The 576,716-nt window shown below is 39.6% G+C and overlaps 1 protein-coding gene across 8 annotated transcripts; it reads left to right on the forward strand.

The window, feature by feature from the left end:
* The first annotated feature begins 20,382 nt into the window (after positions 1-20,382).
* PARD3 (par-3 family cell polarity regulator) lies at positions 20,383-435,721 on the forward strand. Of its 8 annotated transcripts, none has more exons than XM_054389981.1 (25): positions 20,383-20,502; positions 64,612-64,713; positions 154,940-155,120; positions 179,661-179,839; positions 191,772-191,903; positions 224,479-224,570; positions 228,288-228,371; positions 238,378-238,503; positions 239,810-240,192; positions 248,259-248,398; positions 249,908-250,036; positions 253,597-253,635; positions 265,082-265,270; positions 265,764-265,934; positions 276,276-276,435; positions 282,948-283,137; positions 287,788-287,939; positions 289,043-289,087; positions 295,377-295,604; positions 301,806-302,022; positions 323,605-323,715; positions 339,626-339,883; positions 421,972-422,092; positions 431,618-431,745; positions 435,322-435,721. In XM_054389981.1, exons 1-25 carry the CDS (start codon positions 20,383-20,385, stop codon positions 435,713-435,715), a joined length of 4,071 nt encoding a protein of 1,356 aa, XP_054245956.1. In that variant the 3' UTR covers positions 435,716-435,721. The 8 variants fall into 8 exon arrangements, with proteins under 8 accessions (XP_054245956.1, XP_054245955.1, XP_054245959.1 ...); XM_054389980.1 differs by having other exon boundaries at positions 276,276-276,426; XM_054389984.1 differs by lacking the exon at positions 323,605-323,715.
* Positions 435,722-576,716: the final 140,995 nt, after the last annotated feature.

Below are 576,716 nucleotides of genomic sequence, written 5' to 3' on the forward strand. Positions count from 1 at the left end.
AATATGTTAGAGAAGGAAATATAGATACTTTGGACTGGAGTTGAAATGAGTTCAAGTCAATGGAAAGAAATAAAAGCTTAAACCATAAGACTAAATCATTGCTCAATTGAGCTAAGAATCAAGTCTTAGAAGTTAGAAATGTTCGTGTCTCTTGTTTTTCACATGATAAATGTAAATATGTCATCTAGCAGTGCTGTGTAAGGGGGTGGGGTGGGTGAGGAGTGGATTTCATCAGCAGACAGGGATGGACAGGAGGCAAGGTCAGGCAGCTGCAGTAGCTGGGCATGGAAGAGTAGTGCAGCACTGCAAGAACTATGTAAGTTTTCTGGAAGGTAGATTTTACCCAGGGGTTGCTCTTCTGCCAGAAGAGCGTATGGGGTTAATACTTCTGTGCTGCTGCTTTATGGGGAAAAAACTCAGCAAACCCAGCAATCATGAGGCACTAAGTTTATTATATATGTGAAGCTGAGAATCTGAAATTAGATGCAGTTTGGGTTTAAAACTTCTGTATTTATGTTGGGCAAGGGTCATCAGAGGCTTTAAAATGTGATTGTAAAATCATAGCAGTTTAGACTGAGTCAACTCACAAGACAAGCTACTTGTTTTTATGCTTTCACTTCTCTTGTGAGGGAGACCATTTCAATTTTTTTTTTTTTATGGAATAGGAAGGCAGTTCCTCAAAAATCATATCAAATGGAAGCAAAATTTGTAATTTGTTACAAAATAGATGGTATTGAAAAGGTAAAGTTTGCAGTAAATCTCCAAGCTTTAACGAGTTCATTGATGTCCATAGAGCAATGGGAAGAAATATCATGATAAAAATACAAACAAAAATGTTACAACAAATTTGTCAAGTAGTCTTAGCAGAAGATAGGGTCCTTAAAATTTATGTCTGTTTGGGTCACTAGATTTTAAGTCCTTCAGCTCCTTTCTAGAGTCTACTGCTATGAAACGGCACAGGAAAGCAGATGCCCAGAGGCTGTGATTGGCTCCAGCCCCTTCAGGACTATGTCTGGGCTTCCTCAGCACTGCAGAGGAGCCAGAGACATCCCTCAACCCCACTCTGCAGAGGGGATACTGCAGGACCGTCTTGGGGTCCAGGGGCACACCTCTCCAGGGGTGGTAGCATGAAGGGTAAAGTGTGGCTCTGGGTGGGCAGGCAGCAGCATGCAGCTGCACTGTCCACTGTGAAGGCTGTTGGATAAAATCACTGGAGGCAACAGCAGCATCTAGAGCCAGAGGTATTTGGGTTCTATAAAGAGAGAATGGCTGGGGGAGGGAAGAAGAGTTCAGCAGCCAGGTGCCAGCTGGAGCTGTGGAGGTGGAGGGAGTGCAGGTTGCACCCCTGACCCCAGGGAGCTGAGCCTGCTCTGGGGCAGCACTTGTCACAGCATCTGGTGGCAGTGAGCCTGTCACTGCTTTGATCACGCCTTGCTGCTAGGTGTTAGCTGACACTGTTGCTCCTACAAAGAAAACCAAGGGGCTTGGCAAGTTTGAAATGCAGTCCGACTTTGCTGTGGCTGTGACCCGCAGTGAGCCAGTGCACTCCTCAAGCTGTGCCATCGCAGGCAAGCACATGGTTGTACACTGGGCCAGCTCCTGCATTGGTTTTTCTCACTCAGCCTGACAGCATTTTCTTGAAGGAGAGAGAGCCTTATCTCCACAGGCTAAACTTTAGACCTCTGAGGGGCTAAACAAACTCTGGTAAAGGACTGAATAAAGAGGCAGCCAAAGATTTCACCTCCTGGGCCCTGGAACAGAAGGTCACTGTGCTGATGCTCAGTAGGAGATGTCAATGTGCTGTGTTAGCTGTGAGGTTTCCATGTATAAATGATGCAGTAACTGGGGCTGTGCCCCTAGGATCTATTTTTGACAGTATTCCTAGGATGTTGTGAACACTAATCCAGACACTTAATCAGATTGCTTTGATGGATGAGAGAAAACGAGTTGAACAATGCAGAATTTGGTGATGAGAATGACAGTGGATGGGCTAATTCAGAACAGCCTGAAGGCTTTACACTTTACAAGAACTCTAGCACTAGGAGATCTAGAAACATGGAAATATGTAATATCACACCAGTTAGATAAATATTTAATGTGGTGCTGGAAGCTGGGAAGAAATACCGTGTGGAGATTCACACTAAAAATTCTCTCTCTTCTGTAATCTTTTCCTAAAACATCTGCTACTAGTTCTGGAGTTCCAGTGGTGAGCTAGATGGATATTGATTCCTGACACAGTATGGTTGGGTTTATGTTCTTAAACATACATATTGCCTTAGTCTTGCTTGTTATAGCAGTGTATTTCCAAGCTGCTTATGAGTTAAAAAATGAGGAATGAGCAAAATGTGTGGATTGGAGGGCAACAAGGGTCCAACGTGTTTTATAAACATTACCAGAAAGGATGCGTGCAATGCAACAATCAATAAAACTGAGCAGTCAAAGGTGGGTTTTGATCATGAAATACTACTTTGTTGCTTATGGCATCTGGATCTAGTTGGTATGATGCATTATCTTGTAGCTTGGGCCATGCTCTGCTTGTAGGTTCCTGGGATTAATCTGGTACATAAGGATACTGATCACAGAACAGATCTGGAGATGGTGCTGCTGGAAACAGAGCTGCACCCAAAGTTAGTTTGGAATTAGCCAGTCTAGAACTAACAACATTTGCACATTTTCAGTGAAGAAACACTACCAGATCATAGCTATTGATGAAATTCACCTGGTGAGAAAGGTGCTCAGTTTAGATGTGAGTTCTAAATACAGAGCCATGAATAACACTCAGCGCAGACACTTGTCTGTAATATTCATTTGTGGTATTTCCATAAATGTATATTACTTTATTAAAGTAAAAACATGAGCTCATGGCTTGCTACTAAGTGTGATGACCACTTTTTCAAAATTTCCTATGTACTCTTTATTTTCCCAGGCAAAAACAGGTAAAGAGAGCAGAATATACCTGCAGTGATGTCCCTCAACACAAGTGTTAAACCGTTTCCTCTAATGGAACCATAGAATGGTTTGGGTTGGAAGGGACCTCCAAAGGTCATCTAGTCCAAACCCACTGCTGTCAGCAGGGACATCCTCCACTAGATCAGGTTGCTCAGAGCCTTGTCAAGCCTGACCTCGAATATTTCCAGGGATGAGGCCTCAACCATGGGAACCTGGACCACCTATTCCAGTGTTCCACCACCCTCATGGTGCAGAACGTGTTCCTAATATCCAGTCTAAATCTGCTCTTCTGTCATTTCAAACCATACTTTATAGCTGATTTGTTTTTCCACAAAGCTGATTTATTTGGTTCTGGAAAGCTAATCTCTGATAAGGATGCCCTGTAGGAATCTGGCTCTTGAGTACTGTTGATCCTTTGCTACCTGCTGGCCCTGATTGAGCTGAGGAAAAGGAGCAGAGCTGCTTGGAAGCACTCAGAGGAGAGGCGCTCCCAGGATGCTGCTCCCAAGCACCTTTTGGGTTTGTTGCACTGCCAGACACTCCCAGAGCACAAAGAGAAAAGAAGACTCAGAAAAGAACCCGGAGATGAGGGTGACACAAAAGTGATATTCACGCCACCTTCCCAGTTTCTGACTTGCACTCTGGTTTTGCTCCACCCAGCAAACTGGCCCAGTGCTCTGCTTTGGAGAGAGCGTTGCTGCAAGTTGAGGCAGGTTAGTTTAGGCAACACTCACTTGAAGAAGTCATTGCCTTCAGACGCCCATGCACACACCTACTTCTTTGTCTGTAGATAATTATATGTACATTAGTTTATTCTGAATCCTAATTAGGACATATGTATGATAGATTTGAATGAAATCGTGCAAGGCTATTATATTTGGAAATAATTTTTTTTTTGTAAGCTTAGAAATAGACCTGAGAGAGGCTGATATCACAACTTATTTCTACAGTTCTCTTTTTCATTCACCTGCTGTGTCTTCTTGTAACACTTGCTGGGGTAAGAGCTTATTTCTCTGGAGTTTGGAAGGCTCCCAGGGTGGGTGCTAATCCTGGTTGGAGCCTATAGGCACTAACGTCTGCAGGGCAGAAGGCAGCCCTGGTATGGACTAGGAGGAAAGCAGTCCACTTTATGGACCCTCTCTGCCTTGTGTGCTAGCCATGCCCATGAGACCCAGGGCTTCCCTATCACTCCTTCTCATTTTTCGTATCTCAACAGACCCCCCAAATCAGAGGTACTCCACGTACTGCAAATCAGTTGCAACACTTTGGTGGCTAGGATCATTTTGTGGAAAAGGTTATCCTGTTCTTATAGATAATGGGAGAATATTCCCTATCTTCCCTTTAATTCACTCTCAGAAACAGGCATTGTTTTCAGCCTAATACCTTAAATGAAAAGGCAGTGATCCTGGAGCTTACAGCTCTTCAAATATAGCTCTGGCTCTGCCAGTGACTCATGCCATGGCCCTAAATACCCCCCAGACTTCAGCTTCCTCCTCTGTCAAAGGGGAGATGAATACTCACTTGTGTTTAGCTGCAGCGATGATGCAAGACTTAATTAGCTGTGTTTGTTGAGAGCTCTGAAAATGTGGAAATGTCACTGCTCTTGATCATCTTGAAAAGCTGATGGCTTGGCAATATCTTGCTGTCAGACTCCCACTTCAGAAGTCAATGGGACCCATGAAATCCCCCTGGGTTTGTTTTTCTGCCTTGGTTGGCCTCAGCACACAGCTGAGGCCTGAGTGAGTCTTCAGATGTCTAAGCAGGTGGACAGAAACTCAGTGGTTTCAGAAGGGAGGGTCACATCCCACCTGCTCCTGGGCATGCTGGTTCCAGGTTTCCTCCGGGGCCACTTTACAGAAGGTGCCATGAGCGGCGGCCTCCTTAGCCTCAGGTTACATCTGCCTGCTCTACAACTACATTTTCTCATCTTCTGTTTTGTTAACACCACAGCTCATTGGTGGAGGCTATTAAGAAATTATGGCTCCTCTGGCAGCAGCTGTACCAGCAAAGAGCTGCCTAAACTTACAAAAACAAATCACAGAAGTATGCCATCCAAGAAGAAAATCATCCATCATAGTGTCCAGGATCTTTTGAAATACCAGGAGGTTCAATTAATTTCTCTTTCTTTCTGTCTGTCTGTCTTTCTGTCTGTCTTTCTGTCTTTCTTTTTGTCTTTCTGTCTTTCTAGGCTGTTCACCCAAAATCTGTGGTTGTGGCTCATTCTGAGCTCCTTTCTTGGGCGTGAGCAACCCTTGGAGAAAACCCTTGCTCAGGGCTGGAGGCTTAGGAAGGCTGTAGGAGGAAAAGTTACTTCCACAAGCTTGTCTTCCCATGCTGCAGTCAAGCTTTATACACCTAAGCTCTAAAATAGTTCTTGCTGAACTACTTACACCCAAACGTGGCTAGTTCTTCCCACAGATGTACTGGAAGGAATCACAGATTCACAGAATGTTAGGGGTTGGAAGGCACCTCCACAGATCATCTGGTCCAACCCCCCTGCCCAAGCAGGATCACCTAGAGCAGGTCACAAAGGAACATATCCAGATGGGTCTTGAAAATTTTCGGAGAAGGGGACTCCACAACCTCACTGAGCAGCCTGTTCCAGTGCTCTGTCACCCTCACTCTAAAGAAGTTTCTGCACCAGCCAGCCAGAGAGACTGCCCATACCTTGTTTTGAGTACTGAGAAACATTTCTCTCTCTCCACTGGAAGTGTTTAGAATAATCATTATTTTGCTTTCTTACGCCCAATTGTGATTTATTTACATTCTTTCACCTTTCTGCTCGAACTTTGTGAAGAAAAGTTAAAGGCACGGCCTCAAAACTACCACAATGTCGAGGTGGAATCTCTTGAGAGAAGGAGCCAGACATCTGAGTTTTGGGTGCAGCTGTCGGCCTTGGCGTTTCTACATACCTCCATTATACAAGAGCCTCTCTCCTGTTTTGATTAGCTCACATTTCACACAGCCTGTGCATTTCACATGTGTCCCATGCAGTATGTATATGCAGGCTGTACGCTGCCCACAGCTTCAGCGCTGTTCATTAGTGCAAGAAGAGTTAAAGTCAGGCTGAGTGGCAAAGGCTGTGCCAGTGGTGGAGCCTTTCAGTAGCTTTAAGCTCTGATATGCTACCACTAAGAAGCAGTAACTAACAAAACCTGCTTATTATCAGTTGGCTTCAAAATTTTATGGATCAAAAGACTCATTGATACCTTTTTAGGGGTTTACATACTGGAAGGGTTGAAACCACTAAATATGTTACTCTTAAGAAAGGTAAATGAACTGCAGGTATCTCACTATCAAAGACAGATGGCCCACTAAGAGAAACACCAAGCAAGATGAAACAGTTACAACCTAAAATTAATCTTCCTGTAGTTAAGCTCATGTAGTTTTGTGGTCATTGAATTACAGAATAAAAAGAAAGGAGAAAAATGCCTGAGGAAAAAGTATCATTTTGGTGATAAGCAATTTGGCAATAATAATAACAAAAACCAAAACAAACAAAAAAAAAAGAAGCTTACTATGCCCACCTAAATGTAGTTTGAAATAATGAAATGTCTGTTACATACATTTTGACAAAGTTAGAAGTACAAGCACATAATTAGTTGTCTTGGTGGATTTATTTAAGTGACAATAATGAGACCTGCTATTCTGTAGCTTTCCTTTTAAGCTGCATCAGCATGTCTGTACTTGAAAACTGTTAACAGTTTAGTTGAAAAATTTTGCTATAGCTGGCCACCTTTTTGTAAGGTGCAGTCTGATATCCAGTTGGAACATCTAGATAAATATTAACCACACTCAGGCAGTAAATCAGTATTGGCTTTGGTTTGGTTTTCACCCTGTGACTAGCCTGCCACAGGTAAGTCGCTTGACCCTTCTTACCCATCTCTAAAATGCACCTTCTCTCAACAGGTCACAAAACAAAGCCTTTCTGTGGTGACCTGACAGTTCCTCCAAGGTGCAGTGCTACATGGGACACATCCACATCCATCTCCCAGCTGCTGTGAAAGAGCAGAACATTTTTTCTATCACAGAACAAATCTTCCTTACTCAATTTTATTTTTACAAGACTGCAATGCTATTGCTACTACCTCTCTTCATTAGCCAGCTGTCATTTATCTCTCCTTTGCTGCAAATGAGCTTTACATTTCCACTTTCCTCTATCACCTCAACCCTCCCTAGCTGCCCCAACCCCCCCTCCTGAGCTCTCTGGCAGGCAGTGGTTGTGGTGGGCGGTCACATTATTTCAAGCTGCTCAAACTGGAAAACTTTGCCAGAGTGAATCACTTTGCTCTCTTATTACTGCAGTTAGGAGCAAGCCAAAACTTGCCATTCACAAGGTAACTTTCATTTTGTTCCTCACATTGTTTCTTTGCCCTTGGCTCCCAGAGCTGAGTTTATTTTTCTCTTCTACCAGCTCCCTTCGGATCCCAAAACAGGCTGAGCGAAGTAGTTACTCATCTTTTAAATTAACCTGAAAGCTGCTCAAATTCAGGTTGCTGCTCAGGATCTTTACTATTTGCCCAGTTATCTATATTTTAAGCTTGCTGGACTATTCTGTTTGGCATGAACAGTCAAGTTCAGTGCTGTGGGTTATTCCATGGTCTGATGAGAAACTGGTGATGAAATCAGGTGTGTCTATGGCACAGTCCTGTTTGTTTATAACCAAAGCCTTGTTTTCCATTAATACAGGGTAGATCTTAAGCAGCAGCAGTTTCTCAGATCTAAATCCTGTTTCAGGCTTACTCAAGCCTATTTGTGAGGCTTTTTATTTTTCTGTTCTCCTATGGCTTGTTCTCTCGGCTTCGCAAACTTCCTGTCCCTCTAAGACACATCAGACATCACAAAATGCTACTTTTCCAGAAGCCTCTGTTTTGGGTGGTGACACATATAATGGAGACTGCTGGTCACTGAGTGACCTCTTCATGTTCAGGCCACTTGGTTACAGATACTAATACAGTTAGAAGGGAAACCATTGCAGTGCTGAGGAGGTGTGGGAGGAGGCAGGTAGGGAAGAAGGGAAGCCTAAAATCTGTATCGACATTATTTTTGGTGGAAAAGTCTTGGCCAGGGAGACAGGCATCAAGAGGAAGAAGAAAACTGGTTCTATCAGCCTGAGGGATCACTGTTGTTCTCTGCATTGCAGGAGAAAAAGGAGATACTTGAGATAATAGACTAGAATTTTGGGCAGGGAGGCGTTCTGTGGTGTTTTCTCAAGGAGAGCCATGCTTTACCAGGTCTCTCTTTCATCATCAGGTGAGAAAAAAACAGATAAAAGCTTCTATAAGATGACTATTGAGAAAGTCTGTGCTGGTGGAAGTTGGAAGTGTGGACAAGATTAGGCAGCTCCAGGAGCAAAGCACTGGAGTCTAGAGGAACGCCTGCCCCCAGGGAGGGCAGGACTGCCTGGATGTGTTACTTACTCCTGGGCAGGCAGTGCAATCCTCAGAGCAGATATTCAAATATGAGTATGAGCCTGAGCCTTGTGACTTGGTGGCAGTGAGCCAAATTTTTCTGCGGTATGAAGGCACATCAGGCTCACAATGGATCCATTCCATTCCACTGTCAACACTAAAGTTCAGCTGGAAATGGTGTATTAGTGTGCAAGCTCTCTTACAAGGCAAGGCTGTTGGACTGAAGGCTTTACCCTGGGCATACCTTTAGTGAAACTGACCACCAGCGTTGTCTGCTGTCACTAGTGAAACTCTGAAATGTCTTACATTTCACATAAGAAAAGCTTTGAGTGACAATCCCAAATAGAATCAGAGGCTGAGTGGTGGTGTTTGACCAGTGGAAGCTACAGAGCACAATAACAAAATATTCTCTGCCCTTAGACAAAGTCCACACAGTTCAACAAAATAAAATCATACTTCATGGGACATATTTGGTTTAGGATTTCACTACAGTTATTAAAATGCCATGAGACAAGCTAAGAAATAGAGTTTTCAATAGAGCACTGTCTCTGGTTAGTAAGATAAGACAATATGCATTTATTCTAAGCATTTCCAGAGTCATAAATACTAAAAAAATGTGTATTTGTCTCTGAAGAAATACAGCACAGGGCTGTTCAGAGCTGAGTGTGTTTGTGCAGTGCTTTCAAATAACAAATTAATGGCTTCCCTGGTTTGATGCACAAGAAAGCTTGTTAATTTGCTTAGTTGTGGTATCAAAGATACATTGAATAATTTTGCATACATGGAAGTGCTGACTCCACAGCAAATTGGCAGACACCAGCAAAATGATGCTGTTAATCCTTCTGCTTATACAGTACCTGTTCTGTGAAAACTTTGCCTAGTCATTAGTGCTGCAAAACAAGTGTGCTAATGGTGTTTTACACTGAGTTATCATAGGTGTAGAGCACTACACAAGCAAAATCTAGAGCAACATCTTCCATGTCTGATAAATCTGGCACCTTTCACCATCACTGAAATTACCTCCAGCCTCTTACACACTAAGACAGTGCTTTACAATTAGTTCCACTAGCACTGGTGAGAAAAGCCTCCTGATGTTCATCCTTCAGTATTTACAGAGGCAAGGGTCAAATGCTGCCATCCCACCTGTGCAGCCTCAGGGAAAGCTCTAGCCCATGCATTTGGATATCTTGTTTTGTGCCCCTTCTGCACATGATTAGAGGCACCATGATTAGAGGAGAGCTTTACTTCTTTAGTGGCTGAAGAAACCTGAGACCAAGGGGGACTGTGGCTTGCTGTGGGGAGGGTTATTTCTCAGCTCTGGTGATTAGTTGCAAGAAATATTCTGAGAGGAGAAAACTGCCAAAGGCTGTGTTAAAGAAGATGAATGGAAAGAGAAATCATAATAGGGATGGGAAGATAGAGAGGCAACGTTAGCAAAAAGAAACTCCTTCAAGGGCTTTATGTACACTCTTTTCACATCCTTCAGCTGAGCATGTGTTTGCATTAGGGATGAAAAGAGTTTTTTTAGTAAGCAGCTGTGAATTATTGAAGATATCATGGATCAGTATATGCAGAGGAAACACAAAAATAGAAAAGGAAAGGAATATCAATATTACATAAGCAATTCAGAAAAAGTGATAAAAAAAGTCAAAGGGAATAGAGGAAATTAAGATCTGATGACACAGAGAAACACACAACGAGTTAGAAAAAGTCATCATATCTTAAAAGCTTGAGACACTAAAAGAGGCAAGGAAGTATGTTCATTGCAGGAGAATTAAGAATGCAGGAGGATGCTGTGAAGGTGAAGCTGTCTTGTAAAGATGGGCAGAATACATAACACATTTTTATGATGAACTGCAAGGAATCCAAAGTTGCAGTCACTGCAAAGGAAGAACAAATTCAGATAGTTGCTCCATGCAAAACAGAGTGCCTTGAAGTACAGCAGAAGGGTGAGATCTACACACAGGAACTGTTTCTTGCCTGAGAAAAACCTTAACGAGGTGAATCAGTAGAAAGCTTTGGACTAAGACAGAGAGGATGAGATCAAACTGAGATTTCTCAGAAAAAAACTCCCTCCTTGCACACAGCCTTCTGGTGAGAGTCTTTATTTACTAGGCTGCCAAAATGATTCTGGCTGAGCAGTGGGCCTTGTGGCAGGCATATAATTCAAAGCAAACAGTAGGAGGCTAAGTACTGACATAAATCATACAGAATCATAGAATCATTTAGGTTGGGAAAGACCTTTAAAATCGTCTGGTCCAACTGTAAACCTAGCACTGCCAAGTCCCACTAAACCACTAAACTAAGAGCCATGTCTATACCTCTTTTAAATACCTCCAGGGATGGCAACTCAACCACTTCCCTGGGCAGCCTCTTTCAAGGCTCGACAACCCTTTTGGTGAATAAATTTTTCCTAATATCCAGTCTAAACCTCCCTTGGAGTGACTTGAGGCTCATACATGATGTATGAGCATTCACATTGCCTATCTTACCCTTACAATTTTGCTCATGCATCTATACAGGTACTCAAATTAACTTATCTGTTGGGAATTTTAAATGTCACATGACAGTATTCAGGCCCTTTTGATTGTTTTAAAATATAAAATTATGTGGTAAATCTGTGTCATAAACATGTTGCAAATTTTTCAACACCTCTTAGCTTCTCAAAGCATGGTTAAGGATTTCAGTGTGTCAAAACATTCAGATATAGCTTCTTCCTTGAATGAGTGCACTGTAAAAACATTTAAGTCCCTTCCAGAACATCACTGATAGAAAAAAAAAGATATGAAACTGTCTGAAATTCTTTGCTTACAGTTACTCACTCAGCAAAAAAATAGAGCAAACCTCAGAGAATAGGCAAAGGCAAGGGTCAAGAATACACTAATGAAATATGCTAAAAATTCGTCCTGTATCTAAACCAGGCTGAGATCTACAGATGGTAGGTGGTGGGAATTTAGCGTTTCAGAAAGTGTGGGTAGATAGATTTAGATAGATGACTCTCAAGCATTTTTAGCACCTGTTTTGCTTGTTTTCAGCTGTGTGGAAAGCTCCAGCCAGAACACAGTCTGTGCTCACTGGCTGCACTGCTGAAATGAGCAGGGCTGCACATCAGAGCTAAGAGTCTCAAAGGCAAAACCAGGCAGCACTCACAGACAGGAGGGTGGACTCAGGAAACAAGTAGCCCAAAGCTGTAACTGTTGGTTACTGTCAGTCCTGCAGTGGACAGGGATAGCTTAGCAAGGTGAAAAGCAGTTCGTGAAGTGCTTACAGTTTATTGGCCAGTGTTTTGAGTGACATTGGCCATTTCAGATTATTTCTGGACAGTGCGATCTGAACTGCAGTGATTCAGAGTGTGTCATCTGGCCATTTGAAACATGAGATCAGCAATCTCCAGAAGCAAAGTGGAGAAAAACCCCAGTCAGGGTAAACTGTTTCTCTCCAGCTTTAAAGCACCAATGTCCATCACAGATGCACTTTGCAACAGTAAGAACTAGAAAACACGGGCTCTGTTCAAAATTCTGCTCAGCAGTTTTAGACTGTAAAATCTATTTCGTGTGGAAAAAGTATAAAGGAAGCAGCATTCAGTGCACTCTGTCTTCCAGCTGTGTGCTGGAGCAGGTATTGGACTCTATAAGAAAAAAAGCCTGAAAACCTCAGCAGCATATTGATAAATCTTGCAAGAAAATGCATTTGCAAAATCGTGTGCCAAATCAATCGTCTCTGTCTACTGTTACCAGTTTAACAGGGTAGAAAGAAATTGATTTCCCTTACAGAAAACAGCTGTTTGACCCTAGTTGATTTTAGTTATTGACCTCTTGCAATAGTGTATCTGCAATTAAAAGTCTTTGCTGGCTTCCCTGGATTTCAGGTGAGGTTGTGTGTTTCTAACGTCTGTAGCACCAGTAAGGCAGACAATGTTTCCTTCCCTGAAAGTGGGTATAGTTTCTTTGGTTATAATGCACATGCATACCAATATTGTATATTTTATTTCCATCATTTTTCTATATGAAGTGATATTTTGTATTAGTGGTTCACTGCATTTGATCTCATCAACTTAAGACACGAGTTCTGAATATCTTAGCCAGAAGTGGAGTTGTGGGTGGTTTTCATTTGTTTCCAAGACAGAAAATAAACTGTAGAAAAGATTACTAAGGCATGTAGAATGCACATTTATCTCCATATGAGGGAACGGCTATTAAACCTGGGGTACACTGAAATCCTAGAACAGATGCCATGATGGATGTGACTGCAGTGTCAGCTAGATTACTGTGGAGCCACAGTGTGAACTTCTGGCAAATTAGAAGGCTCCTTAGCTGGTAATTCCCCAGCAGCAGGAAGATTGGTAGAGCTAATCTTGTCTGTCTGATCTATCTGTTTTGGTTTGGGTGCCTGAGTTAATCTGCTCTATATTCTGTTCTCATATCTAAACACAGCCCCTGCAGAAGGCAGCAGGACCTCTGCTCAGGTATGGTCTCAAGACCATTCTGTAATTTTAAGGTGTGAGAAATCCTGCTTTTTAAATATGCTGCCGTTTCTTTGAGTCCTGGAATGTCAGTTGCTAAAGGGCCTGTTGTAGAGGATGTCTTTTTGCCCAGTGAAACAAGATGAGACCTGAATGAAGCCTTTTTTTGGCATTGAGTAGTGGCTCTCAAGTTGCTCCACAGAGACACTCCTGTGGTGTGCTGTAGTCCATGACTTAGTGCAGTCACAACAGATTAAAAGCAGAAGATGATCTTGTAAAGTGATTTTGTTGTTGCCACTGATTTCAGCTTTTCTTGCCTCTTGCATCTTGATGGACTTGATGTTCTACCTGTGCCAAAGCTAGTTAGTCAGCTTTGGATTGGAGAAGACAACCTAGTTTTGATAACAGATTTTAAACGTTAGCTTTCTTCTGTGCAGGAGTAAAGCATCCATATGCTGTAAAACAGCACACTGAATATTGGAAAACTTACTCATTTACTGTCATCATCTTTTCAGTCCTAAATAAAACAGATTACTGGTGGTATGTGACAATCTGTCATGGATTTTAGCTCATGGGGATTCTTCCATTTCATCTGAGTCTTCTTTTTACTGATACCAGCAGCTGCAAATACTTTTAAGGAAGACAGGAGGAGGGAAGGCAATAAAAGGATGTGAGATGAAAGAAGTGGGATTTGGAATGGAAAAGAGAATAAAGCAGAGAAAGAGAAGGAGAAGAAAAGAGATTTTGAGGTTCCTGAAAGCAGAATGGGAGAAAGCAAAGAATTAAACAGATCATGGGTCACCGCATCCTGATTCCTTTTTCCTTATTTATTTTTTTCTAAGAAAGACATGAGCAATCTTAAGAACATCTCAGCTTTTTGCTTTCCCCCTATTTCTCTTTAAAGGGAGCTAACAAAGGCTCAGAAGTATTCGAGTCTAGTCAGAGCATATATCTGGAAAGTTTTGGAAGTTGTCAGAGAGTAGTTTTGCAGTAGCAGTGAAGGTGACCACGTGTATCTTGGTCATACGCCCTACAAGGAATCAAGTAATTAATTCCCTGTGAGTTCTTCCTGATTTGACTTTTCTCTGCTGGCCTGTGAACTAGAGAAGGAGTTCTGCAGGTGCTACAGGACTTTGTTCAGGAGCAAATATTTATGCAGGAGTGATAGATAGTGTGTGTTATCAGTACGAGTAGCAGCAGGAGTATGTTTAACTCCATGTGTAACAGATATGAACATGTTCCAAGTGCACGTCTTTATTTATATCCCTCTAAATTCCTGTGCAAATTGGAAAACCTCTGCTGCAATATCCTTACCCCATGCAGTCCTCTGTTACCCTCAACACAGGGAGAAACTGAGCAAAGGATGTATCTCCTTTCAAGCTTTATCAGTATTTTCTGCAATCAAGATAAGTTGCTATCCAAAGCCATAACACTCTCCCATTCCCTTTCAGCCCAACAAGGTTGAGAAGGGGGTGAGAAATTAAACACAGATCCCTTAGAGGAACACCAGCTGAGAAACATATTATTAGTATGCTTATAAACCACATGAATAATTTGTATGGTGGAATATATGTGCTGTCGTGTTTTGATAAGCCTTTAGACTCACATACCCCATGGGTGTTCCTCTTCATGTCACAGGAAGGTATTTTTTCAGGAATGCTCATCAATAGATAAAACCTGGTTGTGGCAAATGATTTGGCACAGCTTCTCTTCAGCAAATGGGTTCCTCTGACGGTATTTGAATTAATTCCAGCTCTGGCAAGTAGTTGATGAACAGAGCCCAGTGTTATAGCTCTGTGTTGATACTGTTTATGCATTATTTGAGTAGGATAGATAAAGCCCTAGGGCCTGATCCAAAGCCCACAGAAGTCAGTGAATAAACTCCACAAGCCTTTTTAGTTGCTGGAATCCTGTGTTTTGTGCCTCAGAGTTTGGAAATCTCTGTCAGAATCTTCATTGATAACTGAAAGGCTGGATGAAAATCAAAGAGCAAACTTCAGGACAGCAAGAAAGAAGGAAAGGAGAGTGGAAACAGAATCATAGAATAGTTTGGGTTGGAAGGGACCTCCAAAGGTCATCTAGTCCAACCCCCCTGCAGTGAGCAGGGACATCCTCCACTAGATCAGGCTGCACAGAGCCTTGTTGAGCCTGATCTTGAATATCTCCAGGGATGAGGCCTCAACTACCTCTCTGGGAAACCATTGCCCCTTGTCCTATCACTGCAGTCCTTTGCAAACAGTGACTCTGCAGCCTTCTTGTAGCCCTCTTCAGGTAGTGGCAGGCTGCTCTTAGGTCTCCTCAGAGCTTTCTCTTCTCCAGACTGAACAACCTCAGCTCCCTCAGCCTGTCCTTGTAGCAGAGGTGCTCCAGCTCCCTGATCATCTTCATGGCCTTTCCCAGTCTTTGAGTAGCTTTTGTAGATGAAGACTGAAAAGAGAAGTAACCTCTGATATTTTTATGAAAGCATCAAGTTTATGAAAACCCTAAGATAAAATTAAAATGAATGTCATAGAGACTTGAAATAATTTATTCTGCAAATAGCCTTCAGTTCAGTCTTCTGTAAATTAACTACATTCACCTTGGTTTCTTCTGGTGGTCATAAATCCCTCAAGTTCTAGTATTTTTAACACTTTATTGTTACAGGTTTTAATGATAATTACTGGTAACTGAAAAGCTGGTAAAAACATATTACTAATGACATTTGCGCTCAATGTTATAGGGATAAGTAACAACAACTCTTCTACTTCAATTATCTAATATATTCCAAGCTGAAAAATATTCTGATTGTTTTTTTCATTTGATAGTTGTTTTTGGGAAGCTCTGGTGACTGAATGTCTGGAGCTGCTCTTTGAAATTGGCCAGGGATAAAATTCCAAATCTGTAAAAGTGCTTTTTCTTTGCCCTCTGAAATTCTGTTGGGATTTTCTGATCTCAGCTGCTGACATTCACTATTCCCCTTCTTCCTTTTCCTTTCCTCTGGAAAGCTTGCTAAAACTACAAGTGATGGTGGACTTTGGGAATAACTGAGCTAACACTCCCAAAGCAAACACGTTGGTCACAGTGGCATGGCTGAAGTCTGCAGAACAGCTTCAGTAAGGAAAATACTAAAAATCCTTGAAAAAAGTTCTTTTAAAAAGTAGCATAAAACCAGTATGGAGACAGACAAAAAAGCAGTAGATTCACCTGTACTGGTTGTTTAACCCTAACCACCTTTTTTGCTACCTGAAGTTCCTTGAGGTATAGATTGTGGCCCCTGGAAAGGTCACCAGCCTTGTGGCTTTTCCTCAAAATAATGGATTCTTCTTTGCTACAATTTCTTCATTGTGTTATACCACCAAGAATAATTCTTGTCTTCCCAAACTTTGTGCTTCCACATCTCCTGAGTCTGACATTAATAGTTGTGCAATTTGGTAATTACTTTTTAATGATTTGAGGACTTTCCATTCCCCAAATCCCAGCCTCTTTTGAAACGTGGTATAAAATAATTCTTTATTCAGCTTTGGGTTTTTTTAATTTTTTTTTCCCAGCCCAGAGCTAGCCACAATTACTTGATGAGCTTTAACAATTGTCTCATTCATACAACAAGCTATTAGGAACCATTGTCTTTCTCCTTTGTGTAAGTACCATACGTATGTACGAAAAGAAAAGATCACAAAATAAAATGGTAGAGAAGTCAACCCACTCCTATGGTCACAAAGTTATCCACAGAAAGATCTCAGAGTTACAGGCATGCATATTTAACTTGGTAAGGTTAGAAACCCAGAGTCAAATGTACAGCATTTTTAGATTTTTTTAAAAATGACTTTTAAATGTCAGATTTTTGAAGGTATAAAACCCAAGGCTTCAACTTATAACTGAGCAGGAGGAGGGTTATAGCAGGCAGGTATGTTAAATTGTCAAAACCTAGCAGTGTTTGGTAGATTCCCTAAGTCATTTTTTTCAAATGGCACTTTGAACTCTTATCAGGTGCCAGAATTTGTTTTTTTTTTTTGTCTGTTTCATTTAAGTTAGCTACCCTAATTTTTTTCACTTTGACTTCTATATTATTCTGATGATTTTTTTTTGAACTTTAGTTCTCTGAGGAAAGCTATTACTCTTCAGATTGACAGAGGTCTTTCCATAGTTCTGAATTAACTCCATGTGGCTTAAAGAGACTCCTGTATTTAGAATTGTGTGAACTTCAAACATACTGTACACTGAATCTGTGTTTTCTTGCCAGACCAAGGAATATCTGCATGCCATGAACAAACTACTAAATCTGAGCACACTAAAAATTATTCCAGAAAAGTTTTTTGATATAAAGGCAGGATAAACTGTGAAATAGGCCTGGAAATCAGCAGCATTCTACTGCCTGAATATTTTTAACATTCAGATAAAAATGACTTCTAGCAATCTTCACCGAGTTGCAAGATTCTCACTCCTTGCATGTTTGCAGTGTCTATACAGGGGATTTCAATCTGGTGGTGCTTTTGAACAGAACTTCAATATTAATCACTGGTAATTCGAAGGTCTGATTCTCTCCATTCCATGCTCCATCTCCTGCTTCTTCTGACAGACAGATAATTGCCTCTTCATAGAGGCATTCCAGCAATGTATGGGTTAATAGATGGTCAGGTTCTATGGTCTGGTCTGGTATATTAGCCCAGAGAAGCTCAACATCCAGAAACAGATGTATGCCACCCATAGTGCAATGTGGTGTCCTCTCCTTAAGTACATGGAAAGTAGTTGTAATTTTTGTAAACTAGGAACTCTTGCCAATTTTTCTCCTGATTAGTATAATCCTTTTCTCATAATCTCTCATAATAATGTTTTATACTTCATTTATCTTGCATAACAAGACCTTGGACAATCTTGCAGGCTTATTACCTTTGTTTGTTAAAGCTCATTCTTCCTTCTAAGACACCAACAAACACTATGCTTGGTAAATGGTGTTCAAAATGTTTTCAGAATGATGTGTAATTCGTGTATCTAGTGGGAAAGAGACTCAGATCACAGAGGTCCTTGTTCCTGTCAGTATTATCACTATTCCTATGTGAGTCTTTAAGCTTTGGCCTTTAATCAGATCCCAGGAAAAACTCGTTTTCTTTGTACTTCACTACTGAATTTTCTAATTTTTACACATTTAATAGAAAAACTATCAATATTTATTTTTAAACAGTTTTTTTATTTTTTTTTCCAGGAGACTGTTAGAACAGCTGGGAAATCTGCCAAGAAACTTACTAAAGACAGTAAGAGCAGGAATTAAATCCCAGAAAAACATGAAAAACCTGTAGTGGTGTCTGAACACTGAAATAATTACTGTCAACCAGTAACTGTATCTAATAAGTCTTATAGCAGTGTGGTGAAGTTCCTGATATGCAACATTATGTTTCAGTAGATAAATGCAAATGACAGCTGACATACAATGTTGAACATTACAGAGTCTATGCCTCTGTAAAATTGCTTGTTAAAGACAGTCTGGAAGAGTGTCCATTGACTTCACATTTTTACAGCTGTTTCTGTGAGTTTCTCATGTGATGTCTATTAAACCAATGATTTATACCTGTTTCATCCTTTCAAGTATGTTCCCAGTTACTCTTGCGATCACCTAGAAGGTACAGAAACAACAGGTTAATGTGGATTTTTGATGTTTTCCAATAATAAAGTTGATGAGCTATGGTCATAAAAATGCAGAGTGTGCTCAGTTGTCTCAGTCATGAGCTGTAAACTGTTTTATTTAATGTCTGCCTTTTTTAATTCCTTCATGCTGCCTTTATTCCACGCAAGGGAACACTGCAAATGTGTTAGAATGTGGCAGATGTGCTTCTTTCCTGCTGATGATAGTTTTTCATATAGAATTGAGATCCTCTTCCCCATTATTAGTTCAGATAACTCAGATGGGTAATGGTAATAAAATTAACATCTAAGCTTAGAATTATCTGTAGGTCAACAGATGGACTGCTTGGTGTTGTCAATATCCAAAAGCTTTCTAAAACTGCACTTAGCAGAAAAAGTTCAATTGATTTCAATTACTAGATAGACATGGGACCAAACTAATCTTCTCCATTTTCTTCGCTGAAAACTGCTAAGTAGAACGTAAAGGGCTAAGGGTGCAATTTCCACCTTACCCTTAACTGGGCAATAATGTCACCTTTGATTTTTTTTTTAAAGAACATCATTAACTCTGCTCCATAACTGTCCCTTACCTACTAAACCACAGATAGCTTTGCCATTTGTACCAGGTTTGAAGTTCTTGAAGTTACTAATACTATTGCTATGGGAACAAGAGTGGGCTGCCAGCTGAGACAGCTGCCAGCCGGGGAGCAGCGAAGATGTGCTGAAGTGCCCTTTGTAGTAGTAGAGGGATGTTGACGTTAAGTGCTACAAAGTTTACTTGAACTTCATGCCTCTAATACTAGGTATAAGTTCAGGGAAATAAAAACAACACAGCAAACCAGCTCATTTCTTTCTGCCTTCCTGTCCTATAAACTCTACTTGCACTCTGCAGTTAATTTAAATTATTCCATTATTTCTGCCCAAAATAAATATGTTGTCAAGCCACACTGAATGGCCAGTGAGCAATGCAACTCCATCGTCCTCAGTGAAATCCCATAAAAAAATGCGAGTGCTGTCCGTAAACCCTTTGATTTCTAGCGGCTTTGAGCAGACGTCGGCGGTGCCATTGATGCTGATGTTACTGATGATGAATGTTTCGCTCTGTGTTGGTTCTGTTGCGCTAACAAACTCCCGAAAGGCTCCCGAGGACCACCCGATTTCGTCTGCGTGGGGTGGCCCTTCCCAAGCTACGGGAGGGTAGCAGAAAGCTGCTGTTCCCCACAGCGCACGTTCCCTCCGGATCAGCGTCTTGCTCTCCCTGCACTTGTGTGTTTGAGGAAGAGAGGCCGCAGGCAGTACCCAGCTAGACCCAAATGCACCAGCGGGGTGAGGGCCGAGGATTTTAAGCGGCTCCTTATGCCGCTTCGGTCCCGCGTCCCGGCAGGGCAGAGGGAGGTGGCTGCCGCCGCACACCCTGGGGCTCGATCCTGGCACGCCCCCGCCCAGCTGGTACTGAGGGCCGGGCCAGCCATTCTGCCGCTGGCTGCCTGGCCCCGGTACCTAGGTCCGTTCCCCACCGGGGACTGTCAGCTTCCCCCCCACACTCCGGCCGCGCTGCCCGGCGCCCCGCGGAGCCGGCCGACTGCCCCCGCCCCGCCGCACCGCCCCACGCCTCCGGAGCGGGGAGGCAGCGCCGCCACCGCCCCGCCCGCCGCTGCTGCACGCCGGGGCAGGCGTCGAGCAGGTGGCCGCAGGCAGCGCCGCGGCATGTGAGCGGCCCGCGGCTCGGCCGCGCTCCCTCGGGACGACAGAACCCACCCCGCTGTCTTGCGCTGCCCTCCCCTCGCGGGGCCGGCCGCGGAGGCAGGGCAACCGCAGCAGCAGTCCGGTGGCGGCCGGGGGCTGAGCGCCGCGCCCCGTCGCGGGGCGGCCGTGGCGGAGGGCGGAGAGGAGGAGGAAGAGGAGGAGGAGGAGGAGGAAGGCTGTGCGGGGCCGGAGGGACGCAGGAGCCCCCGGCCGCGCAGGATGAAAGTCACCGTGTGCTTCGGGAGGACGCGGGTGGTCGTGCCCTGCGGGGACGGGAACATGAAAGTTTTCAGCCTGATCCAGCAAGCAGTGACCCGGTACAAGAAGGCGATCGCCAAGGTAAGGGGCGCAGGGAGCGGCGCCCGCGATCAATATGGCGCTTCCCGGAGCGGGTTGGAAAGCGAGGGGGAAAGTCCGGGCTGCCCTGCCGGGGCGGCGGGAGCGGGGCCAGGAGCGGCCGGCAGCGGCGGAACCCTCCGGGGAGTGTGTGCTCGGTGCTGCTGAGGGGAAGCCGAGTTAGGCGGGGAGGGGGGAGCGGTGGGCCAGGGATGGGGGCGGCCCCTCCGCGGCGGCTAGCACGGCCCCAGCGCGGCTCCCCGCGGGCGCCTGGCGGGCCTCGGCCCTTTGTTCGCCAGTGCCTGGCGGCGAAGTGGCGGCCCCCGGGGGTGTTGGCGATGGGGCCGCCCGAGCTCGGCCGCGCAAGCAGCGCAGGACCGGCCGTGCCGGGTCTGCCCCAGGGCGGCCGGTGGGGCCGAGGCGCCGCGGGCCGGGCGGGAGTCGCCGCGGAGGGTTGGAAATCCAGCTCCAGGCTTCCCGGCCCTCCAGGCCTGGCAAGGAGGGCGGAGGGAGGGGAGCCCGCCTCAGGGGCGTCCGGTGGCTCCCCGTGGGCCGCCCCCCCTGCGCCGGACCAGGGTCCCGGGGGACAAGAGCAGCGCGGCCGCCCGCGTAGGTGCCGCGCTACCCCAGTCCCGAGGGGCTGTGGCGGGCAAGGCTGCGCCTGTGCCTGTGCGTGAGGCACCCGCGGTGCCCCGGGGTGCGGGGAGCGCCGGCCCGACCCGTGGTGGGGCCGGTCCCGGTGCCGCCCGCGCCGGCCTCTCTCAGCCCCATGTTGAAGTTCGTGTCAGTGGGTGTGCAGGCAGTTGCACACTTGGCTGTCCCTCAACGAAAACTTGTTGGGCTTTTTTTTTTCTTCTTCTTTTTCTTTTCCCACCTCTATACTTTGTTGCCGCAAACTTGTTTTTAATCAATCGGTTTGTTGGGACGATGTGATCATTGTTGGCTGACAATTTGAGCAGTGCCCTTCGCCGTTGCTCTACCATCCAGGCAGTTGTGTGCTTTTCCTCTTCAGCTCTTCTGATACTCTCACACTTTGTAACCTGGAAGTTGTGCTTTGGGAAACGCTGATGCTCAGGCTCTCTGAAACCTGCAGTGGAAGCAATACTATGAACAGTCTATGGATTGGTTTGAGGTGATTCCTGAGAAAATAGAGATCATTTTTCTCGAAGAATTCCAGCTGCTGAGAGAAGTGTAGCTGAGGTTTCCATCACCTCCCCGCTTGGTTCCTGAAGAACGTGGCTTTCAAGAGGACAAGCACATTCTCTCCATTTTTTTGTTACTCCTTCTGTAACACAGTTGTACTTCTGGCTGGAAGAAGGCTAAAATGATTCACTAGGATATGGCCGTGGCTGCATACCAGCTGTTGTTTATATAGGGCAGTCTGCACACAGGAGACAGTGGCCAAAAGTTAAGGTAAACTAGCAAACGATGAAGTGCATCCCTTGGGGGAGCGCCGACTGCCTCATTGGACCATTCAGATGAGAAGTCTTCGCAGACTGTTGATCAGTGTTACAACATTAATAAAATAAATTATTTTGCCGTGTTCTGTTCTAAAATTGTGGCTTGTGTAACTCATGTGGCACTGGGCTGTGTGCTGGTTTCCAACTGTTAAATTGCATTAAGGCATGGTAATTACATTCTGCAGTGTAATGTTAACCCTGGAAGTGATTGCAGTAGTGAGCATAGCGGAAACACATGCCAGTCACCAGGAAAAGGTGACATGATTACAAATGATGTGGGGGTTGTTCAGGAAAGAAGTGGCCCACCTGTGGAACGATGGAAAAAATGAAAATGTCACTCTTCCTTAAATACACTGATGTAGTTACTAAAAAGTTTGCAAAGGTGCAGCCAGGTTTTGACTGGCCCCTAATGCCCAAAGCTCTCCATAACATGATGGTTTTTGCTTGTTAATGTGGTGGTTATGCTATGTGCCACTGGTGTGGACTTGAGGTAGCTGTAATTGCTGAGATTATTTCTCTTATATGGAAATACTGAGGTTGAAAACACAGTAGCAGAGTCCATGGGCTTTCTCTGAGTGTTTTATACAGTCCCAGACTTTACTTGTGACATCCCAGACCTTTCTCATAACTTACATTCACTGATGATTTTCTGCGGTGATGTTTAGGTAGTAAGGAGGTGGATCTTCAGCATCTCTTAAGTGTATAGTGCTGTGTGCTGTGCTCACTGCAGAGTAACATAGTAATTTTATGGTTTCAATGGTAGGATTTCACAGATGACTGTCTTTTTATAGTAGTTAAGTGGTTTCTTTCTATGATAGTGTAGCAGCACATGAACAAATCACTTCAGAAAGTGATGAGAGGGAACAAAGTAATTCTGAAACTGAGAGGATGAAAGTATGTGTGCACATGTGAAGGTGTGATCTGACAGCTGTTATCAAACAAAGACTGAAATCTACTTCACCACCACTGTACTGTTACGGAGAAAAAAAGTGGAAGATTATTCAAAGTATTTGAACTGAGTTTATGGTTTTCCTACAGGAAAAACAGCATTTTCTCATCCTGCAAAAATGTGTCTGCTGTATGCAGCAGTTCTTCAGGAAAGCTACTTGAAGCCTCTAAGAACTGAGTTGTCAGCCCTTCCCAGATTGCCTCCCGCTTTGTCATGGTTTCCAGGCTATGATTAGCAGTAAGAGATCTGCTCATGAGCACTTCTGACATACCTGTGCAGTCCTGGCGAGGCAGCCTGGCATCGTGCTTGTGGAGTGCCAGGAGTGAGTAACTTCAAATTTGACCTTGATTTTCTGGCTTGCTATTATTTATGTTGAAGAGACATGTTGAGAATGGCAGAAATACTTCTGGAAATAAGTCCATGTAATAGTAAGTTTCTCCTCTCTGTAAAACGTGAAGGCTTACAAAGCATGTAGATAATACACCCAGGTACTGCAATCCATGTTTTTGATTAGCATTCATAAACATGAAGAAATTGCTTCAGGGTTAACACTGCAGCCTGTAGTAACTCTTCAGCTACAAGCTATGATATTAATGTCAGGCTGTTCCTTTGCTTTACTTCCAAAAGAAGCTTTCTGTCTGAAATGACAATGTTTGAAAAGTCTGCCTTGTCCAGGGCAACAACTGATCATGTTTATAGAAACCTTGTTTGCATGGTGGCAACCTAATGATGCTCTCTGTTTGTGTGGCTGGACTGATGCAGCCTCTGGCACAATTTCTGAGTGAGCGTTAAACGAGTGCAGTTTGGGCAGGGGGTAGCTGGCTTGAGAAATAGTAGCTGAGTTTTCTGAACCCTGCTGGTCAGGGCTGTGTGGTTTTTGTGTTGATGCAGTTCTGCTGTGGCTTCCTAGCAAGCAATTTAATGATTAAAACATGCTGGGGAGAAGGTAAGAGGGACTTTGTGGGGGTGAAGTCAGCCACACCTGGCTGTCTATTTAATGCTAATAACAAGAGGTGATGGGCTACTCCAAAAGAGAGCAGACAGGTGAGATGAGGAATGTTTATCAAATGGTTGTCTGTAACCTAATGTTAAAATGTAGAAAATGATCATAAAAACATTTCATCCAAACTAGATATTTATACATCTTGTGGCTTTGGTTTGATCTAATTGTAGCTGGAGACTGTTCTGACTTTTTTTTTAGTGACTTTCAACTCTCTTCATAATCTTTGTATGCTTTGGGTTTTTGGGGGTATTTTAAGTGTTTTGACTTCTTATTGTTGTTCGTGCACAGGTAATGGATGGATATATTATTATTTTAAAAATTAGTGTTTGGATGTTGTCTTTGTGTGATGTAAATAAGAATGTGAAATAGAAAATAATAGGTTTGAGTTGTTCAGTGTTGCATTCAGTCCCTACAGTGTCTCTGGGACAGCTCTATTGGATGTCCTGTTTGCTATAGCCTTGTAATGATATTCTTAGACCTTGTATATAGGAGGACTCTTGAGACACCTTTCCCTTCCATCTTACCAAATTCTGTGAGAGATGAAGGTTTTTTTTGGGGTTTGTGATGTGTGGGACAATGCTTAAAAACTGAGGTACATTAATGTCTGTAAAAAGAAACTGTATCGGCTCTCTGATAGTGCTTGAAGGCTGATAAGGAATGAGAACTCAAGGAAAGTCAGCTGTGTAAGCAAAGGGAACAGGTGTCAAATGAGCATATGCTCAGTTTGTACATAGGATCTTAGGCCACCCAGAGCTTAAAGCTTCTTGTCTTTGGTGGGTCTGATATTTTTTGCCAGGAAAGTGTGAGAGGGGAAGCTCATGGTCTCAGTGAATGTGTGAAGCTTTTTTTCTGCTTTAATTTTTTTTTTCCTTCTTCCCCCACCTGACCGGGGCTTCTCAGATTATTTGCTTAAAAGTCATCTCTCAAGCTACAGGTTGTCTCTCCACCCCAGAAAGGAACCCCCTGCAAATCCCTTCCTGTCCATGATGTTCACTTGGCTGTTGGTTACTTCTAGCTCATACCACCATGATGAAGTCTCTGGGACACCACATGTAGTATTGCAGTGATTTGCCTGAGGTTACCCAGGAGAGCTCAGATTCTCTGGGGCTGCTGACATTTTTCTCATGGTGGCTCTTGACCTCTTGGCTGATTTGGGCTTCCAACAGCAGTGGTTAAACCCACTTGACAGGTACCATCACTCTGCTGTGGCTTGGTGAAAGCTATGAAAAGCAGTAGAGAGCTGCAGATTTTGGAAAGAGGAGTACTGAGATGGATCAGGATCCCTTCATCTTTAGAAGGCTGTTGTGTGATCTTGCAGAATGGGAGCTGGTGCTGGAAATACAGCAGTTATGGAAAACTTCTTTTTAACATCTTCTCTCCAGCTCCCTTTGTGTTTTCAGCCAAGTCAGTTTTCCTGTCATTGTCCTCACCTGTCAGCACATGTGATTCTTATGCACTGCATGAGCAGTTGCAGGGTGAAGTTGGGGATGAGCCTTTGGATCAAGTGTGGCAATGGCTGTGGATGTGCCTTGCGTGGGGACTTTGCTGTACAGTAGTACCATGCTCAAGTGACCTGTAGCTTGGGAGATGGGGACCTGCACGAGTCCTGCTGTAACCTGGGGAGGACTTTGCTGCAGCCTCTCTCTGCCAAGCCTTGCTTGTGTTCAAGCATCCGTGATACAAGAGCGAAGGCTTGCCTTCAGCAGGCCTGAGAGCCATGCTGGGGCTGTATCCCTGTTGTTTAAGCAAACAGGGTAAATCCTTTTGGGATTATTCAAGGCTAATAAAGAGCAAGACTGAATTCTGTAGTGCTTATGAAGAAGGACATAAGAAGTGGACAGCATGTAAGCTCTTCAGCTCTGAAGGTGTTTTCCGTAGAGGGTATGTGTGGTAATACCATGGTTGGCTGATGTGAGCAGTACCTTTCTGGATGGGATACATTATTGCTTTCACTTGGGCATTAGGTGGTTTCCCAGCGTTTCAGGGTTACTTAACAGTGATCAAAGTGAAGAGTGTGTTTGTGGAAGAGTGGCTTGACAGTGATTTCCCTTGGAGCAAAGGCACTGTTCAGCTGCTGTGGGCAATTGCTGTAGCTCTGAGGGGATGACTGTGCAGGAGCCTGTGAAAGTGCTCAGGAGGTTCAGAGAACAGTTCCTGGAGGCAATTTGGGTTTAGGGAGTTGCCAGCCTTTCTTCTCCTGGGCGATAGCCTTCTAGCAGTGGAAAACCATCTGATTCTCATAGCCTTTTACACTTTAACTTTGGTTATAATGGTCACAGATGTTTTAGTTCTCTTATAAAAACACCACTGGAAGTAACACTTTCTCGTTTGTACCAGACTATGACATCTTTTGGTCGTGGCACATTTAATCTGGTAAAATAAGATGGAGTAAATGGAGGAGAAACAGTGGTGATATTAGTTGTCCAGGCTATGGTTCATGTAGCTTTAAAACAATTTCCTGGTTCTTCAAAGGAAAACAAACCTTTTCATCCAAATATAAATTGAATGGATAAAACATGCAACAATGCTGAACCAATGCTTATGTATATTGAAAATACAGTGGAATTCTTCTGACATCAATCCAGACTATAGCACAGCTGTTCTCACTCAGAAATATTTGGTGAGCAGTAAGAAAATAAAAAGTGGAACAAAAAGTATTAAAAAATTCTACAAGATACTTTATGCCATCTGTGCTTTCTTTTTCTCCCCCCTCATTTTTAACATACATTATATATTTTCTTTGTTTCTTTGAGGTCATTTTACTGTAATGCTCAGCAAGTCTGGTACTGGAAGATATGTAAAAAACCCACAAAAAACCAAACTGCCCTTGAACTAAGTTACATAACCTGGTGGTGCTGCTTTAAAAAAATGAGGGGAAAAAAAAGAATACAGCAGCACAGACATACATAATACTTGTCAAAATTACTAATGTTATGAGTAAACCAGAAATTATTCAAATTCTAAACTGGGGGAAAAATAAATTTAAATTAACATTGAATATTAGGGCCTTCATGTTTTTGAGGTAATAACATTAATTTTATTTGAAATACTTTAGTAATGCCAGATGTTGTTGGTTTTTTTTCTTACTGGTAGCCTTAGTTATTTTCTCAAATTGATTCCAGATATTTATTAAAGCAGATATAATTTTAATAACTTTTTTGTTGCAGTATATGGTGTTCTTTTTTAATTGGGTAGGAGGCACATGATAGTAAATTATTTCCTACTTTAGTATTTGATACACATTTTTTGGGAGATTAAATACATCATAAAAGAGATTTATCTGCTAAAACCCTTGGAGTAGATCTACACACTATGTCTCAGGGACAGAGTCTCCAGTGGAGGGGAAGAGTAATGAAGACCTCTTTCTGTGTGAGGGAATGGCACTCTTGCTGCCCAAGAACAGAGATGAGCATCCTGTGGAGCTGGGTCCTGGGATGCTGCTGTGTTCCTGCCAGGCATCATGCTCTGGTACTGGAGCAGTCAACTGATGTTGCTTCCTGGATCCATGTCTCCAACTTGTCAGGGCTTGTATGGTAACAGAGACAGGGCTGGCAAAAGGGAAAGGAGCGTGGGGAGAAGGGTGCCCTTCTGTAGGGGAGGAACAAAAGGATGGGATGTCCTTGGAGAGTGGTGAAAGCAAATGCTTCTGGGGTAATGTTAGATGTGCCTTTTCTGTGCCTGGTGCCTGTTCTTTTACATGAGAGGCTAACAAGAGTTTGCATGGAAGCAAGGCAGTAGTAGAGTAACTGACAAATACAAAACGCTGAAGATGGGAAGAAACTGATTAACTCGGTGCCCTGGAAGTAGGTGATCAATTTAGGAAGAGGATGAAAAGTGGACCTTGGTGGTACAACAGATGTCACCCAAAAGGCTTTTCTTTTGAAATGAAACCTGTGGAATTTATTATAGGAAGCTCCCCTTTTTGGGCAGTATGCTTGGTGAAAGTAGTGAATCTCTGATTTGGTAGGGAAAATAGACCCTGGTTTGGAAAAGCAAAGTCATGTTTTTGGACATACTTTCCACATTCTCTCATGCTCAGCCTGCTGCAGATGCTGCAAGGTTTTGAATCTCGCAGGAGGACCAAGCTGGCACATCTTTAGCAATTTTCTTTTTAAGTGGCCACATTTACAGGACTTTTGTTCAGGTTGTGCATGTCTTTACAGACTCAGAATGGCAATTTAAAATATTTTTGGTGTTCTTCTTGTATTACTAATAGGAGAAAAACAATGTTAGGTGAGTATGAAATGTTTTAGATGGAGATAGGGCTTTTAAGAGTGCCTGTATGTTTGTGTGTGCACCAACTTAGGTGTTTTCATTTGTTTGAAGAAATGTAGCCACACTTACTAAATGAAAAAGTACTTTCACCTTACCCCATCTTCTTTGCATGTGCTTTCAAAGTTGTTGAGCTACTCTGTCTTCCCCCTAGGCAAAGCTACATATTGGTTTTTTTTCTCCTCTATTAAATGTTGGAAGCAAAATCCTACTTCTGAGAAACTTGCAGAAATGCACCTCTTTGTGCCTATAATGAGAAGAACAACTTTGTTCCAAATTCTTGGAGTCCTTCAGAACAGGAAGGAGCAGGAGCAAAATTTAATGGAATATGGGAAAACTGCTTCTAGGGATGCTGGAGTCCAAGCTGAGACCAAGTAGCTTGAAATTTTTCTTGTTATAATAACCTAAAAGTTTAAAAAAATAAATAATTTTGGAAGCTTCAGAACCTTTAGATTCTTTAATAAACCGCTAAGTGGAATAACAAAGCTTGATTTAATTTGGTTGCTCCAAGAACCTGTTGCACCAAATGTTATTTGCATTTTTCAAAGTGTGCATTTGTTTGTGCTGTCAGTTTTTTTTCCCCTCTGCCTTCCCGTGAAGGCTGCTTGCCTGCAGCTGCAAGCGCTGGGAAGCTGGCCAGCTACCAAGTACCAAAAGAAGAAGAATTTAAGCAGCCAGGCTGCAGTGGCCAGCCTGTGGTGGCCGGCTGTTTCTGGTGAATGAGTTTCTGACCTCGGTGTGGCACGCAGCCTGTGAAGATGAAGAGGGAAAGGGTTTTATTCCCCTTGGATTTTTCTCCTGCCTTTTGGCAGTCTCAAGCTGCTGGAAGACTGGAGTGTTAGGCTTTGCTCAAAGTTAAAGAATTGCTGTTGTAGTAATTTAGTTGGAGAGTGGTCATCTCCATACATATCACCTGTTCTGCTAGATATTTCTGCCTTTTACTAGAGAGAGGTGAGCACTGAGTAAGAGGAGTAATGCTGCTTGCTTGCTGAGGGAGAGGAGAGGAGCCTGGGCCAGCCATGGACCTGGTGCTCCTGGGCTGAGCTTCCTGCTTCCTCAGTGCTCCTGTGAGCTGTGTGAGCTGCTCAGGCAGCACTTGGGGTTTGGATCAGGGTAAGGATGTGTCCTGAGCTGATTCTTTAATGCTGATGAAGATGCTGCATCTGTTGCTGCACTGTTAGGTGTGAGATGGGGGAAATGTCCCAGCACAGGAGATGCCTCTTCCATCCTAGTTCAGTCAGAGTCCTGTCTTTTGGGTTCATGATACAAGTTCAGAGAGTTGTTTCCAGATCCTGTATTGAACATTTTTTTTCCTCTGGTTATTGTTAGAATACTGATTTGAGGAGACATGTTTTATCACTGCCTCTTCTAGTTTTTCATCAAGTGAAAAATAGCACAATTAAATCTAGTTTGTAATAGTCTTGAAAATTTTGAAGTCTGAATTAAGAAATGGCAAGAAAAAATGGAGTGGGTGATATAAGTAGAGCTTTTAAGTTGGAAATTGTTGGGTAGTGTAGGCTCTGTGTTGTAAGACAGCCAGTGAATGTGGTTTTAAATGTCTGTAACTATACATGCAAAATATTTGTGTGTTTAAATGCTGCCATTTATTTATAGAAAAAACCTTCTATATTTTCTATACATAGCTAATCTGATTTAAAAGAAAATGCCATGTTCTATTTGTAAATAGGAATATTTAACTTGTGGTTATATTAGGCAACAGAGCATTTTTACCCCATGCCCAGCAATCACTCGTGAATATAATGCTTTGGAAAACTAAATCCAGATGTTAATAATCATGAAATGTTATTGTAATCAGTGTCTTATCTCTCCTTTATTGGTATAGTTGTTACAAGTCAAATTCTTGATGACCCTTTTGTTGCTTTGGTGTTGCCACAAAATAGTTATTGTTAGCTTGAAGCCCTCTGCTTGGTGGGAAGCCACAGATAATACATATCCAGTATTCTACCTTTTGGGGTTCATAAAATAATGAGCTTAAAGGAATCCTGGTCCTCACCCTGTCTGCAGAGGAAAGAGGTTTCCTTTGCTGTTGTAATTCCCTAGCTGGGGAATGAAAGCAGTGGTGAAGGGGAGCTAGCTTGTATGAAAAGCTAATTTGTGCCGAGTTAAATATTCTTTTGATACTTGAATGTGTAGTAATTAGGTTGGATGTGCTGCTGTTTACCTTTTAGCATCTGGAGAGGTCTAAACAAGCTGCTGAAGTGAAGCGTGTCATAAATCTACTGCTGAAATTTTGTTTTTGACAGTTGTGTGTTTTGCATGGAGCCTGAATCTGCTTGTTGCGGGGGTATTTTTCAAGTGACCAGTGACTTGTGGGAGAATTGTTGAGATAAATGGCTAAGGAAGGGTTTAGCAGCAGTCTGCTGTCTTCCTGCAGGCTGTATAGAGTGATCAGGTAGAACCATGTGTGGTGGGTCTCCTTTCTAAAAATGCCCTCAAGGTGGGCCTCTAGCTCCTTATGCATGGATGCTGCTCTACTGACCTAAGTTTAAAAAACAAACAAGTAAGGTTCAGCATTTACCATAACCATCCACAATACTTGAATCCACTTTGTGGGAAAGGGTCTGGTTTGTTCTGTATTACTTCCATTTCACGATTCATCACTGGCTTGGTCTCATAGCAGAACAAAGTTAAAAGGGATTTCCCCCCACCCCTTAATTTTATGTGTAAGTTATTAAACTGTTTTGAATCTAAATCCCAATAAGCCAGTTTTGTAAAATGTATGCCCTGTTTTACAGGTGGGCTGTGTTGCCTTTATTAAACCACATATGTCTGTGATTAGACAGTGTGCAAAGATTGCTTTAAATCTAGCTGCCTTCACTAATTGCTTTTAATTCAGTGTGCCAGTGTTTTGTTGCTTTCTGAATGGCTTTGTTTCCAAAGGTTGGTGGATGCTGAAGACATTGTGGATGGAGATCTGGTTTAAGACATAAGGAATATACATTTTTTTTTCTTTTTGGTTTTGTGTGATACTGCAATAAGAACCCCTATGTTTTCTATAATTAATGCTTTAGAAGCATGCCATTTTTCATCTAGAATTTTCCTGTTTCTTTTTCCCCAAAATGTTTTTTTCTCTCTGAACTCGGGTGTGGAGTGTAATAATCCACTTTGTGTTTTATGTTATTCTTCAGCATGAACTACAAGCTGAGATAGGAGGCAGAGGTCTGAAACTGGTTTACAATAAACAGTCCTGTGCAGCCTGCCTTTCCCCTGATGAGCTGCTCAGCCTGCCTTCAATGAACAACACATGGCTTCAGATTTGTGCATTGTACCTAGATGTAATAAATAAGAGGGTCTGTTCTTTGCAGTTGCAAACTGTGCCCTTCTCAGCATCAACAGCAAACAGGGGGCAGCCTGGTGCTCCTCACCTGCTTGCTTTGCAGCATGTGAGGAGCTGTCAAACACTGAGCTCACAGATGCAAACATTTATGTATTTTAACTTCGTAGCTCCCCTCTTCCTCCATCTGAATAAGCAGGCCTACAAATCCAGCATGATACGTAAAAACTAAATTGTGGAGTCCTCTCCCCCTCCCCCCATTTCTGGCATCTGTATTTGTAGTTTTTTTCTGCAGAACAAATCATCACATCACTACCATCCTCTTTTAGAGAACAGACCATAGACTTGCAATTAAGTGCTCCTAACATCTGTTGGTGATACACCAGCAGCAGGACAAGGCTTTTAGCTTCCATTGGTTCTTCTGCTTTGGGAGTGTTCTTAAACAGAGAAGGGACAAACAAAATATCAAGAGCAATGTTGTTGGGCTGCCATGGTGTATTCTTCTCTGGGAGATTAACAGTGCTAAAAACTTGATTTCATTATAGAATGAACTGCCTTTATTTTCAGCATGGAGGTAAGATTATGCATACAGGTCATACAGGCTGTTAAAGACAAAATGTTTTGTGTCCTTGCACAGTTAAATATTCACTAGCTCAGCTGTAATTCAGAGATCCGAGTCTCTTCAAAGACGTTTTAATATGACTCCGGAATATATTCTGAAAAACGGAGAGATACTTTGTGACAACTCTGTCTTACTCCATTTTAACAAATTTCCAAGTGCACAGGAACCTGAGGTATGGAAAGAGGTATATGTGGAAATGGATAGGGGAGACTAGAAAAGCTGTGGTTAGATTTAAGGAAATGATTGCAGTGTCTTTTGGTTCCCTTCAGAAGCGTTGGCTGCGTCCTCTGGTGAAGATACAGGAAATCCCTATTTAGCTTTGCTTCAGTGATGCTGTGGTTTGAGAAGGGAAATGTTTCTATTAGTGCCCTGTTTTTTTAGGTGGGAGATAGGCACAGTGAAGGAATGAGCTCCTTTTAATCACTGATGTCCCAGCTCAGCCCTGTGTTAACTGGGGAGCCAAGCAGGTTTATCCCAAATGCGGGAGCAGCATCAGGTGTTCCTGTGGCTCATTCTCTGCCAGGACCTCGTGAACTGTTTCACAACAGCATGATGTTAACTGCAGCGAGACAGTACTTGCATAAAGTCCTTCTGTGGTTTTTTTCTGCATCTTTGCATTACCTTAGGAAAGAGAAAAGTACTTTGCTGTACTGGTTGTCTGTGCTGCAGCAAGAGAGTGATGCACCAAGTGGTTATAACAGCATGTAACACCCAAACTAGGAACAAGGAGATGGCTCTCCAGAGCTCTTTCCTCTTAACAGAGTAATGTCCTTCTATGCTTTGCCACCTTCTCCCTTCAAAAACCAAATCCACTAACAAATGTAGTGTGACTTTGGTAAGCATGTAATTATCTGCATGGAGTGTGTGGAGAAGGGAGACACAGGAGGTTGCTGACTGGTTCAGGACCACACAAGCATCTGGGCACCAAGGTTTCATAAGCACCGACCTGCTAGCTCCTTAACCACAAGACTATCTTTCCCCTCTAGTAAGGATGTGGTAAAATATTGCCATATTTAATCCTTCTCCTCTCCTGTAGCTCAACCTCTGTTATAGCTCTGGCTGTTGAAGAGAAAGTCTTTTCCTCTTAGAAGTGGAGTCTATCATGTTTACTGATTAATAATTTCTGGTTCTTATGTAATTTTTTAAAAAAAATTTCAATTCACTCATACTGTGGTTGAAGCTTTTATATAGCAATCTGTACTTGGCAGTGGGGATGTTGATTCCAGTATTGTGTACCTTTTTAAAGGTTTATAACTTGGAATGAAAGCAGAGGAAATGCTTGTTTGACTTTAGTATAGCTATCTGATGTGATTTATGAATAGTTTGTTTTAATGGCACACTGAAGCCAGGAGAAGATGTCAGTGATACTTCTGGTTTAAATGAGAAATGTAGAGAAGGGAGAATATTGATCCAAAGTAGTGGAATTGAAATCCATTTGTTTTCTTTCTTATTTAAATGCTGTAATTTTCTTGTAATACAGGAGTGTTGTAAGTAAGGTGGTCATGAACAAAAATATCTGAGGTAGTCAAAAAGTGCTCTCAAGTGTCCAACTGCTGCCAGTAGAAAAGAACTATCCAGTGTATGCAGTTGTTTCAGACTGATGGGGCTAATTGCCTTGGTCCCAATGCTGCTTGTTGACTACTGTGCCACTGATGCTGATTTAAAAGGATCTCCCTGTATCAATTCTTTTTAGTCTCTTCTGCATGCAGTGCAAAAGAAAGAGTCTTTTCTCCTTGTAGCTGTTGGTGATTATAATGTCATGTTCAGGGTCTCTATATTAGGGTAAAACCAGATAGCCAAGAGGGGAGTGCTGCTGTAGTACCTATTAAATGATACTAAGCCTTGAAAATTGGAGTTTTGCAATTTATAATTGCACTCTAAACCAGCTTTTTAAAAATGACTGTATTAAGTTTGGTAAGTGGTGATTTACTCCTTTGTTATTTTTAAAAGACCTACTCCACCACAACTGCTGTTTATTGTTACTGCTTTAGTTGAAGCATTCAGGTTCTGTTAACAGCTGTCATGTTATCTCCAGCACTCTGCAGAAATGCAGCTGGTGGACTATGCAAATGAAAGCATTTACTAAATAATTCTAGATGACATTACAACCGTTGTTCATCTTTTTTTGCTTCCAGACTTTGTATTTTCAAGTGACTGTAAGCCTTTGCCAAGCAGGCTGTTACTGGGCAGGAGGACATACAATGTGAGGCAATTTCTTGAAACTGGAAAGCCTGAGAGATTTCAACAAGACTTAGAAGCACATATCTCTGATGATTTACCTGCAGTATTTTGTGACTTTCTTGTTGTGCCATATCCTTCTTACCTTAGGCCTCTCTCTTTGTTAGAAAGCCTCACAGAAGATAAAAGCTGCTTGTATTTAGATGTATCCATCCTGAACAGTGCTGACACTTTGCTTCCTTTGCTGCCTTTGGAAACTGCTATTTCTGACCTGTTCGGTGGCATCAGCATTCTGGTTTTTTCATCAAAATCGATCCTGTTCTTCTAGTTTTAAGCCTCTACTATGTTTTTTCTGACACTGATTCTTGCAATTGGTTGTTACATGACAGTGTCACCTTTCCTCGTGTCTATATGTACCTCGAAGGCAGTGGTTTAGAACAGTTTCTGGTCCTTGTGCATGCTGAGTTCCTTCATGATGCTATGGAAAGAGATCATCAGGAAAGTGGTGTTTCAGCTGTGGTGTTTCTTCATCTGTTGTGTCCTGCAGTAGAGAAGGAGAGGAGATGGTCTGTAAGTGCTTATTAAGCATGTATAAACTCCTCTTCCTTTACTCTGCCACATGTGTCAAATCTTTTCCCTTTTTTTTTTCCTGTCTTTTAGGCTGTCTTTGAGCTTTTTTTGTGGTCTTAGGCTACTTCTCTATATCAGAACAATAATCAAGGAATTCCATACTGTCCTATTAATCTTGCATCCTGATGACATGAGCTGTTCCTTAAGGCATACAGTAACAAAACAAAAGGGGTGGCTGGTGTGCAGGGTTGATTACAGCAGTGTGCTTTCTGTCCAGGCTTTGTCATGCTCTTACATGCTGCACTGCTGTCATACGCCTGAGCTCGCCGTGTGAGGAGGATGCAGATGGACAGATTTCTTTTCAGCTACCAGCAGTATTGTCATGGGAATCCTGCAAATGCTACTGACTCAGGACTTCTGACCAAAAGTTGAATTTTATTGAAAGCTATTGAACTGCAATGCATGGTGATGAATGGGTATGTGGTGATATGACTCAGATGTTGCTTCTTTTGTTTGCCCTGTAGTTTGTAAGTGGGATATGTTTCCAAGTTTGTTCTGAGAATCGTTTAAAAGGACATTTCTGTGTCTGTGCTTTCCTGGGGTATATTTATATTGAATTTCTACACCATTAAGTAACTTTGAACCCATGTATGTTTTTTTAACAGCTAGTACAATATTTTTTTTTCAGGTAGGCACTTTCAGTCATGTGAAGAGCATGTATAGTCAGCATTTCAGTAACAACAGTCAGAAGAGGCATTGGATGAGCTTCTTGCCAAGCAAGCGGGATAGGGAAATCAATATAAGGAGAAAAAACCCAAATTGTCAGTGTGCAGGAGGGGGAGTAGTGTAGTTAAAAATATAAGTAGTTAAGTGTCTATTTAACACGTTTGTTGGTGGCACGGACGGGGGATTGAGTGCATGTTCAGCAAGTTTGCTGACAACACCAAGCTGTGTGGTGCAGTTGACATGCTGGAGGGAAGGGATGTCATCCAGGGGGACCTGGACAGGTGGAGGGGTGGCCCCATGAAAACCTCAGGAAGTTCAACAAGGCCAAGTACAAGGTCCTGCACATGGGTCAGGGCAGTCCCAAGCATGAATACAGGCTAGGCAATGTGTGGATTGATAGCAACCCTATAGAGCAGGACTTGGGGATGTTGGTTGATGAGAAGCTCAACATGATGCATCAATGTGCATTTGCAACCCAGAAAGCCAACTCTATCCTGGGCTGCATCAAAAGAAGTGTGGCCAGCAGTAGCACCTGCTACTTGGCACTCCTGAGACCCTATCTGAAGTGTTCATCTCTAGGGATTCCAGCATAAGAAGGACATGGACCTGTTGGAGTGAGTCTAGAGGATGGCCACAAAAATAATCAGAGGGCTGGAGCATCTCTCTCTGAGGGAAGACTGAGAGAGATGGAGTCATTCAGCTATGGAGAAGGCTCCAGGAAGACCTTATGGTAACCTTCTAGTACCTAAAGGGGATCTGCAAGAAAACTGGAGAAGGACTTTTACAAGGACATGTAGTAACAAGACAAAGAGTAATGGTTTTATACTGAAAGACAGTAGATTTAGATTAGATGTAAGGAGGAAGTTCTTTACTGTGAGGGTGTGGAGGCACTGGGATAGGTTATCCAGAAAAGCTGTAGGTGTCCTGTCCCTGAAATATTCAAGGCCAGACTGAACAGGGCTTGAGCAACCTGGTCTAGTGGAAGATGTTCCTGCTAATGGCAGTGAGGTTGGAAGTAGGTGACCTTTAAGGTCCCTTTCAACCCAACTCATTCTACGATTATACAACTATCTGCTTTTTACTGAAGTTCAAAGCCTATAAAATCAGGTATGGTCACTGATCTACAGGGTACTCAAACATGACTGTTGTCTGAGTCAGTTGAACCTCTTCCAAAAGAGAAAGCAGTCTGTCCTGAGGATCAGAAACACTAAAGGACACTACTTTTTTGAATCTCATGTTTATGGATGGAAAGGGAAATGTTCTCATTCTCTTGATTTTTGTCTTTTCTTCCCCTGGAATTGATGGTAACTGTAGAGCTAATAAGGGTGAACTCTGCTTTCACAAACCAAGCAGGCTTCCATACAATTGTGCTATTTGCTTGCTGTTTTATCACTCCAGGACAAACTGTTTAACTTATTTTTTTAACAGCACCTCTATTTGATTCCACTTGAATAGAGCATGGGCTTGATTGTTAACATTCAGCTGGACTGTGTACAAAAAAAACCTAAACAGGAGTCATCCCAGCTGGACTGGCCACTGAAATACCTTATCTGCTTTTCTGGTTTAAAAAGCCTGTTTGTGTTTCCCCCCATATCTCATGTGCAAAGCATAAAGGTTTTGCAAACATTCTATAGTTCATGCTGTGTGAATGAATGAAGAAAATTGTCTGCTATTTGTCTGGATTTTGCTATTTACATTTGAAATCTGAAAGGTGAAGTATCTGACAAAGAAAAGTGTCTTCATTTGGCCTCTGTGGTGCTCAGTGAGAATACCACCCTTACCAAAGCCGCTTCTGCATCCTGGGATCAGCATATAAGGCACCAATTCCCTATGGGAGAGTGATTGTTCTGTGGTGGTGTGTTATGTGATCAGGGTCGCGCTTAGATGGAAACTGGGTAGTAGTGTTCTGAAATCAGCAGAATTGTGTCTAGGCATCTGCCAGTACAGTTACTTGTCACATTATGGACCTAAACTCTTAGTGGTGTACACTAAGCATTATATTACTTGCAGTTTCTTCAGGTAGCAGCCCTGCAACAATGGGAGTGTAAAGGAGAGACAGAAGGATGTATCTTTATGAAGCTGTTACCCAGACTATCTGTGTCTGTAAGCCTGCTCTTTGGAAGTGGGGAATGTCACTGATGTCACTTGTTTGGGTCCCTCTGCAGTCATATCCATGGAGGGAGGTGCTGCATGGGTCATTGTGATATCAGGGCTGGATGGGACCTTACTCTTTGTTAGCCTGATTGTGTGGCATTGCCCTTCCTCGAGTCCCCATGAGGTGACATGTCTGAGGGAGCAAAAGCTCTGCTTGATTGCCTGTCAGCGATAGTTCCTAGAGCTGGCTCTGCTATGGTTTGAAGGATCTCTAATGAAGTTGAAGCCATTACATTTGTAGGTAAATGCCCTGCTGATTGCCTTTCTTGCTGTCAAGAACGTGCACTGTTTTTCCTGTCTGAATACAGAACATCAGTTTTCAGGCTTGTGTTATGTTGAAGCCAGTGTGGTGGGTCCTGGGTTTGTTTTCAGGAGTGGATTCTCATTGAACTTTCCAGGTGGCACTGGTTGGACATGATGATCTTAGAGGTCTCTTCCAATCTTAATGATTCTATGATTCCCTGTGAATCAGAGTTGTCCTTGCCTGGGGGTACTTGTGGGTTTATGGTGACATTTGTCCTTCTTATCCTGGGGAAAGAGTTTGAACCAAGTATCATCGATACAGAAAACTGTAGAGAAAAAGGGTCATGTGGGAAGAGACTACATTTAATCTGGCAATGGCGTCTTTTCAGATGCAGTCTCACTATCTTTATTAGGGCTCTAGATAATCACAGGATTGAATTTCGTTGGATTTCAGTTACAGGAATGGAGTCCATAATTAAGGAGTGAAGGGAATGGTCCTGTGGGTCAGGTTACAGACATTTTGAGGACTTAGTGCAGTGACCCTGCTTAATATGTGTGCAAGGACTTTTTATGGAGTTTTATTTTATCTTATTTTTAGTTGCCACTCTCACACTTGCACACATGCTAAGATCCTTCTGAAGTAGAGTTCAGTTTCTGTTTTATCAAGAAATAATTTGGGTTCTGTCCTCGCCTCCTACCCCCCCAAGGTTTCTAGAATGCATTTGGAGTGAGTCACTGAAATATGTATGAATGCTTTCCTGAGGTGGAGAGCCTCTGTGCAGGTACCATTTCTCTTCATGATGGAGGTGTGGTGGTACATGGACATGCTCGGTTATTCAGAAGTCTAACTACTCTACTGTAACAGGTTGGGTTGAGCCTGCAGTTTGGTTTTGAGGTGATATAGTGCTAGTGGCACCAGCTTGTACATAGGCTGGTTCCCAGTCTTCCTGCTGGTCTGGGTGATACTGGTCTCAGTGAGGAAGCTGCTCTTCAGTTGCTGATAATGATCGACAGCAACTGTAATGATCAACAGGACAGGGGCTGCCTTTATAGAGAAGGAAATCCACAGTGATGCAAAGCAGGGATTTCTAAACTTTATTTTCTGCAGTTCTGCTTGATCACTGTTCATGCACATGAGCAGTTCACATACTTTCTGTAGTGTCTCTGGTGAACGAAGTCATCAATCCAGATAGCTGTTTGCAAGGGCAAAAATAAAACCAGGACATCTGAGCACGTTTTTATGGTGCTTGGCAATCAACTTTCACCCAAGAAAGGAAGCTTGCTTAGCCTTCACAAGTGTTGGTGTCTCTAGGCCCTCACAAATGGGCAGTTCTTGCTGCTTTAGCGTATGTGCCTCTTGAGCAAGTGGGACAGGGAATGGAGCCAGCTAGCCCTGAATTAGGGATGAAGGATCTAAGAAATCAGTCTTGTGACTTCACATGCTCAAGAGTCAATGCAATAATCGTTGCTTTAGGACACTTAAGCATTTTATAATTTATATTGAGAGTCATGAGCAGTAAATTCTTAGGTATTACATTTGCTTAGCCTGCATATTGACAGCTGTCTCTGGAAACACCTTCTGTATCCAGCTGCCTGGAAGCCTGATACGCAAGTCAAAATGTTCATTTTAGCGTTGGATGTTTTCAGGACTGAGCCTTTTCAGAGAAATTCAGATTCTTCTTGGTATTGTTGTTTCACAGAACTGATATTAATCCCCCCAAAATCATTACTTTTAAATAATCTTAGTTAATAACCTCCCCCAAACTGTACTATCTTGTGATGTGTAGTAATCTGTGTTTAATGAAATGATGCCAGACACCTGGAGAGCCCTGTGAACTTACGTAACACAAAATGTGAGTCACTGTGAGAGGAACCAAACCCAGTATCACTGCTGATTAAAGGTGCTTCTTTGCAGTTGGAAGCCAACAGTAAATGCAGCAGTGAATCAGCTAGCACAATAACTGAGTCAGGCAGCCAGCCTGCTCTGGGTGAGGGAGTGCATGTATTGACTGAGCACAGGGCTGTGCTGAAGCTGCAGACATGTATTGAGAGACTGTGTTGGACTTAAGCACCCACACTGAGGTGGGAGTGTGTGCCAAGGTGTTTGTGAGAAGGAACAAAAAGATCACCTTGGTTTCTTTTAAGAATCAGTATCTTGAATTTCTCATTGAAGAGATGAGGGTTTAGCTGTAGAGTGTTTGCCACTATTAGGTCTCCTGTCAGTGTGTGAGAGCTGTTGCACATGACTAGATGTGCACACTGGCAGCAACAAAATCCTTACTCTTGTTTGTGTTCAATAGTCCTTACTTAGATTTAAAACCCGGTGTGGAAGAGTAGCCCAGGTTGGTCTGTGTAGCTCAACTTCTCTTGGGTAGCTTAAGATGCTATTGTAGCACTTTTTTTCTATTAAATGGTATTACTGTACCTGGGGACTCTGCATAATGCTCTAATTGAAGCTTTGCCTTATTGATGTTACAAACTGATATCCTCATGCTGGATAAGTTATCTTCACCTCCCTCACCTTGCTATGTAGATCAGCCTAACTGTTCATCTACAGGGTTGGTATCTACAGCTGATTTGGGCACCACAGTCTCTGTTTAGGGGTGGTGCAGAGAAATACATAATTTTAAGATGCAATTCACCTTGTTTGAAGAACTCACGTGAAATAGCTCAGGTTTTAGTTTGGCAGCTTACTGCAGTGTGCCTGCAGTTACTTAGGCACACAGACTTGCAGGGCAGACTGTCCAGGTTGCGTCAGTGGATCCTGTCCATTACCTGTGTCCTCTTGATGCAGGTCTCCTTATACAGTACCATGTGATCTTTCTTCATGGCTGCTTGCTATGCTTGGCTTATAAAGTAAGCATATGCATGGAATGAACTGAACCTATGTCCCCAAAAATCTCTGCTGCTAGCTTATTGTGTGGGCATGTCTGTATGAGATTGCACTTCTTAGCTCGTTGCTGAAGTACAGATGTCTCTACGCTAGGGAGTACTCGACTCTGTGGAGCCGAACCACGTTGAGAAAGACTTCTTCATGTCTGCTATTGGGAGGAGCTCCTCCCATTTACTCCTAATTCATCAATAATTTGATCTTTTTTCCTTTGAGCTCAGCCACTTATGAATCAAAATGTTTAGAAAAATCATAGCATTTTCCTAAATAGGCTCAGATAAACTTTGCAAACTCAAGAGGTTAGTTTGAGTTTAAAAAAAGGAACCCAAGAACCTGTCCATATCTGTCATCTGTTTTATTTTTCCCCTTTACTGCTTCCTATTTGGATAAAAGTTTGCACTGTCTTTGTTACAAATGGTAGAGGAAATAATTTAAAATTGCTTATTTCAACCAAATAATGTGCTGAACTGAAACGTGTTCCAAGGTCTGCATCCCTGCCGTTTCCACAGCTTGAAAATCGGCTAGCCAAGTGGTGATTGGATAGAGACAGATGGGTTTTATGCATTTATTTTCTTTACTCTTACGTGTGAGATGTGATGTGTGATGGATTGGGAGCCCTGGAAAAAAGTGCAAGAGAAGTACCAGGGTTGTATAACCACTTCTGTGTAGTGCAAAGTGGTGTCAGTCAGATACGTAGGCATGTTGCAGCAGGTCTAGAAGCTGTTTGAAAAGAAATCAGGGCAGTTGTTCATTCAAAATGTAAACATTTTGTAACTCTAATGAGAAGTTGTAAGAAAAAAATAGTTGTTCCTGCAAGTAAGGAACTGCTATATAGTGTGTTGGGGGAAACCATACTGTTTTGCAATTTCTATCATGTAATTTAAAAATGAAGTTGTTGGTTTGTAGTGGAATGGCCTCCTGTATGTACTCAGTGTCAGGTAGTCCTGATCTGCAGACAGCCTGTTACAAAGCAAAGCAGGCCTGAGAAGCTGCAGGCTGTTACCTGCAGGGTTTTGGAGTAAATTTAAGCTAACAGCTTTGGCAGTATTGATAAACTTGGTAGTAAAACTTTTATCAGCTCTTTGTAAGAGTTTAAGAAGGAAATCTTCCATTATGTCTGTAATGTCTTGGCATGTATACTATCACACAAAGTGAAGTTGTCACCCTATGTTGAATTCAAAAGTCCTGGGAAGTGAAATTCTCTTTTGCAGTCTTGAAGTGTAATGTTTCCAGTTGAGGATGGACAAGCATAGGGAGTTCTGTACCACTGCTGGTGTTATTCTTGAGCAGAGCTTTTTGTATCCTTATTGTTCAAGTATTTATTGCTTGCCATTGCTCAGCAAAATACTGACAATTGTTTCAGGGTTGTGAGCCTATCCCTTTTCAGGCCTGCAGTTTACCACTGGAATGGAGTTTTAACTGCCAGAGATGTATTGTGTTGGAGTTACAGAGTCTGGAAGATGAAAATCTATCTCTGTTGGTTGCTTTGCAAGCCATGTCTTCATTTATGAGAGCAGTGAACACCCCTATTACAGCTTGGTGCTTCTTAGTCTACTCATCATAAAACCCTTTTAGAAAGTTCTGGGTTTTTTTGTGTTTTTTTTTTGTGGGTTTTTTTGGTTTTGTTTTTTTTTTTTAACATGTAATTAAAAAACCCACAAATGTTACCTTCTTTCTCAGGACTGGATAGCGGTATGTCTGTCAGGGAGTTTTCTCTTTGGTTCTGTGTTGCTTCTTACTGTATTTTTTCATAATCCTCCCCTGTGTATCACTGGTTTTGGTTTTAGTTTCCCAGTATGGGTGTTGCCCCAGTGTTTTCCCACAGTATTTTAAAAAGCAGCTCTGTTCCTCAGTGCAGATGTGCCCTGTGATCTTTACCTTTTCTTCCTTATTTTCCATTTGGTGTGTTTCTGCCTTGTCCTGGTGAATGCTGATGCTTATACCTGCATGTACTGAAATTCATGTACAGTACTGTTAATGTGTTGTGAAGCCAGAGAAGCTGCTTATGTGATACTGACAGCAGCAATTTTTGATCTCAGAGCTGCTCATGTCCTTAAAGATGCTTCACAGGTCATCTTGTGATCAGGATCCATCAAATAAAAATGCCAAATTAAAGGTGACAAATCTGAACTGACAACATCTTTTATTTGGGTAGTATGAATAAATACAGAATATCATGAATAGTAATTACCAAGAAACAGTAAATCTGGGTGAATTGAGATACTGATCAAGTGCCAGAGAACCTATTGGTGTGGCTAAACGGTGCTGAAGGCTCAAAGATGCTTCACCACCTGCAGTGAACTGTAAGGCAGTCTGGGGTGTTCGAGGTGAAAATTTAAGTGCCTTGCTGATGCACAAAACTTGCCTGGTCAGGCCTTGCTAGCATGAAAGTTCACACTAGGTAAATCCTAAAAGTCTCAGTTTAGTACTTACTTCCTTGAAGTTTTTAATTTCTCAGATTGTTAATTTCAGACATTTGCACAAATTAGAGGTTCTTGGAACTCTTTCTATGTCAACGTTGGCAGGCCGATAGAAGCGGGCTTTGAACGTCTTCAAGTTGATAGGGGTTTGAAGTGAAGTATTCAAATTAGCAACTCCCAGCCTTCAAATGGACTGCTCTAAAGTCTTCAAAGTTCTGTATGGTGGATATTCAACACTGAATTTATGATGAATGATTTAGGATGTCTTTGCTTATTAGGTGCTACTGTCCAAGTGAAAAGAATACTGCTATCTGGCATTGTAAAAAGTATATACCAGTATCAGCACTGGCCAGAAAGAGAAATTCCTCCTTCTAGGGAAAATGTATTAGGTGTATCTCTTCCTATTACATTACATTCACATGTTGGTTCTTTTACTGTCAGTTAAAATATTGAGGTGGGGGAACTCTCAAAAACTAGGCAGAATTGGGAGAAATTGCATATTTGATCAGGAAGGTTGGTGTACAGTTGCCTGCAGTGATCATACATGTTTTGCAGCTTGTTTGGTTGGATTCTCTTTTTTTGTCTGTTGATTTACACCTGCACCAGGAGCCTATTGTGCTGACACTTGTAGAAGTTAAGATGGTGACCTTGTAGAAGTAGCAACACTTCCTTCCTTGGTGCAGGGGACATGGAGAGGAATTCTGTGCACAGTGCTCACTGCAGGGCCTGTGGGGGCATTACTTGTGGAGAGGATGGAGTCTTCTGCTGCGAACGGGTTGGAGCCAGAATGGAGAAAGTTGTTTGTTGTTTTAGTGTTTTGTTTTGGTGGTTTGTTTTTTTTTTTTGGGAGGGGGTGTTGTGCAGGGGATGAGGTGAATAAGTGTTTGCTGTAAGGAGAAGCTTTGTAAAATGTCAGCAGTGGCAGGAATGGGGAAGAACCTGATGAACAAGTAGAGTAGCTCCCAAATGGAGAAGGGTAGGATGTTGTAGCCACAGGCAAGGAATAATAAGGCCAAGAAGGATAATCATCCCTCTGGTGATGTCCATGCTGAACAGGGAAGAAGGTTCAGTTATGGTCCTGCCAGCAACACTTTGAAGCGGACGAGAAACTCCTGTAGCCTTTGGACAAAATTCGTGAAGAAAAAAAATTGCGTACGTTTCTGCTTGCTTTTGCTCATGGGACAGGGCTGGGGGAGAAGAGAAGGAAGAGCAGTCTGCCTGCAAGGAGGACCAAGGAAGGATTTGTACTGTGTATAAAAAAGAAGACAGGAACCAGGAAAGAAAACGTTTGAAAATAACAACTGAATGTTGCCTGAGTGTACACCAGGGTGACTTGGCGTTAAAGTCAGCATGCAGTAAATTTAATGTCCTCCTAGAGCTTGTGAAGGGGTTCCATGCTGATGCTGCCATCAGTGTGCTTAACTTGAAAATCTGCCCACCCCAGAAGGCCCACCTCCCACTAAGAAAGACCGTCCTTCCCTGCAGCCAGCTTTTCATTTTGTTTTGTTTGCATTCTGGTAGTTAGGGCATCAATAACACCAAATGCATGCAGGCAGCGTCTTTCTGTCTGTAAATACTTGCATGCTTTTTCCTCTTCCCCCATTTAATAGGAATGCTTGATATTCATGTTGCTCTTCCCACACAAGAGAAAACCAGGGCAGCAGTGTGATGGGACTCTTTCATATACTGTACACCTACAGATCCCCTTTAAATCAGTAGGAGGAACACGATGAGCTTTTTCCAAGTCTGAGCTGTGAGTTGTTGGTTTATAATTTAAGAAACATGGGGCCTGGAGTAAAAATTCCTACTTTTTGCTGTCTCTGCAGCACAGCAGCTAGTAGGTCTTCCTCTCCCCTCATGTTGATGTTTACTCCTTTATAAATGAGTGGTGTGTTCTTCATTTAGGTCTTTGATGACAACAACAAGAAGCTTGTATCTTGTTTCAGTAGACAGCAATTTCCCTTGAGTGAATAGGTCATTGTTTTTACATTGCTGCATTGTCTTGGCTTCCATGATCTCTGCTTCTTGCTTTGTAAGTAGATTTTAAAAAGAAAAATGATTTCATGAAGGACAGAGATGAAATGTTTGGTTCTGTTACAGTATGTTATCAGAATGATTCAGCTGAGAATAGAAGAAGGGCTTGGAGGTATCTGCTTTTAAGGAAGGAGCAGAAGGGTTGAAAATAGGACCAATTTGAAGGATAATAAATAGGATGAATACAATCCACGTGATGCAGGTGATCCATGCCTGCTTTGGGGAAGGAGATACCCTAACAATGATGGTAGCAAACTGATTACAAGCCTTATTTTTGAGTGGTTAAAGCGATTTTTACTGAAGTTTAGTTAGTCCACATGCACACTTGGCTTTGCTGTTGAACTGCTGTAATAGGGAGAGATGGGCTGGAGCCTCTGTATTAAGCAAGACAGGGATAGTGAGGTAAATGAGGAACAGAAAGACCTGAGCTAAGTGAATCTGCTCGTCTTCAGCTGTCTTCATGCTGTCTCAGCATGTGGAAGCCCTGCTGTATTTGAGAGTTACCAGCATTACCCCAGTCCTGAAACAGGTAATGAAGAAACTTGTAGTGACTAAGGACTGTATTGCAAAGCAGATGCTTGTAGAGGTTCAGATTTGCTGGGAAGGCTCAGTAAGTGGTGCATTGTCTTCTCTGGGGTTCTTTGCAGCTGCAGTAGGTCTTTCCCTTGGCAGTGATTCTTCATACTCCCCTGGGTATGGTGCTTTGATGAGTCATGACCCCAACAACTCTCTGTTCTCCTTTACCCTGCCCTTTCTGTCCCCATTCCAGCACCCTGAGCTAAGCATCCTGGTTGTTGGAAGGCTTCAAAGTGTTGCCAGCCTACTTGTGGCATCAGAAGCAACTCCTTGCCAGGCTGTGCTGCTGGAAGTCCTGTGCAGTGTTCCAGAGTACTCATGTCTGTGGCAAAGTGCTGTAGGTGCCCATTTGAAGTTTGTAGTGTGTTTTCACCCTCTTTAGTCAACACATCCATTGGTTAACAGAGAAGATACACAGCATTTATAAGAATGCCTAGTACTGGAAGGTTTTGTAAGCTTGTGGAAGGCACACGATCAAATGAAAGATGACTAATGTTTTTTGGTGATGTTTTACTTATCCAGCAAAATTCTTCTCACTTGAGGTTATAAAAGTGAGTTATAGCTCCAAATTTTCTATCAGCAGTACTCCCATCAGACACTGTAACAACAGAAGGCACTAAGGATCCTGCCCATTTTCTTTGTAGAGAGTTCTCTAGAGTTTGTGAGGAGCAATTCATACTATATTTATACAGCATCATATTAAATGTAGTTTGAAATAAAAAGCAGGTAATTCCCAAGTCCACTGCTCAAGTACTGTACTTTCAGAGAAACTGGTTTTCTCCTAAATCTCCTGACACTTGAGGATAGCTGTGAAGTTAATAGTTATAATAAAAAACAAGATTAAATAAAAAAGCATAACAGAGAACAACACTCAAAAGCAAAACCTTGAAATATCTATTCCCCATACTTTCCTCCACTCCCTCTACTCCCACTGTGCTGATATTTTATTTTCCCTTTTCAAGTAAAGGGTTCTTTCCTGACAAGGTAGAAAGAGACTTGCCCATAAATTTCTTTGAAATTTAAAAAATAGAAACTTCTTTCAGGCTAAATCAATGGGGAAAGAATTAATTAAAACGAAGAAGCAAATTATTTGTCTGCTAGCAAGTGAAGTGTGTTTTTAATGCTTGGAGAAAATGGAGGCAGAATATATATGGCTGTTGCAGTCCTTTTTGCAGTGCATGGTAGAGGGTTTTTGGCACTGGTTCTGAACACTGTCTGCATTTCAGAGTCAGCTTCCTTTCTTTAAGCTTTTCACTGGAGAGAAACGGTATACTGGCAAGTCCAAATGTGCACTGAGGGACGCTGAGAAGCTTGAGCCCACTTAAGTGGAATGCATATCATTGATTTGTGCAAGAGGATTCGATTAATCATAAGCATTAACAAAAAGAAAAGCTCAACCTGTTTAAAATACAAGCTGGTAAAACCAAAACTGAGTCAGGATGCAGTACAAGCCCAGAAATGTAGCTGTATCGCAGAAATGGTACATGGATGCACCAGAGTTAATCAAAGGAATAATTGTACCCTTAGAAAAGTTCCTGTGGGGAAAGAAGGAAATTGGAAGAACAAAGCTAGTGCTTTATTTTCACCAATCTCTGTATTTCCTTCACCTGCTGCCATACTTCAAACTGCATTAGCAGTGAGGTGTTCACATCCGCAATCCGGTGACTCTGGATGTGGATATTTTACTGGGGTTTATTTACTTCCACAGTAAGTCCTGTTTACTTCTGGTTCATAAGTTCCAGATAGAAGAAACAAAATGAGATGCCCAGGGGATTATTTAAAAAAATATATATTAAACAAGCAAACAACAACCTGCAGGAATTTTTAAGGCCAAACATCTATAATGCCAGGAGCCAAAGTGCAGCCTGGGTGCTTGTGTGACCAGGCTGGGATACAATCTGTAAGATACTGCTGAAGGCAAACCCCTGTTGGCTCTAGAATGTGATTTTCTTTGTCTCATCCAGTGAACTCAGCTCATGATGGAAGTTCACTTACATTTGGGTTTTTATTGCTGTTGTTGTGGTTTCCATAGGGCATGATGCAGCAACTAAGTTCCTCAATATGGAACAGCTTTCTACGCTGTGCAGCAGTAACTGCATTTTAATGCACCTGTGGCTACATTTCTCCAGTTAACATTTGCTATTGTAAAGACTCCAAGAAATCAGATACATTTTTTGTAAGCATTTTTGGAATGCAATTAGCTTTAAAACTTGTGTACTCAGCAAAAGCCACATGAATACACTAAGAGTAGGCGCAAGGCAGACGAAGTACTTTATTTGCTTTGTCCACAGGTTCACTTCCTATTATTGTGGAGTAATTGCTTAATTTCCTCTGAAAACTTAATTTGATGGAACCTGTCATTTTGACTGTTCACTATGTGCATGTGCAGCCCAGAAGGCCAATGGCATTCTGGGCTGCATCAAAACAAGCATGGCCAGCAGATGGAGGGAGAGAGGTGATTCTGCTCTGGTGAGACCTCACCTGGAGTACTGTGTCCAGCTCTGAAGCCCTCAACATAGGAAGGACATGGACCTGATGTAGAGGGTCCAGAGGGGGGGTTCACAAAAATGATCAGGGAGCTGGAACACCTCTGCTGTGAGGACAGGCTGAGAGAGCTTGGGTTGTTCAGCCTGGAGAAGAGAAGGCTCCACTGAGACCTAGTAGTGGCCTTCCAGTATCTGAAGGGGGCCTAAAAAAGGCTGCAGAGGGACTGTTTGCAGATGCCTGCAGTGGTAGGATGAAGGGCAGTGGTTTGAAATGAGAGCAGGTTTAGATTGGATGTTAGGAACGAGTTCTTTAGCATGAGGGTGGTGGAACACTGGAACAGGTTGCCCAGGGAGGTAGTTGAGGCTCCATCCCTGAAGATACTCAACGTCAGGCTCCACAAGGTTCTGAGCAACCTGATCTAGTGGACAATGTCCCTGCTGACTGCAGGAACTGGAGGTCCCTTACAATCCAAACCATTCTATGATTTTGCTGCTTTCTGACACCCTTTAAATTAAAAAAAAAAATCTGTAATGTGTGCTACAAACCTCTCTTTTTTGAGGACAAATGCATCATTTTCCAAAAGTGACTGCTGTTGCTAGCTTTGTTATATTTTTATTTGTTTTAATATTTAAGATACTGCAATATCAACAAAGCAAGTTACCAGAGCAGCTTAGAGTTCTGCAAGGTCTCTGTAACAGTTCCTGCCATTCTGTGTGAATGACAAAATAGTTTTAGTCTAGTTTTAGTTACTTTATAAAACATTTTTCAGTATTAATTCAACCACAGTAATCGAAACATTTTTATTAGCATAAACAGGAAGAGAATAAGCATGTTCTTCTGGGGGCAGGCAATACTCTTGTGCTGGGGTACATCATATATGACCTCTGGTTCTGTCCTGCATGTTGTAGCTGACCAAAACTTCTGGCAGAAATAGTGCACTCAAATTCCTTAATTTATCCCTGCTGTCCCCAAAGTCATGTGTGATATGTCTGAGAGTTTCCTTTTAGTTGCCTTCTGATGTAAACAGAATCTGCTCTTATCTGGTGAAGAGGAGAGTCATGAACTAAGGAGCTGGCTGTTATATAGACATCTCATGACACATTTTCATTGCTTATTCACATGTGCCAACTGCTCTGTACCTGCTTTATAGCAAAATGACAATATTCCTCTTTACTCATCCCATGTGTTAGGAATCAAATGTATTTCTGAGATTTGTTTATTTATTTTGCTTCCTGAGTGCTTCTTTTGTACTTGGAATTGAAAATTCTGCAAATGTTTGTTACTATTGACTCATTGTGAGGACACAGCATGCAAGAATTTCACTAAAATAAACCGTGGCCCTCTATGCCAATTTAAAATGCTGTCTGAGGGTGAGCAAGAAAAACAATGCGGATGTGCTATACACATCTTGGCAGAAGACAAGGGCTCTCTTTATGGTGTATCTACTATCACTGCCTGAGCCAGGCAAAACATTCGTGTTGAACAGAGTTTAATGGGATGTTCTAGCACAGGCTGGATCTCTGTGGAGTTGGGGGCACTTTCTCCTGCCTTCAGTGCCATTTGAGCCAGACCAATTATGTGGTTGCACGTTTATCTTGGCCTGTCAGCATAGTGTCTTTCGGATTTGGTCTGTAATCAAAAGAGAATGTCACAAACAGAAGTCTTGAGTAACCTCTCCCTGATCCCTTTTTGCTTTTGTGACTTGAAACAGGAGAGACTCGTGTAGACAAAAAGTACTCTAAAGCCTAGGTACAAGATAACTGCACAATCCCCTATGCTTATCTCCTCTGTGTCTGAGCTACATTGTGAGAATTTGAGCTGTGAGTCCAAAGACAAACTCTTTTTTTCAGAGCTTGGCTGAAATAATTTGGTTTCAAATGATGAAGATCTGTTAGTAATGATAGATTTTGGTTTGTGTTATTTTTTATTTTCTATTTGCTAGCTTTTGTTGTTTCTTTTTTCTGCTGTTTCTTTTTGTTGTTGTTCTTGTTGTTTCTTTATTCCCCTTTTAACTGTTCTTTCCTGTGATACTTCTGTGCCGTGCTTGGAGCTGCTTTTGTACATCTTCAACAGAAAGCTAAACGTCACCCAGTGAACCACATCCTCTACCCCTCTTCCTGCTTGCCTTGGCTAACCCATGTCTCATCTGTGTAATTGAGACTCTTATGGCTTACTGAAACCCCCTGAGTCTCTGAAGGGACTGCAATGATAGTGGTTTGTGTAATTTCCCCAAACTCTTTTGCTGCCTGTTACAGTACAGTGATGTTTACTTCTTGTTTTATTTTTTTCTTTTGGCTTCAGAGGCAGCCAGGAGAGCAGAGGAAGAGAGGGGTGAGAGCACTTTTCCCCTTCAAGGCAAGCAGTGTATGAGACACAAAGGCTGTACTTCAGTCTTATAAGAGAAATGGAAAGTGTTTCTCACTTCATTGAGCTTGCACCAAAATAGTCTGTGGATATGCCTGTTCCAGAATTAAAAGTGGCTTTGACAGGTTACAGGCACCTCTTACTTGTGGGACACCTATGTCCATGCACAATCTTCTTTGGAAATGGTAAAGCATGTTTTAGGAAGTTCAGTGAGGTAGGTCACTATAATTCCAAGTAGATCAAGCTTTTAAGTATTCTGAGGCGAATGAGATCTAAGTGCTGTTGTAATGTCAGTAATAGGCTGGAGTTGGAGAAGGAGGACGTCTCACTGAACAACTTCTCTGTCACTGCACTGCCATGGGCAGCACTGCCTGTACTGTGTACCCTGCCTGTGCTCTGGTTCAGCTAAGCATTTCTGTAAGTACCTGTGGCCTCACCTGGTTTTGATGCACACAAAAGGTGAGCTCAAAGTAAAGCTTTGCTTCTAAGGGACTTTGGATTTTGAAGTGTTGAAATCCCAAGCAAAACTAATTGGGTTTTTAAAATTCTTTTTGATGATGGTGTGGTAAATCAAAGTACGGGCATCTTTTCAGTTCTGACTGAGGTCCGAATTTTGCATACTTAATATCACTTTACAGAGTAATATATGCAGATGTAATTACCTAAGGAACTATTTCTGGCTTTTGTCATTGCTATATTGATCTTAACTGTTTCAGCGTGGCATTTGTCTTTTGAGCACAGAGAGTGTGAAAGCTTAAGCACAGATTTTTGTCTAATTTCTTTGTGTTGAACATGGCCTTTCTAGACAAGAAAGGAACTGCATTCCTAGTGGAGCAACCTGCAAGCTATTGAAAGAGCAGAGCAAAATGACATTAGCCTTTTGGAAGATAGGAAGTTAGAAGCTGTCAAGTAAAACAAAATATTAGGGCTAAATTTTACTATGCAGTGCAAACCTCCTGATGAAATCCGTTCATGTGAGCTTGGAGCAGAAATTTGGTTTGGCTGAGGGTGTTGCTGTGAGTCAGTGTCTGATTCAGGCCATCCAGGTGAGTGTAATCCATCCTCCTGCATTACTCTGGGTTTGTGTCCCTCCACCTACTTTATGGTCGTGCGTTCTATTGCATCTACTTGTCTAAACAGTCTGGGTTTTGTATTGAGGACTAACTTGATAGGTTTCTTGCCTCTCCCTTTTCTTCAGCACTGATGCTGAAGATATAAATCCAGCAACCCTTTGTTTTCTTCCCCCTCTATCCTTTGGCTTTGAAAGGGGTACAGGGCTGTGATTTGGAAATACTCCCTACTTGCAAGATAGCAAAGGCCCCTGGCCAGCTTTGTAGCTTGTAACTGGTAGATCTTGCTCTGCCTCTTACCAAAGCAAGAAAGTTCATGACCTCTCCGTATCTGAACAGTTTGCTATATAGAGGTTAGGATCTTCCCTGGGAATTCTCACAGCAGCTTGCCCGGTGTGGCAGCTCAGTGCCCAGGTGGTGATTTAGGTGTTGCATGTGACTGACTTGTGTGTCCAGCTGGCTTGTCCTGCATGTGCTGAGGTTCTTGGCTGTATGTGGCTGGGATTACTTGCCTTTAGAAAAAGCATGGAAAATCTACTCTGAGACTTTCTGCTGAGGCAAAGAATTCTCCACTAGGCAAGCCTCTTGTTCCTGGAAAATGAAAATGTGTGTTCAGGTGCTTGGAAGTGATTTTCTTTCAATTCATATTTTCAACTGTCTTAAATGTATGTAATTGTAAATCAAAATAGAGCGTGATGGAAGTCTGAGAATCCAAACTGAAAAATCCTTTGAGGCAGACTTCGTCTTTAAGAACACTATTCTTGGCTTTAAGTGCTGGAGAGTGGGTTTTATATATGAGTGGGTGTGTGTATACATATTTTTATCTATATATACAAGGCTGTTATTTTGGTGCTTGCAAGCTTCTGTCAATGCAGACGTCTCGCTATTTTAAAATAGATTTTAAAAAAATGTTTTTGTCCCAGTTGTTAAAACTGATATTGTATTTTTAACAGTGCTGTTGCTAGAAGTGTAGAAGAGAGGAGCATTAAAGGCCTGTTGGTTGCTAGGGGAAAATTTGCAAAGTTCAATTATTTTGAAGTATTTTGGTAAAATATGTGGATGGAGGTCTGTGGTTAGATGAAATGGTTTAAAACTTTGGTTAGGTTGATGCAGTACCTGCTGGGAAGCTGTTAGTGTATGCTATGTGAAGCATAGTCAAGCAGATGCCATATTTTAATCTATTCTATTCATCAGGCTCTTTCCCCCCCCAAACCCTCTACTATGTTAGAGAACAGCAAGCATTCTTCCCTTTTTAGTGGAACCTAAGACACTATCTTAATGTACATAGCATTCACATTGGTTATGCACTGATCAAAGTTGGCAGGGGATGCCAGCACCTTCTTCTGCCTGTATTTTGGTGGGGCACCAATTGGAGAGATGCCAGATGAATAACACAAGCAGATTTTCTGACAAAAATAAGTAATAATAATTTTTTGGGGGTTACAGTTTCTAAGAACCTGTGGTGGTGTTTTTTTTTTTCTCCATCGCTTTAGACAGGGTTTGCTCAAATATACTGTATTTGTTTTAAAAGAAAAGCTGTGCAGCACTGTAAGAAAAAAAAAAAAAGTACTTTTTTGTGAACACAGGAGCTGCACATAAATGAATAATACTGTGTTTGGGTTTTTTTTTCCTACCCTATGTGAAACTTTTGCCATTAGTTAGGATGAATTCTCAGACTATGTCTATATGTGTGTGTTTATAAATAGAATTATGCTGTTAACATTGAAAACACTTTCAGTGAGTCAGTTTCTCAAAGCACATTAGAAACTGGAGCTTTCAAACTCAGGTTTGGCCAAGTAGAGGATACTCTCTAATTTGTCTAGCTAGCAGAAGAGGAGAAAGATAATTACTTGTGTTTTACAGGGCTCGAAGGTATAATTCTAGGTGGAATATTATGGTGCATTGTAGTCTAGCATTGTTACTCTCAATGCAATTGCAGTCATTTCTCTGTATCTTCTGCCAAGGCTGACTTTGTTGCAAAGATGGGAATTTCTAATTATAAGCTGGACTGAGAACATCAAAGTGTTCTATCAAAACTTTGAGAAATCAGGACATGAGACAATGGGCACAAACTGCAACACAGGAGGTTCAATGTAAACATAATGAAAAACTACTTCACTTCAGAGGTGGTGGAGCACTGGACCAGGCTGCCTAGAGAAGTTGTAGATTATCTGTCACTGAAAGTGCTTCAGACCTACCTGGAAGTGTTCCTATGTGATTTACTCTGAGTGACCTTGCTCCACAGTGGGGATGGACTCAATGATCTCCAGAGGTCCCTTCCAACCTCCACCACTCTGATTCTGTGCAAGTGTGGTGGCCTGAGCTTGAAAAATGAAGCAGTTTTTGCAGTTTCCTGTGTGATAGACTTACAGATCAGTTGAGAAGACTTGGAAGATTTACCTTTCATTCAAAATAGGTCTTGGCATTGCTTCACTGGTTTTAATGGTTATTTTTTGCTGCTTTCTTTTCTGGTCAAGGAGACGAGCTGGTTTTGCTTGTCTCTTAATAAAGTCTTCTGCTTCAGTTCTGGCGAGTGCAGACATGTCAGCAGAGATTACAGCAATTCTGAAAGATGTGTAATGGGTTAGAGTTCAGTCCACTGCTCTTAGCTGCTCCCTATCGCTGGAGGTGACAAGGGAGAGGATAACTAAGGAAGGAAAAAGAGGTCTTTAATGCCAGCTCCCATCTTCCTGTCTTAGTGGATTCATTTTCAGAGCTTAGCTTGGTGTATGGATGGGCACTAATGCAGCTAGGTCTGTGAGGGTGTCAAGGAATACTGAGGTAATGAGTGGAAAGGGTGTCCCCTTAAGTAAGCTTTTCTCCAATAGTTGTCATTTGTGTTTGCTTTAACATCTTGGAAATGTTCTCTGTTTCTGCTGCTGCACAGATGTGGAAGTGATGGTAAGCCATAAGTAAATGTTGGTGATGGAGGAGAAGAATGGGTTTTGAGAAGCCAGGGGAAGTGGGAAGGTTGTGGTCCACTTGGTAGCTGTGGGGGGCAGTTGATTTTTTTTTTGGGTATTTATAGAAAATTCAGGAACTGGAAATAAGAGGGAAGAGTTTGAAAATGAGGAGAGTCATTGGTGAAGGAGAAGAGTTAGGGTTTTACTGTTAGGGGAGCTCTCTACAACCTGAGAGTGAGGGTGTGGGATTGTGGTTTCTTCTACTTAAACTGAGGCTTCCCTTAGGCTTAGACCAGACCTGAGCTCAGTTATTGATTTGAAAAAGAGGATTATTGCAGGCCAGTGAGGAGGAACTGTAACTGATGGCCTGTGAAAAAAAACATGGATGCAAACTTGAAATAGCAGGAAAGGTAACATGCAGAGTTGGGAACAGCATTTGTTCTCTCTTTATTTTCTTGATGAGATCTTCAGCCTGCTGTTGTGGGAAGATCATGCAACAGATCCTCCTGGAAGCTCTACTGGAACACAAAGAGGACAGGGAGGGGATTCGAGACAGCCAGCATGGCTGGATGTCACTAGGGTAGACAACTGTAATTCTACCCCCCTAAATCTTCCCTTGAAACATTTTACCAAACTCAAATTGTTGTTTAATCAATGTAGATTAATCATACCCATGTCAGGCTACAACATTTATGTCTGTATGGACAGACATACACATGTGGATGATTATTCTAGTAGAATCTACTATATCTATAAACCCAATGAGTGCTTGAATCCAAGCAATGCTGTAATGATGGGTGGAGGTAAGAGCTAAGCTCTTGGAGAAAACAGCACTTTTTTTTTTTTTGTCAGATTCACTCATGATTCAATTGCCAAGCTTCAATCCAAAGATGTTCTTCATTTCTTCAGCGTTCTTGCTCAAATTCTCTTATTAATTCTTGAAGCTGGTTGCCACAAACATCTTAGTGGCAGCAGAAAATAACTTCTCCTTTTTTGTGGGTGCCTTGCTTGATGCTAATAGAGGCCAGGCTAGAGGCCAGGTGTTGGTGGGGTGCTCAGGAGCCTGGGCTTGCCCTTTGGTGGTGGCACCTCCTAGTGGTTAGAGGGCTGTGTGCTGTGAAGAAGTGTCACTAAAGTCACTTGTTTTGATAATGAGCAATGTTTTCAATGAAGTATTTTTTGAACAGGCCACCAGAAGCCATGTAAAATACAGCAGGAACCACAGGACTTAGGGGTGTTTCTTGACAGACAGTTGAAAATGAGCCAGCAGTGTGCCTGGAGGCTCAAGAAGGCCATCAGCATCCTGGCTTATATTGGAAACAGTGCAGCCAGCAGGACTACAGAAGTGATCAGTCCCTCTGTACTCAGTACAGTGAGGCTTCTCCTTCAATACTGTGTTCAGTTTTGGGCCCCTGCAGGGAAAACACTGAGGTGCTGGAGCATGTCCAAACAACAGCAGTGAAGCTGGTGAAGGGTCTAAAGCACAGGTATTGTGAGGAGTGGCTGAGGGAATTGGTTTTTTTTCAGTTTGGAGAAAAAGGAGGCTGAGGGAAGACCATCTTGATCTTTACAGTTACCCCAAAGGAGGTGGTAACAAGGTGGATTTTGGGCTTTTCTCCTAAGTAACAAAGGATAAGACAAGAGCAAACAGCCTCGAGTTGCACCAGGGGAGATTTAGACTGGATATTAAGAAAAATTTCTTCACCAGAATGGATGTCAATCCCTGGAATAGGCTGCCCAGGGAAGTGGTGGAGTCGTCACCCTAAAGATATTTAAAAGATGTGTGATGTAGCACTTAGGAACATGGTTAACTTGGGTTAACACTTGGGCTCAATGGTTGAAAGGTGCCTTTTCAAAATGATTCCATGATTCTATGCACAGCCCTGCACTGAGGAAGAAGGAGCCTTGTGCTGTAATATAGACTGGGACTGGGGGCAACAAGTGGGCAGAAGCCAGCCCTGCTCTGCATCAGCAAGGCACAGCCAGGAGTTGGAATAAGGGATCATCCCCTTCTGCTCTAAGTGTGTCAGTCTGCATCCAGTCTGGGATCTCCTGAGATCCATTCCAACCTCATTTATTCCATGATGTTACATTATTAGAGCATATGGAAATGATGTGCTGTTTAATAGACACTGGAAATATGCAGCACGCAGGAACGTTGATTTAAATTAATTGGTCATATAATTTCTGGTGGATTGGTATAGATTGCTTCTAGGTAAAGTGGATGACTTAAAAAATGATGAAAAAAATCCACAGTTGCATGATGCATGGATGGAGGTAATGCACTAATAGGAAGAACTTGCGTATCCTAAGACAAAAAAAAATTGTGAAGTAGAAAAATGGGAAGGAGAGCCTAGGAGTGCATCTCAGACTACTTAATTTCCTTTCAGATTTAGATCACCTTTTCAGAGGAGCAAGAGATTCATGTGTACGTTCAAAAGTTTTTGCAGCCTTGTAGTGGCTCTGGCAGCCAGAGTCCATGTACCTTTTTTAATACCAACCTTTTGTGTTCAAAGCAAGATCTGGTAGTTCCTTGATACTTCTTTTGTACTCCAGTAGTAATGCTGCACAGCTCTGTGTAGTAGTGTTCAGTGGTTTGCTGACCATATTATTTGAATGTAGTGACTTTTAGGAGACATTTACTTGCTGACATGGACAATTCACTGGCTCATGTTTTGGCTGTCAGGATTCTTTCTATGCTGAGGACCAGAACTGATAGTGTGATGTGATCCTTTTTTGAGTAAATCACTGTTGTTGTTGCAAGTGGATGTGCAGGATGCATACAAAACCTAATGTGACACCTCCCTCCCCCCCCCCTAAACTTTGTGAACACCCTTTCCAACATTTTGGTGTCTCAGGAAGATTGAAACTGGTTTGTTGTTGGATTTCTGTCTTGGAGGATTTCTGATAAGTTAAAGCCCTTTTAGCGAGGTTGGGAAAGCATTGATGAGGACAAAAGTGGAACAAGATACTTCAGTCATCAGACTTTTGTTTCATAACTGGTTCATATCTGGGATCCCTTGATTGAAAACTTTGTCTGTACACTTGTGTGTTGGAAAATGGAGTTCCTGACCAAATCCTCTTCTAATGGCATGATTTGTAATCTTCCCAGGTGCATATTCCTATTTCTTAGAAGTACAAAATACCGAGAAATTAACTTCAGCGTGGCATATCCCCAGAGCCAAGAAGCAGTTTTATGGGTTGAAGAGCAAAAAGGTGAAAAAGATTGAAGCTTACTTTCTATTGTAGAGTGGCCAGCCATTTCCTGCAGTCTTCTGTAACTCTGTTTTTCTTGACTTTGATGCAAAGAGCAAAGGGGAGTAACCAAGCTCTGAAATGAGTACAGGGGGAGTGATTGCAGGTAGAGTGCAGTCAGAAATGGAAAAGGGTAACCACCCTTCAACTCATCACCTGTAATTTGAGTTGTTACAGGTGTCTGTTGCTTTCTGAGGGCTGCAGGGCTAGGGCTACTTCAGTTAAGGAATTTGCTGGCTTGTGCCCTTTGCAGAGGTGGTGAATGTACTGATGTTTGTATCCGTGCTGCCAGCCCTCTGTGGTGCAGTATCAAGGTACCTTAGAGACCGTAATCCTCTTTGAAACCGATTTCCCGCCTTAGCTGCTGCGCTGTGCTACAGAGCAGGCTTCTGTGCCCGAAATGCGAGAGGCAGGCGATGGGAGGGAGATGCAATTCAAACCCAGGGACTTGTTTTTGCCAGCTTGTCGGGTTGTGGGACGTAACTGGAAGCCAGCTGACACTGCAAACGTTTGTGGCTTTCCTTTGGCACCTAGCTGCTTGTTTGGATGGTTCTTTTCCTGCGGCACAGAGCTAGACAGGCAAATGAATGAATTCACTGGCAAATTTTCAGATATATTATTTTTTTATTAACCATTATTATCTTTTCAGACTGTGTTAACACGCCCGAGTGCCGTATGCTGCTGAACAGACAAGTCCTGTACACACCCCAGCCTGATGATTTAGTTGGTTTTGATCTGTGTGTACTCTTTTGCCACAAAAGCTTTGTTTGCTCACAAAAGACTCAAAACAGTGAAGACAGCCACGCACATAACCATGACTCCAAATAGTTTTAAAGCAGAAACAAAAAAAGGTACAAAGTTTCTCTTTATCTCTTGATTTATAAAAGAGAAGTTAGAATGATACACTTGGATCTGCTTAATGCACTTTCACTTGTCCTGGTGCCCATTTTCCTTTGAGAGTTACAGAAATACCTGGGCACAGCTGTCTAGTTCTCTGTGGTGCTGTCTGATAGGCGCAGAGAGCCTTGGTGAGCTCATCTTGGCACTGCCAATCCATTTCCCCAGATACTACTCTGGGGTAAGAAATACTCTTACTATTTTGGCTTGAGCAGATTAGAAAATACAGGTGGGTGGGGGAGTGGGGAAAATCTGGTTTACCTGATTCCAAGATGTGTAACAAATTGTAGTGGCAACTACAGTTGGTCTGTACCCAGCTGAAAGCTGCACTTGGGAAGCTGGAGTTGTTAGGGTCAAAGGTAAAAAGTACAGATACCTCTTAGGCAGGGCTTGCTGGCCTCCCTCAGTGGTGTCCTCTGAGTGGGCTTCAAACCAAACGTAAGAAATTACTTTCCTTGCATTCTGCCCCCAACTATTTAACTGCAACCATGCAGGTAAAATAGTGTTCTTGATGCTTTGGGGCATCCTCCTGAGGGGCAGGTGAGATTAAATCACAGCAGGGAGCATAATTTGCAAACAAAGCCTTGTAAGGGGGGCTTTTTAGGAGCCTGATTTTCTGCTTTCTATTAAATAGTTGGCTACTTCTAAGAAGTCTATGGTGATATGAATGATATGGACAAAGTATTTTAACGAATAATCTAATTTGAACTTTTATGTTAGACTTTACTGTACATATTTTGGAAAGGGTACATTTTTAAAAACCCAGATACCTATTTGGATCTGAAGGAATGGGAATCTCCCTATGCCATGAATAACACATTGCAGTTTCCATTCCCCTTTCTAGATATTGTTTTCCACATATGGTCCTTGTTTCCATTATGTGGGAACGTAAAATGGTTAGTTACAAAATACTGAAGGATTTTACTTAAAGTAATGGCTTTCCCAGTTTTTCCTCTGCTTTTTAGAAGTCATGTCTTATGACACAAACAGAATATGAATGACTGCATTCTTACTGCCTTTGTAATGTGCTCTTGCTTCCACTCTCAGTGCTGGTATTCACTTAGTGAATATTTATCTTCCATTACAGAAGGACTTTGGAGCAGAAAATGTAGCTTAAATTGTGAGTTTAAATTCTGAGTAGTCAGGTAGAATAGTTAAATGGGTGTACAGCAGAAAGAGGAGATCTGGCTTGCTCAGACTTGAGCTGAGTGATGCAATATTTAAATGAGGATATTATAAATCAGGTTTAGCATTGCTTCTATCCTTGCATTCAATGAAGTGAACTTGCTAGTTCTTCTGCATGAACTAGTGACAAAGGCATCTAGGGAGCTTTCACAAAATAATCACACATTGTGAAGTTACACATTGGTGGAGCAATGCAGCTAAGGAGTTTTCTATCAAAGCATGTTTTGATATCTCATTGTAGATTTGGAGAGTGCCTTACTCTTTTACACAACCACAGTCATGAGAGGATATAAAGGTGGCTTTGTTGTGTTGACAGGATGTGAAAATCAAGTTGTAATACAACTTCAATATTAATTGTAATACAAATTCAAATGCTGAAGCAACAGCAAATGTCTGACTGGGGTATTTTCTTAAACCAGAATCTGGATCAGGCTTCTTGAGAAGCTCCTGAGTAATTCTTGCAGTGTTACTTAGGTTTTTTTCTTCTTTTTCTTTCTTTCTTTCTTTTTTTTTTTTTTTTTTTTGTCTTTACAAAAATGTACTTTTGAGAAGTCAAATTTTTCACTGTCCTTGTTTTGTAACTGGAGGACATTTTCCTTTTTCTCATCAAAGCATCCTACTGTACTGCCCTGAGCAGGTTGTTTCTCTGTGGGTAAGTGTTGCAGCCAGTCCCTTATTTGTGATATGTCACTTGAGAGTCCTGTGCTGCCACCCACTGAGGGTGACCCTGAAGGTGTTTTGGTGTCCTGAAGGAATGATGGGACCAGTTAATCCTGCATATAAAGTTGTGTAAACTCCAGTAGACTTTGGTAATTGCCCATTTCCACTTTATGACTCAGTAACTAGTCCAAGCCAAAACAGTGTTTTTGGCTGCTTCAGAAAATGCTTGAAGCTGGTGCTGCTGCTGTTGCATAGAGAATGATGAATATCTGTTTGTTGGCTGCACTTGAGAAACAAAACTTGAGCAGGCTGTGAGTACAGATAGCTGTGTCACAGTGGTTTAGTAGCACTTGAATTCAAATCAGGGTTCAGTTTGGTCTGCTTTCTTTTGCATTTAGCAAACTATGCATAGGAGCTGAGTTTTATGCAACCTTTGTTCACTGTAGACAACACAGAACAGGAATTTAGGTGTGAAGTCTTAAGAGATTTTGGGTGTTTACATGTTGTTTTGTTAATACGTGATGTTAGTTGTCAAAATTTACAACCATATGTAACTTGTATTTTCTTAACTTGGTGAAATAATTAGCTTCAATTATTTTAATTATTTTTACATTAATCTCTGCAAAATACCAGTAATCCTTCCCTCCACTGCCCCTCAGACCTTTCTTCCCTCCCAAGCCTCCTCCACCAAATCCTTGATTTATATGAAACCTTTAATAGAGTTAAAAAATGGTATCCTGGGATGTATTAGAAGGGGAGTTGTTAGTAGGTTGAGAGAGTTTTTCCTTCCCCTCTACTCTGCCCTGGTGAGGCCACATCTGAAATATTGTGTCCAGTTCTGGGCCCCTCAGTTCAAGGAGAACCTCAGGGAGCTGCTTGAAAGAGTCCAGCACAGAGCCACAAAGATGCTGAAGGCAGTGGAACATCTCCCTTGTGAATCAATGCTAAGGGAGTTGGGACTCTTTAGCCTGGAGAGGAGACTGAGAGGTGTGAGAGGTGACCTCATTTATGTTTATAAATTAGTGAAGGGCAGCTCAGGCGAATGGAGCCAGGCTCTGTTCAGAGATGCCCAGCGATAGGACAAGGGGCAATGGATGCAAGCTGGAGCAGAGAAGGTTCCATGCAAACATAAGAAAGAACTTTTTCACTGTGAGCGTTACAGAACACTGAAACAGGCTGCCCAGAGAGGTTGTGGAGTCTCCTTCTCTGGAAATATTCAAAACTTGCCTGGATGTGTTCCTGTGTGACCTGCTCTAGGTGATCCTGCTCTGGCAGGGGGGTTGGACTAGATGATCTTTTTTGGTCCCTTCCAACCCCTAACATTCTGTGATTCTGTGTGATTCAGTAAAATGGCCTCAAGAGAAGGACTGCTCTGACGTTTGGAGAGGGCTTTAATGACAAGTTTCATTGTTATTTTATATTTACTTACCAAATCCTGCCAGTGCAAATTCTTGCCAGACTAGTTGTCTATATTTCTTGTCTGGTCTTGCTGATGTATTGTTTTGTATCAGGACCTTGTCTGACAGGAAAAGCGACCAGAGCTGTTCAGGCTATGGCACAACAAATAAGGTGATGCAGAAATAATGAAGTCTATCTAAAACTTCTTATGCAATATTGAGAAACTTTTAAAGGAACTAATTAGCAAAAGTGATGCAGCTTATGTATCCAAGCTATTTTTATTGTAGATGCTGAAATAGCACACTAGTGCTTTAGCAGTGGGTGTTTCTGCTGTTAATTCCGTGATTGTGCATATTTTCTTATGTTTGGCTTGGGGGTGGGAAATACTTGGAGGAATTAAAAATACAGGAATATCCAAGTTGTAGTTTCAGTTTGGGTGCTGTTTGTTTTGATGGATGTAGTCAAGCCACTGAGCCAGTCTTGCAGTTATCTTTTGTTGATGTTTCCGTCCTTAGTAAGAGGATTAAGTGATGCAAACAAAAATGAAGTGTGTGACATAGGAGGGATCAGACTCTCTTAAACCTGAACTAGTTTTCTTCCGTTTCTGATTTTGCAATGAATCCTGTCTTATGGTTCAATTCTGGATTGGCTTAGAGATGGAGAAATTGTCACAGAAAACCTGAATTAAGTCCTTTAGGAATGCCAGATGCTTTGTATCTTGGCAGTTTTGATTGTGTCTTCAAAGCCTGGGTCTTTCCAACTGTGTTTCAGTGTCCAGTGTAGGCATGAGAGGCAGAGGAGGTTTTAGTCATGGGGTGGAGGATGAGGAAGGATCCTCTTTCCTGTGGATCCTCTTTCCTATAGTTTGAGAGCTGAGTTTACAAAGTCACTTCTTCAGCAGGCTTCCCTTTAGAAGTTGTTTGTTAAGGAACTCCTAAGGATTTCTGGTCTACAGAGGAGGCTTTTTGCAGCCCAGTCTTTAAATGTTAGTGGTGTATTTCAACTTACGAAAAAGTGTATGCTAGTATTTGCATTATGTACCATTTTTACAGAGTAAATGTGTTCTGTAGCCACGTGTGCATCTCTGTATGCATGACAGTTTGAGTAACCTAGTACTAGTTTTAATTATTCCAGGATTTTTACTTTAAAAAATAGGTGCTGAATGATCTCCTATAGTGTGCTACAACAGTAAGTGCTGGTTAGGGAAAAGCCATGTAGTGGTAAAATCAGTGAGCTGTGTAATCCATACTTGCTTAGAAGAAATGTAAGGTAATGATGTTTAATACTTGGAGAAAGTAGGGAAGTAATCTGCAATTTTGTTTCTGAAATGACCAGCCTAATAGTTGTAAATTGTAATTCTGATATTTGATCATCTGATGATGATTTGCAACAGTATTTTAGGTGGATGTATTTATACAAACAATGAAGTAATTTTCATAGTTATCCAATTTCTCTCTTTAAGGGTGACTTTTCTAGACAGTGATATCTGAAAAGACACTGATGCTAATTGCTATTTTTAGAAAGTCAAGGTCTTTGCAAGGTGGTGCAAGTTTGAAGGTCCTCACATTAGTCACTTCTGCAGTGAAAAGCAAGGAAGTTCTCTTACTGCACTAGCCAGTTCGCAAGAGCCTGGAGCTTTGGCAGTGTTATGGGGGGAGTATTTGAGAAGCAAGAAGAGATCAAATAGCATGTTCAGGTTGTGTGTTTATAGTGCAACTTTCCTCTGTTAGAAAACAAACTCTTTTGAGAGTAACATGTTGAGTACTGAACAGCGCTGGAGTCATGTAGCAATACGTAGAAGACACTTTGAGGACACAACCTTAGTCCTTATGGTTTCTTTTTGTATCCAAAGTGGTAATGAACACTATAAAGTCTGTCTTCCCAGTTACTGGTAGGTGCATGTATGCACACAAAACCACACACATATAGGCATATATATTACCCATGTGTATGTCTGTATGTGTGTTTATATGTTTCTCTTAATTAAAATGTGGAAAGTGTTCTTTGTATAAAATGGAGATCTTTCATCCACCAACTCTATCAAAAGACAGCTAGAAATCTCTTTGATATAATTTAAATATTGGTTTACACCCTTTATAGCTCTCCTGTGGGAAAAAAACTGCTATGCTTTACCTCTGTCTTGCTCTGTTTTGTGCCTCTTAAGCACTGCTTGAAATACTTCAGAGGACAACATCTTTTCCTTTTCTGTTGTGCATATATTCAGTAACATTGGGAATGCTGTTCCCCTGTGTGTGTCAGTGATGGGACTGTGACTCATGCAGGGCTGATAAAAGTAGGAGGAGTGTGTGTCTAATCTAGTGTAATTTTAAAAAAAGAACCATGGCTTTAACATCTCAATTTACATTTCTTTGCAGGAATGTGACCTAAATGGCTCCTTTAACACTGAGCAGGTGTTGGGCTGCAAGATTAACTGTATGGTGGAATAACCTTTTTCTATTGGGGTGTGATGTCTGATGTTAGTTTCTTCTCTTTTTATGCAGGATCCAAACTACTGGATACAAGTACATCGACTGGAGCACGGGGATGGTGGGATCTTGGATCTTGATGACATTCTCTGTGACGTGGCTGATGACAAAGACCGTGTAAGTGCAAATACCTACAGATGCAGCTCGGCGTGCTCCGTGCATCAGCAGAGCAGTGTTTTTCCTGCCTGCCTCCAAAAGTGGGAGTCAGGAGAGAGGTTTTAGGTGTTTTTCTTACCTAGTTTAGTTAACACATGTGAGAAGTCTGTTACCCTGATGTTTTTCAAAAAGTACAGGGAAATCTCTTACTGACATCATAGCTTTGCCATCCTTTTTGGTTCTTTATAAGCTCAGGTAAGACAAGGAGACTGCAAGGATGAAAAAACCTCACACAGTGAAAAAAATAGTGCAAAAACATTGAACCTCTAAGTGAATATTTTAGCTTCGTCTTACCAGGTGAATGCGTGCGAAAAAACCCATGCTGTTTTTAAACTCTGGAGGCTTGGTGAACTGGTTTTTAAAAAATATTTTTTTTTTTTTTTGGAGAATCTGCTAGTTACACAGAACTTGATAAACTAATGACTCACTGCTGGGTCTTGAGTGCTTTTTCTCCTTTTTTTTTTTTAAGTACAGATTTAAATCACGATCAGCTAATAGGCTTTTAGTTATTGGCTGCTTGTTTGAGGTTTTAGATACTTGTGTCTCTGAATTAAAAGTTGCAAAAGACTAAGGTAAGAAACACTGTGGCGAACTGTGAAATCCCATGTAAATAGGCCACTTTTCTCTGCAAAGCCACATGTGTTTGCTTAAGCTCTTGGGAGTGTCTGAGCCCGACTCAGAATTGAGTCTGGAAATGTTTTTCAGGACCCCCACTCCTTCACAGGCAGGATCTTTAATTGCTTGTGTTGGAAACAACAGGCCTTCTGAAGGTTCCTTGAAGAATGGCCAAGTGATGACTCTTAGGCTAATTTTTCAGAAATAAATACTTTGCCTGCAGTTCATTCTTGTGACAAAATTTAACTGACATGGTTATTTTCAACCAGGACTTTTATAAAGATAAATGATGTGAGGAGTCTTGGGATGTGGTGACTCCTTGCTGTCTGAAATGTTGGGATTACTCAAGCTGTATAGGGTAACAGTGCTGAGTTTTCAGGAATTTCTTCCATAAAAATAGTGCCCAGCTAAGATTTCACGAAAAGCTAATTAAAACCTCTAGTTAGTTATCTCATACTGAAGTGCTCAGCTGTGTGATTAGTTTAGCTTTTGCTTCCAGGCCTTAAGGAGCCTGGTGCAAGTTGTCACTCTCTCTCTCTCTCTCTCTCTGTGTATATATATAAATATGCCTGTGTAGAGAGGTATTTTTAAAATTTGCTTGAATCAAGCATGACTTAGCTCCTCACGTGCCTCTCCCTTCAGAAGAAGTTTGAATCCTGATGACTTCCAGACCTCATTCTTTAGCTGTTACCTTGCCTTACCACCTTCAAGTGGGGTAATTCCTCACAGTGAAACTCTGTGGGTGTTTTTATGTGTGTGACTAATAGCTGAAAAACTCTGAGTGCAACTGAAACAGCCTAAGTCATTAATGCAATATTATTTTTGTGTATAGATGGATAAGATACCTACTAATTAGTAGTATTCTGTATTTGCCAAGCTTATATCCTCTGATTCTGTGAATCTGGCACATCTCTACTGATAGCCCTTATCAGTTAAACTTCCTTTATTTAAAAGACCTTGTAGTATTGGTTAGGAAGGTGCAATATAAATGTGCTCTGTGTTATACTGGTTTAAATCCTTGAATTAATCATTCTCACTTGACCTTTTTGTGTTTGCCTCTTTTCAAGCATTTCAGTCATTAGTCATTGTTTTATAGTTTCCTGTCTTACATTTTACAACTGGCCTTCCTGGTTCCCCTTAGTTTTACATTGACAGCTTTGAATCTGATGCTTCCTTCATAGCAAATGAATCCACTAGTTTTGTGTTAGCAGAACCTGATACAGGTCTCACTAATGCAAGGTTCTGAATATATCTCCACATAGTGGTATTTTGTATGTATACAGAATCACAGAATGTTAGGGGTTGGAAGTGACCCACAGAGATCAAGTCCAACATCTCTGCAAAAGCAGGATCACCTAAGGCAGGTCACCTAGGGTGGATTTTGAAAGTCTCCAGAGGAGACTCTACAACCTTTCTGGACAGCTTGTTCCAGTTCTCCAGCACCCTCACTCTAAAGAAGTGTCTCCTCATGTTGAGGAGGAACTTCCTGTGTTCCAGCTTGTATCTGTTATTCCTTGTCTATCACTGGACACCACCCAAAAGAGCCTGGTACCTTCATCTTGACACCCACCCCTCAGATGTTTATAGACATTCATAAGATCCTCTCTCGGGCTTCTCTTCTCCAGACTAAACAGCCCCAGGTCTTTCAGTCTTTCTTAATAGCAGAGATGTTCAAGTCCTGCAGTCTTCCTCATAGCTTTTTCTTGGACTCCCCAGCAGATCCAAAGTTGGATACGGTATTCCAATTGTGGTCTCACCAGGGCAGAGTTAGAGGGGAAGGAGAACCTGCTCAAAATTTAACATCAGTTTATATGCAGGTTTTTTTAAATTGGGACAAAAATATCTAGGATATTTCAGAGCCAAGTGCTAAGTAACATTGTGTTCATTTTCACAGGGAAGTTCTATACATTCTTGAAGTTCCTTGGGCTGTTTACTACCTAGCTGTGCTTTTGAAAATCAGTTGGCTGTTACCATGCATCTTTGGTACACTTTGAGGAAATTCCTTGAAAAGCTTGGACAGATAAATAGCAAATATCTCTTTTGCTGAACTAAAGGAGAAATAACTCCCTATAACTTGCTTTTATTCAACTGCTTAACCTGTTTTAATTATTTTAAAAATGCAGGTTTCTTCTTCATTTAGTAATTGGAACAAAATTTTAAAGATAGAAATCCAAACAGTTTGTTAATCTGTTACTTGGAAAAGCTTGAAGGATGTCAGAAAACATGTGTCAACTTGACATGTTTCCAGCTTGATGGTAACATACTTGATGACTTCAGCTCTGTTCTCTCTAGGCAGACATTCTCAGCAGCAAAAAAGTCCCAACCAACTGAAGGAAAAAAAACCCAACTTCCTGAACCATGGCTTCTTCTGTCAGGGAGAGGCACATAGACAACTTCAGTGATCCTCACATTTTGGGTGTAATATAAAATACTTACTCAAGAGCATCATAGGCCCTTGATTATTCATGGAAAAAAAATATTCAGGAAATTTTAAAAGCATGTGTATGACTAACTTGCTCCCTGCTGAATTCTGACTGAAATAGTCACTCTCACTCCTATTTTGCACAATTTAACGATTGCATGTGCAGTTATATGCAGGTTTTTATTTCCTTCATAGTAATGCTCAGGTTATTGCTCAGTGAAAAACTTTGGAGATCAAAATGTCTGCATTTGATGCAGCAACATTTCTGCAAAGTCTGTGGCTTTCCTTCCTAAGAGAACAAGAAGTATCTGCCATCAACAGCCACTGCTTTTGAGGAGCAGCTGGGCAAATAGAGCTTGTTTGGAACAATGTAAGGTGTGAACCTAATGTCAATTATTCATGATTTCGTTGGCTCAAACACGTTAGATTTTTGATGGTTTGAGATTAGCAAACTGTAAATGTAAAAACATTGGCACCTCATTTCCTTCATCAATGTTCTAATGAATTCAATACTCTAGCTGACAAAGTAACCACTGTGTTCTGGTGTACGCTTACAATTACAGCTTGGGGTTATTTCTCTCAAGGAAGGAGCAGGACTTTCTTTGCTTGACTTACCATTTTCAAATGCTCTGTGGGCTCTTCAACCTTCATAATTCATATTTAAGCCCACTGAGTTCAGAGATGAAAAATGGAGGAATATGGTTTAGTATTGTCTGGAGTTAATTTCTTGCCTACCATAGCGTTTGTGTGCATGGTGTTAGTATGTGGCCCAGGTCCCTGTAAGACCAAGGTGATATTGCTGCTTGCTGCTGGAAAGACAGACAGAAAGCTGGTGTTTTGATTGGAGTGTTGTTGATGAGAATGGGTTGGAGGTATTCATTTTATAGATTTGTGCTAAAATATAGTTAGGAAACATTCATGGTCTAGACTTAACTATGTTAAGTAATCAAATTGTTGCTGAAATTCAGACAGATCAGTTGCACTTCATTTAAATCTGCCCTTAGAGTCCTGTAGGGACTGTTGTTACTATGCATTTAGTGCCTGCTTGCTTCAAGTGTGATGGGAGAAATTCTTTGAGCAGCTTCTTTATTTAATATGAAGGCACATTAGAAGCTTTTCCCAGTGTAGTGGAAAGGAATTGACTTCTTCTGTTAAACAGATGGTCGATTCTAAATAATACTGTTGTTTTGTTTACTTCCTCTTGGAAAGCACTCTTGAGTTAGGCATGTGATACACAAAATGGGAGTTTGGAAAGGATGACTGTAACAAATGTTAACTTGAAACCAACACAAAAATAAGGCTATTTTGAGCAAATGCATTGTGAGGTTAAGGTTAAAGGCTAGCTAGGGACTGGAGAGCTGCGATTACAATATCTTGTTGCTGTTGATTTTTGTCCCATCACTTTTATTGCTAGGGACAGTTATATGAGACCCCGGTTCTGTAGTAAGTTCTGGGTAGAAAACTGTCAGCATGTTGGTGGTAGAAGGACTGAGAATCTGTTAACCCCCTGTATCTTCATTATCTCCAGAACATTAAAAAGCTTTTGAACCTGATGAAAGTTGCACAGATAAACTTGTGTTATCTTTAGATTTCCATCAGCAAACAATCTGAATGCTTAAAGTAGTGTTGTTTGTTCTAAATCTGGGTGTCTCTCAGCCTGATTTAAGCAAACTTACAGCTCAATTTACATTTGAATTCTCTTTGACTCTGCAACTTAAGAATTTAACCCTAAACCCATGAGCAGTGAGAACAACAACTTTGTTTGGTTTCTAAAGTTTTATACTGCCATTAACAGATTAAAAACCTGGAGTGAATGAGAGAACATCTAGCTCCAGTGCACTAAATCTGACAGCAAACCCTAAAAATGCAAAAAACCTGTTGAAACCCATGATTCTTAGCTTTTACAATACCATGTCTGGCATGCCCTTCTTCCTTTTTTCTCAAAACTTTTCCATCAAATTAAATATCAACTGCTGCCACGATCTTTTCTGCTACACTGTGCAGCTTTTCCCTTGTTCTGTAAATGCCTTCCCAGCTCCCAGGAAAGCAGGATGACCTTGAAACAATTTGTTGTTACTCATAAGTGACTTGGCAAAACACATTTTGAACATAAGGCATTCTTTTCCTGTAACAGCTTAAAATAACTACTTGAGCCACTGAGCTTGGGAAAGTATTGATACTGGGAAAGAAACCTTTCATTTAAGAATTCCATCATTATTTTCTGTTAAAAGTAGTTTAAAAAATACCTTAAGTTTAATAATGAACTCTAGAATTCTGCAAGTTTTTTATTATTTTTTAATTTTAATTACATTTTTAGAGATTGACAATTTGATGCTAGCTGAAATCCTGACAAATAGATACACCCAGAATATTTCTGTTTTAGCCAGGTTTTCTGATTTCTCATTATTGGGAAGGCCATGTGATTTTTAGGTCCACCTGGCTGATGGATTTAATGTAGAGAAAGTTTTTGCATCATCCTTATTGCCAGCTGCTGTATAATGAAGATGTATTTGGAATAACATAAACCAAATACTGATATTCCCTTCTGTCAAAGAAGGGAATTAAAATGCTTGTAGTGCTTCCAATAAACATTGTGAAGTTAAAACTTAAGGATGAGGCTAAAACCCATGGGAGTAAACTCCCTAAGACCAATGAGGTATTAGGAAGCAGGCATCACTTTATTTCAGTGCCAGACCCACAGGGGATCGAAGTGTCCCAAAGCCAGTAAAATTCAGAGAGTATCTGGTTACATCTCATACAGAATCATGCTTTTTCTAACAAGTGATTAGCATATTCATATTAGCTCATGGAATTCATTACGTGTGTAAATCTCCTGTACACTTGTTCATTATGTACTGTGGAGGTCTCTGGTGGTCTGATGGGTATCCATCCTCTTCCTCCCTATGGCCTTTAGCTGAACTTCCTTGCTTATGCTTTCTAGGCTGTCTGATACGGTTGATGAGACAGACTGACCATAGTCAGTCTAAACCAGTTTGCTGCTCTCAGCTTCTTTCTCAAGCCCACAGTTACAATTTCTTATTGTTTACACAGTTAATGATTCTTAGTTTACACAATAGATGCATTCTAGGAGGACTACCTACTCCCAAATGTTCCGAAGTTAGTAGGGTATCACTGAAATGGCAGAAGACTGCTCCTTGCAAAAACAGCAGAGTGTTTCTCTGCTCTTTCATGAGTGTGGTCCATTCACTGAAGGATCTGGCAAGCCAAGGAGAAAAGGAGAGGACTTCACTGCTGGGAGTGGTTGAAGTGTGAAAGGAGAAGTAGGAAGAAGGAGAGTATGAACATTATCGAGTGGAGACCTTCACTTTCAGTGCAGCAAGTGGCCTTGGAGCTTCCACAGTATTCCCTGTGGGAAAGCAATGGGTACAGAAGTGAATAGGTCCTGTAATAGTTACAGAGTCACTACTTAGATATGAAGCACTGCTTTCCAATTCTTCACTGTAAACCTACAGTGAATCTAGGATTAGACCATTATGGCTAATAAATGCATGATGCTCAGATAGCTTTTCATTAATTTCAGCAATACCACGTTGTCCTAGAGGTATATTATTCATCCTACAAGAAAGGAAGAATTTGCAGTAAAGGTTAGTTATGGGAATTCATTATCACTGCCCTCTTACTCCTTTATATCATCAGGTCTTGAAAGAAACACTGTTGTAGCTTCAGAGATATTTCCTAACAGAGTTGTTGAGACTCATACACCAGAGGACTGACCCATATTAAAGCTTAATTATAGTAATGGGTAATCCTGTAAGTATAAATTATTCACAGATGTTTTCTACATGAAGTAATGTTACGAATAAAATAAGGAAAAGTTTCTGGAAAAAATCCTGGACAGTGGCATAAGTTTGTCAAAAGTCACTTTTCCTTCTTGCCTCTTAACACAGATGTCAACTTGACAATGTTTGTAGGTACCTTCCTGTGTGCACAGCTTTGTGCTTTGAATATGTTTTGCTTAATGGAAATCAATACCAGCAAGTCTTGGGGCTCTGCACTCTTGTAGTGTTCCTTGACTAATGTGTTATGCAAGGAAAACATTCCTACCTAAACACAGTCCTGGTACTAAAGTTGCAATCAGCTGTCTGATAAGATTCCCACACTGTCACTAGGATGAGAATCCATTAACATTGCCTTCTTACCCATTGATACCAACAGGTCTGAAGAGAGTGGTGTAACTTCTTAGCTATCTCCCAGGAGGTATGGTGAGATGAACACATAGGCTTGGACTCTGTTTTCTAGCTGGCTTAGTAGGCAGAGTACCTCATAAGTTTGTAGTGTGAATGAATAGTCTTTCTGACAAAGAGAAAAAGGAGTATTTGAATTAAGTTAAACTAGGGTCCCTAATGGATGTGGCACCTACCTCATGCTAAAGGTTCCTTCAGTAAGTGCCTTGGATCCAAAGAGAAGGAAATAATAATACTGTCTGGTCTGGGGAGTTTTCACTGGTGTGACTTTTGAGATGCCTTCCTAGGAGTAGTCCAGAAAGGAAGGAGTTAAGAAGATGCTTTGAACCCAAAGTCTTCTGCTTCATCCCCACACCCTGCTGGTGTACTCCACACCCTGTTGGTGTGCAGGGAGCTACCTTCCGTTTACCTTTAGCATGCTCAGCAGGATAGTCACTACATTTTTCAGATTAGCATCACTGCTGAATCCTGTTTGAGTTTATACAGCAAGGAGTTCTGCCTGCTCCTGGGTGACATACAGCATTGCCGGACCATCAGCTTTTTACATTTCTGCAGCCTGTTGGAAGAACTGAAGTTGTTCTTAGGTGGCCTCTGTTCCTTGAAGGTTGCTCTACTTCTTATAGGATTGAAGACTGTTCCCTGTAAGCTTGGTGGAAGCTTGCTAGTACTGAATTCTTATTTTCTGGGGAGGCTGTTTGCTGGAAGGTAACCATACTTTGGTGGATGAAATGGCAGACACACCTAAGAGGAAAATTACAAAGAAGTCGTCGTCTTTTTCATATGATCGCCGGAGAGATTCAGTGAAAGTGAGGAGACAGACCAAGTCTCTTAGCTTTAAGTCAGCTACGTTGGGTGCTCAAAAAAGACAGGCTCGGAAAAAGCAGGTTTGTGTTTGGATATTCCTCAGAAAAATCTCCTTACTTCCTAAACCCTTAGAGATTGTTAAGCTTGCTATGTTACTACGAGGTGGAAAGGTCTCTGCGGATTTGTAATCTGTGTGAGAGTACGAATATGTGTGCATACAAGCTTGTGTGCAGGTGAAGCTGGATTTTTCTACTATAATATTTCTTAAAAGCCAGCTGAACTTGTGTTAATTTTATTGCAAGAACAATATCTGTTCTGCTGTTACAGAGTGATTTAGGATTTCTGTTTTGTCTCAAGTTGTTACCTCTATGGTGTAATACATGCCCTATGAGCTTTTGGTAGTGTTGTCTGTTGTGCTGAAAAACATGATGGTTACTGAAACTCTTGACATTACTATTCAGATTACAACTGGTTCACTGTTCTTCATTATTATTAGTTTTAATGTTGAAATGTACCAGACTGAGAGCTTTAGGGAGTGAAGTATTTTACTTACTCCAGAACAGGTCATGCAAGTCAGTAGCAGCACCTGTTCTGGTGGGACCAGTTCTTAGGGTTAGAGGGCAGCTTAATGCCTTGGCAGTGCTGCACTGCCATAGTAAAAGACTGTCATACAAAGAATTTTGTCTTTTGTAGTTGGGATGTAACAAAATGAAATGTCTCCAAAGAGAAGATGTAGTGTACTCTGTAGCAAATGGAATAACACCAAGTGAGTCAGTTCATGGAATGGCTCTGTGTGCAGATCTCCAACCTGCTCTCATGTGAAGGGAGCACAGGATCACCATCAGCTGTTTCTCACTCTGCATTTGTATGCACAGAGTACCTTTTGGAAGGGCTTAAAGGAACTTTTCAGGGAATTTTTAATTAGCTGTGTAGAACACCAAGCATTTCAATACATTGCAAATAGTGTTTCCAGAAATGCTTTAAAATAGACTAGGTATTAATTAGCAGTGAAAGTGAATTTCACATTAGCAAATAGTTTTCAGGCCCTGACCATTGCATCTGGTCCTAAATTTTGAAGGCATTCTATGTGTTCAGATGTAAGAGAATCCACGTTATTATGTCCAGTGTAAACTTTGGTATTAGCTTAAAAACAGAATTAATTTGATGTATGTGGGCATATTTGAATTTTTTTTTAAACTATTTTCTGCTGAAAACTTAAAAGGTCTGTTTAAATAGAAAAATGTGGACTGGTAGAATACTAGAATGTTCCCACTTCAGTGTGTTTCTTTAGATGAAGCCCCTTTGTTTGCATTGAAGTTCTAGAAGTTTTAGGTGAGGAAATAACTGAAGAAGTCTGGAACCCTTCAGAAGGGCACCAAGCTGTCTGACTGTTTTTCTCCTATCTACCATCAGATGGAATTTGAGAAGTAAAAACAAAAAAATCTAAATTTTATGAAGATATAAAATACCAAATAACACCTGTGAGCATTCACGTCCATTGGATCATTTGAGGAGATGGAAAGGCTACTTAAAATAATGTGATAATTTCATTTTTAGGTGCAAATCGTTTTAATTTTCCCACACCTTGAGGCTCTTGAGGCCCCTCATCTTTTGGATGGCTGCCATGGTTATTTTGTGACCTCTAGTGGCTAAGGATAAAAATATGCTCAGTTATGGAGTTCAAGCAGATGCTTGGACAACTGCTGAGTGTATTCTTCCTGGTTTGGTTATTTTTCTTGACAAGGTGGTAACTCCTCAGTGATACCAGAATTGTGCAACATTAACACATGAAATGTTTGTTAGTTTTAGAAGCTGCCCCTTATGATGTTTTTATTGAAGAACAAAATCAGTTACATGAGGAAAATTTGAGATTAAGATCCTTATGTGCAAAGGAACATGAAAAAGAGATCTAGTGCTATTTTTAGCTGTTTTGTGAGAGTCTCTCAAGTCCTGTTTCTCTTTGTCATGGCCAGCTGACTGATTACTGTGACATGGGTTAGGGCCTCAGTGGATTAACTAAGATCTGAAGCTGTTTTCCTGATAGCTACTTATGTTGTGAATACAAGGTTTTGAAACTTGGCAGGATCCTAGGCTCCTACAAGAGTATAAAGAACTTGCATTAGCTGTAGATCCATGGTTTATTGCTGTCAAACCTGGATTTTTTGTTTCCATAGAAAACTATAGAATTGAGATGAGTAACTTTTTCCCCTGTGGTGTTTTTTTGTTTTTTTTTTTTTTTTCTCCTTTTGTGAGCATCTGAGAGCTGGGAAAGCCTATGAACTACACTTTCTGCTTTCTTATTAGAAGGAAACACTGGGTGGAAAAATGACACTGGAAAGATTTGGAACATGAGGGAAGGGGGTTGCTCAAAAGAAATCAGCGGTTTGTAACATTAAACTGTGATAAGGAACATGTGTGGTAGATGTGCTGCTGGTGTGTGACAGGTTCGGTGAGCAAAACTCAACATCACCAGTACCTGCAAAGCAAATTATTTGTTATCTATTAAGGTACTTATTACTTAAGCAGTAGGAATGAGAGGCATCTCAAATAAATAATTTTTGGACATTTATATTTGCAAACCATAGCCAGTGATTAATTTTAATTTTTTTTATGTTCTTCCTGATTTCTTTTTTCTTCCCCCCCCCAAGAGCTTGTTTTGAAGCCTGTTGGGAATCTCAAATGTATTTTCTAGGGAGAAGGAAGTCAATTTTTAAGTGCAAGACCTTTTTGTTGTGAAAATCCGATCCTGTTTCTTCTAATAGGAAACCAGACAAGCGTGTGGAGAGAAAAAGCACGTGATGTGTGTAAAGCTGCACTGGGAGATAAGAGTGTGTAGGGTCCTCTGGCAGGTGTGGTGTTAAAAGAAACTTGACCTGTCAGAGCTCACTCCCTCTGGAGCACAGCCAGCTTTTAACTGTGGGGGCTACCTATTATTATTAAAACTGTAATGGTAGCAGGGCAAGGTGGGTCTCAGCAAGTGAAATAGGCCCACCTTGAGTTAAAGACAGAGTAAAATCAGAACAGAGTGGTGCAGTAGTGAGAGGCTGAGCCTTCTTTGTGGATATTGTGGTAGACGTGTGCATTAGAGTGTTTCCTGCAGCAGTGTAAATCATTGTGCCTTGATGGCCTTAGCTGTGATGGTGTTGGTTAATGTCTTTCCCTGTGTTGGTTTCCAGGGTGGTAGATAGATAAGTCACCCTCTCCCAGAGGCAGCAGCTTCCTTCCCTCACCTTGTCCTTGTGGTTAATATGGCATCACATTCAGGCATACCCCCTTGGGAAATGCTTCACTGTGGTGTTAAAATAACAACACATTGCCAGGAGCACTTCAAATTTAATTGGTGATTTCTGTAATGCAAGTAAAATTTTGGGCTTTATTTTGACAAGTTCATCTGAGCTAAACCGAGCTATTAATTTTTTTTTCTTCTGCCTGAGTAATTGTTATAGCTCATGTAAGAGTTACCACGATTAACTGCACTTTTGGCTTCCTAAAGGTGTGGCTTTGTGATGGATTTTGTCTGATCTAAGGCCATTGTCACCACAGCTGTGGGTGCCACAGCAAAAAGTATGGGTCTCCCTCAGCAAAGCTGCTTTCAGGGGTCCAACCATGCCCACTGAGGGAATGAAGTGGTAGATAGGACCTCTGATTTGGCAATGCACAACAGAACCCAGGGCTGGGATGGAGGTGCAAAGGAAGGCAGATCCTTTGTCTTGCTTACGCCCTCAAAGGGCTGGTGGTGATCCACAGAAGACCAGATTCAGTTTGGCCAAACACAACATATTGGGGTGATAGGTTCTGTGTGTAGTCACCAAGCTTCTCACAGTTGGAAGCACATGCTTTGTCTTAGTTGATACTTTCATCTGCTGTTGAAATGTAGGCACACACCAGTGAGAGTGGGAAAGGAAAGTCAAAGACTTGTAGAATGATCAAAGCTAGAAAGAACCTCTGGAGTCACCTAGTCAACCCCCCTGCTCTACACAGCGGGGTAATCCCTGTGTAATGTGCAGGGATGGAGACAGGCACAGCCTCTCTGGGCACCTGTTTGCTGCCAGGGTGAAAAAGTGTTTTCAAAGCTGAATCTGAATTTCCTGTGTTGCAACTAGTGTCAGTGTTGCTTCTCCTCCCGCTGTTGGTCACCTCCCAGAAGATCTCAGCTCTGTTTTCTCTCTATGCTCCCATTAGACAATGGAGGACAGCAAGCTTTGCTTTTCAGCCTCCTCTTTTAAACCAAACAAGCCCAGTTCTCTTGGCATTTCTTTGTATATCCTGTGGTCCAGGCTTCACTGTGCTGGTGGCTGTCACTGGCCATGTCAGCTACACTTTATGGTCCAGACTGGTCTGGAGGCAGCTCCCTTCACCACAAGGACACACGCCTGACTCGCCTTCCAAGAGCTGTCCAGGAGGGATTTACCTGTCCTTTTCTGCAAACCCTGTCATCACCCAGCTGTCACCCAGCCAATGCTGCTGCACACTGATTGTTCATTTAAAATTCTTGGTGGCATTCCCTTGTTAGCGAGGAAGCAACATGAGTTTGAAATAACGCCCCCGCCTGGCTTCTGCTCTCTTTTGTATGTGTTTTTCCTGCTGCTAACTTGCTATTTGGGCAGGGTTATATCCTCAAGATGAGGATGATGCATTTCAGAAGACACTGTCAGCTGTAGTGATGCCTTTCTAGGTGTACTCATTCTGTTCAAGTTAAGGAGGAAAAAAACGTGCAGGTATGAACTAGGTGGGGAAAAAAAGCAGGAATGATTTCTGGAAACACTCCCTGTCAAAATGCTCCTGTTCCCAGCACTTCCACAGAAACATAAAACCAGTGTTTTAGTACCCTTCACTACTTGGCAGTACCTTTTGAAATGCTCTGCCACTGTTGTTGTGGAATGATGACACTTTGGCTTCAAACTTGCATTGTTTTCTGCTATATATGAGCAATATTTTGATGCATTTTAAGCAGTTACTGAAGTTCTGAGTGCATGGTTTTTACTTTAATTTTGATGCCTTTAGAAAAAGTTATGAATTTGTCAACTAAATATGGTTTTATCTAATTTCCAGCTATTGAGTTTGTCACTTCTGTAACAGCAACGAAGTTTTGCCCTGTTACACTGTGAGTGAGCATTTTGCTTTATAGCAGGTTGATTTTAATGTTTCTTGACAAAAAGGAAGGAAAATTAATTTTAATTATCTAAAAATGTGTCCCTTGGCTCAAAGTATAGTTCTCAGACAGAAAGCAAGCAATGTTTTGCTTTCTCAGCAATTTCTGTCACTTGAAGTGTGAGTTGATCATGGAGGTAATAGCACATGGGGAAAATCCAGTGGGAGCTGTCTGATTTCATGTGTGTTTCAGTTCAAGCACTTAAGATTCCTTTGATTTGTGGACTGTAATTTTCTCTGATGGCATTAGTGGCTTTTAGAAGAACATCCTCTGATAGATGACATCCATCTTGCCAGCCACTGCCTAATCTGACTTGAGGCTGCTGATTGCATTATCTGGCTGATTTGGAATACAGTAAATATTAATGACTGTTCTTCTGTTATTTAAAATAAGTAGTGAGAGTGTGATGGTCATATTTCATGCTTCTGCTGTAACTAGCTTCTTGTCATCTGTTCTGATATCATCAACTTTCATGATTGATGCATTTTCTCCTAATTATTTCTTCTAAGGGTGATTTCTTGGGGAAAACCCAGTGTTAATTTAATTTTCCACTCTGCCCTGGTGAGACCACACCTGTAGTACTGTGTCCAGTTTTGGGCTCCCTGATTCAAGAGAGACAGGGGTCTGCTGGAGAGAGTCCAACAGAGAGCTATGAGGATGATGAAGATACTTGAACACCTCTGCTATGAAGAAAGACTGAGAGACCTGGGGCTGTTAGTCTGGAGAACGGAAGACTGAAAGGGAATCTGATCAACATCTATAAATATCTGAGGGGTGGGTGTGAAGACTGAAAGTTGGAAAGAATTTAAAGAAGTGCAGAACAGGATGGTGGTAGTGGTTCTTCCTAATGATAAGAAAAGCATTCTCACAGGGGATTGAACTTGCCTCTGCCATAGGCCATATGTACTAAAATGGATGGCTAGGAAGTTTTCTATAAACTTAAAAACTCTTTGATTATCTGCTGATCATCGTTAAGATGAGTTACGGAAAGTTTTCATAATAGAGTTTACTACTAAATCTCTTAATGCTTTAAAACCCCCCACAGAACAAAACCCTCACAAAACCTAATATAGCCCACACAATACTTAAAAGAATTCTCAAAAAAACTAAGGTAGCAATGACTCTACCATTTATTTGGATTTCATGGCTTTCATTCTGGTTTTATTGAGGGCAAGATCAAACATGAGTTCTCATAACTTGTGCTTGTGGGAACCACAGTGTCCCATAGTCTGTCACTCTTTTGAAGTCAATTTGTCAATTAAGGACTGTTCCAGTATTAAAAATACTGTAAACTTAAAACACTCCTAGTAAGCTTCCTTAGAATCTCCTCTGCAGTCCTTGCTTTCCTGATTTACCTTCTCTTCCTCTGTTAGTCACGTTAAGGCAGACGACGTTGATTTCTTTGTTTTGAATATTAAATCATTCTTGTTACACATTTTTCAACAAAAATAGCTGTCATAAATCTGTCAGCTGTCAGAAATAAGTCAGCTTTGAAAACTTTTCAAGTATTGCAATACATTTTCATTAAAACAAGTTGTCAGCAGAGAACATATTTCTTCTGGTGACACTGGCAAACTGCACTGACAAATGACAGCGGGCAGCGGTGTTTCACTTCATGGCATCAGCTGAGTACAATACGAGGGCTGCAGATGCAGGGCTGAGACATCCCTCTCTGCCCTATCAGCCTGCTGCACCTGTTTGCTTCCTGGGCAAGTCATGGAACACTGACACCGTTAGTTGCTCATGGATGTGGATAGACATGCAATGGGGGAAGCAGTTGCAGAGTGGTGCTGTAGTAGTTTCTTGTCTTCTGAGAATAACAATGATTTCCTGAAACATTGAAATGTTGATGCTTGCTGTTATAAAACTAGTCACTGAGCTATTTAGTACTCTGCATGTAAAAAGATGTTCACTTACTGAACTGTAACCAATTCCTTTTTATTCTTCCTTCCATGCTCTGTCAGAAGTTAGGTGGGCTGAGAAAAGACACTTTGACACAGTTGAATTTAATAACTTGAGCATTTCCTTTGCTTAATGTCTTGGCTTCAGATGAATTTTTTATCTTTTAGATACCTGAACACTTGGATTACAGAACAGGGAGGTTTTCCAAATTTCGTTTTTCCCTTATGTCTGCTGGAGAAAGTCCAATGGAGAGCTACAAGAATGACAAAAGGACTTGAACATCTCTCCTGTGAAGAAAGACTGAGAGAATTTGATCTGTTTAGTCTTGATAAGAGAAGGCTGAGGGGGGTCTTATCTATATCGCTAAATATCTGAGAGGTGGGTGTCAAGATGAAGGTGCCAGGCTCTTTTTAGTGGTGCCCAGTGATATGACAGGGAACAATGGGTACAAGCTAGAACACAGGAGATTCCACCTCAACACATGGACAAACTTCTTTAGGGCAAGGTTGATGGAGCACTGGAACAGGTTTGCCCAGGGAAGTTGTGGAGTGTCCTTCTCTGGAGACTTTTAAAATGCACCCAGGTGTGTTCTGGTGTGACCTGACCTAGGTGATCCTGCTCTGGCAGGGGCGGTTGGACCTGATGATCTTTGGAGGTACCTTCCAACTCCTAATATTCTGTGGTTCTGTGACTGTTCAGATACTCAGTCATTGAGTGGCCATCAAATGCAGAAAGGGGGAGGGGGGGTTTGTTAGTAATTTGAAAGGTTATTCCATAAAGCTGTTACAGAGCTTAGTGTATGATGCTTATTGGTGCGAAGATCAGGAAGACCATCTTGATGCACTTGTTCATTCCTTTCCCCTCCCCTTTCCTTTTCACATCTGCCAAGAGACAATAATTCTTTCATCTGTCAAGACAGTAAATAGACCATTATGCATACGCTCACTTGAAAAGTGCTTGATTAGCTTCTCTGAAGGTATTGCATTTATGTTACAGAAAAGTCGACTGTTTCCTTTGGATTTTCATAGGACCTCTGAGATACTGTATGGATATTGAATCCATTTTAAACAAATATTTGAAGCTGCTCTTACCTGTTTGTAAGCATTTCCAAATGTAACAGCTTGGTGATATGGGGCCCAGATAAGTTACTTTTAAATTGCTTCTGAAGTTGATAGGTATGTATTGATATACTCAGTGAATTTATGTGTTGGTAACTTTGCAGAGATTAACACATTAATCTTTGCTGCGTTTCAGTTGCTGGTTACAAGAATAATGAAGTGTTTACTGAAAACTTGTTGCAGATTTGGATCTAGCTTGTCTTAATACTCATACTGTTTAGATCAGTATTTGGGTTGCACTCCTAAAATCTAGCAGCTATATCTCATGCTTTGATCAACCAAAAAAATCCATCTTTAGATTTACAGATTTTGTTTGTTTTCTTTGCTATAATCCTAATTATATATATTCCTACAGAAATCATAATTTGGAGCAAAAAAAGAGTCCCCTTTAAAAAAACCCTAGGTACACGAATTTCTAAAATGGAGACTGAACTCTTAAGTAATTTTTTCTTTCAAGCTATTTTCAAGTTTATCTTTCCATCATTATTTATTTCCTTAATTCTGTATTTATTTTCTTAATTCTGTTGCTAGTAATGCTGGTTTTACAGAGAGACTGAAGTGAAAAGCCATATGGCTTTTTATTGTTGTTGTGGGAATTATTCTTGGAGGCATGACAAAATTAGTAAGGGGGAGGGAAAAGTAAGCAATAGGAGTTTTTTTGTTGGTTTTACCTTCTGCTTCATTATGTGTTTAGTTGAGTAGATAAATCAACGGCAACATCTGTAACTCAGTGAATTAATTTAATGGAAGAAGTTTGGGAGCAGTAAATTAGTGACAGGGCAATGAGCTTCAGTATAGTTGGATGTAAGACAGTTGTTTTTTAAAAGAAAACCTTTAAAAGTAATAAATGATAAAATGGGTTAATTTTCAGATTTTTTTTTTTTAAATATAATTCCAAACAAAATGTAAGCAGAATTTTCATATGTGGATTTTGGGGGACAGGAAAATATGAATAATTTTCTTAAGTGAATAATTTATATAGTACTTTTTAATTTATGTCAAGGTTGACAACAATGATTTTTTTTCATTTTAAATTATTTTTTCTAATTGTATTGTGATCATAACTGTTGCTGGTAAGATGGAGAGATGTTCCTACAGTTCAGTGGTGTAGCGGCATGGAAATGTATTCATTGAGTGTAAATAAGAACACTTGTTTGTATTCTGTCTATAACCTGATAGGTGGAGTACTTCTTTATCTAGGATATTTATAGTGAAGAGTAAATAAATAATAAAAGAGAACCACAGTAATCCAGTTTTATTTGCTTGAAACATGGAAGGATGTGAAATAGGCTAGGGAGTGCTATTGGAGTAATTGCTTGGGTGTCTCAGTGAGGAGTACCTCCCTGTTCTTAATGCCCAGCAGTTGTAATACGCCTCGTCTGCAGTAGTCAAAACAATTACTAATGATCATAATTCAAAATAACTCTTGTAAAACCTTTTCAGGTAGTCTGGTTTGCCTTATTCAGGCACTCACAAGTGGGACTCTAACAAGTCAGTCTGAGATATCTTTCCCTGAAGGGTCACTGTAGCCTGTGTAGGCTCCTGTACCCCCCTCTCTGGTCACAGGTTTTGGCTCTGGATCCTCCTGGAGGAGCAGCTGCCACTTGGCTTTGCTTGAGGGGAACCACTCCCAGGTTAGCGAACACAGAGGGAGGATAAGCAGGTTAGCGATAGGCACTAAAGTCAGTGTCTGCGAAAACCTCTGCAGCCTTGTTTCCAGATGCTGTTGAAGGTCCAATGTAAAGAAGTGTCTTGGGTGTCTAAATCCCCTGACTTTTGAGAGTCCAAACATGTGTTTGGAAGTGCCATGGAAGTGTTTCTCAGATTATTGAGTTGTAGGAGCGTCCTGGTTAGCTGTGTGGCTGATTCTCTCTCATACCCCTCCCTGGTAGTGAGCCTAGCCTTTCTGTGCCTTCATCCCTGCTGTCAAAGGAGCCCAAAGAGCCCATGCAAAGCTGTGGCCTGGAATAAAACAGTTTTCATTAGCATCATTCAATTAAGTGGGGGATGATGCAGGTTCTGGATTAGAACTCCAGTCGCTCAGGGCCTTTTCTGTTGGCTTTCCAGTCAGGCTGCCTGTGTTTTGTTTTGCTTGAGTTCAGGCCAAAGTAAAATGGTATCCAGCTGCCCTAGTTGATATTTAAACTCCTTTGGTGCTTCAATGTGTATGTGTTTCAGGATTGGATTCCTTGTGTTTGTCTTGTCAAAGGAAGGTCAGCAGTGAAGGAAGTTAGCTGGGTAAGCATCAGTGCAGCAGTTCCTATGGGTAGTGTTCAAGCTGTCGCAGGTGCCACTGGATTAAACTGGGAGAATTCTCTCTTTTCCTTTTTATTTTTTTTTTTTTGGTTGAAATTTGAGTGTGTTGAGCTGCTTAGGTTAAATATTTCACTAAATCTACTGAAGTTATTTAAATAAAGATTGTTGGAATGAGTCACTGCTTCAGATGTTTTCAATAACAACTGAAAAGGGTACATGAAACAAGTAAAATGTAGAACATAACAAATGTACAAATTATGAAAGGGATGCCAGTTTCTCTTATTTTTGCCCTTTAAAATTTTAACAATGGCATATTTTTATGTGGAGTCAATGAGCCCTGAGAGGAAATCAGAATGGAAACTTCAGGTCCTACTTACTTTTATCTTTGTTTTCAATAAACATCGGGAATGAGTAGTTATAGTTTTTAGTTACATGTTTCTGAAGAACATGGTGCCAAGGTAAGTGTCATGGGGTTTTTATCTCAAAATATGCATTTGTAGTTTATTTGTCTCCCCCTTTTTATGTTTCACTACTTGCTTTTTTAAGGGATTATATATACCTGTTTATTTTTATGCTTTGGTAAATTTTAGACTGTAGAAATCTGATGCGGAGTTCACTGCATCCCATGCATTTTAAGTGCTTTTGTATGGATAGTTCACTTTTCAACATTAAAGTATTTTGAGATCTATTAGTGAAAGATTCTGTGCAAGGTCTGACTACTGATTCAGTAAGATTTGATTAACTGTAGCCCTGAATATTACACATTACACTAGCAATGTGAATAAAATACCTTTCATTCAAAGTACAGTTTTACGCAGTCCCTAGCAGCGATTTTGTGGTGAATATTAACTGCTAAGTTATAGTTTGATCTTTTATGTTTGGTGCATTCATCCATTTGAGGAACATTGGCTAAACCCTGAATCCTGCCATTGCAGGGGCATGCCTGCTCTGATGATGCAACCCCAAAGACAAGGTCCTAATCTGAAATTTATGTAGATATGCTTGTGTATGTCTGTGCACACACAGGAGAATGGTCCATTTTACTTGAGAGTGCTTCAGTTCTGCTAGTGTTTGTGAGAGGTTCCTTGTCCAAAACTCACCTGCTGCTTTATGTTGGAACTGTACCCTTGACATTAACATACCAACTTTTTTTTTTTGTTGTTAGTATTACGAAAGGCAGAAGGTATTTTTGCAAGATCTTGCATGTTATTTTCTGATGCTTTGGGGTTTAAACAACAGGTAACATGTACAAATGGTACGAAAATTAGAGCAGCTTGTGTTTTTCAACAAGCCTGGAAGTCCTTCTTTTGCAGCATGTTCCTTCAGGCAGATGAGCACAAGCTGAGTACTCTTGCAACTGTTCTGCAGCCTCTGGCTTGGAAGCTGAGCATGTGCAGGCTGCTGGGGAGCTGCTCCAGACATCTCAGGCTGCTGCAGCCTGGAGTTGTTCATAATGAATATTGCCTTTCTGTTCTCAGCATGCCTGTAATTAATGGGAGAAACTGTTTGAGAATAAACTGCAGACAGGTCATCATAGCCAGGTGTTTCATTATTGTCATTAGGAAGCATTTGAAAGTTCCTGGTGTGCATTTTGATAAACATAACAATAACTGAATCCCTTTGGATTTTGATGGATTTGTCCATTGTATTAAAGGATGATTAAAATGATTAGATGTGCGGTGTTGAAGTATTAATTTTCTGAACATCTTTATCAAGAACAGGTAGTAATTAGAGTCTACTTGATATATTATACACATCCTACTCTTTTTAGCTTTTCTTTTTCTTTCTGCAACTGTACCAGATTTTAATTAAAATACTTGAAAATAAGTATGAAAACTTGTGCATTTCTAATTATATCTGAGTAGCAATATTACTGTCCTTTCAAGGAGGTAGATGTATTATTCAAAAAAAGGTCCTAGAAACTGATTTAGTGTGAGGTGTCCCTACCCATGACAGGGAGTTGGAACTGGATGATCTTTGAGGTCGCTTCCAACCCTGACAGTTCTGTGATTCTGTAATTGGAATCAGTTATAATAAAAAATATTTTGGGTTTACCTGTGAAGCAGGTGGCATTCCTTTTTACTGGGGCAAAAAAACCAACTTACATGAAATTAAACTTTTCTGTGTGGACTCAGGGCTTAGTTTTGAAATGACTCAGAGTGAACAACGTGCTTGCCACTTAGGTACAACCAGATGAACCCACTTAGTGCTCTCTCTGAACGCTTTGAGCCCAGAAAGCTTCTCTTTGTCTGTCTTGCTTTTACAAACATCTTTCGTTGTGGTGCCTTGATTTGCCGTTCTGTACTTTTCTTGTTTCAGAGTAGCAAGGACATGGAGACACTAGAGTAGGCAGAACACGGAGACGTTAGCTACCTCTTGTGTTCAATCTCTTTAATTACACTCATGAGCTTGCTTTCATATCCCGCTCTGCTTGGAGCCTTGGGTACCCGCTTGCTTTTATTATTGGTTTTCAAACAATTTTCTGAAAGATGAAAATTGGCTGCAGCAGCGCTTTGCTGTTGTGCAGAAAGGTAGCTATAAAGGAAAATATTTCTCTCTGTGTATCTTTTAGTGATTTTGTTTTAAGTCTAGTGAAAAATCTAGCCATTATTTTGTGTCACAAAAATTTATTAAGGAAATAAAATATGTGGATTCATTAACCTTTTTTTGTGATGACTTTCAGTTAAAATGTTAAGGTGGACACATAGGTGCAGTCTTATGGCATGTGTTTTGTTAGTGTTTGTTAGATAGTAAGAACTATACTGCAAATGCAAACAAATGGCTGTAACTGGTGATTTTTTTTCCCCTTTTTCTTTTTTTTTTCTTTTTCTTTTTTTTTTTTTTTTTCTTCCCCCCAGGCATTGGAGAGGTCTTTCTGTTATATTTAAACTATGTTTAGGGAGAATGTGTCGTACTCATTTATAATGCTAGTGTATCTGTTTTGTCTTAAAGCATTCAAATACAATTACCTTCTATAGAAGAAACACATAATGTTACAAGCTTTTACAACTTATTGTATGAGCTAAGCTGTTGAAGTAAGATCATGAGCTGAAGATTCCAAGTACTGTTTTCAGGAATATGGTGTAACAGGGTAGGGTGCTTCAACCTTCTTGATTTGTGGACTCCTAGACATTTCCCAGGGAAGGCTTGATGCCCTTTATCAATTTCTGAATTGCTCCTTTCTACTTGTCTTCTTATTCCAACCACTGGAGACATATCAGCTGATTGAATGTCCTTTATGAGACTTGTATGTGGACATTTAATTAGATGAAAACAAAATGGCTGAGTTATTTTCAGCTGAGATGTGGAAGCAGTAAGTTTTCCTCCAGTACTCTTCTCTGAGCTCTGGCAGAGTGGGCCAGAGATGCCTTATAGAGCAGTCAGATCATGCAGCTGCTGCTATAAATACTGTTTAAATGACACCGATTTTTATAGTAGATATATTTTCAAATTTTTATTGACAGCAGTTTGCACTTGAACACAGTTTATTTGTTTGTTTTTAATATACTGCATTGTAGACTCAGTGTCTTTCTTAAATTAAGAAATTCACTCAGGTTTTATTTTGCCATATTAAGTGTTCTACTCTCAATTTAAGGGAGAGAAGTGGGTGGTGGTTGCATGCATGTGGCTCTGGTAGGGAGGTTCCTAACCAAGCCTTGGAAACAGCATTTGTGCTCCTATAAGTCTGACTGTCTCCAGTAAATGCTGCTCATCTCAAAGCAGTATCTTTCTCTGAAAGACAGTGCTTTTACTGCTGGACAAGTAGATAAAGTCACTTCAAGGGGGGAAAAACATTTCACCCTTTTTTTTATATATATTTAGGAAGCTACTGTTGCTTTTTTCTCTTCCTCCACTCTAAACTGTTTTATCTAATTCAGGATGTTTCAAGTTATTATTTTAGACAGTCACTTAAATAAAAATAAACAATTTAAAAGACATCATTAAAAAGTATCTTGTGCCTAAAATGGAGTCAATGATGTGTCCCATAGGACCAGAAAATGAACCTTGTGATATTATGGACAATTTAAAATGGGCAAATTTAATTATAGCAGGAGTGTGCAATTACTGAATGAGGTATGAGAGACATGGGAAATGTTCCCATCTAAATAATGACCAGAATGTGCTTGTTCTAATAATATTCCGTAACACATTTAGGGCCCTAAGATTACAACACTTTCAGGTTATTAGAAGACGATAATAATAGTGTGTTTTATTACCAAATTACTACCATACTCTCTGAGGTATGAAGTGATATTAATGACCATTTTCAATAAGAAATAACATTTTGCAACATCAGTAGCATTTAACCATATTAAAATATGTTGCTTTGTGCAGGAAACCCCTGGGGTACAGAGATGAAAACTGAAGAGTTTAATTTTTGAGATGCAGTTGGGAAATTATTTGGACATTCAAACAAAGCTTTAGGGCAAACATACATTAATGGAGTAGGTTTTTAAACTACTTGCAATAAATAAAAAGATGCGTGCATATTACCTGGTTGTAATTTTGGTTTATAAAAATGTTAAAGTCAGTGCATGACCTACATTATATCTAGTGTGCTGTATAAAATTTCAATTATCTAAGTGTCTGCTAAATCTAGAAATGAACCAGTAAAAGAGAAATTAGTGCATATATGTAAATGAATGCTGGCTGGAATGCATATTTAAAATATCCTTCAGAATGGAGGCATCTTTATAGAATAGGTGACAAGATAACATTCAGTTCCTCTAGTAACATTTTTTAGTGAGGAGCTCTGTGTCTACACAGTTTACCAACAGCCATTTTTTACAGATTTCTCTGTCTCTTTCACTGTAAATATTGCAATATTTGTTTTCCCAAGGTCAGATGCTCAGACTTAGTGGCATTATTGTCATTGATCTAATCAACTATGACTCTTGTACCATCTGGTTAAGTTGTTATGTTAATTCCGAGTAAACAATTCAATTCCAGTCACTCAGAACTGCCAAACCCAGGAAATTTTACGATGTCAAAATATGTCTCTGAAGCTAAATAAACCCTCTGTACATATTGTATGTTAGGGAATGTTTTAAAAACTAAAGATGCATTTTTCTGTGGGAGAATCACTTTAATTTGTTCAAAACAAATCCTGAGTTTTATTTAGAGCCATAAAAATATGGAAATCATATTGTAGATTTATAGTCACTGTAAAATATCATAAAATATTTGTAAGTTACCATCTTGTTGTTGAGTCAGCCATTGAAGAATTGCATCTGATATGCATACAAATTGCTTAGGGTATCATTGTAAAGATACAAGTATTGGTAAATGGGCACAATATGATACATTAAGGATTGATTTGCAGGCATGACCTTGTATTTAATGTCAGATGTGTGTCAGGATCACAAAGCTTTGTCAAGTCTGTACAGAAATAATGGGGCAACTTGCTGACTTTTGACTTACAGCCTTAGTTCTCCTTAAATGTAAAGCAGTTAACTTTATCCTTTAATTCAGCTCTGTATCATGGGAGCTTCAGTTCTGCTCTCCCTTAGTGTTCAGTGGTCCCGATTAGAGGAACAATCAGAACAATTCTCATTATCAATACAGGCTGGGGGATGAGGTGACAGAAAGCAGCCCTGTGGAAAAGGACGTGGGAGTTCTGGTGGATGAGAAGCTGGACATGAGCCAACAATGTGCAACCCAAAAGCCCAGAAGGCCAATGGCAGCCTGGGCTGCATCAAAAGAAGTGTGGCCAGCAGATGGAGAGAGGTGATTCTGCCACTGGTGAGACCTCACCTGGAGAACTGCATCCAGCTCTGGAGCCCTCAGCACAGGAAGGATATGGACCTTCCCCGAGAGAAGGGGCCTGGAATACCTCTTCTATGAGGACAGGCTGAGGGAGCTGAGTTCAGCCTGGAGAAGAGGGAGCTTCAAGAAGACCTAATAGCAGCTTTCCAGTACCTGAAGTGTACCTACAAGAAGGCTGCAGAGGGACTGTTTGCAAAGGCCTGGAGTGATAGGGTGAGGGGCAATGGTTTGAAATGAGAGGAGGTTTAGATTGGGTGATAGGAACAAGTTCTTTTGCATGAGGGTGGTGGACACTGGAACAGGTTGCCTAAAGAGATAGTTGAGGCCCCATCCCTGGAGATAATCAAGGTCAGGCTTGACAAGTTTCTGAGCAACCTGATGTAGTGGAGGATGTCCCTGCTGAGTGCAGGGGGATTGGACTAGATGACCTTTGGAGGTCATTGCCTACCAAAACCATTCTATTATTCTGTAAGTGGCTTGTAAAAATCCTTGGGATTTGTGTAAAGTTCACATTGTTCATCAGAGCATCATTCTTGTGATACTGCATGAGAAAGTGTCTTCAAAAATTGGAATTATTTGATAATAAAGCAAAACCCTGTCTTCTGAAACTGAATTAAAACTGCTGGAGTTGAGTGAAATCTTAAACACTGAAAAACCCTGCACATGAGTCCTAATTCAGCTCCAATTTGGTTTGTATCTTTTTATGGCATACTCTTTTGAAATATGTTGGTTTGTGTCTCTTCTGTAATTTGAGACTACTTACTGCAGCCATCACTCTTGCTTATTTCAAAATTATTATAGTTTTTAAATTCAAAATCAGAGGTTCATTCTAGTCATGAAAAGAAACTTTGCTAGACTATGTTAGTGAAATCTAGAGTTCCATGTGTCTTCATGGCTTAGAGCTGTAGGGCACAGAAGAGGTGGTGTGTGGTAGCTTTGATATTGCAGTGCGGCCTTGGGAGCCATCGTGTCTAAATGACCAGAGTGATGGGGAAGTCTCTCAGGGAAGGATTAGTGTTTGGTAGCACAATATGCAAATTCCATGTTTAGTAACATGGTGTGTAATGCAATTTGTGATGGGGTTTTAACTAGTCCAGTTTTATGCAAATAAAAGCAATACAGAGACTTAAATTTCAAGCTATTTATGGTTTCATGTGGGGTATTTGCCTGGATGTTGTTTAAGTAAAAGCTAAGTGGTGTATGGAGGTGCACATTTGGATTAAATGGCTCTTGTAAGCATTGATAAAAACTTGTTGTTTCTTGTAAGCACTGATTAAAAACTTGTTGTTTGTAAACCCAGATAAATACAAAATGTGTGTGCTAAAGTGTAGTAACAAAGGCAGTGTTCATTCAAACCAAAATAATTGAACCATAGATGAGCTGCGTGAGGCAGGGATGAAGGTAGTTGACCAAATCTAGGCCTTTGTGAGAGACGTCTATGATGATTCCCCTCTGTAGGAAGCAGCCCCAGTATCTTTATAGGAGATGCTTATTTTTACTTTTTTAGCTTCACACAAAGGGGAACCCCCTGTTCTCTCGTGTGGACTGGGTGCTCTGAGATCCATCCTCTCCTGGAGAGGTCATGCCTGCAAATCAATCCTTAATCCTGGATCCTGGAGAAAACGCCCTAGGATGTGGCAGATTTGGCCAGAGTCTCAGCTATTTACTTACTAACTTGAAAAGAAGGATGGGCTTAAATCTGTGTAGCAAAACGGAGTCTGCCAGCAGAAGATGGTTGCTGTGCCTAGTGACAGGAAGAAAATGAGAGCTATAGAGGAAAAAGGGGCTTGACTGCTATCAGTCCTACCCAACCTCAAAAACAGAGACTAAAAGCAATTTTGAAGTGTCTTAATTTTTCTGGACTCATTTGTTTTATCCCTTTCCCCTGCACAGACAGGGCTGGGTCGTGGCGTTGCAGTCAGGCTTCCCCCATAGGACAGGCACTGTGGGACACTGCTTAGGGAGAAGACAGGAGAGCCAATTCCCTTCCTGTGGTCATGGCATGCGCCGTGGAGCCTTGCTTTGTTCTCCCTGCTCTGCTGGAGGTCTCAGCTGGAGAGAAGCAGTGGTCCACTGTTGGCAAGGCTGGTCTGGACCACTGTACCTAGCCTAGAAAAAGCATTTTGAGAAATGGAAACATTAAAAGCATGCTAGGCAGAGATTTCTGAATTTCCTTGTTTATGGAAGTCGAACTGTTCTTTATCCTACAGGGCTAGTGCTGTGCTGTCCACACCCATCATGGGAGCACAGGCAGCCTCTTCTCATTTCATTTACTGGAATAAGTGTAATCGTGTAGTGAATAGTTGAAATTACTGGGGGTAGCCAATAGCATTAAAATAGCTCACAAAGCAACGTATAAAGCTTTGTTCTAAATTTTATCTGTTTGGTTTAGGTTACCAGAAGATTCCTCCTGATATTCTGCATAAAATTGTATCTGTTCCAATATCGAATTGATCTCTGGGATTTTGTGGCTTAGACACAAATGCTGCTGGTGTGGCTGATGTGTGAGGGTGGGTTTGTCAGGGTTGCTGCCTTTTTCAGTCTCCGCGGCAGATGCACTGACTGTTCAGCAGAGGTCACTGTGAGTTTGTGGTTGAGATGTTTTAATGCTGCATATCAAAATGTAGTACTGAAAATTCTTGTGTCTGCATTAGCTTTGTAATGAAACACTATGACTTTAAAGAAAAATCTCTATTTTTTGTGGAAGTAACAAATGAAGGTGATTCTAAGATTTCAAGGGAACTTGAATTAGCCTTAAGAAAAGTGGCATATACCCAGAGTTCTGTCATGTTCAGTATTGCTTATCAAGATTTATCCAAATGATGACTTCTGTGGAAGTACCTCCTCTTCCTTCCAAAACATTTCATTCCTCCCATCCCCCCCAAAGCCAGGTGTGTCAGTGCTCTTCTCTAGAACTTACACCTTCTCAGTCTCCATGTACTGCCTTAAAAGGCCACAAAAATGTCCAAAAGGAGTATGGCTTCCTATTTGTGTTGATCTTTCTCCTTTATAATTCAGTAACTGAGTAACAGAGTGAGTTTCTAAATGTATTACATTTTCTGTACCAAAACCAATGCTTACCTTCTGCAGCTACCTTTTTTTTTTTTTTTTGAGGGGGGATGGGAAGAGAAGTTTATTCTTCAGAGACCATTAAGAATCCATGTTGTGGGCTGCTGCTGTAGTAGTTACCTTGCAGAGAGGTGGTGCATGCTCCTGGATGTGCAGTATTGTGGTCTCCCCAGTAAAGAGGGCAGCTGCAAGTGAACAGGCCACCTTTGTCTCCATTTGTGTTATTCCTGTCAGCTATTCTCATAACTGAATCTGATGTCAGAGCTTCAGTTCTCTGATGTTACTGTCTTATCCCAACTCTTTGTCCCACCTTGATCCCTCATGGTGTTTGCCACAAGCCAGGTGTCTTCTAACAAAGAAAACAGCTGTGAACTCCATCTATTTTCCAAACTCTCTGTTTTGTCTCATTCCCTTCATTACAGCCATCAACTTTTTAAGCTGTATGGCAGCAATATAACCTTTTGCTGCTGTTTTCCCTGTGGACTGTGGATCCCTTACCCAGCCAGTGCCTTGGAGGAGATCAGTAGCAATCCTTATCATCGGCTGTTTTAGAATGTTTGTCCATTTCCAAACAAACTAAACCAGCCATAGAACTTCTAAGAAATGCTGGTTAAAATCTTTTTGCCTTCCTGCTACCAATTACCAATTATAGCCATGAAAAGTAGTCCTTGGGAGAAATCTCTAAAGTCACCCCTCTTCTAAAGACAGCTTCCGATTTTGATTAACCAGGAAGTTAATGAGGCTTTCCAGTCCTTTGGATTTTTCACTTGATCTTAGTTCTTCAAGGGCTTCTGTAATCTTATTATGGAAATAGTACCAACAGCTGTTTGCAATTTTGCATCCACTGCAGATTTATCACTGCATAGGCATGGGAGACCTGGAAGTTGATGACTGGAGAAGAGTTGGTGGAGTTCGATTGTTGCTAGGTGTTTGAATATAAGAGTTCCACTTTTATTCAGGAAAATACAGGAAGGAGGAGTTCATTTAAACAAGGGTATTGTGTGATGGAAATGATGTTTCTGAAGAATATGCTAGGAGAAAAGTCTTTTGTTAGATCAGCAAATAGAGCTTTGACTAAACCTGTATTCTCATTTTTCTGCTGTCCCTTTGTCAGCTTGCAAAATGTTTTTTGTGGTTGCACTGAGGTGAAGTAAGCTAGAAACCCAGCAACCCAACATGATGAACCATGCATGTGTTAAGGCAACAACCAGTTTTGTTGAGGGCCAGAAATGGCAACTGTATTGTTAGTTCTGTGCCTCTCTATGGCCCTGTATCTCCTTAATTGAGTTCCAGTTCCACTACCGTATTTTGAAAGCTAAAAAACCTCCTGGAAGAGGGGCACACAGTGACCAATGTCACTCGTGTCTTTTGAATATGCCTCAGTGCCAAGGAAGCATCTGGGCCAAAGGTGTGTGGTAGAGGGGTTAGTCTGCCCCACTGGACAAAGATTTATGGCTTCAGCTTTGGCAAGGACTTGGGAATCCAGGCACAGCCTGCAGTTTTGCAAGCAACCTGCATGGATAGGACCCTGATGTTGTGGTGAAGTTGCAGCCAGTGAAATTGGAGAAGTCTTCAGCTCCCTCCTCTGTTGAAGAAAACAGCAAAAGGCAAGTGTGTACTGTACAGCTATGATCAGAGGAGCAGTACTGAGGCTTCAAACTATGGCTTTTGAAAATAGGACTGTTGGTGTGAAGTTGATGTTCTCTTTGTTCCTTTCTCTGCAGGATAATGAGGCAAAGTCAAATAAGCCCACGTGCAATAGAAGAGCTGGGTTAGTGATGTGTGTAACATTTGTAGTCAGAATTTAAAAAAAATACGCAGCAGTATAGTTTCCTCTCCCTCTGCCCCCCCTTTGGGTTTCTTCTCTGCAGTTGTAATTTCTGTAAACTGTTATATCCCATATGAATATTGCATGTTTCCTTCCAGTTAGGGCTTCTGAAGATGAACTGTACTAATTAGGCTAACATTAAGATAGTAACTACCCGTAAGTCACTAAGAGCCAATTTTTACTGCTAGACTGAACCTTATCACAAAATTACCTTTTAATAGGATACAAAATATCCTTCTTGATTTATCAGCTTGAAATATTCATGATTGTTTCTGTAAAGATGAGGAGAATGAGGTGATGCATTTATGGAGATATCTCTGTGCATAGAGGGAAACTTCACACAAAGCATGATGTTCCAGGGTTTCCTGATTGCAGCAGGTTCATGTATACAAAGTGTCCCTTCTGTGGTGGGCTCATGCTGAGATGTTCTTCAGCTTGTAGTATTTCGGTTGTTTGTGTGTAGATGCAGTTTGGGATTCCTGGAACAGGTGTTTTTGAAGTAGTAACTGCAGTTACAAAGGGCTGATCTTCATAGTGAACTGACACAAGCTGCAGGGTGTTTGGATTTTTTCTGCTCAAGAATTTAATGTCTGTTAGGATCGTCTGGGTGTCTTCAGAACTGAAAGATTTTGGTCTGGCTGTCATGGTTTCCCCCTCCTGAGTGTTTTTTGTTTTGTTTTGTTTTTAAACACAGTACCTCACCATACCCCACCAACATAAAGGAAATGTTGGTGTTGCCTCCAAGAGTGGGTTTGTTTGTGGTGAAGGAAAACGTGCAACCTTAATTCTCTGTTCAAAACTTGAAAGGACCTAAGAATTGGAACCAGGCAGCATCTTCTCAGTCTGAGCAGTGCTCACTTGTGTGGAATGAGGGGCTCTTGCAGAGGCAATGCTTCTTTTGGTCAGTACTCTGAATGGTTGTTTTTAAACACTGAAGCAGAAGTTGCCAATTCATCATGAGCTTGGTCATACTTCTTCTACCAGCTTTCTGGTCTGATTCATGAATTTGGTAAGCAAAGCAATTTTTCTGTATTCTTGAAGAGTAGCCATGATATTAAGTTTTTCCCAATAATATTGTTGAGAGGATCATATTCGTTTAATCTTTTCATGCTAAGGTATGGATGAGAATGTGTGTGAGAAGTTGTTGAGATAGGAAATAGTCAGCTAAAAAGGAGAGAATGTAGAATTTTTTATTTGTCAAAATTGGGTAAGTATATGAAAACTATGCTCCCCAGCTCAGTGTCACAAGTTCCATTTGTTGATTTAAAAGATAAGATCGACTGTAAATTTCATCTAGCCAAGGGCACTGGAAACTTGGAATCAGATAAGAAGGGCAAAGGAGGAATGTCTTTGTGCAGAACACAGGCTCTAGCTGCTGAAATGAATGTTCTCAGTAGAGAAGGCAGCAATTTTATTTCTTTATTTCTCTTTTCTCACTTTCTCTTCTGAGGTTTATTACACTCTTGCGTGCATCTTGAAGCTTTAAAGCTATTGTAACTGAAAAACCTCATACTTTACAAGGTAAATTGTTTGATGTGACTGAGTTACTCATGTGTAACTAGAATTAAGATCATAAGTAACTCACGATGTAGCTTAGGCTATGGTAGTGTTCTCTAAGAAATCCCAACCCAGCAAAATCCTTTTTGACAAAGACTCACTTCTAGGAAGCTAGACAGTCTCTGAAAATATCTGTCACTCTGCAAAATGCACATGCTCTTGGTGTGCTTGATAGTACTAAAAAGATTTGCTTTTAAACGAGCTAGCATGTTTGCAGCCAAGTTTATTTGTCCTCCTGCTGGCTCCTGTAATCAAACTTTTGAAGTGTGATTGTATAGCAGCATAAACGTTTCAACAGTAATGAGTTGAGTACTGCATTTCCCTTGGCATCCAGGGTCTAGTAGCCAGTGGTTACATTGATGTAAGAGACTGTCTGCCCTAGCCTTGGTGGGACTCATGTCTGTGAGCCTTCAGCAGAAGATGGAGATTCGTGTTCCTCTTTTGATTCTGCTGAGGCACAGCAGTAGCCACGTGTCCTACGGCATCTCCTCCAGGCTGGGAAACACATACACCAGGAGTGATACAACATTTTGGAGGTGTTTACAAAAATAACTGAGGAGCATAATTCAACATAAGGACTGAATTAGTGGATATGAGAGCTGAGCAGATGGCTTAATACTAAGATTTATGAGTCACCTGAGATGCTGCACATAAGTGCATGCGTATTTCTTCCTGTTCTTAAGGGTCTGTGGATTTTTAATTCCTCTATACCCTTATTTCTAATAGGCCTTTTGTAATAGTTTTTTTTTTTTTAGACTAACATAATCTGGTAATAAAATACTTTTGTTATAGGTTTACAACTGGACAGCTGGTGAAAGATCAACAGATCACAGTAGAAACTCCTTTCATTTGTGTTACTACTGCTCTTTAGGAAATGACTACTTCTGTTCATCTCCTGGCCAGCAGAAGAAATCATGTAAGGACATCCCTGCTGCAGTGCAGTGTGGAGCCAGTTGACCTCTGTGCTGGTCTTGGGCATTTGAACTATAACCTGAGTGCCAAGGATGACATCTCAAACACATGACTTGTACTGCACAAAGTGCCAATTTAGCTTCCTAAGTGTTAGACCATCCCTTCTGTGTTTTGTTTGTTTGTTTTTTTAAACAGTGATTTATTAATTAGGTTTTGCTTTACGTTTTTAGCTTCCGCTTTTAGCAAACAATAAATGGAGTTTAACAGAATCTTGATTTAACAGACAAATAATAATTTTTCTGGATATGCTGCCTTACCCCCCCCACCCCCTTTCTCTTTTCTTCCTCCTTTTTTTTTTTCCCTCCATGTCATGGCTTGTTTATTTTGAACAGGGTGTGGATATATTTTCATTTCACTTGGCTGTGTGCCTTTCCCACCCAGCCACATGAACAAGAGCAAACATCTTTCAAATCAGAAGCTGGCAAAAATAATGGAGCAGCAAAATTCCACCCTTGGGAAAAGGTTAGGTATTCTTTTAAGAATGTGAGAAAAGCAGCAGGTTTTGCCTCAAGGTACCAGGGTGAAAATTGGTATCTTTGCATGGGATCTTTCATTAACACACAGAGAACACAGAGCACAGGGGAAGATGTACAGAAAAAGTGCTGCTTCTTGGAGAGGACATCAGCTTCTCTTTACAAGGGATTTTAAATATTCCTGTATTCACCTAGAGTTTTGTAGTTCATACTGGGTGGAGTTTCTGGTTTTTTAAAGCTCACTTTGCATCTTTACTACCTTTGTTCAGAAGCACTGACATTGCTAAGGAGAATTATTTCAGTCTAGTATAGTTTAAATTGAAAAATGATTGATCAGTACTGTATAAATCTCTTGAGAAGGCATCTCAACAACATGTATTGGAATAACTTCCTATTTTCATATTTCAAAAATAAACAAAAGAGGGCAAATGATTCATTTATGAAGGATCAGAGAATTTTTAGTCTTGGTAAGGGGGTGCAGTGATTTATGCCGTTAACCAATTCTTGATGGTAGTCAGCACCAGATGCTTGACTCAAATTTGTCACAAATCTGCTGTGGGATAATTTGCTGCAACTCAATAGGAGCTAAAATGTAGTTTATGATGAGATGGGCAGCAACAGGAGGGTAACATGGGCAATCAGCATAAGAAGAATATGAACAGCAGTCTCTCATGCTGTGTTCTGGAGCAACATGGTTTCTTAGCAGTGTGGATCAAATTAATATTAAACTTAGTGCTTCTGTTGCAAAGTTTCTGTTTGGCTGCACTCCCTTACAAAGCATGTAACACAAGTAAGTCTCATCTGTGGGCTTTTGCAGATCCTGAATTCACATCTGACTTGAAGAAAACTTTCTTTCTAAACATCTGTTGTGAAATTTCTGAGTTTAACAAACGGGGGACACCATGGTGGTAGTATTTGTTTTAGTTCTAAGTACCTGAATGTGTGAGCCTTCTGTGTAGTTCCTTAGCACATAGTGCAGAGAACTGCTGTTGTGCTGTCTGACAATATCTCAGAGTTCAGCTGTGATTTTTACATTAGATTCCAATGTATTGATTGGAGATTGGTGCTGGCTGCACTAGCAGCAAATCCCAGTAGGTGCAGCAGAAGTTGAGAAATGGTAGCTTGACTGCTGGGAAAAAGAAACCTTCTTTGTTAATACAGAGGTCACCCATGTCTGTAAATATGTGTGAGGTGGCTGCTTTCTGGAGAGTGTGCTTTTGGGCAATATTTAAGATATAATATGCTGGCTGTAATACTTGTATTCCAAGAACAGTATTCTGATGTTCTAATGTCACTGTTCATAGTCAAGCTCTGTCTTTTTTCACTTACAGGGCACAATGAGATCAGCACTTTAGAGAAATTCAATTCCTGGTCAGAGGTGTTTTCATTCTAATTACATAACTAATGTGAAGTATTTTATTAACTTGCAGATGAATGAGGATTAGCAAAATGAAAAAAAGCAAAAAAAAAAAAAGGCAAAAAAAAAAGGCAACAAAACCCAAACCCTACTAAACCCCCTTAAAACTCTTCTATATTGTGTTTTGGGTTTGTGTTTGTTTTTTGTTTGTTTTTTTTTTTTTTTGAGTGCACCAGCTTAGACTACACTATTTAATGGAACAGTTGTTTCACTGCATGAATTTCTATTTACACATTGAGTTTCCTGTGTGGATAAAACTGGTAGGATGCAAGTCAGAAAAGTTCTAAAAATGAAGCTAAGCTCAGTGACATACTGTGACTGGATAACTTTATGAAAATGAAATTTCAGGGCATGTCTGTTATGTATAATGCATGGATTTTTCAAAACCTTTAACAGCTGTTTTATATTGCTGGCAGTGACACCACGGCAGTAGTTTCTTGAGGCACTTGAACTTGCTAATACAGTTGCATGGGTCTAAGTTACCAGATTGCTTGGGATTTCATTCTGGCTTTATTGAACATCTCTGGAGTAACTGTTTTTCTGTGACTTTTAATTCTGTCCCTATTTCCTTATGTTGTGGAGGTGTTTCCTCCCTTCCTGCCTCCCCCTAGTGACAGTTGTAGTTAGCTGCCTGGGTCATTGCAAATCTTTCTTCTTCAGAGGCTTGCTAATGGCAGTAACTGATTAAGGAGAAGCTGCTTTAAGGTGTCATTATATAACCACTGAAACATTTATTTCTATTTCATGGTCAGTGGCTCCTGCTGACCCCACTGAATAGATCATACATGCAGAAATGTCCTGCTCAGAGTTCTGGGGTTTAGCAAAGGGCAGAATAGAAGATGCTTGTAGTACTGTTTTATTATCAGACCATGTTAAAAAAAAGAGAGAATTTTATCAATGCATTTCACATCTAGGATAGAAATTGTTCTTGGGGAAAATATTGCTCACAAAGGTAATTTGGAATATAGGCACAAGAGAATGCAGATCATTCAATATTTATTGTCTGATTTCAAAATCAGGTATTTCGCCTTATCTTTCATAATATATGATGTGTATGTAGAGAAAAACTTTAGGCTTTGGCAGAATGAGTCTCTCACTATTGATTTTATTGTTTATCTCCTTCACACAGTCTCAAAATTCTCTACCTACGTGTGTAAATAATCCATAGGTGTTAGTGTAGAATGCTAATAATTATGAAGTATGATCAAAACAAGTGACTGAACATAGCACTCCCATGAAGCATCCTGGAATATAGAAAACCCTATACAGAGAGTTTTAATTTCCATGTAGTAGTTTATAAACCTTTTCCTCCTTGGGTGCAATTTCTTGTGTCTGTGAGATGCAAACTAGAAACCACATTTGGCTTCAGCTGATCACTGTGAGTTTTGTTCTGCTGCCCAAACTTCTGGTAATGCTGTAACGTGGGGTATTTCCCCTCACTTTGCATGCAAGTAACAGGAGATAATCCGTATGTTTAAGCAGTGCTGTACGTAAGAGGAATGTTTTCAGCTATTTGCCTATGGGACAGCATGAGTGTTGGCTAGGGAAGCCTTTTTCTGCCCTTTTCAACTGAATTGCATATATTTTGCTTGCTCCTTCCAGCCTCTTCCATCTTGCCTTGCTTTAATCTCAGTTCTTTTATCTGTATAGTTCCAGTTCCTTGTTCTTCTTGCCCAGTACCTTTTATTACCCAATTATAGTCTCTGCCCTCCCTTCCCCTCCTTTGAAGAGATTTCATTCTTTTTTTTCTGCCCTGCTGTCGGGAGCATCAGTTTGAGCCATTATTGGTAGAAGTGTCTGCTGTGCTTAGCATAAGAGGCAAATAAAATGAACATGCCCCATACAAACTGGTGATCCTTAGGGGAACATTTATAACCTAAATTAAACAGGGTACTAAAAGTTACTATTAGCCATAAAGAATCAATTTCTATAGGTTCCTTCAGTGCAGAAAGTTTCTGGCAGCTAGCTGATCACAGTATTTTTGCTTGTGCTCATTTTAGCAGAGGATTTACTTTGACATATTTAACTGTTTCAAACTTTTTTTTTTCCCCAAAAAAGTGTAAAACTCAAAAACACTGCAAGAAAAATCTGATTGGACTTCATGGCTTTCCTATAGCCAAAGTGAAATACATTCAGGTTAGCTGGTTCCCTTATGCCATCCTGTCTAAACTTTCTTCCGGGCTAGAAAATTGATAAGTATCTGATAACCACTGTGGAGACAAAATAGAAACATAAAGATCATATGTTGTGTAATCATCCTGATTACTCTGAGCAGTACTATGCTGCAGGTTTGCTAATCAAGATTAATTGTGATCTAGGTTATGTGAACTGCCATGTAGAGTGGATTGTAATTAAATAAAAATATAATCATTTTAACATTGTGCCTCTAATACATATTTACAATAGGTAGTACTTTTGAAAAGACTCTTATTCCCTACAGTGATTAGGAAGCTGAGTTATATTTTCTAACTGCACAGATGTTGTTAAAAGCTCGTATTTCAGCCATAAAGACTTATTATAGCTGAGGTTGTACAGCAATAGAGAAATGATTTGTGCATCTGTCTATTGTTTAAGACATTAAAACTAAAAAAAATCTGGAGCAGTAGAGATTTATAGAACCCCTAACACCTTTGTATGTATGTGTTTTAAATGTGTGGTAGGTAATTTATAATAGGGTATTGCTTACAAAAAAAAAATGATTTGACAAGTCTTCACAACTCAGAGAAAGAAAATATTTAATACAGTGTGTAATAAGAGAATCAGCTCTGTTTCAGCTTTCTCAGTGTGAGCTGACAGGTCTTAACTTGACTTTGTTCGCATGGTACCTCTGAGTTTTTATCTAGAGTGGATTGTACAAATGCTTCTTCTCCTCAAAGCTTAAGGAACTGAAATATTTTGTAGTGTGTATACTCACATTGTTTTGTGTAGGGGCCTAAATCTGTGTTCCAGAACATTCTGTTGTGTATTCTGACAACTAGAAATGCAATAAGCCTAAGTATTTCTTCTTTGAATAGGGGAAAACGTGCTTCCTTGCCAGCCATACAGAGGCATGTCAGTGGACTTCTGCCCACATGCAGAATGTTTTTTGGGTGACTTTTCCTCTGCTGCTACTGTTTCTAACTCTTGACCATTGCTTTTATGAGACATGGCTTTATTGGGTGTCTGCAATTTCATGCTTATGCCCCTGGAGGATGGTGGAATGCATCTTGGTAGAGCTTTAAAGATGCTGCTTGGCTGGGTGCTTTGCTAAGAAGGGCTCTGCTGCCACATGGCTTCCTGCCTGGCCCAGTTTACTGACCTTTCATGGACTTGGTGGGAGCCTTGCTGGGGTTGGGAGTGCATCAAACACTTGGAGGGAGATTGTATTGATGTTGTGGTGTTGTGAAGAGAGCTGTCTCATGTGCTGGGCTGAGATGTTATCTGTGAGCACCAGACACAGTGGGCTTTTTCTAAATGTGATTTTCTTTTGGAAGATGTGCTTGTTAAAACCAAAGGAAATTAAATTCAAACGTGCTCTCAGATAATATTGAGCCAAACAAAGAAATGGATAAAAGCAAGGAAGCTCTGAGTGGCAGTGTCAGGGGGGTCTCTCCCCATTTATCACAGACTGGTCTGGCTCCTGCAAGTGCTGTTCCTTATGCATGACTTGTAGCATCAGGTCCTGCTCTGTGGTCTACAGGCTTATATTACTTGCCATGAAAGCTTTAATTGAGTGACACATCAGCAGAAACTTGGTTAGGATTCTTTCTGCTTGGAGGAAGCATTTTGGAGCCCAACAGTTCATTGTAGTGCCCCCACCCTGGCAGCAATGCTCTGGTGTGGATGCAGGGTGACTCCCAGGGTCCTCTGTGGCAACCTTAGGCCACAGTATGTCCCCATCACTCTGTCATTTGAGTCTAGACAGTGAAAATATATTTTCTAAATAAATTATCTCTTAAAATACTATTTTCATACAAAAATGTCAACATGATAAGAAAATACAAGGGTGGATTCTTTTTTTGCCAACAATCGTAGTAATACTGTATTTTTGCCTTTCTCGGGGCTTGAAACAGGTAGCAGAAACATTTTTAAAGTAGGTTGTTTTCATCTATTTGATGTCTGTATGAAAAAGTGAACACCCTGCTGTGTGAGGGACAGTGCCATAGCTGCCATGTGTGCCCACCCTTCTGTGAGTAGCTTTGCACAACCTCTGTGAGTGGTTGAAGCAGTCTTATTTTGTGGCTGACTTCAAAGAAGAGTCACTCTAAATTGCTTATGCCTTGACCGCTCAGTGACAGTGGCGGAGCTCCAGCTTGTGTTTTATCTTCCCATTCCTGAGCTGCTGAGTGTGGGTTGCACAAGTGAGGAAGACTGCAGTACAAGGTGGAAACAAAAAAACTATTGCTGTGATTAAAAACATTTGTTCTACTTGCAGCCACACAGTATCAGAAAAAATTGTCTTTTCTAGCAAATGTGCAGTGAATAGCATTTAGCCAACTGTGGTGAGGCACTATTACTTTCCCAACAAAACAGAATTAAAACATGTTATTAACCCATAACAGCTTTAGTTTTGCCTAAATTCATGAGGTTTATAACCCTGGTTTAGTATTACTGTCTGCTACTTGGATCCTTTTATGGTATCTATTTCTCATCTAATGGTGGCTTCTCTTGGAGGATACCCCTGAACAATGGGCACTTCCTGTGCTCATGCATAATCCTGCTGTCTTCTACTTTTTAAAGAAGACTTCCACACTTTTCTGCATCCATGAAGTAGGATGCAGACACAGTTTTAAAGAACTTGGAGAGGGAACGGTTTCATTCATTTCATTGCAACCATTTAAACTGAAGTTTAACCTTGAGTATTAAATGCTTTGCTGAATCTGGGTTTGAGTGGGATGTGATGATTACAGTAGGAAACGGATCCTTCTTGGCACTTTCCCAGGCTTCCAGGATTGTAGAGGTGTAGCTAATGTTTTTTGCAGTTAGTTGTTGAGGCTTTTGAAAAGAGAGAGTCAAGCCACGTTATCAGAAGATAAAATATTCATTTTTCCATTTCCACCTCACTGAAGAAGATCTGATAGTGGAGTGGTGTGTCTCAAAGCCTTCTTAGATCTACCTTATGTAAATTTTGGGTTGTGTGTTATGGTATTACCAGTCAAAAGAATAAATTGACCAGGGACTCAGTACATATTGTTGCTGAATTCTAATTATGGGGGAAAGAAATTAACAAAAAAAGAGAGGAGTTTGCCAACATCCTATTAGCGACTTGTTATTGATGTTTTTCATGCTTCTGTTTAACTTTTCAGGATTACAAATGTCTCTATTCCATTTCCTTTCTATAAAAAAAAAAGATGGAAAACAACTTATAATTTCCTTACTTTTAAATATAATTTCGATTTTTTAATTGTTAGTTTTGCTTTGTATTTGAACTTATATTGTCTGTTTCCGCTGGGGCTTTTGAAACTGAGGAAATCCTTGTTATTGTAGGAACAGCCTTAACTGAGCTATACAAATGTGTGGACAATTAAACCTCTTTTATATCATTTTGTTCTGAAATACATTACATAGTTTCCTCTTCATCTTTAAATAGGTGATGATAGTACCTGTCCAGTTGTGGTGTTCCAATCATAAGAAGGACACAGAGCTGTTGAAGCGAGTCCAGAGGAGGGCCACAAAGATGATCCAAGAGCTGGAGCACCACCTCTGTGATGAGGATAGGCTGAGAGAGCTGGACTTACTCAGCCTAGAGAATAGAAGATTCCAGGGGGACCTTAGACCTGCCTTCAAATACATGAAGGGATCCTACAGGAAGGCTGGAGAGGGACTTGTCATAAGGTTGTTAAGCAGTTGTACAAGGGGAAATGGTTTTAGGCTGAGGGAGAGGAGGTTTAGACTGGTTCTTAGGAAGAAGTTTTTCAGGACATGGGTGGTGAGACTCTAGAATAGGCTGCCCAGGATGCCTCCTCCCTGGGAGTGTTCAAGGCCAGGTTGGAGTAGACAATCTCTAAGGTCCCTTCCAACCTAAGCCATTCCATGATTCTATGTACATATATATTTTGTACATAGAGACACACACATACAGGCATGCATATTCTAATTTAGAACTTACACTACCATCTCTTGAATTCTTACATGAACTGTCAGACGTACTGTTCCCTGGAAGCTGATTTTCTTTTAATGCTGAAATCTTTCTAGGCGATACAGTAAGACCAGATTACAGTTAGATTTCCACTGAGTAATCTATATGGATTCCCTATTGCTGAAGACAGTTTTATTTCCTGAACACAAATGTAATTTTTTTTTTCTGCCTGGGTTTATTACTCTAAAATTAATGTGGCAAAAGTAAATCAAAAGGGCTTAGTATGCCAAATGCAGTGCAGCAATCTAATACTTAGGTGGGACATAACAGGAACAAATGGCAACAAGGCATTTTACAGAAGTATTCATAATGCTCAAATCAAAAGTCTGTGGTGGCTCATGGTTAGGCTTTGATTTTTATGACCAGAAGAGCTTTTCTGAGCTTTAGAGGTGTTTATAATTTATTTGGAAAACTCACATGTAATCTGACAAGGAAGGGGTCTCTGTTTCAGTCATGACTTGAATTTATTTTTTTTTTTAATTTATTTTTACTGTCTTCAAGAAATGCTCTGCAACTTGCTGTCAGTTCTTCTGGTGTAGAGAATGGGCTAATAAGTAGTAAATTCAGTTAGGTACAACGCAATATGCACTACAGTCTGCTCATAGAGAACTGGGGAAAACCTGAGGCCAAATCTGCAAAATTACATATTAGGAGTAAAAAAAAGTGTTTTTCATGCATTGTGGGAATTGTGCTTATTAAATTAAGCTTAAACAACTGGAGCTTGAATCTCTAACAGGCTACCAAAGGGAATTGGAGGAGGTCATGTTTTAACAACATGTCTATTGTCCATATATTTAGACTGGAGACAACTGTCCAGTTTTAGCAATACAGGACATCAGTTGTGGGCAGCGGGCACTGGAAGGGCTGGTTTGGGACTGCAGTACCCTGACACACCAATTTTTCCGGTTGAGTGGCTCTGAAAAAAACAGATGTGCTGGAACAAGGGTAGGAAGGAAAGTGTGCTGGCAGTCTGGATGTAAGTTTGACTAGGGAAGGAAACCCAGTAATGAAAGAAGAAAAAAGATGTGAGGGAAGGGAGCAGTGGAAGTAAACAATAATAAAAAGTTACGAGACAGGAATCTTGGCTTTTTCACAGAGCCGTGAGAAAGAGCAGGAATCATGTCACACAAACCTTTGTTCACCAAATGTATTACTTTGTTTTCTCCTCCTCTTCATTTGGAGTGCTAACCTTATTCAAACTAGCAAATTTGGATTTTTTTTATGATACTTTGGTTTATCTATTAATTTTCCTGTAATGCAAAACAAAGAGACAAGCTCTCAGATTCTTGTTACTGCAGTTGTTTAAAGCCCTCTATGCTTACAGAAAATGGTAGCCTTTTTGCTTACCTAAATCACTTTTTAGAGGATGGCTGTTAGCCAAGGAGTTGGTGAACAAAGCAGTGAATCACAAAGAATTGTTTTATTAATAATCCTTTTATCAATATATTTTTGCCAATGGCCTGATGGAACAGAAATACATAGTTGCATCAAGAACATTTTCATTAGCTTATGATAGCAATTAGTCAATCTTGCTGTTAATTAAAACACTCAAACCTAAATTTATTGGTATTATATCCTCTACCCAGTTCCCTCAGAAGCTTTCTTAAGTAGTCCTTTGGAGAAAGCATTTTAGAAGTAGGAAGATGAACTCAGCTGCAGTGTTTTAAGGGGGAAGACGATTTCCATGATTATTCTCTTTGCTAATTGATTTTTTTTCATGTCTTTTGCACTCCATGTGAAATCCTTTTGTTGAGAACAATTGTTGCTTTAGAGAAGTGATGAGATTTAATCTCTAATTCCATTGAGGGGAGAAAAAGTTAATAGAAATTTTACTGAGAACACAGCACAACTAAAAATAATGGCAGTTTTGGGCAAACACAAAACTAAACAAAGCCCATTCTGTGCCTCTTTGTAAAGAAATACTGTGGGAAGAGAAAACGAACATTAAAATTTACTACTGATTTTTTAAGAGATATTTTTGTATGTGAGAAATTAATGATAAAAGTCTTCTAGATGTGCCTTTATTTTTTGTGTTTGTTTTCAGGAAAGGCATTGGCAGGTGATTCGGGGATGTTATGTAATTTATTGCTATGGAAAATTCTGTTTTCTTTTTAGCATGAAGAAGGAAAAAAGTATTTTTAAAATATAAACAAAGTATACCTTTTTTCATTCTTAACAATAGTCTTACCCATCAGCTTTATTACAATATCATGTTTTCTCTCTGTATATGCATAATGCATATAAATTTATCTGTATTTGCCTTAAAAGAATTAATCGTTAGCCTGTTCAGTTATAAAGATGGATCCTCTGAGAACAGCCACTACATTGTTAGATCCTTTACTGAGGCTTGTAGCAAGAAACAGCTCTTCGGAGATGTCTTCAGGTGGTTTGCTTCAGAGTTTATAGATTTGGGGCTTTTTAAAATCTCATGATATGCAGTCAGTTACCTTGCTATATTTCGATGTTTAATTTTTGCATCTTTTGTCTAAACAGACTCCACTGTTTGTGACTCTTGACTGCTACAGTCTGTGCTAAGCATGTATTTAAATACAACTTTAAGGAAAGGTCAAATGAAGATATTGTAGAGATTAGGAGATGTTACTATTGTTCTAGTCTTTGCTTTGCTACCTTTTTCAGTTGCTGACCAGGACTGTAATTGTCCATGAGCCTGTGGTAGTGATACCTCACTTCTGTATTAAAACGCTTTTTCTTCTCGTGTGTGGGTGCTTGGACAGCAAGCTCTGACATTCTCTTCTCTGCCACCTCACTTTTGAATGGGGGATGTCATCAGGAATAGTTGCACTTAATTGACCTAATTGTTTTTATTCTTGTATTGAGAGTTTGAAGATCGAGTAAATGGAGAACAGCCTGGGAGTGCTTGGAGTTGCTTTTTCCACCAGCTGATCTGACAGCAGAGGGAGCCTTGGTTCAGACACCAGAATCAAATGTGTACATTTCAGTGACACTACTACCAATTACAAGTGTTTTGGGACTGTTGCAGAGTTTGGGCTGGCAATACCTCCTGTCGACCACCAGATAGAGAGCCTGCTAGCTTGCAAACTTAATTACAAATCTATAGTTTACTTCTGCAGTGTGTTGTGCTCCACAGTGCTGGGACAAGTGATAAGTCTATCAGTTTTAACTTGGACACTAACACGGCAGCAGCATTAAATTCTATATAGCAGGCTCTGTGTTCACTGTCTGTGCTATCTCTGATAAAACATTCATAATTTCAGGGTTCCATTCAAACCCATTGATAGAAATTGCAAAATGTAATTTAGCTTTGAGAATAGAATTAATGTTTTCTAATAGCTCTAAGCTGTTTTATGATTTATTAGTTCCACTGCCTCAGGGTTTTTATAATCTAAATTGGCGATTACAGATGATGCACAACATTGTGTATCATAAATAGGAATTGTGTGTCTGGTGAAAACGATAATGGGGTTTTGTACCTTGTGTGTATATTAGTACATTCAGTAGTATATTAAAGCCTATTTTAGAATAGGGAGATAATTTTGTCCACACATAGATCTTCCCAGCTCCTTCAGTTAGTGAATTTGCTGCTGTTTACTGTTTTTCCTCTAATTTGATAAATATGTATTGCATCAGAACAGTGTAAAATTAAAGGTACACCTGTGTAATCTCATAATCTATGATGTGCTCTACTTTACAGCATGCTTCTTATATTTTATTGCTTGTTTTTTTTGAGGAGGCAATTAAAGCTGTAACATTTTTTTTCTGAATTCTAGTCCAGTGGTTGGTTGGTGATGAATGTCTAACGGTTATGCCAAAGTTCACATAGCCAAATCCACCATTCGAAGACATCTCTTTAAACATGACTAAAATGAAATTAAACATATTGGTGGACAATGGAAGTTCTGTATATTTTCATTACAGTTTTGAAATGTGCTCTTATTTTTCTTTCTTGACCTAATTTTCTCAAATTTCTGTCCTGAAGTGAGTTGGACAGTATTGGGCTGCTCTTCCTGTCATCGCTACACTGGTAGACTTCCCTAAACATTCTCAAAACCCAATGGTTTTGAAAAAGGCTCTTGTTGTTACAGAAATTTTAAACCTATTGTGATAAAATCATGGAATGGTTAGAAAATGCCTTCAAAGATCATATAGTCCAACCCACCTGCCATGGACACTAGTTCAGGTTGCTCAAAGCCTGATTGAACCTGACTTTAAACACTTCCAATGACATCCACATTGGGATGTGGGGCATCCACAGCTTCTCTGTTGCCCCAAAGATGAGTTATCCATAACTGGGAAGTTATCAGGAATAACTGGTTTGTAATAGTGATCTAGAGGTTATTTGTCAAAACCTTCATTTATTTATTTCAGTTTAAATCTTAGGAAGAACAGACATTAAAATAACCCAAGTATTGCTTCTTTTTCCTTTTGTTCTTCATAATGTGAAGATATTCAGTAAAAGTGAATGTTAAATTCAGGTAAAATTAATGATACAGTGATTTTTTTTTTTAATAGAAGTGAAACAAGGCATTACCAAACAGTACAAACTGTGTATTTGTGATTTATGAGCTATACATCTAATTGTAGAGAAACTCACTTTAGACAAGGCTTTTGGTGAGACAATTTATTATGTTCCTTGTAGAACTTGTAAGCCACTCAGCTTTCATGGTCATGACCATTTATTATTTTTTTTTATTATTATATAAATACTTGGAGAGAAAAAAGTGCCAATGGTGAATTGAATAAAACCCACAATTGATCAATAACTCAATTTACTTTAGAATTTCTTTAGAAAATATGGTGGTATTAATCAGGAGAGAATGCTTCAAGAATAAAATTTGATTTTCTTAGCAGAAAATGTTTGCTTTATCAAAATCTTAAGGTCCCTTTCCTTCTTTCTCTCCCCATCATACAATTATTCTTTTGCAGTAAGGCTAAATCAGATTTGTCTGAAGCAGTAATTGGTGATTATCTCTTAACTGCAAGATATAGTTGAGCCTCTTTGGTTAATCCTATCTTGCTTGCTATCTATAGTGAATCAGAGCAAGGCAAGAGAGAGGACTAGAAATGTGATTTCTAAGATAATTTTTCCTATGAGGTGTAGTTATGTCCAAGAGCTCTGCAAATTGTGGAGAGAATGGCAATTGGACCTTGGCAAAGAGATGTGAAAACAACTGAGGTGGGGAACAACTTCTTGCCTTGATGTTTCTGCAGTGCAGAAGGAGAGATGCCAGGTTGTGTGCTCTTCTAGTGTGAAAAGCAGAAACCCTCACAGAAGAGTTTTTACTGTTTTGTAAGCTTTCTTGTGCACTTTTGTGTAACATGTTAGTCATTTGGACTAATGAAATGTTACAAGACAAAAGTGACCTAATGGGAAAAAAAAAATCCCAACTTAACATCTACATTTAAAAAGAGAAGTGAGGGTTATTTATGTTTGTGGCATGTTCTGCGTATTGCTTCACACCTGGGGAAGGGTTTATGTAATGGCAAAACTTTCATTACTCACTGAAAATCCTGACTTGCTTGTTCTGTTCGTGCTTTTTAACATCGCTTTGTCAAAGATGATGCAGTTTCTGAAGAACTTAAGTGTTTTCTGAGGGACCCTGAGAGCCTTTCAGTGACCTCTGTTGGAGCCAAGAGAATGATTTATAATTTTGTGAACGAAGTCTTGTCCTAGTGACAGCTTCATGAGATGTTTTATAGGAAAATAACATTTTAGGAGTCCAGCCACTAGTTTGTTCTTTCACTCTTATACCAGGAAAACTTCATTGCACCCTTGGTGCCAGGTTCTTGGTTCCTTGGTCGGGGTCCATATTACTGTCAGAGCAATCCTGTACAGTGTGGGAAGAGTGTAGCAGAATGGTAATAAGATTGTAATTTCACAGTGAGTTCATTATGGATCCTCTCTCCATCCAGTCAGTACTGCTTTCAGTTTGGGAAAGTAGATCAATATGATAACTTAGATATCAATTTCTAGGTAGTGTTGCATAAAACTAACATCTGTAAAGGAACTTCATCATAGATTACTAAACTTGTGTTCTTAGAAAGTATTTTCTTACAGTATTTTGACTTACTTATTAGTGATACTGTGTAGAAGGAAGATTTTTTTATTTTTAATTTTTTTTTCATCTTTGTAAGTGATTGTTATTGGGGAGGAAATTAAAAAAGCAATGCTAATGGACATGGCTTAGGGCCAGACTTATTAAATAATGGTTAAGCTCAGTGGTATTGAAGGTCTTTTCCAACCAAAATGATGCTATGATTCTCTCTTACTATCTGTATATCTGTATGTCTATATATATATATACTCTCAAAGCTTCTTCCAGAGTTTTCAATTTGCCATACATTTGGAATGGTATTTTCATATTCTTACATCAGCAGAATGCTTTCTTGTCCTACATATTGCTGTAGAAAATCCACTGAAAATCTCTGCTACCTGGTAAAAATCTATTAGCAATTCCAAATAAAGCAGCTTTGACAGTATTAGGACTGTGTCTCTTCATGTTTGTATAATATAGTAGCCTGAATTTTCAGGCCATTGGCAAATCTTGTGTATGCAAAATCAATTTTTAGCTACTTTGTGGCTGTCCTTAAATCCTTTCTCTTAAGGTATCAGTTGAGCAAAAGTAAAGCCTCTAAAAAAGCTGTAGTACAGCATGTGTGGTTTCAACAAATTTTGTACTTCTTGTGTTGCCTAAGGGTGCCTGAGATGCAGCGAGACTCAGACGCTAGGTCTGCCAGATAACAGAAATACTCACATCATCAGGTTATATCAAACAAAAAGCACTTAAAGGAGATTGGGTCAGGGGAGGGAAAGATGTATTTTGGGCTTGGAAAAAATGTCGTTGACTCTTATATTACTGTATTAACAAAATAATGGTTTAAAGTGATTATTAATTGTTTTAAACATTTTCAAACTAGGTATATTAATATCATTTCCTTCCCTATTCTTGGACCAGCTCATATATAATGAAGTGTATGATAGAGGGGAGATCCTTACATCTCTTAGAACTTAAGCAATTTTTGTACATCTAGTTGTGGTCAGTACTTGCATTACTAAGATTATGTTAGCATCACTAAAGTAATTTCAACTATTGAATAGTCACAATGTCAGTAGTGGATTATAGTCAAAGCTCCTCAAGTGAAAACACCAGTGCAAACCAGTTTTTGATAATGATTTGCTGCTGGGCTTTTTTTTTTGGCTGGGAAGTGGGTTGTGCCAATCCAATTGCCGTAACTGGCATAGATAGTTAGTTACAAGAGGATTAATTAAATTTTATTGTCCATTCCTAAAATTTGAAAGGTGTAACTGAACAAGTAATAAAGGAACAGTGCATGCAAGGTGGTGCTGGCTTTAGCAGGTACTTTAATTTCATAATTGTCTGAATTATGTTTGGGAACAAATACTAGCTAAATGCTTTGAGGTTAACATCTCAATCTCTTCATACTTTACCCCTGTGATGAAGAACCTTCCCTACGGGGACAGGCTGCGAGAGTTGGGGCTGTTCAGCCTGGAGAAAAGATTTTTGTCCTTAAAAGACAAAATGTTAAGAATCATGATCTTAAAAGTCTTATCCAGCCTAAACCATTCCATGATTCAACTTGTTTAGGCCAAGAGGCTATGCAGTAGTCATAAATTTTTCCGATTTCTAGTAAGCAGGAAACCATCAAAGCTTGCTTTATTTTCTGGCAAAATATTCTCTTTCTCAGGAGACATTTTTAGTGCCTAAGAAATATAATTAATGCTCTTCTAAAGAATGAGGTTTTGTTATGTTGAATTGTTAATTGAGGAGTTGTACTGAGGCTTGGTATGTGTAACTCCTCCAATCACACAACACATGATTGTAAAAAGACACATAGTTCTTTTTTTTTTTTTTCCATACATGTTTCTTATGTATTAGACAAAAGTCAAAGCAGATGAGCAAGGAGTGTTAGGGAAATTCCTGACCTGTTACTGTACCTTGTAGTTGCTGCAAGTCTTTCAAAAGGAAATATCTGAAAATAAGTAACCATTATATAACATTAAGCTAATTTGTGGGGTAGACTGACAGTATGCTGCTTTCAGCATTTCCATTTCCAATGCTCTTGTGTGCTGTTGCATCTAGCTGGTATGGACAAGGCATCTAATTAATTCTCTGCTGATGTCGATTGGCTATTCAGAAGTGATAACAGGATTAAAGTTCTGTAACCAAGAAATGTTGCCATCTATAGTTGTGTGCTTGTAAATTTAGGGAATGGATATGTTTGAGGATATTTTGTGCTTCAGAGGAGATGCATATTGAAAAAAAAAAAAAGGAATTACCTAGGTTGGTTGTTAGAAATATGTGTTCTAATTTCTGTCATAGTTACTGAGGATACACTTTAACTGTTTGAGGCTTCAGTTTGATGTAATACAGGTTTAAGTATTTTTTTAATTGTGGTTTCTTTTTGTTCCATTCAGAAATCAGTGATGAGATGCCCTTTTATTTTTTTTTTTTGTTAGTCATTAGTATTCACAGCTCTGTCAGACTGCAGTTCAAACTCTTTACTTGTTTTTGTCACACAAGATGATGGAGCAAGGTTGCTTAGAAACACTTAGCCACACTCACAATGGGAGATATCAATCTGTTCTGTGTATTCACCTGCACATGCAGGGGAGAAAATTGCATTTCTCTACTGATTCATTCATTGCAAGTTTGTTTTAGTAGTAGGATGCCTGAACATAAATAAAGAGTACATTTTCTTCTGTTAGGTACAGTGAGGAAAATTTTAAAACAGTGATTTCTAAATATGTGAGGTCTAAAATGGAAGTTTTGCTATTTGCAGCTGAGTTAATCAAGGAATTGCCTTTTATCAACAAGTTGCATAAATTGGAGATTATTTCATGATCTCTTTAAAACCCTTTTTTAAGTTCCTAGCTTTAGTCTTCAGTTCAAGAAATTATGTCTGTCTGATGACCAACAGCAATTATATTTTCCCCTAATCAAGGGAAATTCTTGGTCTTTTTAAGGCTGGCCTAAAAATAAACCAAGTCACTGAAGTCATACAATTCTTGATCTTTTCAATCATGAGTGAGTTGGCCTATTTTTAGGCCAGCTGTAATTGTACACTAATGTGATGGAAAAGATAAATGTAGCTTTCTATCACCCTAACTTCTGAGCACTCCAATTATTACACTTATTAAATATGCTGGAAATGCATATATTTCTTCCTGTGAGTCTGGAATAGGCTTTAGTATCTTTGCAAGAGACCTAAATATTTCATATTGCTGAGCTCCTGCCACTCTTTAACACACAGGCTGGTGTGTGGTGGGTCCTTGATGGGTGACCCCACTGATGCTGAATTCATCCTCCTACATCCCAAAGAGCAGGAGATCAGGTTAAAGGTAAAAGCTGCACAACAAAAGTGCTTCTGTAAAGCCATGTAGTGCTTAATGGCTGGTTTATACAGTCAAACAATAGAAAAGAATCCCTGGGACTCTGGCAGTGTTGGTCTAGTAACAGACCAATAAACCAGCAATTGTGAATAAGCAGGAAGTAATTTAATTATCACTTTTGTTTTCACTACAATTGTAATAAAAAAGTCAGAGTCAAGTAATATAATTTATTAAAGCTTATTACATGCTGCTGATGAGTGAGTTGTTCTTATACCTGTACGCTTAGATGTCTTTAAATTGTCCTTGCGTGCTTAAAGGAACTGTGTCTGGATTTTCACATAAAAGATAGGTATTGGGGTAAAAAACAACCCAACCCCCAAAACATCACAATAACTTCATGTGGAATGCATCCTTTGGAGTTCTTAGAGGAAAATGTTTGGCAAAGCTTTCTGTTATGAGCACAGCATAGAAATAAAGAAAAAGGCAACCTCTAGTACTTTATGGTGCCACCGTTGTCTCTGTAGCTTCTCTCTAGGTTAAGGTCACAGGAAGAAATGAAGATACTGGACCTGTTGCATTTGTCGTTCTGCAATCCCTTTTACAGTTTTGTGTTGAACTCTATTTCATATTGTGAAGTGGTGTTGTTTCTATGTCCTTTTTAGTTTGGCTGTACACTGGTTTCCTACTTCGAACAGCTGGTTTCCCAGCCCTTCTTTTGCCACCATCTGGTTGTTGCAGCATGTTACTGTATAGTTTTGGTGTCCTTAGTCTTCACAGCCCTTTTAATAGCCAGAATATGCCAATATTTGTATTCTACAGATACCTGAGCAATTTTCAGTCGCTTAGTTTCTTATTCCACAAGAACATTTAGAAAATACATGCTTAGAACGCTGTGAAGTCAGAATGCTATCAAGTCACACTGGTGACTTGGGAATGGTGAGGAGCCAGTGCTTTCCTGAAAGAAACAGTGTGGAGAAGAGGTTGATAGAAAGCAGGTAGGATGCACTCCTGTGATAGGTATAATGAGCCTATTTTGGTGGCAAAGTAAAATGTGCCTTCTTAGCTACAGCCTTGTGGTGAAAGTAAGGGTTTTGTATCAAATGGTATCTTTGCTTGGCCAGTAAAAACAGCTCACCTGTTGAGCTGAAACTCAGTTGCCTGTAGTGTGCCTATAGGTAATGTGGTCCTCTCTGACTGATGAGAAATTCTTGATTGAAAAGGTGAAAAAATGGGAAAATCTCACTCTTTAATTCTGCAATCTATCTTTGTACTTAGCAGCAAACACTCCTTTTAAACAGAATTTTAGTTAGTTGCCTGCTTATCAGTTCAGCTGATTAGTTGCTATGTGCTCAGATACTTTGGGTTCAGACTTTTTCAGTGTTTGTTCTATTTGATCCTCCCAGAACAGGAAGGTAATTGCATGTTAGAAAAGAAATAATTCAAATAATAGTAATTATTTCTTAATGGTATGCCTCATTTTTTTTTTTTAATCCCAAATTCATGTGGAGCTGAATTACAATTTGCTAACATTCTCTGTGGAAAGGAGGGAAGGAGACCTTAACCCAGCTCTTCATCTGTAAAAAGAAGTGTGTTTTATGGCTGTGAAGTATCTTCAGATGAATTCCTATGCCTTTTTGAGCAGATAACTATTTTAGGTTGTTCACATTGTGTGTGAAAACAACCCTGGATTAAAAGCATCTATGTCATCAACTGCTAATAAAAATTCATTTTAACAGTTGTGTTCTGAATGAGATCTCAGCAGAAAATACAAAACCTCCTACAGATATTAATAAGAGGAATTCTCAGGGAGAGAAGGTAAGGTATAAGGCACAGATATGGGGAGGCAGAATCAAAACTATTCTCAAGAGTAAAACTGAGAGGGAAGCAAGCTGAAAACTCTCATCTTCCTCTGAGTTTGTCTCTTTATCTCCTTTTTTCTCATGGTTCCAAGATGAGCTCTGTTTGTTCCCTACAGCAAAAGCAGAGCGTTTTGTAAGAGCCCAAAAGTGCCCAAACCATCAGGCTGCAGTTGAGAGCTGTGACAGACTCTTTGGAGTGTGTCACAAGCTGTTGGCATCATTTTAGAGCGTTTGACGCTGGATCACAAGATCTGGTATTGCAGGTTCATTGTTCAGGTGGGAGGGGAAGGATGGGATTGGCATGCTGTATGGATGAAAACAGAGCTGGCTGGTACAGATTACAGGCTCCTCTTGTTTATTGCATAGATGTATAGAATGGTTTAGATTGGAAGAGAACTTAGAGATCTAGTTCCAACCCCCCTACCATGGGCAGGGACACCTTCCATTAGACCTGGTTGCCCAGGGCCTCATCCAACCTGGCCATGAATACCTCCAGGGAGAGGCATCCATGACCTCCCTGGGCAACCTGTTCCAGTGTCTCACCACCCTTATTCTAAAGAATTTCTTCCTCATCTCCAGTCTAAAGCTACCCTCCTCAAGCTTCAATCCATTCCCCTTTGTCCTATCACTACAAGCCTTTGTAAAAAGTCCTTTCTCAGCTTTCTTGTAGCTACAAAGTTTGCATGAAGAATTCCTTATGATGTGGGGAAAAACGAACAGTAACTTGAACATTTTCTGCTTGTATACGTTTTTCATTTTAAGGAAGATTTATGGTTGGTATTGTGACCCTGTGATTTGAGCCACTTGCTGCAGTGCATGATTTCAGCACCTAAAGCAGTAGGCACGATTGGAATGCATGTTTTGCATTTTTATTTCCATCCTATAATGGTGACCTTTAGTTTCACTTCATTTTTGTCATGTTTGCCTTTCTTTGTACTTAATGCGTATCACTGTTGCTTTTTCTTCATGTTGATAATGGTGTTCTGTAACTTCTGTCTCTGTTCTCTGGGAGAGTTAAATGCTTTAAACCTTGATTAAATGCCATGTTAGATGTTGAATTATTATTAATAAACCTGATGCTCTAAAATCATGCTTAAGTCTCAGGCGTTTTTTTTTTTTTTTATGTTCCTCTGGTCCTGTTGACTGCTCACTATGTGTTTCTGGTGCTGCCTTGATTGCACAGAATGAAATTGAAAACATTGTGAAAAGAGGAAATATTGATTTTTCTTCCAATTAAGCAATGGTTTTCCAAGTGACAGAGCTCAATTATATTATGCTGGTTATAGGGCTATTTAACATATGCCTTTTAGTGAAGTGATTCTGGCCACTAATATCCTGTATCTTAATTAAACCAATATTGTGAGGGCAGTTGGGTACAACATATGTTTGAAAATGTAAATGTCAAGTATATTGTACCAAGGCTTATCTGTTAAATACTGCAGGGTTACAGCCTGGGTGAGACTGCTGGGAGTAATAACAATTATTTGGCTTTTTTCATGATGTTGTCCATTTGATAACAACTGGAAAGTATGAATTAGAGTAATCTGGGAGTGAGTGTATGAACCTGGTCTTTAAATTTTGAATCCCTGAGTTGGCCTAGGTGCTCTGCAGGAGGTCAGCCTGCAGACCTCACACAGAACCCTGGTCAGAAGATACCACTTGATGTTGAGAAAAACGCTGAGAGATGTGTCTCTGGAACGGCAAAGACAGCTCAGTCACAGGCATTGAAAACACTTTTTCCAGTAGGTGAGAAGCTGGCAGTGTGCAGGGCAGGCATGCTTTGCCTTTATGCAGAGTTTGTGTTCTCTATATACTTGCTTTTTGTTTTGAGGTGTCCTGACCCTGCGCTACGTGAGCTTATGGAAGTGTGTGTGTGTGTGTAGGGAATCACAGCTGCACCCAAGCAGTAAGTGAGGAACCATTTGTGACCTGCTTAGGAAGCACTGTGTAGATTTAGCTAGGTCACAGTTTCTGTATTGATCTAAAACCATTGGAAATAAAAATAAAATTAAAATTAATTAACTGTGCATTTTTGCATGAGTAAAGCTTTAATATGCAGTTCAGGTCTTTTACTTGCAGCTTGCTCTTTCCTTCCCTCATTCCCAAGTAGCCATCAGTGCTACCAGTGCCAGGGAACTATAAAGCAAATGTACATTCTGAGCAGAACAGTTGCCTCTGCCAACTGTATTTCAGCACTGCAGACATGTTTTTCCATGGTGGAAACATTCCAATAGCTAGGGAAGAATATTCTTTTTCAGTTTGCATGGTTTTGCTTCCATTAAATAATGAGGATGGTTCTGAGTGTTAAAAACCTGATTTGAACAGCGCTTAATGCTGAAGGTGTCATAGGAATGGTTTAGCACTTTCAGGATTATTTTCAGGTTAGATAAGAATATACTGGTGTGCTGTGCTACACCAGTGTGCTGTGACTGTGGGACAGAACACAGCGTGTGTCTCACACGGTGGCACAGTTTTGTATGCCACTTGGGTTTTTTCCTACCTTAGTGTAGACTATTTGAACAATTCTTAAATGTCAGATATGAAAAATTTAAATCTCTTTGAAGGTAGCAGAAGAAAGCAGCTTCTCTGTAGTTGAGCAATCAAGATAAAAATATGACATGCTTTGTTTGAGGGATAAGTAAGTGGCCATCCTGTTATCTCAGACCTTCTGTGTTGTTTTGCAGGATGTGACCTTTCAGTTCTGTGAGCCACATGATAAGGGTATCTGTAGCCCTGATTCTTTCTTAAAATAATGCATAGAGACTAGGGAGAAGAACAAAAACCAAAGGCTTCACCCTGTAAAGTTTGATGGTATTTACCTTCATAGCAGCAATACTTGATTGACAGTGTTCGAGTGTATGCTGTGCCTGCCAGACCCTGATGCCTCTCTACTTGGCTTCTGCTCGGATTTGACAGAGTTTGGACTTGTAAGGCTTTTGTCATCTGGTCTGGTGATAACTGCCAGCTGGGGGAAGTTTGCTGGGTGATCAGACAGCTTGAATGTAAACTTTCTGTTTTAGAAAAAAGTTACAAGAACCCCAAGAAACAAACAAAGCCACCGCATCTTACTGTTCTGTTCTATGTGATGACAAAAATAGTGTTGCCAAGCAGGTTAAAAACAAGGACCAGCAGGATTGTTCTCCCTCAGGAAGATTAATTAAGGTCCTGGATTTTTTCAGCTCTTGAGTTCTTTTTCTTATTTGTTTTCCTTTTCTTATTTTTTTCCCCTCACCTTAAGAGTCCTTAAAATAAAGGCAGAAGGTAGTGTAGTTCCAAAAACCTCTTGTTGTTTTATGATCATTCTTCTAAGAAAATGCACCCTAATTTGAATCCTTTGCTTAACCAAGGATATGAGGGTATATCCTCTTTTAAAAATAGGATTAGCATCTATTTTAAGTATTTTTCTCTTAACAAATGCATGCAAATAAACACATAACCGTTTCAATATTGACCAGTAAATAAATAAATAAAAGGCAATTTAATTTACAAGCAGAGTAGCATCAATACTGACATTATAGGAGCATGTGCTTCCCATAGGCTGTACAAGCCCCTGTGGATGGAATAGGGTTGCTTATGCTGTAGCATCTTTGTGATTTGTAATCTGCTTTGCTGTTGTCCATTTTAAGGGAACATCCCCTCCTAAGATTCCCACCGGTGTCTTGCTACTCCACATGCACTTTGCACTGAAGATGCAGCTCTGTGGAAGAAAGAAGAAAGACATGTACAAAAAGTAACCTTTTAGTCTGTGGACTGATGGGGTGCTGCTGTCCCATGTGAAGCACATGTCCAAACTCTGCTGACCTTTTTGCATGTCAGGAGCTACTTGTGCCAGGTGTCCTATTGAACTAAGGTGAATTTTCTGCATAGTATTCTGCGTACACATGCATGTTGGAATGTTTTTGCCTCGTTTCTTGCACAAGTCACATGTTGCACGTCTGACTCTTCTTCTCAAGAGGCAGTTATTTGCAGAGTTTGGAATGGGATGTTGTGTTCTGATAAAGCTAATATTCTCACCAAAACTGAAATCTGCAAGGTATGCGTTCTATAGCTTGGTGCCTCTGGCAGCTGTGGTGGTCTTTGTTACCTAGAAGCTCCTTTAACACTTAGACATTGGTAACTGGAGGCAAGAAATGTTGTTACCATGTTACTTTGTCAGTTTTTTCCAAGAAAAACTTTCTGTTGTAGTTGCCAACCTTGGCGAGACCTTTCTTGCCCGTATCCTGATGAGTTAATGTGACAAGGAGTCCAGCAGTCACCATATCTGGGGGAGGAGGGTGCTGTGTGACCTGGAAGGTGATAGAGAGTGAGGCAAGGGCAGGGTGGGAAGGGTATGGGTCCATCTGTGTTGCTTTTGATGTGGGAGGGCAGAGTTTTTTTGGCTGCATATGGGTAGCTGGAACGAGTCAGGAGAAACAACAGGGAGAGTTGCTCGATATGTTTTTCTTGGATGTATTTCTTATCTGCAATTTTTATTTGCCCTGAACATTACTGAAGATACTGGACCTGTATTTCTGAAAATATTACAGTGTTTATTGGGCCTTTAAATTACAGCAGTTTACTTTTTGTCTTAACATTAATGAAATTCTCCCTCTAGGGAGATTTTGGATAGTGAGAGCAAAGAACTTGTAAAGCTGAAACTCACATGTCTGTTGATATATGGAGATTAATGTCCTCACTGGAAAATTATGAAACCATAATCCAAAGAGCTCGAGGGATGTGATTTAGATTTAACTATTCAAGAAAAATCAAACTTAAACTGGAAATTGTGTTCAGTCCTAGTGTGTTCTTCATAAAGCATGAGAATGGGTCTCAGCCCATGAGCTGTTGGGCAGTATGCTCTAATCATGGCATCAGCTCCTATCTATATTCTTGTCTTGGCTTATGTGTGATTTGACTTGGAGATGCTTGGTCGTCGTTTAGTCGGCACTCAAGTGTGGAAACCAGCCAGTCTGAGTTAAACTTAGAATGGCTTGCTAGAGATGTGCCAAGCCTCATGTCTGATGGAAGGCAGTTGTTTCAGCTGCCATTCAGTGGTGATCTAGTTGAAAAACTATGTAGTGTTTCCCAATCAGTGTATGGTCATGGAGATGCCAGTGTTTGGAAAACTTGTACCTGTGCTTTTTTTGTCTAGCATGCATTACGTGGTGATATGAGTGCATCTTACTAGAAAGAGTGCTTTTAGTTGTTAGGCAGAGTGCTGGAATTTGGGAGAGCCATGTCCCACAATCAGTTTCCCTCTCTGTGGTACTGCTGTGCTTCAGACAAACCCCTGACTACCTTGTGTCATACTTCTCTGTTTTATGATATCTGGGCGATGCCTTCTAATGTACAAAAAATAACCACCAGGCTGGATCAATCTGTTTGCAATGCACTGTTCAGGCTCAGGTACTGAGTGTCCTGGGAGCCTGACGTGTACAAACTGGCGCTGTGCTGCCAGATTTTAGTTATCTGTAATCTATATTAACTGTATTTTAGGAACAAACCATCTTTGCATACATATGGCCAACAGAACAGTTTATTGCTGAAAAACAGCTTAGCCGTTCCTGCTGCTTGCTGATTCTGACCTAGGAAGTCTTGTCCAGACCCAAATTAGAGCTTCTTTAGGCTTGTTTATGCCTGTGACGACATTTATGCAGGCTGTAGGCTTCACTATAATGCCAAGTATGAAACAGCATCTTGGTAAGAGTTATTTTTACATAGCTAATTACGTTTCAAGTAAAAACCAGGTTTCATACCTGTTAAATTTCATTTTATACTCCTATCAGCCCTGGCAGTAAATATTCTTAAACTATATTACTGCACCTTCTGAAAAAGTGTTTTTCCTTCTCTGTTCCCCCTGTTCATAGGATGTTTAGATTGTGGTGGTGATGTCAGGCGCTTTTTCATCTATTTACAAACTTCTGCTTGATGGCAACTCTGAAGAACTGTTTCAGAGACACGCTGTGCTTTTTTTCTTCTAGTTAGTATGACCTAAGAAACCTTATTTTTCCCCTCACAGATCTTAAATGCCTTACAAATTATTTGTCAAATACATCTCTCTCAACCTTCTTGAAAGAGTTGTTGCCTGGAATTAGCAGTGAATAAAATATATTGACTTGGAGATGATGACTCAAATTCTTCTGTGCTTTTTTTTTTCTTTTTTTTTTCTTCTTTTCTTTTTGATGCACTTTGTAGATAGCCTATGAAATTTGAATTCTGCAAACATTTCAAGCAGCTTGAAGATTAAAAAGTGTGCACAAGATGTGGGGACCAAATTTCTGACCTGCTGGGGCAGGTGGTATTTGCGTATTATTTTTCAGGCTCTGGTTTTAAGAACGTGAAAGGCGATGTCCCCATTGAATAAAATGTAGGACTGGAACTGAGGAATGCAGGTTTCTGCTCTAGCTTTTACAGATTCCTGCAGTCACCTGCTTGTGCCTTCGGTCTTAATAATCTGTTACAGTCACCATCCTGCATTATGAAACATTGAGTTGCCTTGGAATGTTAATATAATTTGGACATTTGTGTCAAGAAGCCAACATACTATCAAATAATTGTATATTACAACTTACCTGCCTGAGGAAGCAGGTAGATCCCTCAGTGACTTCTCAGTCTCTGCCTAACTTTATGTCAATAGCAATTCACATCTGCGTCCAATTAGTACTGGGCTGAAGTTGTAGGGTTACATGAGTGTGTCAGCAGTTAGAATTATTGGGGAGCAAGCATAATTGTAGTTGAGCTGTCTTAATTTATAAATTGAGATGCAATGGGTTGGTTCTGCCAGGATTTGCCTTAGGGAAAATCAGTCAAAGACTGGGTAAATGATTGCTTTAAAAAAAAAAGCTAAACCACAAACTGTGAATTGCAGGGCCTTTCTATACAAGCATTTTTTTTCTTTGTCCTTTAGAACATTTTCTCACTTTGCTTGATTTACAGAGACCTTTGTAGTGTTTTAGTGAAAACGCAGACTTCTTGGCAGTGAATTTATGCACATTAAGACTGCTTGATTTTCATAATTCCTTTGTGTGGAGATGTTTAGGAGTGGTTCACAGACCACCAAGTAGTCCAGGGCTGGAGGTGGAAGCCCATTGTTTTAGGCAGTTTTTCTCAAGTACCTCATTGTTACTTTAGTTTTGCTAAACCAAAAAAATGTCTGAAATTTTAGTACGAAGAGAATAGGATATGTGGAAGAAGAGTGGGTGCTCTCTTAGTATGTTGTTATGAGATGATCAACATCTATGCCAAATCCTAGGGTTTTAAGTGTTTGATCATTATAGTATTGAAAAGGTCATAATGTAGCAGTGTGCAAACATGTAGCAAGTCATGTGCTCATGCCAAAATCTATTGCTGCAGATTTCCAAGTACTAGATTTATTATTAAAGAAGGTGGACTTAGAATGAACTCTAAAAGATGCCTTGCGGGAGGAAGCCAGGTACTTGAGGACTTTCAGAAGTACAGGAGGAAGCTGGTGCTCTGCCACACACAGAAAGTTCAAAGTCCTCCTCTTAAGGATGTTGTATTATTTTGACTGCTTTATTTTGTATGTTATTGACAGAGCAGAGAATTTACTGATGGAAAAAAAATAAAAACTACTTTCTTAAATTCACTATAGCATTTTGCATGAGTATGCCAGTGTATAATTTGCTTTTTTTAAGATTTCAACTAAGATAAAGTACATCTGGCATTAGGATTGAGCATACCTAGTAAGGTGTGGGAAGTATGTCATCCAAGTCCTATTTTCTCCTTTTTGGCACTTAAAAAAAAAAAAAAAAGTTATCACGCATGATTTACATATAAGTGGTATCAGAAATGGAGAAATTAAAGGGTTTTTATTTCAGTTGTTACTCTAGGAAAATGGTCAGCATCCAGTAAGTAGCCAACATGGAGTAATGAAATGGAAGAGCAAGCAGAGATACCATGTCGAATTCTTTACATGTAACACATTTGAAACAATTTCTCTCTTCAGTGTTTCTGAAGTTGATGTTTACCAACTTGAACTGGCTAGCAGGCAAAAACCTTGAGCAGTTAACAGGCTGTGGACCACAGAGAATGCTAGGGGTTGGAAAGGACCTGCAGAGTTTGCAAAGCAGGACCACTTAGGGCAGGATGCATGGGAACGTATCCAGGCGGGTGTTGAAGATCTCTAGAGAAGGAGACTCTGCAACCTCTCTGGGCAGCCTGCTCCAGTGCTCCACCACCCTCAGAGGAAAGAAGTTGTTTCTGATGTTGAGATGGAATTTCCTGTGATTGAGTTCATGTCCATTGCCCCTTGTACTATCACTGGATATCACTGATAAGAGACAGTGCATCCGTCTGACAGCTGCCCTTCAGATATTTGTAGACATTGATAAGGTGCCCCCTCAGCCTTCTCTTCTCCAGACTAAACAGCCCCAGGTCTCTGTCTTTCCTTATAAGAGAGATGCTCCAGTCCCTTAATCATCCTCTTAACTCTCCATTGAGCTCTCTCCAGTAGGTCTCTGATACATACATTTGGCTTTCCTTGTTGGCTTTATTTCTAACTTCTTAACCTTCCAAAGATCTTTTGAAGGTCTCTTGAACACTACATTGCTACAAGCTGTGTCTTGGGAAGCATAATGTTGTCATCTTGCATAGACTGAAGATAATTGCACGCTTCTGTCCTACAGATGCGGAAGTTTTCCGTATGCTTTCCATCTCCTTTTTGTACCCTGTGGTACGTTTGTTTTATAGTAATTGTGGATTTCAACCTTTGTTTCACAGCTCTCAGCATATTAATTTTCTTGGTAGAGAAAGCAAAGACCCATTGGTTTAATAAAAACATTTTCAATAATTACACACACTAATGCAGTTCCTTTTATTGTGGTATTAATGATACATAAACCCCACTGAATTTGTCAGGCCCAGTCAGCCATAAAAAATAAACTGAGAAGCTGTGATTTTGAGCAGAACGTTTTGAGAAATGAACAAAGTGAGAAATGACTGTTATTACAAATCAGACTTCCCTGCAGAATTGCTATAAATCCCCACTTCAGTCTAATATATAAAATCAAATTGTGACCACATATGTGACCACTCCTAAATGGTATCCTCATCTGTTGGGTTTTTCTGCTGGCGACGTTCACTTCAGAAGTGGCTTTGTTTGTAGATGTGTGCACTTGCAGGAGGTGAGCAAGGTCACCAAAATAATATTGCTGGGCTGGGAGTCAATTTTTTAAAAATCATTTATTTGTGTTTTTTTGGTGTGTGACTAAGAGTCTGTGAAAATACAGAATAACAACTTAAGAGTGCAACTCTTTTGTTAGGTGCCATAGGAAGAGCATCCTTCTTTTAAAAAGCACCTGCTGGATATGTTGAGAGGCTGTACTCTTTCCTTTGAGTTGTTTTCTTCCACAGCTGTGCTGTGTTGATGCCATATAATGAGCAGCAGTCCTGTACTTCTCCCTCATACTAAACAGCAATACAACATCAACCTGGTTGGTGGGAGGTTTTTGTTGATTAATTTTTCCTTTTAGATTTTGGTCTATTACAAGTAGTTGAGCATTAAGTTGACAGTGGTAAATACTGAGACTGCTGGCATCTGCCAAGGATTTGGACATTTAAAATTTGCTTTGAAATTACCATAGTTGTAGTAAATGTAGAACAAGAGACTTAGGGATTTGACATGACATTATTGATTTCTTGGAGGCCATGGTTTGCAACAATGCTGGAAAATGTCTGAACCATTAACTTCCCCATTATGGTGTGTTGAAGCCACCTGTCCATCCATTGAAATCTGTCCCTGCAGGTAGCTGCTGGGTTTGAGGACCACTAGGCTTCTCCCACTTGTCTCTCCCCATTGTACTTTGCAACACAGGGATTTGTTTGTGGTCCTCACAATTCTGTGGCTCTGTAGCCTGTTTGCTGCTGCAGATGACATCACTGTAGGAACTTGAGATGGGGAGCCACTGGGAAAGGCAGGGGTTGTTGAGGAGGGTGAACAGACTAGATACACCCTGTGCATCAGGTCCTGAGGTGGAATGTTAATGCTAATTTATGTGAATTAAATGCCCTCACACTATGAAATACCTTTGCCTTTTTCTTTGGTTTGCCAGGAAGCATTTGTCTCAACTGTAATGTTTCTCAGTGCAAAATCAATTTACTTTTGAGGGAAGTCAGTTGGGCCAGAGGTAAGCAAGTGGGAGAAAAGTTCAATTTGGTGAGCTTTGATGAATATTGTATTGCTGTTTATGGCCTGAAGCAAACATCATTCAACTTAGTAAGTCTTGTTCAAGTGTATCAAGTAGAGTGTGTTCAGTTTCCTGTTTTCTTCTTTTAGAGACATAGTTCAACTTGTCAAACTGCATCTACATTTAGGGCAACACTCCTTGAATAGAAAGTATTTTGTTTTCCTTTGGACATTCAAACATTTCATGGTTATCTTGCAGTTGTCCACTTTTCTTTTATGTTTTGTATAATAAGCAGCTTTCACCCTGGATTGCTTGGCAAATTCCTATTATTAAATCACTACACTGAGATCAAAATCTATCTTCTAACTGAAAGATAATTTCTATCTGTGATACTTGTTTTCTATTTTGATACAGCCCATATTTTAAAGTGAAAGAGTAGTTGTTTTTCACCTTATTAACAAAGAGCTAATAGTACCAGAGTCAATGCTGGGTGGTGGTAATAATTGGCAAAACATTTCAGCAGATTAAAAAAGTATCTGTGAATTGTGAAATGAAGCACTTTCTTTGTAACAAGATGGGTGGACATATTTTCAGGGCGAACGAGCAATCAGAAGTGGGGAGAAAAGTATTCCTAACCTATGGAAAGCCATTCATTAGAACCTTTATTATCTTCTAGTGCATACCACAATCAATACATTACATTTCTGTTTTCAGACTTTTTACTATTGCCATTTTGTCCTGTGTTTATCTGACAGTTGAAATCCATCTGGGAAGGATGGATCCATGCAGAAGGGCTATGTGACTAGTCTGCATCAGTGGGATTTCCATTTGGATTCCTTTCAGTGGAGTATTGAAAGCTTTTCCAGTGTTTTTCTTGACATTCCTGACTGTTTATCTGTGATAAGACAGTTTTGCTTGTTTTCTTGCAGATCTGCAAAAGCTAGAGGATACTATGCCTAAAAAAAAAAAAAGTAAGAATTTAATAAGTTCCTTGGTTTTTGAGGAAAAAACAACTTATCTGAAACAAAAAAATGGACTGCATTAAAATTCTCAGTTCAGTGGAAGATTGTGAAACAATAGGAGAAAAACTTTTCATAAAGCTGTCTGTTAGCAGCAGAACAAGGGGGAATGGTTTGAAGCTGAGGAAGAGTAGGGGTAGGCTGCATCTCAGGAAGAAATTTTTCAGTACAAGGGTGGTGAGACTCTGGAATAGGTTGCCCAGGGAGGTTGTGGCTGCCTTCTCCCTAGGGGTGTTGAGGCCAGGTTGGATGAGGACTTAAGCAGCCAAGTCTACTTGAGAGGTGTCCCTGCCCGTGGTGGGGAGGTTGGAGTAGATGATCTCTGAGGCCCCTTCCACCCTAAGCCATTCTGTGATTAATTTTGTGATTCTGTGAAAATGGGTGCAGGGGACTTCTCCAGACATACAGGTGGTTTTGGTTAGTTCTTACCTTTTAACATATTTGTTCTGGAACAGGATGGCTGCTTAGATTCTTGTTAACTCTATCTGTGAAGTGGAAACAGTAAAGTAAAAACAAAAGCAAATGATTTTTCTAGAGCAAGTTTGTCACACAAAGAGCTATTCAGAAACTCCTGTTGAGCTTTAAGTAGACTCCTGTGCAAATCTGAGCAATAAAGAGCTTGCCTACAGATGAAGGTTCATCAGTTTTCCCCAAGTAAATGAAGCCATTTGTATGTTTGATTGCTTTGGGATTGAAATATCAAATTGTTCTGTTGGAAGGGGGGCAGAAATTATGTGCTCAAAATGGGGAGATTCTAGGATATGAAATACACAGTGGGTCTGTTTTCAGGAAATTTTTGGTTATGAGAGCAGTTGTTTGGTACAAATTGAGCAGCCTTTGTTGTAAATTATAACCACCTTTTTCTTTATTTTGCCCTTCTCTATCCCTCCTTTCTCATTTCAAAGTTTTTCCTATAATAGAGGAACAAACTCTTAATGGTTTATGCATGTGATGGGAGCTACTTTGACTTTTGGCTCAGGGGTGTATGTATGTAGCAAGTATTTCATTTGTATCACAGAGAACTGAAAAAAGAAACAACACAGAATGGCTGTTCTTGCTTTGGGCATCACTCCTGCCCAGTGATGTGGCTTCCACTGGCATTTACAAAATCTGCAGCAGGGTACATGTTGCTGCTCATGGGGTTAGAAAGAAGCAAACTGCAATGTCTGAGACCACTCAGATGTTAACATGGAGGAAAAATGTCAAAGAAGTGTTAGATGTTGGTGTAGGTCAAGGTGTGTGCTCATTTTGCCATATCTGGAAGATGAGTAGTGACAAAGAATATTAAAACTCTAGAAGTTCACTGTCTGCCACATCCATGCCTCTTGTGCTAGAAGAGAGAGAGAAAGAAAAAGCTCTGTAATAGCTCGAAGTCTCTTGTGGGATAATGTACTGGGTGACCACTTACTTCTCCTGCTCCTGCAGCCTCTGTGTGAGCTGTGTAGGCTGGCACGTTGTGTGCTCCATGGAGCAGCCAAAGGCCTCTCTAGATAGTGTCTTCATTTTGATCTTGTGGGTAGGAAGTACAGGGGATCTTCCTGCTGGTCTGCCAAAGGCTTTTGAGAAATCTTAGTGGCATAATTCCTTGTAGAGCTTTCTGAAGCCTGAAGACCATATTGAATCCAAAACGTCTCTCATGTTTCAGGTGAGGAAATTACTGGTGCCAGTTCATTTAGTGTATCATTAGAGTGAGGGCATTAATCAGCTCCCTGCCCTGAGGGCCTGAGTGCCAAGCGAGGGAGCACCCAGGTGTGGGGACCTCACCTCGGTTGTAGGTGCAGCTTGGTGGTGTGTGGGGATCACCATCTGCACAGTCTTCACTTTGGTACAAGCCAGTGACTGCTGTCATCCTCTGGTGTTTTCAATTAGATCTACTTTTAAGTATAAGAATTTTCTGATGGGAAGGACAAAAGAGGGCATTCTATTAGGTTAAAGCATAGAATTGCCACCTGTCATGCTGCTCTGCTGAGATAGCTCCATCGACTTTTTCATGCTCCTGTGTGTGGCCTGTCTTCTGAAATACAATAGAGTTTCACAGACCCTGTTCTTGGTCACCTGGAGACTCTGTCTGTGTGGAAGGAGCATTCTTTGTAAATGTAAGATAAATCTGAAACAAGGCAGTTTATTAATTTTGCATTGGTATATGTGAGCTCACCATGATTATGTTTTGTACCAGTTGTGTCTTACTCCTTGCTTCTTTGCTTGCCATGTGCGAGGTTTGGGAAAACTCCATAAATTCTAACTGGTTGTGAAAATAGTTCTTGCTCTCTTTGCATGCAGTTCTACCTTTGAATATGTTGGTTTTGGGTTTTTTTTCAGTGTATACTTTGATCCAGTGACACAGTTTATAATTACCACTCTTTCAGGGTTGGATGTTACTGCTCCAAGTCCTTAAGCTGTCCCTTTCTCTTCCTCCAAGAAGCTTGGAGTGGAGGAGGCAGGCATAGCTGTGAGCAGGCTCTTCCCATGTAAGAAGCCTATGACTTCACCTGGGGATTTGAGGAGACCTGGAAAGAAATGTCCTTATTTTCCCCTCAAGAACTTCAGGACCCAGCACTATGTCGTGTGCTGATTTCTGAAGAGTGGGAGAAGTGGGTTCATGGTGTGTAAGCAAATCCATCGTGTCTTATTGTCAGATCTCCTTAACTCAGCTCAAATCTTTCAGAGTTATTTCTAGGAATCCTTGAGTAACATCCATGTTTATTAAAGAGATAACTGCATTTAAAAAATAATTATAAATGTGTAATATCTAGGTAGTATTGGGGAAATATTGTTAACATCATTACTTATGAGCTTCTGAGATCCAGTTTACATTTCTTTAATTTAATTTGGATTTTTCCTAGTTGGCTTATTAAAGTCCCTGAGAGAGATGCACATCAAAATTAATTATATCAATGCTTAAATTGCTTAAGTGACTTGGAGAACTCAGTGTCAAATATGTTGTACAATGCTGTTTAGATAATATGCTTATGTCTCATAAAATGAGATGATACAAGCCCTACAGATTCTCATCCAAGATGACTTTCACAGAAGTGGTGGCCTCTGACAAGGACCATGGAAATCACTGTTGTACGTAAAGTTGAATTGTCTTTTCCTAAATATAGTTATTGATTATTGGAATTTGTTAAAAAAAAAAAAAGGTAGGTAGGCCATATATAAAAACTTAGGGTTCTGTGGAAAATGTCAATTTTTATGAAAACAAATCAAAGCAAAACAACAAAACTGTGATGGAACAAATGGTGATATTTCACCTCACTGTGAAACAGCACTTCACAAAAGCTAATTTTAGATCTGCTTTTCCAACAGACTTAAAAATGTGTATATATACAACTATTACAGTTGTCAGGTGTTAAGAGTTTTGCTGAACCTGTTTTTAGCAATTAATACTTTGATCATGAGTGAGAATTGCAATTTTCCAAGACTACTGTGTTGTTGTGGGAAAACAATGATAGGACGAGGGGCAATGGTTTGAGATGAGAGAAGAGCAGATTTAGATTGGATGTTAGGAACAAGTTCTGCACCATGAGGGTGCTGGAACACTACAATAGGTTGCCCAGGGAGGAAGTTGAGGCCCTGTCCTTGGAGCTATTCAAGGTGAGGGGGGTTCAACAAGGCTCTGAGCAACCTGATCTAGTAGTGGAAGGTGTCCCTGCTGTCTGCAGTGCGGGTTGGACTAAGGGAGCTTTGGAGGTCCCTTCCAACCCAAACCATTCTATGATTCTATGGTTTAATATAATGAAAACCAGAATCATCTAGAAAACTGAACATAAGTGTTGTGCTTCTGTTGTTGTATTTTTAATCTGAACAGTTAGGGGCTGAACATTGATTTATCACTTTGTAGACCAGGAGAAAATACTCGATGATCCTACCATTGTGTGACTGCAAAATTTTTCTCACAGGAGTAGGGGCTTCCCTTCCTCCTAACATACCTCGAAGTGGAGAGAAACCCATCAAAATTCAAAGCAGTGTTTCTGTTGTGCACTCAGACTTTTCACAAAGGGCAAGAGACTCTTCTTGGAGAAAGAGTGAAGTGAGTGCTTTGCAAGCACTCCGCATTCCGGAGGTAACCAGACCTCTGAAAGAAACCTGTGTCATTCCTCTGCATTATGAGAAAATGAGGTTGGGTATAAATTCTCTTGCACTGTTACAGAACCAGGACTGACTACATTAAAATGCAAATATTGTGAACTTGTAAGTTCCTCCAAATGACTGTTGCACCTGGCTGACGATTCCAGTTCTCACACTGTCAGAAGCTATTATCCTGGATTCTTTCGGAGTTTCTGCAACCCAGAAAGGGCTGCAATGCAGTTAAACAAAAAAAAAACCAAAACCAAAAGAAAACACTTTATTGTTATCAATAAATAATATTTAAGTTTGGAAAGAGATTCAGTGAAGTCTTTAGAACTAAATAGGGCTCCTAAGGTTATTCCTGAGGTTGCCACACATGCTGGATGTCCAGGCTCATTTGGAATATATTTTGAGGTTTGTATGGAAGAGCTTGACACGTTGCAGTAGAAATAAAAATGAGAAAAACGTGTTAGTTTTGTCACTTGCTTTGTGATGCACTGCTTGAAATGAGCAGATATGGGCAGGTCAGAACAAGTGTCATAAATAACACTAAATACAAGAGTCTGGATTTAGGTATTTTTCAAAATATTTGTATAAAATATTTGTATTCTAAGGGTATATTTAATTTTGGCTTAAATATCCAAACACAGAGACAGTTGTTAGTGGCTTAGGATGTCCCTGAGATGCAGGTGACTAGAGAATGGAGGTAAAGGAAGTAGTTTTCCCTGGTTATTTTGGCAATTGTTGTTAAAGGTGGAATACGGGGGTGGTCGGATTGAGTGCAGCTGTGTGTTTTGGTGGGTATCAGCTTTTTGTGGGAGGTGTTTGGTTTGTTTGGATTCTTTTTGGTGTTTGTTTTTTGTTTGGTTTGTCTTGATTTAATTTACTTAGTAAATGCCTGGTTTTCTAGAAACATTTGAGAACTGCTTTTCCACATGCACCTTGCTGTATCTTTAGTGTATGTGGAAGGTATCAGTGGACTTACCAGCTGCTGAGTCCTGTTGCATAGTTAATTTGGTTTAATGCCATTTTTGTGTGCATTAAGGGATGCAAGTTCATCATCAAACAATACTGATCCCTCTGGGTGACTTCAGAAAGTAAGGATGTTCAGAGAAGCCCTTTGGAGACCACTAATTCTGGCAACTGCTGACTGTGACAGGAGTGATAGAGGCTGCCTGGGACCAGTCTCTGAGAGCCAGTTACGGTGAGACTGGCCCCAATACCATACTCTGCACCCCTGAAGTTTTAAGACATAAAATTTCCAGTGCAGTTCTTTTCCCACTAGTCTTCTACAAGAGATAATACCTCACTGATCTTCCATTTCCACCTTTTCCCACCACTTGAATGTGCAGAAAAAATATTTCCATTTCCTTTTCTTCACTGTTGCACAGTGGCTTCATATTTTGCAATTATTATGCAGAGTAGATTGTGCTGTCTAATTATAGGCAAACCTGGTTAAAAGAGGCAGTCTTTGTACAGGAACGTGTCAGCCATAGTGCTTTTTGTTACTATAATCTTTTTTAACTGCAGCAGGAAAGAGATTTGAAAGGTGCCTGCTTTTGTTTAGGGCTTCTAGATTTATCTGTCACATCATGAATCTTCCTTGCTGTGAATTGTGCACTGAAATGACATTACCTGGTTGATATAGTGTGTATAATTTCAGATATAATATTTAAGGTAATGTTATAAATCTTTTTCTAATGAGAAATTGCTCACTCATTTATGATTATTTTGATAAAGAAAAAAAAATCTTGCATCTCTTTAAAAGGATAATCAAGATATTTCAACACAGGAAAAAACAACACCCCAAAACCACAACCTAAACCTAATTCAGTAATCAAAGGAGGTCAAACTTACTTTCCTAGAAAAGCATAGAAAAGTAGGGGAAATCTTTTTTCCTTCCCATTTCCACTTCTGGCTTGTCTTCTAAACATCAGACTAATAACTTCTTGCCATGTTAGGCATATTTCATTTGAGTTCTGACAGTAATAACTGTGTTTTATTTGGCTGTCAGGGGCCCAGGAAGATGGACAGATAATGTGTTCATTTTCTGTCCAGTGAGAAGAGAATACATTAACTGCCTAAAATGATAGGAAAAGAATGAGTGCTAGTTAAGCTGATTTTAGGGAAAATAAAAGCAATAGGTTTACCAGTAGTGGTGCCTTACTGTTGGTTAGATGGACACTGGTAATTCTTTGGGGATTATATAAAACAAGCCAAAGCAAACACCACCTTGGCTTTTTGTGAACACCGACATCTGCTTCTTCTGGAGATACCAGCACTTCAGATGCTTCACTGCTTTTTGTACTTGGAGAGGTCTGAAACCTTCTCTGTACGTGGTATAAGAGATCTAAACTCTAATGAGAAGTCTGCGGTGAAGTTTAGCCTTTAGCAGGGAAATGCACTTTCTGGGACATCTGGTGCAGAAAAGCTGACTGATTCAGGCCCACTGTGGTGTGTAACAAGTGGTAACTGCGTAGGCATCCTGAGCCTGTTTAGTGTGCTGCAAACTCTGAAGAGCCTGACATGGGGATGAGGAATAATTCATCCTGAGACTCCAAGAGGATCTGGCATATGTGCGGAGGCGTGCAGAAACTCGAGCAGTTAAGTTTCAGGGATGTGGCTACATCTCCATGGTGGGCACAGCACTGTAGCAGTAAGGCAGACATGACCTTCTTGCCCTCACTGGGTGGTGGCACACAGGGCATGCAGTCGATGTTTACTCTTGTTTTTTATTATTTTTTCACTTTCCAGGTACGGAATGCCGGAATATCTTCCTGATTTCTTGCCTGGTGGCAGTGGCATGGGGAAAGGATTTGCTGCCCATGTATAATAATGAAATATCTATCTTGGTTTGCTGCTTGTCAGAAATCTGTTCTCTACCTCAGTCACCTCACTAGTCTAATATTTTTAGTCTAATTAGGTGAATACTCTAAGTCTTCAGCAGAAAATAGCCTATGCATGGGATTTGTAAGGGCATGAAGATTCAGAGTTCACAACAACAAAGCATGTAAGTGGATGGATGATCACTTTACTGTGAGGGTGATGGAGCACTGAAGCAGGCTGCCCAGAGAGGTTGTAGAGACCTTCAAAACCCACCTGGATGTGTTCCTGTGTGACCTGCCCTAGGTGACCCTTCTTGGCAGGGGGGTTGGGCTCAATGGTCGCTAAAGGTCCCTAAACATTCTGTGATTAATCATGGACAGACAAATCTGGAATCCTTAATCTAAACAGCCATCCACTTTTGCAGTCCCTTATGTCTCCCAAAGGCCAGTGGTGGCAGCTCTGCCCTAGTTAAGGTAAGAAATTCTTTCCTGGTTGATTGTCAAAGCGTAACAGGAATACCAAGTGGGGTTAATCACTGAGGAAAGCAGGGCTAGATAATGGTTGCATTACTAGGTTGTGTCTAAAGTAACCTGCAAACAAAAACTGGGCTGTATTGGCAGTTTCAGCCAAGAGTAGCGCAGGGCTCAGTGGTTAAAAATCAGATCATCAATTTATTCTGTGCTTGGGGACAATTTCAGGGAAACTGGGGCAGGCAGCCCCTTATTATTTTCAGCTTTTGTCTAGACTGCATATCATTCCTGAGGGTTAGTACCTCTTGGGGGTCACGCTAGGATCTGCAGGTGGTCTGTGATTATGGTTACACATGTCACATATGTGTTTTTGAGGAACATGAGTACTTTCAACACAATTTTTTTTTGTAACTTAGCTTTCAGTATTTCAATTGAAATGATTCTGTAGCTTTCCACATAGTCTTCTATGTGACACCAATAAACACTTGACTGATTGCCTGTGTGACTAATGTAGCTGGACACTTGTCAAGATCTTTTCATGTATGTAAGAGTAAAGATGTCTGACTACCCAAATTTTTGCTGTAGCCTATTCATTTTTTACTTGAGCACAGTCAACTCTCATTAGATTGCTGAGTCAAAGATGTGAAAATGGCCTGTTGTGTTGTTTTAATTCAGTTTGGACTACATCAAAATCAAAATGGGATCATAGAATGTGTAGTGTAATGAGCATTTTGTAACCTTTTGTTTCTTGCTTTCAGATTAACTTAAAAACGTGAGCCTTGGCTTGGAAAGACATGGTGAGCACTCTGACAGCCATGGCAGTCTCCTAAATTACATTTTTGTAGCCTTTTAGTCAGTTGTTCCTTGAGTCAGGCCATGTGGTTAAGATGATGCACAGCAGTTATGTTACTATGGTTGTTCCCCTTTGAACATATGTTCTGTAGATCTAATGTTCCTTATATTTTGTTAATGATATTTGATGGCAGTTCTTATACTTGTTAACATCCAATAGCTTAATAATTGCAGTGCAGCTTATTTACAGTGTGATTTTTTTTTTACAAATTTTATTTTTATCTGCTCTTCTTCATTTCTCAAATACCTCTGCAGCAGAGTATGTTGCCTAATTCTAGACATCTGATGTGTGCTAAAGCTAAACTGGTGCCCTCATGTCAATAGCCTACACCCTCTAGAAAGCCATTCAGCATCAGGCACACTGAATGCCCTGATGGTACACAGAGACCAGCTCCTCAAAACAAGATCCTAAGATTGATGTCTGAAATTAAGCAATTCTTCTCCAGGAAAGAATATTATTGAAAGATAAAGTTCAGTCAGTTTTCTTATGGTTCAATCTTAAGGTCAATTTGCAAAGTGAAGTCTGCTGCCTGACAGGATCTGAACAGAACAAGCTGAGTGTGTGGAAGACCGTTTGGTGCACAGGTTGTAAGAAATATGTCTGGCTGCTGAAGAGGTGCCAAGCAATTTAGTACTTGGTGCTCTTTGCTGGCTAGCTGTTCTGCTAACGCTCTTGCAAAATCCCAGGCTTTGGGGTATCAGAAAAACATCTTAAAGAATATATGTGAAATGCTACTGCTTTAGGTTTAGCTGGCATTGGTAACTAACTACTTTCTGGCAGGAGTAATCCATGTGTCTCCATGAAGCCTGAATGTAGTTACAACTTGTATCTTTAAAGTTTGTGAAACCTTTTAGTTTCTAGCCACCAGCAGTCAGTGCCTGTTGCAGGTAAATGACTTAGCACAGAAAGTAACATTTTATGCATCATTTCCTTTCTCTTATTTGATGAATGAGGGTGGAGGGAGTTGCAGTTCTTGATTTTTTTATTTTTTTTATTTTTTTTAAACAACCAATTCCCTTTTTCTTGTTTTTCTTCTTGGGGGGGGAGTGGGGGCAGGGTACAGGGGAGAAGAGTAGACAAATGATACACTGATCTGGTCTTTCAACTCAAATTTGAACATTGGTCTTTAAACTGTTTTATCACCAGAGGGAGCAGAAAATGAGAGATGATCCAAAGTCAGTCATTTAGGGATTAGAGGAAGGAAAAAAGCAGAAGCATCCCTTCAGGTTCCACCACCAAGTGCCTTTTGTTAACTCTGAAACTTGTAGCCGTTCCCTTATCTGATTGTGCTCTGCAGGTAAACCTTGCAAGAGGAATTTAGAGAAGTGTAGTCTCTGTCAGCTCAGTTTGAGCTGTTTCTGCCTGACATACTTGCATATCAGCTATCCTGGACTTCTTATGAAACAACTGAAAAGCAAAAATGCTTCTTAGTTTGGTGCTATAAAGGAAAAAAAACCCTGTTTGAATATGTTTCTTGAATGCCTTTATTCATTACTTATTTTTAAAATCATGACAGCCTTTTTGAATTACAAAATCTATGAGAATCAGTGAAGTTTTTGCTTCTGCTGTATTTATAACAAGATTTTATTAAAAAAATAAGCAGTTTGGGTAAGTCTGGTTGAATTAATTTTTATTGGATTCTAATAGTTCTGTAGGCACAGTTCTGGAGTGTTTTTTGATTTATTCATATTATTGGATTTCTAAGATCAAAGTGAACACAGTGAAACAACAAGTGTGCTGTTAAATATATTTGATTGGTTTGTCTCTCTCAGCTTAGTTTTATTTCACAGAATTTAGAAAGTATTTTAAAATAGCACTGGAATTGTACCCAAACATAAAAGCTCAAATTCAGGGCTTTCTCCTAGGCAATGTTTCCTGGAAGGTGAATGGAAAAGTACTTTGCCTTTAAGTGGAATTTATAAGAATCACTGAAGTGTAAATTAGATTCCAATGTACTTCCAATGCAATATTTAGAGCAGCCTATACTGAACTGTTTATTCCTTTTGCTCACAGGCCTTAAAAGTTATTTTTGCTTTGTTTCAGAGGGGCTCAGTGACTGATGCAAGCTGTTCTGTGCTTTCAAAGGATAAGCATGTTTTGCATTTCTTCACCCCCTGTTTGCTGTGGTTTTCCACTTCTGTGCAATCAGCTGATGGAGAGGCAACTTCTCCTTGTACAAACCGTATGTGTCCTTCTGGCCTGAGTATGTGGCATGGTCCCAGGACCTGCTTTGGGAAGCATTGAGCCTGTGTTGCATTGAGGTGCTCTGTGCCAGGAGGTGCACTCTGTTCTTGCTCAGAAGAGCAATGCAAAACACCAGAGTTCTTAAAAGCATTGGTCCTCATGAACCTGGTACTTCAGCTCTGCAGTGATTGACTTCAGGGCTGTGGTTTCTTCTCCGAGTTTAACCAGCTGCTCCCTTACTGTAGACGTTTTGATACTCCAGGGAATCCCTTTACCCAGGTGTGAGTTGTAGGGATGTGAGTGAGGTGAGACCAGCACATAGAAACCCCAAGTGGAGCTGAAGTTTGCTTGTGGGAAGGAGCGTTGGAAATCCGAAGCGGTGGTTCTCAATTATTTTCTCAGAGGATACTTCACATACCAAAACCTTAATGGGATCTGTCTGGGCATCTTCAGTATACAATTTGCTAAATTAGATCTGATGGGATATAGCTGGTAATAGACCCAAAATAAACTCATAAACTAAACTTCCTTCAGAAGAAAAATGGATATAAAAACGGATACAAAGATTGTAGCATTCTGGCAGCGGTGGGGGAGTGAGGGAGGAGTAGCTGCAGTAGCTTTTTTTGGGACAGAATTAATTGGCCTCAGAAGAAACAACTGAGATGCCTGCTCTTCAGCACAAGTCATTCCCTGACTTTCAGCTATAAATTAATGACTGCTAAATCCCACCAAGGAGGAGGAAGCCTGCTTTGTATGTGCTGACTCTGAGATATATCTCTGTTTTCCTCTGCTGTGCTGGTAGCATGTGTGAAGGTGAGTCATGTGCTTTAATTCCAGTGTTGCAGTCACTCTATTGTCCTTTTGTGCTGGTTCTGAAACTCTCCTGTGTCCCATGGCCATGAGTCTTCCCCTTGCCTGGGCATTACTGCCTTCTGCTCCTGCCCTGGAGTCCTTTGTTACCTTTTGTCCTGGTTTGAGTTAGAACAGCACTAATTCTGCTCAGTGATTTTCCTTTTCAGCTCAGTCTCAGTCCGTGCACTTTCTGAAGTCAGCAGCACGTTTTGGCAGACAGTGTGTTGGTTTCTGCTTCCAGTAGTGACAATGACGATGTTTCTAGTTAGCACAAAGGACTGGTGTGCAGACCAAGGCCACTGCTAAATCTTGTGTGCCACGTAGGCGCATGGTAAAAGGCAGCACCTGTGGGGAGGTGTGCACAGGACAGGTCACCCTAAATCTGCCGAGGAAGGATTCCATTCACTTGTCCTATCCAGTGTAAAGCTGAAGGATCATGATGGTCAAGCCTCATCACTGGCCAATGTCCCAGAAGGACTCTGTCTGTTCTGCTTTCAATCCCAATTGTGTATTCCTGAATCCAGTTCCAGAATCCAGCTCATGAATCCAGTTCCCATCATCCACTGAGCCCATTCTGGGACTTCTCAGTGCCTGCCCACAGTGTTAGTGGTGGTGATGATAACATTGCCATCAGGAGGGTTGGGTTTCACATTGGTTGTGCACATATTTGTATGCATTTTATTGTATTGTTATTATTTTCATTAAAGCTGGTTTAGTTTTCCAATTCATTTCTCCTTGCCTTATTCTCTTTCTCTTCTCCTTTCTCTGTCATTTGTTAGCTACCCAGCTCTAACCCCTGAGGGCCATTGTTAAACAAACTTCCAGAAAAGGAAGTTCATTACATGTCCACTGAGTGCTGCATGGAGCCATGCATGATGCATCTGTATTTTGTACAAATGCTTACACTCTTTTCCCCTGACGCAAATGCACATGTGTGCTTGTTTCCACTCCTCTCTGAGTGGTATCAAGGATGCACTCTTTGAACAGGCATCTGAGATCATAAAATATCTGTATCAAATAATGCTAAGCTATCAGTGCCAAATTAGAAATGACATGTATGATAAATCTTTTTTAATCATCTTCCAATACAGTGCAACTTCTCTTTCCTCTCTAGGTTTTTTCCCCTTTCTTTTCCTCCTGTCTCTTCATTATGTCTGGATATGAAGGGATGGCTGAGACAGTCCAGGCAGTATTTGCCTTCCTGATGGAGTTATTTCTCTAGTCCAGGGGCCAAACCCATCCTTTTTGAGAATGCTAAATGCTACCCTCGTTCACTTTGCCCAGCTCAGAAGTATCTGTATCAAAACATCCAAGGGATGGTGGTTAGTGGGAATAAGAAGCAGCAAGTCTGTCTTTGGAACACAGTGAAATGAAGCTCTGGTCGATTATACTTTTTATTCAAGTTCCAGTATGCTTTCATGTTCTTAATCTTAGAGATATGTTTGTGGAAAAGTTTGGCATTTTAAGCTTTTTACCTTCTCTGCACATGAGATTGGTATTTTTGTGATTGAGGGTAGTTTTGAAAGGCGTCTGTGTGACTGACAGAGAGTGTGGGTAGACTGGACTGGGAGGACTCAAAGCCCCTCTTCTGCCTTTTGGTTTCTCTTTGCTTGCTGCTTCTTGCTTCTGCTAGGCTGAAGGATCATTTGCTCTGGCATGTAATGAGAACTGCAGTTTTTCCTGTGTGAATTCTGAGGGAATTTAGTGAAATTCCAGTTTAGATTGAGCTTTGACACCCATGGCTGCGTGGTGCCGTTAGCTGGGGCAGACGCCTGTGCATGTCTTGGTAGGAGCACAGCAGTGTGACAGATTTACATTTCTTGTTTGCATTTGAGGCAGCTGCACAAGTTCACCTCTGAGGACTAATCTCCTTTTCTTCTGCATTAGTTATTCTGGAATTATGTATAAAATGGAACTATTACATATTTGAAACTTGAGGATTTATCACTTGGAGTTTTAAGGGACTTAACATAGGATTTGAATCTCAAATATTCTTGGTAAACAAGCAGCATTTGAAATTGTAATTTAGATCAGCTTAAGGACAAAATGCTTTATCACTGATCTGTATATTGCATTAGCTACAACTCTAAACTGAAAAAACTTTTTTCAGTCATTTACCACTTCTGACAAAGGATATCATAATATGTGGAGGTACGTTGCCTAGTCCTTTGTATCATCATGCAGTAGCAGGTCAATGCTTTCAAATGTGTGTGCCTAAAGTTAGGTATAAGCCAAGTGTATTTTGAGGCCCTGTGTTTTAATGTAAGATGTTAGAACCATTCTCTGTGTCTGAAACTTGGGTCACTTCTAAAGAGCCTGAGCTTTACACTAGCCAAGTCAACAGTGTTTGGCGTTGTAGACAATAAGAATATGTAAAGAAATGAGAGTTCATTTCCTCAGATTGTTTTGATCTTTTTAGATTCTACATATATATATACTCACACACTCAGAGCAGTGCATCCAGAGCTAGTTAGGCAGGTAGCTTTCCAGAGAGATACCTATGTTGTTTGACTGGTGTGTGCAGTGCCCCTGTATATACAGAAAGGTGAATCTCAGATTAATAGAACTGCCAGTGATGGATTGAACAGGGGAGAAAAGAGGAAAAATTACCTATCTTTTGCTCTCTGTCCTTCTCAGTGGCCATGCAGCCTGTAAGACCAAAGCATAGCTGGGGAGCCAGCCAGCAGTGGATCAGTGCTGCTGCCCTCATCCCAGTGTCTGGCTGTGCTGCATGGGTGTGGAACAGGCTGGTCCATAAACTGTGGATTGTAAACTGGTAGTGCTGGGGTTTCACAATGAGGAGGCTTCCCCTCCCTTCCACCCTGCTTCTGGCAGCTGACTCTCATGCTGTTACTCTTGCTCATCTGCTCCATCAGATGTGGGCACATCCTGTGTGTCGCCTTTCTGTCTCTGTGCGCTTTGCGTTCTTACCTTATATCCCATTTTGCTCTCTGTTCTCCCCAAGACCATTCGAGTTTCCCATCTCAGGAATTCCTGCCAAGTTGTGATTCCAGCATCTCTTCCTGCTGTTACCCAGATGCTCTAATTTTGGGGCTTTTAAAGATGTGGTGTTTCTGACCCTGTCTTTCCTTGAAACGCAAGTAACCTGAAGCACAGATGCAATCGTCAAGGTGTTAATCTAACGTTAAGCAATAGTGAAGTCATTCTGGAAATGACACTTCTGGCCACAAGAGTTTTTGTAATAGCTGGTATGTGCCGAGTGTAAATTAATTCATTCTGCCTGGGATAAAGTTACTTTTGCGGAGCTGTGGCTAGATGGAGCTGTCAGGATGTGTAAGGCAGCTTGATTTATGTGCAGAGGCTACATGCATCAGGCTTTCCTGCTATGTGCTATTCATTTTAGCTACTTACAGAGTTCAGTGTTGATACCCTTTTAGTGTTTTAGCATAGATCATACAATGTTTGCTAATTATTTTGGAAAGCAGAGAAATCATTTGGGATATAGCAGGCAGAGAGACTAATGAAATAAGGTTTGCTTTCAGTGAGGGGCAAGATATCTTTAAGCAAGGACATTTGAAAAAGTAATGGATGCCTAAATGTTGCTGATTAAATGTGTATTTTCTTTGTGTTTATGTGAGCAGAGTTGTTTTAATAAGTGAGTGGTCTCCAGTGAGGCAGGTAATTTTAAAATGATTTTGCACATCAGGAAAGGTGACCCCTAATGAGAAGTGTAAAAATATTCTCTTCAGAAGCTCTGCTTTCTCTGATTTTCAGTCTTTGCCTCTTAATACGAATTACTAGGATGTTTTAATTAAAAGCAGATCTTGGAGGTATTATCTGCTTCCCCTGTTTAGTCCTTTTAAATGCTAATTACTTTTGACAGCATACTTTACCCAGCTACCTGTGCTAGCCTTATGCAATGCATTCGTTTTGTGTGGCACCCAACTACAAGATACACCCCCAAAAGGTTTTCCAAAAGTTCATACAATTGCAAAGATTGTCCCACAGGAGAAAGAGAGAGAATGAATAAATGAAGCTTTAATGAGACAGTGATTCAGAAAAGCAATTTCAAGATGGCTGGAGCTTCCCAAGAAATGTTTCTTGCATTAGAGGTAACCAGACCAAATTCAGTTCTGTTTCTGCTAGAAGACATTGAGGAAGGAGTGGAGGGTAACAGGTGAGTTGGAGGTAGCCTTGGGGCCTAGAAAGAGTTTCCATCAAGCAGAATCACAAAGTGTACATAGAAGAACACTTAAAAAGAGAGAAAAGGGTAAAAAAACCCCAGCAACCCTCACTGGTCCAGTTGCCCTACTACTTGCCATGGTATTAATAGTAATGCCCTCTCACCTTCCAGCCCTCTGCCTCCAGCTGTTTTCTCCTTCCCTCCAGAGTTGGCCACACTTCTCCTTTGCTAGGCAAAGCAAAACAAGTTTCCTCGAGCTGCCTTCAGCTGTGGCTGTGGTTATATTTTGCTTAAAATTTTTGAAGTGGAAATATTTTAAAGCGAATTAGTAATTTTTTAAATAGTTACAAATCAGCAGAGAATCACCAAATCTTAATCAAATGGATGTCAACTTAATGAAATCTCTAACTATGCCATAAGTGTGGAAGCAGAGCAAGTGCTCCTTTGATTTGTTTTCATGGTAGTTTGCTGTATAATTTACCAAGAAATGAAATTCAGCAACAAAAATCCTCCCAAACGAGTGCTGATTTTCAAGTGCTTAGATAGCCATGCCTCTCCCAGTTGGTGAAAAGGAAAAGCAACTTTTCTTTGTGCTGGGCTCCTCAAGATTTCAGTTTATTTTACATTTTTAAGGGTACTTGAAAGAGTATGTTTTGTTCTGAAAGATTTTGTTTTATATAAAACAATAGTAAAAAATCAAGGGGATTATAGCTGAATGAGAACACCATTAGTTTAGTGAGCACTACGCAGAAGAATTTATTTGTAGTTTTAAAGTCATCTTTTTCTGTGGAAGCCAACCAGCTTGTTTTGTGTGGTATTTCTGAACGGAGTTACACACACTGTAACCTTGTGCAAAAATGGAGTTGGTAGTGAATATACTGTTTTGCCAGCTCAACAAAAGATGCTAAGTTCTGCATATTTTTGCATAATCTAGATGAGTGTTGACAGTGTAACGATCCATTTGGCAGAGATAGAAATCATGAATGATTTTAATAACCGTACAACAATATTTGACTTCACTATGAAATATGATATAGGCAGTTCACACAGAGACAGGCCTGCTGCCCTGGTCTGGAGTGCCAGCTACTTCTAACCTTAATTTTTCTAGGAGGGAAAAGAGGAGAAATGAAGAGGATAGATCAGCAGAGGAGACAGGGAGGAATTAGGGCATCTGCAGGATGAAGGGGATCTGTTTTGAAGTTTTCAGTGCAGTCCTTGTCCACGTGTTGAAGCTGATGGGTTATGACAGTATTTGTATCTCCTTCCTCAGGCAGGGTGACATTTGTATTGTCTTTTGAAAATGCATTCATGGCTAGGTGAGTCAAGGTGAAATGTAAGAATGTTACTTTGTTCCCAAGTTTGGTAGCTTGAAATGAGTGTGTGTACAAATGTAATCTCTCTTTTGACTAACACCTCTGCTACAAGAACAGGCGAGGTGAGCTGGGGTTGTTCAGGCAGGAGAAGAAAAGGCTCTAGGGAGACCTAATAGCAGCCTGCCAGTACCTGAACTGAAAGAGCCTACAAGAAGGCTGCAGAGGGACTGTTTCCAAAGTCCTGCAGCAATAGGACTAGGGCCAGTGATTTGAAAAGAGAGAAGAGCAGATTTAGGTTGGACGTTTAGGAACGAGTTCTTTAGCATGTGAGTGGTGGAACGCTGGAACAGGATGCCCAGGGAGGTAGTTGAGGCCCCATCCCTGGAGATATTCAAGGTCAGGCTGCAAAAGGGTCAGAGCAGCCTGATCTGGTGGAGAATGTCCCTGCTGACTGCAGGGGGGTTGGATGAGATGACCTTTGGAGGTCCCTTCCAACCCAAACCATACTATGGTTGTATTAATTTTCTTTTTTTCCCCCTAATTTGTCTAGGTACATCAGTCCAAGTTCCCACAGTGATTTAGGGAATTAATTTTCAAAATTAGTCCTGGGTCTTTGTAGCTTTTCAGACTAAATGAATTAGGAGTAAAATTCTCCTTGTTTATGTTCCTATCTCTGATTATAATGGTTGAGTGCTGCATTGAGCATTAAAGAGAGAGGCTGCAAGGCAGTGAGGTTTCTGCACCAAGTAGTCAAGAATCATGGACTTGATACACACTGTTGTTAGAGTAATACCGGAGATCTCTTTTGCTATTTATTCCTGTATTTCACAGAAACAAGAGAATTTGACTTACAATGAATGTGTTTTGAAGATGAATGTGATGATATTAACCAGCTAGTCTCCTTTTGAGATTCTCCCACCTTACTTTTCACTTCTTCCTGCTGCTTTAGGACTAAGCATTTAGAGGTCATTGAAAAGTTTCAAAATATCTTGACATCTGATTTCTAATGAATTTGTATGGAGAAAATAAGTGAGATGCCTTTCTTCAACATTATCTGCCGAATTAGTTTGGAAAATGTGCCTCCAGATAGTTTCGGCATTGGGAGCCTAGGTTTTAGGCTCAGTTACTATGTTGTTTAACTTGGGGTTTTGTGGGAAATAAGTGGATCTTCCTAGCAGATTATGGTGTATGCAAGATGGAGAGAGATCTGGGTGTGGATGCACCAGGCTGTTTTTCCTTCATACAGAGATCACTGTCATCCTCTTGGTTGCAGAAAACCTAAAGATGTTTAGGAAAAACTGTGGTGTAGCAGTTTTGGGGTGCTCTCCAGTGCTATAGACCATCAAGTGTTACCTAATAGATGTCTTTTGCTTAAGACCAGAGCTCTTCATGTGGCATTGGCTCATGTAATAATTCTGATGAGCCAAGCCCCCTGTGCCTAGGGCTTGCCACAGCAGAAGACAAACTCCATGGATCTCAAGGTTCATGTCACTTGCCATCAGCCTGGCCCTGTTGGGCAGTAATCTTTTATTCTTCACTCTCCAAGGATAGTCCTGATGGACTGGGAGTAAGGTTTCATTGTTTTCACTCTTGCTACGTGTTAAAATAATATAAAATGTTAGTCATGAGGGAACAATCAGTCATTTGCATGAAAGATTTTTGAGTTTTAGAGCCTTATTTAAATAAGGGGAGACATGACTTACTGTCTAATGTGCTAATTATTTTTTTTTGTTGTCATGCACGAAATATATTGTTGTTTTAAAATGCCAGAGGAAAACGCCTTTCTCTTTGACAGATTTTAATAGTAGATAATGAAGTTAGTTAAAAAACCTCTCCCTACCTTGTTTAAGACCTCTAAATATTTCTTGGGGGGGGGGGAGGTGTGCGTAAGAAAGTGTTACACAAAAAGCAAAAAGATACACAGAGTTTTACCTTTTGAGCAGAGCTTGAAGTTGATTTAAAGTAAACCTAATTTAATAGGTATTGTATTGCACACCGAAGATAATTTAGGCTAATGTCAAGGACAAGTGTTATCTATTCCTTTGTTGTAGTGAGGTATTGAAATAATGAGTGGAACAGAAGGGAATCAGGAAATGTTTGAAGTTTTTCATCTGTGTCTCTGGATGGGTATTTTTAATCACATTCTCCTGGCTTTTGCATGCAAATTACACCGAACAGCACACACTACATAAAATAAAGGACTCTATTTTACAAAATCTATTTTCTTGAAGTTTAATAAGCTTGCAAAGGTTGGTCTGTGCTTCAGCTAACTAGGTAGCATTTCGTACCTTGGCTGAAATTAAAACCTTAGATTTTAAATGCTGCTGTTTTGATTCTGCAACAGCGGAATGGAAAGCCTGGACTTTTGGAGGTTCCTGAAGCCACTTTTTTTCCCTTGGTGCTCGAGAGCTGAAGATTCCAATGACAGATGAGACAACTCTTAAGATTTAATACATCTTTATTTCACCAATGTATCTTGCTGTGTGACACCAGCCCCTCTAATAACCCAGTGTCTGGATTACTTACTGCATAGCGTCACTGCTTAACTGCTGACCTCTGTGGCAGAAATAAAATACTAAACTCCTGTATGACCTGCAGAGTCATCCCATAGCCTCAGCTGCTTGGAGAACAAGCAGCATAACCTTTTTGAGCCTTGTCCCCTTAGAAAAGGAGGGACACTTTTACAGTGCATTCTAAAAATGTAAAATTGCTTCCAAAGTCCTATTAACAACATTGCCCTCAGTGTGATTTTCATTTATTCGTTTGTGCTGAGGGATCAAAAATGAAGGAGATGAAACTGGCTTATTCATGCCCTCAGATATGTCCCCACTACTTTCCAAGCAGAGCACTCTATCTTCTGAACTCATGCTTTCTTTATGCACCTCTTTAAAGCCAAGACAGGCTTTTTTTCCCCTCTCATACTACTTTTCAAAACAAGCTAAAGGAGATACCCATGGTAGATCATATGTTGTGATGATTTTGCAGCCTGTGTTCATAGCCTTGAACAAGAGGGCTGTTTTTACAAAGGGATTTTGGAGAAAACCTTTTCTCTATAAATTGAGGATTTAAGGAAATAACAGGGTAGCCTTATACTCTATATGCTTTCAAAGGAAGAATTGTTGAAGAAACAACCCATTACAAAAATCCCATGCTAAAAGCCCTATGATTGAAGAACTTTCTAATTTAGGACAGAGCTATTTTCCCCAGCTGTTCTCAAAGCCCAAATGAGTACGGAATGAAGCTGCATGGAAGGACTGTGGTAGTTGAGTAAAGCAAACTTCTCATAGTGTAATATCTTCATTTTTTGCTGAGAAACATCAAAGAGAAAAAAAATAGATTGTTTAAAGCAAATGAGGGTGTTCTTTATTCTTGAAGTCTCATTTTTAGCTCTGGAATCTCTTAGCTCATAACCTTAATCAAACCACTTTTGCAGTGAGATGTCTGCAGCATTTCTGCTTTTTGAATTCTGCAGGGCTGCCCCCATCCTCCTAGAGATGAGAGTGCAGTGATGGCACTAACTATGCTGTCACCAGGGCTTAAGTTAGCTGCAGGTACCAGTGCTGATGAATGCATCTAGTTGTAATCTCCATGGAGAAGGCTGGGATCAGTATCTAATGCATACTGCTTATGGAGCCTTCCAGAGCATGGTGAAGTTAACAGGACTGCAGCATTCAGGAACATGAGTTCATGTAACTAACTGGAGCTTTGACCTGTTTCTAGCCCAGCTGAATATGGCCTACTAAAAGAAACTCACCTACTGGCATCTGTGTCCTTTTCTCCATGTCTTTTAACTTCATGATATGTAGACTACTTCTACTTTTCCCTTTTTCTTCTGGCATTGTCTTCTGGCCATGTAGGACAGGGCTGCTGGCTTGTCTGTAGGTAATCACAAATGTAGATGTTTTCTTTGGCCATGAACATCAGCTGGCAATGCAGTCCAAGAACTATTTCTGATGCTGGACTTGCTCTGCCCATGCAGTAGGTGAGCAGATCAGAAGAACTTTGCAGGTTAATCTGTTTGTGTGTGCTTTGTATGTACCTGTGTCTGTCAGGCTGCACATGTGAGCTGGTGGCTTGAGTCTTGTTCAGTCAGTCAGCTAAAAGTGGTATGTCCAGTGTATTCTTGGTCTGAGGGCATGACTGAGGACAAGTAGCTCAGTGCCAGCTACCTCCAGTAGCCCTCATAATACCTCTAACACTGCTCAGTTACTGTCTTGGTTTTTTGTCTAAACCTCAGCCTGTGTTAACCCATGGAAGTCAAGTAGAGAGCAATTCAGACCCAAATTTTCTTCCAGGGTGCTATAGTCATCCTTGCTTTCGGTCTGTTGTTCAGCAGTGGAAGGGAGAAGAAGTCTTTTAAATATATCTGATATTAAAGTAATATGTTTTAAATATTTAAAATATATTTTATAGTCTGGAAACTTACAGGATAGTACCTGAACTGGCATGTAAATCCTCCTAGGAGAAGATCAAGTTGCCATTTAGTATTGGTTCTAGAATTTCACAGATCAAAGTGCCATAGGAAATGAATAACCAAAAGCAAAGCTTTAATGAAAAGCTTGTATATTTACTTCAGAATAGTTTCTTAGATTCAGTGAATTATTAAAGCAGATATTTTTAAATGATCTGAAAAATTAAAGTGTTCTTTGAATCAATAGATGCTCTTCCAGATAGGAATTAACATGGTATGTTATGTTGAGCTTTGAAAGTAAAGGGTGTTTACTTAGCAAATTTGAGAATGACTTTCAGTGAAGCTTATGATGTATTTTCCAGTGGGGCTTATTTTGCACCATGGGGGTTTGAGGAGGCAAATCATGTTCAGGAATGGCAAATGCAGCGTCCTCCATGGGGGCTGGAATAAACTCCAAACTGATGTATGGCTGGTGATCCACTGCTTGGGTAAGGCAGACATAGTGGACAATCTGATGAATGTAAGCCAGCAGCATATGCTACATGAGCAAGCCTGTGGCCAGCAGGTTGACAGAAGTAACTATTTCTGTCTGATTTTGGAGGGATGCTGTTTGGCCGTGTGGTTAAGACACAGCATTCTGATTACAGCTGCACTCCCTGAGGTGAAACTGGAGCTTGACTTTGGGGTGCACAGTGTTGATGTGAGGAGGAACAAACACAAGTTGCAACAAGGGAAGTTTCAATTTGATATAGGGAAAAAAATTCATAAAATCAGGAGTGGTCAAACACTAGGAAGCTTCCATCTCAAGGTTATTCAAAATGCAACTAGATATGTCCCTGAACAACCTTCTTTCACTGGCCCTGCTTTGAACAAGGGCTTGGACTGGATATCTTCAAGAGGTTCTTCCAGTTCAGGTTATTCTGTGATTCTGTACAAGATTACACTTCTGTATAATCCACAGAAGATCTAATATGAAGTGTTACTTTGATAGTAGAGTGTGACCCTTAAAACAGCCTTCTTATGTCTGAATTTGATTAATTAGGACAGGTAAAGATTTTCTTGACATGATAAAGGTTGGTTTATATTACGGTTTGTCTAAAATTGAAACGCTTGACCTTTTTCTCCTTTTAAAATGTTGGGTGATCTATTAAGTTTGTTGAGGGGATGCTAAGGTTATACACATGGTACAGAATGCCTCTTAGATGCTGCTACTTTAGCTAATTGATTTTTTTATTATTATTATTTTTATAATGTCTATGGGCAGTAGTGCATTATTTGTGCAAATGTCCCATTTTTTCCCCCTGTATTTTCTCTTACCAGTTCATTGAAACAGTAGTTATATTTAAATGGGTTTTTTAATGAGCCATGTAGAAAAGTGAAGCTCAAGAAGTAATAAGAATTTGGGTCTGCTGTGGGGCTATTAAAGTCACTGCAGTCATCAGAAAGCCTACAAATTGATTTCATATTTAGTTTCTTTGTATCTAGATGGTAATTGGTGACTCCCTTTCTAATTATTTCCCCAAATTTAGGGTTTTTTCCCCTCTTACACTCATCTGTTTATTCACAAGCAACTCAGTTCAGAGTATTTTGGAGTGTGAGGTGCCATTAGCTGAAACTCAATTGACTTCTGGGCCTTATTAAACAAGAACTCTTTTGTTCTGTGTTGTAACATGGACCGACTAATAAGCATACTGCTTTGGGTCCACATGGCTTTTGGCAACCCTGAAGAGTTACTGTAGAAATCTGTTTATATTCTCTTGCAGTCCACCTCATTCGTGCTCATTACAGAGGAAGTGTGTAGTCAGGTCTGTGGTTGCACTGTGAGTTCATGGTATGGACTTGCTTAGAAGTGGAAAAGATGTTTGTGGAGGAAGGGATGCCAGAGATGCTTGTGTGTAAATTTTCTTCCAAGTTCTCTTTCCAGATACTTGCTGCACATCTGAGAGTGCATGGCAGTGTTCTGAGAGTGGTTGAAATCTCTCACATAGCAGATGTGGCTGTCAGAAAGTGTGCGCAGACGGAAATTTGTATGTTGGAGCTGCAGGACAGGGCTGGGCTTAACCCTCTGGCATCAGATTTTAAACAAAACACTTGAAGTAGCTGGTTTAGGTGGAGATACATTAACAAGGCTAATTTAGATTTTAGAGTCTCATTTGGGCCATCCAAATCTATCTCTTCAAGGACCACCCTTCTGTGGAAAAGGGAGCTGCCTCAGATGGGCTGTGCTCTCTCTTCTGCTGGAAGCAGAAACAGAAGCACTTGTGTGAAAGGCAGCTTCATACATGGTTGTGTTGTGGTTGAGGGGGGAAATTATTGATTAATTACTCTCAAAGCAATAATAAACAATATAGCAAACTGGTATTAATAAAACTATTAACCCTTTGTTAATGAAATATGCCAAAATTCGTTAAATAGGATTGTTGTACACTTAGAATATATATATTTACAATGGGAATATGTAGTCTTAGGGCAAAACACAAACAATTCAATGCAAACTAGGAGGCAATAACTTGGAAAGAGAAAGTCCCCGGGAGCAGACAGCGCTCAATTACAGCGGGAGAAGGCTTGGTAAGAACTCTTTACACCCAAAGGGCAATGAATTAATTGCTCACAGCTAGTTTTACCCACACGGGGATGCTGCTGCTGCTGTGTGAGTGTTTACAGCGTGGTCCCAGGCTGATCTGGCTTCAGCAGATGGCGGGCAGTTAATGACACTCTTTGCGACAGGCACTTGCTTGGTTCCTGGGGAAACTGAGGCACAGCACAGTTCGGTTGGCAAGGGGAAACAGGCTAGGTGGATCCGGCTTCTAGGCTTCTGGCTTCTCCAGCTTGCTGTGTATGACTTGTGGCTTTATCCCAGGCTCTGGACCAGGCACTCGAGGCAGGGCAGGGCAGGGCAACTCGAGGCAGCTTCTACAAGATGGGTCCAAATAGGCTTGACGCAAGGCTTAAAGCAAAGCTTTAGCAAGGCAAGGCAAAGGTGACTACCAAGTCACTTGTATATATACAAATTGCCAGAGGTTGATTGGTCCAATGGGGCACTGAAGCTAACCTGTAGCTTCCCAATGGAAAGGCATTCTGCCAGGCTATAACCATAAAAGGCAGAAGCAAAGACCTTGTATCTGGGGGAACAGTGGTCAGCTTACGTGCTCTCACCCCAGATAAATACCTTGTTTACCAGACAGGCAGGAGTCCTGTCCCCTTTGTTCCTTTTCCCGTGTTGCCCTGTTTTTCTGCAGGAAGGAGAGGAGAGAAAGGGATCCTGTCTAGACATCTTAAGGCCTGTCTGGGTTTGTACTGGGCCATGTCATGGCCCTACCATGACAGGTTGGCCATCTTGCAGGAGATGATGTGCAGCGTAAGTGCCAGAAGACCGTAGCAGCTGTGGAAAGGATGACCATAGCTGGAAGTTGTTGTATGGGCCAGTAAAACCAATCTGAAACGGCCTTCATTGCATGTAAGTGTCCTTCTGTGGAGGAGAAACCAGATATTTAAAGTGGTTCCTAATCATTATGTAAGTGTCCTTATGTGGAGGAGAAACCAGATATTTAAAATGGCTCCTAATCATTAAGAAAGATAAGTGATTTTGGTTTAACTGTGTCAAAAAGAGTGGACAGGAGGTGCAGAGGATGTGTTGTAGACCATAGGATGTGGGGACCCGAGGGTGTGGAAACTAGAGGATCATTTGCTTTCGTTCTTGAATGAGAATAAAGCTATAATCCTGACTGGTGTTAAAATAAGTCTGAAGCCATTACTGGTACCTACACGTGAGCCAGTATCAGATTCATCAACGAATGTTTCAGAAGAATTAACGAACTTTGGATAGATGCTTAGGAATATGCAAAATTCAAGTGATCTTTTTTCTTAATCTTGTCATAGTGCAAGAAAAAATACAGTGAAGGTTTCTAGTATTATGAGTTTCAGTGAAGTGCTTTTGTGGGTTTGTGCTCAAGGATGACCTGATTACAGCAGCTGATAGTGAGGGATTGTTTTATATGGTCTTAGCCCTTAATGAAAATGTGAACAACCCTTGCTGGTACAAATAGTTTTTTAATCCAGTTAATTAACATTCAAGTACTTGATGTAGTCTATTAATTAAGACTGCATATGTGTTTACTAATTTTTAATTACCCTAGAATAGATGGAAATTGTAATAATTGATGTTGGAATGCAGACTACTCCTGCTATGTCAATATTAAAACAAATCAGTTGCCTTGCTTTTTATTTCTTTAAGTAAATATAACCTGGGTAGTATGATGGGTGGAGTCTCAGAGCAATAGTGATGTGGATGCCTCCTCCCTGGGGGTGTTCAAAGCCAGGTTGGATGATGCACAAGCAGTTGAGTCTAGTTGAGAGGTCACATCGTGTCCCTGCCGTGGTGGGGAGGTTGAAGTAGATGATCTCTAAGGTCCCTTCCAACCTAAACCATTCTCTGATTTTGATTTCTTTGTAAGCTATTTACTTGATGAACCTAGCTTTATCTAGCAAAAAGGATTAAATTAGATGGTAGTTGTGATGTGATTTTTGGGCCTTCAGGGGTGCAAGCATTCATAATTTCTATTCCTCAAATAATTTCCCTTGATTAAAATAAAGTGTGTAGGGGGAAAAAACCCAAACAAACAACAAACCAAGAGAAATGAATTGCTTGAGGTCAGAATAGCGTGGAAGATGTTTTGGCTGTGCATGTTGCCTGTGAGCTTGTCATCCACAGTGTGGCATAGCAAGCTCTGGAAATCCAACACCCACCACTGTTTATTCAGGTTAAGTTATCCAGTCCCAAAGATTTTCTAGCTCATGATGAGGTCTGGGTGTAGCTTTGTGACACTGTTTTACAATGAACTTCCTAACCTGTGCTCCTAACACTAATTAGATGTGGAGAAGACTAGCATGGCTTGTATTTCTTCAAGTGTTGTATGCAAAAATGTTACAACTTGGTAGGCTTTTTAAGGGAACTGAAGCCTTTTGAAGGTTTGATGCTGTCAAAACAGTGAATACTTGAGAAAATACCTAAGATCAAAAGCTAAGCCTGAAATGAGAAACATTTGTTTTGAGAAGTTCAGAATTCATAGGTTATAGACTGACTGCAATAGGCAAAAAGCTTGAGGCAGCTTAGAGTGGAACATACATAGAGAGAGATTTATATGCACATAGCTTCCTACCTATATATAATATATATAAAATACTTGCAGCAGCAGGCATTCAGTAATGTTTTTCAATCAACCTCAAAGGAACAGAATGTAATTTGGGGGGGGTTCTCTCAATACATGCCACGCAAAGAAGAAAAAGATTTGATATTTATTGGCTGGAATTCCTCAATGTATTGTTTGTATTTAGTTCTAATACCTTACACGTCTTCACTTGAGGATTAATTTCTTTTCAGTTGCTGGAGATTGGTAATTGCTTGTTAGAGATAAGTGTTATGAATAAAGTGTGCTTCTTTTGAGAAACATGCTTCATTTTTTTCTTAAGCATTGGTATTTACAGACTGTTAGTAAATTAAATTTCCCATACTTCTGATCTACTGACGTTTTAGGTGTTGTCATGTCTCTCTTATGTATAGATTTCTCAAGCATAAAGTCATGAATTGTATGTTAAAAACATGTTCTAGCTGTCTGCATTTGCAGACTGGTTTTCCTTCTACTCTCTGTCTTGCAAATACTCATTGGTGACAGCTTAGGCACTTTACCTGTTACCAATCTGTTTTTTCTTCTCTTCTGTGTGCCAGGCCCTTGGGTATGGAATTATTGGCAGAAATTTGCTGCTCTCTCTGCGATTTCAAAACTATTCCTTGAAAAAAATTGATACCTGAAAGTATTTTCAAAAGATGAATTCCCACATGGTTTCCACTTGGGCTTACAGCTGTGATTTGATATTATTTTAGTGATGTTTGTACAATCTAGATTCGAGTAATATTAAAGAGTAACATTAAAATTTGTAGAATGAGATTATGTCAGATACACTTAAGAAAAGAGAAAATTACCTGATTACTTTAGGTTATACAAAGTGTTGTTCTAACAAAATAAACAATTTGCAGAGATCAGCTTAGGTTTAAGTTGATTTGCTCCATTTACCCTACCAATTTGGACAGGAGAATGTAATGCTTCCCTGGAAATGTCTTTCAAATATTACATTATAGATTAATTTATTTGCTGCAGAATGCTGTTATCCATAAAACTTTTTTACCCATCTTGAAAATTCTTAAATTAAATATGTCTAAGAGCTGGCCTTCTCTCTTTCAGTAGGTCACCAGAGATATATTGGAATAAATTATTTGTTTCATCCACAGGTGAAAAAAATAACTCAGATTTGCCAAAAATCACTATGATTTGTTTTTTCTATTTCCCTTGCAAGGGTGAACACAGATTTAGTAAAACTTTAATAAATTAATGACTTGGCTAAGTTTCAAATTGTGCTTGAGTTCTTGGGTTTATCTTGGAGAAGCTGGTTGCAAACAAGTACAGAAGTATCTCCATAAATTTGACAGAAGAAATGTTGCAAAGAAAGCCTACAACTTAAATCCTATTTGTAGATAATAGATTCATAGCTGGCAGATTAATGGATGAAAAATTGTAGTGATTGTGAGGCTTTTGGGTGGCTCTATATTTTGTTTGTAGCTTTCAATGTGTATTAGCATAATTTCTTGTTGCAGGTTTTTAGTCTATAAAATTGTAGTTTTGCTCATGATTTGAGTAATGATGGATAGAGAGGTATCAAAACACAGGTGATAAATTCCATTGCACAGGCATTGAGCAGCACTCAGGGGGCTAGATGAGGAGGAAGATGTCACCCTTCCTTTCCTGATTTGGTGCCATTAATTCTGTGGCTTGCAGTGATGGGTTTCCTGTCCCATCAGAGCTGCTGACCCTTTGTACCATCCCATTAATGGCTGCCTTTCCTTGGGCTGATGATGTTGTGATCTAAGCATTGATTTGAGTCTCTGCTGATAGACATTTCATGCTCTTTGGTGGGAAGAAGTGATGAAACACTGATCTACAGTGGCACTTTGATATTGCTGAAAGTTTTTTCCTTTTAACGGTAGATTAAATTGTCATTTTGCAGCTCGTGGCTGTGTTTGATGAGCAAGATCCCCACCATGGAGGTGATGGCACCAGCGCCAGTTCAACAGGCACACAAAGCCCAGAGATTTTTGGTAGTGAGCTTGGCTCCAACGCGGCGTCAGCCTTTCAGCCTTACCAAGCAACAAGTGAAATTGAGGTCACCCCTTCAGTCCTGCGTGCGAGTAAGTAAATGTTCTCCGTATCTTGATAGGTTTCATCTTGATTTTTTGAGAATGCCAAGTGCTGGTACCCATTCATGCTACTGGGAAAATGATTTGTTCTCTATCCTTATCAAAAGCTGATTAGAATTGAGAAACTGAATAAAAGCTTGTTACATGCTAGTAAACAAAGCTCTCTGTTATAATAAATTATTTATAAACTGCTTTTAGGAGCAATAAACTCCTGTGCTGCCAGTTTAAAATTGTCCTTGTGCTGAAAGTCACAGCAAAATTTCCAAATGCAGGTGCTGCACAGTGTAATTTTCAGTTTGCCAGTTTTATTTCATTTAATGAGGGAAAGGGTAAGAAGAAGCTGGAGATATGGACACTTCCTACTGAACCCGTCAATGGTGCTAGGTTGTACTTCTCACCTTTCCATAAAAACAGCTGTTGGTATGTGCATTTACTGTGTTGAGAAAATACACAGCTTAAAAACCCAGAAACCATAGCCAGGAACATCCCTTAATTTTGTTTATTTCAACCTGGGGAGCATTTGTTGCAAAACCAAGAAGCAAGGAATTATACATCATATTTTTTGCTCAGCCAGAGTCTTTGATTGTTGTAGCTTATTAAGAGGAAAAATCACACAATGAAATTTACTGTCTGTTGTTCATTGTTGTTAAAATGACCATGCAAACAAGACAATTCTGAATAAAGTGTTCTGCCCTTTCATGTGCTGCATCTATTGTTTTTCTTACCCAACTTTTGATGTAATGACTCCACTGTAAACAACTCTTAGAAGTTAGTATCAAAATCAATACTTTGATATTCTACAGATGCAATCTTTTAAGCAATTTTTTGTCTTTCCCAAGGGATTACTTTCCTGTAGGTGTTCTTTTAATGGATGGATTCTTTTTTTAAGTAATCAGGTAAAATGTAAATGGCAAAGTTGCCACTCTATTAAGTTTGAAGAGCTTTGAACCAGAGTGTTCCCTGTAAAATTAAGGGGACATCATTTAGCAATTAGCTTACCTAGATTTAAGCATTCCAGCTATGACTGTGCTTCATTACAACACAGAATTAAATTAAGGAAAGGATTAATGGCAGAATAAAGAAGGATCCTGGAATTTCAGGACTCTTCCATTTTGCTGTTACTGGGGTATGCCACAGATTAAACGTGTATCTCATTTCCAGCCAAAAAGCTGTCCTCCCAGAGTCTCATCTTGGGGGGGTATAGAGCAGGCAGATACATAGACATTTTCTCCTTAGTGTCATTATCTGGTGTATTATACAATACATTGATGTTAGAGCATCAAAATCATACAGTGCAGATAAAATTCAATGATATATTGGACAGCTCACTTATCTTCGGTGTCATTCTGGAAAGTACATGGAATACTTAACTAGCTCACTGATTGCTAAAATGACCAAAAAATGCTGTGAGAGACCCTACAATACAAAGTCTGTAGAAGTTCAGAAGACTTCTAAAACGGTTGGCTCTTTAGACACTTTCTGTAAAAGCAAGCAGAAGTAAAAAGGGTGAAACAATTTGTCATAAATATGTTATCACAAATCAGAGATTTCTCTTATCTACCTAATTCCTTTTTTTTAATGTTGACAATTAGATATATTTCATTTTCAAATGTTCCAAACCACAGACTAAGAATCCCAGTCCAGTAATTTTATCATATTAAACATACCTATTTCAAGAATTTCATTTAAATATACATTGAAAATGGAAATAATATCCCTATTGTGTTTCCTTTATAACTTGTGAAGTGAAGCATAGCATACAAATGGTATTCTCAGTATTTCAAATAATTATCTTCTTACTGTGTAAGTTCTATTCAGCAAATAAAACCCATCCAGTTTTGTGGTAGATGCAGATCCTGATTATTACATGTTGACAAGGTCATATATCTATTAATTGGATTGGAGATGGGATACAAAATTGCTGTAATTATTGTAATTTTCTAGCTAATTGCAGGGTTGGCGGTGAATATTTTACTTCTAACAAATGAAAAACAGTATTCCATCTGAAATTGGTTTATAGCATTTGAGACATTTTGTTTTACATCTCTGGTGCTTTTTGCTCGCAGGCTGTGGGCTCTGTTTCTCAGCAGCTTGCTCGCAGCCACACAGCTTTGTGCCGTTCCGCGACCACTCACCTGCACCCAAGGGGTACCCAGCCGGCTCTGCCTTAGGCTGGGGCTTAAGGGCCTGCTGAGATTTTCCTCTTTGTTCTGGTTGCCATGCTACCCCTTTTGTTTGTTTGTAGATCACGCCATTGCTTCCCCCCAGCCAGGGAAAGGTTAGCTAGATCAAGTCCAGCTGGAAAAGTAATATTCATTTGGATTCCTTCTTTTCCCATGCACAAACACAGCCTGTACTTGGCGTGTGGGGGGGTTATGTCAAACTGAATTTTCCCATCTAAACGTGGCTGGCTCATCCCCCCTATGTTGTTTTGCAATGTGAAAACACAATTTGATACAAGCAGTTGATTTGTTTATGTTTCTTATCTAGCTCTTTCTCTTTTACTGCTTTTCTATTACCCAGGTTAAACTTTCTTGTGCTGTAGTTCATCAGCTGAGCTGTATTTTTCTTTTTTTCCTAAGAATACAGTACACAAGGAATTTTTTGTGTGTGCCTGTGTGCTTTCTGAGAAGAGGTTGGAAGCTCGCTGCAGAAGATTGTTAAAGCAGACTGATGTTTATTCCCTGCTGAAATATAAACTGGAGGCGCAGGTGAAAATTGCCAAACCTAATGAGCAATTTGGCAGATAAGACAGGATGTCAGGCAGTGACAGTTCAGCAGTGGGTGCATTGCCTGTTTCACAGTACTGCATTTAAATATTGTAAATAAAATCCCTCTCCAGCTACATGAGATATTATGAAAATGGTCATCTCTTTGTCTAGTTTTCCTTTCAAGTTACTTAGCTCTGTAAATAACTAAGGGTGGTCTTCTTGTTCTTGGTGTAAGTATATCTTACAAGGCTCCTTGAATGTTTCAGCTGTTACAGTTTAAAAGCATTTTTAATATATGACAGTTTTTTGAAAATATATTAAGAGAGGTTTAGAAGACTGATTAAAAAACCAAAGCTCTTGTCCAGAGAAGATTAAATGGGTTGGGTGATCCTTCTTCAGCTTTGTAACAGGAAGGTGTAAACAAGACGAAATCAGACTCTTCTTACATGGGCACATTGTTGCTGGAGGCAAGAAACACAAGTTGAAACAAGAAAAATGGCAGTTAGATATTAGAAAAACAGTTCTCATCTTGAGAATGAAACAAGGCTGCTCAGAGAAGTTGTGGCATCTCCATCCTTGGAGGTGGGCAGAACTTTGAATGCGGCCATGGGAAACCTGATCTATATGGTCCAGATCTGACTAGAAGTGGTGCACTCCAGTGATGTATTTGCTCTTGTGATCCGTATCTTATATTTTAGTAGGACTTTAAACATCAGTTTCATATTCTGGTCACAAGTAGACTATGGGAGAAAAAAAGTCTATGTATGATCGATATCTATATATCTATTCTTCCCCCCCTTCCTTCTCCATGTCTGCTAACTGAAGGGCAGTTGGCATTTCCTGGCAAAAAGTCATTTCTTGTGACCTGTAAGGCTACAAAATGTTCTTAGACACCATGTAACAATCAAGTCTTTGTGGAAATGTCTGATGTGTGTTCTGTATGCTGCTGAGTGCTGTCCCTCAAGGCAGGAAGGCAGCTGGTTGGTGATGGCAGATCTGTCCTCTTCCTGATGAAGCCATTGGTTGTTGACCATGGGTGAGTCACTTCTTGTGTCCATTGTAAAAATGTATGTGTCTTGTTTTAGCATCTCACGATTGGAGTGTTCAGAAAAGGCAATACTAACTCCCCCAGTTAATGGTGTGAGCACATAAATATGTGAGGGAGTTTCAGTTAGTTTAATATTCTTGTTTTAAATGTGGCACTGCACTGATTGATACAAGTATTTATCTAGAGTCTCAAATGCAGCTTCTGAAAATCAATTTGTTAGTATTTTTAGATGCCTTTGTTGAAAGGCATGGAGCACTGCATGTTAATATGTTGGCAAAGAACCTGTGTATTTGCTCATTTCAAAGCTGATGACGGTTTCAGTGCTCTTTCCCACATATGGCCATTAAAAACTTCCCTTCTTGTTTGTATCTCTTTGACTCCTTCTTCAGCTGTGAGTCAGCTTTATATATGGAAATAAAGTCATTTTCAAATGTCGAAGAACTACAGAAGCAAGAGATTAGATGAAGGAGGAGGAGTAAAGATGAGTTCGTCAAAAAACAGATGTTTGGAGCTTATCAGATGGAGTTAATAGTTGCTTACAAACTGTAGAGAACGTCATCCACATTTATAATAACAGATTATGGCTTTACGGGCAACGCTTGCTAAAGTCAGTGGGAGGCTTTCCACTAGCTCCACCAAGCTTTGGGTCACATCAGCTTTCCATGGTGAATCTTAGTCAGGAACCTTCATCAGTGACCAGCTGGTATTCAGGTGCCTGTTGTTCCAATGTGGTTTGATGAATGAATTTCAAAAGATTTCCTATCTTTCCCATTTTTACTTCCTTGCCAGTTTCTCAGATGTTTCCTGGATAATCTGAAAAGAACCTCTGACTGAGGCTTGTACCAAGCTGTTGGCAGCTGAACAAGGAAGGTTTCTCATGCATTGGAATATGAGGACAAGATTTAGCAAAGTCTGTTTCCTCACCTTCTGGTGCTCTTGCTGTTCAGGAATTCTTATCGCATTTATCCCTGTAGCTCTATCAAGGATGTGATTGTTTTAAAGCCAGAGTTATTGAATCAAAAAATCAGTACCAGGTGCTGCTTTCTTCCACGAGGCTAAATTTGTTCTTTCTACAACACAGTTCTGACTTGAGTGATCTCCAGTTGGTGTTTTCTCCAAGCATAGAGCTCTGCTGTTAATTTGGGATTGTTGAGCAGTTTAAAAACCATGTGTTTTTGATGAGGCCATGACACATTTGTAAAAACAAATGGATTCTAAACTGCTTAAGTTTCTAAATTAACCTTTAATATCTTCAATCTTCTCAGTATACCATCAAGCAAAGTACTGTAGCTTCTAGGAGGATTTTAAAAAAAACATCTAAGACACCAATAAAGTAAAGAATTTTAGAAATTACTGGATTCTGTAGAGGAAACTCAAGTAATCATAGGGCATTTCAAGATGTATGGTGAGGGCTTCTATCTTTGAGTACTGACAATGGGGAGTAATAAAAATATGATACTGTATCTGATACCTGGTAGCATCATGTACTGTAGTGTGATGGTATACAGAAGGTTGTACAAGAGAGATAATAAGAAATGGTTATGAAGATGTGAAGTATTGAATTTGAATAGTTTAAGAAGTCAGGTTTGGTTATTAGTCTAAATTTGACATCTTAAATAGATTTAATGATCACTTCAACAAGAAGCTATTATGGAAATCACAGCTGTATTCTGAGAATGTTTTGATGTGCACGTGTGGTGGTAAGGTTGTTGCTGGTTTTATTTTCCCCTTCTTTAAATGAAAGGTAACTTTTTCTGTAAGGGAACAAAAATAGGATGCCATTTTATGCAATCAAACATTACAACATAGCTGCTCAACTCTATTGTATTGTGGCACCAGGGGTTTAATCCCGTTATGAAAAAGCAAACTGAAAAGAGTTTGCCCTCACACACATATCAAGTACTGTAATAGCTCTTTCTGTAGATAATTTATTGATTACCCCCCTTTTTTTGTTGTTTGTTTGTTATTTCTTTGTAAGCACAATGAAGGCAAGGGAACATTAATCTGAAATGAGTAGGGAACACCTTTTTGTGATACAGACAACCACCCAGTAAAGTTCTATGCTTTTATGGAGATGTGTGCATGCTACACTTTCTTTAATCCAACAGTTCCTAAAAACCTTGTGCAGTATTTATAGGTACAGATTCTGCAATGGGGTATGCTTCAAGGCATCCTTAATATCCATAACCTCTAGTCTGCAAAAGTAGCTGGTATCCCAGTGGAGTCTTGCTTTACTTTGAGGCAACAGCGTTAGTCTTTTGTGAGTGGACTACTGACAAAAATTGCTTGCAGACAATTTGCCAGCAGGAGAAGATGGAGAGTTTGTCAGATGTGCTGAAGTATTTACTTAGTCCTAAGCAAGATGATCCTGTGGGAAGGGTGTTGTAGGGCTAATGAAGAGTGTTGTGATGTTGGGAGCTCTGTGCCAGTGAAGACTGTTGTGATGCTGGGGGTTCTGTGCCATGCTGTCTTGAATGCAACAGCTAGTGCGTGTCATCCCTCCCCACCTGACAAGCTTATGGATATTTTTGACTACAAGCCCAGTGCTGTAAGGTATTTTACTTAAAGCATATTCTTAATTAGGCTAAACTTGCACTTCAGTGAGAGCATTGTTGCTTGCTTTTGGTCTTGATTCACAAGGGATCTTCTTGCACCCTTCTTTATTGCATTTGCAGCACATGGGCTCGCGTACTCTTTCTCAGACAGGCATGTGCTTTGGAGAGAAACCATCTCTTTTGGTGATTACCAGGAAAAGGTACTTTAAATTCTCTGTCTTTTGACGTGTTCTTTTGAGGGGGATGAAGCAGGGACAGATGGCTGCTAGCTGAATAGGATTGTTTTTTGATTTGGTTTTTATTTACTCTCTCATGAACTGAACGAGACAGAGAGTGAATGAGAAATAACTTTCAAAAAAATCGCCATATTTTATGCTTCTAAGAAGATAAAATTTGCACTTTCTCCCACTCATCTCTTGCTGTAAATCCTAAATGAGTTGTTTAAGAAAGATGAGCTCCAACTTCAGAAATGCTGTGGGTTCATGTTAGGGTCACATTAAGCATTTAGAGTGAGACAAGCATATTTGTTTAGAAGAACTTTTCTCCGGAGCTTTTGGCCCCCAGTAGCACTGGATGTTGTGGAGGTGACAAACCTGTCTTGAACCCATGAACCTGATCTGGGCTGAACCAAAGCATGAGCTCCCCACCTGCTCTCCTGCTAGTACTGCTCAGGTCTGTGTCCCCAGCTGGTCTGCAGGCAGGGTGTCCTCATCGCCTGCTTCCCCCCTTATTGACACAGCAGTCACCTCACTGTGGGGCCTTTCACCACCCAGGCTGATGCCAGAGCTTGGCTGTGTGGGATTGAAGGTGAATGTGAACTCAGGCTGTGTTCCACGTCTGTGTTTCTTGCCTCCATTATGGAATTAGGTCATTAATTCTGTCAACATTTCTGGATTTAGAGAAACTGGAAGTGATTGTGTATGTGGGAAGGGAGTTGGGGACTGCGGGGGTTGACAAAGAAAAGCAAAATTGGTTCTTGGCTTAAGATAAAATATTTGTACTGCTGCTTGCATGCATACAGTAAAGTGCTATACAAAGACAGCAATACCAAGCTATTGTGTTAGCTTCTGGAGATTGTGCATGAGTTGGGCACTAGGCTTCTTAAAGCAAACTTTGATCAACGATTAAAACCTTATCCTGAGGAGTTGGATTTGATTCAGCAATCTGTACAGCATTGTTCACAGCTGGAAGTAAAATTGGGACTCTTGGCAGTTGCTGGGTGACAGCTGATTCAAAGCAGGCACAATGGATGAGTTAGTGTCAACAGACTTGGGGTTATGAATCCTACCTAAATATGTGAAGCAACCCTGTCATGGAGGCACCCTCAATACAGAGGGTTGATGACAATATGAATGAAGAAATTCTTATACAGCCATAATTATGCTTGGGAAGTATATTTGGATCATGGCCTGTATGTCATGAATGCAGATAGTCCCATGTCGGTTTTTGTCAGAGTAGAGTTTGAGAAACTTCCATGCAGTTTTGTGTTTAAACCAACAGTGTCGTCTGCTTTGGCTCTTACATTGGTATCTAGTCACTTTATGTGGTACTGTTCCTAAACTGCTGAACCTCTGCAAAGAAGTAGCTGTATTTCTTGGATGCATTCTCAGAACCTCAAAGCTTAACAGGTCATGACACATGGCACTGAAAAGCCAGCGTAAATCCGAGGGAACAAGCATGATGTGAAGTCAATGAATGCTGAAGCACTTGAACTGCCTTTATGGCTCTGTGCAGGTGAGTGACTTTGTACCCCATTCCCTCATGCTCTGTGCAGTGCCTGGGTGTTATGACCATCCTGCCCTTACTGCTGTTCAGGACACCCCAGCTCCCCATGGGCTTGGGAGAGGAAAGCTCCTTCCCTGTATGCATGCTCAGTCTCTGAATGGCTGGCTGGAGAAAGGAGCCACAGGCTATTAGAGTAAATGCCTTTTCAGGTTTGCAGGCAGAATAACAGTGAACAACACTGCTGAGACTGTTCCAAATGGAATAACAATTGCAGAAATGGCAACAGATCATTTTTTAGTAGATTAGGAAAAATAAAATTGTGATCACTGGTTTCTGACAAGTTGGAGAATGGACCCACGTGCCTTGTTAACCAGCCCTGTACAATATACAAATTAATCTTTCAGTGATTTTTCATAAATCCTCTCTTGATCTCTCTGCTTTTAGGCTTTTTGGAACCAAAACCTGAGAAGTGTTTTCTGCATATGAAAGCTTTCTTCTATTGCAGCCCATTTTAAGCTCTGATGTTTAAGACCTTCATTAGATGACAGAGGGATTTTAGGTCAAGCACTGCCTGACTTTCCTGATGATTTCCATCTGAAGGGTCTTTCATAGTGAAGCCTCTTCATGTTTTATTTAAAATTTTAGTCGAGCTCTTGACTCATGGCAAAATAAATAAAAATGAAGGGCTTACTAGGAGTGCAGCAGTGAAAAAACGATAGAACTGCTTTTTTCCAATGAACTGTGTGACATTTATCTATGAGACATAGCTGTTAAGTGAGTGAATAAAGTTGCAGCTCTAGTTTGACAAAGTAGGCAGTCTTTGTGTATTGTGCATGCAGATGATTTACCTTTACCTCTGTTTTAAGTTCACCTTTAGAGTCATAAAACATAAGGGGGCAAAGTCTTCCCCTAATCCTGTTTTCCCATAGCTCTTTGCTGTGTTGCTTAAGGCATTCTGGTGAGAAGTGTTTTCATTTTTTTGCATCCATGAGAGCAGAGGGGAAATCTGTTTGCAGTTACTGCTTGTACTGAGGTATTATTGCTAGTTTCTGCTTCAGCAGTGACTAGGGGTGTGGGACATGTAGCTGAAGGCTTGGGGAGAGGGTTCCTGGTCTCTGCCAGATCATTGCCTTTGTGGTGAGCAGAACTGTCTCCAGGAGGTGGAGGGAGAGAAGCCATATGTTAGCAGCAGTGGAGGGAGAGAGGAGAAAATGGAAGTGTTTCAAAGTGTAGCTTTGGTGGAACTCAAGCTGTGGATATGCAGAGATGTTTGTTTATTGCAGCTTGGACTGTGGATTTTATGTGTTAACTGAAGAGTTTGTCCTAAGATCTATGTGTCTGTTGACAGTTCATCTAGACAGCAGTGCACTGTGATGGCACGATGTCCAGAAAGGCGCTGGAAGATGACAGTACCAAAAAAGTGCACGTTTGAGACGTGTCCTTGGTGGTGCTGGGAGTGAGCAGCTGGACTCCTGAGGGTGCAGGCAGTGGGTTTGCTGCAGGGCAGCTGTGTTCCAGAGCATGCCCCAGCCTGAGGCAGGGGAGCAGGGTTCAGGGCAGCAGATGCTTTGCCATGGTGTGCCCCATGCTATTCTTGCTGTGGCACATGGCTGCCTGGGTGTGTGCCCAGCAGGGTGAGCTCATAGGTGAGCACAGTGTGTGCATGTGTGAATTTATTTATGCTTTTATACTAAATTTTCTTTCAAGGTCTTAATAGCTGTGAGTCCAAGGTGTTACAGTGACACCAGTGTTTCTGTGCTGTTTGCCTGGTGTGACCGCTGGGGTACGTGCAAGCTTCTAGAGCCTTACTTCCTTCTGCGTTTTTATCAGCATGATTCTGTGGATGTGATTTCGTTGCATGGGATTCCTATTATGGGCTGGACTGAATATTAAATTACTTCTCAAACCCTAAAGGCTTGTTTCACTCATCAGTTTCACTCATACTGAGCAATTTGTTCTGTGCTGTGTGTGCCACGTACCAGCTTCAGTTCCTGAATTCTCCCAGGGCTAAGATTTTGCTCTGTTCATTTCCATTTTCCGTTTTCAAAGTCGGAATATTTTACTAAGGGTGAAAATTTTTTAACGAGGTATTTTAATTTGTTCTGATGTGATGGGCTTGTATTCCCCCCTCCCCTCATCCAGATGTTTTAAATATTTTCTGAGTACATGTGCTTTCAAGGTTTTTCTGCAAATCCAATCATGTTTAACAGGCACTGAGTCCTTGTGAATCGATGTTGTGTGTTTTCCCTGCTTTATGCCTCCCGGACGTGGCAGATGTCTTGAGTTCTAGGACAAGAGATTTTCAGTGTTTTATGAAAGCAGATAAGATGAGGACATAGTTAGTTAGTATTTCCTCAGAAAGGAACAGAGTTTCAGACCTCTGTGGGAGGAAGACATTTCACTGACCACATGTTTTGTAGAATTTAGTAAGGTTAGTAAGTAACTAAATACTTACTAATAATTAAATGCTTACTAATAATTAAATATTGATAATGCATCTTATGCTGTATCAAAAGCGTTGGCTTTTGCAAGGAAAACTGTACTTGAGTTTTTTCTTCACTTCTCCTGTTTTATTTGTTTGTAAACTTGAGTGGCATATGCAACACATAAAGAAAACAGGGCATTTGCTTGGGTTTCCTTTGGAAAAAGTTCTCAATCATAAAGTCATAGTTTTAGCAAGACGGATGGTAATTTTTCACTCATAGCTCATGTGCTCAATTTAGAGCTTGAATTTTCACCTTGACCAGCCAAGGTAAATGTAATTGTTTCATTTTAGCCATAACTTTTTTTTTCCTGGTGATTTGCCATACAATATCAATCGCTTGTTCTGTGTTTTCTTACTTGATTTTTTTTTCCCCTGCTGTTTTTTCTGTCATTTGCTTTAAGACACCTGGAGGGTCATTTTTAAGAGTGAAAAGTGAGGAAATGTCAAAGGTGAGGCTGCTGATACAGGCTCTTCATGTGCTCTGTGCTTTCTGTCTGTAGTTATCAAGCTGCAGAATGCAAGTTGCTCAACATTTGTGAGGAGGATGAGGCTTTAACCTGAGAGGAGGTTAGCTGCGACTTCATGCTCCTTCCTTCTGTTTCTATTTGCTGACTTTCAGATTGAGATCCTGGTGCAGCTGGGTTAACTTGATGCCTCATGGAAATTTTAGAGAAGGGACCAGCACTTTATATCTATCTGCCTGTGATCAGAAACAGAAGGGGAAAAGGAAAGCAAAGGCGTGAAGAATTAAAGAACAAAGAATCAGAACAGAGGAAAATAAAGAGGAGCCAGTGGCAAGGAGTGCTTACCTCCCTGGGGGCAAATAAAACGCGTAACTGTTTCCTTGATGCTACTTTGCCATATAAACAATTACCCTAGGAGCCATGTAAATAATATATGTTTATGAGAGAGTAGTGAATAGGTTTCTGCGGCCCTCCCTCTCTACTTTCTGCTGCCCTCGCTCTCTTTCTGCTTTCTGTCACCCTCCTTCTCTTTCCTTTTCTTTGCAAAACTATCTGTAGAATCTGAGACTTATTCCATGCCAGAAACTGAAAAAAAGAAAAAAAAATTAAACATGAAAGTGAAGGATAATCCCACATGATTACACTTTTGTTATTTCTCAAGTGTTAATCACAAAATGAAAAATGGTATTGTGTGTAGTCTTAGATTTGTATAAGTGCATGATGACATTTTGAATTACCTTTCCTGAAACACAAACTGTGGATGTCTCAGACGCAGAAGACATTCACTGAATTGCAGAGCTTTAAAAATGACAGTCCTGGGGCTTTGATGGATTCTCTGGCTCCTGAAGTCTTGAAATTAAAGTCAATATTTTTCTGTATTTCCAACAGAAGTTAAAAGACTAAATGCAGACATTATTGTGCAGTGTACCTGGGCTTATATAGGTGTTTGACAGGATGATCACAGGGTGTCTGCAGGATTTGAGTTATGAGGCTTGTTTGGAGTCTTGCTGTAGTGCAGCAGCACGTGTTGTGAATGACTCCTTGCATTCTTGGACTTGTCCTTTTCTCATTTAACATTCTTCTGGATTTGTTTTCTTAACACTTTAATTTTTGGTGAGGTTTTTCCAGCCACACTCACTCTCTCTATTTGTGGTTTCCCTTCAGCTGCTTCCATACCGTAGCCTTTCCATCCCTGTCCTTTCCCCAGCCTTACTACTGTAATGCTCTTTTCTCCTGCAAACCTTTCATCAACTTGGTGTCTTATTTGTTCATACCGTGTTTTGTTTGTAGATGGAGACTGTGGAGATTTTGGTTTGGTTTGGTTTATGGATTTTATTTTTTTTTTTTAAGAGATAAAAGTGAAAATGTGCTTAAAATTTTTTTTGGCCTTCATTTTCTGATTCATCTCCTCCTTAATGTAGACTAAAGAGGATGGACAGTATCTGGTTCTATCACCATGGTTTGGACTGGTCACATTGTCCTGCAGGACTACCTGGCAACTGAGCTGCTACCCAGGAAACAGGCTGATAAAAATTCTACATTAATTTTTCACACTTTCATGGCCCTTTAACAGAAAGGGATCTGTTTGCTCAGCAGAAAAAGGGTCGTCTTGTGTCCTTTTCTTCCCAGAGTATTTATCCTCTTTACTGTACTTTATGGCCAACTGCTGGTGTGGCTATACCATAAAAAATTCCTGAGACTGTGTTTTGTAATAGCAACTTCAAAGCTGATCTGAGTTAGTAGGAAAAGATAGCTTCTACCTGTGGCTCTATTAGGGGGCTTCATGCTGTTGTGGCATGACTGCTTATTGTTGAAGCTTCAATGCAGAAGACAGTTTACCTTATAGACGATTTTTTTTTTTAAATAAGAAAAATAGGTTAAAGCTGTAAACCACCACATAACTTGCTAAGCATGATTGCAAAATGCAGAAATGATGATAATATGAAATCCTGTGAGGAAAGCCATGCAAGAATGCCTGTGGGCCTAGGATTTTATTCCTTTGCTTTTACAGCCAGAGACTGAAAATGCTTATGCAATATTAATTCAGGATGTGCAGCAAACTGGCATTTGGAAGCATTCAATTTTCTTCATAATTGTTTTCCATTCACTTGGCCGATTATCAGTAATTTCAGGGAATTAGAGATGCTGCTTTTAGAAGTTTCTAGTGAACTCTTTTAGAATTGTCAAACAACAACAAACCTGCCACTTAGGCAGCAATTTTCCTTCTTGCTGTCCTCACACTGATGTTAGATCGCTGTTTGGAGAGCCTAGGTGAGCAAATTGCTGTGTAGTAAAGCAGTAGGAAATTATTTTTCAGCCTCATGCCGCTAAGTGAGTTTTGATCCAAGAGGTTTTGTGTTTGTTTTTTTCATGCAAAGACTTTTATCCTCCAGTCTGGATCCAGGGAGGTTGTTTTTTTCTTTATTGCAAGATCTGCACAAGTATATTCTGTTACAGAATTTAATAGTATATGTTGTAGATTATGCTTTTATTTCTGTAGTCATTTCCAGGTGAGTCCCTCAAGAACGTAATTCAAACCATGCGACGTCCATGTCTTCCCTTTTCCTCTACTGTAAACTGAAAAGGAAAACAAAATTGTTAAAACTTCTCAGGAGTGGGGTTCTGAAGAGCCATGTACTGAAAAGGTGGCTTTCTGTCCTCTCTGGCTGTGTCACAGGACTTCCTAAGCACAAAGTATGCTTCAAACCTTCTGTAGTCAAAAAGGAGTGCTGGGAGTGACTATTTGATGGAGATACCTGTGACAGCATGATTCACTGACTCAGTGGGGTATGTTAAGTACCTGTAGGCTGTGGATGGGCTGAGAGCTTCATCGTCTCTCTCAATTTTTTTCTATCCCCATCTCTTGGAGTCAGCAGGCTAAAAGGACCAACAACCCAACTCTATGCCTGTGCCAGCCAGGAGTGAGGAGCGTGGACATCTGAATGAGTGTAGGCATAGGTGGTCTTGACTCCCATTCTTCTCAATGAAGCTACTGAGGTGCTGCTGCTGAAGAGGAGCAGCAAAGGTCTCAGATGTTTAACTGCTTTTCTCTCTAAGAGCTACACAGAAAGAGCAAAAATGTTTGCACTTGATGGATGTTTTTAGTCCAGTAGTTGTATTTAAGACAACCCAGCTGCTTCTCAGGAACGTGAGAGCAGCCTTGCTTTACACAAATGGTTTTGGTAAGCTCAGAAAAAACCAAACATAGCACTTTATTTTGATCTGCCTTACCCTAGAATTGCTGTAGTAGTCACACAAAAAGTTCAGTGGTGGTTGTATGCCAAGAACCAATAAAAACTTGACAAGGTGAGTTCTCATATAGGTGTTAAATGACTCTGCCTTCAGAGATTGCCTAAATGTAGGCAGCTAACCAATGATAAGCTATTTTTCTGCTCTTATGTGAAATTCAAGATAGCTACTTCTATTAAACAGTGAGGTAGGTTTTAGTTAGAAGCACCATGTTTGATGTAAAACCAGTGTACTCTGGCAAAACACGTATGAACCATTTCTTAGATTTTAGATATTGAACTAAGCACTTCAGTAAACAGGGGAGGTTTCCTGCTAGAAGCACACTGACTGCTTGATGGCACACTTGATGCAGCTTGATGCAGGGAAGCTGATCTGTGAGACCCTATGTATGTTCAACCCACAGTCATTTGTGCATCGTCCCCATGTTTGTTCTGTGAATGTCCGGTGCTGTGTACACACCTCATAAGCATGAATGGGTTGACAATCAATATAATGGGAAGTCTAAACACCAGAAAACTTTCTCATGTAAGATAAAGATGATGGTACTAAGATATGTTCCCTAAAACCCATTCTTCTCAGCTGAGTTAAAGAAATAACTCCATGGCTCTCCTATGACTTTCTTTTAGTGGTTATTCTTCCTTTTGACAAGTAGAAAATATCAGAACTGCATTTCACAGAGCCTCTGTGGAGAACTTAAGCTAAAAAATGTCATTAGAGTGACTTTTCTTTTTGGTTTGGCAGCAGCATCTTGCAGATACACAGCTACAAGCTGGACAGGAGAAGCCTGGAAGCCTGTAGATACTGAAGGTTGTTCATCACAATGCTCTTACAGATGTCCTTTACACCATCACTGTGGCCTCAAAATGCGGTTGGGGCACTCATCCCATTCCTTTGCATCTCCATGTTGACAGTTAGGTGGACCCTTCGATGTTCCTGCTTTGCTCCCATTGACTGAGGTCATCGGTCTTGGCGCTGCAGGGCCTGTGTTTGGGTGTGTGGCACTCAGAAGTGGCTACTCTGTCATGCTGGCAGCCCTGCCCATGGCCTTGCCTGGACTGGAGGAGCTGTAGATCCTTTGCTGCCCTGGTTTCTCTTTTGTCTATCTGCGGTGGAAGTATTTTCAGCTTGTTAGCTTTCTGCAGGAAGGCCCTGGAGAGAGCAAGGTGTATGTAGTAGTAGCGCAAGGTATGAAAATGGGTTCAGGTGCACAAGGAGGTGTTGTAACAGCATTTTTCTGTTTTTGCAGAATTCTCTTGTACAAATGACTACTTGCAGAGTTTTGCTAAATAATCTCTCCTAGGCTATTGATTTTCCTTTGAATCTGCTGAGATTCCTTATGTTGAAGCAACAGCCTCTAGTTATTCACTCTCATGGAAGAGGACCAAGTAGTATATGCTGACTGTCCCCTTCTTTTGTCACTTCAGTGTATCAATACATTTTGGGTTGGAGAACAAGAAATACCTTATTAATCTCCTTTGAAGAATGAAACAGAATGAAAACTCCTAATATTATAAAATGACTAATAATCGTTATAATTTAAAAAATCTGACCAACTCATGTTCCCTTTCTGCATGTGGATATTTGAAATTGTTATAGCACATTCTAGGATGATACAAGGAAAGGAGGCTTGTGGTGTGGAGGCAGCTTGGAAAAGTTAGCTGCTGGGAATCTGACAGATTCTGGCATGAAGTACATACCATAGTATTTCAGTAAAATCTTCTGTTAGTTCTGGCTAAAGCTGTTTCTCCACTAAGAAAGATGATCTTAATCTCTGAGCTAGAACCAATCAGAAATTACATTGAAAGTTGGCAACTGCAAGCATGAAAAGTCATTGATCCAAAAATTCATAAACTGTCTTTCATGTAGTGAGATTTCTTTTTTCAACTTCAGCTGAAGCTCTATTTGCTTATTCTTAGTTTTGAACTTTTAGGAATAATTTTTGACTCTCTTCAGCCTTGGCGATGTGAAATTAAAAAAAAGAAAATTGAGAGGTATGTAACGAAGCATGCAGTGTATCTGTGTGTTTCCAAGGTTGTAAAAGGGAGGAGAGAAAAAAAAGAGAGGGGAAAAGGAGAGGGGTGGGAAAAAGAAAACCAAACCAAAACAAAAGAAAAGAAGAAAGATGTTGCTAAAGTTTCATCAAGGTGTAGAAAATTTTCTGTGTATCCAGAAGAGAACTTTGTAAAGTACATGGGCAGGCAGACAGAAATGGACAACTTGGCACAGGCTTCAGGCACCTGTTGCTCCTGCAGCACATTAGGCATGGTTTTTAAAAAGAAAGGAATATAGTTTATTGTTAGAATTTCTTTGTAGTAAAGAAGAATAATTAAAAATGTCTGTTGGTCTGTCATCTCTTGGAGAACAGCAGATGTCCTGTTCTATTGTCCCATTGTTTGGGCATTATCTGAATGATTTCAATAACAACTACCAGTGTAGTCTAAATTGTCTTATTCTCTGTTTGGCTACTGGAAGCACTGGAGCTTTCTGCAGAAAGCGGTCTTTAACCTTGAGAGGTTAATGAGAAGACTTGAGCACGTTGTGCTGATAGCTGGAGCTTCTTATTCCCCACTCATAATTGGAAAGCGCTCGTTTGGATGCCCTTAGGTTTGCATAGTCCCCAGGCTGCAGTTTCCCAGCCCATTCTCCGAGCTACCCCCAGTGAAAGGTCAGCACAGCACCACATCTTCCTGCCGCTCTAGCTGCCTTCCCATGTCGTGGACATGGCAGCTCTGCTGCCGTGCATCCTCTGTGGATGAGGAGGGTTGGTGGCATTTCATCTCATTACTTAAACACGCAAATACTTGATTTGTCTTCAGGGATGCAGCTTGATGCTTGCAGCTGAATGACAGAAAATAATATTCTTGGGATCTTCATGCCCCGTGCTTTGCCTTTAGGCTGTATTAGTCCCTCTGCACAGAGGAACCTTCTGCTTATTGTAGATGTCAGTTTGGGGGATTTTTTTTGGCCATCTCAGAAACTTGATAGTGTGCATAGAGGCTGTTCCTTCCCACGTGTTCTTTCTTCTTTAAATTCTGTGCCTCCAACAACTGTAGTCAAGTTTTCTTGGCTGTCATAACTGTTACACTTCAGTTAAAAATATGTCTGAATAATTCCTGTAATGAAGCGCTGTGGAGTTTGGTTAACACAGGTTCAGATCTACCTCCAGGTGCTGCTATCCTAAAGTCATTGTGGTCTCCACCCTGACGGTGGCCTGGGAACTGGCTATAAGTGGTCATGTTTTTATATCTGGGGTTTTGGCAATTGGGTTTGTATTGTATTGGGTTGGACAGGGCCCTCAGAGGTCATCTTGTCCCACTGCCTGCAGTCACCAGGGACACTCCAACTAGATCAGGCTGTCTAGGGCCACATCAGGTGTGATCTTGAATGTCTCCAGGGACGAGAGCCTGGGCAACCTGTTCCAGTATTTCACCACTCTCATTGTAAGGAACTTCTTCCTTATGTCCAACCTAAATCTACCCTGCTCCAGTTTCAAACTGTTGCTGCTCATCCTAATCCCACAAGCCCCTCTAAACACTCCCTCCCCAGCCTTCCTCTAGGTCCCCTTCATATATTGAAATATAGCTCTAAGGTCTCCCCAGAGCCACCTTCTCTCCAGGCTGCAGTCCCAATTCTTACAAATTCCTGTACTTCTCTACAGTGGGGCAAGGCTGAAGCCAGCCATGCTTGCCCCAGCCCACGGGGAGGAGAGGCCAGGTGCCCTGTGACTCTTCCCTTCTGCCCAGGAAAGTGTAGTTGCACGTTTCTTGCCCTAAACAAGCCTCTCTGCCCAAAGCATTTAGACCATAAATAATACATAGTTTTCACATCACTGCATTAGGGTCACTAACAGGAATAGTTTTATCATCCAGTTTTAGGGAAGTTTTCAAAGTTGTGGTAAGAGAAGTATCTGCCAGTTTTGTCTCAGAGCAGTGAAGCATTTATCAGCTCAAAGCAGCTAGGAGTTTGCTCCTGTCACTGCAAACCCTCACCTGCACTGCAAAGTGACTTGGGAATAAAGATGCAAAATACAGTGGCTTCTTTATAACATAACTAAATATCAGAGTCTTACTAGCAAGGCATGATCTTTAACGTAAGCAGACAACCTTGTGCAGCAGCAAGGTTGATGATGCTTCTACTGTGCCACAACTGTTTGAAGAAGTAGGGAACAAATTCTGCAAAATATTTTAACATCTGGGGGACTAAGAGTACATTTTTCCTACTTTTGTAGCAATAGTGTGAAATTAAGGGAAAATGCATCATGATTTAAGGAAGTTGATAAAGAATGTACCCAAAAAAATTAAACTGCAACTCATTAAAACATACTGAAGCATAATTTTTTTTTTGACAGAGATAAGTAGAACATTTGTGAGATCTGACATTTTTGTCTTTTCTTTTGGCATGCAGAGATATTTGCATTTATAAAAAAGCCCAGAGAAAGGAAACAGAGAGGGTGTAGGTAATTAAATTTTAATTTTGGTTTTACAGATCTTTCTCTAATTAGCTTTAAAAGTCAGTGTCTAAGTAAATTGAGTTTCAAGGTGCAATCATCTTTTTCCTCCTGGATTCAATAGTCAAAAGTAAGAAGAAAGAATCTTGGAGAAAGAGAAGGAAGATTTGTATTTTAAAGGCCTTTCAAGATAAGGATTTAACATTACCTCATTATTAAAATATAACTGTGGCAGGTTGATGTTTTCTTATTTCTGCATTTCAAAGTCATTGAGCAGTCATGGTTGGGAAAACGGCAAACCTGAGTTCAATTAAAAGAAATTGAAAGTGATGCTAAGAAGGTAAGGATCTGTTTCTTTTGCTTTGTAGTAAGACTTTTTTTTGGTGGCTTAGTTGCACTCTTTTCACTGTCATCTGTGATTTTCTCTGAGTGGTTTTAGATCCGAGGCATGCTGACATAGTGTCTTTTATTTCGTAAAGGTATGGCAGCACACAGTGGGTTTTTGTCTCTATGTTCTACACAGCCAAGTGTATTTTCTCTACATTTATGTGATGGTTAGGGACATATGCACACCTGTCAGGTTTTGCAGGCTGGGTGTTAAGGAGCTCCACGACCTGCCTCATTCATATGGCATTTGCTATACCATGTTGTGCATTTTTAGTGCCATGCTACGGCCTCTGCCCTGCCCCTGATGTGGCTGCCTGCCAGACCTCCAACTGCATGGAGCAGTGGTATGAGGAAAACAGAGTAATTGTGATGTGTCATGATTTTAATGTGTGGATGGTTACAAATGTGCCATTCTAAAGCTAAAGAAATAAGAAAACAGAGAGCATTATTTAATGAGAATGAAAATATGTCTCTGAGGAAGTACATCAACGGTTGTTTGAAGATGTATAGCTAGAAGAATAACAGTTGGGTGTTAACACAAATTAGTTCTAAGTATCATAAATTATGTGAAGTTAATGCTTTTAATTTTTTTCCTTTGCAAGAAGAATGGCAGTTTTGTTATTTAGCTGAAAGTTGCGTATGTAGAGAGATTCATTTTAGAAGGTAATGTTTTTAAGCACAAACGTATTTTCAAGTAGAGAAATGCTAATTATCTGAGCCACATCATCTTAAGCTTCCTTAATTCTGAAAGGGAGAGCTGTGAACACTAGGGAGTTTGCATTTGTAGGTGAATGAAGCACAGCTGATTGAATATTTGAAATTTTGAAAGCATTTTTAGAAATTTAAGTATCTTGGAAGTTCCAAGTTAAGTTGGAAGTCTTGAGACTGTTGTCCAGTAGGATGCCATTAGGATTCCTGTTAGTTTTGGTTTTATTTAACACCTTGAAAGCTGAAGGAAACAGTGCTGTAATAGCAGAAATGAATAGAGTAGTAGAGTAGAAGCACTACTGTAAATAGTAATTAAATGTTCAGATGGTAATAAACTAAGAAAGGAGAGTAATCTGAATGGAGAAAAAAGAACTAACCCAGTGGAGATGTAATACACCTACTGTAAAAATACAATTTAATTCAGCCTGAGTAAACAGAAGCTAATGTATAAGAATATGTACAAAACACCCTGGCATACAGACAGATCTATGGGCTGAATTTCAGGACCTCTGTCTAACCTGAGTAACTTCCTGGTTCCAAAGTGCTCTTTCCCACAGAGCTTTTCTGTTTTATTGATTCATAATTGTCTCAAAAAAGACTATAGAGTGTGGAGAGAGGGGAAAAAAATATCTTGTTCATGTCTACTTATCAGTCATGGGCCTGCTGGTCTGTGTGAGGTGGCTAGAAATGACCATAAGATAATTTTTCATTTCTGTGCTTTAAAGTCACTGCACAACAAATTGTGCAAGCTGCCAATGATGCTGTGGAGCTGAAACATCAGTGGAAATGTACATATATTTATATAGCATAGCCAAGATCTGAACGTGTTTTTGTAGTCCTGCCCTCCAAGCTGACATCTGAGAGGAAATTGATATGGGAAAGGTATATATTAGCTCTGCTCTGAGAGACCACCATCCTTTGCACTGAATGCCTGTGTGCAGGATGATGTATTCAGCTTTATGGATGAAATTTGCCAGATCCTGAAATGCTTTTGCTCATGAGCATATTAGAAAATCAGAGAAGGTGGTGACCCTTTTAAAATAAAAATGGAATTGCTGGCAGGAAGGGAAGGTACAACTCTATGTTCTTAAAGTTTAAAGATGGTTATAAAATGGGTATTGGCTGGTTTTATAATTTATATTGAAACTGCCATTGCTTTTAATAAAATGAGACTTCCAGTCAGAATTTCATGATTATGAATGTGAGCATTTTGTTATCCAGCTTGGATTTATCCTACAAATAACCATTTTCTAGCAGAACTGTGCCTATATACATAACTTAATGGGATTTTCTGTCACACATAATTCTTTCTGAAGTTATAGTATTGTACTTGGGGTTGAATACTTAAAGTCCCTGAATGTGGCTCAGGAACTGAGTTAGTGGTAACTTTCATGATTTTTAATTTAATTTTTCCTTGATTCTTAGACTTTTTAAACTTCCTGTAATTCATTATTAGATTTACTGTTTCAAGTGCTTATTTAAAAGGCACCTTAGCTGCAGAAGCAAATCAATATTTACAGTGCATTAGTGCCACAGAGAATTTGAAGCCTTGTGATTAGAGTTCATTGCTGTTTTATCCACTCTTCAAAGAAACCACAGACTTCAAACAGTATCAGCCATCATCCTGGAATCAGTGACATTGCATCAGTCCCATGCGCACTTCATCTCCTGATTTAATTATTAAGTTCTTTTCCTTTGATTTTCCTTTTAATATTTCAAAGTATATCCTCTTCAAATCTATAAATTCAAGTAAACCAGAAGATTGTAACCAACAGTATATTGGGAGAAGAATCTGTTCAATGTATTCTTTTATGTTGTTCTTTAATGGAGGGTGAGAATGGTCTGTCAGAATAGAATAGGAGAGTGGAATGCAGGAGATTGTATTTACACCTTGTGGTTGACAGAAGGTGGCTAAGATTTAATTCTTGATTTAGTACCTGGAGAGGTATTGACCATTGCCAAGCAGCACACACTGGAGCTAGCTCCGCGTGCTTGTCCCATTGCAACAATGAAAAAAAAATCAACAGATGTTTAAATTTCTAGTTTAACTAGATCCAACACATCCAAATTATGAGCTTTTATAATGCAGTTTAGTGTGAACTTCGGTTGGTAACACAAATCACTTTTCCTGAAGGGGTGACGAGATCCTCTTGTATCTTTAGACTGACAGCTGTTTTGGGAAAGATGTGGAGAAATGGTCAATAGATATCTATAAATAGCTCAAAACCTATCTTACTACAATGAAAAGGGTTGTTTTAGAGGTGGATCATCAGGCAACACGTTATGTAGGGAAACTTCTTATCTAAATATATTCTCTGGAGCTTCTTAATACTTGGGAATTCCATTGCATAATTAACTTCCTGTGTGGTAAAAAGTTGCTGCTGCAAACTGTCAGATTTTTGCTATAAAGCAAAAAGCCAAGGCAGTGCTAATTGTTCGCTCCTTTCCAGAAGTGCTGACTTGAGTTCCAGTTTCTTCCTTCCTTTCTTCTTGGCAATTTGGCTTCTGTTCTTACAGAAGTGCACCCAACTGAAATTTGTTTTGTCAAGCAATTTGAAGAAACAATGTAAAAATACAAGAACATTTTGCTGTCACTGTGCTTATATATAGATGTATGAGCATAAGGAGCAAGTGAACTCGTGTTTGAAAATTGGAATTCTGTGTTGTAGGGTTGGGTAGCTAAGGCAAACAGGATAATATGCATGGGCTGCTGCTTGGAGCAAATATAGATTGGTATTTTTCTTAAGTGGTACTGCAGACTACAGAGCCACTTTTTTTGCCCAGACTAATCTAATAAATGAGAGTATTGAGGGCTTTGCCAGCAGCACAGGCACTGCTCTTCATGGGTCACTTCATTACATGTTGTGGGACTGCAGCTGAGCCACCTTTGGTACAGGGATCTCTTGGGATTCGATAGTGAACTTCCTTGTGTTTGCCAACTGGGGGAAAACAGGAGGCTTTACCTTCAGCTGCTCTATGCAACTTGAAGTAGTTGCAGACAAGGCAATCAAAGCAACCCCTGTTGTGAGTTTGAGTATACACTCAGTAATCAAAATCTAAGTAGGATTCACTCAGACCATAAATAGTTTTCTGTTTAATTAATATTCCCTGAAATGTTCTTTTAATTATGTGTAGTTCTGTTACACCCTCATATATGTATACATACATATGTGTGTGTATAAATATGTCTATACATATTTATAAAAGAAAGCATTTTGTTTGCTGGAAATAAATACTTTGTTATGAAAATGAAGGGGAAAAAAAAGACTTTTTCAAGGAAGGAGCACAAGAGTTGTGGAGAAAAATCGTTAATTCTTTGTTATTCTTATTTGAATAACAAGAACATGGAACAGTGACTGTGTTGGTGCTTGGTCATGTAACACTTGTGCATATCTCAGCAGCACAATTCCTAATTGGAAAAAAAATAAAGGGATGTCAGACATTTTCTTTGTGTGGCATGGTTTACTGTTTTCCTGTGTCTTTATAATGCCATGCAAAGTAAGATTGTTCAATATCATTACATGTAACATTAACCTAAAGATATTGCAAATCTTAAGACTAGTAATAGAAATTCATCTTATTGTATTTTCTGCTATTACTGTGAGACCTGCACCTTTGGCTTCCTCGGGAACTGTTTCATCAAAACTTGTCCTGGTTTTCATTCTGTAGCTGTTGCCCAGCATGCCTTTCCCACTGACTCCACGGCTTACATGCCACCTTTTCTGTTTCTACTTTGCATTCAAGTTTCCCAGTGCAGCAATAAAGAGAAATAAAACTGATAAATCACATCCCCTCCATTCTGATGCTGAGTGAGAGTGTGCTAAGAAGTTGCAAATACAGGCAATGAAACTTCTGTACGGGCAAGATGATAGATGTGTGGATATTTGTTGTAGGATAATAAATGAAATAGGAAAAAATTAAGTTGTATTTCAAGAGAAACTAACTTTAATGTGCCATCAAAGTTTCTAGAAAGGATTTGACCTCTACTTATATTAAAAACCCCTATCTCTTTCCAATCAGTCTACCTGCCTGCTGCATCGTTTATTACGAGTGAAATATTTCTCTCCTGTCAGTCATGCAGGCTGGAAGGCTGAGGCAACCAGGGTAAATCAGTGCAGATCTTGTTTTGGCCATTGGGAAGAGGCAAAGGAAGAATGCAGAATAGAAAACAGGCACTTCCACGGGTTTTGAGAAGGAAATGGGGAGTGTATTTTAGAAGTTGAGGAGTCTGCCTTTTGCAGCAAAGAGGCTGGTGAGCAGTTTCTTGCAAGCGTGTTGTACTGGCAGTGCCCATGCTGCAGCTGTGACACTGGAGTGGGGGACACATCCTAATCCACCCCTTTGTCAGCAGGCTGTTGAATTTAGGCCTTTGGCTACTTGCTTTTAAAAACCTCTGTGTGTCACCTTAGTTTCTTAGGGTTTTTTTTGTTTGTTTGTGTGTTTTTTATTTTACACAGCAACCGACAGGTAGTGGCAGTGCTGTGTTTGCGCTCGCAGAGCCAGCGAGCTGTGCTAGTTTCAAACAGTTTGGTTTCATCCTCATTTTCTCCTTGTGTGGCCAAGCAGCAAGGCTGTGGTTTTGAGGAAACAAACCTTGTCCTTGAGGAGCTATGCTGAGGTCAATAACTGCTTACTCTGTGAAAGCACATTTGGTCAAAACCACCCATCCAGAGCTTGAAAAAATATTTTTGCTATGTGAAAAACATTTTAAATCTAGTCAGTGTTTATTTACTTGTCTGTTTTATTCTACAGATATGCCTCTTCATGTCCGACGTAGTAGCGACCCTGCACTGATTGGCCTCTCAACCTCTGTAAGTGACACAAATTTTTCTTCAGAAGAGCCTTCACGGAAAAATCCTACAAGGTGGTCCACAACAGCAGGCTTCCTCAAGCAGAACACCCCTGGGGTACCCAGTCCTCATGAAAGAAAGGTATATTGCTTTCCTCCTCTTTGCCCTACAAGTGACAGATGTGTGTGAATCTTGACTTGTCGCCTGCTCCTGGTTTGAACTTGTGTTTTATGACCTTGTCTACCAAACCTCATTGTCACTGGAGGAGTTTTTGAGTTGCAGATGTATCCTACCCTTTGGAGGCTCTCGGTGATGCCCACAGCAGGGACTCTAAACACTTGATTCTTGCCATTACCTGTAGCTGAAGCTCCGATTTCTCATTACTCTGCAAAGCAGGGCCTAAATGCTGTCATGTGTTTTCTTTGAATGCAAACAGTCCATATCTATAATGATTTTTTTTACTGATCTCCATACATAATTTGCATGCCCAGAGCTGGTTTGTTCTCTCTTTCTGACATAACATTGCCAGTTTTTACTTTCTGAGGCACTAGTCAAGTAAATACAAAGGACAAATTGCAAATGCTGTGTCTCCTTGATAACATTCTCAAAACTAAATAAATATTCTCTTTTGTACAGCCTCCAGCGTTGCCCCTAATTGTGATGGTAACTTACAGACAAACTCAAAAGGAAAAACAATTGTGTGTTTTCCAACAAGAACTAGGCATTTTAAATTAAAATTGCACTTTTGGTCACCGTTCTGGCTGCACAGAACAAAATCCTGTTGGAAAATATGCAGCTTGTTACAGCCATTTAGCTTTTCCTTCATTATTATTATTAATTCTATTCAGTATAAATGCAGACTCTGCAGGCAGGACTCCCACACCCCAAATAAAGAAGTCTTTACATGCTGCTAATGAACTGAAGGGCAACTGTAGGCCATGAGGCTGTTGAAGGACCTGGAGCACATCCTACAAGGAGCGTGCTTTTTTGCTCTCTAGAACTATCTGAAGGGAGGTTGAGGTGAGAAGGAGCCCAGGCCAGCCTTTTCTCCTTGGTAACAGGTGACAGGACTAGAGGAAATGGTTTCAAGCTGCACCAGAGGAGGTTCAGATTGGATATTGAGAAATATGTCTGCACTGAAATGGTTCTCAAACATTGGAATGAGCTGCCCAGGGTAGTGCTGGAGTCACCATCCCTGGAGGTGTTTGAGTGGTATGTGGGACTGGTGCTTAAGGGCATGATTCAATGTTGACCCTTCAGTGCTGGGTTGAAGTTTTGGACTGGATGATCTTGAAGGTGTCTTCCAAAGGAGTATTTTCTGTGATTCTGTGAACTATTTTCTGTGAGGTTTTGGTTATTTAAAAATGCATAAAAGCACCATGCTCATAGACATTGAGGGCCACATTCTTACAGAGGCATCAGTTTAATGTGGTATTGTTAAGTCTCTGCTTGATGGGGATTTCAGGTAGGCAATGGTGTACTTTGTCACCTATATTGGTGTGGCACAGAGGTGCAAAGTGTTTTGAAAAACGTCTTTTATATTATTCTGATTTTGGAAGGGGAGGAAAAGATAATCCATTTGAAGTGTTAATATTTTCAGTTAATTTTTCTGAAATGATAATGAAACTGCACTTCATTACTCCACAAGCGCAGATATGGAGGACCATACATGGCATAATCAGATTTCTTTAAGTGTCTGAAGTTAGCAGAAATTGGAGAGAAATGAACAGCAGCTGATCTTTCACACTAATCTCCTGGCATCTTTAGTTCTTCAGCATGCACTTACTCTTGATTTTCATGAAAATATTTCATGACTACTGGAGCTTGGTGACCAAACTGGAAAGGAATGTACATCATCTCATGTAGTGATGGGAGCAAGGCACACAAGAGACATTAAAACAAGAAGATTGGAAAGTACTAACATAGGTTACTTAATACAATAAATACCAGTCATGGGTTTTAACCTTTTTTGCACACTCTATACATTGATCTTTTAAATAGATCAGATCACAGAGTGGACTGTTTTTAATAGATAAGATGCAATAAACAGCTGGAATTAAATATTTGCTTGTGTAATTTATGGTATAAATTAATCCTAAATTCAGTGTGCTAGACTGGGTTTTTGTGTGTTTTCAGGGTCTTGATTTTGTCATGTGAATCAAGAATCCCATTTCTTAGAAATAGATAGTGAGAATTCTCCTTTCCTCTTCCAGTATTAGCAACAATTTCATGTGTAGTAGCATTCTGAAAGGCACATTTTTGAAGTCTGTCAGCAATCACCAAAGAAAGTGGATTTTAAGCACTGGATTTTTACAAATGTATTTTTGTTATTTGAACTATGGCAAGTCCTCACTAATTACCTTGTGTTAGATTGTTTTCTTCAGCTACTCGGATAACAAAAAGAGATGGCTCTGCTTTTTGTTCCAGACTGTTTCATTGATTATAGATGACACAGACATTTCAAGCAAAGCAAGGAGAACAATCTTAATTTTCTGCTGGGCGCATTGGGCCTGAGCACCCATCTATCTTTTGTGGGCAGTTGGCACTATGTAATGTTTTCACTGCAGTTCTCTCTCTTGACAGCACAAGAACATATGTTCTTGGGCTGAGATTTGCAGCACAGTTGTAGATTAGCAACTTTGCCCCAGCAGTATCTTGCAGAAACAAGAAAAGTGTTTCTGGGAGAGTTGCCAGAAGCTTCATCCACCTACTGACTCTAAGAAGTGACATTACTTTCAGCCTGTCACCTCTAAAGAGAAATAATTGACAGGTAGAAACCCTGTCCAATTTTTGGAGGAATTAGCAGAGTGAAGCTGCATGTATCTGGCAGAAGGGATTTATTTCTTGGGGCCAAGCAAGAGAAGACTCCTGATTAGTATTTGTTTCCTTTTGAGTGAGAATTTGGAATGGCAGGAAAACGGGCAGATGCCCACGCTGAGATGAAATGAAAGCGTGGGAGTGCTGCTGTGCACCAAAGGCTGTGAGGAGCCAGGACATATGCCAGTGGTTCTGAGCAAACAAAAAGGGAAAAGGCCACTGGGAAAGAAGGAAAATGTGGGACGTTTGAAGAATCCTGTAGAATAAATTGTAGTGCTACCTGTAGAAATAGTATAGGGTAGATGAAGCAGGACAATCAGGCTCTCCTGTCTCCTTAGGGAAGGAAAAGAATGACCAGAAAGGGACAGAGTTGGGTTTGGAGGGATCCAAGTGAGTCCTTTGGATGTGCGTTGAGTTTGAGGTACAGCTCTGCTATATACAGCGAGTAGGATGTTTTGGAATGAAGCTCTTGCACCAAACTGGACATGCTCTCATCCAGTTTTCAAATAATCTTGTTGTAAAGAAACAGCTTATTTATTGCCTGGATGTCTCAATACACTCTGTGCTTCCTTAGAATTGCAGTCTTGATCATTTCTAGTTTCTGTGTTTGTTGTTCACCTGTATAACAACTTGAAGCCAGACATTTTGTGTCACAAAGTACTTAGTTATTTGAAGAATTATTGTTATTATTGATTATTTACAACTTACAGTAATGTCAGTAACTGTACTCAGCTAGGTGATTCCTGAACTCATCTTTGTATATCCTTCCCATGAGTGGTCTCAACCAAATGATTAGGTCTCATCATCTGTGTAAGTGTTCACAAAATTGGCTCGTGATTATTGGCAGCTCGGGTAGGTAAACTCACTTCTCAGGAGTTTTTAAAAACTCGATATTAAAATCACTTTCAGATACTGCTTTTTGTGTGTGTGAGAGACAGTTCTGTATTACCTAGTGAATCACAGCTTGTCTTAATCCCGTCTCTTGCTTCCCTGAGCCATTCTAATGAAACAAGAAGAAATACCTTAGTAAAAATAACTTCTCCAAGGCCTGCAGTAATACCTGATTTGCAAGCTGTAATTCTGTTTGAATTGTATTGAACCGTACAGCTGAACAGATTGCATGCAGCTGAGGCATATAATGTGTGCTTTTCTTCACTGCAGTAAAATTTTTTTTGATACTGTTGTTTTCTGAGTAACTGTTAATTTGAATCACATTCTTAATTCAGTACCAAAGTCTATTGGCTTAACTAGCTGCCTTTAATAGGTGTGAGCTGCATTAATGACAATCACATTTCTTTCCCTTAGATGTTTATTTTACTGTATTGGCATAAAATCATAGAATGGTTGGCGTTGGAAGGGACCCCCAAAAATAATCCAGCCCAATCTCCCTGCAGTTAGCAGGGACATCCTCCCACTAGATCAGGTTACTCAGAGCCTTGTTGAACCTCACCTTGAATAGCTCCAGGGATGGGGCCTCAACCACCTCCCTGGGAACCTATTGCAGTGTTTCACCACCCTCATGGTGCAGAACTTGTTCCTAGCATCCAGTCTAAGTCTCTTCTTTAATTTCAAACCATTGCCCCTTGTCCTGTCACTCTAGGCCTTTGCAAACAGTGCCCCTGCAGTCTTCTTGCAGGCACCCTTCAAGTACTGGCAGGCTGCTATTAGGTCTCCCCAGAGCCTTCTCTTCTTCAGGCTGAATAACCCAAGCTCCCTCAGCTGTGGACTAAAGGACTGGGCATCATTCTGGGAACAAGAGACCAAAATACTGCTGATGCTTCTTGGGAACTTTTGTCTCTGATTTGTGCTGCTGCAGACGGGAGGTCTTGTGTACCAGATGAGCAATGCTGGTTAACTGCTGTAATACAACAGAATCGTCTGAGAAGTACAAGGTAAATGCAGAGAGCCTGGCATCTCTGGCATGATAGGTTTTAAACCCATGCATGATGAGTGCAGCTTTCTGCTTTCAAAATAAGAATGGAATTCTTTAAAGAGAAGTTCTTAAGGCTTCAGTGGCTCACCCAGTTTTACTTGAGCATGGTTTTTTTCAGTGAGACAGTCAAGAGTTTTGTTATTTCAGATGTGATTTCATGTAGTCTGAAAGGACGGGAGAATGAGAATGAGTTATCCACAGATGATGAAATAGTGTTTTAATGTGGAAAATGTGCTTTTAGGAGAGAGATTAATGGAAATTCAAACCCCAGAAGTTGCATACATTGGGTTTTTTTTGTGACAGTAACTCATTGCCGGCAGCCTGTCATGTGATGATGAAATAGCTTAGAGGAATTGTAGCCAGAGTGCAATATAAAATAAACATAGTGTGTGTTGGTTTTGTCCTGGGTAGTGTGTAAAATTTCACAAAATTGCAAAGCAGCTCAAGTTGGAAGGTGCCTCTGGAGATTGTCTAGGTTTTGACCTTTTTGGTCAAGACAGGGTCAGCTAGAGCATGTCTGTGTGCAGTCAAGTTTTGAGTATATACATCTCCAAGGACAGAGGCTGCACCATGTCTTTGGGTAACCCCTTCCAGTGTTTGATCACCCTTACAGTAAGAAAGTTGTTTCTTATGTTTTGATAAAATAACTTGTATTTCTTTATGTGCTCCTTGCCTCTATGATTCTTGTGCTTTCACTGTCTACCATGAAGAAGAGTCTGACTTTCTTTAGCAGAGCAGCTAGTGATGTTTTAGTGCAATTAAAAAAAAAATCTCTATGAAAGAACTCAAAATTCCTGACTTTTGAAATGTGAAAACACAGTATTTCTTATTATCTTCAGCAGCCTGGGAATGAGAGACACAAAGTGAAAAATCTTTGCCTTGTGCAGAGAGGTAGCAGCCAATGTGCACCACTTGATGCTATGCTGTTCTGTTTGCTGAGTACTGTGTGCACAGACAGGATTCAACTGTTTGCATCCAAATGTCAGTCATGACCAGATGTGTTAAGAAGCAAGGAAAATGCCACCAACAAAGCCAACAAATCCCAAATGAAGGTGTGATTTCCTCCATCTCTTTCATTGTTTTACCTTTATTTTTGCTGTGAGCCATCCATTTGTGGAAGCCCATCTATCAAATTTCCTCTCTGTCCCCAAAAGAAACAGGTTATTAGTGCAAGATGCTAGAGAGATTTGATGCGGTGAGGATTTTTTTCCTTCTTTGAGGCTGAGGAAGTTTGCCCTCAATCCCTCACCAGCCTTGTTACTCATCTCTGGACATGCTCCAGGACCTCAGTGTCTTTCCTATACTGTGGTGCCCAGAACTGAACACAGTGCTCCAGCTGTGGCCTCACGAGTGCCAAGTACAGGGGCACCAGCACTTCCCTACTCCTGCTGGACACACTGGTCTTGATCCAGGCCAGGATGCCATTGGCCTTTTTTGGCTACCTGTGCACACTGCTGGCTCATGTTCAGCCAGCTGTACACCAGCACCCCCAGGTCCTTTTCCACTGGGCTGCTTTCCAGCCACTCTTCCCCAAGCATGGTAATTTCTGGCTTTGCATATATATATGCAGAGATCATGACATTTTTTTATTTTTCTATTGTAAACAGGAGAGACTCCAATGTTTTGGATAGGCAGCCTCATGTTTTAGTTTAGTCTTAATTTAGCCCATATTCTTTGACAGTAAATATTTACATATAACACCACAGGCACAGAAACTAATCCATTCATCCCTTTGTGTTTTTAAGGTCAGGCCTTGTTTGTCTGTCAAAGCATAACATGAAATACATGATTTGGAATTGGACAATTCTGGAAACTTTTGAGCATCAGTTGACAGGACTTAAGCAGAACACTGGCTTTTCAATTGCCTTTTTCCTTGTTGGCATCTAATGAATTGCTGTCAATGCATACTGCATTAATTCCATTCACAGGGCTATAGAGAGGATCATTTCTAAAGACAAGTCCTTCTGAAAACATCAGAATAACTAGAGAGTGGTCAATCCTTTCATCTGTTTTCATCATAAATAGGGCATGCAAGTTCTTTATGGTACTATCTGCATCCTAAGACAGTTTTCACTTGTTCCTGGAAATGACCCCTGTTACGTGTCAGCGCTGAAAGGAGGCACAAAGCTGTGATAATTCTTTAATGTGGGAGTCTCCTTCTACTAATGGCCTAAGATCAAAAGTTCCTGATATTGGGTGGTTGGAACCAGTTCCTTCTTACATGCATTAGATGGCTGGGGTTCATCTGTAGCTCTTGGCATCATGTTGTTCAATACACCTCAAAAGAAGGCAAGCTTTGAAACTGAACTGTAGAATGATAAAGTGAACCTAATGAGGAAAAAAAGGAAGCTCACTGAAGCAGTAGTGTCAGTTTCTTAAAGATAAATGGATATTTATAAAGTAGCAGGTACAATTAATTTCAAGGTAAACTATTGGGACAATTTGTTATTAAAAAGCTTTTGATTAATAGAAAGACTCCAAATCTGACCTTTATATAACAAGAAGGCTTCGGATTTTTTACAAGGGGAATTTCATGGAATCATGGAATCATTGTCTTTCATTCAGTGCATCTGTGGGATTAATGAATTTCTCATATGTAATGTGTTTTAGCTGTAAAATAGGCATTATTTGTACAGCCTTTTTTTTTTTTTTGAGAAATGGGGCTATTCAGTTGGTCTTATCCCTCATTTATTTGCCTAAAATCCAGTTAAAAACAATACAGGAAACAGCCAAACAAAGTACTCCAGGAATGTTTATTAGAATTTCAGGCAGCATGAAAAATGTATATGGGTATATTACTGCATTTATAAACAGATGTTTGCATCAGACAGAGACGTATTTACATAAACTATCTGAATGTTTTGTTAATTACAGCTTTTAGCAGCCTGTGAATGTGAAACCAAACCGTTCAGGGTCTAACAGGGATGTAGCAGAGCATGAAAGCAAAGAGCAGCCTTTATAGTGATTCAACAACAATAAATACACTTGTAGACACAAATTTACCCAAAGTCTACCAAATTAAATTCAAACCTCCAAAGATTAAGCAAAGTCTCATCTCTTATAAACGTGGACAAATGCCCTCTCAATGTGAGGCCATCATCACAAGGAATCAAACCCAAGCAAGAGAGGATAATTTCCCAAAGAAGAGAAAAATCAGTAATCACAATGATCTTTATTAATGACAATTATAAATATAGGTGGGCAGTTTGCTGTAGAAATACTTAGAGTGGAAACTTGGTTTACGTTTTTGTATCTCCTTCCACACAATGAAGAGGTCTTTTTTGTTTTACTCCTGCTATATTACTGTTTAGTATTAAGAAAACAAAATCAATCAAACAGCACCAAAATTTGCCACATTTAGGTTGGCCATGTGGGAGGTCAAAAGAAAATGAAATCCCCAACTATTTCACTGTTTGCTGAGTTGCCTGGTGGTAAATGTGATAATGGATGTGGAACTGACACTGTGCCATGTGGAGGATATTCTGGTTGGGTTAGAGGTGCAAGAAGTCTGTAGGAGTATGTGATTGAGTGTATGCATTGACAGGTAGTAACTTAAGTACATGTATCATGCCAATGCATCTATTCATCTACAAGCTGCAAGGTCTTTGCTGAGGAGCTTGTTATGTATTGCAAATCATCCAAAATTAAAAGTATGGCAAAATGGCTTCATTTTTCCTGGCTCCTTTCACCCAACCCTCCGGTAATGCCTTGCAGGGACACCATGCTGAACGAAATCTGGAGGTGCTAGATTATGTGCCCTCATTAAAAATGCTGCAAAATACTGCTGTTAAGTGTAGCAGTGATATTGTGACTTGGCAGTTTTAGTGTTATATTGATCAATTTCCATTTCAGATGTGATAAAGCTGACATGGCCTTTGGTCCCCAAAGATGCTGGGGAAAGAAACTTTAAAAAAAAAAAAAAAAAATTAGGGCATTTAATTGTAACTGTTGATGCATGTCAGCCCTGGTCCCAGGAGGGCTTACAGCTGCAGCTGCAGAAGAAATGAGAATTCCCTGTGTGACCCCGATGGCTTCTGTACCATGAAATCTTTTCCTTTATGGTACTGCAGTTAAAAGCGACACTGACCTTTTCCAGTTGGATGTTGGGAGAATGTGTGCTGATGCTAGATCAGGCTGAACTGAAGTAAAGCTTGCTGGGTTAACATCTGCATATTTTACAACAACCCCACCCTATAGATGGATTTAAAATAGCAAACAACATTGCAGCTGGTTCAGTAAATCCCAGTGTCTAAGCTGCAGGGATGTGTTTTTCACCTCCACCTCTATGCTTTCTCACCACTATCTTTGAATTAGACCTGGAAGTAGCAGTAATGGAGATCCCTGAAGAGATGGGGTTCAGGTGGGCAGCAGCATCTCATGGTTTTGGTGTGTTGCTGCCTGTGAGAAGGACCATGTGTGCCAGTGTTGGAAGTGCTGGCCTCTGCTCCTGGTCTAGCTTAGTGCTTGCCCCAGTGTGGTCACCTGTGGGATGCAGGGGGAGCTGTTTGCCAAAACGCAATGACAAAGAAAGGAGTGGAGGACAAAACTATGGTTGGGTTGTTTTTCTAATGTTTCACTGGTTGGCTAGCACCATATGAGTCTGTGTGTGATTGCAACATTGGTAAGGTGTTTTATTCCACTGATAATAGTGCTGTTTTGAGCCTCTGAGCAGCACTGAGAAACGTAAGAAGTTACAAGAACCACATCTCTCTACCATTACAGCTTTTACTTCTGTCAGAAAAATTGCTGAGTGACTTTGATGCCTTCTGTATAAAATGAAGGGATTTAGGTTTTAGCAGGAGAAAGGCAATCTTCTACAGAGGTGGGCTACAGCAGAGATATTTCTGTAGCTGGAGTAAGTATACCCTTCTGCTTGCTGCATGTAGTATTAGGAGTAAACTCCTTGCAGAATTCTTGAAGTTAGTACAGATGCACCCAAGAGGCCCAACTGAACTATTTTATCTTAGATAATTTCCCTTATATTGTGTGCTGTGACATTGAAGAGTCTTACAGTGTGAAGTTCAAATATAAACTCCAAGCATTAAGACTGTCCTGCATGATTCGGATCAGGGGCTTTACTGTTTGAATGGCTGAAGGACAACGCATCCCTTGATGAAGTTTTTTCCTTCTCCCTTTCAAAACACTCCTGTGTACAGGTAAAAGGTGCTGTATGGAGGGAGATTTTTGTGCAGCATAGATAAAAGTGTCTTTTTACGGAGTTTATATTGAACATAGTTATATTGAACATTGTTAACGTGAATCAATAAAAAAAAATGTGACTATCTGTAAAGTACAGAAATACAGAAAACCTCCAGTTCCATTGACAGAAATCTCTATTCACAGAGTCCAGGTGATGGTCTGTCAGATAGGGAGTTATTGTGAGATGACAATAACATACACACCAGTGGATGGGGTTTTCTGTGCATAAAATGATCTTTCATTATTTCTTTGTCTGATTTTGATTTTGTGTTAAACCTTCCTACCACTTTGGACAAGAGAAGCTGTTGTTTTGGCTCATAGGAATTGTGCCTGCCACCTTTGTCACCAGGAGAGAAGAATTAAGTAAGAGAAGCAACAGGAAAAAAATCAATTTGTACACACTGTGCCCTTTTATAACTCTGCTCAGGGACAGTTGTACGAAATAGCAGCTGAGTTCCACTGCCCCTTTGAGAGAGAGACTGAGCAAGTTTCTAGTTTGCAGTGTGGTTAACCACACTGGGGAGTTGGACTTCTATTTTTAGTGCTTGGAAGATGCAAAATTCTTACTCCTTTGTGGCAAGGTAAACTAATTTCTGATGGTGATTTGTTAGGCTGGTTACTATGTAGACATATTTTTACAAGGTTATCTGGTGCTGATTGAATTCAAGGTTTTTAATGTCTTGAAATGGAAGACTTATTTCATGCTACAGTCTCTTCCAAGAAAAGAAGTTGTCATCAATTAAGAAAGCTTAAATTTGATATGTCTGGGAAAAGGTTGCTCTTGCACAGAAAGCTTTTGAAAACTGTCCTATGTATCACAGTTAGACCTTAATTTCCTAGCAAAACCTGCCATACATTTGCAAGCAATAAAGCTGTGAAGGACAGTTGTAAGGAAATTGATGTTACACTCCATATCTCAGAGTATTGGGCTAGTACTGTGCCAGGCCAAATAAATACCAACACAGTAAACAGAGAAAGGATGGAATGAAGTATTGATTTAAGAAAGGGTGAAAAATCTGCTATGTGCTAGAACTGAAAAAAAAAACCACCTAATTTTTATCTGTGATGTATGGTGGTGTTTATGGTTTTTTAGAGCTATTTGAGATTCTTAAAAGCAGTGTTGCAAAATATGTAGGACTACAATCCTATTTAAAAAAATAGACACTGTCTAAATTATCTGATTTGGCATGAACATAGACAAACATCGTCTGCAAAAAGATCCTCTGCTTCTGAAAAAAAAGGATACTTGTATATTTATAATCTTCTTTTGGAAAGCTAAGCAGAATTTCAGATGCATTTATTAGTTCAGTTGGAAGGAGCTAACCTATTTAAGTTATTCGTAATTCATTGACTTGGGGCTCAGGGTAACTCCCATCGTTAAAGATCTGCCTCTGTGTTTTTATTGGCTTTCAGTGATCAGACTGGGTAAGGACTAATCATCCTTAGAAGCTGAAGAATTTGTACAGCTTGTGGGAAAGATGTGTAAACTCATCAATTAAAAAGAAAAAAATAAATCTTTCTTTTTTATCAGTCTCAATGGGATAAGTGTATCACTGTCAGCACAATCTCCATCTGCTGCTGTTTTACATATGTGACTGTATTTCTGTACCTTCAGGCAAACCAAGCAAAGCATTACTATGTGCAATAATAAATTCAGGTTTTGAACTCTGTAGCATGCTATTCTGTTCTAAAGGACAGTACCTGCAGCAGTGAGGCAGCTTTGATTGTAAAACTGATTACATACAGAGGCTTGGGAAAATTACATAGTGGCCTTAGCTGTCACTGGACAGACTGTTGTATGGTATATTTGTTTTTGGTGAGAATCAAGCTGAGGAAAACCATGCTCTAAAAGCCTTGCTGAGTATGTAGGCTGGAAATGAGAGGTAGCGAAGCACAAGTCAGTGCAGGAGCTACAAAACCCCCGAGGGCTTTAGCTGGGTGTCTCTAGTGTTAAGGAAGGAGAGCTTCTGCAGTTGAATGGCTGGGCAGTTGCATTGTCCTTGGGTCCAGCTGGACCTGTATTCTCTTTTGTCAGATTTGTATTCATTTAATAACCAGCTGCATTGTTAATGTGCAAGGACTGGTTGTTTTATATAAGACACTTTTTTGTTTCTTTTAAACTAGAAAGATGAAAACTACAGAAGCCTACCACGAGATACTAGTAGCTGGTCTAACCAGTTTCAGAGAGACAATGCTCGTTCATCGTTAAGTGCCAGTCATCCCATGGTGGACAAGTGGCTGGAGAGGCAAGAACAGGTAATATATATGTGTGTGTGTATATATATATATTACTTTATCAATCTAATCTTTAAGCTACTCCAAGCTATTATAAAGAAGTATATTCATATGTGACACAGACTTCCTAGGCATGATACAAACGCCAGCGTGATCCTGAGTTAATTTTGTATGGGATTCTTTCTGCTTCCAAAACCTGAGACAACTGAAATAGACAACTGCAAATTATTTAATTTTTGAGTCATAAACACATTTATATAATATGTGGAGTGCTGCTGTTTTTCACAACTGATACCAATAGAGCTATTTTAAGTAGAGGTGTTTATTTTGATAAACATTTTGCCTTTGAAAGCCAATAAGGCTATTAGAGAATAGTCAAATGTGGGTCAGTTTTGGCATTGCACTTTTGAGTGCTTGGTATTCTTACCATTGTGAAGTATATTAACATTAAATGTGAAGACAATGCTATCATATTTATTTTTAGCTTGAAAATGAAATGTGGCATTTAACACAACCCATGCTTCTTAACACTGTGCCTGGTGAATAAGGGGGAAAGTTTAGAGTGTAACACTGGGCTCATGTCTCCTTTGCCCACAAATCCCATACTGACATTTGAAGTCCAGGATTGCCAAATCCTAGGAGATTCCAAACATCCGTTATTCAACCCCACTCTCAGTTAAAAAGAGGCTTAAATAATAAATAAAAATGTTCAAGTGTGAGCAACTAACTGGTTTGTATCTTTTAATTAGCTGCAGATTAATTTAAAACTATGTGTCTTACGTTTTTTTGGTCCTTGTATGTTTTCCTGTGCACAGTTGATGGTAGTGGTAGTTATGTTACTCTTATCCTAGAGTTATTGTGGATGAGTTTAGCTGCTGTCTCTGTATCTGCCTGTGTTGAAATGGAAAGTTGCTGCCCAGATTTAAAGGCATCTCTTGTGACAGTTCTGCTTCTTTGATGTTTTTCAAGGCATATTTTCATGCCTCTATTAGATTTTCACCATGGCACCCAATGAAACTGTTGTCTCAGCAAAAGAAGTTGGATTAGGAATCTTTGTAGTAATTGTCTTATAAAATGTTGGATACATGAATATTTTAATATATCATGTTTTATATGAAGTTTCAGTCTCTGAACAGCTTAACTAGTTCAATTTATTCACCAACTAGGTAAACAGTTGGGCACTAGTTGTAATCTGCAAGTGTATTTGTCCCCTGAGTTAACTGCTTAAAGTATGAAATTGCCAATATCATGTTTCTTCTGAGCAAGTTTTCTGCTTTTTGTTTGGTTTTGCTCATTTTTTTTTGAGAGAGAGAGAGTTTGTTCATTAAATGTGTTAATGAATCTGCATGTACCTGGAAGACCAGGATCCTTTTGCAATTTCATACCAGCAGGATAATTAATTAGACTGAAACCTGTTTAACAGGGTGCACAGAGGAGAAGCAAGCCCATGGTGAGAGTGGGATGGAGCCCAGCTCTACAGAGAGAAAAGGCCCTGTCAGAGGATGGAGTAGCTGCAGAGATAGTCTTTCACTCTTTTTTGATTTTAAACTCTAATATCTTTTTCAGTATATTCTGTGGGCTTTTTATTTCCCACTTCTTAGCCTTTCACTTCTGTGAAGAATAAACTCAAGTGACAAGGTTGCTATCTGGCATCATCAGTTAATTTAGCAGTTTCCAGTGCTGTTCCTGTGTGCTTAACAGAGCTGTGGATGGGGTGGAGTATTCTGCACACCCTGCCAGTATGTGCATAAGAAGTGACAGAGAGCAAGTCAGTGACAGTGCCAAGAAACCTCTAGGGCAGAGCCTTTATGGCTCTTTAGAGAAGACAGTAGTAAACACTGCATTCTCCTTGAAGATTCCAGTGGCTTGTTGTTGGATTGCTATTCTAGCTTGCACTCAGTTGCTTCTCTCAAAGCTTGCTTCATCTCTTCCTTTTGAATATAAGGCAAAAAAATTTCCAAGATGAAGTTTGTCAGCTTCTAACACACATGAACATTTAACTGGAATTGCACTTTGAGAAGAGAAGGCACGATGTGCCAAAGAAGGACAATTATTTTTCTGTGGACAAGACCAATAAACGAAATTGTGGAGCAAACTGTCATTCTAAAGCATCACAGCCCATTCTGCAGATGAAACTGCAAGAGAGATTTTTTTCTAGGAAATCATTATAAGCTGCTGTAGCAGAGACTAATAAGGGCACAGAATTACATGTGTTCAAGCAGTTGTTAAAGAAATAGTTTCATAAACTTGTCTAGTTTTTAGCATCTAAAAGTGGAGGAATGCATGAAGCCTATTAAGATTCCTGGAAATAATCGCTTTTGCTCCTGTCTATTGTGCTTTACCAGGGCTCTGCTAAATTAGAGTGATACATCAAAAAAATGGAAAATATTCATTCTGGTTTCTTTCTGGTATTGTAATGTTGGTTAGGTATATCTACCTACAGATTGTTTCCAGTCAGTTCCAGAGCCCTCTGGTTGTCCACAGGGCAAGTGATCTGTATATTTCTCAGAAAGTTTTGGTATTTCTCAAGCTCACAAATTATGAGAAACTGTTTGTACCAAAGAAGCATTTTATGACTATAAAGCCAAAAATTCAATTAACAGTTTCAGAATACGGTTAGAAAGTCAAGGATTGTATTTTTCACTCTTTCATGCATTAATTATGTCATTAATTCCCTCTGACTGATTGTCAAAGTATGAGGCAAAAATTGGCAATCTCTAATTTAATTCTGAAATATCTTAAAAAAAGAAAAGGGAGAAGTTGTGTTTTGTTCTTCACCTTGCCCTCCACAGCACTTTTTTCTTGCCCTACAGCAACCAAACTTTGAGGAATAGTTGAAAAAAATCTTATTTCCTCTGAAATTTATTCATGTATGTGGTAATACCACCTTCATTTGAGAAATCTTTTTTTCCTCATCTCACCTCAAGACTTGCTCAGGGCCTGATCAAATCTGAACTCATGCTGTTTCATACCAGGGAGCCATGAAAAGGGAATGCATGAAAGAGTTAAACTCTTCACCAATTCCTTGAGTTTTAAGTACACAGAAATCTTCTCACACATGGTCATTTTAGTTTTATTAATGAAATATTAGAACTGGCAGCAATCAAGACATCTTGGACTTCAGCAGTATATTCCTTGCTGTGCTGACAAGGCCCATTTTGCAGAAGGATTAAAAGCACCTGGCTGTGCCATGCACTGGGAAGTGGTGAGAGCAGCAGGAGAGGGAAATCCTGCAGCAGCCCTGCTGAATTATGAAATGGTTGATCAGATTTGCAAGTGCAGTGAGGCTGGGTCAGTTAAACCTGTATGTAAATCTATATACATATATCTATGTATTTGATGATACATCTGTATTTCTCAGTGCATGAAAGCTACGTAGGAGATGGAGTAAAATTTTGTGGTTATTAATAAAGAACAGGTCTGGTTCCTAAAATCTCAGTAGCTTTCTAGTATCGAGCAAAAGATTAAAGCAACTCCAATGTACTGTGAAATGGGAAGAGAAGTTGGTTACCACTGCTTTCATTGTGAGCAGAAATGTGCAGTAGGGAACACTTCCCTTAAGTTATTCTTGTTTGTGACATCTGCCCATAGTAATCTGGTACAGTTTCTCTGGTTCCTTTTTCGACAAGATGAGATGTGCAAGTAGCATATGGTCTTGTATCTCCAGCTGTAGAGTAGATCTACCTTCATCTTGTATTTTCAGCAAAATAAGGCCTGCTTTTAGCATGATTGAATATACTCTCTGAAAACATTTGCATGCTGTAAATTAGTGTGTTTCAGCTCTGTCAGTTGAAAAAGCATAATCAGAGCTTCAGAAGTAGGTTGGTGAATTTAAACTACTAATTTCCTGTGGATTCTCATGCTCCAGTTTACCCATGTTGTCAAGCTTCTCACTTAACAAAACCCCTGCTTCTATGTTATGCCTTAACAAAAGAATAGAAGGCAGAAATACAGCTCATTTGTTTTGTTTAGTTATGAAGGCTTCATAGTGGTATAGTTAATGTATATAAATATTTTATTTTCACTACTGTACCTCTTGTGTGTCTCTCTTTGTCTGACAGGTGTATTTTGGCTTCTAAGTTTTGTAATGACTGTAGCTACAGTGGAAAGACCTGCAACTTCTGTGTTTTGTAGCGTGGAAATGGGGGGGCTCAGGGGGTGAAGGCCCTTGTCTCAGTTTCCTCAGATGTTGAGGTTAAAATTGCACTAAAAATTATTGCCAGTAGTAAGGAGTTATGCTTTAAGATTTGGAAAAAGGATTAGCTAGGCTACAGTTGGAGAAATCATTTTTAACAGACTATCCATTACTCTCTGCCATACCAAGACAGTTCATTGCTTTCCTCTCTCTCTGAGCACACACACTTCTTAAGCTGTTTCTTGTAAAAACCACCTTAATGAATGTAGGACCATGACAGTGTATAAATTATAAAGCACAAAGATGATTTTTAAAGCTTGTCGTATTCCTGATAAGGGATTTCTATCATAAATATAGAGATGTTGGAAGCTTTAGGCCTAATGCAAAGGTCTTGTCACTTTTTTGGGGGTTCTTTAGCAGGTGGTTCCATAGGAAACACAATGGTGTATGGGTGTAGCTAGGAGGCTATTCTAAGTTTGTGAAGCCAGGCAGGACTGCACTGAAGCAGATCAAGGGAAGGAAAAAGTGTTACCAGGTAGTGAGCAATGCCATGGCTCATGTGGTTTTGCTTGTTTCTGCAGATAGAGCTGTAGAACACAGCTGAAAAGGGCATGGCTTGGCACCTGGCTGGGTGTTAAACAATTGATCATAGCTATAACTATGGGCAGAAGCAGTGACCAGTGCATTGGTAGAGGAGACACTTAAGGTTTATGCTATTCAGAAAGCTCATTTGAAAACCTCAAGGTGCCCCTGAAAGAGTTCAAAGTCTCCCCAGTCCTATATCCACTTGGAAATTCAGGGTTTTAGTACTTGAGATGGATCCTTGGCTATGTGATCACACTGGCATCCACCTGATGGGCTTGTGAAGGCTCCAAGTGCTACAGCAAGGCAAGTTTCTTCTTGTCTTTATACTATGAAGAAGGTGAAAAGTTTGATTTAGCCCAATAATACTTTCTCATAGCCTCTGCTGCTACATAACATACTACATAGTGTATGTACATATCGCATACGTAGTATGGTCAAAATCATTGCATCTTTTTTTTTTTTTTTAATATCCTTTGACTTCCCATAAGTGTAGTGGTACTGGGATATCACTCATCTGTACACGACCACCCTTACGTGGTTATTCTGTAGGCTTGTTTCGGTGTTCTCTCTGTGCTGCATTTACTGTTATTATATTAGAAAAAAAAATACAATGTGCAGTGAGCTCCAAAATGAGAAACTTACATTTAGATTTTTATAATGGAGTGCTTACATAAAAATATTCAAACTTCTGTTGTGTAGTACTGGAGCCCAGATCTGTATAGAGTGGAGGCATGCATGAGCTCAGCTGGGTTGCTTTCAGGCAGGACCCTGCTGAGCTGCTTCCAGCAGCTGAGGCTCTGGTTGTGGTGTGTGCCCAGTTCCCACAAATGCATCTCAGTCTGGGAGAGTTGCTGGAGCTGGTTCTGTATGATGTGTCAGAATGCATAAAAAGGGTATGGAAGAATAAAACGATCTGTTTATGATGGCCATGTATGTTCTCTATTTCTGTGTTGATGATTTCTGCTTTCAAGGTTAATTTTTTTCTGTCACTTCTTTTGAGATTCAGAATTGCAGGCCTGTAGTGAGAATGAAAATCATAGGGTTTTGCTAGGTTTAAATCTGACTTTGAACCTAATTGGCTTCAGATCCAAATTTCTAAGTCTAAACTTGATTCCCATATTTAAAAACCATTTGATTTATAGGTCTTAACTTGAACTATTTCTGCCTCTTAATTCCAACTCCCTAGAAGAGCTGTCATGTCTTCTGAATTCAGAAGAATCTCTGTATTCTTCTGTATAAAGCTTGGAAAGAGATTCTTATTTGTCTTGGAGTCATGAACGGATTTGAAGTTGTTTTTCAGTGCTGAGGATTTCAGTTTATATGAGGCAGGAGGTTGGAATAAACACATTTATTGCTCGGGGACAGCTGTAGCAGTGACGCTTTTATAAACAATGTTTCATGCTGGCATCTATCTTGTTCTCCTTTGAAAAATAATCTGTCATTTCATACTGTAGATTAAATAGGTGAGACACTTTGGGGGCTACAGCCTACTTTCTGTTATATGCTGCTGTGTAGATACGAATTCAGTGCCAGAATGTGGCTTTATATGTGTCTGCAATAAAATAAAATAAAATTTAAAAAGCCAACCCAAAACCTTAAAAGATGTTTTTGCCAAGATAGTCATGGGTTTAATTATTGCAGAAAAAGCCATACACCATGGTCAGGTGTATGTCCTCACGCTCAAACACTCGCTTTCCTAGATGTAGACAGATGACCTGGGCTGAAATTTAAAGACTCATATAATGGCCCCTGCTGGAAGAGACCTGGAGAGGGCCTAGATGATACTACCAAGCACCATGTCTAGTCCCATCTTGAGGACATCCAGTGATGGGGTCTCCTACTGGGTCCCTGTGGTTTCATAGATTCATAGAATGGTTTAGGCTGGAAGGGACCTTAAAGCTCATCTAGTTCCAACCCCCCTGAGGGACACCTTCCACTAGCCCAGGTTGTTCAAGGCCTTATCCAGCGTGGCCTTGACAGCTTCAGGGAGGGGGCATTCACCATCTCCCTGGGCAACCTGTTCCAGTGTCTCACCACTCTCACTGTAAATAATTTGTTCCTCATCTCCATTCTAAATCTCCTCTCCTCAAGCTTAAATCCATTCCCTCTCTTCCTATCACAACAAACCCTTGTAAAAAGTCTCTTATAGAAAGCCACCAAGTTTGATGGGCGTGATTTGCCCTTGGTGAAGCCATGTTGGTTACCATCAATCACCTCTTCTCCCATTTTCTCTATGCCTTAGCAAAGCTTTCAGGAGGATCCTCTCCATGATTTTTCAAGGCACAGAGGTGGGACTGACTGGCCTATAGTTTCTGCGGTCTTCCATTATTCCCTTGTTGAAGATGAGGTTGTGTTTCCCCTTTTCCAGGCAGCAGGGACTTCACCAGATTGCTGTGACTTTTTGAATATGATGGACAGTGGTTTGGCAACTTCATGAGTGGATCTGCTTGGACCCCATGGACTTGTGCACCTCAGGTTCTTTAAACTTAAGGTCTTGAACCTGCTCTTTGATTACAGTGGGCAGATCTTCCTTTTCCCACTCCCCACCTGTGTTTTCTGGAGCTTGGGTGCTGCTGTTAGATCCCTTGCCAGTGAATTATAATAGCAGAGATAACTAATAGTTTTTCAAATTGCATGGAGATGCTGTAAGAAGCTTTAAATAAATTATTGTTGTTAGCTTTGTTTCCTAAATATTTCGCAGGACAGTATTAGCTCTGACTTTTGTGACTGCTGTCTGTCCAGAGTAGCAGGTCAGATAAGGACATCTGAAAATCTTTTACTGGGTCTGGCAAAGTGTTTCATCTAAAGGATGTTTCAGGTCTTCCTTGTCTTCTTTTAAGAATTTGTTTCCTTTCCTCATGCTGTCAAAGAAGTTTATCTTCTCTTGTGTTTTTACTTTTTACTCCAGGCATACCTAATGAATCCCAGCCAGTTGTTCATAATGGAAGCACTCTCACTATTTTCATAATGTGCTTGCTGCTGCTACCACGCCGGGTGGGAACACAGCAGGAGTTAGCACTGGTGCTGATGTTCCGTGGTGCCACAGCTTCCCTGTACAGGTCCCAGGGCTCCTCACAGCCCTGCCTGCGTGGGCAAGAGCAGTGGGATGAGGTGGCCCTGTGACAGCAGAGTGAGCAGTACCGAGCAGAAGCTGCAATTACAGAGTGCCGAAGTAGCGCAGAAGTGAAATACATTAGTAAAATTGAAATTTGTCCTCAGTCCCTCAGTGGGTAATACAGTTAATGAAAATAGATCTGACCAAATTAAGATAATTTATTTCATTAGTTTATAGCACTGTAAAACTTTTCAGAGCAGCACAGCCCTTCTGTGCAAACCTGAAATGGATGCAGTACCACTCTTCACTTCAAAGACCAGAAAGGTTAAAAGTTTTAAGTGTATTAAAGCAATTCTGTTAATTGTGCCTACAGAGGATTCTCCCTTGCCCTTTGTAAAGTATTCTTAATTTAAAATTCACATTAAACTTGCTCTGCGTTCTAGCCTTTTAACCAAAGTGTAAATATGTAAGTCATTGCCTGTATCTTTGAGGCTTAAGAAGAAATTCTGCATTTTCATTTCAGAAGCTGGTACTGGTAGTACATGGGATTGATATTTTACCTTTTCTTTCCCTTTCTGTTTTCCAGTTTTCTTATTATCTTTGCTCTTCTTTTTTGTTCTTCCTGCATACCTACTTTGTGGTTTGCAGGTTTCTACAGGACAGCAACCAGTTCCTTGGAGAGAACCCCATCTTCCCAGATCCTTTCTGTTTCATTTTCTGGTGTCTTGGTGTTATCCTTTTTTAATGTTCTGTCAAATTCAAAATTTAAAAGTTAGCCCAAATACTGTTGGTTTTGATTTTTTTTTTTTTTTAAACCATGTTCCTTTCAAATTAGAAGACTGGTAATTTGCTTTTGTTGCCAAGTCAAGCTTTTATAATTCTTTATTGGAAGTAAGTCTGGCCTTAGTTTAAGCTTCAAGTTAACTTAATTTTCAGTTAACTTCGTTTGCATTGTAGAATTTACTTAACTTGATATGGAAAAGTTAGTGTTTTGTTTTGTTTTTTTTTAATACTATGGTTTTTTTTCTGGTATATTTTTTCTTCTAAATGCTTTAGAATATTTAATTTAAAGAAATAGTTATATTGGTATTTTGTAGTGAAAGTTGTAGCCCTTCCTACAATAAAACAGAATATTTTATGTGGACAGGAACATGGATGTGAGGGCTCTTTGCTTCTCATTTTGCTTTCTAGATGAGATTCAGGTGAGTCAATGCTGAGTTGTGCAAGTCAATTAGTTCCAAATAGAACAGCAGAAAAATCAGAGTGGTTATTATGGACAAGGATAAACAACCAAACTTGCCTTTCTTAAACGTATTGAAAATTAATAGGATGGGTTTTATACCTTTTTCTTTCCATGAATTATAAATTATGATGAAGATGCTTTGAGAAAAGGGTCAAGGTTGTCCTTTGTGTTGTAGAAGTGATAGTTAATTTATCTTCCATTGATGGAAATAGGAAGGGTGCTTATTCTTTAAAATCCTGCATGGACAGGTCGTTTTAATGACATGGTTGCACTTTGCTGTAAAGGGGGAATGGTATGTTGTAACTTAAGAGTTAATAATTGAATTATGTGGAAGTAATTTGTCTGGGTCTTTGTTTTATTTTGAGTTTTAAATTTAATCTAGGTTTTATTGCTCAAGTACGAGCATTTCATTATTGAATGTAGTACTCTTCGGCTGTATTAAGTGGTTACTGTAATTTATAGGATACTTTGAGAAATGCCATGATTCCTCATGAAGTGACACAGCAAGATTTAGTGACTGCAGCAACTGAGTGAATGGAATTACGTAATATGACCTAGCTGATGTGATATACCCTAAGATTGTAATTTATTTCACCAGTATAGCTGGATGAGGAAAGATAATAGACCAGCACTGCCAATTCGTTCACTGACTGATTGGAAAATAAGGCCATTCGAAATTTAGCCTGAAACTACTTGGAGTTGTGTATGACATGGTCAGCCTCTAGTTTCTGGGGTCAGGGAGGGACTGAGCAGGGAGAATAGGAATTTGACTGGTTGGGAAATCAGGGTGTATTGGAAGTTGTTTACTTCTTATATATGCCACATGCAAAACAGCAGAAACGACAATCCTCCTTCTTCTTTTTATGAAAATAATAATTTTGATTTAATCAATAACTTTTAAGTGTTTTCATAAGACTGAAAAGTAACTGCCAGCTTTCTTGTGGCACTGAGCAAAGTTTTTGCTGAATCTCTGTGCCAAAAAAAAAGAAAATTGGTTTGTAATCGATGCTGTTACTGTGGATGAGGGAGATTCCATGTGCAGGATACAAAGAATTTAAAGCAAGTACAGCACTCCTGGTTGGAAGCATGTGAATCCGGTGGCTCTACAAATATTAATGAACTAAAGATTTCCTGTAATATCCTGATGTAAAGATTTTGCTTTTGAAAAAAATGCTACTTCTACATTTTGATCTCTTGTAGGTGATATTTTAAGAATAAAAGTTGTTACCTGGATTCCATATGAAGTCATCACTCATTTTCATGCCAAGTGCATGTGATTACTTCAACTTCAATATCAGACTGACGTTTTCTAATGCTTCTCGTTCCAGCCCAGGGATGACTACTTATGAACGTGAACATCATCAGTTGGCTATTATTATTTTAACACATTTGCCATTTAAAAGATTGTTTGTTTTCACGGTTTAAAATTAACATCAAGAGCAGCATGCATATGCAACTCTTTCCAAAACAAACTAAAAATAATAATAATTAAAAAATATCCTGTAGGGTGTGTATGGCAAATGATTTTTACAGAGTGTGGAACAAACACTCAAGGAGTGAAGTGTCTGCTATGAGCAAAATCTTTGGTCCCTTTGGTATTTCTTCAGAATAGTAGGCAGGAAGCCAGTGCTCAGTCACTTTGTATCAAAGCTTAATTTCCTCTTCCTTTTGGATAGCCTCATTTGTCTTCAAAAGTTTTTACTTTCCTAATGTGTAGGAATTGATGATCTCTTATCGTTTCAACCCATTTATGCAAAGCACAGAGTAAATTAAATGTCCCAAAAGAAAGCACTCATATCTGTGAACATCTCTATTTAAAATTATTGAAAATTTCATTGAGTATTCCATCATGCCATTTTTTATTTATCTTAATTTTCTAAGCAATAATTGTTACAACAAAGCACAGATTTCATAAAGAAAGCCCAGCAGTATTTTTCCCTTGTAGTTACACTTCATCACTATAAATAGCCTTCTCTTTATGAAGACTCTTTTAACTCATCCTCTCATCAGGACTGATGGATTTTGCTGGTGATTTGAAGGTCAGTAAAAATTGTCACCGTGCAAAAGAAGCATCTTAAATATTATCATTCAGTAGGACAGTGTATATCACAGTATTCTGGGTGGATGGAATTAATGGGACTTAAGGACTCTGACCTTTTTTTCACCTAATTTAACAAATGTCAGTCTTACTGAAAAACTGAAGATTGGGTAGGAGGCACTTCAGCTTCATACTGGTACAGCAGGGGACAGCAGAAAATACCGGGGAACCCAAAGAAATCATTATATGAGTCTCTGTGAATCCATATTCCTGCATTTATTTTACAGCTACTTGTGTCTGATATACTTTGTGCATGAAAATACAAAGGAGGCACAGCCTAAGAGAAGTTGTGCTCTCCCATGCCAGGCCCTGGGGGGACTGGAGCATGCTGGTCTCAGGTGAGCTGGAAAATTAGTGTTAAATAATAAGTTTTAAAATTACTACTCCTAATTATTAATTTCAAGTTCTGATTTTTAGAAGATCTATCAGGAAAGGCAGAACTTTGGGCATACAGGTCCTACAGTACCTCAGTTTCTCAGTTTTCAAGCCTTGGATTATTTCTCCCTGGCTGGTTTCTGAACTGGGATAGCTTTTGAGGCAATTGAGGTGATTGGAATCAAGAGACCCTAAATAAAATTGGAGGTCAGCGAAGCTATTAGTGTGGCAGGGTTTCACAACACAGAATCTGGTAAGCAAGAAGCCTGAATATTGTTTCTAGTAGGAATGTCTCAGAAATCATGTCCCAGTTTGAGTTAGAACAGAGCTAACTTTTAGTGGCTGGCCTAGCCCTAACCCTTGCCAAATGCTGAAATAATCAGTTCATGTTCTGTAAATACATTTCTTATCTCATTTACACACTTAATTTTTTCTTTCTTTTTTTTTTCCCTCTGAACACATTAATTTCACAGTTTTGGATAGTTTAATTTTTTTTCTGTTTTGGTAGACTGGCAATACAGGTATCACCATCTCTGACATATCATTTTTTTGCTCTGTACAAGTCGGTGTATTTTGTGGCTCTAGTGCAGCAGTAGACTGGCTCAGAAATCACAATCTGGGATTATTGTCTTTGTGTATCCTCAAGGAGTAATATTTTAAAGTCATTGCATCTGTTGGTACTTAAGAGCACAATTTTTACTTTTTATTTTTGCCAGTTTTTACCATCTGTTTGTCTGGTTTTTGGCTCCTTGATTTAATTTTTCAGTTTAATTTCTCAGTTGCACTGGGATTTCTTTCTCTTTCTCACACATGCTCTTTTTGATTCATCCACAAACCGACATTTAAAAAAAAAAATTATTTACAGCAGTTGCATAATAAAATTCTTGGCCTTCACAATTTGTTTTTTTTAATGATACCATTTTATCAAGTCTTTTATAGTAAATGCATGTGATTTTTTGGAAGTGAAATAACTTTTACTAGCCTTTGTTGAAGTTTTAAAAAATTAGTTTGGATTAATTTGAAGCATTTTGGCGGGAAAAAGCTACCTTGGTTACATTAAACACATTCTAGTCTTTCATACTCATTTAGTTTTTAATGCCCAAGAGGGAATAATTTTTCTGAGAAATCTGTGTTATAATCATAAACAGACATAATTCAGTAATTTTCTCATGAAACATTGGCTGAAGCTTTGGCACTAACGACTTGAAACTCGCACAAGTAGGAACATTTTTGTTTAAATTCCAAGAAAAATACTAATGAAATATATTAAAACGCACATACAGTGCATTACAGACTGGTTTTAATAAAAAGGCTCTATCCTCATCGTTTGAAGAAATGTCTCATGAATTCAGGCATGTGTTAGCATTTCAGGAATGTTCTGATAGCACGTGAGGCATTTTCTCTGCTTAGCTCTGAGAAATTTTTTACCAAAACAAAAATTAAAATTATGTAAATAAATTTTGACTGCAAGAGAGTAATTGTATAGCTTCTGTCTGTGTTACCTGAAAGGAAATTACAGGAAGGTGGAGGTTGGGCTCTTTTCGAAGACACCTTGTGACAAGATGAGAGGGCATCGCCTGAAGCTGCACCAGGGGAGGTTGAGGTTGGATGTTAGGAAGCACTTCCTCTCAGAAAGGGGAATTAGACACTAAAAGGACTGCCCAGGGAGGTGGTAGAGTCACTGTCCCTGAAGGTGTTTAAGAAAAGATTGGATGTGGCACTTACTCTCATGGTCTAGTAGATGTGGTAGCAGGTCATAGGCTGGACCTGGTGATCTCAGAGGTCTATTCCAGCCTCAATAATTCTGTGATTCTGTGTTCGTGTTATGGAAGACTCCACTGCTACTCTGATCTTTTCCTTGACATATGTTTTTTGCTTCTCACTTAATCATGCATTCCTTAAGGTCAGATTCAATTGCTTTTTAAAAAGCAAGCTGGTTTATTTTTATCTTCTTTCGAACCATTGGCTATACCTTCTGGTGTACTTGCTTGCTCGTAGTTAATTTTCAAACCAGAATATAGACCTATTTCCTTTTTTGGTCTTTTGTTTGTTTGCTTCCTTTTTAATTTTCTTTTAGTTTTTAATTTCCTTTTTCTTTCTGGTTTCTGATGAATATTTTGTAGTGCTGCACAAAACAGTGAGTAAGAGTTACACTAAAATACCAGTACTAGCAGGTACAAACGTTTGTTTTTTTTTTTTTCCTGAAGGGGTCCTACAGGAAGGCTGGATATGGTAGTTTTAGGCTGTACCTTTAAAAATTTTCCACAGATCTTGAACAGAAAGTGGTGGAATGTAACTAAATCACCATTGGGTATAAAAAGGAAAATAATGATAGTTCTAAACTACCATAATGATCAGGTGGTACCTAATTCTACCATAAGTTAGTTTGGTAAACAATCTTTCTCTCTTTTGGCTTCTTCGCTCTGGGAGATACTAACTTGCTTCTGCTTGACCTTGGCTGCATTGTTTTGGCTAAGTTCTAAAGTCTCTCTGCTCTTCCACTTGTCCCTTTCTGTCCAAGGGGGTAGGGTGGAAGCAGGGAGTGGAGAAGCTATTAGCTCCCCTGGTTTTTGGCCAGGGGGGCGTTTTGTGCTGTTTATTAATTGTAAATACCTATAAATATTGTAAATACTGTATATTTTGTGCATATTCATTGCATTTCATTGTAGATTGTAGCTTTGCTTGTAAATACAGCTTCATTTGCTTCCAGCTGAGCTGGTGTGGCAAATGTACTGTTGGGGGGAATTTTCAACCCACCACACTGGGGAAGAACTGTTTAGAAGGGCTTGTTGCAATAGAATGAGGGACAATGGTTTGAATCTGGAGCAGGGCAGATTTAGGTTGGACAGCAGGAGGAAGCTCTTCATAGGGAGAGTGGTACAATATTGGAACAAGTTGCCCAGAGATGTGGTTGAGCTCCCATCCCTGGAGATGTTCAGGATCAGACTTAATGTGGCCCTGGGCAGCCTGACCTAGTTGGGGGTTTCCCTGCTGACTGCAGGGAGGTTGAACAAGATGACCTTGGAAAGGGTCCCTTCCAACCCTTGCTGTCTTTTTTCTTGCCTTCCACATGGAAAACAAGTCAGTCCCATTTTCTCATAAGATGGAGTCACAAGAGCATGTGAGCAGGAGCGTGCATGTTAGTCTTTCCATAGTGTTGGTTTACTTTGGCCTAAGATAATTCAAGAAGTATTAAGGCAAGAGACTCGAAGTGCAGTAATGAGAGCAATCCCTCTGTTCCAGCAGCATCTCTGCTGAGCTCAAGCCTTTCTCCTACCCTGAACCGTGAACTGACAGTGTAAGTCTAAGGGTAACCCATTTTTCTATGCCAGACATTCAGCTGTACTTTACCTTATATTTTAAAAAGCTTTTGGAAAGCTGGATGTAAACGCTCCTGTTAGCTGGTTTCCCAGCTGACTGCTACATTGAATTCATTGAGAACAGGAGAGGCTGCTTCGATTCATTGCCATCCCTTCTATCTCACTCATTTTCTGCACCGACACATGAGGATTGATTACCATAGCAACAGCATTTTTAGCTTGTACTACTGTGAATGTGGTTAATGATAATGGAATTATCTAGTCATTTTAAATCCTGTTATATTATTAGGTCAACTGAACCATCCTCTTGCTATGTACTGAGTTATTCCCTGTAGCCTGGCTTGTAGTTCTTTGTCCATGATGCTTTTATGTGTTGAGCGGTGGGGATTCTGCTTCCTCCCTTGGGAGAATTTCACAATCTGATATATCACCCCATTAAGGACTTTCTTCAGATATTTAGCCTCATTTCACCTCCTTTCTCCTAGCTACATGGATTTGTACCACATGAAAGTTCTGTTCTGATCTTCTTCCCTATCCAGTGTTTGCAACTGATCCTTCTTTACCTGCATCAGAATGTAACAGCTCAGTATTTGTGTTTCAGGATTTTCTTAAGGGGAAAAGAATATTTCTAAACCCATCATGTCTCTTCTTCTCTACCTCATTTTGGTAAGAAAGGGTCTGGTACTCAAATACTCTTCAGATGACCTGGACTGCATGGACAAAGAACTTAGAGCTTTACAGTGCTTAAGTATATTCATTTCAGGATGTGACTGCTGGTTCTTACACGTGGATCTGTGCCTTGCTCCATATGATGCTTCTAGTAGTGTGTGGTGAGTGGGAGGATGTAGAGTTTTTTTCCATAAAGCTCAAGAGGTAGCAGTGGTCAAGGAGCATAAGTCAGTAAAAGTAACCTCTCAGTCCTTTTTGTATGGCCAGTATCAATCCTGATGGGCTTAGATATCTCTGTTACCCTCCCTGTATGTGGGTTGCACACTTCATCCTCTCTTGTGATTTGCTGTTTCAAAATCCTCTCTACTTACATTGGTGTTCCACCATGAAGAGAAATAATTTCCAGCCATGTTCCAAAAAGACACACAAGTGGAAATGCTGTTCTCCTGCTCTACTTCAGGTCTTGTCTGGACCCAGAATTAGTTTAAAACAGGTAAAATTAAGTACTTTTATATGTAGTGATGCCATGGGTTACCTGTGGATATATTCCATCAGTGTCTTACTCTGTGTCTGTTTTCTCAAAAGCTTTCTCAAAAGCTGTTGTGGATTTGGTAAATAAGACAGAAGAGTATTTACAACTTCCAGTAATCTTTTGTTCTCACTGCTACTTATGCTTTTGGTCTGATTTTCTTCATTTATATTTGATGTCTTATAGTTGCCCATTTATTTTGATTTTATTCTTCTACATTATAAATAACTACATGTTACATTAATATTCATCCATACTACCCCAAGAGGGCGGAAGACTGAGAGTTGTCATTTAAAATTACTTTTAGAGCTAAATTTGCTCCAAAAATATTTGATGGTGCGATAAATACCAGGTATATTAAATCTACCTTAGAATTAGCATGGAGTAATTCTTTAATTTGTGGTGATTTTTGCTGATTTAGTGTGGGGTTTGGTTGCTGGTTTTGTGTTTTTTTGGGGGGTTGGTTGGTTGGTTGGTTTGGTTTGGGTTTTGTTTTTCTTTTTTTCTGTTGGTTGACTTTGTTCTGTCTGGGTTGTTTGGGTTTTTTTTGTTGGTTTCTTGATTTGGAGTTTTTGTTTGGGGTTTTTCTTCAATCTTAGGATTTTCTTTGGTTTGATTCTGTTGTTTTTTTGTTTGCTTGGGTGTTTTTTGTTTGTTTGTTTTACAAGTCTTCCCTTTGACTAGATTCCATACCTGAAAATGCATTATCTTACATTTATTCTTCTTCCTTTACTCTGCTGTTGTGAGACCCCACCACAAATACTGCATCCAGTTCTGGTGTCCCCATCGTAAAAAGGATGCAGAGCTGTAGGAGTGAGTCAAGAGGAGGGCCCCAAAAAGCTGGAGCACCTCTGCAATGAGGACAGGCTGAGGGAGCTGGGGTTGCTCAGCCTAGAGAAGAGAAGACTCTAGGGGGACCTTGTAGCTGTCTTCCAATACCTGAAGGGATCCTGTGGGAAAGCTGGAGGGGAACTTTTCATAAGGGTGTCTAGCAATAGGGCAAGAAGGGTGGTGAGACTCTGGAACAGGTTGCCCAGGGAGGTTGTGGCTGCCTCCTCCTTGGGGTTGTTCCAAGCCTTGAGCAGCTGAGAGGTGTCTCTGCCCATGGCAGGGTGAGTTGAGCAGATGATCTGTGAGGTCTCTCCCAACCAAAGACATTCTATGATTCAAACTTAGTTTCCTCAGTCACCAGGCTTCTCAGTAGACTACTGTGGTGTATGTATATCTGGGAAGTCTCACAAAGCCCATTGATCATGTTTTGAAAGATTGTTTTAAACCTAAGTTGTATTTCACGGGTAAATATCATCACTTTAACTAGCTCTTCCAAATTATTAATTTTTTAGGTAACATTATCTTCCTGTCAGTCCCTTAGGAAAGTATTAATATTTTCTATTTTGAAGATTACTTTAATGTTCTTTTTTTTTTCCTCTGTGTATACATACTCTTGTTCTTTTTCTCTTCATAGTTGCCTTCAACCTGGTTATGTGTAAGGAGAGAGAGACAAGTGCATTTAATTTTAAGGATTCCTCTTGCCTACACTGTCTAGAATATGTGTGCAGGATATTTCTTTTAAGTTTTGTTGTTTGATGTTTTATTTTTTTTAATTAAACTGCAAAAAGGTGATAACTATTAATATGAAGGAGCTATTCTCAGCCTGTAAGCAGCTGAGGATAGACCACCAAAAAAAAAAAAACCAAACAGGGGAGAACCTGCTGATTTTAGTAAATTAAAATTCACAGGTTTTAAACTAATCTGTTTCTCTCCATATTTTCTTCAAATAATATCACTCTGTGAGCTTTATTAATTTCAGTGAGAAACCACAGCATTTCTATTTTTTTGTTGTGGTGTTTTGGTTTGACTTTTTGGTTGGTTGGTTGGTTGTTTTGGTTTTATGATTTTTTTGGTGTGTTCTGCATTTTTGTTTGTTTGAACTGGTTTTGCCTTTATACTGAATTGATTCTTAATTATAAGTTGTAGTGACCTTTATCTTATTTCAAAAGTTTCTTGTCTAGTCTTTTCTGTGATGATAAAGCAGATACAGTTTCTCCTTCCCATCTCAGGCAGGAGTATTGGTAGGTGTCTTCATTTAGCTGGTTGTTCTGTGACTGACACTATACACCCTCCCTCCTACCTCGGGAAGGAGAATTGAGAATAGGAAAGGAAACCCATGGGCTGAAATGGAAACATATTTAATAAAATAATAATAATAAAAACCTAATATTAATACTAATATAAAATACACAAAGTTGGTGAGAAGCACTGAGAGCACTACAGCTCCAATGAAAGTGGTGATTGTGCCACTCTACTCTGCTGGAGTGGGTCCAGAGGAGAGGACCACCAAGATGATCAGAGGGCTGGAGCACCTCTCCTGTGAAGACAGGCTGAAAGAATTTGGGCTGTTCAACTTGGAGAGGAGAATGCTCAGGGGAGACGTAATAGCTACATTTCAATATCTGAAGGGGACCTACAGGAAGGCTGGGGAAGGATTGTTTAGAAGGGCTTGTAGTGACGTGATGAGGGACAATGGTTTGAAACTGGAGATTTAGGTTGGACATAAGGGGGAAGTTCTGCACAATGAGAGTGGTGAAACACTGGAACAGGCTGCCCAGAGATGTGGTTGAGGCCCCATCCCTGGAGACATTCAAGACTGAACTTAATGCGGCCCTGGACAGTGTGATCTAGTTGGAGGTGTCCCTGCAGGGGGTTTGGACAAGGTGACTTTTGAGGATTCCTTTCAACCTGATGCAATCTGTGAATCTGTGACTTGTTGATGAAGAGGAGCGCTTGGGTACCTGCCTCTCTAATGTTTGTATGACTTGCATGCTTTCACTCTTTTTTGGGGGATGGGATGGATGAAAAGGATATCAGCCACAAAATGTGTGGGGTTTTTTCTTCTGTTTATGCATCTAACTTTTGATGAACTCAGGAAACAGCACTTGAAAGCATTGTTGTGACTCTGTCTTCATGTGGTCTCCTCCAAGGAAGATCGTGGAATTTGGGCAATTCCTATAAAGTTGTTTAGGTAGCTGCTTATGCAGTGATGAAGTTCTGCTGTGGGTTAGAAACTGACAGGGAGAAAAACAAATTGTGCAAAGTAGGTCAGCGGTATACAAGGGCAAGAGTGATTTATTCCTGGAAAGCATGCTGAAAGAGAGGGAGTGCTGAGATGGCAACTTTAGTGAACGAAACACAATTATTTAGATCAGCTGAAAATAGGTAGGACTTTGAAGGAGGTGATGGAAGAGTGATGAGATGGGGTAGAGAGCAATGCAAGTTACTGCACGTTGAAAGGAGTGCCTTGAGCTCTCCTGAGCCAGTGAAACTGCAGGTGAACAGTATCCATTCAAACAGTCTGAGGCTGTGATATTAGAGACGTTTTAAGTCGTCTCTGCTGATGAAAGCAGCAATCTTGGCCATGCTTTTCTTCCTCCCTTGTGCCTCCCTAAGCTTTTATGAGACTGTTAATTAGATTGAGCTGGACCAGTGTGGGAAACATAAACAATTAAAATTGGGTTTATTAAACATTAATTTTAATTTAGATCCTTTGTACAAAGATACAAATGCTTGAATAAGCAGAAAGAAAGAAGGTGGTCAGAGGAATTCAGTGGTGATCATGGTAATCTAGGGAGGGAAAAGACAGGACTGCCTCTTTCAAGAAAACACATCTGTGGTTTGTGCTGGCCTTGCAGGATAATGAAACACCAGGCTGAGGTGTTACTATGGGCAACCCAGTGAAATGGAATTGCTTGGAAGTACTGCATCTTCATCACGTGCTGAATTCAGTCTTCACTGCTCTGACTTGGGATGAAAAAGGGAGAGAAAACATCACAAATGCAAATAAGATCTCTGGGAAGTTTTTTAAAAAGTTATTATATTGAGAAGCTGTTACTGCCTCTGGTGCAACAAATGGCACATGAGTTATTTCTTGAAATGTCTTCCTTTCTGTGTAACTTACAGTTAATCTGCAGAGTACTTCTGGAGCTGTGGTTCTAGCACTTTTGTGATGGCCTATGCTTTGTTCTTTGGTAGATTTTAGTCAAAGAGGTCTTCTTTGGTGGTCCTTGCATAGCTTAGTGAAGTGGTGGTGATGGTGCAGTTTGGCTTTTGCTCATGTTTCATCACGTCTCGTGTCAGAGTTTTATGTGACACTGAGTGGTGTGCACATGCTGTTGTGGGCTTGGGACCAAACCACTCTGAGGGATCCAGTGCTTTCCTCAGCATCTCTCCAGCCACCAGCCTGCAGAGGCTATGGGGCCTGTGGTGCTGTCTGCTGCCCTACATGGGAATGACTTGCTGCTGGCAATGATGAGGCTAGATGGTTTATTACGTTTTTAGAAATTTGCTTAGTGCTATTTTATTTTTATAGTGCTGTTTTAGCTTCTTTTTTGGTTGAGTGCAGGAGTACATGCGAGTATGGCTCTGTCTATATTGGAGAGATCACCCAAAACTGAAAGTATCTAAGGCTGGAGATGAACCTCAGAAATGTGGAAGAAGCTCACTTTCTTGAAATAAAGAAAGAATTTGGAGAATAACTTGTAATCCTCTTCCTGAAGGTGCAGTGAAGCCAAAGTTGTTATTGTCCTTGAAGGTCTTTTGCCATACTGTGCTGGAGGCCACTGCAGAAGTACTAAGTACCATTTATTTTAAATTTGATTTAATGATTTTGATTAAAAAATTAATAAAATTGTCATAGACCAGATTGTAACCCTGTAGGCACTTGGAATGGAGCATTCGTAAATGGAGCATTTACTGAGAAGTTCAAAATTGTTTTTCATGTTGACTTCAGCAAAACAAATTGAGCAAAGAACAATGAAAAATGCTATAATATTCTCTGTTATTAAAATGGTGAATCTGTTTGGTGCCTAAGGTGAAATTTGTGTTGTACAAAAGACCAAAAAAGAAAATGCTAGAGCATAACAGGGAAACTCAGCTGAAGCAATTTCACTGGAGTCTCTCAGTGAAGAATGAGGTAAAAAGCTAAAAGTGGCATGCAACTGTACAAGAGAAACTGCAAAATGGTAAAATCTTATCACTGACTTTGCACAGACCTGGGAGCCTCATGCCTTTGTGGTGAGGCTGGGTGTTCCACGGGGCTGTTGCAGTGCTGGAGCTCCCTTGAGGATCTTCTTCCCCTGGGACTTATAGGGGTGAGCTTGCCTGATATTGGTCCTTTAGCAGGAGGAAGAACTGGAATGGGAAGAATTAACTTTAAACTGTGTACATGAGGGATCCCTAAGCTTGTGTGTGTATGCATTTCTGATTTGCAGCAGATGTGTATGCAGTTTTGATTTGCAGCAGCAGGAATTGAAATCAAAACTCCTAGACTGAAGCTATATATTAACAAATCCTAGCAAATGAGAACTGAAGATAAATCACTAAATGAGAGGAAACCCATCTGCTTTAAGCAAGGTGACAAAATAGTGTTCTTATGCTTTTCTAGTTCTTTGGGCAGGATTAACAGGATGATTTTTAGTAACAAAAATCCCCAAACCTTTGAAAGGTGCTTTTCCTAAATGAGGTGAAATTCACAGTTAAGGACTACATGCTGACTTTAAACTCCCACCACCACAGGGATTTTTACCTTACTGGAAAACAGATATATTAAATTTTTCAAAAGCTGACGCTTCAGTAAGCTTTCTGATGTCATCTCTGAACAGTCCTGAGCCATGACAAGAAAAATATCCAGAATTTAATTTTGTTATTAAGATGCCTGTGTGAGTAAAATCATGTTTTGTGTGATGGAGAGCAGAGGGCTCTACTTTTAGCTTGCTTCTGAATTGACTCTTCTGCTGAGTACTCGAGGGGATGGAACTGTTCTGTACTTGGCTGAAGCTAGTGAAACCCTCACGTGCTGATACAGATCTGCAAATCAAGCAACAAAGGACTATTTCAGATCAAGAAAAAGGAAAAAAAAACCAATGAATAAGGATAAAAGAGCTATGAGACCTGTTTGAAAACTGCCTAATGATAACTTCAAGTTGCTAAATAAGAAATACTTTTTATATCTTAAATTTAAAAAAAGGAAAAATCCTCAGAAGGGTGAAAATCATGGTCTTTGAGAAGGTGAGGTGAATAATAATTTGTTCAGGAGCGTTACAGGGAAAATGTGAAATGATTTATGCAGAGTTTTCTCCTTTCCTTTGTCTGGATATCAAGGGGAAACTATGTGACTCATCTATAATACATCTCTCGGGTCTCTAAACTTAGAGGTGGAGGCAAATTGGTTTGGTTTTTCTGCAGGGGAAACAACTGCGTGTCCCAATTTTACATATCCTTTGTCATTTCTTTGGCTTTTAAAATCACACAGGACTTAGTGACCCATTTATTTATTTATTTCATATCTCTATCCAGAATAAGCTAACTTGTCATTAAAAAAAAAAAGTATTTAAAATTCTGTTGCTCTACATTCATTTACAAGCAGGTGAACATAGTGTGGATTTATTTATAGGCTAGATCCAACTAATGGATGTGCCTAACTTGACCTACTTTAGACTACTCAGTGAGAAAAAAACAAACACTGTACTTCTACTACTGTAACATGGTTTTGCTTACTTTAAGAACAAAAAAATGTCTTTGCTATTGTAGCTTTCTAAATACAGATCTGTATTTAAAAGCATTATATATATATTTCTGTTTTCTGGATGCTACAGTAATGCTCTATGTGACCAGAAGGATGAGGGAGCTGATTCTGACCCTCTGATCTGGTGGCACCCCACCTGAGTACTGCCTTCAGTTCTGGGACCTCAGCGTAAGAGGGCCACAAAGATGATCAGAGGTTTGGAGCACCTCCCCTATGGGATCAGGCTGAGAGAATTGGGGCTATTCAGCCTGGAGAAGAGAAGGCTCTGGAGAGACCTTAGAGCAGCATTCCAGTACCTGAAGGGGGCTACAGTATAGCCGGGGAGGGACTTTTGACAAGGGCTTGTGGTGCTAGGATGAGGGGCAAATGGCTTTGAGCTGGAAGAGGGGAGACTGAGACTGGAGATCAGGGAGAAATTCTTGACAATGAGGGTGCTGAGGCACTGGAATAGTAGGTTGCCCAGGGAGGTCATGAATTCCCCTTCCCTGGAGCTGTTCAAGGCCAGGTTGGACGAGACCTTGAGAAACCTGGTCTAGTGGGAGGTGTCCCTTGGCAGTTGGAACTAGAGGATCTTTAACATCCCTTCCGACCCAAACCATTCTATGAATCTGTGAATGTGTTGTAGTTTGGTTTGTTTTTTTTCCATAAACATCAACTTCTCCATAGAAACTGAATACTAGTTTTTCATTCTTTGCTGGTTCTGAAATTTGTATAACCTGGAGCTTCTTAAAGAAAAATAGACTTAATTGTATTATAATCGCTCTTGTTGTGAAATAATTGAAGTAGAATATCTTCTACTAACGCAGGGGCAATTTGCTCTATATATGTAGGTATTTGGTGAGGTAACTTGGCAGGTGGTGGTATACGGATGATGTGTGTGTATCAATTAACATGATGAAAGGCAAATAAATGGTATATGGAGTCATCAACTGGAAGCGTTTGTTATGTCACAAGTGCCACACTCATGATAGCTCATGTGGGGATATCTCTGTAATTGAGGTAATTCCTGCAATATTCAAGCTAAATGATAAAAGAGCCTGAACAAAACCAGGCCTGGCCTTTGGCTAAACTTTGCAGGGGAATTTGACTATACATTGACCTATAATTGTAGCCTCATTTCAAATAAAGCTGATAACTATTTTGGTTAAAAATATTTCACATGACTCTGACATCAAAGTATGACTTGGAATCTGTATTTAACCCTAATAATATTTGTTTTAGACTGGTAGGTCCTGGTTGTCTATGTGTCAGTCTGCGAATCATATGACAACAGTATAAAATTTCAGAGATTTCAAAGTGGAAATAGTCTGCAGATAAGCCTTAAAACAAACAAAGAGCATGGACTTCTGCCTGTGAAGCAGATCTGTTTGGGAACCTTAGGAGAACCGAAAGCAGAATAAACACTGGAAGTAGCAGTTACACAAAACGAAGCCTTTTTAAGGTAGCAATCAATTTGATGTAATTTGTTATAGTTGTGCATGTCTATGAGATAAGTACTTTGTAATACAGTGGACACATCTATAATTTGTTGTTGATCAGAAAGTTCTTTAGGTGCTTTGGTTAATACTGAAAATATGGCAATCCATGCTTTTGTATGTTTCTAGTATTTAGAACCTGAGAGGTTAGTACTTTCTTGTTCCAGCTGATCTTTTAGTTTACTTTCTATCATTACATAACTTTTTAAAAATATGTTTTAGTGGCAGAACTGCAAATGCTGGGATGCCCTCTCTGGTCATGCCAAACCTTTTCTGACTCTTCCCATTACATGTGGTGGGTTTTGCTTATCGGTCACTCTGTAAGGGAACTGTTTCACAAAATCATCATCTTGAGTTTTGTAGTCCTTCAGATACTTTGCACCTGATGTTTAAAAATGAGGTTATGGTCTGCAAGCATTAACCAAGTGATAAGAAAAGGAAGAGGTGAAGCTTATGTGGTTATCTTTCAGCAAGAAGAGGCATTTTGTGGCTTAATAACCTAAGCTGATGCTGAGACACATAAGATCCATTTTAAAACCACTGCTTTTTGAAATGCAGTTTCCAAGTGTCTTGCCTTTACTCATCTTTGAAAACATGCAGTCTTATCCCAAATGTATTAATGCACTTTGAAGTGATTTTTACCACTATTTTATAGCAAGTCAATGTAGGAATTAAGGAAGGACCCAATGTTGTCTTTACCTTAAGTCTCATACAAGAAATAGATCATCAAGGTGTTACCAGGTTCGATTTGGCAACAATTTACCCATTTGTCAACAATCAGACATTTAGGGCACTTGGTTATCATCATTATAGTGTTTTGTAATGTTTTGAGTATCACAGTGATGATACTATTTGTTGACTTAGAGCTGTTGCAAAGTGATTGACTATGAAATAGTTGTGCTACAATAACATTTGAGTCTTCTTTAAAATGTATCTTAAATATGATCTGCTGGGAACAGCTATATATTTTTGTTTTCCGTTTGGTATTTGCCATCTGTAGAGGAACCTTGATGTATGGATTAGTTATGGTAGCTATTGGTTTACAGCACACCTCCTCCTTCTGCCTCCCATTTTAGACTGTCAGTAGTCCTGGATAAGTTAATGAAATGGTCTGGAGTTTTCACTCAGAGAATACAACTGTGTACAATACCTATTGTTAAATGCTTGAGAATTAGCATTGCTTCAGACATTACTATGGTTTTCTTTTTCTACCAGATCCCATTTTGCACTGTTTCCCATATATGGGATTACTGAGTTGCTCAAGTCTTTGCGATTGTACTTTTGTGTGTTTTTCCTTTCTTCCCTTCCCCCCCAAATATTCTTTCTCTGCTGGTGGGCATAAACCATTCAGCTACATTAATTAACAAGCACGTTCGATCAACAACAAAAAGCCTCTTTGACTTTTAATGCATCTCATGCTGTTTGTTGGCAAGCTACCCCTGTAAGGTCACCTCCGATATTTTCTTTCCTATGAAGAAGCAGAACCAGCAAAACGTCTCAAGTTAAGTTCACTAGCAAGAAAAACCTTTTGTCTAACCTACTAAAAGTCTTAAAAGGCTCTCAGTTTTCAATACTTTCTGCAGTGCCTACAGTAAAAAAGAATTAACTGCAGCATCATCTAGTTAAAAGCTTTTTTAGTGCATTCTCCATTAAATGGCCGAGTAGTATTTGTGGTGTGCTCCTGCAGATAGCTTGGCCAGCTGTGTGATAGAGATGTGTGCCACCAAATAGTTACAGAGTATATTTGTGTGATTTCAGGGGTGTATCACAAGTTGTTGAGCCCCTAACAGACTTCAGTAAATGTGTAAACTAATACACACTGCAAAAATAGGGCTGTAGGATTTGCTTTGTTTTTATTAGTATTACAAGGTTTTTAATATATATTGCAAGGTGAGTCATTAGGCATAAACCCCCCCCAAAATAAAGGTAGTTAATCAAAACTGCATGAAGTGTCTGTTGTACAGTTTTGGCCAAGGAAGGCTGAATCGAATTGTATTCATTTGCTATCAGGTGTTCTGCTCTTCGGACAATAGGAAATCAAATCCATCTCTCTTTAAATCTGTAAAAACATTTCCTGTCGAGGCGCTTCACAGCAGAAATAGTGCCATCGTGAAGCCAGCCAGTTTTAAGGCTCAGCTTGATCAGTTTATTAAATGGGAAATAAGAGATGATTGCCTGTGATAGCAGGGGATGAATTTGATATTCATCAGAGACCTGGAAAATCCCTTCCATTCTGTGCTCCTCTTTTTCTGCGTGATATCTATGCACGGGTTTGACTGAGCAAGGCAGATTTCATTTTAGGGTAGTGAGGCATATAGAAACTATATGAATATTGCCCTTTCCAATTCTGAGGTGACTGTCTTGCACAAGGAAGTCAATAACATAGTGATGACTGAGATATAAGGAGAATATTAACTCCAAGATGTAATGAATTTTGTGAGAGTTTTGTGGTTTAAATGGATGATGATTTAATGTAACGTTTCTCTCTTCTCTCTGTCCCTGGCTTACTGACAATAGCAGTGCACCTGGTGTAGGGCTAATGTGGATTACACAAAGCTCTCACTTAATTATTTGTGCAGATACATGTGTTCAAGAGAGAGAAAAACACCCCCCCTTTTTTTTTTACCCTTTTCTTTTATTATTCAATAACTTTTGGTTTTTTTCCCCCATGTGATCTTTGTAACTGCTCTTCAGATTTGATTGAAAATTGCCATTCTCTGGAGATTTGGCCAGTTAATCAAGAAGTGAGAACATTAGCACAAAAGCCTGATGCTGGTATATTTGTGCTAGTTAAGACACAGGAAAATAGGTCCCTTAGGAGCTGTTTTCTATCAGGTCTGATCATACAGAGAGAGAACCTACTTTAGGCTGCAAGGACTAAACAAACATTTCTGAAACATGACTGCAAGGAGACTAGTAGCAAAAACTGTCTCTTCTTCCATAATCATTGCAGAGAATTGCAAAAGAATAAAAGGGAAAAGATGAAGGGAAGGACATCTTTTAATCACACAGGCATTATTTTTTTTATGTCTCTGATGGGAAAAAAAACCCAAGACACTGGTGTGCAGACTTTCAGCAGCTTGTTCTTACAGATGTGTCCTTTTCCAGTGTAAAATTCAAAGGACCTGTTGGACATTCTATGCTGCTCCTTTCTGTTTGGTGTTTAAAATGCTTTCACTCACTACACTAAAAATTGCATAGATTAAATGCTAGAACGCAAACAAGCTTGAATTCCTGTTCCAAAACACAGAGGCTGTGTATTGACAGACTTCTATGGCAGAGAGATGTATGTTATATTTATCTTACGTTGGCAGCATGTATGCTGCTGTTTTACCTCAATGGATGCAATCCCTTGACATTTCAACCCCCTGCTTTCTGTTGCTAATGCTAGAAAAAAGGCTTTAAGTATTGTACAGTGAGAACATCCACCCTGTGTGAAAATACTTTGCAGTTACTCTGCAGACTAGTAAAAATGCAAAGCAGGTTTAGTTAAAAGACAGTTCCTTCATATAGCTCTTGTGTACCTATTTGAGCCCAACCTTCTGCTGAGGATGGATCTCTTGTTCAGCCAACAACTTCACAGATGAGGAAAAATATAGTCTTGTGTACAATGTGAACAAATTTACTATAATTTACAGCTAAATTTCCCAGATTTTTTATCTCAGACTGGTTGAATGTACTTTCACAGGAGGTGGCTGAACCAGTAGCAGTGAGGGCCTCTGTGCTTGCTGTAGTATGGGGATAGGTGCAAATAATGAGCACCAGTACTCTGACTGTCCTGGCTTTCCATAACCTCCCTCCTGGCACTCCAAAGTGGAGCATTGAGCTTTCTAATTTGAGAGTAAGGTAATAGCAAATTCAGGGTGGGAAGGCTTGGGTTTGGGAGAGGTAGCCTGTAGCTGATGTTGGAGGAGCAGTGTTGTGGAGGTTACTGTGGAGATTTCAAGTAATTTGAAAGCATTGTTACAGTCTTTCACAGAATACCCAATCACTTTCTGAACAATAATGAAAGAAAGGTTATATTCTTCTGAACTGGGAAAAAAAAAACAAAAACCAAAAAACAACCAAACTGCTTACTTCTTCCCCATCCCCCATCCCCCCCCCCCCCCTCAGTTATTGGTAGAATGGAGATGTTGGCATTGAATTAGAGATGGGATGAAGTGCTCAGAGAAGACACATTCATACATGACCCTTACATGGCTTGGAAGCCCATTTCCCATTGTGTCTAGCTGGAATTGATTGTAATTGACACTTTCTCAGACCAGGCACCTGGACATAAACACTGCACAAAGAGAACAAGTAGGGACTTGAGTGACTGCACTGATTGCTTAGACTCCCTGGCTGCAGATAAATATCAAAAGGCAAGGGAATGTGAAGAAGTTCTGCTTATGTTTTTGGGGAGTCCATTAGAATGTATTGAACAATGGAGAGGAGTGGGAAGGTGATTCTTAGAAGATGCAGTAGTGACTGGTAGTAATTGTGGGTTGGTCAGAGGCAGGAGCTGGCATTTTGATAATGAAAGATAAAATGTCCATTGATAGGGAAAACATGGCATGTTTTGAGCTTTGGAAATGACATGAGGTAGCCCTCACTCAGAAGTGAGTAATTGTAATTGAAGAAACTCTTTAGGTTCATATATATTGAAGAAGGTTCTGTTAGCAAGTACACTGCTGACATTTCTTCACTCTGATTGCTTTGTTAATCCTAAGAGGTCGCAGGGAAATTTTCTTCCAAAATACAAAACAATTTGGAAACTTTTCAGATGTATTTCATTAGTACTGTGCAGGTGAAGTGTGAAATGGACCTTTTTATAGTCAGAACTGCTAGCAATAACAGTCCATTTAATTTTTCAGTTCTGGAGTCATTAATTTTATTACAGAACTTAGAATAATAAATGTCATTTTTATTTATTTTAGAATGATGCCAATTTTTTTTAATGCAAGAATCTACTGCTGTGTACCTGTGCATAAATATGACTCTTACAGGAATTTTGTAGAGATCCATTTGAAAGTAAGAATAACTCTTTAAAATCTCTAATTCTCTTTAACTACAAAAAAATTATTTCCTTTTTCTTCAGTGCTGTTGTTCAAAGTTATATTGTTTAATCTTCACATGAGTAGCCTAAAGACATGAGAGGTGATAAGGAAGCTTGATGGAAAATTGCATCCCTGGACATCTACTGTGGCACAATGAGGCCAGGGGGAGAAGTCCTGGCTGTTATCTCAGCAAAAGGGAATTGGGACAAATTTGCACCGAACACATCAGGATACTTAGAAGTGCATTGAAAGAGGTGCTTTAAATTTTCCTCTGTGCTGTAAAAATTAAATTATCTTTAAGTTACCTTCTTTTGTTAGTGGCTGTGCATTAGAAGCTATGTCTTTTGATATAGCAAGAACTGGTGGTTTTGTAGAGAGAAAAGAAACTATACATGTTTTGAATTTGCCCAGGCAGTTATTTCTCAGCAATATCAGCAATAATATTAGTCTGTGTTCTCTAAAGCTTTCTTGCTCTTCTAAATGTCCTTTTCCTTGTTTTACCTCATGATAGCACATCCAGGTGGAATTTGCCTTTCAGAAGAAAACTACTTTCCAAATAAAGAATTGCTTGATGCAGAGGTTTTCACAACTAGTTACTTTTCTTAGTAAATCCAAATTTTAAGTCAAACCCCTCTGCAGGTGTCCAATTTTTCTCTCCATTTGCTTCAATGTAAATCAAAACCTGTTTTAAGAAGAGAAGAGAGCCTGATTACTGTAATATTAAAGATTTTTAAAAGGATACATCATACATCTGTTGATTATGGCAGTAGTGTTTTCACTGGGGTTGTGATTCCTCCTTTAAGCACCTATTTACAGGCACATGCATGTTTTTGATTCAGATCTGTCTGCTGTCCGGGAAAAGCCAGACAGAGGCGTGTGGGAGCTGCTGTTCCTTAATTGCTTGGATAACTGACAGGGAGTCTGGTTCCAAAACTTGCTGTGTTTATAATTCTCAATACAAAAGGCACAAAAAGTAGATGGGATGATTCCAGTCACATCTGTTTTACATAGCTTTTGGTTTGCAGTTCCTGGTGTGTCATTTTCCAATACTAAACAATATGATATAGGCAGGAGGTAGGTAAGTTGGCTATTGCTTTTGTCCTGGTTGCAATCAGGGGCAGGCAGGGCAATGCTTATTCTTTGGCAGAATAGAGCTCTAGACCTCCTGGTGAAACAGAAAGCAAGAAAGCAGTATTTCCAACAAATGGAGAAACTTAAGTGTTCTGGGAATGAGAGCAAAGATACTATCAAGGCTAGGAGGCAATGGAAGCAGGCTTTCTGCAAGGATTTAGCTTGAGTCTTGCATGATGGGCTGTATCCCAGGAAGGCACTGAAAGTGGGGCTGTCAAGAGCAAGTTTAAAGAACTGCTGCAGAGACTGAGTGGGGCAAGGGGAGTTTTGTTTACGGACGTGCTTTAAACTAATAATGGAAAATCTTGTGGGGCTGAAAGATGGTAAGGTGTAGGACCCAAATGTTACTGGATGAATGAGGCTTACACTCTACATACATAGATGTCTGCTAAAATGACACAGCATAAAGGCAGACATTTATTTGTTAGCAGAGATATGTCTCCTAAAAGGTAGGATGTTACCTCAGTTTCTTCTTACATATGTTTATAGCTATTGGATGTTTACTTGAAAAGACCACAGGTGGAAAATTGCCAAAAACATTGTATTAACAAAGTCACATTTGTGATGAATCTCCTTATATCATAGCTGAGATTCAAAACTGCATTTTATCAGCAACTCTGTATCATTTAGTCTTGCTGAGAAGAGCTTCACTGAAATATAAGTACATAGTTTTCTACAGTCACCAGTGTCCCTAACTTCAAAACAAGAAACCCATGGCAACAGTGATCTGTGAGAGGCTGTATGAAACAATGTGGAACTCTTCTTTTTTAATGTGAAGCAACTCCAGATAGTCTGATTTTCCTATAAGTACTTTTTTGTACCTGCCTTTAGAATTGTTGTGGAGTTTTAAGTATTTATTTCTTTGTAAACATTATGCTGTGGTACATAAAGAGCTTCAGTAAATATAGAAATGGTGTCAGTAAATATAGAAATGTTAACCCTAGCTTATGGAATATTTACGAAGTATATGGATTATTCCTTATTCTGAGTTTCTATGCAACTTTTGCTACATGGAAAATATTTTATTTTGAGTTCTTGTTTACATTCATAATGCAGTTCTAGCAGGTTCAAGATGCTGGTTAACCTTTGTAATGCATTGCTTGCCTAGTGCTTAACAGAGATAGATGACGAAGAAGTGCATATTAAAGCCTCTCAAAACACAGGATCATCAATCTTCAAGTAGCCTGGCTTCATGCAGCGCACTGCTATCCAGGATGCACAAGGCATATCTGCAGCCCATGGAAGCTTGAGACTTCCAGCCTCCTGCTTTGGCAGATTCTCAGTGGAAATGTCAATTGGACATTACCAACTGCCTCTGCCTGTCTTTAATATCTCTTTGATAATTTAATATCTTTTCTGACTCTGTGCTAAACTCCTAACCTATCACTTATTATTTTATTGACCTGATTGCTTTTACTCTAGAACTTAAGTCCATGTTTGAAACCTACTGTTCACACTTTGTAATATTTCCTGTTTGGTCACATACATAATTAAAATCATAAGCTTCTAATGAATAACACATGCATAGGAATGTGTTTAGATCTTTACTGGTAGTTCTTGAATTTCTTAGATCTACATTGAATGTCTCCTTGCCTGGAGAGGTTCAGAACCCACCTGGGTGCATTCCTGTGTGACTTACTCCAGGTGATCCTGCTCTGGCAGGATGGGTTGGACTGGATGATCTTTTGAGATCCTTTCCAACCCCTAACATTCTGTGATTTGGGAAGTACAGCATTCACAAATTTGACATTCAAATTATACATATGGTGAATAATGTATGGACTTTTTGGAAAATCAAATTAAAATAAAATCAATTGGTTAGCATTAGAGCCCCACGTAACTCTTTGATGTCAGCCGTTTCTGGCATGCTATTAATAAAAGCCTGTGATGAAGTGTTTAAAGAGGTCTTGGTACTTTACAGAATTATACAAGCTGCATTTTCTTACTCTGCTTCTGACTCTTTGTAAATGAGCCTAAGTGAGCTGCCTTGTGTTCGATCGAGTCCTCAGAGAGAGCTTGGAAGGAGTTTCCCCAAACAATGCTGACTGTCAGCTGGTTTTGTGCTTTTACTTGTCTGCCTTTTAAAACAATGCTAGCTCTGATGGCGTCTGTAGCATTGCTTTTACCCCTGTATTAAAATTAAGATAGAAAACTAACTAAACCATAAATATGATTATAAAAATTCATAAAGTGACAAAACCCAGTTTGCAACGCTTTCAAACAGCAACGGAAAAGATTTTGGTCATGATGGAGGCACACATTTCCACTGCAAATGAACAAGCTGAAAATGGTAAAAAGACATTAGTAAAATGAGTGAAATTATTAAACCTGGGTTTAAAGGATTATTTGTTTATTGAATCTCTAGGATGAAGATCGGACAGAGGAGGACAACAGCAGAGTTGAGCCTGTTGGACATGCAGACACTGGTTTGGAGAATGCTACCAATTTTTCCCTGGAGTAAGTCACTGGCAGGACACATTGTTCTAATGATGAGTCTCGAGGCTGAACGTAGACCAACAAAGGACTCAGAATAGTATGAGTGATAGTGCTCTTAAGAAAGTGGGAGAGTCTTTTTTAGCTCATGCGTTGTTTTTGTTTTAAACAGTTTGCTTCATGGACCTTTGAAAAGCAGATTTTAAACAGTTTAAAAGCCTGTGTTCAACACAAGCACTGGAACCTGACATTTATAAGTGCTAATGCTACAGTAGATTTTCTGCCCCAAGAAAGATGCTTATTTGATGGAACTCTGAAAAGCTGATGGAAGGAATAGGGTCAGTGCTAACACGGATAGATCAAAAAGCAAGAATTTCAAAAGGAAAAATCTCAATTCCTGTGACCAGTTCACAGTCCATGGGGAAGATGTGTGTGAGGGTCACATAACTTGTGTGGTCATAAACCTCACACTTTGTGAATGGATCAAAACTGATGTTTAGGACTAGGAAGTTCCTCCTAAATCTAAAAAAAAACCCAAAACAAATCAGTAAAGGATATTTATTTCATCACAAGATACAACAAGCTTGACCTTATGCATTTCATTGCAAAGAGTTTTTCCCATACCTCACAAAGGAATTAATGAGAGAATATTCCTTCTACACTTATGTTAACCCTTCTGAATTGATTTGACTTAAATACATCTTCTGCCCCTATTATTTCTGAATTAAATTATGAATTAAGTGCAGGGTTTAAATGGCTGATAATGGTGACATCTGTTAGGAAATACATGCTTACATGCTGGGGTTTACGCTGTCCCATTTACAAAATCTGGTTCATTGTGTTGTTAAATAGGCTGCAGAACTTCTGTCAAATTTAATGCTTCTTGGTGTTGCTTTTAAGTAACTTGCTGACTTTTCATTGTGTTCTGTTTCATTCTTTTCTATCTTGATATCATACTTCTTTGAACATTTGGTGGAAATAGTTGGCCCAAACTTCTGAAAAAAATCAGGCAACAAAATTGAAGTAATCTGTCAGGAAGGGATCATTTCCTTTTGTTTCCTGTTTTAAAGAGTTTCATGTTTCAATTTGGTATGCCTTTTTTTTTTTTTGTGATGAAAAAGTATTAGAAAAAGTAGTGCTTAGAACTTAAATGTGTATTTTGGGGGGAAAAAAAAAAAAAGGAGTTAGGGACTCAGCAGTAGAACAAGTTAAACAATGCAGGCTGGATATGAAAACTGACTTTTAGTTAAGCTCTGTTTCCACTTATAACAGTTCCAGGTCAGTCACACTGATTTTTCTCTGGTTCAGCTCTCAGTTTTCTTTTAAGTGAACAGGAAATTTTGGGAAAAAAGGTGTTCATAGGGAGCCATAAGCACAACAACAGCAAAAAATGTCTTTTAGACTACCTTTTGGAGGTAAAAGTTGTTGCTTGATCCCTGTGAGCTGCTTTGCACACTAGTGAATGAAAATTTAGCCTTAATGTACAGTTAGAGTGAAAAGAAATCAGTTTATACAGAAACTGGGACAGGGATATTACCCAATGCAGTCTTAAAGCATTGGTCCAGGCCTGAAGACTAGCATGCTTTTGGCTGATGTCACTCAGCTTTCTCGTTGCAATACTTTCTTGAGCTGAACAGCTGCATCAGGGATAGAGACCATTAATGTTGTTTAAAACACATGGTAAAAGAAATCAGACATGAATTGAGGTATACAGCAAATGTAAAGGCTACTTTAAAAATCTAGGAAAAAAATTAATATGGAAGAAACAAAACAACCAGTAGTGGAGGATTTTTCTTGTCATCCTAACAATATGTGGTCTGGTTATTCTCATTCTCAGATTAAATGCTGCAGGCTTTCAGGTGGGCCACCACATGATCATAGAATCATAGATGGTTTGTGTTGGCGAGGATTCTCAAAGGCTGTCTACTCCAACCTCCCTGCAGTCAGCAGGGACATCTGCATCTAGAGCAGGTAGTTCAGAGCCCAAACAACCTGACCTGGAATGGTTACAGGGATGGGGCATCTACCACCTCTCTGGGAAACCCAGGCAACCTGGGCCAGAGTCTCACCATTCAGCATCAAAAATTTCATCCTTCTCTCTATTCTGAATTGCCCTCTTTCAGTTTCAAACCATCACCCTTTGTCTTCTCACAACAAGCCTGCTCCAAAGTCTGTCCTCAGCTCTCTGATTGGCCCCTTGAAGCACCGAGAGGCCACCAGAAGGTCTCCCTGGAGCCTTCTCTAGGCTGAACAACCCCAACTCTTTCAGCCTAGCCTCACAGCCCTTCCATCATTGCTGTGGATCAAGAGCTTATTGAAGGAAGTAGAAAATCTTTTACTGCTATCACAGGACATTGGTCTTTGCTCCATTTCTAGATTAAATTTGATTTCTACACTTATGAGAAATGAGTTTATCCAAGATCTGTGCATGTGTGTAGAGCCAGGAAATGTGGAAAAACAGTCTAGTACTACGGAAAGGCATAAGCCAGAAACTGAGATCATGGCTTTTGTTCAGATCTCTCACTTCCACATTTACTGAGTGGTTTGGCCATCATGTATTATTTTCTCATTGGGTATTTATAACTCTTTATGGATTATGGGCTGTATTCCACCTTTCCAGATGCAGCATGTTTCTGACACATCAGCAGATTTGGTCCAAATCTAATTCTAGAATTTTTTCATGTTTCTCTGAACCTCTACTGTCCCCTTCATCTGTCTCTACAGTAAGAGGTATAATGAAAAAACAGATGCATATTTGCTTCAGGAGGATTTCTGGTTGGCTTCAAATGGAGATGGCTTCCAATACCTGAAGGGATCCTATAGGAAGGCTACAGAGGGACTTTTCATAAGGGTGTCCAGCAGTAGGAGAAGGAGGAATGGTTTTAAGCTGAGGGAGGTAGGTTTATACTGGATCTTAACAAGTTCTTCAGTATGAGGGTGGTGAGACTGTGGAATAGGCTGCCCAGGGAGGTTGTGGCTGCCTCCTCCCTGGGGGTGTTGAAGGCCAGGGGCTGGATGAGGCCTCGAGCAGCTGAGTCTAGTTGAGAGGTGTCCCTGCCCATGGTGGGCAGGTTGGAGTAGATGATCTCTGAAGTCACTTCCACCCTAAGCCATTCTATGATTCTATGATCTGACTTTGGATACTTTGTCTAGTAAGGAGATGGAGATACAGCAATCCTCCGAGAAAAGAAATAGAATTACAGTAAAAGAAATTAATGTGTTTTAAACTAGAAGAATTTTACCAATTAAAAATGTAATAATTCTCATTTGATTAAGGGGTATTTATGTGAAATCTAATGTTAAGGCTTAGAGTGAGCTCTCCCTAAGATAAAAAAAATCATGTTAGTGCTCTGATCTACTTTTAGGCTTCTGAGGAAAAATCGCATGTGGTATTTACGGTATTTCTGCTCAGTGGTCCAAACAGGCAACTTTAACTTTGAATTAAGCTTTAGAATAAGGAAGAAATAAAACAATATGTATGCAATGGTGATACCTACTTTTATGTAGTGAAAAAAAATGTAATTGATCTTTGTTTGCTTGATTAATTGAGCTATTTTTTTGATGATTGATCTCCTTTCATGCCATCAGATTAATCTTCAGGTACGTAGCGTTCAACAATGCTGTCATCACCATGACTTGATTTCTGGAGTAGTTTTGTTTTTCTCTGTGTATGTTTCTGTGGGGTTTCTCGGTTCCTTCACGGTCCATGTTCACATTCCCTCATTCGTCATTGTCTCACAGTGATATGGTAAAGCTCGTCGAAGTCTCCAATGACGGCGGGCCTCTGGGAATCCATGTAGTGCCTTTCAGTGCCCGAGGTGGAAGGTAATGTATCGTGTAGGATTTTAATTGCATTCTAATTTGGTTGTGTTGTGTGATTTTTTTTTTTTTTTGTTTGTTTGTTTGTATGGGGTTTTTTTGCCTTCTGTAGAATAATGTGTGCTTTTCAAAAGGCAGGGGAAAAAAACACAAGTTTACTGACTCTGTCCTTGGAGTGGACTCTAATGTAAAGGCTCTGCTTAAAAGGAGTTACAGCTGTGGGGTTTTAACAGAGGTTCTGTTGTAATCTCATGGGAAATTGAAGTATAAAGACATTTCCGGTTTGACTCTTAAAACCTGTAATCTGCTGCTTTAATTCAAGTAGATATTTATGCAGCATTTCCTTGCTGACTGTTTAGAGCCAGAAAGTTCCCCAATAACAGCAGGAGTCCAAACCAGAGGCGTCCTACGCCTGTGCTTGAGAATTGTGGAAAACAGTCGTCATGCTTTTGATATTTAGCGTGGTCCCATCTGTTGGGGTTAAAATGAGATAGCAAACCCAGTGGTGGCATTGTGGTTTGGGGGAAGGTGAACCTGTTTTATTATATAGAGAGCTCCTGCAGTTGGATTGTTCAAAAAAAAAAAGTGTCAAAAAGTCTTTTACATTTCAAAATATAATGTGAAGGGTTATTCAGCCTGGAGAAGAGAAAGCTCTAGAGAGACCTTATAGCAGCATTCCAATATTTGAAGGGGACGTACAGGAAGGCTGGGGAGGGAGTATTTACAAAGGCCTGTAGTGATAGGACTAGGGACAATGGTTTGAAATAGGAGCAAGGCAGATTCAGGATGGATGGCAGGGGGAAGTCCTTCACAGTGAGAGTAGTGAAATACTGCAACAGGTTACCCAGAGAGGTGGTGGAGACCCCATTCCTGAAGACACTCAGGGTCAAACTTGATGGGGCCCTGAGCAATCTGATCCAGTTAAAGATGTCCCCGCTCACTGCAGAGGGATTGGACAAGATGACCTTGGAGGGTCCCTGCTAACCTGATGCATTCTGTGATTCTCTATTAGTAATGCTTACTTTGCCAAAGTAGAGTCTTAGCATTTAGGGTCATTAACGGTGTCTCAGAAAAATAATTCTTGTAGTAATTAGCAGTGGATCTGAAGCTTTAAAGTCTGTTGGAAAATGGTAGTTATTCAGGAATATATGCAGATTTAATTTTGGTGATGCACATTCTATGTATACCCTGTCCTTTTCCTCTCGAAGGAGAAGGGGAATAAATACATATTTTAGAAAGTAATCTTTGATTCCACATGGAGAGTTACGTTCTCACATGTCTGTTGACCCAGCAGCAATGTCAGTTCAGTAATTAAGAGCAAAAGTAATTTGCTATTCTTATCTATGTATATCTCAAATATTAATATCCTCTTTCCAGAAATGATAAATGTATTTTTCCTTCTATATCAAATACCATCACAGGATTTTAAACACAGTATAAGAGGTTTATATGCAGTTGTTACTTTAAACCAAATGCCTTCATAGCCATTCTGACATGTAGTATGACAAAATGTAGGTTTTTTTACAATTTAAGGCTATTTTTCCTGAAGACTGCAAGTATTAAGAATAAACTACCATGAAGTGGTAAATTTTTCTCTTCATAATCTGAAAGTTAGTGAATTCAGTGTGGGGATGGAAAGATACTTCCAACATAAGCTCAGAAGTAAATCGCATAAAGCTGGAAATTGTTGAAATATTCTCATGGCTATCTGGGATTTAGACAGTGTGAAGGCCAAGGGAATACCAGTTTAAGAATAGTGGCTGCCTACTAAGTACTTGCTTAATAAGACTGGTGTTAGAAATGTATATTTTGACATTTTGAGTAAGAATTTTAACACAAGTAAAATTCACTTCCAGGAAGTTAATTTAGTTGCCAAGCCTGAGAAGAAACTTAAACTGTTTATACATAAAAAAAGGATGTAAAATGAAGAAGCCATAAATGTTACATAAAATATCTCACCTTTTTTTTTTTTTTTTTCCCCCCAAAGGATGCTAGCTGTGTCAAGAACTTGGGAAGGATTTGTTTTACTCTCTTCTTGAGATTTTATGATAAAGTTCTATTACAGGAAAATCAGTTTTAGATGTGGATGTTTAGAATCAGGACATACTAGAAATTATTTTTTCTATTAAAATCTTTCTACTGTTTCTTCGTAATACTAGAACTCACCTCATTCAAAAATGGGTGGTGTTTGCAATTGATGTCTAATTGACGTTTTCTGAAAACTACACCCCCTCAAATAATCTTCTGGACAGGGGATATACATGAATCCATATCTTGAAAGTGGGGAGAAGAGTTGGCGAGAACCTTGGATATTTTCAAAACATTTCTCCCATACTCTCTGTGTTGTAGTAAAAGCAAAGTAGAGTTCATTGCTTAGTGTCGATTATAAGCACTTGTGTTGTACTGCTGCTTTACAATCAGCTGTGCCCACACCTCTGCCTGCTTTCACTAAGAACAAAGACATTCTCTCCTAGTGCCTGCAGCCTACAGTGTGGGCAGGGAAAGGAATGTACCCAACTCCAGTTTTGGAGCACTTGGTGGGGGGTTTAGTTTCTTTTTGGTTTGGTATTTGTTTTTTCCTCCTGGTCTGCTAGTTCTTTTGAGCAGATAAGATACATTTGGTTCCTCTTTCGCTAGAGTCAGGAGGAGAGCAGATGCTTGGCATGGATCTTTTTCTGCCTACTTGTTTCTCACTCTAGCACATGGTGGCTCTTTGTTCCCCTGACTGCAAAGCACAGTGCTCCATGCCACAGGGAACTGACTTCCTTAAGTCACTGGAAACCTAAATACACAAACCCAAACCCAGGACTCAGTAAATATATTGAGGGATGTCCAAGCAGAAAAGATATGATCTATCATACAGCTTAGTTCAATGCCTCACTGTTGTTTTGTATTTGCTTGGTGTTCAATTCCAGTTCCACTACATTTTCAGTTCTCTTTTTTACAGTTTCCTTCTTTTGCTTTTCAAAATGTTAATCAATAGGCAATGGTTATGAAGTCTTAAAAGGTGAAAAATTGTAAAAAACACACTGATGCAGCTCTCCCTTTTTTTACCTATGCAATACGTGGGGGCCTTCTCCCACCAAAAAAATCCCCCTTCCCCCCTCCCCCCCCCAAAGCAAATACCCCAAATCTCTAAAAATTGCATGCCATAACTATGCCCTTTATTTAAATTCATGGAGTATTTGACTTTTTTACTGTCTATTGAGGATTTTGCTTTGGTGTAAGAATTTGTCTTCAGTGTTAGGTTTTGATTTTGAACAAAGTCTGCAAAGATCTCTGCTTCCTCTGTACAGATGCTACTAGTTATTTCTGTTCCTGGTAACAGATTTTTTGATACCAAAAAAAAAAGACCCAAAACAATCAAAGAAACAAAACCAAACCAGAAACAAACAAACAAACAAAAACTAAAAACTAAAAAAAAAAAAAAAAAACCCAAACCAAAACAAACAACCAACCCCCCTGTAATTTTCTGGAGGAAAAAAAATGAGAATCAATACAATGTTGATGCAATATAAATCAATACGTGATTTGTACAGATGTGGTCACACTTTCTTCTATGGATCTATTTCCTTACTTTTACCTCTAGAGCTTTATCCTTTAGTGCCTTTCTTGATCATGTGCTTTGGATACCTATCAAAAGGGAGCTGGGGTATGCCTTTGCATCACCTTATGAAGTTTTTCAAGATAAAAGTTTTGTTTGCAAAACCTGCCTGCACGTTTTCACTGTGCCGTAGATGCAGTGCTAAGCAAAATAAGGCATGGAAATGAAAGCAGAAAGAAGGGCAGAGTAGAAAGTGAACAGGAAAGTGTTTAGATAAGAATAGACCAAAGAGGAAATGAATGAGAGGAAAGCATAAAAGGAAAGAAAATTCTAAATCTGTGCAAAATTACCTTTAGCACCAATCCTGCCTTCCTTACTATGTGCTCAGAGAGGAAGGCATCTCTCAGTCCCTTAAGAACAGCATTTGGACACTCCTGACTGATGGTGCATGCTATGTTGATGGATAAATGAAGTTGCATCGAGTTTCCTTCTGCAAGCTTAGTAGTAATTATAGCTTAATTTCTTGTTATATGGCCTCTGCTGCTTTTGAAAGTCTTTGAAAGCTTCTCAAGCTCTGTACCCTAGTTGTTCTTCCAAAATCCTGCCATGTCTGTCTGTAGAAGGAAATTGAAAGGACATAAGGAATACATGAGATAACATCTGAAATATCTCTGAATAATGGTATGGAGGTTATAGTCCCATGGTCCCAAGACTGCTGTGAAGTCTACTTAGTAAAGCAGGACAGGAAAAGATGTGGATATTCTTCTGAAATTCCCATAAAGGACATCCATTAATAAGTATCAAACGTTACTTTCATGCAGAACAGTGTGTAGGGCCAGCTGTTCTTTCTAGCGAAGCATGCCACAGTAATCATGATAAGCCACACAGCTAAAACCTGACAGCTAAAAATGCTTAATCTATGGTTTACATCCAGGTGAGTTTTGAAAGACTCCAAAGAAGGAGACTCCACAACCACTCTGGGCAGCCTGTTCCAGTGCTCTGTCACAGTGTCTCCTCATGTTGAGGTGGAACATCCTGTGTTCTAGCTTGTACCTGTTTTTCCTTGTCCTATCATTGGGCACCACTAAAAAGAGGCTGGCACCTTCATCTTGACACCTAGCCCTCAGAAAATTTATAGACATTCATAAGGTCCCCTTTTAGCCTTCTCTTCTCCAGACTAAACAGCCCCAGGTCTCTCAGTCTTTCTTCATAGGAGAGGTGTTCAAGTCCTTTCATCATCCTCATAGCTCTCCATTGGACTCTCTCCAACAGATCCCTGTTTCTTTTGAATTGGCAAGGCCCAAACTGGACACAGTATTCCATGTGTGGTCTCTGCAGGGCAGAGTAGAGGGGGCGAAGAGCCTCCCTAGAGCTACTTGCCACACTTTTTTATTTGAGCATCTAGGAGCTATGTGTTATCTGCATCTCCATTTATTGCACTCCTATACTTCCAACTTTCTAAGTCTCAATGGTGGCCACAGTTTTTGGAAACATTTGCACAGGGAAAATATTCCCTGTGGTATGAATGTACCATTCCCTCACCCTTTTAGCTGAGTTCAAGGCTTGCTTTGTCTGGTCTCAGCCTTTTGAAAGTTCTGTAAACTCAATTTGAGTCTGAAAGTTCTGTAAACTCAAGCCAAAAAGCTAAGCAGTAGTTAGCAAAGATTGGAAATTGGTTCCAGACTTGAGGTGTCAAACCTGATAAAGTCATTTTTATGCTTCTGCAGTAGTGCCATGACGTCAACATTGTGCAAAGGAGTTTATGTCCAATTTAGCATTGATCAGCCACGAGAATTAACAAAACAAATTGATTTCCCTACTCTAATCTCTGCATCACAGGAAATAGCTACCCTGTTTATAGTCCTGTAGAACTTCCCAGAGATCCTTCACTGCATGGAACTGCTACACATCATTTTTTCAATCAATCCCTATTTTTGCCCCTTAATCTAGTTTTTGCCTTTTCATGTTAGTGACTTTACACAAACATCTAAATTGGTTATTATCTGTTCTGTCTGATCTGATTATATTACAGTTAGCTTGTAGGTAATAGGTAAATAACTTCAGTGTGTATGTACAAGGGGCAGCGATGGCCCAATCATATTCTAGATGCTCAATGTAATATTTTTATTACTTTCATAGTATCTACACTGTCAGTTTTTATTAAGACAGGTTATCATCATTTCCATACAACTGGATGGAAGCAAGTGGAGAGTTCACAAAGAACTGCCCTGACTAACTCAGGCAGTTTAGATGTCAATAAAACATTGACTTGCATATTTCTAGTTTTATCATTGGATGTAATTTGTACTGAGAATTGAAATGTTAACACATGTAGCTGAGTTTATTTTAATTGTACAATTAGAGTAATGAACCTTGTGGAAATACAGTGGTGCAAATGCTAATATAATCTAAGCTGTTTACATTCCCAATTAACTATTTAAAACAAATACAAAGATTGATCTCTGTTTCCCTTCTGTCCCTGTGTCAGCTAATCTTAGTCTAAAACAGTGCAGGTACCACATTTCTGTTTCTAATTATTGTTTCAGTAGGGTTATAGACTTGTGGAGTGTTTTGCAGAGGTTCACACAATATTTAATCTCATTCTTGAAGAAGTTAGTTAAAAAACGTTGATAGTGGAAGGATTTGTTGGAAAATGTGGTGACTATCTTTAACTGGACAAGGTTAAGCAAATTAAAATGCAACCACATATTTGCGTGCTACAGGGTTGTGTTTAAACACACCAATATATATACTTTTTTTTTTTTATACTAACTTAGTTTACAGGCTTTCAAAATTTATCTTCTGCCAATGTGGGAAATGTAATACTGGAACTATAGTAGAGCTACACCTCCACTTACCAGGATAAATGGTGATGGCATATGTCAGGGAACAACCATCCAATGAGTTACTAGGTTACTGCATGTTTGCAATATCAGGTCTACTCTTTTTATCTCCACTTACTGCAGCAACAACCATGAATTCCCATAATGTATATATTGGAGTATCAGTTCTTACATATAACCATAGTATGGTGAAGAAATACTCTAGGCAACTGATAAACTTTTGTTACTAAAAATTTTCAGGAACATGCAGTTTCTGCAAGTTCTAGGAGAGTTTACTCTGCTATGCAGAACCACATTCAAGACTTTTTTCTGTGGAACTGTGTCTAAAAGGATCTTCTGCCCCATGTATTTATATAAAAAATGGAATAAAAGGCACTGTGAGGATCCTGGTTTCAGATTTGACTCAGGCTGTTCATCCAGCCTTGAATCTGTTCCCAGTGACTTTAGCTTTGGATGCCTTGGTTAACCTAGCTCTAACATTTGTTAAAAAGCCAAAATCCTCACGAGCACCATATGTTGTGTCTGAGATGAGCAATCTTGCATTAGCAGAGCTTGTAGCCTTTGTTTAATGAGATTAGTTGCAATTTTGACTGGTAGTTTATTTATGTGTTACATTACCATTGGTTAGGATTAGTAATATATTTACTAGATTTGAGAGCTTAGATGAAGTAAGTTTAAAAAGTAACAAGTGATGCATAAAGACACTTCTTACATTAATAATTGAATTTAACTTCAGAATGTGAAACAACAGAAAGCAAGGTTTCAAGAAAGTGCTATGCAAAATCCAATTGCTTTGTAATCATAAGTACATGGAGACACTGGGAAGAAATAATCATTTTGTGTAGAGTATGGGTTGATATCTAATATAGATATTTTGATATTATAGATTTAGCCATCAACAGAAGATGTGTGGCAGTTGCTGTGTATGCTCTCGTGCAAGTGTTTGATGCACGTCCAAATCCTGAATTATCTCTGGCCATTACAGAGCAGCACACCTGCATCAAAAATGCTGTTGGGCATGAAATGAAAGAAAAGGAAGAGTAGCCCAAATTCTTTCTTCTCCCCCTCAGATATGTTGGTGATTTTCTCTTCAATGTAGCATTCCCAAGTTTATATTCACTTGCTTATCTGTTTCTTGTTTAGAGATATTTTTTTCAGGAACTTCATTTTGAGGCTCAGAGAAATGCAATAACTCACCAGTGAAAAAGTCACAAACTTGTTTTCTAACCGTCAGTTTTATATACATCAAAATTCTAGTTCTGACACAAAACAAATATTTTTCCTTGTTATTGTTATCATTCCTAACTCTTATATTTAGTGCTTTTCCTGAACAACAAATTATCCATAATTTTTTTTAGAATGATCAGTTTTGACAAATCTGAGATTGTGTTCAAAGTTTATTTTAATGAATCAAAAGTACAACAGACAGAATCAATATTTTTAAAATTCATTTTGTCTTACTTTCTGTGACCACATGCCTTCACAATGATCTGCAAATTTTAGTGCAATAAATGGAGCACAATGTGGTCTTTCCATTACTATGTGACTCTTGTGGAATTCTAGAATTTTTTTGTCATGGATTGTGGGAAAAGCAAACAGAAAACCACCTAAAATATGTAAATAATAAAAAGTGCTTTACTACCTTGGTGATCAGAAAAAAAAATCCCATGGAAGAATTGGGTTTGCTTTGGGAAATCTGGAAAAATTTGGTTTGTTTTTTTAAAATTTTCTTGGGAGGTTGTTGAAAGGAATTTGCAAATGTTGCAGCTTTCAAAACACAAAGGATACCAGCTTAGGATGGGCAGGGATAGGACTACAGACACTGTTACTGACCATGGTGGGGTTTTTTTCCTCAAATGCATGTATTCTAGAGGAATGATTCTTTAGCTTTTTGGGATTTTTCTGGTCTCTGTGCTCATCAGTACTACTGCAAAGAGACAGGTTGCTGACTGCAGCAGCTGAGCTAAAGTCAAGCCCAGTCACAGTTAGCATCAGCAACTGCATCCAACTGGTCCATCTGTATCTAAATGAGGGTAGAGAAGATTTACTTCTGATGGGCCCTGGTGGGTCATAGGTGCAGTAAGTCAGGTGTTTGTGAAACACTCCGTATCAGTTGGAAACAGAATAGTAACACTTAAATATTAATGTCTGACTCAAATGATTTGTGTTGTCAAAATGCTTTCTGTTGTTTTTCTCCTGACAGTCTGTTTACATGTATAGATTCTTTCAACATCATATCTCAATGTCTCTAGGTGGTTCCAAAATGGAAATACTACTAGGATCATTTCTCTTACTCCTTCATCTGCTTTGTAGGAGAAAGCATATGACTGTTCTGTAAAGTAAATGTCTTATTTGCATATGTTGATAAATTTGTAAATGAGGAATTTAAAGGGGAAGAAATAAGTTCAAGTTAATTTTGTTTTTCTGACCCATTTGGTGAAGTGCTCAAGTGCATGTATAGCTTTTGAGCCCGTGATGAGTCTTTCTAAGCATCGCTGACTGCTCATTTACTTTGAGGTATGTGTGAACTGCAGTGCTATGATCACTGAAAGTTTTGTGTTAGAAGACATATGTGGTCTTGCAATTCCTGCCATGCAACCAAGTGTTTATCACGCTATGCCTTGTAATGAATTCTGAAAAAGTGATGCTCTTGACTTGAGTGATGTGAATTTGACCCACTGATACATCCTGTGGGATTTTGGTGTAAAGCTGATCTTCTTTGGGAAAAAAAAAAATTACGTGCAGTGTCGATGCAAAATAATCCCAAAGATTGAATCCTCCTTCAAGCCTAGAGTTCAGCTATAAAATCATGATTGACTTCTTACACTCTCCTGCCAGTACCTCAGAAATGCCCTCTTCAGGATCATTTCATAATTTCAGGTTAAATACTTGTTTACCTTTTCTCTCTGAGAATGTCCTTAAGATGACACTGTGGGAAAGCACTAGAGAGAGATGGCCAACTCATTGCACAGAAGCTATCAAATGCTAATTGTCTTCATTCATTACTGAACCAATTCATATAAGATGACATTCTGAATTAAAAATGGCATTAAGGTTTTTATTTTCCTCTTTACTGTTTTTACTAAACAGTTTAAGGTTTAAAAATAAAAGCATATGGTTCACGCAGAGTTCCTGAATCCTCTGTCAACCCCTTTGTTATAGGCTGCTTATCACGTGGGGTGACCCCACGTTTCACTTGCACAGAAGCAGTAGTGATAGCTGTGGTGTTCTCTGCTAATTCAGAAATTAAAATTTTAAGCTGAACTTTTTCAGCTTCAGTTAACTAGCAGAAAAGATGACAGCTCTCAGCTGTGTGGTGCTTCTTGGAGCTTTTACTGCTCAGAAATCAAGGGCTTTTTCAAGAATGGGCGTGCTGTCATTGCACTGCCTGTTGGTACTTACTTTTAAATGGCATGCTTGATTCACCCAGGCTTTTTGTTTCATGGATAAGGAATAATAATTCAGGTAATGTTCATAAATTATTTGAAACTATGGTATCTTATTTCAAGGTAAAGCAGGTTTAAAATTTAGTTTCTGTAGTGATTATGATACAATCTGAAATCAATAGAATTTTCAATGCTGCACTTTGTTCAAACAGTAGTAATTTGTAGTCTTAATGTTCCAGAACCCTGGGGCTGCTGGTAAAGAGATTGGAGAAGGGTGGAAAAGCTGAACAAGAGAACCTTTTTCGTGAGAATGATTGTATTGTCAGGATTAACGATGGAGACCTTCGGAATAGGAGATTTGAACAGTAAGTGCAATTACCACACCTTGCATTGCATTTTTTAACACTGCACCTTGCAGTAATTTGAGGAAAGTAAGGAAAAATTCTCTTTCTAATAAAGAAAAAGATACACCAAGGGATATCAGTGGTTTTTAATTAGCCAAACTAGAAGAAATAATAATCAGATTAATTATTTTCATTAGAGCATATGCACTTCTCATTTGATTATTGTTGCACATTATGGATTTTTCCTGCTTGCATTGGTAAATTCTGAAATTCTTATATGACTTCTGCTCTTATACTTGCAGTACATGACGTTCAATGCAAGTGGACAACGTGGAAGCTTTATATTTAGTCGTGGTAAAATATTTGTGGGTTTATAGATATGAAAGCTAAACGTATGCAGAAAATTTTTGGGGAAGTTTGAGAGATCAGAAATGTTTCCAGTCGCCACCTGAACTTGGCAGAATCCTGAAATGGTGAATCAGGACTTTAAAAACTGAAATCAGATTGTAGTCCACACACAAATAATTGAAAGTGAAAGCAGAAAAGAGGTTTACAGAAAATGAGTGATTGAAAACTCTGACGTATTGAGGACCAGAAGAAAATAAATTTCTTTTGATCGTCCTATACTTACTATACATGTGAAATGTGTTTTTTACTTCTTTGACACTAACCTGGACTGGAACACAACTGTACCATATGGTTGAAAGCAGCTCATCTCTGCTTGTTCTGGGATTCTGAATCACAATTTAAGTCTGTAAAGAGACTTGTGGACTTTGTGTGTTTTAGATCGTGACCTGGAGTGCAATGTTTTCTGTGCAGGACTGAGCATTCTTCCCCTGTTTCTCAATGCTGTAATCTGAAAGGCTACTAACATACAAGAAGTAAAGTGTAAATGAAACTTTTGCAAGCCTGCATGTAGTTTCAGCAAATTATGGAGGTACATGTTCTTTGGATAAAGTGTAGTATTCTTCTAAACATTGTCACTGTGATCACAATTACCAAGGTCCAAAAAAAGCAATGGATACTGCAGTCCTGCCATAGAACTGTCTGCCTTTCAAGGCTGTGGTTAAAATTTTGGCTTTCCTGAACCCACTATTTGGTACATTAGTTGTTAACCGTATTTAACCACTTTGTTACCTTGAGGCAAAGAACCTTAGCAAAAGGCAGACCAAGACGACTATTGAACATATTTGAGTTTCAGGGTTTATGCTTGAGTGCAATGTGTCTGTCAGCTTGTGTTACTTAATTAGCATTAGTAATTATGCTTATAATGTCTTGTAGCCTGTCAGTCCTACTTTGCTGATTTTCTGTTCATTTTGATACCTAGAGCACAGCATATGTTTCGCCAAGCCATGCGTACGTCATTCATTTGGTTCCATGTGGTACCTGCAGCAAACAAAGAGCAGTATGAACAGTTGTCCCAAGGCGAGAAGAACACCTACTACAACAGCAGGTTCAGCCCCGATTCCCAGTATGCTGACAGCAAAAGTATGAACAATTCTGGACTTCATACCTTACAGAGAATGTCTCGAGCGGGTAACCAGTCCAATCAGACAGACTCCTACTCGCAGCTACCTCATAGCGTGAATTCGGCAGGGAAACCACCCTCGGGCCTGGTACCATCACCTCAGAAAGTTCTCACCTCCACTGCAAACAGTGGATATAACACCAAAAAGATAGGGAAGAGGCTCAGTATACAGCTGAGAAAAGGTAAGGCGCTGGTATGCTGCTCCTATAGCATGAAGTGTGTGTGCACAGAGTACGTTACGTGTGCATGGTGCCATTACGTGGGGCAGGACAGCTTGCCTGATGTAATGGCTTGGTTTGTGAAGCCAAGGGGCTGAGCTGGCCCTGGCAGCAGCCCTGGGGGTCTAGCCATGTATTTGATGTGTGAAGTGTGTTTGCAAAAGGCTGCTCTGAAGAGTGGTTTAATGTTGTTTTCTGTCTCTCAACTAATAGAGAAGTGCATCAAGTGCTACAAATTCTGTCAGCCAAGACCTAGGGAGTGATGAATGTTTGAATATAAATAAATCAGCTAAAGTAGCCCAGATTCTGTACTTGACAGGCATCGTGACTTCTCAGGTTGAGTAACTGTAGTTTGGCTGTTAGATTTGAAGACTATGTTGGATCTGATTGGTAAATTGGACTTTCTAATTTCCAGCTAGAGTTTTTCTTCCATTGGGATGTAAAAGTCTGTTTTAAATGGGTGCCATAAAATGGGGTATTCCCTATCTTGGCCCTTCTGCTAATGTGATTCAAATGGGAGTGAGAGTGTCTTTAAGGGCAAAGGAAAAAGTGGTGCCTGCTTATCTCAACATCCGTATTGTATGTGTGCATGCAGCTGCCTTGGTGCATCTCTGGAACTTTTATGATGTGCTAAATGCCCAAAGTGAGAAAATTTGGTAATTTTGTGTAGTTAGCATCTAGATGCTTTTAAGAGAGCTTGAAGTATAATAAAATGACATTTAGATGCAAATGTTTCTTAGCTCTTGGGAAATGATTTTGTTTTTTTTTAAGGATTATATATGCCACAAGATCTATGGCATTAAAATGAGCATGTTTAAGGTTAGCTATAATTTATTCTCTAGCAGCAAGAATAGTTTTCATTACACAGCAAAAAGTTTACCCATGTGACAAACTCGGTGTATTCCCCTGAGGATATTGTATGTGCTTAGAGTTAATAATTTTTGTTAATTAATCTTTCATTGAAAGGTACCAAAGACAATGCATTGAATGGTAGAGGCTTCACATTTTTGCAGGCACTGGGCTACTTGTCACATCATCATTATCCTTTTCTTTCTGTGAACTTCACATGAACCACCAGATTGCTTCTTTCTGGTTACTGAATTTTAAGCTCTACAAACTTGGATGACATAAGGTTGAGCTGACAGTTTGCTTCTGTTGCTGATGCTCCTTCAAGAAATTTTTTTAGGCCATCAGCTCAGATCAGCCAGCTTGGAAAAACTTCATGTTATTGACTAAGGAATCACTATGCTTACAAATATTCTCAGTCACTACAGTGCTTTTTACCTGGGTTTTTTATATCTGTGGACATTACATAAAACATTTCCTGGCCACAGTTGCAATATACATTTATTATGATTTAAAAGCACCAACAAATAAATTTAGAATGTGGGGACACAGTTTCCTTTCACTCAACAAGTGTGGTATTATAGCTGCTTATGAGATGCAAGAATATAATTTTCATGTGCTGTGGATTCTTTGATGCAGGGTTAGGTTGTGGTCATGTTGCACTGGATACTGTTTCATAAATACTCTTCCCACTTCTAAAAATGTAATTTAGCATTGCTGGCACCGATGTATTAGATGGTTTTAGAGTGAGGATGCATGCTGCCTGTTGATGGGAAGTGATCTGTGAGATATTTTAACATGTAGTTCACAGCAGAGAACTTTGTTAGCTCCTATGATAGTAACAGCTTTCAAATCCATAGCTAGAATATATTTCAGAAGGTTAGAGGGGGTATTTGTTCCTAAGAGTTTGTTTATGTGAGAATTCTACTCATGAAGAAACAGCACCTAGCTCAGATGGTGGGCAGAGAGAAACTATTTAGTGTACTGGATTTTATGCATGGTGCTTAAAAAAATGCATGAGGAAGGATACCTTTTTTATCATTGCTGTCTTTACTTTGTTAATTTCCACTGTGGAAAGAGATATGCCCTCCCCTTTTGGCTTTCCATTTGATCAGTCTGAGAACATACATGTGGAGCAACAAAGGAGGCGAAACACTTAAGGATGCCCCCCAGTAGTTTGTTATAAATATGAGTGCAATAAGGATATTGATTGTCTTTGATTATTTTTAATGAAGGATGTTGTAATAATACAGGCTTTATAGATATTTTAAAAATGTGCTTTCTTTGTAGCTAAGAGACAGCAGTTAGTCCACCAATTACCAGCATTAGATTAAAAGCTCCTTGTGGGGTGCATTAAGGCGTACAAGCATGTAAGGCTTCATCTTGAAACTCAGTTTTGATTTAACCTGATGTGTTATATGAGAATTGACTCTTTTTCAATACAGACAGAGCTTCTTTCTGTATTCCAGCTATGTTTCTATATATTGCATGAGCTCTTTGATAGAAGATGACATGCTAGGATAACCTTCTAGTACCTGCTTCTGTAATTACGATTTCTTAATATTTATTGCTGTTTTGGTATTTTAAAATAACCTGAACTTTCATAGGATTTAGATGTTTAATAAAGTCAGAAGAGAAGGTCAGTCATATGTTTCAGTCAATGCAGCATGTTTGCTGGCTTTTCTAAATGAAAATGGATATCTGTTTATCTTTCTTTAAAGGTCAGGGCCTGAACTTTTAGCATATAGATGTAGGGGTTATTGCTGATATTCTAATGCTGTTAAGGCTGTATAACAGGGTAGCTTAATAGCTCACACAAATTAAGATAGAGCAAGAGATGACAGTGAGACTATACTTACAGATATATATTTAAGCTGATACACAGTAAGTATAAATAACATAGTTCCGAATACTTAATATGTTGATAAACTAAGACCACTGATACAGTAGCAAAAATTTTGACCTCATGTACACCAGGAAAATTCCAGAATTGATGCAACTGAGAATAATTTAGTCCAGCACTTATAAATAATAAAAATTCATTTATATAACAAATTATTCTAAGGCTTGGTCTTTGAGTACTGAGCATCTTGCAGCATTTGGCCTGATACTTGCTAAAGTATTCAAAAGACAGGGTTTTTTAACTGGACATTGGATTGCTCAGGTTTCATGTGTACTGGTTTTGGCACCTCTGAACTAAGACAAACCTCAGTCTTTAAATTAGCTTGATTTTATTTGATTACCCCTAAGTATAATGCTCATTGCATTGAATCATTTCTGTCTATAACTATACCCTTGTCTGGCTAAATTAAATATGTCATTCTCAGGATCAAATGTCAAAACTGAGGTTTGCAAGATGGTCTTAGTTCCACCAAGTATTTTGCTGGTTTTGATCTGAAGTATACAGTGCATCAGGACTTCAGTGCATATCTTCCTTCCAGAATGCAACTTAAGAACCAGCCATGGAATTGCTATCAGGATAGCTTACATCAGGAAGTCTGCAGGAATCATCAGGTCCGTCCCAGAAAGAAGGTAGCAGGAAGGAGACAGACACCTTTGTGCAGTGCACCAGAGAAAAGTGGTTAAATTAGAGTCATTGAATTACAGATTTGGTTAGTTGGAAAAACCCCTTCAGATCATTGAGTCTAACCATTCCCTAAAGCCTAGTGTTAAACCACATTCCTCAGCACCACATCTCTGAGTTCTTTAAACACCTCCAGGGATGGGGATTCAGCCACCTCCCTGGGGAGCCTGTTGCAGTGTTTAATAACTACCTGTAGCTGCAAATCAGATAACAAGAGTTGTTGTTCTTCAGTGTTCCTTTCTGGATTCCCTCTTTGACTTGCTGGCCATTCTGTGCTTAATAGTTCCCTGTCTTACACACAGAGCCAAGGTCTAACTGCTGCAACTTCCATGAGCATTCAAAGTTATGCTGTGGTGACACTCAGCCCTGCTAACCCCCCATCCTTTCTGCAAGAAGACGTTAGGGAGACAAATAAGATGTCATAGCAAGTTTGGGAGCATTCTAGTTTAAAATGGCATTATTTTTGCTCTCTAGTAAAGCACAATGGACAATTACTTGTTTTCCTTGGGTTTATATAGCAGAGTTTACAAGACAGGACTCTGAACCTGACTAGAAAATATCTTGCATCATACATCTGAAGTGTACAGATTTACATGCATTTTTCATCATACTCTCCTGCTTTCCCACAGTTTCTTCAGCCAGACTTTGAACTGACAGGCTAAAGTTTTATTTAAAATTTCTTTTGAAGTGAAGTATTCTCTTAGACTTACTCTAGAACTCCTATTCAGATGCAGTAGGAATCTTTGTCACTTTTGAAATGGAACATGTAGATTCCCAAGTTACTTAAGTGACCTTGAGACATGAGTTTAAGAAGCGAAGCAAATAATTTTGGGCATTATTAGCCACAGAAGAAACAGAAACTGCATGAAGATGCATCTTTCCATTAAAAAAAACCCAAACTTCTGAGCACTCTAGAAAAAAGAGGGGTATGTTTCTATTAGGTTGATCACAGATCTTTATGAGAAGACTCAGCTTTGCTTGGAGAAAAGAAAAAAAAAAAAAAAAGTTGGTCCAAATCACTCAACTCCATAAAAATGGGCAATTAATTTGTCTTGATTGAGCATGCAGCTGCAGAAATATAGAGAGCTGAGTGATCATTTGCATGTACAAGTTACCTTGACTCCACATACACAAATTCTGGAAATACAAGACTTAAACTAGAAGCATGGAAACAACCTTTCAGGAATTATCTAAAATAGTCTTGGTTAATTTAAGGGAAGCCCCTGACAAGGAGGAGAACATACTTGGTGTTCAGCTCCTGCAGGAGGTCCAGTCCTTAACAAAACCTGCTTTCTAGCATGAAACAATAGGATATTTATTTCAGCAGTCACCTATGTATACATAAGTCTCAAGGAAAAGAGTCTACTCTGAGAAAGCAGGAATTTGAAGTGCTTGGAAGGAGAACTCTGGTTAATGCCAGAGAGAGTTTGGCCCTTCTGCTTAGTTTTGCTGTTCATGCCTCTCCTTATTCTGGAGCAATAGGACAAGGGGGAATGGTTTGAAGCTGAGGGAGAGTAGGTTTAGACTGGATTTTAGGAAGAAGTTCTTCAGTACGAGGGTGGTGAGACTCTGCAATGGGTTGTCCAGAGAGGCTGTGGATGCCTTCTCCTTGGAGGTGTTCAGGGCCAGGCTGGCTTGAGGCCTTGAGCAGCTCAGTCTAGTTGAGAGGTGTCCCTGCCCACGGCATGGGGGTCGGAGCAGATCATCTCTGAGGTGTCTTCCACCCTGAGCCATTCTATGATTATAATGTAGTATTGCACCCTGAGAAGTGAAAACAATTTAGCAGCAGGAAAATATTGAGATCTTGTATGCATTTCTATCAGCAGAACTGAAATACAGGAGCTGGAGATAACTAAATCAGTTTTGTGTACAGAAAGAAAAAGGGTCTTTAAATCAATCCAGACACTGAAGTCATATTTATTTTGGGCCTCTGTTATATGCACTTATTTCCATTCTTGTGAACTTCTAATTTATCTATAATAAGCATAGGAGTTACTGAAACTGTGTTAAACAGCTATGGACAGCTGTAGTGCATGTGTAGTCAAATGAGAAGCAAAAAAGGTAGAAGGAAAATGACACCCAAAAGCTGCCTTATGCAAAGCTATACCAAGCAACATAGCAAAATGTAGCTCAGTTGAGACCCCTTCTTTCACAGAAACAAGTAATTAAAATTTTCTTCTGCTAATATCTGGGCTCAGTGTGGATTTGTGGTGTTCTGCTGGCTTTGGTAAAAGCTTTCTGGAGATTTGACAGCAGAAAGTGCCACAGTCCAAATTTATATCCTGTGTGCATTTGTAATGTGAATATTTCAACTTCTGTTTTTTCTGTGGGGGTTTAAATTGGAGCATGTGAGCCAGACATCTGTAATGACACTGTAATCAGGCTGTGAGGATTAAGCTTATTAATAGTGAAATATTGTCCTGGGTGTGCAGTCATATTCTGATACCACTTCAGAAATTTTAGCATACAAAACTTGTACCCAAAAGAGCAGTATTCCACACAGATCTCTGGAATAAGAAAAAAATAAATTCCATAAAAAGCTGAAATGTGACTTAAAATTTACACAGATCATTTTCACATGCTGCAACAAGTTAAAGGGTTCTATGAACATTTGGAGCAACATTGAAATTGTGAGGTCTCCAAAGTAAAATACGCATGTTAAAAGTTCTATTTTTTTTTCATCTCTGTGCAATAGCACTGATGAATTTTATATCAGCCTGAAAGTGGATGAAGACTTTCGGATTGAAATGTCAAATTTTCAGCTATCATGAATGCTTCAAGGAAGAGAGGTTGTCCCACCACAGTTTGCCTAGAGGAACAGGCTGCATATGTACACTTGAGAGCTTATACATGTGATGAAAGTTTTAAAAGGTTGCGCCACCTTCAGCCCTGTGACTTGTGTCAGTTTGCTTCTTAACATTATTATCATCTTGATAATATAATAGGTACTAAATTTTAATCAAATGTAGTTCTGCGGATTTCTGAAATCTAGACTGCTGCTTCCTTTTCACATGTGAATAGTAACATGCTCAGTTAAAAAAGTAGACTTAGGAAATGAACACAGAGGATAATAAGAGAGAAATTCAGCCTTTCACTTTTTTCCCCCCCTTTTTAAATAAGCTGTGCTTGAGGCATTGCCTCCGTTCCTGATGGGCTTGGCCTTAACCAGTGGTAGGTCTGGCCTGAATCTGACTGGCCTGAATCCGACTGGCCCTGTCCACACTGAACACAGGGGAACCTTCTTGCATCCTCTTGCAGAATCCACCTGTGTCCGCCCTGCTATCAAACCCTTGCCACTCAGACCCAATACAAGCCTCTCTAGTTGTGTGTCTTTCACAAAGGTTGTGTTCAGTTTCCTGGGGCTCACAGCTGAGGACTGTTGCATAAAAGTTTGGCTTGTGTCTGTCCTCATGATTCTCTAGAAGGGGCGAGTTGTGCAATTGCTAGGGACCATGCCTGCTGTTGCTGAATTGCCTTAGCAGATAAGATGAGATATAGGTTGGGTGTGCATAGGTCTAGCTTGAGCTCTAAACATACCTTGACAACCTCTGAGATGTTTCAAATGCAAGCTGTAGATGCTGACACATTGTCAGGGATGCTCTCTGCCTGGTTTCATGCTAGATTAAGTGTCCTGAACAGACTTGACGGGAGAGAGGTGGGTGGGTTTCAGTACAGAGTTTCAAAGGTTGTAAATAACACTGTACAGACTGCATCAAAGGGAGGATTTCAAATGAGCTTTCTGCATAGGAGGAAAGGCTTCTGTTTGTCCTCTTGGTTTGTGAATCCCAGAGCTGGTAGGGTCCTAAAGTACGCTTCAATAACCACTTGTGGGCATAATTTATTTGAAATGCAAGCAAGTCTCATTATGCCATATTGACTGGACCTCCTCTCTGGATTTCTCTGGGTCATCTTCAGTGTTTCTGCTTTGTTTCTGTAATTCTTAGCCAAGTGTAGTCAGTTGTGTGGATGCACAGCAGGACCTTGGAAGTGGTGACCTGGCTCTGCTCCCTGCCTGTGCAGCAGAAGGTGGGGTAGAACCCAGTGAGAGCTAGGGTGAAGCCCTGGAGCAGAGGAGCTGTTGACAGAAAACAGCTTGAGGTCCCATGGAGCAGAAGAAATGAGACCACTGAGATCCAGTTCTGTCACCTGGCAGTGTCCACAAGTGAGCTGACAAAACCCCATGGCCAGCAGTGCTGGCCAACTGACATTGCTGAAAGAATTGCAAAAGAGAGAGAAGGGATCATTGACAAGATGCAGATTGACAAGGGGGAAAAGAGTGATAGGATATCAGATATGCTTTGTTCTGATTCCTTGTCACTCAGCTCATCTGAAATAGAAAGTTGGAAATGTGGCAGTGACTTGGAAATTGTCAGAACAGCAAGTTACACGGAGGGCCTGCTGAGCCACCTGTGCCAGCACTCAGTGCTTCAGCTGTAGCCTTCCTTTATGTGTATTTTTTCTCTTTTATTCCTATGCAGTAGATCTTCCATCATATTTATGTGTTTTCATGGTTGGTATCAGTGAGATGTGTGTCTGCTGGATAAAAGTAATCTGTAATAGAAGATGTACTTTTTAACAAGTAATATTCTACATTCTGCAGGTACAGAAGGCTTGGGATTTAGCATTACTTCAAGAGATGTCCCAATTGGTGGCTCTGCTCCAATTTATGTGAAAAACATTCTTCCAAGAGGTGCAGCTATTCAGGATGGGAGGCTTAAAGCTGGAGACCGATTAATTGAGGTGATGAAGTGTTAGACATTGTTTGTCTGTGTTTTGGCAAGAGCCCATGCAGTAGTTGACTTCCAGAGGCTTTTAGTAGTTTATGTTATGTGAGTGTTTCCCTATTCTTCCTCTTTTTTTTTTTTTCTTTTCTTTTTTTGCCCTTGGGTATTTTGGGGGCTTTTTTTGCTCCTTTTTTTTTTTTTTTAGGTAACAGATCAAGGGCTGTGCATTTTCAGTACATAACTATTTTAAGAGCTGACCCAGACATACTATGAAAATAGGAGTTTGCATATCCATCTGTATATACAATGTCATAGCCTTTCATTGCACTTTAGGAGTAAGTTGAAACAAAGCGATTGTTTCCTAGTAAGTGACCTTAAATCAGCATGGAGTGACAGGCAAGAAGTCACTAAAGATGTTGCCAAGTACAGAAGACAATGCCCTGAAAAGATTTAGTCAGTTAGCTGCAAGGGACAATGTAAGAGGAGGGTAATGCTGCAGAAAAACAAGGCCACTTCCCCCCTCAGGGGAGGATGTCCTCAAGGGAATTACATTTCTCTTAGGTGCACAGCAGAGATCTTCCTGCAAATCTAGCTGGAGTGTTATGTTACCACCCACAGCTCTTCATTACTGTCCCTAAGCCAAATGACACTGGAGGTACAGCTGAGATTGTAACTGCCTCTTGGAGCCCTAACTTCACTTTGCTGTAAAATTGGCCAAGTCAGCTTGAATTGCTGCTGTAATTACTGTAATTCGAGGTAACCCAAATGACTTGGATGGAAGGGGACTGAGAAGCATTTAAGACGACAGTTAAAGCTTTTCAACTGTGTGAGCTGTGATCTTCCAAGGGGAAGGAAAATATGGTTTGCTGGCTACTGCTGAGCACTATGCTCATTTGCTTAGCACCATTAGCAGATTTGCTTTATATTTCCAAAATGTTTCTGAACAGGCAAAGCCTGAAAATCCCTCTCTTTCTCTGGCTTCTTCAAGTTAGCTCATAGAGTGGGAAATTCACCTGTATGTCTTCCATACCTCTCTGTGCTGGTAAGTTCTATGTAGAGGCCAAGGGGCTGGTCAGCTGAACAAAGGCAAAATAAAGAGTTAACTGTTCCACATTTCTTTTGGGGGAAAAAAATAATTTATTGTGCAAGACACATTTGGAAGATATGTATAACACCAAGGCATGTGGAAACAAGACAGGTTTTGGATCACACATAGGATTTACCAAAGGATTTCTATGCAGAAATTCTTGTAAAAACATAATGGTAGGTGAAATTAATTGGTTTTAGAGTATGCTGGAGTATACAGTTGGTGCTAAAGGCAAGTAAAATGCAGCTGTCTTGCTTCTTATTTGTATTCATATGTAAAGAATGCATGCTTAATTCAGGCTGTTAAACAGAAGCTATGATGGGTCAATAAGCAGATTGCTTCAGTCAAGTTTCGTATTCACATGACTTTCTTGTATGAATTTCTAAAGTTTTTCCTGTTTCGAAATCTGGTCAATTTCTAATATTTCCTTTGTCACAGGTAAATGGAGTTGATTTAACAGGCAAAACTCAAGAAGAAGTCGTCTCCTTGCTGCGGAGTACCAAGATGGGAGGGACCGTCGGCCTTCTGATTTTTCGACAGGAAGAAACATTCCATCCCAGGGAACTGGTGCGTAAAATAGAGAGCAGCTAAGAGATTTAGATTTAGTATGAGCAAATGATTTGATCTTGTCACCTAGTAAATATCCATGGCCAGCACTGAATATAAGGAAAAAAAAACACAAACAAAACCAAAACAACAACGAAAAAAATCCACAAACCACCAAAAAACAACCAATGCTGTTTTGCTTTATTTAGAACATTTTGCATGGTGTATTTTTTTTTCTCCTTGAGATCTGCTATTGGAATTAAATATTTGTTAATAATGTAAAAAGCAGAGTTTTATCTTGAGTGAAAATGTTAGTTACAGAAGAAGCTGTTGGTTGGATTTGATTTGGATGCATGCAGGCAAGTAGATTATTTCATATCTTTCATGGGGACAAATCTATGTTTGAAAGCCTGCCATTTGTCCCACTACGTGCTCACTGCAATATTTCAGAGCATATAAAACTGCCAAAACAGGATATATAAATACCTTTCCATCAAAAAGTGAAATATATGAGAAATATTAGCCTTTTTTGAATATAAAAGCAATCTCTGTGGAATGGAAACCCTGCAGTTATTAATTTAGCAGGATAATTCAGAAAATGTTGCTGCGGAATTTACATGAAATGGAAATAAAATTATATTCAAACTGTACCTGCTCCACTTGCATAGTGTATACAGATATTTCCCTGATAATTATTCAAGATAATTTTGGTTATGAAAAGGTGGACTGTGAATGTAGCAGCCCTACTTTGTTCTCTATTCAATTAAACTACTGAAGTTATTTATTATTTGCATTATCGTAGCTATATATAGCTCTAAAAAATAACTTACTGGCTGCATTATTGTGAGAAGATAGACAAGCAGAAGTACGATGAATAGATTACTTCATTTTTTTCTGTTGCATTTGTGTTATTTTGAATGCAAAGAGAATGATTTTTTGTTTTGCCATTCCAAGACATTCAACATTAGCCTTTTACTTCTCAAGTCTCCAATTAAAGCTAGGAAGTCAAAGTGGCAGGCCAGGCTGCAGACAAACCACACTTTTTACCTTAATATTCATGGAACATGACTTCAGGTACTGAAGTGAAAGCTGTCATAAAATGAAGATAAATGAACCATTTGAAATCATATTACGACCTATCTTATTACTGGAACTGTGAAAGCAGTGTGTGTATAATTTCCTATGATGTAACTTTCACAGTATTGCTATTTTTCATAAAGATGAATGAAAATGCTTTAAAAGTTTTCTAAATAAACTCAGAAGTAAGAAAATGTCTTAATTTTGTGTAAATTATTTCTGTAGCAAAATAAGAATTTATAATGCACAGTCTTTTGTTTTAATATAATTGTAAAGCAAAGATATGATGTAATGCAGAGATTTAATAGTAATACTTGATGTAGTTTTAAAAGTAACAGCAAGTCAACCTCTTTAAATGAATTCAGCTTCAGCAGCCTCCCTGCTGCTGCTCAGGCAATAGTCTCTCAGCTATTTTTTTCAAACACCAGAACAGGGAAACTAGATCTCACCATGGCAGTAGGTGGGCTCTGCACTGTGTAGTCAGGCCAGATCTGAACTGGCAGTACTAGAGTGATGATCCTCTGCTGCAGAAGGATTTGTTTGTTTGCATTTTGGCATGAAGAAATGTTAGGTGAGCTCTGCTGACAGCTGTCAGAGAGCAGGAGCAGAATTGCTGGGGAAGGTGTTGAACTAAAACCCATCATCAGGGCTGTTCTTTCTTCTCTGGTAAGAAATAATCTTAAAAGAACTGGAAAAAAAAACCCAAACCAAAACAACAACAAAAACAAAACAAAACCCCAACAACCCACAATATTTTTGACCAGCCCCTCTTACTGTCTTTTACAAAATTCATGTACCAAAACAAAGAAACAATATTGAAGGAGGGAGGGAAATGGTCTGAAATTGTATCAGTTCATCTTTTTTCATGGAAATCTTCTTTGGCCACTTAGGAACAGTTTGTCTTTGCATCCTTCCCCTATTTCTGTCATATTTTCTACATTGGCATGCTTTAAATATTAACTGAATGGGATGTGTCTCAGAAATGGTATGCATAAAATCATGTTATTTGATGTTATCCATCTCATAAAGGGCAGGAATTGCTGTTGCTTGCTGAGGAGCGCTCAGTATTAAAACCATTCTGTATTCGGTAACATTTGTACAGATAGTAATCCTAATACCAGATGTTTGGATTTTATGTTTGGGGTTGTGTCTTGTTGACTGATTTTTGAAAAGTTACTTATCCTTGGGTTTCTTTACCCATGAAGATACTTAACTTTCCAAGCAAGTTGTGGAGTTTAATGTCTTTGATATATGTTGTCGTTATTGTCTGGAAGGGACCTCTGAGGATGCCTGCTGGTATCTAAAACTTACAAGAATGTTAAGCTGAGCCCATTTAGGTTAGTAATGGGACCTTTGCAGCTTGTGTGGTCAGGTTAGGGGGTATGTGTGTGATGGACAGTCATCATCCAGTGCAGCAGATCATGGTAAAAGTGAGTAAAATATGGAAGCAAGGAATAAAATCAAATTGGCTGGAGTTTACTTTTCTAACCAGTGAGGTCTTGTTACACTGTGGTTACCAAACATAGCCCAACACAATTTTCTGTGAAGGATTTTCATAGAGCCTGCTACTGAAAATATGAACCCACTGAAGGACTGACTTGGATTATTTAGCTTTTGAGGTAATATCTCAGTTTCAGCAGAGGCTGGCTGGTAGTTAGTCTCCTGTAACCTAAAAGGTATTATGCCCATTGGTATGTGAGTCTTTTGCATGTTCTTGCTAGTTGACTTCATCTTTTTTTTTTTTTTTGCCTTTTCTTACTGGTTGTTGGCTGCAGTTAAAGCTACCTGGATGTTTGGGATACTACTTTTTCACTGGGTTTTTTTTGTGCTTAATCATTTGAATCTCCTGCAAAACAGCCCAAAGCATGCAAGTTTGGTAAATTCTAGCCTTTCATTTTGGCCCAGCTGAACAGAAATAAATATCTGGATAGCCTGAAAGTGATCCCTCAGCCAGCAGCAAGATGGCTCCTGGGTGCTCAAAGGGACATCCATGGTGAATGTGGACTTGGAAGAGTAATAGTTCCTTAGGTGTGTTTGCAGAATTGGTTATGAAATGCAGAACAATTTTTCCAATGATGTGTGTTTGCCTTAAGTGCACTGAGACATAGGTGAGAAATGCAAGGTATAGGAGAGGTCCCATCTGTGGTACTTGTTTAAAACATTTGTATGGGTTTATCTAGACTGCTGAGGTAGTTCTCTCAAAACTTCATAGCAGAAGGGAAAGGCCAAGGGAGATTATCCCTGAACAAGAATGTTCCACCAGCCAGAATACAGTGCAGGCAGCTGCGATTCTTCCTTGGCCCTAAAGCCACCGCCCTCGTAGACTGATCAAGTCAGTTGCACAAGCCTCAGGTCACAAATTCAAACCAGGGGTGTGCCAAGCACCCTTCATTTTTCCACTACTGCTTCATGTCAGAATTAGAGCTCTTTGTTTATTCCCCTGCTGATAGATAGTGTATGTTGTATGTAGTCCTGTTCTTATTTATTTTTTTTACTTCCTTTAGAATGCAGAACAAAGCCAGTCACAAATTCCAAAGGAAACGGTAAGAGTTTTGTCTTTTCCATACTGGAAGACTCCCAAATGTTTTAAAATTGATATGACACATCTCCATCAAGGTTTCACAGATCCTCCTTTCACCTTCTATACTGTAGATGGCTCTCTCTAGCTTTACATTTTAAATGCAATTTTTAATGTAATTTCAAATACTGTTTTGAATATTATGTACAATTCAGTCATTACATATGTTCAAGTGCTATTTGAAATTACATCTTTCATAGACAGCCAAAGGCATAAAGTTGGAATGCTAAGAGTAGACTATTAGCTTGGGTTACTTGTTGGAACTACTTGTTTAAATCATGATTGTATGTTTGAAACCCAAGATACAAACACAGAAATTAGGCAGTTTGGATTTAAGTCTCAGTTGTATCCTCATAGCAAGCCTCTGGTCGTTAGGTATTTTTAATAAATTACAGGGAAGTAGTATTGAGCTTAATCCTTTGAAGGCTGTAACAAGTTTGCATGTGATGTTTCAGTGAGGTCATGTACTGAGGTTGTATTCTGTCTATTTACCCCATTTTAGTTAGTGGAACAGGAACAGCCTTAATACACATTACACTAATGTATGTAAGAAGGTTTTCTAAAATAAAAGGCTTATTTTATGAAACATTAAGAGAGGCCATAACAATATTAAATTATTGTAAACATATACAGTATCTTAGTAAAAAACTAACTTCAGGAAGCCCCATTTAATTAGATACCTATATCAAAATTAAATAATAAATTAGATTATGGAGAACTTAGGGATTCATGCTGGGATTTGAAATTGGTTAGGCTGCTGAAAAACAGAAGGAGCTTGCCTCACTTGTCATCCTTACCAGCCTGGGATAAAAGGGAAGTCAAAACTAGGTAAATATATGTGAGAGGCATCTCTGTGAGGCAGTCAAGGGTGTAAACTGGTTGATAGTATTAAGGTTTCACACCAGTGGAATGCAACTGCTAAAATGGGTGTTCGGGTTGAATGTAGCAATATTCACTTCTATCCCTCTGGCTTTTGATGTCCTTGTAGTCTGAAAGTCATCTACAAAACTGTGGGTGTATCATTGTTTCAGACATGCCTTGCAGCAGCCTCTTTAGTACATCACATTAGAGTGTGTATGTTTGTATCTTCATAATTTCTTACCACATACTGCTGATATGTAAGGAGATCAAAGATTAAAGCCCAGGACAGTATTTCCATCTCCAATTAAATACAATTGAGAATAATTTGTGGGTGCAGCCTTATAAAAGTGTCCTGCTTTTAGGAGTTGAAATTCTACCCTAAAAACTCATTAAGATTAGGAGATTGCCTACAAGGTCTTTCTATAAATCAGTAGCACATCTGTTGCAGAGTTAAAGTTTTGTGGTGAATTCCATGACAAAATCCTTTCTCTGCCATTTTTGGGACCAACACCCTGACCTCATCTAAGGAAAGACTGAAAGAAAATAAGTGCGTCTCATTTGATCTCAATAGATGCAAGCTAAAAATTGCTTGCTAACCAGAGGATTTTGCAAGATAGAAGACTGTTCAATACAAAAATGTCTTGGGGTTTTCACCATTTATGGAATGGGATTTTTTTTTTTTTTTAATTTAAGTGTTAAGGCACAAAGCAACAAGTGATCAATAGTAGCAACAACAGGTCTCTGTAGATTTGCCTGTTCCTATTTGGGAATAAAAACTGGACTAAAAGTGAAAGGTGTCAGTGGGTACTTATAGTGCACAATGCTTTTGCACTTACCTCCTTCCAGTCTGCTTTGCTTTGGATAAGTGTGGTGCTGCAGTTCTACAGAACTCATTTTCCTCAGCTGCACGTTAATAATACAGTCACACTTTTTATTATTATTTTTGAAAGTATTTTTCATTGCTTTCCTTTATTCTCCTTGGTTCTGCCTCAATCCTATTTATTCCTCTGTCTACTTTTCAGGTCTTTCAGATTTCTAATCTTGCAATTTCTATTTCTGTGCCTGCTCTGATCTTTGTGCTGTGTTAGTTGTGAGCTTTTAGTCTCCAAGTGTCAAGGACTTGATAGTAAAAAGCAGAGGGGAAAAAAACCCAAACCAAACCAAAACAAAAAAAACCCTCCACAAGAATAAAAAAACATGATGAAAGCAGGGAAGCTATAGAAATGAGACAGAGGTGAAAAACAAGTCTGTTTTTAATTTCAAGGCAAAATCATAGTGTTTTTCATTTTTTCTTTTTTTTTTTTGTTGTTGTTGCTATGTCTTTGTGGCGAAATAGAAGAAAAATGTACCTTTGAAATTAAAAAAGAAAGAACCCTTGAAAATGGAAGGCCTGAAATCAAATTTATATGGAGACCCCAGAATTAAAAGCCTAATTAATTGACACATTATTAACACTTAGGAGTTACATTCATGTAGCTGTTTCTTTGAAATGGCTTGCTCTAATGTTGTGGCACTTGGTTGCTGTAGCTAGAGTCTGCCTAGATGTAATAAAAAAAAAAACCTTGACAATTTTTTTTTCTTAATTTGTGGCCTGAAATCCTGTATTTTGCACACCACCACGGAGTACAGATTCTCATATTTTAATTTGTGAACATGCACATGAGATTTTGCAGCTTGCTCAGCTGGTGGAATTTCAGCTTTGCTCTCCAGTTATCTATAAGAAATGCAAACTGCTAATGCAGCTTCCACTGCTATCCACTGACTGTGCCCTGGTGAAAGCAGTGCTGCTGGTTTTACCTTCTGTTTTGCTGATAAATGGAACAGGCACTTCATTCAGTCCTGGAGCAAGAAAGAAAGATTGTCTCACCCAGCCATGAGTTAGTGCCATTTGTGTAGCTGATAACGTGGAACAGATGCACCTATTTCTAAACATGGTGATTATTTGGAATGCAGGAGATTGACCATAATATGAAAACTAGTAATTTATCATTATTACATTTTCTATTTCTAAGCATAATTATCTTAATCTTGTTAGAGAGCATGGAAATGAACTGTTAATTATGCTATGTAAAACATCTGCCAATTAATTTTTTCCTCATACTCTTTGAAAGTCAATAGTGCTTCAGTAACATTTTTGTTTTTGCAATTGTCATTCACTGTTTGTTTTCTGAATTCAGAACCAGCAAGTTAACTTTCATGTAAGCCTGGTGCCAGAAAAATAATAATTAGCATTTAAGTAAGCATTTTCTACAGTGTGTTCTTTATTGGAAAAAAAATAAAATAAAAAAAGGATTTAAAGTTAGGATTCAGAATTTCATTTTGTGATTGTTGCACTCAGCAGCATGGGAAAGCTTCATTTTTCTGTTCTCATTTGTTTTTCTGTCAAATTGCTGTAAGTGAGCAGAATGTTATGAATTTTACTGAGTGCAGGATTCGCAACAGTGACATAACAAGAGTGGTTGGTGTGTTGGAACAATTTATAAATGTTTAGCAGCCCTGGTAGAAATTGCAAATGGGATTGCTTTTATTTTCTTCTGAACTCAAACATCTCATGCTCCTGTTATTATATAAATTTCATTTTGATCACTGTGTTCTTTCAGCATCCAGGGATAATGTCATGGCTAAACCTATCAGCATTTCTAGGTTCAATTGCTGAGCTTGCCAGACTTTTCTGTGCAATTCAGAGTAAATTACCTACCTACACTTTTATATCAGAATGCACCACCTGAAGGAATAAGGAGATATCACTGTGGTCAGAGGCATTTTATAAGACACTCTCTATCTGCTACTTTAGTCTTTCGGGTCTTGTACATCCAATAGGCCAATGAGAGAAGTTTAGATATTTTTTAGGGAATTGTGTCATTAGTGTGTTATGCATTGAAGTTTTTTCCTGAGCAATCATAGAATCATAGTTGTAGAATGGCTTAGGTTGGAAGGGACCTCAGAGATCATCTAGTCCAACCTCCCCAGCATGGTCGGGGATGCCTCTCAACTACATTTGGCTGCTCAAGGCCTCATCCAAATTGGCCTTGAACACCCCCCAGGGAGGAGGCATCCACAACCTCCCTGGGCAGTTTATTCCAAACACCAACTTCTTCCTAAGAGCCAGTCTAAACCTTCCCTCCCTCAGCTTCAAACCATTCCCCCTTGTCCTATTGCTTAGACATCCTTATGAAAAGGGTAGGGCAGAGAGTTGTAGCTCAGTCATCTTTGGCAGAGCAGACACCTGCTGTGTTTGTTTTTCAGTTCTCCAGAAAGAAATGGGGTTAGCATTACAATGGTGTGTTTGTTTCAGAACATACAGTAGGAGCAGAGTTTTAGTAGGAACAACAGTTTGGAACAGGGTATGTTGGCCTAAGTGAAGTACTGTCATTATGGCAGTGGCAGCAGACTCATCCCTGTGTCAAGTTCTGAGATGCCAAACAAAATATTTTTAGTGGTCTGATCAGTTGATTTGAACTGTAGAATCTCAGCTGCTAAAAGCATGCTATGACAGCCTAGATCAGTGTGTTAGCATTAGGGACAATAATGTTAGCATAGACAACCAATAGCCTTCTTACAGAGATAAATAACAAACGTACACATACTTAACATGGGGTTTGCAAAACTTTCTTTTCATACTAAATGGAAATCACATGCTAGAATTTTTGTGCTTTGGAAAACCTTTGTTTTTTTTCTGAACCATTTTTTTTAATCCATCAGAAACTTTTAAAGTGAAACAGTTTTGAGTGTGGGACATGTTTTTCAACATTAAATTAGATCCTTAAAATGGACATAACTGGAAATGTAACTGGCCTGGTTTGCAGTATTTTCGTAAGCTGGCATTTCTGCATATAAATGCATACCAAAGTTAATCCATATATAATAATGCAAAAAAACTTTTCCTTGATGGGATTAAAATTAAGGCAGACCACATTTCCCATAAAAATCTCAGAATTCAGATGTAGGTTTTGATATTTAACAGCTGGTGTTCGATTTGAACAAGAGCGCGGTCTTTACCAGATGTGACATATTAACTTAGCTAATATGAATAATGAGTTGCGGTGCATACGTGCAAATAAGATTCATTAGTGCTTGTCTAACATATGGGAGATATTAAAATACTTAATCTAGGAAGAGTTAGAGAAAGAAAGCAAGCATAAGAATTTCAGTTATTTGGTTGGCTTAAGCCCTGTGTCATTTATGACCAGTTAAGTAGACACTTTAGGCCCTTACAACCTGTAATGCAAGACATGACTGCTTGATTAAAAAAAAAAAGGAGAAAAAAAGATAAAAGGCCTTGTTGCATTTCAGGAGGAAACCTGGTTGGAGTGTGTGTGTCACTTACTGGATCAGTAGGCAGCCTTTTCTCTGCTGGAGGTCCAGTTTTAAATCAGATTGAGCTGCTGTAGGTATATTTATCTTTAATGCCTACCCAGGGCAGTATGCATCAGCTCTCAGTTATTCCTCCTGAGGAAAAGGCTTCAACTGAAGTTAGAGTGGTGTGTACAGGCCACCTACATTGCTGGTTTCGGTACCTCCATCAGTAATACATCTCCATTTTTATAAGCAGAAAACATCATCCCTCATGAAACACTTGTTGATCAGGAAAGATCTTTTAGTACCTTACAGGTGTAGGGTTTATGTGCTCTACATGTCTGTGGGTGAAAATGAGTTGTCATCTTTCGGTGTGTCTCAGTTCAGAAGGTAACCTGACACAACAGCAATGTCACCCACCTAACCTGGAGAACAAAACAATTCGAGTAATCTCTGATGTCAGCAATGTCTTTGCACAACAGCTAAGTGAAATCTTCTCTCTCCTGCAGATATCATGTGTTTTAAAATAAGAACAGTACTTGGACAAATGTTACTGATTTAGCAATATAGGAGTTACAATATCGCTGGTACCTTGTGAGAAAGAGGAAAATAATGAGTGTTCTATTAAAAGAACATTCTTAAGACTGAATTCTTAAGAAAAGGCTGTGATGTTAGGTTGGAATTCACCATTATTGGAACCAAATGGAAAACACTGATTTTGCCCGTCCTGTTACAACCTACACCTCACAGACCTAGAGAACTTTCATGGCCATGGGATTTCAAACTTATTCTTTCAAGAATGTGAGATTTTCCATCTGGAGAAATTCAGAAGAGAGAAGATACATTTGTGTCGCAAAATGATGATAAGTTAACAAAATAATTATTGAACTGAAGCTAAGAAGCTTAGGACACAACAGGATTTGGGGGCATGTAAGGTGATGAGTGTAGATGGGGTTATTGGAGGTGTTAGGTAGGGTTTGTGCTATAGTAACATGATTTAGCATGAGAATTTCATCATTGTGGTGTACATAAGGGTGTGTTTATATATGCACAAGCATATACATGTGCATACAAGAGCCCTGTCAATGTTTTCGTAGACATAACTGGGCAACATAGATTACCCTTTAAGAATGGGGGGGCAGAGCTTTATTAATTGCTTCTATGAAAGGAAACAGGAGTGCATTGGATTTTTGCAGAGAGTCCCATGATTAACTTTTTTCTTTCCCCTCTAAGTAATCACAACATAACTTGCAGACAAGTTTCAGTGACTTAGTAGCTGCTGAGAAGAGAGCATGTCTAAGCTTGCAAGAGAATGAACTTCGCTGGAGAGAATGCAGCCAGATTTGTAGCTGCAGCAAGCCACTTGGGAAACTTGTCCCAGCTTGATTGAAAATTGCTTCCCCCCATTAGGTGGGAGGAAGTTTTTCTTTGCTATTAGGTTCCTTTTTTCACCTGTCTCATGCTGCTTGCTCACTGACTGAACCCTGATGAGATTTCTATAAAGGGAGAAGTCTCAAGCAAGAAATTTCTTCTTAGGATGGAAAACACAAAAGTGTAAGGAAGAGATGCTGGTACTAATATGATGAGATAAACTTAGTGCACTGAGTATCAAGGTTCATTTTAATGTTGTTTATAAAATTACATCAGATTTTATGTTCAGAGCAGAAACCAGTGCTACATAGAAGAAAAAAATTATTCCCCCTCTGTTTATCTTGTGGCTTTTAAAAATCTCTGTATCTACTTGAAGCATTGCCATACGTTTGCTCTAGTCAGGATGTTTATCTTTACATTTACAGTATATTTATGTTGTGTTTAAAAAGTGAAAAGCTTATCTCAAGTGTCATTTAGCATAAATTGATGCTAAGTATGAATTTGAAGCAAAAAAAAATATTGCTCACCTACATTTTTATATCACCAGTTGAATTTTTATTGCAAATTACATACCTGAGCAGCTTCATTCACCCAGCTGAAGTCATTTCAGATGACCTTTTCCTCAGCCTACTCTGTCTGAACAGAATATTGTTCTGCTGTTAATTGTTTTGGACATAGTGTGTGAAAAATCTGAAGGGAGTTGAATTTTGTTGTTCAGGGTTCACAGTACATGATTTTGCTTGCATGTTTACTGCTGGCCTGTCAAACTATGTGAAGGACTAAATTTCTCCCATAGATCAACTAATCATGAAAATCGTGTAGAGATGTTTGATTGACACAGTGAAGCTGTTCATTTAGAGTGTATCAAGATCAAATAGGAGTTATTGCAATTAGGAAGTGATTGTGTTCTCAGCTGAAATTCTTAAATGCTGCATTTTAGATCTTTGTGCATTTTTATGCTGTCTCATGGATGTGTTAGGGAATTTCTAAGATTTGTTACACCTAGATACTTAATGTTCACTACAATTTCAGCACTGATTTTACTTTTTTTTTTTTTATAATAGCTGATATTTAATTCATTGGGGAGAGTTGCTCTACAGGTAATGTTTCTGTACTCCAAAGGGCTTTGGGGAACAAAGGATTCAACTGGTCTCGGGTTTTGTTGGTTGGTTGATTTGTTTCTGTTCTTAAGATGTTGGTTGAAAATATGGTATCAGGCTAAAATTTTCCTACTTGTTTCTGTGAGAATAGAATCAGAATGGTTTGGGTTGGAAGGGATTTCCAAAAGTCATCTAGTCCCACACCCTGCAGTCAGCAGGCACATCTTCCACTAGATTAGTTTAGCCAGAGCCCTGTTGAGCCTGATCTTGAAAAACATCTCCAAGGATAGCACCTCAACTACTTCCCTTGGCAACTGTTCCAGTGTTCCACCACCCTCACGCTAAAGAACTTGTTCCTAACATTCAATCTAAATCTACTCTTCTCTAATTTCATTGCCCCTTATCCTACCACTCCAGGCCTTTGTAAACAGTCCCTCTTCAGCCTTCTTGTAGCCCCCTTCAGGTACTGGAAGGCTGCTATTTAGGTCTCTCCAGAGCCTTGTCTTCTCCAGGCTGAACAACCCCAGCTCCCTCAGCCTGTCCTCATAGCAGAGGTGTTCCAACACCCTGACTGTTTTCAAATAGCGCCCTTATAACGTGGTTAGAGGTTCCTGATCACAATACAGTTGTGTTCCAAGGTTTGTATGTATGAATTTGTATTCAATGTCATATGTAGGACCTTCTTTAGTACCATGGTGTGGCACAAATGCTAGTTGGTACCTTCATATCCATGTCCTTGAACCCTAAGGGTTCCAGTATTCTTGAAAGCCATGTTTTTCTCTTGACTATTCTTAGAAAAATTTGTAGGATATTATAAAGAAATCTTTGTTCACTCTCTAGCATTCTCTTTTTATAATCTGCATTCAAGTATATGGTACCGATATGTGACACAGAGATTCAAGATGTCAAAATATGTCCACTCCTGAAATTGTGGACAGAGATATGGTGATGAAACAAGCTGGTTTAGTTGAAAAAAGCTTATGGATACCAGATTAAGTCCCTAAAGCAGTTTAGCCTTAGCCCAGTAATGGTAGGTTTTTTCTTTGGATGAGTCAAGCAATTTTCTCTTGGCTTCAACACTTCTGTTCCAGTGCTGAGGCTGCTGTTTGTAATCTATTCATGAGCGTGATCTACTTACTCATGTGCAGCTGCTAAGGAGTATTCTGCTCCCACTTTAAGACTTAAGTTTCACCTGCACACTTGGGTATCTGTAGCCTGATACTGGCTTATTTCCTTATTTGTGATCATAGAAAACAAGCAAGCCAAAGCCTCACATTCAAAACAGTGTGAAAGGGTAGTAGCGTAGAGGCTATTAGCCAAATCCTCAGGGATGCTTACTGAGATGCTCTCTCCAGTTGACCCTTTGGCGTAAAGAAGTGCCCCTGATGCGTGCAGGCTGTGTTGGGAAGCAGTTTAGTTCTCTGTTCTGGAAGGGAGTTCATTGTGGCTGAAGTTCTGACAGATTTTTTAGAAGATATTGGGGCAGGGGGAGATGAACTGTAAATTTATGGCATCAGTAGTAAATTAAAGTGCACTAATCTTACGTACTTCCTTGGATTACCCATACATCCTGCCTTGACTTCATCTCCCATTTGGCTTGCAAGCTTTTATTCCTACAACTAATTATTAAAGAATATGAAAGTGATCAGTGTTCCAGAAACTAAAATGTAACGTGCATCTGTCTCAGCCACCTGACGAAGGATGCGTTCAAATGTACGCTTGTAACTAATTCTTCTGGGACCCAAACAAAATTAGGATTGTAATTTTCCCCAAATTTGGGAAACATTTTTTAGATGCAGTATTTTACCTGATAGACACAAGGCACCTTTCCATTGCTGACATCTAGCACAAGTCATGCTGTTTCATGTGGCCAAGAGTTGTATTTGGATTATGGGAGTCACAAGCGAGCCAGCCGAGCCATGGTATGTGGATGGGGGGGGTGTTAATTTTAATTTTTTTTAACTGATGAAGCATTAGGCTTTGTTATAAAAAAGAAGATGGTTAGAGGTGAGCAAATAGTGTCTAATGCAAGGGAGAGAGGGCTGATGAACACATTAAGGTTCATGCTTTTAACCAAACTGGAAATGACAGAGCACCTGTTTTCCTTCCCTTGGCTGTTGGGGTTCTCTCAGCAGTCTGACTGCCTTCCCATCTGACATTTTCACACTGTGTTTCTAGGTCAGTGGTAACACAACTAGCATGCTTGTGCCCAAACTGATAATCTCAGTCAGCTGTATTCCACATGGCTTTCACAACCAGCTTTGCCACGGTCTGTGTTTGGATTTCAGAACAGCCTGTCAGCTTTGCATTTCCTCGGGTCTTCAGAAACAGGATCAGCTCAGCACACACGTTAGCTTCTCATGTGTCTTGTCCTGCTCCAAGTATCTGAGAGTACAAGAAAACCAGGATGTAAATAGAGTGACACGGCAGAACCCAGTATAAAATCAGTGTCAGTAAGGGAGGTGAAGTGTTTGCTAAGGTTATGAAGAAAATTGGCCAGATTAATTCTTCCAGAGAAGAACTGCTGACTGTTGGATATTAGTGTGCACCTTCTGGTGTATCTTCTCTTACTCTTTCTCCTTCATGTGGGTGAGAAGACAACAGCACAGCTGGGTTCATGACAGTCTTTCTAGAGACTGGACACTAAGCCCACTGGAGAGAACTACCTGTAAGGGCATGACTTTTTTCTTTTCATGAAGTTACAAGCAAAAGTGGTTCTAACTGCTTAGTCATAACTGAAAGATAATCAGAGGCAAGTGGACAAGACTACTGCAAGGGAAATGGCTGCTGAATAGCTCATCCTTTCTGTTCCTTCTTTCAGCAGCAGCCTGCTGTGTGTGAGCACTGCTTCTCAAGGCCTGCCTGTTTTCTTTCCTGAGTCCTCATGCTGCTGTCACCCTGGGCCCCAATGCTGCTGCCCGCACAGGTGCCACCTCTCTGTGGGGACATTGCAAGGCCCCTGCTCCCAGTCCACCACTACACTGTACTTGCTAGGAGGTGAAGTGAGAGGCTGGTCAGCATTTCCACAGCTGTTGGGTGGCATGGAAGGGTGTCAGTGAGCAGCTCCTTGCTGGGGATTCTGTCAAGCCTGGGACCGTAATTCCAGGCATTCAAAATCTGGGATCATCCCAGCCAAGCTAAAGCTGAGCATGGAGGGCAACAAAGAGCCAAAGTTATGATAGGGGCACATAGGTGAAGAGAGGAGCTGGGAAAGAAGGAAAATTTGCACTCAGAGTCAGATGCAATGCTAAGCCTGGCAATAGCAATAAGTTGCTGTTGCAGACCTCAGCTGTGTCATTTTCTGTTTTGCCTAACACAACTAGTTTTAAACTAAATGAGGTGAATGAGTAATTTCTGAATTTAATTTTCTTGCACTTAGTTTCTCCCCATGACTGTAAAGCTACCATAGATGATGATATTTAAAAAATTCTGTAAGTTTGCAACTAGGAAAATATTTCTGATACAGCTCTCTCTTGGCTAATGAAATAGCAGCTTCCATGGTATTAATGGCACATTCAGGAATGACACACGATTCAATTATTTTACTAGACAGAGAAGCACTTAGACACAAATGTAAGATATTTCTAAATTTAGGCAGCAGCTAGAAGTGATTGAAAAATACACAATTTGTGCATGTTTCTTCAAATAATTACTGTGGAAAAATATTGTGGCATTGTAGTTAAAAGCAGGTTGGTTTCTTTTTTTCATGTTAATAGCTGTAAAGGAAAGAGAATTCCCCAAGAGAAATGCTGTTCTGTAATCTCATGCTAATCTTCCTGACAGAAAGCAGAAGAAGAGGAGCTTGTCCTCACACCTGATGGCACCAGGGAGTTCCTGACATTTGAAGTTCCACTGAATGACTCTGGATCAGCTGGGCTTGGTGTGAGTGTCAAAGGTAACCGGTCAAAAGAAAACCATGCCGATCTGGGAATCTTCGTCAAGTCCATTATTAACGGTGGAGCAGCATCCAAGGTAAGAGGCAACATCTGTGTGCTTTGGTCTTCCTCCATTTCCCAAAATAAGGCTGTTTTTAGAATAGTCACAGATTCAAGAAGAATGAGGTTGCCCTTTAACGAGCTTTACCCAATTACACCATCAGAGGTAACATTTAGATTTCTATTCAGATTCACATTTGCACATCCCAGAATTTAAACAGACCTTTTAGATTCTTGGGAAGGATATGAGGCATCTCTGGTAGAGTTCAATTAGCGTTCTATTTGTGCCAACAGGTTATGATAATAGCTTGCAGAGAAAAATCTATAATTGGAATAGGCATTTCCAACAGCGGCTTCAATGGAAGCTATTATACCAGTGTTCATTTGGCCATAAACTATTAGGACTAAACATAGCTGTTTGTTTATTTTTATTTTGGGTTTTGTTGTGGTTGTTTTTCTCCTCCTCTCCCCAGCAGAGTAAACTTCTTTTGTGTCTTTTATGTCGCTAGCTATAATCTTTCCTTTTCCAGGATGGCAGGCTTCGAGTGAACGATCAACTAATAGCAGTAAATGGAGAATCATTATTGGGCAAAACAAACCAAGATGCTATGGAAACCTTAAGGAGATCCATGTCCACTGAAGGAAACAAACGGGGAATGATTCAGCTTATTGTGGCGAGGAGAATAAGTAAATGCAACGAGGTAATGTGCTTTTGATATCGGGACTGGGAGCTTTGACTTGTGAAGTGTTTGTGTTTATAGGAGATGTCGTGTTTCCTCTGAGACCTGGAAAATAATATTTGAGAAGCAAAAGAAAGAATTGCAAAATAATCTGAATTGCAGTGTTAGACATGCTAGCCTTATTACTGATCAATAAAGCTTTTCTTTGGAGTATTTTCATCAATGAATAACAGGAAACACTGAATAAAACTATATTGATTTTGTAATTGGATCCCACTGTTTATGTGATTTTTGTTCTTTGGAGTTTTTTTATGTATGTCTATTGAATCCTTCCATTATAGACTTGGTGTTAACTGACTTGCTTCTTTGTCACTTTAAGTCTTTTTAATGAAGACAAGAGCTCTTACATTTTATTGTTCTACTTTATCTAAACAATTAAAAGTTCCCTGTAAAGATTCTTCACAACTTGATGTGAATAATTCTGTTATTTTGGGCTTTAAGTATGTTGTATCTTTGCCTTCATTGCAGGGAAGTAAGAAACAGAGTTTGGGGTGAAGTGATGATTCTTTTTCTGATACTGTTTGCAACTTCCACTCCTTCAGTGCAGTGTTAATGTCTTGATTTTTTGAAGCATATTGATAATTTCTGATAGTTTATCTTCTAGATTAATGTAAATAATATTGTATAGTAATAATATGTGGGCTTGTGATACTGAGAAGAACTGCAAGTGCAGTGGAGAACTGAGTTAGACTTCAAAATTATTTTGACAAATTGGAGAATTGCAGTGAACTAAATAGGGTACAGCTGAATGGCAGGTCAGGGAAGCATCTGTTCTTCAGACATCTAAAAGTCATTCTTTCATTCCGTTAACATCGGTAAGGCCTCATCGAGAATCTTATTTCTTGAGCATCATACTTCAAAAATGATGTTCACAAATTGGTTTGGTACTGCTGATCCTGCCTAGGGGGAAAAGGAATGGTTTATTTTTAAATGCATTAAATTGACCTTAAAAAAAATTCCAGTCTGCATTGTACTATGAAATCACATCTCAGAAGGACACTAAGCTCTCTAAAGGTATTAAGCTCCTCTTGTTTGACCGCTTTAATTCACATACACACACGTTTATATATACGTACTGGAAAGCCAGCTTGGATGCACACAGTTAGTTTCTCACTTATGTTGAAGGAAATCTGACTTTTTATATTTGGTAATGCCCTGTTCTAGCCCCAATTCTGAACTTGGACTGTTCTTTAATCCTACCCACTTTCAGATGCACTTGCTGTGTTACTACATTAAAAGAGTGCAATATTTTCAACTATTTTTGTGTTTAGTATAATTTGTTCAAAAAGGTTGTAGAAGATGTTCACTTTTAGTGGAAGTCTTCTATATCAAATGTATCCAGACAGTGTTTGTAAACGTGATGGAGCAGTGATGAACCAAAGGCATTATTCCTTAAATCTGATAGAAATTTTAATCAAGCTAAGAATAGTTTGCTGCCCTATGTCTGCTTGACTTTTAGTGTGGTTTATTTTGCAGAAATCACATGGCAAAAAATATCACAGCTTAGTCTACAGTGTATGTGCTCCAAGATGAATGAACTGATCAGTCAGATACACTGAAATGTATTTGTGAAGGGAACAGGATGGGGAGCTGTGACTGTTTTTAGTGCCCTTTCCCTACTCCTTAATAAGCTAGTGAGATGAACCATAATGACTTGGAGAAGTGATGCTAGGCAATTATTGGTGTAGTGATCGTCTTCACTAAATAATTTTTTGCAACTGTTCTTTCTTAGGAATCGCTGCTTTCATGAAATTCACCCAAAGGAAACGTGATGTCGATACTGTTTGCATATTTTAATGTGATGAAAGCACAACTTGCATGGACATAAAGCTATTTTCCTGCTGAGCTGGCAGTATTCGAGAAGCCAGTTTGCAGGAGCTCTTGCAGTGCTCAGACTTCAATGAAGTAGCTTCAAGTTCAGTAATCGTTTTGCATTTGCAAAATCAAACTGAATTCTTTTGAGATAGGCATCCCAGTTTGCTTTTTTTCTTCAGTAAAATTGAGGTGTCATTGGATTTGAAGAAAGATAGTACTATGAATTCTTTTTGATGTTAATTTCATAGTCGGCCCTAAGAATTGTGGGAGAGGGCAGAATTCATGTGGCAGCACGGTTCAGCAGACTACCGCTTCTCTCTGTTTCAGAAGATTCCTGAAGGACCTTAAAGTTCTTCCAGAACTTGAAGGGATCCTGCAGGAAGGCTGCAGAGGGACTTTTCACCAGGGTGTCTAGTGACAGGACAAGAGGGAATGGTTTTAAACTGAGGGAGGGAAGGTTTAGACTGGATCTTAGGTAGTTCTTCAGTACGAGGGTGGCGAGACTCTGGGGTAGGTTTCCTAGGGAGGTTGTGGATGCCTCCTGCCTGAGGGTGTTGAAGGCCAGGCTGGATGAGGCCCCGAACACTCAAGTCTAGTTGAGAGGTGACCCTGCCCATGGCAGGAGTAGATGACTTCTGAGGTCCCTTCCAACCTAAGCCATTTTGTGATTTGATGATACTTACCTTGAGTGTTGAACTGTTCAAAACTTCATGAAGTGACCTCTGATACTTCTTTTTCATTACTTATTCTCATACAGCTTCAATAGTTCTCTTGTTGTAGATTAAGCCTCCAAGGCAATCACAGTAATGAGAAGTGTACATAAACACCATCAGAGTATTATCTTGTCCTCAGAGAAGTAGTGAGGAGATAATTTACGTTGTATGTGCTTATGTAACTGTAAACTCAAAAGAGACCATAAACTTCCTGGAAGGTAAAAAATATTTTCATGCTGTTGTGGTTTTACTGAACTGAAGAGCTGCCTGTAGAAAGAATTTTCATTGACTCACCAGGAGATAGAATATAATCCATCCAGGATTTCAAGTGAATTATCTTGTAGTAAATATTGATATAAGTGTGGAGTGAGTGGTAGTTAGGAATGAACTCCAAACCAAAACTGTGTATCTGAGTTTTTCTCCTGTTTGCATTATGTCTACACAGAGTACAGAAATATAATTAATTCTGTAAGCTGTACTACTGCAAAACTTGCAAAGTTTGTTTAATATATCAGCTCCTCCAGACAAAACCACACAGTGAATATTGGATGGAGGCTGTTAGATTAGTGTAATAAAAACATTTGGTTTGAGATTTGGATGTATCCAAGGCTCCCTTCACCTGTGCCTTTGAAAAACTTGAATATGCTGTTCCTATCTAGCTTTTCAACTTTCAGCCTTTCCTCTGTGATAAGTGTTGTGTGTTAACTCCTAACATTTCAAGGCCTGGAGTGATAGGATGAGGGGCAATGGTTTGAAATTAGAGAAGATTTAGACTGGATATTAGGAACAAGTTCTGCACCATGAGGGTGATAGAATACTGGAACAGGTTGCCCAGGGAGGTGGCCCCATCCTTGGAGGTATTCAAGGTCAGGCTCGTCAAGGCTCTGGAGAACCTGATCTAGGGGAGGTTGGCGCTACTGACTGCAGGAGGGTTGGACCTTTGGAACTTCCTTCCAACCCCAGCCATTTTATGATTCTCTGATTCTTTGAGCACAGAAAGTGTATTTTCAAAGCCATGCAGTGCCAAAACTGGGAAGCTTAACACCAGTATTGACTCGATACTCATACGTGGTAGGTGTTAAACACCTCAGTTTTCAGAATATGTGACCGTCGGCTGTTAGATCTTTAACTCAGGGATGACATTTTTAAAATCACTAAGAAGTAAGCAGAAACTCTGGAGCTCCTTGCACCATTTTCTGTTAATTAGTGATATTATGGTGATTAGCCTGTATGGGCAAACAGCTGTGGCTGTGTCGTCATGCCGCAGAGTGTGCAGGCATGACTGTGGGGCAGAGCCCTGCAGCTGGCTGCAGTATGTGCTGATTCAAGAAAATAAAGGCAGTTGTTCTGTTTGGAATCCTGCTCTTTTCAGTCCTGCAACCTGGACACTTTAGAGGCACAGATTGCTCATCCACACTCTCTTCATGTCACATGCAGGCAGCACTTGTCTGCCATTAAGAGAGAAGCATCACTATTTTCCTCAAAATGAGAGATTTCAAGGGTTTTTCTTGTCTATCTCCCTTTTTTGTACAGAATTCATGTCTTTTCGAACCTGCCTGAAGGGAAGGTTTGCAAGTGATTTGCAGATCCCCAAATTTCTTTTTGCTTGCCTGTTCTTCTTTGTTCCAATTGCTGAGTTGAAAACAGAGCAAACCATAAAGAAGAGAAACAGCAATGAATTCAAAGATCTCACCAACTGTTAAAATAAATTGATTGGTAGGCAGATCAGCAAGAGAGACTTTGCAAATGAGTGGTTTCATTATAAAAAAAGGGATACAAGCGAGCTTCACCCCCCCTTTTTCTAGTATGTGTGAAAGCATAAAACATTCAGTATCATTTTTCCCTGCATGCATTACCTACTTACCTACTTTGAAATTGATATGACAGGTTTGTTTTTCTCTTTTCTCACTAGATTATTTTTGTGATGACCTTCTGGAGTTCATTTAACTATTGAAAAAGCTTTAGCATCTTCTCCAAACACAAATGTTTCACTGTCCACTCCCTTCTCTAAGTCATTGATAAAGCCTTAAACTGTTCCCAGCTATGATCTCTGGGGGAAACTACAGCTGGCTTTTCTTCATTCTTTGTGTCCAATTCTTTAGCTAGGTTTCAACCCAGAAAATGAAAATTTAGTCCAGTCCCACAAAAACTTAGTTTCTTTAATGCCTGATGTGAAACCTTGGTAGAAGCTTTTGGAAAAAGCAAATACATCATGTCTGTTTCCTTGCCTGAGAGCTCAGGCAGCTCGGTGGTACCTTTGTGAACTCCAGCATCCAAGTGAGGCAAGATTTCCCATGCCCATGGACATCTGCCTGACCCATGTGCATTGTGCTCGGTGATCTTACTCCCTGTTGTAGATGCAGCCATTTTATCTGTAAAGAGGTCAGATGGCTGCTCTGTAGTGCTGTCTAGGCGCACAGACAACCACCAGCCCTCTGGCACCCCAGCAGTTTGTAGCACTATGTTGAACGTTTTGGCCAGCGGCTATGGGATTCACATTTGAGTTTGTTTAGAGCTTTTGGGAGAATGCCATCCAAACTGAGTGGCATGTTGACTTCTCACCTACCCATTTGGTTTAATGTTCTGGTGTAATTGCTTCTGGCTGATCTCACTCCTCTCCTTATTTGCTAGAAAGAATGGGGTCAGGTGTGGAAATCTGCCCAATATTCAGCAGTAAAGTCTGAGGCAAAGAAATTGTTTGGCTTGGCTACTTCAGTGCCCCTTTCACTTTTGCCAGGAGGTAGTATAACTCATTCCCTGTGTACCTTTTTATGTCTGATGTCCTTGGTGAACATTTTACCTTCAGTCTGAGCATACTCTGAATAGTGCTGCTTGAATTCTTCCTGCTTCCTCTTAATTTCTTGGGCCATATTGGTGTTTGTTTTTTCTAATACAGGACTTATTAACAATCTCCTTTTAGGCCTCTGGTGGTCTATTTGGTGCATGATTTTCAGTGTACTTGGATAAATTTCTAATAGTCAACATCCCAAGAAATATTTTAACAAGTTAGTTGTCAGGAAAGACTGTTCATGGTTTTCTGTTTTGTAACATCTTGTCTTTTGTTCTGCCCTGCTACCAATTATTTTGATTTTTTTTTTCCTTTATCTGTTTTCTCTCTTTGGTATCAACTTACAAGCTCCATCTTAATGCATCTTTCCCCACATACCCCATAACCTACCATCTAAATACATTTTGCAAAGCTGTATGAGTTCCCCCCCACCATTCTGAAAGCAGTTTACATCATCTGCTTGCTAGTGTTGTCAGAACAAGAATGCAGTGTTTCTGACAAACACTGTACTAATTTTACATTTGCTGGTGCATGATTGATCATGGAAATCAAATGTGACCCTTTTACTGGCTTTTTACTTACTTTTTTATGCCATCTAAAGTCTGTCCCTAATGCAGGGTCCCAACTTGGGTGGTAACAAAGAAAACCATATTTAATATTGATAGCAGTATTGTGAAAAGTACCTTTGTTGGAAAAGGATTCTGAAGCTTTTTGGACATCTTAGCCACAGTACACAAATAAGGAAGGAAAAAAGAAAGCCTGCAGAGTATTTCTGTGTGACAGAAAAAGCTTCAGTACCTTGGGTGCAGTCTAATATAGAGGAAATTTGTGTGCTGGCTTCTTTATAATTCATAAAGCTTGCATGCCAGTATTTGGATAATTTACTTTCTGAAGGAAAAAGGGAGTCTGATTATTGTTTCTTTAAAAAAAAAAAAAAGTTTATGCTTTGAATATTTTGGCAAAATTCTTCTGCATAAACTTTTTTTTCATATTTATGTGCATAACTTCAGATAGGATGGATGGTGGTGTTTAAGTGAAAAGGACTGCATTAGTTGTCCTTTTATCATCTAGATAAGCAGCAGCTGGGCTAGTTAGTACAGACAGTGCTTTAGCAAACAGCTGGTTCTTATCTGAATGACAAAGGGCCAGGGTAGAGACCTTTTTTATTTAAAAAGAAAAATCTTGTTTCTATTTTTATTTCAAGGGAATGGAGAGAAAAAGGCTGCAGGCGATCTGTAGCATGTGAGGGTTTATTGAGGTTTTATGAATATGATCATTTATTATAGATCAGTGCTAGGAACCCAGAGAGGGAACTCTCTTTACTGCCTGGAGAGATGGCAGCTCAGGGAGATCCTACCAGTGTCTATGAATACCTGATGGAAGGCATAAAACTGAAATTCGAGAAATTTCTTTAAAAAAATAAGAAATAAATATTCTTTTGAGAGCATGGTCAGCCAGTGGCATAGATTACCCAGAGAGGTTGTGGAGTCTCTGTCCTTGGAGGTAATCAGAACCCAGATGGAGAAGGCATTGGGCTGCTTGCTCCTGCTGACATTGCTTTGGGCAAGAGGTTGGAACAGATAATCACCAGTGCTTCCATTCAACCTCAACCAGTCCATGACTCTTAACTGTCACACCAAGAAGTGCTCCTGCTAGGGGCAGCTATGGATAGAAAGTATAGGGGGCAGCTGCTGCCTAGTTTGCCTTTCTTGACAGACTTTTGGTGAAGGTCAGGACTTTGTACATCTTTGTTTATATTACCTACTGTTTATCAATAGCACTGATTTCAGCTAAGGGAAAGAAGTGGAATGTGTAATTCAAGCTCTCTGTTAGAAACGCATCAGGGAGAACAAGTCTTTAGTCGAACTGCAGTCTTGCTTTGGACTGTTGGTGTCCTTGTCTTGCCCATAGCCCAGATTCCAGATTCATTGTGTGTTTTTCTTCCACAGCCTTCCTGTTAACAATGTAAGGAAAAAATCTTTTTATGGGTGAAAGCCAGTTGTTTAATTGTGGTTTGATTTTTTTTTTCTGTTTTATAAAAGGCATTGTATACTTGGTGAAATATTTGTGTGGTTGGCTGATGATGCCTTTGTTTAAACCCATCTTTTGAGATGCTAATTAAATTTGAAAAAGTTTTCCCCATGAAAATGAAAAAAATACATGATTCACTTTAATAAACACTGCCATCTAAATACAAGCTCTTGCTATTTCTTTGATTTACCCTTTACTGCTTTACCAGGAGTGAGTTTCTATGTATTTCTCTGATTCAGAGCTTTCTTCTTGTCAGTATCTTCCTGAAAATCTCTTGAGACCTTCCTACAAATGAGTTTGAAAGTTGATGGGTTGTCACATGAAGAAGGACTGTGCGATATGGCTCACTAAAAGCTGGACACTTGTTACATAAAGTCATCAATATAGCACTGGGAGAATAAATCCCAAAGCACTTTGATATTTTCACACCTTATTTAAAGGCAGTGAAATAAAGGTTAGTTGATCATTTAATGCATTTGTCATGCAAGTTTAAACTTTCAAGCAGTCTAATGTTGCTGTGCTTTCTTTTCTTGTAGTGTTTCAGAATTTAACTTTCCTATTCTTTCTGAATTTGCCTTAGATTCCTTTATAGCAGCAGCTACAAATATTGTTTAATTTACTTTTCAGTAAAGCTGTCAGTTGTAATCTGCAATTTAAAAAAACTAATAAAACAAATCCTCATTTCACAATTTAAACCTTATTGAGTCTAATTCACTTGCACTGCAAGTTTATTATTCTCCTGCAGCTTGACGTGCCTCCAATTGTAATTGTGTTGACCCTCCGATGCAGTAAATCTCCCCAGTGCTTATCAAACTGGGAGAGATAAGTCTACAATTTGGAACTTCATTAAATATCTCATTTATATTAAACAGATGATGGCTTTGAACAGAAATAATAATTTTTTTTTGCTGACTTTGTGACCTCCTGATCGTGGTCTCCTCGATTTTGTCATGTGGCGTTTCACAAACCTCTGCCCCTCCATGTCCCCAGCGTTATGCCAGCGCCTGAATGTCAGAAGTTGTTAGTCCATCGGGCTGGCTTCAAAGCCCCTGCTGTGGAGGCTGTAGCTAAGAGCTTTGTAGCCCATGTAGCAGATGTAAAAAAAAAAAAAAAAATCTTACATAGCACACATTTCTTTGTCAACTGAGGATTGTGGGTAGAGTGATTAATAATGGGCAGCTGTTTAAAGAAGAAAAAAGCAGCCACAAACATGTTGCTTGTTATTGTAATTCCTGAAACTATGAACTGCTCCTGTGCTTGTTTAGAGACCAGTCCTTGAAGTCAGCATTCCCAGTTCCCAGTGGCTACAAAGAATTTGCATCATGCTCAGTATCTTGCAGTTTCTGGTGCCCACTGTATTTCAATACATATAAAATCTGTGCTATTGTATTTGTCTAAGGACGTCGTCCTTGAGATTTAGCTGCACATTTCAATATGAAGAGGCGTGTTGGTGAGAGCAGCTAAAGCTTTGATGTGTGAGCTCATCTGATTACCCTGCCAAATGCACCTATTTTTTAATATTTGTATTTTCAATGGAGCTGGATTTCAGTTCACACCGTGTGGCTGAGTTGGTTTAATGGTTTCAGTGAAGCTCCTTTGGTACCATTACTGAGTAGCTGGCAGGGTGCTAGAGCTCAGGTGGACTGAGACCTTTAGGGCCAGGGAGGGTGGATGGTGTGAAGGCTGGATGATGGTGTGGGGAGTCTCTTGTCTCCACAGTGAGTGACTGGCTGCTGATTAACTGGGTGTCTGAGATGACTTTTGAGTGCACAGTGTTCATTCTCCTCACTTCCAAGGGCTGCATTGGCTAATGGGGTGGCTAAACTCAGTTTGGCCTTGCATGGATGCTACTTTCCACTGACTTCTGATTCTCTGGGACCCACTGAGGAAAATTCAACTTTTCCTATTTCTGAAAAATCTGAGAGGCATAAGCAAGAAAACAAGGGATGAGCAGCTTCTGCAAAGGAAGGCTGAGTGGGGAAGTCACTCTGGGGAGCCTTCTGGCAGAGAGCAGCTAGAGGTGGATGTATAGGCAATCTTCTCCCCTGTGCATGTGGCCAAGCAACCCATCTTCATAGTTTCTTCCACCTTCTTCATCTGTTTTGTAATGACCTGGGGAGATCTGCCTGGAGTCATGGTGGACAAGGACCTGCCAGCTCTAGGGGCTGAGAGCTGTGGTGGCAGAGGGTACCTCAGGTCTTGCCAGTTCTGTTTTTTTGTGGCTATACCTAGACACTGCCACAGCGCCAGGAATCAGGGAAGCTTCCAGACTGGATGATGCATGTGAGGTCTCTACCCTTGCAGCCAGAAAAGGCACAGTGAAGAACTGCTCTGAAGCAGAGAAAAAAAATTGCTGTGAAGTCTGATTTTTTTAATTTTTTTTTTCCTTTCCTTTCCCTCATGGCTACAAAACATTTGAGTGTTTGCATATTGATTACTAATACGTGTAGTGGGGTTCCTGGGGGTTTCCATGATGATCACATCTGAAAGCAAATTACACGACTTCAAAAAGCTCCAGCAGCCCAATTCCAAATGGAGCTCCTGCTCTCAGCTCCTGACAGGGGCCTTGTTCTGACAAGCTGTCAGTGTGGGAAAGATGGCCCAGCTGTCTGCCCAGTAGTGTTGAAAAAAGCCAAAACTGTCTGTTTAAGAAATTATCCAACAAAGAGACACCAAATGCAATGTTGTGGGGTTGGTTTTTTTTTTTTTTTTTTTTTGTTTCACCAATTTTCTGCTGAAGGATTTGAGATTTGACAGGGCACTGTGGGAGGTGCAGTGTAAAGTGGCTTAGAAAGCTGATCATTAAGCAGAGCTGTCATTGCAAATTATATTTGTCTAGGGTGAGAAGTTCTAGCTCATTTGGTGCCCAGACAGGCCTAGGCCTTAGGCAAGTTGTGACAGTTCCCCCATGCTGCTAAATGGACCCTGGACACTAATTTTCCTCTCTCTGTGCAGCTGGAGTCACCTGGGAGCCCCTCTGGGCCAGAGCTGCCCATAGAGACTCTGCTGGATGACCGGGAACGGAGGATTTCCCACTCCCTCTATGGTGGGATCGAGGGTCTTAGCGAGTCTCCCACGAGGAACGTGGCACTGAGTCGGATAATGGGTGAGTCAAGTCAGCTCTGCTAATCAGGGGATGCCTTTTCATTCCTCTCTGTGGTTCATCCAGGGGCAATTAATGTATTACACTGCACGGTGAGACACAAGCCTTCAGCATAGTTCATGTGAGAAAGTCAGGTGGAATTATGAAGTGAGTTTTTCATATTCCATAAAACAGGAGCATTTAACATGGTCTTTCAGTGTCTGATACAGGACAATGGATTATTGCTTGCTCTAGTCTCCATGTTGAGTCTTCATTCACATGGAAGTCAGTGACTCATGGGAACTGATAATTAATTTCAGCATTTCTTGTCCCCTGTTTCAGTCATACTGCAGTATAAAAACAAAAAAAGGCAAACTTGCATCCATTTATGCTTATTAGAGTATTTCATTAATTTATTTGAATTTTTGCTTTGCAGAACACCAATTTTAAAACCTTATAACTAATTTTAAGCATCCCTTGGGTAGATTCTCTGCCATACCATCTGCATGGCCCCAGTGGAGAATGAGGTTATTAGCAGTTGCTCTGTAGCAATTCAGCTTCCGATGTACACAGCTGGGTAATAAAGTCTTGCCTTGCCACAGGAGTAGTTGGATTTACTGACTAGGATGGGATTAGTTTGAAAGGATTTTCAAATTTAAACACAAAAACATGCTTGATGAAAATAGTACCTGACAGAAGATTGCTTGCTTGAGTTGTAAGTTTATAACACAGCCATTAAATCTGGGATTTTTTTTCAGTCCCACACAGAATATATTAGAAGATGCTGCTATAAACTGAGGAAGGCTGAACACAGTTTTTAATTGCTTCAGATTGATTTTCAGCCTTAAAAAATGAAATTCCACCACTTAAGCTTTTTCCAAGCAACAGTTTGCAGATATATTTCACTCTGTTTTCAAGTTGTTGGGCTTTTAGGGAGCAGTCAGGTTTTTTATACGATGTTTTCTCTGAGTTATTCAGTAGTACTAAGTTAAAACTGCAGTGTTTTGTAATTTTTTGTGATGTTATTGCCTGCATGATTTCTTGCAGTGCCACAGAGCGGAGAGTCATTGTTACCTGAGGGGAGGGATAGGTATAGCTGCTACTGCTTGTAAGACTCATTTATTATGCAGTGGAATTCCTGCCTTAGTAGCATTTATAATGAGGAAAAACTCGGAACTTTTCTATTTTCTCAAGAATTTATATCTGGTGTTACATGGCACTTCCAAAATTTCCCTCCTCCCTTGAAAATTTGCCTAAAAGTGAGAGTTAGTCCTAACAGATTTACTGAGGAAAACTGGAGGTCTGTACCTGCCTGTGCTGGTCCTCAGCATGAAACCAAGCCAAAAGGAGTGCTTTATGCAGTGCTGGTTCCCTTGAGTATTCTCCCCATACCAAGGATCCCTGTGACTTACAGGCTCTCTGAATCACCTGATGGCTTTTTATTTACCCCTCAGTTGAATTAACTATGTAAACTTGTAGTACTCTTGGTACTTAGTGGTGAGGAGATGAGAGGTTGATTTTAGGTGCGAAGGAATAAATCTTTCTGCTGCTTTTGCTGCTAGAGAAAAATGATGGATTTTGAGTTTTCTTCCTTCCTAAGTTAGACTATCCAAAAGTGAAAATCTCAGGGTCTGGAAACTGCCTGCTCTTTTCAGTCATTACTTAAAAGTTGGAACAAAACTTCTAAGAGAATTTTGTTTCTTGTAAATGCGTCTAAATGTAGTTTTCAGGGAAAGTATTTAAGACAATTTGTTTTACTCTTTCAATCCCTAACTGACAGCAAGAACTGGTTGTCAGAACCTTGCTGTGAGAGTAGGAATAAAATACCAATTTTAGAATGTGATTTAAATTACGTAAAATAATGTTTGCTTACTACAAAAAGGCTGCATCAATCTTCTAATGTTTCTGACGAATGTTATGTTGATTTGCTTCTCTAGATGATTATTGCTTATAGATTTTCTTAATTCTTTTTCACTTGATGATCTTGCAGTGAAAATTTCTGATTCAATATATTCAATATATTCATCAACAACCTGGAAAAGGGAACAGAGGGCAGTGTCGGCTGATAACAGCAAACTAGGAGGAGTGGCTAACACCCCCCTCAGGCTTGTCCAAGAAGGACAAGTGGAGAGTCTTGCATCTGGGAAAGAACAACTCCATGGACCAGTATAGGCTGGGGACTGACCTGTTGGAGAGCAGCATAGGGGAAAGGGACTTGAGGGTCCTGGTGGACAGAAGGATGCCCATGTGCCAGCAATGTGCTCTTGTGACCAAGAAGACCAATGGCATCCTGGGGTGGATTAGAAGGGGTGTGGCTAGTAAATTCAGAGAGGTTCTCCTCCCCCCTGGTGGGGGTCTCATCTGAAATACTATGTCCAGTTCTGGGCCCCTCAGTTCAAGAAGGACCTCAGGAAAGTGGTTGAAGGAGTCCAGTGCAGAGCCACAAAGATGCTGAAGGCAGTGGAACATCTCCCTTGTGAGGAAAGGCTGAGGGAGCTGGGGCTCTTTAGCTTGGAGCAGAGGAACCTGAGAGGTGCCTTCATGCATGTTGATAAAGATGTGAAGGGCAGTGTCAGGAGGACAATGCCAGGCTCTGCTCAGTGATGTCCAATGACAGGCCAAGAGGCAATGGGTGCAAGCTGGAGCAGAGGAGGTTCCATGTGAACATAAGGAAAAACTTTTACACTGTGAGGGTCACAGAGTCCTGGAGCAGGCTGCCCAGAGAGGTTGTGGAGTCTCCTTCTCTGGAGACATTCAAAACCCATCTGGACGTGTTCTTGTGTCACCTGCTGTAGGTGATCCTACTCTGGCAGGGGGGTTGGACTGAATGATCTTTTGACATCCCTTCCAAGCCCTAACATTCTGTGACTCCATGAGCAGAGGTACCACTTTCTTTATTCGGGGAATGATATTCTTGGTTTTGATGAGGCAGATTTTATTTACACAAATTTGATCTTCTCTAAGAAACCCTAGTGTTTTTTTATTTATTTTTTTCAGGTTGCATGTTGTTAGTATATTCAAAATAATGACTGTTACATGATGGTTTCCTTGGCTCTGTGATTAAAAATTCAAGTGTCTACTTCTGATGCAGTCTCCTTGCATATCAGCCATTGTGCTCCAGAGTTTTGCAATGCGCAAATCCATACCTGCTGTCTACATAAATTATTCTTATTCAACAAGCAGCTTAGTACAAAGTCCTCTTTCATCTCTTTCTTCAAGTTGCTGATTTATTTATTTTTTTTATGAACAAGGTGAGTTTTGCTGCTAACATTGAATAAACAGAAGTTATTTATCGGTGGGCACACAGAATAACAATAGCTTGCACTGAAATCTATTTTTCATCTTGAAGGATCCCCCAGAACTTTGTACAGCTTGATAGTTCCTACACAACAGGAAATACTTTGTTCTCTACATAAATAATTGCTATGTTAAGGGGTAGAATCAGGAGGAAGCACTACTCAAAAAAAAAATCAGTTTGGGATGTAGAGTGTTGATGTCAATGAAAGGAAAATAACCCTTTAGAAGCAGGATGCAGTTCCCTGGCCTGGAATCTCATTCAGAATGTGGTGGTCTGACACATCTGATCACCCTCTTGAAGTCCAAAGCTAGGATATAGTGGAGACATTTTTGTCCTTTGATGTTCCCCAGACTATTATTCCCATCCCTCATCTGTTAGTTTGGAAAAATAAATATTAGTATTTGCCAAACCCTGCTATATTGGTAGGGACAAATATGCTGTTAGTGGAAAATAAAAAAACCTGGAAATCTGGAAAAGTTCTAATTTCATAGAATCCTAGAATGGCTTAGGTCAGAAGATACCTCAGAGATCATCTACTCCAACCTTCCCATCATGAGCAGGGACACCTCTCAACTAGACTCAGCTGCTCAAGGCCTCATCCAACCTGGACTTGAACACCCCCAAGGAGGAGGCAACCACAAACTCCCTGGGCAGCCTGTTCCAGAGTCTCATCACCCTTCTACTGAAGAACTTCTTCCTAAGATCCAGTCTAAGCCTACTCTCCCTCAGCTTCAAACCATTTTTTCCTCATAATTTCTCATTTATAATGTCATCATTTCTCATTGCACAATTCTCTGAATTCCTCCTGTAGAATGACATCTCATCACTGTTAGATTATCATCACCACTATTTTCCTTTATTCTTATTTCTTATATCTATTACTTTGGTTTATACTTAATTCTTCATCAGAGTAGCTGATTTCTTGGTTACTTGTCAGAGCAGGAAGGGCCCTCTACTTGTATAAGAGATTTGAACCATACTGTTGATCTGAATCCCACGATATCAAAATGCTCATGAGACTCACTCATAAAGCAATCCTTTGTTTTTACATATTGTAAGGGTGTTAAACAGATTTCTTAGACCTTGCTTTGAAGAGAAAGTAATAGCAAGAAGAACCAGGCCACATACATGACATTGCAGTGTAGTGTGGGAGCCAAGTTACAGAGCAAACAGATGAACCAAATGTCAGGGATTATCAAGATATAGAAGGACCTGGAGTAGATGGGTTCTTCATGCCAGTTCTTTTTGTGTACAGGGGGTTCTGGAGCACTTTATGTTATAGTTTAATTCAAGTCCAGACTATTTGCTGGTCTGTTAAAGGTCTATACTATTACAGGTTTGAAGTGTGGTGTTTGGTCTATTGTAACTTCTAAACTGAAAGTCTTGGAGACAGCTATTTGGTTCAGGAGATCTGAGACTTCTTTTTCTTCAATGACAGATGGGAACCCTTCTTACTCCATAGTTTGGGATGGTTCTGAGACTATACATGTTTAGATTGGGAACTTGTTCAAGAAATTTGAGCCTCCTTGTCCTGACATGAGACACAGTGGAAAGGGAGAATGTTTTCCCTTCCTTATTATACCATCAAAAATACTATAAATTATTACAGACTGCCTCACTGAACTTCAATTAATATATGGAGGTGTTCAAGAGGGGATTGGACATGGCACTTGGTGCCATGGTTTAGATAGTCATGAGGTTTAGGGTGACAGGTTGGACTCTGATCTTTGAGGTCTCTTCCAGCCTTCTTGATTCTATGATTCTATGTGAAACTGGACTTGAAGTGCATTCGGAGTCTATTACAGGACTTTTCTCGCCCAAGGGGAAATTATTCCCTTGGGGAGGTTCGTAGACAGCTTGAGCAACGTCTCAGATTTGTAGATCAGTCAAATATACTGATGATTGCTAGGTATGAAGTTTCTTTGATGTTTCATAGAATCATTCAGGTTGCAGAAAACCTTTAATGTTTCCTTTTAATGTTTCTCACAACACTTGCAGAGTTACTCACTCCAAGTGTGTTTTCTGTCCACTTCAGCTGAGTTCTCTACAAAGGATGTTTTGAATTCAGTGCTGAGGCATGTCTAACCATCTGCTGGAGGTGAAGGCTTTCACCTGTTTTTAGTTTCATCTGCAGTGAAAAGCGTAGGCACATCAGATGGGTTTTCTCCTTAATTCTAAAGCAGCTATTAAAATGTCAGGCTTCACCCATGTCAGATAGAAAGAAGAGTAGTGCAAAGTTAAAAATGTTACTGAATTACTGTAGCCTCTCAAATGGGAAGCTCAATCTGCAGAATGCCAGAAGGTTGTACCTTTTCACAATCAATTCTTTGGAGACATTATTAGCTACAGAGTTAACAGTCTTGTAGGCATTGTGTTTGGAAAGAAGTACATTACCGGGCTAAGCATTAACCTGCCCATCAAAGAAGCTGTAGCTGGGCAAAGAATCAGACATCATGCAACCCAAGGCATTCATTTCAGTTTGACAGTGATGAGATGTTCACCATGCAGTACCTTTTCCTTCCAGCCACTTCTTTAACCTTCTTCAGTGATCTGGTTTGAAGCCAATTTTTCCCCCATGCTTTGAAAAGCTCTATAAAATGTACCATGTCATGCAGGGATGATTTTGGCTGGCTCTTTACACAGGTTTTTGTGTTTGTTTGGTTTTTAATAATTGCATGCAAAGCCAGCAATGGAAACTGGATCACAGAATCACAGAATGTTAGGGGTTGGAAGGGACCTCCCAAGATGATGCAGTCCAACCCCCATGCCCAAAGCAGTATCATCTAGGGCAGGTCACACAGACTTTTGCAAGTCTCCAGAGAAAGAACATCAGGAAACACTTTTTTAACTGTGAGGGTGACTGAGCACTGGCACAGGTCGCCCATGGATGTGGCAGAGTAGAAATACTGAAAAGACTTTTGGTCAGGGTCCTGGGCTGATGGCATTAGGTAGCCCTGCTTGAGCCAGGGCAAGGTTGGACCAGATGAAAGATCCTTTCCAGCTCTGTGATTCTGTGCTCTTTGTGCTGTAGGCTGTGAATACAACTGGTGTATATCACTTCTCAGACTGCTGCATAGGAAGACATGTATAAAGTGAGACACAGTTAATTTTATTATCTGTGTTGTGCCACTCTTATCAGTAGCATTGCAGTTTGTCATGACATTTTATCAGCTGTGATTATATATTATTCAAGGCACTCTCTGCCATTATTTAGTGTTTGGGTTTTCTTCTCCTTTTTATTGTTCAGGTAAATATCAGCTGTCTCCAACAGTGAACATGCCCCAAGATGACACTGTCATTATTGAAGATGACAGACTGTCAGTCCTCCCTCCTCATCTCTCTGACCATTCATCATCCAGTTCCCATGATGATGTTGGGTTTGGCACTGTTGATGCTGGTGGATGGGCTAAATCTGCAATTAATGAGTCAACAGACTGGTAAGAGCATGGTTTAGTGAAAGGAAAAAAGAGATGGCTGTGGTTACAGCTCTTCCATTAGTTTAATTTTTGGCTACTGCTAGTATTAATCTTCTTTCGTTCTTTGGTTTTGTTTGTTTTGTTTTGTTTTGTTTTTTTCACATCACATTTAGATTTCACTATTTTGAAAGTGGTAATGGTCCCTGTTTCATGAAGGAAATCTGTACAGATAATTTGTTAGACTCTCTACTTGTCGTTGCAGTTTTGTGCTCTGTCAAAGAACAGTTGTGGAAATGCAACATGAACTACTTAAAATTTCTTTATTATACCTGAAGAAATACCTTTCAAATCATTGTGTGACTTGTGACTGTCCTCAAAGGCAGTATATTGTAAAGGCTCTACATTTAAAAATATGGAAAGTATAGTTCCACATTTAAAAATATGGAAAGTAACTTTATATGTTTAACCTATAGTAAAAATAATTTCTGTCAATCTTAAGTTGGCTTTGTAATTACTTTAATGCATTTTAATGTGAGAGTCTGAATGAGAAATGCATTGAGCTCCATTATTGGCTTGCTTAGGTTCCTGACAAAGAAATACTGTTTACTGCTTAGTACTGTTAATACAGATCTAAGATTTAATTTGCAAGTCTTGTAATTATCTATAGGAATAGCAAAATAAAAGCCCACCCCTGTACACTGCCACTTCTTGAAGCTAGATAATTACCACAAATGGTGTGAAGTATATGAATTTTCTTATTTTTGTACTTTTCTCTTGAGTATGTTAGCAATATCTTAATAAAACACCAATAGGACCTGCCAGCTTATGTGCACCTGTCAGCTTCTTTGCTTTATATTAGTTTATTTCATCTTACGTCGAGTAATTGAGTTTGGGGTTTTAAGCACTGTTTTAATGACTGTATAAAAAGGTAACTTTTTCATCCTCTTTTTTTTTTTCTTTTTAATTTTATTATTATTTTTTTAATGTTGCAGCTTTTCTCTTGGACAAGTCATAGCTGTAATATGGGCCCTAGAAAAGTCCATCTGTCTTTTTTAAAAGCTTTTGGAGCTGAGAATCTGAGGTGTTTAAATAGAATAGTACTCAAGGCAGCAAGCACTTAACAGCTTGTTGCTGAGGGATTTGTGTTCAGCTGATTATCAGCAAAAACCTGCAGCATAAAGAGCCCATCTCAAACCTCCAGATGCTTTTACATTTACTTCTGCAACATATCTTCAAATTCATAAACTTCTTTAAAAATGAAAGCAAAGAAAATAGGGATTAGATATTGTGGAACTTGTCATGCTCAAAACCTTTAAAGATTTGTATGAGAAACAGTAAATGTCTTTGGAGACAACTGTGCTTAAAAAGAGTAGATCTGTGTAATGTAGTCTATTTGTAAAAAAGTAAATAGTGGTAGAATTAGATTGTTGCATTAATTTCCTGCTGCTAATGGGTAAGGGAAGACTTGTAAAACGAAGGTGCATTGTATGATTTTGCTGGAAGGCACAAAGGGTAAAACGAAGAATATAGATGAAGGGTTATCCAAACAGGAATGGCAGCTGTTCTGAATCACAGAAGAAAATGTAAGCTTTTCCAGTCTCACAATATCTCCCTAATCCTTGATGAAAATGTTATGAAAACAAAGGGGCAATAAGACAGGATTAATAAGTGGAATTTTAATAACATTGAGGGTCAGAAGACGGTTACATTCTTTTAAGGATCAGCTGTCATTCCAGAAATCTTATTTGTTAAGTATGCCAGAATATGGTAAATTGCATTTGGCATTGCTTAATGATTTGCACTAAACTCACCTTCTGTGTTTTATTAATGTGGTTGAAAAATATTTAAATGAGGCATTTTTAGGAGCAGTAGGTCCTCCTGTGTACTCGTTGGCTTTTCCAGTTGTGGAGGCTTTTGAATACTTTAATGCATTCAAGCTCCTGTGATCTGCTCCTTCTTTAATTACTAAAACTTGCTGGTGAGTCATTAATAACAGAAATAAACCAGCACATGAAAACTGATGATTCTGTATAAGGTTCAGATATTTGTACCATATAGAGGTGCAAAATACTATGATGTCAGAGAGCAAAATGCTAATCAGTGCACTTAGTATACAGGTTACTGTGCACACACAGAGTGGCAATCCCCCTAATAAGTGTATGTGGCAGGTAGGTGTAATAAGTGCAGATAAGGAAAGCAGAGGGAAAGCCTCTAAAAGCACTGTCAGTGGAATCACTGGGATGCAATCTCCAGAATTCCCAGTTGCTGACAACATGTCTAGAACCCATTGCTCTCTCTAGGACCTGTGTGGTGCCCTCTTTGAGTTGAATATCTATGTGCACGCCGTATTTACATGAAAATGATACTTAGCTTTATTAGCAACTTTATACATACAGATCAAAGCAAGCTCCTATGAAAAAAAGGAGCATACAGCCAAACAAAATAGTTTTAGAAAGTCACCCTTTTTGAAGGAAGTGTCAGAGGATACATTTTGTTCAGTAAGACGAAGCTGGTCATCTTTAACGAACATGATCTGTGTTAACAGATGTTGCTAGAGAAAATTCTCACTTGGTAAAACCACATTTTTCTGGTCTTCAGAGGCAGGGCTGACTAGCAGCGAGCCAGAAACTCCTGTGTGGCCTTGGGAAAGTCATTTATGATCTGACTATGAAAGGTGTTGAAACTCTCTAAGTTCAGCTGAGTAAGCCAGACTATGTTTCCAGCCCTAGGTGGTTCTTATTCAGCTATGTTTTGCAGTGCTGTAAATGGCATAAGCATATATTGCTCATGTCTGTTTTATCTTTCTGTCATATGGAGATCATTTTTTCACTGTTTTGTGGGAGTGAATATGAGTACTAGATAGTTATTTTTGAGTTTGGGCTCTGATTCATCAGGGCTTTTAAGCATATGCTTCAAAATGTTGCTAAATTGTGCACACATCTCTGAAATAGTTGCAGTAATTAAATGTAAAACATTATGAGCCTGAGCCAGAAACATTAAAGTCAAAAGGCACTTGACATTGACTTACTCATATAAGCTTTGCTCCTGCTTTCACTTAAGTATTATATGCTTGTCACATGCACATATCTTATTTGTAAATCTGCCACTACTAGACCAAATTTCTTCTAGGCTGCCTGGTAACACAGTGATTTTCATTCTTTATAATACTCAATGCCTTTGGACACTTTTCTGCACCTCTCTTCACAATTGTGCATAAGATCCAGGTGTTTTTTGATCAAAGGTGCTTCTGTAAATTATGGTACATGGCATACAAAAACATGTGCATGTTACAAAATGTAGAAGTATAAGTTGGTTTCTGCAGCAGTTCACTATTTGCCCATTTCTCACTTGGTGTGAGATATGTGTTATACTCAGCCCTTAAGGTAGACAATAATTATTTTGAAACATTTAGTCTATTTAGGGATCTTGGTGATAAAATATTTAGCTTTTTTTATCTTCAAAAACAACAATCAAGGGGGGATTTGAAAATCTTTGTCCTATAGGATAGTTAAGAGTAGTGCAAAATACTTACTTTCTTTTTTCAGTACTTTATGTTCTTAATTTTTTTTTGTGTGAGCTGAAGTAGTAATCTAAATTATTTCAGTTTACTTTCAAGCTCTTTTTCAGTACTCTCCCTTTCTGCAGGAGTGAGAAAAATCATAGAATGGCCTAGGTTGGAAGGGACCTCAGACATCTTCTACTCCTACCTTCCCACCATGGGCAGGGACACCTCAACTAGACTTGGCTGCTCAAGGCCTCATCCAGCCTGACCTTGTGAATTTCTTTCCATATTGTTTATTAGCAATAAGCAATCTTGGATTTTAATTTTTTTGTTAATTATTAACACGCATTGTGGCCACGGTGACCTACTGCCACTTTAGCTTGCACACCAAATTTTGCCTTCATTCTTGAATTCTTGATTCTGCCAAGATTAATATCATCAGCATACTTCTGATGAAGCATGCTGGGACACTGATCACTGCTCACTGAGGACCTGACTCACTCAACTGTGGTCATGCAAGAGACCTGCAGGAGAGACTGAAATTTAGTCCTGTTACCCCCATTTCTGATTTAGTGGTGGAACCATTGTAGTGAATACCTGCTCTGTAGGGAAGCAATGAGTAAAATTACATTTGTCTGTTACAGCCAGGGTCAGACTAGAAGATGCTGTGAAAAATATTCAGGCAGTTTCACACATGGAGAGAAATTTTAATGCAAAGTCTTTAAAGGAAAAAAATTAAAGTTCCTTGGGCTTCAGGCAGGGCACATGTATGCGTTATTTAAAACATTTTGCTGTGAAGGAAAATCTGATAATTTGCTATCAGCAGAATGTATTTTTTTTCCTCATGAAGAAAAAGGAACTGTTTTATTCTCCCTCAAATTGTTGCTGCACTAGGGCTGTGTGTTCTGATAATATTTCTATAGTGCTCCAGATATGTATATCCTTCCTTAATGCTTGGAAGCGAAACTCCTGATACTTTTGAAGTAGAAATGCTCGATGCAGTGGGCCACATCCATCGTGTGTGTAACTGACTATTTGCAGTGGTTTATTTGAAAATGTGCACTGTGTCATTGGGAGAAGTCAAGTGCTGAATAAATGCTTTTCTCTGCAGAGTGAAAGGTTGCGTGATCTTGATAAATGTTCCCATGGTTTTTTTTCCCTCCCTACAGCACTCTTAGTCCAGATGTTGATCCAGTGCTTGCCTTCCAGCGAGAGGGTTTTGGACGCCAGAGCATGTCAGAAAAGCGTACAAAGCAGTTTTCAGATGCCAGTCAGTTGGACTTTGTTAAAACACGAAAATCCAAAAGCATGGATCTAGGTAGTGAGTGATATTTTTGAAATTGTTTTATTTGCACCCGATTTTCATGTTGTAAGTATATAGTTTTTGTCATTCCAAACACGCTGTGTATGTGCAGTACTGCTGCACGTAATGTCTGCTGATGGGGAGTAAAGTATTCTTCACATGAATGGCCAAGTGGCCTGTGTATTGTTTGTACCACTTGTAAATGTCCGTGCATTTATATATGGCAGCCCTCTGGGTATGTGGTTACACAGAAACATTATCAGTATTTACTAAAATGGAGGCAAAAATGTGCATTTGCCCCTCCGTGTAGAATAATTGCGTGAGACTGTACCACGCTGTGGTTCTGGGTAGACAGGATTATTCTCAGTTCATGATTATAATGCAATTAGCCTTAAAGATCTTTCTTAGTCTCTCAGTTTGTAGATGGATTTTGATTAAGGTATTATAGATGCAAGTATTATTTCTGAAGAGTTCATTCAGAATTAGAAAATGGGGCTAGTCTGACATCTGTTTGAGACCCAGGTTTTAATATTTATATCAGAAGCCCTACGAAGTTGCAGTGACTAAGACAGGCAATCGACTGTAATCATTTTAACTGATAAAACAACTGAGAATAAGTAATTGCTAACAAGCCCATCTATTTTTCTGCCACTGAATTTAGATTCTGAAAAGTGCAGACTCCAGTAACCTTAAAACAGTGAGGTTTGATTGTTTAAATTCCCTGCTCAAACAATAAAGTATAATACAATTTGCTCCTTTACAATGATTGTGAGTATCTTAACTGCAATCCTTAATTCACCAACTTCCTCAGGGGTCATTAAGGTTGGTGGTATTGACTTGTCTTGACTAGTTGTGATGTGCTAACGTGTGAATAACCTATTGTACCTGCCTGTGTTGTGAACATGACTGACACTGCATGAAGGTTTAATAGTTTGCTGCCTTTTCTACCTAGAATGTTTGCTTACTGTTGCAGATTGTTTGCATGAAGTATGACATTGCTAAGGTCCCCTAACTTAAAAAAACAAACAAACAAATAAAAAGAGCATACCAGAAGGAATGTTTGATGCATGTGGGGCATGGACACTAACTGAGCTAACCGTTATACATTTACCTTTTAACAGTAGCTGACGAGACTAAGCTCAGTACAATGGATGACCAGAAAACAGGTAAGAATTGACAGTAAGGCTGTTGCTATAGAAACCTTGGTCAAAGCAACTTACCACAATTACAGAACTGCCAGTCAAATTGCATGAAAACATGAATATTCCAGTACTTGCATGACTGCTTTGTATTGTTGTGAATAATCAAGACGTACAAAAGAAGGAAATTCTCCATAGAGATAAGTACCTAGGGTAGGATATTCAACCAGGTCACACATGTGACTGTGGGTGGACACCTTGTTTCTATACTTTGAACTCATAAATATTCACAGTTGTTTGGATTTTTTTGTCCTTTCAAAAAAATCTGGGAAAATCTCCTAGTTGCAAGCTCAAATATACAAAGAGAAGAGTCAAATGTTTGGCTATTACAGTGATATCACAGTGCTTGGAAGTAATTATTTTAATTAGACAACTGCTAGCTTTGCCTTAAGTGGTCATCAGCTGCATGTTGTGAGTTGAGTTGGAAGATTATTTATGCAGGTTGATTTGCCTTTGGAGCTGAAACCCAAGCATTGTAACAGAACAAAAGAATGCTTAAGTAGAGTCTTTTCCACATACCATGGATTGCAACATTTCACACGATGATAATGAGAAACAGCTTTCAAAGCATATTTTTTAGTAGTAATTAAAATAATGCACCAACTGCAATTATGAACCTTTATGATTTATTAATATAAGTTAGCTTTTGACCTTTGGAATGCTATTTTAATTAGACTAGATCCAGAGGACACCATAACATTACTTATCTCTAATTAGAAACGATTCAACTTTTTAACACAGAAATTTTATTTACTTTAAGCCTGATTTGGGGAGTAGGGCATTCCGTACAGAATTCACAGTTAATAATTCAGAGGTGCATCTCTGTTTAGCCACACTTTACAACATGAGTAGGAATACCGAAAAGCTGGAGATAATCAAGTGATAAAATTACAAGTTTTATTTGAACAAATGGAAGTTGTAGCTCTTAAAATGTTGCAGAATATGGCCACAGACTTGCAGATCGATAAATTGAGAACGAGTACACAAAATTAAAATGTATTAGTGTTTTGAAAGATTAAAGCCATCAGAGTGTGAATGTATGAATTTTGTTAATGGCTGTGGTAATAATCAGTGCTTAGGAACTGCCTTCACCCATGAGCATTATTCACATAAAAAGGAGGTACAGATCTAACTCAAAATTTTCTTATTAGCCTGCCTGTTTGAATGGGATGTGATTAGAATGGTGTAAACCCCATGTGGTTCAGTAAAATGTGATGCTTGGGTTTTAAAAAAGTGTAGTGGTTTTGGCAGTCTCACTAGAGGGTGGTGTTAATCGAGTGTAGCTTTGTCTGTGTGTAACACCTGGGTTAAATTCCAAAAAAGAGACAAGTCAGACAACTTGGGTGAAAGAGCATGACTGTAACCATCTGGACTAAGCAGCTACATGTTCTGCGCAGAGCAAGTCAGTGGCTTTGAAAAAAAGAAGGCAAATCCACCTTTTACTGTACTTATTTTATTTATCTTGCATGCTTTTAACCGGGTTTTGTGTATAAACATTGGATTTCTCCCGTTATGGAAGATGGATATGGCTGTTAAACAAACCACTTACCGTAGTTTGGCTTAAAAATCATCTGGTTCTAAAACAAAACAAAACAAAACCAAAAAACCCCAAAAAAGCAAGCTTCAAATGTGTGGTGAACTATGTTTTAATGAACTCTAGAAGCCAGAAAACTTCAACATGTATTTACTTTAGAGAAAATAAAAACAAACTCTGCTACAGTCAGAGTTGGACTTAATAGTAGTGGCTGAAAAGGAGAGTGTAGAACTTACCAGCCCGAGTTACTGTAATAGATTTTTAATTATTTTTCTTTCTATAGTTCACTTGAAGTGACTAATCCTTGCAGTGTTTACAGTTCATCCTAGGGGTTAGAAGTATAGTCAGTAGCAGTTGAGCATGGCTCATTTATGGAGGCCCAGGCACACTATAGTTCTAAATGGTTATTTTTCCATGTACATGTTGTGAAAATGAAAAAGGAAGGGAAGAAAAGTCAAAGAATATTTATTCAAATTGTTTATTTATTTTTACACAACATTTTTTTAAACTATTTTATTTAAATGAACCCAAGCTAAACTATTTTTGATGCTTGCTCTATTCCTTCCCTGCTGTCTCCAACCGAAGTATTACTCTTTTAGTGTATGAATTGATTAAACTAGAAATTGAAGAATTTTTCCAAAACTTAATGGAACAGATGTCAGTAAATAAATAGACTCAGGGCTGATGTCCTGTAAGAAAGCATTTAGAAAGCAGACTTGGTGCCTTTGCCAAGTGGTTTAATCAAATTGAAGGAAGTTTTTTGCATCAGTTGCTGGTAGCGTTTAAACCTGAGAGTTAATAAAAATTATGTTTCAGAAATACATAAAAATTGTCATTTAAAACCATTTAAAAGAAAGTTCTGATACCAAATTTCTTTTAGAACCCTTATAATTAGTCATTGGAGGAAACATCCTATATCCTTTGACTTTATGCTTCTTGCATTTGCAAGTGGCCCAAGTGGATCTGTGGCAAATACTCAAGAGAGGAGTGGAAGCACAGTGAGTTGTTAAACAGCGTCAGCACATGGGAAAAACAAAGAGCAGGGAGCAAGGTGAAGGCCTCAGTCTCTGTGTGTTAAATGTCTCATTGGATCTGTAAGTGCTGTCTGGTGGTGTGATGAGGGCTGCCTGTGCCCTGTGTGAGTCAATGCACACACTGCCAACACACTCATGCATGAGCAGAGGGTAGTTGCATGACCTGCAGGAGCGAAGCTTGGCTGTTGTGCCCAAGGGCTGGCAAGCTGGGGCCATAGGGAGTGGTGATGCATGCATAGTGGGGCTGGGGGCTGTGCTTGGTGGGCTGGTGTGAGCATGTTGCAAAGCCTGTGAGAGCTGGGTAGAGGCCTGTGGAGTGGAGCCACGTGGCTGTGCACACGTGGTGGCAGTCATGGTAGGAGGACTGCTGTGCTACAGGGGGGATGAATCTCCCTCGAAGGATATTTGTTAAGGGAATTGTTGGAAAGGAAAATTTCAATAAACTTCAAATTTAAAAGTGATAAAAGAATCCCTTTCATCCTTCAGTCATATAAAGGTACTGTAGGTAGATGTGTCATTTTCTCTTCTTCTTTTCCTACTTTGAATTCTGGTGTCAAAATAGAAGTAGAACTCATTCTGAGCAGATAACATTTCTGATGATTACCACCAGTGCTGCAAAGGCTGGAAGAAAATGCTGACATTTTTGTATTTAGAAAACAAGGTTTTGATGTGACTCATAAATTTTAAACAGAATCAATTTTAAAGAAAGTTTGCTGTTTCTCACCAGATTATGGGTAAACAACTCACGTTATGACTGGTGAATTCTAGTTATAAATTCTGAACTCACTCAATTTCCAAGGAGGCCTAACTATGTATTTTGAAAATAGTAGAATTGATATGAAGTGGCCATAGAAAACAGGGAAGGTGCTAAAATGGGCATAGCTTTATGATCACAGTGCTTAAATTGCATGCAAAAGAACATTTTCCTCTTTCAAATTCTCCGACCTGTTCACTTTGGTGTTCGTGGCCACCCAAGCTCAATAAATATTCCTATCATTTCTGTAATCCATGACTAGTTTTACAGTATTCAAGAAACATTAGATCATATCCCATCTAGGTTTTCCTTCGGGAATGAACAAGTTACATAAATACACTTCTCACAAAAATCCATACTGGGTGGCAGGAAATGGATTTATTTATTTTTTTAATGTCCTTTGCTAACAGAAAGAAGGCATTTATGTTCCCATTTATAATCACTGTTTATAAAAAGATCCACTGAGTAATTAAGAAAAGATTTATGAGCGTTTCATTTGGAAGGTTGCAAAGAAGGACCTGGAATAAGGAAGTTTACAGTAAGTTGCCATGTAAAAGGATACCCTTTCCTTTTGTATATGAAATGGAATCTGTCAAACAGCTGGTTTAGATGGGATCATCCTATTTCCTCCCCCTTTTTTTTAACTTAGATTTATTTTTTTTTCCTCTCTTGTGGACTGTTTTTAACAAAATGCAAACCTGAAAAGGAAAAATAAAACCCCAAAATGTCATTTCTTGTATACTGCAGGCATTAGTGGAGGAATAGCAGATTTTGGCATATGCTAGAAAGTAGACAGCTTCATAGGGTGCTGCCTGAATTGGAGTTCTTCTACTTCATAAAGACAGTGTTATGTAAAAATACTTGTCTTGGACTTCAGCCCATGTTCAGAAATTTGGTGAACCTAGACTGAAGCTTGTTTGCACAGTTGGGAAGCCATCAAATCTCCCTTCTCCCAGCTGGCTGCTCTTGTTCACCCCAGCAGCTGCATTGTACCCCCAGCCATCCTCATGACCCTCTGTCTTCCAACAAGCATGAGGTGCGAGTGAGAGAGTGGCTGCTTCTAGGAGATGTGAGTTCATCAAGATAAAATTTCACATTTGCTGGGGTATGTTTGTTTTTGACTGAGGGTCCAGGCAGGACTCCAGACTTCTGGGGAAACTGAACTGAAGGACTTGTGTAAAGAGGATTTTTGTTTTGTTTCTAATTTAAAGTTCTTTTTGTCAGCTGAAGGGGATACTTTGACTTGACAGATGTTTGAATTTATTTGATCTGAGGGATTTCAGTTTAATGTAATTGCTCAGATTTTCTAATAGCTGAATAGAAAATGAAAGTGTTTGCTGCCTTGCTCCCTCTCATACCAAATTAACGAATGACATGGAGAACACGAGCCATGCTGCTTAGTGTCCATCCCTTCTATAGGCCCAGCAGCTCCCTTCCTTCCCACCCAATACCAAACAGTGAAAGAAGTTGGTTTTAGTAGTGTGCTAGCAGTTTTCCCCAATTTAAGGTAACTTCACATACGTTTGTTAAAGAGCAGTAACTCTCTTCTCCATCCTGGTATCTAGCAGAATAGGGATCAACTCCAGAGCTTTAGATTATTCTACAGTAAATACTTAGAGAAGATAATTTCCCTTTACTGCATTATTTACACCAGGGGGGTCAGTTCTTGGCTCTGTCTCTCAGTGCTGACTGGCTTTGAAATTTACCTTTCTGTGCCTCTGTCAAATGGGGATAATGACACCAACAGAGTAAGAACCCACCACCTAGGACTGCTGCAGTGCTATGACATTCTTCTCTGTTCTACTCCCTTTATGTAGACAAAAAATGAATCTTCTGTATTCTAGGTGAGGACTTTGGTCTCACAACTTCAGGAAATGTAGCTATGATGAAGTCCCAGCTCATCTTGCTCTGCAGCCCCAAATCCTGTGGAAAATCTGCCCAAGACTCTACTGCACTTTTGAATAAAATCACTTCCAATAACTGCTGTGATTTCTTTCCCCCTGAATTAGTTCTCCCAGTTTTAACTATAATGTGATCCAATTGTGTAACCCTCAGCACTGTGAGCATGTGTATCTAAAAACAGAGGCTAGACATTTAGTCCACAAACCAGAGAAGAAAAGTCCAAATGGGGAAAGGCTTTTGCTGAATACTGTCTGGTGCTTTCTTGGCACACTTTTGGACATGCTGCAGCGATAAGAGCTGCCCTCAGCCCCAGCTGTAGTGTTGGCCAAACATGAACCTGGTGACTGCCAGGAATGTGATTCTTTTCCATGTGGATAAGTGGTATTGCCTAATTGGGTCCTTTCGACAGATATTTTTAAGCAGCTTCTCAAAATCCTAGCAAGTCAACTGATATTTCTCAGAAGCATTTAATTTTGAAATTGTTAGCAATTTGAAGCAAGTGCTTAAAACTCAATTAAAAGCAAGTAGGAGGTGCCTTGAAGCCAGAAGTCAAGCTACTTTTGCAAGACTATTACTCAAAACACAATATGATATGTGGCCATAATCTGTTCTCTGCGCCTCAGTTGTAGTAGTACAGATGAAATTTTCTGCTCAAAACAAAAATAATTAATAGTTGTGTTTGATGCCAGTGGATACATATCGCTGATTTCCTTTTTTTTAAGCTGTTTTTAAGCCCCATGATTATTATTCAAATTGTTTGAAATAATAGTAATGGGTGTTTGTCTCTCCTCACTGGTTTGAAAAGCCAGACATTGCTAACACTGTCAGTTTCGTTGACTATGACTTGACATACTCATTCACTTCTGAGACCAACAAATCTGCAGAGAATTCCCTCCAGATCAGTGAGAGATGATGTGAATAATGTTAAGTGTGTCCCCAAAGACTTTCAGGATGGATATGCATAATCAAGCATGCAGTTCTCAATACTAATTCTAATTACTCTTTTTCCCCCCCCTTGCTTAAATCACTAAGGTTCCCCGACCAGAGATGTGGGGCCTTCATTAGGTCTGAAGAAATCCAGCTCATTAGAGAGTCTGCAGACAGCAGTTGCTGAGGTGACTCTGAATGGTGACATTCCCTTCCACCGCCCGCGCCCACGAATTATCCGAGGACGGGGCTGCAATGAGAGCTTCAGAGCTGCCATAGACAAATCATATGATAAACCTGTAGCAGATGATGATGATGAAGGCATGGAAACTTGTAAGTAAACTACTGCTGTATGTAAAGAATGTTAACAACATAGGTTAATTCCTTTGAGGAAGGGAGTAAAAATAGTAGAAGATAATCTTAGGATTTTAAAAGAATAGAACTAACTTCTTTTCAGCATTTTTTTCCCAGGCTTTTTTCCTTTCATATACATTAACAAGTTGTAACCCTGCAGCTGTCTTCCTTTCTAAAATGAGTAAATAAGATTATTAGAAGTGTGTTTACTTAAATTAGTCTGAAAATTTTCTGTAAGACAGCTAATTAATTTACTAGTTTAAATTAGAGAAAATCATTATGCAGAAAGACAAAACCCACTGAATTTATGTTACAGAAATATGTGTATCTAAGTTTGAAAGAATACATTTGTAGTGTCTGGGAGAAAGAAAAAGAAATTACTGTCCTTTAATTAGAGTAAGTCTGGCAGATCTAATAAAATATAAAGTTAATGATCAGCTATTACCCACCCTAATGGGCATTCATTTACATTTTCAGTTCTTTAACCTGAAGTATGACCCAACATGTGGGGAATGTCATTAACATAAAAGACTCACTTCAAAGCTAACCTTATCATTATTGAACTGTGTAAGAATGGGCTGGTAAAATGACAACTGGTATTGAATGAAAATAGTATGAATGGAAAATTGCCTCAATCAGAGGTTGTATTAGAATCACTGAATTTTTAACCTTTGTGGTGTGCTACTTTCAACCTGTCACACACCACCAGAATATTTTTTCATCAACCTGCAGCTAGTTAGAAGTTTAATGAATGAAGATGGTAGTGGGAAAGTTGCAGTAGTAAAATATTTAGCCTGAATGCTAACAAAAAGGGCTTGAAAAGAGGTTTTTTTAATTTTCTGCTCTTTTTAAAATGTTGTTGTTTCAGAAAGTCTGTTTCATAAGCACCATTCCCTCATACTCTTTTACAAGCTACTTGTGCAATCGCTCTTTTTTCTTTCTTTTTTTTTTTTAACTCTGTGTTTTTTTTATTTTAAATCTTCCTCTTTCCTAAAGTGCTTTGAGACTAAAAGGAAGGCCCTTTTGCCAGTCACTTTTCTCAAAGGTGATTATGGGTGGAATTAATTCTGCTTTGCTTTTCCAACACCTAGCAATTTCACGCAGCAGTGAGGCTAAATGCTGATCTGGTGCTGCTGGCTGTCAATCTATTTCTGGCCAATAGAAGAAGAGGTATGAAAAAAATGTGTAGTGGTCCTTCTTATTCTCCCAAACTGCATGCCTATGGTCTTTTGGGAAAGAAGAGCAAGATTTTCTAAAGGCGAGTCCACTGGTAGTAACATCCTGCTTTGAGGTATCAGGCATCCAAGACTTACCCAGAAGTTACAGACAGTGTAACTTCATTTGATAAATAATATAGCAAACCTGTTGTCATTTAATGCTTTCTTGGGTGAATATAGGTTTATGAGATTTCTGTAGGGAGGGGGTGAGCTTGTTGATGCAGTGCATAGAGAGTAGAAAGGAAGTGTTTGGTGGCATTTGTATGCTTTGCATGGGAGTAGTGGAAAATGGAAATGCTATGGGGCAAGTCTTTGCCCTCATATTTCTGTATGGATGAAGTCATCTAGTACTGGTGAACCAAGAGCCATCTCAGTGTCATGGGAGAGCAAGAGCAAGGTTGTTTTCAAGTCTCACATGGTAAAGAAAGGCTGAGCAAAGTGTGACCAAGCTATACGTGAAGAGCTATGCATTCTGTTGAGTTACTTATGTTTTATTCTCTTCCACATACTATAATAAAACACATAAGAAGTAATCCAGAAATTTGCATGGCCAGGTTAATAGAAGCAGATGTGTAGAAAAGCACATGTAATAATCTGGTTGGGCAGAATTTTGTCCTTGAAGTCTTCTCACAGTGGCTCTGGTAGTTTCCTAACTGGCCTGGCCATGTGTTGCCTATCTTTCTGCAAACATGCCTCTGTTTGTGTTTGAACTGAGAGCACTGCAGTCTGCTGCACTTGTAAATTATATGTGGCCTTAGGTTCCAGAAATTTACCAACTGGTGCCTTCTGCTGGGCAAAGCCTGGACACATACAAATAAGTAGAAGTTAATTTAATAATCTGGTCCCGATGTAACTGATGTCTCACTGCTGCCTAAGTTGTTTTGTTTTTTTTTTTTTTTAATTGTATGTAATTATTCCATAATTGTTTGAAATTAAAATGTGGCTTTCTCTCATTATAAAACCCAGGCAAACATGTTGGTGGCCAATTTGCTGCTGCCCTTGTGGTTGGATCCATTTGTCTTCCTTGAATTTTTTCCCCTTTCTCCTTCAAGTGTTCAGTGCTAGGAGTGCTTCATTCTTCCAGGCATCTGACCCTCTTTGGAATAGCAAATAATAGCCCTGCAGAAAATTATGTTCTGAGGAATTCTTACATGTTATCACTTCTTAGACAAAAGCCATAAAAATACAGGTAGCATATGTGGCAAAGAGGCTGACTCTCTTCTGAATGTACTTGCTGTCCATGGAACAACTTGCTATTAAATTACTAACTGTAGGATGAAAATCAGATATCAGCAACTACTTCTGGGGTAACATTTTAAAGAGGGGTTGAGAAAATGCATGGAAGTTTAAATGGCTGGAAAGAAGGTAACATTTGTGGAAAGATGTGGGAGTTCAGCTTTTACAGGTCATTTTTCCTGAGTTGTTGTATTTTGGTTTTTTTTTATTCTCCTTAATACTTGAAATAGCTGACTGGAAGCAAAACGTTATCTTGAATGTCTTGAATGAGAACAAAGCGTTTTGGACTGGGAGGACTTGACAAAGCTTTCTAATCTTTTGCTGAATCTTAATTGCTGGAATCTAGTGCTGTATTAAATATCACAATAAGAGGCCTGGAAGCTCAGTGGCAAAATAGCTTCACATTAAGGAGCTTTGATTCCTCATGTGCATCTTTTCCATTTTATGGCCTAATTAGGAGAATAGCTTCATAATACCTGTTTGTGTAGTTCTCTGTAGTACAGTGTGGTTTACAAAATGACACTAGTTTTCAGGTTTAATTGATGTTTAAAGTATACTCCAATTTAATTTTTTTGGTTTCAGCATCCTGAATGGGGAGGCAGGAGGTTGCAGGAAAGGAAGGAAAATAAGAGCACCAAAACAAATACACTCTGCATTTTGCAGTAACCTTAATGTCATTACCACAACTTAACAAAAATTAGAAGTTTCATTTGTAGCCTGGGCTTGAATTTTAATTGCACAGCATTTGCATTTGTTCTAAACACTAGTAATTAGGTATATGTTAATTGCAGGATGGCTGTGCTGCATAAAAGTGAAACCAGTTTCTTCATATTGAGTCCTTGTAAGTAAGCTGGAAATGTGCTTAGTGCAGTTGAGACACCAGTGTTTATTCCAGGAGAACAGACATTCTAGTTTACAGGGCTCAGTCTGAGCTATGAAGTTAATTGCAAGCAAACTGTGTATGCTAGACAAATATTTATTGCAGTACAAGTGTAGCAAGGAGGCAATATTATCTCCATAGAATGTGCAAAATCAAAGGAAGCATTGTAATGACAAGTTGTTCAGCAACTCAGCGTAGTGTACATGTAATACTTACTTAGGATTAATTGAATCTATTGTTATGTGAATATGAACAACCATGGGTCAAAACTGATTCATTCGTAGAACTCTAGGAATAAATTACCAAGTAAGCATTTGACTAAAAAATTTGTCAGAAATTTAATGCCATTTTTTTTTGTTTTTACTAATTACATTCGTTTGCAAGTAGAATCTTTAAATGTCTAGTTGGTTTTAACTGGAACAGATTGTAGCTATAAATTAAAATGCAAAAAATTAGCATCTCCATTCCAAAGTGGTTTTCCACTACTCTTTTAATAATAACTAAATATCATCCCAGACACTGATTAAGAAACACTGTGACCAAAAAAAAAAAAAGTACAAGTACAGCTAGTACAGAGGCATGTATAGGACAGGCCTATTAATTTTCTAAAATTAAATTATGTGAATATTAGAACTGTGTCTCCAGTTTGAAATCTGTATCGTCTGCTTAACTCAGAGGACTCCCAAAGACAAGTAAATAGGAAAGTTAACATGGAAGTTAACATGAACCTCATGCACTGCCAACTTCATGACGTTCAACAAGTCAAAATGCAAGGTCCTGCTCCTGGATCGGGTTGATCGCAGGCACAAATCCAGGCTGGGTGCAGAGTGGGTTGAGAGTAGCTCTGAAGAAAGAAACTTGGGTGTATCGATTGATGAGAAGCTCACCATGAGCTGTCAGTGTGCTTATGCAGCTCTGAAGGCAAATCATATCCTGGGCTGCAACAAGAGGAGTGTGGCCAGCAGGGCAAGAGAGGGGATTCTGCCCCGTGACTCTGTTGATACCCCACTTCCAGTACTGCATCCAGTTCTGGTGTCCTCAGCATAAAAAGGACACAGAGCTGTTGGAGCGAGTCCAGAGGAGGCCACAAAGATGATCCAAGGGCTGGAGCACCTCTGCTGTGAGGACAGGCTGAGGAAGCTGGGGTTGTTCAGCCTAGGGAAGACTCCAAGGAGACCTTAGAGCTGCCTTCCATCCAATACCTGAAAAGATCCTACAGGAAGGATCCTAAGGGTATCTAACAGTAGGACAAGGGGGAATGGTTTGAAGCTGAGGGAGAACTTTCCCTGGGGGAGTTCAGGGCCAGGTTTGATGTGAGCTTGAGCAGCCGAGTCTAGTTGAGAGGTGTCCCTGCCCATGGTGGGGGGATTGGAGTCAATGATCTCTGAGGTCCCTTCCAACCTAAGCCATTTTATGATTCTATGCATCTATGAAATGGGAAACGTGTAGATTCAAAAATAATTATTAATGTGGAGATTTATCTGCCATGGTATGTTTTTCTTGAAATCTGTTCATGTGACCTTCCAGGGTTGGAGAATATTTGTGGAAGTCTTGAGATGCTTAGTGAGTAGGTACTGAGTCTGTTGTGTATGCTAATGAATAAACAGTGTTTTCAAGGCAAGTATCTGAGAGAGGGAGAAGAGGTGATATTGTAGAGCTTTTAGTCAGTGTTTGTATACTTTTCAGTTTCATTAATTCCTTGTAAGGTGAATATGAATTATGACTAAGAAAAGCAAGTTTGTCTTCTATAGTTTGTGTATGAGACATGTCTAAAGAATTACACAGTTCTATTGGCTGTAGAAGTGTTGCTGAAGTCTAGAAACAATATTAGCAGGAATAATAAGCAGTAAACATATACTAAACTGTAAAGTCATATTTTTTTCTTCTAAAAGCCATGGCCATTTCCAGATCTGACTACAAAAAATTCTTCTCCATAAACTCTGTATATATAGAGTAAAATGGTATTTTTCAACTTCTCCTGCCAAAAGTTGTTTTAAGCCTTTGTAGTCATTAGAGCTATAGGAGACAGCTCAAAGTATGCATCTGTGATCCTAATTGCTGCTTTGTGCTGTCTGCTGTAAAACTGGGAGGTGGTGTAGCCCTGCTTACAATGGGATGATGTAAGATCTTAGAGCTCCTGCAAGGTCAGAGCTTCATCAGGCAGCCAGTGTAATTTTTGGACTTAGCTTTAAAGTTAAGTCAAAATGGTTGCAGTATTCTGACCCATGAGCTTGAAGTGTTTCATTATTTCTCACTAAGTTACTGGAAGAGCTTTCAGGTTTTGAATGGGTTGTTTCTTTTGGTCATTGTGTTTTAAATTGCTCTAGGAAGTGGAATGCTGTGACAAAACCACTGTTGTTACCTGCAGCAGAAGAAATGCTCTGTTAAGGCTTGCATTGAGGGTTGAGAGTCCTTAATGACTTTCATAGGTTTATGAGTATTTATAAGAATTTACTTACAGGGTTTACTGCATTGCTGTTGTTTCTCCTTGCAGATATTTCTAAAGCTCTCCTCAACTGATTTAGATACTGAAACTAAATAAGCCAATTAACATCACTTTGCTAATCCTCTTTGTTAATCCATAAATTATTCAGAGGACCCACAAAGCATGAATTGTGTTTTGCAGAGTGTTCTGCAAAGGTGAATTCCTTGCTATAGGAGTTTAATAGTACAAGTGAACATTCCAGAAAACTCCAGCATGAGCAGATACTGTTTGATTGGGTTTTTTTTAAGTATTTTGTAGTTGTGCATATACCCTGTTTCAAAATACTTTACTCAGTATACCAAAAAGCCTGCCCTTGTTGATTCTTCTTCTCCCTACTGATGTTTCTTGCCATGTGCTTTCAGTGGAGGAAGACACAGAAGAGAGTTCAAGATCTGGTAGAGAATCTGTGTCCACAGCAAGTGACCAGCCATCCCACTCATTGGAGAGACAGATGAATGGAAGCCAAGATAAAGGTGACAGAAAAAAGACTGGAAAGGAAAAGAAGAAAGATCGAGATAAAGAGAAGGATAAAATTAAGGCAAAGAAAGGAATGCTGAAAGGCTTAGGAGACATGTTCAGGTAGGTGCTTTGCAATCAAAGGTGGAATCAATTATAAAAACAAGTCTCATCTTTTGTTTATTTGTTTCTGTTGTGACTGCTGAGGCCATGTTTTACTGTACAAGTGTATACATGATACATAGGCTGATCTCTCCATGAGTCTGTTGGTGTCATGAAAGGGTAACAGCTTAGAGTGGATGAGAAGGAGGTGGCTGGAAGGGTAAAGGGCTGCAAAGTCAATAATGGGTTTAAGTAACAAACTTTTTGGTCTTGTAAAGAGTCTTTGGTGATGTCTCAGTAGTGTACACACCCTTTACCAGGTCAAACAAATCTAGCTTCTTTTGTGTTTTTTGTTGTTGTTGTTTGTTTGTTTTGTTTTGTTTTTCAACTGTGCTGTTCCTAATACTGTACCCAAAGTTTATGTGTTACTAAATGAGTGGCTTTATATTTGCTCTACTATGAAGACTGTTTGGTAACATGTGAAAGGGATGAATCAGTTTGAGATTGAAAAACAGCATGCTCCTCTCAAGGAAAAAAGGATCTAAATAAGGTGGTGTGCTCTGAGAAGTCATGGTCTGGAGAAAGGGTCAGTAAAAGCCTTGATTTTTACCAAGTAGTGATTTTTTTTTTTGGAAGGAGTCATCTCTCCAGCAGACATAAGTGATCTGGAAGAAGCAGACTGCTGAGGGACACCCTGCTGTTCTAAGTAGATGGTGAAGCATGACAAGCACCTTTGATCACTTATGGTAAGGGGTAGGAGAGCAAGAATATCAGTCTTTTCTTTTAGCTAGCTAGAGTAAATAAACACATTTGCAAGAGAAAACAATTTTAAGGCAGTGTTTGTTTTCTCTGTATATGCAGTGATTCATTATTTAATTTTGAGGTGAGGTAACAGTATTTTAAAGAGTATATACAATGATTCTGCTTTGAAAACATGAATGGAGTTTCAGTTAACTTTCATTCTTTGTCCTGTAAAACATTAATTGAACCAAGGTTGTAACTGCAGAGGTTCTTGAGAGTTGTTCTATTTCTGTGAATTGTATTACAAACTTAGCAGAAAAAAATAGTTAATTAGAAAATATTTGTTAAGCAGGGGGGGAAAAAGTCATTATTTTGAAAATTAGTTACAAATGTGTTTAGAAAATGCAAAATAATATCAGGTTGTTAGACTGCCTATGCCACAAAACACCAAAGGAGTCATAGGAGATAGTTCCATGTGTCAGATAGGAAGAGAGCTCTTCAGCCTGATTGCTGGCAAGTCTCAGCAGGGATGCTTGCACCTTCTGGGCATTTGCCTGCCTAAATTCAAGACTGAAGCAGAGGGTTGCACCCTGCACTGTGGGAGGATGGAAGGTAGGAGATAGGAAATGTTGATTGGCTATTTCCTTCAGTCTTTGGCATTTTTATACATCAGAAACAACAGGTGAAATCATGATAAATTCTATGGGTTCTAAGTAACTTACTGAATGCTATGAATGCTGTCATGAGTTCAGTCAGAAAGAGTTTCCAGCATCTAGAAAGCTTGTGCGGCTCGTTGGACTTCAGCTTCCTCCTGTGTAACATTCCCAGTACTCAGAGGACCTGTGAGACAGCTGCTTCATTTTGCAAGATTTGATAGGAGACGAAGGGCTGACTTGCAGATAGTCCCATCCCTAGAGATGAGCCTTCCAGTTGCACAGAGCCAGCTTGGTGGGGAGCCTGCTGGCTCCTCTCTGCCCTCCAGCCTCAGAGCCTATTGCGTGGTGCTATTGTGTGGCTTTGAATGGTCTAGGTGGAAACAAGAGTGGAAGTGGAAATTAATACCAATTTTAATCAGGTGCTCTGGCACTAGGAAGTCACCTTGTCTGCATGCTTGATACAACACTTCTGAAATCTTTAATCTGGAAAGAGCAGTAATTTGACTGACAGAAAGATTTGATGTTCACTTTGCTGTTTGCTCTCCATAACAGTCAGTGTCTTCTTGAGTTATTTTTTTTCCTCACTACCATTTCTGAGTGAACTTTACTTTTCAGTCTCCTCTTAATTAACGTGGGAGCAGTGCTATCTGGATGCAGTCAACTCCTCCTGGATCTGTAAATTAACTTGCACCTTGTCAGCCCACCCAAGAGAGGTGCTCCTGGCAAGCAGGAATATGCTGATTGAGGGAATTAAGCATTATGCTTCAACTCAGTGCTTGATTTGCTTTGTTGACAGGCTTCTCAATAATGTTTGAGAGATGGGCTATATTATGTCTGCAAGATAAGCTACTACTTCTGCCTATAACCTGCTTTGTTTTTCTGTACAGCCGACACACATCATAGGTATCAAGTAATCACTGAAAGCAGTTGTACGATAGAAAATAATGATGACTAACATTTAAAATTCAAGCCATGATCAAAGCATAACTGGATGTTTTGGTTCAGTGCAACACTCTGATTTCCTTGTAGTTCTTTTTCTTTTCTCCTTTTCACTTCCCCCCCCCCCTTCCTTTTCAGTGCTCTTATCTTAAAATAATCTTTCTTCATTAGGTTGTGTGGGCAAAAGCGCTTGTGGGATGAAATTACTGTTAACTGACACTTTATTCCAATGTCTGTATTTAGCCAAAGGGCTTTTTTATTGCCTGTATGCAAACTGGCAGCTCATAAAGTAGAGTCAATGTGATGCATAAAAATAAGTCTCCTTGCCTTCAGTTAAAATCTTAGGATTTGCTACTGGGATCTTCATTAAACTGTACAGTAGCATGGAAACTCCCACTTAGAGAACCCTGGGTGACATTTATCCTTCAGTGTCTAGTCATCATTTCTAAGAAATCCCAGGATGATTCAGATAGCAGCTTAAAGTCATGAATAAGTCTTCTAAACACTTCCATTGTTTTACTGCTTGTATCAAACAAGCAGTAGGGAAGAGGATTGAGGTGCCCATGAAGGAGAACTATAAGATGCAGGGTGCAGTCCGTGTGACTCTGACACACACAGCTTCTGTGATTTCCAGAGGACAGTGGGCTGTGGACAGTCTGAAAGTTCACCCTTCTCACTGCGAAATAAATCTGTCTGAGTATGTGTGTAGTTCTCTTTTCAAACTGACATTTCAGGGCAGAACAGAATAATCTCTTCAAATTTGTCATTTGGCTGAGAAGTCTCTCTTCACAGGTGAATATAGGGCAGAAGCTGATATAGAAGAGTGTTGAACAAAAATAGTGATCTATTAGAGGAGATGCAGAGCTTTGCTTACACCTGAGTGTATTTGGTTTAGCTGCAGAGTTGCATCATTCCTGTCCTTTTATCCCTTCAGTTGGATCACATGCAATGTCCTGTGGCTGTAATCCCATACCAAAGGAGAGGTCACGCAGTTCCTTCTTCTCTGTTGCTGGCATTTAGGAGGTACCTGGATGGCCACTGCCAGCTGAACAAATAGTTTTTGGGAAGCTGATACGAAGTTCTCCGTTTTTTTGTTGTTTCACTACTAAGAGGGCACAAGTGGATATATATGTTGATGTCAGAATTTTATGAAGATCTGTATGCTTCTCCAAATGCAATGTAAAATATGCTTACTAATTTCTGCTTCTTGATAAAAATCACCTTGACAATCAGTTGATACAGAAGTTATTGCAGTGCTGCCTTAAGAAAGAGACTACACAGTTTCAAACAATGCATCTGCAATTAGTGCTGGTAGGGATACATTAATTTGATGGGCTTCTGTGTTGTGTGCTTCTCTGACATTTCTCTCTTGAGAGAGAAGAATTGTTTGTGCCACATTCTTCCCCTCCTCTTGCCCCTGTCATGTATAGAGTTAATTTATGAAAGTGGATCCCCTCAGGATGTAAAATAGGAAGATTTGAGATTGTTCTCATTTGTAGGGTTTGGATGATGATGAAATAACACATCTGGAGTGCTGCTGATCACTTACGATCCCTGTACTTCATTCATGTTTATTCCTGGGTGACTGCACTGATGACGTAATAGGCAACTGAAGTGGTAGCTCGACATCTTTCCTCAGCTTCCTCAATCCATGTATAGTTTTCCTCTGTGCTTGTCCCTGAACCATGATTCTGTGAGGCAGTCCCACATGAACATAACTTTTCAGTGCAGGACATAAGCACTGTGCATTGAAATTCAGGGAACAAGACATTTGTGTTTCTAGTACTGGAGGCTGTGTATTTCAAGATCTGGCCCCTAAGGCTGATAGAGATGTAAAGCCATAATGTATGGTAACTGATCTTTAGTTCTTCTCAACTGTTGTAGGATAGCCAATGCAAATTAAATATTCCCAGATTACTATTAAATTCTAATCCTAATTAGATTTAATTACACTTAGAATTATTTCTGAGAGTCTTGAAGTATCTTCCAGTTCTGTGAGAGGAAATAGATAATTTAGTTTGCAAGCTTATTTAGCTGAAATCAGATATACTGCTGTCTTTTTCCCTCCCCACACACAGCTGCTTCCAAGGTGCACTGCACATGTCCAGATTCATAAACATATCATTTGTAGCTTTGAATTACACCTTTCAACCACATTAAACATCTGAGACCTCTGACTGGGCATTTGGGAGAATTACCTACATGGATTACCGTTGCTTGTTACATGACTTACTTCTAGTGCCTATTCTGGCTTTCATTTAAGTTTTCTTATCATAATGTCTGTGAGGAGATGAAAAGCAAGTCACAAGGGTTACACCATTGATTTAGTAATTACCTTCTTTTACATTTAATAACAACCTTCAGACTTAAGCAGGCATATGACAAAAAGGTATCTGAGTTGTGTAACATAGTGTTGAATTATACCCTAATCAACAGGACTGGCAAATACCTTCAACTCAATAAAATAAAATCTGTGGTCTGATTTTCATCATTCAGTAGCTTAAGAAGCAGCAGTAATGGCATTTTCCTTAGAAGCATCACTAATAGAAGTCTTTGTTGGGAAATGACATTTACTGATGTATGGACTTAATAGAAAACATGGGAACAAGCTCTGAAAGTTACAAATTATTTCTTTTTCATGAGTGCTCTGCTCGTGGCACAAAACACCACAAATCTTGAGCCTTAGAATACAGAGGAGGAGGGTATTGCTTGAACACCTGCCAGTTGTATCATTTCAAACTCGGAAGGCTGTTGCTCGTGCACGGAATTGTGGCTGGGTTTGCTAATGCTCACCTGAGAACATCACCAACAGCTTGCAGTGCTGGTGCTCAGGCGTTCATCAGGAACACTGAGCTGGGTCGTTGCTCAGGTAAATGAAATCTGGGGCCATTTGCACTCTGTTTTTCTCCTGTTACTGCTATAAGCCAGCTGGCATCACTGTCATTAAGTCCACATCTGCTTCCCCTCTTCTACCACAAGCTAGAAATGTGTGCCCCATTACAATCCTTGCTGCCAGGTCTAAGCATGAAGCCTTTCAAGATTCAGGGGAGGGGCCCAGTCCTTGTCCTAGCTGCAAGTTGGATACTGTAAATGGCACCCTTCTTTGCTGGGCTTCTCTGGGCTGCATTATCCTGATCCATTTTCAAAGTTTCAGCTGGCCACTGGGTCACACAGAATCAGCAAAGCCTTTCGAATGAAATCAGCCATGCAGCAAATTGTTGTCTTTGATGCAGACAATTACTCAGGGCTCTTATAAATGTCTTTCAAAGCATTTTCATATTCTTCACCTCCTTATTTCCAACAAGGGACTGAAGGAGATAAGCTTCACTAAAAATAGCTTTTCTTTTTTGGAAAGGCAAGCCATGCTCCTTCCTTCCTCTCCACACTTTTCCACCTTCCTGTTTTCTGGGGTTTTGTGCAATCAGCTGCTTTGAGGAAATGTGTTTCATTGCCTGCAGCCCCAAACACGCCAGGGTTTCACTTAAGCTGTCACTGGGGCAGGGGGCAGTGGAATGGCAAACTTGTGTTTCTAAACCAAACAACTAGACATAATCTGTCAGGGATTTAAGGAATGCAGCTTCATTAAGTGGTTAGTAAACTCCATGACTTTTAAACGAAACACAGAAAGCAGTGGTATGCGATTGTGCAAGGGAGATTTGAAGCGAGAGATTAACATAATCCTACGTGGCTTTCTAGTTTGTCATTCTGACAGAAAGCAGGGCTTTGCTCAGTGGATTCTTAACACTGGATTTTCCCAGAGTGAATCTTGAACTTGTTAATCTGATGGGGGTGTATCCTATGTATTTGTGATTTGTTTTTTTTTTTTCTTTTTAATTTCGATAGAATCAAGGCTTTCATTTCTAACATGCAGAAATAAGTGTCAGGATGACCTGTTACTAGAGAGGAGTTCGTAGTGGCTGCTAACATATTCTCCCAGTATTCTTCCTTTGCTTGTCAGTGAGTTTAAATAGAGAACCTTTGACACCTACTGCACCATCTCTGCCTGCAAAGCAAGCGAGGGAGGCAGGCGCCGTGACAGCTGAGCCCTCCGCCATCCTGCCCGGCGTTCTGCCGCACTTCTCTTCCAGGCCTGATGGATGAATATAGAATGCAAGTGTCAAGGATGACACCTACTTTATAATCCCTGTAAAGCAAGCCTTTTCAGAGAAGAATTTGTTGACAGTTCAGAGATTCAAAGGAATTTTCAGTTTTAGCTCATGTAGAAAGGGTTTTTTGCCTCCACCTGATGTGATAATTGAAGCCTAACTAGGCAATGTGCTGGTCCCTCACAAAGAATGGTAAATAAATACTGTCTTGAGACATGAAGGATTTGCTAGATGATAAGCTCTGTTAATGACATCTGTTTCATTATCTGTTGGAAATGTTCTTTGGTGGTGTAATTTGCTACTGATAGCACCTGTACATTGGTATGCATCATGGATGCTGTAGATTATGTTTTTAAAGCAGAGTCTTCTTTGAAAATCCTTTCTAAAAACAGGAATAGGAATGTTGTCTTAGATGAAAATTAATGCAACTTACTATATTTTACAGCTGAAGATGGCACAGGCTATTAAGTCATAGTTACTTGAGGTGCTTAAGATGGCAGCTACAGGGCAGCTGATCCTTTTTTGAAAGGCAAAGCTTCACCTTACTCCTGTGTTTCACTTCCCGGGAGCAATGATCTGTAGTCGTGTTGGCAGGCTGATGCCTCCTGTTAGGATTTCCACGAGCCCTACTCTTGTGCAGAGAAATAGTCATTAAAGACAGAATTACAGAACACACTTCAGTGAAAATGGCAAAATGGGTGTCAACCAGTATGGTTTCCAGAATAGTCCCTGTGAGCCCCTGCATTTCCCTGAATGCAGTAAGATAATGGAGGGTGTAAGGCATTCAGAAGGTTTATTCAGGCTTTTAAATTGATGTTTCAAGGAAAAAAGAAAAAAAAAGAGGTATTAAAGTTTTGTAGAAAGATTAAGAGAGAAGGAAATATTAGGAACAGTGTAAGTAGTATTTTCTCCCCTTTGCTGATGAATTCTGGAGGTGAAAAAAAAAAGGTAGAATTAGGAGGAACTGAAAAGATACTGAAAATACTACAGTTTTAGAGGGACTCTGGTGGGAAGGGGTCTCTGCTTGGTTCAACTCCTGCTCACAGCCGTCCTGCTTCAATGTTTCATCAGCTGAGTGTCACACCCAGTTGAGTTTCGAATATCTCCAAGGATGGAGGCTCAGCAGCCCCTCTCAGCAGCTTGTTCCAGTGCTTAACCACTCTGTTGGTGAAAAGTATTTGTCCTCAGTTAAAGGGAGACGGGAACAAGATATGGTGAATAATCACTGGTACAAAAGAATTGAATGAATCAACATGTTTCTCATGAAGCAAAACCATGTGGATGTACAGTAAGATTGCCATTCAAAAAGTTTAAATTTTCAAGGATTTTCATGCTTTGTGATTATGCTCAGGGATTTACTGCCCCCACAGTTCTTTGAACACTATGGATATGGGAGATAACACAGCTGAGCATGCATTTGTGGCTGTGAGCCACCCATTGCATGCTAAGTGTTTGGGAAGCAGGTATCAGTAAACAGGTTATTTTTACTGTGCTTCCAAGCATCTTACTCTAAATTGTCTTGTACTGACAACTATTAGGATACCAAGCTTGACTGGTTGATATGATACCTAATAGTGTCTGATGTGATCCACTGAGCTAGAAAAGGTGACTGTTTTCTGTGGGACTGAAGAAGAAACAGTTTGCAGAAACCTTCCTTTCTCTTTTTTCATGCTGCACCAGAAAATGTCACCTGTTTTTGAACTAAAACCCTAAAATTGGCGTTGTGTTAATGATGGTGCTTTTCATTTGCATCTCAAGTAAAACCTCATGCATTTGTAGTCAGGCAGTCACAAAGGAAAGGAGTTAATGTTACTTTTGGAGAAAGTATTGCTGTTATTTCCTTCCATGTTTGGTAGATTCTCTGGAGTTTAATGTAAGAACCTGAGGATGAGAAGTCACACAGAGCTTAATGATAAGTCACTGTACCCCAATACCTGCCTCTGACAGTGGTCATTAGTAGCTCACAAGAGTGTGGGGTACCAGAACAGGGTGACTGTATGGCAGCTCCTCCCAGGTCTGTTTTCCAGACTTAGAGAGGTCTGCAGCCCAAGGATCTCTTGAGGAGGTGGCATTGTGCTCAGGTACAGAACACAGTGTGTGTATACTCTGTTCAGGGCCATTTGCCCATTGTTACTGACAATTTGGGGTGTACTTAGCCAGTTCCAAAATACTTAACAAAATGTGTAGCATATCATATACAAAAATGTACTTCAGAGATTGTGTAGAATGACTTTTGTATCAAGGAGCTGCTTTTACATTGGCAGTGTGGAGACTTGATTGCAATGCACTGCAGTAGATCTGACTCATTATGGCAGTATTTTATGGCACTCAGGTAAGCATGTTTGCAAAGTGGCAGTAAACCTTTTTGATGTGCAATAACATTTCAGTAGTTAATGTAGTGTTCCACTGCATATTAACTTTTACTGCTTCTGTGCAAACTTACAATAAGCAGGAGTGCAAGAAAAGGCTGTAAATGCTTGTAAAATAGGCCCTGCTGGAATGCACTTCATGAACTAGTTTTACAGTGTATGTTGGGGCTTGCTGATGATGTGGTTAATAGCAAATTTTGCAATGTTTGCTTCTGCAGAGTGTAAATTCATGATTTCTACAAATGTTAGTACTTTTTCTCAGAACTTTTTGGATATCAGTCTTGCAACTCCTAGTCTTAAAAGGAAAAAGAACCACAGTACGGTTTCAAGGAATTACTTGGTGGGTTTAACTATTTTCAACAAGTATAATAGCCATTATATTTGGCCATTTACAAAAGGGTTTGTGTTATAAATTGAAAGTAGTTGGTAATTCTGTTTTGGTAGAGAAATTCTCTGTTAGAAATAACTAGTTCAGTAGATATATTTACTTCATAGACCTGGCTTTGTCAATGGAGCATGCAGAGTCAGCTCTTAACGTTTGTGCTTGCAATACAGACATCTCCTGGAGCTTGGCAAGTTGCTTAAGCTTTCAGAAGGAACTCATTTTAAAAATTACCTAATACCTTGTCCATGCTAATCTCACCAAGGGCTCTGATGTCCTGTGGTCTTTCCTGTATTGTAGAAATATGCTAAAAAACATAGAGCTTCCAGGTGCTGCTGTAGAGTTTAGTTTGATGGTGGATGGATAATGGAGAGATGACTGAAAAATGTATATAAATTTTCTTTTTCTCTGCTATGCTGTTACAGGTAGTACTTAGTGAGAAACAAACAAACAAAGAAAGTTTATGGATTAGCTCTAAAAGTTCTGACAAAGAGGACTTAACAAAAATGCACCTAGAATCTTAGCTGTATCAGCATTTTTGAGTACCACACTAATGAAAGTAGCATCTTTTGGTACCAATTGCAAATGCTTCTAGCATATTCAACACTAGGTGTGCCAGCAGCATTTAGAACGTAAGCTGAATTGCTATTACACATTTCAACAGCAACATGCCACAAATAAATCTCAACTATTTCACAATGTTATTACAGATGTTATCTTTGTCTTTAACCCAGAGTGCTGAAATTCAGAGCACAACATCCTGTTGCAAGCAGGAGTTTCAGACACAGTATTAAAGTATTTATTTTCTCTGATGTTGCTGAGCAGGTAGTGATGCCAACAGCATTATCATCTTTAAGTGTAATTTGTGGAGTTCCAAATGCTTTACTACTTCTGTTTGCCTTTGATAGCTGCAAAAGGAGGAAAACTCTTTATGTGAGATAAATAAAATGTGAAGACAGTGCCATTTTCATTGGTATTTTTAAAAAAAGATTTATTTTAGGCTGAATATTCAGAAGAAATATTAAGATGGCAGTGGTAATTGCTGTGTAGTGTGTGCAGCACTGAGCATGAGCAGAGCTAATCTCATTTAGAGAAGAATGTCTCAGCAACCAGATATCTTTATGTCAAGATTGAGTTTATTTTAAATATCAGCTGTCTGGGTTTCTAAATAAATATAGGCCCATGTCTTAGAGAGCCTGAGCACGTGTGAGTGAGAAGAAAAGTGTCAGTATGTATGGGGCTGGTCCAGGCCTGAGGTTTTCTGTGCCAGGAGCTGATGAATTGAAAAAACCCCTCCCCACCAACCAGCATCTCTGGCCTGTAATTAGTCCTTTGCAAGTCCTGGTTTGTACACCTTTTCATTTTGAAATAAATCTTCGCTCCCAGCCTGGCCCTGAAATAGTCAACAATATCAATCACAACTGATATAGTTATTTCAGCTGCAGTCACCGTGAAGACAGCTCGAGCTCTGAGTACTGGCAGCCATAGGATGCTGCCTGTCCCCAGGGCTCCAGGTAGCTCTGGGCAAGCCCCTGCACCAGCTGCTGCAGGGACTGGCTGACAAACTAACTTCCCAGCCATCATGCACTTGAGTCTTGTCACCCCCCCTCCAGAGATAGATTGTTCTGGTGCTGCTGCTGCTGCAGCTGCAGTGCAAAGTCTTGCTCGTCATTTTCCACCCAGAAGATACTACGTATGTAAAGCAAATTTTCATGCTGCAGGGCAGGCTATCAGCTGACAGAACAGACAGGGGTGTGTGAAGCCAGCAGTGGCATCTTAATGTCTACTAACCAAAGCCTTGGCACCGGCTATGACCTGTGCCTTAGCCCTGTCTTTATAACAAGCTTTCAAAACAACATGCCTTGGGTTTTTTTTGCTGTCTTTTTTATGACAGTGTAGATTCAGGGGTATTCAATGTAAGTTGACTGAGTTGTGCTCTAGACCACCTTGTAAAGCATCCTATTGGCATTATTTATTCATTTCTATAATTTAAGGTTGGGGTATTTTTTATCCCCAAGGAGACTTAGGTTGCACTGTGGAGCCTAGAATGGGGCAGAAAACTCTAAACCCATCAGCACTTGAGTGCCATAACTCAGGGAGGGGAACTGCTGTTTGGTGTTGTAGGTGTTACCAAAGAAGAGAATGCACACTCGTCTGGGTTTCAAGGATATTGTGGTTAGACCCCACAGATCCTATAGTGTTGTTGTAGTCCTCTGCTGGAAATCATCTGTGCCTTCTCTACCTCCTATAAGGGTAAATATGTGAATGAGGCTAAAGATACAGAGTAATTGCCTATTTCTTAATTTATCCTACAGAGGTTATTTTCTAGGAGATGTGTATCAACAAAGATTTTCAGTAATTGACAGAAAAAGTGCTGACTTATTAACGTTTCTTGGTAATGAGATCTGCGGGGAAGTTTTAATCTTTGGAAGGTTCCAGATGAACTGCCAGTAGTTTGATTAACTTTTTGTGTGTTTATGTCAACCTTTGTTGATTTTTATAGAGTATAATTGCAAGGCTGCAAGACTAGGTTTCTGGATTAATATTCCTGTAATTCCTTGCTCTAACTAGCCCATGTCTTACACTTGTGTCCTCCTTGCTCTGCCTGTTGCATGTGCTTAGCCAGCATCTGCAGTGATTTTCTTGTTCTAGCTCATATATGTGCAAGTGTTTCAGTTGTAAAATGGAATTATGAAGACTCGTTTTTCCTTTTCTGCCAGAGAAGTGTTGAAGCAAATTTCCCTTGCAACTTTTCTGTCTCTTTTTTCCCTTCCTCCTTCCCCCCTGGCATCTCTTGAGTGCCAGTAAAATGGGTGGGTTTTTATGTTTCATTAGCATTTCTTATAAGATCTGCCTTTAGACCAGTACCCATTTTCTAAATTGTACTTCTGTACGATTGGGAAAAATCATGGTAACCAGATGCAGTATTTGTCTCTGGCCTGGCAAAGTGTTAGATTTAACAAAAGAAGCTAATAGAAATGTTCAAATTGACCCTTCTCATCAATTGGACTTCTTGGAGCTCAATCAATTTCTCATTATTATCAGAGTTATTCACGCAGAGGCAGAAGTGCTAGTATTTCTTATAATCAGCCCTTGAGCCAGATGTAATTTGCAATTTTGAAGCATTGTATTTTGAAACAATAAGGCATAAAAATGAACAGAGCAGGAATTAGAAGCATAGTTTGTGGAGAAAACTCGTTGAAGAGTAGCCACGGTTTAAACGCTCTCTGTAAATGCTCTTGGTGGACACTGGTAATTAGAGGCATACAATGTAGTACTATTAATACCTAAATTGGGCCACAATTTTTTAGCTAATCTGTAGAATGTGACAAATGTAACAGCAGAAGCTGCGTGCTTGCAAGGCAGCAGTTGTCAGGTGGGGAGCGCTGTGCTAAGGCTTTGTAACCTGCTCAGTGCAGTGTGAGCAAGAGACCAGATTTGGCACCCAGGATAACTGCAGTGTAGGTCAGGCAGGCATCTGTTCATAGCAGGCTGCTGTTGGTACTCAGAATTTAGGAAAATCTTTTCCTCCCTATGCATTGCAAAGTAGAGGGCTGTATGGCTGCGTTTATATAAGTAGTCTGCAAAAGACAAGTTGCCATCCTGGAGGCCTTAACTCAGAGTTTTTTCAGGAGCTTGCTCTTTACTTTGTGAGACATTATTTTTTGCAATTTGTATTTATAGATTACTGTTTAACATCTTGCTGCCGAGTACTGAATTACCTGACAGGGCACTGCGGTCTCGGTGGGCAAATTCTGTTTGAGAAGGGGCACAGGAGCATTTGAAAGTACATTAAGTGACAGTAATGAAAGGATATGTTGCCCATTAAGATTATATTATCTATTAAAAGTCTGAATTAGCTTGGCTGTCATGTATGAGCTACTTTCTTCAATGACAAATAGCACACACGTAGTATATCAAATTTAATCTTGGGGCAAGTAACTGCTCTCTTTTTCAAATCCATACACAACATTAAAGAGTTTTTGCCACACAAGCAAACTTCAAAATGCTTAGACTGTTATAAAGCATCCATTAAAATGTCATGTACTGCTTCTGTTGCTGGTGATTGCTAGCACAGTTGCATCTAAACAGAAGCTTTCTTTTTCATTCCTGATTCCTTCAGGGATGCCACAATCCACAGTTTAACAGGTTTTGGCTGACCACCATAAAAAAAGTTATTTATGATGACTTTTAGTACATCGTGCTGTTGCTTACTGAGTTAATTTGGCCATGCAACAAAAGAATCTCTTGTCTGTTTGCTGACTAGCTGCTGTCTTTCCAATATTATCATTGTAAAATTATCCCCACTCCCTCTGACTTTCTCTGCCAGTGTTTTGAACTGCAGTCGTTTGGATTAGTTGTTAGGGTTTTTTTTTCTTGTGATTGATTTATTTATTTATTAGAGCTGTCAATGGCTCCAGCTAGCTTTAGGCAATCATGAGTAGCAATGCATAGCATTGAGTAGCAATGAGTAGAAAATTATCTTCTGTTTAGAAGTTTGTAAACAGATGGTCTCTCCATAAAAGAAATCTGTTTTTAAAAGTTCCACCATTTTATGCTGGAAGTAAATATTACGAATGCTTAAGTTGTGAAAAGAGAGCGACTTGGTGTGAATAATATTCTGCCTGTTGTGTCATGCCTTTCAGGAAATGTTATCAAAACTGTTTATGAAAATAATTGAATGAAACCTCCTGACATGTCTCTTGGTTTGGCATCAGACCCACTTTCTATGCAGTTGGGATACTGACTCAGAAAGAGAGGCAGATGAAGCTTCAGTGGCTGGAAACGGTTACCAATCCCATATGTTGTTTCCAGTTCTTTGCAGGGAGTTGTGGGAATCACCGGTGATGTTGCACATGAAGTGCTGTGATTTATGTGCCATCCTGGCTGTTGGGTTTGAGTAGCCTTAGTTCGATGAGATGGAATAGGATCCTCACCAGAATGGTGCTGAAATGTGGGGTTTAGTGTTTGGGAAGTGAGGCAGAGGCCATTGTGAGAAAATGTGTGAATATAACATAAAAGGGCTTCACGTGCTTTACAGTGCTGGTGCACAGGGTGGCAGCTTCAGAGAGGGCTGATGATTGGGAGTGATCACCAGTTCTCCTGCTTTAAATTTCTGTGCTCATGGCTGAACATGTGAGTTTCTGTATTGCTTGAAGGCAAACTGCATTGCTCTGAAGAGGTACAAGTGTATCTTTTCAGAGGTATTTTTCATTATTATGAGTAACTTGTGCCTTTCGTAATTCACCTTTCTTGTTCTGGGGCAGCAGAGTTCTCCAGGAACCCTGCTGGCAGGGATCTTCTGATGAACGTTGCACCAGAAGGATTTCTGCTTCAGGCAAGACAATCCTTGGAGAGTGAGAGCTTTACATGTCCCTTTTAACTATGCCCACCAGCCCCTACATCAGGGTGCTTTGCTCCTGCTGCCTGTCCACCAGTGCTTCTGCATCATCTCCGAACAGTGCTGCTGCGTCATTCCACTCCCTCCTAACAAGGAGAATTTGATCTGCTAATTTGATTAGATGTGATAAGTGGCTGCTTCTAGAAATCCATTGCAAATAGGCAAATGTTTGCGCTTACAAGCAGATATTTAAAAATAGTGCCTGCACAATTTTGCTTTGAAAGGAAGGCTTGTAGGCTCCAAATCATCACCAGCCAGGGTGAATTTTGTTTGTGTGCTATGCTGAATCACTGTTGATGCGTATTCATGTCTTTATTTTTTAGCAACAGAATACTTTTCTGTGTCACAATAATCTTTTGCAATATAAATCTCATGATTTTTGCTGATACAGCAGGGTGAAAAGGATTAGAGAACTCATTGCAAAATCTTTTGAGTAGTGTTGGGTTGTGTATGTGAATACTGGTTGCTACTGTGAGTAAAGAGCACGCCTTGAAGGCAAAAAGCACTGATAGAATAGCTCAGGACATTTACCATTTGTTAATTTTTAATTATGGTCTTTTTTTTCTGTTAAGGAACACAATGCTACTGAACTTCAGTCTCAATCAATTTTTGTGTTTTGTGGGGTATTTTTTTATTAATCATCTAATGCATGTTTCTTCCATAGCTTTTTATTCTAATGAAATATGTGGATGGTTTGGCAGATGCCGATCTCATCAGTAACCCATTAGAGTAAAATCCATTTAGGAGATTATATGTGTGTTGTGTTTGTTACATTAAGAATGCTGATAGATACTCTTTAAAAATGAAGCTAGTGAAAGTTCTAAGTGTGGAATTTCTGTTGCTGCCACTCATACATCCTCCTTTCTTCGTTTGTTCTGTCTATATATTTATTTATGCAAAATCATTTACATGTTCCTTATGTCTGTATGTTTACTTTTCTATACATTTCACAGATTTTATATATATACAGCATCATGTCATAGCTTGAGCTTGTTCTTTAAATGTTGTGCTATATGTCTTCTCTGTTGAGTCCCATGTTGTTTAGTTGCTCTGATGCATTGGCCCAAAGCCACTGAAGGCACTTGCTAGTCAGTGCCTCTTAGCTGGGTGCAATAGGCTTTGGATTAGGCCACCTTCTAGCTGGTGGTGACAGTCATCCAAGCACCCAGCATCCAAGCAAACAAGCTGGCTAGCTAGGGACTGACGAGGAGGTTTGGGTATGCATTTTAGTTTGACTATCCAGAGTTCCTGGGATTTCCTATTTGAGAGTCAAGCTTTGGGCACATGGGTCTGTGTTCTTGTCTTTTTGTTAATAATGTGACAAACTAGTATCACCAGGGCTGAGGATGGTCCTTTCCTCTGATGTGACTTGGCTGTTACATTCTGTACATCATACCTTAAAAAAATGGTCCTCCTGTATTTTTTAATTCCTTAATTTACTGTGATTGCTATTGTTGGCTGAATCTGAGGATTAAGTCTATGGCTCTGTGAATATGACTTTGAGCATTTATACTTATCTTGAAACTTTCTCTAACCTTTAATGTAAAAGGAGAATTAAGAAGCTATAAATTAAGTAGAACCCTGGAGTATCTTGGCAATTAGAATGAATAAGATTTCAGCTGCAGCCTTTCATCAATTTCTCACACTCTTGGATAGAGAGGGTATTTTGAATTTACAACCTGTATTTCAATTAGTCATAGAAATTTTTTTCTTCAAGCTTTTGCTTATGCAGTTACAAAATAAAATTAAGCTGTGTGTTAGCCATACTTTTTATGACAGGTTTTAGATGAGAGAGGTACTGGATAAACTAGTTGTTATGGGAGGTAGTGTTTCTATATTTATTATTTATTACAGTTGCTATTATAAAGAGATTATTATATAACTTTACAGTATGTATCCTAAAAGAAGTAGAAAGGTATGTCTCTGTGAACAGAGAGGTAATTTTTTGTTGTTGCTATCAGGGATTTGAAAGAAAATGTGCACTTTCCTTTTGCCTTTTGTTTTCCATCACCATAACTAACAATATTCTGTGCTTCCAAGAATTCAGACTGGGGGAAGTGGTGGCTACAGGTGCTGTGCTGCTATGGCTGCAGGTGCTGCACAGCATCTGGTGTAGCTCAGGCTTTAGCTTTCCCAGAACTTTTTCATCAGGAATATGTTAACTTTGTGAGGCAGTAGTGCATGAAGTTTTGCTGCATATCACACAGTAGCTCGTGCCTGTGCCTTGGTATCTTGTGCCCTGATTTAGGTAGGGCTTTTATAGCTCAGTCAAATTGTTGGCACTGAATTTAGCAAATGACAGGAGCTTGGAATCGGATTCCAAAGACATTGAACATTGGTGTTCAGATGCTCCTTCTCTGCCCTGTTTTGTGTTTTAATTCCAACAGTAGTTCTTAGCATTACTTTTAAACACTGTCCCCCTTTTCACTAAAGCAAGGAACATTGCTGTGCACAGATCCTGAGCTGTGCAGTTCTCAAGTCTGCTTCAGAAGGAAAGTTGTCATTTCATTTGCATTTGTAAGAACTACAGCAAGTATCCCAGCAGCCAGCCTCACAGCGATGAGAATGAGACCATCACAGATTCAGACAAGTGCCTGAAAAATCTCCAGGTGCTTCAGGCACTTGCCAGCCAGCTGCGTGCAGAACAGCTCCTGCATCTGTGAAGAGAGCAGCGAGGGCTGGGATCAAAACTCTTGGCAATATCCTCAAGGCCATGTCCTTACAAAAATCTAGAGTCTGCCTGACACGGCTGCTGATTTTCAAGGGAGGTATCTTTAACAGTTGCACTTTGGGAGTTTCCAGCCTTAGGTTGTTATCATTAAGTGAGCAGTCCCTTCAGAGGGGGAAGTTACTACACAGGTGTGCCAGGACGTTCAGTACATGGAGTATGGAACTGGAAAGTTCCAAAGTTGTCATGGATCATATAAGGGGGGATGTGCATACTATTTTCATCTTCCCTTCATTTTGAGTAGCTGAGCAGTAAAGAAATAAGCTTCACAGTGGTGCATCTGCTGTAGATGCAGGGAGATTGGAGGGAAAGTGTGACATGGAGGGATGTTTGTGGGCAAGTCAGGGACTTGTATATTTAAGAAGGTGAGACTTTTACAGAGATAATCCAGATCTTTTCCCTGGACCAACACATTCAAATTGGGGTGTTTTAAATACTGTCATTAATTCTGGGACCTGACTCACACTTGGCTTCTTTAGCTCACCCAACTTCTCAAGGGCTACTGGTGAGCAGCAGTGCAGGGTGGGCATGGCATGTGCATTTGCTGTTTTGAAAGCATATTGCATAGACTGATTGATTCTCAGTAGTCTCAATACTCTTATTCTTGTTTTTAAACACCCTGTTTTACTTAATATTCATGAATCACAGCAGGAAATGTCTACCTGAGAAAATTAGAAGGACTGGTGATTTTGAATAGCTTGATACCAGTGTAGCCACCACTGTACAGCTGAAGGAACATTAGCAGCTCACTTTAGTGGTGAGCCCGAGTATTGCTGGGTGTTGCTTTTCTGTAGTTAAACTTGAGTTGAATATGAGTGTTAAATGATTTCCAGATGTCTGTTGTGGACGCCTGTTTGGGCTGTGGGTTGCACTATGATTATAATGGTACTTCATGGAGCAAACACTTTTAATAGAAGTAAACAGCAAATACACTTGTAAGCAAGCAAAACCTTTGAATGATGGTTGGAGTGGGGAGTGCTGATTGCTTCAATAGAAATAAAACAGGTGTCTCTGTGTGTGTGTCCATATGTATCACCATCACAGTTCTTTTAAAACACCTTTCTCAAGTGCTTGTGGGAACCTAGAAACTGGTTTTCCTTTGTTTGTCTGTTACTTCTACTGCTGGAAGATGAAGCTTAGCAGAGATGTTGTTAGATTTGCAATTTTGGTAGGAAAGAGAAGTCTTGCACTTGAAAATATTTTTGCACAGAGACCTTGCTAAAAGTATACAGATTTGTTCAGAGCCAAACTCATTTAGGACGGTGTGTTCCCAAAGTGTTCTGCAGCTCCATGGCTTATGAGTATCGTGGAGATGTTGTCTGTGATAGTGCTAAAAACACAAAGCCGTGATCAGGGAGGGGGGAGGATGGCGTTGATTGTTCTGGGCATGAGTGTAGGGACAGTGCAGTTAATGTTGCTGAACTTGTTACAGGCAGTGGTGATTATGGCAGATATATCACTTCTGCGGGTGACAAAGTCCAGAGAAGGCAACTTTGCAAGACCACGGTGGTTCATACTCTGCCAGGCTGCCAAGATGACCACAGAGCTTGTCCGAGATGGACACTGGAAAGTGGGAACAATATGGCCACCCTTTGAAATGCCTGGGAAAGGAACAGAAATGTCTTCTGAAGACTTTATCAGGATGGTCCCCAAGGGCAGAAGGAACACTCATTCACAGATGATCAGAAGACAACCCTGAAAGAGAAGAAGGGATGTTGCCACAGCTTGCTCATGAGTCAAAGCAACTGAACTTTCCTGTTGCTCCAAGTGCTGCCAGTGCGGTAAACCTGCCTCTGCTCAAGTGCAGCACGAGCATGGTGTCCTCTGGACCTGGGTGGTTGGATCTGGAAACTCAAGCCATCCATTTTTATCCATTATGTGTTAACATCAGAAATACTCTCCCCACAATCGCACAGCCTGTCCAGACATTTACTAGATTGCTTACAAGGATTATTAGAAATTTCCTGTCTACTTTTGTGGGTTTTGTTGGTTTGGTTTTGTGTTTCTTTTTTTTAAGAAGGTATTGATTTCCATATATTTCTGCTCATGCTTGCAGTGAACTGATTTATGGTGGCAGAAATACTGTTTTGCTGCCAAAACCTAATGGGTACTAACTAATTCAATTTTATCCATTTCTTCCTCTTTTTTTTTTTTTTTTTTAAACCACTAGTTATTTGTCAAAACTAAACTGACTGCTCCAGAATTTGGTTCTTCTGCTTTGCCTGACATTTTCGATGGGTCAGGGAAGGAGAGGAGACGGAAGCAAATGCTGGCATCCAAGAGATGCTGTGCTACAGTACCACATATGTTGTGTGTCTCCTCACAGCTCTGTGTGTTCCATCAGGCAGACCCCTGCCACCCCTGGCACGCTCTGTGTATCAGGGTAAAATGGCTCAGTTCCACTGTTTTTCTGCCAAAGCTCCTCTCTTGGCTAAAGGATTTAGGGCTATTTTAAATTAACCATGCTCTTTTGTCTGGTGTATGACATCCAGAACTTGATTTGAATCTCTTCTGTCATATGAGTAAATGTTTTGTATAATGGTTTTGACTACTCTCTAATAAAGAGGTGGGTATTTAAAAAATACATGCTAGTCTTCCTAGGCATTGAATTTGAGTATGTTGGTCTTATCAAATAATATATTTTAAAATCAGACATTGTGTCCTATTTTGTGTTTCTTAACCCTACCATGTCCTCTGCCTTTTCCTTTTCAGATGATTATTAATGAGCAGTTTTGGTTTTCAGATGCCTGGATTACTTTTGGAACTGTGGAGAACACTCATGTGCTTTAAAGTTTGTGTATATTCTCCTGTGCTGTATTTTTGTGTTGTTTTGTTTTTTAACAGCTGCCCTAAGAGCCATAAACACAGTTGCACAGTACAATAATATCTCTTGACTGAGTATCCAGAAATTAATCATTGTCACTGTGTGGTATGTCTTCAACCCACACAATGGCTTTGTACTAGAACTAACAGGGATAAAAGGGAAAATATTATAAGTGCCTGGTGGACTCTAAATATTTTAAACAGTTTACATTCATGGGTCAGAAGAAAGTTTCAAGAACTGTGTTTTATTTCACTGTTTGTGAGCATTCAGGGTGTCTTGTCCACATCATTTCTGGATTTTACACATTTCTTTCAGTGCCTTCATTTCACTTTTTATGTAAACTTGAATGAGAAGTGCCACAAGTGTCACTCTGCTTTCATCTGGATGTTTGGTTTTAAAAAGAGTAAAATTATTGTTGCTTCTGATATAATAAATGATCCCATGTTTCATAGGTAGGTCTGTAGTAAAGTGCTGTTTAATAGGTGTGTGATAACTCTTCTGCCTTAAATAGACAATTGTCATCTAAACTTCAGATGCATTTAAGGGTGATATTTAAATGTTTATTTAGTATACTCCATACAGATTAGTTCGCTTCCTTTCAGATTAGCTCTGAAATAGCTAAGAAATACACTCAAATTAATGCTAGTATTAACTGGGTATCTAAAGTGCCAAAGTGGAAGTTTAAAAGAAAACAGTAATATATGCAAATAGTGAAGAAACCCAAAATACTTGAAATGTACCTGATAGAGGGGAAGAGGAGATGTGAGGAAGGCAAACACTGGGTTGGCAGCATCTTGCTCTGTCTGGGACAGCTCAGTCATCTTCAGCCCTCCATTAAGCCTCCTTGCCCTGGAACACCCTTAGGGGAGAAGAGTCATGAGTAGTAAATTTAAAAAAAAAGAACCTTTGGTGTTGGAAAAGAATAAATTTACATTTTTGGATGGCGTCCATTGTGTGGTGAAACTGCTCTGGTGGGGTGGGTGTGAAGGGTGGTACTGGGCTCTGGGCAATTGTCAGACAACTGGTGCTGGGGCTCTTGCTGTTCATACATGAAAGCCTTTGTTTAATGTAAACTTAGGTTGTGTTCTTTGGCAGTGAGAGTGTTGAGTAATTGCTAAAACATTGTTTCACTGTATTTAAGAATAGTGAGCCCAAAATCCAGGCAGAAAAAAAGGAATGTGGTCCCATTATAGTTTTGTTTTCTTCTTTAGTAAGGAATTCTATAAACTTTTAAGAAGAGTGAAATAAAAATAAAATTTATTTAAACAAAAACAAAAACAAAACAACAAACTGAAAGCAGCCTGAAATATTAAAAACTGAAATTCTGAGATCTTTGCACTTTCCTTTCCTGGTTTCCAAGCAGCCCTTCTGGGAGGGCTTTCTTTGTAATAGGAAAAGGAAAACAGAGTTTTGTTCATTTCACAAGTTAGATTTTTTTTTTTGTGTGTTATTAACAGGTTTGGCAAACATCGCAAAGATGACAAGAGTGAGAAAACTGGTAAAATAAAAGTGCAGGAAGCTCTTACTTCAGAAGAGGAGAGAATACGAATGAAGCAAGAACAGGAGAGGTAGACTTCAGTATTTGCTTAAACCTTGATAGGAGAGTTTGTTTTATTTTTTTTTTAATTAAATAACTGAAGTTCAATTTTCACTGATGAAATTTCCCAAATGTTGATATGTGTATATACTTTAAATGATGAGACAAAGCTGGATTTATTTTGGACATGAGTATCAACAGCTCCTTTGGCTGCATTAAGTATCTTTTATAGATCTAGAGCTCCTTTCCTTATTAAGGAGACTGAAGTAGTAAAATGAAATGTTTTCCTCTATCTAGTCTATAACTGATTTTATTGACATTTTCAGTAAACAAATATTTATACAGAATGAAGTATGTTTTGTATTTTTCTTGAAGGCCTTGCATATCTAGTTCTTTTCATTGCTATATTTAGAAAAAGCCTACAGATTATACTTACCAGTATATTTGTCACTGGAGTTCAGTCTATTTATGTCATGCAGTCTGTTTATGGAATGATTTGTATATTAAATTGCTAATTGTAAAAATGAGTGGTGAGTATCTCTATTTGTCAGCTTCCTTTAACATTAAAAACCTATGAAAAATATATATATATTTAATATATGTCATATGCTTTTCTGAATATTTTCAATCTTCTTTTCATCCTGTCTCTTGTAAACCTAGATATTTGGGACCTAGACTCTGGTATCACTTACTTCAATTTAGACAAAAAATCTTGGAAAACATAGGTTGCAAATTAATTAGCATTTGGGGGTGTGCATGGGGAGAAGACCCCTTTAAGTAGACATCTCTTCAGTAAGGAAAAAACCTTTAAAGGGTTACAGAGTTTGAATGCTGAATGGTAAATGGTTTCAGACACATTTAGCAGTGAAAGTGAACTATGAGTTGTGATGATTTATCTAAAAATTGTACTATAGCTCAGCCATAAAATGAGGATTACTGCAGGCACTGTAGAGAGCAGTTTTGTTGTCCTCGTTCAGCAGGTATGACTAGTTAGGCCTAATGATCCCTTTAACCATTGTCTCTGCACCTTGGTCTTGTGGGTAAGAACACAGGTTTGTAAATGATGGTTTCATCACTCTGACAACTCACTGGAATAGCAGAGCCATAGTAACTCTCGTGTAGTCTCCTCAGCTAAACCTAAAGTGTTCGCTTTCAGTTCTTTTAGGGTTAAGTGATTTACATTACAGTTAAGGGAGGCTAGGAGTATACATTTATTATTGAGTGAAGATCAGCAGTAACTTGTAAAACTGCAGAAACATTATCATTTGTGACCATCTGTTTGGATTACATTATGGGAAATTTTTTACTCTTTAACAGATACACTAGCATAAATTGATATAAAAATGTATACATGTCTTTCTGCATCCATTCTGACAGCAGAGGATGGCTCAATCACAGTGCTTGGTTGGTTTTTACTTGTCTGTTTTTTATTTTCTCTTTTCTTAACAAAAAGAAGGAGGGTCATTAAATTTGTTCCTGTTTTTAAGAGTAATGTGCTTTCAGATTAAATGCTAAAGGCAACTGAAGGGAATAAGTGACTGAATGGGAGGGTGGTTGTGCAATCAGCTTCCCTGTATGCATGAGCAAACCAGCCACTCTGTGGATAAACTCATGCCAGGGGTGCAGACATTGAAAGCCAAGTCTGTTGCTCCAACCAGCACAGGACAGAAGGAAGGTTAGCCACATGTGTACATTGCTTGCTATGCACTGCTGAACCTAAGCCCGCCCAGCAGGAAGAGTTTCTTTGTAACCTTAGGTCCCCAGTAAACCAGCCATATACATTTATTCAAAGAAAGACTTGAGGTTCAAGTTAGTAACGTTTTCTCTCTCTTCATTCTCTCTTTGTCTCTCTGTGTCTCTCTGTCTCTCTCAGTAAGAATGATGAGAGTATAGACTGTCCATATGGTGATGTAAGAGAGGTTGCAATAGTCACGCTGGGTACCAAGGTAGAATTATGAAATTCTTTCTGTAGCCCCCTATGCATGGAGCAAATTCCTAATCCCTGTCCATCAAGTTACACTAACCAATGTGAATCTTTCCTGGAATCTCACTCCTTGTGTGTTATAAAAGCGATTTTATGTGTTCACTGAAACCGCAGAAAATGCATGAGCCAGAGCTTCCTAACAGCTTGATGTTACCATAACATGGGTTCTCCTCCTCCCGTTACTCTCTTTCCCTATCTGTGTATTTGCTTTCCTTTGTGTTATGTCTATAAGAGAATGCAAGTTCTTTGGGGTAGTGGCATGTACAACTAATAAAAGACAATAAAATAGCAACCAAATGTGTGAGGTGCTTCCTTATGTTTCTGAAAAATTCAGATGTTGATTTGGTCCATAGAGACTATAAATATTTTTGCAGTTGCGTTGCAGAGAGTTTCCTTTTGATTCTGTAAAACAATGATGTTAGATACAAGCTAATAATGAAGAATACTCTTGTAAATTAACTGAACAAGCCCTCAAAATGCTTACTAGGAAACAGAGTAAAATATTGCTGTCAGTGTTGGTCCATAATGGCTGCTATTTTAACTTTGGTTTCTGTTGGGTTTTTTTTTCTTCCTCGATGTTTCTAGCAGTACAATTAACTTGCTCTGTTTTACTTGGTATTTGATACCATCTACCTCTGTAATGATGCAATACTTTGGGGAAATAGGTTGGATTTAATGAATTTACTATGTATGAGAGGCTAGGAGCAAAAATCCTTAGGGGGTCAGAGAACAAGTGAACGGTCCATTAAAAAATCAATCATGCCCGTAATTTTATGGAATTACTATGCCTAGACTTTATAATTCTAATAGTATTGTGCTTACAATAGTATTTTCTTTAAAATCCTAAAAGTAGTGCTCATATCGATTATAAGACAAATAAGCAAATTAAAGTTCTTCAATTTACCATGATTAAAATGAATAAAATTGCCTTTTATCAATGTATTAGTATTAATAATTTCTTATTAAGGAGCATATTTCTGAAGCTGCCAATGGTATGTGTTTACTGACAGTCTTAATTTGGAACAGAAAATGAAATGACCTAGTTGAAAATACAGGCAACTTTAAATGAATTGAGTACTGGAACAATTAGGAGTGTCACCTGAGGAGAGCACCCACCCATCTTGCCAAAACTGCTGGTAAAATACTTGCTATTTGTGAATTCTTTCAATGCTGGATTAATAGTTCATCCAAGGCTTTAAGATGGTGTCCCCATGTCGCTGTAACACTGGTTTAGTCCAGAATAAGAAGTCTGTTGGTGTTTTCCTTGAGTGTCTGCCAGGCACTGAGCGAAAAGTCCAGGTGGGCTCTGGTGTGCTGTTAGCAAGGTGCTTCTCCCCAGCAGTGACACTATGCAAATCATTCAGGCAAAATGGAACAGTAAGTTTTCTGAACTTGGCCTTGTGTCTCCTAAGAAAGTGACTATGCTGCAGAGTCTTGAGGAAGTCAAATAAGACCTGAATTCACTTAGCTCTATTCCTCTGCCAGCTCACAGCTGGTTTGTATAGATGCTAATTTGGAGCCCTTCTTTGCAATGCTGTCATCTCATCCATCACTGGCCTGCTAAAACTGCGTACCACTGAGATGCTACATTCACTCAGCCTGAGAAAACAGCCTGGGTCTGTCTTGGTTTGTTATAGAAAGTCTTCTATCAGTTCTAGAGCCTTTTAATGCACCTGTGGTTGGCCCATCTTCCTGAGAGTAACGTCTTGGATTTTACAGATTGGAGATGTGTGGAGTATCTTTAGCTTTCAGAGGTGCTTCAGTCTGACACAGGTGTTGCTATGTAGGACTGCCTTTGACAGATTTTGCGACTTTTTGTCAGTGACCAAGCAGAATTAGTGTTGCATCCCAATTAGTTTTCATATAGATGGTCACCTTCTGCTGTACTACTGGCTCTGAGTTTTGGGAAGGCAACAGATCTTTTCCACTTTAGAAACTCTACATCTGGTCTTTGAGGGCCTCCTAGAATAGAGTTTTCTCAATATGTCCACAGGTATCCTGAAAACTGGTTGCCAAGTCAGAAATGTTTTCTGACTTGGTTAAGACCCTATAGTATTCTCTTTATTAGGAGTGGTGAAGACAGCTGTTTGGAAAACCTGCTGCTTTTATCTTCTGTCTCTTGTTGGAGGTAGACATCCTTCTAGTAGCAGGTTCTGATACCATCATCTCTCTTTCACCCTTGGATTTTTCCTTGGATTTCTTTTTTTGTGGGGCTGTTTGGTTTGGTTTTTTCCCCTGCAGCTCTGTGTTCATTACAAAATAAATCTTCAGCAAATCAAAAACCTTTGCCTGTGTTCTGCCCTTCTTCAGCTCAAGCACGAGCAGTTCTTGACACCTGCCTGGCAAGTCCATGCATGCTAACCCTGTCTCCAGCCTTGGACTGACTGCCTCTGTGAAACTGAGTGCTCCCCAACCCAAACTTTACTCTTTGTACCCAGCTAGTGTAGGTAACAGAGGAATGAAATAAACATACTGCTTAATGAGGCACTCAAGAAATGCAGCTGCATCCAGCGTGGTTCACTGCTAGGTAACACTTACAAGGTGAAAGTTGCAATTCTAATGTAATCTCGTGATTCCAGACCATGTGAGCCCAGCTACAGTGGAAAAGTGCTTCTGGTTTAATCTGCCTCTAGAGGCACTTCCTCCTCTTGAAAAGAACAGTCTACAGGATGTTTTCTCTGGTTAATGCACTGACTTAAGAGCTTTATTAATGTTCTACAAATCTCTGGGTTACCATAAAAGTGTTTTAATTCTGTGTTGTGTTCTTCCTCAACTTTTGCTGAAATGGATGCAAAATCAGGTGCTTTAAACACCTGTGTTGGGAGACTTAGTCTTGAGATAAGGAGAAAACTTTTGGAAGAGATGTAATGGTGGAAGCACTGGGAGGATGGTGGAACAGTGAGATGGGAGCTCTTGGAGCCAGAGGCTTCCTGAGCTCTGAAAAAGCAGCTGTACTGCTCCAGTCTCTGCTCTACTCATGGGAGGACAATTAACTCAGCAAAGCAGCACCGTGCTTCCTCCCTTCTGTGCCCAGTTGTCCTCTGGGAAAGCGCCTGGCTGCCTCTCTCCTTTTCCCCGTTCTGTTTCGGAACACCCAACCTTTTGTTCCTTCAGGTTACACAGGAATTGGCTGTGCATCACCCCGCTGTTACCTTTCCCCGTGTCTGTGGAAGTGCCACCAGCCGGGGGCGGCGGTGCCGGGAGAGGGAGCTCCGGGCACAGCTGTGGCGCCTGCCCGCGGCCGGCCCTGCGCTGGGACTCCGGCGGCAAAGCCCAGCCGGGGAAAGCGCAGCGCCTTGCTGGCAGCTGGGGGAATACTTCATCCTGACGGGGAAGGGGGAGATGCTGGTAGTGGCTGAGGCAGGAGGCGATGCTGGTGCTCGAGTATGGCAGGAGGAGTGGGAGAGGTGCCCGAGGATCTTGGTCTTGTAGAGATCTGCTCGGGGAGCTGGAGCAGGCGTTTGTGTTGGCACTTTGCTGTTACTTTTGGAGATCAATAGGCTGACAGCTTTTTTTTTTTTTTTTTATATTGTCTGAATGTAGACAAGGCTAGGATTTCAGTGGGTGTTGTTCACGTACTGATTTTTCCTAAATTTAGAGTGAAACATTCTGTTATTTGTAAAATAACACTGATTTTTTTTTCCCCCCTGAAGGATTCAGTCATTCTGTAAAATGTTTCCTAAGGGTGTAAGGGTCTCTATCCCCAACATATAACAAACTTCTCTTCATTTTTCTCTAGTACCATCAAAGCCACAAGCCCTTTGTTGTAAAAGTATATTAATGAATAGAAATGTTACAAGAAGAACAGGAGTCTTGTGTTTTGCCTTCATCATGCATCATCCATTTTAATTAGACGAAAGGGTGGTGAGTACTGTGACAAGAGTCTGGAATTAAAATCATTAATTGATGTCAAGCTGACGAGAGACTGCTAACATGAATTTACTGACAGCAGGACAGAAATTAACCTTATCACTTTATTTAGTACATTGGGGCTATTTATTATATTTTCGTATGCAAGTTCAGTGTGTTCCTTTTATGATGACAGTGAAAGACAAATAATTAATAAAACCTACATAAAGTTTTATTACCTGCTATCAACCAAGTTTACATGAAAACCACGTCAATAACTTGAAAAAAACCCAAACCCACCGCATCCTACTAATCAAGTAACTCTTCAGAACTGTTACAACAAAATCGGTGATATTTTAAATGCTATGCTCTCCAGCCAAGTCAAATTGCAAAAGTGATCTGATTTAAAGCCATGCCTTGCTTTCTTAATGTCAGTGTTGCAAAAAATGAAACATATTTTCTCCAGCAATGACATTGATTGGAATAACTGTCTGTTTTGATCATCATTGGAAGGTCAGCCTAACGAAGATGAGTTTTAATGTTAAGCATCTTTATTCTTTAGATGAAAGAGCACGACAGCATCTTACAGAATGACAGCAGCATCCTATAGATAATTTGTGACCCAAAGGTCATAATAAAAGAATAGAGGGGAGGTCATCCTGTAGTAAAGGCCATCTGGAACTGTTAAAGTATCAGATGGAGTAGGGGGCTGAACAGCAGGACACTCTTGGTGTCTGTCCAGATTTCCCAGAGAGACTGTAATATTTTTACTGGAAAACCCCAACTTTTTTTCTCCCTCAAGCAAAATATTTTCATCAAGCACTTTCATCTTACTTTTAGGAAAAAAAAAAAAGACAAAATGCTGTCATAAGGAGAGGATTGTTGTTTCTTACGTATCCTAAGCATTATCTGCATCTTTAAAATAATGCAAACGTTCAGCTTTAGTTTCAATACTGCAGTATTTTGATGCCACTTAACAGCTTTCACAAGAACTATTACCTCTAAATCTGTTATTACTGAAAACATTCAGAATATAAATATTTTCTCAAGTGACTTATGTAAAATCTTTTCTGATAAAACTTTAACCCCCTTCCCAGCTCACAAGGAGAGAGAAAAAAAAATTCCTCTGTGAATCAGAAAATCAGAGCAATGTGTTTCTGATTCTCACTTATTTTGAGATGGATTATTCGAGTTTCACTGAGATTTGTAGCACTGCTTTTGGCAGTGGTTTTTTTACATAATGAATGAGTGTGCAGGACGTGAAAACAAATCAATGGCAGTAATTTTTGTATGGGAAGAAGACAGAAACGAAGCATGAAATTATTGAGCTTTGGAAAAACATTTCGGACCAGTTCCACTTCATAAAAAATACTGACTGTGGGAGATATGTAAATTGAAGCTTTTGTGGAATAATAGTTGCTGAGGTAGTTTTTTTAAACAAAGCATCTCAGATTCTCTAGATCCATACTGTATGTGTAGAGGTTTTAAGACTTCAGACTAACAGCATGGTTTCTCTACTATTCCTCTATAGTGATACAAGACACTGTACTGGGCAAGGTCTGGGCAAGTCTCTTGCAATATATTTTGAAATATCATTTACATTGTCTTAATGATATGATCTTGCAGATCTTGCAGATTATATGGGTTCAGTGCTCTCACAGAAATTCTGATTCCAGGTAAGAGTACTGATACATTGTGTTTCCCTTTAGAATGCCAGGAACTCAAGGATGAAGCAGTAGTGTGTCCTCGATGTCCCATAAATTATGGTCAAGTTGCTGTAGCAAATACTTATTTGAGAATTTAGAAAGTTTTACCATAATTCCTAAGTTTCTTGAACTTACTGTTGCTGAGTTGAACAGAACTGAAAACCCATCAGATTTTCCAGACTGTGCTATAGGAGTCTAACAGTAAGATAAAGGGCTAAACTCACTCTTTTTTCTGATTCTTAGGCAGAGCAGCAAGTGTTTGACTAATCAGAAAGACATCTAATGATACAGTCGTGACAGGCAGATAGGTTCTCTTCACACCACAGCTGAAACTTTTATTTTGTAGTCAGTTAGTAGAAGAGATCTTTTTATGGGTCATAAAAACTCTGGCTCTGTTCCTGGCCATGCTGCTGTCAGCACTGTGATCTACCAAGGTTTTAGAAGTGAATCCTGGAGGTGTTGCGGGTGCTAATTTGTGAGTCCTGGGCAAAGATACTGACTTAGAAGCTCTGTTCTTTATTGGTGGGGTTTTTTTGCTTTTCCTTTGAGCTTCAGTATATGAGATTTTCATTAGCCTTTGCTTTGCTGTGAGGTTTTTCATTGTTGGGTTTGGGTTTTTTTTTTGTGGTTACTTAAGACTTTTTCATTTTCCAGCTTCAATATTAGGCTATTTTATTCAGAGCACTCTAGAAACAGAATAATGAACATGAAATAGAGCTAGCAGCAGAATTTTATATACACTTTTGTTGCTAGACTTCAGGCAGAGGAGTGTAGATGCTGAGTAGGCTCAGCTCAACCAAATGATGATAGTGTTGTAGCCAGGCCTCCAGTTACTGCCTGCAGCATCTGGGAATGACTGGTTTGATATATGGTATGATAAATAGTACCATTTGATATATGGTATGCTTTTGTCATTTGTTTCTTGCACATGCAGGAACAGCTGCTCCTCACATATCTGCAGAATTCAGATGTTACCCACCAGTGCTGCTTTCTGGCATTGTTCTTCAGTTGGAAATAAAAATAAAAATAAAAATAAAAAAAAAAATAGGGGAAGAAATAGTCCAAGAGAGCCTGTGGGAGAGGAAAGCAGTGCTCTTAAAGTGAGGAGGGATGGAAGCAGGAGCTCTCCCAAGCTGCCTTTCAGTAACAGCTGAATCTACTTCAGTCCAGCAAAAAAGATAAATAGCAGATTAGAGTTATATTAATCTAATGATCAGAGCTCTGTTGCCTTAGGTGTATAGATCAGCTGCTATGGTCAGTTTTGTAATGCAAAAGAAAAACTGAATTCCATTTTACTTATAGACAGGAATGATGTCCTTTGATGCAACATGGTTCCCAGCAGGATAACTATCCCAGTTGTCCATCTGGATGATCCTCCACTGCTGGGGTCACTGACCCCTGGATCAAACAAGAAAATAAGAAAATTTTAGTGTTGGTAGCATTTGTTTTGGAGACAGGAGGACCCATACCGTGTATCTACATGATACATTCACCATTGATTGAAACACAGCCTTTAAAAAACCACAGCAGACATACCCTTATCCCCAAAATGTTGCAGACTGGTAACTACAAAGTAGTCTAAAAGCTCCACTGAAATGTAAATGAGGTAGTAATTTACAGATTTTTATTTTTCTTTTAATCACATAACAATTTTCATTTATATATTCCCAAGATTAAAGAAAGCAGGTTAGAGATACTGTGCTGAGGGGACAGGGGGGATGCATCTTCACTTTGGAAAGACAAAAGATGAATCAAGAATGTCAGGGGATGAGGAAAATAGGGATGAAATACTTGAGAGATTCCACCAGATTACAAAAAATTATTCTAATGTCTCCCTTAGTTTCATCAATGTCACTTGGTTTCAAATTGGTTTGCACTTCACCTGCTTATATGCATAATATTTACTTTCTCTTCCGTATTTTTTAGTTTCTTTACATCCTAATTTGTCTTTTGCTGCCTTCTTTAATAGCCTTCTTTAATATAACTCCTTATAAAAATGAGCATGTTGTTCTCTTCTGAAGATACTAGGGCACTTAAAATAATCACCTTACCACCTTTATCACTCTTCCTTTATTTTTTCATTTTAAACTACAGCCCTCCTGGGTTGTAGCTCATTAAAGGTTTTTGAAATTCTCATGCATCTCTTCTGCATGTGGGATTTGAGGAGGGGGGAACTTCAGAGAGACAGTAAGTACTCTCACATATTCTAATTGGCAGATAAGCTGTGATTGTTGAAGGAGAAAGAAAATTAAGACTGTCTGATTGTATAGATTTATTTCTTTAATGTCAAGGTGGTGGGCAGCTTTTTTTTTTTTCTGTGTCTTCCCTGTTATATTACTCAGTTGTTGTAGAATCATACATTGGAAATAGATGTATGTGAAATTTCTGTGTAGATGCAGAACTGTAGATCTACAGGAGAGAGCATGTCACTCTTCCAAGGTAGGATTTCCTGGGTACACCATTCCTGTGAGATATTTGTTTCATCCTGCATTTTTTTCAGTTTACAATGACATAGACTCTTCAAATTCCTATGGCAGTCTTTTCCACTACCTTTTCACTGAAAAAATCCCCTGCCCACAGTATCTGTTCTCAATTATTCTTGCTGCAATTTAAATACATAGTACTTGCATTAGAGATGGGAAACATTGTTCTTTTCCTGTTATGTCCCCCATTCTGTCTTTTTCTTTTCCCCAGCAGCTTCACATTGCCGAATTGTGAATATCTGTTAGCCAGTAGAACTTCCAGACCTGTTCCTGAAATAGCAACTGACAGAATTTTCCCTTACTTTTTTAAATGGTATGCTTAATTATTCCAACTATGCAAGTTACCCTCCAGTTGCTGTTAATGAAGTTTAATTCTAATTTTGAACTCTGCTCTTTATTTCAAGAATGTTTGAAATGTTAATAATTTCCTCCAAAGTTCATTCTTTTGGGTTTCCTGTGGACTCAATGCCATCCTAATTAATAATGAAAATTTTTAGTAAATTCAGAGAGAGATCCATATAGAAAATGTCTCAATCCATTCATCCCTGGAACTGTTCAAGGCCAGGCTGGATGAGGTCTTGAGCAACCTGCTCTAGTGGGAGGTGTCCCTGCCCATGGCAGGGGGGTTGGAACTAGATCATCTCTAAGGTCCCTTCCAACCTAAACCATTCTCTGGATCTAGTGTGACTGTGAACTGCTGTGAGCTCCTCCCTGGATGCTTTGTAGGAATTGCCTGCTTCAGCCTATTGGATCCCTCCCATAGCTGTTTTTCCTAGCCTGGGACACAAGGTTTCTGCTCTGTTTACTGTGTTGTAGAAGGAAATCCTGCAGACTTGACCACATCTGTTCTTGATAAATCCATGGTGGCTACTGCTTGTCCCATTAGCTTCTCTATGCTTACCAGTTTATTTGAAAGGGGCTTGAAGTTAGACTCTTGAGTCTGTAATTCTCCTCATCCTCCTTTGAAGGATGTTTGGCTTTTTCTGGTTTTTCAGTGTTTCAGCTGTCCTCAGCAACTTCTCCTGGTTACTGGCAGTTACCTGTGTCAGATGATGTTCAGCTAGTTTAACTTAACCCCTTTCTAGCAACTTCTTTTGCTGTTACATTGCAGATCTTTTTGTTATTGGTGGCAGTATCAATTGCACTGGCCACCTGCTTGCAATCAACCATTTCAGTGAAGACAGATGCAAAGGGAAAAAAACATTAAGCCTTAGGTCTCCTCAGCATCATCTGTCAATATCGTTCCTTCACTACTGCACAGGGGAGCAACCTTTTCTTTGCTCTTCCTTTTACTGCTAATGCAATTATGCAGTGATTTATTGTTACCTTTAAAGCTCCCTGCTACTTTTGCTTCACATTGTGCCTTAGCCTTTCTGATTTTGTCCCTGTAGGCTTCTGCTTATCCATAGCAAACTGACCACATTTTGTATGTCTGTCTTCATGTGTCTTGAGCTCAAAGAACAGTCATATTTCAGCCAGCTGGCCACACATGTACACATGGCCACATGTATGTAGAAGATAGGACAGAACTGTTAATATTGTTCTTTTAACGACTCAAAAAAGGTTCGTCTCCAGCTTTTCAATTTAAAAATTATATTTACATAGCAGTCTTTCCTGACTTTTTTTTTTTTTTAATATGATAAAGCTTTGAATGAAATGGAGGGGCAAACGAGGAAGAGAAGCTGTCTTGTTTACAAGTAACTGCTGGTTTTGCCCACGATATTTGATTGCCCACAGTGACCCTGTAGAATGATTTTCCCAGGGAAGCAGATGGCTTTGCTGAGAGGTGGCTGTAGCTGTGATAACTGACTAGCACTAATCATGATAAGAAAAGCTAAGTGTCATATGCCAGTTCAGAAAGAAATCACAGTAATGCCTATAATCAAGGTACCCTCATTAGAAGAGTAGTTGTCAGAAAAATTTTGCTTCGATCCAGACAAAGGTCAAAGGAAAATAGAGGAGAAGACAAACTCCCATGTTGACTTGATTGCCAAAAATTACAGAAAGGGCCATTAAAGCCCTGAAGGCAGTTGAGGAGAGGGGGAGGAGGAACAGCAAGACCTGGCTTAGTTGCTGGCACACTGTGCCTGCGAGGTATTTTTTGCTAGTAAAGGAGGAGGGGACAAATTTGACGAGGTTTGGCTGCTGGCCAGCACACCCCTTGACCTCTTTATTAAAGGCAAAAATTGGGCTGAATGTGTTCATCCAGTCTGACTAACTTAGGCAGGCTGACTGGCTTTATAAATGTGTCATTATTTTTCTCTGTTTTCAATCCACCATCCCAACATGTGCCAGTCTGATGGCAGAAGAACTGAGAACTGGCAGCGGTGAGTGGCTTGTCACATAGCTTCTGTCCTTATACAACGCTGTTTCTATCCTTAATAAACATTGTCAGCCATCTCACATATGTGGAGCTGTGAGTAAATGAGTGAGCCTTGGTGGAAAAGACAAGGAGGTGGATTTTCACTTGGGCAATAGCTGAATCCTGGCAGCATGAAGAGGATTAATTGAATTGACCAAGCCATTGCACACCAGAAGCAGCAGCCAACATTGTTTCTGCTCTTAGGGGAGGCCACTGCTGCCATCACAGTGGTAAATGTCATATGCTAGCCATGAATATCCTTCCCATGCTGTGTTCATCAGTTAAAATAAGTGGGTGATTTTTTTTGCAAGAATCCAAATCACTAATGTGAGAAAACCTCACAAAGGAGACTGAAGCTCCCAAGGGATTTGGAATATATTTATGATTTCACTTCTAACACTGCATGAAATTAGGGTTGATTCCTTTTCTTCTGCCAACTTTGGTTATTTGCTTTTACTCACAACAGCTCTGCCGGCACCACAGATTTGAGTTTTCTGTTGCTGGAAGAAGTAAAAGTTTAGTTCAGAGAGAGCGACTGTAAACACTTGGCTCAGGGTGGGAGTGAGCTTTCAGATTAATATGATTATTTAGTATCTACTTATAAACTGCATGTCTAAATGCCTTTTATTGTCAAGGAAGGGGTACTCAACACAGCTGGTGGAGCTTGGGGAAGGGTTTGGCTTTACCTCTAAAGAACCACATTATAGATGCTCAACTGAACTGCTGTCTAGTCTCTGTGGGCTGCTGCCTGCTGTGACAACACTGACCAGCTCTTCTGGGAGTCCAAAATATATGTCGACACCTAAATTTAGGTGTCTAAAACAGTAGTTGCCTTCATCTTTAAGCTGATTCTTGTTCACAGACTTTTGAAGAAGGAAATGAGTTGGCTGCTGTTTGCTGGAGACAGCAGCACAGGAGCTTTTCCCTTACTTTTGTGACCACCATTCCGCATGCGTAGGCATTGCTGTACAATGGGTATGTCTATCATTACAGGATTAGCTTGCAGTGAAAAGCTCTTCTGACAATTATAGGAAGTTCTGCAGCTAACAATATTGTCATTTGAAGCAGTTATCATTAGCTTTTGAATTGAATGGCACACAAATGCACGAGGATAGTTTATACTTTACTCAACATTATAATTTGAGTCTCAAAAGCACGACGGTACATTGTTGACATTTTCAGTGCTAACACTTCAGCGAGAAGGATTTAGAAACTTCTTGGGGATAGCTTTTGTGTTTTTTAAAAGTTCGCTTTCATTTAAGCACTACAAAATTGATGAGCAGATTTTGCAAAATTCTTTGAAGATGAAAAGAGTTATGTGAATGCTGAACGTTGTTATTATTATTGTTAAACCCCAGCAAAATCCATAGGAAGGCCATAAATCCTCAAAAATTAGCTGGTCTGGAATTTCAGGCCTATGCGTTTTTAATGTGCCATGTCATGAAGGAATACAATCCACATTGTGAAGCTGAAGCATTGTGGCCAAATGCTTCTTCAAATACTGGATGTCAGCAGTGGGAGCATTGCTGATTAGGGCTGAAGTACAGAGCAAATTCCAGGTTCTCGGCTGTGCTGCACAGTGTTCTTACATAATCATTTTAATCTTTCCCACTATAGTCTGCACTGGCATTTCCTGTCTATATACTTCATGCAGTGTATGCTAACAAATGATTCAGGCTGTATCATGCACACGCACAAGGAGGAGGGCCAACATTGCATTAAGTTCAGGTTCCTATATAAAATATATCTTCAGAATTAAAAAGCTGATATCATTGCATAAGATCACTGGTCACTGTTGTTCTTTTGAAGAATATGTCTGTGTGTTTTCTTCCTGGTCATTTCATAGATTCATAGAATGGTTTAGGTTGGAAGGAACCTTGAAGATCATGTAGTTCCAAACCCTGGGCAGGGACACCTACCACTAGCCCAGGTTGCTTAAGGCCTCCTCCAACCTGGCCTTGAGCACCTCCAGCGAGGGAGAACCCGTGACCTCCCTGGGCATCCCTTTCAGTCTCTCACCTCCCTCACTGCAAAGAATTTCTTCCTAATGTCCTAATATGTAGAATGACTCCTTTCATGCTGGCACACACTGTATAAGTGTATAACTCTGTGTAGCTGTGTACCTCTAGAATCTGCTGACTTACTGAACTGTAAAGGGAGCCTGCACATGTAGCTGGTGTGGCCTCACCAACTGCAGGCACCTCAATTCTGGTATCTTTATCTCCAGCCTGAATGCAACCCTTTGTGTATCCCTGTTTTTTGGGGTTTGTTTTTTGTTTTTTGTTTTTTTTTTTTACTTTATTATTTTTTTTTCTTGAAAGTCTGATCTTGAATGGGGCTAAGTTCAACATTTCCAAAAACATCAGCTACCGAAGTTGAAGGATTTTCAGGAGACAAGACTCAGTTTCAAAAGAGGCAGAGGCTTTGAGTAGCTTGCTCTTTTAAAAAGTTGGTGAAGAAGCTGTCTTTGGAAATGTCATGTAACGGAATCACACAGAGGTGTAGTCTGAGCAGATAGATGTTGTCACACTGTAGCCATGGCTGCATTAGATGAAAAAGCACATTTTAGTAATGGAGGGGAGGCGACAGCCGAGTGCTTCATTTTGCAGATATGTCAGAGCAATGCATTGGTCTGGGGAGTGTTGGGGGGTGGGGGTTCAGTTCCCCATGCATGTGTGTGCGATGCATCAAATCTTCTAAAATACCAAAGGAACGTTGAAGCCCAGATCAAATTTTAGTAATGGCTTTGTGTGCTTTTGAAAAATATGACCTGTGCTCAATTTGCATTTGTCATGTTCCTAAATGGCATCTGGTTAATTTGTCTTACAGTTAAACAAGTGCACCTAGAAAGAAAGCCCCAGCACAGCATCACCTTGCATTTGTAATGTCAGCATAAGGGGCACGTGTTATTAGTGTCTGAGCAGAAACTGCCTTCTTTTGAGAGATGCCAGATTAAGTTTGTTTACATTTTAAACAAACCATGTACATTGTAAATGATTCATACAAGAATCTACTTCTGCTGATTACTGCATGCATGCATACATAAACATGTACATGTGTGTCCTACCCTTACAAAAATCTCTTAATTCTAAAAAAAGTATGTTTTTTGTAGTATTGGGGCCAAGAAAGTACATTAAAATTCTTCTCTGAATGTAGTAATTAGAACCATTCAATCTGTTTTGATCTGCTTTAATAGGGTACAAGACAATATGGCTGGTGTCAGGCCATTCTCAGACAGGTCAGGTGCAGGCATCCTAAGATGCATGAAACCACAGGTGAACTCTGCTTGCCACCAGCTATGGCTAGTCATACACAACTTCATAATGGAGCAAAAGACAGTGGATGATCAGACTTCTTCCCTAAATAGCAGTGTTGATTGTAGCAATGCTTTGATCTAGGCTTCAATATTCAAGGTAAACCAGAAAATCCATGGCAAACCGAAACTGGAAGCATTTCTGTCATGTTCATTAAGATGGGCTACCTGAACTCTCTGCTAACTGCTGCTTTCAAGGAATTGGGGGGGGGACATTAGTTTCAGCCTTCTTTTAATTTTTCAGAATTCAAGCTAAAACTCGAGAATTTCGAGAGAGGCAAGCTCGGGAACGTGACTATGCAGAGATCCAGGATTTTAACCGGATGTTTGGCTGTGATGCAGACCCAATGTACTCTGGGATTGCCTCCTATGACTCTTCTTCAAACAGCGGCACTGCAGCGCTCAGCAGCCGGCCGCAGAGCCCCAGGGACGGGCAGACCGTGGAAGCCCTCTACGCCCAAGTGAAGAAACCACGCAATTCAAAGTCTTCACCTGTAGACAGGTAGGCACCAGACATCAATCAATACACTTTCAATATCTGCCCTTGTAATGCTTTTGTCATGGGGGATGACTGTACATCAATGGAAAGTCAGAACTGCATTTTTATTAATGGCTTTTTAAAAGCCAACGTGTAGAGAAGTACTGAGCTCATGCAAATCAAACTGGGATGAGAAAGTTACTTCCTACAGAGCAACTGCTTTTCTTCTTATTCTTCAGAGGGTTTGGAATTTTAAGACTCACTGTTTGATATCATTCAAATTAAATTCAAACTTGCAACGTCATCTGGTTTGTCTATCAGAGCTCTATAACTGATACGGCCGTTGACCACAACATTTCAAACCTATTCAAGGCACTTACAAAATCTCTGGGAAGTTCTTCTTAAAGAAAAAGGGGGTGAAAGCATACCTGGAATCTAGTCCTGCTGTAGTCCTGAACTTCAATCTAACAGGTTGAGGTTTTTGGTTTTATATAGACCAAATGAGTAAAGTCCAGGCTTGACTCTTGAGTTATTTTATCTTCTCAGGCTGTAGCTTATGATTTGTGCTCTTCCTGTGGTTACATTATCTGAACTGTGTCATGCTTTGGTTTATGCTGAACTGGGCAAAATTCCGATTTCTGTTGAGAGTTTTGAGTTCACTTGAAAACCTGAAGCTAAAACAGGCATGTAAACTAACACAAACTAGAAATAACCAAAGGCAAAATTCACAGCTTTTTTGTGCTTTAACAACGAAAATACATCTGTTTTCTTGGCTAACATTTATGGTCTTGCAGCTCTGCGTTTTCTCAGCTTTACAAAAACTAACACTAAATTCCTACTGGTGCAGGAGGTCTCGTTACTTCATTCAAAGGTTATTAATTTAGCTTACAGAAAAACCACTCGTTGTTTTGTTTTCTACCCCGTTCTTTCCAGAAGAAGACTTGACTTCCAGGTAAATTAGCAAATTAGTGCCTTTAGTCACATTGTTTGAGAACCTGAGGACCAGCAGTCATCTCACATATTCTCTTCTAGGTGGTAACAGAGTAATTTGTATTTGGTCTTAAGGAAAGTGGTTGCCATTCAGAGTACAACTACTTGTCTAAAACTCTTTTTCACTGGGGATTGAGATTGGTGTGTTTAAACCTTCACTAGAGCTGTTTTGAAAAGTTCCTTTACATAGTATTGGTAAAAATATATCCTCTAACGTGACAAATCAGAAAATCCCAGATGCATTTAGTGATGCATAAATTTTTACTAAAATTCAGTAGTGCAGCTTTTTGCTTTTCTCAAGCACACTGTTCTATTGCACTGTGTAAAAAGTCTACTTTTCCTATTAAATGAACATCATTTATATGTTGTGGAAATCTACATTATTTCAGTGAAGGAAGCAAAATATTTTTGTAAGATAGCTTCATCTGTGCCCTTGAAATTTTGCATTCCTTAGTCTTATACTGGCTGGTGCTGGTATGCCCAGATGCCTGACACTTCAGTACTGTGGTGCCTTTGGAAATGGAGATAGCTTGGTTGGATTTGGCTGCCACATGGTGCCTCTGAACGGCTGTTTTGTTAGACCAAAGGCAGTGTTTCATTCCGGAGTTGAATGGCATCAATGTCACATCAACAACAAAAAAAGTTCTTTGATGCAAACCTGGCACGGTGAAATAGAAGACCTGTGTGACCCAGCTAACTGTGTGATTGCTGATAAAAGAGCCTGGAGAGAGTGAGTAAAGCTGAAGGGAACAGAGTGCTGGGGGAATCTGATGTTAATCATATGGGTAGGACTGAAGAGCAGTGTGGTAGTTCTGCACGTTCAGGCTGTTCCGGGAACATGGAGAGCCCTGTCTTTCTGAGCTGGATCATGCTGTGACAAAAAGGGAAAACCCAGTGCACATGATGGGATTGAGCAGAGGAAGAAAATGCCAGTTGGAAACTAGAACTGGGGCAAGAAAAGCTACCCCTGTTCCTGTGATAAAGGAGGGACACATTCAGCAAGAATCACCTGGAAGGAATAGGTAATTCAGATGGAAAAAGATTATTACTTGCTATGAATGTGCTCTGAGATGCCTGTTTGGAGGACTGAGGCATGAAGGTGACTTGTGTGTGCAGTTTGCTTTCCTCTGTCCTCCAAACTGTGGAGCTGGTGAATCCTTTTGGGGAACGTTGCAGCAACTCGCTAATCTCAGGCTCAAATTTAACTGTCCCAGGTGTCATATTTGTACCTTGGGCCCATCACTGAGAGAGCACATCCTCTGCTTTGGGCACAGAGGAGATGCATCAGCTCTGAGACAGCAGCCTTCAGTTGTCCTTGAAGAGAGTCAAGGACATCTGAGAGCTTGACTCTGTGCAATATCACTACTGAATTATCTTTTCAAGGCTGGTCTGTGTTTTACAAACTGTATCTCTGTTGTATTAAGAAAGTTTCATCTGAGCATCATTTTAAGAAATAGCTGTGGCCTTGTGGGCTTGAGTTGTTTGTCAGCTGTTGTTTCCCCATCTGTTGGATACCTAGCTCCTCATCTCATGTGCATTGCAACTTGTTTCTTGCTGTTCTTTTCCAGTAGCATGACCTTCCTCTTTCACTTGACCTCTCCCACAATGTCCTTTTCTACACCAAGCATCCAACTGCCTCCTCACAAGCGTCTTCTCCAGGGAGTCCTCTTCTGTGCATTTACCCTGAAAATGCTACAAGAAATTTGAGGAGAAATAGTTGTTTGCAGTTCTGCATCCTCAAAGTGTTGTTTACGTTAGTGTTCACCTGCAGTGAGGGTTATTTTGGGTGTGTTTCACCCTTTTGCCTGCCATCCTTTCCTTTGCTCTGGGCGTTTCAGAGGTTATCTAAATAGAAGCAGTGGCTTGCAGCCTTTGTGAATGGGAAGGGAAATCACTCTCAGCACGTTACCCTTGTGCTGAACTGCCAGGAGCTGGTAATGGCCAGGCTGTCTCAAATCTTCAGCACGTTGATATTAAAAGCAGCATTGTTTATATGGGAAATGTTATTTCTATTACAGTTTCGTGCTTGTGCCAAACAAAATCTGACATTTAAGTACGTCCAAAAGGTTATTTAACAGTCTCTTACAAGGAAGCCCATAACAAAGTGTCCCATAATAGTTTGCATACCATTGCTGAACACTTATGACAAATTTCTCGTTAACTTGCAAGAGAATTATTGCTTCTGTGTGTGAGGCCTTGTCAGGGTTTGTTTTGCTTTAATATTCCTTCAGCTTCTTATTTTCATCAACACATGCAAACCAACTGATGTGAGTTTAACTGTGTGGTGGCATATGAATGATAACAAAGTGGAGGACAAGTATGCAAACTGCTCATCAGAATAATGGACCATTTTATTTTGGTCCTTTTTTTGCAACTCTAAGGATATTATGAGGACAACAATTGTAGTGCTACTGCCAAGCTGTCAGACAGAGGCTCCCCAAGTTTTTTGAAAGCAGCTTCAAAAACAAGCCTGTTGCTTCATTCTCCTGCTTTGATGTGTACAAAACAGTAAGAAGAACATGGTTAATCCTTAGGTAGTTTGTCCATCCATTTCTCTAAATCAGAAAGTGGATTGTATAATGCCAAAATGCAGCAAAGGAGAAAGAAATGTTAACTTACACATTGGAGACTCACACACCTTTATGCGTGTAAGTGGCCTTGCTTTATCCATCTAATTAACAATGGCTACTAAAAAAACCACAACTATAAATACTAAATTTTTCTCAAAGTTATCTTTGCAGGACTCTAAATTGTTTCAGAATTGCCTTCATGCTGATTTATGTTGCATCAGAGTTGAATAATTGATCCATTTTGGGGGATCTGGGGGGGTGTGTGTGTTTGATTTTTTCAGTAGTAGCTATTATTTGTTAAATATGTGGTTGAAATAGGAGAGGTTCTTTGTTTTGGGCTTCTTACATAATCCATGCATGTGAGTAGCTCCTGTGAATCTTGAAACACTTTAATTTCCAGTTACACTAGTCGTGGCAAATCTCTCCAGTAGCACTAAAAAAAATGTTTTTTTCTGTTCTTGAAGCTAGAGAATTAAGGCAGATTGTCTTTCTTAACAGAGGAGGAGTTTATGGTTCAGAAGAAATGGAGCTCTAGCAATAAATAAGCAATTCAAATCTGCTGGGAGTGATTGGTGATCAGTATAGCTGCATACACATCAGCTACCCTTGCAATGTTAGCTCCATCCTGTGTATTGCTAGCTTACAGACAGGCTGCTGAGGAGTTTTTCACTTCATATGTTAGGCATTAATGGAGTGAAACCAAAGTGGAATGTATAATCTATGTTTATTTTGCAATGCAAGAAAGAAGTATCTTGAGAACAGGGTTCTTGTGGATAAGGCTTTTAACTTAGCTGAAAAATCTCTCCACTATGTTTTGCATCCTACAGAATAGAAGCTGCATGAGTGATCAATGTTTCTCATGTAGATGACAATGATGCTATACAATGGGGTTTGATAGTGATCACCTGACATCCATAGCTGAGCAGTAGGTAGAAAGACAACTCCTAATGGACATTTACTGGCTGTCAGTCTGCAATCATTTCCCACCAAGAGAGCATTGTCCTGAAATATAATTGAAATAAAATAGGCACTGTGCTGCTGTAAATCTAAATAGCTTGAAAATAGTAGGCTAGACTCCTCCAGCTTGCTGAGGACATTTTAATGGAAACATAAATACCATAATCATATGCTTTTTGCATGCATTTTGCCATTAAAAAGAAAAAATGCTCATTTTAGAAGAGAGACCTCTATGAACTGGTTTCTTTTCTATCAGAAGTGGAATCAAATTGTGTCAAAGGAATATTTGGGACTGAATATAACCCCACTTGCTTTAACTGTCATCTGTTCAGTGGAAAGAGGCAATACTCTGTTTTCAAGACCAGGTCACATACTTTGCTTGCTGCTTTTCAAAAAAGCAGGGGAGAACATTTTATTAAGATGTTAACTTTTATTCATTTGGTAATATCTTTGTGCTTGAATTGGCATGAAAGTAATGAATCCTGGAAACTGGAAACACTCTACTATAATACAGGAATATGTAAAAAAGTGAAATAAGCAGACCCTGCCTTTCTAGTGTGTGCAAAATAACTCTTAGCAATAGCAGAATGGGTCACCAAAGTTATGCAATGCTACATTGCCATGCCTGGATAAATATTTGTTAAAAAGACAAGATGCTTGTGCAACTATATTAAACTTCTTTATTAGTAATGTCAGTCACGGGAATGTTCTTAAGTCTGTGGGATCATTTATGCACAGGAATCTCAGCTTACTGCCAGGCCCAGCAGAGATGGAGATAGGAGTTATTACTCAGCGATGCATCCTGTAAATGCTAGAATGTTTCTTGTTGCTTAAATGAGAGATTTTTTGATGGTTCTGGGGGGTTGACTTGAAGAATGCTGTCATGAAGGGAAAGGCCACTGCACTGTAAACCATCTAATCAATGACATTTAAAACCTGCAGAGCTGTGCAGAAGGCTAACAACCTAGATTGAGTAAGATTATGAGTAAGCTTTTCCCTTGTACCTCTGTTTACTTCTTTTTGCTGATGTGGAAGCATTCTCCTATGCCTGGATCCCTTGTTCTTCATTGTTTATTACCCTCTGCCATCAGAGCCCTACAGATGACATACTACCAGGGGAAGGTACCACTCGTGGATGAATTAGACCCTAAATACTTGATTAGGCTGAAAGCATTTCAGAACAGGGACCTGCTCCCTAAATAATCAGTCATGTTTGAGAAATTAATAATAATAGGTTTTAAATGCTTATCTTCCAGTGAGTGTCCCACTTTCCTGGCCTGGAAAATGGCACATACACCATTATGGGATAATCAGACTTTCCAAGACAGCCCACTGGAGAGCAGTGGGTTAATGAACTATTTGCAGTTCTCTAACATGTAAAACTGAAAATAATACTTGGAAGTCATTGTGGTATTTTAACTCCTCTGTCTGTGATAACCCAGAGAAGGATTAGTTATAGCCTCTGTGAGACTCTTCATGGGGTTTAATTTTACTTTAGCACTAACACATTGGGTCTTTTTGTTCCTCTACCCTTCATCCTATAAGCCAGTAATCCTTGCCCCCAGGACTGCCTAAAAATTAGCTTGGTCCCTCATAGACTTGTGTATTTAGAACCCAATAGACACTATTAGAATTGCCATTTTATTATCTGAGGTCCCTTGTTTTCTTTTGTTCTTCCATCTTGATAGAATATAAGACAAGTTTTAATATAAATTCATGAGGATTTATGTAGGCTCCCTATTGTGAAAGTATGCAATTGCACTCCTGTGTTTGGGTTACCACTTTGGTGGAATAAATGGCAGACTTAAAGTGAACTCTATTCAGCTTTCTCATTTTAATGACTTGAAAGTCCTGGGGTTTTTTTGTGGGTTTTGTGTGTGTGTGTGTGGTTTGTTTTTTATTTTTTCTTTCTGAATAGATACCAAGCACTGATACTGTTGTGAGAACCATGTCTGTCACCGTTTACCACAGCCACAGCCTCCCTGAGACCCCGGTGGTTTTGCTTCCTCTCCCCTCCAGTCAGCTTGCTGTGTAATCTGGAGTGTGACAGCTATTTGTTTGTTTTTACAAAAGCAGCCTGAGTTAGTACCTCTACAAAGGGCTGCAGTGGGAAAATGCACAGAAAGATAAGAGAGAGGTGAACTTCCCACTCGGGGTTACAGACCAAGGGGGTGAAGTGGGGCCGGCTCCAGCGTGCTCCTGGTGCCCTTGTTCTGACTGACTGCAAACGAGCTTCCTTTGCTGGAAATTAGGAGAATCTCTACAGGTTTGGGGTTTTCAGTTCTTTTAATGAAACTATTGCTTATGATCAGAGACTGTTTTCATAAAAGGTAGATCAGAACCTGTCACCTTCATTCAGTTAAGAGTATAATATATACTAGGATATTAAATACACTGTAGCTGAATTATACCTCGTATTTTTTCTTGTCACATTAGTGCAATTTGCACACAGATATAGAACAATTCAGCTTTTAGTTGCTTGGTGGGGAAGAAGAGAACAACCTTTACACTTTTTCAGAAGGTAGAAGGCAGCATTTAATTAAAAAAAATAAAGGAAAAAGAAAAGAAAAAAGCCATGATGTAAAAATCAGAAAAGGTCATGTCTTAGGCATTGAATGGTTATTGTATGGCTTGAGATTGCAGTCCAGAAAACCAGCTGTCTTTATCTTCCACTAATGCAATCAATACAATTTGAATTTCTTCATCCTGGGAAGATTATGGGGAATATTTGAGTTCACAAAGCTAAAAAGCAGTGCCTCTCCCATTCATTAAATTAAGTGCTTTGATTTTACCAGCCTAAACTGTTAAAATATGTTCTTTGCTAGTCCTGCTAACCAAAATTTGGATTACAAACTGATGTTATGCATCACTTGAATGCCATAATTTAATCAGTTTAATTTGTTGTTCCTGTTGAATGTAGCCCTTTCTAAAATAGACTACAAATTTATGATTCCTGTGTCTTTTATGTCCCTCCAGTCAACCCATCTGTTCCTCTTTGGTAAAAGATTCAGGCTTCTCCTTTCCAAGCGTTTAAAGAGCTGAGGGCTTTACATTTTAGGGTTGTCTGATTATAGGAGAAGAGTGCACAGGCAGAGCTGGAGGGAGTGCTGTGTGTTCACTGAATCCTGTCTCTCTGCTTGATAAAACTAAATATAATATTTGAAGTTAGGTTTTTAAATTAACATAGGATAAAGGATGAAAAGAAAAATAAAAATGAATTTGCTATTTATTTATGTTGTTCTCATGCTGGAGGACTTCGGAGAGGTTTTTGTTCTGTTCTTTTCTAATAAGTGGTAACTCCTTCAGAGATGAGACAAACTATTTTTAACTGCATTGTTTATCCTTATGGCCAGTCTTGGTTTTTTTATGTCACTTAAAAAGCATCCTGCTTACAGTCCAAGGGGTTTATCACTGGCGGAAGCAGTGAGGTCTAATTGTGTGGAGGAATCCCCTGCAGTATATTTTAAGAAGGAAAGTAACATCACTACCTCTGCTTTGGGAGGTGGAGGCCAATTCCTTTTAACATCTTGTAAACTCATTGAATGAGGGCTTAGGGAATGTGCCATGCTGGCAACCCTGGAAAACGAAAAATTGCTGAAAGATGTCATTTCAGTTTGTTCTTGGCTGGAAAGCTAAAAACCACTTCAGCACTCAGAAACAGTGTATGTTACTGCAGCCTTACAATTCATAGCATATTGTTAATGAAGTGGTTTATAAGGTGTCTGAAATCTTGTTCCTTAAGGCGCAAACACTATGGTGTGAGACATTAGAAGGTTGAATGACCTATTTGATATGATGATGTATTTCTGAAAAATATTGTTCTAACATCAGACTGACTTACTTGCCATAATTTTTTAAATTTAAAAATACTAGTGACATTTAAATAGCTTTTCAATCTGATGCATTTGTAGAAATCTTTTTTATATGATGGATGATCTTTTTTATATGGAAAGACTGAGGGAATTGGGCTGTTTAGTCTGGATAAGAGAAGGCTGAGAGGGGATCTTGTCTACACCTATAAATATCGGAGGAGTGGGTGTCAAGATGAATGTTCCAGGCTCTTCTGCGTGGTGCCCAGTGACAGGACAAGGAACAACAGGTACAAGCTAGAACACAGGAGGTTCCACCTCAACTGAGGAGACACTTCTTTACAGTGAGGATGACAGAGCACTAGAACAGGCTGCCCAGACAGGTTGTGGAGTCTCCTTCTCTGAAGACTTTCAAAACCTGCCTGGATATGTTCCTGTGCAGCCTGCCCTAGGTGACCCTGCTTTGGCAGGGAGGTCAGACTCAGTCTCTGTAGGTCCCTTCCAACCTCTACCATTCTGTGATTCTGTGAAATGTTATTACAGTAAACAGATCACATATTTCTAATGGATTGATAATTTCATCTGCCCAGAGTTTAGACAGTGATATAAGACTTAATTTAGGAAAGAAAAAGCAAAGGAGGAGATTTTGCTTCTTTTTAATTTTTGTGTATAGTTTTGTATCAATAATGCATATCATGCCTGAGTTGCATCCCATTTGGTAACTGAATGTCTACTGTGTGCCACAATTCAGTCTTGATTACAGCCTTCCCTCATACCAAGGTTTCCCTTTAAAAGCAAACACAGTACAAACTGGGATGAAAAGAGAATGCAGAATTTCTACTACCAATATTTTAAAAAGCAGTTAGAATCTCTACAACTTCAAGGGATACGAGAACTGACATCCCTCAGACTTCTCATTTCCACTTATCTTTGGGGAAATAAATTTATTTGCAGGAGGTGGCAGTACCCACAGTAACAGGCCTTCTTGGTAGCAGGAATAATTGTCCTAAGAGTGCTCTGACCTGGCAAACAAAGGAGCCAGAAAATAGTAGCATCAGTCTTTAGTTCCTGAGACAATTCATGGCTCATTAATAGCTGTAGCATGTATTACTGGATATTGTGTGCTGCAAAGGGAATAAGCAGAATCTGCCTGTCATTACTTTGTAATTGTGTTAGCAAATAAACTGTTAAAAAAAAGAGAGAGAGAAAAAGGAAATTGCAAGAGAAGGTTTAATAATGTATTTGGTTTTGTACATCATCTTAGACTGTGCTGTGTCTGTTTGCTTAAGATAAACTCTATATATTTTCTGAAATATGGTCAAATTAAACCACCCATTTCTAAGGATTACTAAATGCCCATCAAGGAATGGAAAGATGCATTGAAGCTATTTTAATTAGCAAGGTGTGATTTAAAGGTTGCTAAAATCAAAAAGAGCCTATTCATTTTTCATCAATAATCATTTTCCTTAATATTTCATCAAAACCTGCTGATTTGGAGACCACCTTCTGGGCTTTGATTCATTATGACTGCAGATATAATTTAATTTTCCCCCCTTTCTTCATTCTGTGATATGCTCTTTCATCTTTGAGACATTGTTAAGATATTTCTAACATTCACAGATTACTAATTGATCCAACTTTTTTCAAACTGTACTTAAGGCAGAGGCTTCTTTTCTGTGGAAGCAGTTTTCTATGCATTTGCTTTTACTGAAGTTTTCTTCCAGTCTCTGTATCTGATAAAGAATAATTTCATAAATACACATACTAAAAATTCCAGACAGTAATGGTTTTATATATGGCAAGGGAAGCAAAAATATTAAAGAGATGATTGAGAAATTAAGAGAGTTAGTACAGTCAGTGAGATTGCTCAGTCACTAAATTAGGCCTTTGTAATTAATCTAAAACTAACTTGGCATTAAAACAGTGCTCTAAATAATGGGGTTTTTGTCTAAATCTTTAGGGGATCATGAAGGAAAGCAATTATGGGAATTTATGCAAAGGCATTTTGTGAAAGGGTGTACAATTAAAAGAAGTTGTTCTTTTCACTTTGATAATGCTCTTCAGCTAAGTTTTGTCTACATTATCATATTCGGGTAATTTCTAGTCCCAAAATGCATTTGTGCTACTATTTTAAGCTGAAATTCATAACCTGTTTCTTCTTGTAAGGTCTCCCTGTAGAGCAGTATCCAGGAAACCTCCCATTCAATTGTGATGTTAAACAGCCAATGGTTGGTTACTTGGCTTCAGCATAACATAGTGGACTGAAGCAGTCCAAGCACTGTGGACTGTGCCCTGATCCTTTTCTGTGGGTGGCTGGAGAATGGTCACAAGCTTCATTCTCATTTGCTTACCTCGTGCTCCTGAAAGGCCTGTCACACTCTGTGGATGCAGGTGGTATCCATTCTCTGCACTCACTGTCATTTAGGGCAGGGATGTTGTTTTTTTTTTTTTTTCTTGTTCTATTTGCAGCCATTTCCCATAGTCCAGTCTAATTAAAATTTTTAAAAAAGAATGACCTCTACACCTTGCTTCGATGGTCAGGGCTAAATTGTTGCTTGTCCTCTTACGCCACGTTCGACAGTTCATGCAGTCTGAATTTCATTAGCTTTCATTAGTTGCACTATTCTGATGTAGTTAAACTTGCTGCAGCTTAAGATGTTGGAATTTAAGAGGAAAATAGGTAAAACCAAGATAGAATTTAGTGTCAGGAATAATCCTACTTTATTTGAGCTCATGCTTATGTTCTTTAATATTCCTTCTGAGACTCAGATGCCTCCATTTATGTCGCGTGCGACGTGTGAGTGTGTATCCACATTCAGCAGAGCAGATATGTGCAGAGTGAGGTGCAGATGCATTAATGGTTTTAGCTGTGGCAGAATTTTCATATGTGCATGTTTATTTCTGCCTATGTGCACTTATGTAAAAAAAAAATCTCTGAAATTTCTCTGCTCCAGAGGAAGTGACCTCCAGAGCTCATCTAATCCAACCCTATGCTCAGAGTTAGGACAGGTTGCTCAGTGCTTCAGTTGTATCCTGAATATCTCTGAGAAGGGAGATTTCATTCAGCTCCCCGTGTGGCTGTTTCACTATTTGACCAGCTTCTTGCTGTCTAAAGAAAAAAAAAACTGCAAAAGCAAAAGGAAAATGCTTCTCATATCAGAATTTCCCACCCTCCAGTTTGTGTTCATTTTGTCTCATCCAAGACTGCACAGCTCTGGGGTGTGTGTAAAAAAAAAAAAAATTTGCTTAAGATTTGGAATCTGAAAAAGAACAGGCTCAAATTTTTCAGGCATCAAAGGAAATTTGTAAAATAATAAGAATTACCTTACCAAATAATACTTCCTTTTTCTCATTGACCTTTTCCTAGAATCATTGCCAAAGTTGGCTTCTTTCCTAAGTCGCCTCTTCTATTTCACAGTTACACTTAGGTACGTGGCTTGCTTCTCACTAATTATTTGTAATACATAACATTGTCTTTTTCTACACTATGCTACCCAAAACATAAAGAAAAAGATTGAGGATAAAGTATAACTCTTCATTCCTCTTGAAATATAGGAAGCTGCCTTTTCTCCTTTATTTCATGGGTTTGTCATTGTGCATACAACATCAGCCCCACCAAAAATGATGCATCATACGGCACCTTTAGGAAACAACTCAGACTTGTGCTGTTGGACTGGATATGCCCCTTCTACATAACTAGTTCTTGGGTTTCAGTTTGTCTCTTTCTGTGGGTGGAAAATTATCTTGCTCTCTTGCTTGGGTAGGAATGCTATCATGTAGGACCTGCTTCTCTTACTCTGTTGTGCTGAAGGATTTTCAGTGTGTCTCTTTTAATGCCGACGTTCTGCAGCTCATCTGCAACATTTCCTGGACAAAAGAAATCACAGCTCAAAGAGAAATGATACTGTGTTGGCAGGGCATTGTGAAATAGAGGCTTCCAAGCATTTCTCAAAGCCCTGATGACCTGTGTTCATTCATGAGCTAAAATTTGCAGATGGCAAGTGCTGTGGCATTGCAGGAACGGAGCCTCAAGAGGCATGGATGCCTCCTGCAGAGCTGAAGGGCTGCACTGGAGGAGAGGGAAGGAGAAGTAAATCAACTCTCCTGTGGAGATCAGGAATGTATCAGGATGGTGAGTGGGGAGAGGAAGCTGCCTGCTGAGCTTGCTGTGACAAAGGGGAGCAAACTATTCTCTCTGTAAAACAATCAAAAAAACCCCAACCCTACAAAAACCAGAACCCACAAAATCCCGAACCCAAACAAGCACCCTCCTCATAAGCACAGATGAGGCAAAGGATGGTTTGTACAGAATTCTCTTTCATCTGGATAGTATATTTGCAAGGACCCTGAAGAACTTCATAACCTTTCATGAGAACTTGTAGTCAATGTAAGGATCATTCCACAGCCGATCCCCTCACCACTCCATGCACTGACAAGCAACCACCTGTGCAGTGAAACACTGCTGTTATTTGACTGAATGTAAGTTGGAGCCAGAGAGCGGAGACAAGCCAGGAGAGACTAGAAGGAGAATTTAAGCAAAAAAAAGCATGATCTGGAACGTGGCCAGGGCATCAAGGCTAACATCTGTACACTTGTGAGAAGCACCTGGTGATGCTCTTCCAAAAAACGTTTTCTACTGAGGTATAGAAAAGACGTTGTTAGTCACTTGGTCTGATTCCCTCTAGATGTGGAATTGGTTCATGCTGTGGTTTGTTCCATCACTGGTGTATATTCAGTCCCCCATTTGAAGTGGAGTTTGTCCACCAGCTTTATGTGGAGAGATAACCTACTCTTCTTCTTTTATGGCTCTTGTTTAAGACTTATCACCTTCATGTTCTCTTGAATGTACCAGGGTATAGAGCAGAAAGACATAATCTGAAATTCTCAATACCTATCTGAGAGTGTCCCTTGAGATTCTAAGGAAAGAGGAAAAAATTATTTTATTGTGTATTCCACAGTCACAAAACAGTAACTTAGCTGCTGTTGAGACCTCTGTGGTGGTGTTTAGGTTTCTGAAACATTCTAAGAAACAAACCCTTACCCTTGTTTCCTTCTGTGTTCTGTGATCTTAGTTTAATCATAATTTTTGTATTTCACCCTCTGAGTTTATTACTCCCATCTTCAGTCAATTTATGTAGTCTGTGCAGAGCACAGGAGTGTGATTTGAAGCAAATCAACAGTCACATCCTCCTGTGTTCTGCCCAAGCTACTCAATCCTGCTCTTCACTGAGGAGATATGGAGAGCAGAGCTGCATCTTCCCTCCAGTTACACAAGAACTCTGAAAAGTATTTTTCAATTTATTTCTTAGTAAGATATGTATCTCATCTTCAAATCCCCCATACTTTTATCTGAAGATGGCTAGCTCTTGAATACCTATCTCTTTAGAAGGAGGAGAAATAGATTGTTTTGTGCTTGACCGTGGTTTTGATGGATATTTGTCATTTGTAAGAAACCCACAGCATTTCACAAGGTTGTGTACAGTCTGGCCTAATACTCTCATATCTCAGTGTTGCCTGACCATGTCTTCAGAGGAGGTGTGCAGGTCATTGTGTCTGTTTGCTCACACAAGGCTGAATGTAGGCATCTAGAAAGAAAATTTCCTTTCCTACAGCTTGAGCTAAGTTTTGGAAGCTGTAGCAGCAAGTTTTGTGTTTCCTACAGATGGGCACTGAAAGAACTTCTGCACGTGGCTTCAAACTAGAGAAGAGCAGATTTAGATTGGGTGTGGAACAAGTTCTTTACCTGAGGGTAATGGAACACCGGAACAGGTTGCCCAAGGAGGTGGTTGGGGCCCCATCCCTGGTGACATTCAAGGTCAGGCTTGACAGGGCTCTGGGCAGCCTGATCTAGTTGAGGGTGCCCTTTGGAGGTCCCTTCCAACCCAGACTATTCTGTGATTCTCTGATTCTGCATTCAGCTCTTGGTTACACAATCTCTACATATTTCATCTAGGAGGTTTTAAACCTGGGGGGGGGAGTTGTTGTTTGGGTTTGGGTTTTTTTTGCTATTCCTTTTCAAGGCTGATGTCATAGTGATCATTAATGTTTCACTGACATCTATTATAAGAGAATGATACTGTAATATCAGAGGGAGATGTTGAAAGTTGCTGTAATTTTAAACCACTGTGGACCCAGACTGACAAATTGTGCTAGCATAAAGAAAACGAAAGCAGCTAAGGGTTTACAATCATGTGAGCAAGGGAGAGCAATTTTGTGTAATAAATAAATAAGATATTAGGAAGGATGACATGAGGGAAGTGGTTGATGTGAGAGGAACTTGTCAAAATATAAGGAAATGAAAGTTAGAAGCATCAGGATGAGGACTCAAGAGTGAGAATGAGATTATGTGTCTGAGGCTCCCAGACTGGGACTTGGAGATGACAAGGAGTGGGGATGAAAATAGTTATAGGGGGAAAAGAAAGGTAATTAGATTTCAGCAGTCCTTAATCTACATCAGTAAGCTCTTTGGCTATAATATAATTCACAGACAATTCACCAGAATAGAACCAATTAAATTCTCTAACACTTTTTTTTCCCCCATATGAGCTTTCCTCCAGGATTCACCTGAGATTAGGCAAAGACATCTGAGCTCGTTCATTCCCTCTCTGCTGCTTCAGCAGTGCTGCAAATATGAAAACAAAGCCTTGACTGCTGCATCCTGTCATCTGAATTCAGCTGCTCTTCCCTTTGGTATCACATCAGAACAGTTTAAAGAGGCATGAAACAGCAGGAGCCGCAATGTAGGTGTTTAGGTTCTCACTGCTTGGTCACAGTACTGTCTTGCTGTATCTGCAAGGGTGTTGCAAAGTTGATTAAAAAAATTAATGATGAGAAACAAAGGGATGAGCAAAGAGAACAAAAGAAAAAAAGTGAAGAGAGCGTGGAAGAAGTTTATTGCATGCAAGTCATGCAATTATCCCTTAGAGCCCAAATTCCTTATATAATTGCCTGAGTTGATCCTTCAGGACTGAACAGATTAAATGAGATAGCAGGGCTGGTGGAAAGCAGCCTGTGGGAGGCATTTTGTGAACAGGCTTGCATGAACAGCAGAATAGAGTTTCTGTTTGCTTCTGCTTGTCTGGGCTGTCTGTTATCGAAACAGTAGCAAGGAATGAAAAATATGAGGGCTTTTGATTAGAAAATGGTCCCCTCAGCTCAGAGTTGAGGCACTTGGAGGTGCTGGAAAACATCCTCATGCTTTTTGTGCTGTGCTAGTCTGTATGGTGTATCTCTTCCTGGGATCATAAACTCTCACGTTACACTATATTAAGTTCAGTTGAAAAACTGATGGAAAAGAAAAACTTCTCTAAAATATCTCACTGCAAAATCACTGGAGAATGTCAGGGTTGAGCTGGCATTAAAAGGAGAGCAAGCTGCAGCCCTCATCATTGTCTCACAGCAATCACATGTGCTGAGCTCACAACGGAGGAGAGAAGACTGTCAGGCTTAATGTGCCTTAAAGGACTTCTGTTTAATACATTCTTCTGCACATGCACCAGATAAGGAAGAGTCCTGTCTCATAGTCAAGTATCTCATCCTGTCATGCAAAATATCTCCTCCATTTATCCTGTTCTAGACAACATCAGAACATCTGCTCCCCACCACAATTAGAGGGAGAAACTATTAGGAAGGGGAAGAAAACAAGACTCTTCTGTAAAAAAAGGGGAAAGCAGAAAAAAAAATCAGTCTTCTTCCAGTCTTGTTTCCTGTTGACCAAGCCCTTCAGTTTTGCCCATTACACTGCCCTGTGAAGGAGTACTTTCAGAACATAAATCCCCAAGCAGTGGTGCTATCTTATTTGTGTAATGCCATAGAGTGTGGTGCAGCACTTTGTAGAGTTTATAAGAAGATCAGGTCATCTCCCATAAAAATCTTGCAGCTGTTATGTGAAATGTTGGGATAGAAGGCAGCATTAGAAGGAAAAGAAGCTACAGAGATGTCAGGTCGTTCATTTGGACTTCCTCAGGTGACATCCAGCTAAGAAATTAATTTCCTGAGAGAAACCTGCAGCAGAATGGAAACATTATTTGAAGTATAAAGAGCTTAGCAGGGAGGACAGAAAAAAATGCTTTCTAAGCAGTCCAAAACCTGACTTACACCTACTTATACCTTCCCTGCTTATACCTCACATTTTAGTTAAGAATTATAATTTTTTCAACTCCTACTCAGTTATTTCATCTAAACCTTTTTCAAGCCTGCTCTGTGGTGAACACTGAAGTGATTCATGCAGTCATATCATTCTGACTGAATAATTGATGCATTTTGACAGGTTCAGTGTACAATAGATTACATTTGCTTCTCGAAATATATATATGATGATTAACATAACTAGGTTTTACATGTGCTTATCAAGGGGAGAAAGTGCCCCAAAGAGAATATGAACCAAACTTTGGTACTGGATTTAGAGTTTCGTAGCATTAAGGTAGTTATGATGGTTTATGGATAACAAGAAAACTTGGTGAAATGTAGAGAATTCAAAGAAACACCACTGACATGTTCAGATCCAGAATTCCTCTTTATAAGCTCCTGGTGGCTGAATGGATATCTCTGAAGTCATAGAATCATAGAATGGCTTTGGTGGAAGGGACCTCAGAGATCATCTACTCCAACCCCCACCTGCCAAGGGCAGGGACACCTCTTAACTAGACTCAGCTGCTCAAGGCCTCATCCAATCTGACCTTAAACACCCCCAGGGAGGAGGCATCCACAACCACTCTGGCAACCTATTCCAGAGTTCACCACCTTTGTACTGGAGAACTTCCTAAGCTCCAGTCTAAATCTACTCTCCCTCAGCTTCAAACCATTCCCTCTTGTCCTATTGCTAGACACTCTTACGTGAAGTCCCTCTCCAGCCTTCCTGTAGGATCCCCTCAGGTGTTGGAAGGCAGCTCTAGGATCCCCCCAAGTAGTCTTCTCTTCTCTAGGCTGAACAACTCCAGCTCCCTCAGCCTGTCCTCATGGCAGAAGTGCTCCAGCCCTTGGATCATCCTTGTGGTCCTCCTCTGGACTTGCTCCAACAGCTCTGTGTCCTTAAGCTGGGGACACCAGAATGAAATGCAGTATTGAAGGTGGGGTCCCACAAGAGCAGAGTAAAGGGGAAATATTCTGATTTAAGGTGATTCTGTTGGGATGTGTCTTAGCCAAAGCCACAGAGATTACACACACACACACACATAAAAAAATTCAAAGGTTTAAAAAGGAGCTAAATCATGCCTGAATTAGAAAGGCAAGCTATCTCTGTAGTAAACAGAGAGAACTGGTTTCCTCAGGGGGGCAATTCAGGGCATCCAAATGAGAGAACTTTAGGCAGAGTTGTAAATGCTCCCTACCCATACATATATTAATCCTGCCCTGAGGTCATTTAGTTAGTAAACTGATACAAACTCATTAAGTCCAAAGTCAGCCAAGCTTATTCTCTGTGCATTGTGCAAGTAGAAGTCCATTCATGAAGGCTTGGCCATCCGTAGCTCTCCAGGGATTGTCTGTTTTGCTTGTGTGATGTTGTATACCCCTGATGTCATAGTGAATGACCATCATTTTTGCATCTAGCCTTACAGTATCAGAATGAGGTGTGGAAATGCTGAGATTCTCCTGAAATGGAGGCACTGCTTTATACAGACAATATATGATAGATTGGGGGAGCCATTGTTCACAGAATAATTTGAAACAGCATATAAGAATTCTGATATCTCAGCAACTGTAGTATTAGTGAAGAAGTCATGGCATAATGTAAATGACCCCTTAAAATGCAAGAAGAGATTGTTTTCAGATTTGGAAATGAATCCTTCTCAGTTGATTTTTGTGATTGGTTCTATGTGAAACAAATTTTAAATATTTTATTTTGGCAACACCAGCGTAACAAGGGACTTAACATGAGAGAAATGCAAATAGACTTTGTTTTACTTCATATGTAATAATCATTATCATAAAATTGGTTCCTAAATGATTTTGAAAAAGATACAAATCTCAAGAGTTGATGTTTGCTACTGTTGAACTCTGAGAGCCACCTGATATGAAGCAATGGGTTTCTCAAAAGGAGGAAATAATTTGTTCTCCCTATTATTATTGCATAGGTGGGAATATTAGATTTACAGTGGAAATTAAAAAGGCTTTTTTGTCTAATAATGAAGATGAAACACTGGCAGTAAATTTCCCATAGAGGTTATGGCTTTCTCCAGCATTAGAAATCTTTCTGGTCAGGTGAAGCTGGCATAGTTGATTCTCCTCAGACCAGAAGTCTTTCAAGTCCCTTACAATTCCACCCTTCAGAATTCATCAAGCGTTTTTGTGCTGATTGTTAGGATAGAATCACAGAATGGCTTAGGCTGGAAGAGACCTTAGAGATCATCTACTCCAACATCCTACCACAGGCAGGGACACCTCTCAACTCAACTCAGCTGCTCGAGGCCTCATCCAACCTGGCCTTAAACACCCCCTGGGAGGGGGCATCCACAACCTTCCTGGGCAGCTTATTATATAGTATCTTACAAACTCCCTGATGGAAAGTTACTGACCTGACTTTTATTATCATTTGTAAGGTGGGGTTTTTTCTGCTAATCATGTAGGATTAGGTGATTTTTTTTTTTAAGGAATATTTGTCCCAGTAAAATCATATTTTGTTTCATGCTAAGATATTTGCATACTACGTTTTGAAGAATGTTTTGCTGGGGTTAATAGGAAAGGAAAAGAAAAGGAGAACTGTTAGAGGTGATAGCATTTATTTCAAGAACTCCTGGAGCTAAATACTTTAAAATGGTGTAAATGATCTTGCACTTAACATAAACTCAATATGTTCTAGGAAGTTGCAACTTCAGAGCTAATTCTCTGAAAATTAGAATAGAGTAGAGTAGAATAGAGTAGAATAGAATAGAATAGAATAGAATAGAATAGAATAGAATAGAATAGAATAGAATAGAATCAAGAAGGTTGGAAGAGACCTCAAGGATCATCGAGTCCAACCTGTCACCCTACACCAATTCTTAAAGAAGTAAGTACCAGAGAGGCAAATGTTTAGTTTTTGTATGTCTGAAAAATAAAAGCTGTAAACTCTATGCTTAAACTGCTGTTACACTAAGCATTTTTGAATAACTATATTGCTTTGGATTCTTTAAGAAACACCTCATTATTACTGCAGTGGTCTTCAGGGTGCTTTTAATCAGAAAATTATGTAAATGGGTAGACTGGTTGGCAGCTAATAGACTTCAAGCTTTGGATGAATTATTTTGTGCTTGTACAAGTAATAGACATTAAATCTGGGCATTTCATCATCAAACTTCAAATACAAGTACAACACATTGAACAGTGGTGCTTAGCACTTGTGCTTTACTGCTCTGAAGCACTGCACAGACGATTGTTACTGAAACTCTTTGAGGGCTAAGTTGTTATCTCTGCTTCGAGACAAAATATCCACCAGCTGAAGAAGTCTGTAGTGTAAATTACGTTGCCTGGAAGTGTGCATCTTTGTATGCTTAAACTCATTCCTGGATATTTGTTGTTGGTCACTGTTAGAACATATGGAGCAGATGGACCTATTCTATGATCCAGTCCTACTGGGTTCTTTTAAGGTAGAAAAAATAAATCAGAAAAAAAAAAAACAAGCAGAAAAAAAAGGCAGAAATAAGAGGTCTATGGTTTTATGAACTTAATTGCATACACAATTTACTGGCTTCTTGAATCCACTTGCAGCCACTTTGCAAAGCAAATAGGAATCATGTAAACATACAATGAGCAAGTCACCTGAGCTTTGCTTATAGAAAATCAAAATCTAATTAATACATTCAAAAGGATCTACACTGTAATTTACTTCATCCTAAAGCAAATGTCTAAGGTCAACTAAATATACCCTAGCAGTTGTCTTTTGTTAATTGACTAAGATGAATAACACAGCTCTAGATGTCTTTATTTTATTAGATGAATCCCACTCTCTGTCTGGCTCCAGATATTCATGAAGTTGCCATTTAAATCTGTGACAATATGCCCTTTACTGACAGTAGAGAAGAGCAGTGCTCTAAAGCTGCATGTAGTTATAATGCAAGCACCCAAATTTTATTGTGGGGGGTGGTGAGTTGGTGGGCTTGATTTTTTTTTTTTTTTTAAACAATTTCCACCACCAATGAAGACATGGTAGAAGATAAAAGATGTGCTTTGAGGTTGACTCTGAGGATTACCACTTCTAGCAGCCATAGTAAAATTTGCCACCACTTGAAAACTGCCTACTATTTTTTAGCACCTCACCTACTGCTTAGCTTGGCAGAGTTTAAGGTTGTGGAGGGGAACAGGGATTATACAACTTGTATACTAATTTTTTCTGGCCAAATACTGCTTGCCACAGTTTTCTGACTGCTTCATATTAAACTTGTCTAGCCTCATTTTCAGCTGCCTTCACCACTTGACTACATACTATCCTGCATCAGAGAAATGTTCTCAAGTCAAAGATGTGAAAAGCAGGGCATTCAAAAATATAAATCACATTTGAATCTTTCCTCCCTAAATTGGCTGTCAGAATGTTGAGCGGAGGCTGTGTTGGGAACCTGGTGCTGAACACCACCCCATGTCACAGTGTAGCTTTGAGCTGGATGTGTTGCCATTCCTGCTTCCAGATTGCACTGAAAGATCAGGCCGTATGTCAAGCATGTATTTTGTAGAAGAACATAAGTGGTTTGTGCTGGTTTGGATTAAATTACATTCCATCAGTGCTCTTGATTTTATTATCACCAAAAGAAACATTCCGTTCACCTGCCATTTAGTTTCCCCACTTCCTCCTTTCCAAGTCAACAAATGCTGAATGAAATTATTTTAAACCCACACATTTGAAACATACTAAACTTCATCTCTCCTGTTCTGGGATGTTTGAAGTTGTATGTGTTGTCAGTTATCAACACACTGACTTCTGCTGGACTTTACTCAGCACTAACCTGTTTCATTATAGAAAAGTAAATTAAAATTGTGGGGTTTGCACAGGGTTTTGCATTCTTCCTGAGAAATACAAATGTTATGTTTTTAAGTATTCAGATTTTTAATCTTCAACCTAAAATTTTGTCTTTTAGAATGCAGTGGCAAGATGCATTTGCTTATTGAACTCCACAGTGCCTCCTCAATATAATACAGCCTATACGTGAAGTACCTTCTCTGGGTATTTGGTTATAGATTGCTCATACATGTATTTACTACTTGGGAGCCATTTTAGCCTTCACTTTGTTTTTGTTTTTTTTTTAAATAGTGCATCTAACAGCAGGCAATTTTTGTTTTCTTTTTCTTTCATGAGCTTTGCTTGTCCACCCACTTCCTTTTTTTGCCATAATGAATTTTCTTTGTAGTTGATTGCAGTGATTTTCTGGTTTGACATCCCTCAGGCTCAGCCTACCAAATCAATATCATCTTTCAGTGAATGTTGCTGTTGTGATGAACTTTTTCCCCCTATTTAAAGAATCTTTAGAATAAACCCAAGTGAAGATTTTTTTTTTAAGGATGTGTCAGTTTCCTTGTTCCTTATGTGCCAGTTTCTCAGTCAAATCTAAATCAGTTGTTGTCTAAAGGTTTCTCATTTTCTACTCTTATAGATTGCTGTGGTCCATTTTTTTGTTTCCCAGGCTGGCATTTATCTTTGTCGTGTAGCTGTCCACATTTTGAAGTATACAAATACCATAGACCTCTGATGTTCCTTCGTTAAATGCATTCAAGGTGTTGACCACATTATGGAACACATCAATTCCTTCCTAAGACACGAAATGCATCTCGAGTTCTGTGGAAGAGGAGGAAAAAAAAATCTTTGTTTGCTTACTCATCTGAGAAATTACAATCTGTTGTCAAAGCCAGTTATCATGAGCTTTGATTAGAAATCAGCAAAGACAGCTGCTGAAAACATAGTGAGAAAGATTGCATCCAGTTAGAGAAGAGTTCCTTTGCCTTCAGGAGAGGAAAGGGACACTGCCAAGGGATGTCAATATGTGTTTCTTTTTTACATATAACTGGTTATGGATGTAGGGATTCTAGCTTTCAGTAGTGGTTGTTGTTATTGTTACACTATCACAATCTCTCACAAGACTTCTTTGTGACCTGAGAGTTGTGGGTTTTATTTCTTTAAATATAAATTTGATTGTTGTTTTTGGCTTTAAGTATATCATACTTTTGTAAAATGTAGCCATGAATGCATTTGGCTTTAGCTGAGTGATCACCAGTTTGCTAATATAAAGTCTTCCTAACAGAGGGAAGGGGCAATTCTGTACTGTTTCAGAAGTGCATAGTTAGTTGCTACACTCTTGAGTGATTTTATGATTCCATTTGTCTGGTGGGTTTCCCTCCTCAATAGAAGCTTTCAGCAATAAATTGTTGCTTCAGAATCTTGGAAAATTTGATGAAAAAAGCTTTTTAAGAAACTTCTCCACTGCAGCACCCAAGGAGGTTTCCTTGGTTTTGTCGTTTTTTCCACCTCACTGAAGGGTTTTGTGTACAGAGGCGTCAGTGTTGTTAAGGATGTCACTGCCAGTGTATCTTGAAGGTGAGATGTAGTGTGTCAGCTACACCTGTGAGTCATGGTGTCCCTCACTCCAGGTGTAATGAGTTTGTCCAAAAATACCAGGAGATTGTGGAAAGGAAAAAAGTGCTAAGAAATAGAGCAGTTGGGTCTCTACATTCTGCTGCTTAAGCTTCAGGGAATACTCAGTGAGAGCTGAATTAGCTTTTTTTTTTTTTTTTTTTTTTTTGAATGCCTCTGCCTAGACATTACTACAGTTTGGTCTTTGATTTAATGTGTATTAGAGAAGCACCATGTAGGTCAAGCCTCACTATGCTGGGTGTAACTGTATAGCAAATAACTAATCTTGACCCCTTTCTGCATGTAGTTACGGTACAGATGCTGCCAAACAGAAGCAAGAGAGGGGGAAAAATATCAGATAGTTACAATTTAGCAAAATTCACTTAGCAGAAGATTACAACAGTGTTGGGGTTTTTTGGTTGGGTTTTGTTTTTTTTTACTGAAGCACATGTGTGTATAAGTAGGGATTATATATTTTGTAATTATGGGGGTGATTATGTGAAGCATTTTGTTCTTTGCAAGGACATATTAGGTATTAGATAATTATACATTAATGATAGCAAATCTGACATAAAAATTAGTGCTTTGATACTTACACCTTGGGGTTTTTTTAAGACCTTAAAAGTGAGGCCACCAGGTATGTGCAATGTTTACTGACTTGCTAGACATTAAGATGTTATCATGCCCCTTCCTGAAATCTGCTCATTTTAAAAGCTTAACCCTTTTAAATGCTCTCTTCATCTCATTACTGTAGCAAGCTGTGACACTTAAACAAAACAAAGATAACATTCTCATATGAACAACAGATCACAAAAAAAAAATGCTTTCTTTCATCATCGCTTGTGACCATCTGTTTAAAAGAGTCACAGGAAGGCAGTCTGTAATCTGTAGTTAAAAGTTGACAATCACATGAGTTTTGCATGACACCTATGTGTAGAGTGCTGTAATAGTTTGTATTAGCTCCAAAGGTTGGGTGATTTGACCTTGACATCTGTCAGATGCACCCAATCCTCTCTCACCAAAAAAAAAAAAAAGGAGCTTTTTTCTGTTTTGAAGCTCACATGCATGATTTCAGCTTAAAACCACCTTTTTGATGTACTATGTGTTTTAACAGCTGCATTTTAAACCATTCACATAGACTCCAGGGTTTTTTTAATGTGATAAAATATTTACATATATGTGCATATTCTTTTATTTTGGAGTAATTTTGAGAAGTGGTTTCACATTTCTCAAACATATTTTCAGCAGGTATTCTTCAAACATAGAATGATGCTTTAAACAGTAGCTTCTAGACAGAGGTTGATCAGATCTCAAAAAAAAATCATGAAATCATGAAGCATGCAGCAAGGAGCAGAGGAAATTATTACACAAAATTAGGCTTCAATACCTGTATAAAAAAAAATGTGAGCAGCTGGTATTAGTTTGTGTGACAGATCAGTGTTGTCTCTGCAGGACTGTTCTCCATAGCATCATCACCAGGGTAACTTTAAGCCAACATTAAATGTTTCAAATAAAACTAAAATACAGTTGAACCACATGGCCTTTTTCTGAAGGTGATTATAACTGGCTTATTTTACACATCAGCAGAAATACCTGCAAAGGTGCACCAAGCCCACTAAAGTTACTTGGGTGCTCGGTAGTTAGACCTGTCCATTCTGTTTGTTTTAGCATTTTACTATGTGGGGAGCCTGGTTCTCAACTTACTTTATAGAGACAGAAGGAGATGGAAGGATGTCCATAAATATTCTAGGTATATTCTAGTCAGTCTAAAGAGAACATCTTGACCCTGGAGAATCTCTATTTTTTAGCTATTCCTTTAGCCACTCTTGTTTCAAGAACACTTGGCTTCTCCAATTTCGGTGTTTTTGTAAATTTTACTGATGGACTGCAGTGACCCAGAAATCATCAGGTAGTTGTTGGCTTTTTTTTTTTTTTTTTTAGATAAAAGAAATACATAGTGAGAAAGACTGCATCTGGTTAGAGTTCCTTTGTCTTTGAAAAAATCTCTGAGAAATTTCAAGAAGCAAATATGTTAAAAGAAAGAAACCGATTCAATGGTGCTGCGATTTATATATCACTAGTGGGAGGTGGCATGTTTAATAGCATGTGGAAGCATAAGGCTCTTATTGTCAGTGGTAGTATCTGAAGTGTATTTTTCCTTTCTAAATTTGCAACCCATAGCTATAGCAACAAACAAATATAGCAGTCACACTTACAACACAGTTATTGTGTTTTGCATTTGCTATAAAGGATGTATTTTTAAATAATTCTCAAAAGATAGAGTACAGCAGTTTTGCATTAGGTTTAGCTTCCTCTGTTAGCTCCTCAGAGTGAGAATGTGCAGCATGTGCTCTTTCCACTAAGTTTTCTAGACCTGGTGTTAATGCTGTGAAGCACTTTAGGAATTAGATTTTGAATGTAGGCATTGGATTGTATTTCAAAATACTCCATTCTTTTTTTACATCAGTTATCTCAGGAATTCCATGGTTAACTACAGTTTGCCATAGCTGCAAAGTAAGAGCTCCTGTTTATTGGTCAAGTACTATTTTTATGTTTGAACAAAACACCTATTGTTTTGCTTTGCTTATCAACAAGCACTACTGTTTTCAGCTAAGGTTACATTTAATAATTAGGTTTTCTAGGGCCAAGAAGTCAACTATATCTTTAATGAGTTCAGTGACATCACTAGGACTGCTTATGCTCCATAGCAATAGTCTGCTTTGTGTGAGCAGATCACATTAGCTTTAAGAGTAGTGCAGATGCCAAGGTCAGGGCATTGGTAAGTAAGAGATCTTTGAGTAAAATAAAGACCTAAAGCTAAAGCTATCCAAGGCAAGGGAACAATGAACTGCTGTTTAGCAGTACCATAACAGCTCTCCTAAGAAGTTATTTTGTTCTGTGTTTGTTCCTATGTATCCTCTGAAAGTTGAGTGAGGAGCAAGGAATATCCTGAAGGTCTGGGCTACTAGCAGTAAAAAGGAAAAAAATGCACAGATACCATGGTAGTTCTGTCCTTTCTGCCATATTGTATGTTTGATCACTCTAAACGTGATGACACCTTTAATCTATAAAATGACTCTCATAATCAGTTGGAAATGTGAAAGTGGAGAATTGAGGGCAGGTATTTGTTTTAAAATTCAGTTGACAAGTTCTTATAGTTGTTCTGTGGTTTGGCATTGGTATACAGAAGTACAACAGAAAAAGGCTATTGCTTTATCTGTGTTCAAAAGGTAAAACTAGCAAATTCTCACCCCTTTCTACTTCAGAATGTTCCTTTAAATTTGGTATAGAGAAAGAACAGGACTTACTTTTTGCCTTGAGTCAGAGAGAACACCAGGAGAGAACAGAAGTCTTGCAACGATAATGGACAACAGGTAAAGAACATGGGAGAAAATGGTGAAGAAAAATAGATTCTACTGGAAATAGCCTTCCATCAAAACCATAGTGTTCAGGGAGAAGTGGAGGAATAGTATGCAGACACTTGTATGAGATTTAAAAATTGTGCATCCCATCAGGCTGAGTAACATTCACCCATGTGTTGCATGCTGTTGGAAATGTTAATTTTTTTCATGCCACTCGCCAGCTTGTTCTCATAGATTCAAAATGCAACCTCTACTGGTTGTGTTAGAACTAGCTGAAAAGTAAGCGTGCCCAATTACTGAAATATGTCAGACAAAAAAGATTCCATGCATGGAACAAGTGGATAGGAAGATTGCTTTTCCCTCAAGGGGCTTGGCAACAGTAAGAGCAGAGAGTTAACTGCATTCATGTGTTCCAAGTGATTTGAAAACTTAAAACGTCATAGCACTTCTTTTTGTGATGGCTTCGTCTCATTGCCAGGGCAAGGTGCCTTTACTGTTGAGATACAGGGCTATGAAAGCACCTAAACACATAGCAAGATGTGCCAGCTTTGAAGCTCCTTAATGACTAATACCTAAAACCCAAGGTGCCTGAACTGGGAGGGATGCTTTGTGTTTAATTTAGGATTCCTTGGGTGCCCTGAGCTCTGCTTCTGTGCGTGACCAAACCCAAGCTAATCCAAGTATCTTGACATTTCTCTGCCTACTCCCATCTGTGTATGCAGAGCACAGCAAGCGTGTACTGACTCAGCTGGAGGCCTCACACAATGTGTCGTGGTGGCTGCTGAAAACGAGAGGAGCCAAGCTCCTCATCTAACACCAGAACGGGGTGGCAGCTCTCAGCAAACGAAAGGCAGGAATTCGTTTCTCACCTTTTTGCGACATCTTTCTCCCTTTGTCACAACTGCGTCACCCTAGAGTAAAAAAATCCCTGGGCCAGAGAAAGAGACTATGAATCTTTCCCTGAAGGTTATGGCATCTTGCTGAGAATTCCTGGCTGTTTATGCTCTCTCCTTTCTTTATTCTGCTCAGTGAGTCTTTTAATGCATATTGTATAAATGAATCTCCAAATAATTTAAACTCTGTCTTTTATTACATACATCTCAATTCTACAAAGCAGCAGGGTGGCAGAACCTAAATGATTTCTCCTGTCATGTAGCATCATACTCATTTTTTAGATGATGCTGCCTTATGTATTTAGAGGAAAAGCTGCTTTCTAGGGAATGGGTTGGAGGGCTGAGGAGGAAAATGTTTTCCTCCAAGCAGGGGGAACTTTGCTGTGATTGATTGTGAGAGTCTAAGTGTCTGAAAACCAAAACAAAGGCAGGAAGAAAAAGGTGAGGTAAAAGGAAGACAAACTGAGATCTGAGAAAAAAAATTGCTCAATAAATACAAGCTGGAAGAGCTCCTTCATTCTATATGCAGCTTGCTCAGGTTTCCATGAGAAAATCTTGCCACATCACTTTCCAGTAAGAAATGGCAATTCAGCTTTTAATGCTAGAGGGAAAAGTGAAAATGCTAGACTGAGTATAGCACAAATGCTGACAGATTGCTGTCTTCTGGCTCAGAGCTTTCATTGTCCCAGCCATTGCTCCCAGGTTAGTCCCTTGTCCATCACAGAACCTTGTGCCTTCCCATGCAAAGTTTGCCATCAGCGCTCTCCATCCTGCTGAGATAATGCTTTTCTTCTGTGTGAAACACAAAATGCAACCTGAAATCCTAGATAAAGGAAAACAAACATCTTTGAGAACTTCTCCTCATGAGGAGTCTCTCTATTATCTATAATGACCCAAATAACAGTATCTCAGGGATTCACTTAAGTCATTCTCCATGAGCTCTTGGGGTGCTTTCCTGAAGCTTGCTGTGCACAGAGATTTGCCTGCTCAGCATCCTTTCCAGAGAACCAGAGCTCTCTGTGCATTGTCACCGACCTCGTTCCTGAGAGAAGCACCACACACATCATGTGCCTTGGATTAGGATGGAGCTATTTCTGTGCTTTCAACTCTAGTATTGAAAATATTTGGTTTAAAACTGTAACAATCAGCTTGCAGGACACCTCATTGATGCTGTTGTATTCAAATCCCATATCAATGGGATGAATGAGGAGCTGGCCAGCAGACAGTCTGCTATGTTTTGAGAGCTTAGTGCTTCTCTGTAACTTCTTATCTCCATAATGAATGTGTTATCAGGCATTGATATGTTATCAGATGTTAAAGAGTGTACTATTAGCACCATGGGCTTTCTTCATGGCCAACGTGTGACTCAGGCTGATGTTTTAACTCCAATCCAGGAATTCCACTGCTGGAGAAACAAACCTCGTACCGCTGTGGCATATGTGCAGTAGCTTTGTGCCAACCAAGCAGACCGTAAATGTACGGCAGCTATGAAATCCAATGAAAACTGAAATGCAGCAGTTTACTTGGTTTATTCTGTTTTGGAGTATCAGGAGCTCAGATCTTCAAAACTTGGTGATGGATCATCCTGTACTCTGCTGCTGAAAAGCAGCATTAAGAACGTTGGTGTTTGCCAACTTTCCAGCAATATGTTGTCAAATAAACCCGTATCTTAGATAAGATAGGCATTGCATTAAAACCTCAGAAAAATGTAAGTTAGTATTTGGCTTCCTCCTAGACTGAGTTCATTTCTTAAAGGTATGTATTTTCCTTCAGCAGCATTCACTATAGGTTTTTGTTAGTGCCACATTTTCCTTTTATGTTTCCAACCATCTAGATGGAATGGGTGCTCTGGTGGGTGATCTGGTGCTGAGTTTGTTGGATAATCTCAGCAAACTTGTGAACTGTTCAAATTTGGGCAGACTAGCTGTGTGTCACCACACTTTATGCCTGCATATAATGCACCAAATGCACCTCTGCAGTAGAGGAGAATATCAAAGATGTTTTGAAGGTTGCAAATGGGTTTTATGTGTGAGAATCATCCTTTTTGTTGATTCCAAAGATGAAAGTGTTCAATTTTCGCACACATGGGAAGGAAAAAAAAAAAAAGTCTGTCAGATGTTTTAAATTTAAAAAATGCATAATGTGACTTCTTGTCATATCTGTGGTTCCCTTGTGGATAAAAAATTTAATCAGATGGTTTTGTACGTTAAAGATTTTCATTTGATTTACAACTTGTAGGAGTGGAGTAGCAGTAAGCAATCAGGGGGAATGCCATGAAGAGGACAAAAGGAAGGTGAAAAACAGCGTTAATAATTTAGTTTCAATAACCTTAAAAGGTTTACCAGTCACTTTTAACCTTGTGTTAGAAAAGAGAAAGACACAAAAAGCAAGCTACTGTAGTGAATCATAAAAATGTTTCTTTTAATTTGTTGCTCATTTGTCTAAGTCCAGATAGAAAGCACTCGATGCATTTGTTGAACAAAAAGGTCAAAAAGACAACTACCCATCAATTTGACTTAGTTCTTTTGGAAGGACTGCCTGCAGTTTCTCCTGGGTCAGTAAAATCATGAAATAATGGCAACTTTAGCTGTGAAAATATGGAAGTGTTGTTTGTATTTCAGTCTAGCATTTTAAGCAGGCAACAGGCTTTTCAGAAGTGCTTAAGCAGGTGAACTATCTAAATGTTACTGATCTTGATGGGAACTAGATGCCACAACTCAAATCCTCAAGCATGTTAAAAAGCTGGTAGGCACCTACCTTCAGGTTTCTTGCCTGCTGGCTTGCAGGGTCTGAATCTTTATCTCATCTCCTATAAGCCAGGGTGATACAAAAAGTGACATCTTCAGGATGGTGGTGTGGGACTTTTTACAAAGGAGTCTAGTTTTGGGTTTTGTTAGGAAGGATCAGAACATCATAAAAATTGCTGTGAGGCTTGTGTACATGGCTCCTCAGCTGAACAGTTGTGCTTCCATATTCTGAACATGTACATTTTACGTTTTGCCACAACTCGATTTTTGGCACAAGACTTTGAAGCCATCTTTGTAATCCTCAGTCTTCGTGGTATTACGGAGTTTGTATAACACTGTTGAAAGTGTTCCCAAGCAAAGGAATTAAATGCCTGGGAATCGAGGAAGGGAACCCAAACTCTGAGATCTGCTCTGATCTGGTTTCCTAAAAATGGCCTACACTTAAATGTCCACATACCTGGGCTTTATCATGGATTATGGAATATTTTTGTAAGCATGTGCCAAATATGGCATAATAATAGTATTATTGTGTCAGTTACAAGGTTCTCCATAATTTTAATACAACAAAGTGTAAAACCCCATTTTTGTATCTTCTGTGCAGCTATTCTTTGTACAACCACGTTTTAAAACCTTGGAGCGTTAATTACTCCACTCAAAACTTCAAGATGTTCTCTCTTCTTCTAAGTAGACTCATTACCATTTGACAGCAAGCTTCTGTCTAAAGCTGGAAAGATTTTGAGCTCCCAGCCTATATTTTTGCTACAGATCAGAGGGGTTAATCATTTATTTGCATGACAGAAATGATTGCTGACTTCACTTGTAGATACAAAACGAATGCATGTGGAAAGAGAGTCCCTCCTCCAAAGAGATTACTACTTCAGTTATATTGAGAACCATCATGTAAGTGTGAAAAGTAGTGAGCACATGCATGATGATTATATCATTTTCACTGTTGCCCAATCTGATGGTCGTAAAGAGTAAGATTTTTTTAAATTTTTTTTTAAGCTATGATTTGGCAAGATGGATTATTTCCAGCTTGTGGTGTTCTTGATTGGCTAATTACTGTTTTCCAGTATACAAGAATTGTTTCTGTGAGAAGTTGAATGAAAAGTGAGAGCAGGAAGTTCAGTTTAATCCAAAGAATGGGCAGGTTGCATTAAAATGAGGTTGAAATGGCAAATGCTGAGACCTCAAATGAAGATCTCCGTGAGTGGGTCACTAGGCTTAGAAATGTGTTCATGTTCTTAGCTGTTCTTTGATATTAATATTTTGCTGATATAGAAAATACACTTGTTCTAATAGTAATTTATGATGGATTAAAGTAAGGTCATTCTGATTTGTTTGCATTTTAATGAGAATGTAATTTCTTAGTCTTATATCCATGTAAACCTCTCCCCTGCCTCCACCACTCTCAGATTTGTAGGGATATACATGAGTTTAAAAAGGAGTGATAGTTAATTAGCATTTGGAATATACTGTGTCTTTGAAATTGTGGACTGGGGGTGGGGCAAGTCTGAAGCCAAAATGAGCTTTCATGCCATAAGTTTCTATTTGAAGTGAACTAATTGAACTAAATTAGTGCTTTTTGTATTAACAGATAGTCTGTCTCCTCTGATTTTTATTATTTTTACTAAATCGCTCCATATTAGAAGTGGCTGCAGTTGAGTCCATGAATTTTTGACAAAAGAGTCTCTTCTGCTCTGCCTTTGATTATTCATGGTATGCTCTTGATCTTTGGAACACTGTTCTACAGTTTCAGGTTTTAGAGCAAAAGAGTAAAACTTTTTAAAAAGGAAGAAGGGAAGTTTGAAGAGATTTTAGGCCGACTATGCAAACTCTTTCCACTTAAGTCTTTGCCAAAGACAGTTTTGTTCACAGCAAATGAACAAATAAGTCTGTAGATACCAAGTTGTAAGGTTTTTTAGATTTTACTTCAGGGAGCAACTGTGGATACTATTTTGCAACTTTTCTTCATCTGAGGTATGCAATGTGTTGTAAGACTTCCAACAGTAAGCAACTTGCTTGTTAAATAATGTGCAAGTACCTAAATTATAATCGTGTCTCTACTAATTCCTATCCTCAGCTGTATTGTTCTGGGAATCTTTGCTAAATTTATTTCCAAGGCACTAACTCATGGGAGCAGTCCCATGATTTCAGATTGAAGGTTTGAAGTGGGCTTTTGTAACATTTTATTTATGGAGTTCATTTTATTGACTTTTCTGTAGTGCTCAGCATTGCAGTATCTGAACACCTCATGGACTCTAATACGCTGAGCATCTCAGCACTCTAGTGCAGTTAGGGAAGTTTTATTTTATGGAGTTGAAGCACTTAAAAACTGGCTAGCACAAGCACACCAGCATTGTGCAGAGCTGAAGAAAGAACCTGTGGTGTCTAAATCCTATTCACAGTACCTTGAGTGAAACACCATCTTTCCTCTAAGTGAGTTTGCACTTGTTTTCCAGTGACAAATAGACTGTCAAAATAGTTTAAAGGTCTGTCGTGGTAGGAAGCTATCAACTGTGATTTCAAAGTTAACCAGGAGCTTAAATTTCCCCTCTGCTGGCAGCAGCCACTGCCCCTTGCATGGCATGGCCCCACGGCACCCCAGGGGTTGTGTTGTGACTACATCACACTTCAGATAGAATTGAAAACTCTCAGAGTTATGGGGCATGGAACAGGCACCAGTGAACTGTGAATTATATATATATATATATATACAGACACACACATATATATATGTATTTATATGTCTGTATTTTTGCTGTGAAGTCATTGATCACACTATGACAGGCACATGACTGGGAGGACTTTGGGGAACAATGTGGAACAATGTGGAGCCCAGCCTGTCACAGCTGTGACAAGAACACTCCTGCTCCCATCTGTCCAGGTGCATTGCTGAGGTTTTCTTATGGCCAGGTGTTGTGTGGGGCAAAGCTCTTCATGTCTGGGGTTTTTTTCCCTTCAAATGGAGTGGAAGTGTTCTATCAGTGTGGTAGGAAGATGAGAAAAGTGTCATCAGTTTAATTCTTCCCTCTTGCCTTCTGAAGGAGAGCCTATTGCCTATGTCAGGGTTTCTCATGACCCGATCTAATTTCTTGTCATGGATTGTGTTATGGGGGCCTAGACTCTGAAGTTCCTTGCAAAGAAACATGTAATTTTCATGTATACGAAAAACAGAAAGGGAAAAAAACTAGGAAGAAGCAATGTAATTGCCAGAATAGAAGTGTTTCCATGTGGAAGTATCATCAGAGTGGAGGAGGGATATTAGGAAAATTATTTTTGATCTTCAAAGTTTATTTTATTTCAGTACGTCTGCATCTGTACGAATGCAATTTACCTTTAAGCATAATTGGCTGTCGTGTTAAGCTCCCTGTCCACTGTGAGGAAATCACCCTTATAGCTTTCATATGGGAAAGAATTCAGGAGTGCCGTGTTTACATTGCTACCATTTATAAAACATTTAAGACAGCTATTCTGCTGAATAAACATTTGAGAGCCTGAAGGATAAGCATATCGCTTAAACTTCTTAAGACTAAACTTTCCAAACCATTTCCTGCCAGAGGGACCTAGCAGTAAAATTGCAAACTCGGTGCTCTAAGATGAGATAGGCAGAATTAGATTAAGCAGCTTACTGTTGACATGTCTATTGATCTGGGTTCAGCGCCGTTTCCTGTCTCTGCTAGCAGTTAGATTGCTGTATACAATAACACAGTGGCCTGGTTTATGTGAAATTGGGGGACTCCGAGCATCAATTACTCCAGGAAGGCAGTGGCACTGTGAGATAAGGTTAAGCCGCTCACAGTGTTTAAGACTGCTGAAACCCAAGCAACATATTTGCTGTCTAAATTGCTGCTTATAAATTTGACAGCGTTCCATTTATGTTGTTGATTTTTTTTTTTTACCCCTCTCTCCAAAGACAGATCATCCTGTATTATTCTCTGCAGGTAGCAGCTCGGTTCTCATTAGAAACATACATTGTTCGTTAGTCTTCTCTTCCTATCAGCCCTTTGTTAGAAGTTCTTAAAGTATCACCTGGATATTTGAATAGAAAATAGTTAGACAGGAGGGAGAAAGGCATGAAATGTTATAGAAGCTACCCATAATAAACTAGCAAAATTTTCACTGGCTCTAGTACTGCATTAAAGGAGTTCTTTATTTTTTCCTTGCTGTCTGGGAACATGGCATTGAATAACAGTGGCAAAGAGGAAAGAAATTTGGTACCCTTGAATTTCTCATTTAGTCTTCTGTTTTCTTCATAAGCAGTTTTCTCTTCTGCTATGTTACCTTTTTATCTTTCTCAGAGACTCTTAACAGAATCAGTTGAAAGCAAAATGATGCTTTTCACATTTAAAGAAGCCTGCAGAGAATTGTTTCGGGGTCTGCTTGTGATGAACTCAACCACTTATATTTTTTTCTTCAGGAAGAGGGTCACGCAGAAGACTTTTTCTCCAGGGGTGCCTTTTAAGCCACTTTACATGTGGCTATCTCAGTGTTATGCCATACACATTGCCATTGTTTTAAATTCAACCTTCAAAAAGAAATTCAGTATTCCCATAGATGTATTAGCAAAGTTGAGTCAGTTCTGGCATTGCAGTGGGAGATCTGTGCCGTGAAACTGATGAAAGGAAATATTTTAATAGTGACATTTGAGTTCGTTTATCATGACATTTTAGGGACTTGATGGTACATATTTTTATCTTTGAACAATCTCTCAGCTGTCTATTGCCATTAGAGTGGGGGAGGGCACTCCTTCCACACAGAGCACAATGCTATAAAAGTCCAAAACGATACAGCAGTCAGCTGTGATGAACAGAAGTAGGAGTTCTAACTGGTATGCAACAAAAATTAAATTAAGTCTCCTTTTATTAATTTAATTTTTAAATAGCTTGGCATGCTGTAATTAACATTGCCCTATGCTAAAATTACAGCAACATCTGAGCTTCTGTATGTTGGCTCATACCTTGGTGCTATAACTGAATATAGGAATATTGGAAAGCTAACAGAACGTACATCAAATATGTTCTAACATTTCACTGGCATCGTGTTGGGTTTTATTTTAATGAGTTGCTGATTGACGTTATTGGTGGCGTTTGTATAAGGGGCATTAAAGTATTATCAGCAGGTGAGCATTAATAAACACTTTATATTGCTTAAGATTACAACTATCAATACAAAACCTATTCCAATTATTTCAAGGCGGCTGAACCCACAAAGTCCGATGTCACTGAGGTATATAATTCCATCCTCATCTAATGCTATTGTGCAGGTACATGTGTGATCTTTACAGGGAGTATCCACTTTCAGAGCCTGCACTGCCTCATCACAATAGGATTCTGTCATTTGGTGATTCAAATTGCATCCTTTTATTTTGTTAACTCCTTTAATAAGTGTTTTAAACTGCCACCTTCTGCTCTTTCTTTCTTGCATCTTCTCCCTCCTGCAGAGTCTCCTTGTAGGCTTGTTAATTCTTCGGGGTTTTCCTGACACCTTCCTGTCCCTCAGTGCTGTACAGTTAATCAAGGGACCCAGTGAGTGTGCAGGGGTTAGCCTGGGCTAAAGTTAATAGGGTTTGCCTTAACTTAATTGTGCCTATTGTTACAGGGGAAATAAGCACCTCGTGCAGGAGGCCAGTGCTGCTGATTGCTTGAGAGGCTCAGCTTGCACATGATGTACAAGATGGTGCTCCTAGTCAGAAGTTCCACAGAGTTGCTTCTAGTTATTAAGGAACAGTTCTACCATTTTTACCCTAGAAAGGCATGAAAGCAGTAGCTCTAAAGTAAGTAACCTTTTGCCCTGCGAAGAAAAATAAAGAGCAAATGAATAATACCCAATGCAGATGTAGTTTTGGACTGCTAAAATTGTATAAGTGAATTGGTTGAAGCACAACTATATTTAACTATGAGCACTCTCTAGCATAGCCATATGTAGTAAGAAAGAACTTAGGGAAGTGATGTGGAGATGTACAAACGAGTTTCTGAGGACATGAAATGCCCCTGTTTTTTTAAAGACCAGGACAACTTTATCACAGAGTATCATTAATTGTAATTTTCCTCTTTTTCCACAAAACATCAGAAAAGTGTATACAGTGTTTAGATGTTGGATTCCATGATGCGTGCAGAATAGTTGCAGTCTTTTTTACTTTAATTAAAAAGCAAGCTAAGAACAAGGAGATTTGGACAAAACAGTTTGCTTGTTGACTTGCAGATGCTTAGATGAATACAGACCTTGCTGTAGCTCTGCATTTGTGGTTTTTTTTGATGGTGGTGATGTTACAAAATGAACTCTTAAGAAGGAAAACATAAAACAACACATATCAAAATGCTGAAATAGAGCAAAAAGCAGTCTAAACCCCACATAAACTAGAAAATAATAGAAATGGTTCTGTAGATGCTGTCAGATGAGCTGTTACCCACTAGTGTATCAACAGAAAATTAGCAGGTAAACCTATCGACAGAAAAATAACAGGTAAACCTAACAGAACAAATTTTTATGCCACTTTTTTTCATACTGCCTAAGTTTCCCTATCAGTGTAACATCCAGAAGCCATAACATCTTCAGCTATATATGAAGTACCTGTAATAGTGTGATAAACAACTCGTATACACTGCGGCCATATTCCTGTCAGAATTATCTACACTGGTATTATTGCAATATAATAGCAAGAAAAAAAAATCCCGTGAGGTTATTATTTTTCCATTTTACGTTGTTTTCCTATCTAAGTATGAAGGGAATGAAATCTTCTTGAGGTTTTCCAGATGTTAAATTCCCAAATGGTATCAGGGCTCTCAGCATTCAAAACAAATTTACTGTAAAAAGGTAAACGATACTTTAATACGTTAGTGGATTTTGTTAAATGCATTCTAAAATGAAGTTATAATTTCCTAAACAATTAAAAGAAGCACCTCTGAAGTTATTTGTGTTTTCTTCACGTTGATTTCATGAGACCCCTTTGTGTTTTTCCTCAGTTAGGATCTCTCCCATACGTTTGAATAGTTACACAGTTTTGTTATGTATGATTTCAAATCCAGTGTGATTTTCCCAATCATATATAAAATCCTTATTTTACTCAATTTATTTGTTTTTAAACCTGTACTCAGGATGTCCTACAGCTTTTAAGCTGTACCAAAAGAATTTTGAGGTTTTTTTTCTCCTTTGTGAAGCTGAATTGTGTTTCAAGAGCAGAGCTTGCAGTGTTTGAAGTGCATGGAAGAACAGAATACGTGACAGTCCTGTTCATGCTAGCTCTGCACCTGGAGCTCTCATGGTGCAGTCATTTACCGTTTCACTTTTTCATTGATAAACTTTTATCTGCACACAGTTTTGTAACTGCACTTTGCCACAGAAGAATAGCAGTAAATTCACTGCAGCCTGTTTCCCCAGTTTCTCTATAATGGACCATGACCTTTCCCAGAATGGTAATTCTTCGTAGCAAGGTGAAGAGGAAGAAAAATAAGAGTTTGCCCTTTCCCACTAATTGACCAATGTTTTGTTTTAAAGGTAGTGTTACCTTTTCAATGCAATTACTTAAGGATATCATTTCTTCATTCCTTTATTCTGCTGAATGCTCCAGTACTCTGGAACGTACCATAACTGCAACCTAAAACTTAAAACATAGAAGTTAGGAGTTATATTTAGTTTGTAATCATGTCGCTGTGCTTGCAAATAATACCATTTGTAATGTTTATTACAATACAGTGATCACAATTATAGTAATTTTTTTATCACTTTGTTCTCCTAAATCTATTTTAACAATTTCACCTTTAAGACAATTTTTATCAATTTGTTCTCCTAATTTTTTTTTATCATCTTCTCCTTAACAAGCTGTCCTCAGAAAGAAGAACAGTTCTTCAAACCATATATTTAAAAAAAAAATTAAAAACGATTTTATTTGTAGATAATTCCTTTTGTTCTTTAAAGTCACAATTCTACGAATAAAAATGAAACAGGCTATAAGAAAATTTGTGGGTTCTTGTGTTTTCGTGAGGAAGACTTATTATTGTAATGTGTTCTCAGGAAGATCTGTGATTGCACAGTTATCAAGTGAGATTCTCTGTGGAAATAAAAGAAGTTTGCATTTACTGATTCTCACCCAAGCCATGTTTTAACATGCATAGGGTTTGTTTTGCTATTTCAGGGTGGGAGAAGCAGTAAAAGCAAATATTCACGTATATGTGCCCAGCAGATCCTAAATTCAACTCTTTCTGAACAAAAAAATTCCATCTTCCATTGCTCTTGATGTGGCAGAAGCTGCAGCACATCAGGCGCTGTCGTACGCCGGATAGACATTCTCAGTATGTCAGACTTCGCCATGCTCAACTGGAAAAGCTATTTAGCAGTGACTGCAGGGCAGTGTTTTTACTTTTTCCATGTCTTGGCTTGTTTATGCTAAATCAGACTGCAGGAGGTCTGTTGCGTTTCTCTGGCACTTATTGCAAGGCTTGCTGTGGCAAATTCTATTTATGACACTTGCTGTATCCTAGGTGCAGTGAATCTTGGCAGACAATCTGGAAAATTTCCCATCTTCGTACTTGCAGAATATAATATCTCAGTAATGGTGTGACTGTGGTGACTCACTGCAAAGGTCCTGAGTTCAACTACCACAGTAGCCAAAATATCTAGACACACTTTAATTGCTGGCATGACATTTGAATTATTTGCTTGACCACTGGACATAAAATATTAATTCAAAACTCCTCCTGTTTTGGCTAGAGTGTATTCAAATTGAAGATAAAGTCCAAGAGCAGCATTTCAGAGGTATAGGATTATGGCCTCTGGCCAGCAGGGTTCTTTTTTCTTTTACCAATGCAATGGTCATATCTGTTAAGAGGAAATAATTTAATGTGTGTGCATTTTATGTACTGCAACTATTCTCACAGATGTGTGCACTGTCAGTCACACGATTATCCTGCACAAATAACATATGGGTGATTACAGAGATCTAGGATTCTACTATGGTTCTGCAAGAGTGTAAACATGTTGCCAAAAACTATTTATCTGTACACTACCTGCCATTGTTTATTCCATTGCTAAGTCTCACTTTTAAAGTTGTGATTAACTTGCAGCTTTTGGGGACCTATTTCATATTTGCTTAGTGAATCTTACTTTCTAAGAACAAATGCAGTTTATTTACAGAGTTAGTAAACCTAAGTGACAGTAAATAGCTGAGCTGTGCTGAATAACTTTCCTGTGGGGGTTTCAGAGTCTTCTGTTCACTTGTTTGTTTGGGTTTTTTTAATCTGCATTTTGTGGTCAAGCAGGCAGAAATTAATCTGCCTACTTATAAAACAAACCAAGCTGGGGCCTCAGAACCCTGTAATCTAAGTAAGAATGATGGTTATGTAGATGGCCATTAAAAGGCCAGTGCTCATATGACTGCTGGGTGAATAATAAGACTTCTGGGGAGGGGGTTCAATATCTCGGCTTTATGCTGGGCTGATGTGGTTTGATAAATGTGTAGAGCTAGAGGATCCATGGAGTAATTGGCACAACCCTCCCAGATCTCTGGGAGGTTGCTCAGAGCATCTGCCCATAAGGCATGGTCCTCAAGCTGAGAGCCCCAGCTCTGGCAATGCCATGGAATTATTTTCTGTCCTGCCATTAGCTTCAGTGCAATGACGAAGCACATTGGTCTGCTCAGTTGCTCTGTGGAGGCTTGCAGCAGCATGGACTAACCTTTTCCTGGCATCTCTCTTTTTTTTCCCCCTGTACCATATTATATTTCCAAATTCTCATGCAGTTTCACATGTCTGTCATTGGCATGGAAGAGTTGACAGCTGCTACATGATGGCAAGGCAAATGTATCCTTGCCTTCTTGCAGTCCTCCTACTTGTGACTCACATAGTTTTTTTCTAAAGGAGACTAAAAGGACTTTAAGGACAAAGAATTTCAGCACTTTGCAGACTTTTTCTTTCTCATGACAAGAATCATTGGAATTACACATTTTGCAATAGGGGACACACCTGCTTTTTAAGAAGGGTGCTTATGGAGTATCACAGTTCTGTGTGTGCCTGGAAGTGGCAAGAGAAGACAAAAGAAGTGAAAGAGAGCTCAGCCTTGTACTTCCTAGCCGCTGACATTGGTGACTTTAGTAACAAATGCCTGTCATGCCAGAAATGTGAACAGCATGTGGACAAGGGTTTGTTTCCATTGTAAGGAGATAGCAGACTTAATTAATTTCATCAGGCATCTGGGCTGCTGTTGACAAAATGTGCTTACACCACAAGTTAGGCTGTGGGTTAGGGCTGGGCTTAGGGAAGGTTTGAAGTGCTGATCCCTAGACTCAAATTACTTTTAGTGTTTTCTTTAATGATACAAATACAATAGTTTTGCTTAATTACACTTTTCTGTTTCAAACAGTCTTTCCCTTGAGTCACTAAAAGTTTTATTACAATGCCTTAATCTGATTATGAAAATGAATGGACTTGTGCTATCTTTTAATTTGGAAGAGTAAAATCTCATTCTTTAATGTTTCAACCAGATTAAAAGTATGCAGTAGAGGAGAGTTGTCAGTTCAAAAGTCTGGAATCTTGTGGTGTGAGGTGTTACAATATAAAGGCAGTATAATAAAAAGCAACTTGTTACTGACCTGATGCAAATCAGCACAGAATTATTTTTCAAAATATTTAGCATCTGAAGTCATGTAAGGAAAATGTTGGAGATGCATATCTTGAATCACACAGGAATTTGGAGGGTATGTAGAAAAGCACACATACAAGCAAAGGGAGAGGTGGCAAGGACATGAAATGACCATGAAAGCCTGAAAACATATTTTGTTTCCTACCACTTGCCAGCTTACTTGAAACAGAACATAGAAAGTGTGTCTTCCCTTTCACCATTAACTTGAGGCAGCTCTGCTTTTAGGGCGCTGGGCCACATCCACAGTGACCCTGAGCTTTCACTTCCCTTGTGTATGCCCTGCAGAGGAGGGAGTGTCCCCCGGTCCCACTGCCAAGGCAGGAGCTGTCTCACCTCCCCTGGCCATCAGAGAGACAGAGCCATTGGGGGCTGTGCCAAGCACATGCTTCTGCTGCCTTTCCTTGAGTGTGTTGAAGTCCTTCAGGCATGAGCTGTCCCTGACAGTGCGCTGAGCTGCCCACACCCGGGGTACGACAAAAGCCAGATAGAATTATCACTCTGGCAGACGGTAGGAACTGGTGCATGTTTTAGCAAAACACAGCCATGATTATTTCCTGAGACCACTTCTGCACTGCAGAATTTCCTAATGTGCCTCCTTAGAAAGCTCAGCTGCAGCACGGCATCTGTTCCATGTTTTTCTCTCCCTTTGCCTTTTCTAGGGAGTTCCTGATTTTACATGTGTGTTACAAAGGCATGAGGATGTAATGGGAGACAGGTTGGATGTGATGAAGAAATAAACTGAGTTAAACTGTGTGCAGTCTCTAAGGAATGAGAAGACATTGGCCATTTTAATTCTGAGAATAGGCATGATTTAGTACCAGCTAATTAGAGCTACAGCTGATAGCCAGGAGGAATGTGGCTACATCTGAAAATCATTGCTTTAAAAGAACATGCAGGTATGCTGAATCTAGATGTGAAACTACCGCTAATTTATTTTAACATCATCTAAGAAGGGATCCACAGATAGCACAGGACCTAAAATAGGTGACAGAAACACTTTAATTTGTCCATGTTACACTGTTTTTTCAGCAATGGGTCCATATTTTACTCCCTAACCTAGCAAAGATTGAGGCCTATAAAATTAGTAAAATACAAATTCAGAGAAGAGACAGAACATATCAGGATAGTGATTCACCTCGCTGGGAAACTAAATTCTCTTTGCATCTGTGTACATCCAAAATATTGATGGCTTTTATTTTTTTTTAACCTATTGGGTGAACAAATTTTGCCAGTTTTGAGAAGTGCCATTCGATACTTACAAGGTATTAAAAGCAGTTTTCTAAGTAAAATAAGAAAATCAACAGTGAAGGTTGTTTTATTTTTTCAAAAATAATATTTTCATTTAAAGTCAAAGTGATGGATTTCTTTGCTACCTTTTTTTTCAGCTTTTCCTGCAAATTGTATGTAAATGAATGCAAATAAGCAGTCCTCACTACTAAGTTGCTTAGAAGTATAAAAATGCATAAAATTAAGATGCTCAGACAGAGCTGTGCATCTCATTTATGTAAAGAATGTTTAAATTTAAATTAGCTATTTTAGCTAACATTGGTATTATTTCAGGGCCAAAAAAAAGGAAAGGAGATTGTGCATTACAGAGAAAGTGCAGGAAAGGAGATTGTGCATTACAGAGAAAGTGCATAGAAATATTGTAGTAGCAAGTGGGAGCTGGTCCTGTGTAAGCCAACCTAAAAAAAAAAAAAATCTAAGAAATAACAGAAAGGTCAGTGCTGCCATTTTGAACATCTTCCACCAGTCTGTGGACTAAATTCCACCAGCTTTCATGGACTGTTGTCTAACTGTCTGTCTATTCAACACTTCTGAAACCTAGTGGCAAAGAAACCATGAAAAGCAGAAACACAGAAGTACTCTTTTTAGTTCAGACCTGCTAAAAACCTGGTGCTACAGCCAGCAGACTCCCCACTCGACTCTAATGGTGCTATACATCATGAGAAAGGAAAATTCTCTTTGATTTTCAATAAGATACCAGACTTGAGTAATGCCTGTGGTGCTGTAAGTGATTAATGATAACGGTGCTATTTTTAACCATGCAAACTAAATTGTAATTTTTTTTTTTTAAGTAGAATTACCAGGGTTTTATTATGCTGCCCAGACAAATTCAGTGAGGAGGTCTCATTACTGTGTAAAAAGGAGTTAATTTATACTGAATATCCCCCAGCTTTGTATAGGTGGCTCTATGTAAATCGCCTATTCTTGTCATTAGTTTATGCTGTTTGCATTTTCTTTGCTGCACAAGCATAAGTATGAAATATTAACTAAACTTTCTTGGCAAAAGTGCCCCCTCATGCCTCATACTTGATATGGCTGAACCTCCTAGTGATGATTGGGATTTGAAAGAAATTTTAGTAGCTCTAGAAACAGGAAGCCAAGATATCTCTAAGAAAGCCATTTGATGAGCACTTCGGAAATACAGGGAAAAATGTTGTGAGTCTTTCAGTGGTTGATTCCATCATGATTGATCTTACAGATTTTTGAAGTAATTGATGATATTGCGTTAGTTCAGTCCGTTAGTGCAAATAATTATTAATCAATATGCACTCAGCTCTTACTTTAGAAGATAATTTTAACACATGATTTATTCTGAACATTTCAATTGAGGTACCTTTACAAGGAGAAAATCAATTGGCTAGTGGTCTAAAGCACTTTCATTATCTGAAGAGCTATATTCTTTTTTAGGCTTTTTTTAGGCTTTTTTAACGTTGGTTGGTTGGTTGTTTTGGTTTTGGGTGTTGTTTTGTTTTTTTTTTTTTTTGTTTTGGGGTATTTTGTTTGGTTTTGTTTGGTTGGTTGGTTTGGTTTGGGTTGGGTTTTTTTTTGTTGTGATAAACCCCTTCTGCTTTGCTATCCTCAGAAATACACTCATTCTCTGTTTTGTCTTAGAAGTTTTCAGGTCAAAGCTGCAAACACACTGGAATTAAACACCAACTTTGGAAATTAATATCCAAATGAAGAAAAATAGAACTTTTTCTGCATGAGAAAACAGTTGGGTTGTTTAGTAGGCTTGGTTTTGTTTTGTTGGGGTTTTTTGTGTGTGAATGTGTCAGCATATTTGTAATTTCTTTGGATGTTTGCGATTTATTCATAGCAAGCATAGCAGTGAAAAATTACAGTTAATTTGAAAGGATAACGTGATACTAGAACTTAGACAGAGGTTTGAAACATTATAGGATGAAAGGTGAAATCATTAATTCATTTGCAGTGGATATTAAATTCCTGAAATATGCATTACCCTCTCATTATATTTGTATTTATGTGTTTTAATATGCCTGTAAATATTACTGTGAGTCTGAAGCAGCATTTGTGCAGTGTCCGTGAGCATGTCAATACAACCTTTCAAAATAATTTGCACTTGGACTGAGGCATGAGGTTATGGAGCCATCTGTCATCATGAAAAATCATTAGAATAGAGAATGTGATATGGTTTCATTCGTGTTCATGATATGTTTTGTTTCAGCTGCACCGGTACAAACTGTTCTCTCAGATGCCCTTGACAGGCCTAACAGGGAAATTTGAAGAGTCCTGTGCCCAGATAGATCAAGTGCCAGGGGAGTCACACTAAAGTAGAACTTTAGGCTTCAGACAATCCTGTGGCTGCTCTTTGGGATGTAGGATGGGATGCCCTGGAAGTGCACGGGTAAGAGTTTATAATAAATGAAGGACACCACATTCTTGAAATGGCCTGAATTTAATATCCATTCCTTATTGTGTTTCTTGTATTTCTCCCAAATTAGACAGTGAATGCATAATCAAAAACAACCAGTTTTCTGTTTAATGAGATTATAGTCATTGTTTCTGAGTTCCCATGGGTTTTCACAGTACTGCAAGAGATACATCCATTTTCCATTGGAGTAGTACAGAAAATACTTATGAAAAGTGTACATCTTCAAGGTGGGAAAGTTCAGGTTTTAGGGTTGCATTTAGTGGGAAACATTCCATAAGAAGATTCCTTAGAGGATGTTAGGAATGTAAGATTCTTAAAGAATCAAATAATAAAGAGACAGCACTAGAGTCGAAGAACCCAATTACAGAAACACTTGTACATATGTTTATTTTTAAGTCATTAAGTACACTGCGTGTGGAAAACTTCATGTCCTTACTTTCTGAGGCTTGATCTTCAAATGTAAGTGTTGTAGAAACAGGGCTTTTGAACCTTATCCTAATAAGGCACCAAGTGCCTTATTTGCTGTCTGAGCTAGTGGGAGATCTTGCTGCTCCATAGTTTGTAGCAGGTAACTCTGCTTTCCAGACAATTAGTGTGGAAGGAGTGGTTTTGCTTTAGGGTGTAAAAATATATTTTGCTTGATGTTAATTCCTCTGGCTGACTGAATGACTGGCTCTGAATGACCTCCCTCCCAGAAGATGTCTTGGAAGGAATGTTATGGTGGTGTATTTTCCTTCTAAGAGGCTGTGACTGATGATCATACTTTAAGTTTTCAATGAGGCAGAAGCAATAACAATGTGAATATTAGAATAAATCTTTGTTAGTTTCAAGTGGGTGATTAAGGTACGTCAGTGGCTTGATTTGGGGTCAGGATTTCTACAGGAGCAAGAGAGGGGTCACTCTTTAGATATATGTGCTGCTCTTGCTTGGTGTCTGAGAGTCTGCATGCTCTCCCCCCTTCCTCTGCAGAAATAACAGCTCTTTTGTTTTTCTCTGTGATGAAGCTTGTAACCTGAACTTTTGCCTTAGTATATCTAGCTAAACTTATTAACGAGAATCCTGACCTGGTTCAAATCAACTGAATTTTTTCCATTCAGTGCAGTTAATGGCATTTCTATTTTAACTCACTATTCTTTTTGAAGAACAGCTTTTAAAAGCCTGGGACTGGAAGCAGGTTTTCTCTGCCTTATGAGAAAACATAAATGCAAAGATGTGCTCATATAGCTAATCAATTTTTTTTCCTCCCCCCTTTTTTTTTTAACTTGGCTGTTTTAATTATTTCTTTTTGGAAGTGATTGTCTCTACCACTAGATAGTCTGACTAATGGTGATCTCTTTTAGCTTATTTAGTTCAACTTCCAACAGAACTGAACTATTCAGGAAGTGTATTTAGAAAAGTCTATTTTTAAAGAGTTCTAAGACTGGAACAAAGGACAGGAGATCATGATGATATGCTGGTAGGACTGCCACATGCAGAAGTACAATAGCAAGTACCTCTGACTGTGGAGGAACTGTCGAGGCACTGTAAAATCTAGTTGGTATGTGTGAAAGATCAAGCGGGTTAACTCCTGGGATTTTTTTCTATCAGGATACTTTCTTCCTTCCATTCTGTTCCCTGCTGCCTTCAGAGCTCAGTGGTATTGAGGCTCTGCAGATTTAAAACATCTGTCTTTCCATCTCCAGTGTGCTACAGGATAGCTCTCAAATTTAGCAGTTAAAAAGTTAGAGCTGACGTGTTAGGCTGACTTTGGTTTTAGGAATTTCTGTCCTCTGTGAGGCTACAGGCTAAGTAGACATGTCAATATTTTCTGTGTTGTTACACTGTTATTAATATATTTTCCTAAAGCATCTTTGTAGCCATTATTATGGATTTCAGTTCCACCTAATTAAACTGGGATTAGGGATCTAAATTATTTTGTATTGCCCAGTTTAGTGTTTTCATCGGTGTTTGAGTTCTGTTCTTGAGTTGTGTGGAAACAACGACAGGCTCAGTGTCGTTGTAAGGAAAGAGTTCCTAATGTTATATTAAAATGAAGGTAAAAATGGATTAATTTTACTGATTTTAAATAGTTGGTAACGTATTTCTGTAAACCACTGGAATTTTTATATCGCAATTAATTTGATGGATTATGGTCATTGGATACAAATAAGTATGAACTAAGAATTCAGACACACTTATGTCATATGAAGAAATGTGCATTAAAACCAGGTCATGAGGATGAATGATAAAGTTTATGTTTTCAGGTTATGCAAGGCAAATGTAATTGTAAGGTCTTTATTGGTGCTCACTACAGGCTTAAGCTTGCAGGTTTGAACTCACATAAAACTGTCTTAATTTATGAGCTATGACATGCTAGTGTTGGATAACAAGCTAGAAGATAAATCTGTCCTTAATACAAATCTGAGTTGATGAAGTTGGGTATAATTTATATAGAAAGTCTAGTTTTATTGTGAGAAAAAGAGCAGTTTTACGTGACAGTTTTAGATGGAGGCACGGTTATTAATCCTCAATCATTGCATATATTCTCAGGAATAGTTTTGTATTCTGCACCTTATTTAGTATTCATAGATTTTTTTTTTAATTTTTTTTTTTATGCTTATTCACAGCAAAAATGTGGTGTTGTGCTAAACTTCAGGGGGTTTCATTGTTTGTAACCGTTTTCCATGGTCTGTTGAGAACTCATTCTGCCGTATTCAATAAAAGCAAGTTTCTGGGGTACAGGTCTCAAATCTTTGTTTAGATCTAAGGTATTGACTGGTGGTGTTGAAAAAGGAGAAAGGAGTTTGCTGTGCCTGGTGGTCATATAGTATATGGGTGACTCCTTCATGTTGCATTTTGGGAGTACAGGACTAGAGACTCCTGGCTTGTTTCATAAGAGGTCTCCTTGTTCTTTGTTAACTGGGTGTAACATGATCAGCTCTGATAACTGGTTAGCATGGTATGCTATTCATAAATAACATGCAATTAGCATATGCTAATAAGAAGCAATAGTCAGCCGAAATGTCAGCGTCCAGGCAGCTTAGATAACATCTGTCTGAGCGAGGCATGCAATGCACATTATATCCCTATTTTACAGAGTACCACTTAACCAGAATTCTTGGTCGACCAAAGTTTGCTTATATCCCCCAGGACTGCACAGCATTCAGACTCCAGTCAGCTTAGCTGAGTGTAGTCCCTGTTAGGCTGGCATTTTGGAAGCCAGCTGGCATCTTTCTGCTGTATTCTGGGATTGGGAATCCGAAACACAGCTTGTTTCTAAGGAGAGGAATCCAGTGAGCCTTGGAAAAGCTGAGAAAAATCTTTTCCTTTCTGATGAAATAAATGAGCTGAAGGTTTTGATGGTCCCTCAAGACGTTTGACTATGCATGAAGGTGGAGATAGAGAAACGTGTCACTACGGCATAGCTGCAACTCTATACATGATGCATGTGTATGCTTCCCTATGAGTACTTATGTGTGGGTCAAAATAACACAAGTAACAAAGAATATATTTATAAATATACTCTTCTGCCAGAATATTAAGTCCTTTTTCCAAGAAGACTGTAAGCTTCTTTGCAATGATGGCTTATTTAAAGACATTGATTATTCTCCTCTGTCTTTATGGTCCTGTGTAAACTGCCCATTTTTTGTAGGGCCTGATTTTAAAAGTCAGCTTGTGTGTCTGATTTAAGCTCTCCTTCCTCTCTACTGGCCAGTGTCTGAAGTATTTTTCATTTGTTCTTACTGCTCATGCCAGGGTTCAATGGAGTGATAGCTCTTCTGCATTCAATAAAACAACTCCTTTTATTACCAAGCCTATTTTACCCACTATTACCTTGGCTTGAAGAATGAATTTGCCTCATTGTATTAGAGAGAATATCTTCTGACAGCTTTTGAGTACAGATCATTAAAAAATTACCAGTTTGGAATGTTGACTTTTGTCTCTTTCTTTGTCTCCTTCTATCTCAAAAATAGCTTATCACGTCTTTCAACTTTCTAAATAATTAATTCTCCTTGAATACTCATGCATATTCTGTGCTGGATAGAGCAGGTTGTAATTAAGCAAGTTATTAATGATTTTGTTGTTGATAAATTTGGGCCCAGCTTTGCTCTTGCAGGTGTCAGTTGACTTTATTGGTCTGATCTTTCTCCGTAGAGGTCACTGTTGTAACTGGAGGAACAGAACAGAAAACTGTACCAAAATCTTCCATTTTGCCATATGAATAGTGGAAGATTTGTAGTATATTTAACTGCCCATTTATTTTCATTTAACAGCTCCTGTTCTGTAAATGATAAGACAAACAACTGCTTTGTGGTCACTTACCAACTGTCAGCTGATTTAGGAAATTAACTATATTGACTTCTTTGGAATAAAAGAGGAACATTGTAGACTCTAGTGTGTGTCCAGGTCCAAGCCATGCTAACATCAAGGCCAAAGATCTGTTTAGGAACTTTCTTAGTTCAGCAAAAGATATTCTGGGATGTTTTATCACAACTATCAGTATCAAAAAAAAGCCTCACCATTTCCTAGCATTCTTAATTGTAAGCTCTTAGTAATAGATTTCCAAGTGTGTTTTGTTGTTTTGAAGTTTATCCATCAGCTACCTAAAACCCCCAGATACTTAAATTTTTAATTATTTTTGTTCTCCTCATCTACCTATCCTTCCTTCACTTGATTTGCCTGTATGAAGACCTTCCTGGTCCATACTGAAATTACTGAGCAGACTTTTCCTGAGACTTGTTTTGGTGATGCTATTTTGTAGATCACTGCTGCTAGTTTTTCCTACAGCAATATTCCTCAGTTATATCTCACAGTGTTAGGAGGAAATAACCCAACTCAAACCACTCCACTAGAGCTTTGCCTGTTGTCTTATTCAAACATAAAATGATAGCTCCCTAAGAGAAAAGAGATGTAGGAAATTATAAATATTTCAGCCCTTCATGTTTATATGTTATTTTTTTCCCTGACAAGGTAGATCCAGGCTACAAACCAGAATAACTTTACTCTTTTTTGAAAGGAGAGCTTTTGCACAGTAGAAATGTTAGCTGTGACTAGAAGAGTACATTTGTCATGCAGATTAAAAAGGTAAACAGAGCTTCGTTGTGACGTTTGGGGCAATTCTTTATTCCTTAACCTTTCGATGTTCATCACTGAATGCACAAGTTAGTCTTCCCCAGCTGGTTTCCCAGTAGAGAGAGATGGTCTGAATTTTGCTTCCTGAGAAGTTTGGTTTCCTTTCAATTAAGGGCTTCCTGCTAAGGGATCTGAATTGCCTAACCTGAGTCACATACATGTTCCCTCTCTTGCATCACAGTCTCCTTATCCTGAGACAGTAAAAATAATGTCAGTGTAGCTCAAGAGGGTAAGCTGACTGTAGCACTGTGAGGGCAGAGAGAGGCTATCAAAGCACCTCTAATGTTCAGTCAAAAGGACTAACCTCCCTCAGTTTTAGAGGGATCTTGTAGATTGTGACATGCTATTAAGGAGGGAATAGCTGGACTTCAGTGCTTGGGGTCAGTTTAATTGCCCACTGAACTGTAACTTGCACAGAATAGATGAATGGGAGTGGAAAGGGGGGATGATTAAGGGAGGAGAAGGAGATGCAGTGGGAGCTTCTATTCATTTTACCTAAATTAAAATTCACCTGGTATTTTTAATTTTTGAAATGTGTTAGACAAAAAGAAGTCCATTTCTGCTTTCATGACTTTATTTTTCTACTACAATGACCCATAGGCTTATATTCAATTATTTATAATGACATATCAGTAGCTGTGGAGGGTTCAGATCTAATTTGCTAATGGTAGTATTGTATCAGTGTACAAACTTAAAAATGAGGTGGAATGAAACATTTTAAAGTAATGTTTTAGTTTCTTCTCTCTATTAACCTTTAATAGTTTCAACGCTCCTTTGCAGATGTAGGTTTTTAAGGAATGGTTGACTGTGAGTTTTTAGAGGTTCATTCTTTCCATAAACTCCCTATAAGGTTCTCAAACAAATTCATGAAAAGGAAATTAGTATTTCCATAAAAATGTTGCACATATACGCTGCAAGGCCATGCCCTATCTCTTATGAGCTGTACAATAGATATGTTTCTGATTCCCAGTGTGTTTTGCAGTGATTCAAAAGACAGTAAAATAAAGGCAGTTTAGACCCTGTCCTCATCTCCTTGTTCACATTCCCTGTTGGGAAACTCCCTTTCTGTATGTTTCTGAGCATTGCATCTCAGATGTGTTCCGCTTTTAAACAAGGATTTGGCCCTGCCATCTTTTTGATGTACCTTCTTACAGTATTATCAATGCTTGTCATCCCAAGATCATAAGGGTGCTTAAAGAAGTCTTGAGATTAATTTTTTTCTGTTCTCAAACTCACTTTATTGATTTTTGAGCCTTTAGAGATTTAGCAGCTTGTGTTTGCAGGTTTTTCTGCATCAGCCATGTTGAGTAGGTCCTACCTTAAAGGAGAAAAAAAAAAAAAGATTTTTTGAGAAGCAAAACCAAAAGTCTTTTGTTCTACAGAGTTTTGTCCTGTATTTTCTAAACTCTTTGTCCCCAGCAAGATGCCACAACTCTTCTCCCTATTACATTCCTGTCAGAAAAGTAGCAGCAGTTGTGCAAAGTTCAGCCTGTCTTAAGCTATGTGCATGCCAAGCAGCCAGGACAGGTATGTTGGTCAACCAGCTAGCAGCTCCACAGCAGCATGTCAGGGCTGAGTTATGACCACATTTCCCATGGAGGAGCCAGCAGTTTCAGCTTCTCTCCTTGGTTCAGACAGTGATTTGTATAAAACTCTTAGGAACTTAATTATCTTTGAGACTTTTATCCCTAATTTTAACTTAAATCAGCCCATAGGTTCAAAACTTATTAGAAGGCTCTTCGTAGATTGAAATACAGACCAGTGTGATCATAAAAGCTTCCTTTTCTTAGGGAACTGGATTAAAACTGAAAGGGATGTATAACTCCCATCAGTTGGTGCTTTGGGAAAATACATAAATGTCATAAAACTAGGGATTAAATCATGGGACTTCGATAAGAGAGCTGTTATATGCTGCTCATAAACTGATCTAATTTCTCAGATATAAAATGTGTGAGTGAGCTGTGCAGTTTTAAGAACATTTTTCCTATTTACTGTGACAGACTACTGGCAGGAGGAAGCAAAACTGCTATTACATAAAACTACAGCAGCTAAATGGAAGCTGAGGTGGAAGCCCCAGACAGAGATCTTTCAGTAGGAGAATAACAGCCTCTATTCTCCACCAGCATTGCTTGTCAATTCCTATTGATGATTTTATAACCACAGAAAGCTCTGTGAATTTAATTGCTGGAAGTTACCTTCTTGTTTCTTTTAACAGCATCTAAAATTCATGCTCAGGGACACCAATCATTCAGGAAACAAATCTTTGCTCTGGATTAGCCTTTGCAGGCATTTTAAAGAAAATTTAATTCTTTCTCACTTGGACATGTGCAACATCTTTATCTTCTTGATGAGGTCAAAGTAAAAGTCTCCTCTGAGCTCACTGTCAGTGCTAGCAAGCCTGGGGTTCTAAAAAGCTGTGCAGGTGGCAAGTTTTGTCCCTGAGTCAAAGCACATCACCTCTGTGCCTGCAAATACCTAACCAAACCTTTCTCAGAAGTGGCAGCAATAAATAATTGTACCATCTCTAGCATCAGCAATTTTAAATGCTAATTGTACTTGCTAATGGATAAACACGGAGGTTTTTCTAACAAGAACATAAATTATATATTTATTTTGCCCCCATTTTATCATCATGTCCACACTGCTCTAATTATCAGGTTTACCACATGTCTATTGTGTGGTAACTTTATCATGTTACTACACTTATGTGCAACTTCACAGGTTTCTAAGTTTTCTGCTTGTTTCCTCCTGAACACGTCATGCCATTTGTCAGGTGATTTAATAGCACCCTTGACCTTAAATATAAAATAAAAACATGAAAAACTTTCAAAGCAGCCCCTACTGCACCTTCTCTCACTCAATCCAAGAGCTATCAGACAGCATCATTCATTACTCAGTGGTCCTGAAGCAGATGAAATGACACAGTGTAAGTCTCTTTATTTATAGTAACGTTTGGTTTATATAATGAAAGATCTAATTTTTGATAAACTGTTGTCATTAAAGAAAGGTAGAAAGAGAGTGATCTGTTATAGTGCTAAATTATTTATAATATACTGAGTGTTAGCCAGAAACAAAGAATTCTTACTCTACTACAAGCACCCATACCAGTATTATGAAGAGGGCATTCTTTATTACTGAACTAACTGAAATCACATTTACATTAGTGCTTCAATTCAGTGGAAGAACAGATTGTGGCACGAATATGACAGCTATACCATAAGAGCTTAAACACCTGTTTTCTGGTTAGTAATTTAAGAGCTTTGGAAAGCAGAAGCACAGTGCAGAGCTAGTGCAGTGTGACATATAATTTCTTTTTAAGATTCTCAGTCATCACATAAAAGTGACTGTTATCAAAGTTTTTTGTAATATTGCAACTTCTATTTTCTGCCATTGTGAAGCTGTTAGTTATTAGTAATGACTTTTAGAATCTGGGCAAGTCCTCTGTCAGAGAGTGAAATTCTGCAGGCTTTCTCAGCTCAGTATTTTTGTGGAAGGAGGCAGCTCTGTCTTTTCTTCAAAGGAGAAAATCTTTAGGCCTGTTTGCAGGTATGAATCTGGAGTCATGTCTCAGGGGTCAATATATTGCCACATGGAAGAATATTTCAGTTTACCTTTATGCCTGTCCCACTGTGTTCTGTATATGAGAAATTAGAGCAGGAAATGTTAAGTGGAAACGGAGTAATAATAGACTGCCCATATCAGTGATACAGCGAGAGAGTGTAACGTAGAGTGCATCATGTTAAGAAAGGATACTCTGCTGTGTGTGCTAAGTCAGTGAAATTTGTGAAAATTCTTTGTATTCTTCAATTAGGATGTGACCTTCACCTGCAAGACAGTTTTTTGAAAAGAAGGTTATGTGGTCAATTCAAGAAATCGTTTTTATCTGTCTGCAAGTCCTCCTTTGGTTTTACAAGTTTGCAGTCAGTGAAAAAAACAGTTAAGAGTTGCTTGGGGCCAGCTGTAAACCCTGACTCCCTGAGATGGCCAAGACTATGGTATCCTTTCCCTCTTCCTCAAAGCAGGAGGTTCCAGAGGAGTTTTTTTAAAGTATTCCTTTCAAGTTTGTAGTGCATTTGTTCATCTAAGATATAAATATATTTCTTTTTCTAATGAGTGTGCATTATCATGCAAATTCTACAGCTATTAGCAAATCTTTCAATCAGCAAAAAGGTTTAACTCTTAATTACCTTGCTGTGATTCTTTGTTGATTCATAAGTAAAGTAAATAAAGAGGAGTCATGCACAGCCAAGTGCCTCCTGACTCCAGGAGTACTACAGTGAATTTTTCCATCATAGCTGGAAGCTCTGTGAATAGTCCAAACCAGCTCATTTTCAGAAGGCAGAAGTGGAGGGTAGATAGAATCATAGCATTGTTTTGGTTGGAAAAGCCCTCTGTGATCATTGAGTCCAACCTTCACCCTACCACCACCATGGCCATTCAACCATGTTCCAAAGTGAAAGGTATTTGTTAACTAATTGTTATTATCTAAAGCTTGCTTAGGCTTGTTCCTGTTGTTACAATCTTGTTTACAATTTGAGTTTCAATATGTCATCGAGGCCGCAGGCTGAGCTGGTCCCTGATGGTATCAGACACTGTTTGAACATGTCTCTTTTGAAGCACAACAGAATTAATGAGTAGTATTGAAACACAAGAAACAGAATCACTTAACATGGAAGAAGGTGTGTTTATTCTCCCTTTTCTGGCATCAGAATAATTTTACAAAAAAACATTTAAATTAATTTCACTCCCACAGCTCCTCTGTGAACTAAGGAAATATTTTCCACATTGAAGGGTTAACATGAATGATATTTATCTCTGTGCCAAAATAGGTTCCCTATGGAGGGGGAAAAAAAAGTAAAATAAAGATTTACTGGCCTTTTGAAATTACTTCATAGTTTTCATCTGGAATTTCTTCATCAGTTCCTCTTTGCCTTGTTCACTTTGATATTTCTAATTTCAATTTAAGGTTTCAGGTGAGAGAAAAAATAAGCACATCTACTGTAAATTTTTCCAGAGATTAATCACTTTTTATTGTGATAATGTATACTGTTCTTTTAATAGACAACCATTTGGAAGTGTGGTGACAAGAACTGCAAATGACTTTCTTTTAACATTATCACTGTCATGTGCAGATATATGTGACTTTTCCAATCCTACGTTTCACATTGGGGTGCAAGAATCCACAAAATATTCAAGTCCTGAGAACCACTGTGCTATAGTAAGAACTCATTTTCTGTTGGTTGCTCATCAGGACTGCTAGGATATTTTTAGTTATCACCGCTATCCACAATTTTGTTCTGAGATATTTAGGGTTTGACATGCATTTTGAATTTGCTGTTCGGTCCTGTTATAGAATCATAGGATCACTAAGACTGGAAAAGACCTCTGAGATCATCATGTCTGACCATATCCCAACTACAATGACCACTAAACCATCTCCTGAAGCACCACATCTACACACTACTTGGACACCTTCTGGGATGGCTACTCCATCACCTCCCTGGACAGCCTGTTCCAACCCCTCACCATTCTCTCAGTAAAGAAATTTTTCCTAATGTCCAGTCTAAACCTCCCCTGGCATAACTCAAACCCATTTCCTGTCATCCTATCACTGGTTACCTAGAAAAAGAGACCAGCACCATCCTCACCACATCCTTACAATATCACCAAAGATATTGCTACTAGATGCTGATTCCTCATTTACAATTTCGGTTTCAGAGTCTCAGTGTTCTTTTTAACATGCTTAATATATAATCCGTGTTGATTTTGTGCCCTGCTACTTTTTTTTTTTTTCATCAGAGAGATAATAGGGAGTGATATTTATACAGAAATTAAAGCAAGTATTTTCAAAAGTTATCTTTGTCTACTGAATTTCTAATATCATCACAAAATGGTGTGAAGTTGCCTAAGAAGACCTGTGTTCTATTAAACACTGTTGATTGGTATTAATCATGCTACCACTCGATCCAGCTGATTGCCTCTTTTAACATTATTTTCACAATTTTTCCTTACAATGATGTCATGTTGAGATGATCCCACTTCTCTGAAACACTAACACAGTCTTTTATCTAGATTTTAGAATGTCTTCTGTGTCACAGGAGCTATTATACTTCAAATTGATTGTCCAGAGGAAATCCCCAAACCGCTCCTTAGGAATTAGAAGCCACAAGTTATCTGGTCTTGCAGTTTTGAAAGCAATTAATTTTTATTATAAATATCACAGAATCACAGAAAACATCTGGTTAGAACAGACGTCAAAGATCAGCCAGTCCAACCTTTGACCCAGCACTGAAGAGTCAACATTAAACCATGTCCCTGTGTGTATCTGCTAACATTATTTAAAACAGAAATGAAATTAAATGATCAGAGAATTCTAATTTCCGTGCTTCCATGAATTTGTAATGTTGGGGTGTATTGCCATGAACTTTTTAGCCCACAATAGAAAGTGATGTGTGTGTATTGGGAAGTATAAAATTAATGCTCCCTCATCATAACGTTTCTATATTTAGGATCAACCATTAACCCAAAATTGATTAAAATAGTTCTTACTTCATGTCTTTGATAAAACTGTATGAACATCAAGAAAATGTTTCAAATGAATTTTTAAACTCTGTAGCTGAATGTTTGGTAACAGTAGAATCTTTCATGTTACAAAACATATGTGCCTTATATCTTGGGTGTAGTTGGGTTTGGTTTATTTAAAGATCTATTTCAGTCTATAGTTTTGCTTTTCTGCTTCCTTACTTCTTCGTTAAACTTTTATTTTGACATTGACAAACTGAATATACAAGTGCCAACAGAATTCTCTTACTGTCTTGAGAAGCTTTTTACTAGTCCAGGCAACTATGCCAAGAGCTGGAGGCTCTTTTTTTTTGTTCTATTGAGCAAGGACACTAAAAAAATTATAACAGAATTATTGCTTCGTTTTAAATAACAATCCAATACATTTGAAGTTTGCATCATAAATTCCTTTTACTTTCTCTAACAAAGTGACCAATATGCAGTTTTCTTCTTGCCTAGGTTAGAAAAGAGTAACTTACCTAATGCTTACTTTGGAGAGCTGCCTGATTGCCTGATTCGGAGTAAAGAGTTGTATGGTCTTGCAGTACTGAAAAAATAATCAAGGGAATACTCTTACTGTTCCTGGGTTTGTTATTTAGAATCAGATCCATACTTTGCCACATTTCACTAGTTTCCTTAAGGCTTTTTGCAGCATGCATTGATTGTTGCTACTAATTGGAAAAGTAATTGAAACACGCCGGCCTCTTGTGTTTTACAGCCATGCATTGTCATTAGCAAAAGCTCTGCCCTTTGACCCCAAATGCTCTCAAGGATCAAAATATATCATTATATTGGAGCAGAGTGTTTCATAACAAGAATATAGCAGTAGAACAGCTTAAACAGTCATGGGGATTTTTTTGTAGTGAAAAGAAGAGCTTATCAAAGAAAAGAATGACCTGCTAACTATATTTGTCTTACACTTTGAGTAACTGCTGGCAAAATACAGAGCCCTGAGATGTGCTGTGTAAATATTTTATGAAGGAAGCTTCTCCAGCAGAGATGTTAATAATTTAAAATATGATGTACTACATACTGGGGTTTAGGCATAGACATTTAGTAATAAATTTGTATTTTGTATGAAAGCCTAGTAAATGACTCCCTTGCCACATATTTTGTGTTACAATTGTGTTTGCATGTCTTCCTTCATAAATTATGCCTATGTATATACATGTCACAAGAAACATGGATTTTTTAAACCAGACATGATTCCAGAGTCCATCTAGAAAGGATTGTGGGACACACCTAGAAAAGACATAGCCTCCAAGTCAAGAGTGTGTGCCTCTAAGTGTTTTGTTGGAGATGTACATTCATTCGTTTTTCCTTCTGGAGCTTCCAATGCAACTAATAGGGTGATTCAAGGGAGAAATGTAACTATTGGTTTTAAGTTTTGTTCTGCTAAGCATGGCTGCAGTGAGGGCTGGAGCACCTCTGCTATGAGACAGGCTGAGAGAGTTGGGATTGCTCAGTTTGGAGAAGAGAAGACTCCAAGGAGACCTTATTGTGACCTTCCAGTATCTGAAGGGCGCCTACAAGAAAGCTGGTGAAGGAATTTTTGGGTGTTGGGTAGTGACAGGATTAGGAGGAATGGATTTGAGCTAGAGGAGGGGAGATTTAGATTATACATCAGGAGGAAGTTCTTCACCATGAGGGTGGTGAGACACTGGAACAGGTTGCCCAGGGAAGTGGTGGAAGCCTCATCCCTGGAGGTTTTTAAGGCCAGGCTGGATGTGGCTCTGGGCAGCCTGATCTAGTGGAGTGTGTCCCTGCCCATGGTAGGGGGATTGGCATTAGATGATCCTTGAGGTCCATTCCAACTCTCACAATTCTGTGATTCCTTTTTGAATCAGTAGCCAGGCAGATAGAAAAGGTGACCAGGAAACACAGGACCTACTTTGTGGAGGCACATTAACTCCTCAGGATTGAGCTTTAAATACACTTTGTTTAGAAAACTAATTTGTAGTGTTTTGCATACTGCTTGAATTCCCTGAATTTTTTCACAATAATGCTGTGGTGATAGATATTTACATTATATTTCCAATTTTCCCAGCATGAATGCTGGGAAAAGGAAGTAGATAGACAACACAAAGGCAAATGAGTGTGAAGATGGACTTATAAATGTGTCAGTCAAAATATCTTTTAATCTTCAGGTTTCAAATTTTCTTTGCCAATTCTGCTGTTTGTATTGCACTCTAAGCTTTTTGTCCTTAGTTGTCCTTGGTGTTTTATTATCCCATGTTTCTTTAATAGGAAATTAAGTCTCTGCTATGTTCCAGTATGTCAGAATAGGTTTGCCATTTCATACATGTATGGTATTTCTGGCTGTAATATAATAAAATATTTGTAATATCATAAAATATTTAAAGTTCAGATTATATCTCTTCTCTACTACAATTCAGAACATTTTCTGTCAGATAGGAGTGTTACATCTCAGCATTAACTCCTCTGCATCAGATAATGCTCCCTATTTGTATTTGTTAATGAGTGCAGACATTCATATTATAGTACCTGATGGGGATGTAAGAGACAGAATATAGATTTTTTTTTCCCCCCCTAAATTAGAAAATTATCTGAGTGGATGGTTGATTAATAATCATTCTAAATTAAAGTGCTTTCATAAGCTACCATACAGAACCTCACTTTAAAAAAATCAATCTTTCAAAGCTGTCACTTTTGTCATTTGTTAAGCATTTGTTGAGGAGGAAAGAGAATATTTGTCCTAATTCTGAGCTTCCTAAGCTGTGCCAAGAAAAAGGAGGAAAAAAAAAAGTCATCCCACTAATGCACTGTATTGCAACAGAGATTAAATTGATCAGTCTGCTTAGGTATTTCCAGAGTGTCCCTTGCTGTAATATCTGGACTCTGTATTGATGTGCTGTATAGTGCATTAATAGGTAGTAGAAAATATTTGAATAGCGAGCAATATATCTTATTCAACAAATTACTTTTACCATGGTGGGTTATTGAAATCATAAACCTGAAAGGGCTAAGACTTTGGTGAAATGGTAAGAAGAAAAGATGAGCAAATTTTTCAATTCGTGTTGAGGATGTGATGGTTCTGATCCTGCCCAGGGAACTTTCCCACAGGACTGTGACAGAGGCAGATCTGTCATCTCCTCTCTGAGTAGTTTTAACACAGAATTCTGCTGCAATTTCCTCTTCTTAATGAGCCAGGGAGTATGAATCAGTTAATGTTTGAACGTATCTTTGAAAATGTTACAGGCTGTTCATGTTTGACTTTCATTAAGCCTTTATTTTAATCTAAGACAACAAGTCAAACACAAAAGATATGCAAAGTATTTCATATTTTGGCCAAAGCCTATTTGGAATACTTGGGGGGGGGGGGGGGGGGGGGGGAGAGGTTGTAAGAAGAAGGGGAAAAAGAAAAGAATGAAAAACAAAACACAGAGAGGGAGAGAAAGAGAAGCTGGATAAAACCTTAAGTGCATTTACTGAGTTCATGTCTCCTGGTATGACTGACCTAGAATACCTAATGCTGAAGCTTCTTACAAAGAGTCTGATCCTGGGTCTTGCACAAGACCCAGCACACACTGGAGTAGGAATTTGTAGTTTTGCTGCAGGTGAACTCATCCTAATGGATATGTTCAATAAGATCCTACTTATTGAATTTAAATGCAGAGTTTCAGTTCTTAGAGAGATTGAAGGAGTTTTGGACACTGAGACTCAAGAAATGCCATTATGACCTCTTAATAAATTATGGAAACATGACTCAAGGGCTCAGAGCATGGATGGGTTATGCCTTCTCTCTCTGGAAAACAGGGAAGCAGTCTCGGGGAAGGAGACCTTGGCTGGGCAGCATTGTTCATTGTTAGTATCATCTGTGGTTTCTTTTTATTGCCTTTGGACACGCTGTAAACAACCAACCAATCTCTTTCCTCTATCACATTAACTTGCAAGCTGCTCAGCAGTCCTTAAAGTCTCTCAAAGGTTGTAGCATTTCTTTAATCACATCTAGCTTACTTTTCCTGTGGCTGCCCAATTTCCATGCTGCTGTTTTGAAAAGATCATGTGGTGTTGTATCCCTAATAGGAACTTGGAAGCAGACAGGGTCATAGTTTGCTTGTGTTTCTTGTTCTGAATCTATTTTGTATTTTATTAGCCCCGTGCTTCACTTTCTGAAAGAGCCAGTAACATTTTGATTTTGCAAGGCAGGTGGTTGGGGAGCAAGGTCTTCATCTGAAGTTTCAGAGCTTAGTCACATCTTGAGAAGTAGTGATGCTCCTTGTTGCACTGACAAACACTTCTTGTGCACTTCATGCTTATCCCTAGGACGAGCTGGGACACATCTTTTGAAGCCAGGAGACTTTTTCCTAAGGTCTTTCTGGTAGAGGCCTGTATATGAAAGGAAAACATTTGTTTTCTCCGTAATACGAAATGCAACCCTCAAAGGACCTGTCTAGAGATTTCATGTGGCCTAGGTCTTTCTTTTCATGGCACAAGTTTCTGATGCTTTTTTGGTCTTTCTTACTGAGAGTTTTCATTTTTTTCTTAGAGTACTCTAGTTTTTAAGCTGTTCCTGGCAAGAGGGTGGAAAAGGAGAATTCTTCTAAAGTGGAGACTTGTTCAGCTTGAGGCTACAGGGAGCAGGGATCTGTGGATTTTGCTGACCTTCCAGTCCTGTACTGTAGTGAGACATTCATCTCCTGAAAAAGCAAAACTATCTTTCTGTGCCTGCAAAGTTTTCAGACTAAACCCAAAGGGAGGCTGTGTTTCCAGGTGTAATGCCTATGATCTCAGAGGTCCAACTTCAGTTATTTCACTCTCTACTAAAAAGGTGAGTGAAACAAATTTTCTGTTAGCACTCCACTCCCCAAAATTATTTCCTCCAGTGATTTTTTGTTCTCTGCTCACTTGTGTGATTTCTACATGCTTTCTCCTCATTCTCAGGTGGTTTTTCCTCCTCTCTACTTCTATCTTCACTTGCTTGTGTCAGGTACTCCCTCAGTTAAAATGCTGGGCCTCACCTTCCTAGTCTCATGCTCATACGGTGGGAGTCCTTTCTGTATTTTGGCATATACAAGTTCAACTTTTGTCAAACTCCCTTTATATCTAGGAGAAAGAAATAGGGCTTTCTAGAGAGCATGTCCTCTGGAAAATTTGGATGTCTAAGGTTAAGTTTTACATTGTCTCTGTGTACTGATTTCTCCCCCAAGTTTATAAACTGATGAATTTTTACTGAGACATTGAAATTTGGATGCATAAAATTTGAGTGAGATGATTCTCACCATTATCATTTAGTATTTCCATTGCCTCTTCGAACATCTTTGTTTCATTGCACATTTTCTAAACCACATTCTTCTTTCCACCTTTTCCCAGTATTTTCTCCAGTAATACTGTCACCTTTTTATTATCCTGTTCTCTTTTTCCCCTTCAGATTTGTGCAGAAGTACTTCACCAGCCTTTAAATCTCCTGATATCTCCATAAACATATGTTTGTGCCTCTTCCTCTCGCCTCGAAGTTCCCTTAGCTCTCCTCTGATTTAAATTTACTCTTCCAAAATTTGCTTTCTCCCACATGAGTTCTCCACACTCCTCTTTATTTCTTTCCTAGATGATCTACAGAAAAAGAAAATAGCTGAGAGGCAGAAATGCCTTGGATAATGTCTTTCTTACTTTTAGACCAGCTTTAACACAATCAAGGAATGCTCAACCTATTTTCGCTGTTGTGCTCCCCTCTCTCCCCAGTATTCTACAATGCAGCTCCATTGACTTTCTTCTTCTTGGAGAAGGCAGGTGGTTGGATGCCATGGAGGGCAAAAACATGAATCTAACCCATGAAGAGCAGATGTGTGTATTTGCCTTCAGTAACAGTAGCCTAAACCCCTTAGAAATCCTTTCCCTTTACTCAGGAACAGCCTGTTTCATACTACTGCTATTAACATTTGCCTCCTGCAGTGGCCTATTATTATTTAAAGTCTCTGACACATAAAACCAAATTCTTTATTTGAGAGGGAGTAAGCAGGGGAAAAATACACATTCCATCCAGCAAATTTGCTCTATTACTATGTGTTCTTACTGGCAGCTTCTTTTCCTGACTTCAAACACCGTAGCAGCAGCAGCACCTGCCTCTCCCAGGTTTCCCACATGCAGTGTTAATGGATTCTGCCTCACCCTCCTCTCTATCTCAGCTGCCCTTAGCTTGCTGCTGGAGAATGACTGTGCAGGGGCAGCTTTTCTTTCTTGTTTCTCATCTCCCTGCCATGCGTTTTACTTGTATGAAACTCTCATCTTCTGGGAACAGAGTAGTGAAAAGTCCCTGTGAAAAGATCAGGTCTTAAACAAGTTTCTTCATTAAATTGTGCTTACCAGACACCAGCCTCATCATGATCCATGCCACCTAAGATGAGTGTTGTAGTAATTTAGTAGTAACACCCTCTTTCTACCAACTTGGTCAATAACTGAATAATATGAAAGGTCAAGGTTTACAAACTAGTGAACTCTACTCTTGGATACTGCTGTTCTCCTACTTGCTTTTTCCATTGAAAAGTAATTGCTTTGAGCACCAGAAATGATAACAGAAGCTTACCCCTTTTAAAGCAGCCTCAGGACCTCATTCCAAGGAAGAGCACAGTCTGTAAAGTGTTGTATGCCTTGCCCAACAATTACTTGTTGCAGCTAATTTCAGAAAGCATAAATTGCCAATTATTTCTGAAGAGGGTGGGGTTCTTTTGACCAGCAGTACTGAAAGTGTTGCTTTTCCAACAGACTTTTGTATGGCTCCCACACAGTTGTACAAATTAGAAGTAAAATATTTTACCTCCATTTCTCACTTTTGTGGTAAAATTTCCTGATGAACAAAGTTTAGTAAGCCATTGGTAGTACCTAAAATACAACTTTTCGTTTTTCCAGATCACAAATATTTCATTCTGAGAATGCAATTGCAACATATTATTGAAGGTCAGGCAATTCAATCCACAGTAAAATATTTTAATATGTTAAGCAGTGTTTTTTCACATCAGTATTGCCAAGTAACGTTGATGTAATCTTCTGTGGCAACTCGTTACTGGAAGTTGTCTCTCATGAGGGAATATATGCTTACTTCTGGTTGAATTTTTGCAGTGTACATCACAAAATACATAATTTTTAGTGGAAAAATCCAACCTGTATTGGAGAACAGCCACATAAAGCACTTCAGTTGCAGTCCTGTTGCAATTTGTGAGAGCACAGATGTTTCTTGAAGTGATCCCAAATGGAACATGTACAGTTCAGGTGAACCGAAAGGAATGTTTTGATTTAAGCATTAATGAAGTATTTCATTTTGGTAGATGATTTTGGAACAATATTTTTCATCATTTCTGCATCACAATTTTTTTTCATAGCTACTTCTACCGTGGAAGAATCTACTAGTTTAGTTTTTCATCCTAGTCTGAATTTTGTGCTCCATAGAAATTATAATTTTGAACTCGTTTTAGAAATTTCAGGGACAGGAGATTGAAAGGAATATGATACATACATCTGTCCATGTAAACCTCAGTGGAATGTATCATTAATGCAATATCATTTGAAGAAATTATGAATTATGCAAAAGAAATTCCATTAAATTGTTAAAAGCAACATAACTGAAGTTGGATGAAGAGGCTGCAGCACTGTACTGAACCATGTAGTGTTCATGTTCCTCTGCCATGCCCACAGGAGGATGTAAAGAAGGTAGTTTCTTTTATTCTCTTCCAAATGCTGCTCCTGTGGTGTGGTGGTGACCAGTTCTCACAGAATCACTGTACTCCAGAGGGAAATGAGCCAGATTTGGGATGTCTTGGGGTACGTTCAGCCACATGCACTTAGCAAACCACAAGGCAGGCTAATTCCATTCATCACTGTTTGCTTCCTTGACCCCATCTGAGAAGGTCTGACCCCAGGGCTTGTGGCAAAGCAGGAATTCAAGATCATAGTAGATTATTTGGTAGATATGCTCCTTTAGATAAGAGGCACCGTGGAGTCTTTCTGGATAGAACTAGAATAGTTGTGATGATGTTTGTTTTACCATGGAAAGTGGTTGGTCAATCTTTCATGGAATATTGAAAGGAAAAGCTATTCAGCTAATTTTAAAAGCTGGTATATTTTGACAGTGAAAAGACACAGTACAGAGTACTAAAAGAACAAGAACATTAAATTGCTGCTAATTCTAAGGGACCATTGTTTTAACACTGGAAATAAAGCAGTGTCTGAAATTAATTTAGAAATAGGAAATTCTTCAGTGGTGAATATCTGAACAGTTGAGCACAGCGTGAGCAAATTACTTGGTGTTCTGCACACTGAAGCCTGATTTTGTTTTAAAACAGAGTGCAATGTTTGTCCAAGACTTTCAGCTGTCTTCCCATGTTGCAGGGTGGGTGTGCATATGCTCACGCATGTATGGCATTGTGCATTTCCTACATAGCTGTTGAGATCATCTCATTTGTTGGATCTGTAACCACATACTCCAATACAATAACAGCAGTAAGGCTTGAGTCACTAGGGAAATGGGGGAACCAAATGAAGTTTACTCCTCTGCTCATAAAAATAACCTACCTAAGCTTTTTCCAAAACAGGTATTACTAGGAACTGACTGATCAACAATAATACTCACTTAGATCAGGCACTGGATTTCCCAAAGATACAGAGGCTTTATTATCTTTTTTGTTAAAAAACTTTGGGAAAAAAAAAAAAAAAAGCAAGCCCTGTATGCTTGTCGGGTAAATCCAACTCCTTTAGTGCCCTCTTCGAGATAGAATCTTCTCTTTCAGCTCTTTACTCTGCAGCATCAGATGGCATGGATTTGAAAGTATAAGTGCCCAAACCCAAGATAACAGAGCACTATAAAATATAAGGGTACCCAGTGCCATAGAGAGTAATCCAGTTTTCAATTAATAGCAACAAAAGATGGATGGACAAAAAATAACTAGAATTGTATGTGCTGCAATGACCATGAAATACAGGAGAACATTAACTGACAGAAGATGATCTGATTTATGAAGTAAGGAGTATTAAACAGCTGCTTTCAGAAACTGGAGGGACAATGATTCCTGATTATGGAAAGAAGCAGCCAAATACCTGCTGCTTTTGTCCCAGGTCCCTCATGGGAAAGGGGAGAAGCAGGTAGAACCTGTAAAAGGTGACAGCTCATGTGAAGTCTAATCCTGCTGGTTTACCACTGAGAATAATTTTAATTTCCAACTGCCAGTGGCATTTACTGTTCCGTGTATAAAATCACCCCTGGCTGGTATTTGTTGACTGCTGATGAGCTTTGTTCTGTTACTTGCTGGATGCTCCCAGCTCTGTTGACTTCCAGAGGCACTGGGGATGCTGCAACAGTTAAAAAGTGCTCCTCAAAACATGTAAATGCAGGGATGTGAGTGCTGGTTCCCTTACACTGCTTGAAGTCAACTTCTAGCTATGTTGGTTACCTGGGAAACAGCTGTCAGCACAGTGGAAAGGAATCTATTTAGTGTAGTGGGTAGCTGATGGTTTAAAAAAAAATGAAACAAAAAGAAACAACAAACCCCCCACCATTGCTCCATCATTCAGCACTTTATGTGTTTCATGAAAGAAACAGGAGATAAGATGTACTTTTAAAGAGCTTTATTTAGAATAAATTACCAAACTAAATAGTCTGGCACTACAGAAATGGATTAATTTATGGGAAAGGTGTTTTTATAAGAGATTTATATTTCAGTAGCAGCACAAAATTCTATTATAACAGCAATACTGAAAATAACTTCTCCCCCCCCACCCCCAGTTATTTTCAATCTGTATATTGCAAGTAGTTAGATTGCAGCCAGTATGTATCTTTAGGTTTCTTCCAGAAGTTTTAGGCTATAGAGGACCCCACCAATGAAGTTAAATGTTATTGGATTTTTCAGATAGTGGCTCCTAAAGCTGCAGCAGACATATGTTAAGAATAGCTTTTCCAAAGTTGTCAGAATTAAGAATTCCTGGCTTCTGCTCTGTGCTCACATTCACTGACCTGTGTCACATCTCAAAGACCAAAGCAAAAAAGACAATGAAATGAAAAAGCTGGTTGTCTTGGCACCCGTTATCATGCATTTGTGATGACCTAATGACAGGGACACCATCGAAGCTCCACTTGTTACCTGTGTTCCTGTGCAGTTTTCTTCTTTCTGGTGGGGGGTTTCTTGCTGCTCTTTTGGCAAAGAAGGATAGCCACATAGAATCATAGAATGGTCTGAGTTGGAAGGGACCTGCAAAGGTCATTCAGACCAACCCCTGCTGCAGTCAGCAGGGACATCCTCCACTAGATCAGGCTGCTCAGAGCCTTGAATAGCTCCAGGGATGGGTTCTCAACTACCTCTCTGGGCAACCTGTTCCAGTGTTCCACCACCCTCATGCTAAAGAACTTGTTCCTAGCATCCAGTCTAAGTCTCCTCTCATTTCAAACCATTGCTCCTCATGCCATCACTGCAAGCCTTTGGAAACAGTCCTTCTGCAGCCTTCTTGTAGGCCCCCTTCAGGTACAGAAAGGCTGCTATAAGGTCTTCTCAGAGCCTTTTCTTCTCCATGCTGAACAACCTCAGCTCCCTCAGCCTGTCCTCAAAGGGAGAGGTGTTCCAGCCCCCTGATCATCTTCAAACTAATTTAGCACCAAATTTAGCACAAGGTATCTATGAGTAAAATGATGTAGCATAAAAAGATTCCTCCACGGAGCAGGAAAATTTCATGAGACTATAAGCATATGTTTATGTTAATTAAGAACACATCTAGGGTTGGAGAGGCTTGAGAAATGGATATTACTGTACAGAATATATGTGATCACTCTTAAATATATTGTGCCTGTAACTGCATATTACTATATGCTCCATGCTATACTTAGCAAGTCTGTCTGTCAGAAGGCTCTAATTGCTTTATGTGTGAGAACATTAAGCTGCAATAAATTTATATACACAGCTGTTCCATTACTGCGGAGCAAGTTTTATCTCCTAATAAATTGATGTTTCTTTTTAGTGTCAACTCAAACCAAAATTTACACCCGAGAAGGTGAACCTTAACATCACATAATTAGTTCAGTGACACCAGTAATAATAGAGGGTGCACACTGTACATCTCTTAAACATATTGGTGGAGAAAAGTTTTGACTTCTGTTAATTGTTTCTTGAAAGCTTAATTTTGATTAAGGAGCAGCTTTAATTGGAAAAGGAAAAAGAATCATGACCCCTAAATATATGCTGCAAATAGCATATCTGCATTTACAAGGAGTTGCACTGTAACAGAAAAAAATCCTAAAAGCCTTCTGTGAAATGGGAGGGGGCTGGGGAGGTGTTGTGGTTCTGTATGGAGTCACATGTAGGTTAATGGAACAGAAGCTTAGATTGCCCTGGACTTTTGATTAATATTTAATTAATCTTCTGTAGAAGACTCTGATTTGAATTAAACTGGGTACTAATAAAGGAACCAATTCACTAAAGAGTTCACATAAATTTGACCTGCCATTATGAGAATTTAAATTAAAATGGCCAAAGTTTTGTTTTCTGCTCATTTTGTGCCTGCTGTACATCAAGTGTGAGCAGCTTACTAGGAGTGATAGAGCTGGGAAAAATGCAAGCTGAATTGGGCACCAGTAATAGAGCCATAGCTGTAATATAAGACCTGCCATTTGGTTTAAGTAAGTCCCATGTGCTAATGAGTTGTATTGTTCTCTCAGTGCAGGCTTTTACAGCCCTTGCAAAAGAAGCAATTACCTGTGCACAACCAGGGCAAGTATAGTTCCTTACATGTAATCAGATAACCAGACTGGAGTCTGTCTTCTGTTGTCTTGGCTTCAGCCAACAGGAGCATGAAAGAAAGAGGCCTTCTGCGAGTTGTGTTGCCTTAAAATAATATTGTTTGGTTTAAAAAAAAATCCCCAAAATGTTTTGGGGGAGCGACTTGTAGAATCACAGAATCACAATCATGCTTCATTGTTGTCTCTTACTCAAAGTGACAGTAAAACCCATGAAAATGAAGGCTGTCCCCAACTGCTCTGACTTCCTTGACTCCCTTTTCCGTTGTGTGTAGGGTCAGCTGGAATCAGTACTTCCTCCTGCAAATAGATGAGGAGGGGCTGAAGGGGGTCTTGCAGGATGCTCCTTTTTACAACCCCGGTGGATATTTAGCATCTGCTTGACCTCATCATAGGAAAATTTCCTTATTTCACTCACAGTTTTTCCTGCCAGCTCTTTTCACCATCATGGTAGATACCATCCCCATCTTGCATGATAGCCAGCTGCTAACCCAGTGAGCACTTTGATGTCGCCTTCTTTATAAGTTTGGATGATATCTAAATCCTGCAGAGTTTCTCCAAGTATTATTTGTAAGAGAACTTTTCTTATTAAGGTGCTGTGGCTTTGGAAGTCTGCCTGATACCTAAGCCATGTGGTTTCAGGTGCCTCTGGTGTAGTCCTGTACAGCTCATCTCCCTTTGCTGTCAGTAGAGATGCAGGGACTGAGCTGACACCTATTGCATGCATTTGTTGTGGGGAAAAGGACCATTTCACAAATGTGTGGGTCCTCCATTGTGCAAGCACAAATCTCTTCTTAAACTGTAAAATCTTTTGTTAAGGGCTGAGTATAGGCAGCCTGTGCAGGGTCTGCTGGAGCTGGGATCCTGCTATTTGAGTAGTGCTTAATAATGCAGAAATCTGGCCAAAATAATAAAAAGTAAATAGCAAAAGGGCAGCAAAATCAGATCTCTGCAGGTCACACTTTCTAAGGATATTTATCATTCTTTTCTCACATAGCCTCTAATTCCTGGTTTAGGTTTCCCTGAAAAACAAATTATTGTGCAGCTCAAATGGAAAATTTGCAGGAACTGAACTTTATCTGAGTTAGCAGAATGGTGATATAAACTGCCCTCTGGAAGCCAAGCCTTGCCTTAGCTAATTTTGAAAATTCCCATAGATACTCATGGAGTTCCTACTACCTTTTGTAGGGGAGAATTAATTTTTGGAGACAGCAATTGCTTGCCCAAGTGACGTGCAATGACTTCTACTGCTGCTTTCTTCGCAGGATCATAGCAGTCACATGTGGCAAAAAAATACAACATGACCTTTACAAAATAACCCTTTGAAGTACAGAGACTATTCTACACTACGAGTTTATTTCAGAGAGTTTTGTGCTGGTGTTTCTTTAGTCTGTCACTTAACAGGGCATTGCATTAATAAGGCTTAATGCATTGAAAAATATTGTTACAGATTTTATTTCAATTCCTTCAAGGTATTTGAAGACGATACACTGTTTTGGTTTTTTGTTGTTTTGTTTTTTTTTTTTACTCAAGAGGTAGGAAAAAAGAATTGGTTTAATATATTTTTAATAAATACATTTGTTAGAAATAACATGGTCTTCTATACAGGCCTCTCAGGGTGTTTTGGCTAGTGAAGAATGGTCAGTGCCAGTAGAAACAAGTCTTTAATTTGCTTTAAATGGAACTGACTCTGCACTGTTTCTTATGTTAATAGCTACAGTTACTTGTTTGCAATATTTCATCTTGTCTTTTGGGAGCATGAAAGAGCAGTTTGAAGGTATGTATCAAATTCTTCAGGTCAGCTGGGTTCAGGCTTATACAGGCTCAAGAGTTCTGTAGCTTCATTTTCTTCTGCTGGCAGGAATTCTTTGCTAGAAGTGCCCAAAGGAAACCCTTAAAGAAGATGTGGAGAGCATTAGAATGTCAGGGTACAACTTAGACTCCTGTCATTTGTTTAGTAATTATGCATTTTTAGTACTGTAACAACTAATTCCTTTACTGGACAATAGTTCAGTATGAACTTTAGATGGACTTGTTAGCTGTTCACCTGCAGCCAGTAACTGTTTGAAAAATTCTGTTTTTATCTCAGTGGGATTCTGTCCTCCCAACTATGTCTTTAGAGTCTCAGTCTTGAAATAAGAGAGGAAGGAAGGGGAAGTATCTTACATAATTAGTAATAATGGCAATTTTTTTTGTTTAGGGGGGTTGTTTTTCATAGACATTTGTTTGCTGTATAGATCAAATGCTTAGTGTGTCCTTTGACAAATGCAGTCCATTAAATGCTTTATTCATGAACTGGGATCAAGGGATTGTCTCAGTTCTAGCCTGCTCTCTGAAATAAGATAATACAAGCAATTTCTATTAAGCATTATGCTTTAGGAGAGCGGGGGGAAAGGAAGAAATTCTTTAATCTCTTTGATCAGATTTGAATGGCAAAGAAATCTTGTGCATTAATGTTTAAAATTGGAGATTTTATCAGCAATCATTTTAGTAAGTAGAACTTCAGCTGGTGTGCTGAATAAATATGCTTCTTAGTACGTGTAATATGTTGATTTCCCTGGAGTTGCTCTTTAATTCATTGTGGAGAGAGAAAGAAGGACTAGTAAATAACAAAAAGAAGAGACTGAGTGATACTGCTGTAAGCAGACATGTTCAGATTGGTGTGACACGTGTCTTTCTGGTAGCCCAGGGATAACTTACCAGATCGTTTCTATAGCAAATTGTTTCAGAATCAATCTGTGAATTTCATGCTGGTAACAAGAAGCTTAAAGTTCAGAATTATTCTTTATTTCTTCCCCTAAAACATTTTCAAAACTCTTGGTCAGGTCTTCATATGTCCATAAACTCTTAAAGCTGGCTTGGGATTGTGGGTCTACACAGGTTTGTGCTGTTTAAGCTCAAGCATTGCATTTTAGAGCTCTGCACAGGAGCTGGCATGGCTGGTTTTTAGTTAGAATCACATATGTAGCAATTTCCATTTCAGTGAAACCTATGAATTAGAAATCTCACTTTATTAATAGCGTTCAGGAAATAATTTCTGGTTTCTATACAGGAACTGATGAAGTGAGCACACATCAGACACTCCAACAGCAGCAGAAGGTTCTGGTTTGCAGCGGCATTTTTGTTGCTGAGCCTCCTGCCTGAAGTGTCTGAAATAGAATTACAGTACATTTTATTAAATTTATTATCATGCTGTAGAAGGAAAAGCATTTTTCATGTTTTTTCATGTGACTAATCTGTTATATTTTGGGATATCTGACCAGTGCAGGTTTGAGTGGCAGTAATGCATGGTGCACAGCCATGCTTTACATCTTCAAAACTTTTTTTTTTTTTTTTTTTTAAACACTTGCCACTTGGTCTGCAATCTCCCTAATTAAAGATGCCAGAATAAAGCAATATCTTAGAAAGCCAACTGAAACTAGGTAATGATTACAAAATAAAGTTATATCAGTTTGGATATATTTCAACGTGATGTCAAAACACTTTGTCGTCAGGATCCCCAGAGACACCATTATGGTGTCAGAATGAAACATTATCAACCTAGGAGTACAAGAATCACAACATGAGATAATACCTTTGTAACTTTGTAGTGTAATGTTCTAAGTGGAATTGCTTATTGTATGTATTTAATTTCTTTCTATTTATTAAAAAACATATAGCAGTTATGTTACTCACGGAAGCCTTGCAGCATTTGCATAGCATTTGCCAAAGTAATGTGAGAGCTAAGACACAAATTAGCCATAGTGAGGATTTTTTAACCACAGAAGCTGTTATGTTGCAATCTTTGGTTTATCTCAGGCATGGCTTTGCATGTATGTAAGTTTCAGAAACTTAAGCATCTTTTTTTTTTTTTTTCTGTAAAGAAATATTACTAACAGGAGTACAGTGTACTCTGCACAGGACCATTAAAGTTATGGTAAAGTAAACGAGAACTGGTATAGACTATACAAGATCTCAAAAACCACTTCTTAAAGAAGGCTATTATCCATTTGTGGCTATGTGAATGCAAACATAGGGAGGCTGAGTGACTTAAATGGTTTTATTCTTGTTCATCTTTCTGCCTAAGGATTAAACTGCTGGGTTATGCTGCCATGCTTGTTGACCATCACCTTCTACCAGGCATTCCTAGTACAAGGAAAATCTCACCTACTTTGAGCCCAACTTATCATCTAGAGAGGGATTCATCTGCTCTAATATAGTTGTCTAAAGATCCCCATCTCTACTCTTCATTGTCAATGAAGAAAACTAATGAGCTCTCAAGGGTAAATAATTGCTTCCTAAAACAGACACTGCGAATTGTCCTCTGGAGTAACTTGTTTCTCTGTATTTCCCTTAGAAAGGGTCTAGATAGGTAGTTTTAGCTACATGCCTGCCTTTTAGGTGATTAAAATTGGTTGAGAAAAATCCCACCTTACCGTCTCCCAGCAAATAAATTAGTTTTACTTTAGCTTTTATCAGGCTAATTGTCTTGGTAAACCACTGAGGTGGTTTACAAGTAAATGTATTTCTTCTGCTGTAAGAAAAGTACACATTTTTGGGTATCTGAAATCTGCATCTGGGTTCAGACAGCACAACAACAAGAAATACTAGAATACAGAATTTCTAATCTGGTATTTTAAAACATAGCAAAACCTTCAGCAATTACTGAGCATCCCACACAAAAAGAATTCCTGAGGAAAAGACATTTTTCAATATTTCCAAGAGGAATAAAAAGTGAAAGAACTTGAAAATATCTCACCTAGTAGAAGTTGAGTTACAGCCGACTCACTAAAGAACCAGCAGAATTTTTGGATAAAAGTTATGAGCTGTTCTTGTCTGATCTTGCCTGAAATTGTTGGGTTTGTTTTTTTTTTTTCAAATACAACTTTAATTTTATGGCAATTTCTAGGTTTAAAGTTAATGAAGACAGTGTGGTGGTAAAGCACGATTAAAACATCTATTTATTAAAGTCCTCATCTTTACAATAAATTGCTAAAAGGATTTATCCAGAAATCAGTTGTGTGCAAACTATCATACTGAGACTTTTTTAAACCTCCATCTGCAAATAATACCTAATTAAAAATCTTAATTAGTTTTTCTGCTAATCGATGTAAATCTTGGTGATCAGCTTCATAAGGTGGCAACAGTCATGTGAATGTAGGCACCAATTCAAGTAGTCAATCTTAGCTTTGATTTTATTTTTTTCTTGGTTAAGTCATGTGGGAAAGGCATGAAAGGATGAAATAATATCTTAACAGTAACCTCAGATCGAAACTTTTATTTAGGGGTTGCAGATTATTTAATACCAAAAGTAAAACAATGATTCCACATTTCTTCTTGTTTCATACAGACTTTCAGATGTAATGCTTCTAGCAGAGAGAGTCTCCCCAAGTTTCAGCTTTCATAAACTGTGTGAAGCTTTGCCCCAGCCTGGCTGTCCTTAGGGCAATCGTTTTTGCTTGTCTGATTTTAGTGGACAGCTTCTCATTTTGCACCTGGAAAACAGCCTATAGTTAGAGTAAGATATAACATAAAATCAATCAAAATATTATTTGGAGATTTATAATGCAATAGTCCCTCTTGCAAAGAGCAGATATAATGATACCATAATTATGTTAACAGCCAGTAAGGACTGTGGGAGCCTTGTGAACTTTGCCCAGTGTATTATCTTTTAAAATATTTGGGCATTTTAAAAGATGCCTGTCTATGCATCACTGTTTATCTAGTGAGGTGCTGCTTGGTACTGTAGCTCTAGTGATGCTTGAAAATAGGATGCCATTTTTAGTGAGGGTAGATGTTCATAAGAGTCAAAAACATTCTGTTGTGTTTTACTCCTTGCAACACCCTGGTACCTATTTTCTAAGCATTTTCTGTGGTTAAAGAGAAATAAAACAACATAAAGTATATTTGAGGTTTCCAGTATAATTAATGTCAGTGCAGCTGTCTAGATAATGGTGCTCAAGGATATGTTCCTGGTAGAGTTAAAAACTGGTTGGACTTGATGATCTTAAAGGTCTTTTCCAACCATAGTGATTCTGTGATCAACTAACCTATATACCATTTTTAAAAAAGGGGGTTTTGCATTGCAACAACCTAAATTTCACCATTTTCATTTATTTTTTAAAATATTACTTACTTTTGGTGAATTCTTCCAATCTAATGCTTCAAGGATTTTAATTTTTTTTTCTATCTTTTTATGTCTTAGACTCCTCCCATAAAAAGACATAGACTTTTTCTCCACTGTTTTTGTTGGCTAGAGTTGGGCTCTGAAGATTTTATACTATGAAGTGTACTGCCACCACACAGTAGTGGCTGAGTCATCTGAGGTGTGCCAGAGGGAGCTGGGCTATACCCACCCAACAACATCCACACTATACAGGTGGTGGGGCCCATGGACAGACTGCCCTTTTTGCAGATAGCTTCTCTGCTTTGTGAAGTAGCTGCTCCCCTGCTGCTGTCCCTCTCCTGAAGGTTTCTGCCCCCACATCTCATCCAGAGAGATTAGACGGAGCTCTCCCTAAATAGCTTCCAGCAAAGCAGCTGGATTAGTTTAAACAAAAGCTGACGTGGCCTGAAGCCCATGAGGGATCTCTCCAATGATCCCTTCTGCTGGCACAGGGATATCCAGCTAGGTCCAGGAGAGGATTTCTTCTCTGTGGTCTTTGTTAAATTCCTTCGTGTTACTGTGCCAAGCAACCCTCCTTGTACTGACACAAAATAGCCTGTGATGACTAATTGTGGATGTTCATCAGACCTAGCAGTGCTGGAGCCATCATTGTCTGTTCCAGTTAGAATAGGAAGATACTTATGAATTAAAAGCTCACTTCTCCCCACCTGCCTTTGAAGTAATTTTATAGTTTATTTAGAATAAAAAATGTAAATTTCTCCTTTGCTTGACCACCAATATTTTTGTTCTTTTCCCATAATTTATTAAATCTTTCTATGTGTATTTTTTGCCTTTTCTTAACACCTTTAAGAGAAATTCACAGCTAGATGTCATTTATTTTCTTTTAGGTTAAATGTGGTGTTCCCTTTATTGTTTGGGGGTTGGTTTTTCTGTTTGTTTTCTTGGGGGTTTTTTTGTTTGTTTGTTTGAGATTTTTGTTTGAGTTTTTTGTTTGTTTGGGGGTGGGTTTTTTTGGTTTTGTTTTACTCAGAAAATACAGTAGCCTATGACAGTGGCTGTAGCAAGTGGTGTGTGGCTGAAAATTGGCTTGGCTTCTGTCTGTAAAATCTAACAGCTCCAAAGTAAGGCTTAGACTGCATGATAACCCAGTAGCTGAGTATCTCTTTTCAGAAGTTTATAGCAAACTCCTAAAGTCTGGTCTTCTTTTTAGTGGAAGAATTCCCCTGAAAAGTAAGACTGGATTTCTGTCTCCGGTGTGCAGGCTCTGACAGGCTAATAAGGAAGAGTGATGGTGGCAATAAAAAGGGTCTTGGGTGCATTCTTCAGATTTCACTGGCTGTAAAATGATGGCCCTGCTACACAAGGGCCACAGAGGGACTCAGAGTGAAATTTAGTCTGGAGAGTTTGAAGAGACTGTTGTGGTGAGGTGACCTCCCTATCAGCTCCAGCTCTCTGCGTTGTTTATGAGCATTGCGTCAGAAGCGAGTGCCGAATTAGGAGTGTTTGAGAGAACTTTTTTAACCCAGACAGCAGAGATGTATGGTTTTGATTTTTAATGATTTACTCTGTCGAAATTGGTGTGAAATGATGAACAAATCACAATGCCAACATTTGGAAATTAATTTCTTTCACTGAAGAAAGCAAGTGCAGTGCATTTGGGGACTTGCCTAACTTCTTTGTGGTATTGGAACTGATGACTACCACTGTGAACATAAACAGAATGACAGGAAACCTCCTGATGAGCTGATTTCACATGCATACATATTGACAAAAATCCTAGGATTTAAATCCTTGGTTTGATGGCATTAATATGATGAAATGTGTGGGTATGTATGCAGGTAATATGTTAGATCTGGCCTGTCACATTAAGCCAATCCCTGAATTCAGCTGCCTTTAAAAACTGCAGACTTTAAAGGATATGTAATGCTTTATGTTCATTTAGCAAATATGAAATGGCAAGAGAGAAGGATTTCTATAACCTCTTGAACAGTAGAAATAAGCCAACACTGAAAGAGATCTGGGGAGGGTGTGGGGGGGTGGAATTCAGATAGGATGTATACCCTTCAGCATACAAGAAGCTGCCCTTGTTAGAAACTATCTTTGCATGCATAATTAATTTGAGCAGCACATTCCCTTTCTTACAACTAGAAGAGAAATTGAATTCAAGTGTTTGGTGAACATATGGGGGATTTACTATGAATTTATGACCTGTGGTTTGGGTGTAAAACCCCGAGATACTAGCTGATAAAACTTAATGAAGCAGAAAAGTTATTTTTAGTTGCAGTTTTGTAACTGATACATTTTTCTTCCTTTCCTTTTTTTTTTTCACCTCTCCCTCACCTTTTAGTGCTTTATTCATAATAAGTTCTTTGAAACTTAAGAAAACAAAATAGTGTAGGATAAACCTTATAGCTTCCAAGCTATAACTGCGCCATGTTACAAGTACCTTTGTATTCTAACAAATTTGATCTCTTGCTCAGCTGATTTTTTTTTTTTCTCAGACTGACTATAATGATTCTGTAGTCACACAGCAGTTCTTCTATAGAGTGCTGGCTGTTGTTCCTTCTGTCTGTGCATGTTAACATCCACAACTACATGGAAAACCTATTGCCTGGTGTTTCGGAGAAGGGCACACTGGAAGGAGAGGACCAGCGAAATGATTACACTAGTGTATGTTTGAGGACTGGTATTTAGATGTCAAAAAAGAAGCCTCAGAGCAAAGGGATAAGAAAAGACCTGCTCTGGCAAGATGGTGGCAGAAATAAGATGGTGCAGACTGCTGCTCAGCCCTCTCCAACCCCACGGTGTGTGGGCAGAGTCATCTGTGTCACTGACGATTAACAAATCCTTTTAATGTCAACACACCAGCAGACCATGCATTGGAGCATGGTGCTAACTTTAAGCCTGGTAAAGAGCATACTTTCATTTTATTTTATGTCTGTGGCATTTTGCAACAACTTGACAGTTTCTGCTTGTGCAGCCTCGAGGGCCATCCAAAACAGACAAATCCATCTGCTTGGGGTAAGCACCGTGGCGAGAGGGTGCTCGACTTTCATTAAATGTAGCAGAGGCTTTTATATTAGATTATAAACAGTCTGCTTTCTGTTGGGCTGTTTTCATCCTGCTCAAGCCAGGAAAGGAGGGGTTGATTTTGTAGATGTTCAGCTAGTTCTGAACTTTGGCATGGATGCATGCTGCCAGTGAATCAGAGAATCAACAAGGTTGGAAAAGACCTCAGAGATCATCAGGTCCAACGTATCACCCAGCACCTCATGACTAACTAAACCATGGCTTCACGTGCCACGTCCAATCCTTTTTTGAACACCTCCAGGGACAGTGACTCCACCACCTCCCTGGGCAGCACATTCCAATGGCAGATCACTCTGTGAACAACTTTCTCCTCACCTCGAGCCTAATGAAGGCAATGCCACCAGAGTGAGGATGTCGTTAAACCTCAATGGGATGGAAATAAACTCTTTTTCTGCTCCTCTCTAACTGTAGACACAGGTAGACCTCTTGGTTTTTAATATGATGAGAGTAATCTGTCCAAATGGAAAGGAATTTATTTTATACAGAGGTGATAGTTATTTGCCAGCTTGGAGTGAATAAGAACCCATCTGTGGTTTGTAACTGCTATCCAGAGATCTAAGCATCTGGTCAGTCCAGTGAGTCCCTGGCAGATCCAATCTATGTTAGAAGATTTCAAGGTGTAAAGAACACTGTTTGTTTACTAACCTTTTGGGTATTTCTAGTCATGTTACAACTGCTTGGTGATGTTGTTAGGACCCTTTTCCATGCTTTTTCAGGTCAGTTTATTTTTTTTTCCAAAGCTTTAGTCATCCCTGGTCAGTAGCATGTTTGTATCTACTTTATAACACTGAAAATCTTTCTGTTTTGAAGGGATTACAACTCTGTACATGACATCACACAGAGACATTGCTTAATGATCTGAGACTATGATGGTCATTGCTTCAGCTACTTGTTTCTGGAAATATGTGACAGCTCTGGCCTGGCTAAGCTTTGCTTAGAGTTGCATTTTTAGCCCATGCCTGTGGGTCTGTGTTTTAAAGCGAGGCCCACAAAATAGCTGATTGTGAAATGTGCCATCTGCAGTAGGAAGGCGGTGGGATGCTAAGCATGTGCTACAAGGAAGCTCTAGGGACTTTGCAACCCAAGTTAACTTTGGCCCTAAAAACCTTTCCTTGTTTATTATTGTATTTAAGATCATTTAGTAATGACAGCCCTCTGCAAGAAGACCATCACTTGCATCTGATGTTAGGAGGTGCTAATTGTTGTCCCTAAGTTGACAGCTCTTCTGTTAAGAAGTAGGCAGAGGGAAGGGTTTGTAGAGAGCAGTAATTCCATTTTTGCTAAAAAGTTTAAGACTAACTTAGGTCAAATATTCAATAGACTTTGTATGGATTTGAAGTTAAACTCCTTCCTTCCTACTAGTAGTCCTGAATTCTTTGAGGTGAATTTACCTTCAGATTTTAAGTTCATATGAATGAAAAACTCAAACAAAACATGGTACATTCAGTTAAATATTCAAGGACTTGCACCATACATCTGCAAAAGCCAAACAGGAATTTAAGCAGGAGGAACTCCTGCAGCCCTGCATCCTAATCTGTTGTAATGACCCTGCCTCTCTTGAATGAATTAATCCAGTAAGTCAAAATTAATTTTGCTTTAGACTTGCTAAGGACTTTTCACACTGGATATAATTTGTTTAGACCCATCCCAAGGGGTAATAATGCGACTTACACCAGGAGTTGTAGATAAAACATTATCTCAGAACCTGAAAAGGAATAAAGTTAGGTTTGCACTTTTGACTCCAAAATTTTATTTGTGACAGCTGTTTATTGTGATTATTATTTTTGCATTTCTCTCCTTCTGGAAGTAGTAATTGTTGGCTGGGGGTTGAATGAGCTATCAAGCAAGTACACCAAGTGTTCCCTGAGTGCAGTGGGAGACTGCAAAAAAGCAGTAATGATGAAATTTACTGGATGAAGAGAGGCATGAAAAGCAGCTGGAGACAGCATAGCAGGCCAGGATAGAGATCTGCTGGTGGGAAAGTTAGGGCAGCTGACTAATTTAGCCTAGAGTATCAGAAAAAGGTTGAGAGGAAAATGGAATCAAGATGCAGCCAGCCTGAGATATAGTCTAAGACCTCAAATAACCTTTTCTTAAGGGTATCCTAGCCCTTCTCAAAATGTTTACCTTTTCCTCTTCTAAATAACAATGTTGGGATTTTTAATTATTATTCAAAAACTGCTGACTTCACCTCACTTTCTGTGTCTCACAGACTTCTTTAGTACAAAGAAATTTGAGTAGAGGTAGCAGTAGATTTGTCTTTTAATGTAGCTTTTTGTTTTCTCTGAAGTAGGCCTTTTTCATAATTCAATTCTTTTGCAATTTTCTAAATTTGGGTCATGTTCCTCGCTTTTCAGATAAAACAGAAATAATGTGAAAAAGATTTATCTTCTCTGCCATTTGCAAACCTTTTAATAACTTTGAATAACTTTTCTTAAGTCAGCTTTAGACCAAGTTCTTCTTAAGTCTGGGAGCAAGTTTAACATAAATGCAGGATCTTCCTTGCCCTTTGTTGTTCCACATCTGCAGTGTAAAGGATGTCAAATTCATGCATTTGCTGCTTGGGAGGGTACATATATTTTGGCTTCCTGGCATAGGCACTGTTTTCTTGCTGCTCCTCTGTTGATGTAATTGTTTTAATCACAAAATGTACTGAAGTCCTCAGATCTATAAAACCCCTTCCAGTGGCCCCTTTTGGGGCTGATAGAGTGTCTCTTCCTTATAATGCACAGGGTTTAGTTCAGTACTTTTAGTGTCTCCTGTATTTCTTTGCCAGTGGATAACTGCTCCAGTGTCAATGGATCACTGCCATCCCTCAGAGTTTGAAAAAAAAACTTGATGAAGGAAGGCTGATTACTTACTGATCATCCTGAGTGCTTCAAGCTGTCTGCACGCAGTGCTTTTCTGATAATTTTGCCCTGAAGTTCAATGCCATGTCTCTTTTAGACATATATTCTTATACCTGAAATACTAATATTTAAAGTAATTTGTTACACTTAAGTGCAATTTATCTTACAAAAGTTACTATGTAGAAAGCATTGGACTACTTGTTTGCTAGATTAACAATAGCAGTTTTAAAAATCAACAGGCCATTTTGAAATATTTTGTGTAGCTTGTATTGGATTGTGATGATAGCATTTAAAATATGCATGGGGAAAAAACAACAACAAACCCAACAAATGGCTATATAGTAAAGGAATAAATTTACATAACCCAAAACTGGAAATGGAGATAAGCTGTTCCACTAAATTATGTTGAATTAAGGAAACAGGATTAGCAACACACCTACAACAAAGTGGAAGTTTTGAAAATGCCACAATATTTCATTTCAATCTGTTCTAAATAAGGCTTTCTTTAACTACTTTCCAAAGTGGCAATTTGCACATAGAATTTGACCTACTCTCTAGATAAAGCATTTCTTAAAGCTCCCAGTTGAAAAAAAAAAAAAGGGGGGGGGGGGAAGAAAACACTTTGCTAAATTTAGTTTCAAAGAAAAGAAAAAAACTCCAGACCTCTTCAAAACTTAGCCTTTGCTGGAACCAAGCTAATTTGTTTCTTTGTTTGTTTTGCCAACCAAGCTCTGTCTAATGGCACTGAAAAGAGTGGGAGGTAACATCTCAAACACCTACAGCCTTCAATCCACACCATTTACCAGTCCCAAAAGACATGGAAACCAGTCACAAATGGACTCCAGAACACAGAGCTATTGCAGCAAGTCCAGAGGAGGCCACAAAGATGATCCGAGGGCTGGTACCCCTCTGCTATGAGGTTAGGCTGAGGGAGCTGGGATTGTTCAGCCTGGAGAAGGGGAGATTCTGGAGGGACATTAAGCTGCTTTCCAGTACCTCCAGGAAGAAGCCTGGAGAGGGACTTTCAAAAGGGTGTCTAGAGACAGGACAAGGGGGAATGGTTTTAAGCTGAGGGAGAGCAGGGTTAGACTGGAACTTAGCAAGAAGTTCTTCAGTGCAAGGTTGATGAGACTCTGGAATAAGCTGCCCAGGGAGGATGTGGATACCTCCTCCCTAGGGGTGTTCAAGGCCAGGTTGGATGAGGCCTTGAACCACTGAGTCTAGTTGAGAGGTGTCTCTGCCCATGGCAGGGAGGTTGGAGGAGATGATCTCTGAGGTCCTTTCCAGACTAAGCCATTCTGTGATCTTTTGTTTGGTATGAGAGAAGACATGGAACATAAACTCACTGTGTTTTATTGTGTCCTGTGTCCAAGAACAGGAATCTATGGAATTGTTTTCTGTTGCCTCCCTGAAGATTTCTCTTTCCAAACAAACAGCTGACCATTCTTCATCAGCTCTTACGAAATAAACTGTGAAATGCTGAGCTTAAGAAGGCCATAGTAAGAGATTAAGATGCTTCTGGTTAGTCTTGATATAATATATCTGTTTGTCAGGCTTCCTATGGTTCCTACAGTGACATGTTTGAAACATGATGGGAGCTGTAGGAGTCAGGTGTGAGCCTGGCAGCTGGGGGAACAGCGACGAGATTCATAAATACCTGCTCCCTCTGCCCCATGCAATAAGCCATTCCTGGGCAGATTTCATTATGGTTCCACATAAACTTGTGTTATGGAGAGCAGATTACCTGTGATAGATACAGTGTAAAAATTGATGGGTTTGAAGAATTTCAGGGTTTGGTTGTGCAGTTGGGGTGGGTTGTGGGTCTCTCCAGAAGACAGCATCCACAAGGTCTGCTGGCACTGGACTGCTGCCTGGAGACCTGTGGTGTTCCTGCACACCACACCATCAAATGGATTGCGTTTCACAGGCCCCCAAGCTTTTCAATGCTTTCAGACTCATCAGTTTGAAAGACTTGATAAAAACAGAACTAAGGGATAACAGGAACTTATTGACTGGGGAAAATAATCAGATTTTATATAGGTAGGGCCTTCAGACATTGTAATGAACTTGATATGACTAAAGATCAGACAGCACTGCAGTTTATTGATTGGAGAAAAGTATCATTCATGTTTATTCAGTAGCAGAGATCATTAGGACTTTTCTCTTAATTTCCCTCTCTGGTAAGTCTGATGCTGACACACGCATTCTGCTTCATTTCGAGGAGGAACATTGACTGAAAAAAATGCCAGTAACTTTTGATAAGTTTTAGGAATAGCCTCATGCATCTTTTCCTTACACCATCTCAAGTTTCTTTATAAGTCAAGCAGCAGTAATCATCTTAAAAATACTAAAGATTTCTGTACTAAATCCTTGGAAATTATTTTTAAGTCTGTACTTCTGCACTGTAGTAACAGTCCCATGCTAAGAAATGACAGGCACAGATGGCAGTTCCTAAGTATATTGATCATTTCCATCCTTCCTCTTTTAGCAACAGATCAACCCCTAACAATCATGACCGGATACAGCGCCTGAGACAAGAATTTCAACAGGCAAAGCAAGATGAGGACGTGGAAGACAGGAGACGGACTTACAGCTTTGAGCAGCCATGGGTAAGCGTGTGGAGCCTGTTGAGCCTGGAAAGTTTGGCTGACTCCTGCTGTCTCTAGCTGGTCAGCAGCCAACCCATAGAGATTCAGTGTCCTCTGCTTCCACTCTTGTGTCCTTTCTGTTATCCTCATTTTTGGTTCATGGAGGCTGATTAGATTTGTAAATTTCTTCAGCCACCTGTCCTGTGTGCATATAGCATTATTTGCTCTGTGTTTAGACCCTTGGTTCTGTTACTTGGATTTTTTTTGCCTTAAAAGCAATATCAATTATACTGAAGTTTTTTAGGAAAATGAGAATAAAACACACACTAATGATGAATTGTTTAGAGGGAACATGTAACCGTGTAAATGGTATTTTCTCTGAAACAATATCACTGTTATGCACTTAAATCTTCCCCTTTACAGGAAGAGCTACGTATTTTCAGAGTAAAAAAGGAGATATACATAATAGACTGCTTCTTAACAGTACCCCTTTGCCACTTGTATTAGCCAAGACAGTTCTGTCTTGAGATATATGTCCTAATTGATCATTAAATTCTGTTCAGTCTGATCCAGCAATATGATAAAATTATTTAAATCCATGTGCTTATCTTGTTTAACATAATTGAATGAATCAGTGCTGCCTTTTAATCAATTATGTATCCTAAATGAGGATCCTTTAAATACGAGACAAATATGTATTTTTGTTTAAAATTCCACAGTAAAGACAGTGCACAATTTGTCTGCACTTCTAAAAAGAAGGGAGCTAGATGATGACAGCAGTAGAAACTCTGACAGCTTCCTCTGAAGCTAGTATGGGTAATGGCTTGTTGTTACTTATCATTATGATGCACGTGAGACCAAGGTGGAAATAGCTGGAGATCTATATCTGTGTGTATTCAGTCACTGAGAACAACCTAGGTAACATCATAATGCACATGGCATCTTTCTTTGCCTGTATATAGAAGATTTTTTTTTACTTTTATTAAGTCTTTTTTTCTTCATCTCTCTTAAATTCACCAGCTTTAAGCTGTGGTATTTTTGACATGGAGCATGGAGAGGAGCAAAGGTAAACGTATCCCTGAATGACTTAGTACTGCTTAACACAGGACGTAGTCTTCTTTTTCTCCCAAGTTAGAAAACCTCTAACCTTCTCTGAAATTGAATAAATAAAATAAACATTTATTTTATGGCCAGATGTTTTTGATACAATGTGGTGAAGATAATGTGATAGCTCATCACAGTTACAGTGTAGCAGTTTGGGGGTGAAAGGGGACTGGGTGTAGGAGGTACTTTCCATTATACAACTGCTGTTTAGTCTCCAATTGAGAGATCTGAGCAGCATTCTTGGGAAAACTGTGTGAGAAAAACTTGCACTCTTGAAGACTTGGAACTGAACTACTGAAGGTCATGGGCCAAATTGCTGTATATCTAAATGCCATAGCAACTTTAGACAGGCAACTTGGCTTTTATTATAGTTTCTTGTAATGAGCGAGGAGGGAATTATTTAGATGACAGGCTGATTACCTTAGGAATGGAATAATTTCCTAAATTGTGGGTCAGAACACTGACCTTTCCTTTTTCTCTTATTCAAACAAATAGGATCTCTCTATTTACTCCCCTTCTATAGATCATGCAAATGAGCTCAAAGTGACTAATTCATCTTAAATGTATTAATATTAATTCTGAAGCTTATTGTTGCATTTGTAAGAGCTGCTCTGTTGCTAAATACATAGGTGACCACATGTTTTATTTTAGATAAGTACTTAAAAAAAAAATTGCCCAGAGCATTTTTTAATGATAATTATTTCATTTTTTCCCATCCTGTACTCCAGCCTTTCAAGCTCACAATGCTTGGAAAGGATAAAGCAACGATCTCATCCATTTCAGCTGTTCACAGTCATTGCAGTGTTAAGGAGCCATAACCATCTCTCTTAAGGAGTATGTGTTACTTAAACATACTAGTCTGAAATGATGGACTTTAAGACATCCCCTCAAAACAGATCCAGATGTATTATTAAATACCAGTGACACAGAAAAATGCAAAAATGGTTTATAATGCATGTGCAGGAAAATGCTTAGATACATTGATCAATGTCTTTTCAGTCTTCTCCATCTGTGGGCTGTTGGTTACAAACCACAGCAGTGAAAAGTGCACCTGTAGAAAAGTGTGTTTTCACCTGAGGGAAATGGGTTACACAGCCTACATAAACAAAAGGCTTTACATCCAGAGAAGCCCCTGAGCCACAAGACAGCAGCCAACTCTGACCTGTTTTGGCTAGAAAGAGGAAAAACCCATCCACCAAGAAGTGTGTGCTATGAGGTGATAAGTAGTTTGCATTTTTCATTAACAGGCTGATGGGAGGGTTGAGGATAGGGAACAAAGTGCTGATACCATATGAGACTATTGGTTACTTTAAGGAGGTGTAAATGAACACAGAGTTTGCAGTGTGAGTAATTGATACTGACTGAAATCTGGCAGCTCTGAGGATATTCAGAGGAGCTCAACAGCTCAAAAACCTGCTAATATATTACCAAAATGATCCTGCAAACGTCTCCAACTCCAATCCATGGCAGACTATTAATGGCCTGTGACACAGGAGTCTGGTTACCTGTGACAAATGCCTTTGTTCTCCTCCATGGGTTGGAGGCAGATCTCCACACCCTTGGAGCACTGCATCGTGTGGGCTGTGAGCTATACCCGGGGCAGAAAGACCTGCACCTGACCCCATGCCTTTCTGGATGTGCCCATCAGGTGAGGTTACTTCTGTGCAGATGAGCAATAAGACAGAGCTGGACTTCTTGCCTGGCTGTAGTCGCCCTGCCAGTAAACAAAATACTCGACTGCCTGCGAGCGTTCATGCAGCATCAAGCAGCTGAACAGACACAAAGAAGTGATAGCGGTGGAATGAGGTGACACTGCCTCTTAAGCAGCACAACGTTTCTGCTCGAGGCCATTTGAATGACAGGCTGTTAAGATTTAATAACTGACTAACTGTTGCAAGATCAAGCCATCTCTAAAATCCACTAGTTCTGCAAATCCACCAGTTGAGTCAAAGCTTTATGAAAAGATTTTTGCATTTGTGTATTTTAAGGTAACTTTCACAGGCTTCATAATTTATTTATTTATTTTCTTATGTGGCTTTTTCCTTATTTGTCCTGTTTCAAAAAACAAGGTACCAGAGTGTTTCAAGGGCAATACTGTATGCCTGATGTTACATGGGGAAAAAAATTCCGTTTTAATCCTGCTCTTGTTAATTCCAGTCAGAGTTTGCAGAAATGTGTATCTGGGCATGTAGAATTGTCTGATAATATTTAAGGCCCTTGCTGTTGCTATGACATTTTTATAATGAGGAAGGATTTTTTTTTTTTTTTAATACAGCTGATTTTTCTGTTTGGTAGCAAACTTGAGCTTCTCTTCTTTGTACTTTTTCTGGGCAGTGTTGGGTCTGCTGATGTCTATCCTTCCTTGCAACAGCTCTAGATTGGGGGATTTTGGTTGCAATTTGTTCTGTATCTTGTATTTTTTTCCAATTGCATTTTACTTAGCAGATCCCTACCTTCAATAACAAAAGTACAGCCTAAAATGTCATGGAAGTGAACAATCCAATTTAAAAAAAAAAAAAAGAGCATTTTTAATCCATCAAAAATGTTACAACTGCTTGCTACTCTTGCTTGTAGAAACATGTCAACAGTAAAAGAAAACACAAAACCAACCCACAAACATGCAGAAAAGACAAAAGTTAGTCACTTATTTCTTCCTCTATAATTAAAAAGATCAGTGCTAAAAATGGAAAGTGGCAAATTCCATTCACAAGTACATTCATCTCCAGTCATCTATTTGGATGGTGGAAGAAAACTGGTGTTGAGAGAACAGCTAAGCAAACTCTACTTTAAATGTTTAGAAGTCAAATAAAAATATTTTGTTCCCTAAAGATAACATCTAAGCGGGTCAAAATAAATATACTACCTTGACTGGCCTGAGTATATTGTTATTTATGTGCACAGATTTGTGACAGGTAAATAAGAGCATGATTTTCATAGGAAAAACTCCAGAAGTCTTAATAATGTATTTTGGCATGGCCTGATAGATAAATGCTCAGAAAAATTAGGGACTGTGCTTGGTTTTGCTGCTATTTGTTGGTTTGTAGATCTTGCCTTGAAGAGAGATTTAAAAAAAAAGAAAATTCTTTTTAATCTGGTTTTGGTCCTCATTTCTTATCCCTGTATTCAAGTTCCTGACCTATTCAAAGCCATGACGATTTCTAAATAACCTAAAATTCTTTCAGACAAAAAGACAAAAGCCTGAGTTTTATTGCTGTACTTTGGAACATAACATACCAATTTTACCTGGAAAAATTAATAACAGCCTATATTTAAAGCAAACATTGTAAAGTTTATATCAGGCTGTAAATTATATATAATTGCTCAACACATTAATGAGAAAGAGAAGTAGCATATTAATTATTTCTATTATGAATCCATTTCAAGAGTCACTTTCAGGATATTTTATTCAAGGTATGAGGCAATGCCTAATGGAGCATTGCAGTAGATAAAGAATGTCTTAGGGGCTAAATTGCTGCTTCTCCTACCCCACCCCGTTTCAGAGAGGAAACCAAAGTTATGCAGGGCAGCCTTTTCACAGATACTTTCTTTTTAACTGTGTCAAACCTGCAAAGGATTTAATGAAATAGCAGCAATTTCTTGCTGAGATTTAGGCTCTGACTTCAAAATGTTGTACTTTAAACTTTTTTTCTCCCCACTAGTTTCAGCCTACTAATTTATGAGAAACAGAAAATGAAGATAGAATATTTTAAATAATTTCAGTGGTAACCATATTTATAGCCCACAGACATGCAGTGCAGGTACATATCCCAGGCAGTGGTTTCTTTCTACCATCCTGAAGATTTTCTTTTTGCTGCTGCTGTACACAGAATTGTCCTGTACAGCTTCCTCTATAAAAGCCATAAAAAGCTACAGAAAGGTATGGGATTTTCTTCTTAGATGGTGCTTGAATTAATTCACACACCTGTTGGCAATTTTTAAAAGGAATGTTGCTCTGTATTCTGTTCACCATAGCAACATAAACAGAAAGATGGAAGTAAAAACAGTTTTCAGAGACATCTCCCAGAACCTTTGAATGTTTTTTTATCCTCTGAATTTTGATATATACAGTTATTGGGCTGCTTGTCATCTCTGCCAAACACATTTGCATATAGAGCAGGCATGGTCATTTAATCTTACCTAATTAGTGCTCAACTATAATTACCAGGGCCTTTTTGGGGAGCCTTTTGTCTACCAACTTTCCAGGTGAACTTGAAATCTCTTGTTTAAACACAGAGTTTCAAGCTGGGGAAAAAAAATAGCACATTTATTAAAGTATTAAATTAATTGGAGTTTTTTTAATAACTAGGAAAACACTAAGAGACTTGTTCCTTTAGTAACCTCTCTATTAATTGTTTCTTTATCAACACAAAGGAGTTCTAAGAGTCAGAGTAAATATTTCTCCCATCTTCTCAGCGTGGTAATAGACTGTCAGGTGTGTCAGCTCAACTGATGGGTCTCCTGTCACCTAACTGGTTGCATCTGCCTGAAAACCCAGTGCTGCAGATCACCCCCATGATCTCCTCTCTGTGGCAACATTGATCTGTGCCAATCTTGGAAGATCCGTGCTGCCACCATGCTGAGCTACATTCCGTGGGCTCTCAGAAATGCCACTCTGTGTGGACAGCTACTTTTAACTAGGAAAAAGAGAGGCTTTTATGCCCTTTATGGCTGAGAGTGGTCAGTGCAACATGAGCCATGGGGGTACATTTTTTGTGAAGTGACAAAGGTGATAAAGTGAGAAACCTGCAGAAACCTTTCACTTTGCAGCCCTGGTTTTAAATTAATGCCTCTGAGAGGAGAGCTGTGTAGTTTCATGTATCTTAAAGCACAGTTTTACAATGATCTTAGAAGGTCTTTTCCAACCAAAATGATTCAGTGATTGTCTGCAGAGTGTTGTTGAGCAATGCTGAATGCAATAGCTATCACTGCCACTTAATGTATTGTGGAAGGCAAGAACATACAGTTATTTGTATAATGCAGCCTTGGTTGTTATTGTGGCCTTGACCACATCCTGATTTAAAAGGTCAGAGCTTGTCATACAGCTCATTGCAAACAATGCCAGAGTTCTTATCAATCTGTGCTGTGAAGACTGAGCTGTTGCCAGGTTTGTGGGATGATTTCAGGTTGTTATAATTGTACTTAGCCTTGTGTTGATACCAGAAATTACTGTTCTGTGTATTCCTTGCACTTGTTTTTTTTCTTGCTGTGGAAAGATGTCAAAACAGTTCAACCTTTTTTAAATTACCTCTGTTTTGTGCTGACATAAATGGAGTGTGCATGGATACAGATGTGTGTGTTTTATGTTTATTTTATATAAATACATATATTAATGTATACTTTGGGGATTGAGACAAACTTATCAATTCTCTTTTGAAGACTAAGTTTACTCATGATATCAGTATTTTTGCTTTAGATACTATTAATTGAAAGCCTATTGAAAAGATAAGTCACTGTATGGAGATTTTCCTTTTTCTGAACAAGTTAAGGATTAAGAAAAGGAATATATTAAGATGTTATATCATCATAACCATACATCAAAGGCATTCATTATAGGATCACTGAGGTTTTTACTGAAAAGATTTGAAAGAATGACATTAATAAGATGGTTGAACAGCTCATTCTGGAGGTCATCTGTAAGTACATGGAGGAAAAGATTATCAGGAGTAGTCAGCATGGATTCATGAAGAGGTCCCTTCTAACCCCTACCATACCTGTCTGTGTGTGTACTATGTGTGTTACCTTATGTGGTATTTGATTACATACAGAGGGAATATTTTTGTGTCTCATTGCCATACTTTTGGATGCTTGCAATCAAATAGCAGATCTGATTATATGAAGAGCTTATTGTAGATGTGAGCAACATGCAGACAGGACTCTAAATAAGTATCCTTTTTCAGATTAGTTAAGCATTGCAAATCCACTTAGTTTAACAGGGCATACAGGCATATCTTCAGAAAATCAGATAATGGATTTTAGATGTCTGTCTTCAGACCCAGATGCTGACAATTAGACTAAATTCTTTGTGAACTGTGGAAAATCTGGACCTGACTTTCCAGATCCAGTCATTCTGGGCATGCACTGCAGCAGGAAGACAGGCGTGATAGTCTCTGCCTCTTTTTAACCATTCATTCCGTTGTCCATTAAAAAAATACCTCTGAAGCTACGTTTTGATCTTAGTCCATTCATAGTCCATTAGGGCTTTCAATGCCTTTGTCGCTTTAGTAAAGGCTTTTGTGGTAATCAACTCCCTGTAAATGTGTGTGTGTGTGTGTGTGTGTGTGTACTTGCATTCATGCTTTCTAGATGATGCGTTTTAGTGTCTCATATAACCCTGAACTGAGCAGCAGCTCAATTCTTCCTCCACCTGTTTGGTAATGTAACCATTCCCTGTACTCTAAAGTCCTTAAGTCTGCTGTATTTACAGTGAACTGAAAATAGTGAAACCGTGTTTTCAATTAAAGAGGAATTCTGATTTCATATCTTATCTGTGATAACTACTTTCTCATATATGACATAATGTAGCTGCAAGCTTTCCAACATTGTTAAAGTGGAACCCATGAAATGAGGAGATTTGGTCTAAAATCTCAGTTTAAATGTTTGTATTCCTTATGGAGAAGTTGAGATGGGAACTTGTGAGCTTCCCTCTGGTTCTCTGTAAGCTGCTTATAACCACACTGGAGAGAATTCACAAATAAATCTTGTGATTTTCAGGTAATCACTCGCTTCCATAGCTGAGCCCTTCAATAAAATACCAAATGTCAAAAGACTCTCAATAAAGTCAAGAAAGTTTGAAATGTTGACATATGCAATAACTGAAACACTGTTCTGTATGTGTTGCCCTTATTTAATATAGTAGGAAATCTCTGTGGAGGTTGTTGGTTTGGACATACATATGTACAGCTTATTCATCTCTAAGAAAATTTCCCACAAGACTGTCACACAATTCTCTCTTCTCAGCTTGTTGCTTCATCATACCACTCCTAAAGCATTTTTCATTAGAGGATTTTACAGGATAAATCTGTTCTGAAGTAGACATCAATGTTGCATTAAGGATTCTCCCAAGTTCTCCATTACTCATACTCTGTGCTTTCCTCTTCTGATTCTCTTGCACAATAATCTTCTTGTAATGAGAACTGCACTTTTTCACCACATTTTATCTGTTAAGTGCAGAGCTGAGACTGATGCTCTGTCTGAAGTGTATTGTTACTAAAAATGAGGTTTCTAAAAGTTGTGCACCTGTTTCAAATTTCTTGTTTCTTACTGCTTGCAGGTACTTGACTGTATAGTAAGACAAAGGAGTTTATGTCACAAATGACAACTTTCTAGTTTCTAAAACTTGTCTTCAATGCAGGAAGCTTTTGAAAAGCCTTTTATCTTACAGATCACTGTGAGCCATTATGATATCTTTCTGCTGCAGAAATTATAATGGCAAAACCCAAGAGATGTTTGTTTTGAGGGAAGGCACAGATAAAGCTGCAAAAAATGCAGCAAGCAAGCAAGTCTTTGCAGTCCCAGGCTCCGACAAGTGGCTGTGCTCCCTAACCTCCCAGTGATTAGACTGACGTGTTTTGAATGGAACTGGTAACTTTAAGGAGATAAAATAATGCCCACTTTCTCTGTTAGGTGAAACATCATTATTAAAACAGGAAGCCCAGAATATTCTTTGACTTTAGTGGCACCCTGTTTTGCAGCTTGAAATCACAAAGTCTGAAGAAAGTAGTAATGTGAAACGAAAAGTGGTCATAAACCAAAGTTTGAATCCAGCCATTCTGCCAGATCTTGACTGGTAATGCTCTCTAGTCCCACAAAGGCCATCTATTGTCACTTGCTTTTAGTATTGGCCTCAAAGTTTCAAGTTGTCACCTCATTAAGATGTTATCTAAAATCCTTCTCAGAGATACAGGATTCCCCATTTTCTGCAAGAGACTTGCTAAATTTAACTATTTGATCATATTGAACCAGAACATGTTTCCCTATCTCTCAGAAAAAAACCAGGATGTGTGTCTATTCCAACAGCAAAACAGGATGGCTCCACTAAGGGAGAGCAGCACCCTGAGCACCATACATACTGGTGAGGTTCAAAAGAGCCCCTGTGCTCCATCTCCCTCAATCCTCAGTGGGCTGTAAAGCTTAGCATTACAATGGATAGGCTAATTTACTGTGTCTGAATATCAACTTAAATTAAATTACAGTGTTACTAGAAAATCATAACCCATTCTGGACCAATATTTTTTTCTGATACATCTGAGAAGTGGTAGGTGAGAAACAGAATGTCTGGCACAGGCCACTGCTATGAGTCAGAATTTAACCTAATTGTCGTTCAAGGAGCTACTTGAACCACCTGTTGAAACAAAATCGAACTGTACGTGTACAACAGCAGTTTAAATGCTTTGGTGGGTATTCTTCTGCTTTCTTTAAGAGATTTTCATTTTCATTTTGCAGCCAAACACCAAGACGTACTCACAAAGTGGCAGGCACTCAGTATCAGTAGAGGTTCAAATGCAGCGGCAGCGGCAAGAAGAAAGAGAGAGCTTCCAGCAAGCTCAGCGGCAGTACAGCTCCTTACCCAGGTATGGCACCTGTCTGAAGCTATTCTGTGGATATCAGCCCGGAGCTGATTTCATTTGTGGGAGGAAAATGTTGTATTTAGTGCAGATGCTTTTGTTTAGAATTGATATAAAGTGGAATGTATTCAGTGTGGAAGAGGCATAAAATTTCTCATGTGAGAGCGTGTGGTAGCTGTTTATTTTCGGAGTATAACTTCAGAGCTGGTTTCAGTGGAGCATGATGACACTCAACACCCAACAGAATTGAGGCATTAAAGCAAAGCTATTCTTTGTGGGACACTATCCAGTGAGAATTTCTGCAATAAAAGTCTCCTGAGCATGGCATGGGTTGTCCTCTTTTGGCATGTCAGATGATTTTTTTTTTCTGTTGCCAAATTCCTTGCTGAGTAGAAATTTCATATGTGTGATACTAATATAGAAGAAAATGAAAAGAAAAAAATAATCTCAAAACCCTAAACAAAAGAATATGGAATTGAGAAACTCTGTCAAGAAAATCAGGGGCCTTCAAGTTTCCAGTTTGTAAATTTTATCTAAGTTACTAGGGCAAACAAAATGAATGCTGAAAATTAATACACATTTTTTCTAAACAAATTTGTATTTTTAAAAAATCCTTTGATTCTTAAAATTAATCTGTTTGAGAACTGTGTCTTTCACTTGATATTTAGCTTTGAGAATTATTCAAAGTTTTCCCAACTTGTAAATTAAGTATTATAGTTAAGCATTATGCAATTAGTCTTTGCATTTTCAAGTATTAGTGGCAGTGGTTGAATGGAGAATCTTTTACTGGTGTCAATTCCCTTCCAACAAGGCTGTATTATTTTTTGTGCTTCATAACAACACATGTTTTACCAAGTGTATCAAAACTCTCTTTTTTTTTTTTTGGAAACTAATAGAAGCCTCTTCAACAAAGTTTCCTAATCGTGAACTCTTATCCTACCAACATCTTTGAAAATAAAACTGATCTCTCAGTTTTTCACATGCTATGACACCCTTCAGTGTTGAATTTTTCATGTTGAGTTTTGAAGGTGGGAAAGAAAAATGAGAAGTTCCTCTATTTTCTTAAATTGTTAGTTTGTCATTTTGAAAATCTCTATATTCCCTTTGCTTCTTGTCTCTACCTTCCTCCTGAAGTGACCTCACTTATTAATGCCAACTTGCTTTTTCTGAGAATCACAGAATGTCTTTGGCTGGAATCATCTGCTCCAACCCTCCTGCCACGGGCAAGGACACCTCTTAACCAGACTCAGCTGCTTAAGGCCTTGAACATCCCAAGGGAGGAGGCATCCACGACCTCCCTGGGCAGCCAATTCCAGAGTCTCGCCACCTTCATACTGAAGAACTTCTTCCTAAGATCCAGTCTAAAGAAGTTCTCTTTCAGTTTTGCTAGCAGTGTACAGACTAAAGGGAGGAGCACAAACTCTAGCGTTGCTTTTAAGTTGAGGGAGTTATTTTTGTTTTAAACCTATGGTTCTTGAAACTAACTTACCTTGTTCTGCTCAGTTGCTGGTAGTATTTAAAGTCAGTATAGGAAGTCAGTTGCAATGCGGTTCCAGTGGAATAAGTTAATAACTGTAAGGAGAAAATGAATCTACAAGAAATTTGGGAATCATTGCATTGTGTCATAGAAATGCTTGTTTTGAGAAGAGTGACTGAAAACGTCACTCTCAGTGGTTTTCACCATGAGAAATGGCTGGCAAACTAGCAATACAAGTTACTGAGTAATTAATGATAATTTCATGACTTTGAGCACGCTGGGTATTAGAGCTGTGCTGAGAGCAGACAGAATTTCTGGACCTGGGGCTAAAGCTGAACACTAAATACCAGGATACTGCTATAAAAAGCTGGGACACCCAGTTCTTCAGCTTTACAAGCTGCTCGTAACTCTGTGACTGATCTTTAAGGAAATCTTACTGTTGCTCTGAAGCTTAGGTCCCAAAGCTTAACGTTGCAACTGTGACTGTAATGATTAAAGTTTGTGCACTGGCTTCATTCTTGTGCTTTGTTGCTTTTCATCTTGTATAGCCTTTAGGAGTCTCCTTTTTTTCCCTTTGTGCTTTCAGATCATTAGTGCTGAAGGCAAATAAACTCTTGAGTCTAATTTTAAAGGATTTTCCCAGAAATCTAGGGGAAGTGGGCCAGCTAATTTTGAACAAGTACCAGAAAACAGTCAGTAAATTAAATAAGTTCAACTAGTCATCTTCTTGTCCCATGTGAAACTGTACAAGCTGTGTTTAACTCCAAGTTAATTTTCTAGTGCTTAAAATTTATCTTGTTCTAGATCAAAAACCTGACAGTTTCGTAGCCTACAGAGGTTCATTCAGTTTGCTCTTGTTCCAGGGAGTGATAAAACATGGCTCAGAAACATCATTTCCTTGGCAAAGCTGGATGTAAGAATACCAAGAACAGCTATAAAGATTTACATAAGAATTTACATTGTGTTGTAATTTAAGCTGTAATGATTTAAATTCACCCTGAATAACAATTTTCATCCAGAAGTCTGTTATGAAATAAGATGGATGTGGTCATTTTCAAATCACACATGTGGAAGGAAGATTGCAAAAACATTAGGTGGCTTTTTACTCATGATAGAAAAATTCTCCATGTCTCAGGTCTCTCCACTGTGTATTCACTGGATGAGGTCACGTTGAGTCATGTGTGTTGACATGAAAAACCAAGCCAATTATAGACAACTGAATTATTTTCTTATTGATTAATGTCTCAATATATTTTGCTTTACTGCTTGATTCTCGTACACTAATTTTCATCTCAAAGTGGGTATAGCTTTTGCTGCAGCACAAAATTGTTTTACTTTATCTTCACCAATCTTATTTTAAATTCATAAAAGCGTCCAGCAGCTTGATAGTAAATTAAAGCTATTTCAAAACCATAATCTGTCTTTAAAATAATGTGATGATTTATTGAGAAAAGAGATAAGAATTTGTAATTCCTGGATGTATTTGATTTATTTATCTACCCCCTGGAGCCAAAAAATGGGCAAAAAAGGTTATCTCTGCCTTTTGTTTTATGAAAGCTATAGCACTCTGGGAAACAGTCCTGATAGAACAAAATTCCTTACTTCTGGAAATGGGAGGAAGCTACTCTCATCTGTGTAGCTACCTATCAATAATGAGCTTTATCTTCTGACTTGTGCACTGTTAGAGCAGTGTTTAAAAACTGTAACCAAGCATGAGTCTAGATTTAATTCTTTCATGAGTAACTCTACAAGTGCTGGCTGTTTTCTGGTTTCTGAAGAAGCACAGCCATGCGTATGGTCTTGCCTACCTTGCAACTGAAATGTAGTACTTTTTGCTTGAGAACATGATGGTAGTTGTAGCACTGAATAGGTTTTCAGGGACATATTCCTCCTGGAGAGGCCTTGAAATATAGCTCAACTCAGTAGGACATGTTCTCCCAACAAAACAGGCAAGATACTTCATTTGGATCAGAAGAGAGCGTTACTCTGGAGAGTTCTGTAGCTGATGGCATTGCAGAAGCACTCTTCTTAGGGACTGTTGTCAGTAATAGTACATAGGGAACCAGAACATATGTCTTTAAAGCCTCTTCTATTTTTCTTTCCAGACAAAGTAGAAAAAATGCCAGTTCTGTATCGCAAGACTCATGGGAGCAGAGCTATTCCCCTGGAGAAGGGTTCCAGACTGCAAAAGAAAATCCCAGATACTCCAGCTACCAAGGATCAAGGAATGGCTATATGGGGGGACATGGCTTCAATGCCAGAGTAATGCTAGAAACACAAGAACTGCTCCGTCAAGAGCAGAGGCGGAAAGAACAACAACTAAAAAAAAAAACTTCTTCTGAAGGGTCTAGCAACTATGACTCATATAAGAAAATCCAGGACCCTAATTATACCCCTCCTAAAGGTCCTTTCAGGCAAGATGTACCACCTTCACCATCTCAGGTAGCAAGGCTGAACAGATTGCAAACACCAGAAAAGGGAAGACCGTTCTATTCCTGAGGTGAAGAAAATGAAGATCAACTTATCATGCAATAAGGAACATTTTCATAAAAGGACGTATTTTGAAACCTTTTTAAAGTGATGGTACTAAGGAATCCATCTGTTGTCTGTTTCAGTGCCTTTAAAAATCCGGGCAGAGCATTGATGGGCCTTATGTCTTTGCCCTTCTGTCTCAAGTGCTGAATTCATGGAAGGATGTTCCACCATTTGACAATCATAGCAGAAGTGAGCAGCGCCGCCCTGCGTAACAAGTCCCGTAGCACAGTCCGGTAGTTGTCAATGGCTTATTACTAGGATTTGTTGTAATTTTTATTTTTTTTTTGTTGTTACCTTGCAGTGACTTACTACCCCAACATGCAGCTTTGTGGTATAAAATTAATGAATTTGAGGTTGAAGGAATCATTGACATGCCCTTTCGTATTTTTCTCGCGTCAGGAGGAGAGTTACATGTCACTCTTGGGTGGATAAGGCTTAGCTCTACTCTTGATCACGGTCACAGTTCTAAGCTGTTTTATGGTGGAGTCATTACCGGTCTTTGTTGATCAATATTTAAATGTCTATATGCTGAGAAACTATCCTTCTCCTATTATGCACATATGCACTCTTTTTCTCTCTCTCTCCCTACTCTGGGCTTATTAAAAAAGCCTTTATCCTGACTCATGAGGAAAACAATATTAAGCTTTCAGTTATCCTGAGAATCCTGTTACAATTGCCTTATAATCTTAATACCCAGTCCATTACAAATGAAATAACTGGAGAGAGACTATTTATACAGTCACAGCCAAGCCCTTGATAAGTATATTTTATTGTTTTATTAAAGATGGGAAATTATGAACAAACATACAACTGAGTTCTGCTTTGCTTTACTTCTAGATGAATTTGGTCCTACGACACTTGTGCCTAGGAGGAGAACTAGGGAGGGTATCATCCCATAGTCATGTGGTATACAGTTGCTTTATTTGGACAAATCTTGGAGACAGCTTAAAGCAAGAGCAGAAGGAATTAAAGTTTTTCTTTAAAAAAAAAAAAAGAAAAGAGAGGAATTTCTTCTTTTTACAGTTTGTGAAGCTTTGTGGACAATTGTCTTGTGCTTCCCTATACGGTAACGTTGCGTTGTTGCTCCATTAAAAATAAACCTCTAAGTATATGAATGTGAGATAAGTGGAGACGAACTGTTACACATCATCCTGAGAACATGTCAGTATCCAAAAATAATGAAAGAGAAAAAAACAAAAAAGATTGCTCCAGTAGTGAGTAATATTTGAATGTGCATATGGGATATGAGAATTTCTTTTGCAGCAGCTGGTTTTGTTTGTTGGTCTGAACTTCATGTATTGTAAAAGAAAAAAAAAAAAATAGAGCTGGGTTGCTGAAGTGCCTGCAAATCCTGATGAGAAAAAAAAGGCTTGAGAACAAATCTCAGCATATCATGTACAAAAAGGAAAGAGAGAGAGTAAGAAAGAAAATCATGTATTGCGTGATTTAAAACAAAACAAATGCCTATTTTTTTTAACTGGCACATTTTATTTTTGCGCCAACTAGTTTCTAGAATACATGTGAAATATCAGCACACATATCTGTGTCTTTTATGCCTGTTTGTTAATGATTTTGTTAATAATGTACTCCATGTTTAAAATTTGTTATTAGTGTAAGTGGATGACAACAGCTCTTTTACGCAGACTTTACCAAACTGTGTAAAACAGCTTTCCATGTACAGATGAAATTTAGAATAAAAGGCTGTTTCCATCCTCGTCTCTGTATTGCCTGGAGACTCTTAGGAGAATTGCTGCAGACACTGAGTTTAAAAAATATTTAACAGATGTTATTTTATTCTATTCCTAATGGTTTGCGTGTGTCTTTCTGTGAGCGCTTATAAACACTGGCAAAAGGAAGACAAGATTTACAGCCCAACTGGACACCTGAAGACCGTCCTCAGAGGGTAAAACAGCATAGGTTAACCACTTGTGTTATTTTAGGCCATACCTGTGACATTTCAAAGGTGCATTCTGAAGAGTAACCTCTGCAGCAGAAATCTTTTGTGCTGTACTGTGGAGTCCTCTCCCTGAGGAGAGCACTGTCAGAAGGGCACCTGCTGTGCTCCGGTCAGATCCAAGCATGTGTGAGGAAGCCCCTTCTGCACCAAGTGTGTGTTTTGGGCTCTGATGGGAGCCCTTTGCAGGAATGTTGACATGGTGAAAAATGGGAGAAGGCAGATTTATGAATAAAGCAATATTTACAATGCCAGTGATACTCTGTTTCCCCCATTAGTATTGGAGCTGTCTGCTTTTCTCCCTCTTCCCCTCATTCCTCCTTTTGTTGAATACTGCAGGAATGTCTATCATAATTCCGTATATGCACGACATCAGGCTGTTGCCATGGCAATAAGTGTCAAATTATTCACTGTGACTTTAGAGTGGGATCTCAAGGGGAAGAGTAGCAGGAGCTGCAAGGTGGACAGGTGGCTTTTGGTGCCCAGATATACTAAAATCGTGATTTTGAGGAAGACCTAAATTGTAGTGCCTTGCAGTTGTGAGCAGGGAAATAATTGCATTTGCAGTTTTGCAGGCCTTGCTGTCCCTTCCTCTGAGCTCATTCCTAGATTACATAGCTTGATGTTTCTATAGAATTATTTGGACAGGGAAATAATTGCAAGCACTAAAAAAAATGCATCCAAGGAATGGAAAACAGATTGAAGTCCTTTGCAAACTAAGTTCTTTGATAAACTGTTGTAGGAAAAAGGGCATATGTTTGGAAAAGTATGAAGTACAGGATGTTTTACGTGTGGGGATGGCATATGTTAAAGTTTACCCTTGTATGAAACTCCTCTTCAAGGTGTTAACAATTTGCCATAATTAGATGTGTTCATGAAAGAAGGCAGATGTTCTCTCTGGGCCATGTCTGTGTTATGTTAGCAAAGAATAAGGCCTTTTTCTGGCTTCGTCATCCTTTCTTCTCCCTGACGCAGCGTAGACAGGATTTCTAATATTAACTCCTGTGAGTTGCAAAGGGTGATAAGGAAGTGGGAGGGAGGGATTTTAATAGAAAACAACCTTTAGTTCTGCATAGTGAATAGATTCAAAAGTTAATTGAGCTAACAGCATTACTGCGCTAATTTGTTTGTGGACGCCTTGCCATTATGAGATTAACTCTATAACATTAGTGTATTGAAGAATGGTCACAGGACAGACTGTGAGGGAGCTTACAGCATTGAGGAGTGGGTGTAAGGCTTGCACATTTTTCTATGTTTAAACCCTAAAAAAAAACACCCCAAAACCATCTGCAAAGCCTGCTGGTTTTTTATCAAAATAATTTGTTAATGCTATTGAAATTCCATGGGAAAGTTTAATATTACTCATGCAGAAGAGTTTCTGCAAAAAAAAAAAATCCCACTTCCCCTGTTCTTATAGGGCCTCCTTGGAAACTGGAGTGCAGCCCTGGTGAGTCATTGCATGGGCCAGATAGTTTAATATATGTCTTTGAGAACTCTGCCATCAAAACCAGCAAAAAAAAAAAAAAAAAAAAAAAAAGTGGCACGGAGCCCAGCAGAACATGGTTGGAAAATACAATTGCCATTTATTGCTGGCAAACAGCAGGAAGAAAAACAAAACAAAATGTAAGCCCATCATGACTGCAGATATATGGCTTGACTTTCAAAGCTGTCCTGATGGTTCACTCATGTTCACTCTGTTTATGAGTGTCTGTAACATTGCATTTATCTGTGCTGGGTATGTTGAGAAAGGGAGGGAAGAAACTGGCCAGACAAGGAAGAGATGTGCCAGATTAGCAGTGTTGGCTAAATCCAGGATATTCTTGAGTAACTCAAACCTTTGAACTCATGTTGTTGAGACTTGAAGTGAATTTGGCTATTGCATGTCCTGGCTTGCAAGTCTTATTTTCAGAATATTTCCTAATTCTGTTTGCTGTGCCTGACTGTTTCTACATCTTTCTCTCCCCAGTCCTCAGTCTATTTCATAGCAGTTGTGAGGAATCTGTCAAGAATGCAAATGCACAAAAAGCCTCACCTATTTTTTTCTGCTGCTGTTATGCCATCGCACCCTGGCATTCTAATTGAAGTTTTAGCCCTAACTTGGCAGAGAAGGGGTCAGAAATTCAGGATGGGGAACTGACTTCATGAAAGTAGGGTTTGTTTGTGCATGTTCATTCAAGCAAGCGTGCAGAAGGGAGAGAGAGGCACAGATTGGATTTATTTGCCTTTAATTCATGTCCAGCTTGAAACCCTCTTCAAAAAATCTTGCAGCATTTCTTCAGATTTTTTTTCCATCTCTACAGAAACCAACTGATGATTTGATACACATGATTATTGTTTCATGCTCTCTCATACATCTCTTCTATTTTGGATCAGCATCAACACTCTCTCTTTTACATCCACTGATTAATTCTGTTGCATTTATTTGTTTCTCTAAATGACATGCAATTCATTCATATCCTAGGCTGCTTCTTGCCAGTGATTGATATTTCCCTCTTAGCTTTGCAAACTTATTTTAATATTTTTCTGTCCTTGGGAGTAATGTTATCTTCTGTAATTTACACTTTAATCACATTTTAAAAATTGAGACTAGAAGCTTGAGCTGGGATTACACGAAAGCAGACTACAGAATTTGGCTTTGATTTCTATTCTGTGTGCTGTGCACATAGCCTGGGCAAGTCACAGGGACTGTACAGACTACTGCCTGAATGAGATGAAGAACAGCATCAAACCCAGGAGCTTTGGAGGAAAAAAAATGAAAGTTAAGGATAGTTTTGAAAATATTTATGCTCACTGCATGCTATCTACTGTGAACAAAATAATAATTCCATAGAAGTATAACTCTATCTGACTGGCTGATGGTTTCAGAGCTCTGACAGACATGACTGTAGCATAAAGAGAGATGGATGGAAGAGGAAACTGCTTGTGCCCTTCCAAAGGATGCCAGGACCCACTCCCCTTGCAAACTGGCTCCAAAAATACTGTTTTCAGCTGCACATCTTACTGCACCCGAGGTCTGGAATGGGCTTACATTCACACATTGAGCTGAAAACTGCAGTGACATCTGTCAGAGAGGGAGGGATGACAGCCATGGTTGGTAATAGCTTCAGTTATCTGATTTTCATCTGCTTGTTTGTTGGAGTAATCTTTGTCTTAGGGAAATAAGGAAAGAAATTTAAGAGTGAGAGAAAGGAATAAAATATTAGCAAAACAAGTTTCTCCCATTAATGTCACCATTATAGCCACTGGTAGATTGGTGCTTTTTATTTTTTTTTCCTTTTTATGGCCCAAACACATAAAAAAGGATAAACCAGCTGGGAGTAACCTCAGTGCAAAACTCATGACCCTTCTAGAGATTCATTCTATTGTGCAGCCTGTAAGATGTGAATTAACAGCACAAGTAAAACAACTCCAGTGACCCTTCCTCTGTGGAATTTCCTGGGACGTGTTTAGATTGTCAGTCCTTGAGACTAGGGGCTGTGGTCGGTTTTTATCTGTGTAGGCCAGAATACTACTGTTGGCAGTAGGAGCTAGTAAGTATTTGGGAGTTCTTTGGTGTGAATGGAGCTTTTGAAAAGTTGGTTTATAGGGATTATTGCAACAAGCGCATGATTGTCCCATTTTAGATGTATTCCTAGTCCTAACAGTATTCTCATTTATAAGCACAGAGCATATTGCTAGAACCAGTAATAGCTGGGAACTTGCCACATTTGACAGTTAAAATGAGTTCCTCAGATCTCTTCATTTAACTAAGGGAGTACTTCTTTAAAGCTTTTATAGAGTGAGGGAGAGAGAGATCACTTCCTCATGGAAACAGGAAATACATTCCCATGGACACTGTTTGAAGCTGAAGAAAAGTTGAGGCATTTTAAGAGACTTCAAGGAGCCACAGCCTTCTGCCAGAAGCTCAGAGCAGTTATCACATTTGTGTTTAGCAAGCTGGAGAAGACATTAGTTTCCACTGCTCCAGCAATATAGTTCTTATTCCCACTTAGAATTTGCTGAAGTCTGAGACCCCCTTCTGGGTACCCATCACATTTTATATCTTCCTTAGAGGCAAGCACAAAGCTTTGTAATACTTCAGCTGTAGCCAGGCTATTAAAAGCCAGTAGGCTCTTAGGAACAGGAATGTCTTTGCCTAGAACTTCATTTCTAATGATGATGTATGGTGTGTTTCATTTCTGCAACCATCAGTTGGTTCCTGTCCATGACACACATCTTCCTCAGTTTTCTCAGTGTATCAGACGATTGAAGCTGTGCTCTCTGGCCCAGCCCAAACTACAAGAACCAATTTAATGAATAAATGTTTATAAGTAATATTAATAATAATTTATTAATACCTGATGATGTGTTTTCTGGGCTATGGGCTACCAAGGAAGGCAAATTTATACTAGAGGAACTATTTTGCATTTGCAGAGGAAGCCTAAGGAGTCTTTTCTCACATTGGCTTTTGAAACTCACTAAAGGTTAATCTAATCAGCTGCAGCAATGTTCCATTGCAGGAATGGCAATGTCTTGTTTTAGTGCCTGGTGAATGGTTTGCAAAAGTCTACTTTATAATCTGAACTGAGTTCATTGTAATTTTCCACTTACTGTTCTTCACTTTGAGAACTGTATAAAATCATATTACAAATAGAAGCTACCAAATTGTGCTAACCAAAAGCTCAGTTGATACTGTAGCTGGCAAAGTAGAAATAATTTGTGTTTGAATATCCCATTCTTTGTTTAAAAAAGAATGTACAGATTTTTTTTATGAATAGCTGTATACAGAACTTTACAATTGTTCATTCTTATTTTTTAAAGTCAGTTTGCAAGAATAATTTTCTCATCTTTATGCAGAAATTTTCTACATTTTTGTTGACTAAAATACTACTAATCTAATTTCCTATTAAAAAACTCATTTTCAGCATTGCAGAGCTGAAAGGTGCTACCAAGCATTTAGTCTTCAATTTACATACAACAAACTCTGTAATCTGATGGGGGATTTCACACAAGGATGGCTGCATGCAATTACACAGGCAAAGAAAAAATTTCATCCAAGGCTCTGCTCTACAATAATTTCATCTGTTGGTCTCCCATTGAGATTTCTCCTATTGTTAAATTGCTTATTGATGTGGACTTAAGAGTAGAAGAATCTACAAGGCGTTGTCATGCCAGGTTTTCAATGCTGTTTGCATTTCTTTTTAATTATAATTTGTATTTGTTAGAAAGGGACAAAGTAAACAGATTGGAGTAATTCATTTGAGTTCACTCTCATTGACAAGAAAGCATTAAGCATTCTCCAGATGAAGCATCAGTCGTGAAAGACAGAAGGATAATCCTAACATTACAAGTCAAGTAAATTAGTTTTTGGATATATATTCCAGCATTGCATGAAGCTATACCAATTCTGACTGCTGGCATAATAATATGCACTTTTAAATCATGCCAGAAGTCATCATTACAACAGAGAGAGGATTCACTGTTTGTGTTTATTAATGTGGGAATGTTGGAAGAGTATTTGATATTAAATGTCACAGTCTACAGTGATTGGAACTAAACAACTGTAAAACAGATTGAGAAGACTTGGACAGATAAACAGAAATGACAAACAGAGCTCCACATGCTGCTGTGGTAGAAGCACACCTCTGGCATCACAGAACAAGTGGAACACCAGGAACCAGGTGCAGCATCTTTGGAAAGATGGTGAGAGAGGATAGAGAGTGCAGGACCGTGGTAAGCATGAGCCTGCAGCACATTTGTTCCTTCTGAGTACAAGGGAACCATTTGTACCTTAGCTGGGCCACCTCTTTCCCTTCTGAAGATTCATACAAAGCTGTGTTTATCCTGAGCTGTATAACTGAGGTGTGGTTTCTTTTAATTGTGTGAGGATAGACATGAAATTCTGCACCATTATGCTATGCCTACAGCACCATAATAGTTGCTCCTCAGAAGCTGTGACTCAAAGCTTGTAACTCACTGTCCATGAAGCCCAGGACAACTTTCCTCCAGAGGGTGGAAGGAAAACAGGGCAGGCAACTACTTTGCCTTGTCTGTATGGTAGGCTGACATCACCACAGAAAAAGCTGTTGCAATAATGTTAATTTAAGTAGCATTGTTTCTCTTGAATTAACTGCTGTGTGGGACTCAGGCTGGGAAGGAGGGTCTGGAAATCTGACTTGGTGCTCTGCAGATTCAAGTAAGAAAAGAAGAAAGTTTGTTACAGAGCAGCTGATCTGTCTCCTACATGTACCATGTGTGTTCTCCCAGTCCACAAATGAAATGTGATTAAGGGTTTATCTCCCTATAAATACCATGTATACTTATTAAGTGGTGAGTGATTTGCATTATTATGACATTTGATCGGTGATGCTTGGATCCAGCTGGTGAAGTTTCAGCAAGGAGCTGAGAGAGCAGCAACAGTCCTTCTATTGTCTTGACTTGGCATTGTGAGGCAGCAGTGAAAGCAATACAGGCAGCGATACAGGACTCTGATGCAGAATGCAGGCTCCTTCTTTTCTTAAACATCTTCTCCTAAAAATGCTGGCGAGTACACATTGTTTCCTTATCATTTTTTCCTCTTGAGAGATTCCAATTCCATTTCAGCCACAGGCCCAAATCCTTCCTGAGCACGAGTGAGACAGCAAGGAGGATTACCAGAAATAGTGCAGACAATGACCAAGCGCTGCCTTGCGTGCCTTTTCTTTCCAACCAGCCACCCACCTTTCATTATCAAGGGAATGAATACCATATCTGACTGCATAATCAAAATCCAGTGACCTGTCAGAGCAGGCACTAAAATAAAGCTCTTGCTGTTTCCCTTTGACTAGGCTTCAGTTCTGGAACCCTTTTAACCCAGATTTTCTGACACATTGTAACGTGTAGGCATTTAAGGATGCAACCACCGAGCTAATATGTTTTAGATTGTGCCCCTATAACGTATATGGTATATTTAATGTCACGATTTCTGGTAAAATTGGAGCACCCTGATGCCAAAATAATAGCCTTTAATTAAAGGAGCTACAGCAAGAATGGTTAGAGCATATTGAACAGTAGAAATTCCTGCCCAGTTTTTCCAGCAATTTATCTGCCTTTGATATTTGCCAGCACATTCTTGATGAATGTCTAAGGTAAAAATGAATGCTCATTTGGATCTTGAATGCCACTCAACATATGGAAAGAACCACTTGCTTTTCTTTAAATACAGTTCCAAACACCCATCAGTCAAAAAAGCTTCCCCCCCTTTCCCCAACCTCCTTCCCTCCCTCCTGCAAGAATTCATTACAGTACACTTTGTGGATTAATACTGAACAAAAGTTCAGTGGAGATCATACAAGGGCCAAAGGGGCATATTGGTCTATTGGAGAGTCTAAACCTAACCCTTGTTGCTTAAAGCCAGCTCTAGATTTTGTAGACAATAGGAGAGAGCTTAGTTTTAAATGTTTTTCCATATTTTATGTTTCCTTCTTTCCTCTCATCTGAGACAAAAAAGCCACACAGCTCAACACAAGCACAATACTCTTTTTTTTTTTTTTTTTTTTTTTTTTTTTTTTTTTGGTGGGTTGGCTGGTTTCACACCTCCTGGATAATTGTGCTACCAAAGAGGTCACAGATGCCCTGGTAAGCCTCCGTGTCTGTGGTCTGTTTGCCTGTGGGGTTAGAAATCAGACACATTTGTATGAGTTTTCTCAAGGTCTTCTCAGAAGGTTCAAGTGTAGAGCCCTTCAATAGTCATTCCAGGTTTCCATTTTCCAGTAGGTGATGTGGTGAGCTATTTGAACAACAGCTTGTAAGCACTTTTAGAGAGAACAACTCAAGCAAATCTATGGGATTCCTTTTTTTTTTCATTTTTCCCATTTCCTCTCCTTTTATGGAGAGGTTAAGTTGGTTCTCTGTCCGAGCACTTTACCAAAGAGAATGAAAAATTATTTGGTTTATAACACAGATTCTGAGGATGCAAAAGTGAGAAATTCAGCTTGTCCCATTTATTAGCAAAATGGGAAAGTCACAGAAGTCAGCCTATAGCTGTGGAACCAAACAGCAGCAAGCAGCAGACTGCCTGATTGTATTGTGTTAACACGAAACCCAGATCTGTCTAAAAGCACTTGACAAACTGTGTCCTGGCACCAGACCCTGGAGACTTTAGTTACCATTTTTATATCTTTGAACTGAATGGAAATTTAAATTTTTCATACTGATAGCTTTCTAATTGGATGATTCTTTTGAGTATTTTCAGATCAGGCTGTGCTCCTAGGGAAGCAGACTTTTATAGACAAGATCTTCACAGCCAAAGATGCAGCTCTACTTAGTGTGCAGAAGTAGTATTTCTTAGACATCTATTTTGTGTGACAGTATCATAAGCCAGTGAAAGATATTAATTTTTAATATTTTATTGCACATTTTAAGGTGTGCAGTTGCTGGATAATGAAAAATACTTGGAAGCAAGCATTTTGGGGGAAAATGTACATGAATCAGAAGGATGCTTATTTTGTATTTTCACTTCCTATGATCTTCAGAAAATGCTGACTGCAGTCAGCAGTGTTGGCAACAGTCCTTTTTCACACAACCCTTGAAGTATTGCAATACCTCATTGCCCACAGCAGCCAGCCAGGCTTTTAATAAATTAGTCCTGAATATATAGATAGGTTCTGGAGAGATTCTGAGGTCAGAAGAGACCTCTGTAACAATCTAGTGTATTACCTAACTTCCTTTTTCGCACCAGCTGTAGAATTGTGCTCAATATTTCCTACACCAAACTCAATAACTTGTGGCTGAAATCAAGAAAATCTTTCAGGAAGACATGCAGTTTGTATTTAAGATGATAAAGGACAGAGAATTCACTACATGCTTTGGCATTGCCCTCAGTTTTTAGTTGCTTAGACTGATTAAAAAAAAAAAATCATGTTATCATCAACCTGAAGTCTTCTATCTTTGATGATCTTGCCCTGCCTCTTGATTTGCTCAGTCAAAAGCAATATTACATGGATGTGATTTTATACACTGAGCTTACCATGCCGCAATGAGACCTCAGTGCCAGTTGAGAAACATGAGTCTTGAGCCTCAGAAATTCTGAGCATGGAAAACATGAACACCAAAATCATACAAAAGAGTGAAGAGAGAAAGAGAGAGGAAGGGTAAAGCCTAGAACAAATGTTGTGTGCTGAACTTCCATTTGCAAAATGGATGCAGTCAGCAATAGAGACCAATTTTTGAAACCTAGCCTCTAAATACTACAATTCAGAGTCAGAAATACATTTTCAACGTAGTGCCTTCTGTCACACTCACATTCCCTTGATGCTTCAGTATCTCCTTTTTAATGCTTTTGGGTTTGATGGTGGGGTTTTATTGGTTGTGTTTTTGTGTGTGTGGTTTGTTTGTTTGTTTGTGGTTGGTGGTTTTTTTGGTTGGTTGGTTGGTTTGATTTGTTTTTATGTTTTTGTAACTAAACCCAGGTTTGTTTGCAGAGATGTAAGTAAACCCAGAGATGGTTTGCAGACTATTGGCCAGTACTGTGACCTAGAGGTAATCCTTAATGCTTCTTCTGTTTGGTGTAAAATCATGATACATTGTCACCTTGAACTTGCCATCCTCTACTTTTAATCTGATTCTCCGTTGAACAGATGCATTCTCATATCCTTTTTTAGTCAAATCGTAGGGTCTGACTGAAGCTGTAGTCACAGAAAGGAATGTATTTGATAACTGATAATTTAAACTCGATTTTTAAAGCTAAGATAAATATTTTGTATTCTAAGAGATTTTTATTTCTGTGTGTAGGACAAAAAGGAGAGCAAGAACTTCAACTTCAGGCTTTTGTCTGTTGAGAAAGCTTAAACCAAAACCAGTACTCCAAAACTCCTTTTTGTATTTCTTTGCTGATAGGTTGGTTTGTTTGTTTTCTCTGTTTCTTCCTCTAAAGAGAGGGACATCTACCATTGCAGTCATAAAACAGTGAGCAACACAGAGTTCAGTCATGCCAGAGAGAGAATATGAGACTACATGAACGTGTCAAGGTAATGTTAATTGAGGGGAAAAAAGGAAAGAGAGAGAGGGGGGAAAAATGAGGCACAGAGTGACTTTTAAAATCTTTCACACACATCTTGTCTATTCATAACCCAAATCAAAGCAACTCTGATTGCTCTATCAAGTGTAATATATAATTAAGGCAATTCAGTCCTAAGGTTTGGGGTTATCGCAGTTCTTTTGATTCGAGTTGCTGATTGTCTTAGTGAAAGAGCTGGTTGGGAATTTTTTGACAGAGAGGTTTTCATCTTAAAAAAAAAATCTGTCAAAAGGAAAACTTTTTAATGAGGGCAAAGCCTGCAGTATAATCAATAAGTCAGGAGCTAACAGCACCCACAAGAGCATGGTGGTGCAAATCCCTGGTCTCAGCCAGGACAATGCTGGAGCCACTGAACTGCTGGCTAGCTGAGATTGCATCAAGCACTCTCTTGTCTTGCTTTAAATTGTAGTGCAATAAATGCCCTGGCTACTAGCTGTGTATTCAGTCCCTCTGTCTTCCTGGCTGCTTTTCATTTGGCCCTGATAGGGGAGTGGAAAGATTCGAAATGCTCAGGAAGCACTCTCCTGTGCTGCACATCTTGGCTCTGAGATCTTTGTGAGCTTTCCTGTTGGGAAGTCTGATCTCTGCAGTCTTTTTGAGTGGTCATTTTACCATGCATGAATTTCAGCACTGAGTAACACCCATGAGACTGAAGGAGCCACATGAAGGAGCCAAGCTGGCACTTCTGTGTTCTCATAACCACCTTCCTGACTCAGCTGGGAGCAGCACACAGATTCTGAGCGTGCTTAATGGTGAGGCTGCAGACATTCTGAGGGAGGGACTGTGCTCATCTGTACACTTACAGACCAGGCTTAAAGCTCCACGTTTGCAGAATACAGTTAGACTGAAAGGTCTTAGTGGCTGCCAACAGGGATGTCCTGGCTCCAAAGTAAACGACAATCCTCGTTAAAAATAATGGGTGTGCCAAGTGATCGGCCAGGCTTAACGAACAAAGCAATCAAGCCCCTTTATGGGGTAAAAGCAGCTGGTGGCTGAGGAAATACCAGCGGCACTTGCATGTAGCTTTGGGACACAGAAGCTTCAGTATCAAGGAGCTGAAAGGAGTTTGTTCCCTCCTGCCCTCCCTCTCCCTTTCTCCAAGCCCTTGCTCACAGAATGCTGCCCTTCAGCACTGCCCTATGGGGAATCTGCCCTGAGCTGAGCTGAACTCAAGGGACTAAAACAGGGGCATCAATGATGGCTGGGCAGGACAGAGGTTCCAAAACTCCTACCAAACCCCAGCAACTAAAATAACACTGAAATTGCAGCCTTATTTTGCTCCACTGAGTTTTAAAAATATTTTTTTAAAAAAACATTTTGATGGTTGAATGTGATTTTTTTTTTTAATTCTGTACAAAATGGAATAAAACATCGTGGTAACTGTATTATCTTTAGAATAAGAATTTAGAGACTCATAACACGTTTTACTGAATGTAAGACTGAGAAGTAGGAACTCATAAATTCCTGTCCCAGCCATGCTGCTTTCTGGGATGTGTGTCTTTATCATGTGCACTCCACTCAGGGTGGGATTTACATTATCTAACTTCAGCTGTCTAAAATTAAGTATCTAGGAGAGGTTACTCATATAAACATATTTCTGAGTCAGCTGGAGGGCATGCCACCTACAGAAAGAAACCCTGCCTATCCTAAATAAGGGTTCAAAACTGTGTGCTGAGCCTTGCCCCAACCTTAGAAAAAGCCTAGATGAGTGGCAGCTGATTTTTGGTGTACTGAAGTTAAGGTTGATGACTTCCACCCTATTAAAGTCAGAATCTTGTCCCACTGAAATTTAAAACAATATTCCTGTGTATTTCAGTAGAATGAGGATATGTCCTCTACACCTCTCTTTGAGATGATTTCTTTCTCCTATTTTAAGAGGAAAACATGCTTAAGTCCCTGAGCCTCCAGATCCAGCTGAATAGCACCCTACCTGCCCCATGATGTGTTACACTGGCAAGTGCTGTACTTGTTAGTGCTAAGTGGGAGAAAAAAAAAAACAACCACCTCCTCTTGCTTTCTGGTAAATCTGTTCCTGATCCTTATCTAGCTCACAAATCTGGTGCTTTGGAAATGTAATTAGTGTTTGTAAAATTCTTACTAGGTGGAAGACATGAAAGCCTCTCTGTTTATTAATAACAAATGCTTTTTAAAGCATGCCCCGAATGTTTAGTCCTAGTCATGTATGCTACTGCTATATCATGGAGATAAGACATTCATAGAATGATTTAGTTTGGAAGGTGTCCACCCCCAGGGACACCTTCCACTGGCCCAGGTTGCTCAAGGCCTCATCCAACCTGGCCTTGAACACCTCCAGGGAGGGAACATCCACAATCTCCCTGGGCAACTTGTTCCAGTGTCTCATCACCCTCACTGTAAAGAATTGCTTCCTAATTTCCATTCTAAATCTCCCCTCCTCAAGCTTCAATCCATCCCCTCTCATCCTATCACTACAAGCCCTTGTAAAAAGTCCCCTCTCAGCTTTCTTGTAGCCCCCTTCAGCTATTGAAAGGCTGCTCTAAGGTCTCTCCACATCCTTCTGTTCTCCAGGCTGAACAGCCCCAACTCTCGTAGCCTGTCACATAGGGGAGGTTCTCCAGCCCTCTGATGATCCTCGTAGCCCTCCTCTGGACCTGCTCCAGCAGCTCCATGTTGCTCTTATGCTGGAGGCACCACAACTGGATGCAGTGCTCCCGGTGGGGTCTCAGAGGAGCAGAGCAGAGGGGCAGAGTCACCTCTCTTGTCCTCCTGGTCACACTTATTTTGGTGCAGCCCAGGATATGGCTGGCCTTGTGGGCTAATCCAAAATAACTGATCACCAACCTGACAAGCCATGTTTGTTATTTGAAAAAGAGAACACTAAATGGAAGCTTTTGTTCCTAAAAGTTACATTAAAGTTCCCACGATCTGTTTTAAACTCACGGTAGTAAGGAAATCCAGTGTGTGGAAATCTCTCCTTACCTCATCCCATTGTGCCCCATAGATGGAAAACCTCTTTGCATCTAATAAAACAATGCATGCCAATAGAAATCTCATCTCTAGTGGCAAGTTGTGCAATTCTTTATAGCTATATACTAGATCCAGATGCTTTGGCAAGAGATATCTTCCTTCAGGAGCACTGCTTGAGTGAGTCTCTATTGATTGCTTTTGCAATTATAGATTGGACCATGGCAGTCACTAAAGACAGGGAAGCATTTTGATTCTGAGCTATACAGACTCATTCTTGCCTTTAAAAGCAAACCAAAAAAAAAGCCATTTTTACTGTACAGATATCTTTAACAGTGCATCATTAAAAAAAAAAATTAAATGAGCTATTAAGAAAGCTAACCTGCAGTATATCCTGCAGACATTTCCAGTCTTCATGGGAGACATTCAGCAGTTAACATAGCACAGGGATGGTCCAGCTCCAAATTCCAATAACTGCAGATCAAGACACTGATTGTCATTAGCGTGGCTGTTGCTCCACTTCATACACAACTGCCTTTGTACTCAGAGCCTGTGACTAGACACAACTCAGACTAATTTGTCTTAATTCAGTTTAGCTACATGGAGGCAGCTTGTAGGTGGGCTTATATTTAACATTAAGCAAATCAATTTTGTATGTGCTTGTAGCTTTACAGGCACAAAAGAAGGCTCATACTGTGGCTTTTTCCTGGCACGTCCTCATCCAATTCAATATACCAGTGTAAAGTCACCTTTGGAGATACTTTTAATCATCTCTTAAATTTTAGGTGACAGTTGTGATATTTAGTAGTCTTTTAATCTAGGCCTTCAGATGTCATTGTACAGGTGGAGCTGGGTTTGCCATCAAGGAGATGTCTGGGGAATTAATGGTATTTACTCTTAACAGAAATGCTCAAGGAAACCAGATGATCATCTGTGGCTGTTTCCTGTCATCTGTTGGATCCTCATTCTGTTCTGGTTTGTTGATGATTTATTCAATAACCTGTATGCATTCATTGATGGCAATGAGTTTAGTGCACATAATTTGTTTGATTTTGCCTGATGCTTTTCTTTTTTAGTAGTATAATTAACATAACGTGTTTAAAAGCTATCAGCCTGACACTTTTGAGGTATTTACCCTGAGTGAGCACGCAGCTGGCACAAGACAATTTTGCTCTAACTTGCGGGTTTTATAACCAAAAAGCCTGATCAAGGATAGGATTCCCAGCCTCAAGAGAATGTAGCTATTAAAAAAATGTTAGGAGGAAAACAAAACCAAGGGTGTTGCCTTCTTTCCTGAGAGGGAAAATGTAAATATTACAGCTTTGAGTTTTGCACACATAGCATGAAATACGAGGTCTTTCCCTTAGATAAGTTACTCCTACAAACAGAAGCAATAATGTCAGAGAAAAAAAATTTTGTGGAAATATTTCATATTTTGAGAAAGCTTGAGTTCCCTGTCATTCAGAAAGGGGCAGGCTGCTGCAGGGAAAATATTGAATTCTACAAGTAATCACAGAGAATGCTGTATACATTTTCTTTAGTCTGATTTTGCTTGTTTAATTTTTGTTTGGTGTGAAAATACAGTTCACCCAAGCAGGAGAGTGAAAAACAAGTATGTTGTGCCACATGAGTTTTATTTGTACAAACACATAAATGGTCGTGTGATGGTTCCATAGGTTTATTCATACCCCTGGGAGAAGCTCAGTCTGGTTTGTTTGGGATTTTTTTTTTCCATGCTAAAACTTCACATTCGTAAGTAAAATTGGTTTTCATGCTTTGCTAAACAGTAATGATTCAGTGACAGCTACTACTGCCTGTCTTGACAACTCTGCTTCCTTTTCCCTCGGACACCTTTTAGGCAAGGTGAACTATTGTGTCCCTCTGGCTTGAATCCTCCCATCCTTTAAATTACAATACAGAGATATGTTTTACAGCTACAAAGATGATTGTAGTGCTGTGTTCCAGAAAACAAAACAAAACAAAACAAAAAAACAACCCAAAACCAACCAAGCAAGCAAAAAAACCGAACCAAAACACAACTAAGCAGCACAGAATCACAAAGGAACAGATCTGACACCATTTGACACAAGGATCTTTCAATTCACTTCAAAAGGCTTTAATCGAACCTGTATTGCCTCGTTTCCTAGTCTTGTTTTAAAGTATCCTTTACACTAAGAGATGAGAACTAAACTCTTCTACCCCTCCTTGCCTCATGTTTATGATCTAGGCTTTTGTAATAGTAGCATTTTCCTGCAATGCCTGCACAATAGCAATGAAATACTTCTTCTCATAGTGACACTTACAATCATCTTCGAGTGGGAGGAATGGTATCTGCAATATACTACTAGATTCCCTCTTTAGCTCACTAGGTTCCTTCATCTGTGTCTTATGTCTTATTACCAAATGCTGTGAGAACACAAGGAACACCTACACCTCAGTGGAAACACAAATGGAGTGATTTAAAAGACATAGTCTTTCAATGACTGACTGAAATGTTCCCTGGGAGCACAGGGATTTTATTGCAGCCACACTGTCGTGCCAAAATGTAGTCGACAAGATGACACAATAGATAAGTTTAGAGGAAGGTGTTTACGGGTGGACAAGCCAATAAAAACTCATGGCTGAGATGTTGGAACCCCTGTTTGCACAGCATGGCAGAGTTATCCAGCAGACAGCCCAATTGTACAGGGGTCTCTGTAATGCATGTTTACTTTTAAGCATTTCTAACACTGCTACTCTGAGAGCAGTCAGGGTTTCTGGAAACAATCAGTGAATCCCAGGTCCGAACAAAAGTGCTAATGTGGTACCAAGTTCCTGAGTAAATAAGCAATTGCTAAACAAAATCTTTTTAACAGCATTGTGTGTCTGTGTCAACATTGTGTTTCCTCCATGAGTCATCTGGTCAGCAGCGCTCCCGCTGCACAGAAGAGGTCATCCACTTTCTGCAGCTCTACACTGCAGACGGAAGTTTTGTAACAGAAGACACCACTCAGGCCTTTGTGTGAGCAGCAGGAGTTGCATTTTTTTTGACAGGATGAAAGGCAACAATCAGAAGGTAAGAAAATCCTGATGGGCATATTTGAGGGTGTAAAAAAAAAGAAAAGACATGAAACAAATGCTGTTTGTGGCAGCCTCAGTGGCCATTAGATGATAGTCAGAAACAGAGGAACCTGTTTGTTCTTTATCACCTCACCATATATATACATAGATCTCCTTCTATCTATCTATCTATCTATCTATCTATCTATCTATCTATCTATCTATCTATCTATCTATCTATCTATTTATTTTAATGCATGGGGAAAGATGCTTCAGGTATTTTGTATTTTGCAGATTAATAGGAAGTAATTAACCAAGGGGGAAAAGAGAGACATCCTTACATGTACTGATCTTCTTATTTCAAGTATCCAGCACTTCGTTAAACTCCACAGATTTCATACCTGTTCAGAACTGGTTCCAGAAACAGGAGGATGCCTACTTTTTATCTTAGGTATAAGCAAGTAAACATTCTTCTGAGATTTTTTTGATCAAATGCAGGCAACTTGAGAGAACTCCTTTCTTTTGTGTGATTTCTTGTAATTAAGTGATGTGGAAAGCTTACAATAACCAGTTCCTCTGACAGGATTCTTGCCAAGGCATTTGGAAAGAACTTGCCCAAAATTTGCTATCTATGTTTTGGTCCTGATTCAGCTTGAGTGTAAACATCAGGGTCTGCTTTTTAATGCCCTCTCTTCCCATGGCTTAGCTAACTTATCTCGTTGTGGTGCTTTTCGGAGTCCAAGCAGAGACATTCAACCTTTTTCTAATAAAATATAGTAAATTTCCTCTGTCATCATATTGTAAGATTCTTGGATGAATCACTCCCCAAATTTCCAACTAATAACTTCTTATTTTTCACCAATATAACACATAGGTGGATAACATTCCATCACCAGTGACTATAATCACCTTCAGCCCCAATTCAGCATCCCAAGTTCTGGCTTGATTAAGCATTTGCTGCTTCTATTTCATCCTTTCCTGACAGAGATAACTTTGTTTTAATTCGAACTGTCACACTCTGGAGTTCAGGAAGGACATGAAAATGTCAGGTAATAATCCCTCCTCAATCTTGTGAGCAGTTAACACTGCTAATATGCAGAACCATTAGCATGTTGGCGTGATTTTAACTTAATCATCTGCAGCAGCCCAAGCTTTATTGAGATCCCTTAGAGCTGATCTGGATAAACGTCGCCCATCTTTACATGCTTTACTTTGCTTTCAGTGCTTAACAAAAGACACTTTTAATCTTGCAACTTTTCCTATACCTTGGTAATTTTATTTTAAATGTGTTTCATCAATAGTTTGAACACTTTATAAAAGCAAATACACTTCCCCCCCGCCAAGGTACTAGCCTTTGGTAAAGCAATCCTGCCCAAAACAGGACCTCTGTGTGGATAGTGCCATTTCTGGATGTTAGACAATCGTGCTGGCATAGTTAGCCATGCAAATAAACAGAATAACTGCCTACATTAGCACATTAACCAGATAATCAAACTAATAATGCCTGAAGGAACCGATCACACATAAATAGTAAATGTTTTTATGTCCCTACTTTTCCAGATGTCTTTATCTTTGGGATAATATCTGGTACCTCACTCCTCCATTCTTTCTCCAAATGGAAGCATTGAGGGGGATTACATTCACTCCAAGAGTTCAAACTTCAAGGAAGAAACCTTATCTTTTGAATAGTTAAATATTAGACATTTTTATACTATGAAGGAGCTAAATGTAAGGTCTCCAAGGCTTTGAAACTTTCTGTTTACATCTTCTATTGGATGATCCCATCATTCTAATTCAGCAGGATGCAATTATTGGTGTAGTATATCCATCCACCCACCTACCTATCTTCTCTGACTTCTTTTATCCTTTGAATCATCGGGGTTTTGTTCTACAGAATGTCAGTAGCAGCGTTCAGCACTAGTTCATTGTGTTATTGCTTGAATGTACTTGTTTGAAATGCATGACACCTGCCATCTCTGTACCTTTAGTAATGATGACTAAATACAGCCATAGGGCAGTTTTGTACTGAGTCAATTTCTCAACAGGAGTAAATGACATACTCTTGTTCCTGAGTAAGTCTTTGTAAACAGTCAGAGCAAGGACTTCAGAGATGAAGACGTTTTCTGGGTTGAGGACTGCAGTTTGGTGTACATCACCTAGCTCTCTATAATGTGGCTGCAAACATGATATAGTTTTTATGCTTATTCACAGGTCATCTGCTTGGATTTCTGAAAACATTTAATCTGAACTGAATCTCTGTTGAAAATCTTGATCTTTCTTCACTTTTCCTCACGTTTGTAGCTTGCCTACAACAACAACACATTAAAAGCAAATATTTTACTTTTGAGCTTGCAACACAATAGCAAACTACTAGTCACTAACTCGTAGCTTGGCTGAACTGAAGTTGTTTCCACAAGTTCATGTAAACACAGAACTGATGAGATGCTAAGTTTTCCTTGTGGGAAATCAGGCCAAGGTTGTAATCAGCCTTCTCTCAACAGCCTTTCAAGGTGACCTGAGGTTCTGCTCTGAGGGTTTATTTCCAGTTTGTCATTCTTGAGCTTTTTGGCACAATTATTTTGTTTCTCATTTTCTCACTGTCTCTGTGGGCTTTTGCCATATCACCTGTACTTATGCAGTGCCCTTGTGTGGATGAGCAGTAAACAGCCCACTCTTCATCTCTTTCATCATTTCCCACAGGGATTTTGCAGAGTTGTAGTACCAGCTAGGAGATCCACTTCAAAACTGCAAAGCCTTTGATGAAATAGCCACACTACCACATTTACTTAGTCTTTTCCATTTCTGTATGCCACAGTTTCCAGTTTTCCTGACAGCAAATATTTGGATTCTCTGATGCACTGGAACCTACAATAGCTGCCTCCAGTAGCATTCTTGAGGTCCCACAGAACTAACTAGGGCCTCAGAGTCGAGACTAATTTTCACCCTGCTTCATATGCATTGGATTCCTTATGCTAGGGGAAAAAAAAAATCTGAGTATTTCAGAAGTAAGCTGAGGTCATTCTTTGCAAAGTATGCCTTTAATTTAAAAAACACTTTTCTGGCTATTACTTTGAACAGCTCACAGGTATAGCAGGAGTTAATTTTCTCCCTCCAGAAGGCAAACAACTTTCTTGATTGTTAAAAATCAAAAGTTAGGAATCCTTGTAAAAAGCTGGGATTCATTCATTCATTTGGTGTTTCCAACACATCTTTTTCCTTGCAAAAACATGTTTTTTTAATTTCCTTTCCACTGACACAAAATCATTAGTATTTGCTCATGAAAAACTATTTAGCAAAGATTAAGTCTCTGGAATTCATGAAGGATCTGGTTATGAGGGATCAAGTTTAATATCAACGAGATGAAAAGTTTACCAAGAACTGATTCTAGTTATTTCTGCTCTAGCTTTGTAAAAGCAAGAGGATGAAAGGCCAAATTCTCAACTGTTATAGATTGGCCTTGCTTCACAGAATGAAATGGAGATGCATTCCAATGAACACCAGCTGAATATCTGGCTTTGAGATCATCAAAGCCAGTGTGTATTAACCCCATGTGGTTATTGGCCACACATTTCCCACTATGATGTGCCGATGTGAATATATTAAATATCCTGTTGGGAAATTAACTATTCATATTATTGAAAGACATTAATCCTTACAATATAAGCAATTTCCCAGATGGAGGTACAGAAAAAAAGGAGGGGAAAAAAAAAGGTGGGGAATTAGAAGGTATACTAATGCAGTGTGCCCCAAAGTTTCACCAAGTGGGATGTACACTTAGTTGAAGGGGTGTATTTACTTTAATTAGAGGTGATGGGTGTGCACTTTATGAATTAGTTTTCAGGAGTGTGTCTGAAAGTGTTTCACAGCACCAGAAATGTGCATTACCATACTGAATATGAGAGCAGAAGCAGATGAATTCTCCCTGGTTAATGCCTGTGGAGGACTGTGAGTATGAGATTCAAATATATTAAAAACCTTGGTGGCCTCCATAAGGGAAAATAAATGGCATATGAGAAGAGAAATGGAAAAGAAAATGGGTGTATTTGCATTTGCTGTCTGTTCTTCCTTTTTCGTATTGCATTTTTATTTCCTGCTCAGATAATCAAAAGAAAACTATATATAGCTTAGAGCAAACTTTATGACAAAAGGAACTTGATTTGATGTTGTCTTTATTACCAGAAGCTTTTTAAAAGTAGCCTTGAATATCATGAACTAATATTATGAAAGAATTTGAAATAGTGCAAAGCTGTTTACTTATTGCTGTCCATGGGGAATTTATTATTTGTTTTATTATTTTATTTGTTTTATTCTTCATGTTGCAATTATATTGGTTCACTGATATCAGCTGAGGGGTGAGCTGTAGGTTCCAATATTACAGTGAAAACCCAGGATAGCTTCAAGAGAAAGCTGGGTAAACTGATAATTCAACAATTCCCTACTGTTTCTTCCTGCAACTGACATGTTTTAAGATAAGAAAAACATCCAAAATTCCTTAAACTATTTGCTAAAACTTGGTGAGCAGTGTGAAGCATTGTCACCTGTCTGCTTACAGTAGCCGGATGATTCCACCACTTTTATTCCTTTTTTCCTCACCATATGGTTACCTATTTAACAAGAATGATGGACTTAGTGTAGGAAACATTTCTACAGCAACTGTGAAAGGCTCATCTCAGTTCTCACTAAATTCAAGTGATTTGTGTGATACCACTACTTCCTTGCTCACTGAGAGAAGAAGTAATTAGAAAGAAGAGTTTACACAGAATCACCAAAACCCATGAGCCAAAACCCATGTAGTCCCCAAACTAAATTTTCCTGGACTGTGCTGATGTGCTCCCTCAACCCTTTCTAAAATGGTAGTTCATGAGAAGAGAACCATTATTTCGACTCTCAGAGAAGTAAATCTGTTTTAAAAGCCATAACAGGTCCCAGCTGTTTGTAGCAGAGTTATTAATCAGTAAATATCCTTTTTCATGCAGCTCTAATAATTAATTTGATAGACTTTGGAAAAATAAAAGGTCTATTGAATTATTGTCCTAGAGACTGAAATATTTAACCTGAAAGTCATATGACAATTGTCAGGGACTCTGTTTATAGGCACAGTGAATGAAGAATTCCTTTAGGAAAATCTGAGATTTTAATCACTGACTTCTAGGAAGACATGATTAACAAGGGCTTCTCATCCTCAGTTGCCAAATCCCAAGTGTCTGCTCCTGCATCTACTATTTCTTAAGTAAAATCCCCAAACCTCTTCCAGTTCTCAGAGTAGCCTCATTAAATCAACTGTAGTTAAACCTTCTGCAGATTAGCACTTGTTAGGGGAATGTAGATGTAACACTTGATTACCTTTCTAAAGCTGATGACATGAATTGATTTTTAGATTTTGGTCAGCCCTGAGCCACCTCCTCCCCACCCTCAATTTCCCAATTTCCCAAGCACAGGAGTTACTCCATGCATTTAACTGGCTTGCAGTAAAGAAGCTCTGCTGCTCGCAGGTAATTTGCTGAAGTTTGTGCTCAGAATAAGAAAGCCCCACAAGTGCTGTAATCCACTGATACTGTATGTCTTGTATTATCTTTAGAAAAGATTCACTGCCAGGAAAAAAATATTCTATATCATCACAGCAGGAGACTTTGAGCTGTTTATCATGATGTAATTGAACCTAGGACTAGTCCTTAACTTTTATGAGACCAAGAGGAGTTACACCGCTGCTGTTTCCACCACAATAACGATAGACAAAGACTAAAATCTGATTGTAATGGACTGGATGTATTTCAGTGTCAAGAGACTTTGAGCTGTTTATCATGATGCAATTGAATCTAGGACTAGTCCTTAACTTTTGTGAGACCAAGAGGAGTTACATCGCTGCTGTTTCCACCACGGTAACAATAGACAAAGACTAAAATCTGATTGTAACTGACTGGATGCATTTCAGTGCCAAGTTTTGGTTCTGTAATAGGCCTTTGGATCATTCTTGCTTTATTTCTGTCAATATATATATGATTTTTATGATTTAAAGCACATAGTAATTTATCAAGGGTAGTAAAAAAAAAAAAAAAAAGGAAAAAAAGAAGTCCTAAAATAATTTTACTGAATCATGATGTGGCTTAGATCAATTTTGTAATAGTCTGCCTTGGGCATGTAATAGATGAAGAAAGAGAATGCTTAACTCAAAGTGCTGTGTGCTGCTTTAGTACAAGGTAAAACTTCATCCTCTTTGCAGAGTTTAATGCTGGTATTGTATTTCTTCCATTGTAGAATATTATTGCTAAGTAAGTTAAAAGGAGCAGAGCATTATCTCTCTATTCCTTATTGGCTGCAGGATTCCTTATCAGGTTGATTTTAAGATTTGGTCATTAATAATGCCTTACATGGCTTAATTCATCCTTTCAACATGATTTTTTTTTTGATTGCTTATTCACAGATTGTTCTCTTAGGTAGCCTTCCAAGTTTTTTCATTTGTCTCATACGTAGGCTAGGAATGTTTTATATAGCTTATGTGCATTGACACAGCATGTGCCCATGGCAATGAAGATTTTCTACAATGATTTCTGAACCATCCCTTTTCCACACTGCAGTGGTAGGAGCAAAATCTTATTGGCAGTTTATTTAATTGCAAAAACTTTCTATAGTTACTTGAATTACCTGCTTTTAATGCATTTAATGATAATTTTTTTTTTTCCTGGTAAGCATTTCCTACTAGGGAATTCTCAAATTATATTCATACAGGAATTTTCTACACCCACTCTTGAAATTCAGTGCTGAAAGAGAATAATAATTACTCAACTTTGACAAAAATGTCTGGAAACATCCCTTTCTCCTAAGAAAAGGGTCATGGCTTTCTACTGTCTGTGCATTGCAAACATAACTGCACTTTGTAGAAGATCTTGCCTATGAAATATTCTGTCCAAATCTTCATAGAGCACAATTTATCTCTCACTTGGAATAGTAAGAGTAGGGTTCCTAGACTCTGGCAGTTTTGAACCTACAGTACAAGGGAGTCTAGGTTTTTCAAACCTAGCTTGGAGCACTAGAACAGCTCCTCCAGCTTTTGAAGTGTCAGCTCAATGAATCACTCCCCTTAAAAGAGTTGCTTCTGACATTTCAGCCAAAGCCCTGCTGCTTTTGCAGGAGCCTATAGGCTTTTATCTTGTGCACTGGTCTGAGCTGCAAAAATGTTCCAGTTTATCACATACTGTTCCATACTGTCACTTAGAAATATGCTTGTGCTAGCTGAGTGAATATTGATAAGATACCTTGAGACTCTGATAAAAATGGAGCAAAGAGAAGATATCTTTCAAATTTGATCAATAAAGTCTTTAAAACAGTGATAAAAGACTTCTGAGAGTCCATTATTGAGAACAAATTCACAGAGGTATACACAAAGTTGGGGGCTTATTGTTTGGTTGTGCTCTTTCAAAGGTTTAGGGCTTTTACTCTGTATTGCTAAGAAAAAGCTCTTTGAAGGTCATGTCTGAATTCAAAGCTATACTTATTGTCTGTTTTTCCATGCTATCTACATTATTGTTGCACCTTGTATTTGGGTGCCCAATAGCTCCTGAAGGTAATATTTTCCAATTCCACTTATCCTACCCTCTGGTGTAGCATTTGTCAGAGCAGGTTTCTGTCTGCAGGTGTTGATAAGGTAGAAAAAGCTACCTGACTAACATTATTATACTGCTTATTTTTTCCTAGGTAGTTTGAAACGATTATCTCTGCTGGACTACAGTCATGTGCTGCAAGATAGCAGGTCCTCCTTCTGCTGCACCACCCTCAGCACTTTAAAGCAGTGGTAGTTGTGCAGATTACCTAATGGTAAGAAATCTTCTTGTAAAGGAGAGTGGGTGGAGGGGAGAGAGTGAGAAGGAGGGCAAGAGGGAGGAGCTGCTTTTCACTCTGGGTGTTTTTCTTGTACTGAAGGCCACAGCTCCTTGCTCAGGTGTCTGAGTGGGCAATTCATCTCTTGCTGTTAGGGAGCAGTGCTGAACATAGCCACTGAACACTGGTGGTGATGGCAGTCATAGCAAAAGGACACTAAACCTGAGCCAAACCCCCCCTGCAGCTGATGTTATGAGATGTTGGATTTTCCACCTGTGGTCGTCAGCAAGTGTAACAGGTGTGTTCCCCAGCTCTGAGAGAGGGATGTCTGGTGACAGGGTCATCCCTGTGGCACCTGCCAGGCATGCAGGGTGCCTGGCTTCACTGCCTGGGGCTCAGGTGTCTCTACACCACCTCAGCCTGAAAATTATTTTTCTTCCATCGATAGCTGAGTGTAAAAACCAAACACCAAAAGCACCCCAGTGAAGCAGGAATGCAACCAGCTTTCCCTTTGATTGCCACATGATCTTGGCTTGGCACTTCTATCAGAAGTTAAAAAATGAACTGTCTGCTTGGATCATTGCAAACAGGAGAGGTGCTCAGGAGCCTCCCTCATCTGTACAGATGGCTCAGCTGTGCTGCCTCCACAGCAGTTCTCTGTGCTTCCCTCAGCAGAGCATCAGGCCAGTTGTAGGCATAAATACAGCTCGGCATGTCCAACCACACCTGCCATTCAACACCTCCTGTGTGACAAAACATTCCTCCTTTCTGTTTCTGTGATAGAAACAAGCTCTCTGAAACACATTCAGCTCTAATGGAGATAGTTTACAAGAATGTTTCAGATTTCTTCTTTCCCTAGGCTCAGTTACAACAGAGCTGTGGGATGAGAACATAGCTAACAAACACAATGAGAAAAGGGCACGGTTCTACATCATAGAAGAAAAGTTTCTGTAGCTAGAAAAATATTTTTTCCCCATTTTTATTTTGATTTATTTTTTCCCTTTCCCACTCTCTCAGCTTTCAGGAGCTGATGCAAGATATTCTCATCCATTCACACTGCATATCATCATGATGACCAGTGTAGCAGCACATAGCTTGGTAGCTGGCCAAGCCTGCGTGGGCTATCAGTCTATACCATGAGAATCCAGTATTTTGGTCAGCCATGTGACTATCAAAAAGTTTCTTGCTCCAACATTATCTAACAAAGGTGTTGACAATGTTATGCCTGGATGCATGCAAAAACCATGTTTGTAAAGATAAATAAATGGGTAACACCTTCAGCAGCTAATTAATGTATGTTGGACTGAATCTTTCTGCCTTAGAGGATAAAAATACATTAATAACTCTGGCCTGACCAGGATGCTATAAAGATTCATTAGGTAATGTATGAAAGTAATGCAGAACTCTCTTCTGTGACTCTCTCACTCTAGTTTTGGAGCATGAACTAAACCTGAGTTTATTCTCAAAGCCTCCTTACAGTCTGGATATTAGTATTCTCATCCACGTGTCTAAATTCCAGTTAAACAGAGATTTAGTCACACTTCAGTGGCTCAGTGCCTAAACAGAGGTATCCAGTACATGTTATCAGATATGAAACATTGCTATAGATAAGACACCTGTGAGAGACCTACAATCCCTCTGGAGCAGCATCTGGGGACCACAGTGTGGGAACCCACAAAAGATGACAGATTAGTTTGTGAGAGCAGCTCATCTGAAATCTCAAGAAAAATTTTGAACTGCCTTCTAATGTTTTGAATAAAACCTGGGGTCATTAAATATATATACTTTGGAGCCAAAACAACTTCCTCAGAACCATAGCAGAGGCTTCTGTACCTGACCAGAAGCCCTGGAAAGAGAAGTGAAGCACCATGCCTAAGCAACCCTGTGATCTGCACAGGATTGAATGACAAGATGTTAGAAACTACTCATGTTTGGCTCGTGTCACACTCAAGTAACCTCCCAGAATGGCTTGAGTGGTCGACTTTCCTGAGCAGGAGGACAGTTTGTTTCCACCATTTCCACAAACCAAAAGATTGTCCTCAATATCTTAACCAAACCAGGGCATATTCTGCTGTGCACAGCCTAACACTGGCCAGTGCAGCAGAGCAGGGGAACTCGTTCAGTAGACCTTGGCCATTCTGAGGGAATCTGGTTGCCATGACATCAGTGATGCAAGATTAATGGATCAGAGAAAAAGTAAGAGTGATAAGGTAAGGAGTGAAGTCTGTTGCTGCAGCAATGTAAGGATGCTACCCCAGGGAGGAAACCTGTTTGGGACCCATCTGTGGTGTCTGCTTGTGCATGCATCACTAGATGACAATGTTTATGTTGTGTTGCAAACCAGGAGCAAAGCAAGGACTCAGCTGATTTCCCAGAGCCATCTCACATAGCTTCAGGCATCTTGGCTCTGCAATGAGTTTGGATTCATGAGCTTTGCATTACAGTGTCAGCAAAGGGGAGCGACTGGGAGAGGCCAGCGGGATCTCTGGCAAAAAGTTGGCATAAAAGTGGCTGCCATTATTCAGGTATGAAGGTCTTCTTGAGAGAAAGTGGTAAGAGGGCTTTTGAATGATTTTGATGGGCCAAATCAAACCATGAGATATAGCCTGGTCATTCTTGCTCTAGCAGATGGTAGAAGAAGCTTCCTGGAGAGCTCATGTGGGAAAATGAGGCTTTTTCTAACTCAAGGAATTTATGTCACCATCTTTATAGTCCTTGTGAAACAGGATGATTTAACTACCTGACCTGTCCTGAGATTCAGTGCTTGAAGGTGGAGGTATGAACACAGTCCTAAGTCTCTCAAGGTTATATCAGAAGTACATGGCAGGAACCGAAGCTCCATCTGCTGAGCTTGGGTCCTGGCCTCAAGTTCTGGCAACCCAGAGCATTACTCTTTAACTTCAGCTACAAATACAACGTTCCATTTTTTGTTTCAGCTATGATGCTTTTCTATTACTGCATCTAAAATTATGATTGTTAGTTCTGAACCTAATTGGGCAGAGGGAGAAGGAAATGCTGTTTCTTTCATTACCCAAAATATTTATTGTCTTAGATTGCTTTTTCAGGTGATTTGTGCTGTTTGTTTCCTTTTTGCTCTTGAAAATTTCCTCTTTGCTAGTACCACTTAAATTTTATTTTTTAAGTCTTGTTTTGGTAGCTTATTAAGCATTTGATTAATGATGAACATTTCTAGAGTCCTGCTACTTCATTAGAATACTCAACATTTAAACTTATAATAAGCACAGATAGAAATAGAAGGTGTGTTCATTTGAGCAAGACCTGGTAATTTTTTCCATGGTAATCATCACAATAATGAACAGTTGATTACATTATTGACCTTTCAGGATAAACAGTACCCTTAAAAGATGTGGAACTAGGTATTTAAAGCTGGTGGAAACAGTTTTTACATTAGTGCAAGATCTGACCCATGAATATAATGTCTCATCTGCTGAAATAATGACTATCTACATACTGCTCTTCTCCCCAACATTTTTTCTTTGTAAATGAGGATATGATCATCACTTTCTGGCTATTCTAAAACCAGAATACTAATTTGCTTCTAATAGGTATGGCCATTATTCATGCATGCCTCTTGTTTTAGCAAAAGCTGTGTTTTATAAGCTTGAAAGTCCATTTATTCCAAACATTACTGGCAATATGTGGAAACCTCAAACTGCATTGTTTTCATTTCTGACAAAAAATATGCATGACACATGGGCCCTTTCTTTCTTTCTTTCTTTCTTTCTTTCTTTCTTTCTTTCTTTCTTTCTTTCTTTCTTTCTTTCTTTCTTTCTTTCTTTCTTTCTTTCTTTCTTTCTTTCTTTCTTTCTTTCTTTCTTCCTTTTCCTTTCTTTCTTTCTTTCTTTCTTTCTTTCTTTCTTTCTTTCTTTCTTTCTTTCTTTCTTTCTTTCTTTCTTTCTTTCTTTCTTTCTTTCTTTCTTTCTTTCTTTCTTTCTTTCTTTCTTTCTTTCTTTCTTTCTTTCTTTTTCTTTCTTTCTTTTTCTTTCTTTCTTTCTTTCTTTCTTTCTTTCTTTCTTTCTTTCTTTCTCTTTCTTTCTTTCTTTCTTTATCTTTCTTTCTTTCTCTTTCTTTCTTTCTTTCTTTTTCTTTCTTTCTTTCTCTTTCTTTCTTTCTTTTTCTTTCATTCTTTTTCTTTCTTTCTTTTTCTTTCTTTCTCTTTCTTTCTTTCATCCTTTCTAGCTGTCTCTCTTTTTCTTTCTTTCTTTCTTTCTTTCTTTTCTTTCTTTCTTTCTTTCTTTCTTTCTTTCTTTCTTTCTTTCTTTCTTTCTTTCTTTCTTTCTTTTTCTTTCTTTCTTTCTTTCTTTCTTTCCCTCTTTCTTTCTTTCTTTCTTTCTTTCTTTCTTTCTTTCTTTCTTTCTTTCTTTCTTTCTTTCTTTCTTTCTTTCTTTCTTTCTTTCTTTCTTTCTTTCTTTCTTTCTTTCCTCTTTCTTTCTTTCTTTCTTTCTTTCTTTCTTTCTTTCTTTCTTTCTTTCTTTCTTTCTTTCTTTCTTTCTTTCTTTCTTTCTTTCTTTCTTTCTTTCTTTCTTTCCTTCTTTCTTTCTTTCTTTCTTTCTTTCTTTCTTTCTTTCTTTCTTTCTTTCTTTCTTTCTTTCTTTCTTTCTTTCTTTCTTCTTTCTTTCTTTCTTTCTTTCTTTCTTTCTTTCTTTCTTTCTTTCTTTCTTTCTCTTTCTCTTTCTTTCTTTCTTTCTTTCTTTCTTTCTCTTTCTTTCTTTCTTTCTTTCTTTCTTTCTTTCTTTCTTTCTTTCTTTCTTTCTTTCTTTCATTCTTTCATTCTCTCTTTCTTTCTTTCTCTCTTCCTTTCTTCCTTTCTTTCTTTCCTTCTTTCTTTCTTTCTTTCTTTCTTTCTTTCTTTCTTTCTTTCTTTCTTTCTTTCTTTCTTTCTTTCTTTCTTTCTTTCTTTCTTTCTTTCTTTCTTTCTTTCTTTCTTTCTTTCTTTCTTTCTTTCTTTCTTTCTTTCTTTCTTTCTTTCTTTCTCTCTTCCTTTCTCTCTTCCTTTCTCTCTTCCTTTCTCTCTTCCTTCCTTTCTTCCTTCCTATCTTTCTTCCTTCCTTTCTTTCTTCCTTTCTTTCTCCTTTCTTTCTTTTTTAATACATTGAACTTTTGTAATGCCCACTACAGGAAAATGAACAAAATGCATGGTCTATAGCTGTTCATTTGAATTCAGATCTGATGCATGTGCAAAACATGTGCATTTAATCAATCAGTATAAGCCATTAAGATTAACCTATCCTGTAGCTCATTCTCAGTGTAAAGAGGTTTTTCTGCTGCAATAAGGTAGGTGAATTGTCATGCAGTACTACTCTGGCACCCAGAGAATGTAACAGTGACTCAAATAATAGCAGCTTCTATGCCTATACCTCATAACTTTCCTCTGCATTTTTACTGCAAATCTGTGTAAATCCATACTTTATTCCCCCTGCAAGGATTCAGGCTGATAGAGTAAACCACTATTGCCATGGTAATAACAGCAATCAGGCAGTGCAGGTTGTGCCTTGGTGCTTTAGGCCAGCCACAGTAAGATTATTTCTCCACTAATTCAAATTAGCAGGTTTTGCTCCTTTGTAAAATGTTTTTAGAATCACAAAATGTTCTAATTCTATGAAGAACTCTATTTGGAGTAAGTTGTTATCACTGGCCTAAGGTACTAATTTATTTTTTTTTCAGTTTGATTACCTTATTTGATAAACTGCATCTCTGATGTGTTGGCCCCTTCTGCACCTGCAAAATCTGTTGGTACTTTAAAATATTCCTTCAGCTTCCAAAGCTTGCTTAGAAAAAGTTTAACCTGCACTAGGAGTTGGAATATAAAAGCAGATTGAAGCATTGATTTCCCCATTTTGTCACCTCTAGAGAACAATTCATAAAGCACGGAAGTTCTAACTAGTCAATCAATAGTTGCTACTTAAATCAGAGGCACTGCAGATAGCCTGTTGTTATTAAAAGTGTTCTTCAGAAGATGATAATAAATGAAAAGAGAGAAACCAATTCAGCCTCTGAGTGGAGTTCAAGATTGACACCTCAAGGGAAGCCAAGTTGTACATGCAATTTGTCCTTTTCCCCCTCAGGCAAATGGGAAAAATGAATTTCCCTAAAGACTTCTCAGCTCTTAAGTGCAAGGATGACCTTGTGAGATGTTTTTTGAAAATACCCTGACTACAGAATAGTATGGAGGTCTCTGCCAGATCCCTGGAAGATTGTTTGAACCTTTGAATTCACAAGCTAAATCCAGAGGTCTGGGTCCTCTGTTGCAGCCTTGCTCTTGAGTCAGACACCCTGATGTTCCTGCAGTAATGGAGAGGGCTGGAAGGCTCAAGACTTAACAGACCTGTCTGTACAGACAGTCTGAGCTGGGAATCTCCAAGAACCTCAGAACCAGGCACTTTGAATATTTGATGCTCGTGTGCACTTTCTGTAACAGGCTGAGGAGACCCAGGAGTCAGGAGCTGCCATTTCAGGAAAGCAGGATGTAGTTTTCATTTATCTGGAAAACTTTAAAGATTATTATTTCATTCTGGATGAAATGCAGGCTTGGGGCGTTAGATTTTTTTTGTGGTTAGGTTTTGTTTTATTTTTGTTGGGGGTTTTTGTTTTGTTTTTAAAATCATATAGAATGGTAATTTTAAGCTTAGAACATTTCAGCTATAGAAGATTTCACAATACTCATGCAAACAGTGCAGCTGGCAAACATGTTCCTCCATGTGATAGCAACGAAGGAAACTCAAATTGCAGCATGAGATGCAGTTCATCATGATCTCTTTCTGAAGCTGAACTTCAGGGTTGTGAATAATGCAGAGATGAAATTAAGTTGATTAAGGCTGTTTATCAGCTGTTGGAAATCATGTTATTTTTCCACACCCATTAAGGGTATACTTCTTGGTGTTGGCTGAGGACCTGTGCACATAAATAACAGCAGAGTGGGTAAGATGTGGTCCTGCTGCATGCCAGTTGGGAGCATTTGAGTTCCTTGAGTACAGGAGCTAGGACACAATCAGCAGGATTCACAGTGGACAGCTCTGCAGGTGTTGAGGCAGGAGGCACCACTGTGGGACAGACTGCCCTGAGGCAAACAGTGGAGGGACCAGACTTCCCAGCAGAATTTAACCATTACATGCATAAGCAAACCAGTTAACCATCAAAGCAGCAAAAAGTGAACATGCTCAAATGTATATTTAACAATTCTAGCAGCTACTGGGAGCTGGAGGCACATTTGGTGAGGGACAGAACAGCAAAATCAGGGTCAGGGACACCCTAGAGGGAGTGCAATCTGTGAGTGACCCACAGTGGGACAGGGACATGAACAAACTGGTTTACATTCACAGCAGGATGCTGTGCACTCAGGGGGTTCCCCCTAGGTCTCAAATATCCTGCAGAGCCATGCCCTTCCTTATGCTGCAATAATGCAGCCATGTACCTGCCAGGATACCGGTGTCTCCACTGGGAACAGGTCACTTTGCAGTCGTGTCTGAACCAGTGGGATGAACTTTTCTCATATTGTTCCATCAGGAGCTGCTGAGAAGCAAGGAGCCTGTGCAAAAAGACTGTCATTTAAATTCACCACCCAGTAATGTTTGAACAAATAATGCTGGGTTTGCTGCCTCTTTGTTCTTTAATAAAGAGGGGAAAAAAATCTCTGTTAACCCATGGACAGTGAACTGCAAAATGAGATTTAGTGTTTAAAGATATTTCTACAGTTATTATTAGATTTAGAGACCTCCAGCTATATCAGTACCCAGGCATCAGTGATAGGGTCAGTGCTGTGCTGCTTATCCTGCTTAAGAAAACATGCTTTTTAGCTAATAATGTTTTTCTGAATCTGTGATTCTTCCTCTATTGTTCATCTTGGTGCTCTTCTATTACATTTAAACCATATTAGATTTACAGGAAGATGCCATTGAGGTGACATCCAGTGGCCTATTTGCATTGGCTATCTCTCACACGCTGATGTAATGGTGCATGACCTAGCAGCAAGACATTCAAATATGTAAGATTGATTGGCCTAAGTGTTAATTGTTCTATTAAAGGGGAAAAGAAATGCCCCACATCCTCCTTCTCTTAACCTCAAGTCTGACCCTGATACTATTTGTCACAACTCAACATACCCTTCCTACTTCCACACCTGTACAATTAACCCTAAACAATTACAGTCTCTAATGTACCCAACATGCCAGGTTAAAATCAGATTCTCCAAAGAGATTTGATAAAGTGGGTTGAGGTAATTCTGTTTCAATGTGATAAATGAAACATACATTGCAGCTAGGAGATATGAGATGATGTTGAACATTTTTAAGGCCCCTCTGTCTGAGAGAAGCAGAGATAATATTTCACTAGAAATAAGGGCAGTGTGGTAACATTCTTGATGTGAAAAACATATTTTAAAGCATGAGTGTGAGACAGAATAATTGCCTCACTTACAAACCTGATGTGTTTGCCAAGGACTGAGGGTCCTTTGAGAAAGATTTGCCCTGAAAGTGGATTGCACTTAAAATATGCCCAGATTTCTCTTCCAGTGGGTAGATTCATAGATTCATAGAATGGTTTGGGTTGGAAGGGACATTCAAAATCATCTAGTTCCAACCCCCCTGCCATGGGCAGGGACACCTTCCATTAGAACAGGTTGCTCAAAGGCCTTATCCAACCTGCTCTTCGCAACTTCCTTGGGCAACCTATTCCAGAGTCTCACCACTCTCACTCTAAAGAATTTCTTCCTAATCTCCAGTCTCCTCCTCAAGGTTAAAGCCATTCCTTCTCATCCTATCACTACAAGCCCTTGTAGAAAAGTTTCTCCCTGGCTTTCTTGTAGTCCCCTTCATGTACTGGAAGGCTGCTCTAAGGTCTCCCTGGAGCTTTCTTTACTCCAGGCTGAACAGCCCCAACTCTCTCAGCCTATCACATAGAGGAGGTTCTCCAGCCCTCTGATCACCTTTGTGGCTTCCTCTTGACCTGCTCCAGCAGCTCCACGTTCTTCTTATGCTGGGGGCACCATCATTGGACACAGTGCTTCTGGTGTGGTCTCATGAGAGCAGAGTAGAGGGGCAGAAGCACCTCTCTCATCCTGCTGGCCACACTTATTTTGATACAGTGTTGGTAGTTTTCATACTGAGCCTGCAAGACATGTATGGGATAACAACAGCTTAACTGGTTAAAGTCAGCAGTAGTACTAGGCATAGCATGGGAGGTCCTGAGCTGGTAGCTGTCTAAACTTCAGATTCTTTCCAAAGCAAGCTAGAGATCTCCAGAAAATTGATCATAGTCAGTCTAAGCCTAGTACTCACATCAACAGATTTGTTCTATTGCAAAATAAAACTGTTTGCATGGCACCCTTTTCTGGATGAGCTTGGTGACTTTGCTGACCAACAGTTGTCTATTCACAGGCACTAAATCCAGTGGAATTCGTCTGAAAACAGTGCAAGGCTCCATGGAGGAAGAGAATCATAGAATCATAGAATCATAGAATCAAGAAGGCTGGAAGAGACCTCAAAGATCATTGAGTCCAACCTGTCACCCTAAGATGACAGATACCAAAGGCAAGTAAAAGGGAATTGGTGAGTGGTTGCTAGGAGAGTTGGTGTCAGAAATGAACATATAGCCACCCTTCACCTTGTATGAATTTCCTCTTCTCTGCAGTAATTCCCTTTTTCCTGAATTTAAGTAATTTAGGGCTTTCACAGAATGTCTTCCAGAACTACAATATCACTTGGTAAAGGGCAGACATAGGCAACTGTCAGCCACTCTTAACAGGAAAGGATAACTGGTAGACTCATTCAACTCCCAAATTACCCACTTCAATCTCATGCTTTTTAATAGAAGTCAAAAACTCTTGCAGATTCAGCCATGTTGTTGATCACATAAAAGAAACCTGTGGTTAATGGTCACTTGTGGGCATCAGCTTCCTTTGAAATAGCTTCAACACAGGCCAGAATTCCTCTATGTGGACCTACACTATAGGGTGTAACAGAAATTCAAGTCATTATTTGAAAACACTATTTCTCCCAGAGTAGGATGAACTTTACCTTTCAAATTGTATCCAATTTGCTAATTTTTTAATGGGAAACAGGTTTGGGAACGTGAGTAATATTTTCCCTTGGCATGTGTATGGTAGTGTTGGTTTGTAACAGTGGTTACTGTGTGTCCTTTGCTAAATTTAATAGCTGAATGCTAGACCTTAAAAAAGGTCGAGTGAAGAAGAAATGTTTAGAGGCATACTTTAACTCACTGAATTCATGCAGAATGTGAAGCTGCTCAGAGGAGCAGCTCCAGAAGTCAAGACTAAGTCACTGCTGCAACAGCGCAAGAAGGAAAAGAATTTTGCAAGAGAGTAAAACTTTAAAGGTGCTAAAAGGACTCAGGAACACAAATCCCACTGTCTGTCAGTGGCACAGGTTCTTAAATACTCAATGACCCAGTTTGCAAACATATTTAGAAATCTAAAATTTAGATAAGAACCTCCTGGCATTTCAAAAAGGATCCATTTCACTGCCATGGAAATCTGCATCTTTAAGTTATGAATTACCTTTGAAGACATGTCTGAAGTTGCTTTAGAAAGGAATTAGCAATGTCTTTCCAGTGAGACATTTAAAAACATTACAGGTTGATGTATCATAAGAGCCAGGAAAGCTTTCACAAAATTCCTCACTGAAATTAAAAGGAAAATAAACATCATCCTCAAACTTTTTAAGCTCACTAATTACAGCACAGTGCATTCAGATCAAGTTCAAATGTGACTTTTCTCAGTCGACAGTGTCTCTTCAAGGAAATCACTTTCAAATGGAACAACTGCCAATTCCTGAACATTTTAATACTTAACAACCTTGACAGTGTCCCTTTGATTAGCCTGCAAAAATGAAGTTACTTTTGATAGGAAAGTTAATTCACTTATTTGAAGTCTCTACATATTATGCTTGGCAACCTGAATATCAGCATCCTGTCACTGGAAAAACTTGCTAATACAAGCAATTTTGCACCAAAGTTTAACCACAAGAAACAAAGATCTAAGTTGTCTTCTCTTATCTGCTCTGAAAGATGCTTAGGACCAAGAAATGTTGAGTAGAAAAGTAGACATTGTATTCAAGTTGAATCTCACATGGTGACCTCTTGCAAGATGGGAACAATTAGATTGGCTATGGATGGAAAAGTAGTTTTATTATTTCAGAGTTATGTGTTCCATTAGTTCCCATAATTCTAGCCAAAATTAACTTGGTGAAAGAGTAAACTGCATGTAAAACATCCTATAGAGTTAGCCATAATTTGGTCAAAATAAATGAATTGTAATTATAGAGGCAGTATAAGCTGCTAAATTCAGATCTCTTTAATGAGTAAAGAGGTGGCTGGTGGATACAAAGAGATGATGTCTGATGTTAAATTCAGGGACCATATTTTGCCTACACTGAGGTGTTTTTTGGTTTTTTTTTTTTTTTTTTTTTTTCCTCCACAGCTACATTTAATGCCTAAAATCTGATCTTTATGTTGGCTTTGCTAGCTGGGAGCTACCTTAGGGAAATTATGACCTTGTTAGGACCAGAGAAGTGAATGCTGAGCGACAGAGAGAACAGGATTTTCAGTCTGACATTCTGGGGTTTGGCTTCATTCTTTTGTGACTTCATTGAAGAAACAGCTTCACTGATGAAATCACTGGAATAAGTGGTAGCAGTTTGCAGGATGGGCTCAAGCCCTATTGAAAGAATATAGTGAAATATTAGAGAAGCATGGCTGGGGCTAACAAAATGAGACTATTTCCTTCTGCTCTTAGACCTCTTACACTGCTCTTAGACTTCTTGCACTGCTCTTCCCACTACATTATTTTAAAAAAATCAAACTCAGAGCTTTGAGCAGGGTTCCAGCACCTTTAAAGAGACATTATTTCCCTCAAGTGCTACTCTTAGTATGTATTAGAACAAACCTCTTATACCCCTTCCTGTTAACCCAGCATCTCTTAGTTCCTCCTTTCATTTTAGGAGACTTGTTGCTATGTTCTGAGGAACTGCCACAGTCGTTTTTGGTTTGTTTTTTTTTGTTCTTACTCTCCCACTTTTCTACTCCATTTCTTCTTGTCACCTCCTTCTTTGCTAACTCCTGCCTTATGATATTCAGCCTCCCTTGACCGGTACCATGGCTGTGTGCATCACCAACATCCCCAACATCACTTGCCAGCTGTGTTGTGGGGCCAAGAGGCAACAGAAGGTCATGGAGGGATGTTTGACTCGGTGCTGCAGCTATGGTTGTGCGCTCTCTGTGGGTAAGTTACAACTCCTGAGCTTGCACAGGGAACCACCAGAGGAGAAGGGAAATGAGGAAGAAAAGAATATTGAAGATAAAGCTATGGGCTGCAGGATTGATTTTGCAGCTGTTAGCATGTCAATGGCTTGAAATGCTGCAAAGCTTAATACAGATAGTGCTTAACAGCAACAGCAAAAAAGAGATGGACTCCAAACCCTAATGGATGTGAAGTGTATTCATGAAGTTCACTTCTAGGCTCCTGCCCTGACCTCAAAGCTTCTTGGTAGAACAGAGGAGGTATTGTAATAGGTTATAAGTGCTAGAAATAATATTATAGCTAAGACCGATAGGAGGATCCTTATCTAGCATTTTTTATACAGGATCTGTTTTTTCTTTTCTTCTTCTTTTTTTTTTTATTTTTAAATTCAGCATGTTATTTTTAACTATTTTTCTGCAATTTGGACTTAAAGAATTTTCTCTCGTGATTGGCACTGTGTCAAAATCCAGAAGTGTTTTGACCAGCTGCTATTATTTTATTGCTTATCCAAAAGTAGCTTCAGCTTGTGTTAAAACTGCAAACGTATCATTTGAAATGGATGAAAGGATGTTTCCTTAGGAAAGGTTTTAATGGAGGCATTGAGATTAGCAAGTCCACAGGGTCTTTTCCCAAAAAAATTATGAATGAGGTAAAACAATGAATTAGAAGCTTGACTGTAATGTTAAGTATAATTTTTTGCTGTCATGAGCACGATGAAATGAAACTATTCACTTACCTGCCTAGAATATATAGCTCTTTCCTGAAGAACACTTTCATGGGGAATAAAAGTTGCAACAGCCACAGTGCAAATTCAGTCTCACATTTTTTAGACATGCCTTATGACTGCAGCCATTTAGAACAGAGATTTTTTACACTGGGCAAAATAAAGCATATTTAGCATTTAATGCAAATGTGTTGCTTAATTTGGATTAAAGGAAACCAAAGTGAGATTACAAAAATTCTTAAGTCCCCTATAAGGCAACTGGAATTTCAAACTGAACCAAATCATTAAAAAGTAAAGATTAAAATAACAGTCCACATGTGAAGCCCTAGTGAAGAGAGTTAACTGTGCGTTCAGCTGAGCACGTTTATCCTTCTCTGCTGAGACAGACTGGTAGGGTAGAAGATTTTCAGCATTTGTTCATTTAAAGATAAGGATAACTCTGTGCACAGAGCACTGCAAGCAGAATGCAAAGAGACTCCCTTCAAAGTCTGCTCAAGTCAGTAAACAGACTTCTTCAGCTTTATAAGAATTCTTGCCCATCCTCTCGTAATTCCACAGGCAAACTCTGCCAAGGCAGCTACTTCTAATTTCTGTTAAATGAATGATGTCTTATTCAACTCAGACTGATAAATAATTCTCTCAACTATAGGTTTGAACTTGCTATCTCACAGGGACTCTGATGCATTCAGTATAAGAATCAACACTATGACTCATCTGAATTATGTTACAGCAAAAACCTCATTTGGTTGATACAGATTTTATTTTATTTTTCCTATCCAAAAGGAAACACAAAGTAGCTTTTCTTGTGGTTTCTCTCTATCCCTCTGTCATTCATTTTCTCCTGCACATTTTCAATACAGAAAGTGATTTTCTGCGAATGATATGTTTTCTTAGGGCTCAGAAACTGACAGATGACCTTACTTGTCTTTCATTATTGCCTTTACAGAATTGTAGACTCAAATATTGTTCCCAAGCATGTGCTGGCAAAATAAACATATCAATATAAATACTTATCATTAAGGCAATCATTTCAGCTGGGAGGAAAATCAGGTTTAAGATCTGAGAAAACAAAGTGGAATACATTATTTTTGCTTGTAGCTTGGGAAGCTTGGAAGCTCGGAAGCTCCTATTATTGTAAGAATTAAATTGGCTTACTCAAATGAATGCAGATGGCAATGCCTTGTGCTAGGTACAGCTGCCATGTTTCTTTTTTTTTTTTTTTTTGTCCTCAAAGGAGAGAGGGAAAAATCTAGTCTGTCCACCTGCAATAAAGAATGGGTTTTCATCACATAAAGGTGAGTTTGAGGGTTTGTTCTACATCATCCCATATGCATGCTTTGAGATTTTTTTTTCCCCCTTTGGTGCATTTAATAACATTTTCAACAAAGTTATTCTGGAAGTGACATTTCTTGGAAAGAATACCAATAAATAGTGATGCCTGTGGAAATGTTAAGAAGTAGCTGCTGAACCCTGTGGTCAACAAATAATATTTGCAAAGAAATACAGCCAAAAAAATAAATATATTTTTAAAAAACATATATATTCCTAATATAAAAAAGGAATCTCTATAATCTTCATTGGACAATCTTTGAGAAGCCTAATACACCAAAAGGAGAATTTTCATTTCAGTTCATTGACTATTCATACAAATACTTTTCTAACTTGTGTTTTTTTGTGCATGACAGTCAGTGATTTTGCTTCAAGTATTATTTTCCACTCTCTAGGCAAACTCAGCATCATTTTCAGGCTCAACATCGACTGCTAAAACTTCTTATGAATAAAAAATTCAGGCTTTCAACCCTGATGCAACTTTAGTCTTCAGTGAAAACATATGGTTTAAAGTAAATACTCACAAGGATGCCCACAGAAAGCACAAGTTTCACAATACCTGTGAACAGGTGCTGCTAAAGCTCCACAGCCAGCTGAAATTCCTGTGATGTCTTTCTCAGTCTTGACAATATAAACAATTCTCATCTAGTTAGGTGAATCAGTTGGTGTGACTGAGGCAAAGGTTCTTAGAAAATGTGAGATAAGCATCTTGAGTAAGATGGTGGTCACATTAAATGTTGAACTATTCAGAATACTAATTGACTTTATAATATGTGTATAAATGTGTGTGTGTACATATATATATATATATATATATATATATATATATATCCTAATTTGAAACCCTTGTGCAACAAGGAAGTGACCTTATCCTGCAGGACAAACATGGATCATTGTTTTTCTTTTAGAAAATTTCAGAGCCATAGTGAGTGTTGGGAGGACAGAGTCAGTGATGTCCAGTGATAGGACAAGGGGCAAGGGATTCAAGCTGGAGCAGAGGAGGTTCCACAAGAACATAAGGAAAAACTTTTCCACTGTGAGGGTGATAAAGCACTGGAACAGGCTGCCCAGAGAGGTTGTAAGTCTGCTTCTCTGAGGACATTCAAAACTTACCTGGATGTGTTTCTGTTTGACCTCCTCTAGGTGGTCCTGCTCTGGCAGGGGGGGTTGGACTTGATGATCTCTTGAGGTTCCTTCCAACCTCTGATATACTGTGATACTGTGATACTGTGATTCTGCTTGTGATTCACTAGAAGAAATACAACCTAAAGAGAAATAGCAGAGACTTCACTAAAATAATTGCACGTTTCATAAGGACAAATATAGTTTTCTTTAAACTGTAACAAAGGTTAAAGTTGGTTCCAAATCATGAACTGTATGAGCTGTGAGGGTAAAGTTCAATATTCAGAGAGAGGACTTCAGGGGACAAAATGTAAGAGTAACATTTTACTGTCACTGCATGTAGGGAAAACAAGAGCCCTGAAGGTTGTGTTTCTTAGGGTTCTAAGTAAGAGACTTCTTTCAACAATCTGTTGCCAGTCAGATTTGAAAACAACTTTATATATTTCCCCCTGTCTTTTAAGGTACATACTCCTACTTCCTGCGTGTTGTGAATGAATAAACCAACCCTCAAACAAAGGTTACCCTCTGCTCTTAAATCTTTCTGGTCCCTCGACATTTCTGAGTGATGGAAATTGGATGCAGAGGCAAGGCAAACTACTCTGGCTAAATGCTTCTGAATAGGATGATGGTCTGCTGCTACATAAATCCTGTGTACTGGCAGGTCCCTGGAGCATTCTTTGTTCTGGCCTTGGAGAGATTTCTTGTCAGTCCACCAGACACTATGAAGAAAACTGCAGTTGATTCTGTCAGAACATCACACTAAATGAACAAAATGATAATTCTCCCTTCATGTACATTCAAAATTCTTTTTCAGAGCTCTCCTCAGGTCTAGTTTGGTTAGAACAGGCTCCAGAACAACAAGAAGCCACCTTTTAATTATCCAAATGTTCTTTTCAGGGAACAGCTCTCAGCGTGATTTTCTTGAATGACATACAATTTTTCTCTGCAGACTATTGCAAACAGGGAAAACGTAGGACAGATGGGCAAGAGGAAAAGGTGATAAAAGGGATAGAAATATTGTGCAATAATTCTTCTTAATCTTTCCTTCCTGATGTACTGTGTTGTAATCATACACAACTCATGCCACTTAACACTTGAAACTGCTAGCAGTAGAGATTAAACAATAAGCAGTTATTGAGGAAGTGAAGAGTAGAGTGATAAAGCTTGCTGATGGGACTGTTACTCAGGCTAGTAGAAATGACAGCCAGCATGAATAAAGTGCTGTAGGAGGACCTTATGATACCGAATGATTAGACAATAAACTGTCACAGGAATTCAAAATCGTTAATGTAAAGTGATGTGCACAGGAAAAAAATCATCTGACTTCACCTATGAAGTGATGAGCCCTGACTTGATGAGGAGTTTAGGAATGGGATTGTAGGGGTCTAACAGAAGGGTCTGTGAAAACATCAGCTCAGTGATCATTAGCAGTCAAACCCCCAAATCAAGCATTAAGAAATGCTAGGGAAAAGATAGAAAACAAAGCAGACAGTATTAGATTACTGTATAAATGCATTATTTATCTGCATCTTGAATAACAGGGGCAATTCCAGCCAACTTCTTGGACTGGAATAAAGCTATCTAAGATTGACAAACATACGTAAAATCCTGAGAGGCACAGAGAAGGTGAGCATAGATCTCTTGCAGTACAAGAACTAGTAGACAAACTATATCAACAAGCAGGTAGTTGAAAAGCTCAACATAAAAAAAGAGGAGAAGGTCCCCATGGCATGTTTAAGTAAGCTGTGGAATTTCTTGCTACAGGATATTGCAGATGCTAAAAGTTTATGGAGTTCAAAACACAACCACAAAAATATATAGTGTGAGGGCTAATAAGTTCAATGACATTGTCCTTAGCTAAAGAAGCTGTGTGCTGTAAATTGCTGGATTGTATTTTGGGCAAGTGTCACTTTGTGCTTGCCTTGTTGTTGCACTGCTAGAGAAAAGATGCTGAGCTAGATGGACCAGCAGTCTGGGCCAGCACAAGTGTTTTTGTGTTCTCTTACAACAAGTGAGGGTTGCCAAAGAGGAAAGGATGAAACCCCAACACTACTGAAACAAAAAATCTCCACTGTCTTCAGATGGTTGTGAAACAAATGTCATTTAAAGGCTCTTTTTTTCCAGGAAGACCTAATTCAAAAAAAAATATATATATTTTTGCAACTGAAGTGTACACATGGTGCTAAATACAGATTTGCATACAGATTTCAACTCTCCCAAGGAGAATTGAATTGATTCATCACATTATAAGAGATGGAGGTGCCCAAAGTCTGAGGTAGAATCATAGAATCATAGAATTGATTAGCCTGGAAAAGACTATTAAGATCATCAAGTCCAGCTATTACTTCATGGTTCGATTCAATGACTTAAACTCAGGATTGCAACCTATAAGAACTTTGTGTCTATTGTTGGTGGAGTCAGGGTCATGGAGTGAGACATGGTCAGGTCAGGCCATTTGAAATATTTGCTATTGAAGCTGAGATATTGATTCAATTTGTCTGAGAGGAAAGGCATTTGGGGGTGTGTGTGTATGTATATTTATCTGTAACTACAGTTTATCACTTCTGTTTTGTCCAATAGGATGCTCTTTGCTTTATTTCTTGACATTAATTTACTGCACCTCAGTGAATCCAAGCTATGCAGGTTTTTTTTTCCTGACATTTTAGCAAGTAAAATGCGATTCTGAGAACTCTGAGAAAAATCATGATCTAACCTTTTCCAGCATAATGATAATAATGATACCATTTACAGGAGAAATTGCTTTAAATTGGTTAGAAAACACCTTAAAAGACACCTTACCAATGTGAGGGAAGAAAACAGAGTGCATTTTTGTAGTTAATTTTGGTTAAATAGACTAATGAATGTTTTCTGCATGGCAGCCAAGCTTGCCATGTGGCTGCAGCTGCTGCTGGGAGCAAATGCTGCTTGTTTTTCCTTTGCAGTTTGTTCTTGGATTCGGTGCCTGGCTTTGTATGGATCCTGTGTGTGGCGTCAACAAATGCAAGAATGACTTGTCTGGTGCCTAAGAAACAGAGCTCCTAATGTGGTGCCATGTGTCTGGCCTGCTCAGAAGGCGGATTTGCATCTATCTCACAGGTTTTTGCATGCTGTTTTCTGTATTTGAGCAGAATTCGATTGCGAGATCCCCAGAATCCATCTCAGCAGATATTGGGTTGTGAACAACAAAGATCTAGGTGATGTAAAACCTGCTAGTACTCAGAGTACTCAGCTCAAGCTTGTTGCTGTGCAGAAGTTAAGCTTGGAGTAGGATAAGAGGTGTGGGAATCCACCATGATTGCACTCATGTCTGTGTCAAAACCTCGGGTTTCAGCAGGAAAGGAATGACTCTCTCTACTCTTAAACTTTTAGGCATGAATGTAGATTTTGCTTCATTCCTCAGAGGTGCCTGTTTACAGTCCAAAGCCCTTTCAAAATCCTTGAGTTTTGCTTAGAGTAAGGTTGTCAAATGAGTAACTGTTCATCTCTTTTCCCTCACCTCCTCAGAGCCCTGCAGGAGTAATTCACTCCTGTTTTCATGATTTTTCCCTGTAATTGTCAGTGATAATAACTCATTTTATTTTATTTTATTTTATTTTATTTTATTTTATTTTATTTTATTTTATTTTATTTTATTTTTCTATTTTATTTTATTTTTATTTTATTTTATTTTTTAAAAGAAAAAAGGATTCTGGTCTTTATAATCAACTGACAGCAGGAGTTGGGGTTTTCAGAAAATCATCAGTGAGATTCATGATAAAAATCTGCCCCAGGAGGGCTGCTTTCATTTTTTACTCACTCCATCTTTTTGCTTGCTTACAGGTTGGAGCAGCAGTGCCTTGAATAAACCTCAAATGATATTACCAAAAAAAAAAAAAAAAAAAAGACTTTGAATCTGACCTATCAGCACTACAGGTAATACTATTGGGCTGGCAGCAGTTTGTCTATTCTTGTTGCAGAACTTTCAGGTTTGAGCTGTCCTGCAATAGAAGCTAGACATGGTGTGAAGGAGACTTTGGTCTGAAACTGCAGGGGTTGTAATTAAACTTAATTGAAACCATGTCTGTGAGACAGAAGGACAAATGCCTTTAGGATCATCACCACAGCTGCATCTTTTCTAAGTAAAGACAGCACTAGCATGGGGAAAATAAAATCCAATACCAGATACTATGGGTAAGCTGATGCTGTGTAGTGCCCTGGATTGTGCTACAGGAAGAATTTATGGTAGAATTATAATGCTGTTGGGGTTTCTTTGTAAGTATAAAAAGCTGTAAGTATGAATAGTAGTTTTAAATGCATGTATTTCCTTGCTGCTGTTTTTTTCTTTTATGTGCTATTTCACTGTATTTTTATTGCTTATGTCTAGCCACAGGGAGAAGCTGATTAAGTAGTCTAAATTTTCCTTATCTCTTATCTTCACTGCTTGACCTTCCTGTTTGAGTGTACTGGGTATTTCCAACTGTGTTTCTATTATGAAATCCAGATTGTCCTCTGGAACTACGTTGTTTTTGATGAACTACAAGAGAAGCCCAGGTGGGTCTCTGATAGCAACACGCCTGAGGTCCTGCCAGCTCATTTGCTGGGCTGCTGGGGCTTCTAAGCAACTGTTTTCCAGAATCTGCCATTTTGAGAAACTTTGTCACACCAGTGCCCTGGGCTTAGATTTCCTGCAAGTCTGCAGACTCCTTGCCTTACATGCATGAACCACAGCAGCCTTGAATCAGTTTTGCAGGTGGGGTCTGAAGTCTTTAGGCTCATCTTTCTTTTCAGCTGAGATTCTTCAGTCTACAGAGGTTCTTAACATGGAACAGGGCTCCCAGGAGCATCACCTCCTCACCAGTGGTGTTTTCCCATGCTAGACTGATAGTCCAGAAAGCTCAGAGACATTGTATTGCCCATAAAACCTTTTGATAATGTTGCAACAAGAGGGAAACTGGGAGTAACAGGGAGGTTCTGGGTCGCTGTGCGAAACTACTGTGATGAGCTGGGGCAAGGCAAATCTCACTGCTTTAGTCTCCTGCCTCTGCAGCAAGGAGTCAGGAAGCCCTGAGGACTTCAGCTCTGTAATTCTGCTCCTGACTCTGCAACACTCTATTAGCCTCAGAGGTTCTCCTCCGAGCTGGCAATCTCATGGTTTCGTACCCATTGCTGTGGGAGAGAAGGGAACAATTTTCCAAGCTTAGCTGTAAACGCCAGCACCCCCAAATTCTTGCAGTCCGAAGAGCTGTGCCAGGTACCTCACAGCTTGTGCTCTTCTGCATGGTGTCATGTTTGTGTCTCAGATGATACTGGACACATGTGGGTAGCACTGCAGAATTTCACCCCAATATTTCACAACAAAATATTTGGATCCTTTCAAGCAGAATCTTACCAGAGTTCATTTTCAAGTGAAAGTTCTTCATTCTATGTAACATTTAATTCTGAAATGAAATGCTATTTTTCTCAGAATTTCAAAATTCTCTGTAAAATGAGAATGCTTCCTTCAGACCAGGTCAGCATTGTCTATTGAACAGAAGGGACCTGGATCCCTTCTGACTGCTTCAAAATTGCTGCTAGAATCTCCTCCTTGGCTTTTCCCAGACTGCTGATAGAATTTCCTTTTTTTCCTTCTCCCAGAGCATCCCTCAGAATACTGATGTTCACATGTCTTATACTCAGTTAATCTAGTTCCTTGTCTAAGTCACTTCACAAATTATTGTACTATTGCCATTACCATTCAGAAATATTATATCTAATTATGCTAACCCTGCAGCATTGGTTTCACTGATGAGATTGGCTTCTATCTGATCCATTTAAATTTGTGTCCCTCAAATATCATGTCAAGCTGTCCCTTTGGGATGAAAGTTCTCACCAGTCCAGTCTTTCCTTATCCCTCCTTTTGCCAATTTTGTCCACCCTGTTGTTGCTCACTCCTATTGTTTAACAACTTTTCTTGTAATTATCCTATAATGTACATTTACAAATTCCATAAGATCCCTAATTGTGTCAATATTTGCTTTGCTTGAATGGAAACTGTATCTGCTGCTTTTTCTTTCTTCTTCTTTGATATAATGCTTGTGTTAGCTCTAACAGTAATCAGACTCCCAGTTTTACAGGACAGGTGAACACAGTTTCTGGGTTGGCACAGTGGGTCCCAATATTGACCAAGACCAGGAGGCATTGCTATAACATAAATAAATAATAACATCTCTAAAGCCCTTTTCATCACATTAATGGCTACGTGATGTGTAGTTCTGTGATTGCAGTAAGTAGTTGTAGAAAGCATTGTGATAACATCAATAGAAGCATGGTATGGTAATGTAAAATTAATGAGCTAGATGGTAATCTTTTTAGGCAAATTGTGTTCTGTAATACAGCACACCCTCTCAATTAGGCTGTTCTCAGGAGCCAAGGAAACAGTGGATTGTGGGTGGAAGTGCACAGTGAAACTGAATGTGTCACTCAGGTGTAGCTGCTAGTTGAAGTGCAACAGCATCTATGGAACGGAATCTTATAGCGAAGAGCGTTGTGCCATTCGTGGTGCTTTCTCCTTTATGATTGTTTCCCAGGTATTTGTTAGGAAAGGAAAGGAGACTTCAGTGACTTTTGTCATGAAAACCACAATCAAGAAGCTGGGCTGATGTCTTCTGAAAACCTGCACTCAGCCAAAGTCCTAATCAAATTATTAATGAAGGCATGACTGGCAGAGGGTGTAAAGATCTGTTTCATACTCTCCATGGCAATTAACTTTCAAATCACTAAGATTAAGATTCAGACTTTTTTTGCCTAGTGCAATTAATATCTCTGAAGCATGATATCCAGTGGAAAAGGGATGTGACATGCAGTCATGGCAACTGACCTCCCACTGGACTCTTAGGAGTACAGAAGTGCCAGAAAGGTTCCTTGGTGGAGGGAAACCTAGGAGTTATACAACACTGACAAGGAGTAAAGTGATGATGCTCTGTGTAACACTTGCTGAACACAAAGCAGAGTCTCAGTTTTCTGTGTTGTCATTTTTGCCTGTGTAGGTTACGGTCTGAGCAGCATGGCCACACATGTGTATCATCAACAGGGATGAGCTACAAGCTGATGTATAACTCTCATTGCAGTAATAGGGATGCAAAGAATATATTCGATCCTACAGCTCACTCAGTGAAGCTTTCAGTATCTTTAATGAGCTCCCTGAGAATTTGATTAAATATTGTCAGATTGGGTTCGTTACTCCTGATGAAGGGATAGGGAAGAAATTAATTAATGGAACAATTTCTGGAAGCTAGGACTTAAATTTGGTTTATATCATGAGAGACATTCATTTCATCTCACACTATAGCTCAGTGGACATTAATCTATATTACAGTTCCACAGCCAGTGAAAGCAACAATTTGTGTTTGGAATGAGAAGGCTGATGCTATAGCCAGCCATGGGTCAAGCAAGAACTAGGACAAATAAGGCTTTTAAATTTTCAGAAAATTTTGATCAGATGTTGATTTCCTGAGGATTTCAACTTAAAAATAGTAACTGCAGTTTGGCAATAAGGTGTCTTATCTTTTACTTTATAAACTTCAAATATGTCCTGATTAACTTGAATGCTTGGAGAAAGACACTCCAGGTTACAGAGATGCTAAATGTAAAGGAAGCCGAAGCTCATCTTCTGTTTCAAACCACTGCATGCTAAGATCTCATTCTAACTCTCCCAGAAGAAGCATCTCCACAAGGTCAAAACAGTAATCATGGTATCACAACACTGAAGACATATCAACCCGTATATTTAATTCCATGTTCCCAAACTTGTTAGAATTGAAAATACATTGTTTATTTGAAAATGGCCATAGACTCCAAAATAATATATCATGTTTTTTCTTAGGTCCTTTTACTTTTCTTTTTTGTTTGTTTGTTTTGTTTTGGGTTTTGTTGTTTGCTCTTAGCTCAACATTGTGCTTTTACACTGATTAAATACATTTTACTGCAGAGATACTACTTGGAGAATATGCAGTATTGGCCATTCATCAGTGTAATTTCATTCATTCCAAATAGCAGGTATCCTTTTATACCATAAGCAGTTGTAGTCCACAGTATTAATGGTGTCTACATTAGTAAAGTTCACTTCATGGAAAAGCTACTGGACTGTGATTTATTGTGTTTATTAACAGCTTTATGGAGTCTATCTTCATTCAGGTCTTCAGCAATGAATAAACAAAGGAGTTATTGGTTATAAACAGAAAAGTTTCTGACAGCTTCAATTAGAAAAAATCTTCCTTTGTTCAAGTGGCAAGCCATACTCCTGGAAAATTTCCTGCCTCTTTGGGTTTTGTCTGAAAGTCAATTTATCAGTTGGCATACCACTGGGTCCAAACCTGCTTTGACTGAAGTCAGTGGGAATGTTGCCATTGGCTCCAACAGGAGCAGGTGCACGCCCCTAATGAGGTGTGTAATGGAAATGGTGTACACATAACAACCTGGACACCGTTAGCATGAGAAATGCTGGAGCAGAAGAAGGGTTTCTCAGAATCCCAGAGCAAGTGAACAATGTGTTGCAGTGACATTTAAGCATTGACAAGAAAAGTTAAGAGATCAGGTGGAAGAATAGAAGTAGACAAGAAGATACTGTCGCACTAAAACAATTCACCTTGAGCTTGGAAAAGTTTATAAAACCTTGAAGAGGGAGGGAAAGGGCATCATGATAGATGAGAGCACCTAAGCCACATTAGATCAGCTGGTAACACAGGCATCCTTGCCAAAATCCCTGAAGACCTTGAAGCACTGATGAGAGAATTAATCATGAAGAGCATGACTCGAGCAATTAGGATAGGAAGAACTGAGTTGTCCCTTGTGAAACTTGGCCCCTAGCCGCCACCCTGTACTGAAATCAAGTATGACCCAAACCTTTGCAGAAGAATGAAAAGAAGGCAAAGGAAGTTTTTTTTTACCTCATTATTTCTCATTTCATTCACCATGTCCAATATAGTGTGCTGTGGATAATCTCAGACTGCTACTGACAAACCTGGAACCTCAACAGCAAGACCCTATGACTTTATCAGCCAGTATTGCACCCACAATAGTTAGCCCTGCTTCTCAGTGGAGGGAAGGGGCATGTTAATGAGCCTGAGAGCAGTGTGCTCCTAATCCTGTGGATATGATTCTATAAACCAAGCGAGTCACTTGCTTTGGGCTGGTTTGCTCCACGGAGAAGGATCAGATTTCACAGTGTTAACCAGACTGTCTGTAGCATAAGGTCTAGCACACAGTGAGGCTGATGCTTGCACATCCTGAGCAATGCACGTGCCAGGGTGCTGCAGGACAGGTTGTGCTTGAAGGAGTTTTATGGTATCTCATGCCCAGGAGGAAGAGGGACAAAGTAGGAAGAGAACAGTGGCATTCTTCATGCTGCAGTCTTTCTGCAAATCATGTGTTTCAGCCTCAAGGGAGATACCTTATGTAGAAGGCAGGGGAAAAGAGATGTAGAGGCTGCTGAGTACTCTGCCATTTCTCCTGTTAGTTGGCACAAAGCTTATTTCCCTGTTGTGATGATGATGTGGCTTGTTTTGCTGGAAGGTGCTAATGAGTCCTGTGATGAGTACAAGGGCTACTCCTGTCCTGAGCTGCTGGCTGTCTGAGGTAAGAGTGGGTGTCTGCACTGCCAGAGCCAGGCTGTGCTTTGTCCGGAAAAATGGAGGCGTTCTGTGGTCTGGGCTTGGAAGGGGTTTGTCATATGTTTGACTGTAGGGTTTATTTTCCTTACCAAATGTGGATCTCGAGTCTGGACGGAATCCTAGAGGGGCGTCTTTGTTGGACATGACCACTGTTTTCATGTCCACATTGAGTGTTTTATCTTGGCCACAAACTGAAGCACACATAATGAGGAAAGAAACATCACTCATTATTTGTCTTCTTGATTGGCAGAGTTGTATGGGTGAAGGTAGATGTGGATCTCTTGGGATGCTGCAGCTATTGTGGCAGGAAATTTTTCCAGTCAGATACCCGAGTGAGATCCTGGAGACGAATGCAATTTGTCTCCGGTTTTATGTTTGGTGATTTCATTTTTCTGTCTAAGTATTCCATTCCCTTTTATTGTCAAGATTTATTACCAGCACTGTTGTGAGGTACAGCCAGTTCCAATCCTCCAGCTTCTTCTTCCTAAACTTAATTTTTGTCAATGGAATAGTTTCCTGTAAAACATCTGATTGTTGGCTTATTGGCAGATTACATCCATGAGCTTTGTTAAAACTGACTAAGGCCAGCACCAATTAAGTGGCTGGTGCCAAGTCTCTCAGTTGCTGATGGAATAAATGAGACTCTCAGATTCAGTTTCAGAACTGACTGCATTTTAGACAGTGAAAAGTTAAGAATATTAATTTCCTAATTCTCAGCTACAGAATTGGTATTTATGTTCCTGTAGCTCCATCCTTTCACACCTTTAATACATTTATTGACACAACTTTCCTGTTGGGTATGGAATATTGCTTATTTTTCAAGTGGTAAACTACAACCCCATGTTTATATTAGAAAGTACATCACATACAAGAGGGAACCTTTCCTAGAAGGACCAGTAGGTTATACAAGATTGCATTTTGAAATTAATTTTCTGCTGGGTCTGCCAAGAGATAGACTAGACTGAAAAAAAAGTAAAGTCCATGATGTATCTTTTCATCTATACAAGGAGATTTTGTTCATAACAGATCCCTGGAGGAAATCATGCTTCTAATTCTCTAGCCAAAATGGCTTGCCAAGGCCATTGTACCTGGGATGGAGAATGAGGCAGATCTGAGGTGAGAGTCCCTTGAGGTGAGCTTGTTCCACATAGACCTACTGAATTAGGACTTGCCTTCTTGCAGGCAAAAATGTCTGCAAAAACAATTACTACAAAAGCTTTTCTTGAAAGCAGGGACTTCCACTGAGTAATATTAGAGTCCAAAATGCTGATAGAAATATTTTTGTCTTCTCCTTCACAAAGACAGCATTTACAGGACTTATACATTTGGGGTTCTATCTACATTTGGGGTCCTATCTGTTTTTGGGGTTCTATCAGTTGACATGTGCTTCTTGTGTACCTGTTCTTTGAAAGTGGGAAACACACCACACTGTGATTCAGTGGAGGCTGTGATGAATATCTTAACTCCAGACAAACAGATTTTCTCTTTAATGGACAGAAAAAAAAGTTACATTCCTTAAACTATACCTTAAGGAAACATTCAGCTCCTCACCTGTGCCTAAAATGTATTGCTCAATATTGTATTTAACCTGTACTTTAGATTATTCTCTACTCTAAAGGAAAGGAACAAAGACTCAGAAAAATGGGGAAAACATATAGATTTTACTCTAATTGTGAGACATGGCAAAGTATACTCACATTATTTGTTTATGTACAAAATATTACCTCTTTGAAGAAAGGTAATTTAAAGAATTTATTTCCCTTTAGATTTACTTCCCCCTCTCCAAAATACAAACAAGAAAGGTGAAGAAGTTAAGTTTGACTTTTATGTTCTTGAGTTTTCTTTAAAAGTCATGATAGAGCTGCCAGGATGCTGAGTTATTGGTTGTCAATAAAGTAACTATTGATCATAATCTTCCAAATTCCGTCCTTCATATGTGTGGAAAACCAGAATATGCTGTGAAGTGCAGAAGAGAATTAATTACTTTGTCCCTGAGGGAAGAGCAGATAATTACCAAATAACATTTCTATCAAAGCTGTAGCTAAATCTTGAGTGTTACGTGAGGCAAATTCCTCACTCCTACAAAATGAATAAACTTGTCTGTACTTTCACACAAATTAAACCTTGTAACATTTCAGTAAAAATTCTATTAGGAATGTCCTCATTTTTATAATTAATTTACATTACTTGAAGGGCAAAAGAAAAACAGATGCTGGAAAGAGTAAGCACATATTCAGAAACCTTGTGCTCTGTCCTGTGGGCATTTTAACTGATGTTATGTTGTTAAGTTTGAAGGATTCTTTTGTCACTTGTTGATCAAGGTACTTCGAGAGGCTTTCATATTGCTGAGGTCTGTACTAGGATGGTTGAAACAGACATGTTGGAAAGCAGTGTTGTTGTGAAAGGATAATTCATTCTTTGCACTAATTCCCTCCTCTCTAGTGACATAAATTGCAGATTTGAGAGAAGGAGGTGCTTGAAGCTCGCATTGTATACACTAGCCTATGCTCAAGGAACAGGGAAGATTTTGCAGCTAATGTTTTGCAGGACATCCAAACTACTTTAGTGAGATTTATGCTACTTTCTAGAATTCAGTGGCAATGACTTCTGCCAGTGAACAAATACTGCACTGGGAACGCTTTGTGCAAAGCCAGTTCTCTGTTTTTAGAATGCTGGAGTTTCTATTGAAAAAGGCTGAATTATTAATTGGAAATAAACTACTCGGCAAATGTAGCTTTTTTTGCCTTGTTTACAAGGTAAAGTCTGATTCTGAATTCCTGGAATGCATTTGTTATTCAGAAGTCTTTTCCAATTAAATGAAATACTGTGCTGTGCGAGCTGTCTACCGTCTCTTTGTGGTGCAGGAGCAGTCACCTCCACAGCACGTGGCATAATTGCTGCCTAACTATAACTCACTAAACAGGGATGTAAATACACTTCTAAAACCACCTACCTCGATGTGTCTAAATTCTGGGAAGTCAGAGTCAGACCCCTTGTCAAGAAAAGGAAACTTCACTCACAGCTTCCTAAATGACCTTTCCTTTAAGTGCTTTAATGGACAGTGAAATTGCAAACAATGCCAACATCTGAAGCAGTATTCGCTTGGCATTTGAATGACTGCCTCAGGGCTAGGTTGTAAACAAGGAAGATCACTAAATAAATGATTGTCCATGTAAGTGGTACCTTCTGAGAAGGAGAGTATATTAGAAATAATATTCATGGGGAAAAGTGACTCTATTCTAAAGCAGACTACAAGGAAGAAAGGCTTAATTCCCAGTTTTCAGAGCCTTCCCAAGCCAGAGGATTCTGAGCACTCTGCAAGGGCTTTTCAATCTCTGGGCCATGGAAATGGTGTCCTTTACAGGCCCTGGGAGATTTAGATATGAGGGGAAGAAGCACAGCAGGAGTGCAATGCTACCAGATTAATAGCTAAAAGAAAAAGCAGAGGAACATCCAAGGCACAACTGAAGGTGTAGGAATTTCAGACTCCTGGGATGTATAGACATTACGGAGGTGGCAGACTTCTGATGAGGGAATACAGTTTCTTAAGGCCTGTTTCCTGTTCTTTAAAAGGAAATAAGAAAGTGCAAGAACACGGAAAGTCTGGTCACTGACATGTTCTGAAACATTAAACACTGGTGCAGTTCCAAGGAGAAATGAATTTTGTTTGCTACATATTGCCTATAGCAAGGAAGTGAAGGAAAGCCTTAGGACTTTCACAAACCCACTTACTGGAGCTGGAATCAGTGTCTCAGGACTTGGGAGATTTCCCAGTTAAAGTTATGAAACTCTCTGGATTAAAACACAGACTGAGGAAAACAGAGCATTGGAGAATGTGTAGATTAGCAGAATATTCCCAGAATATCTTTTGCACTTCTGTGGGAACAAACTCTTCTTTTGCTCCAAGACAATTGTAAGCTTTGAGGATGTGGCCAGCCTAGTGCCAAAGCCAAACGAATACATTCTGCTATTAAAAAAGACAGTAGCAGCAGCAGCTGTCCTGGAGTGCAGACAGTGTGAGCTCGTATCTGTTCTCAAAAGACTGCAGAAGAGGACCATGGGAGCAGTTACTGTGTCTCTATGGTGTAAGCAGAAGCTTAGACATGAATGTGCTTTCCTGTATGTGTACTGGAAAGACAAATTCTCATGCTAAAACAAAAAAGAGGGTCTAGGAGCTGAAGGCTGGCACAGAATTTTGAGAACTTAGAGAAGATGGAGGAAGATAACATCTTTTTGGTCCTTCGTACTTGACTCCTACCCTAGAATAAATTATTTTTCACTCCATGCAGCTTTGGTGCAGAGGGCTCTAAAGGAATGCGAAAGGTCTAGCAGCTATATTCATTGCCTGGATTTGAAGCAGGGATGTGCCATTAAAATAAGAATCGTGGGCTCTGGGATGGACTAAGAGAAGGAAGGGGTCCAGCAAAGGTTGCTTTCTCAATTTTATTCTAGTCTTCTGGGTGCAAGCCTGAACAGTAAGAAAAAACCCACTGCCTGCCCAACTGTAACATGGATGGTTCCTGGGAGAAGAAAGGGCAGAGGCTACAGGAGTTTGCTGGAGGCAGTATTTGCAGGCAGTTCAGGAGTCCAGCTACTTCCAGCAGAGCTTTGCAGTGAGATTGTGTTGTGCAGCCACTCTAATGTGACAGCATGTGAGAAAAGAGCTGTTTATCAAGTATTCTTTTCCTTTGGGCAGCTTGGCAGGTATTTCTCTGAGGGTCTAATAATAGTTTAGCCATAATACATGGTAAAGTAACATAACCTGAGCTAAGGGCATTGAGTTTTGTAACAACAGGTATGTTTCAGACATCCACATGTCAGAGGAATTTGAGCAGGAAGGCATATAATCAGACAAACATACCTCCTGAAAGCTGCAGCAATGGTCAGAGTGCAGAGCTAAGGCCACTGCTTGGTCCAAGCTCAACCAAGAGTATATGGGACGGTTACTTCTGGCTGGGTTTTTTGGCAGTGAGGTACTTGTTTACTCAGTAGTGCAGCTACAGCTAGGAAGATTGAAAGCATCTTTAGGCAAAAACCCATACTGTTTAGGAATTTTATGCATCCCAGATGGAATGGTGGATATTGAGCAAGCAGATCCCACTGGCCTCCCTCTGTTCTCTCACAGGATATTTGTGTATAGCAGATTACAGTCAGATATCATGTGAGAGATCTTTGCAGCCAGGAAAGGAAGGGAATAAGGGAGGAAATAATTCCCTGTAGAAGGAGAAGACTGGGAATCAGAGAAACTGGCAAAAATCTTGAAGACAAAAGCAAGGGCATTCTTTGCTGTATCTGAAGGGTGTAATGGAAGGCATTATAGAGGGGGCATTGAAGAGCACACAATTTTGTGAGGCCCACTAGGCTAGAAAGACAAAGCCACTGAGCTTCACAAGCAGGGAAGAAGGTTGTCAGCCTGGGCTTTAGCTAAATATGAAGCTCATTTCCTTCCTCATGTTAGGGTCCTGATCAGTATTGCTATTCCACTGATGGGATCATTGGTCTGGCTGATCCACAAGGGCTGTGCTGGTATACTGTGGACACATTAGGACTGTTACAGCAATGTGTTTTAGGAGTAAACCAACTCAATTTTCTAAAACCATTTCTTGCAATACCACAGGAGTGACAGAGAGGATCAGGACTCCTGTAGGTGACTGACAGAGATTCCTCAGCTCTGTTGTTGATACAGGATGCAGATTCCCTTGGGACAAAACAGTTGTCCACAGAATTAGATGTTCAGATTTATAGAGTCCCTCTGCATGGTTTTCAATTATGTCTTCAGTAGTGGCATCTTACTTTGAGTTTCTATTACAATATACTAGCAACTGATGTGACTTAGAACCACTTCTTATTTTGCTTATACTCATGACAAATGAGATTTCAATGGGCTAAGCCAGAATAAGACTTTACCTGGAGATTTGACCAGAAATAGCACAGCTCCATGTGAATAAAAACAAGTATTCATACTCTGTTTTGTTTCTAATTTGGAAAATCTCTACCTCATTACTAACTCAAAAATTAACTGAGCAAAATAATAATCGTAATGGTCATAATGATGAAGATGATGCAGTTTGCAAAGGGGAAATATGTTGCTGCTCTTTAAAGTTTTGGTCATATAGTGGAGAACACAGACAAATGCCATCAGCCTCAGGTGATCATTCCCACTGTAAAAGTAATATTATAATAAATGCACTGTGTTATCTCTAAAGAATAATTTAGCCCATTGCATCTGTAATGAAGAATATGGTGCAAACTCAGCTACTGATCATGTATTTTGGGGTTTCTGTTATAACATACCAGGCAAAATTTTACCAATCAGATTTTATTTCTCAGGGCTTTATTTCATATCATAGAATCTTCAGTATTTATTTATATGGGGAAGACAGAAAAGGAATTAGTGGATTTTTTTCCCCCAATGTGCATTACTCTGTTTCATTTACTTTGACAGTGCAGCATTGTGAAGAATGATACACTTGAAATATTAAACATTTTGCTAGATGCCTGATCTTGCAGCCCTTCGCTGTGCTGAACTAATTCACTTTGATGTCCATGTGATTTTTGCACACAAAATAATTACATGATCAGGGCCTAAATTTTTAACAATTTGTTATACCAATAACAGGAAACCCACAGTGGGATAATTGACCTTGACTTCTCAGACACACACGCCTCTTTATCTTACCATGTACAACATCCAAGATGGTTAAATTTGTTCCCTTGCAATAGCAAACAAGAAGGACTGATACTTGAGAGGATGCTGGGAGCAAAGTGATTGCAGCACCGAATATGAGCTGTGAGTCTGCTGATAACATGCAACCTGTGATAAGAAAGGCATGCTTGTCTTATTAATTATTTATATATGGAATGTATTTATAATATTCCAGCAGAGGCGAGGTTTGTAGGGAGATATAATTGGGCATCAGTTGGACTAATAAATAACATACCAAAATGAATTTTAATGAGAGGAGAAAAACATTCCTGAGGAGGCATTGTGTAAGAGAGGAAAACGAACAAACACTCTTCTTTTTCATATTAGGTTGATAATGCAGACTAAGTAGCTATTAGTATCTGTGTAGTACCTTCCGCACAAAGGTAAATCTAATAATCCCCAGGTCTGGGGGTGGCTCTTCGTGACTTCAGCCTTGGTAAATTTTAATACAAATTAGAATCCTGAGTTAGGCTGGGAGAGTCCAATTGTTCTGGAAAAAGAGAAAACTAAAGATTGTCTGTTCTGGGAAATGGAGAGCAAAAACTGGAAGTTGATTTTTTTTTTTTTTTTTTTTTGCTCTTGCCATGGAAAGGTTACAAAATCCATGCCTGCTCATAATGAAATTCCAAAGCAGGGTAGGAACTGTGTGCTGGCTTCAGCTGTCAATCACTGTTTAGAAATGTCACCAATAATTTGTACTCTGGAAGTGTTCAATGTGTGGACCCCTGGCTCTAATTGGATCCACTGATTTCAGCTAAATCTTGTCCTGTCAGCAGCTCAGCAGTAGGTAGGGTATTGAAGCTCTAATGAATCCAGTAGTAACTTCAAATTGCCAACCTGGACTATTTTAATCTTTTTGCTGGTGAAAATAGTTTTGCATTTCTGGGGAAAAAATTAATCTTGACTTAGTTCTTCGATAATTATGCTAAATTATTGACCAAGCATGTGGGGCATAGGCATTGTATATATGTGTGTGTGTGTGCATCTGTACAGTTCCTTCAGTAGAACAAAAGAAAACTAGGAGAGAATGATATCCAGGTAAGTTGGATCAGAGAAATGTGATTTCATGCTTTGGTCTAGTGAGCATAGAATTAATTATGGAAGTAAACATTCTTTTTTCTGTGAAACAGGGATAAGGAAACCAGAAATCTGTACAGCATCCTCCTATATTGTTTCAGCATCTGCTTTTGTGTGCTAGAGGCAGTGCTGCTGTTTCAACTCCTGAGTTTCTATCCCTGGTTATCCAAGAAAAAAAGGAGGTGTGCAGAGCAGTGCACTTGTCTGTATTTATCTCTGTCCATCTGTCTGCTCATGGCTTCCTCCAGGAATTTTAGAAGCTGTGATGCAACTTTAGCAAATTTGACAAAGAATTAAATGTCTCACAGATATCAAGTGCATATACATTTTATGTTTATCAAGGTAGAAATATCCTATTCAGGAGAGACAATTCAATCCACACTGTCCCAGTCAGCCTGCTCACAGTTATGTCATGGCAACAAGAAAATGATCCTGCCTGTCTGGGCAATTGACCCCAGAGGTGGGGACATGAGTATGAAGCCCTGAACTATCAATCCCTCCAACCCCTGCCCAAGATATGGCAAAGGCCCTTAGGGAATGTGTTTGGAAATACTGGGAGATTCTACACACTAGTGGTTTAGGGTGGCATATGTGGGGAAGAGTTAGGGACATGCAGATGGGAGATAAGGAAGAAATGGAGAGCTAACTGGTGATGCTGGAGAGCACAGGATACAAATCCAAAGGCAACAAACCTTCAGTAGCTGTGCAGCACATGCAACAGCTGGGTTTGGCTTGCTTTTGTGAGGGCTGACTGATTTCTTCCTTGTGTCTGCGCTGAAATGACACTGCCTTAATACATAATGCAATATAAATACTTTTAAGACCACCTGAAAGTATGTTCTTGTGAATTTTCCTCTAGACTGATGTGAAATGTGTTTTTCACAAACCCATCCTTTTACTAACCAACTACTTAAGTGTATATTGTGTATCATAAAACTGAACAAGGTTTACATAACATATAACTGCAATAACCTCACAGCTTTCTTGTCCTAGGAGCTGAATGTATATATCCAAACAAGAAACAGGCTCTGTCTGAAGATATAAGTCTCAGCTATTTTTTCCCCAGCTATTATGCATTCATAATAAAATCAACGAACTGGAACTAAGAACAAATTTTGAGGCATTGACTTTGTCCTTTGGTAAATTATGGACCTTATTCTCTACCGTGTATGGAATAGTCATTTGCATGATCATTCTGACCTATAACATTTTTCCACCCTGCCTTCTCTTTGTGCTCTTAAAAGCAATAGCAATAACTGTAAAGTAGCAGTAAACCTCACCGTGTATTTATAATTTCATTTTTTCTAGCTTAAAATCTCCTTGTTTAAAATATTTAAAAATATTTAACAGAAAGCTGGGGAGGGACTTTTTAGGATATCAGGTAGTGATAGGACTAGCGGGAATGGAATAAAGCTGGAAGTGGGGAGATTCAGGCTGGAAGTGAGGAAGAAGTTCTTCACCATGAGAGTGGTGAGAGCCTGGAATGGGTTGTCCAGGAAGGTGGTTGGGGCCCCATCCCTGGAGGTGTTTAAGGCCAGGCTGGATGAGGCTCTGGCCAGCCTGCTGTAGTGTGAGGTGTCCCTGCCCATGGCAGGGGGGTTGGAACTGGATGATCCTTGTGGTCTCTTCTAACCCTGACTGATTCTATGATTCTATGATTCTATGATTTTCATGACAAGCTGTAGTTTTGCTTGATGATTCTCTCATTATTAAGATTTGGTTTTCTGATGTTCTCACGAGAGATTCTTTTCCTTTAGTCTAGCCTCAGCTAGACTGCTTCATTTACTGCTTTCAATATTTGTTCACCTTTCTGAATGCTTGCAGTATTTAACTGTCAGCACACTTCACTTTCTTATGGTCTTTAATCGTCTGGATTTGGTCACCTCTGGCTATGCTGAAGATGACCTATTTGACAGGATTTTCTTGAAAGAGATAAATGTGATCCCAAGGCACTGGAGAAACAGAAGGACGGTTTTGTATGTGCTTCACTGATTGAGCTTTCCCAAACTGCTTGTTGGAATACATCTCAGCTCTGGTGAGGCCATGCCTTGAGTATTGTGTCCCGTTTCAGGCACCTCAATACAGGAGAGAAGTCAAGATGCTGGAGGGAGTGCAGAGGAGGGCAACAAAGCTGGGGAAGGGCCTGGAGAAGAAATCTTACAAAGAGCAACTGAAGGAGCTGGGGCTGTTTAGTTTGGAAAAGAGGAAACTCAGGGGAGACCTCATTGCTCTCTACAGCTACCTGACAGGATGTTGTAGAGAGGTTGGTGCTGGTCTCCTCTCACAGGTAATTAGTGAGAGAACAAGAGGGAATGGCCTCAAGCTACGGCTGGGTATGTTTAGACTGGACATTAGGAAAAAAAATTCACAGGAAGAGTGGTCAGGCATTGGAATATGCTGCCCAGGGAGGTGGTTGAGTCGCTAACTCTGAATGTGTTTAAAGGTCATTTAGATGTGGTGGTCGGGGATATAGTTTAGGGGTGAACTTTGTAGAGTAGGGTTCTCAGTTGGACTTGGTGATCCTGAGGGTCTTTTCCAGCTTGAAGGTTTCTGTGATTCTGTGATCTGTGATTTGGTTGTTAAGTCACTTGAGAGTCCAGGATATAATCTTTCAATTATTGCATCGTGACATATAAATGAACATTGTACAGATATCTCATTCCCCTATGTCATTTTTTTACCCAGATTTTAATGTGACTTTACTCGGACTCTTGATTCCTTCAGCTTATTTTCTCTCAGTTCCCTTTGATTTGCCCACATCCTCCTGATACTGAAGTATCCAAAAGAGAGGAGTGGAAAGTGATTGCAGAAGCAAGATAAACTTGGAATGTAGGAAGCTGCGGTTGAATTATTTTATGTGTAAGCTGAGTTGGAAACTGCAAGCACACTACAGAAAGAATAGGTTCAGATTTAGGGCTGGGGGAAAAAAAAAAAAGAAAAAAAAAAAAAAAAAAGGAAGCAACTCATATGAAAAATGACCACAAAAGGAAATGGGTAGCTGAAGAACAGGAGGACGTAAGCCTGCCACCTGCCTCCTTTGGAACAAAGTAGCTGGTGTATGCATGTTTTGCTTGGATTTGTTTCAGTCCAGCTTTCTAAACTTCTGCTTTCCTTAATCTTGGCTCCTCTCACAGTGGGATCTCCCCAAAGATCCCTTATTATTTTGCTTCAGGTAAGTTAGTTACTTTATACTGCTGCATCAGCCAGAGCTGCACTCCTGTGAACAAATGTTACATAAATTATGAAGAGAGGAAAGGAGAAAAAAAGAATCCATTAGCAACACTTAGATTGTAAGTGTCTGATAACTGTTTTAATAACTGTACATTTGTCTTATGGATCAAAGACTCCAAAGGCAAGTATGTGGATTTGTGGCTTGTTTTCATTGCTTTGTATATCTGTAGGTGGAGAAACAAAAATAAACATAGATAACACCAAATGGAATGAATGACTGGAAAGCTAAACTCCCTAGCCCTTTTGAGATATTTTATCCAGCAAGTAGTGTTTTGCTAGAGATATGCAGTAAATGGTGAAGAAGTGATGTTATTTAATTAGCTAATATTTGTAATGTAAATGTTGATAAATTAGTTAATGGACTGGATGCCTTCCCTGCAGAGTGCTGCTGAAAGGGACAGTCTTTAGAGGAAAGGAGAGTCTGCAGCTTCCCTTGTGCCTTTGCTGGAGATACAGAGGACAGCTAAATGTGACAGCAGCACTGGCTGAGGAAAGAACAAACAAGGAGCAGTCTTATCTGAGGCTGTGCTCTGCTGGGGTTGTCAACCTTCCCACTGACTTATACTAGGAAATTCAAAGAACATAGGAAGGGAAAGTGGGTAAGGGAAAGGAAGGGAAAGGGAGGTAAAGCTTCCTTGAGGTGTGCATGAGGTGTATGCCTGCAGCCCCTCAATGAGGCTGTGTCAGGATTTGGGAAGGACAAAATAGATGTCATGAATTGAATGTTGTGAGTGTACAACAAGGTTCTTCAAATCAGAGAGGTCTGAACACAAAATGTTCCCCCTAGCCATGGTCAAGGTTTTGCTAGTCAAGGAACCAGGTCAGGGAGGTAAGGCTGAAGGCAAGATCCAATTACAGCTGTGGCAGAAAATCAAACCAGCAGCTAGGACTATGTGAATGATGGCTCCTCTATCTGTAGGCTGAATAGCTGTCTGTATTTGGAGATCATAAAAATGTCTGAGCTGATTTCTTCTGCTGTCCTACAATAAAACTTTCCATATTAGAGCAAAATATACTTCTGCAGGTGCCTCATCCAAAATGCAAGAGCAAAAGCAGATAAGCTAGGCCAACAGTGCAACAGAAGAATTGGGAAATATTAATTGGAACGTTCATTCTAATTTTTCTAGGGTCAGATTTTCAGTGCTGACTTCTCTCTTTGCAGATAACATTTCATGCCTGTAAATAATTACAGACACCTTTTTTAATATAAGCAGTAATGATGTTTTCATTCAAGTTTTACAAGCAAAATACTTAAATTTATGACTGGAAATCAAAGGTCAAAGCTAGAAGTACTTTTACTAGAATTTCACATCCACATGATTTTTGCAAAAAGTCAAACTCTAGGACATTTGCATTAAGTAGTGACAAAAATTCTCAGTGTTCTCATAGCAACAAGGGCAAGAAAGAGCCCAGAGATTATTTTCTATCTAAAACTAGTGATTATTTGAATGTAAGATCTAAGCTGGACAAAAATGAGAGCATTTTTGTAAAGGGATATTTTCTCCAAATACGTGGGTTTTGGCAAGACTTTTGGCTTGCAAGCCTGCATCTAAAGATTTGTGCCAACTTTACTTCAGTGTTCTTCCTTGCAAGCTTATTCCCAGGGACTCATCTGTTCTTTGACAATGATTAATCCGAGACTTTTCAGTGCTCCTTATACACATAGGACAACCACTGCTGTGTCTCTCCTTACATATACATCTTTCTTACTGGGGGATGATTTTCTGCCTCTTTTATCTACATCCTATGCTACCTTGGTATCATTTGTACTTGTGATGGCAAATACTGAAGAAAGGCAGTGAGAGTTGTTTTGAACAGCTGGTTGTTCAGTAAAGAGCTCTGTATCTGGGGATATTGTAATAACTTTGTCCTGTGTACAGAGTCCCTGACCAATGTTATCACCTTCAGTAAGTGATATGAATAAGTTCACTCTACTGAGCACTTGTCTCCCCACATAACTCTTTTGTAGGAGGGAGCTGTGCCTCTCCTATGTGGTGTGCCCTAGAGACACAGCTCATTTGCCATTCAAATGCTTACAAAGACCCAAGCTGCTTTCCCAGGGCACCTGGCCACAGATGCAAGGCTGTGCCACAGAAAGGACTGGGCTGCTCTTGCTCTCCCTCCTTGCCTTGTTGCTTTGACTTTTCTCTGCCTTCATGGTTGGTCACTTTTACACATGGGCAGTGACCCTTCCTCTGCCTCTGCAGCACTTGCCTGACACTTCTCAGGTTCGCAGGTGGCTACTTCAGCCCTGGAAAACCCAAAGTGGATACTAAGTTTTAATTCAAGTCTTCACAAGTAGCTGGCAATTAGCAAGAACCTGCCTACCCCTGCCTGTACAAAGACAATGAGAAGTAGCACTTCTTCTGCTTGATTATGATTGCTAAGAAAGGCTGCCTCTAACGCTGAAATGTGTTTGACCTGTTCCTTCCTTCTTGCTCACCCAGCTGGCTCTGTAATCATCAGCCCTTTCCACTCAGCCTGTTTTTCAGACAGCTGAAGAGCAGAGGTTGAAAAATGCCAGTGACTTTCATAACCATATGGTGACCATGTTCATTGGGTAGCTGTGAAGGGCTGCCACACATCTATAATTTTTTCTGCTAAAATGTGGACAACCCCAGATACAAATTTAACTTAAGCCATAAGCAGGTTTGTGCATTTCCTGTCTCAGGTCACACTGTCCAGCTGTCCAGTAGGAAAATGCAGAGGTATTCCTATGTATAAATCTATTCCTATGTGTAAAGCAGTGTTGTGAGTCCTCGCAGAAAGGAGATGAGATCTGAGAAAAGGATCTGTTATGCTAGGTGTAGAAGAAGCCATCACAAAAATCTTCCTTTTTACTGTTTACTGCTAAGTAATACTCACTACAGCATTGAAAACCAAAGAATAAAATGAGGCCTGAAATGAAATCTCTCCTCCAATCCACTCCCTTCTGGACATTTTTCTTCCTGCTGTTTGCCTCTTGTTGACACTAGCATCTGTGTAGCAGCAAGGTGAGTTGGATCAACTCACTGAGCTAAGAGACAAAAAACCCTGGAAACAAAAGTCAGGTTTTGGGATAGTTATGTGCTGATGCAGACAGATGCATGGGATGGGCCAGGAATGCCTGGGACAAGGGACATGGGCTGGACATGAGAAGCAGATGATTTGACATGAAAAGCAGGCACTCTGCTGAGAGGCACGGTTCTTTTGAAGTCACCTTCTGTATTCAGTGACCTCACAGTCATCAATCAGTTGTCATGGAGCTGACACGTTTCAGAAGAGGTGTTTCTCAGAAGAGGATGTTTGTATTCTTACCTGGGCATTCAAAGCTGGTGTGATTAGTAAACAAAAAGTTTACTTGGCTTGAGCAGAAGCAGTAGGCTGAATGTAGCATTGTTTTCTCAGAAATAAGTAACTACTTTGCAGTAGAAAATGATATCATTGGTGTGGTTATACCACTGAGAGTACTTGTGACTAGGGGAAGAAATTGTATTTGCCTATCCCTCAGCCTGAGTGAAACACTGGAGGTTTTGGCAATGCCAGCGGTTAGCTGGAAGCACAGAGATACACATGCAGAGATTCTCACACTGATTTGTGCAGCATACGTGGTTTGAGGGGTTTCAGGGGAAAAAAAAAAAATTCAAATTCTTTCTGGTTAAACATGACTAACAATGAGGTAATGGTGGCTCAGAAACATGTTGTAGTTAAGGTTGCACTCTAGAGACTGTGGTTAGCTTCCCAGGCTCTGCAATTGGGCCAAGAAAAGTAATTACAGTGATTAATAATAATGTTTGATTTGCCAGTCATACAGTCCATTCCTCAGAGCTGGTTGGTCAGGAGGAGGGGGGAGGTAAATTGTAGGAAGGAAATTAGAGCAACAAAATACAGTTCTTGCAATGTATAATCCAAACACTGCTGGAGCCAGCTCAGCTTGGCATCAGCTATTTTCATACAGCTGTGTACTATGGCTGTGGTTTTGTGCTGTACAGCAGGAGTTAAGTTATGTATCTGTGAATTGCTGCTATGGATGCGTGCAGGACAGTATGGGCTAATTCACATACTCTACACTACAGCTGTCATGCAGAAGAGGCTTCTTTGTGGAACTGAACACCACACAGGTGAGACTGTGCTGTGTAAAGAGCTATTTTGTTGGTCTGAACATTACAGTAAGGGCAACATTTTGAATTCCTGGGGATGAATAGCTAGGAATGAGAGAGATGGGAATTTATTGTGAGTGCAGCAGTAGCCAGTGGTGTGTAGCAGGGCTCAAAAAGGGAGCTTTGGCTGTGACAATAGTCCTAAAGGCTTAATAACATCCCATCCTGTGCTTCCTGCCCTTGCCTTTGGGTGTGACTGTGGGGAAGGTGGAGCAGGCAGGAGGAAGCAGAAGAGCTGCTCAGGTCTGCCACAGCAGAGCAGGCAGGGGGAAAGGCAAAACCTGATCCCTTGGCAAAGTTGGGTTTCCTGATTACAGGAGTCCTTGGTGACACTACAATGAAGAGGAGTTGCCATGGAAACCATTGCAAAAGATTAAGCATATCAAGAAAACCTGATGGTGAGAGAATGGGTGGAAATAAAAGAATTAAATTAATGTACAAACTATGTTTTTGTTTCATTTCACAAGTCATGGTAGAAACCTTTACATTCACAAACAACCAATTAGGAGAGAAGTTACAGTGAAATCTGCAAGCCCTGTTTCAGAGGAGCATGATTGCTCTATAATTAAAGGAAAATAAATAGTGCTTTACTATCCAAAATGAAAATCCAGTGGTGCAGACTCTGTTATTCTTCACTTTCCCACTGTAGAATCTGCCTAGGGTTTTTCTGACATTTTGAGCCAGACAGGACACAGTGACCCCCTGGGATGTACTCACAGGTGCAGTGGCTTCCAGCCATGGAGTGGCCAAATGAATTTCAGATATTTGAGAGAGGAAGGGAACACTTAACTCCTCATTCTCTTTTGTGACATGCTGGCCAGGCTCCTGGACCAGCTAAGCTACGCTCATTTGCAAGTTATTAGAACAGAATGGCAAAGGTCAGCAGTTTATTCTGCCTTTGCTGGGCACTGCCTACACCAGTCCTTGGCATAAAGCAAAGCTGGCTTCAGGCTGTTTTATAGTGATGAGAAATAACTAGCACAGCTGTCTTAGGCAACTGGGGAAAAGGTGGGCATGGAGCTCATGACCATTCCTCCCAACCTTGGTAATGGCCTAGGGACAGCCAAAGCCTTGGCATCTGGACCATGCGAAGGGGACTAAAGCCAAGTAACCTGTTAAATGGCTTTATGCAGCTCTGGAAAAATACAGAGTGCTACTGGAGAATCCAACCCACTGATTCCTGTCCTTGCATTTTGATGTGCCACCATCAGCAAGGATTCACATTGTAAAGATAAATTTCTGGCCTGGGAGGAAATTAATGAATATTGCTTTCACCCTGCTGCTATGGCAATGTTTCTGAGAAAAGTGTGTATTATACTTCATTGGAGCAAACAGTAATCCCTGTGTCGAGAAAAAGCAATCGAGTGTTTTGCAATAACACAACGCCCCAAGAATGGCAGGGTAAGTGTGTGCAGAGGTCCTTTCCTGGTTTGGAGTAGGTGCCTGGGCCAGGCTGCGTCATTAGGGCTCTCTTGCTCAGCTCAGAGTCTCTGAAATGACACTGGAACATCCTCCATCTTAATTTTGAACCGAGTTGTGTCAAGCTGGCCAAAGCCAGGGAGCTGAGCTTTTGTCCAATAGGTCTTCATTCACATTAAGGACTTGTCTGTTGACTAGTCATAACCCAGTCTCATGTAAACAGAGCTCCAATTCCTCAAGCAGTTGTTACTTTTCAATGAAGATGCCTAGGGAGATAACAGAACCATTAACTTGTCTTGCCATCAATCAGGAAATAGAGAGCTGCACCTTTTTTTTTCAACAGAACCTACGTGATGACCAATGCTGCCTTTCCATTTGCTTAAAGCATTGCCTGAGGTGACAGAAGCTCACACCAGAGAGGACAAACACAGTCCTTCCTGATTAATTTTTATTACTGAACTTCCAAACTTTCATCCAGACAGAGTGTTCTGCACTTCTCTAACTCTTGTGTCTTCATGAGCAAAAAGCCTAAGTCACTGCCACAAAGTGTTTGTGTTACTGATACCATATCAGCAGGTGGTAGGTGATTAAACTTCATGAGTGTGTCACTGAATGACAGAAGAGTGTTGGCTGTTCCACACTGGGTACAAAAGGTTTCCTATTGAAGATGGCTTTAACACTGCAGCTGGCTTCTCTTTATTTACAACTGTCACGTAAAAACTGTGACACTGGGTAATATTTGTCTTGATTTTGCAAGATCCCAGACCTGATTACTGCATGGTGCTTTCCCCAAGATACCTCTGAGAGCCCTTTGGAAACATGAGCTGATGCAGATGGTTGCTTTAGGTGCTGTGAGTAGAAGTGCCCTGATGCTGGGGTAATGGATGTAGAATAAACCCCAGATAAAAAAAAAAAAAATAAGTACACCAGTGGATACAAACAGCTGTACTGGTTTCCTGTTTACATCTGGCTTCCAGTCAAGGTGCTGAGACAGCTCTCTGAAGTCCTGCATGGCTGGAGTCCTGCTCTAGTGTGATTGCCTCAGCCTCATGGTAGTGATTTTGCAGTGATATCAAAAGCCTAAGCTAAGATACTCATGCTTCTATTTTGTTGGTGGGGGCAGCCAGGCAGGGTGGAGCTCTCGTGGTCTCATCTTGTGTGCTCAACCAGAACAAACAAGATGCTTTCAGGGTCTGGCATCCGGTTTGGCTTTTCTCTCAGGCTTTGTCTAAAGGGGCTTGGTGTTTAGCTTGTTGTCTTGGTGGGTTTCTGTGCTGGCACTGATCAATAGCATGACATGAGTTTGTCACTGCTGCACATGAATTCTGAGTCTTGTAAGGATCAGGGAATAAACAAAGTACAATGAAATGAATCCATAAAATCATGATTTCTTTTTCATTCCAGCTGACAAGGGAAATGTATGGAAAAGAAGATAAAACACTTTCAGCTCTCGTAATTATTTAAGGTTATCTCTCAGTGTGAATCTCTGTTAAGAATATACATTGCTGTAGGTTTTTTTTTTCTTTCTTCTGCCTTTCCCACACTGTTATGCTGTACACTTTATTATTGCTGTCACAATCTGCTCTCTGTCCAGTATGATTGCTATCCCCAAAAGGTTTATTCTACATAGCAAACATCCTGTAATAGTGACCTACTCTAATAACAGGAAATTTATTTTTAAACTGCATAATGACTGCTCCATATTAATCTGCTTCTTTCCCCCCTCAAACCCCCAAAAACTTTGACATGAAAATCTGCTAATACTACCCAATGCCTGATTGGATTCTACAAAATTTCATAGCTTCTGCAATCTGCAGTGTTCAGTAATCTGAGATAGCAATCAGGTATTTTTTTTTTTCATTCCTCTTCTGGTCAATATATCTTAAATAATAAATATCAGCAAACAATTTCAAATCAGTCAAACATCAAAGGTCAATGCTCATCAGTCACATTCTTTTTGGGAGCAACTTTATTCTCCTCATTTCAACCAGTAGCAGCAGAAAATGGTTAACCCTTGATGTGCATAGAACATGGTCCAAAATGACTTGTAACTCTTGCCATCCTGGTGTTTTGAATTGATTCATATTTTTTTTCTAGCTGCCTGCCTCTTTCCTCGTTCTTTACCTAGCCTTGGCTTTGTGATGTCACTTTGGGGGTCAATGACACTGTCGTCCCATGGGTGATAAGACATCTGTGTTGGTTTTACTGTGTAAGTTTTTGGGGTTTGCTAACACTAATACAGCTTAGACCATATTTTAATGCCTGTAGGGTCACACTATCAAGTCTCTGTTCTGCCAAAGTATTTTCAAGTGTTTGTTTTTTGGTTTGTTTTTTTGTTTTTTTTTTTTTTTTTAGTGGGGTTTTTGTTTGTTTGTTTGTTTGTTTGTTTTTTTAACTCCCTTTAAACATGATTTGACAGATCCATTTTATATCCTGTATTGCCTGTAGCAGGGATATTGTTATGCATCTCTCAATGAGGTTGAGTTCTCTATCTACCATCAGGCTATTTTCGTCCAGATAAATCATCATGTCTGCTTCTGTCAATGCATCCAAAGTAATGCAGAGATGAGTACCCCAGCTGATTTCCACTTGCCTGTCTCTCCTCTCCCTGTACCACAGCACTCTTTACAGCATAACTAGCCCCTACTGCTTCCTTATCACCACCCTGACACTGATCACCTTCGTGCTTCATGGTTTTCCTGTTTAGATATTTAGTGAGGCCTCATGCACTCACATCAGTTTGCAGGGGAAAAAAAAAATCCCTTGCTCTCTGTGTTAAGCCTTCTGAGAATTCAAACAAAAAAATAATAAAAAATTAGCAAACTTCAACACAGTTTTCCTTCCCAGCTTGGCTAGTCCTTCAGATAAAATGCTCACAAAGCTGTCATTGATCCTGACAGGAAGGATGTGCTTAATGCTTCACATTGGTGCTTTCCCATGTTAGCATTTGACTTGGACAGCATTTAATAAAAAGTCTTACTTGTCATGTCTTTATACTAGAACTGAGACAGAGTATAAAGCCATTCATTTTTGTATCTGCTGCTACAGTAGCCTAGAGCAGAGCACGTTGCTGCCAGTTATAGTCTCTAGAATGTGTTTGCTGTCCACCTTCTGATGGGCCACTGCACTATTTTTAAGAGTTTTGAGTCATTAAAACACTTACAAGGTGTGTGGTTGCTTGTGCTTCCAAACCTCTAGATGGATAGTGCCTTTATTTGACTTGTGTCAAATTAAACTTCTAGATAGATGACAAACGTCTCTTCCAATTCTTTGATGCATTTATTTTTTGAACTCTATGCATTTATGGGGAGCAGGTATGGCTGAAACTGCTTTTTCCTGTGTAATGGTGAGCTGCAGCCTGTCCTTCCACACTGTCACAGTGACAGCTGGAGAGCAGTGCACCAAATACTTCACACTTCCACATACACAGGTGACACTGCTAGGCAAACTGGCCTCTCCGTAAACTCCTGTTGCCATTTCTTTGTTTTCTTTCTCTCTGAATTGACAGGATTAAAAGTGTGTTAAAAGCAAAGTTAACAAAACCAAACAACCCAACCCCACAGTTTAACCTGTTCCCTAAATGCTTGCCTGATTCTTTAGTGTAAAACACCCTCCTTTTTACTTCTGTTTCATGTTTCAATAATTCTACAACGTGTAGTAAGATAAAATTATAAAAAAAAAAAAAAAAAAGAAAAGATGGAAGCATATCAGAACACTTGAGGTTTTTACCCATGTCAACATAGGACAACATCTGCATACATGAGGATCTGAAACTGACAAAGAATAAATAAAATGCAGAATTTCACAGACTTCTGTAAACAGTTGAGAACTTTACAAATCCTGCCATGTGGGCTGCTGCAGAAACATCCTATTAATTTTCCTTTGAATTGTTTTCCCCATAAGCAAATCTTCTTTGATATTTTGTTTAAAAAAAAAATAAAATTATACCAATTCAACACACTTTTACAGCAAGAAAGCAACTAATTGACTTCTAGAGAAAGGTCTCTCCTGCTGGAATAACCACAATATTTATGTAAAAGTGAAGATTACACCTGTTATGATCACTAGTTTACATTTTTTTTTTTAGATAACACAACAATTTTCCTCTCAGATCTAGTTCCAGCATTCAAAATCTTTATAAAAACAGCTGAATACTGAGGTCAGATGCAGTGGGGTGGAGCTTCTCAATTTCTGGCATGCAAGTGTTTCTGTATTTTCATACTGAGTAAGCCAAAGCTTGTAAAATGTAATTTATGAACTTAGATAGAAGTCTGTTCTCAAAGAGAAAGCAGTTGGTTCAGTTATGAACAATAACAAAGAAGGTGGTGGGATGCTCTTGAGTTTATGTTGAAAACATGCAAAAGATGAATAGAAAATTAAACTTAAGAGAGAACTTTCCTTGGCATTTGTATTGTCAAAACTGTTCTGACCATTAATTGGTGCATCCAGCACATTTGCCTAGGCCTAGGGTATATTGTGCTTCCAAGGGGGATCCAATAATACAATTAACTATGCTTAGAACTTTCTCTTAGTTACAAGCTGACCCTTGTGAAAAAGCATCATGGAAATATATCAGAGAAAGAACTATGGATTCAGAACAAGAATAGTGTGTTGCAAGAAGAACAGCAATAAAGGGACAGAGGAAATGGAGGCAGCAGCACCTAGTTAGGACCATAAAAGAGTTTGTTTGAAGGCAGCTGTGAAGGCTATCTAGTCCACCTTCTCACTTAAGCAAGGAACATCCAGATTAATCAGGCTGAAGTTCACTTGCAAATCAAAGATTTGAAGCAAAAATATTTTTCTGCATTAAGCTGCTTGCTTTCTCTTCATCCAAGACATGAAGAGGCTCACCAGGTGCAAATAAACCCCTCTGTGATACCATGCCCAGAATACTGCATTCAACAGACCTCTGTATCCACTTTTACTTACAATTTCTGCATCCAAATTCAGATGCTGCTTCCCATGAAGATTGACTGACTGATGCTGCTGAAGTCAAATAAATGCTGATACTACTAAGAATTTGGCTGGCAGTTTATCAGTAGCCCTCAAATCTCATTACCAGGTGGGTAGACATCATTATATCTTTATCCTGCTGGGAATAACAGTGTGCAGAGAAGATTCGTGCTGAAGGTCATGCAACGAGTCACTGGGAGAGCCTGAAAGTAGGAAAAATGTAGGTGGTATCCTCATCATGGGTACTCACAGACTGATAAAGCTGCTGGCATTGCACCCATGCAGTTATCAGGACCAGTAACTAAACCACTTATGGTGGGAATGGAAGGCTAGTGTCTAAGAAACGTCAAAGGCACCTGTCTAAAAAGATGCCCTTTCTCCTGAAAGATAAGAAATAAGCTAATTTTAATTGATGACTAAAATCCAGTGTGATGGTTTTAAAACTGTCTTTTTAATTTTTTCTTTACAAAGTCCAAGCAGAGAGGGCGAAAGAATGTAACTAAATCACTATTGGGTGTAAGGAAGCAAAATAATGATTGTTCTAAACACTTCCATTGAAGAGAGAGAAATGTTTGAGAACTGCTACTCAAAACAAGGTTGTTAAGTTTGGGCAGTCTGGGGACTCAGCTTGCTTGCTGGGCTGTCTGGCTGCTGCTTCTTCTTTTCTGGCTGAAGATAACACACTGACCTTGACAAGCTAAGTCTAACAGACTCTCTGCTTCTTGACTCTCTGCCTTCTGCCAGGGGTTCTGGGGGGATTCCTTCTGGTCTGGGGGGGAGGCCCCTTGGGGAAAGGCCCCTTGGGGGAAGCAAAGGGGGCTTGGCTGGGCTTTTTCTGTGGATTGTACACATTTGTAAATGTTGTGAATAGTGTATATTTGTACATATTCATTGCATTTCATCCTAGATTGTAGATTTGTTTGTAAATTCAGCTTTCATTTGCTTCCAGACTGAGCTAGCCTGGTTAGTGTCGGTGGGGGGGGTGGGATTTCAGCTCTCACACTGTTACATCCAGGCTTTTCTAGTGTTTCATGTTTTCACATTTTACTCTTTGTTTGCACAGTGGACCAATGCAAAATATTTCTTCTACAAGGCATGAAAACTGGAAGTGTTGTTAAAGCCAGTACATATAACTTGAACCAAAATGATCATTTCACTTGCATCCACTACAGAAGATTCAGGAAGACAGTATGAGGGACTAGGGAGGCTTACCTCTGCCTTATTCTTTTGCTAGCAATCAAGCAAAATCTGGCAAATTTTGCTACTATATCCATTGATGAGTTCTGTTGAATTTCTTTCTCATCCTTTTGCAGCATTAGGCAGATCTTTATCTATGCAATCATTTTGTTACTCTTTCTTTTCTTTCTTTCTCAGGATGTATCTATATTCATTAGATATTTAAGTCTTTTTTCTTTACATTCTGTAACTATGAAATACAAGAGATAATCCTTCAATTTATTCCAGGTTAGGGAAAAAAATAATCAACAGAAGAAAAGCTCAAGATATATCATAAGATTTATTTCCACTTCAGTATTTAGACAACAGATGATCCATTTACAAAACAGTGATCTGTGTCTAAGACTGGACTTACCTGACAAATGGATGTACAAGACAAAGCTACACACTGTGAGTATGATTTCTGATTACCTATGACAAGCATCTAAGGATGTCTGTCTCTTTTATAGTTTGCAAATGTTTGTCAAAAACAAAGTCCTGCTGAATTGGGCTAAGCAGATAAACTTTGGGGATGAAACAAGCTCCTGACTGCTGCCAAGAGAAATGGTCTGATGTGTGATTATGTTATTAATCTTGAGATAATGCTTTAGGGTAAAGAATTATTGTTTCACATATATACAAACACTTGTGAAAAAGAGTTGAAGAGCTGAGAGTAGCAGAAGGGAGTCAACTTTAGAGAGACTAGAGGACACTTTTTAAAATTCAAGCTGCTTAAAATAAATGCAAATGTCTGTTCCTAGTGGAGTGACTAAGATAAGCTACATATATCCACTCTTGCCAAGAAGGTGAACGTGCAGTGAAAACACCACTGGGGGAATTAATTTCAACCTATTATTCTTGGGCATTGTATATTGTTCACAGCATAATTCCATTCCCAGATACTATACTGAAATGGAACAGGCAGAGCCAACTGGAGTGTGGGGATCTTGAATAGATGCTCACAATAGCACATTCATTTTCAGCCACTATACAATATGCAAATACGTTTACAGTGATTTGTAACTGACCTTAAAGCTTACCATCCCCATGCCACAATTGCTGTGTGGCAGGTACTGTTCTCAGTTTTCCTGCCAGTTTGACAATAAAGCATCTTATCTCAAAAGTTTCACAAATATAGAATTCAGTCAGCAGTATCTTGAGAATTTTTTTCCTTGCTGTTTAGAATTAGCCCTATTTAAGGCTAACAATTACACAGGGTTTGTGACATTTCTTTGTTCAGGATATGGCAATGACTTAATCATTAGAAAAAAATCTCTTTTTTTAATGGTTTATAGAGCCATTTGAACAGGCAAGTGGGATTCCTCTGATGCACAACTGGCATATATAGTAATAGTGAAGCAAAAGTAGAAAGAGCTTTGTTTCACTGGCTCTTCAGGTTCTGGTGAGATGCAGAAAGGGACAAAGAGAAACCTGTTGCTCACCAGTCCACAGGGTGATATTGGATAGTGCTTGAAAGGTCAGCACTGGATCTGAATGCTTTGTCAGGGTGGTAGTGGACTGCCTGCCCTAACTGAACTCAGGAAGGTGTTCAGGTGCATGGCCACAATATGGTTCTCTGCAGAAGCACAGGGTATGTGAATCAGTGCCAAGGGGACTATAGGCTACACCTCTTTACCTCTGGCTTTCTGTATGTATGACAAGAGTAGAAAGAACATCATGATGGATTGCCTGCTCTGATTCTTCCTGTCCAATTTCTAGAACAATTTTGTTTCAACCCAACAGTACTACTGGGAGCAGTAGAGAAGATGAAAATGGCACCAAGCCATGCAGCCAAGACAATTCCTGACCATGCTACAAGTTGGAGATGGGATCGTGCATCTACTGAGTACTGATGTCCTTCTCTGCCTCTTTCCCTCACCATGGAGTAGAGTTACTGAAGAAAGCTGGAGCAATGGCTAGAAGGAACCTTCTACAGAATATGGACATTTGCCTATATTGTGGTGGTTTGGTAATCTGAAAGTGCTGCTGCTCCTTTGCTTCAAACGAGTGTTTTTGTCAGAGTCTTTCCTTCATATTTTGCATTTTTAATCTGAGAAGTTCTGCTTGATTCAGACAACTTTTAAAAGGCCAAGATAAATACTAGTCTATTAAGCAAAACTATTCTGTGGAACTATGAAACCTACTCAGCTTACCAAGAGGCTCAGTAAGGGATAATAGGAATGGAGATTTAAATTAACTAAGACACTTGTAAGCTGAGATCTAGGCAGCATTTCTGGGAAGTTAGAAGTCAAGAAAATAAGGCCAGCTATCCAAATATTCTCATCCCAGCTATTTAATTTGCTAAGCATACTTGCATTGTGTTTATATTCTATGGTGTATTGTATTTTACAGGGACTTGCAATATTGTCTCTTTGTAGAAAGGAAGTTGTTAAACAATTGTTCTTTTACATCTGTCAGCTCAAGGCTATTCAGATTTATTCTAGTGGAAGCTGAACCTTTCAACTATTTCCTCACATTCATCTGTCTCATCCCTCCCACGAAAGACACAGAGTCCTCCAAAAGCACAAAGGACAGTCTTGTGCACAAAGGACAGGTTACTGTATGCATTTATGAACTCACCACATCGTACTCAAATAAACAGATTTGAGGTTCTCTGATTATAAGAAACCTTGTCAGAAAAATGCTGTTGCACATTTCTCTCATGACAGATACTCCTGGGCACCAAAATGATGCTGTATTGTACATTTTGAATACTCTAGTTTGTGCCTAATATGTGACCCACTTGAACATGGTTTTCCAAGTTTGTTTCAAGCTGATAATAAATGAATTCATAAGCCACTGACAAGAGATTGTGGGACAGGGGGAGAGAACAGACAACACACAGGCTAATGAAGAGTGAAAATAGACTGAAAAATTTAGGGAAGCATGTTCATCCATCCATATTACTTATACAAAAACTAAAACAGGACAGGAGTAACTGGTGAAATGTAGACCAACAAACCTGGCTTCTGGCACCTCTCAGCTCTGCAGAAACTTTCCTGCTAATTTGTACTTCACACAGGAAATCATAGCCACATATATGTCACTCTGAGAAATTCAGACTTCTGAGATTTGAAAAGTTCCTCCAGTTTCTCAGCACAATACAGCTCCAGTGCTTTAAATTATAAAGGAGTAAATCAAGAATAAAAGACTTCTGTGAAGTTTCTCTTGTGATTGAAGGTCTTGTTGGTGAAAAGCTATTAGATGTTACCTGTACGTGCTGCAAAATACAAAAGGGCTGATTAATTATCTCCATAACCTGAATAATGAGACCATTTCTTCATTTTTGTTTTTTTTCAGGGACCATACAATTTTTATCAGGTTTTTGGTTGGTTTTTTTTGTTTTGTTTGTTGTTGTTGTTGTTGTTGTTTTTGTTTGGTGGTTTGTTTTTTTTCTTTTGAGTAACAATGACCAAACACTCTGAAAAATGGCAGGAAGGAAAAACAGAAGCAGAGCTCTGGCAAAGGCAACACATTTAGCAGCTCTATTAATAAACTAATCAAGGCTAAAGCATGGGCATGGGCACTGGCCTAAGGCAGCGTGGCCCCTTCTTGCATTAGCATGCTCTGCCAGGCACGGACAAGAGCCTGACATCCAGCAAGGTCAAGGCTAACCTACTTTGCAGGGTAAGAGAATTTAGCTCCATGGGTTTATCTGGGCCATGCTACCCGCAGTGAAGCCTGGAGAACCAGCCACAGCCTGTTTTACTTGTTGTTGTAGAAGTGGTCAGTGAAGTTACTTGAGGGTCATGGGAGGGAAACTAAGTACAGCCAGTTTGGGAAGGGACCAGTGGTTGGCAGCATTTCTTTCTTCTTTTCAGTAAACACCTGGAAACTGTTTGATGAGGGAATAAAGAAGGTTCAGGCTGGCTCTCACTTTAATTATTAGAAGGGTTTTTTTCCCCTCCTCTCTTTAGGTGTGAACACAATATGAAGAGAAACCCTGCTGTCACTTAGGTTTTCTTGGGGGTAGGTGTGAAGGCTGAAAGAGTCAGGCTGTACCCAGTGGCAGAGAATCAGCAGCCCCAAATCCCAGTCTACACAAGCAGGATGACCTGGCAGTTGAGGGATTTCTGCACTGATCCAGGAGTTGGTAAAATGTAACTTTATGGGGCAGACACTTCCCGCAGAATTCTTACACACCTAGATTCAAGGAGTGGAGGTATTTGTTACACACATCTGGATGCTCTTGACACTCACAAGGCCCTGGGAGAAAAATGCCAAAGAAATTCAGAGATACTGGCCATGAGTCCCTTCCTCACTATCCATCCATGCCAGCTCTGTTGTGGCTCTCTGCATTGCTTCCTCCTCTGCCAAAAACAGACCAAGAAACATCCACCCCCCAGGAAGCTGTGGTGTCCCCAGTTGTTGGCTCTGCCTTCCAGCACCTGCCCTCTGTCTCTCCCTCCCCTTCTGCATCCATCCACGGGGTTGCTTCAGTTTGTAAACTCTTTGGGGCAGCAATTGCCTGTCTGCATAAGACATTATCGGACACTGTTCTTGGCTGGCCCCAAGGCAAGATGAGAATAAATGTGAATAACAACAATTGTGACAAACAACATCAACAATAGTAATGACAATAATAATAATAATAATAATTATTATTATACAGTCTACCAGAATGACTTGGTAATAATTAGCATAATTTGTATATATAATTTGCATAAGCAGAATAAAAGATTGTTCCCATAAGCAGAGAAGATCTCAACCATGATGTTCAGTTCCCCATATGTGCCAAGCATTCCTACTGGTGTCAGTAGATTTTTTTTTTCTTTACTTATTCTCCAAGCCAATTGCTCTGATGACAGAAATCAGTGGGAGTCCCAATAATATGTGGCTTCATCCAGTAGGGTGCTGAAGGTGCTTTGCTACCTTCCTCTCCAGTTAAGCTCTTCCCTGATGAAGGTACTCAGGACATTTCAGAAGCTTCTCATGACTCGCAGGATTGAGCCCCTCAAGACAGCTGTGTTTGGGCTCTGACTATGCAAAGTTGAACAGAGATTTCTTTCTTCTGCTTCTTAATTTTGATTGTCTATTTACAAAACAGATTCCAGCATGTCGAGAGCATTTATGGCCTAATGGAGAAAGCCTCAGTGGGTGGCTTTTTGGCTCTCAAAAGGTAAGACCCTCATCAGTGGTGGAGGGAAGAAAGTATAGATAATGCAGACAAGGCAGGGCAAGGAGTGCAGGGGAACCAGGAATGACTTAGAGTGCTGTTTGCAGAGTGCTCTTCCAAAGAGCCTGGCACCGCCTTCAAGCTGACAGGCTCAGGAGGACACTGTATTTCAGTTTTGTGCAGAAAACACACTCCAAGAGGCAATAAATGTCTGTGGCAGTGAGTGTGGTCATTTCATGGATGTAGTTTCTTGGGCTTCTTGCACAGTTTTTTTAGTTAGAAGCTCTTGTAGGCTGTGCCTGGGTCTCTGTGTGAGAGGGTGTTGGGGCACTTTGCTCCAAAGGCAGAGTAAAAACTAAGTTAGAAGGAAGGAGCTGCAATATGAAAAGCTGATACTTTATAGGATGGCAGGGGAGAAAGTTCAGGCTTCCACAGAAGAGTCTTTTCACCTTAGGACCTGCAGTTTAATGCTGTGCTAAATTCTCATGTGTTGAGACAGTCCGACCTTTCCTGCAAACAAGAGCCAGTTTGAGAGCTTATAGATAGTAATGCAAACTCTCCAACGCCCAGAAAGCTCAGAGCCCTGCTGTGCTGCTCCAAAAGACCTCCCTGGGCTGGAAGCAGAGCTCTGCAGAGGCAGTCACAGTGGTTCTGCTCTGCTGCTGTGCATCCTCATCCTCCTGCCGGGGAGCCCAGCAGAGCCAGAGGAGCACATTGTGTAAACCCTCTGCATCTGTCTCAGTACCAGCCGGGTTAGATTAGACTGCAGGCAAAGGCATGTTTTCAGTGTTTACTTTCTTGTCAAGTACTCAGCACTCCCTTTTGCTTCTGGAGCTGCTCTGACTCTGTGGCTGGAGAGGAACATAACAGAGGACAGGCTGCAATTGCTGCCATCTAAACACATTATTAAACACGGACATGCCAAATCTTACAGGGGTCCGGCCTTCCTGCACTTGTTTAACTTAGCTGTGGGCAAGTCAGAGCTGGCTTCTAGTCCACGCAAATGTGTCTGCACAGAGGTGGGAATTTCAGCTGCTGATGTCTAAAAACTGACAGAAAAGCTAATTCGTTGCATTATGCTAGTTTGTTGCATTTTACTAATTTGCCCATTGCCTCTCTTAGCCTCACTGAGTTACCTCGACTGTGAGGACCCTCCATGGACCCTCCACACACCCTCAGAAAAGTTATTTCAAATTAATGATCTGTGACTGTGAAGAAAAACATAGTAACCTTTCTGACCATAAACCCAGACCTTCTCACAGTGTCTGTGATTAGTATTTGTTTTTTTGGCCACAGTAAGGATGATTTTGGACTGCGTTATTTTCATGCTGACAAACCTTTTAACCCAGCTATTCAACCACCTCATTAAATTCTTAATTACTATCCCTCATAAATCAATAACCCTACACATTGTCAGCTACAGGGTTAGGCTGGATGCCACAAAGGCTGCATTACTACCCCTATCCTCACAGCTCCCTTAGGGAATGACTGGTTGTGTACCATGAACAATTTGTTCTGCCTAAGTTTTTAGCTTTGAATATTGACAGAAGATCTGAGAGGGAAGAAGTTTCTGAATTCACCTCCTTTAGACAAGAGTGTGTGCCCAGGAAAAGAAGATTCTTATCTTCTACTTGCCATGTTCAAAATGCTGATTCAGCTTTAGTGGAAGACAGAGGTAAGTAACCTGTACACTAACTATGGGAAAACTAAAAACCCCTGTAGCTTGTTCTTGTTTCTCATCTCATGTATGTTTCTCCTATATAGAGGGGTTATTCCCAGATCCTTCTCTTTTTCTTTTCTTGTAACCAAAAGGATAGCTTAGTGCCTGTAAGTCAGAAAAGGATCTGTTCCCCTAGATTTTTGTGAAGGAAATTTCCATTTTTCTGCTGCTTTCCTAGTAATCTCTTCATCTTCCAGAGTTAATTTTTCTCTTCACTCTATTGCTTTCTCCAGATTACCAAAACTGATGCCAAAACAGACTCATTCATAGCCCACATGACATTGTTGTTGCATTTATACAGCATAGAGGTTGGGATGTGATTACATTATTAGATTTTATATGTGAAAGAAATATCTGTATCTGAGGAAGCAGTTTAGAGGAGAGAATGAAAGCAGCCTTTATGTCCTTTAGTGAAAAAAATAATCCTTAGGGCTTAATTTGGTGAGTAACCTTGGTTTTTTTGCACCAGCACAGAACTAAAGGCATTTACATGCCTAGCTATTATACCTGATTGCTGGCTAATTATGTGTGTGAGAGGAGAGATGGGGGAGGGAGGAAAATAGATCTAACTTTTTTTTTTCCTTGATGTTTTAGATAAACTGAGATATTTTCCATATAAAACTCTTTACAATAAGAGACTGTTGGCAGAGAAGTGAGAGGTATGGCATATGAATACAATTACAAATACCATTTTCTAGCCATGGCATCTGAATGTAAGTGAAAACATGTTAAATGTTCTCCCAGCCAAATTTCAAAGCCAATTACTTCTGATTTTTATTTTTTTAATGTCTGTTAAGGGCTGGAAAAGAAAATGCATGCATGCTTTAATAGCAAAGGTATAGCAGGTTATTTGTTCATGGCTTTGCTGAGCAGAACTATTTGTTCCAGGACTGTGCTGTTCTAAACCCCCTTGTCCTCACTTGAAACAACAGTGTGTGAAGTACAAATGATTTGCTGTTCTCACCACTGTAAATCACAGCTGCATCAAAGACACTTACTAGGGAGAGAGGAATAGGGAAGATGGAAAAGGTTGTATTAGGGCTCCTGTATTTTTCTTAGTCTAGAGAGGATTAAAAAAAAAAAAAAAGGAAGAAATGAAAAAGAAATTGTATTTGTTCAGTAAAGGAGTATGCATTCAGGAAACCTGACCAAATATGCTCATTTTGTTTGGCATTATGGAGAAGGTATTTTCAGGGGTGCCAAGTTGCTAAGTCCCCAAATCCATTTAGTGTGGCCTGGAACAGTTGTTGATTTCCATTTCAGTAGTCATTAGGGTTTTCTTTTTTTTCTCTAGTCATGGGTAAAGCTTGAAATAAATACATTTTATTAGAGTTGGCAAGTCTGAGAACAGATGTGAGATCTCCCATAATCTAAAGGCAGAGAACCCATGGGAGAGCAGTGTTCAGGATGAGGGCTATTTTCTTCCAGAAAGCATTGTCTGTGGAAATTGTCAGTGTGTGAGGTCCACACACGTTTCAGATATGCAAAAGGAGAACTGAAAGTTACTTCCCCCAGATTGGGTGCTTGCTGCTTCATTCTGCTAACACACAGTGAGCTATAGTACATTCATCCAGGATATGTTTATTTGCACTTGTTTGTGATACCTAGCCCAGATTACACAGACGTTTTACAGTATTAGACCCCAAAAGCCAGACCCATAAATCACAGACAACATCTGTTATTCCCTTGTGGGAAGAGTCTTAAAAGAATGTCTTCTGAGCATCTCTGTTGTATGACATTTATTACAAGTGGGCCCTCAGCCTGGAACAAAAGAGACCTCCTACATCCTCTTCCCCAGGCAGCAATTAACTGACCTCATCTTCCCACCCCCTTCATCAGCCCCCACAATCAATTACCCCAATCAGCTCTTCTGAAGAAGAAATCTGGGCAAACAGGTGGACCATTCTTCTGAATAGTTCTGGGCACTTGGGGAAAAAAAAGGTTCAGTACAGAAGGGTACTTAATGCAGCAATGGCTGCAGTAGAGAAACTGGTATGTGTAAGGGTACATGACTGCAAAATTCAGTACAAATTTTCCTTTTTTTTTTCTTTATTTCCCACCTCCCCTGAATATATTTCCCCTGAGTGTAAAATAAAATTTCGTAGATCTTTTGAGGTCTTTCCACTTTCCTGGATATAGCTTATCCAAGTAGTAGTAATTTTGTATATCTGTTGCTGGCCTCTCAAAGCAAATCTCTTGGGAGGATCACATGGCTCCTAATTATTGTCAAAATAGGAGTAGGAACATAGAGGCTGACTTCAGCCCACGGGGTTAAATAGTAATGTGGTAGAGGGCAGCAGAATATTGGTAAAATGCAGCAGAAGTGCTTTTCATCCCTGGACAGTCATGGGCTATAGTGATAAGTATGTAGACTCAGTCATTCAGGTGGGAGAAGTAATTAAACTCCTCCCTAGAAGAAGATGGGTGAAACAATAGATGCTACTGTCCAAATCACTGTCCTTGAGGCAGGCCTAGATTGGGGGAGAAGAAGGGGAGATTTCCTGAATGGGAAATAAACATTGCTTTGATTATGTGAGTACAGAAGGAGAAGATGAACAGAAAGTAGCCTAGAGAAAACAGGAAGATCACTGACCCTGTGACCTTGGAAGAAAGCAAAAAGACAAACAAGGTCATTTGAACACATAACTGGTAGTATCAGGGCTTGAATTTCTGGATAAGAGAACATTTATACTTGTCTGTGGAAATATTAAAATAGAAAATAGAATACAAAAAGTGGGGAAAGTTGATTCCTTTCATCAGTGGTATTACAACAGAAGTATTACTGAGGTCTAAGGTGCCAAGAAGAATGTATTATAGATACATTAATTAAATTGTCAAATAATATTCTGCAGAATTTAGGGAATCCATACATTTTGCATCTTTCCTCTCTGATTTCTGTGCAATCATCAGCTCACAATTAATTTAGGATGTATGCACCTCTGTGGTAGCCATGGAGCTGCATATGGGTGTAAGACTTTGTGTGCATGTGATGGGCAGAAAACTGCTACCACACTGCATGCAGTGTGCACCTACAGTCCTTTGATTCATGCCATGGATTGTGCCTCAGATCTCTGAGAACTAATGCAAAAATAATAAGTGTCCAGCTTTGTAGCATTGTCCAGACAGTCAATCTTTTAGCAAAGTGTCAAGTTTACTGACTGCTTCCTTCTTGGCTGGCTAAATTACTATAATACTCAAAATGTTGTTTCTCAGCTTCCACTGTGAAATATGGGAGATCAGAAAAGTAGCTGTTTCTAATCTGATTGTTTCAAAGTCCATTCTGAAATCTCTGCCCTGCTGAATTAATGGCAAAAATCCAACAGGCTTCAGTGGAACCAAGATTTAATCTATGATCTGGAAAAAAAGGAGTGATTTTTCCAGACTTTTACAATAAGCATTTTAATCTGCAGCTTATTTATGTGATTAAAAAAAAAAACAGAGATCTTGGTATTCTTTTATTCATAGCATTTTGCCATTATACTTAATCCTTTGCCAGCTGACTAGAAATGAGCCCCAAAAGTACACCAGAATATCAGACCTGATATTAATGGGGGTCTGCAAAACATACTCTGGCTAAGGAAGAAGTTGCTGGTTCTGTAACTAAAATCTCAGTATACTCTAACATTTTTACTTTGAAAAACCCTGTCTTTGTGCTTTACTTGAACTAAAATTCTAATGGAAATAGGACCCCAAAATTAGAAGTTGCAACTGCAGTTACATAGTTATATTGCACAGTCTTGGCATTTTGAGTTGATACACTGAAGCTTGCTTAAATAATTTCTGCTGCTTTTGTCAAGTTGCATTATTATTACTCAGGCTATTGGCAATACCAAGTGATCTCCACTTTACAGAAAACACCCAGCTCTTCTTTCCAAAGCACTCTGTTACACAGCAGATAAGTATTATTACCTCATTTTACAGCCATGGAGACAAAAGGGGCAAAACATCTTTCCTCAAGGACAAGAGTTCATGTGTTTTGTGTCATAGTCCATGCACTAGGCCATAATACTTCCAGGTGGGTACAGGTGATTAAGTGTTTTTATAGCAAGCTCTTTGTGATTCTTACTTTTTCCTAAGGTAAAGGATTGGTGCATGGCTGTATTGTCTATAAAATGCTAAAGCTTTTAAAACACAGTTTTGGTTGTATGTCATCCAATTTGCAGTTGGGAAGTGGTAAAATTTGCTTAAATTCAAACCACACTTTGTGCTGGAAGGTAGGGAATGGAATTGCCACCTTGGCATGTTTGAGTCCCATGCCTTTTCTGCAATTTACACAATCATAAACCTAACTAACGAAGCTATTTTAGCCATTATAGATCATTTTATTTGGTGATATAAGAGCCTCCATGCTAGAGCTGGGCAGGAAGCAATTTTCATGTCTTGTAAAAGCTTTCATGATTCCAAACCTGTTCCTGTTCACAATTAGAGGGACCTAGAGGCTACTACAAATGTAATGCAGAAGAACCTCCTCACCCATTCCAGTGTGGCATAAGCAAAATGCGAGGTACTCCTTCAGGACTTCAGGGTACAAGATACTTGGCTTACAGCAGGGTGGTGCTTTCTGATTTACAAATGAAATTCCACATCTTAAAACTGATGTAAACATTTTAAGGGGAAAAGAAAAATTATTTCAATGAATTTGTGTTCCTTGATTAGCAAAATGTGTTTGAAAATTTCTGTCAAACACCCCTTTTCATTTTCAACAACCACACTGTGGCTGAGATATATCTCCTAAGAGTCTCTGAGCTGAGAGATTTTCTTGCTCTCTCTGCTCAGAAACAGGCACATTTTTTGATATTTATTTTATGAACCACAACCAGCCACCCTTAACGTGTGGATTCAAAATGTGCTGTGAGAAAAGCCTGGGTGACAATGCAACACAATTTCTCCATTGCTCTCCTTCCCCTTTCTTCTTTCTCTGCCACTGTCTCACTGTACTTGTTAAATGTCTTTAAAGCAAAGGTTTTGCATTTAGCAATGTGTCTTAAATATTTTATTTTGTTTGGCTGTATTTCAAACTTTTCTTTCAAACTTTCATTTTTACCTCTCAGAATTTCATCTTCTTTTACTTGACTTTTTTCTTCCTGTCATCTTTTCCTCTTTCTTACCATCTCTGGTTGTCATTCCCTGTAGGATGGGAAATGGCTGCAGGCCAAAAGTCAGAGAACAATCATAAAAAGCTATCAAAGGATGAGTAAAAGATGAGAGTAAATATGATAGTGTTGTCTTCTGAAAGCATAATGACAGCACTTACCTGCCTTGCCTGGCTCTAGACAAGGATATCTTTGGGGGTGTTAGAAGGACAAAACTGTACACTCTGTTCAGGCACATGACCAGTTCTGAGTGATCACTAATTAAATTACATCTATCAAATATGAAGATATTCCCTGAAATATTATAGAAATATATATAATATTAATAAATATTAATAAATATATTTCTATATATTATAGAAATATTATAGAAATATTGCCACCAGCAAAGGCCTCAAGCTTTGATGCAGACTTTGCTTGAAATATGAAATAATGGTAGGAAGAAGGGAATGTGTATTCTCTCTTCAGTCTACTTAACACCACCAAAGGTGGTGACAAGCCCTCTGCTAATGTGATGAACTAGCAAAAGTAGTGCAGCATCTGTCCCTTGAAATTCCCTTGTTACTTCAACTTGCATTTACATCTTGCTTTGTATCCTGTTCTCTATAAGAAGGGGTGGCTTGGCCATAAATAAAATCAAGCCAAATAATATCCTTATAATCCATCAGTAATGATCACAGTTTAATTTCCTTGAAGTTGGCTTGATGTTTATTATCTAATTCTCTCCTCCTTTTTTACTACCCATCAAAATCTGGCATTTCTTTTATCAAAGGACATTAATTAAAACCTCACACTGAACCGTTGTCCTTTGTCATTTTTTGAGATGTTTTCCAAAGGCTGCTGTTCACCAATAGGAATGGTCCAAACACCAGGCACATGAAGGAAGATGCTATGAACTTTGATGCTTTCCTGTAATTCTTAGTTCTGCAGCCCAGGGAGGACAAGAACTGGTGAGAAAGCCTGACAAGTCTAAAGGCATGGATGTGCTTAGAGAATTATTTTTTCCCAGAGTAATCACAGAATTATCAGGGTTGGAAGGTACCTCAAAGCTCATCCAGTTCCAACTGCCCTGCCATGGGCAGGGGCACCTCACACTAGATCAGGTTGCCCAGAGCCCCAGCCAGCCTGGCTTTAAAACCTTTGAGTGATGGGGCTTCCACCACCTCTCTGGGCAACCTGTTCCAGTGCCTCACCACTGGAAGGACTTCTTCCTACCATCCAATCTGACATCTAGTGCTATTAATACCTGACATCCTAAAAAGTCCATCACCAGCTTTCCTGTAGGCCCCCTTCAGATGTTGGAAGGCCACAATAAGGTCTCCTCTGAACCTTCTCTTCTCCAGACTGAATAACCTCAGCTCTGTCTGTCTCCATAGGAGAGGTTCTCCAGCCCTCCCTTAACTATCATGCTAGAAACTTTATGTTGTTGAACAAATAGCAACTGCTACAACAGGAAATATCTGACCTATGCTAGCAATCAGCTTCTCATTCTCTCACTGAGGGTTTAAATATGCCTCTCCTAAAGTGAACCCATTTGCTGAACAAAGTTTGCCTTTTTAGCTTTTGTTCTTATTTCACTCTTATCATGTATGTATTGCCATTATAATCAGTCCCACAGCTTCTGTTGTGCCAGAAACATGATAAATATCAGATCCCTTTTAAGAATTCCTGTTGTATGAAGAATTTCTTGCAATTCAACCTCAGAGGTGTCCCCTGTCCCCTTCTGCTGAGTTTTACTCCTGTATATATTTCAGTCCCATATCTCTAGGATACCCTTCATATTTTACAGCCAGATGTCACAGCCTTAGCAACTGAGGTTAAAAATGGCAGATCACACTGGAGAAGAATGTTGGTATCTCTGTATCATGCATTGTCAAGTAAAATGCTGTTGATGTTTATGCCTTGCCACCTTCCTTGTTATATATTTGTGTGTTGCCAAACCACTGGATTTCTAATCTGGCTAAGATGTCTGGATGGCAACACCACCACAATAACATTCTTGCACAGGCTTTGATGTTCAGATGCTACTTATTCCTTTAAAAACTAACAAGTTGTGGCTTCAAATTTGTTTGAGCAACTGCTGGAGTGTGAAGTGTACAGCTGATTTATTCTAGTAGAATAAGAATTGCTCTATAGATCTTCCTCTTCCAGATGTAACTCATTGTAATTTACTTTCCCATTTAGGATCTGGTGAGGCAGAAATAACCTTCTAAACATGTCTATGGAACAAACCAATCTCTTAACAAATACTTGCCTTAAGAAGCCAGTAATGTTATGAGCTTAATAGAGTCTTTTCATAAACTTACATCAGAACTGTATTCCCCATGTTGGAGGACATTTTGACATGACCTCATGCTGGAAGCAGCTGCTTGATTACAGTGATTTCTGGAAGAAATTTGTCTGTGTTCTGCTTCACTACATTCCTTTTTCTTTTTCCATCATTATGCTAGAGGTGTGCTTCAGCTGCAAAGATCAGATCTGTATTCAAACTTCTTCAAAGTTGAGGAGTGTTTGATGTCTAAGGACAAATGAAGGTTCTGCACAAAACAGGGTTGCAGATGAAGGCACATAGCAATTACTATGAGATGCAGGATGAGAGTTCCTTGAAAAACATTGATGTTATTTTTCTTTACTTTTTTATGGCTCTAGGGATGAGTTTCAAGAAGCAAAAGAGTGGAAATAGGCCAGGATATGTCTCTGTTGGGCAGTCTGCTGTCCCAGATGTTCTTCCAGATCTCTTTGTTTATATGTGCCCATGTCTGATTTTCTGCCACAGTAAAAAAAAATATTCCCAGAGAAAGCAAATATTCTCATAGTCTCTGGAGGCAAAATCAATGCAGTGCATCAGACTGTGGCTTTGGAGTCCCAGAGCAAGCTGGAGAATGAGCTTGAGGCAAAATTGACACATAAACTACATAAGAGGTCAAGCATCATGAATCCTGCTGGCTGGTGCTCTTGTGGCTGACACTGAAAGAGTGGCAGGTTCATGACAAGATGTGGTGGCACTGACTCAAAAGGGCCTGAGGAGGCTGTGCAGAGCCCTTAGCAACTGGAAATAGATCTGGAGAAGTCCTAAAGGGAATACTGAGACAGGCATGAACAAAACAGAGAAGGATGCAGTACACTATATGCTACTGGATAAAACTTAACTGTGGTTAATGCTTTATCTCTCTGTTAATTAACATCCCTGGCATGTGCAGACTTAGCTGCCTTTATTCCATTTCATACTAGCAATGCAAGGAACCTGGGCTGCCCTGCCTCGTTTGCTTCTTTAGTGCTATACTTCAGTGGCCATTGTCAAAGAATGGGTGAGGTTGGAAGCGACCTCTGGAATTTATCCCTGCTCAAGCTGGCAGGCCAGAATGGTATTCAGATGGCTCCAGAGTCTCTCTGGGCAACCTGTGCCAGTGTTGGGTCACCCTCACAATGAAAAAGTATTTTCTGATGATCAGAGGAAACCTCCTGTGTTTCAGTTTTGTGCCCAATGCCTATGTCCTGTCACTGAGCATCACTGAAAAGACCTTGTCTCTGTCTTTGCACCCTCCCTTCAGGTATCTATATGTGTTAGTAAGAGCTTCCCTGAGCATTGTCTTCTTCAGGTGTAACAGCTCCAGCTCCCTCAGCCTTTCCTCATAGGGGAGAAGCTTCAGTCTTTAACCATCTTAGTGGCTCTTCTGCTCTCCCATATGTCTATGTCTCTTGTCCTGGGGAGCCCAGAACTGGACACAATACTCCAGCCATGGCCTCACCAGTACTGAATAAAGGGGAAGGATCACTTTTGTCAGCCTGCTAGCCATATTTCATCTAATGCAGCCCAGGATGCCATGAGCCATCTTTGCTTCAAGGGGACATTGCAGGCTCATGCTTTCTTGCTGATTGTTGTGCTCAAGACTCATTTCAGACTGTCCATCACTGTCTTCTTACCGGCCACCAGCTAAACCACATTGGCAGGCATTGCCACCTGCTTCCTCAGGAGAAGCTCTGTTCCCCAGAAAGTTTCCCTGATGTTTCTGGAGACCATGTTCAGCTCTGCCACACTGACTGCATGCAGAAAAAGCTGCCTTTGTCAGGATTTGAGCTCAGGGCTGAGTCTGTGCTTTCAGATGGACGGTTTGGACCTCTTGGGCTGTGCACAAAGGCAGAGACTCCACTTTGCACTCTGTTCAGAAGCAGAACAGCTTCCTCTGTGGCAGAGAGGCTTGCAAAGATCCTCATTTTCTGCACAAGCTAGCTCACAGGTTTGGGCTATGATTTGCACATTAGTCATGCTCTTCTGGTATTGGTACCTGAGAATGGGATTAGCTGCAGTCCCCATCAAAAGCACTGAGCTCTAAAATAGTTCCACATGGCACAACATAGCCCCAGGTGACAAAGCACACATTACTTTCCTCTCCCAGAGTGTCTGGAACAAGCCATTCTGAATGATGTGTCACATATTAAGAGCAACTTTATTTTTATCCTGATGGAATTCCAGGAAGCTAACTCCAGTGCCCTTACACTGACTGAAAAATGGCATGTCCCAATAGCTACAGGCAGGACGAGGCCAGTGTGTGAAAGGGGCATTTAATTAGTTGTTACACAAGGAGCTGAAGTGTTGTTACATCAATGGTTTGTTTCTGACAGGCTTGAGGGTAGCTAATGATTTATAACACGAGAAGAATTTTGATATATTCAATCTAGAATGGCTGTGAAGTTTATGAGACAGATAGGCTACAGGTCATCTGAGCCTTTAAACAAGCTCTTATTGTTAGAGTAGGACAATATCCTCTAATTCTCTTTCTGTCCTGCATAGATGTGAAAAGCAACATCTTAAATATGATTTGGTTGCTCTAATTCATGTTTTAGAATAATTGCAATGTGTTTGTACAGTGCAACACCTACACAAGCTTACTCAGTGAGCAGGGCCCCTTTATTCTCCACATACTGCAGTCAGATCTTGTTCTGTCTGCCCACATCAGACAAAGTATGTTTGTGTTCTGAGCAATTTACACAGTGTATTAAGGTGAATGGGGAGATACATCATTCTTCTGACCAACAACATTTGGAACCATCTTACAGAATTCTGCTGTTGTGTCTCCTAGGTTTCCAGCTACATGTGTTTACTACAAGTCCTTCTCGAAATACAGGCTTTCTAATTGTGCCTTGCAGCCCAGCCTGAGTGCCAATCAGAGCCTCAAAACACATGACTCAGCAGAGACTTCTCCCAGTACACCAGAAGTATCAGATATTCCTGGGGTGATGAGGGGAACTGACAGAGATCTAGAATTTGGAAACTAAAATCAACCTGGTGGCTAAAAGCATTTCCCAAATTTCTTAAATCATTTAATCTGGAAAGCTGCTGCAGCCAGATGAATAAATTGCTGTGCCATACTACTAGAAACAATTAGAGTTCTGAAAACAAAATGTAGGTCTGCAAATTTTCCTGCAGAACGTTGCACCTTAGGTGCCATGATACAAACCAGTGTAATTACACTAAAACACTGCAGGCATTTGAATGTCAGGCCCAGGAGATACTAAATGCAGTTAACAATACAATAATGTTTTCTGAAGAGAAAAAAAAAAAAAAAGTGCAAGGTAAAAGGAGAAATAACTAGTTAACATAATGATAAGGCTTGGATTTTAGCAGCTGCCTTACATCTTCAAAACATTGCTAACTTATTAACTAATTGATACCAGACCCTCCACGCACCAGCTCACTGTGAAGTGCTTTTGTTGGCTGGGTGGGTAGATGAATGTTGCAATGTGAGTGGGAGGAAGCAGTACTACTACCATACACAGCACAGTACCAGGCCCTCAGAGTCCTGGTTCTAGCAGTAGTAACCTTGCCTTCGAAAGGATGTAATTGCTCTTATGGGGTTGCCTTACATGGAAACCAAAATGATATCAAGCTTTAAAAATTAAATTATGCAGCAAGTCAGAGTAGGACAGATTTGTTCTCAATAAAACACAAGAGACTACTTGCTTTGGTGACCTAATTGCAGCAGGTCTTTTTAAAGAAATGATTATGATAGCTGATTAAAAGGAGCCAGGGAGCTTATTCACATTTGCCAAGAGCACACAGCAAATCAAGCTTTATGGCTTGAAATGAACTCGGCGCTTTGTCCAGATTAAATTAAGAAAGGAGGTCACTGAAGTGAGGAGTTCAGAAGAGCACTTGAGACTGGAAGTATGAGAAATGAACAGCAGAACTGAAATAAGAAAGGTGTAAGGGAGACTGAAGCCATTTTCTGCTCCTGCCCTTCATTTTCTTCAGTGACTAGTGAGCTGAGAGAAGGGAAACTTTTTCAAGAGCAAGAAACCTCAACAACCTCCCCTGTAAAACTGCATTAAAAACAGTAATGGGAATGAGTGGGCAGTGATGGGAATTCTTTGGCACATGGCTAACCAGTACTATGCAGGATGGCTGCCGTGCCCAGACACCATCAGGGGAGTGTAAGACCACATTTGGAAATGTGAGTGTATCAACTCCTGGTGCTCAGAGAGCAGAGCAGCACACGGAGCTCCTGACAGGCTCCTCAGCATCTGCACACTTCACAAATCATGAATCCTCTGTGGTCCTCTGTGCTGAAGGTTTGCTCTGAAATGCAGTCTCGTTAAACATTTTTCATGGACATTTCCTGAACCTGGACTGAGTTTTTCTAAGTTGTCTGTGAAAGTTACCTCTCTCCCAAAGACATGTAGTAGAAGTTGTTTGTGTTTTGAATGTCCCTGTCTGGGCAATTTATGGCAGGTTCTTGAAAATACTGGTGAAACTTTACCAAATAGATGATTTGCTATGTTAAAAAAGACATAATGGAACCATGACATCTTAATGAGGCTTTTCCATTGGTTTCTATGACTTCTGCTATTTTCTGAAAGATGCCTTGTCCATTACAAATTCTTTTTTTGGAGAGAGGGAATCTTGACCAGGGCCTCAAGGTTATTACTCGCTATATTCAAGGGGACTTGGGGGATCTTTAACTTCCAACTGGAGAGCTGGCAGAAAAACAGTAGGTTTAACATTTCCTCTGAAGGATGACACCTCTAAAAGTGCCACATGCTGCAGTAATAATTACTGCAGTACACTGGATAGGAGCCAAAGTCCCAGTATGGGACTTGAACCCACAAGTAGTTGGCTGTGAGACAGACATGCTACCCACAGAGTCACAATGACACCTAGTAGCATCTTAATTTAATAGACCAATTTTTTTTCCTTTTTTTTTTTTTAATTGCAGTATCTTGTCTTGAATTTCTATGGTCTGGATCACTGGAAGTTTATTTTTCACTTCAGAATGAATTTATGGAGAATGACACTCTGCTTTCCTTTCCTGTATTGCTGTTGGGAACTATGAACAATATGCTCTTCAATAGTTATGCCCATTTAGAAGGAAACACAAATTGAGCATTTTATCACCAGTGTCTCTAAGGCCCTTTAAAAATTACAGCAAGGAAAAAAAAATCTAACTTGTTTTAAAAACAAGCTGGGGAGCTATCTGAGTCCACAGAAGGCCACTGCAGTCATGAATAGTCATACCCTTTTCAGTTATTTTCATAGATGTAAAAACTGAAGACATCCAGCCTGAAACACTTAAGCCAAATTTTCCAAATTCAAAAGATTTTCTTTGTCCTTGAATTTGAATGTTGGATTTGAGCTACCCCATAAATGTGTCACTAACATTTTCTGAAAATCAGGTCCCTTTAAGGTACCTCAAGCTGAGCCCCAAACAACAAGGGCCAGACCCACCAGTTACTTTCTAGCATTTAAACTGGGGAATATGAATTCTCCTATAAGATGTCTTGGTGTTTGAATTTGCAGCAGGCAGGTGATGGACCTGCCAAGAAACCAAACCAACCAACCAAAGAAAAAAAAAAAAAACCAAAAAAAAAAAAAGGCAAGAAAAGAATGGACATGAACATGGACATGCACATGGACATGAACTGTGGCTCCACTGTGCAACTCTCAGGCTGCTGCAGTCCTTGTGTGAGCACTGACCTAATGTTTCTCCATACCATTCATCACTGGTTAATGAAGCCTCCTTCCAAAGCACAGCAAGTTTCTCAACACAGGCTTTTACCACCTTTTTTTTTTCTGGAAGTGCAGTAGTACAGGTCATCAGACATCTCTGGTCACTTGGTAAGAACATACTGTCAGAAACTGCCATTCTGGAAAAAACACAGCATAGGGTGAGGCAGGAGACAGTGGGATACAAGGAAGAAGAGAAGGAGAGGTCTGAGCTGGGGGAGTACACACATTAATAGAAGACAAGGACAGGCAGCACTGGAAACACTAAAAGCAGAGCTCCCTCATTCTGGCACAAACCCCCAGCACTTTTGCCAGCAATAGTACCAGTGATGCTGACAGGGGCTCTTTGTGTGTTTTATTTTCTTGGCTCTCAGCATGCAGAAGGTTGGGCACCCATCACCCCTAAGAACAGATGCAGATTTACAGGTGCCTGGGAACAGAGCTGAGGGAGCATGCCCCAAACCCTCCCAGGCCTGCTGCTCCTCTCACTTAAATGAGCTTCCCTGTATTCAAGAGTTTGCATAATCCAGGATTAAACTGTGAGAGCTTTACAGTGTGTTTGCCCTCCAGATCTGAAAGTTTATTTTTGACCATAGCTAATAAATAGTTAATACTCACATTTGATTAAAAGAAACCCTTTGCTAAGAAAAAAAACAAACCCAAAGCAAAACTCATAAACTCCTTAAATATCAGAGAGATTATAAAAAAATAAATATATATAAATAAAACATTAGTGCACTCAAGGGAAAATAATATCATTTTGATCTCAGTTAGAAAATATATTTGTCAGCACTTAAAGAAAAATATAACCTCTTCTGTCAGGTAAATAAGGGGATTTTTAGGATTGGTGAAGATGATACCACTTCAGAAACACTGCAACTAATTTATACATTCATTTGTATGCATCAGTTTGAACACAGTGTGTTCCTTGCTGCAAGATGGAGTTGGTGGGATTTTTAGCCACCAGGAATTTTTCCATGAGGCTTTCAGACCTGCTTGGACACCAGTTTTTCACTAACCTTCCAATGGTATCAGAGACTCCCCAGCCTTGAGGGCATCCCTGTGGCTTTCAAACCACTAGACAGGCATGGAGGCCTTCTCTGTAGCTCCAGCTGGTATCTTGAGTCTTTTTTCCTAATGCAGATGTAAAAAAACCCCACATGATCTCATTATCATAGGTACTTTTCATATGTAAGTGGAAGAAAATCCACCTCAAGAGAGATTCATATCATTCCTAGATCCCCAAGATCTAAAACATGATAAGAATGAAGGTCCAATGAATAGGGGACTTCACAGGGGACTTGAGCATCTCCCCTATGAAGAGAGACTGAGATCCCTTGGGCTGTTCAGTCTGGAGAAGAGAAGACTGAGAGGGGATCCCATAAATGTGTATAAATATCTGAGGGGTGGGTGTCAAGCGGAGGGGGCCAGGCTCATTTGGGTGGTTGACAGTGATAAGACAAGGAACAATGGGTTCACACTTGAACATAGAAAATTTCACCTCAACATGAGGAGAAACTTCTCTACATTGAGGGTGACAGAGCACTGGAACAGGCTGCCCAGAGGGGTTGTGGAGTCTCCTTCTCTGGAGACTTTCAAAACCCACCTGGATGCATTCCTGTGCAGACTACCCTGAGTAATCCTGCTCTGGCAGGGGGGTTGGACCCAATGATCTCTGGGCATCCCTTCCAACCACTGTGACAGTGTGAATCATTGTCTGGCAGTGCCCACTTTTCTCCAGTGGTTATACAGATGGCACAAGATCACTACCACATTGGTGCTCTGGTCAGCATAAAGCATTGAGAAGATGCATGCTTCCTTATCAGACTACATTTCTGAGAAGAGCAACAGTAGCTTTTAAAACACAGTTTTCTTGGCATTAAAACTGTTTCGACAACAGTTGCAAAACAGTCATCAAAGATGATCTACAAAGACAGAAAAAAAAAATAAAAGGAAAACAGAAGGGGAATTATTTTAGATATGGAAAACCATGTGTGGTGTTTTTTGCCTTGTGATTGTCCTGTGGATGAAACCTTGTCTGCACTATTGATAGGACCATTCATTACTAACAATTAATACATATTTTCAGAAGTCTAATTCTCCCATTCTTGCCAGAATAGTTTTGAGCCCCCATCACAACTTTGCCTATGCTCAGCAGGAGAGGGGGATCCCTATCTGAGATATGATCAGTCTGTCTATCTCACACATCTAATTAAGAATTATATTTGCCAGCAAATTTCGTTATTAAGAAGTCTCTCCGAGAACCATTTAATTGTTGCAAGCAAAAAAGAAATGTAATCAAGGAATTAACTGTTGGACAAACATTTACCTATGAGTCTATTAATTAGTTAACCATCAGTGCAAAAGTAATGCTCACAGCTTTAATACAGAAGCTATTGAAGGGCAGTGTGTCTATTTTAATTCCATTTTGAAAGGGTTATGATGCTGCCAGTTCCCAGAAGCTTCACTCATTTGATATTTTTCTGAAAATCTTGCCTTGGGATTAGATCAGAATTAAATCTCTAATTTGAAAAACAACAGGAAGTGCAAAGAACCCAGGAATAGCATCCCAAGAATTCTAAATTAGAGAAAATGAATAAAAAAGAGCCCAAATGTTATTTTTATTCCAATAGTTTATGAGCAATATTTAGGCTATGAAACATGAACTGGTAACCTGAATGTTTCTGACACCTGGGGCTGTCAGTTCTTCAATGAAAAATAAAAAGTGATGGATTAAAAGGGTGTGTTAAACAGGGACATGTTTGCCTACAGAAGTATGCAGGTAAGGTGTATCTAGTAAGTTTGCCTCATTTTCTCTGACATTTGCAGTTACAAATTCAGTTGGCTTTGAGAGCTTACTCCCCAGTTCCAAAGCATACCTTGCAAGCCATAGAGAAAGGAAAGAGTTCTTATAAATTAGTGTCACAAAAAGTGCAAAAATGGCTGCAGTTATCCTACAGTGCAAAGGCTTTTGTTAATGCACTAAGTACGAATCTGCTAAATTCAGAACTGTTCACTTCTTCAGCTCTCAGGACACGTGAAGTTTTCTTGTCTGTCTTTTGAGAGACAAAATCACCATGGGCCTAGACTTTTAACAGGAATTTTGACTACCATTCCTTTAACCTGGTGTTCAGGTTTGTAGATCATATAATTATTTTCGTTGCAAAGCCCCTTTTAAACATCTGGGAGTCATTTGAAGGAATGTAATCAACTTTATCCTTTTTTTTTCCCTGAGAATATCTTCTGTTAATATTTAACCCAGAACTGATTGCATGATTTACCAATTTAACCCTGACCAACTTGTGAAATTTATCATCCTTGGCTGTTACTACACAAATCTATCATGGTAACAAAACTTTTTCCTGGTTCTGTCTGTGCACAATGCTGTTCTTGTCTGTGGTGGGCTGCTCTATTTGTGGTGCTCTGCTGGGTTAGCAAGGCCAGCGCTGAGAACAGGAATTCCCTAATTCCTATGAGGTGGTGGAACCTCTTCAGGGTGGAGGTTATTTTTTGATTGTAGAAATCCTTTCATTTTTAACATTCATCTTTACTTTCTACATGAAGTGCTATGTTTCCAGTCCTCATTCAGTCTAATACATGGTATTGTGTAGTATAAATGTAACACAGAACTTCAAATGTTGATCAGATAGTGTTAAGCAAATGCAGAGGCGACTATAAATATGCACACTGCAATACTCGTGGGGTATGATGTAGCCTTTCACAGTTTCCCATATAGGATCATAGAATGATTTGGGTTGGAAGGGACCTCCAAAGGTCATCTAGTCCAGCCCACCTGCAGGTTGCCCAGAACCCTGTCAAGCCTGACTGATACCCAAAAAAATTTCTGTTGTCTTTCAAGACTTTGGTGGGCCGAAAAGTCTCATGGAAATCAGTGTCAGCTTTGTCTCACCCTCATTTTCCTTACCCTGCTTCTTTGAGTGAACTATGAAGTTGGAGAGGGTTGGGGGGAAAAGGCCAGCAAGAGCACTAAAGCAACAGAAAGGGCAAAATGCACCTTTTAAATAAGGTGTATGAAAGGTCAAATGGTAAAGAGGTGAGAAAAAAAAAAACACAACAAAATAAAAGGGCAAGTGCAAGTGAAAGAACTATTAAATCAGAGATGAAATCAAATTGGGGAATAAATAAAAATATAGAGTTTAGACAGAAGAAAAGGTTGGAGGCCCTAAAAGTGCTGGGAGAGAGAATATATCAGCGAAGACAAATCAGGATTTGCACAGTTCTAGTGAGAGAGTGCCTAGCAGACCTCATCTTACAGGAGCAGAAGATACAGGGGAAAAAATTAATCTTCTGTCTGGACAATGAGTATGCAAAACTAAGATCAAAACCAGTTTGTTGCTCGATTCAGAAGCACCAGCTTTGATTGCTTAAATATTGAACCCCTTACTATGGAGGAAAGCAACATCCTCCAACTGGACAGCAACCCAGTATTAATAATAATACCAAATGTTCATGCCCAAATGGAGAATGAGGAAGCTGAGTGAGTTGCCAGGATGTAAATCATCCTGTAGTTAAGTAGAAATTGAATCTCCCTTCCTACCATGCTAATACCACAGCCGCTCTGGGTGTGATTTAATTTGATTTGACCCCAAATTTTTGTAAAGATAAGTTTCTGCACGTTTTTGGAGAGGTCACATTTCGTCAAAGGTAAGAGTCACGGTGGTTGCACACATGGAAGATGGATGGCTCTGCTGTTGTCTGATCTGCAGAGCAGTTACACTGTACCCATGCATATTATTGCGCCTGTAATTGCATCCATCATACCTCCTGTAAAAACAAACAAACGGACTCCCAAACTCACTTAAAACTAGATAAACAACTGTTCTTTGGCAACATGACAGATACTTAACTGCCTGTGAGTAGCCCATAACAGATAGGAAGGACAAGGATTAAGGTGGATTTGTAAACCATAAATTGTGGAAATCCACTTGGAGTCTCCAAGCCAGACTCTTCCCTTAACTTTACTTGAGTTATGCCAGGGATAAATCCGTCCTTCTGTCGAAACTTCATGCAGTCTCCTTTTACTGTGTCAGTCATTCAGGTGTTACAAACCCTGGAGCTTCAACAAATCTAAGTCACTCTCGTAATTTTTTTCCTCCCAATTTGTAGAAGGATGAAATGATGCATTTTCCGTGGCTCTGCTTTGCTGTATGAAAACCTACCAGATGAAATTCACTAGAACTAAGTGAAAATGCTGCAGAAATGAGACTTTATCAAGTTGGTACTGGAACAGCTGAAAATAAAATTGACATTTCTAAAGTGTGTGTGTATATATATATATATATGTAAAGCATACATATATATATATATATATAAAGAATTCAAACTTCTTTTTGTTTTGCTTTTGCCAACAATAACTAAAAGTACAAAGCAATTAATCAAAACTAATCAAAATTAACCAAAACTAATCAAAACTAATCAAAGCTAAAAAAACCCTGCCACCACCAACAGAAAAAACCCAAACAAACAGAGAAATAGCCACAACTGTTTGGATACATTAATTCAACATTAGAACAGATGTGACATTATTTATCCTAATTTACTCAGCCCACATGGGTTTTAAATGTGGTGTCTGGTCACCAGGGGAAGGGCAGCAGTTTGAGTGTGTGCAGGAGCAGATGTGATGCTTGCTAAGACATACCCAGAAGCTAGCAAGCTCTAATTGTGCTATCTTAGGATGTCACTGGTGCCCAGGTGGTGTTCTGATCTTTCAGACTTTATCTCTGATGAGAAAGTCCACAAAGGAGTTGAAAGCAATTTAGGTCACAGGAGACATCGCAGACGGCTCTGACAGCTGAAGATGATCACTCCCTCAGCTCTTTGCTGCTCCTCATCTGCCAGATGAAAGGTTTGAGTGCACTTCTACATTCAGTCCAAAGTCACTGAGGGGTGAAAGCATCACAGGTTCGGCAGAGTTCTACATCCTGCACAGCCACATAGTAAGCAGCCTGAAACACTAAAAGCACTTCTTAAACTTGAAAACTAGATTTTGTTTGAGTAAAAGCTGAAGGAACAAGCTTACCATGAAGGAAATCTAGAATTCAATGTAGTAAACTCAGAGTCTGTAAATGATCTTCCTCCTGCAGTGTGTCCTGGCCAGTCACGGCTGCTCTGAATGTCAGCAACTCAGGGATGTGCAGGTTGGTGACAAAGTTTACAGCCTGCTTTGATTGCTACACTAAAAGCCTTTCCATAATCTCTACTGAACCTCTCTGCATTCTGAATGGTCTCTCAGTACTTCAGGCTATGCCCTCTCTTTCTGGGTTCCTCACGCTCCTTCTACACTCCTGAAATGTTCCTTTTCCTGAGCCCCACCATGCTCTGTTGTTTCCTCAGAGATCAGGGCCTCTCTCTTCTACAAGGTTCTTTCTGACTCAAAGCACAAAAAAGTAAGAAGGCTTCTGTGGTCACCCCTCTCAGAAAAAAACTACTGAGGGCAGAAAAGGAACAAATGGAAAAGATGTCATACAGCTAGCGCATCTTGAGGGCACTAAGAGAAATGAAGGAGTGGAAAGGAGGCTCTTCTTCCTCAGATGCAAAATGGTGGCAACCAAGATCAGATTTAGTTACTAAATGGCTGGAAGCAACAATATCTTTTCCCTTTCTTCTACATTTTATGGTCTTTGTAACAATAGCTTATTCTTCTAAGTCACAGAAATTCAGGCTTACATCCGTTCCTGTTCCAGGAAGGCAAGACATAAATGATTAATGATGCTTTCCAGAAGTAGGGTGTCAGTGAAGATCTAGTTCTGAAATGGATACAGCTTCTTGGGTAAAATACTTAACAATCTGCTTAGGTCTGAATCCTTGATATTTCATTGTTGTGAGTTGACATTTTAACAACAAATAGTTATCTCTTCTTGTGGAAATGTTAGTGGGTACAGCTGATTTCACACAAAGGGGTTACTCTCCTTTGCTTGTCTTTCCTTTCCTGTGAAACACTTAACACTGTTATTTGGAAAAATCTCAGCTATGTGCTGCATTTGAATAGAAGGAAGGAGTGTTGTGACAGCTAGCAGGGGACATGCATAGCAAGGTGCCTAGTGTGGTTGTTTTGCTGTATGTTTCCCCTTTTGATTCTTCTCAAGAGTTCTGAATAAAGACAGCTGCTGAAAGATTGAATAATGCATCTTGAGCATATTAAATGTATCCTGCATATTCAACACTGAAAATAAATATCAGATTCTCATACCATTGTGTATTGTTCAAGAAATTTGGCCCATAGTGTGCTGTTTCCCTAGCATGGTTTGTCTTTTCTCTCTTCTGCCATTTATTTGCCTCTTTACTGTACCATTTTAATTTTAAAATGGTACAGTCACCCCAGTATTGTTCAGACAGAAACAGGACTTCTCTTCATGCAAGATCCCCAGGTGAGGTCTGAAATAAATGGAATGTAGTTGCTGCTGTCTGGTATTTATGTGAACCTGAAACTTCATCTCATTCACACCATAATTACAATCAGCAGGCCAAATCCATGGCTGGCACAACCCCCCTGAACTCACTGGGGTTGAACTGCTTTATTGAGTTGCCTCATGAACCTAGAGGTTGTAAGTGGATGTGTTGTAGTCCTTGGATTAGAAATATCAATACCTTTCAATATAGCACAGCTTTAAATATACCCCCAAACTCCTTTAACTTCTCTCGAGGCATTATGTTAGTTTCATTAAGAAGTGGGGAGGGTCTTTTCTCCAACAAGCTTCTTTGGCCAATGTTGATAGAAAGGCTGTTTTGGAGTTTATTTCAACTGTAAAATTGGAAGCATCTCTATGGCATACCCACTTTAAGAGGTTATTTGAAACTGGAGCTGTACTTCTGGGAATGAGATCACATCATAGGCATTGACCAGTGTGGTTATTTCGTTGCCCAAACAACTTTGGAGAAATCATTTCTGAGAACTACTTTGTTATTGCAAATGGGATTCTGTTCTGTATATCCCACCCACCTTCAAATTCTAGGCCAACCTTCAGCTACTTGGACTCTTCTCCTTCTCTTCCATTCAGGAAACATTAGTTTTAGTTCACATTTGTCTTTGATTTTCCAGGTCCCAAATGAAAACTGTTTCCCCATGGATGACTGTACACGTGTGCTCACCAGTCTTCCATCAATGTCTCTGGTTTCCGGGTCTCAATTCAAATTAATGGCTAGCTGTCATCACCATCTCCTACTTCTGCCTATTTTAGCCAGATCTATACCAGTGAATAAGGCTCAAGTGCTTCTCCACAGTTGCTGACATTGTTTAATCACCAGGCTGCTTCTGCCACACCAGCCTCTGCTCTTGCAGATGGGCATTTAGGGAACATCATGGGACAGAGATGGTTTCCGGTGGGCAGCATGGCCTAAAAGGTGTTTGCAAGGAGGATGGAGTTTTACCACATCTACAGAAGCCTCCATGTGCCCCTTGCTCTCCGGACCTGTTTGATATAATAGCAAAGATATAGCTGATTTGTAAATTCTAGAGGGTCTGAATACAATTTTCCTGTTCTGACTGAGAAATGATGACCTGTACTGGGAGTACCCCAGCCTAAAACTGTGATACCACTGCACAGGCTGAAATAAGAACCAGGATCTCATTTCTAGGCTTCACATGCTGTGATAAAGGGCTGCCTTTTACGCTTTTAGTACACTGTTAATCAAATGAGTACTAATATAATACATGATAACAAATAATCCTATTTTTAAGTCTTAAATGAAATTACATTTCACCTTTGAAAGAAAGATTACTCCTTGATGTTGTTTATTCTGCCTTTCTCCCACACACATCCTGTATATTAAAGTATATCTACAGGTGATGAATATCCAGAAGTTGATGGATTTTAGATAATAAGTTTTTCACTAAGCAGAAGAAATCACAGCTCAGTTTATAAAAATATTCTGAATATTTATTGCTAGCAGTAGCTAAAACCAAATCATGAATTGAGATGTAAGAGTTCTGTTTGGATAAGTCTATTTTGCAGAAAAATCTGTGTTTGCATCCAGATATCTGAATTTCTCTAGCTGTGTCCTAGGAATCAGACAGAAAAAGAATCATAGAATCATAGAATCAGTCAGGGTTGGAAGTGACCACAAAGGTCATCTAGTTCCAACCCCCTAATAAGAAGATAAATGGGTATATATAATATGGAGCCTTTACATGTCTTGAACATAGCTATAAAGTTTAATAACATCAATACAGCTGACAGCACTCCTTTGAACAAACAAGAAACACAGGAACATGTGTCTATACCTCCCTTTGCTTCTCTACTCGTGCAGACCATAAGACTACTCCTAGAGGACTACTCCTGCCATTACAGAATCAGAGTCACAGAGTATTAGATGTTGGAAGGGACCTCCAGAGATCACAGAGTCCAACCCCCCTGCCAAAGCAGGATCACCTAGGGTAACTCACACAGGAATGCATCCAGGTGGGTTTTGAATGTCTCCAGAGAAGGAGAACCTACAACCTCTCTAGGCAGCCTGTTGCAGTGCTCTGTCACCCTCACTGTAAAGAAGTTTCTCCTCATGTTGAGGTGAAACCTTCTATGTTCAACTTTGTATCCATTGTTCCTTGGCTTATTACTGTGCACCACCAAACAGAGAAGTGGCCCCTTCCACTTGACACCCACCCCTTAGATATTTGTAGACACTGATCAGATGCCCTCTCAGTCTTCTCAAGACTAAACAGCTCCAGGTCTCTCAGTCTCTCTTCATGCGGGAGATGTTCAAGTCCCTAGGAGTATTATCATTAGCTAGAGGACTAGCTAATGGTAATAGGAACTATTCAGTTATTGATCTTTTCAAGACACTCTTATCCTCACGTAAATTATTTGTTCATGTGGACTGCCAGCAGTTCTTTGTATGTATGTTTCTTGGCTGGTTTGCTGCCATGTAAAGCAAGTCTTACTCATTTATTCAACAATCTGTGCAAATTTAACATCATTGGGTTAATGATTTCCCTGCCAAACGCAGAGAGACAATTGTATTTAACTACAAATCTCATTTTAATATCCCATTTAAAAGTCTAATCAAACCATCACTATTTTGCCTTTGATTTGCTGTATCTCTGTGTGTTGTCTTGGAGATGTTGATGTTGCTTCCTTCCAGCTCTATTGATATTTATAACGTGGAAGCATGTTTCTAGAGGCATAAAAGGGTGAAGTGCTCAGTAATGGGATACAGTTCAGGTTACAAAAGGTCTAAGGAGGACACTTCACTACTATAAGGTGAGATGCTCTATTAATGAGAGTATTAGAAGAAAACAAGCAGCTAAAGCTCAAGTACATTTTGTGTCAATCACATTCATGGAATTAGCCATGGAACAGTGGATTGAAAAAAAAAAAGAATGCTAAACCCAAAGCTAGGTCTTTGAATGTATCAGGAAAAAATAAATATGTTAACATCTGCAAATAATCCCTTCTGGCAGCAAGAAAAAAACACATAGATAAATAATAAAAAACGGTGAGTCAATATGAATTCTCAGTAAGGCAGTTTGGACTGAAAATATTAAAATGCCTTTTATAAAACAGGTCTAGCTTTTGGTGGCTACTGGGATGGGTTCCTGGTTGGCAAACTGTTGCTGTAAAAAGGCTAGGATCCAGAGCAGGAATTCCCCCAAATCTGAGACCTGAGAGAATAATCACCTCACATGTGATGGGCCCCATTTATAAACAAGGTGGTTCTGGTGCTAAAAAATAAATGCCACATTTTGCCCAGTCTAGACACAAAATGAGAGATGAGCACAGAAAACAGGGACTTGCACCAGTTTCATTCCTTTTCAGTGCTGCAGCAGCAGTCAAATATATATATATATATATATATATATATAAAAATATATAAAATATATAAAAACAACCAACAACCAAACAGAAATATGTAAGCAAACTAATTCAGTAGGGCTGTGTCCTCTTTACAGTTTATTACTGGGATGGTCCAACAGCCATGCTTTATCTCTGTAGCAGGAGCAAGGCATTCATTTTCTCCTGCACAGATTGAGTAATGGCACTGCCATATTTTATTTCCAAATTAGAGGAAATGTCACTCAGTGCTCATATTTAAAATGAGAAGGAAGAAAAGCATTCCCTTCATGCAGTTTAAAGAAAAAAAAAAAAGTTAAATCTGTTAAATATCCACTGACATTTGTATGAACTTCAAGCGAAGCACGCATCACATCTTGAATTACCACAGGTCATATATCATACCAGGTAACATATATCAATTTTTAGACTGAAATATTTTGATTTTCTGTGTGGTAAACAATTTCTCTGGTCTATTTATTACACAGAAGACCTGGGGAAGACTCCTGTAGCCAGGACACAAATACATCTTTTGTGCAACCCACAGGCCTACAGAAGCATCTCACAGTAAGTACAAGGGTAGAAGGAGATATGGTGTGTCTGTGTGGGCATACCTGCAAACACAGAGGATTCAGCCTCCTATGGGAAACTTGGAAATTATTTAGCCATCTGCTCTGCAGATCACTCAATCCGAATATATGCAATCTGGACAACACAGAAATGAGATTTCTCTCGTTTTCTCTCCCATACACATTCAAAACTAATCTTGAATTTGAAGTCTTTCATTCAGAATTATAGTCCAGGCTACAGTCCCTACTGGGAACCAGCATAAAGCATTACCTATAAAAGTGATTAAAGTGTTGGTATCTGCATGTACTTCTGAGCAGCTGGTCTGTATTTGATGTATATATCTGTTCCTGGCTCAAATAGAGAAAGGGACAGTAGAGGATGAGCTAACTGGTAGAAAGTTCTGAGGATCTTCCTTCGAAATCAGCAGCAATTTTAGCAGTTTTCTTTCTTCTCTGCCTGCATCCTGGCATGCTTGGACAGGCTGTACCTGTGGCTGCTTTTGTCAGTGCTGGAATCTGCTGGGTGTTTTGTCAGTGCTTAGGAGCATCCTGGGGAAACTAGGTCTCTGCTGGCTGTCCTGGTGGCTTCAGGTCCTTCAGAGCATTTGAGCTCTGCTTGCTTTTTAGGAAAACATACTAGATTATCTTCTTACAGTCTTAACACTTCACTTTCAAGTATTTTCCCTACCAGCTGTTGTCTGATCCTGCAAAGTGCTGAGCACCGTCAGCTGTCACAGGGCTTTATCTGGACAACTACATCTTTGTAGTGTTTCTGCTATGTGCCACCACTGGAGCTGGAGGCCAAACAGCTTTGACCAGATAGACATCTTTCCACATTGAAGAAATAAAATATTCACTGTAGATTGTTAGCTGTCTGAGTTGCTTTAACACATCCAAAGAAATGTCCTATTTTTCATTCAAGCCAGAAGCTTCCCTGATTTTCATTACCTGTATTGATCCTAACACTGTTTAAACACAAAGGAAGAACTTTAAAATATGAAAGAACAAGCTTAGATATTTTCTCATGGGGTACCTCTGAGCACAAGAGTATCTTCACTTCAATATTTTTTCTGTGTCTCTTTCAAGCTAACCACATCCAGATTGTGGACATGCCAGGAAATGCCATTCTGGGACTAATTTACTGATACTGAAAATGTTATTTCCAGAACTGTCACTTTCCAAGGGAATTTGAGTATCCACAAGTATTTCAACTGTGAGGATCTATTTTCTGACATTTGGGATCCATCTGCGCTCCAGTCCAGCTGGAACCAAACAGGCTCCATCCATCTGTAATCTCCCTGAAACTGTCCAGGACTGTCAAGGAAATGACCACACTGGAACCAGTGTTGGTGTTGGCTGGTACGGTTCAATGCTTTGTGTGGAATGGGATTTAAATGAGATCATTTCACTACCCTTTGGGTAAATTCCATTGGGAAACAGCTGGAGGCAATGATTTCATTGCCTTATTATTAGTTGTATTACAAGACACAATAGAAGTAGAAAAGAATAGGGGTTGTGTCAGATTTTGATGTAAAATTGTTCTCTCCTGCCCAGGCATCAGCACTAGGTCAACACAATACTGATCAGACCTGATCCCAGGAGCAGCCTAAAAATGGAAGGACTCATCAAATGAGGCTCCACAGGGGCCACTCTTGACTTGGTATTTTCATTAACAGATGATGGAATAGCGATTATACAGGTGATAGAAACCTAGAAGAGACTGCAAGAATATTTACTGCAGGGCAGCTCTGGAATGCAAAGCAGTCTTGACAAGAGCTGGAGGCCAGTGTGTTATTTGTCTGGTGGAAGTAGTGTGTGGTAAACCTAGGCAGTGCTAATCATTTGCACAAATACATAGAACAGAACAAGCAGTTTGGTAGAGCAGGAGATTACAGTGGATCAGTATGTGAACATAAGTCAATAATTTCAATCTGTTGTGCCATGTTCTTCTTCTTTGCAGGGCTATACAAGCAAGCATAGCTGGAGAGACAGGTGAAGCTGTCTTTCTGCTCCATGCAGTTTTCAGTGGGCTCAGCAGCAGACTTGCTGATCTGAGGTGCTTTACAAAAGATGGGAAGTAAAAGGGGAGAGTCTAGAAGAAAGGAACTGAGGATGATCAGGAAATCCAGCTGATTGCATTCACTTAAGGAAGAGATGATATCTAGTGAGAATCAGATAAAGGAGGGGAAAACACAGTAACAGTCACCTAGGCATGTAAAAGGCTAGTGCTGGGGGAAATTAATGTAGTCTTATGCTTTGGACACGAAGTAATAAGTTGAACTACTACAAGGGAAAATGTGAATAGATATTTGGAAAAACTCTCAGATTGTACAGACAGGAAAGAAACAGGTAGTCTGCAGAGGCAGTGAAATGTCAAACTGCATAGATCTTTAAGAACAAGGATAACAGCTTTCAGATAAGACAGATCTTGCTTTGGAAGCCTCCATCTTTATGATCCTTCCAAGTTGGAGTAACATGTCCATGCTCTCCAACAACATTCCCAAATAGCAGCTTTCCTGCAGTGGAACTGGAACATTGGTGAACTTCAAGTCCAGCCTAGCGTTTGTTGAAATGCAACAAAGAATAGATGAAGTGAATTAAGATTTCACAAAAAGGATGATCTGACAGGAGCAAAGGACCTGTGATTGATAGGAGCTGCACTTGTTATTTATTGAAGAGCAATGAGATTGCCTCTGCAGAGGTACAAAGGAAGAGTTGCATCTTCCTCTCTTACTTATAACTTTTGTTTCCATGCTTAACCTGGATCCAGATCTACCCCTTTTGCTGAGGAAATCCAGTGACTCTTTGTGCCTGTAAAAATAGAATGTCTAAACACTTTCCAGAGGTGACTTTCTCTAAGGGATAATGCTGCTAAACCAACACTCTCCTTTGCTGTACAAAGCCCATAGTAGGTTAGTGCTTGCCTTGTTCTCAGATTTATTTGGGATGAGTCAGCTGTGCATACTCTGCCCCTTACTTCCCTAACAAATGAGACAAAATAACCCAGTCAAACAAATGAAAACTTCACAGAAATTTTATAGTATCTTCCTCACAGGGGAGAAAGAAAATGTTTGCAAACACGACCTTCTGCATGGTCATGAAAGCCAACAGTTTTCCTTGTTGAGGTGAAGGTTTGTGATCTGGCAAGTCAGGTAAACTGGAGCTACATTGCCACAATGGTATCTGGACCAGGTGACAGTATAATCTGATTTGGAGTGCACTGGAAGCATTGGATTTGCCTCCTTCAGAGCTGAAAGAAAAATTTCCATTGCCATGCGGAGATCCTTCATCAGGTTCTTGGGAAAAGAATTCATTGACACGGTTTACTTTGGCATAAAAGAGACTGGAACTACTTGAGAGTCCTCTTCTCAAAAGAGACGAATACTCCTAACCAGATAATTCCTGTCACTTATTAAACTGTAGGGGTAGTGAATGACAGTTAGTGCCTTGCAAATGGGATCTGCAAATGGGATCAACAAGAGGAAATTGTTCCTGCAATCCACCGATGCTTCTCCTTTGGAGGGTTGCTGATTTGTTTAGGTTTGTCATTTGCATATTTCCAGCCCCTCAGCTCTTCTGTGAATTGGTGCCTCTGCCTCCTTCTTGCCCACAGCTGCCCACCCACTTCTCCCTAAGCTTTGTGGAAAATTTTGCTCTCCCACAAGTGCAGTTTGAGTTTTTGCATAGGCAGTGATAAGTGTTGAGTGTAAGAGACTCTTTTGATAATTTAATTCACTTTACTGAATTATGATTCTGCATGCACCATTAGTTCAATCACACACCAGCTACAATAAGAATTAGGTCTGTTTTGCAACATGAAGCAGACAAGGCTGTTCAGTGGAGCAGTCAAGGGTGTTTAATGTTACATTTGCTGCTGACTTTGAAAACAAACACATGTGCACTGATGTACAGCACTCTGAAAGCCCTGAGAAGATATAACAACAGTGGCATCTTGGGGATCCCAGGCTTGTGTTCAGAGGTGGAAGTGACAGAGAGGTGGCAATGCTGAGCAAGAGCCTCATGGTTATGCAAGTTCTACCACGCATGCGGTGAGTGGGGAAAGTGGCTCTCCCCAGCTCTGTAGAAAATCAAAGGCCTCAAAAGTGAAAAATAGGAGCTTCCATCAGGAGGAGGTGATGTCTGAGGAGTAGGGGGTTTAGAGAAGGAGTATGAATAAGAGCACTTTAAGAGGGACATCACTCATCTCAATGCAGACTTGAAAGTTTGAAAGAGGAAACTTCATGTTACCCAGAGCACTGAATTCTGATTAACTTTTCCTTCTAATAATATATGCCTTGACCTCAACAGGGCAATTTGTGTCAGAGAGGTACTCTCAACTTCTCCCTCATCACTTCTCCCTCATCACTCTCACTCCACATTTTAACACTTACTTATGAGTGGTCGGCTGGGAAACCAGAACTAAACACCACCTAACCATGGCTGAGTGCCAGCCTCCAGCTACAGTCCGATGCACTTATTGCTTAAGAACCTCTCCAGTATTTACTTTGGAGACATCATCCCAATATTTTCAAAATTAAGTAGTAAAGTATTTAACATACCCCCTTCTACTTTCCTCCTAGAGCCAGGATTTGCAAAAGGAAGTCCCCAGTCACAAAAGTGGGTTTGGCAAGAAAGCTACTTTTAACCCTTAATATGTTGTTCATTCATGTTCTATGGCCAAGGGGAAAAGTCAACAACTTTATCCTTGAACAGTGCTGCATGACATGGAGAGGAGTGAGAGTTCAGTGGTGACAGCTCAGAGTTATCTCTTCACTCCCTTTATCGCAGAAATGGTGTGAAACCATTTTGGCCTGTAGGAGAAAGTAAAGTTGCCCCACTTGGTAACATGTGACCACACTACATAATGCAAATGTTTGCCAGTTACATATGACTGGGAACAGTGAAAGGATTTTTTGGTAGTAGATTTTTACACCTTTTTTTTTTTTGTTTTGCCAATCAATGGTAAAGGAGAGAGAAATAAATTGCTTTTTGGATGTCCATATTGAGAATGAAGGATACCATTTGTTGCTTGACATACCTTTTCTTCAATTAAATATCTCACTACCTTGAAGTCTCATGAGTCAGTAGATCCTTGTGCTTTCCTAGTTTTCCTGTGGAGCAGCTTATAGCTTTGAGCTGCTTCACCCAGAACATTTGCCATCTGCTGCATCCAAGGACCTGCTCCAAAATCTATTGAAATGCATACAAGATCTACAGATTAGAACTCAACTATTAAGTAAATATTAATTGAACATATTTTTGTTGTTCAAGATAATGATCTGCTTCCTGTCACAGGCTCTTGTAGCTTTCAGATCTCTCATCATTATTTTCTCATATTTACATTACAATGGCAGCTCAAGGTCCTTGCCAGATGACTGCTGCCTTGTGCTAGCCTCTGCCCATGCACACACTCCAAAAAGGCAGTCCCTGACCCTACAATCTTATTGCCAATGCAATTATCACAGAAGTTTCTTACTGGCATGTTTTTAAATTGTAAGCTTCCATTACACAAAGGCAGCAATAAACCTATGATCCTTGTACTATTTATGGATTGGTTCATTACATTTCTTTTAAAAAGCAATATAAATGTCTAAACTCCTATAAATACATCAGCATTGCTGCTTATCTTGCTTGTTAAACTGGCAGTTTTGTAACCTCAAGACACTGCAGCTGTGTAATCTTTCACATCTATCTGGCACAAGAACTGTGGGGTTTTTCTCTCCCCATTTCCATGTATGAAATGGTGCTTTGATACTCTGCTTGTAGACAAACTACAACTGCTACTGATTGCAAATGTTTTGGCTTAGACATAGAAATGTGGGGCTGTAAGGCAAGGTAAGAATTTCTGTAGTCATTTGGTATTCTGATCTTCAATCAAAACTAGCTGTATAAAAACAACAAAAAAGCCCCACTCCTGCTTTCAGCCATGAATTGAAATTTCTGTCGTGCTGGAACTCCACTGGCAAATCCTTGAGAATGAGATACTTTAAAATATTCAGAGTTTTCAAACACTGATGCATCCAAAGATAAAAAGTCTAATCCACATATCCTCTGATGTTTCTACATATGTCATGTCTCGAAAGAGACAAGACAGTGGAGTTCCTACCCTGAATGAAGATATCTCTGCTTTCTGTTATCTGCTGCAGAGATATACTTGGGTTTGTCCTGACCTTACACTCTCTGGCTGTGGTTATGGACAGCTGCAGTGAGCCTGGTGGTAGCAGTAATAGGAGTTCGTTTTTACAGCTCGGTAGCTGTTTATTTTTTTTCTTCAGAAGTTTGGTTTTCACTTAAAATAACAAAAGCAAACCCCAATTCCTTTTAGTTACAAGTAGCTTTATGAGCTGTGTGTCAGGAAAGAACCACTGTAGTGGGCTGAATAAGTGAGGACTCACTCCAGAAAAGCCATCAAACTCATGCTGCCATGAGGGCAATACATCTGAGACCGAAGTCTAGTCCAGGAAGTGTTCAGTACCTGAGGAGATCTGCCAAGTTGGCCTGAAAAGCTGCCCCTCATAAGAATCTGGGCTGCTGGCTACCAATTACTAATGACTCAAAAAAAAATTTAAGGCTTTGCAGTTCGTTGCACACACTCAGCTGTCTGTCAAAGCCACATGAATCTCATCAGGATGGATGTCAGCTAAACTGCTATTGAAGAACAGTGCTGTTGGCTACAAACCATTGATAAATGACCTCTAGGAAACTGAAGGCAGTGCCTTACATATGTATAGATCCTGTCCCAACCATGCAAGTCAGATTTTTGAGGGTGCCCTCCAAAGAGCAGGGAGGTAAGAAGATGAGAAGGAGTAAAGAAACAAGAATTTAATTCTGTAACATTTTCCAGAGTTGACACTGGTTCTCATTATCTGCTATGTTTCATGCTTGACTCTTCTGAGATGGTTGATTTGCATCATCATAGCTAATTCTGTAGGCCACAGTATGCTTTGGCATCTTTGCTGTTTCAGAGCCCAAGTACTGTGCTCTCTTTCTGGCTGCTTTTAGCAAGGAAAAAATATCTCTTTTTGATAAAATCTGTACTTCATAAGTAATAAAATATCACACTTTTTCTGTGCTGAACTTAGACATTTGACTCTTAAACCTCCTTCCCCCCCTCCCCCCTCCTCCCCCCCCCCCCCCTTTTTTTTTCATGTTTCTGCAAGTCCATTTAATGACCTCACTTTACTGCCTTACCTTAAAGTGATCTGATTACATCCACTGGTCACTTTATCCTACTGCTGAAATGTGCCATGTGCTCATTCTGTAAGGAAGACTGTACAGGACATCAGGGTGTTTGTGGACTTAGCAAAGAAGGTTACTGTGGTGGGGAACACTGTGCTGGTCTCCAGGGGTCAGAGTCCCACCCTGACCCAGATAGCAACAGCTTTTCGGTTTCATGCAGAGAAGAAGAGGGAGGGAGAAGGAGCAAGGGGGCAGATGACGCCTGGGTATGGACTCATGCTGAAGCCAGGGTGTGACCCTGGACGCTCAAATTTGATAAGTCTGGGGTTAATACCCTTTTTTCTTCACACTGTGATATGTGGTTGTCTTTCTCTTGCCGGAATAACCTGCCTGTGCTGATTGCAGGATGGAACCCTCCCCCTGCAAAGGCTGATCCATACACTGATGACTCTGAATAAAGAGTCCTTCTTTAAAACAAAAAGAGGAAAAGTTTACCATGGCTAACTTGGATCTTGGAATAGCAGGTGGCAACTTAATTGGGAAATGTAAGCTGCTTTCTACTAATTTGCATGATTATAAGATTTTGTAATTGCCCTGTGAAAGTCAATTTGGCATTGGGTTCAGTGAAACTCAGCTGTGTTAGCATGATACTGATGTGCATATGAGATTCACTGTTCTATTTGATATGTTTCCTGCTGGAAGACCAAAAGAGATTTGAGGGGGTTGTTTTTAAATATACACATGCACACACAGAGAGGTGAATCTCATTGTAATGACCCCCATGGGGCCTGGATAAATACATGTTGTATCAAGGAGTTCACTGCAGCAGGAGTTGGTAATACACTCCTTCAAAATAATGAGGAAATATCTGGTCTGAGCCGAACGTCGATACCTGGTAATTTTTATGAAGATTACCTCATTGATTAACATTTAACCTGCATTTTAAAGAGAAAAATGTTTAAGAAAATGAACATTCATAGGCTAAACTGCACTGAGGAAAGTGAGAAAAAAAAAAGCAATTTTGTATTTAGATCAATCTTGTATTAGTGTTTGCTCTAATACAACTAATTAGGAAGAAGAAATTGCTTTTGTGATTGGGCATACGTAAAGGAGAGTCTGAAGCAGAGCTTATCCTAGTGCTGTTTGACTTTGTCTCTGTGTGTGCATTATCTGCCTGGCTCCCTCCTGCATTGTACAGGCACATCTTGCAGGCTACAACGTATAAAAGGTTTCTTCTGTGCAGTGCAGGTCCCCATTAGAGGCTTCAGGGCAAGGCTGCATGAGCGAGGAGCCATGCTGCGTGTGGAGAGGGATTAGCTTGAGTCTTGGTCACGGCATGGGGGCTCCAACTGCTGGCTGGCGGGTGGGCGTCAGCGTGCCTGCCAGCCCCTGTGATGGACACCGAGCCCACAGCGTCAGGACACCTCTAAGGCAAAACAAAGTGTCCTTGAAAAGCTGAGAGAAATGCTAGGTTTGCCACCTTCTTCCTTTTCCCCTCCCTGTAAACTGGCAGCTTAGAGTGGTGTGGAGGAGTGTCAAGGGCAGAAATAAGCCAAGAGAGGAAATTTATGACAAGGGTTATGCTAAAAAACCTAATTCCCATCATGTATCTACACAATCAGAGAACAGACCACGCTTGACTGAGTTGGTACAGTATGCAAGCACATACCTTGATAAAAGCACAGTAGTGGAGTCTCTGATCTTATATATTTAAAGTAGTAACAGGCCAATGTGCCTCAGTGGGACCCAGTGGTGCTGAATGCACACACACACACGCAGGTCCAGGTTGGTTTTCAGCTGGTAAAACTTGATTTCTGAATTATTTTTCACCTCTCTTCCTTTTCTCTCCCTCCCTTCTTGTAGTCCATCAAGTCTGAGGGAAAGACCTAAGGGGAAGATTGCACATGATGTTTGCAAAGATGATATTCAGAGCCAAGTATGGCATGGATGGGTGGATGAATGTATGCTGGTCTGCAGGGAGAGAAGGAAACACCTAAAGACAGAAGGACCAGGAGAGCTTTATCTGGTCACCAGCAGTGGGGGAAGGCCCTGCTGAAGGGTGGCAGATCAGGATGGTAGGCCTGGAAAGTGACCATTGCAACTCTGTTTTGTATCTGCTAGTGGGAAAAAAGCTGGAAGATTCAGAATATGAGTGAGTATATGAGTGAACACATAGAGAAATCTATGGCAAAGATTAAATACTGCATTATAATCCTTAGAGAAATTCTTTCAAGTTAAGAGCATGGGAATGCTTTGCTAATGGGATGCTGAAAGATGTGTAGATAAAGAAACAATTAGGAAGGAAATTGGAAATCTGGAGATCTGAACTATCTTTTACTCGAATGCTTTAAAGTCATTCAGGTGTTCACAACTGCTTAAATCCTTCACTTGTTTGTGGCTTCAACAAAGCAATGAAGCAGCATTGTCATAAAGAGCCCAGCCCTGCTCCAGATGAAATTCCTCTGACATAGACAAAGCAAAACAAAACCCCCAGAAGCCCAACAATGCCATTTCATCTGCAACATTATATCTGCTGAATGAGAGGAAATGCAGGCATGCATCAGAGTAAAGTACTTTTAAAAGCTCGTTTGGATGGTATGTTTTTTACCTAGAGGGGAAACTACTGTATATGCAAAACTCAGATGAATATTTACAATATCCAGGAATAGGTACCAGAGGGGGGGAAAAAACACGCCGCAAATGTAATCATCTTCTGAATGGTCCAAAACCAAATTGTTCTCCCTGCCGTTGCTGAGCAACAGTCCCACGGTGGGATTCGGCCTGTGCCAACCTATCCAGAGAGTGAGAAACTGGAGTGTCAGGAGAGGCGGTGGAGGGGCTCTGGCGTGGCTGAGCTCCACTTCCTAGCAGTTGTGACCCCCCTAAGTACATATTTTCACCACTCTCCTGACCTTTCGCTGCCTCCCCACTCTCATAACAGGCTTAAAATAAACAGCAAACCAAGACGGTTACCAGAGAGCAATGGGACTCTGACTGTGGTTGCAGTAGGCTGGTTTGTACCTAGGACATTTTCTGTGAAGTAAAGCATTAGCACTTCTTCTGAGGTGTTCAAAGGCTAGGAAACTCTGGGGAGGGAGAGGGAAAAGCAAATAACAAGTCTACCCGACAATTCATGGGATTTAAAAGCAGTGCCCCTCTGTGACTTCAGCTCTGAAGACCGCATGTGCTCTCATTAGGTGGTAACAGAGGAAAAATCCACCGTCCAAAGTGGCAATAATCCACTATATTTTGAAATAAGAATTCTGGAATTCGTAATCTTCTGACACAGTATGATGTCAGTTTTTGTTTGTTTCCTTAGGCAGGTTATTCTTTAAACAATTATACAGACACAAAGGAAAAGGAAACCACGAAAAAAAAAAAACACCCACAAGTCCAAATAATGCTAATAGACTGTTCTGAAGTTTAAAACAAACAAACAAAGAAACACACAAACAAACAAACAAACCAAACCAAATCAAAACAGAACAAACCACCAAAAAACAAAACGAAACAAAACAAACCCCACCAAAAAACGACCCCCTCCAAAAAAAACCCAACCCCCCCCCAAACCAAACCCCCCAATTTTGTGGTTGATAGGATGCCTTGAGACAGCTCACTACACGGAGGTGTGGAAAACAGTACCTTGGAATAGAGATATTTCAAACGTGCACATGACAGACCTGGGAATTCAGTACTTGGTTGATTTTGTTGTGGTTGTTCATAAGGCAGTGCAAAAGTGGCAGTCCTCTGGGTGAGGAGTAAATCTGGGTTTGCCCTGGTTTTCATAATTGATATGTTTTGTAGCACTTTTTGGTTTAGGTATTTAGGTATTTTAGGTAAAAAACCTGACATGCCAGATCACTATTTTCCTAGGTAACTGCGACCTGTGTGGTATTTGTAGTGTGAAACAAAATGCCTACCTTTCGCTCTGTGTCCTTAAAATTATTATTCTATATGTAACTCTAATTGAAAATATGGTTGTTTAGGATGAGGAATCAACAGTCAGGTTCAGCCTTTATAGAAAAAGCCTTATGGGGAAGGAAGAAGTGTAAAATAATTGGTGCAGCCCAAAGATATCTTATTTTAGCTTCAGAAAGTGGGACCTGTTAATGATAAGCCAGCACTAAGTGTCTGCATCCCAAATCCCAAACTGCCAGGGCTGTTCTGACAGTCTGTGTGGACAGGCTTCAAAACCACCACTGGATCTCACCTTAACATGGGACCTAACTGAGCAATGAGTGTAAACAAGTGTAAATCAAGAGCTCATTCATGTTGTGAGGCAGGGAAAAATAACCAAAAGCCAGAGTCATTACTTTGGTCCAAGAGAAAAACTTTTTTTTTTATGGTGAAGAACAAAGTTTTCCTGCTTGCTAGTCTGACTGCCAAGCTGTTGCTTTTGGGGTAGCAGTTTAATAGAGTTCCCCATACACACAACAGGCTAGGTGGGAAATTGCAGAAGAGCACAGAGGAAACTCTCACAATACATTTCCCCCCTATTATTTCTTAGCTTATTTTGAAATCAGGAAATCATATGGAAGCAGCAGGAGGATTCCTAGCCTTGCACTATTTCCTTCCCCTATGATCATGAAGTTTTATTGCTGCATGAGCCCTGCTGCCTAGCATTTCAGAGAAACTCAGCAAGAGGTAAGGTTTTTCTAAGTGTGGGTGGTCACGTCCTTGTATTCAGCAGAAGCAATAGGGCTATTCAGCTTAAAAAAAAAAAAAAAAAAAAAAAAAAGGCAGCTCAAGATGAAGTATGGAAGAATAATTTTCAAAGAGAAAATAATGAAGAACTAACAAAAGCACCCAGGGAATTCATTCTTTTTTATTTTTTTTCCTTTCAGTAACTGCTGCTGAAGAGGCTGGCACTGAAATGACATCGTTAAGTCAAGTTATCTCACTCATATACTTGTGGGCAAAATTGTATGAAATGAAGGGAAATTTCCTCAGGACCCAGCCTGTTGCACTGGAAAGCTTATCCACTGCTGAAAATCTGTCTTACACACATAAAGATGTCCTGCTTCATGATGCAGCTAGAAGTACAGATATTTTTTGATAGTTGGGGGATAGATTTTGAGTTTTGAATATTTCAGTGTTGTTGGTATATGCAGATATTCACATTTCTATCCACCTTTATGAGTGCATTAACATTATCTGTGTCAGAAGTCGTGTGCAAATGGGTTTCCTGGAAGGCAATCCCAGCAAAACAATTCCTTAAGCTTTGCTTTTAAGCAAATAGTGCATAATATTTCTAGGAAAAAAAAAAAAAGTTGACTATTGAACATTAGCAGCACACTGCTCATAAATAAGCAGCAAAGGAATAGTGGCACAAATCATGCAGTGGATAATTCTGGCCCATAAGGGAAATCTTTCAAGAACTTCATGTGATTGGAGAAAGATTAATTAATTTTTTTCAGCAAACTGGTGATTAAGTGAATTGTTCCACTCTGTACAGATAATATTCCCAACTCTGTCCCATAAATATATCACAGAAAGGCATAATCATAGAATCACAGAATGGTCTGGGTTGGAAGGGACCTCCAAAGGTCATCTAGTCCAACTACCTCTGCAGTCAGCAGAGGCATCCTTGACTAGATCAGGTTGCCCAGAGTCCTGTCAAGCCCAACTTTGAACACCTCCAGGGACAGGGCCTCAACCACCTCCCTGGGCAACCTGTTCCAGTGTTCCACTACCCTCCTGGCAGAACGTTGTGCTTTTTTCCTTACAATATTTGATATCCCCACGAGCAGTTCAGGAATGCATGCTACAGCATGCTACAGCACAGAAGTGTTAGGGTATAATCTCCATTCTACATCTGCATGTAATCTCTCTGAAGATTATGAGGAAAGAGAACCTCCAAATATGATACTACCCTTGACTATTTTTTTTCCTGAGGCTAGTTAACTAAAATTCAACTGGCAAAAGAAGAAAACACTCCCATTTACACATATTTATGTATTTATTAACTATAGTCATGGAAAGCTACTGCAAGTAGAGGCACAATTTAAAGCAGACAACTGTTATTTAGACTAAATTATGATGTCAAACATCCTAGTTTCAGAACACATGAAAAATAGTCCACAATAATTCTGGATTTCCCAGTTTTATCAGGGAATGCAATTAATGTTGGAATGCTGAATCTGGGAAATAATGGCACAGGAAAATAACCTTTTTTTTAGCAAAACATTTTTATTATAAAAATTACACCAGCAACTTCATAACCAACCCCCAATTTCTTTCTCTTGAGAACCTGGATGATAACAAGCTTTTGTTTTAGTTTTGGTCCTCACTTCCTCCCCTCATGCTGATTTTCAGTCTGCTGTGTGAAATGAGTGGTGTTGCAGTGTTGTTGAAAGCAGAAAAAAATCTACTCCTCTGATTTACATTTACAAAGCAAAATGCTCTGTTCTCTGCTTTGTGTACTTTCACATAGTTAGAACTGGATTAATTTATTTTCTATACTTTCTCTTATCTCTTCTCACTCTGGGGCTGTCACATCTCTTTCTCAGACAGGCATGGAAAAGGAGAACTTACCATTTGTTTTAGATGGTATTTGAGGAAATATTTGGTCAAATCTATTGCTCTGCATCATATTTATCTCCATGATTCATAAGCTCTTCATTGCTGTTCCTCCTTGGTCATGAAGGGAGGGAGCTTCAGAGCTCTAGCTGCTATTTGCCCCTTATTCAGGGGCTAACACAGGACCTTGAATTGCTGCTTTTTGTAAGTGAAATATCTCACACATCCTTGCTCCCACTCTGAGCCACCCAAAGAAAGATACTGTTGCTGTTTCCTACCATATTGCAAGTTAGCTTCTCCTTAAAATAAAATTTTAGTTTGAGATCTCCCCTTTTGTGCTTTAAATATCCTTTTCACCATCTCTGGACAAGGGATGTGTCAGATCAGAAAAGGACAAAGCCAGAGAAGACAATAGTCTTGGTGACTTTTGTCTGGCAGAAAATGTCACTCTACAACCTTTCTGGAGGCTCAGCCTAAAGCAGAGGGCAGCCTGTTCCCTGGCTTCAGCATTTCAGGAGTGGCTGCAAGACAGCCACAGTGCTGCCTTTCCCCTCTGCAGCACAGTGCTTACCCAGGCACCACGGAGCAGTGAGTTCACCTACACGGGATGCATACAAACTGCTTATTGTCTTTCTGTCAGAGGCATCACCAAAGAGTCTCACTTTGCCCAAACAAAAGCAGAAAGAAATTGCAGAGCTGGCAAGAAAAGCAAACAGCAGCCCTGTTTTAAGTGAAAACACTGCCAGATGCCATGAGCAAGACACAGCTAGCATAAGACAGATACTGAGGAAGCATAGCTTAACAAGTTTAATAGAGATTTGCTTACCTCTGGCTGTGTCTGAGAGCAGTTAGGTTAAAAAAGCCTTCTCCCCCTTCTTTTCTTTTCAGAGCAAAGCATACTCTGTGCTGAGTACCTTGGTGTAATGACTCTTTGTGTTCTGTCAACCTAATGTAATAACCTAAATATCACTGAGCAGGTTGGGGTTCAGGCCAGTCTTAATGAGATAATATCTCATAAGGGATTGATCCCGGATACATTTCAGGGGCCCCACAGCCAGCGTTTTGCAATACACTGCAGACTCTGCAGCCTAGCAAAAGAAACAGAAAACTAGTAAGATGTATGAAGAAATGCAGAATGCAGACTGTTACTCCCCAAGACATTTCATGCTCTATGGATTGCAGACTCTTGTAGCAGGCTTATGCAGCCATTTATTATTTTTTTCTGTCTGCCAAGCATGGGTGACATCATTTGTCAGGCAGTTTGCTTACTTATCTGTTTTTGCAAAGTAATGCTTTTGCACATTTTTCTTCATTATAAGCTCTGAACAAGTGAGGTGCAGTGTACCACTTAAAGAGCTTTTGCATGCAAACAGCAGCATCACAAAGCCAGGTTGTAGGAGAAAATATAACAAGAAATAGAATTTTAAAATTGGCACTGCAGAATTGAAGTGAAATACATTTCCTTAAGTGTTATTTATCCTTTTCAAATAGTTCACTTTGTGCCATGATAGGAATGAAATGTATTCTACAGTACAAAATTGTTTCCTGGGAATGAAACAGTGATTGACACCTGTTTGAATTATTATGAATATGTGGAAAAAATGGACTTTTACACATTGACAAAGCCAATAAGAGTTTTGAAAAGCATGTTTCTATTGGCACAATTCTAGTACAGAACAGCCTACCTTTTAAAAGCAACATGGTTTTCATGCAACGGGCTCTAGCTGTGAGCAAAGTGCCATTCAGCAAGAAGGAACTCATTTAACAGTTCAGTTATTGATGATCCTGAGTCAGGAGTCTGTGGATTTAAAGTTTCTCTTTGCTTCATCACTGGAAGTAGAGATTCAGCCATAACAGAAAACCCAAAGATTTCTGATAAACTGCAGAGGAAATTATGCATTTCTGATTACGATGAGATTTTTGTGAAACAAATGATGAGCCAAGCACTGAAACCCTTCCTCAGCTATAATTCCTTATTTAGCCATGCCAGTATTGCTTCAATCCAGTCAAGCTTTTACTGACAAAAGAACCACTGTCTGCCCCACATTCTGCTCAGTCCTGGCACCTCTGGGTCATCTGTATGCATCCTCTTAGGGCTGGGCACTCCAGAGCTGTTCACCCACTCTAAACAATACCTGTGGTGTAAGCAGTACATAGAAGAAAACAACCAAATACCAGAGTGCTGCCTCTATCTTTCTCAAAAAGAAATTGAAGCTACTTTGTGTAAAGGATGAAAGAAACTCTGTTCTCCAACAGAAACATCCAAAGGAAAACCAGGAGCACATAGCAGGAGAGCATTGTTTGGCCAGAAGGTTGGCCTTTCCCATTCACAGTGCTTGGGCTGTATTACATATTCCCATTGCCTGTATTGTCCCCACACTATGAAACAAATTATTCTGTTCTATCTGTTTTTCTAAGAAAAGAGCATAAGTCTAGATAGTCTGACAGAAAATTCCCCCCCCCTTAGATTTTTACTGGGTCATTCCTGATAAACCTTTTTACACAATTACTTTACCTTCCAACAATTACAGTGCTGTACAATTTTCAAGAATAAAGTGACCATTAGGAGGCATTAGCCAAGAAGTGAGAACCCTAATTACTTCTTCAAGTAAGCAACACATGAAAGCAGCTGAGTTTCTGGAGGGTCAGCACCTTTACCGTCATTTTCAATAGACCTTTGCTATCCTTGCCTGCTTCTATAACAGATCAAGTGGAACACTAAGTGTAATGCACTTAGTAACATTAGTCTTATTATTTTGCTTTCTTCTTTAAAGAAAAAATTACTTGATCTCCCTGCAGCTTCACCCTCACCTTATGAAGAGTGTAGACTTGTTACTGTAAAATATCTGTTGCATGTGTAATAAAACCTGGATGTCCATATGGCCTCCAAATGGTCCATGTTCAACCAAGAAACAATGAGGTTCTGTTGTGTCTTAGATAAAAAAGTATCAAAACCAGTCTGACTCAAAGAGATAGATCTGGTTTCTTTTACATTTAAGTGTATGCAGGTTTTTTTGACTCAGTAGGAGAATAGCTGGATGCTGTTTTGTTGAGGGTGAATAATGTCCCCCCCACTTCAGTATGACTTAATTTGTTGTATCACTTTCTGTTACGTGTCAGTTTGGGAGAGGAAGGCAATATACCTGCAAGAAGAGGCATCACTCTGTTCCTGACAAACCCTCCACATTCAGAGGGGCACTCAGAGCATGTGGTGCTGCAGAACAGGCTGCAGCTCTAACATACAGCATGCTGCATCTTGGCTGCTGCAGGTAATGACCTGTGCTGACAGCTGGCAGCTTGTGGCAGGCAGCTCAGGTGGCAAGGGCCAAAGCAATTAAAAAGGACTTCAAGGCACTAGGGCAATTGGTTGAAAGATCAGGAGCACAAGGGGTGTTTTCTTCAGTCCCTTCAGTGGCAGGGAAGACTGCGCTGAACACTGAAAGGAGCAGGACAACACAGCTGATGAACTTGTGGCTCAGGAGCTGGTGCCACAAGCAGAACTTTGGTTTCTCTAATCATGGGAACATTTCTGTGGCACTGAGCCTGCTAGGGACAGACAGAGTTCAGCTGTCTTAAAAGGGGAGCAGGATTCTTATGTGTGTGCTGGCGAGGCTCATTGATAGGGCTTGAAACTAGGTTCAAAAGGGGAAGGAGATAAAAACAAAATCACTAGAGATGAGCCTAGGGGTGGTGTGACCATGTCATGGACGAAACTGATAGCCCAGCTCAAGTGGACCTATACCACCCTTGACGAGTCTATGATTCTACTATATACATTTGTTCTGTGTACTGCTTGCTCTGTTAACTAATAATTGTTTGCCTTGGTAAATGAGACAGTTTTTTCAAAAGCACCCACATTCAATAACAACATGTGGGTGATGTTTTTCCCTTCTTCATATAAGCACGGCCTATCCCGATTACAGCAAGCCTTTTGGGAATATTATAGGATTAGGAGCTCCTGAAAACTGGTAGTTAAGCACTTATCATCAGAAATAAATGAATCAGACCAATTTTCTTTCATTTTTACTTTCAGGCAGATGATTTTGTAGGATAAGGCTCTTTAATTGGATGTCTCAGTACTGTGAGATAAACATAAATTTTGTTCCTCTTCATAAAGGGAATATATCACAGGAAATATGGTTGAGTGCAGTAATACTGTCCATTATACAGACATATGTTTCTAGCTCATGCTGATTCTCTGCATCAGCTGGAGTTTTTAGCAAAAATGGAAGCATACTAGCCTCAGAAGTGACCAGTCAGGAATACCTGTTTCCTAATTAGCACTTTGATGTAGTTTTGTCCAGGTAACATACATAGCTTTAATCAGAGCAAGCCATTGTCTGTGATGGTCAGCAAATTCCTGGGTCATCTTTTCATCTTACAGTCTGATGTCTCAAAGAAAAATGCCTAGAAAAACTTTCTTTTAATACCTGCCTACTAGTGGGTACATTATGGGAGGCTCACCTTGATCCTTAAGATGCAGAAATTGCTTGGAACAAAGATCTAATAATAATGTAAAATCATGTCTCGAATATGTCTATTTCTCTGATCTTTTCGGGCTTATCAGAAACTTTGCTGATAGAAAAAAAGTAAAAGTGGAATTTTATTTGGAAAGAATGGTAGTAGACTAGGTGCCACATGCAGAGAAGACCAGGACTTCTCTGCCCTCCGCTGACATCCAAGCCTCTGCTCTCAGCAGTGTCACAACTCTGAGAGCCTCCTAGGGTTTCTCCTCTGTTTTCCCCTTAGGATTGCAAGCACCACAGAAAAAAACTCCTTTTAGTCTTCTATCCTCAGCCATACAAACCTGAATTTCATCTCCAGTCCCTGGATAATCAAGATATTTCAACAGCTGTCAGTTTCTGGCAGAGTTTTTTTCCCCAACAACATATTTTTCATAGCTGCTTGGAAATATGCAATGTTTTGTCACAAACCCAGCCTCATTTGCCGCATTAAAAAAATCATTTTCTTTCCTGCTTTACAGTTATCTTTCTCTCTCTAACAGTTTAGAGACATTTTTCCAGTCCCTTGCTGCTGTTCAGCACTTTTGCTTATGATGTTGAGGTTTTATCTGCCATTAACTCCCTACACTGCAGTCCTGTAATGTCTTGTATTGTGTGGCTATTGAATGAATATTCTCTCTTGTTTCTCTGGTCCCAGACTCACTACCTCACATACTTTGAAACTTATAAGCTATTTATCTGTCTCCTGCTCCTAGATCATGTATTCTGATTTTTGTTTCTCTCTTTTGTTTTGACTGCCTCTTCACTTTATATCATCAGCAAATGTAATCCACTTACTGCATCTTCTTTCTTTCAGGTCATTGATATAAAGTGAAGAAAATTGATCCCCACACTAATCCTTATGACTCTCTTTTAGTCACAGTCTTACATGTTAATATTTAATTTTTTTCATATCATGAGGATGGTTGAACACTGGAAACAGGTAGTTGGGGCCCCTTCACTGGAGCAATTCAAGGTCAGGCTCACCTTTGGAGGTCCTTTCCAATGCAGACCGTTCTATGATTCTATGAAGAATTGTTAGCATACATAGCTACCTCTTAAAAGAATATTTGAGCTAGTTCATAGCTTATTACAATCAAAATGGAAGAAGAGGGGCCTACCAGGAAATCTCTGCCCTTTCCCCATGGGGAAAGAGTTGAATAAGGGTCTTCAGCCCTCCTGCAGCAGCAGGTATCTCCCCAGCCAAGGGAAAACTGCCCATGGGGCACAGGGGCTGATGCAGGATGTGGTGTGGGACCACCAGCAGCAGCTGCCAGGCTTACATCTCCTTGGTGAGTCCCAAAGTGAATGGCCCCATGAGAAATTCTTTCTTTCTAATATTCTTGATCACACTTTGGAGTTCCCGGAGGTTTAAAGCTGTCTTGTCATGCCCCACCTCTGAGATGTGAGAGAGAAGTCTTTGTAGTTTCTAAAGGAAAGCTGTCACAGGCAAGTGTTAAAAGGGGATTTCTTTTGCATCCCTTCACTCCCAGAAGGCAGATATATAAGACAAAGAACTTGACTTTTCTAAGTAAAAATGTAGTTAGCCAGAATGTATGGATTCCTCTTATCAGCTATGTTTATTATCCACTCTGGAAATGTCCCATTAGTGGATTGTTAAGCACAAACTTGCTTTTGTGAACACCTACTGACTTTTTATGATTCAGTAATCATTTCCCCAGGCCTGACTCTGACCAGTAAATTTTTTCCTACTGCTGCAGTTAGTCAAGCAATGCAGACCTCTTGCTTCAGAAGTTTTGCAATTCCCTGGAGAAAGGGAAAGAGAGAGCCTGTCTAGTGCACTGGGCTGGGATTCAGCACCAGTCTCTGTTGGGATGTGGTTCCAACAAATCCTTGGTGGTGGCTTCTTCTCCCTCCCCACCTCCTCTGGAGAGGCATGAAGCAAGTACCTTTTACCTTTCAAGCTGAGGACCCACTGGCTGTTTTTCAGAAATCTGAACAATACTGGTGGTAAAAGAAAAAAAGGCAAAGATAAAAAAAAAAAAGGAGAAGAAAAAAAAAGAAAAGAAAAATAAAAAGAAAGAGAAAAGAGTCCCTGTGCCTGCTGTTGTACCAGATTCAGTTATCCAGTCACCCCACCGCTAGCATTGCTCTGCCAGGGTACCCTGTCTCCAGCTCCTTAACGAAAAAGAAAAAAAAAAAACAACCAACTAACAAAACCAAAACAACAACAACCACCCAAGCAAAAGCAATAACAAAAGCAACAAACAAAATACCCTCTCAAAAACAAAACCAGGAAAAAAATTAGTTTCCTTCAGTAGCAATGCAGAACATAACATTATTATGCCTGTTTTGCAGATGGGATGGCTGAACTGAGGTAAAATTAATGTCTTTTCAGAGGACACCTGGAAGCACTCTCTGCTGAGAATCCTGGGTTCTTTCTCTCTTCTACAACTCAAAAATTCAAGATGTATATCCAGGAGTAAATTTATCAGTCATGGGCAAAAGAGACCATATCTTTATCAGCATAAGCTAGCCCAGTATGTGTTTCTGCTCCTGTATTGGGGGAGCAGCTGCAAATTCCTCACCCCTTATCTCAGATGCATTCAACTCTGCATATGCTGCATGGCACACAAGAGACTTCCTTTGTTTATTCCATTCTGATTTTAATGCCACAAGTGTAACTTATAAATCCTGCAAACCTGCTCCAATGAGACCAGGCTTTTTATTGAAAGAAGGTGTTGTTCATTAAGCAAATGGGGTTGGAAATTATTTGGGTGCATAAAAGCAAAGAATCAATCTGGATACCATGGCAGATATTCTGAATGGGAACAATCTACTATGGAAGGCTGTGACTTGGGGAGGAGGATAATGGTAAATGTTAGGATGTGTTTTGTTCACTTCCTGTACCAATGAAGAAACGAAGAGGCAGTAAACAGATTCATTTGCTGCTCAGTTATGAAGTGGCAGTCAGGACAAAAGAGGAGGACAATAAAATTCAGACTGAAATGATAAGGAGTCAGAGAAAGAAAGGTAACTTAAAAAAAAAAAACAACAAATACTTTAAGTTTTTTGGTTAGAAATAAAATAAAAGCAAGGTCAATTTGCTGCGTTCTCTAAAGTCATAAATGATGACCTGGATGCCTGTGCAGGTGCTGCCATTATGGACCTATATTACAAACCTGCATGGCCCCAACGTGATTCCTCTTTCCCCCATGTCTCTGAATGCCATATTTTTTCCAGCATGCTGGATCCCATCTGTCCTCAAAGTTCTGCCGTTCTTCAGACGTTCAATTTGTTGATTACCTGTCAGGTTATGACCCTCAATTGTTTGTTTGGTTGGTTTGGGTTTTTTTAATATCTCTTCCTCTTCACTCAGGAGATGTCCATGTGTTTCTGACATCTGCCACCCAACCTGCTCCATGAGCCCAACCACAAAGCATTAATTAATGTGTCTGACCATTTCCTCACCTCCTTTCAGGAAAAAAAAAAAAAAAAACAAAACAAAACAGGCTTTCTCTAAGAGCACCCATACTGATCTTAGTTCTTATATTTGTGCTCTTCCATAGATCCTAACTGTCTCCAGGTATTTCATTGAGAAAGAAAGGCCTTTGAATCCAAAATGATTGCTCTTCAAGGTCACAGCTGAAGGTGTTATGCAGAAAATATTTCCATTGTACTCCTTTAATGGTTAAGCTTATTTTCAGTTCTGCTGTCAGCCAGGACCGTATCCCATTCCTTGACCTTAGGAGGCTCTGAATACTTTCAGTTTCCATTCATTCTGAAAGCAAAGGCATGATTGATTACTTTGAAGAGTAAATACTCTCATGTTTCTGAAAGCATTCAATCACAAATTTTAAATCCTTATTTCCACCTTCTTTTCCACTTTCTTCTCATTTTAATGGATTAATAGGGTGAGAAACACATGAGGAAAATCTTACCCTAAATAAATGCACAGCAGGTACAAAATTTTGATGTGGACTTGCATGATAGTCCTTGGTCTCTTTTAGTGACAGAGGATCATTCATAATCCAGGGTTTAACTAGGACTGGTTTATGTTGTTCTGACAGCATGAATGTTGTCTTACTTGTGCAGCTGAAGACCATTGTAGAAGTACCTGAAGTATAATTTGCCTAACATGATGAAGATTAGATTGTAAAAATATATGAGCAATGAAGCTCACTTTCACTGTTTCTACCTCTTCCATTCCTGAGATATTTTTTCTTGATTCTAATCCTTCACTTATGTCATTACTACAGAAAACTGTATTTTATACTAAAATCATTTGGATCTGTTCATAATTAAAGGCTTTAAAGCAGCAGCTGAAAGTGTGAGAGAGATGTTAGCTTTTTTAGGTAACTAAATCATTTACTTCATGTGCAAATGACTGTGGTGCTTATAGAAGTAACCTCTGCACTAAAGTATTAGCATTACAAGCTAGAGCTGGTTACAGTGCCTTGGAAGTGAGCTTGGACTGCAGTAGACTTATGTTGAAGGAGAGTTAATTTCAACCAAAATTGTGCCCTCAGAGGGTTACATGTTCCTCTCAGGAGTCCAATCCAGACAAAGATGAAATCCTGATATTGAAACAATGGGGTGGCTTGTAATGTTCAGGACTTTGAGGAGAAGATAAAACTATTTACATAATTCAATCTATATTTTATTTGATAGTCTGATTGTCAAGTAGCAGTTACAAGAGAAACAGGGCTGATGAGCAGTTGTTTGATGAGCAGTAGGCTTCAGCCTGCCTGCTTCAAGTGGGGATGATTTGGAAATACTGATACTTCTTTTGGCTAAAGCCTATAATAATGAAGTGTACAGGATACTGTTTTAGTCATCTCATTATCTTACAACCCCAAGCAATTTTTGGGCATATCATATTGATTAAAGCAAGAGTAAGTTGGGCATTTCAGTATAATTCATGCAAACTCAAATCAGTAATTAGAAGAGCTAATTAGCTATTGGTATCTGATTTTATAATAACCTAGGAACTAGAGAACAGAAACAATACACACAACTCTTGTGTGGTAATAAGGAGTTTGGTTCCTTTAGCCTAGCACTGATCATTAATTTTGCTGTGTTTTGATTTAGTGTTTGTGTTAATATATTCCAGTATGTCTGAGGACATGAAAGTAACACCTGGTGTGCTCTGTGCAAATGTTTCTCTGCTCCAGGAGAAAAGCCAAAGGGGACATGCAGCTAAACCTAGAGCATCATTATAAACAGTCTGGTGGGGATAAATGCCCATACTTTCTCAGCCTAAAAAAAAAGGAGGAAAAAAAAAAAAAAAAGAAGGCAAATGGAAATATGTGGTTGTGTTTATGTATTTGTATATTTGTAAAGAGAGTGCAGGGGGTAGTGCAGAAAGAACACTTATGCAGAGAATTGGGTTTGATGTCTATTTGAACAGCACAAGAGGTTCCACAGGCAGGTTTTTGTTTACATCTACGTTCAGTCTGCATCTGCAATTTGTTAGTGGAGGCAGTAAGCCCAATTAAAAGAAAACCCCTCTGTGCTCAGAGTTTTAATTTTGCTGATACCCCAAGACTGTCAAAAGTAGAATTCCACCTAGATTTGAGTGTGCCAGCACTGAGCTTTGCTAGGCTAGGATGAAAATAAAGACACTTCAGTGCCTGTTATTTCCTCAGCTTCAAAACAGTCTCTTCTTTCCCTGTGAGCAATGCTTGCCTCCTTATGCAGAACTGAGATCTGGTAACTCACACACCTTGCTGCATTAGCAAAAAACAAGGCTCCAAGAATAACAGGCAAGGCCACTGACCACGACACACAAACCCAGAACATTGTTCACTCCAAGCCAAGCTGCTGAATTGCTGGAGAAATGTGGAATAAACTCAGCTGACTTTAGCAAAGACGGAAGTATCCACTTTTTAATTTCAGTACATAAATACATCAATGTCCTTTGAAGATAGCTTTTATTCTATTATGCCTTTTCAGGAAAGGTTGGTAGCTGAATCAGACAGTTTATCAGATGGCATTTCCCACTGGTATAATACCTACAGATGAAAACAAAATTAATCTGGCTCTATCATTCCCTTTATTAAACTCATCTTTAAAATGGGAAACCAGAGCCTACCTTTACATGACGGAAAGCCAGAAAGATTTGTTCAGACCTCTCATATATCTTAATAGGTAAAAGCATCTTCCTTCTTATGTCCACCCACTCCACATGCGCCCCACTCTTTTACACTCACACACATTATTATGCACACAAACAAGCACTTCTAGCATTATTAGCACATGGAAACTGGAGCTGATTCTAGCCAGTGTTTCTATACAATAGCTTAGCATCTCTGGCTCAACAAGACATTGTAGAGCTTCAGCAGGAATTTTCTAGCCTGTGAGGTGAATGCAGTGGACAGTGGAGCTGAAGGGTGAGCTGTATCAGCTAATTTACACACTGCCAAACAGAGCTGTGCTGGAAGAAAATGAAAATCCTGCTGTCTAATAAGCCTTCCTGAAGGCAGTAGGGGAAAATGATTACATGCACCATAAGCCCATGAAATCTCAAATCTCAGCTTTGGGCTGTTCAGACGTGGGATTTTGCCTCATGCCCACCTGCCTATCAAACCTGAAAATCTAAGAAGAGTTTGGCCTGTAGCAAAAGGGTTTTCTACTTGGTGAATGGCAGCTTTTCAAAAGGGATTCAAACACCATCCTGTCAGATGACTTGGTCCCATAGCCCAGCCTGGTTGAAAGAATCTTCTTGCCTGCCACTCCTTTTGTGTCTCCTGCCCCGTACATACAGAGATAGAGCCACAAAGCAAAGCTAGTCAAAAGAGAAAGAATGTAAGAATGACCACCAAAAAGTCAGGTTAAGTGTCAGTCTCACCCAGTTAGTATGTCCCCAACAGTTGCCAATGGCTGATAGCCAACAAACATGAAAATGTCAAACAAGGATGACTAAAGAGTGGCACTTCCCTAGTGAAATTTTCCACTCTCCAAAATCTGTGGGTCACGAGACTACTCCTGAACCAAAGGAGATTTCTTCATCTTTGCTTGGCCTTGATTTGCTTAGTAAGCACTTTTCTAAAAGCTTGTTGGAGCCCAGAAACCTCTGTCACCCATAACAGCATCCATAACTTAACTACGTGTTGTAAGAACGATCTGATCTCACTGTGCTCTTGAAGTATGAAGTCACTTTGCACATGCACTGAAGGCCAGACTCTTGATGTCCTGCAGATGTGAGGAGTGCAAAAAGTCCTATTCATTCTTAAGACACCCTGGCTAGAGGACTGGGTCAGTGAAGAATTCCCAGCTATTGTTGCTGCAGAAAGGCTTTCTGAGAAACAAAACTTCCAAGAGGCAAAAGAAGAGAACCTTATGGGGATACTCAGCTGATTACTTGCCAGGTTAAAATGACAGATGGACAACTGTGCTCCAAATTCATGTGATGCAAAAGCAGAAAGGTCACTTTGGGCACCTCTCTTGCTCTATTACCTAGGCAGGACTTCATAAAGTTCAGAGAGTAGGAGCACATGAAATCCTGTTCAAAGTCCCCTGCTCACACCTGCTGGAGTTCAAGTGGCTCTGGTGGAGACACAAGCAGGGCAATAATGGAGAGGCAACAGCTCCTGCACAGCCTCCAAATGTTAGTCAACACCACAGGAATGAGCCTGGGGAGAGTGTGGTAACTGTAGAGGCAACTAACTCATTTCCCCAAAGCCATTTCTAGTCCACACAGTCTCTGCAGAGACTAGAACACAAAATGCTATGTAACCCCCAAGGAAATGCAGTAGTGGCATTTGGAAAGATTGTGGTTAATTTCCATGGCCACAGCTTCCAGTGTTTGAATTTCAGCTGCTGGATCAGCACCAAGGGTTTTCTACAGGATGAACCCAAGCTCATGTCAACTTTAGAAGTCTGTAGACGCTGTTCAAGGTGCCACACACAGGCTTATAAAATGATAGACCACATTTTGAATTGTCTGTGTGCATTTTGGACTGCATCTGGAGCCCTGGAACTAAGGAGCAGAATGGGAAATGAGAGCTTACTCCAGCTCTTTAGCTCCATGAAGTTTGGACCAATGATCATTATCTGGCTCACTCGGTGGCATCTCACCAAACACACACACAAAAAATATTTCTCGTGAATGTTTGTAGAGGTGGACCACACCAAAGTTACTCAGTGCAATTGGATGTACTTTCATTCCACTAAAGTGTGTGCACACTTTTATACCTGGGAAACAGCCATTAAAACCACAAATTTGGCTTTAATTTAAAAGAGCAACCATAAAGCCAAACAAGGCAGAATTACACAAACCCCAGCCAGTTTCTCTCATCTGCTAAGGACCTTTCAGCAAGCTGTTTTACAGCACATACTCTTCCTCATAACTGTATCCTTTTTCCCCAGGGGATCATTTTAAGCTCTAGAAACTGTAGAAGCCATCCTAAAGGCATTTTTTTCCTGAAGGGAGTACTTAAATGGAAAAAAACACTCTTCTTCTGATTTAGAGTGTGCAAAATGCTACCCTGATCCTACCAGGCTGAAAGCTGAAGTCTTCATACTTCCCTGAAACTCTTGCATCTGCAAAGAGCCCCACTGAATGCAGAAAGGCAGTGCATGAGCTTGGCTTAGCAGTGTGCCCATCTGTTTTGCATTATAAGAAGGGGCCTAAGATGCCATTTTCCTTGCACTTCCCTGAGAATTCTCCCTTTTATTAAAGAAAGTGTAATCTGTTGGGAATGAAAATTACAACCAACTGAAAATCCAGGCAGAATATTGAGACAATCCCAAACTGAGCATTTTCAGACACTGAATCTTTTCACTTACTTTGAAAGATTTTTTTTTTTACTTTTCCCTGACTGCTGGTTCCTTCCATTGAAAAAAAATCAGGATTGCCAGCATACCACAAGTGAGTCTGTGCTTCAAATATTTCCTGCCTAGTGGGAAGCAGTAAATATGATGAGAGAGAAAAATTGTTCCTCGGAGATTTTCAACCTAATTTTGTAGACTTAAGATGTCTGATTGTCCAGGGAACTCTGTGCTTGCAGCTCCCATTAATTTCAGTAGCAGGTGTCTAAATATTTCTCATGCCCAGAGGTTTGCATATTTGTAGGAGGATGTAGATAAGGTTTGGATAAGCACATAGCAATTCCCAGGTTAAACAAAGCAGAACTCCTTGCCTCTTGCTGTTCACCTATTGCTACTTGCTGTCAGATATTAAATATGCAGGTGATGAGGATGTGCCAATGTGATCTGAGGGGGAACAGGAGGATGGGTTCCAAAAGCACAGTGCCCTCTCTATAGAATGTGGACTACAATTTGTGAACTTTCTTCAGCTGGTGCACTCAAATTTCTTCACTCAGCTTCTTAAATTTTATGAGAGAAACAAAAAAAGGGAGTGAATGTCACTGACGTCATCATCTGGTTTTAGATATTTGTTCTCTTAATCTAAGTAATTTTCCTCCTTCTCTCACCCCTTTTTGGTCCCTGTAGGGAGGGGTATGCCCTATCCCAGGACAAACTTGCTGTGATTCAGAAGAAAGGAAGCCCACAAGTCTGAAAAAGTACATGACTCAGAATTCCAAAGAGACTTCTTGATACTAATGCAGCTCAGTGACTCTAAAACAACTATAAAGAGTAAGATGGTGGCACGAGTTTCCCTGAAAGCTTAATTGCTGCTTTGCTGGTGACACAGGGAAAAAGAAACTTCATTTGTACCTGGTGACTTCCATTAAACAAACAGTTGGGAAGTGACAAATCAGCCTTAGTCCTGCTGCAAGGAGGTGCACACATGGGTCACTGCCCCAGTACCATCAGGACTGGAGAGATCTGTCACCACAGCTGGCTGTGGCCTTGCTCAGAGACCTTCCTGTGGATTGGATGCCCAGGTACAGCACAGCAGAAGTTCATTCTGAGATGACTGTGCTTAACTTAAGGAGTTGTCAGTGACAGTCTGAGTGGACAGTGAGGTCTTTTCTTGCTTCCTCTCTAGCTGTGAAGAGCACGTGATGCTCATGTCCATCTCTGCTGTGATGGGTTTGGGACGGCCTTTGGCATGCTAGGACTGAAGGACATGTCCTTAATGTTTTTAAGAACAAAACATTACAGCTTCTTTCCTACTGAGGATTAAGTTGCAGCTTCAAAATTTGATGCATAAAGCAAGCATTACAGCCCTGCCTATACAGCAGATTAATCCAAGGGGACCTGGTCATGTTGCAGCCATTTATTTCTGACATCTTAAGTGACCTGAAAAGGACTTTTTTTTTTTTTTTTAAAGTTGATTTTGATTTCTTTCTATTTAGTGAGCTGTTTTCCTTATATCACTTAAGAAAGTCTTACAAAGGACTATCATTGAAAAACAGTTTCTAACAATACAGGACTTGGTAAGGGGAGGTAGCATGAGGGGAAGGGTTTTACAGATGCAACAGTTAATATTTCTGTGATTTTGTATTAAAAAAGTACTACTCTCTTCCAGCTTGCCCAAGAGCTGGATATGTAAGGGACATATTTTTACTTTTTTTTTTCCTCCATTGTGATTTTTCTTTCTTTTTTAATTTCTTGAAAGTGTTGATACATATCAGTAATATATTAGTGTGTAACGAGAGAGGCCAATAGGTAAAATAAGACAATGATAATGAGGTAAAATGCTTCAGAAAGAGACATTATTTTAATATTTGTGGGTTTGATCTGGATCTAGCATAGTGTCTCTCTAGATTATTTTTTTAATCTATTCATTGCCTGACTTGCCTTCCCTCTTTATTAAGATAATCTTTAACTCACTTTAAGTGACTGGAATCAGGCATTAAGCATCATCTAATAAAGGTGCCTTATGAGTTGGCTAGTCCCCGTTCTTGCCCAGAAGTCTCATATTGCCAATTTTCTCTGAACTCTATAACCATGAGATATTACTTAGTTTAAAATAAATAGACAATCATAACATGGACAACGTTTTTGTGACTGAAAGACATGGAAGAGATTTTTGTGCTTGTCTGGTATGAAAATGTTCTTCTGATTTATTAGATTTCCCTGCCCTTTAACTTCAGGTGTATCTTGAATGTCAAGCTTTGATTTTTCTCGTGTTCTAGTCATGTGCATTCATTTAGTGAACTCAAATATTTTTTTCTGCCTTTCTGGTTAAATTATAGCATTTTAAAAGGTGTCCTTTAGACAAATAGCAGTCTCTGTTAAGAAGAACCAACATTTTACAGACTAGCACCATTGATTGCCATGCTCCTGACTTCTCCTGAGCTGGATTTTAGAAGTTTTTAAAGAGAAACTGTAGATAGTGGTAGTTCATACGAGCTTGGGGTTTATTTTTTTTGTTTGTTTTGTTTTGTTGTTGTTTTTTGGGTTTTGGGGTTTGTTTTTTTTTTTTTTTGTAATGTCCTTACAAACTACAAACTGATATCAATTGTTCCTACAGCAGCTTTTGAGCTGTAGTGTTTTTACCTAATGGCTAGATCTGCTGCAGTACTCTGTTCTATGTTTCAGAGCACAAAATATCCAAACTCCCCTCTGTGAAGGATTAATAAGAGTGAGTGAGCTTTCAAATACCAGGTTTGTGGTTTTGATACAAGATCCAAATGGCTAAGGGATATAAAATTCAAAGTAATCTGGAAAAGAATGTTTTAATTATCCTGAAACACTATTCCAATTTCATTTTATTTTGCTGAAAGTAAGTGATAGTGATGTCTGTGACATTACAGACAATAGCAAGAATCTGGTGATCTGGAGTCCCTTTTGAAGAAGGATCCCTGGATGATGTACCTCTGCTGAATCCACCACAGACCTGCCTTTGCTGGCTGGACCACTGCAGTCATTTGTCTGCATTAACACTAGATCTAAAATCACAGTGGTATAAAAAGTTGGAGTTAGAAACACCAGGTAAATGAGACAAGGCTGAGGGCAGGGCAAGAAAGGGTTTTGTTTTTTTTTTTTAACAGGGCAGCTAACAGGAAATCTTTTTTTCTAAAATGTGTTAGTGTTTTTTTTTTTAGCTATTTCTGCCTATAAAAGCTATATTTTCTTGCCCCACGCCCTTGTCCTACCCCATTAAATGGAGTCTTTAAGCCAATACTGGCAAAAGTTTCACATGGCTAATGTGTCTTCCTGATAAAATAAATTGCTGGCTGTGCAATTTACGCAGCAGTTTACTATTGTCATCAGGAACAACAGAAAAATAAATCTGTATTTGAATGAAATCCTGCAAATGCTATGGTTCTTTGGCAACTGTTTCTGCATTTTTCTGAGGGTTGTAATTTTCAAGTTAGATTAAATATCAGTATTTTCAACGTATTTCCAAAATAAGATATAACAGCTGCTGATAAGGAAAGCAGAAATTCATCCTGGCACTGGAACTACTGGCACTACAATCCTGCTTTGTGTTACACCTCTCAGAAACATTCAGCTCTGCCCAAGGACAGTGCAGCAAAGAATTAACATTCAAGCACTAGAGGCAGTCTCTTTCTTTCCTTCTGAATAAATGAAGGAAAACAGAGAAGACAGGAAAACACAGAAAACAAAGCAATGGATGGTTGTGTCAAGATTCATACCAAGTATTGTCATGCTTTGGCAATGCAGGCTTAACTAATGGTTTGCTGTTTGAAACTCAGAATGTGTGTGAAAATATATGGTACAATATATGGTACAATGTTCTGCTGCAGACTGGCAATTTGATTGGCTTCACTGGTACTGCAGATCATGAGTCAGAGTGGAAGTGAGACCAAGCTCCATACATGGGACAAGCAAATGAATGTGGGCAGCTTGCTAGGTATGGGGACAACCTCTCATATACACACTAGGGTAGGATTAGGCTTGGTGGGTTTAGCATTTGAATTACATTTGCAAAAATAAACACCCTTGGCTTGAGCATTCTGTAAAAGAAGTGGGGAGCAGCAGTTTGTCTGCAATAAATGTAAGGCACAAGGAAACCCATGTAAGTGTGTATGACCAAAGCAGAGCACATAAATCAATAGGCACAGTATCCTGCAAGGAAAGCAGAGTCAGATGAGAGATGACGTTCCAGGAGGACTAAATCATTTCTCCCCACCCATGCGTGGGGATGCCAATGGAGGGATCGGCAGGGACAGCCCCAGAGCAGCTGTGCAGGAGGGAGGTGAAAGCCATCTCCTTGCACCCTGGCTGTGAGGAAGGGGTTGGGAGAAATCATTTCAAAGGTGAAGGCAGGATTGCTGGAGAGGCAGAGCTAGCAGAGCTGCCCCTGGGGAATCCCTGTGCCTTGCCCACACCATTAGGATTAGGCACCATGTTCTGGCAGGCAGCCCCTGCACTCCCCTCCCCAAAAGTACTTCTGAGGTGAGATCAAGCCTCAACTGTCCTGAGGCAGTGGTGGTTTTGTTGAGAAACATTATTATTGCTTTACAAATTCATCATAACAAGGGACTTGTGTTCAGAGTGAAGGACACACTTATTATCATCCTGTGGTTTTCAATTAATAAGTTCACAGCTAACAGTTTTTAAGTACAGTGAGTCATGCAAATTTCCATATCACAGCAGCTAATTTATTTGTTTGTTGGGGAATAGCAGGCGCCACATGAATCTATTTTGAAATGAATTCCAAGAAAGGCAGGAGATTTCAGTCTGATTTGTTGGCGGATGGAGCAGGAGGGACTGGCAGGGTAATGTAAGGAAGCTTCTGTGCAGTGCAGAGTGGCTAATGTGGGGTATGAACATGAAATGAGCAGCAGCACACATCTAAGATTCACGGGACTGATCCTGAAGCCCAGTGCTCACTAACTGGGGGATTTCTGGCCAGAACTAACATGACTGTCTTGAGGTTGGAATGATAAAATCCAGGTGCTTTCTGTGTATGATTGCAAATGACTTCATTCTGTCTTCCATGTAGTTCCAGCTTTTGTTCCCCAGGCAGTTTTCACTGCTGGTTGCAAACACAAGGATCATTAAGTTACAAGCTGGATTTATTTACTGTTTGCAGCTAGATCTGAGAATAGCTGTCTGTTACACCAGATTTTAATTTCAAGCCTGTCTGATGGGTATATAAGATGTGTTCTTACCTGTTCTTGCAACTTCACACAATTATGCTTTGGACTCATTTCTGCCTGCAAGAGTCACAAGAGAGCTCAGAGGAAGACTCAGGCAAGAAAAAAGTGCTGTGCCAGAAGTTTCAAGGACACAGGAATTTTGTGACTTGAGGCACTGCTGCTGCAGGGCTCAGGCATGGGCACACCACCACTGCAAAAAAAATTGTATTAGGCTGTGGCCATTCCTAGATACTTGCTGGACTCCAGTGGTGCAAAGGCTGTGATCTGCTCATTGCTCATATAGACACTCTGCAGCTCATGTGGATGCTTTCATATTGAAGTTGCTGCTGTGATTTTGGCCTTATCCTTGTGGGGGAGGAAACTTGGTGGGTATTTTAGTGAGCTTTTCTAAATAACCAATCCCTTATGCAAGGGGCTGGGCTCCACGTCCATCTCACTGAATTTCTGGAACCTGAGGTTTTTAAGTGGGCTGTCCTAAGCTATAGCATTGGTGAAGGGAGCCTCAGAGGTTATTTGTCTGCTGAGATCTGGTGTCTTGATTTCTGATTTGGCTACAGAGGCAGGCTAGGAAGACTGACCTTCACAGGTACAGTGAGATGATTTGGTGAGATGTCAAAAACACTGTTCCTGCAGCTGGCAAGTCACTGACTCATCTTTGTGAGCCCTCTTCCAAGTCATCTTTCTTTTATTATTATTATTTTTAATATCATATGGGCTAGAAGATTTTGGCTGCTTTATAAGATGGAGCTAGCCTGCCTTATTGGAGTCATCTGTGCAAATGATCGTCCCTAAATGATACACAATGAGGCTACAATTTAAACTACAATTTAAATGTAAAAGTGACAGGAGGCCTAAGCAGGCTATCTGAGAGAGAGACTGAATGATGTTCTTGATGTTTGAAAGGAGATGAAAGAGTCACTGATATGGAAAAGCCCATTTGAGATAATGGCAGCGGAAGAGGAAATGGTTCCTGCAACAAGAGAGATGAAAGTGCAAGAGGGAATCACTTATGCAGTGCGAGAAGGAATTTGCCCAGTTGTGACTGAAAAATAAGACCCTGGGAAGAAATAACATTGTGCAAGTTGCAAGGGGGGGGAAAGATGATCAATATTTTAATAGGGAAACAGACCACCAGTCAGAAACAGGCAGGAACTGAAGTGTTGAGTGTGCACTTATCACAGAGTGTGGCAGCACTGAAAAATTTCCTGATGCCTCCCTCCGTGCAGGACGGAGATTCACGTCAAGTGCTGGGATTTAATTAGAAACATATTAAACTGAATAACTTCTCTAACTGGTCTGCATATATTTTGGGGGGTTTGTTTTATTCATGGTTTTCATTTTGTTTAACCATCCAGAATGGCAAAAATGCATGGTTCCTGCAATTCAGGGAACCTGACTTGAATTTGATGGTTCCTTTTACAACTCATAAAACTCATGTGGTTAATAAAGAGCATTTCTGACCTTTCACATTAAGATCACTGACTGCTTCCCACATATTCAGCCCATCTGTCTTCTTCTGGACCTTCAGCAGTGAAAAATAACTAGCAGAAATAAGTAACAAAAAACCCCCCAACAACTATTTAAGCTACTTTCTGAAGAAGTTAAGACTTTTCTATTTGATGGAATAAAACTCAGATGTCCCAGTGTTTTCACTTTGTGAAGATGGAGAGCATGATGGCAGACAGAATATAGGATATCCCAAAAGTTGACATCAAAAGGTTGTGGGTTTTTTTTTCCCCCACTCCATGAGAGCAGCTACTAATTCTCAAGCATGGAGCTGCTGTAACATCACTTGTGTCAGAAATGTCTGCTTCTTTAAAACAGAAAGTATCTCTTAACTGCTCCTCAACTTGGATCATGTTTCTCCATCAATTTCATGTTTTTAATACGAAATTAATAGCTAGCAGGAAAAAGATGCTTGCAACTTAGAATCATAGAATGGTTTGGGTTGAAAGGGCTCTTAAAGATCATCTAGTTCCAACCTTCCTGTCCTGGGCAGAGACACTTTCCACCAGATCAGTTTGCTCAAGGTCCCATCCAAGCTGACCTTTAATACTTCCAGGGATGAGGCATGCCCAGCCTCTCTGGCAACTGCTCCAGTGAATCACTTCCTACCACAGTGAGGAATTTCTTCCTTACATCTAATCTAAATCTACTTTCACTATAAAGACATTATGCCTTGTCCTATCACTGCGTGACCTTGTAAAAAAAAAAAAAAATCCTTCTCCAGGTTTCTTTTAGTCCCCCTTTAGGTACAGGTTTGCTGCTATAAGATGTCCTTGGAACCTTCCCTTCTCCAGGCTGAACAATTTCAACTCTTACAGCCTGTCATTATAAAAGAAGTGTTCCATCCCTCTCATCACCCTCATGTCCCTCCTCTGGACTCACTCCAATGGGTCCTTGTCCTTCTGATGTTGGGAGTCCCAAAACCAGATGGATTAATCCAGGTGGGGTCTCACAAGAGTGGAGGAGAGGGGCAGAAGCACCTCCCTCAGCCTGCTGGTCACAATTCTTTTGATGCAGCTGAGGATGGGATTGGCTTTCTGTGCAACAAACACACATTGCACTGCAGTGATCCCTGTCTGTTACACTGAGTTCAAATGCTGGCCACAAATGTTTCATATGTAAATACTTCTGCTTGTAATCAAAGCCTTTGGAAGCTCAATTTCTAGAAGAAAACAAGTCCCAGCGCTCAGGCAGACCCACTGAAGTCAGTGGAGGTATCTTTTCTGTCAAGGGGGACTTTGAATCCTGGTCTTACTATAAATAAGAGTTATACACTGAAGTGCTGCTTAGATACCAGCAGGCTCTCAGGGGAAAGAAGGGCATGAAAAAGAGGATCAAAAAAAGAGAGAAGAGGAGTAAGGACCAAAAGGGAAGAAGGGGAAATAAAAAAAATAAAGACAAGACACAGCCTGGAATTGATCTAGAGGATAAATAAAGGTAAAGGGCATGCTTAATGTAAGGGAGAAGCAGATGACAGAGAAAGAATGATAGGATAAAATATTGAGGAGGGAGAAAAAAAGGTAAAAAAAAATTAAGGCTTAGAATACAAGTGGATGCTATGAATGCTGAATGGATAGATGGAAACAATGTTAAGAGGGAAAGAGAAGAAAGACTGGCATGAGGCCTTGGTGACACTGAAAGAAGTCTCAGCTAAACAATAGAGGGATGTAAGAGAGAGGCACAAGAGGGGCAGCACAGATTTAATGAGAACCAAATGTAACCAAAACAAAGCCTCAGATGCATGCCATGAAAGCATGTTAACAGGGAAATGTTTTGTGTGTATGTGTGTGTGCACGTGGACATGTGTTTTCTCACATACTGGAAAAAGATTCTCTCTCTTTCCCCAACCTGCCCCCCCCTCCCCCCCCCAAAAAAAAAATCCCCACAGCAACCCAAAACAGCTAAGTCTCTAAATCAAAAGCCAAGGCCACTCAATGTCATTCTGAACTTCAATTATTATTTGGGGTTTTTCTTCCCCCCCTTTCTTGGTTTTCAAACCAGCACCTCTGTGGTTGCTGCCCTTCCTTCTAATCCATTAAAAAAAATATCTCTTGCTGTGATGGCTGCAAAAGATGTGACAACTGGCAGGCTGCTGCTGTGCTGAAACTAGTGCTTGTTGTGCTGAAACTAGTGCTTGTTGTGCTGACCAGCTTTCTAGCTGCTTCCTTGTGACTCCTGGATAGCTCTTTGTACCTGCTTGTTGTCTTCTCTAGGAGAGGAAGCCCTTTAGAATGGGGCTGTCTCTGTGCTTGTGCAGCAACCAACGAAGAGGAATATTAGTGAAGATTTTCCTGTGATTGCTATAAGTCACTTTTGAAAATGTCTGCCTGTGACTGAGGGTTCTAAACTTGATTTTCTCTTGGCTGAAAGGAGATATTTAGCCACAACACTGCATTTCTACTAACACATGCTACATCAGAGCTCACT

The sequence above is a fragment of the Indicator indicator genome, chromosome 20 (genome assembly GCF_027791375.1).
Source record: "Indicator indicator isolate 239-I01 chromosome 20, UM_Iind_1.1, whole genome shotgun sequence".
NCBI classification, from domain to species: Eukaryota; Metazoa; Chordata; class Aves; order Piciformes; family Indicatoridae; genus Indicator; species Indicator indicator.

Coding starts and splice junctions, on each gene's coding strand:
- PARD3 (XM_054389981.1), top strand. CDS start 20,383: ATGAAAGTCACCGTGTGCTTCGGGAGGACGCGGGTGGTCGTGCCCTGC. Junction 248,399..249,907: donor CTGGAGACCGATTAATTGAG/GTGATGAAGTGT, acceptor CCTTTGTCACAG/GTAAATGGAGTTGATTTAAC. Junction 431,746..435,321: donor CAGTACAGCTCCTTACCCAG/GTATGGCACCTG, acceptor TTTTCTTTCCAG/ACAAAGTAGAAAAAATGCCA.